The 510,562-nt window shown below is 44.7% G+C and overlaps 3 protein-coding genes across 5 annotated transcripts; all 3 read right to left on the bottom strand.

Moving 5' to 3' along the window:
• Nucleotides 1–54,320: 54,320 nt before the first annotated feature.
• Nucleotides 54,321–68,542, bottom strand: LOC132591696 (uncharacterized). Of its 3 annotated transcripts, none has more exons than XM_060271332.1 (3): nucleotides 68,402–68,542; nucleotides 59,997–65,002; nucleotides 54,321–56,597 (listed from the first exon to the last, which is right to left on the bottom strand). In XM_060271332.1, the coding sequence occupies exons 2-3, from the start codon at nucleotides 60,805–60,807 to the stop codon at nucleotides 56,023–56,025; spliced, it is 1,386 nt and encodes a 461-aa protein (XP_060127315.1). In that variant the 5' UTR covers nucleotides 60,808–65,002; nucleotides 68,402–68,542; the 3' UTR covers nucleotides 54,321–56,022. The 3 variants fall into 3 exon arrangements, with proteins under 3 accessions (XP_060127315.1, XP_060127316.1, XP_060127314.1); XM_060271333.1 differs by lacking the exon at nucleotides 54,321–56,597 and having other exon boundaries at nucleotides 58,638–60,497; nucleotides 62,465–65,002; XM_060271331.1 differs by lacking the exon at nucleotides 54,321–56,597 and having other exon boundaries at nucleotides 58,638–65,002.
• Nucleotides 68,543–110,398: 41,856 nt separating this feature from the next.
• TAFA1 (TAFA chemokine like family member 1) lies at nucleotides 110,399–450,204 on the bottom strand. Its single transcript, XM_035106695.2, has 5 exons — nucleotides 449,715–450,204; nucleotides 446,957–447,077; nucleotides 174,568–174,708; nucleotides 117,384–117,508; nucleotides 110,399–110,657 (listed from the first exon to the last, which is right to left on the bottom strand). The coding sequence occupies exons 2-5, from the start codon at nucleotides 447,066–447,068 to the stop codon at nucleotides 110,640–110,642; spliced, it is 396 nt and encodes a 131-aa protein (XP_034962586.1). The 5' UTR covers nucleotides 447,069–447,077; nucleotides 449,715–450,204; the 3' UTR covers nucleotides 110,399–110,639.
• On the bottom strand, nucleotides 170,316–172,515 carry LOC132591695 (uncharacterized). The gene has a single exon (XM_060271330.1). It carries the CDS (start codon nucleotides 172,024–172,026, stop codon nucleotides 170,329–170,331), a length of 1,698 nt encoding a protein of 565 aa, XP_060127313.1. The 5' UTR covers nucleotides 172,027–172,515; the 3' UTR covers nucleotides 170,316–170,328.
• Nucleotides 450,205–510,562: the final 60,358 nt, after the last annotated feature.

The raw sequence follows: 510,562 nt of genomic DNA, 5'->3' as shown, positions 1-510,562 counted from the left end.
CTAGAGGGAAGTGAGCTTCATCCCATATTTTAGATTTATGAAAGAAAAATGGCAGTGTATTTCACAGTAATACTCCATCCTAAAACAAAAACAAAATGTGTTCTCATTAAGAAGCAACATTTTGAGAAAATATAGTTCCCCAGTAAAGTTACTAAGTTCATTTTACAGAATGCATGTCTTGTATGTTGTTGAATGTCACGTATTTGGCTCGAGAGGAGAGAATCAGCTAGAAAAGCAGTATTTTATTTTTTAACAAACTCTGACTTTTCAGAAGCAGGAAAAGTTAGGTCTGGCTACACATGTTTGCAAGTAAATAATGGTCTTCTAATGAGCTGACTTATTACTTTCATCTACAGTTAAGATGGAGTGCTTAGATTATAGCCAGTTACAGTACAATTGAATTTTGTACAACTAAAGGTCATGTTTTTGAACAGCAGGTCTACAGATCAGCCTGACTGTCAATATTTCATTATAATTAGATTTTTTTTTTAAAAAAGCATAGCATACGGTCCAATATTTGATGGAAGAAACAAGTGCACTTGCTAGATTTTTTTTTAAAGAGTTAACACGGAATTATTTTTATTACACCAAGCAAGCCGGAAAATGGATTAATTCATTCATGGTAATCTCCAAGAAAGTGCTGGGCTGATGGACCCTTATTGAAATTGTATGTTGGTGCCATTTATATGAAATTGTACATACATATACATATACATACATATACATGTGCATGTGACAGTGCTATTATATGAACCTGGAGTATAGCAGCTATGAAAAAAGGGGTAGGGAATTCATGTAAGGGATCATTAGGAATGGGATTGAACATTAAATTGCCAGTGTCAGGATGCTTTTTATAAAAATCTATGGTGCAACTACACTTGGCATCATAGCTGCCAAGTTTTCCCTTTTCTCGCAAGGAAGCCTATTCAGCATAAGGGAAAATCCCTTTAAAAAAGGGATAACTTGGCAGCTATGCTTGGCATCTACAAAAGGCAGCACCCCCTGTATGCTAGGAGTTACCCTGCCCACTTCCGATATGGTGGAGGAGGAGACAAAAACTATTGCCATTGGGGTAGTGACAATATTTCAAAGGTTTCTCGGTAGGAAATGCTAACTTCAAAATCCTTCTAACCCAGGGATGAAGAAGCCACAGCCCTCTAGGTCAGGCAACCCCAACCTGCGGCCCTCCAGATGTTTTGGACTACAACTCCCATGATCCCTAGCTAACAGGACCAGTGGTCAGGGATGATGGGAATTGTTGTCCAAAACATCTAGAGGGCCAAAGGTTGGGGATGCCTGCTCTAGGTGTTGCTGAGCCAGAGTTCCCATCAGCCTTTGCTCTTGGGAGTCAGTAGGGCTTTGGGAGATTAGGAGAGAAATGTGGCAAGACCCTCCCTATGTGCAGTGAGGGAAGTGTAGATCGAAGAAGAGATTCTAATATGTGCGTATTCTAGTGTGTGAAGGCATTCAACAAATCATGATGTTGATAATGATTCTCTGTGGTCAACAAAAGTCTGTTTCCTCTGTGTGTGTGTGTGTGTAAAAATCTCTGTGCAACAGGATATTCCAGCTCTGTAAGCTCTAATGGTTCAAGTGACCAACAGCAAAGGCTTATACGATCCATTGGCACAGAATGCAAAGATGACAGATGTGCTGTCAAAATGCAACACTGTCAACTTCATCATACAAAGCTATCTACTGATGCTTTCCAGGAGATTAGAGGGGAAACAAGCATATAAACTCACAGAGTACCCTTGTAAACAGGAACTTTTAACAAGAGGCTGAGGTTAATAATTTATAATTTGCAAGAGCATAAGCAGACTATTGCCTGGATATTCCTCCCCCTCCCCTAATACAGTGGTACCTCGGCTTACAAACACAATTGGTTCCGGAAGTCTGTACTTAACCTGAAGCGTACTTAACCTGAAGTGAACTTTCCCATTGAAAGTAAGGGAAAGTGGATTAATCCGTTCCAGACGGTCCGTGGAGTACTTAACCTGAAGCGTACTTAACCTGAAGCGAAGTTTCCCATTGAAAGTAATGGAAAGTGGATTAATCCGTTCCAGGCAGGTCTGCAGAGTACTTAAACTGAAAATACTCAAACCGAGGCGTACTTAAACCGAGGTATGACTGTATTACAGTTAAACAGTTTCCAGCTCCCGACACATTAAAAACAGCTTCTGACATTAACAAACCAAAAAATAATAAAATCAGTCAGGTGTGCAACAACACACCTGAAAATCACCACAGCAGCAGACAGCAATGACGTCATCTGAATAAAATAGCAGATGGTAGAAATATCATATTAACGGTGCTATTCTAGGCATGACTACTCAGAAGTAGGAATGTATAGAATTGCAGTCTAAAAGGCCAACGGCAGAAAAGTACCAACAGAAATATCAATACTAAGCAGTTGGGGGGGTTGGCGGGGTGGGAAAGAAGTTTTCAAGAGCCATTTAAAGGTCATCAATGTAAAGAAAAAAGGAGCATAAGACCATTAAATTTGGAGTCTAAAATTACCTAGCAGAGCAATCCTAATTACATGAAGCTGGCAAGACTTATCCTTATTCCAAAATCTCTTCAGGAGCCTCTGGGAGGGGCTACTGTCAGCTGAGCTGGGCCTGAGATTTGAGGGTAGGGCCCTAGGTCACATGACCAACCTGAACAGGTTTTGGAATAGGTCTAAATCTCTTCTTCTCCCATTCCATGCCACCCTGCCCTGCCACACACCCTTTGCTTTACTTCCACTGGCTTATGTTATGCCAGCAGACCTGGGCTCAGCTGTGGTGAGCAATTTAGGCCAGCATGACCCTAGAACGTCTAAGATCTGTCAAATCCAAACTCTCTCATCCCAGTAGATCTTGGGTTTGTCTTGCAGTGTAACTGGTATTTTTAATCATTTGTTGGAAGCCGCCCAGAGTGGCGGGGAAAACCCAGCCAGGTGGGCAGGGTATAAATATGTTGTTGTTGTTGTTGTTGTTGCCCCAGGGACCCAAATTAACAGGGAAGCCTTTTTCCATTGTGTTCTTTATACCAGCCTAAGACTCTAGATTAGAGCTACTGCGCTGGGGTAGCTGCTTTTGTTTAAAAATAACAATTAGGGTTTTGTTTAAAAATAACAAATGGAGGCAGTGAGAGATTTTACTTTCTTGGGCTCCTTGATCACTGCAGATGGTGACAGCAGTCACGAAATTAAAAGACACCTGCTTCTTGGGAGAAAAGCAATGACAAACCTAGACAGCATCTTAAAAAGCAGAGACATCACCTTGTCGACAAAGGTCCGTATAGTTAAAGCTATGGTTTTCCCAGTAGTGATGTATGGAAGTGAGAGCTGGACCATAAAGAAGGCTGATCGCCGAAGAATTGATGCTTTTGAATTATGGTGCTGGAGGAGACTCTTGAGAGTCCCATGGACTGCAAGAAGATCAAACCTATCCATTCTTAAGGAAATCAGCCCTGAGTGCTCCCTGGAAGGACAGATCGTGAAGCTGAGGCTCCAATACTTTGGCCACCTCATGAAAAGAGAAGAATCCTTGGAAAAGACCCTGATGTTGGGAAAGATTGAGGGCACTAGGAGAAGGGGACGACAGAGGACGAAATGGTTGGACAGTGTTCTCGAAGCTACGAACATGAGTTTGACCAAACTGCGGGAGGCAGTGGAAGACAGGAGTGCCTGGCGTGCTATGGTCCATGGGGTCACGAAGAGTCGGACACGACTAAACGACTAAACAACAACAACAACAATTAGGGTTGCCAGACTCAATAGAGGACAGGACTTCTGTGCCTTTAATTGCCCTGCTCTCTTTTGAGTCTGGAAACCTTAAAGGGAAACCAGCAGACCCTTTGCTTGGAAATTAAACAAAGGGTCTGCTGGTTTCTCTTCAAGGTTTCCAGACTCAAAAGAGAGCAGGGAAATTAAAGGCACAGAAGTCCTGTCCTCTATTGAGTCTGGCAACCCTGATAACAATACAAAAGTGAACAGAAAACTTGCTGTTGCTTTAAAGCTGCAATTTACACCAGAGAGTCTCAGACTAGCTTATAAATGGTTGTTGTTAGGCATTTGTGACCCATTCTTTATTGCGTATTTCAATCCCAGAATGAGGAATAAAACAGCACTAAAAAGATACAGAAATAAATAAATAAAATAATTACAGAAATTACAGAATCCATAAAAACCAAGTTAAACAAAACTAAACAGCAGTGAGGACCAACGTTGGCATTTCCAAATTAAATTAAATACTATCCAACTGGATAGAACAAGCAAATTGTCTTAGCAACAGTTCCCATTCCACTTATCACCTGGGGCAGCCCAATCCCTTCCTCTGAGTATCTCACTTGAGGGCCACACTGTCACCTCCATGGAGATTATGCATGTTCTTTCCTCATGTGGAGACTCTAAAGGAGCCAAGGGTCTGCAGAACACCACCATTAGAATTAAACAAAAATTTGAGAAGCTTTGGATCCCTCACAACTTTCAATGGCGGTATGAGAACTGATGAAGAATTTCCAGGAAATGCGCTGTGTCCCATAATTTCCCATTTCAGAAATAGACTGCTTTGATCATTGTACCTTTATTAAGAGTTCAGATAAAAGCTCTGCTTTTTTTTTTAAGCAAACCCACTAGATATCCAACTGGCTTGGTCCTAACTTCAAGTGCTTTGCTTTTATCATTCACCCCCCCCCTTCCCCTATACCTCTACAAACTCCTAAGCCGGGACATGAATAGCCTTGCTGCTTTTCCCAATGACTGTCAAATGCGGCAGAATCCACTTAATTCAACTGATCAAGGAAGTGAAGATCTAGGGAATGAGAAGCCTTTGAACACAACTCTGGAGTATTGCTGAGCAATTGTGAAAAATATGTTAGAATCTGCTTTTGCCAATCAGTGTGGTTCATTAGCCGAATTTATGTGAAGAATGCACACAATAGACAGCCATTCATGGCAGAGGCAGATGTTGAATAATGATGTTGCATAATAAATCAGCTACAGCTCAACAGTATTTCTGCATCTGGTTGCATTTCCAGCGCCAGTGCGGCCCGTGTATTCTAAACAACAGCAGCAATATAGGGAGCAATCCTATATCACACAAGAAGCTGGCGCAAAGCATGCTGGTGTAAGTTAGCCCAGTTTAAAGTTGCACCAGATCCAAACCCCATTCGGCAGCAGGGCTGTTGCTCTGCCTAAGCCTTGCCAAGGGAACACAAGTCTTGTGCATGTGTGAGTGGATGGACCACCAGCTTGCCCCACCAGATCACCCCTCACTGTCACTCACACATTTGGACCCCATGCAGAGAAGGGAGGTGCTCAAGAGAGCCTCTCACAGCCCCTTTCTTGCCCAGCTGCTACACAACTTAAAGAGTAATGGGGTGGGGGGGGGACAGGAGACCAGGGTCCTGTGTGACACATTGTACCTCTTTGATATGAAGGAAGTCTTTGGGTTCAAAGGAAATAGGCAGGCCTTGGACTGGCACATCGCCATTGGGAGATGGATTGTAGCCCACGTTCGTTCTCACAGCAAATGCCATTGGTTTGGTCTGCAAAATAAAAATAAAAAAAGAGTTTTAGCAAAGCAGGGGGAACACAGGTAAATTGTGCCCTCTCCAAATCCCTTTTCCAACAAAGGAAAAGCGACTTGCTTAATTTATTTCCAGTTACAAAAACCCTCCTAAAATAAATAATAATAATAATAAAAATCCAGTTCTCTGCTGGGTTGCCAGGTCACGTGAATGAGATGAATGGGCTTAGGATCCAGCTAAGCCCCCACTCTCCTGACCCATCCCTCCTCACCCCTAGAACACCCCTTTGGGGGACTTTCAGCTGAGCAAGTGATGCTGGTGTCTCTCTGGCTGAGAGATGGCAATGGCAATTTAACACTGGATGAGCCTGGAATCAGCTGGCTGAGCTAGAGATGCATTGCATCCCAAGCTGTTCATCCTAGGAGATCTTGGCATAGGATTGTCCTCAGAAGTATGCAAAATAATAATACAGTGGTACCTCGGGTTACAAACACCTCGGGTTACAAACACTTCAGGTTACAGACTCTGCTAACCCAGAAGTAGTACAGTGGTACTTCGGTTTACAAACACAATTGGTTCCGGAAGCCCGTACTTAACCTGAAGCGTACTTAACCTGAAGCGAACTTTCCCATTGAAAGTAATGGAAAGTGGATTAATCCGTTCCAGATGGGTCTGCGGAGTACTTAAACTGAAAATACTCAAACCGAGGCGTACTTAAACCGAGGTATGACTGTATCTCGGGTTAAGAACTTTACCTCACGATGAGAACAGAAATCGTGTGACGGTGGCGCGGAAGCAGCAGGAGGCCCATTAGCTAAAGTGGTAACTCAGGTTAAGAACGGACCTCCGGAATGAATTAAGTTCGTAACCAGAGGCACCTCTGTAATTCAAAACCCCCAACAACTCTAGCATCACAAAGGTAAGCCATGTTCCGACTGCAAGTAAATCGTCAAAAGGGTGTCCCCATGCCTTCATAGAAATAGAAATGCTTTATTGTCACTGTACCACTTGTTTACAGTAAGATTAAACGAGCCCCCCATTCCCACCCACAATCTTTCAGTCCTTGTTACTCTCTGGGTGCTGTCGCACGACCACCAACTTTGGATTGCAGTTTGTTAGGGTTGCCATATGCCTGGAAATTCCCAAACATGTCCTCTTTGGGGGGGGGGGGTTGTACATGTCCATCTGGGGGGAATTCTACATTTTAAAGCAAATGCCCTGGGTTTTGGCATGGGCGGTTTGGGTTTGGTGATTGCCCTAAACAACTTTTTGTGTCTGGATTTTTACCTCTTGAAATATGGCAGCCCCACAGTTCGTTGAAGGTTGAAGCCAGGACAATGGTGGAGGGAACAATTGCTTCATACTGGATCATGGCCAGGCCGTTCCTGGAATTATAAATGCTACAGATATCACCTGGTGCTTTCCTTCCAATGTTTTCCCCTCCTTGGCAACCCAAGATCAAAATTCTCGTGGCTGGCTCTGCAAATCTTAACTAGTTCTCAAGCATCAGTAAGTGTCTTTATGTATATTAGTGACATGAGGATTTAATCACCGATATGAGATCGTGTCATGGGGTCATGGTTGCAGGGGCATGGTTGCAGTTGGAAATAATTACCCTGAGCTGCAATATATTGTGTTAATAAAATTGCTTTAACCAGGCAAGCCACCCTATTAACATTTGCCACTGCGCTACGTATATCTAGCTGTTTCATTAGCAACTTAGTTATCATTGTTCTGAGGCAGCTCAGAGCTACAGGCAGATTTGGCACATGCCACTCGCCTGCAACCCTGACATTAGTCTCCAGCTTTTAGATTTACCCAATGGAAAAGATGAGGGACACAAAGCATTGCCTGATTCAGAGATAATGCTCTATAACCAGTTTAGCTGCAGCCTAAGCATGTAGTCATTTAGACCCCCTTTCAGTTTTGGGAAATACATACAAATGAGAGTGAGCAGGATGCTCCTGCAGCCAACTGGAAGCTGCACCTTGGTTTTCAAACAGTTTCGGGAGTTAAACGGATTCCCAGAATGGATTGTGTTCGACAACCAAGGTGCGACTGTACTTCATATTTTCAGGACAGAGCCATGTAATGCAAATTTGTTTTGCTATGCTCTGCTGTGCCATGGTTCAGATGAAATGAGCATTCTTTTGGCTTGTTGATTATAATACTTTGTTCTTTTAATTTAGAGAAAGAAGTGTTTTAGATCATGAAAAGTTACAATGACTTTCCACATGAAACCACATGTTCCTCATACTGTGTGAGTTTGGTTTTCTGAGAATGGATGCGTTGGTGTAAACAGCATATGAATTATAAAACTTAAGTCATGTGGAATGGCTTAGTTTCTAAATAAGAGGTGCGGAGTTTATCTGAGGCGTGCGTAAAAATGCATTGCATCGATGAAAACACCTAATGAAAATACATTATATTGGGGAAAATTGCAAAAGTGCATATATTAGTTAAACAGCAGATGAGGAAGTATCTGTTGTGAGAGATTCACCCTCAAATGCTGATGGATGTTCATGAGGACTTTAAGAAAAAAAAAGAATCTGCAAACAGATGTGGAAATGAGGAGAACTTAGAAGTGGGAAAATTGAAGCTGTGAAAAATGGAAATTGACAGCTTTGCGCATCTCTACATGAGAGTACAGTGGAACCTCGGTTTATGAACACCTCGGTTTACGAATTTTTGGTTTATGAACGCCGTGGACCCTTTCCATTACTTTCGATGGGAAAGAACGCTTCAGTTTATGAACAGACTTCCGGAACCAATTACACCCATGCTTCGGGTTAAGTACGCTTCAGGTTGAGTACTCCGCAGACCCGTCTGGAACGGATTAATCCACTTTACATTACTTTCAATGGGAAAGTTCGCTTCAGTTTATGAATGCTTCAGTTTAAGTACTTCGCGGACCGTCTGGAACAGATTAATCCACTTTCCATTTCTTTCAATGGGAAAGTTCGCTTCAGTTTATGAACGCTTCAGTTTATGAACAGACTTCCGGAACCAATTGTGTTCATAAACCGAGGTACATATATTATGGAAGCAACACTGAGCAAAAACCACTGTGGGTGGCAGACGTACAGTCTGCTGAGCCACAAAGTGGGCCGGCATGAAGCACTTGTAGCTGAGTTGTTATTTTCTCCGCCAGCCGCTTCAGAAGCCTATTCTGCAACGAGAGCTATCACCCCCCTTGAAAAGCATGAATCTCATTTAATTAAATATGAAGCAATTATACAAAGCATTATAGCTATAATTTGATATTCCCGCAGTACTTTGGTTTTATAATTAGCTTGTTGGCATGAAAATCATTAGCCGATAACATCGAGGAATATTGAGAATTTTTTTTTTGTCAACGCTGACTACCCAGAGCCATGGCCGCTGTGGTTTTCCATTACCACAAACAGCTTACTTAGTCCTATCAACAGTGCAAATTAGGGTAAACTTCACAGGCAATTGAGATCGGCTCCTTTCATTGTTCCACATTTAATTCCAGAGGTTTTTATTTATACAGTCATAAATGCCAGAGTCGGATCTGGCACAATGCGGGCCTCTGACTGCAAAAAAGAGCCTCACTGGTCTTAGTGGGCGCACCTCATAAGCTTTTACGGAAACATTCTGCTCACCTGTGTGATAGGTGACGGATTGTGCCCGAATTAAAAACGACACGCTCTGAAGGTTGCCACCGCATTTTCTTTGCCCCCAACGTTAGAGCAACAGGAACAGCAAACATCTGAGCTGAAACGACAAAAACATTGGTTGCTGCTGAGTGGCAATGATTACGTTTCGTCTGAGATCGCCAGCCCCCAGGTTTACAAGATTATAGGGAAGAGGCCTGACCCTGGTGCTCTTGCCGTGAGAATGTTTAAATTAAAATTGCCAGCTCTCTGAGAAAGGGAGCTGTCACGGCTTAATTAAAAGCCCCTTTCCTCTCTCCTCTGCCTTGACTTCTAATTCCAACGTGATGTGGGGGACGCAGCGCTTTGTCTTCCCAGCTTGTAATTAGACTTGGTAATGTGGCCATCCTGTTTACAGTGCAAATCCCACTAATGATGAATGGAGTAGGCTTATGAAGCGTCCCGACAGCACTTCAGGCGAGCCAAGTGGATGGGCTTCACAAACATAGCTGCGGTGCGGCAGGTAAATCATTACCTATTAATGACTCCATAACAGGTGGGGAAGGTCATAGCCTGGACTCCTAACAGGAAGCGGGAACAACGCTACATCAGGATTTCAGGGTACCGCTTTTAAATACATGTTATGTGCTGCTGCTGCTGCTGCTTTTAAATGGTTGTCTGCTGCTGGTTTTGATTTCTCTTCATTATTGTTGTTTTACAGTGCAGAAGCTGCCGCGGCAAAGTGTTTGGAAAGGCAGGGGTAGAAACGCCGGGAATAAACAAATAAAAATGGCAGGCAAGCAGGTCTAAAATGTCATGTTGAATATCTTAAAGAGCTGGTCAGCAACAGGGCGGCAAAGTCAAGAGGCACAAAGGCAAGGAATCAAATGGAGCTGAAAGCAAAACACCCAAAGGAAGAAGGGGGATAGCTTTGGTGAGCTGTGGCATGAATGTTTTCCTAAGCCTCTCCGCCTTGACCCAGTTGCCCCACTTTCTTTGAGAAAGGAGGGAGGGCGATGGACAAGGCCTGCCAGCCCCATTCTCACCAATTCCTTCCACATCTGTCAATTGAAGCCTCATAGTGTGTTAGTGGGGGTCTGCAGAATCTTAACTTAAATATAGAATTATATCAAGCATCCAGAAGAACAAGCCTTGCTGAAGCAGAACCAGCCTTGCTTCTGGAAGGATAAGCCCCGTCTCCATAACCTTTAGGAGTACTTTGGGAGTGTCAAAAAGCATATAGACAGAGGGGATGCAGTTGACAGAAGACGAAAGAGAAAGAAAGAAAGCCTTTCACAAAAATCCCTCACCAAAGACTCCTGTGTATCTGAAGAACTGTGCATGCACACGAAAGCTCATACCAAAATATAAACTTAGTTGGTCTTTAAGGTGCTACTGAAGGAATTTTTTTATTTTGCTTCTACTCAGACCAACACGGCTACCTACCTGTAACAAAGACTCCTGAGTATGTTTATCATGGGATATGAGGTTATCCTAGGATCCTCTTATGGATCAGAGACTGGCTAAGGAAGCAAGATGACTCTCTTAATGAAGGGATGTAGAAAGTGTCTACCTTCAGTGTCAGAGACAGTATGCCCCTGTAAACCAGCTGCTGCAAATCACAAATGGGGAGAGTGCTGTTGTACTTTGCTCATTTTCTTAGGCATCTGATTGGCAAATGTGACAACCGGCTGCTTCAGTCAATGGGCCTTTGGTCCCAAAGCAGCAGGGCTCCTATGTTCTTATGTGATGAGAGCCACAACACATTGTTATGTGCTTATTTTTGGATGCAATTTGGGAAGCTTCACTCCATCTTTCAAAACACGGGGCCCTATCCAATGCTACAGCTCCACTGGCAAAACAGACTTCTGCGTGCGCAAGAAATCTTCCTCTTCTTCTCCTGTACCCTCCAGCCAGGCAGCACTGGACTGTTGGGGGACCCCCCAGAGCAGATCATGGGGGGGCATGCAGGGGAAGGAGAGGAAATTGAAGCCCTGCTCTGGAACTGCATTGGTGCAGCACTGGATACACAGTTTCCTATTAATTGGCTTATCATTAACAGAATAAGAACATTTAAAACTAATATATAAAACAGAAACTTCTCCCCAAAACAGCAACATGCAATACAATTGTCTTGTTGTTGTTGTTGTTGTTGTTGTTGTTGTTTTAAGTGGCAAATGTTGGAGGGCAAAGTAGAGACTGTGACTGTGTAAAGATCTACCGAGTCTAGGCTGATAATCCTTCTTCAACCATGTTACATGCCCAGTTCTCACCAACCTGGTAAACAAGGATCTGAAGGGTATCAGTTTCAGGCTGCACATCATCCCAAAATTCCCTCCCAAAGGAGTCTAGCCTAGCTCAAGCTCTTTTTCTAAGTCCAGAGATTTGTTGTTTATTTGTACAAAGGAGCATTCCATCAAGCAACCTCCAGTCTAAAGCAGTGTTGCCCAGACACACACATGTATCATCTCAGAGGGCCCATCCACAATTCCGTTTGCCCCGCCACTTCTGCCTAGGAAAAACTGTGGTGCACCACTGAAGTGGACCAAAGAGCAAGCGAGTTTTCTACAGATGGCCATTTTTCTGATTCAGCAGTAAACAGTGTGTTTTCCTGGGGAAAGCTGTGGGGCAAATGCAAAACTGTTTGGACCCATGTCTAGAAAGCTTGGGATGAGCAGAAAACCTTTTGGACCTATGTATTTTAGGCATGGGACAAACGTGTGGATCAGCCCAGAGAGAGAACAGTCTCCGTTGTGAAAGGCATTATCTGACAGTGAATAACTCATGAGAACTTCAGTTCCCGGGTGGTTGAGAAAGCACTGTTTGAGCTGGGATGAGGTGATAGGAAGGCTCTGCTTGTGGCGTTTGATCTGTGATGTATGTATGAGTCATTGCATATCAAGGGGATGGAACAACTCCCCTATAAGGAAAGGTTATAATATTTGGGGATTTTCAGATCAGAGAAAGGGCGAGTAAGAGGAGAGACACGATAGAAGTGGATGGGAAAGTGGAAAGTTTTCCTCCCTCTCTCAGAACACCAGAAACTCAGGGCCGTTGAATGAAGCTGAATGTTAGAAGAGTCAGGGCAGGCAAAGAAATTATTCGCACAGTGCATAAACCATGGAATTTGCTCCCGCCAGATGCAGTGATGATCACCATCTCGGATGGCTTTTAAAAAGGATTTGACAAATGCATGAAGGAGTTGGCTATTAGTGGCTGCTAATCTTTATGCTTATGTTCCTCCTCCACTGTTCGAGGCAGCATTGGAAACTGCAGGCAGGGAGACGGCTGTTGTGCCCAGGTCCTGTTTTGTGGGCTTCCTATAGGCTATTTGGCCACTGTGAGAACAGGATGGTGGCCTAGGCTCTTATGTTCTTACAAGATATCATGATGGACACCGATACGTCAATTAATCCTTCATTAAATCAATATTAAGCGCCTCGTGAAATATTCTTGTACTTTACTAATGGGGCTCATACTTTTAGAGAGCTAAAGGGATGCATGATTCTTACAACCTTTCCACATACAGTATATAGACAATGATTTATCATAGCGTTTTAAGCAAAGGGATTGGTTGTAGCGATGGGCAAAGAAGTCCCTCTGAAGGATGCTTTTTGACCGGGTTGCTTGAATGGTATCCAGCGTAAGACAGATTAACCATGTCAAAGTGTCCTAACACAAAACAGATTTATGATCTCATTCACTTAACTCCTGATCTCATCATTATTCTCGATTTACCAACATTAGCCTTTGGATCAGCTGCAGGTCAAATGACCAAAGAATTGCAATGCTTGGATAACTCAACAGCACCTCTGCACAAGACTTGGTACCTTCTACCTGACAGGCAGAAGCTGTTTCACAATGTGTTTATATAAGAATCAGTTTCCTGACTGCAATTTTACACATTGATTGAAATGCTGCCCATGAAAATAAACCTCTTCGCACAAAACAAAAATATTATTTCCGAAGAACAGCTCCTGCTTAAGTTGATGGAACACATTACAGTGGTGCCTCGCAAGATGAAAGTAATTCGTTCCGCAAGTCGCTTCGTCTTGCAATAATTTCGTCTTGCGAAGCGCGGTTTGCCATGGCAAAAAAACCCAACCGCTGAAAAACTTCGTCTTGCGAAGCGCAACCATAGAAAACTTTGTCTTGCGAGTCACCAAAAACATCACAAAACGCTTTTGTCTTGCGAGTTTATCATCGTGCGAGGCATTCGTCTTGTGAGGTACCACTGTACTTTTCTATGTGAAGGGTGATTTGGGGCAAGGGGAAATTAAAATGTTTCAAGCAAAAGTGGGTTCTGCTACAAACTGTTGCAGCACAGAGTGTTCCTGTTAAATTTCTTCCATTTCCTTTCCTCCAGGTCGTGTGTTGTCTGTCCACCAGCATTCCGTGACCACTGAGCATGCTCAGCTTTCATGGAACATTTTTGGTGTCTTTGGTCTGCGGAGCTAGCACAGATATGCAAAACCAAACTTTAACAACAAATATCTAACATATAAAAATAGTTATCAACCGATACCATAACTCAGGTCAGGTAGCACATCTGTGGAAGAGGCTGGCTAACTGAACTTTTGTTCATTTGGCTCATTGCAGGGGCACAAAACAACGGGAATTGAAGAAATAAAGTGGTACATGTGGATTTATGGAGTTGGTTACATGACAATGGGTTTTCCCCTCAAGGTCACCCTGCATAAAATGTATGCTTACAGTGACTCTATAGACGAGTACACTATAAAAACAATAAAATGTGCAGCAGACAGAGGAGATGTCAGGTGGATTATTACTTTGACACTCTCCTGAGACTCCCAGTACAGGTGCAGCCTAACAGCAACAGATAAAATAAATGCTGACAGCCAGCCAATGCTCCCCAAGAGTAAGAATGGTAATACTCTGAGGAGACCACTCCTTGAGCACACACCATCGGCGCACATGTGGAAATTGCCAACGGCAACTTGGCTGTAGGAAAAGGTTTATAAGGTTGCAGGTGTAATAAAACAGATTACTGTTTAGAAACAGTTTTAATGGCCTCTCTCTCTCTCTCCACCTCCCACCCTTTGTCAAACCTCTTCTCAGAACCCATCCGCACTATACATTTAAAGCAGTATAATATCAGTTTAAACAGTCACGGCTCCCCCAAAAATAAACTTGGGGAAAGTTTTTTGTTTTTTGTTTAGGGTGCCTAGAGTTGTTAGGAGGACCCCTGTTCCTCTCACAGAGCTACAATTTGCAGAGTGGTTTAACAACCAATCCATCTTCCCAGAATTCTCTCCTGGAATTATAGCTCTGTGAGGGAAATAGTCAGTGCCTTTCACAAACTACAGTTCCCATGATTCTTTGGTGGAAGCCATAATTGTCTAAAGTGGTACAATACTGCTTTAAATGTACAAAACCTGTTTCTTTAGCCAGGCATTTTCCTGGCCTACTTTACAAACATTTCCTGGCTCTTTCACTGCCATTTGGCTTAGAAAAACAGGAAGCTCATAGTGAGGCAATGGATTCCTCTCGTTCCCTACTCTCTGCGCTGACTAAAAGTGCCTCTCCAGGTTTTTGTACAGGAGTCTTTCCAGTGCCTACACTGAGATGCCAGGAATTTCTCTCTCTTCCCCTCTCTCAAACATATTTATACTGATTTTAGATGTACAAAAAAACCCATGCAACGTAACATTAATTAACAAACAAAAGTCAGGTCCCCAATGTTCACATCAGTGAACTAGACTAGACTCACCCAACTAGACTCACCCAACTGCTGACGTCTAACACAGGCCTCTCCAGAAGCTGGCAGGAGACACATTGGAAAAAGAACCACATCTCTGCTCTTAATGTGGATCGGTTTGTTAGCAAGTATGCCTGAGCCGGCTCTACAAAAGGCAAGAAGGGAGCCATTCTTCTTTCCAGAGATTTTTCTTTGCAGAATTATGGCTACTGAAATACATCCTAAGTGCAGATTTATTTTTGTTAAAGCCTCCTTCAGCCGCTCTGTTAACTATTTACTCATTATATACCCTAGATTCTAATCAATGTACATTCATTCAGGCTACTTTTGCACAAAAAAACAACAACACCACCACCAACAAAACACACTGAAACCTCCGGTGAAGACACTTTGCTAATTGGTGGAGATTTTAATTCTGTTATAGATCTGCCACTGACTGATTTATAACGGAGCTAAAGTCTAAGATACCAGAGACTTGGGGGGTGGGGGGGACAACCCCTGAGGTGTCTCTCTTTAGCAAGCTATTTAATGAGCTATAACCTGGGGGATGTAATTTTCTCCATCCACTGTAGGAAAAAGATTGCACTTTCCTTCTGCGGAGATGCTCAAACCCCTTCCAATCTACACCCCATCCCGAGGGACGAGGGTAGGGTGAGCAGGGATTACTCACCTCCGTCACTGGTGTTGTGCAATGCCAGGTCCATAGGCAATAAAACCACCACCATGAGAGACTTTTTTTTATCTCGCAGGGGGTTGACCTGGCTTGTGTGGTGGGGACCTGGGTGCGTGAAGGCTAAGTAGTCACCTTGCATGAGATGGCACCTCTGGGTTTCTCCATCCTCCACCAATCGTGGACTGTGGGTTGGGGGGGAGGGGTAGCGTTGTTAATCCGTGAGGATTGCTCTTTCAGGGCTCTGCCAGCACCATCGATCTCTGGCATTGAATGTGTTGGCCTGGTGTGGGGCACCAAGGCCTCCTGGAGGTGGTGGCAGGCTGGGCCTTGGAGTTCCCTAAGCTATTGGTTCTGGGGGACTTCAATGTCCATGCCAATCCCACCCCTCCTCTTGGGCTCTGGACCTAGTGACTTCCATGGCGACATTAGGGCTCTCCCAGTTTGTTTGGGGTCCCACACATCAAGCAGGCCACATGCTGGATCTGATCTTTGGGGCGGGTATTGATGTGATCATGTCCCCCCTTGTGGAAGTGCCATGGTCTGATCACTATGCGCTGAAAGCCAGGATTGACTTCCCACCCACCCCACCTCGCTTGGGTGGTGAACCTATTTGGGCTCACCCGCAGAGGCTGACGGATCCTGATGGATTTCGCCAGGCCCTGCGGGACCCTGCTCCCCCTGGCGGCTCACTAGATGAGCTTGTCGAGAACTGGAATAACTGGCTCTTGGTGGCCATCAATGAGATTGCACCTAAGCACCCTCTGCGACCCCGCCAAAATCGGGCACCCTGGTTTACTGAGGAGCTCCGGAAAATGAAACGGGACCTCAGACGGCTAGAGTGAGTATGGCAGCGTGCTCGCGATGGAGCCTCAAGAACATCTTATAGGATGCTTATGAAAGCCTATGAGATGGTAGTGAAAGCTGCTAAGACGTCTTACTTCTCAGCTTCCATTGCATCCGCTAGCTCTCACCCGGCACAACTTTTTAGAATAATTAGGTCTTTAACATCCCTAGAGCAGGCATCCCCAAACTGTGGCCCTCCAGATATTTTGGCCTACAACTCCCATGATCCCTAGCTAACAGGACCAGTGGCCTGGGATGATGGGAATTGTAGTCCAAAACATCTGGAGGGCCGTAGTTTGGGGGTGCCTGCCCTAGAGGGACAGCCAAATTTAAATACGAATTTGACAGATTATTATCATTATTGGAAATTATTATTTCCAAAGCTGAATGGCTTTTGATTTAAAGTCTCAGTGCTATAACTCAGCAGTAATTTTTCAGGCAGGAAAAAAAACTTTAGTTACTGGAAATAAACAAAGAAGAGTCTGCTTGTTTTCAGAAATCAGAGTGATCATAAGAAACCAGGCAGCTGATAACCTCTCCTGGCTAAAAGCTTCTCTCAGAAAATCAATATGGGAATGATTCCCATAATTAAAAAGCTCAAAAGATACTTACCTGACCAAATCCTCAGAACTAGATGAAGCATCTGCTAATTAATATGCAACCTTGCCTACTTTCCAGAGGCCAGCAACTGCTGACATTACAGAGTTTTTGAAAACTAATTTACCTAATACTATCACACCAGAGCAAACTGTTTTCCTTGAACTACAAGTTGCACCTAGAGAGGTCCAAGACATCAGGCTAAAAACACAATAAAATTCCTGGCAGGGATGGACACCCTGCTGAGTTTAATTCTTCTTTTTTTCAAAAGTGTGATCTATTGGTTCAACCACTTTCTTTACTTTCCCTATTGAGCCATCAGGAATAATGCAGAGATCAAAGAGATTTGAAATGATAATGCACATCACAAGCCCAGGCTCTGCAAACACCCTAGTTCTTCATTTATCTGAAACTGAAATTTCTCCTCCCCCTATGCACCAACTAGCTGAGCAGTACAAAAATCAATTACATGCCTGGAATCTTGTCATTTAACACCCTTACTCAAAATGAAGAAACTGAATTCAATTTCATTCAAACAGGGTGACATCATCTTCACATAAGATCTAATCCAAGTGACCAGGGCTGAATCCACAGCAGACATTTAAAGCACTGCAATACCACTTCGGCAGTCACGGCTTTCCCCAAACAATCCTGGGAAATGTAGTTTGTTAAGGGTGCTGAGAGACTCCTATTCTTCTCACAGAACTCCAATTCCCAGAGTTCCTTGGGAAGAAGGATTGATTGTTAAACCACTCTGAAGATTGTAGCTCTCTGAAGGGAATCCTAACAATTTAACAAGCACCCTTAGCAAAATACAGGTCCCAAGAAGTTTAGGAAACAAATGAAGAAATATCAATGAGAAACTTTACATCCGTCTTTCTTCATGTCAGCTGAAATCGCTGATTTAAATTGCCTCGCTCAGTCGACCTTGGTAGAAAGTAGGCCTGCTATGGCAGTGGAAAGGACGACAAGTAGGGTTGCTAGCCCTCAAGAGGTGAACTGAAGTCTCCAGGTTTCCCTGCCCCTCTCCAGCTGGCTGGGGGAGGAATTGAATTTCCAGGTGGGTTAGAGTGCCTTTGTTTGTTTGTAAGAAGAGTATGACTGCAACTTGCAAGCTTCAACCCAGCAGAAACTGGCTGCAAATTGCTGCACAGACTCTCTAGGGGGAGTGATTTGCTTTCCTCCCCTCTCCCAATTAACCTCCACCTCCAGTTGTTTGGTGGTGGAATGGAGTGTAGAGGAAGGATCGCCAGAACCTGCCTCTGTGACATCCCTAGGTGAAATCTCCTAGGTCTCAGGTTTGGGCATGAAATCTCATAGTCTGGGATGCTCCTGACCTGGCAGCCCCCATGACAAGCAAAACCACTCATGTCAGCATGAAGCCTAATTGACATACTTGGTATCTGTGATTCTTTTTACTCCCCATTTGGACTGTATGAAGGATGAATAATGCTGCTAATCCATAAGCTACCTGATCCCTCTGCATCTGCATTGTAATATAGGAGTGTCACTGAAACCTCCTAATGGCAGTTATGAGCAAGCATACATGATATGTACTAGGAAAATGCACACAGTTAACGTTTTCAAGGCCTGACAGCCATCTCTCCCCCTTGCTGTTCATTAACAACAAATAATGATGCCGCAGCAACTGGCTTTTTCTTCTCAGAAGAAAGATGCGAGGTGGAGGTGTCTGTGCCTGTAGGATCAGGGTGTTCTCCTTTTCTAGGTTAGAACAGGAACTTTCCCACCCACGTGTCCCATAAAAGTGAAATACAGGAGGCAAAGTTTTGTTTCCCACCCGAGTGCGATAAAACGGGAGCCGGGGAGCGTGTGGGGCTGCAAGCTGCTTCCCTCGCTAGTTATGACAAATAGAAGCCTCTGAGGAAAAGCTGGGGTTTGTCGGCAAGGAAAGGAAAGGGGGGGAAAAAACACCACTGCCCCAAGTAATTTTCTGTGCATGCGTAATTGCTAAGAGGCAGGGTTTGGAGACAGAGAGAATTAGGTTGCTGCCTAATTTGATGGCATGAACTTCAAAAAGTGAATTCCCCCCCCCATCCTGAATCTTCCGAAAGAACTAATTAGCTGGAAATGTAGCAGCCAGGAATAAATCCTGGATAAAGCTGTTTCAAAAACATATCCTTTCAGAAGGGCCTGAGTCACACTAGGCTCCATTTGGCAAGCTTTGGATAAAGAGGCTTCTCGCTCCGGTCCGGAGCTCCACATACGCTTAAAGGTGGATGTGGAGCACCTATGAGAGTGGGCTGGCCTGTTATGGAAAGACTATCTCCATGTTGCTTCCAAATGACCTGCCTTGTGCTGGATAGTGTTTCCTCAACAATAAAATGATTATTTGCTAATATACCTCGATTTTCCATCCTGAAGAAGCTACAGGCAACCACCGTGAAGTTATAAAACAACAAAAACAGTAATAGCGTTCTTTCCCTGAATAGCAAGACTAAATCCACACCAGGTAAACCTGCTTGCTATTTGCTGCTGGTAATGCTCTTGCTCTGTTTAATTGCTTTATGCTGATATTTTCTGTCATTGTACAAGCTGTTCCAAATTTAATTTATTTACTTGTTGAATGTATATACCACCCTTCCTCAGCAGGGGCGTCTTAAGGTTATCTGGCGCCATGGTGCAGGGATCCCTCAGGTGCCCCCCACCCCCACGTTTCCCTCTGGGTGGTCAGCACCTCTCCCTCAGGCCCCTCTGCAGCCTACCTCGCTCCCCCCTGCCACCATGCTTCTTGCCCACCGCAGGCAGGACCGACATTGGCGACGCCGAACTTGCGCTCCACCGGGCAGGGCCAGGTGTGACGGGCAGCCAGAGGGGGTGGCCTGACGGGTGGGGACATTGTCGACTGTGCTCCGCCTCCGCCTGCTCGGCAGGTCGGCTTCCCTGCAATGGTGCCTGCAGCCCGAGAATAGGCGGGCGAGGGCGGTGCTGCTGGCGGGGCTTGAGGCGGCTCCTCTGGCAGGGAGGAGGCTCTGGGCATGGCGCGGCATGGCGGAGGCGCCCTCCAGAACTTGCCGCCATGGCGCCTTGCGCCAATAGCCTCTATGGCTAAGACGCCCCTGGATCTCAGGGAAGTCACTGGTTCATGTTACTGGTAAGTGCTCTGGAATATCATTGTTTTAAATGGACACCATAAGGCACAGACGGAGGGAACAAAAGTGTTTCTGGATGACCTGCCTATTGAACATTTGTCCTGGTTAGTTTGCAGGGAAATTAGACAACGCTGAGTACTTCATGGGCATTTGTTTCAGTTTGTTTGTGGGGAGGAAGTCTTGTTCCACTCATTCCACTGAATTCTCCCAGCACTTTCCTCATTGCAAAACCTTGATTATTCCCCATTTTCCACACCATCTCCACTTCCACCCGGGCACGGGAATTCACATCAACATTTCTTCCCCTTTCCCCTGTATCTTGACAATTACACCAAAAAATTCCACAGCAATTTTTAATCTCTTCATTTGCATCCCCAATATCTACACCACTTAACCGAACAGTTCTGTACAGCTCAACCCCCAATTTCCTGCATGTATTCTTTGCAGCAATTTACATTTGCAAGTTCCCTTCCAGACCCCATGCTCAATGGGCACCAATTTTCTAACCTCCACCTGCGTGGGTCTTAAGGGATTTCAGTAGAATAAAACTGGCAATTTTTCTTTAGCTGGATCCATCATAATTAAGTAATTGCCCACAGAGAGGTAAATGTGGAGGTAATGCATGGAAAATGCAGAAGTCCTTCTGAGTCAAAGAGAAAATTTGCCAGTTCTTGCCAGCGAACCTCGGGGTCAATAAGTCCAAATGTTCATCTAATCTGCCAAGGTGTTGGGATATTTCTGAGATTCCTCTTTGCAAACAGTCCCAAAGCAACAGGACAAGTGCAGGAAACGGCAAACTTGTAATTTGCAGTTTGAAGGACAGAGCGCTGCAATCACAATACAAATATAACAAATAATATCAGATACACAAGCTCTGATTCCCCACCCCCCTGCTAATTAACCGTGCATATGCCTGCTTCCAATTCACCTTCTCCAAGGTGATAAGAGTCCAGAAATATGTAGCCCTCCAGCAGAGCAAGCCGACTCAGTGTCTCCACTTCTAGACTCCCCCCCCCCTCCATGCTTCTGCATCAGGCATAGGCAAACTCGGTCCTCCAGATGTTTTGAGACTACAATTCCCACCATCCCTGACCACTGGTCCTGTTAGCTAGGGATGCTGGGAGTTGTAGTCCCAAAAGATCTGGAGGGCCGAGTTTGCCTATGCCTGTTCTGCATCCTGCAGGAGTGAACCATTTCGTTCATTTGAGTTACACCTGCATAAGGCTTGAGGAGCCTCTGATCCTGGTGGGCCACCAGTGGGATGCAGAGAAGAGCCGCCTCTGGAAAAAGCCTAGTTTGGTTCATATCATTGTGATCACCAAGTCCAGGAATTGTAAAACCACCATCTACACTGCTTACTCTTATATTAAAGCAGAGGTGGCAAGACTGTGGTCCTCCATATATTGTTGGACTACAACCCCATATATTGTTGGACTACAACCCCTTCATAGTTCTTCAGAGTGCCTGAAGAACTATGGATGGAGGCTCGTAACATTATACAGGAGGCAGCAACGAAAACCATCCCAAGGAAAAGGAAATGCAAGAAAGCAAAATGGCTGTCCAACAAGGCCTTACAAATAGCGGAGGAGAGGAGGCAAGCAAAATGCAAGGGAGATCGGGAAAGATACAGGAAACTGAATGCAGATTTCCAAAAAATAGCAAGGAGAGACAAGAGGGTCTTCTTAAACGAGCAATGCAAATAAATAGAGGAAAACAATAGAATGGGGAAAACCAGAGATCTGTTCAAGAAAATTGGAGATATGAAAGGAACATTTCGTACAAAGATTACCATAATAAAGGATAAAAGTGGTAAGGACCTAACAGAAGCAGAAGACATCAAGAAGAGGTGGCAAGAATACACAGAGGAATTATACCAGAAAGATATGGAGCTCTCGTACACCTCAGGTAGTGTGGTTGCTGACCTTGAGCCAGACATCTTGGAGAGTGAAGTCAAATGGGCCTTAGAAAGCACTGCTAATAACAAGGCCAGTGGAAGTGATGATATTCCAGCTGAACTATTTAAAATTTTAAAAGATGATGCTGTTAAGGTGCTACACCCAATATGCCAGCAAGTTTGGAAAACTCAGCAATGGCCAGAGGATTGGAGAAGATCAGTCTACATCCCAATTCCAAAGAAGGGCAGTGCCAAAGAATGCTCCAACTACCGCACAATTGTGCTCATTTCACACACTAGCAAGGTTATGCTTAAAATTCTACAAGGCAGGCTTAGGCAGTATGTGGACCGAGAACTCCCAGAAGTGCAAGCTGGATTTCGAAGGGGCAGAGGAACCAGAGACCAAATAGCAAATATGCGCTGGATTATGGAGAAAGCTAGAGAGTTCCAGAAAAACGTCTACTTCTGCTTCATTGACTATGCAAAAGCCTTTGACTGTGTCGACCACAGCAAACTATGGCAAGTTCTTAAAGAAATGGGAGTGCCTGATCACCTCATCTGTCTCCTGAGAAATCTCTATGTGGGCCAAGAAGCTATAGTTAGAACTGGATATGGAACAACTGATTGGTTCAAAATTGGGAAAGGTGTACGACAAGGTTGTATATTGTCTCACTGCTTATTTAACTTATATGCAGAATTCATCTTGCGAAAGGCTGGACTAGATGAATCCCAAGCCGGACTTAAGATTGCTGGAAGAAATATCAACAACCTCAGATATGCAGATGACACAACCTTGATGGCAGAAAGTGAGGAGGAATTAAAGAACCTTTTAACGAGGGTGAAAGAGGAGAGCGCAAAATATGGTCTGAAGCTCAACATCAAAAAAACCAAGATCATGGCCACTGGTCCCATCACCTCCTGGCAAATAGAAGGGGAAGAAATGGAGGCAGTGAGAGATTTTACTTTCTTGGGCTCCTTGATCACTGCAGATGGCGACAGCAGTTACGAAATTAAAAGACGCCTGCTTCTTGGGAGAAAAGCAATGACAAACCTCGACAGCATCTTAAAAAGCAGAGACATCACCTTGCTGACAAAGGTCCATATAGTTAAAGCTATGGTTTTCCCAGTAGTGATGTATGGAACTGAGAGCTGGACCATAAAGAAGGCTGATCGCCAAAGAATTGATGCTTTTGAAATAAGGTGCTGGAGGAGACTCATGAGAGTCCCATGGACAGCAAGATCAAACCTATCAATTCTGAAGGAAATCAGCCCTGAGTGCTCACTGGAAGGACAGATCCTGAAGCTGAGGCTCCAAGACTTTGGCCACCTCATGAGAAGAGAAGACTCCCTGGAAAAGACCCTGATGTTGGGAAAGATTGATGGCACAAGGAGAAGGGGACGACAGAGGACAAAATGGTTGGACAGTGTTCTCGAAGCTACGAACATGAGTTTGACCAAACTGCGGGAGGCAGTGGAAGACAGGAGTGCCTGGCGTGCTCTGGTCCATGGGGTCACGAAGAGTCGGACACGACTAAACGACTAAACAACAACAACACAACCCCCATGATGCCTGACCACTGGCCATGCCATCTGGGACTGATGGAAGTTGTAGTCCAACAACGTCTGGTTAGCTACTCCCGGTAAAGACACCAGCTGTCTTGGTGCTACTGATTATGGTGCCCCCCCTCCAATAAAAAAACATTATGTAATTCAAACATATTTACTTGAAAGGAAGCCTCACTGAAAATCATAGCCTAAGGCTCCCCCTCCCACCTCTATAGGTATTTTGTTGGAGAAAGGATAATAATGACATTACTTAAGAGTTTATTTCATCAAGCATTGTGGGATTTCTCAGCTGATCCACGACTTTGAGAATGTTCCATAGTAAGATTCTGACCTTGATGCAGCTGTAGAAGTCGGGAGAATGAAACTGTCTCTCTTTTATCCATTGATACAGATGGGTTGAGTTTCGACCGTCATTTTGATGGCAGTGCATTCCGCATTAAATACAACACCTGCTTCACTGTTTCCACTTAGCGAGAGGTGTTTGCTGCTGAGATCTGGGGATCTTTGTATTTCATGTTTTGAAAAAGACCATGTGTATAGAGAAGTCTCTCAAGGCAAAACCACAGCAGCCAAACTTTATGGATCTGATATGAGGGCACTGGAGAAACGGCTTCCTCTCAAATATTTGTACAGCATATATTAGAAAGGGAGGCGTAGACGCACACAGAGAGAGGGGCTTCAGCTATCTCACTGCTAAGTGTCTGCCCTTGAAACAATGTTAGATAGTTTGTAAATGATGAGGTAAAGGTAAAGGTAAAGGGACCCCTGACCATTAGGTCCAGTCGTGACTGACTCTGGGGTTGCGGCGCTCATCTGCATTATTGGCCGAGGGACCCGGCGTACAGATTCCCGGTCATGTGGCCAGCATGACAAAGCTGCTTCTGGCGAACCAGAGCAGTGCACGGAAACGCCGTTTAACTTCCCGCTGGAGTGGTACCTATTTATCTACTTGCACTTTGACATGCTTTTGAAATGCTAGGTTGGCAGGAGCAGGGACCAAGCAACGGGAGCTCACCCCGTCGCAGGGATTCAAACCGCCGACCTTCTGATCAGCAAGCTCTAGGCTCTGTGGTTTAACCCATGGCTCCACCTGCGTCCCTGATGAGGATGTTAGCTTAAATGTACTGTTTCACACAATCTCCACTTCCACCCCCAATTTCTTATTCTCCAAAACAGCACTGTTTCAGGAAAGACTGTGCTTGAACAGGACTGGTTTATGTTAAATTATGCTAAATATTATATTATAGGAACACAAGAGCACTCCTATAGTTAAGGTGTGTAGCAAACACAAGGTTCCCTCCTTATAAGCCCCAATATTCTTATAGTTTATAGAGATGACATCTGTTGGGCTAAGAATGGCATATGCGATCTGATCTAGGGAGGTGGATCTAAGATAAGATATCTTTATTGTCATTGTCCCCTTGCGGGAACAACGAAATTACTCGGTTGCTACATCCACTCAGATAAAGCATTCTGCATAATCCACAGTTACAAAACCTAATTAAAAACAGTAGATATAATACAAATAACAAGTAAAATAAGATGACTTCAAAGTCCAGGCTTTCCATTTAAGGCCAGTAGCTTCCATCTAGCCAGTAGCTTCACTGTTGATCCACCTGATGAGGGCTATGAAAGTGTGAAATTTTGAAAAGATCCAATAAAAATCACCACAGATATAGTAAGGTTAAAAAGTGCCGAAAACAGACATTTTGGCTGTGCACAAACCATATATTTAAAGCACGTTACTTCCCCAAGGGATCCTGGGAAGTGTCGTTTGTTGCAGCTGCTGGGAACTGTAGCTCTGGGAGGAGTAAAACACAGTTCCCAGGATTCTTTGCAGAAAGCCATATGCTGAAAATATATGGTGCATACATGACTTTTGATAGCTCAGTCGGTAGAGCACGAGACTCTGAATCTCAGGGTTGTGAGTTTGAGTCCCTTGTTGGGCCAAAGATTCCTGCCTCTCCAGGGGATTGGAACAGATCACCCTCATGGTCCCTTCCAGCTCTATGAATCTATGATTCTATGACTCATTTCTCCTTGATTTTTAAGAACGCATACTCTATTTCCCCCCAGTTTTGGTGGAAAACACTGATGCACTTTATTCAGGCCCTCCCATCCCTGGGTCAGTCCTGCCTTCCACATTTGAAGCATGGACAACTGCAAACCCTATGCATGGGCCCAAGGCCTCTGCATTGTTGGGACACCTTGACTGTGCAGGTGTCTCAGTTGAATGTAGTCGAGGCATAGGCAAACTTGGCCCTCCAGATGTGAGTTGTAGTCCCAAAACATCTGGAGGGCCGACTTTGCCTATGCCTGATATAGTCCCTGCATGGGAGCGGATGCTACCCTGTGGGTGTTCCTTTGCAGACGTCCATGCTCAACACACAGATGTCAGAAGTCAGGAAATGCACCACTGCCCGATTCATGCCTTGCCACACGCGGCGATTACTGTGTGCCTCGATCGCATGAATCTTTGCGGTGGCATTTCAATTCAGAATCAATGCATCAGAGAAAAGGAATGACTGTGCATCATTTCCCATTCCCTTTGCCTCTTTACGATGACAAAGACTGAATTTAAATCAAGTCTTTCCGAAACCTTGTGGATTATAGCTAAGGTGGAAATTGGGCCTTGCTTATACATGTGCCACACCCACCAGCATTAGTTTGCATTTCATTTTCGCTTTTCTTCAGCTTTGATATGACATGTGCAATTTATTTAAAGAGGGAAGGGGTTCTTCCCATCATTTTGCTCTTGATCGATGCGGTTTTTCTTTAAGAACAACTTTATAGGGTAATTTGGCATACATGCACGGCAAACCTAAATGGAATGCTTATCAAAATAGCCGAGTTATCGCTTATCATGAGCAATAAATGCTTAAATCTCTCTTAAGGTGAATTTAGCTTGGAGACAGACAATAACTCCCCACCTCCTGCAGGTCTGAAGGTGGTCTGGAAGTAGAATCGGTGTGAGTGATGAGTACAGCTGCCATTTTAAAAGGAGGAGGGTTGGAATTTTCCCATGCTCCTTGCAGACATCGTTCCTTCGGCAGCCTACCCACTGCCTTTTTTGAAACTTGAAGATGCTTTTTCGGGCTATGATCCCAGACAATCAGTGAATATACAGTAGTATCTTTACAAAACAACTCAGATTAAGCTACATGATGACCCTTGCTTGCATGTCACTACTTCAATCTAGCTTGAGGTTTGAGTAGCTGCTGCAAGATGTGAATGGGGATGTGCACTTGAATGCATGACCCGTTAAAATAAATGCACTGTCTCAGCATTGGTATTCAGATGCATGCTCCTATCTGCATGCTACCCCTAATAAATGATACTCAAAAGACTACATTCTATTGGATCAACACACAAAAAAGGACAAGCCCACTTGGTTTGGCAATTGGGGCACATTCTTTCCCCCTCAACACATGTCCCCTTTATCAAATATTGGCAAAAATGCGGTGAGGCATATTTTGTGCAGGAAGAGAATGTTCATGGAATCCACACATACACCCCCCATATCAACCTGTGCAAGCTCCAGGGGTGGGGGACCTGTGGCTCTCCAGATTTGGCTGGACTACAGTTCCCATCATCACTGACCACTGACGTTGCTTGTTGGGGCTGATGGGAGTTGAAGTCCCAACAACGTCTGCAGAGCTGCAGGTTCCCCACACCTGGTGCACACTCGCCCAACGTTTGCCTCTGGGAAGCAGACTTTACAGGACGTTCTGAGTTTTCAACAACCTGTTTGCCCAGATGCAAGAGAAATCACACAGAGAGATCAAGGAAAGGGGAGCCTCGGGTCACCTTCTGTTTGCAACAATTTCTCTCTGTTCGTATTTACTCTGAGAACAAAATATTGGCAAAACTGGGCTCCTCTCTTACCTCTGCCTTTTCCTAGCCTGATTGAAAGGCCAGTTCAGGTGTCACGTCCACAGAATCCAATGTGATATTCCCTCTGATCTGATCCTGCAACCCTCTTCTTGCAGAAGTAGCCCTTCCCCACATGATCAACTGCATAGATTTTGCCTACCTAGACAACAGAAGTTGTGTGTGCCAAAGATTGAGGCTCAAGTCCTAATGTGGCAAAGAAATGAAGTGAAATTACTTTCCCCCCCCCTTCATAGCTAAACCTCAAGGGGAGCTTATTTCATACAATTCTCCACCTCGGATTATTTACTGGGAGAGCCCGGGACTCATTCATCATTAGTGCAGAAAAACAAAAACTACCTGCTATTGATTTGTGTATTTCAGCCATGCAGATGGGAAATGGCACGAAAGAGGCTTGCATTGTGCTGACAGCTCTTTTGGCACAAAATGTGCGCTGCTCGCCATCCATTAACAATCCCCAGGTGTCGTAGGGGGACATTTTTCTTCCTTTCCTGCCCACGTCGAGAAGCCTCGCTTTCCCCTTCTCTTTTACGGTTGGCAAAGAGAAGGTGTAATTCTCTTTGCAATGAGCCGGCACAACAACAGCCTTAAGCAAGAAGATTTCACAAAATAGGGCAGAACGAAATCTGTGGCTGTTTCCTCTGGGACGATACAATCTCCTGCCCCTGGACTTTTTATTCCTATTGCTAAGAAAGAAAAAGAAAGCACTCTTATTATTAGAAAGACTGCAGTGGCCCCACGTAGTTTGCAGTTAGCATTTGCAACCATGTTCCCAATCTTGGGTGTGGAACATCACAGAAATATTGGTTATAGCCCTTATTCTGATGGTGACTTATTAAGACCCACCACCATCATATGCTCTGTTCTACTAAATCCATCATGCTATAATATAGTACTCCTAGGCCAAGATCTAGCAAAGTAGTACACATGTGCATGCTTCGTTTTCCCTATCAAAAGGAAGAAGCAAGAACAAAGGTAACTGCCTTATGATGAGGAAGACCGTTGGTCCATTACACTCTTTATTGCCTGCACCAGGGATGGGGAACCTGTTGGACTACCATTCCCATCATCCTCTGCAGGCCGTGACCAATAGTCAGGCATGATAGAAGCAGTCCAGCAACATCTGGAAGGCCACAGGTTCCTTACCCATGGTCTACGCCAGGGTTCCCCAAACATGGGTCTCCAGTTGTTTTTGGACTACAACTCTCAGTATTCCTAGCTAGCAGGACTAGTGGCCAGGGATGATGGAATTGAAGTCCAAAAATGGCTGGAGAACAAGTTTGGTAAATATTGGTATATGCCAACTCTGCAGTTTCAGACAGGAGTCTTTTTCAGGCCTACCTTGAGATGTCAGGGATTGAACTAGGGTTGCCAGACTCAATAGAGGACAGGCTTCTGTGCCTTTAATTGCCCTGCTCTCTTTTGAGTCTGGAAACAAAGAGAAACCAGCAGACCCTTTGCTTGGAAATTAAACGGCCTCGGTCCAGTATACCTGAAGGAGCGTCTCCTCCCCCATCGTTCTGCCCGGACACTGAGATCCAGCGCCGAGGGCCTTCTGGCGGTTCCCTCGCTACGAGAAGCCAAGTTACAGGGAACCAGGCAGAGGGCCTTCTCGGTAGTGGCGCCCACCCTGTGGAATGCCCTCCCACCAGAGGTCAAAGAGAATAACAATTACCAGACCTTTAGAAGGCATCTTAAGGCAGCCCTGTTTAGGGAAGCTTTTAATGTTTGATGGATTTCTGTATTTTAATATTTTGTTGGAAGCCGCCCAGAGTGGCTGGGGGAACCCGGCCAGATGGGCGGGGTATAAATAATAAATTATTGTTATTATTATATTATTATTTCTCTTTAAGGTTTCCAGACTCAAAAGAGAGCAGGGCAATTAAAGGCACAGAAGTCCTGTCCTCTATTGAGTCTGGCAACCCTAGTGAACAAGAGACCTTATGGACACAAAACGTGCTGTACAATAGAGTTATATTTCTTATGTGTGTGTATATATATATATATATATATATATATATATATATATATATATGGGAGTGGCGGCTGCTAGTTGTTCTGTGAACCTGAGACCTCCAGGTATAGGGTGGTATATAAATTCTAATAATAATAATAATAATAATAATAATAATAATAATAATAATAGTGTACGAATTCCTAGTGATGAAGAGAGAAAAGGTCCAGCTTGCAAAGCGATCTCTCTTTTTGTCCATGCATTTTCCTGAAGTAAAAGCATTATCCCAAACTCTGCATGTCTCCTTGCTTCGTCACCTGTAAATGCAGATTGCTTCATTGGGTTATGGCACTAATCTGTAAATTAATATGGCTTAGAACTGCCCGTTACTGCAGCCATGTAGAAGATGATTAAGAAATGCATCTTCCTTGTAGTGGCTACACACAGGGGCTTATCAAATGCTTACTAGATCCTGCTGATTCACATAGTATCTCACCATGCTTCTCCTTACTTTAATATCTCAGTGTTAGTAACACTGCTCTGGTGCCAAACATATTCGTTCTTGTTTTCGTTATATTAGACTAACTCAGCCTTACAGCTCCAGAATCCATTCACAGGGGCCTCTTTAGATAATTACATTGTTGGGAGTGGGGGGGAGGGGAGGTCCTTGTTGGATAAAGGTCCTCATTTCTCCAATTTAAAGCACAAGGTAATTCATTTTGTGTTTTGCAAATAAACAAGGCTGTGAAAAAGCCACATGCATTCTCCTTTGAATAATAAGACTGGGGAAACAAAAATAAGTCACTTAGCTTTTAAAGCTCTAGGGTCAGTCAAGTGATTCATTCACTCCAAGGAGAAAGACATGCATTCCAATTGCCAGTCTGGGCTGTATAATTATACATGCAAAAAAAGAGGAAGCTGGTTTTCTTGCTGCTGAACATTGTGTTACATACGTAACATGACATGTTAACACAGTTTATGACTCCTTAGATGAGGCTGGAAAGAAATCCTGATTCACTGCCATTAGCAAAAGTGCTCAGACTCCTGGGAGTTCTTCTCGGAAGGCCAGTACAGATTCTCCATCTGACCTAATTTAAACAATGTCATGAATTGGAATAGATTGCTATCAGCTCTGTCATGCTTGTCATAACGTGGCAGTTGAACAGAAGACTGCCCTTCCCGAGAGAAATTCCTGCTATCGAACTGTATTATTTAATGGAGTTTAAAGATTTTCCCTTCAAAGTTTCAGTAGGCTGGCTGGCTAAGAACCCCCACATCAAAAGAAAAAAAGGAAAAGTATGTTGGACTTGTTACACCTTCCAACATAGTTAAACTATGAAATTCATTGCCATAAGGCAGCCGGCCCTCCAGATGCTGCCGAACTACAGTTCCCATCAGCCCCCACAAGCATAGCTGGCCAAGGATGATGGGAGTTGTAGTTCAGCAACAACTGAAGGGGTGAAGGTTCCCATACCTGCCATGGCTGGATTGAAAGCACTGATCCAACATTTGTTTGTGTTTAAAATGAGCTGTTTGCAGACAACACGTACACCTTTTCTCTACATTCACCAAAGTAATGTCTCTGTAACATTGCAGAATGAGAGTTCTGTTTGAATGGAAAAGCCGCAGAACCTAAAGCAGTTTTGAAATATTTGATTTCTTAATTTGCCCACCTAAGCCTACAGCAGGTGTCCAACTTGGTGGCTTCTAGACATTGTTGGACTCCCATCAGCCCCAGCCAGAACGACCAATGGATGTTGGAAGTGGTACTCCATAACATCTAGGTGGCATCCTGTTGGCTACCCCTGACTTACAGGCACCAATAAACTCTTGTTTTTTTAAAAAAAGTTCAGTTCATGCAGTGAATGAACTCAGTAGGTAGATTTTGGAAGTGTCTCCAGCTTGTCTTGAATTGAGATTTCAGTTGGCTAAATTCATTCTTTTACCAAAGTAAAATAAGAATGAGTTAGATGTTCTGGTCTTCTTATTTTTGGAATCTACACCTGTGTTTATGTCAAAGTCTACTTGGGGAGTTCTTCACACGAACCATACTTTTGTGTCAGAGGCAAATGTGGGCTGATTGCTAACCTACGGTTGTAATTGCTCCAGAAACACCTCACGGCGCATCAAGAGCTCTGCCTCTAGGAATAGAAGGCTGATGAATCATATGGCATTTATATGATAAGCAGAAAATGAACATTACGTTTGTTGAACTGAGCGATTTCCAAAATCTGTGAGGGAAACACTAGATTAATGTCTCTTCTGTCAACTCGGATATTAACAACTGATCTTTTACATGTATTTCATATTCTTCTACACTTTATCGTTTTGTTCCATGGAATGCTTTTAATTGCATGTCAATGCATAAAGCTGCCTTCTACCCAGTGGAAATGAATGTGCTTGCATCCAACTCATCACAAATATTGATGATGGATTCTTGACAACGAGGTTACTCAACTGTCTCAGGAAGGAGCCCAGTTTGGGGGCAGGGGAGGAGAGACCCCTATAATCTCCACATTCCGTGAAGGGTTAGAATTTGAGCAAACTCATGAATTCCTGAATTCAGCAAGGGCTGGACATAATACTGGCTAGCTTCCTCATGAGGCCAGGCTTGCAAGGGTGGGGAGGACTCTGTGGAGGGAGAACATAGCCATTGTGTCTAGTAGCTAGTAAGCTAGTACTGATACTTAAAGGTAAAGGGACCCCTGATCATTAGGCCCAGTCGTGACCGACTCTGGGGTTGCAGCGCTCATCTCACTTTACTGGCCAAGGGAGCCGGTGTACAGCTTCCAGGTCATGTGGCCAGCATGACTAAGCCACTTCTGGTGAACCAGAGCAGCACATGGAAACGGCATTTACCTTCCCGCCGGAGCGGTACCTATTTATCTACTTGTACTTTGACGTACTTTTGAACTGCTAGGTGGGCAGGAGCAGGGACCAAACAATGGGAGCTCACCCCATCGCAGGGATTCGAACTGCCGACCTTCTGATCGGCAAGTCCTAGGCTCTGTGGTTTAACCCACAGCGCCAATTGCGTCCCAGTACTGATACTTAACCTCCATTAATTTGTCTAACACCCCTCCCCACCTGAAGCCATCCATCTTGGTAGCCATGCAGAAAAAGTGCTTCCTTTTTTTCTTCTCCGAATCTTTCAACATCTGGCTTCACTGTACGACCCCAGTTTCTAGTATTATGTGATAAGGAAATAACTTTTTCCATATCTCATACTTTCCAACATTTCTCCAATGAAAATAGGGAACTGCTACATAATAATAATAATAATAATAATAATAATAATAATAATAATAATAATAATACACTGCACACCTGACTGGGTTGCCCCAGCCACTCTGGATGGCATTCAACATATATAAAAGCATACAGAGCTGCCTTCAGATGTCTTCTAAAGATTGTATAGTTATCTCCTTGACTCAGGGGTCGCAGGACTCCATACCCTCCAACATTTCTCTGACGCGATTAGGGATGTCCTAAGGAAAAGCAGGATATTCTGGGATCAAATCAGAAACCGGGATGGCTTATGTAAATCCGGGACTGTCCCTGGAAAACAGGGACACTTGGAGGGTCTGTGGCTGGATCTACTAGACACATCAAAAAAGTGATTCAGTTAAACACATTGTATACTTCATAAAGGGAAATCCCGTTGGCAAAAGACGGGACTCCACAGCGCCATCTGGTGTCACAGTGTTATAACGCATCTAAAGCGTTTTTTTCCCCTTTACCCATGTAGCTGAATCCTGTTATCCATCTTCTCCATGCCACACATAGTTTTATACATCTCGAACATGTTTTCCTTTTACACGCCTCCCATATACAGCCCATTCCCTTATTGTAAGCCAATGAAGTCTTTGTAAGTAAAGACAACAACAAAGCTATATATGGCAGTAGGGTAAGGGACAGAAAAGGGCAAGCAAAATTGATTTTGATTAATGCACAAAATGTAACCAAGATATCTTGCAGGGCAGAGATTCATAGCCTGTGAGGCCATGTAGGCCAAAGAAGGTGACCACAGCGTACAGCCGGGAAAGCATTATGACCTTGAGTTGGGCAAAGAGAGCAACTGAGATGAATGCTAATGCAAGCAGAGTCTGGATTTTTAAAGCCCTTTAGCTCAGGGGTGGCCAATGTGATACACTGCAGATGCTGTTTGACTCAAACTTCCATCAGCCCTAGCCAGGGGTTGGGGGTCAATGGGATTGGCAGTTCAACAACCACAGAGAGGGCAACACATTGGCTACCCCTTCTTTGGTTGATATCTGCTAAAGTGCTTTCACAACTCTGAGCAGAAGCAGGGGGAGCGGCACGACTCAGAGCTGGCAGAATATGGCCAGAGATCACATTCTGTGAGCTCAAGGAAAAGTGAGATAGTTCACTTTCGTTTTTAATGTTCTTAGAAACAATGTTTTTCAGGCGGACAGCTGTCCTTCACTTCCTTAGATTTTGCTTTGTGAAGATCTCGAGCACGAGTATTTGTACCTCCTAAGGAAGTTACTGGAAAGACTGCCTGGAGTACCAAGGGAGACATTAAACTTTAGGAAATAACCAGGTGAACAAGTGCCATGGGGAAATGTTGTTTCTGGGCTATTTGTCAAGATACATGAAGCTTCGTTGGGATAAGTGCATTGGGAACAAATCGACCAAATGCTCTGGAAAAGTAGCCTCATAAAAGCCAGTTCATACATGCAAATGTACCTCCCAGAAATACAGTAGCCCCACCCCAGATTGTACTAGTTCAGACTGCAAAGTGGGTGACTGTTAATCATTTCACTACGTAAATAACTTCCGGCTGCACAGAAAAGAAGACGAGTGTATAAAAGATAGGGATTCCAGCCTAGGTTTCTCCCTGATTTCCTAGATTTTGTTTCTTTATTGCATTTTCAACCCATCTTTTTCTTCAAGGAGCTCCCGTTCCTCATTTAACCCCCCTCCCCCCAGCCCTGTGAGGTAGGGCTAGGCTGAGAGGCAATGACTGGCCCAAGGTCACCCAGTGTGCTTCAAGGCCAAGTGGGACTTTGAACCATAGTTGCCCAGGCCCTAGGCTCACACTCTAAACACTGCACAACATTGTTGTGGAGGAATTTTTAATTTTTTTTTAAAAAAAATTGTGAATCTTTCTTCTTCCCCCTCTCCTCACATACTTGCTATATGAAGCTTTACTATATGAAGCATTTTGGACTCACAGCTGTCCATGGAGGTGCAGGTCAATTCTGTGTCCAGGGCAGCTGTCTATCAGCTCCATCTGGTACGCAGGCTGAGACCCTACCTGCCTGCAGACTGTCTAGCCAGAGTGATGCATGCTCTAGTTATCTCCCGCTTGGACTACTGCAATGCGCTCTACGTGGGGCTACCTTTGAAGGTGACTCGGAAACTACAACTAATCCAGAATGCAGCGGTTAGACTGGTGACTGGGAGCGGCCGCCGAGACCATATAACACCGGTCTTGAAAGATCTACATTGGCTCCCAGTACATTTCCGAACACAATTTAAAGTGTTGGTGCTGACCTTTAAAGCCCTAAATGGCCTTGGTCCAGTATACCTGAAGGAGCGTCTCCACCTCCATCATTCTGCCCGGACACTGAGGTCCAGCACCGAGGGCCTTCTGGCAGTTCCCTCGTTGCGAGAAGCCAAGTTGCAGGGAACTAGGCAGAGGGCCTTCTCGGTGGTGGCGCTTGCCCTGTGGAACGCCCTCCCAACAGATGTCAAAAAGGAAAACAACTACCAGACTTTTAGAAGACATCTGAAGGCAGCCCTGTTCAGGGAGGCTTTTAATGTTCAATAGATTATTGTGTTTTATTTTTCTGTTGGAAGCCGCCCAGAGTGGGCGGGGTATAAATAATATATTATTATTATTATTATTATTATTATTATTATTATTATTGTCCCAGTTATTTTTTGATTATTTCAAGTGATCTGTACTTTTGAATGGTTCCCTAGTTGATAGCAACATTCCAAGAGCAAGATTGGTCTGCAGTTACTTTGGCACTCTAGAGATGTGCCCATTTACCTGTTTACTATACTTCTATGCCACCTACTAACCAAAGTTCCCTGGGCAGTTTACAATGTTACAGGGCCCGTTTCATTATGGCCATGAACCGCATGGATGAAATCCTGATTCATAAGATGCATGGAATAGATTGACAAGTAGGATGGACACTTATGCATTGACACCAGTTTGCGTAAATTGCATACCACTTGTATATGGCATTTGACATGCACAGAGGCAAGTGGGGAACAAACTGCTTCAATTTAAATAGAAACACAATGCATCTCGCCGTAGTGGGGGAGACACCATGAAACACGTAACCCAAATAGCTGTTTCCTCCAATTCTGCTTTAAAGAGCGTGTTTTGATCTAATTCAAGTGACCAGGGCTGAATCCACAGCAGAACCAGGGGCTCTGACGTGGAGCTTTAAAGCATGGGCCTGTGCCTGGACAGAGTGAGACCAGAGGCAATGCTTTTTTTCTGGGGGTACAAAAGGGTATGCATACCCCTAAACATTTTGTGAATCTTTGTGCTTTTGTCCATTTACTGTATTTATTTTTCCTGATTTGAACTATAAAATGGTGGTTTTCTTGAGTCAAAATGAGAGCACCCCTAAACATTTTTTTAAAGGAAAAAAGCACTGACTACAAGTAAGTATGGAAAAGACCTCAGGTAGAGGCCACCTTCCAAAAGAGAATGTCCCCTGACCAGAGGCGTAGCAAGGTCAGGTGGTACCCGGTGCAGAAAATTTCTTGCCACCCCTCCCTACACATTCAAATTATTAAAAGAAGGAAAAATAAGAGACAGTTGCAAGTGTTAATTTCTGGTTTATTTACTGAACATTGTGAGCCTAAGCAGCTTTGGCTTAGCGGCTCAGGAGGCCGTCCGTGGCGCATGCACATCCCAGAACCCAACCACTGTTGGCGGCCTCCACAGGCCGCTGCTTCCTTGGCAGGCCGCTGCAGTGGCTCAAAAAAACCAACCATTGGGAAGTCAGCCTCGACAGCATCAGCCCTTTCCTTGTCTTTGCCCAGCCCCCAGCCCCCAGCCCGTAGCCGATTGACCAGCTGGGGTGGGGCGGGGCGAAGATGCCAAGACAAGAAGGGTGGCATCCGGGACCCCGGAAGCCTTCTCCACCTCTTGGAGAGGAGCTTCAATAAGTTTATTTTAAAAATACTTATTTCCTCCAGTTTGTCACCCCCCTCAGCAGTGACACCCGGGGTGGACCGCCCCTACCACCCCCCTTCCTACACCACTGCCCCTGACAGCCTTTTGAAACAGAGCACTGCCCTGCACATGTCCACTCTATTGACAAGGCCTTTTGGGGTGGCTGATTGTGACACCCACCTGATGTGCACTGCTAGCTACTGGATATAAAACCTTCCTCTGGTGAGAGAGCCTAAAAATGTCTCGGGGATGCCTACCCACTTTGAACTACGTGCATACCAAGGTCTCCTTCTCTGGATCTCGCTCACCTTTTTGCACCAGTTATTGATGGCAAGTCTGGATAGGCTGGGTATCCAATGGTAGCTACTAATCCTAACGACTCTGTGCTACCTCCATTGTCAGAAGCTATATACTTCTTAATATCAGTTTCTGGAAACCACTGGAGGGGAGATTGCTGTTGCGCTGAGGTCCTGCTTTCAAGCTTCCCATAGGCATCTCTGGTTGGCCGCTGTGAAAACAGAATGTTGGCCCAGTCCAGCAGGCTGTTCAAGCTACTAAGTTCACAGTGGCATTTCTTCAATGTATTCTTCTCTGTGATTCTGACAGGCAAAGGCTTCTTGTGCTTATACTGTGAAAGACTGATTCAGGAAGAAGTCAGAATGCCTTCCGCCTGCATATGCCTATTAAAAACTGTCTGCTTCCTTCTGCCCCAGTTCACCAGTCAGTTCCAATACAAAAATCTCAGCCTGCAGGCAAGTTGGAATAATCTGGTTTCTTATATACAGAGATCAGTCCGGATTTATTTGTAGACGAAACTCTCTTGATAGCATAAGGCAAAATATTAATCCACTCAGCCCAGGCCTCTCTAATAGCCAAGCCTGTTACTCTCACTGGATAACAAAAAGCATTTGGTTTGATTAAATCCAGGAACCGGGGGGGGGGGGGAATTGTTATATTTCAGTCCTAGTTAATTTTGAAAGACTTTGATATTTCTATCTGAGGCTTAAAAATTCCTGCAAGACGACCAGAAGTTTATACTTCAAATAATTAAATGTGGGCTCAGAGTGGTTTTACATCCACGAAGGTCAGCAATGCGGGTGTGTGGGGAGAATCAGCGTCTACTGCAGAGAGGGGAAATCTGTGCACCCCCTAGGAGTCACCGGACTCGAACTCCCATGATTCCTGACCATTTCCCATGCTGGCTGGGACTCGTGAGAATTGGAGTCCTGCCACAGCTGAAGGGCCACGGATTTTCCATCCCTGCTCTACTGATTCCATTTCACAAAATCCTCCCAGGATTGCGCTCAAGTCGGGATGGGATATTTGGCCACTCCAATTGTGTGAAAATATCCTTTTGTAATAGACTGCCCAGCTCCAGGTTGTGCTGCCCTCCATCTATCCTGCTAGGCTTGGATCATGTAGGAACCAGCCAGCACATATTGATGCTATTCTTCCAGCTAGCATGTGCTGAACGGCTGTTTGAACTGTCTCTGCCACTCTGTTCCTCGTCACTGATTTTAGATGATTGAAGTGAGACAGTATCAAATATATATATCTCAAAGCTTTGCAGGACAGAATAGTTAGCCAATGGTCAGTAGGGGAACACGCACACCTGTTTTCAGACCTGTGGTTTCCATGCTAGCAGGGGCACCAGTTCCTGGGGGGGGCGAGCTGTTTTGGGTCCCCTCAATATAGTTTGGGAGGAGGCTGGGCCTCCCCCAATGTTGAGGGGGAAAGAGCACAGAGCCAAACACGGCACAGCTCCAGTGGCTGACTCCTTCTCCTTCTCCTTCTCCTCCTGAAAATGAAGGATGGAGAGGTGTGTCTGTGCACACAGGTAAGGCTCACACCTGTTGATCTGCCGACATTCCTCCTTTTTGGTGCACTCAGGATGAACCCCCCCATTTTACCTCTGCCTTAGATGTTGCTGCTGTTGCTATCCCATCTGCTGCTTTTTAAAAATTCCATGGGGACCATGGGGGCCTATAGTATAGCACCCCCGCCCCAGTGCCTGCTATCTAGAAACTAGGATCAGTTAGGGTCCAATGCTTTGGTCCTTGGGGAAGGGGCAGCTGGAGAGCCTTCAGATCCTGGCTTACCACTTCCCGATTGCAGGAGGAGCCAATGAAGGAGTCGTGGGGAAGATGGTGGGAAATGTCCAGACATGGGGAACCCCTTTCAGCTTGAGGGCTACATGGTCCTGTGGGAAACGTCCTGGGGGCCATGGGCAAGGCCTGAGGTCAATGCATGGCCCCCTTACCTTCCCGGATGCCATATGATGGATTTCTGATGCTAATGCATTGTGGAGCTGCATTTCTCTTGAGGCTAACAAGATCTTTTAGAGCCTTGTTGTATTCTGGCTTTATGAGCTTTCTGACACTGTTTGGATGTAATTCTCCTAATGTTATTTTATTTGCTTAAGTAACTAGTCCTACATAAGACCCCTTTTCAAAAAAATAAAAAAAGTCTAACAATGAGCTGTTTTCCATGTTTGCACATATGTGATTGAGCAAGACTCCCACATATATCATCATCAGCCAAATAAGCCCATTATATTTTTCCAGCATTGCCTCTTTGGGACTGATCTCAGTGCTTAATAGAGACTTTTTCGGGTCTCTTCTGCTCTGTTTTCAAACCAGATTTGACTCTGTTCTATTTCTCCCCGCTTTCCTTTGCTGTTTTTCATTTCTATATGAAAACATTGGTGCAAGGTGGGAGAGTTTATCTCTATGCTTTAAAACTCATTCCAATCATTCTAAATTCTGTTTCAACTCTTTTCCGTTTAATTAGTTCTCCTTGACATGATCCTATATTGCATTTTCCTCCCACGGGGACTTTCACTTCCTGTTCTCAAATCTATCAATTTCTTTGCACAGCTAGGTACGCCTGCAGGTACAACAGTGGAATAAGCAAGCACTGGAACAGCCTTGAAACAGCCACACAATGTGTCTAGTGAACTGTGCACAAAGGGGAGGGGGAGAGGCTCAGAAGGGGAGGGGGAGATTCACCATCACATCACCAGGTCAGAAATGTTCACACCTTTCTATGCAATCCATGCACATTTATTCAAAATTAAGTCTCAGTATGTTTAGTGGGGCTGACTCCTAAGAAAGTTCACGGCAGAGCCGCAGATCATTTTCGACGGATAGAAATGCTGCAGTAAAATGTCACTCTCCCCAAAGTATGTGGCTTCTAGTTACCTGAGTTATGCTGGCATAAATATTCACACAAGTGCTCAGTTGAATGCTATACATTCAAGAATTTCTCAAAGGAAACAAACAATTGAATCTGGCTTGCAAATCTGAAATGTTTCAGCTGCAGGAAGTACCCAAAGGCACTGCCAGGCCCCAAAATATTAAGTAAATGTCACCAAAGAAATAATGGTATTTTATACCAATTTTTAAAAAAATATTCCAGGGGTTGCTATTAGCAACCTAGCACCTTGGCAGTCAGGACTGCATCCATATACTTTACATCCCCAGTGTATCCAAGATCATATTTAGAGGAAGATATGGGGCCATAAAGATGGCCACACACGGTTACATTATTGCTTTTGTTTGTCATTGTTACCCTCTAGTACTGCTATCACTATTGTGTCAATGACAATTACACCCCCAATGGTTGAAAGCACTGCCCATGTTACAGTAATAACCCCATCTGCATCATCTCATTTGGGATGCAGGTGGCATTGTGGTCTAAACCACAGAGCCTAGGGCTTGCCGATCAGAAGGTCGGCGGTTTGAATCCCTGAGACGGGGTGAGCTCCCGTTGTTCGGTCCCAGCTCCTGCCAACCTAGCAGTTCGAAAGCACGTCAAAGTGCAAGTAGATAAATAGGTACTGCTCCGGCGGGAAGGTAAATGGCGTTTCCGTGCGCTGCTCTGGTTCGCCAGAAGCGGCTTTGTCATGCTGGCCACATGACCTGGAAGTTGTACGCCCGGCTCCCTTGGCCAATAATGCGAGATGAGTGCCACAACCCCAGAGTCGGTCATGACTGGACCTAATGGTCAGGGGTCCCTTTTATCATCTCATTTACTTGCTTGCAAATTAAACCTCAATATGAAAGTACCCAGAGAGGAGAAATGCTGGTAGGCTCACAGCTTATGGATGTGTTGAATTTTGTATCCAGGTGGCCAGGTAACTGGCAACAATCAACCAACCTTTTCCTTTCTCCTGGAACAACTACTTAGATTAATAAAATCTATTCACCTGTGTCATTCATTCAGCCTTTATTGGCGTAATTTAGATAATAAAATCATAACAGAGAAAGAATAAAAAAAAATCCATAAAATGTTGGTAATCTAGACATATTAAACGCACAAAACATACAAAACAATCAGTATGTCAGGGCTGGACTGAGGAGGAATGGTGGGGACCGCCCCCCCCCCCTTGCTGAACTTTCCTGAGAAGAGGAGGATAGTACAGATTTACAACAGTGGTTTGCAGAAGGTCATAGTTCAGAGGCTGCAGAGGGGAGACGCTGGGAAATATTGGGAGAGCAGCAGGAAGAAGCAGCACCAGGGGAGAGACAGTCGACAGACTCACTGACTTTAGAAAGCATTCCTGATCCCCTCCTATCCCAGGACCCGGCGTGCTTTGAGAGTAGCAGAACAGAAAGCTCAGAGGCAGAAAGCACAGATCAGCCGGCACAGGGATGACGTAGAATAGGAGAGACGGACTGGGTGGGACTTTACTCGGAGCAACGCCATTATCTAGAGAAGACTGCATTCCTTCGTCTCTCGCTGTGAGTATTGAATAAATTAATTGGTAAGAACTTTTATTGTCTATCCGCTTCTTGGCTGCCACCGTGGGAGGGATAGGATTCCCCAAAGCCTGACCCAGTAGCTACTTTAAATAAAACTAAGCAGCTTTGGATTTGACTTTAAAAATCTCAGTTAAATATATTCACCTGTTCTTCACATGAGGGGCAGGAGTTGGCTCTGTCCTCTCCCGCACGCCCTGCCTAAATGTCTGCATCAGGGAGACCCTTTTCCTTGAATAGATTCCCCAAACAATTTAGAACAGTGGCCTTCCCAGAGTTATTAATCCTGCAGAGAACATGCTGCCCGCTGTAACCATTTATCCCCCAGGAACTCCGATGGGTATGTGCCAGAGGGATCTGGGCTGGCTGCGCCATCCTTATTCTCCCCCTTTCATGCATTGGAAACGGGAAAACAAGCAAATAGGGCTTTATTTTTGTGTGGAGCATGAAGTTCAAGAAAGAATATTTATATGCTTGGGAGAAAGGAGCAACTACGACTCCTTTAGCCCACCATCTTTCATTATTCAAGCTAATGGGACTGTTGATGTTGCTGCCATTGCCAAGGAAGAGACATTTTAAAGAATAGGGGCCCAGCATATCAAAGGCATCTGAGAATCGTACTTCACCATCATGCTTTATTGAAATGCAGTATATAACTCAGAAACATACTAGGTGCCTCTGCTCTTCGTCCAACTAGCTCAAATATATAATAAATTTCTGGCGAGGGTGTAATGAAAAAGATGCATTAACTTGTGTTTTGTGACTGCCATAAATTACGCCAGGGGAGTGCGGTGGGGGGAAGAGGAGAGGGAATTGATGGAAATGATATAACTTACTGTACGGGCTGTTAGAACTATGCATGCAGAACCTGCTCCTGAGAGATATGAATCTTTAATACACTCTCCCTCCGAGTGCTGGATGCACAATAATGACAAGGAGGTGGGAAAGGAGAGATGAAGCAACTGGGGCAAACCTGCACCATTGAAATACAACTGCATAGGCTAAATGCCCTGTCTCCGCTCAGAAGCACGTTACGCGCCTAGGAGTTTGAGGACTGGTTCTTAGGTTCCCCCTTGAATGGTGGAATGTGTGAAATAGGCAATCCAGCAACCAGGGCCTCCAACATCTAGGGTTGCCAGGTGCCCTGCTTCACAGAGGGTAGTACTGGTACTTCATTGGAAAGCTTCCTCTTGGCTGGATAGCTCAGCTGGTTAGACCATGGTGCTGATGATGCCAAGGCTGCAGGTTCAATCCCTGTATGGGGTAGCTGCAAATTCCTGCATTGCAGGGAGTTGGACTAGACCTTGTGGGGGGGGACTATATTTGGGGGGGGGTGATGCAAGAGCCTTGGTGGCTGCTTGCTTATGTCTTGCAAGCGGCAGGGGCTGGTGGCGGAGGGATGATGGGCGGTGTGTGAAGGGCTCTGGAGAGGGGATGCTTAAAATGGCGGCCGCTCAAGCGCTGCTGCTGGTATCAACAAAGCCCAGCCCCCTTCCTCCTCTAGGCAGGGTGGGGAGAAGCCGGGAGGAGGGAGGGAGGAGGTGCCGCCTCTTCCACTGTGTAAGGGAGAGGGAGGGAAAGGTAAAGAACGTGTGCGCTGGCGATTCACGCAGCGATTCCCAGACTGTCCACGGGGCGGATCCAGAAGGCAATTGGGCCTGATCTGGCCTGCGGGCCTTAGTTTGCCTACCCATGGACTAGATGACCCTCAGGGTCCCTTCCAACTCTACAGTTCTATGATTCTTTAGGGGTAGCCAGTGTGGCGGCTTCCATAATTCTGGGGCTGTCCCTGGAAAATCGAGACACTTGGAGGGTATGGCATAGACAATATTGAGTTAGATGGATCTTGGTCTTACTCATTATAAGACAGCTTCCTAAGATTCCTCTGTAGGCAGGGATTGTACCTCTAGATTGAATCTTTGCCAAGATGCACATGTTTAAATGGGGAGGACTCATTCCAAAGGGGGGTATTGAAACTAATATCCCTGACAACTGACAGCTTCAGTGAAGCCATGGCATCACTGCAGAAGGGTGCAGAAAATAAGGCGGGGGGGGGGCAGAGAGAAATTTAAAATTTGGTTTGTCCTGATATATTCACCTGCATTTCAGTTATATGGATTGGAGAGAGTATTCACCCACCCTTTTTTGCAATCATCAGTCTTTTTAAAAAGTAGAACAAAAGAAATGAAATTGTTTGCCGCCTATTGGAAGGGTAAGATGTACGATCAAGCAAGTGTGGGATGCAGAAATCCTTGGGAAAGGCTTTATAAAGGTAAGCAGCAATCTTATTTCACTTAGGAAAGACTCCTGCTGTGTTCATTAGGTATTAGATTAGGATTCATTAGGTATTAGGAACTTTTTGCGCCTTCGGTGAGACCTGTGAATGGGAGGCCTGTGACCCAACATAACGGCAGCCATTCAGGAAGGTATATTGTTTAAAGTGAAGATCAGTGACATGCCATGCTCTAGTTATGAAACATTACTGTTACTAGTCTATGGATGTCTTCTGTTGCGTGTGCTCCAATGCTGGAGAATCTGCAGTATTGAATCTCTGGCAGCCTTCACAATCAGCTTTAGGCCACGTTGCAAAGAAGATGATAAAAGGCGGCACAGATTTGCACATGCTACTTTTTACATATAGACACAAATTCAGAAATGGTTGCTAGCATTATTCTATGGAACATGTTTGAAGAAGCGGGGATGCCCTGGAAGCACCCTCACCACATTGAGGAGTTTCATTTTTCTGCATCAGTGGAATGAGGTTCACTAGCGCAATGGGACTTCCTTCCCTTTCCTCCCTCGTGCGTGCACCACTCCCCTCTTCAACCTACTTTGGAGGATTGGGGGAACTCCCATAAAAGATTTAGGGGGTGCACAAGGGGAGGAGAAGGGTAGAAAAGTCCTGCAGATCAAACAGACGCCATTCCACATCTGCATACTCCTGCTTAGCGCTGTGAAGGCAACCCATTCGCTTCAAAAGCTCCTATCTGTTTTCCAGGATTGCGTTCTGTAAACAGTTTACAGAATAAAATTTGCAGTAAACTTTGGTTAATAAAAGAAGTCTTGCACAAAGTTAATAAAAGAAGTCAAGCAGAAGAAGGAATCTCACTGGATGTCTTCAAGTAGAGGCTCGATCATAATCTTTAGGAGGGAGATGGACCAGATGGGCCGCAACCTCCTCCTCCCACCCTCTGGATGGAATCCAACTTAGTCGTTGCACATGCAGAAAGAACTTTACTTATGCAATTGAACTTCCTTTTCCACTTCTCTTTCTCTGCTTGCCCTCCACATCATCCTCAAATCTGTTCCAGGTGGTTGGGAGAACCTCCAGAGCAGATTTTTTTTTTTTAAGGCAGGGGGCAGGGGTTCACATAAAGCAGACATGCCCAACCGGTCGACTGCGATCGACAGGTAGATCCCCTGGTGATCGTGGTTGATCATCGGATCCTAATCGGCCGTGCAACTTTGCATCAATTAGGAGATCGTTTGGCGTTAGCTGTTGGTGAGAACTCTGAATTGCCCCCCCCCAAAAGTTCAGAAACTCTTATTCCACCCCCCAAAAGCAGCTCAACAGCTTTGGTCCCCCCCCAAAGCTCAACAACTTTGGTCCATCCTCCCTCCAATGACAATGGGTAGATCACCCCACCGCCAGGGGTTTTTTTATACTGGGAATAGACTGCAGCCTCTTGGGAGTTGAACATGCCTGACATAGAAGGAGGAGAGGGCAGGGAAGTTCCATTTCATGAGCAGAGAACATAGTGCTTGTGCAATGACTTAGTTGGATACATCCCTCTGATTCTAAGCTCCTCATGATGTCAACACAAAGCCTACTCTCTGAAAAGAGTATTTCTCTTTTTTAAAAGTTTGTCATTTTATTTATAAAGCGAAGCATGAATGAATGTAACACTTTGAAAAATTCAAGCCTGTGGATGAGCATGGGCGAAGGATCACGAATGGCTGAACCAGGTTTCATTTTGCTGGTGTCCATACCTGCAATTTCAGTTGCAATGCAATGTGAAGATTATACCACATCTGAAGGATTTGCTGCGAATCCTTCATCATTAGGGGGGAGGTCCAGAAACGGTTGCCAACTCACTTAGCGACATGCTAGAGTGTCAATCAGAAGGAGTTAGAGAAGAAATGGAAAAACCTGTACACTGGATTAATTCAGGTGGATTCAATGCCCTAGCCAGGAAGATTGACCAAAGGACCACTTGAGGCCATTTAATCTTTCAGGTTGTCCATCAATAGGGATGAAGGTTATCTTACTTTGAGTAACCACGTTCCTATTATTATATAAGATCACCACTCCACATGGTATATTACTTGCAAGTCCCAAGAGACACAGGATATTTTTCCCCTGGTGACGTACTAGGCTTTTCAATAGTTAATTTGCTCATTTCAGTGTATATAATGTATCTATGAACTTTTTAAATTCCACACAGAAAATATGAAAAGTGGGCTATATTATCCAGCGGAGGAGCTGTAATAGAAAAACACTTTTGTATCATCAATTTTGTATTAGCTGAATGCAAAATGATATTAATATATGAATCAATGAAAGCAGCAATATACTATGGTCCTCTTGGGAACCTGGGTTGATATTGATTAAAGAAGCATATTGCCAGTTATGAAAAGTACTTTGTTTTGTTCCTGTATCATTTGATGCACAACTCTACTCTTCTCGGAGTGTGATTATTTTGTTCTAAATACATAAACAAATCCCACTGTTTCCTGCTTATCATTAGTATTAATAGTAGTAGTATTCATCATTTCTACAGCATTACAATACACAAGGTACTTTGCAATCTGGATCTCATTTATGTAGCAGTCTGAGTTAACTTAGGGTTCAACCCTGCTCTCAGGCTTTAATTAGATTTATGCATGAATAACTGCATGCAGGACTGTGGCATTAATGAATATTTAAAGTATTAACAATACAAAGTTCATCTGGGTTCTAGACAAAGTGTATTGTTGCCATAAAAAATGCAGAATATTCAAAACAACAAGAACAACATTTTATCTCACTGCCAAATGGTTAAGGCCACTATAGGTTAAGTTCAACACCCTACTCTAGCAGTTCTTAAACTTTCCTACAGTATTTTCAGGTGGCGCTGTGGGTTAAACCACAGAGCCTAGGACTTGCTGATCAGAAGGTCGGCAGTTTGAATCCCCTCAATGGGGTGAGCTCCCGTTGCTCAGTCCCAGCTCCTGCCAACCTAGCAGTTCGAAAGGACGTCAAAGTGCAAGTAGATAAATAGGTACCGCTCCAAGCGGGAAGGTAAACGGCGTTTCCGTGCATTGCTCTGGTTCGCCAGAAGTGGCTTTGTCACACTGGCCACATGACCTGGAATCTGTACGCCGACTCCCCCGGCCAATAAAGCGAGATGAGCACTGCAACCCCAGAGTCGGTCATGACTGGACCTAATGGTCAGGGGTCCCTTTACCTTCCCTTCCCTTGTAGGCCACATATTTTCCTATGCTATAAGTTTCTGAATGAAACATCAGTGCCTTCTACGCTGCAGTGCAGCTGTACTGAATCTGTAGGGTGAAGGAAATGGGAATTTAGGTAGCAGATTAAAGAAATGGGTGGGGTGGGAAATAGAGAAATGACAAGTATTGAGAACGTGAGGCGCCCCCATCTACTTCCACCACCTGCAACAATCCTTCACATAAGACGGCTGATTCTGTATTGGTGTTGTGTGTCTGTTTAGCTGTGTGGTTGGTTGTGAGGAAATCCGGGGAAAATACACAAGGACTGAGCATCACATGTTGATAAGACTGAGTGTGAAAATTTCATATTTCCAGAAATCTCAGGCAAAATGTAAACACACAACAGATACTTTCAAAACTGCAAATGGAGAGCAAGGCTTGTTTGTTTATAGCTGCATCCAGAATTATAGCTGTATCCTGTGTTAACTGATAGAGATGAGTGTGGGTGCTGCAAAAAAAAAAAAAGAGTTTTGAGTCTCACCTAATATACCTAATTATACCTAGGTACAACAGGTGAAGAAATACCAAGAGATATTAAAAAAAGACTTTTTATGTATGCGACAACTGCCGCAAGAATGCTACTTGCCCAGATGTGGAAATAACAGAAAGTACCAACAAAGGAAAATGGATTTTAAAAATGATGGACTATGCCAAAATGGCAAAATTGACTGTCGGGATCAGACATCAAGATGACAAAAAATTTAACAGAGACTGGATAAAATTTATAGAATATCTGAAGGCTCACTTTAATTATATAGAAACATTAGCAGGATTATCATAACATTTATGCTGGAAAAAAACATCTAGATACAAAAATGGAGGAATTTGAGAATTAAGAAAATATAAGTAGATGCATGGAATAAAAGGTTTTCTTTATGGAAACCCGGGAGGGGCAAGGGGAAGTCTGTGGGGAGGGAAAGTTTTAGTGTTGTATAAATGGAAATATATGAATTGCATGATAAAGACAGCCCCCTCAAATATTTTAGGGGGGGGTGAAGATCCCTTGGCCCCTAGGAGTTGGCTCCAATAGTAGATAGCTATGCCTCCAGAGGTGCCTTTTTGGCCCAGTGAGCTAGAAGGCCTTTCATATTTTTTCCTCCTGGGACAGTCCATCCTCAAGACCCTAAAAGCAACTGAGGAGAATGTAGAATCACAGGAGTCGTTTTACTCATGAGTATACTCATGGAAAATCATGAGCCCCAAGGCGGAGTTTGGAGTTCAAAACAGAACTTGCCTTGAGATATTTGGGCCAATGGTCAGAGGTGGCCCTGCTTCTGAATACCAGTTGGTGGAAGCCATAGGTGGGGAAAGTGTTCTTGTGTTCAGGCCCCGCTTGTGGGTTTCCCACATGCCTCTGTGAGAACAGGATGATGAAGTAGATGGGCCATGGGCCTGATCCTGTGCTTTTTTATGCACCTAGTAAGTAGGATGGCCATTTACACATCATTAGAAGAGGGTATGCATCACCAGCCAGAGAGAAAACAAGGGAAGACACTGATTTACATAAAATTTGCTTATGCAAATTTATAGGTAGCTATGCAAGTTTTCAAATTCACTGTATTTTAAAATGCAATACTACACATAAGAATGGCCTGCTGGATCGGGCTACCCATTGACAGGCAACTTCAAGGGACCTTTTGTTTGTTTTTGTTTTTTAAAAAAACATTTTAGCCAAACTTTTAGCCTTCAAATAGAGAACACTTTCAAACTGAGGAACTGCCGTCTCCGAGATCTCTTCAAACAGAGTCCTGCCCTCAAAACAGGAACATGGCCAGCTTGCAATTGTGCTCCGTGAGCCAAGGGTTAGCAAAGCGATGCCAATGTTAGTCCTGGTGGAGGTGGCGGCTGCTCTCTGTTCAGTGACAAAATCATTTTTAAAAGCCGAGGAAATGGAGTTCAAATTATGGGGCAGTTTGCGTGGAGAGAAATGAGTAACTCCAGACTGTTTCTTTCCTTTCTGAAAGACATGTTTACATGTTTTCATCGTTTACCTTATTCAAAATGTTTTAAAAGAGATGAAAATCTGTTTCAGGAATTGTGGGAAGAGTTTGTTTCCTGGCTGCACTGGCAAGGTTAGGGCTGGCATATTCCAAAGAACAAAAACCCAGACATAGGGGAACCCTACCAAACGCCCCCCACCCACCCCCATTTTTTGGTTTCTGCCCTCAGTTCTCCTGAGAGAAGCAGACCTGACAGCTGCCCCTCTCCTCAACTGTGGGGTGCAAAGGGGGGAAGAAGAGCAGCAGCCCTCCGCACGCACCAAGCCGGAGAGAGGCGGAGCAGACAAACATGCTGCTGTTAGGATTTCATAGTAGATTCTGTTCATAGCTGCCAAGTCTCCCGTTTTCTCCGGGAAACCCCCGCTTTTCCAGCTGTCCCCAGCCAAAAAAACAGATTTTTTTGTTTTTCCCCGGTTTATTCTGGCGCGGTGGCCATTTTGGAACTGGGCGGAGCATGCTCAGAAGCGACTTTTGATGCTGTTCTGCCCAGTTCCAAAATGGCTGCAGCACGACTTCTGGTGTGGCAGCCATTTTGGAACTGGGCACAGCAGCATCAAAAGTCACTTCTGAGCATGCTCCGCCCAGTTCCAAAATGGCCGCCGCACTACTTCCGGTATGCTAATTTCAGTCCGGTCCCTTATTTTTCAGAGAGGAACTTGGCAGGTATGATTCTGTTCCACCTTAAACAGGAACAGGCTTGGAAGAGGATGTTGAATGTGTCACGTGATGTATACTTCCGTTTGTTGTGCTATTGTGATGTTAGTTACCTTGCTTTCGCTATGCTGAAGGAGGAAGACGTATCTGTACATGCTCTGATATGCTTCTAGAATAAACGCTTGTAAATATGCAAGAACTTCTCACTGTGTCTTATCTGCTGCCAAACCACACTAACGCTGGATGAACTCTGCAGATAACATGTCCAGACCCCGAGAGCCTGGATCGTGTTCCACAGTTGGCTACACCGGGGGAGAGAAGACACCTGGCAGATGCTAAACCGGACGCCCGGCTGGTCCAGGTCTTCAGCGTGTATGCCAACAGCTGCTTCCCCCCCCTCCAAGCTGAAGGGACCAGGGTGGGCAGCAGTCACTGCCGAAGGGGGCGGAGAGGCGTTGGCCCGGTTAGGTGGAAGGTGTGCTGGGGAGGAGGTGCCCCTCCCTCAGCTCCAAGTTTCTTTTTTTTAAATTTATTTGAATGCTTTATTGGTTTCAAAACTGTATAACAGAAATAATCAATAGATGTTAAAGACAAAAAATAAACAATCATTCATTCCTTAATTGATACTTGTTTTGTACATTGTTTTGTAATTAAATTTAACGTGACCTCCAATCTTCCCATGGTGTTTCCGAATTGGATTCCTTGAACACGCACTTAACTTTATTTTCCCCATGTTGTTTCACTTATTTTAAATTTTATAAAGTTGCCCTATTACACAAAGAAACTCACAGAAATTCCTCAGCCCCAAGTTTCAAGAAAGCAGGCAGCGGGGCAAAGTGGTTCTGAGCCAAAAAAGCGAGAGAGTGGGGTGGAGGGAGGCATTTGCGATGTGCTTGCAAAAAAACCAGCGCGCCCAGTTTGGGCAAATAATACTGTTGCCATATTCCAAAGAGCCAAAAAGGGGGTGCCCCCCCCCCGAGAAAAGAAATGAATAGGAAGACTAAGAAAAAAGTTAAATGAAACTTTTAAAAAGTTTGAGTTGAATACTTACTTATCCTTGAATCAAATCAGAGTTTTATGGTATTTGTTGACTTAACAGTGGGGAAGGGTGATATTCCAGGTAAATGCCTACGTGTCAAGAGGGCTGTTTTGCTCTGTTCTTGGTGATTTTATGCACCCTATAGCACAGCCCTGCATGCAGCAATTGATTGGCTGGGAAGAACAATAGACACAATTAACAAACCACAAGTCAAATTTGCCTTCTTGCGGTGATCAGCCCTAAGAGGGCCTGAATGGATGCTGTGCTTGGGGGAGCGGTAATAAAACACCCGCAATAGAAGGGCAGCCTTGAGAGCAAACACCTGGACTGTCCAAAACAAAGCAGTAAGACTTACAACTCTTAGGAACCTGTGATTTGTGTTTTGCAAAGATCAACCTACAACAGGATCTTTACTGATTCATGCATAATCTGTGGCCAGCCTTATTTGTGGCTTTCTTCTCCCTTTTTTAGTTTCACACTTTTAAATGTCAGCACCATAGTTCAAGAATAAACTAGCCTAAGCAACATTTGCTAATGACAGCGCCTTTCTTTAAAAATGTGAAGTTCCAGCACTGTAAAAGTGCAGTCACATTGCCGTGAATGTTAATGACAATTTCAGATACTTTGCGATCTATCACTATTTACATGTGATAAATGTAAACTCATAGAGAGGACACCTTTACCTATTTTCAAAATTAGCAAATACCTCCTCTCTTTTTATTTAATTTTTTAAAGTCGTCATTTAAGCAAAATGTTTCCTTTTTTTTAAAGTTACTTTTTTTAAAAAAAAATTCTCCTGCCACATGGCTTGTCAACACACCAAATTATTAAACCAGGGTTGGCTAAAATCAGCAACCTCTGTGAAATATACTCAGAGTTGAGTGTTGATTTCATGCTCTTTATTTCAGCTCATGGCAAATAGTGAGTGAGAGCTTTTCCCCCAAACCTCTGGCTATATATACATTATTTACACAGTGGGTCCCGTGTGATTGGCTGATTCAGTTCCCCTCCCGGAGCCTGATTGGACTGTTCCTCCAGGCCAATCAGGTTGCTGATTCACTTCCTCCTGGAGCCGGATTGGGCAGCTTCTGCAGACCAAACGGGTTGCTGCCTTCTAGGATCCTACTTGCCTATTGTTCTAGGATCCAAGCTCAGTACATAACCCTCTGTTTGCAGTTTATATGCTTTACTTGAAAGATCACCTCGCCCTGTCTGCCCGTTTTACTGCTTAGATCTGCGGAACTGCCGCTTTTACAAGTGCCACATAAAGTTTGTTCTGCACTTTCAATAAATTGATCCTGTGTTGTGGCAGCATCTAAACTTTGGAACTCCCTGCCTATTGTCTATGATTTTAGACAATATGTTTTAATATTATTGCTTTCATTCTGTATTTTAAATTTGTTTTTAATTGCTTGTTTTGTATCGCTGTTTTTAAAATGAATACTTTAGACTGTCTGCTGCAAATGGCATAAAGGTCTTTTGTTCCAGTAAGAGGTTTATAAATTCTGTTGAAACAAACAGACAGTTCCACCTGCCAGTTTCTTTCTGGGCTATTAGACCTTCCGATTTTTCTAATAGACAGGAGACTCATTCAGAATCGTTAGCTTACATACCCCCCCCCCCAAGATTTCTCCAATGAAAATAAGGACATCCTAAGGAAAAGTGGGACATTCGGACGTCCCTGGAAAAAGGGACACTTGGAGGGTCTGAGCTTCTTTGCATTCACCCATTTCCATTCCTTCCCCATTCTCCTTCCTAGAAGCTGCCTCTGATCCCCATTGCTTCTCATTAAGTCCCCCCCCCCAGTTAAAAAAGTGGTAGGGTGGATTTGAAAAAAGAGCTTTTCAAAATGCAGCTCAAGGGATATTTAAACATACAAAGATGCCTTTCATAGAGTCAGACCCAATCTGGTACCCTCCCATGATCTCTGACCATTGACCATGCTGGCTGGGGCTGATGGAAGTTGTGTTCCAAAACATCTGGAGAGCACTAGGTTAGAGAAGGCTGATCCAGGCACAACTTGTACTGTGATCTGACGCTTTTAGCTTAGAGACGGAATCTGGGAAAGACAAATCTATAGTGCAACCCCATTTGGAATACTGTGTACAGTACTGGCCTCTTCACCTCAAAATATTGCAAGAGTTGGGAAAGGTCGAGAAATGGGCAAAGGGATGGAGCGCCTCCACTATGGGGAAAGGGACTTTTCAGTTGAGAGAAAACACGGCTAAGAGTTGACATGATAGAAGTTTTTAAAATGATGGATGGTGCGAGAAAGCGAACAGAGAAAAAGTTTTCTCCCTCTCTTGTAATGCTAGAACTCATGGACATCCAATGAAGCCGAGTGTTGGGAGATTCTGGTCAGATAAAAGAAAGTACTTCTTCTGCAGGGATAAACTATGGAACTTGCTGCTGCAGGGGACCAACTTGGATGGCTTTAGGCATGGGGAGTGCTTTTTTCTGGGGGGACGCAGGGGTACCTATACCCCTAAACGTTTTGTGAATCTAAAGGGACGGTGAATCGTCAGATCCGTTGCTACCCTCAATGGCGGCCTCATTTCCTGTCACGGTGTTTCCTGAGTCTCAGACAGAAGCTAGCGTTTAATGTGTGAAGTAGGAGTTGGAATCTAGCACAGTGATTGGTCAGTTTCGTTGTTGCCACCTCCGATGGCGGCTTCCTTTCCTTTCCTGGTGTTTCCGGGAGGAATCAGGGAGATGTTAGTGCACACAATCTCATGCCGATGTGGAAGTTACTGGGAGCTGTCAGCTGTGTAATTATGAGGTAATGCATGATTTTTGTACTTTTGTCCATTTCCTGTATTTATTTTTCCTGATTTGAACTATAAAATGGTGATTTTCTTGAGTCAAAATGAGAGGACCCCTAAACATTTTTTAAAAAGAAAAAAGCACTGGGCATGGGCCAGGATTTATTTATTTGGGGGGGAGGGGCAGGCATTATGTTAGGGGTAGCAGAACTGAGTTACCTGTGACGTAACTGGTTAGTTAGTTAAGTATTTTTATTTATTTACTTAACTGGGAGGGCAGCTGCCAACCCTGCCCCCCCCAGCCACGCCCATGGCTTTAGGAGTGGATTGGACAAATTCATGCAGGGCAAGGCTATCCATGAGTGTTGACAGCTATATTCTGCCTCCATTGTCAGGGGCAGTACATCTCTGAATACTAGTTGCTAGGAATCACAAGTGGGGAGAGGGCTGCTGTGACCCTAAGGTCCTGCTTGCGGGCTTCTCATAGGCATCTGGTCGGCTGCTGTCAAAACAGCATGCTGGGCTGGATAAGCCATTGGCCTGATTTGACAGACCGGAGGAGGAGGAGGAGGAGGAGGAGAAGAAGAAGAAGAGGAGGAGGAGGAGTTTGGATTTGATATCCCACTTTATCACTACCCTAAGGAGTCTCAAAGCAGCTAACAATCTCCTTCCCCTTCCCCTGCCCCAACAAACACTCTGTGAGGTGAGTGGGGCTGAGAGACTTCAGAGAAGTGTGACTAGCCCAAGGTCACCCAGCAGCTGCATGTGGAGGAGCGGGGAAGCGAACCCGGTTCACCAGATTACGAGTCTACCGCTCTTAGCCACTACACCACACTGTACGACCAGATCTCCTGTACTGGGTGCCAAGCCTTGGGGGTGCCGCAGGGGTGCCACAACGATGACATAGTGAATTGAGCACAAAGGAAGGTGAAAGGCGGCAGGGGGAGAATTTTGGCCTTGCACAAGGCACCGCTGAAATTTGAAAGACCAAAGCCTGCCCCTGGACAGGCTCTGATGTTGTTATGAAATTCTGCATACAAAAGCATATGCTCTACACCTAGTTATTTATTGTGTGTCGAGGCTTCCCAGAAAATTACCTTAAATAACTCACAACTGACAACAGAATTATGGTTTGGTTTTTGGCAAATAATTTAGGGCCACAACTTTATTAAATACACAATTTTAATCCGAGTGTTGGCTTAGGCTTTTGGTTATTCACTCGTCCTTCCTAAAGAAGGACTATCCCCATCTGTCCATCCAGGACAGGACTCAATCAGCTGTCCCCTTAGGACAGGACTCACCTCATCTGCCCCACGTGGCAGGACTCACATCAGCTGTCACCATTGGACAGGACTCACCTCATCTGCCCACGTGGCAGGACTCACATCAGCTGTCACCATAGGACAGGACTCACCACTGTCCGCTTGGACAGTTCCTGCTCCGACTTCCGCATGGAAGTCAAGTAAACATACCTGGGAGTGAGGAGGTGGCTGCGCCCAGTCATTCCCTCCTCACCTTCACCAAGAATGTTCCTCAAGGCTCTTGCTCTTAAAATTGGGCCCACCATTCCCGCCAATGGCGGGATGGTAAGGACAAGAGTGTAAGCCCTGAGATTCCTTTAACGGAATACTTCTATATGGAGCAAACGGAGGTGAGGGTAGGCATCCGTGTGCCACCCCCTCTACCAACCGATTAACCAACCAAAAGCCTAACCGCCAACCTAACAAGTTGTGACAATTTGCTAGCGCAGTAGGCGAAAACCAAGAGGCACAGCCAATCAGCCAATTGGAAAAATTCCTACTGACCCCTGAATACAGGCGGCCCCGAAGGCAATAGCAATGTCGTGCTAACCTGCAAGAAAGAAAGGGCGGGTGGGAGGGGTTCAAACGCCAGGCAAAAATGTGACCAGAAAATGGTGGACGCAGCTTTAAGAGGGGCCCCAACAACCAATCAGATCCAAGGAATTTGCATACACACGCCCCCCATTACTCAGCATGAGCTGTGGCCTTACACAAACCAAACCCTAAGCTAAATTTCTTAACAGCCCTACCACAATCCGCTTTATATTAGATGATATAAAGCGCTTTGTGTGTCGAGGCTTCCCAGAAAATTACCTTAAATAACTCACAACTGACAACAGAATTATGGTTTGGTTTTTGGCAAATAATTTAGGGCCACAACTTTATTAAATACACAATTTTAATCCGAGTGTTGGCTTAGGCTTTTGGTTATTCACTCGTCCTTCCTAAAGAAGGACTATCCCCATCTGTCCATCCAGGACAGGACTCAATCAGCTGTCCCCTTAGGACAGGACTCACCTCATCTGCCCCACGTGGCAGGACTCACATCAGCTGTCACCATTGGACAGGACTCACCTCATCTGCCCACGTGGCAGGACTCACATCAGCTGTCACCATAGGACAGGACTCACCACTGTCCGCTTGGACAGTTCCTGCTCCGACTTCCGCATGGAAGTCAAGTAAACATACCTGGGAGTGAGGAGGTGGCTGCGCCCAGTCATTCCCTCCTCACCTTCACCAAGAATGTTCCTCAAGGCTCTTGCTCTTAAAATTGGGCCCACCATTCCCGCCAATGGCGGGATGGTAAGGACAAGAGTGTAAGCCCTGAGATTCCTTTAACGGAATACTTCTATATGGAGCAAACGGAGGTGAGGGTAGGCATCCGTGTGCCACCCCCTCTACCAACCGATTAACCAACCAAAAGCCTAACCGCCAATCAAGCCAGCCCTGGCTTGCCGCCAACACTCAGAGACCTAACCAACTTTTTAAACCCTCAGACACATCACGCAGCCAAATATCATACCCATCAGGGGATAAGTGAACCCCATCATCCCGATATAAAAGCGGGGCTCTAACATTAATTACGGGATGACGAATCAAACTCCCCCCGATTTCGTACACCCGTTTGGATGCTGCGCTGTTAACCCTCTTCCTAGCTCTTTCCCCAGCCAGAGGAGGAATATCACCCCGCCATTGCATCCTCTGCAACATTTGGGACCAAAAAACGACGGTATCAGGGAACCAAGTCCTTATCTCCAACAAATCTCGTAGGATAGCCAGGCGAAGAGATAACGGGTCCACAGCGGGGATGTCATTTTCTCCCAGCTGGATCACCAGGGCGGACGGGCACCCGAGCAAGAGGGCTTTGCGCCGCAGCAAAGGGAGAAGCTCCCCCCAGCGCATGCCCCTCTTGCCCATCCAGGTCACTTGGATGTTGGATGGAAGGCCAAGTCGAGGACCCAATGGCGTTTGGCCAGCGCGAAGGCCTGCCCAATGGACTATGGAATGTCCCACCATCCATATGTGCACGTCCGCGAGCCCTGGGAAAACATTGGAAAACAAACGACAAAGTTAGGAGCGCTTCCGAACATAAGATCTATACGCTGCAGATTTCCACCTGCCCAAATCCTTAATAGCATCAACCGAAAGACCCCAGTGGGCCGCCGTAGTGGCGGCCCCAATGCGAAAGGAATGAGGAGCGTAATTAGCGGCCACGCAACCGCATGCCGCTATCACCTTCCTCATAACTCTAGTAAATTGCAGCCTAGTCATCGGGTTACCATCCTGATGCACAAACAAGGGGCCCTCCCCAGCTGGCCTTTCCGCCAAGAATTTGGCTACGTCCTTAACCGGGCAGGGGCCCGTCTGCCCCGTAGCAGGCAGTCGCATTACTGCTCCTTTACCAGCCTGGTCGGTCTTGGAACTCCGAATCGTGATTAACAATTCCGTTGGTGACAGACGTATGTCCTGGAGTAGCAAACCCCCTGGCACCCCCTGACGCATCTGACCCCCTACAATTTCACCAATTCTCAAAGCGCCAAAAAAGGCCACTGAGAAGGCGGCCGAAAACAAACGGGCCTCATATTTAGACCAACACACCACCCTAAGCTTCAATCTCATTTTAGTGAGAAGATCAAAAGAAATCGGGTTCCTGGTAGGGGAACGGGGAGGACAAAGCCTACCCCATCCCTCCATGGCCTTACGCACCACAAATTTGGCGCAAGGGTCCCTATTAAAAAACAATTTCGAGAAAAATGAAATGGCCGCAGACTGGAGCTTTATGGTCCTGGCAGCCCTTCCCAGGTGAAACAGGTGTGCCAAATATTGAAGCACCTGGGAAGAAGAGGGGCGGGCCGCTCCCTCCACCGCGAGCGACTGACTGCGAAAAGTTAAAAAGTCAGTCCAAGCTTTTTGATAAGCCCGCAGGGTAGAGGGGGAAACAGAAGCAGCTACTCCCTGCAAGACTAGCAGCTGCCAAGGTTCCAAAGACGATCCGGGAAAATCTCCGGCTGATGTTGTGCGTCTGGAACCAGGGACCTGAAGCGCTCCATCTGAAATCGTGACAAAGCGTCAGCTATATCGTTGGCCACGCCCGGGACAAAACGCGCAGAGAAAATAATGTTAAAACGCAGGCACTGCAGCACGAATGCCCGCAGCAGAGCCGATACCCGAGTTGACTTAGAAGATTGTTTCGCAAGGACAGTCACCACAGCCTGGTTATCTGACCAAAAGCATACGCGGCGGTCCTTGAAGTCGTCAACCCAAATATGGACTGCAACTGCTATAGGAAAGAACTCAAGAAAAGTTAAATCCCGCGTGATTTCAGTGTCCCGCCAAGCAGGGGGCCATCTTTGTGCGCACCACCTGCCATTCCAAAACAAACCAAATCCCAGGGAACCCGCCGCATCGGAGTGCACTTGGAAATCGTTGTGCAGGTTTAAAACATCCTGCCACAAGGATACCCCATTGTATTCCTCCAGGAATACCAGCCACATCCTCATGTCAGCCTTCTCACCCTGCGATAAGCGCACCCGGTGATGAGGCTGACGCAGGCCAACGGTGCGTTTGTTCAAACGCGCACAAAAGGGGCGACCGGGTGACACAACTTTACAGGCAAAATTAAAGTGACCCAGCAACGATTGCAGCTGGCGAAGCGTCACTTTTTCCGGCACCAGCATTTCCTCTATCACCCGTCGAAGCGTGGTGATCTTCTCCATAGGTAAGCTGGAAGTCTGATTAACGGTATCCAGAAGGATACCCAGGTACGTGAGCCTGGTAGCTGGGCCTTCAGTCTTATCCGCTGCGAGGGGCACGCCCAGCTCATTGGTAAGGTCGTTAAAGGCCTGTAGCAGGGTGACGCAGTCACCCGTATCGGCCGCAGAAACCATTAAAAAATCATCCAAATAATGAGTGACCCCCGTTAATCCGGTCTTCGTGCGAAGGGCCCATTCCAAAAACGTACTAAAGCACTCGAAGGCCGCACAGGCTACGGAGCAGCCCATTGGCATGGCCTTATCAAAATAATAGGCGCCTTCAAACTGAAAGCCCAGCAACCAAAAATCATGCGGATGAATTGGTAATAATCGGAAAGCCGATTCGATATCACATTTTGCCAACAAGGCCCCCGGCCCAAACTTTCTGATCATTTTAATTGCCTGGTCGAGAGAAGCGTATTTGACCGTACAAAGCTCCGGAGGGATCACGTCGTTCACGGACGTGTCCCTAGGGTGAGACAAATTATGAATGAGCCGAAACTCACCCGGAGCCTTCTTGGGGACGATTCCCAAGGGAGAGAGGTGCAGATTGGGAAAAGGCGGAGACGCAAAAGGACCAGCCATGCGCTGGAGGGCTATTTCTTTATTAACCTTCCGCCTTGCGACCTCGTGCATCTCTCTCACCGACTTCTGGTTCCTAGGATTCCTAGCCAGGGGAACCGAAGCTATCGGAATCCGGAACCCGAAGGAGAAACCATCCCGAAGATATGCAGCCGCCTCAATATTGGGATAGGAGGCTAACCAATGTTTAAGGGCCGGTAACTTAATGGGAGAAAAAGCTAACTGAAGCAATTCACTTTGATGTGGAAGCTGCGGGGGGAGCGGGGAGGGCAGGGGCGGAACCCCTTGGCGCCTGCCTGAATCCTCCCCGACCCCCACGAAAGGGCCGCCGGCCCGCATAGCAGTTAACAGCCGGGTGGCTACCGCCACACCGGTCACAAGTGTGCGCATAAATACACCGCGGGCGCTGACACAGTCCTTTATTGAAATCCCAGCAGCGCAATTTAGGTGCCGCCTTAAAAGGCTGGGTCTTAGCCCTTTGCTGCTCGGCGGGTTTCCGTGAAACCGACGGAGCCACATACGTGGTCCAAAGGTCCAAGTCTTTCCTGTCAAAGCGGGCGGTGTCAATTTTTGACGCCCGCCTGCGAAATCTTTCATCATAAGCAATTGCGGCCGCTTCCCCTGCCATGTTATATGCTGACCTTACGATGGACTGGTACACGATAAGGTGTAGAGCCCTGCGGGGATATGCCGCTACTACTACCCCGGAAAAAACTTGATAACAATCGAGCCAACGCTCGAAAGTCCGCTCCACCTTTCTCCCCCTGCCTTTCTTCTTAGTACCAACGAGGGCGTTTCCTTGCTCAGGGACCACCTCCTCTGGTGGAGCTAAATCAAAAATGTCTACATATTTACCATCCAATATCCTAGACCTCAATTTAGAGGACAAGTGACTGCCCGGAATAATATCCCTAGTACTGTTGGTGGAAACCGTGGTTTCCGGGACCAACTCTCCGTCGAGACATTCTTGAACAGCTCCATAACGAGCACGATGCGAATTCGCTCGACGAGCCCAGGCCCAACGAGGAAGGCCAGAATCCACTTCCCCGTAAGCCCAGTACAACCCCATAGAGTGATCAGAACCCTCGGAGCTAGAGGACGAACCTGAGGTGGTCGAAGCCGAGGTATCGTCCTTGCGCCTCTTTGCCCGCCTCCTGGAACGACTTTTGTGACGACGTTTTCCGCCACTCGACGCTCTAGCCGGCACTGGGAGGGCTTCCTCGCCGGATGCCGACGAAAGCCCCTCGCGCCGCGAGGCGACGGCAAGAGTCTGGGATGGAGCAACGGGCGAAACAACAACATTAGAGGAGGCCCCCGTCCGCCCCCCCTGCCCTTGCCCACTTACTCTGCCCTTAGCCTGCCTCGCCCTCCTGGTGCGCCGAGGCTGCTTCCCCTCACTCCGTCGTTTGACGGGAGGGGGCGCCGGCACCACCATAGGAGTGGAAGAGGCATTCGGCATCAGAACACCAGAAGGCCCCACGAAGTCGTCATCCGACGAGTCAGCTGGCCCAGACGTGGTGGTCTCAGGCAGTTCCAGAATGGTCGCCATGGGGGACAGAGGCTGCGACGCCGCCACCGTAGCTTGCCCAGGGTCCAGGGATACACCTGCAGAGGTAGAGGGGGCAGAAAGAGGGTCTGGGCCTTGCCGGTCTGGAGGCATGGCCGTAGTCGCCGCCTCCCGCCCTGCTTCCAGAGGTAAACCAGCAGAGGTCGAGGCGGCAGGATGAGAGGCCGGGTTCTGTAATAAGGCATCAAGCCCAGATCCAAGCTGGGCCAGGGCCTGTGGGTCACCAGCAATGCTAGCGATGAATGCTTCCACGCGACCCGCTGCCTGCGAGGCTGGCGAACGCAGCTTCTGCGAAGCGCCCTTAATGACCCTCTTAGATTTCCCTGAAGTGGATGGGTGGGCCGCCATCCTGAACTATTAACTACTTGGAATAACAAGCAAACACACGTGGAATCACACAGGGGTGCGTATTACCACTTTAACCACTAGGCGGCGTCACCCCACCCCTCAAATATTGGAGCCTTCCCAACCAATCTGCAAAACTAACTGCAAAATATTTGGGGACACCCAGGCCTCTGAAAGGCCCCAGGGAAATCAGTTAGACTTGTATTGCAGGCTGGTGTAGGCCGGACCCCGGCACACGCCCCGGCCCCCCCCCTAAAAGGGAGGGAGAGGGAAATGCGCAGGCCAAAGCCAAACTCCCACCCACGCAACCAAATAGAATCCTTAACCAGAATACGTGAAAACTAAATTAACGTGAATTAAAATTAAATTGAATTAAACAATGGACATCAATTAAGCCAATTAAACAATGCAAGAAACCCAAAACGCAGGCCAAGCAATGTATTCCCTATCTATTGGGAAGGAACAGTATCAAAACTAACAAGGTGCGATAACCCCCTTGAGGCCAGCCGATGGCATAGAGAACCTAAAGTAGGCTGCAGTACTCAGGCCTCCAATTAAAGGCAAGGAGTAAAAGTTTTTTCCTTTCACTTAACCAAAGCAAGCCCACGCAGGTCAAAGCCAATTATAATCCAATTGAATCAATTAAGATTCCTAAATAAAAGGATATAAATTAAATCAAGTAATTAAAGGAAACCAATAAGTTAAAATGACCCAATAAGCTAGTCAGGCAACACAATAAAGTCAAAGCCTGTTCAAGGGACTTCAATATAGGCTGAGGGAAAAGGCAATTAAATTTGTAGGTGTAGTAACAACTCGTGGCCAGTAGATGGCGCCAAACGCCCAGAAACTGGCTGCAAGCACTCAAGCCTCGAAATAAACTGCAGCCAGGAAAAAATTTTTCCTCAGCTAAAACAGATGCAAACAGAAAACAAACGCTATACAGGACACAAAAACTAGAGGCCCCCCAGGTGAATCAAGTGAGGGGACCCCCTCCCAAGGTCCTAAAGACCCAGCAACCCCCCTCAAACCGCTCCCCCCAATGCACAAGCAGCAGCTCTCTGCTTAATAGCAAAGGGGGTTGCAAGCATTAAAATGGCGGACGCAACGTGCAAACCAGGCACAATAACGGCCTGGCGCCCTCCCAATGATGCACCCCCACCCCGCAGGCACCCCAGGGGGGGCGGCAAACGCCACAGCCCCCAATAAGCCAAATTAGAGGCCCCCAGCAGAGCGCAAGCAGCCTCAATGCTCCTCAGCCGGCAACAGCCCTATTAACCACCCACGTGGCTCCAGCCCAGCCCAGCCCAGCCCCAGCAGGAAAACGGCCAGGCAAGGAGCCAGGAGCCAAGGCTCCCTCAGGGTACCAAGGCCCCCTTGCCCACCAAGAGCCACAGCAGGCTAGCCAAGGCAAGCGGGGGGGGGAATTTAAAGAATTTAAAGGAATCTAAAGGGGGGTGCGCCCTTTAAATAAAGTGGGATGCCTGTGCGGGGGGGGGGGGACTCCCAACGCCCCCAGCCGAGGCCGAGCCGTAGGGGAAGGGAGTGGGGAGGGAGGGGAGGGGGAGAATCAAAACGGAGCTAAATAAGGCAGTAAATGAAAGCTAAAAATCAAAAGCAAGCAATAAGCTGAATAAATCAGCAAATTAAATAAGCCAGATACAACCAGACTCCAGGAATCCAGGAACGCTCTCTTGCCAGACAGGAACCGATAGAAACACACAGTTCAAACGCCAGGCAAAAATGTGACCAGAAAATGGTGGACGCAGCTTTAAGAGGGGCCCCAACAACCAATCAGATCCAAGGAATTTGCATACACACGCCCCCCATTACTCAGCATGAGCTGTGGCCTTACACAAACCAAACCCTAAGCTAAATTTCTTAACAGCCCTACCACAATCCGCTTTATATTAGATGATATAAAGCGCTTTGTGTGTCGAGGATTCCCAGAAAATTACCTTAAATAACTCACAACTGACAACAGAATTATGGTTTGGTTTTTGGCAAATAATTTAGGGCCACAACTTTATTAAATACACAATTTTAATCCGAGTGTTGGCTTAGGCTTTTGGTTATTCACTCGTCCTTCCTAAAGAAGGACTATCCCCATCTGTCCATCCAGGACAGGACTCAATCAGCTGTCCCCTTAGGACAGGACTCACCTCATCTGCCCCACGTGGCAGGACTCACATCAGCTGTCACCATTGGACAGGACTCACCTCATCTGCCCACGTGGCAGGACTCACATCAGCTGTCACCATAGGACAGGACTCACCACTGTCCGCTTGGACAGTTCCTGCTCCGACTTCCGCATGGAAGTCAAGTAAACATACCTGGGAGTGAGGAGGTGGCTGCGCCCAGTCATTCCCTCCTCACCTTCACCAAGAATGTTCCTCAAGGCTCTTGCTCTTAAAATTGGGCCCACCATTCCCGCCAATGGCGGGATGGTAAGGACAAGAGTGTAAGCCCTGAGATTCCTTTAACGGAATACTTCTATATGGAGCAAACGGAGGTGAGGGTAGGCATCCGTGTGCCACCCCCTCTACCAACCGATTAACCAACCAAAAGCCTAACCGCCAACCTAACAAGTTGTGACAATTTGCTAGCGCAGTAGGCGAAAACCAAGAGGCACAGCCAATCAGCCAATTGGAAAAATTCCTACTGACCCCTGAATACAGGCGGCCCCGAAGGCAATAGCAATGTCGTGCTAACCTGCAAGAAAGAAAGGGCGGGTGGGAGGGGTTCAAACGCCAGGCAAAAATGTGACCAGAAAATGGTGGACGCAGCTTTAAGAGGGGCCCCAACAACCAATCAGATCCAAGGAATTTGCATACACACGCCCCCCATTACTCAGCATGAGCTGTGGCCTTACACAAACCAAACCCTAAGCTAAATTTCTTAACAGCCCTACCACAATCCGCTTTATATTAGATGATATAAAGCGCTTTGTGTGTCGAGGCTTCCCAGAAAATTACCTTAAATAACTCACAACTGACAACAGAATTATGGTTTGGTTTTTGGCAAATAATTTAGGGCCACAACTTTATTAAATACACAATTTTAATCCGAGTGTTGGCTTAGGCTTTTGGTTATTCACTCGTCCTTCCTAAAGAAGGACTATCCCCATCTGTCCATCCAGGACAGGACTCAATCAGCTGTCCCCTTAGGACAGGACTCACCTCATCTGCCCCACGTGGCAGGACTCACATCAGCTGTCACCATTGGACAGGACTCACCTCATCTGCCCACGTGGCAGGACTCACATCAGCTGTCACCATAGGACAGGACTCACCACTGTCCGCTTGGACAGTTCCTGCTCCGACTTCCGCATGGAAGTCAAGTAAACATACCTGGGAGTGAGGAGGTGGCTGCGCCCAGTCATTCCCTCCTCACCTTCACCAAGAATGTTCCTCAAGGCTCTTGCTCTTAAAATTGGGCCCACCATTCCCGCCAATGGCGGGATGGTAAGGACAAGAGTGTAAGCCCTGAGATTCCTTTAACGGAATACTTCTATATGGAGCAAACGGAGGTGAGGGTAGGCATCCGTGTGCCACCCCCTCTACCAACCGATTAACCAACCAAAAGCCTAACCGCCAATCAAGCCAGCCCTGGCTTGCCGCCAACACTCAGAGACCTAACCAACTTTTTAAACCCTCAGACACATCACGCAGCCAAATATCATACCCATCAGGGGATAAGTGAACCCCATCATCCCGATATAAAAGCGGGGCTCTAACATTAATTACGGGATGACGAATCAAACTCCCCCCGATTTCGTACACCCGTTTGGATGCTGCGCTGTTAACCCTCTTCCTAGCTCTTTCCCCAGCCAGAGGAGGAATATCACCCCGCCATTGCATCCTCTGCAACATTTGGGACCAAAAAACGACGGTATCAGGGAACCAAGACCTTATCTCCAACAAATCTCGTAGGATAGCCAGGCGAAGAGATAACGGGTCCACAGCGGGGATGTCATTTTCTCCCAGCTGGATCACCAGGGCGGACGGGCACCCGAGCAAGAGGGCTTTGCGCCGCAGCAAAGGGAGAAGCTCCCCCCAGCGCATGCCCCTCTTGCCCATCCAGGTCACTTGGATGTTGGATGGAAGGCCAAGTCGAGGACCCAATGGCGTTTGGCCAGCGCGAAGGCCTGCCCAATGGACTATGGAATGTCCCACCATCCATATGTGCACGTCCGCGAGCCCTGGGAAAACATTGGAAAACAAACGACAAAGTTAGGAGCGCTTCCGAACATAAGATCTATACGCTGCAGATTTCCACCTGCCCAAATCCTTAATAGCATCAACCGAAAGACCCCAGTGGGCCGCCGTAGTGGCGGCCCCAATGCGAAAGGAATGAGGAGCGTAATTAGCGGCCACGCAACCGCATGCCGCTATCACCTTCCTCATAACTCTAGTAAATTGCAGCCTAGTCATCGGGTTACCATCCTGATGCACAAACAAGGGGCCCTCCCCAGCTGGCCTTTCCGCCAAGAATTTGGCTACGTCCTTAACCGGGCAGGGGCCCGTCTGCCCCGTAGCAGGCAGTCGCATTACTGCTCCTTTACCAGCCTGGTCGGTCTTGGAACTCCGAATCGTGATTAACAATTCCGTTGGTGACAGACGTATGTCCTGGAGTAGCAAACCCCCTGGCACCCCCTGACGCATCTGACCCCCTACAATTTCACCAATTCTCAAAGCGCCAAAAAAGGCCACTGAGAAGGCGGCCGAAAACAAACGGGCCTCATATTTAGACCAACACACCACCCTAAGCTTCAATCTCATTTTAGTGAGAAGATCAAAAGAAATCGGGTTCCTGGTAGGGGAACGGGGAGGACAAAGCCTACCCCATCCCTCCATGGCCTTACGCACCACAAATTTGGCGCAAGGGTCCCTATTAAAAAACAATTTCGAGAAAAATGAAATGGCCGCAGACTGGAGCTTTATGGTCCTGGCAGCCCTTCCCAGGTGAAACAGGTGTGCCAAATATTGAAGCACCTGGGAAGAAGAGGGGCGGGCCGCTCCCTCCACCGCGAGCGACTGACTGCGAAAAGTTAAAAAGTCAGTCCAAGCTTTTTGATAAGCCCGCAGGGTAGAGGGGGAAACAGAAGCAGCTACTCCCTGCAAGACTAGCAGCTGCCAAGGTTCCAAAGACGATCCGGGAAAATCTCCGGCTGATGTTGTGCGTCTGGAACCAGGGACCTGAAGCGCTCCATCTGAAATCGTGACAAAGCGTCAGCTATATCGTTGGCCACGCCCGGGACAAAACGCGCAGAGAAAATAATGTTAAAACGCAGGCACTGCAGCACGAATGCCCGCAGCAGAGCCGATACCCGAGTTGACTTAGAAGATTGTTTCGCAAGGACAGTCACCACAGCCTGGTTATCTGACCAAAAGCATACGCGGCGGTCCTTGAAGTCGTCAACCCAAATATGGACTGCAACTGCTATAGGAAAGAACTCAAGAAAAGTTAAATCCCGCGTGATTTCAGTGTCCCGCCAAGCAGGGGGCCATCTTTGTGCGCACCACCTGCCATTCCAAAACAAACCAAATCCCAGGGAACCCGCCGCATCGGAGTGCACTTGGAAATCGTTGTGCAGGTTTAAAACATCCTGCCACAAGGATACCCCATTGTATTCCTCCAGGAATACCAGCCACATCCTCATGTCAGCCTTCTCACCCTGCGATAAGCGCACCCGGTGATGAGGCTGACGCAGGCCAACGGTGCGTTTGTTCAAACGCGCACAAAAGGGGCGACCGGGTGACACAACTTTACAGGCAAAATTAAAGTGACCCAGCAACGATTGCAGCTGGCGAAGCGTCACTTTTTCCGGCACCAGCATTTCCTCTATCACCCGTCGAAGCGTGGTGATCTTCTCCATAGGTAAGCTGGAAGTCTGATTAACGGTATCCAGAAGGATACCCAGGTACGTGAGCCTGGTAGCTGGGCCTTCAGTCTTATCCGCTGCGAGGGGCACGCCCAGCTCATTGGTAAGGTCGTTAAAGGCCTGTAGCAGGGTGACGCAGTCACCCGTATCGGCCGCAGAAACCATTAAAAAATCATCCAAATAATGAGTGACCCCCGTTAATCCGGTCTTCGTGCGAAGGGCCCATTCCAAAAACGTACTAAAGCACTCGAAGGCCGCACAGGCTACGGAGCAGCCCATTGGCATGGCCTTATCAAAATAATAGGCGCCTTCAAACTGAAAGCCCAGCAACCAAAAATCATGCGGATGAATTGGTAATAATCGGAAAGCCGATTCGATATCACATTTTGCCAACAAGGCCCCCGGCCCAAACTTTCTGATCATTTTAATTGCCTGGTCGAGAGAAGCGTATTTGACCGTACAAAGCTCCGGAGGGATCACGTCGTTCACGGACGTGTCCCTAGGGTGAGACAAATTATGAATGAGCCGAAACTCACCCGGAGCCTTCTTGGGGACGATTCCCAAGGGAGAGAGGTGCAGATTGGGAAAAGGCGGAGACGCAAAAGGACCAGCCATGCGCTGGAGGGCTATTTCTTTATTAACCTTCCGCCTTGCGACCTCGTGCATCTCTCTCACCGACTTCTGGTTCCTAGGATTCCTAGCCAGGGGAACCGAAGCTATCGGAATCCGGAACCCGAAGGAGAAACCATCCCGAAGATATGCAGCCGCCTCAATATTGGGATAGGAGGCTAACCAATGTTTAAGGGCCGGTAACTTAATGGGAGAAAAAGCTAACTGAAGCAATTCACTTTGATGTGGAAGCTGCGGGGGGAGCGGGGAGGGCAGGGGCGGAACCCCTTGGCGCCTGCCTGAATCCTCCCCGACCCCCACGAAAGGGCCGCCGGCCCGCATAGCAGTTAACAGCCGGGTGGCTACCGCCACACCGGTCACAAGTGTGCGCATAAATACACCGCGGGCGCTGACACAGTCCTTTATTGAAATCCCAGCAGCGCAATTTAGGTGCCGCCTTAAAAGGCTGGGTCTTAGCCCTTTGCTGCTCGGCGGGTTTCCGTGAAACCGACGGAGCCACATACGTGGTCCAAAGGTCCAAGTCTTTCCTGTCAAAGCGGGCGGTGTCAATTTTTGACGCCCGCCTGCGAAATCTTTCATCATAAGCAATTGCGGCCGCTTCCCCTGCCATGTTATATGCTGACCTTACGATGGACTGGTACACGATAAGGTGTAGAGCCCTGCGGGGATATGCCGCTACTACTACCCCGGAAAAAACTTGATAACAATCGAGCCAACGCTCGAAAGTCCGCTCCACCTTTCTCCCCCTGCCTTTCTTCTTAGTACCAACGAGGGCGTTTCCTTGCTCAGGGACCACCTCCTCTGGTGGAGCTAAATCAAAAATGTCTACATATTTACCATCCAATATCCTAGACCTCAATTTAGAGGACAAGTGACTGCCCGGAATAATATCCCTAGTACTGTTGGTGGAAACCGTGGTTTCCGGGACCAACTCTCCGTCGAGACATTCTTGAACAGCTCCATAACGAGCACGATGCGAATTCGCTCGACGAGCCCAGGCCCAACGAGGAAGGCCAGAATCCACTTCCCCGTAAGCCCAGTACAACCCCATAGAGTGATCAGAACCCTCGGAGCTAGAGGACGAACCTGAGGTGGTCGAAGCCGAGGTATCGTCCTTGCGCCTCTTTGCCCGCCTCCTGGAACGACTTTTGTGACGACGTTTTCCGCCACTCGACGCTCTAGCCGGCACTGGGAGGGCTTCCTCGCCGGATGCCGACGAAAGCCCCTCGCGCCGCGAGGCGACGGCAAGAGTCTGGGATGGAGCAACGGGCGAAACAACAACATTAGAGGAGGCCCCCGTCCGCCCCCCCTGCCCTTGCCCACTTACTCTGCCCTTAGCCTGCCTCGCCCTCCTGGTGCGCCGAGGCTGCTTCCCCTCACTCCGTCGTTTGACGGGAGGGGGCGCCGGCACCACCATAGGAGTGGAAGAGGCATTCGGCATCAGAACACCAGAAGGCCCCACGAAGTCGTCATCCGACGAGTCAGCTGGCCCAGACGTGGTGGTCTCAGGCAGTTCCAGAATGGTCGCCATGGGGGACAGAGGCTGCGACGCCGCCACCGTAGCTTGCCCAGGGTCCAGGGATACACCTGCAGAGGTAGAGGGGGCAGAAAGAGGGTCTGGGCCTTGCCGGTCTGGAGGCATGGCCGTAGTCGCCGCCTCCCGCCCTGCTTCCAGAGGTAAACCAGCAGAGGTCGAGGCGGCAGGATGAGAGGCCGGGTTCTGTAATAAGGCATCAAGCCCAGATCCAAGCTGGGCCAGGGCCTGTGGGTCACCAGCAATGCTAGCGATGAATGCTTCCACGCGACCCGCTGCCTGCGAGGCTGGCGAACGCAGCTTCTGCGAAGCGCCCTTAATGACCCTCTTAGATTTCCCTGAAGTGGATGGGTGGGCCGCCATCCTGAACTATTAACTACTTGGAATAACAAGCAAACACACGTGGAATCACACAGGGGTGCGTATTACCACTTTAACCACTAGGCGGCGTCACCCCACCCCTCAAATATTGGAGCCTTCCCAACCAATCTGCAAAACTAACTGCAAAATATTTGGGGACACCCAGGCCTCTGAAAGGCCCCAGGGAAATCAGTTAGACTTGTATTGCAGGCTGGTGTAGGCCGGACCCCGGCACACGCCCCGGCCCCCCCCCTAAAAGGGAGGGAGAGGGAAATGCGCAGGCCAAAGCCAAACTCCCACCCACGCAACCAAATAGAATCCTTAACCAGAATACGTGAAAACTAAATTAACGTGAATTAAAATTAAATTGAATTAAACAATGGACATCAATTAAGCCAATTAAACAATGCAAGAAACCCAAAACGCAGGCCAAGCAATGTATTCCCTATCTATTGGGAAGGAACAGTATCAAAACTAACAAGGTGCGATAACCCCCTTGAGGCCAGCCGATGGCATAGAGAACCTAAAGTAGGCTGCAGTACTCAGGCCTCCAATTAAAGGCAAGGAGTAAAAGTTTTTTCCTTTCACTTAACCAAAGCAAGCCCACGCAGGTCAAAGCCAATTATAATCCAATTGAATCAATTAAGATTCCTAAATAAAAGGATATAAATTAAATCAAGTAATTAAAGGAAACCAATAAGTTAAAATGACCCAATAAGCTAGTCAGGCAACACAATAAAGTCAAAGCCTGTTCAAGGGACTTCAATATAGGCTGAGGGAAAAGGCAATTAAATTTGTAGGTGTAGTAACAACTCGTGGCCAGTAGATGGCGCCAAACGCCCAGAAACTGGCTGCAAGCACTCAAGCCTCGAAATAAACTGCAGCCAGGAAAAAATTTTTCCTCAGCTAAAACAGATGCAAACAGAAAACAAACGCTATACAGGACACAAAAACTAGAGGCCCCCCAGGTGAATCAAGTGAGGGGACCCCCTCCCAAGGTCCTAAAGACCCAGCAACCCCCCTCAAACCGCTCCCCCCAATGCACAAGCAGCAGCTCTCTGCTTAATAGCAAAGGGGGTTGCAAGCATTAAAATGGCGGACGCAACGTGCAAACCAGGCACAATAACGGCCTGGCGCCCTCCCAATGATGCACCCCCACCCCGCAGGCACCCCAGGGGGGGCGGCAAACGCCACAGCCCCCAATAAGCCAAATTAGAGGCCCCCAGCAGAGCGCAAGCAGCCTCAATGCTCCTCAGCCGGCAACAGCCCTATTAACCACCCACGTGGCTCCAGCCCAGCCCAGCCCAGCCCCAGCAGGAAAACGGCCAGGCAAGGAGCCAGGAGCCAAGGCTCCCTCAGGGTACCAAGGCCCCCTTGCCCACCAAGAGCCACAGCAGGCTAGCCAAGGCAAGCGGGGGGGGGGAATTTAAAGAATTTAAAGGAATCTAAAGGGGGGTGCGCCCTTTAAATAAAGTGGGATGCCTGTGCGGGGGGGGGGGGGACTCCCAACGCCCCCAGCCGAGGCCGAGCCGTAGGGGAAGGGAGTGGGGAGGGAGGGGAGGGGGAGAATCAAAACGGAGCTAAATAAGGCAGTAAATGAAAGCTAAAAATCAAAAGCAAGCAATAAGCTGAATAAATCAGCAAATTAAATAAGCCAGATACAACCAGACTCCAGGAATCCAGGAACGCTCTCTTGCCAGACAGGAACCGATAGAAACACACAGTTCAAACGCCAGGCAAAAATGTGACCAGAAAATGGTGGACGCAGCTTTAAGAGGGGCCCCAACAACCAATCAGATCCAAGGAATTTGCATACACACGCCCCCCATTACTCAGCATGAGCTGTGGCCTTACACAAACCAAACCCTAAGCTAAATTTCTTAACAGCCCTACCACAATCCGCTTTATATTAGATGATATAAAGCGCTTTTTAAAAAAATTATGCCACTTAATATAATTAAAAATCTCTAAGCGGTTTATTATGGCCTTTGCCAGTAGGGAAAACAGTAAGCTTCCAATTGTGTTTCTCTTTTGAAAGGATTAAGAAGCAAGGCAGATAATATGGCTTGAGCCCCAGAACTCTTCCTTTTAGAAATTGCATGTCATTACTGGATAGATATGGGGAGTGCACTGTGCCTGCATTTAGCTTGAGATCCCACTATGTGTATTTTCTCTATGTACCTAGATCTGTGCTGTAGGAAGTGAGCCCCAGGGCTGGTTATGTTCAGAAGATCCCTGGTCAATTATGTCTTTCCGGAAGTATGCAGCCTCTTCTGCTCTCTGTAGCAGGAATCGGTCCAAGGGGGTATGTTACTCCTCGCGCACACTGTAGGGCACTGCGTGACATTTCGAAGCAAGAAGGCTTTTCATTATTATTATGCTGTAATAGAGATCTTTACACAAGCTCATCACACTTAGAGCTTTGAAAAATGGAGCAGATAGGTTTTTGAATAGTCAAATGAGAAAAGACTAAGTGGGTCATTCTCGGCGAGGCTGATGCAAGCACGGAATAATTTGCCCGTGCTGCATTTTAATGTCGACATAGCAAGGATTCACAGAATGTTACATGCTTCTGGGCTTAAAGGGGGGGGGGAATGGAGAAAGCATCCAATTTGCTTTCTGAGATAAGCTCGTGAGCTTATAGCTTCATATAAATCTGTAGATGCTAATAATTGATGGTGATAACAATAAGCAAGTGGATTAAATTATATTAGCTCTAATGCCATTTTGTGTTCTGTATTCAGATTAGCTGAATCATATTATTGCTCTGTTCGCTTTGGTAAAGTAAGCTCACACACACAACACACACACACACACACACACACACACACACACGTGGCCTATTGTGCATTGCAAAAGGCATGTCTGTGCATTGCCAGAAGAGGACCAATTTGCATGAAATTTGTGTATGGTAATATCTATGTGCAAATGCAAATTTAAACAGAATTAATGTAACTTAGATGGAAATACAAGACACCTCATCACAGTGGGAAAGGAACTGGGTGACTTGCGTGCCTGCCCTCTCAATTTACTGACCAGGTGCTGCTAACTGTGATGGGCAAATTCAGGGTTCCTGTTCCCCCACTTTTCCTAATCTTTAAACCAGACTTGGACTGGGTGGGCCTCAGACAGAGGTCACCTTCAAAGAGAAGTACCCTTTCAACATAAAGGGTTGTCCTCTAGAAAGTTGGTCACATGGCTGCTCTGTCACATGCGCATGGGCATTCACCCACCTGTTGCTCTGATGAATTCGTGTACAGCTACTGCATAAATCCTTTTCACATGAGATATATGTCCAAACCAGTGGTGCCAGCTGGCCCTACTAAGGTGAACACCTTAGTATACCTGAAGGAGCGTCTCCACCTCCATTGTTCAGCCCAGACACTGAGGTCCAGCGCCAAAGGCCTTCTGGCGGTTCCCTCACTGTGAGAAGGGAGGTTACAGGGAACCAGGCAGAGGGCCTTCTCAGTAGTGGCACCCGCCCTGCGGAATGCCCTCCCACTAGATGTCAAGGAAATAAACAACTATCTGACTTTTAGAAGACATCTGAAGGCAGCCTTGTTTAGGGAAGTTTTTAATGTTTGGAGTTTCATTATGTTTAATACTCTGTTGTTGTTGTTGTTGTTGTTGTTGTTGTTGTTGAATCTGCCATACTGGATCCAGGGGGTGGTCCGCTCCCAGTTCCGGTTGAGGGGGGCGCCGCCCTCTACGTAGTGACGCATGCATCGTACGTAGCGACGCATATGTCGTACGTAGCGACGCTGTGCATGCGCGCTACGTAGTGATGCCCCACCCCCGGGTGCGCGTCATGTTTGCCGCTCCAGGTGCCGGAGCAGCTTCCTACGCCACTGTCCAGGAGCACCCCTAAGCTATGGAACTACTCCTTCCAGGAGAGTGCAAGCCCTCTCTCCTCCCCATGTCCAGAACAGGCCATCTCCTGCTCCCACTGCTGTATCTCTCTTATTATTATTATTATTATTATTATTATTATTATTATTATTATTATTAAATAATCTATACCATGAGCTGGTTAAACAAACAAACAAATAACTGGGGAGATTCAGCCGTGTTGTGTAGTGCCCATGGGCCTGCACAGGCTGCTGAAAAGTGTTCTGTAATGAGGCTTCAGGAATCACAAAGTTATTTTGGAAATGCTGGATTGTTGTAAAGGAAATCTCTTTCTCCTGGACCCCCTCTAATTGTGGCATCTATTCTTGTTTCCCAGCTCTTTAATGCATATGTAGGGAAGGCAAATTATAGTGCTGAAAAACGATGCTTTCTTACCCATTCACACTATTGTATGAAAGGACTAGTCAAAGTAGCACAAAACCTGAATTATTTATAAAGAGCTGCAGCGGGACTGTAGTTAAGGGTCTGTCAGCATTTCCAGAACACCCAGATTTACAGGAAATTAGCACTTGGGCACTTTAACATTTTATCAAGTGCAAAATGTAGTACAAGAAATGACATAATTTCTATCTTCTTTTTTTAAAAAGAAAAAGAAAGGAAGGAAGTTGTATCCAATGTTAGTTATATACAAAGGAGACCCACTCATTTCAATGGATCTACATTGAGTAGAACTTTGCTGGCTACATTCTATGATTGCACACACCACTTGCCTCTTCCCCAAGAGCACATGCTCCCTGCCTCCCCCCCCCCTTTAATGTTTTTTAGACTGACTGACCAAATATCACAACAAGGATTGGCACCAATATTACAGTAATAGTCCTCTCCTGGTACAGTGCTCTAACCACTGTTCGCAGTGTAGGATTTACATATAAGCTAAATAAGCTATAGCTTAGGGCCCTACTCTCTTGCCCCCCCCATTTTTTTTTAAAGGAATAAAAAAACTGGATGTATATTTCCAAAATATAAGATAAAAAACCACTATTTATATACTTCTTCTTAATTTTATTTCACTGTTAATATATTTATTCTTAATTGTATTTCAGTTCAACAATTACTTTGATAAAATACATATTTTGTTATGTGCAAATGGCTTTCGATACCTTTTGGATCCATAAATTACCATATAGCATATATTCAACACAAAAAACAGAGACCATTTGTTGTTGACAAAGGATAGCTGGGCATATAAAGGGCCCCATTACCTTCAGTAGTTTACAGCCTCATCAAACCTTAATCCGGCCCTGACTGTATGACATAGGCATTGCGTATCAGTAGGAAACGTGGACAAAGCATTAATTTCAATCAATGATACACAAATTCAGGCCACTTTTGCCAGTAATCAAACCACGGCAAGCCCTTTTATTTCAGTGTGAGATATCAGACACACTTAACTTTCATGCGGAAATTAATAGGACTTAACAATTGGCTTGAACTACCTAATGAGAGGAGGAATTTGATGGAGAAAGTCTGGTGGTCGTGTTTTTCAGTCTGAGGAATATACACAAGCACCCCCCTCACTTCTTGGTTCTAGATGATAAACTAAAATTTTAGGCTCAAATTCTCTTTTGAGAGAAGCCTTATGAAGAACACATGAATATAAGAAGAATCAAAGGTCCATCTATCTAAATGAGCATTTTCTCTCACACACAGTGGCCAATGAGTTCCTTCTGGGAAAGCAGGTTCTCCTTCATGGAGAGCCTGGCTTGCGGTGGGAGCTAACAGGACAGGGCTGCAATTGGTGGATTTGTGTCATGGGGTAGATTTGGATGTTGCAATTTGGGGACAGCCCACTGGTTATATTCCTTGCTCGCAGCCTGGGCTTTCTCTTTCTCTTTGCTGCGAGCTTCGGATCACCCGCCCACCCTCCTCTTTAATTAGGCTGTTGCGTTTGACCTTGCTGTGCTTGACATGGGGTTGTCTGCTTTTGAGGCAGAGGCCTGGTAGGAATTTTTCCATTTGGCTGATTGGCTGGTGCCACTTGGTTTTTGCCTACTGCATAGCAATTCGTCACAACTTGTAAGGTTGCGGTTAGGCATTGGTTCATAAATTGCTTGGTGAAGGGATCACAATTGGTTGTGCTGGTCCCTCCAATGCTGTTGGTTGGTGGAGCGGCCAGAATTGGTCGTTGGTTGTGCCGGCCCCTCCAGTGCTGCTGCTGCAAGGGTGAGTTCCGTTAAAGGAATCCAGGGGCTCGACAAGGGGCTAGGGCAGTGATGGGCAACCTTTTGAGCTTGGTGTGTCAATATTCGCCAAAAAACCAAGCATAACTCGGGTGGTGTGTCACTTCGAGAAAAAACACCATAATTTCATGATATTCATAGTTTAAATAACAAAAATGTATAATTGTAATATATAACTGTATTTAATAAACCAAAAACTAATTATTTAACCAAACCAAACCAAAAAACCCTTATTTATCACAAAGTGCCCAGAGTTGTTGAGCTTTTTTGGGGGAGCTGCTAACCAAAGTTTTGGAGTTTTTTGGGGGGGTGCAAAAGTTGCTTTGCTTTTTTGGGGGGAAAGAGAACAGAAATAAATGATGAATAATACCTTTGCTGGAACTAACACGCAGCACCAACATACGGTAGTCTGCCAAAACACCAAAAAAACCAGCACAGAATGGGTTAAAAAACAAACGCTGTTACACCCAATCATAGTCTGCCAAAGTGCCAGAAAAAACAGCACAGAAAGGGTTAAAAACCCAATCTCTGACTACCAGCAACAGCAGAAACAAGCTCTAGTGGAGACAAGCTCTAGTGGAGACAAGCTGTAGGAGGAGTGGGAGAACAAATGGGGGGGGCAACAACAACAGCGCAAATGGGCCGATGGGGCGCGTGCCAGCAGTAAGAGCTCGGCGTGTCACGTCTGACATGTGTGTCATAGGTTCGCCATCACTGGGCTAGGGCCACGCAAGAGCCCCTGGCAGCATTTGGTGGAGAGGCGAACGGCCAGCCTTTCGGCTCCATTCTCTCCCCAAAATGCTTTCCCCGCACTGACTTCAGGAAGCGGGGAAGTCAGTTAGTTCTGTCTTGGAGACAGGTGTATGATGTATGTATGGAACCAATGCCTAAGCAACCACTCACTTTTTTTTGTATTTAAATAAAGTTGTGGCCAAAATTATGCCAAAAACCTTAAACTTAATTTATGTGTGAAGTGTGATTTATTGGGGGGTGTCCTGGGGACCTCGACACACAGGGCACGCCACCATTAATAGTATGTCTCCAGCCACGGGTGTTCAGAAGTCCCTAATACAATTCAAGACTTCTCAGCTCCCATTGCCTCCCCCTACCCCAAACCAGTTTAAAAGTTACCCTGTGGCCTTTTTGATCTGAGGTGCAACCAGTCCACTAGAGTGTGTTCCTCAAAAGCATATTCTCTTACAGTCGATGACCCATACATTTTTATAAGATGACCGCAGTCTAGCAAGGTTCGCTATGCCAGCAGCACCTCCTTTGAAATGCAATATACTCTGTATCTTGAAGGCTTGACCCTTGGCAGGTCAGCAGACCTCCTGCTTATCTCCCTGTACTTCTCATTCCCTTCTGGTATTATTCAGTTCTTTTGTACGATAGGGCCTTTTAATCCGCTATAGGCTTCCCAAGACATTCTCTGTTAAAATATACTCCTCCTCGGTGTTTGTTTTTTAATAAAAATAAACACCAGCTGAACATCAGACTCTTGCGTACACCGGCGAAGGAGACGAAGAAAAAGCTGACCATCAGAAGAAATCGCGTTACCAATTTTATCAAGGTGTCATTTGGAAGCAGCTAGGAGACTAGATCACTTGTATGCTCAGAGGTGTTTACAATTGCTTGCCATCTCTTCCCACCCGAGGCTTGTGGCTTAATGGCTGCTGCTTAAGCATTGGAGCTGCCTGTTCCAGCATCTGAATCAGAGGTTGCAGCTTCCTATTGACCTGTTCATTAGGAACTCGGTGTTGATTGCCATCGTATCTGACATGTTTGGGGATGTTTTGGATAAGCAGGGGTTGATAAACTGCTAGCTGCCTTACACCTGACAGTTTTGGATTCACACTGTTCACAACAGCTGTTGTTAATACCCCCCCCCCTGCTCCCCAAGGCTTCGGGGAAAGTAAGTAAACTTTCATATACCGGGAAAGACTAGATCTTGCAGCTGTATGCTAATAGTAGCAGCTGGGATCATAGAACCATAGAATTGTAGAATTGGAAAGGACCCTGAGAGTCAACTAGTCCAACCCCCTGCATTGCATGGTGGTGCAATACACACCATGTTACTTCTGGGTAGTTCGTCCACCATTGGTTCCCCACCCTACACTCAGCTCTCACCTGTGGCTCCTAGAAGCTGTCCACCATGTGACAGTGGTCACACCCCGGGAATGACATTGACTGGCTGGCTAAACCGGTAAGTTAGGGACTTGTCTATCCTCTGCATGTGAAGACAGGCTCCAGCAGATTGAGAGGACAAGTGGGTTCAATAGTCAAGAAGGCAGTTTCTGCACGTGCTGTTGAGGGAAATGAGGGGCAGGTGGGGCTCATCAACCTGGGAAAGTAGCCCATCTAGAAGGAGAACTCAGATCCTTGTGGAATATCTTTGGGAGAAGAAATGGCTACAAAGTAAACCCTACACAAATCCGGGGTCCTGAAAATGACCTTAACAGATTAGACAACTGGGCCAAAGCAAACAAGATGAATTTTAACAAGGATAAATGTAAAGTACTACACTTGGGCAAAAAAAAATAATGAAAGGCACAAATACAGGATGGGTGACACCTGGCTTGAGAGCAGTACATGTGAAAAGGATCTAGGAGTCCTGGTAGACCACAAACTTGACATGAGTCAACAGTGTGATGCAGCAGCTAAAAAAGCCAATGCAATTCTGGGCTGCATCAATAGGAGTATAGTGTCTAGATCAAGGGAAGTAATAGTACCACTGTATTCTGCTCTGGTCAGACCTCACCTGGAGTACTGTGTCCAGTTCTGGGCACCACAGTTCAAGAAGGATACTGACAAGCTGGAACGTGTCCAGAAAAGGGCAACCAAACCAAAATGGTCAAAGGCTTGGAAACGATGCCTTATGAGGAATGGCTTAGGGAGCTGGGTATGTTTAGCCTGGAGAAGAGAAGGTTAAGGGGTGATATGATAGCCATGTTCAAATATATAAAAGGATGTCATACAGAGGAGGGCGAAAGGTTGCTTTCTGCTGCTCCAGAGAAGCGGACACGGAGCAATGGATTCAAGCTACAAGAAAGAAGCTTCCACCTAAACATTAGGAAGAACTTCCTGACAGTAAGAGCTGTTCGACAGTGGAATTTGCTGCCAAGGAGTGTGGTGGAGTCTCCTTCTTTGGAGGTCTTTAAGCGGAGGCTTGACAGCCATATGTCAAGAATGCTTTGATGGTGTTTCCTGCTTGGCAGGGGGTTGGACTGGATGGCCCTTGTGGTCTCTTCCAACTCTATGATTCTATGAAGACGGTTGAATGGCATCTTGTAGAATATCAAGACTAGCAACCATCATTACAGAAATGGTGTTTCATTGGATTTTGGCACCAAGTACCAATGGTTCTGGCACCAAACTACTCTGATGAATTCAAACAGGAAGAATTTCAGAGAATTCTCTCTCTCTCTCCCCTCCCCACTTTTCTCTCATAGGTCTTGTGTTGATATACAAAACCCTGAACACCTTGGGTCCAGGATACTTTAGGGGCCACCTGAGCCTGATCACTGAGATCATATGATCACTCAGATCACTTTTTGTCCCCCAGCTGTCAAGTATTTGGTGTTAGTGGTCCCATGCTGTGGAACACTCTTCCAGCAGAGATGCAACAGGCACCCTTGCTTTTGACTCTTAGGTGTCTCATGAAGACTTGATTCATGCCAGCAGGCAGTCCTATGAAGGGTCATTTTGTGTGTGCGTAGCCAGTCATTTTAATGATTGTACATCACCCTGATATTTTGACCGGGGGGGGGGTATATAAACACACAGACACATGCCTGAGAGAAAAGCAGGATCTAAATATTTAAAATAAATAAAGAAGTGTGCAGTGTTGTCCCAGCACGAGTGCAGAACTCATTCCATGATTACAAATATGTTTCCACCCGCGCTCTCTAAATTATAAATATCTCTATGCAGCAGTGAGAAAGGCGCCAGCATAAAAATTACACCGCCATCCATATTGCTTCTATGTCACTTTCCATAGTCCAGCTGTGCAAACTCCATACTTGGGAGTCAAGGGCTTCTCCTTGCAGAGCCAAGAAGCTAATCTTGCAAAGTACTTTGGAACCCAAACTCTCTTTCTCTAACTGCGAGATTGGAGAATGGAATAAAACTGCTAGTGGGACTAAAATGGGTTTTCAGCATTAGCAAATATATTTGGCATTTCCTTAGATGACTGGCTGTTTCTCAGATAAAGAAAGCAAATACTTCCCCCCGCTAATTATGATCTATACGAAACCACAATGTTCTGCTCTCTTTTGGCATGGCCATGGTGAGGGATCATGTTTACGATTTTAATAATCAGAGTTGGGTTTGCATGCCCCACTTGAAAACCAACTGGAAGGACAGGAATGGATACAATTCTGCTGGGGCTAACAATATGTGACCGATGTGCCATACCACTCCACTGCCTTCTCCAGCTTTCCCCAACCTGGTGCTCTTCAGATGTTTTGGACTACAACTCCCATCAGCCCCAGCCGGCATGGCCAATGTTCAGGGATGATGGGAGCTGTTGTTTAAAACAAGTGCAAGGTATCAGGTTGGGAAAACCAGCGCCCGTCCCTTTGCCTCTTTGACTTGCCTGCCAACCAGTCCATCTTTATAAGTTCTTTGACAAGAACAAATACTAACTCATAGTAGATAGTTGGCCGGGGTAGCTCATCCTTATGCCCACACACAGGGCCGTCTTAAGTATATTTGGTGCCCTGGCGCCGTGGTGCGACGGATCCCTCCAGCGCCCGCCCTGCTTCCCAGCGCGGCGGGCGGAGCTGCGCGGCTGCCGGGGGTGCAGCTCCGCGGCGGGTGGGTGAGCGCAGCTCCACGGAGAGCGGGCGGACACAGCTGTGCGGTGCCCCCTGGCGGGTGGGGAGCCCTGGCGCCCTGCACCAACCAGCCTGGCCGTAGGGCCGGCCCTGCCCACACAGGATGTTTTGAATGTTAAACCAGGATCAAAATTAGCATTTGTTTAAGTGTTAACTTCATACATTTCTTCTAATATCTAGAAATTGTCCGAATGACCTCAGAACCAGAGATGTTATTCTTTTCCCAATGTATTACCCACCCTTCACTCTAAGGTCCCAGAGAATATTACAACAACTGAAGCTTGGTGTTACGGACAGTTGAAAACAATTCACAATCACACACACACACACACAAAATTATCACTCAAAGTGAAAAGTGGGGGAGAGGGTGTGACAAAAGGGGGGAGGATGCTCGAGAGAGAGGCCTCTCACACCCTCTGCATTGCCCAGCTGCAACACAACAGCCCTGCAGTGCTGCTGGTGGGTCTTACTTACCTGGGATGCGCTGAAGCACTCCTCAGTTCACCCTGCACCTTTGTGGTTTACAAAGAGGCACCCTCAGTCTCCCTGAGTCTCTCCCAGACCCCAGAAAAGTGAGCTGGTCACTTATAGCTCCAGTTCTCAACTCCCAGGAGCCTGAATCCTTAACACCTAGTGGGGGACATGGGGATTCTAAAACCCTGAGGCTGGCAAGCATGCACACTTCAGCAGTCAAGTTAAGGAACTAAAATGAGGAATAAAAGGTAGGGAGACAGCAGGCAGGAGGTAAAGAGTACAAAATAAGCTCAAGGCCTGTGGCTCTAAAATGGAATTAATCCTAGCCTATTCATGGCACTCGTTCAAGTTTACTCACAAAGTATCAGCAAGGCTGACCAACTTCATAGAAGACCGTGTCTTGGAATCTCGGTGCCTGGAAGGACTAGTAGGACACACCTGACAGCCTCCCTGAGAGAAATGGTGAGCGTCTCAGTCCCTTTCTTCACAGAGGGCACATGGGCGTACCCAGCAAGGGGCAGTTGCCCCCCCCCAAACAATTTTTAAAAAATGGTTATAAAGTGATGAAAGGAAACAAAATTAGGTAGGGCAATGGCAAATAATCAGTTGTTTACCAGACTGAAATGGTGTAAAAACCGAGAAGTATCTAGAGCCACCTAGCGACTGGTAGAGGAATCTATGCCAGCCAGCCATTGGGATTCAAGGGAGGGAGAGGTCTCCAGCGGGCTCTAGCAGAGAGAAGAGGGAATCTTCTAGAGGGGTCTAGTGAGTTCCGCGTCACTAAACTGAGCAGCCCGCCGCTAAACTGAGCCGCCCGCTATTAGTTTACCTTCTTATTTACATTTAGAAGGCATCGAGGCTGCCTAAATGGATACAGTGGTCCCTCGGTTTATGAACACAATTGGTTCGGAAGTCTGTTCATAAACTGAAGCGTTCATAAACTGAAGCGAACTTTCCCATTGAAAGTAATGGAAAGTGGATTAATCCGTTCCAGACGGGTCCGCGGAGTACTCAACCTGAAGCGTACTTAACCCGAAGCATGGGTGTAATTGGTTCCAGAAGTCTGTTCATAAACTGAAGCGTTCATAAACTGAAGCGGACTTTCCCATTGAAAGTAATGGAAAGTGAATTAATCCGTTCCAGATGGGTCCGCGGCGTTCGTAAACCGAAAATTCGTAAACCAAGGTGTTCATAAACTGAGGTTCCACTGTATAAGAAACTGGTTCCAAAAAGGTAAGTTAAGTAATTTCTGTAGAAAATTAAATTTTAAAGGGTAAAGAACTGGCTCAGAAGTACAATGGGAGAGGACAGACTGACTGGGTTGTGTTTGATGAGCATCCATTGGAAATTCTTCAAGGAAAATCAGGACTGGATTGAAATGAAAGTTTTGAACAAGTTTTCTTCAAACCCAAGAAAAATGATATTAGTATATAAGACATGTAACTAGAATAAAAATTATTCCCCCCCCAAGCAAATAATTGTAATAACTACCGTAATAAAGCACTGCTATAATTATATATAGTTTTCTTAAAATTTTGGTTTCATTCTCCTTTTCCGTGCTGAAATGTCACAACCTGAACGACCATGGCTTGCCCCCCCCCCTAGTTTTGATCCTGGGTACGCTACAATTTGGATCTTTCTTTCCCAACATGGATGGCTCCTCCATCCAGTCATGCCAATTTAGTCAATGATATCTCAAGAGGCATCTGAGCAGAGAGAGAACATATGGAGAGACAGACGACTTTCCAAAATATATAGTAGATGTGCATCCTTGCAAACATGACTTGGCTGGCAAATTGCACTGAAAAATCCAGAGTAGTTTATATTTTGAAGGACGCCTGTATTTAAGTTTGTGTCTTGTTTCAGAGAATGTGCATTAGGCACATTTGCCTTTAAATGCAAATTAAATTGAATACCTCCCTCACCCCTAGGTGGCGGTAAGAGGGTTCACTCATAGAGCATGTGCTTACCTTCCAAGTCCCGGACTGCAGAATCCGGGACCGGTAGCTGTGTGACACCGGAAGTTGTGTCAACGTAACTTCCGGTGTCGCTTTGCCCTTCTATGGGCACCAAAAATGGCTGCTGCCAGCTTTGAAAGTCGCTTCTACGCATGTCAGTAAGTGCGTCAACGCAACTTCTGGTGTCGCTCTGCCCATCTATGGGCACCAAAAATGGCCGACGACGACACCGGAAGTAGCGTCTATGCACTTCCGGACATGCGTAGATGCGACTTTTGAAGCCAGCGGCGGCCATTTTTGGTGCCCATAGAAGGGCAAATCAGAAAGAAAAAAAATGGCCGCCAGCAGGAGAAAATAACGGAGAAAAATGGGAGACGAAGTGATACGGGGGACCACCGGGAAAAGGTAAGTAAAAACGGGGGTTTCCCGGGGAAAACGGGGTACTTGGCAGCTATGCATGTGTGTCTTGTGCAGACGGGCCAAGTTTTGTCTGGCTGAGTCTGTGCTCCCCCTGCCCCCACATAGCCAAGCAAGGGAAACAAAAGCCCAGTTCTCATTCAACTTTGTTTTCAAGCGATTCCACAATTTTTAAAAACCAGCTTTGGACATATTCTTTAGCTGTCATAGAAGCCATAGCTTTTTCTTCCTTTTTTCTTTTCTTAAAAAATCCAGGCAACACCTGTTGGGCTTAATTAAATATGGCAGCATACACCCCTCACCTGAGAAAAAGGTTTCCAATTCCTGTTCTTTAATAAGGTCATTTTAAGTGCACACTGACAGGGTTTGGGTACTGGGAGCAGTTTCCCCCCTCCCCATAAGAAGCACCTCTTTTGGATCCAGGTTTCCATTTATGATGACGGAAGAAAGCAATGAAGTAATGAGACAATTAATTGACATAGACATTTTCTACTAGAGCAACAAAGAGATGGAATCAAGCAAATCCAGGTGTGTGTGTGTGTGTTGTTGTTGTTTTTTTGGAGGGAGAGGAAACACACACACTCATATTCCTGCTTTCTCTTATTATTCCTCCTGCCACATTTGCAGTTTTAAAATGCTGATCGTGCTGGCAGGGTTCTCAGTGTAATGGAGAGGGTTGATATTGTAATTTTCTTTTTCACCCCCCAACAGGTTCTCCTAGTTCAAACACATATAAAAGATGCAGAGGTAAAAAGTGCAATGAAAATAGTACAAAGTAGGGGCTGAGACTTTTGGATGGCTCTCTGCTCATTAATGAGACATCCGGGAACGAACAAAAAAGAACTATAGCCAAGACTGACTCATGGGAGATCAGATGGCGGGAACCGCGGGTATTATTACAGCGGATCACTATTTATGATTTGCGGGAGGTGGCAGTGGAAAATGTACGATTTTTTTCTTTAAAAGGGAAGTGCTGTTTAAACTATCAGGGCAGTTCGATGCGGGAGCTTTGATGCCAGCAGGCTGAATGGAAGCTTATTATGAAGAAGCACCGAGGCCAGGAGGTGACTATGTAATGCAAAGGCGAGGGCCTGAGGGCCACCTTCCCTTCTGTGCCACTTTCTGGAGGCCAGAGATGGGTCGGGTCAGAGTTTAAAGTGGATGTGAGTCTTACAGTGGTGCAGTAGGCAAGTCTTGACAGAGATTGGCTCAGTCAGCAGAGCATGAGACTCTTAATCTCAGGGTTGTGGGTTCGAACCCAATGTTGGGTGAATGGATGGGTGATGCTTGAGGCCCCTTCCAAGTCTACAGTTCTGTGATTTGATATCCTCTATCCATGCAAGCAAGGTAGAATCACTTGAGGAGGGTATGAAGCAAGGCCAACAAGGGGTGTAACTGGGCAACAGGGAGGATGTGTGACCTGGGCCAGTTAGAGCACCTTGGAGGGGCACATTTGGCCCTTGGGCCCGAGGTTCCCCACTCCTGCTATAATATTTTAGGATAGCTTTCCCCCAGCTTGATGCCCTCTTGGTGCCCTTTGGACTGCAACTCCCATCAAGCTGGCTGAGGCCATAGCTGCCAAGTCTCCCGTATTCCCCAGGAAACCCCCGTTTTTCCAGCTGTTCCCAGCTGGAAAAACGGATTATTTTTTTTGTTTCCCCCCGGTTTACTTACTGTCCGGGGGATGCTCCTTCTGCGCATGTCTGGAGTCTCTGGACATGCACAGAAGCGATTTCTGGCATGGTGGCCATTTTGGAACTGGGCAGAGCAGCATCGAAAGTCGCTTCTGAGCATGCTCCGCCCAGTTCCAAAATGGTGACAGCGCTACTTCCGGTCTGCCGATCCCTTATTTTTCCGGCAGGAACTTGGCAGGTATGGCTGAGGCTGATAGTTCTAACCATGCCAAAGATCTGGCGAGCTCCAGGTTCAGGAAGGCTGTTTCAGGGTGTGTCAAGTCCCAGCTACACTTTGGGACTTCAGAAAGTCCCTGTCTATTACAAACCGATGTGGAAACATGAGAAGATTCCTGCTGGATGAGACTGATGGATTCCAGCATTCTGTGGAAGTGTACTGACATGCTCTCTTTTAGCTGAAAAACAGCTCGGGGAGGCAAAGTATTGTGAGCAGGTTGTACAACTGCTCATTTCCCCATAAACTTCCCCCACAAGCTTTGTCCTATCCAATCTCTCAGTGCAGTGAAATATTAAATGCTTATGATCTCTGGGAGCTCTTCTCTCATCCTCCAGTGATGGTCTCTCCAAAATATATTAGAACTTATTGGTAGGTCTCGGGAGAGCCAGCGTTCCCACTATTGCTTCAAGGTGTGATGTCTTTCAAACCACAAAAGCTCAGTAAATAAGTGTTAGGAAAAGGGGAATCTGACAAGGCAATCTGTCTACATAAGCTTTATTAAAGTAAGCACAGCCATAGATCTTTGTTATTGCTGATACCTCGAGACTAAAGGATGAGATAAACTTCTGGGGTTTTTTTGTGTGGTCTTTCCCCCCCCCCTTTACAAAAACAAAAACAAAAAACCCTTGCCCTTTCAAACGAGTCCATCCTTCTGTTTGAGCATCTTCCCAATATATCTGAGTTGGTGTGGTTTTAGTGGATAAGAGCTGAGATCAGGTGGTTCAAAATCTTAGCTCAAAAGTGATCTGGGCATCCATGTGCAAGTGCCATAAAGAAAAGTACTGGTTACAGCCAAAAAAACAGAAAGCAGGGAACAAGCATCTGTGCTTGATGAAATGGATCCAGCCTGAGGTTTCCCAGAGCAAAAACCATGATGTTTGTTTTCATTATTCTTTTGCAACATCTTTAGCTTATTCCAGCTTAACAAAGGAACAACTTTGCAAAGGTCTCTGTGGGTGATGGCGTGAGGAACTATTGCAAATCCCCTGGTATCGGTTACCAATCAAAAGGGTTCTAGTCCTCATGAATATTAGAAATGTTTTGGGGAAATACAATGTTTGATTGTCTGAATGTTTCATACACCAAAATGGAACCTGTCTTCCAAACTCTGAAATATAACTTTGCAATACATAGATGATTTATAGCAGATTGTATTACATGAGTAAAAAGTAAAATTTGCAATTGCTGTACTGAACCTCAGCAAGTAGCCCTTCGGTTTCACTGCATTGAATACTTACAGTACTTGGAAGTAAGTCCTGTTAAACTCAGTGGAAATTGCATAGAAATGCATGCATAGAGTCACTCTCCTCATTTCCGAGCATCTTGCAGAAAAATGTTAGTGAACCCTGGATTCCTCACAGCCTATGAAGTAGCAAGGGGGGCACATTACAATATATTATATTATATTTATCCATCTCTTCTTGACCATATATTTTCTTGTCATCCTACTCTTAGTTCTCCTCTCATTATCACCTTTCAACTGCCTTGGTGCTGTCATGTGTCCTCAGCCCAAAGGCACATAATTAATCTTTCTCATGACCACTCCTTTCATCTTAAACCATCCTTCTCCATCTTGGTGTCCTCCAGATGTTTTGGACACCTGAGGGAACCTGCTGGGGAATGCTGGCATAGTGTGGACCAAGATGTAAGGGTTCTCATCGAGGACAGTGAAGATCATGGGTAGGTAAACTAAGGCCCAGGGGGCCGGATCTGTCCCCAATCGCCTTCTAAATCTGGCCTGCGGATGGTCCGGGAATCAGCGTGTTTTTACATGAGTAGAATGTGTGCTTTTATTTAAAATGCATCTCTGGGTTATTTGTGGGGCATAGGAATTCATTCACACACACCCCAAATATAGTCCGGCCCACCACAAGGTCTGAGGGACAGTGGACTGGACCAGCCCCCTGCTGAAAAAGTTTGCTGACTCCTGGTGAAGATGCATCCAAATTTGAAGAGGCCTTCAGAAAGGGTCTTCATAAGAACATAAGAAGAGGCTATTGGAGCATCCAGTCCAGCATCCTATTCTCACAGTGGCCAACCAGATGTCTGTGGGAAATCAGGAAGCAGAATTTGAGCACAAGAGCACTCTCCCTTCCTGCGGTTTTCAGCAACTGGTATTCAGAAGCATTGCTACCTCCAGCTGTGGAGAGAGAGAGAGAGAGCCTAGACCTTCAGAAAAGGTGGCCTCCTTTTACATCATACCTCCCCCTCATCACCAGGTGTATATGGTACATTCATCACCAGCTGGGATTAGCACCATGTCCAGCGCTGGACAGTTGGAAGCTGCCCACCCTTAAAATCTCTCTCAGTGCCCTGTCATGGTATCATTCCTAGGCATTGTCATGGTGTGAAATTAAAATAGGAGGTTCTCCTAGACCAAGCAGCCTGGCACAGGAGTAGGTCCTTTTGGGCTAGTTGGCGCCTCAGCAACTGCCTGAGGATGCTGGGTGCAAACACTGGCTCTGAAAGAAAAGTTTGAGACCACACACACAAATACAGTGGTACCTCGGTTTACAAACACAGTTGGTTCCGGAAGTCCGTACTTAACCTGAAGCGTACTTAACCTGAAGTGAACTTCCCCATTGAAAGTAATGGAAAGTGGATTAATCCGTTCCAGACGGGTCCGTGGAGTACTCAACCTGAAGCGTACTTAACCTGAGGTATGAGTGTAATTGGTTTCGGAAGTCCGTACTTAACCTGAAGCGTACTTAACCTGAAGCGAACTATCCCATTGAAAGTAATGGAAAGTGGATTAATCCGTTCCAGACAGGTCCGCGGAGTACTTAAACTGAAAATACTCAAACCGAGGGGTGTTTCAGCATTTTTCTACTTGGGCTTCATCTGAGAAGCTCAGGTGACTATCTTGGTTTCTCTTCTGAGTCCAGTGACTTTTAAGTGGGCAGGATTTCCTCCGGCACGTATCCCCACATAAAATTTGACCTTGGCAATCTGATGGCATTGTCACACCTGGTGCTTGACCCGTGTCTTTCCAAGTGGCTGGTAGATTTAATTTACGATGCGTTTCCATTTACAGAATAAAAAATATTGCCACTTTATAAGTCCACGGAGTCTCAGCAGTTTCAGCTCACCAGATGTTCCCTCCCTGTTTAAATAGTCCATTGAGCGTGGCAAAGTACAATAATTTTAAAACGTAAAGAGGTTGGGGACATATAGTGAAGATGGAATTTTGCTGATAATAGATAGAGCAGGGGCAGCTCATGCAAACAGCCGATGAGGTGGTAAGGGTGTGTCCGCTGTAGGCTGATGGGAGACATTTGTGTCGTTTGCCTTTTAATGTGAGCCTGTCCTGTTCACACTTCCTGAACCAATGTGTGAACCAAAGCACAGCCATTCTTCAAAATACACGCTTTTCCTATTTTGCAATGCAGTTTTCTAACTTCCTGCAAAAAAACAAAACAAAAAAAACCTGCTTACAAAAATACATTTATCGGGGGAAAGCGCAGGGCAAAGTGCATTTATGAATGAAAATATATGAATGAAGCGCATATCTGAATGAAAATAACAAATAACCCTGGGTCGTTTGTTAAGAATGCTAGGAATTGTAGCTCAGGTCCCAGGAGTCTTTGGGAATGGCCATATGCTTTATATGTATGGTTTGTGTGCAGTCTTCATCTGCAGCTCTGCACACAAAACCTTGGCTTGTGGACCGGGTTTTTTCAGATCTGGGACATACTACATTTAGTTATGTTCGGTCGAGGCTTGTTTCTTTCCCCTAAGATTTAGTTTTCTATTTTTATTGCAAGCAATTTGGGTGGAGCATTTTTAAATTTTATTTTAAAGAAGGGGACATTTTCTTCTTTATAAGCAACCTTTTCTATCCAAATTCTAAATTCTAGGAAATGGTGGCATTTTATGAGGACTTGGCCCCATCTTCCTGGCATTTGAAATATCCCTCTACAATATGCACACTGCTAAATGTTTCCTTATCATGCTATAAAGTGTGAATTAAATTATAATATGATGGTGGGGGAGAGAAGTTGCAGTTTGTAGTAATTCCAAACGTGGCAATTCTTCAGCAGTGCATAAAATTACTCAGTGAACTGTGGAAAACATCAGAGCAATTCAAGCCTTCAAGCCTTTCCTCCAACAACCCAAAAAGTGCCAAAAACAAGCAGGCATAGCTAAGCATTTCATCTTGGAAGCAGCTTATTGAATTAATAAGACAAGTCAATTAATGTAATGCTCTGTTGCTTCAGGATAAAACATGAAAAGGAGAAGAAGAAAAAAATATATGGAGCTGTTTACTGTAGCGAGATCAAGCAACCATGAAACTCAGAAAACGAAAGTTGCTTGCTTCTCTAAATCTTAAAGAAAGGATCAGCTTGTATATGTGCATATTTTATAGGGGTGGTATTTCTTCTTGGGCAAATGGATCTGTACCATCTCACCAAAAGAATGCAGAGCCAGAGTCCACACTCCCTCTCTGACCGCCCCCCGCCAATATTGTTGTTTAGTCGCGTCTGACTCTTCGTGACCCCATGGATCAGAGCACACCAGGCACTCCTGTCTTCCTCTGCCTCCAGCAGTTTGGTCAGACTCATATTGGTAGCTTCGAGAACACTGTCCAATCATCTCATCCTCTGTTGTCCCTTGAGAGCCAGTGTGGTGTAGTGGTTAAGAGCGGTAGACTCGTAATCTGGGGAACCGGGTTCGCGTCTCAGCTCCTCCACATGCAGCTGCTGGGTGACCTTGGGCTAGTCACACTTCTTTGAAGTCTCTCAGCCCCACTCACCTCACAGAGTGTTTGTTGTGGGGGAGGAAGGGAAATGAGATTGTTAGCCGCTTTGAGACTCCTTTGGGTAGTGATAAAGTGGGATATCAAATCCAAACTCCTCCTCCTCCTCCTCCTCCTCCTCCTCCTCTTCTCCTTGTGTTCCCAACATCAGGGTCTTTTCCAGGGGGTCTTCTCTTCTCATGAGGTGGCCAAAATATTGGAGCCTCAGCTTCATGATCTGTCCTTCCAGTGAGCACTCAGGGCTGATTTCCTTCAGAATGGAGAGGTTTGATCTTCTTGCAGTCCATGGGACTCTCAAGAGTCTCCACCACCACCATAATTTAAAAGCATCAATTCTTTGGCGATCAGCTCTCACTTCCATACATCACTACTGGGAAAACCACACGGACCTTTGTCAGCAAGGTGATGTCTCTGCCAATATATTGTTTCCAATTAGATCATTCATTTGGTCTCTCTGAAATCCATAGTCTCTGTCTCTGACGGCCAATGCAAGCCGCCACAAACATGCATCCAATGAGTAATTGCTGTGTTTCGCTGGGTCCTATCCCTGTCTCATTCCTCCTCAAGCCATCCCTTCCCTCAAAGAGAAAGTCCCTGTGACTTTACCAGCAGTCTGATATGCAAAAAAAAAAGGGGGGGGAGGAAAAAAAAAGCTGATAAGTCCTATGCACTGAGGCGTAAATCCCCATGATCACAGTGGAACTTGCTTCCAAAGGTACCTGCAGATGCTCAGGCTGCAAACTTCCCTCACCCTTAATGTAGCCATGCAATGAAGAGCTTCACTATTTAATTTCAGGCTGCTGTTAAAGGTGCAGGAGTGGGAGCTGTAGAATAAGCGGTAGGAAAGTGGCTGTGTTCCACCTGCTGTTTGCTACATGGTCCTCCACCCGACCAGCTCCAGTGGCAACATCCACCACTATAGACTCATGTCCTTAAGGCTGGTCCTTTGCTTCCTGCTCCCTGCCCTCTCCTTTTGACCTAGTAGGAGATTGTGAGTGGGTGATGGCGGAAGGAGAAGGAGCAGCAGTTGCTGCTGCCTGCCTACTTGCCTCTTTCCCCTAGGCAGCACTGACATTGGTCCCAGAGAGGGAGGGGGAGAAAGGGAGAGATAATGGGCAATGGTGGGGGGTGAGGAAGGAGACTACTGTACTTCACATCCTGGAGCTGGCTCTGCTGATGCATTTGCGCGTTTTGTGTGTGTCCCCCAAATCTTAGATGTGGATTCATCTCAAGATCACAGTAATGATTGGACCAAAGGTCTGACTAATCCAATCTGCTTCTTCCTACAGTGGCCAATTAGAAGCTTTTGGGAAGCCCACAAACAAGGCACAATGGCGATTGCCCTCTCCTGCTGTGCTGATGCTTCTTTGAAACTGACACATGGAGGTCCCATATAATCCTCACAACCACAGACTAGAAGTGATCGTCTGTTAACTGGAGAGGAAACAGTAGCATAAGAAGAGCCTACTGCTTCCACTCATTGACAATAGTGTGTGTGGGGGGGGGAATGCAAGTCCAATTATGCACGCTCTTGAAATTCCACCTAGATTTACTGATGCATGCTCATTTATTTGAAAGCATTGGACAATGCCCTAAGACATCTTGATGCTTTATGTACGCAGATTATATTGACATGGTTGACCCTGAAGTGCTGGGAGTTTTGGATAAGCAAGGCTAACGTTTACTTTCCCAAATTCTCTTCAGCATTTAGAAGGCTGTCTTGTCTTACTTTGAAGAGTTCAAGTGCCAGAAAAGTTCTTGTAAATCATGAGCTTGCCTCTTTCCCGTCACCCCAACAAGGACATCATTTTTGCCCATCTAAAATTGCACTCAGAATTTATGTTCATTCTCTTGATGGAGTGGATTTATGGAGTTGAGATCATAACAAAGTTGTTCATTCCGTTGCGCACACGGCTTTCTTTTTCTTAAGAAAGTGGTTGTTCTTATCTAAGGCTTACGCTTGACAACTGTCATGGTCACTTGGTTGTGTGAAACTTCTGTCCCTGATCAGTTACCAAAGACATACCTTTTGTTGTGGTTCATTCAATTTCAGAGTGTGCATTCGCTGTAAAGAGGGCTCCATGTATTCACACCCAGGATCTAAAGAAGACAGCCAAGTAGAAGACACTTCTCTGAACAGGTACATAAACAGAGTGGGGTGGGCTTGATGGATTTGGACTTCCATCTTGCCATGTTGACCCTCCAGTTCCACTCCAGAGTCCACTCAGTCTTCAAAAGCAGTTCCAAGTCCTTAGGTTGCATTATTCACCCTTGAAACTTTGCAGGGCAGGCTCACACTCGCAGACGATGCAATCTTATGCCAGTATGTCTGGTCAGGAGGGCGCTGTGCCCCAGATGCAACCAAAGCCCAAACGAAATCTGGCTGATTAGAGCAGTTCCAGGCTTCAGTTGAATTGGGTTGAGATGGTCCTGGATTGCTCTAGGTTGGGTCAGTCTACACAGAGTGACCCATGGCCAGTCCAAAGGCAGGGTGGTTGAGTGGCAAGATGGCTAGGCAGTGGGCGAGGAGAGAAGGAGCATACATGCATTCTTAAAAGCAAGCCCCCTTTATCTCACTCAGACTTCATTTCAGGTGAACATGCACAGTATTGGCTGGCAGGCTAGATGACATTGCTCCCGGGGCTTCCCAGTGCCACACATTGCTTCCAGTAACCAAAAGGGAGAGAGGAGTCTTGCTTACATGGCTTCCCAGTGCGTCACCAGTTACTGAGAGGGAGAAATGTGGGGCAGTGGGGATCTCAGTAGGGTGCAGGCACAGTGGTAGGAACAGTGGACTGGCATACATTTGCAAGTAAATGGACATTTAAAGAGGGCTCAGAAGGGATTATGAGCTTGAAAGGGACCTGGGTGGGGCAGAGATGAGAACATAGAAGCCTGAAGATAGTACTATATACTATTAATAACAAAGAAACACTGACAAAGCCTTAACCTTATAGAATACTAATGAAATCCCTTAGGGTTTTTTGGGGGGCCCATTAATATCTCCATTGAACTTTAAAATACTTTCTGTTTGATCTTAATTATGAGAGCCTTGAACTGCTCTGAAACCTTGGGGTGGTGCTGTAGTGTATCCCAAACTGAAAGAAAATATTGCAAATAATTTCCTACTGTGGTGCATTTTTAAAAGTATAGGGAATGATGGTATGTATAGGCCTGGTCCATATGACATTGTCCAGTAAACATTGGTTTCCACTTATGGAAGTGTTGTCGATGGGTAGGCAGATTGCCAGAAAAAACAAAACAAAACAAAAACAACCATGCATGGAGTGGGTGGAGAGGGATATTTCTTCCTCCAGCCTTGGGGGAAGGACCATCGTGAAATGGCAGGACATCTGTTTTGCACCCAGAAGGCCCCAAGTTCAATCTCTAGCATCTCCAGTTGCGCTGGGAGAGGCCACACTCTGAGACCAGTGAGCCATGCTCAGTCAGCATAAACAGTCCTGATCTAGACGAGCCAATGTTTTTGGCTCAGTATAAGGCACCTTCCCATGTTCTTTGCTAAAGGAGGGGTCGGCCTCACACCAGGGCTCATATCTCACCCTCCTAGGGACCAAGGGGTGTAGGATGTTGAGAGCATAGCTGCCAAGTCTCCCGTTTCCCCCGGGAAACCCCCGTTTTTACTTACCTTTTCCCGGTGGTCCCCCGTATCACTTCATCTCCCATTTTTCTCCGTTATTTTCTCCTGCCGGCGGCCATTCCCCCCCCCCCCTGATTTGCCCTTCTATGGGCACAAAAATGGTCGCATAGATGCGAGTTCCGGTGTTGGCGACAGCCATTTTGGTGCCCATAGATGGGCGGGGCGACACCAGAAGTTGCGTCGACGCACTTCCGGTCATGCGTAGAAGCTACTTTTGAAGCCGGCGGTGACCATTTTTGGTGCCCATAGAAGGGCAAAGCAACACCGGAAGTTACATCGACGCAACTTCCGGTGTCACACGGCTGCCGGTCCCGGATTCTACAGTCCGGAACTTGGAAGGTAAGGTTGAGAGACAGGGAGAAGATGACTTGAAGCCTTTCTTGACTCCAGTCTCCCTTCCCAGAAGCCAAGCAATGCTGCAGTTGTGGCTTCTGGGTTTGGTTGGCTGCGGCATTCACCAATGCCTCCATCACCGCCACTGTCTCTGCTACCTAGCAGGAACTAGGTGCTTGCCCTACTTCTGGTCTGCTGACAGCTATGAAGAGCATGCCCTCCAATATGCCTCAGATAAAAATAGGGACATTTTCACCTGAGGAATGCTAGGGGGTATACTGCCCCTTCATAATCTGTGTTTCTGCTGCCACTGCCCCTCCTGTAGGAGAGTTTTCCTACTTCTTTTCCTCGCTGCATTCACAGAGACAATCAGCTGAACAGGCAACATCAGCTGGGAAGAGCAGGGGCAGGGACCCAGATGTTAGCACTGGGCCCTCTGCTGTAGAGTGGGTCCTGGCAGGGGTCCAAGGATGCCAATCCTTCCTGTGTCAGAGTAGGGTAATTGGATACAGGTAGGTAGCCGTGTTGGTCTGGGTCGAAGTAAAATAAAAAAATTCCTTCAGTAGCACCTTAAAGACCAACTAAGTTTTTATTTTGGTATGAGCTTTCGTGTGCATGCACACTTCTTCAGATACCAGATATCTGAAGAAGTGTGCATGCACACGAAAGCTCATACCAAAATAAAAACTTAGTTGGTCTTTAAGGTGCTACTGAAGGAATTTTTTTATTTTAGGGTAATTGGAGTTAACTGATTGGGAAACATTTTGGTTGAGTGGGAAAAGCTTGCATTCCTTGCTTCTGGGGAGCAAGGTGAGGAAGAAAAGGGGATGGAAAGGAAAGGAAAGGGGTAGGTTAAGCAGGTAGCACAAACTTTTCACACAGTCAGTCCATGATGGCAGCAGGGGAGGAATAGGAAGGGTGGACATAGCAAGCTTCCCAATCAGGAGAGCCCATGAGAGTCCAAATTTTAATGGAGAACCTTTGGTGATTTCATGAAAACAAAGGGGAGTAGGATAGCACCGTGAGAAAAAGAAAGAGGGTAAAGGTAAAGGGGCCCCTGACCATCAGGTCCAGTCGTGTCCAACTCTGGGGTTGTGGCGCTCATCTCGCTCTATAGGCCGAGGGAGCCAGTGTTTGTCCGCAGACAGCTTCCGGGTCATGTGGCCAGCATGACAAAGCTGCTTCTGGCGAACCAGAGCAGCGCACAGAAACGCCGTTTACCTTCCCGCCAGAGCGGTCCCTATTTATCTACTTGCATTTTGATGTGCTTTCGAACTGCTAGGTGGGCAGGAGCTGGGACCGAGCAACGGGAGCTCACCCCGTTGCAGGGATTCGAACCGTCGACCTTCTGATCAGCAAGCCCTAGGCTCTGTGGTTTAACCCACAGCGCCACCTGCGTACACATGCCCAAATTTGGACCACATCCACAAAGATAATTGAAGCTGTTAATACTGGGAACAGGAAGCAAAACAATGCAAGAGAAGTGGGGATAAAAATATATTCAAGGATGTTTATTCATAAAATCATCTTGGTATGTAAAGATAGTTAATGATATCTACTTTGCTGAATTAATGAACAAATGAATTAAGTTACTTTTGAAAAAAATGGGGGAAAGGAAGATTTGGAAACAATAAAGGGTAAGTGAAAAGCAGAGGCTGGTCATGTGCATGTTTACTAAGAAACAGAATCAAAGAATCATAGAATTGTAGAGTTGGAAGGGACCCCAAGGGTCATCTAGTCCAACCCCCTGCAATGCAGAAATCTCAGGTAAAGCATCAATGGCAGATGACCATCCAACCTCTGCTTCAAAACCTCCAAAGGAGGAGAGTCCACCACAGCTCTTACTGTCAGAAAGTTCTTCCTGATGTTTAGTCGGAATCTCCTTTCTGAAATGGCTTTCATTAGGCAACTCTTTGAGTAACTGTTGCTTTCATGTCCCACAAAATGGTTCAAAGCAATGTTTAGCGAGACTGCTGATTGTGACAAAACATTAGCATAAGCTCCAAAAATTGAAAAAGCCGGTTGGATTTAATTATAGTAAAAGAAAGCTATGGGATGTCGCAAAGGCATGTAGGACAAAATGAAAATAACACACCAGTTTTTCATGGCTTTAAACTCAGACAAATCTATGCTGTATTTGGAATATTTTGTACCATTCTGGCACTCTCTGTTCTCAGAGGGGCTGTCAAAAGAGCTGGGTAAGGTGTGAAAAATGGGCAAGGAACATGGCCAGGAGACGGCACTCATCCAGGCAATCTGTGCAGGTAAGCATTCTTCCACAGGACTTCCAAACCATTGCTAGATCAAGACAAGTGGTTCTTAGTTCTGACTCAAGACACTTTGTTGCCTGAAGCAGAGTCCAAATGGTACCCTCCACCCTGTAGGGGTCCGCACTTCAAAAACTCTTGCCAATTGCTGCCTTCCTCTATTAAGCTGAGGTTGGATGGCCATCTGTCATGGATGCTTTAGTTGTGATTCCTGCATGCAAGGGGTTGGACTCATAGCTGCCAAGTCTCCCATTTTACGCGGGAAACACCCGGATTTTAATCCATTTCCCGCTGTTATCCCGAATAGAAAAAAAATCCGGGAAATCCCACAGATCTCCTACCTGCCAGGGATGCTCCATTTTGGGTGCCGCTCTGCCCATGTCTGGGCACCAGAAATCAGGCAGAGCGGCACCGGAAGTTGCTTCTACCCATGTCCGGACATGTGCAGAAGCTACTTCTGGTGTCACGCTGCTGCTGATCCCGCATTTTTCAGCGGGAGACTTGGCAGCTATGGTTGGACAAGATGACCCTCAGGGTCCCTTCCAGCTCTACAATTCTGTGATTCTATGTCGCCAATTATTGTTTGAAGTGGGTCACTTCCCTCTGCTGAATGTTGGGTTTTATCCTATTCTCGGTAGACATTATCCCTATTCAGGAATTCAACCTGCATGACCATAAAAGTTGGAGACATCATGGGTCCATAGGAAGCTGGCTTATACAGAGTCAAGTCATTGATCCATCTAGTTCAGTATTGCTTACACTGACTGGCAGTGGCTCTCCAGGGTTTCAGGCAAGGGTCTTTCCCAACCAGCCCTACATGGACATGCCCTGTTTACGGAAGCTTTTAATGTTTGATGGATTACTGTATTTTAACATTTTGTTGGAAGCCGCCCAGAGTGGCTGAGGAAGTCCAGCCAGATGATGATGATGATGCCAGGGGTTGAACCTGGGACCTTCTGGGTGCAGAGCAGATGCTCTCTATCACTGAGCTACAGCCCTCCCAGTTTAGGAAACCCTCATTGTGCACTGTTCTTGATGGCCAGGAGGGTTCTAAGTGCATTTAGCTGATTGTGTGAAGAATCCCATTCCAGACATCCCCAATCAATGCAGGAAAACCAAGCAGGGAGCTAGTGAGGGACAGGGATTTCCCATTGGCCAAACCCACCACATTTTTATGCCCAAAATAGACTCCATTCTTTCTAAGAACCTCCAAAATATATTTAAAAATTCTGTCACACTATTGCCCACTTCCCACCCACCCCACAAAGTAGACAAGCCTAGTCCTCCAAACTTTCCCTTGTATTTTACTTGTTGTTGTTGTTTAGTCGTTTAGTCGTGTCCGACTCTTCGTGACCCCATGGACCAGAGCACGCCAGGCACTCCTGTCTTCCACTGCCTCCTGCAGTTTGGTCAAACTCATGTTCGTAGCTTCGAGAACACTGTCCAACCAACTCATCCTCTGTCATCCCCTTCTCCTTGCGCCCTCCATCTTTCCCAACATCAGGGTCTTTTCCAGGGAGTCTTCTTTTCTCATGAGGTGGCCAAAGTATTGGAGCCTCAGCTTCATGATCTGTCCCTCCAGTGAGCACTCAGGGCTGATTTAAAAGTAGTATTTTACTAATTTCATCCAAATCCCCATTAAATTTATCCCCTGTCTTTCACCAGCAGGTCCCAGCATGGGTTACAATTTAAGATTAAAAACAGGCATACAATCCTTGGGTTAAGATGAAACACATGAGAGAAGAGTGCTTATAGCATTATGTTTAATGAAAATAATGGGGGGGGGAATCTTTTTATTTATTTAAAAAGCATATAAAATTTCAAAATTGATAATAGTTAAAAAACAGATTACGATAAAAAGGAATAGGATTGCCCTGAAAACACACAACTCGGGTCAAAGACCAGAGTAAATAGTTCTTCCTGTTTTGTGTTCCGGGTCAGGGCAAGAAAGCCAGGAAGAGGATGAATGTTCTCAGGTTCTGTTTCTAAAAATAAGACAGCACCAGCATTTCTCTCCCCCCCCCCCCCGGCTCTGTTTCCTTTCTCTTGCCACATCTTAAAACTCTTCCTCGGTTCAATTGAGGGAAGTGGATACGGGTCTTGTCATGAGGCAGGTGGGTGACAATAGCATCCAGCCTCTGTATGGTTCCCACCTAGGCTGAGTTCAATGCCGTCCTCTGAAGCCGCCAAGCCTTGCAAGTCAGGAATAAATAAATAACAGAGCACAACATAAAAGAGAGGCTCCCGAAGGCTGTTCGACGCACACATTTTGGGCCGCAGCACTTTTCTTCAGCTCCACCAGCAGCAGCTACTTAGTTTTCACACGTCTTCGAGCGCCTGGAGGCCGAGCTGTATAAAGTATTAAATGAAAAGGAAGCCGCATGAATGAGAAGCTGAAAAGCACCACAGCTCGAACACTCATCTCGAATGCCTTTGAAGATCTCTCCCTCCAAACCTTGCCTGGAAAAAAAAAAGCAGAGAGGTGGGGGGAGGGGAGGGAAATAAACTATAAAAACTTCACCCGCTACCACCATCTCCTCCTGCCTCCATACCTCCAGCCCTGTGGGAGTGTTTCACGGAAACCCACTCTCAAGTAGTGAAACCAAGTAATTAGTACATCTCGCTCAATACGTACCTTTAGAACGAGGGGCAGAATCTACTAAATGCTGTGAAATTTCAATCATTTGACCGTGTCTGAATTAATTAGGTCCGTATCTTGGAGAAGTAAACTCACAGCACAATCTTTTTCGGAAGCTTGAGAAAGCTCGTCCTGTTGAAATGGGTACAGGATGCCGTACCAGGTGGACTGTTCGTCTGATGTAACAAGCTCCTCCTTCGATGCTTTGACTTGCCGATGGAGAGGGGAGAGAAATTCAGTTCAGTTTTCAAGGAAAGGCGAACCTTCCGAATGGATACTTTCTGAAACGATACACAAACTGAAACAAAGCCACTAGTCAAGTTTCACGCACCTTTGAATTTTGCGAAGTACTTCTCCAGCCATGTAATACGTACAAAAATGTACATGCCAGGGGCAAAGTGTCCATGAAAATGCATACATTGGTGGCAGCAACCTGGATAAATGCATTATATCGTGGGAATTTTTGTGTGCAAAAATGTGTGCATTAGGAGAAATTTGCACAGATAGGTTGATGAATTTTCACAAGGACTTTTTAAACAATTGAAAGCTGATGTGGGCATGTGCAGAGCTGAGCTTAAGACTGGGAAAATGAGGAAATGAGAGATGGTTGACAGACTCCATTTTTGCCACTTCCAAGATGATCCAATCCATGGGAGGAGATGCCCTTGTCCAAAACTCTAGAATTTTTCCAAAGATTTGAATGCAAGGGTTCAAATCTAGATCTAGATCATGGGCTCTAAGATCACTACAAATTATGATCCTACAGATGCTGCTAGACTAGGACTCCCATCATCCCTGACCATAGGGAGGGCATCAGTTTCTCCACCTGTGATCTAGATGCTACTTCAGATGAGACTCAGTAGAGGAAAATCCATTTACTTTATTTCTTTATTGCATTTATATACTACCCTTCATCCGAGGACTGCAGTTTACAATATAAAAACAAACATATATATATAACATAGTAACAAACAAAACAATGTTGTTGCCCCTCAAGCCATAGATGGTTTAATTAGCCAAAGGCCTAGAGGAAGAGGAATGCTTTTGCCTGGTGCCTAAAGATATGTAACATAGACACTAGGTGAATCTCCCTGAGGAGAACATTCCACAAATAGGGAGCCACCACAGAAGTGGCCAGTTATCATGTTGCTGCCTTCTGGACCTCTCTTGTAGGAGGCACATGAAGAAGGGCCTCAGATGGTGATTGCAGGGTCTGGGTTGGTTCATATAGGGAGAGGCGGTCCTTGATGTATTATGGTCCTGAGCTGTTTAAGGCTTTGTTTAAGGCTTTGGAATTATGGTGCTGGAGAAGACTCTTGAGAGTCCCATGGACTGCAAGAAGATCAAATCTCTCCATTCTGAAGGAAATCAGCCCTGAGTTGCTCACTGGAAGGACAGATCCTGAAGCTGGGGCGCCAATACTATGGCCACCTCATGAGAAGAGAAGAATCCTTGGAAAAGACCCTGATGTTGGGAAAGATTGAGGGCACTAGGAGAAGGGGACGACAGAGGACGAGATTGTTGGACAGTGTTCTCGAAGCTACGAACATGAGTTTGACCAAACTGCGGGAGGCAGTGCAAGACAGGAGTGCCTGGCGTGCTATGGTCCATGGGGTCACGAAGAGTCAGACACGACTAAATGACTAAACAACAACAAGGTCAAAACCAGGACTTTGCATCAGGCCTGCAAACTAATTGGCGGTCAGTGCCATCAGGCCAGGACCAGTGTTATAGGCCTAAACCATCTCACCCAGAGGGCAAGCAGTGACCCTGACTGATCCAAGAATAAAAAAAATAAGTGTATCTGAAGAAGTGTGCATGCACATGAAAGCTCATACCAAAATAAAAACTTAGTTGGTCTTTAAGGTGCTGCTGGAAGGAATTTTTTTATTTTGTTTCGACTACGTCAGACCAACACGGCTACCTACCTGTAACTGATCCAAGAATCTTGTCCATGTCCTTGAGCCTTACCAGCTGAAACTTATCCAGCACCAAAAGACGAGACAGTGCTCTGGACTGTGCCATCTTGAGATCCATCTGCTATAAGAGCAAACTCAATGTCCCAGCAGATGCCGGCAATTTTATCTTTAAAATGCTTTGCAAATAAGTCACAGTGAAATACTTTGAATTCTTCAAATGAAGCACTACTACCCAACCTGATTAAAAGCTGAGTTTGTGCTTGGTGATGTTTTCTGCACATTCATAACAAAGCCTTCAGTCATATCTTAATTTCTTTTTGCTTTGTTGGTATTTCAAAGCAGAGTGAATCTCTCTCTGCTCAGCTAGTTAACAATGTGGTGGGGAGGGCTAATTGTTAGGGCCCTTTGCACACATTTTTAGGTGGGGGCTAAGGTTTTTTTTTCCCCCAACCAAAATGATAATATACATAGCTCAGTTGGTTAGAGCATGATGCTGATAATGCCAAGCTTGCAGGTTTGATCCCCCCCTTAAAGGACAGCTGTATATTCCTGCTTTGTAGGAGGTTGGACTAGATGATCCTCAGTGTCCCTTCCAACTCTATGATTCTATGAGATATCTATGAAATGTGAGTCACAGGTGTTGCAAAACACGGGCAACATGGTGCATCTATCAGAAAGCCCAAATTAGCTGTGGCTCTCTGTTGACTGAACAGTTGGTGGTAACTCCAGGTGTAGGTGTGTGCTGCACAATGTGAACGGAGTAAATCATTCTTTGCTGGGGTATTCTGACTTGCAGACTTACCACTGCGGTTTGACACACACTTACCTGGGAGTGAGGCTCACTGAACATGTGAGATTTATTTCTGAGTAAGCAGGCATAGGGTGGCACCATAAATTTGTGCCTGCTGGATGAAGAGGGTGAGATTCTGATGAAGAGGGGCCGGCCCCACCATTAAGCAGTGTGAGGCAGATGGGAGGTGGGAAGTAGTGGTAAGAGGACAAATCTGTGTGTGCTTGACACTGCTTCCCCTAAGTGTAGCTGCTGCCTGCCTGGTGGAGGCTGGTGATCTGTTGAACTGTCAATCTGGCTGGCTTCTGTACAAGCAGTTCTATTTTTCTAGAAAAAGAGGTGCTGGAACTGAGTTCCAGCTGAAAAAAGTCCTGCCTTTACCCAGTTTTATTGTGCTGAGAACATCCTACTTCTCTTTTGTTCTGAAACTGGCTGGCAGGGATGGAAACTTAGCAGTGTCATACAATACTTGAGGTGTATGTAGGAGAAAGTAAACATTTCAAAACCCTCATTATCTCCAGGTAGAGTTGAGAACCTCCCATGCCTGAAACCCTGGATTAATAATAATAATAATAATAATAATAATAATAATAATAATAATAATAATGTATTATTTATACCCTGCCCATCTGGCTGGGTTTCCCCAGCCACTCTGGGCGGCTTCCAACAAATTGAAATACAATAATCTATTAAACATTAAAACCTTCCCTAAACAGGACTGCCTTCAGATGTCTCCTAAAAGTCTGGTAGTTGTTTTTCTCTTTGACATCTGTTGGGAGGGCATTCCACAGGGCAGGTGCCACTACCGAGAAGGCCCTCTGCCTGGTTCCCTGTAACTTGGCTTCTCGCAGCGAGGGAACTGCCAGAAGGCCCTCGGCACTGGACCTCAGTGTCCGGGCAGAACAATGGGGGTGGAGACACTCCTTCAGGTATACTGGACCAAGGCCATTTAGGTCTTTAAAGGTCAGCACCAACACTTTGAATTGTGCTCGGAAATGTACTGGGAGCCAATGTAAGTCTTTCAAGACCGGTGTTACGTGGTCTCGGCAGCCGCTCCCAGTCACTAGTCTAGCTGCCGCATTCTGGATTAGTTGTAGTTTCCGGGTCACCTTCAAAGGTAGCCCCACGTAGAGCGCATTGCAGTAGTCCAAGTAAGAGATAACTAGAGCATGCACCACTCTGGCGAGACAGTCCACGGGCAGGTAGGGTCTCAGCCTGCATACCAGATGGAGCTGATAGACAGCTGCCCTGGACACAGAATTGACCTGTGCCTCCATGGATAGCTGTGAGTCCAAAATGACTCCTAAGCTGCACACCTGGTCCTTCAGGGGCACAGTTACCCCATTCAGGACCAGGGAGTCCTCCACACCTGCCCGCCTCCTGTCCCCCCAAAACCGTACTTCTATCTTGTCAGGATTCAACCTCAATCTGTTAGCCACCATCCATCCTCCAACCGCTTATAATATGCTTATACGTATACTATATCCTATACACATCTGGTCAGATGTAAGAACCATTGAGCGTAATGGACTTACTCAGAAGTAGAGACCTGTGAGCCTATAATTTTGCCCTGTTGGAGAAACTTGGAGGGAACGCTATCTTGTTCTTTGCCTCAGGCAGCAAAATGCCTTGGGCTGGCCCTGTTGGGGAAGATCTAACAACAGAGAAGAGGTTACAAATAGTGGGTGGAGAACAATTAAGATGCATCATCATCTAGTAAACCAAATGGGCACTGCTGCCAGCTTGAAGGGCACCAATTACATTTGGGAGATGGGGAGAATGGTTCCTTTCTACTCCCTTTCTGTGAGAGCAGGCAGTGGCAACAACTGTGTGGAGATCTCCCCCATACTGTACAATCCTGGCCCATCAACAATTAGAGTGACTGAACTGGACTGAGAACAACAACAACAGCGAATGCCAGTTGCTATTCACTGGACTGATTTATGGTTCTGGACATGTCACAAACGAGCAGACATCAGCCGCGTCTGCTTTTGTTTCCATTTCTGTTGGAATTCTCTGACATTCTTAGTAGTGGAGCACATGCTTTGCTTGTAAGGGGTCCCAGATTCAATTCCTGGCATTTCCAGGAAGGGTTGGGGAAAAGACTCCTTTGCCTGAAACATTGGAGATTGCTGCCAATCACCGTAGACAAAACTGAGCTAGATGTAGCAACGAAAATGATTTGGTAGAACGATCTAACTTTGGGGAAGACTGTTGCTTGGTGGTAGAGGATATGCTTTGTGTTCAGAAGGTCCAAGGTTCGGGTAGGACTGGGAGAAACCCATTGTGCTGAAGAGCTGCTGCTAGCCTGTGTAGCTACATAGATAAGGTAAGGTATCTTACCTTATCTGGCTCAAGATAAGGTATCTTCCAATGTCCCTTCCCAGGCTAAGGCAGTTTTCTCTGTTCCTAAAGGGGCTTCCAGGTACAGCTCACACTGCTGGCTTATTGATTGCAAGCTGATTTGTCAGTGCCTGGGGACCAAATGCTGTGTGTTAAGTCCTTCTCGGCTGAAGCCAGGACGTCGAACAGCATGCCATGTTTTAAACGTCCCGACAAATAAAAGATGCCAGAAAGGAGACGTTGCTTCATAAGGATGCCTGATCTGAGAGATAGATCATTTTGCGCATTTTCAGTCTGAAGGGAGAGAATTAGATTTGCTCTGTATGCTGCAAAATATTAATCCTAAAATATCAAATTGACTTGGTGACTGGCCTCAGGTGTTTGGGTGTTTGAAATAATGGAATTTTCTCTGCGTTTGTGCAGTTATTATATCAGCGGCGAGATTCCCACCTCCTCCAAAACTGGCTGCAAAAGCTAATATGTCAATTGTCTGCCCCTTGTTCATATTTCTGGTACAGAAATAGATAATATGGTCTCATATGTTGCCTATATGTGAAGATATAACTATTCCCCTTCTTTCTTGCTTAACAGGGGCTGGGATCTAGACTTGCCACTCTGCAAAGAGAAAGGGGAAGGTGGAAATAACCAGCATTCCCCCGCAACTCCCTGCAACATCTCCCTTGCTTTCCTGCAGGGTCCTTAAGTTCCCGCACCCCTAGATCAGCTTTTCAGGGGTCACAGAAGGTTGCCAGGTGGGGGGGGGGAGAGAGCGGGAGGAATCAGTGAAAAAGCCTCCTTTCTGCCTTCCCCAAGTGGCCACTCATTACAAGTCTTGGTCCAGCCTATGGACTCTATAGGAAGATCTGTCTGAGATTGGTTCCTCTAGTTGACAAGCAGCCAGCACTTCATTTTGTTATGGTTAGCAACCCAGAGGCCACAGCAGTACCATATGCCCGTGGGGAGTGTCTAGGGTTGCCAGACTCAATAGAGGGCAGGACTTCTGTGCCTTTAATTGCCCTGCTCTCTTTTGAGTCTGGAAACCTTAAAGAGAAACCAGCAGACCCTTTGTTTAATTTCCAAGCAAAGTGTCTGCTCTGTTTCTCTTTAAGGTTTCCAGACTCAAAAGAGAGCAGGGCAATTAAAGGCACAGAAGTCCTGTCCTCTATTGAGTCTGGCAACCCTAGGAGTGTCGCTCCTTGTGCTTTTGAGTGGCAACATTCAAATCTCATGGGATGCTTTTTTCCTACACTTCAGGGATTATTCTTTGAGGCCGAAAGGCCACCGTGTGATTTAGATTTTGGAGCCCACATAGCTGCCAAGTTTTCGCTTTTCTCGCGAGGAAGCCTATTCAGCATAATGGAATTTCCCTGAAAAAAGGGATAACTTGGCAGCTATGGGAGCCCAGTGTGCACCACTATTCATAAACTCGCATCTTAGAGCTGGTGTACATTTGCGGGTACCATAGTGATAGAGAGTCTCAGGTCTGGGGGCCAAATGTAGCCTTCAAGGCATCTCTGTTTGGCCTTTCAGACTGTTTCCTGGCCCTGCCTCTCACCACCCCTCTCCATGCTTTCCTCAACTTTTTTGGCCTGGCTGGAAAGTGTCCTTGAGATATGATCAGGCCTCTTGCTTGCCAGGGTGAGGGGTGAGGGATGGAGCTGTGTGTGTGTGTGTGTGTGTGTGTGTGTGTGTGTGTGTGTAGAACATGAAACACCTGACTTTTGTGTGGTTAGCATGTATACTTTCCATACAGGGGTAATATTTCTATCCATTTCTGCATCCACTTTTTGCCTCTGGCCAAACCTACATTGGCACACAGCTCCCGGAAGGTTGCCTACGAAAGAGTGTGTCCATGAGGCTTAAGAAGGTTCCCTAACCATGAAGTACTGCCCTTGATATGTCCTCCCTTGATGGTCTTGTAACTGAATGGTCTCCATGGAAAAAGATGTGTTTGAAAAGATGTCAGGTGATATGAAGTCTTTGATGTTTGATTTGTGATGATGGTTTCAGACATGAGAAGACAACATAAAGTGTAAACTTCATTCCCACAAGAAGCTTTGGCTGTGTTTGATGAAATGTAGGATTATTTAGACATTCCTTTATGCAGGGACATACATTGAAAATACATCCAAAATTGTCTCATTAGATAGGATGATGCTTTTGTGGGCCTCAGCAATCTGTTGCAGCTAATCAACCTGACAGTGACCTTTGCATGCAGAAATGTCAACAGTAGATCAATCTGTTTCCAGACTTACCTCTTATTGTCTTCTGGACGTTTACAGGAGTTATCAGTAGAAGGTTTAGAAAGTAATTTCTCTCCTGTTGCTGTTGAAGGTGGTGGCTGGTTTCCCCTTTGCGTTCTGAACTTCTTCTGACATTGTCCACTGAGCCTCTCATGTAGTTGCACTTAAAGGCGGCAATATTGCCAATCATGTTGCTGAACACCCAGAAACACACAAAGTGCAAGCATATTTTTTAACACTCTTCTCTCCAACTCCCCAATCCAACATGGGGGGGGGGGACATACAGTGTACATACATATGAGCATAACTTTAAGGGATAACAGAATATATATTCAGACACGAATTTTGTATCTCTATAGCTCTATATCGTCTATCTATCATCTATCTATAATTACCAGTAATTCTCAAGGTTATTAACTTGATTTTCCTGCCTTCTGTTTACACAATGGGACTTCCCCATCCTTTTCTTCTCTCACATGCCACCCCACTCTGCTCCAGAGGGTCCCCCAACCCTCTGGAAAATTTGAAGGTGCATAGGAGGCAGAATGGGGAGGAGAGGAAAGATCTGTTGTGCAAGCATCAGATACACCCCTCTATTTCTATCTTTTTGGAACCTCCCCAAATTATATTCATTTATTTCATTTCATTTTTATCCTGCCTTTCTTCCGACACTGAATGCAAAGTGGCTTGAGTTATTTCTGAGTGAATTTGACATCAGCCTGGCAGGGCTCACCCATCCGTACTCAAGAATTTCCATGTTCAAGGAAGCCGTATTCTGATTTGTAGGCTGTCACTAAAGCCTTGCACAGTATTTGTGGAAATCCTCACAACCATTCTGAGGTGGAAAGGCAGCCGTAAGGGGACTACAGTTTTCAAGGGATAACGCAGCCTTTTCTTTGCATATCAAGGTGTGGAAGCTGTTGTCTTGGAGATGGACAACAGCTGAGGGTGGGACAGAATGTTCTGCCCTTCATCTGTATGGGATAAACCAGATCCGTATAGCTGATGTGTGGGTGTATTGAGAGGTGACAGCAAGCTGAAAATAGCATAACAGAGTATAGAAAATAAAGATTTTCCGTTGTCCTGCTCTCTTTAAAATCCCACTCATTTGGCATAAGGCTCACATGTGGGAGCAAAGGTTAGGAGATGACCCAGGGAAGTCTTCAAGCAGATCAAGGACAACCCCCATGCCAAATTCTCAAGGGTCTAAGTTCTCAAGCATATTGCAGTGGCTTCCATGGTAACATCAAAAGCGCTCATAGAATTTTGGGTCACAGGGAGCACACATATTTGGAAATTTCTGATATTTCATTTTCAGAGGTTGGTGCCACAGAACCGCCCAGAATAGTTTGGTGTTTTGGCATGAGAATTGTTTTAAAAATAGAGGGATACAATGGTACCTCGGGTTACAGACACTTCAGGTTACAGACTCTGCTAACCCAGAAATAGTACCTTGGGTTAGGAACTTTGCTTCAGGATGAGAACATAAATCGCGTGGCGGCGGCGGGAGGCCCCATTAGCTAAAGCGGTACCTCAGGTTAAGAACAGACCTCCAGAACGAATAAAGTTCTTAACTGGAGGTACCACTGTAATCCCAACAGAGGAAAAACAAGCACTCCGGTTGCATTTTCCCTTTAAAAAGTCTACATATCAAATGTTCAAAGACCTCTTGAACAGTTTAAAGAGCAGTTGTTGTGTGGGAAAATTCTGCAGAGCCTCTTTCCATGTGTGGTTCAAGATGCTAATATGACTTAGGCCCCAAATATCTGAAAGGCTGCCTCCTTCCCCACAGACTCTCTCAAATGTCTCTTGCTAATTCTACTGCCCTTGGAAACACAGGAGTAGTGGCCTGAGAGAGAGTTTTATCTGTGGTAACTCCCCAAAATGTGGAGCTCCCTCTACATAGAAGTGCATCAAGTATCCTCATTATATGATTCACATCATTTGCTCGTTACCCAGGTCTCTTTGCAGGCTAAGATTTATGTGGTTTTTGTAAGGCCACCTCTATGGTTTGATGTATGTGCTTTGCTTTGTTTTCAATTGTTTTATTGAATTTTAATTTTGCGCATTCACATGGATGTATCCCCACCCCAGGAATTTATAATAGAGGGTGGATAATAAATCTCATAAAGAAAGAAACCTTTGTGCAGAAATTCAGCTCCAGCTCAGTTTTCTTGAGTTGGTTGCACTGCACCGGCAGGAATGCTGTATCCAGGAAGAGTCACATACATATTGAACGGGCCAGTTCTGCCAACCTGACAAGGGTGTTCTTCCTACTATTCCTTGGTCAGTAAGATGTTAAAGTCTCAAGTCCAACCAAACTACCCCCATGAACATAGGGGCCCAGACATTGCTGCTTAAGGAAATGGATATAGTCTATACTCATGAATCTGAGCGGTTGACATCAGGGTGTTGTTTAGCTACATGGGTGGGGGCAATCACACTTATATTTCAATTACATTATTGCTGTAAGTTTAAAGTGACAACCACTGAAAGTTCTTAAAGTGCATTGCTTTTTGGTAATGCAATTTTGAAAAGGAAAACCTTATGAACCTTCTGATTCTTGGACCCATCCATTGCCCAAACCACTTTGCCCCTCTTTCAGAGATGTGTGACGTAGTACACTATCTTGGTTCCATTCCAACATGGCTCTACATCTTAGATTTGGGGTTGTTGTTTTGTTTTGTTTTACTACTATTGCCATCACTGTGGCTGAAACACAGCAGGAAAACCCTGAACCAGTACAAATTCCAGGGTCTTTCTTCACTTACCATTTACAGTAGTATACCTGTAATTGCTGTTCGTTCCAACATTTTTAAGCATGATTAACTACACCTTTGGTCACATGTTGCTGTTATTGGAGAGCAAGTGTGGGGTTGTGTCCAAATAGAGAAAAGTTATGTGGCTATAGTCACACCCATAGCTGCCAAGTACCCCGTTTTTCCCAGGAAACCGCCGTTTTTTCTTACCTTTTCCCAGCGGTCCCCCGTATCACTTCGTCTCCCGTTATTCTCCCTTATATTCTCCTGCTGGCGGCCATTTTTTTCTGATTTGCCCATCTATGGGCACCGAAAATGGCCGGCGCCGGCTTCGAAAGTCGCGTCTACACATGTCTGGAAGTGCGTAGACGCGACTTCCGGTGTTGTCGGTGGCCATTTTCGGTGCCCATAGATGGGCAAAGTGACACCAGAAGTTGCGTCTACGCAACTTCCGGCGTCACGCGGCTGCCGGTCCCGGATTCTGCAGTCTGGGACTTGGCAGGTATGGTCACACCGCTTGCATAACATTGTGTCCCTCCAGCCAGTAATTGTCAGCATTATAAACATGTTCATGAGGATAGCCCTTTCAAAGCTTTAAAAAAATTATTATTAGCATTCCAAAATTCTAATCTTGTTGGAATATAGGAGATTAGAAGAGAAACTACAGTTCTGTCTGGTCTATGATGAACCTGGTTGCTGTCACAGGCAATACTTGGGTTCAGCATTGTCACCCCCATTTGCCATAGCTCTCCTTGCAAACTGGCAACTGGGACCAGTCAGAGGGAAGTGGCATGGAAGAGAAGTCTCGCCAACCATGTCCAACCCTCACCCCCTCCGCACAGAGATCTGGGCAAGCTGGAAACCCAGCAACTATACCATGATAAACACTAAGTGTGGAAAGGACTCTCCTTGCTTGGAGGATTTTATGCAGAAGTTGGGTGGCAATCTGTTATGGATGCTTTAGCTGAAATCCCTGCATTGTAGGAGATTGGAGTAGATGAACCTCTGAGTAGATAAGATTCTATCCTAATCGAATACAATGAAACAGCCCTCATGAGTGGTTGAGCAAACAACACAAGCTATTGAAGTTAGCAACCAACTTTTCTTTTCTTTTTTTACTAGGATTGTCTATACCAGCTATACAAAGTCTGTAGACAATGATCTGTACAGTGCTTCTTTAATAAGGTAGCCCGCAGTCTACCCAAAGTCTGCCAAATAAACCTCTGAACGTAGACTGTGTGTTTCCCCCCCAAGTGTCAAGAGTCATCGTTCTCTTCTCTGTGGGACAACTGATGCCCCCCCCCCACAAAAGACGTCCTTGGAAGAAAGTAGAACTGGTATTACATATCAATTAAGTATAAAGTATGGTTAATGTAAGCAAAGCCAGCATGCTATTGTTGCACGAGGAGGAAAAGGGGGGGGAAAGGACTCCAGAACACAGGAAAATGGAACGGTGGAATTTCCTTGAATGTCCGGTTGAAATAATAGGAACCATAATAAAAAAGAAGAAGCAACATTCCAGTTCTTTTGTCAGAAGTCATCTTGCTTTATGTTCTTTTCCCATTGTCTTCTTGATCTCCAAAACGTCTGTGCATTTTTTTTAAAAAAAGGTTACAAAGCAGTTGCAGCAAAGTGTGGCTTCTGCTCAATTTTTTTTTAAAGAGTCAGGCTTTATTTCAAAATATCTCATATATTTATATATTTTTAATGATACAAAGAAAAATTGTAGATCCACACTTATAGGTCTGTTGTTCATATTCCAGCATCAGGAAACTTGCTTCTCAGTAACTGCTTTTTTATTTCCTTATTTCCTTCCACACTCTTTTCCATTCACTGTTGTCAAATCTGGTGTGCTGCTTTTCTAGGGCATTTGACTCCACACAAGTAAACCACTGTAGTTTCCTCTGGTACAGAGTTAAAGTGCAAATAATTTTTTAAAAAAATCCAATTTGGCTTGTAGAAGCTGGAGACGGTTTAAAGATTTTTGTCCTCTTATTTGTCAGGGGGTCCCTTCGCTGGCTGCTGTCGGAAGATGTTTTGTTAGGTTCTCGGATGAATCTGTAACAACAAAATGCACAAGGAATGGAATTATACTCAGTTCCTGGAAAAACATCTTGATCCTCCAATTTGGTTGGTGGAAGTTCCTCCTCCTCAATTGCAGCATAGCGTGTAGGAGACCAGGGAAGAGTATGGATTGGAAAGCAAGCAAGAATTTCTTCCCTGAGATGATAATAACCATTTGAAAGCTTTAGTACTGGTGCCCCCAATTCTTCTTCACATGCAACATTATAACAAGAATATCTTAAGCAACTTACTTTCCCCACCTGATGGAACTTTCTTGGAACCATTCAAGAATGGTGCTATGTACACTTACCAGATGCCACAGCATCACCAAACCACCAGTGCTCCATGGTCTATAACAGGAGTAGTCAATGTTGTGCCCTTCCGCCTTGTGTTGGATGCATAGCTGCCAAGTACCCCGTTTTTCCCGGGAAACCCCGTATTTTCTTATCGTTTCCTGCTGGTCTCCCGAATGGATTTATATCCCGTAAATCCCCTGGAAAGCAGCTCCTGCCGGCGGCCATGTTTCTGGTGCCGCTCTGCCCATGTATGGGCACTGGAAATTGGGCGCCGCCGGCATCGGAAGTTGCTTCTATGCATGTCTGGAAGTGCGTAGAAGCAACTTCTGGCGCTGCTGGCATTTTGGAAATGGGCAGAGCTACGCTGTTAGTTGCTTCTACACACTTCCGGACATGCGTAGAAGTGACTTCTGGTGCCACGGCCATTTTGGAAATGGGCAGAGCGGCACCAGAAGTTGCTTCTACGTATGTCTGGAAGTCGCGTAGAAGCGACTTCTGGTGCTGCGCCGCTGCTGGTCCCGGATTTTTCAATCCGGAACTTGGCAGCTATGGTTGGATGGCAAGTCATAGCAGCCCCTGCCAGCATGGCCAGTGATCAGGAAATTACGGTACATGGGTTGTTGTTCAAACAACATTGGGAAGTCACCACATTGGCTGTCTCTGGTCCATAAAGACCATTATGAAAACGTTTCAAATAATCAAGTAGATGCCATTCCTTAAGGCAAGGCACATGAAGAGCATCTCCTTTATGTTTTATACAGCTTTGGTGCACTGAATGCAGAGAAGAGACAGCCGTGGAGATTCTCGCAGTTTCAAGGAGGAGGCTTCTGTGGGTGGACCACCTGCTCTTCTCATAGATCTCCCTCTAGCCACCCATGGATCTCTTTCTCCAACCGCAGAATCCTCCCCGAGACCATAGGATTGCACCCTTAACTACTGAAAAACCACGCTAAAATTTAAGATGGTAGAATCAAGCATGATGGCATGAAAGGCAGTTCTGTGCAGGTCTACTCCAAGGTAAACTTCACTGAGTTCAGAAGGTTTAACTCCCAAGGAAGTGTGATCATGATTGCAGTGATGGCAGAACTCGTGAAAAAGAACTCTGAAGAATCTAGAGGTGAAAACAGACAGATATTCTAAACCTGCAAGCTGGAACGTGTGTAGAGGATGGCAACCGAGATGATCAAGGGTCTGGAAACCAAGCCTTAAGAGCAGTGGTTGAAGCAGCTGGGTATGGTTAGCTTGGAAAAGAGGAGACTGAGCGGAGATATTATGGCCACCTTCAAATATCTGAAGGGCTGTCACATGGGAGATGCAACAAACATGTTTTCTCCTACTCTGGAGGGCAAGACTCAAACCAATGGTGTCAAGTGACAAGAAAGGCAATTCTGACTAAACATCAGAAAGAACTTTTTGACTGTAAGAGCTGTTTGACAGTGAAACGGTCTCGCTTGGGAGGCTGTGAACTCTCCTTCCTCAGAGTAGAGGTTGGATAGTCATCTGTCATGGATGCTTTAGTTGAAATTCCTGCATTGCAGGGGGGTGGATTAGATGACCCCTAGGGGTACCTTCCAACTCTACAATTCTATGATTCTATGACAGGGGTCAGCAAACTTTTTCAGCAGTGGGCCGGTCCACTGTCCCTCAGACCTTGTGGGGGCCCGGAATATATTTTGAAGGGAAAAAAAGTGAATGAATTCCTATGCCCCACAAATAACCCAGAGATGCATTTTAAATAAAAGGACACATTCTACTCATGTAAAAACATGCTGATTCCTGGACCGTCCGCGGGCTGGATTTAGAAGGCGATTGGGCTGCATCCGGCTCCCGGGCCTTAGTTTGGGGACCCCTGTTCTATGATGTGCACATATACTAAGAGCCCACAAATAGCCCAGAATTAGATGTGAGCTGATACCTCATATTAAAATGGCTGGATTACTATTCCCATAATTTTTTTTTAACATTGGCCATATTGGCTGTGGTTGATGGGAGTTGTTGCCCAACTGCAGGGCCACAAATCCCCCATCAATGACCTATTTCATTATTATTTCATTTAAGAGGATTTCTAAGGCGTTAAGATAAAATCAGATAAGCAGAATATGGTGATCATCCCATTGTGGAATGCACTGAATGTGTGAATTCAAGCCACTACCACCACACTTCAGAATGTCCACTTAGGAGTCTCTGTTTCCTAAGATACTCTGGGCATAGAATCACCACCTCGGCTCTGGTCCAAGAGTCCCCCACACCTGACAGATGGCATGTGGTGAAGGTGAACAGGGTAGAACAGGCTCAGCGAGTTTGTTGAGCAGGCGGATGAGAAAACACACCTGAATGGGAAGCAAAGAAAAAGGTCTTTCATTGCGGCTCCCTCCTTCTAAGCATAAAAGCCTGAACTTTGACACTGGACTCTTGTAGTACATCTTGTTCCCATGAAAGACTTGAACTTGGTGAAGCAATGCTTTTTTTATTATTATCGATTCGGCTTTTGATAGTAAGTGTGAGCTCCAAATAGCTCTTCTTTTGTCCGGAGAAATAAAATAGGTCAACAAGCAACTCAAGAGTTGGTGTTCTGGATGGGACCTTGAAGTTATTTTTCCATTTCCTTTGGATGCTTGCCATTTTGCATAATGAGGGTGAGGCCTAGTTGTGGGATGGAGGAGGGGCAACCCCCCCCCCCCGGCTACAGAATGTGCAGCAGTACAAATGGGTATCGAATATCACCCACCATGGTAACGGTTACTTAAAGTGCATTTTTATTTGAGCTTATTAAGAAGCGAGGCCCACGATATTCAATAGGCATAATCTCAAGGAAGTGTGCATAGAATTGCACTCTTTTGTTTTTATTTTCAGTATGATATAATTAAGTGTGTTTTCACAGTGGCAGGAGAAAAGCTGGATATGAAATTCTTGTTTAGGGGCTTGGTTGGGTTACAGAGCAGTATCATTGCCGCCGATAACAGAACCCAGTAGAACCCACTAAATCAGGGGTACCCAAACTTACCCGGCTTCGGGCCGGTTCCTCCGGCGCCAATCGCACAGTGGGCCAGAGGGTGGGGGAACGCGCTCCCATATGTGCACGCACTCGCTTTTTCTGGTGCAGCGCGGCACCGGAAATGGCTTCTGTGCATGTGCAGACATCATTTCCGGTGCACTTCCAGGTCGGTGCGGCACCAGAAATAGCTTGTGCGTATGGGAGCGTATTCCCCCTCCCTCAGGCCCGTGTGTGTGCACAAGCTATTTCTGGCGCCGCGTCAACCCGGAGATGGGCAACTGCACTGCAGCGTGCCAGTAAGAGCGGGCAGCGGGGGTCGGCGGGGGCCACACAATTGGCTTGCGCGGGCTGCATCCGGCCCCCGGGCCATAGTTTGGGAACCCCTGCACTAAATATTGTTGTGGGGTGAAGAAAAACCAGAATACATGAGTTTCCTAACAGCAGCAACCACTATACCATCTCCTAGTGTAGCTTTGAGCAGCAGCAGTCTATTTGAGTAGTGAGAATATCAGCAACATCTGTCTCGCTAAAGGTCCACATTCAGTGGCAATGCTGCATGCTCCGGCACCAGGGACGGAGAGCAGGTGGGGGCGTGGCTGGTGTGCATCCCGGGGTGTGGTGTGTGTCCTGGGGGCGTGGCACACCACCCGCGGGGCGTGGCATGTGTCCGGAGGCATGACATGCCGTCCGCAGGGCTGTGGCGTGCGTCCCAGGGGGGAGGCCGCAATGGTACCCCCCTCCCCAATGGTGCCGTGGCGGTGCTCTCCCCCGGCCCTCTGTTCCTCTGCCAGTGTCCACATTCATTCTTAAATCAAAACTCCTTTATTGGTCCATGGTGGGGTGCGCCCAGGAAAGGTCAGCTGTGACACTGCCATTTGGAGATCCAGAAGAAGTCCTCTACCCAAACCATTGGGTTGCTGTCTCTTAGGTATAAAGACAAAATAGGCAGCTGTGCAGATGGATATAGACTTGCTTTTGATTAGACAATGTCAGTCATCTGCCTGTGCCTCCCTCCATGTTCCTGGGAGCAATTCCACATCAAGATGTAGAGTCATTCCTAGGTTTTTTGTAAATAAATAAAGAAACAAGTGATCCTAAAGCAGATTGCATGCACAACCTGGCTTTTTGATGCTCTCCCTTCTAATGAAAGAAAGCCAGATGTCAAACCTCTGTTGTGTGCTGTAGTGACTCTTGCCCTCCCAACCACCACGTATTTTAAAAGTTGCAAAATGTAAATAATCTGCAGACCAAATTCTCTGCCTTCTTCCTGTGCAGACATCTATGATGATTTACAGGATAGTTGCTAAGCTTACCCCATCAATTTACCTTCTCCAGTTGTAATATTTTCCACAATGTTTTCAAGGAACAAAGCAAAATGTTCCTGGGATTTACACCAGAAGGTGCCCCAGCTAGCTAATTAAAATAGTTCCTGTAGGGAAATGATAGGGGGAAATACAGGATGGAATGGTGGGATTTATTTCATTTTTGAACATTCAGGTCCACGGGCATCTAATTGATATGAAATATAATAATCCACGCAGAGTAGATGGAGCCATATATCTGAATATGAATGAAGTTTTTAAGTGCCTAACAACAATTTCTGGACGCTGAATATTAACTCACAGCTGGTATGTCAGATACTGTGGGAAGCAGAGAAGATGCAAAACTAATAAACAGAACCTTGCATGTGTTATTTCCGAGTGCAAAACACAACACATCACAGTAAGGAAATACCCAGAGAGTGGATGAGAGGATCAGACTGCCTTATGGCTGCGTTCCAGCCCAAAGATACAGAGGATGGAGATCCTTACTTGCAGGAAAATGCTTGCCTAGTTGCTGCTACCTGTATAGACACCTGCCTTGCACAGGTAATTTATTTTGCGGGGAAATGGGGAAATGACTGCACCCAGCAGACACACAAAGGTCCTTGCAACAGGTCTGCCCTAATAACAGGTAGCAGCAGACACCAGGAAAAGAGAAGGGCCGTACCTCATGGCATCTCTATGTAGGGTTGGAAGACACTCCTGGCTGAAATCCTGAAGGGCAGCTGCCAGTCAGTGTAGAGGATATGGAGCTAGAGCAACCAGTTTAAGGCAGCTTCCTATGTTTCTAACTTCAATAGCTGTGTTTATTTGTGAACAGCAGATCAACAACTCAGCACAGCAGATAGGACTTGCTGCACATGCAAGACTAAGGCTTAGGGAGCTGCGTATGTTTAGCCTGGAGAAGAGAAGGTTAAGGGGTGATATGATAGCCATGTATATAAAAGGATGTCATATAGAGGAGGGTGAAAGGTTGTTTTCTGCTGCTCCAGAGAAGTGGACACGGAGCAGTGGATTCAAACTACAAGAAAGAAGATTCCACCTAAACATTAGGAAGAACTTCCTGACAGTAAGAGCTGTTCGGCAGTGGAATTTGCTACCAAGGAGTGTGGTGGAGTCTCCTTCTTTGGAGGTCTTTAAGCAGAGGCTTGACGGCCATCTGTCAGGAATGCTTTGATGGTGTTTCCTGCTTGGCAGGGGTTTGGACTGGGTGGCCCTTATGGTCTCTTCCAACTCTATGATTCTATGATTCTATGATTCTAGGCTATCAGCAAGTTCAGGCCTAAGTGAATTTAAGGTTAGAAATGAGAGAAACTCGAGAGAAGCTGAAAGTGTCAGATTCGTCCCATCTCTAGCTAACATACCTATATTCGTAACTTTATCTCCCCCAAAGTGGTACAGTTGAGGCTACTTTGGATCACACCCAAATCATGGGCTTAGGCCAGGCATCCCCAAACTGCGGCCCTCCAGATGTTTCGGACTACAACTCCCATGATCCCTCGCTAACAGGACCAGTGGTTGTGGAAGATGGGAACTGTAGTCCAAAACATCTGGAGGGCCGAAGTTTGGGGGTGCCTGGCTTAGGCTGAATCCATGGCGTTTGGCTCCACAAATCATTACCAATCCTGTGTATTCTGGGGAATACACAGCAGGTGATGTTGACATTTAATGGTGTTTTGTGTTTGTGTATATTTGTGAATAGATGGTAGAACTTTGATTTCCTACCTAATATTACTGAGGCCAGTTAACATTTCACTGTCTGAAATGGCCATGGTTTAACCAACAGCTTTTAGATCCAGCGATAAGAAATACAACAAGTGTAATCTTTAACAGTCACAACTGGTCCTGCTGACAGGTTGCTATTTTATTCCCTGGGGGGCAAATTACTTTTAAGAAAGTGACATGGTGATTCAGTGCAACTCAGCCGCCTGGTAGAGTTCAACCGAGGACTCACCTCTGACTCACCCAGTCAGTAGGTAAGGAAGGACATGCATTACTGAGCAAGGAAACATCTTCGCGTTTGCCAGAGACTCGAGGATGGGAAAACTCGGGAGGTGTTGCGGGGGGATGAAGGAGGTGAAAAGGGGAAAGAGGAAAAAGAACTTACTTTGGTGGTCTTGACTTTATTGCCGGTTGCACACATCCATCCTGAGTTGTCAGGTAGCGTCTTGCATTCCTCGCCCTCTAGGCATGGCTCCATCTCACACCACCATTTCCCAATGACTATTGATGCTAAGAGAGACAAAACAAGCAAAGTATTTGTGAACTGGTTTTTTTGTTTGCTTTGTTTCAATTCACTTCGCTGAGTCTAGATGCAAAAGCTTCATCCAGATCTCAACAGATTTTTATTTTTATTTTACATTAATCCAGTTGGTGTCATACAGTCAAACCTCAGAACCGGAACGTAATCCATTCCAGAAAACCATTCAACTTCTGAAACCTCCAAGTTCTGAGGCGCAGCTTCCGATTGGCTGTAAGAGCTTCTTGCACTCAAGCGGAAGCCACGTCGGACGTTCGAGTTCTGAGGAACGTTCGAAAACCGGAACACTTATTTCCGGGTTTTCGGTGTTCGGGAACTGAAACGTTTGGCAACAGAGCTGTTCGAGTTCCGAGGTTTGACTGTATTTGATAGGATGTTATATAGCAGGCCCATCCAAATCTTGGGAGGCTGCAATCTACTCCCAGTATAAAAAAACTGGGGCAGTGATCTGCCAGAGTTGTTGAGCTTTTTAAAGGGGGGACTGCCCAAAGTTGTTCAGCTTTTTGGGGGAATCAGGACCCAAAGTTGTTGAGCTTTCTTTGAGAAGCATGACCCAAAGTTGTTGGTTTTTTTTTTGGAGGGTTGGGAGCCATTTCAAATGATTCCGTGATCGACCTGAAACACCCCTGCGGTCGAGGGGGGTGGACATGCCTGTTATGTAGCAGGGATGAGAATCCTTATTTCAGCCCTATGTCTGCACCCCTTTGTGGGAGACCTTCCGATGGCTACATGTATTATTATTATTATTAGAATTTATATACTGCCCTACACCCGGGGGTCTCAGGGCAGTTTACAGAATAAAATCAAGATATAAAACCACAGAATACACAATAAAAATAAAAACAAGAACCCAATAGCTATACTAGAAGCTGGTGAGAGGCTTCTATGTGCATGACCACACACTCCTCTCTTGATGCTCCATCCAGGAAAACAAAAGGCATTATTATCAGAGTTACAGGTAGGTAACCGTGTTGGTCTGAGTCGAAGCAAAATAAAAAAATTTCCCCTTTCTTATGAATGCTCCTTTCCGTCTCTGGTCCAACTTCCTCTGCTAGAGATATAAATATATACTTTCACAGGCTTCACAAGGTAAGCAGGACACAAAATTGGAGGAAGGGCCTTTCGTGTATCCAAAATGAGGTCAGGGAGTTCTTCCTTCGAAATTCAAGTTTGTTTCTGCAGCAAAGATTCCAATACCTACTGAAACAGCACCAATTAACATTGTGCATGGATGGTAGACCTAACCATATAGGACCCAGGAAGGGTGGACCTCATCAGTTCTAGTCCAGCATTCAGTGTATTTCTGGGCAGCTGACAACCAAACAAGGGAATCATTGGGAAAGCTAGTGGTAGAGCATATTATGTGACAATCACCCCAAATTTAGGGACAGCATAGAAGGAGTTAAAGGGATTAGCCAGTTAGAACCCTAGGGGGCGGAGTTAGGAGGACTATATAAACCCACCCTGGGAAGAGGAGGGTTGGTTGGTTATTGGAGGTTTGAGGAAGGGTGAAGGAGGGGAGTTCTGAGAGGGGCTGGGGAGAGAGTCTGAGGGTGGGAGCATAGCTGCCAAGTTTTCCCTTTTCTCACGAGGAAGCCTATTCAGCATAATGGAAAATCCCTGTAAAAAAGGGATAACTTGGCAGCTATGGGTGGGAGAGAGGTAGTGAGGTAAGAAGAAGGGAGAGATTGTCTGGAACTGTGATTGATTAAAAGCTGTAGGTATAGGCCAGTATAAGAACTGTTATTAAAGATAATAAGAATTATTCATTTGGAAACCACATGCTTATGTACTGAACTTCAATAAACCACAGTTTGTTTCAACATTATCCCTGACTGGAGTGAATGAAGAGACTATCAGGCATATACTAGTTGGTGGCAGCGGGTAATTGATCAGTGGTTGGTGCAAGTACCAACGGACTGTCAAACGTCTGGGGGTTCTGTGCAGGTGGAGTGAACCGCCACATATGCTTTGAATGCAGAAGGTCCTAGGTTCCAGCACTGGCATTTCCAAAGGAAAGACCCCTGCCAGAAACATGGGAGAGCTGCTGCCAGTCAGTGCAGACAACACTGGGCTAGATGGATCAATGACCGGCTCAGTATTTCATAGAATCATAGAATCCTAGAGTTGGAAGAGACCCCAAGGGCCATCCAGTCCAACCCCCTGCCAAGCAGGAAACACCATCAAAGCATTCTTGACATATGCCTGTCAAGCCTCTGCTTAAAGACCTCCAAAGAAGGAGACTCCACCACACTCCTTGGTAGCAAATTCCACTGCCGAACAGCTCTTACTGTCAAGAAGTTCTTCCTAATGTTCAGGTGGAATCTTCTTTCTTGTAGTTTGAATCCATTGCTCCGTGTCCGCTTCTCTGGAGCAGCAGAAAACAATCTTTCTCCCTCCTCCATATGACATCCTTTCATATATTTGAACATGGCTATCATATCACCCCTTAACCTTCTCTTCTCCAGGCTAAACATACCCAGCTCCCTAAGCCGTTCCTCATAAGGCATCATTTCCAGGCCTTTGACCATTTTGGTTGCCCTCCTCTGGACACGTTCCAGTTTGTCAGTATCCTTCTTGAACTGTGGTGCCCAGAACTGGACACAGTACTCCAGGTGAGGTCTGACCAGAGCAGAATACAGTGGTACTATTACTTCCCTTGATCTAGATGCTATTCTCCTATTGATGCAGCCCAGAATTGCATTGGCTTTTTTAGCTGCTGCATCACACTGCTGACTCATGTCAAGTTTGTGGTCTACCAAGACTCCTAGATCCTTTTCACATGTACTACTCTCAAGCCAGGTGTCACCCATCCTGTATTTGTGCCTTTCATTTTTTCTGCCCAAGTGTAGTACCTTACATTTCTCCTTGTTAAAATTCATCTTGTTTGCTTTGGCCCAGTTGTCTAATCTGTTAAGGTCATTTTGAAATGTGATCCTGTCCTCTGGGGTATTAGCCACCGCTCCCAATTTGGTGTCGTCTGCAAACTTGCTCAGGATGCCCTCAAGCCCATCATCCAAGTCATTGATAAAGATGTTGAATAAGACTGGGCCCAAGACAGTTTATTTTTTAAACAAATTCTAAACCACTTCACAGCATGAAGCCATCAAAGTGGTGCGCAGAATTAAAATAGAATAAAACAATAAAATCATTTCAATGAACTCTTTAAAAGGATAGAACCATCTCTCCAAATTCTACCCCCACCACATGCAACCATTTCTGCAGATGTGCAATTAAGAATCCGTAAATGACTGGGTCGCACCTTCTTAAGAGAAGATGTCTTCAATATAAGGAAAATTCCTATGTATGGATATTATCACCTACTGTTTGGGCTACCGCGCCAACTAAACAGAAGTGGTCCACTGCCATATATGGCGAACAGTCATCGATACACCTGCCTGGCTACCTTTTGCTATGGGTGAAATCATTTGCTAAGTTTCTCCATGACTCTGTTCTTTCGTTTAGTATTTGTTGTGAGATTCGCTTTAATTCTCCTTCAGGAACCATCCCGTAATGGTCTTCATCAGTCCTCCATCAAACACAGTATGTGAGAAGAAATTATCACAGCCAAGACAGCAGTGCTTATTTAACCAACAGAAGAAGTCACTCCTAACAGAGCTCAGAGGCTTGAACTGCCTTGCCAGGGCAAAATGCTATTAATGGCGGTGGTGGTGGGGGAACTATGAAGTTATCTTTGCATTCTCGCTCAGGTAGTAAGAAGTTCCAAGCTCAGTGCTACTAGCCTTAGCTTTGTTTGGATGAGGGAGCACGGGAGGCTTAAGGTGTCTTTGCAATATTTGCTTTATTGACGTGGACGCCGCCTTTGGCCAATCTACCTCAATGTTGACTACAATGACGGGCAGTAGCTACCCAGGGGTCCAGGCAGCTGTCTTTCCCAGCCCTACCTGGAGATGCTGGGGATTGAACCCGGGATCTTCTGCATGCAAAGCAGCAGATGTTTTACCATTCAGCCACAGCTATTCTCTTCAGAACTGAAAGCAAGCAGACACTCATAGAAGGGACAAAAACTAACACATTTGCACAGAGACCTGGTAGCCAGCTGGTAGAGAATGAGACTCTAAATCTCAGGGTTGTGGGTTTGAAAGATTCCTGTATTGCAGGGGGTTGGGCTAGATGATCCTTGTGCTCCCTCCAACTCTACAATTCTATGATATTATGATTCTATGACATTCGGAACAGAAAAGCAGGAGATCTACTATTAAGGGCTAGACCTCAGAAAGATGGAGGGAAGGCAACTCTCTACAGTGCTTTCTTCATATTTATGGTACCTGTCCCTGGATGTAACCAAATCCTGGTATTGCTGACCTTGATTGAAAGAGCAAATAAATGCTCAATCACCTCATCAAACGCCCATCTGGCATGTAACCTTTTAGCATAAACATTCACTTGTGGTAGACAGAGGATGCCTTTGCAAATGCAAGCACACCGCCACAGAGGATGTCTTTAATGGAAAGCTCAGCAATGCCACAGATTACTTCAACAAATGAGCCTGGGCTGGTAAATGTCAATGGTATCAGCAGGGAGAAAGCCAAAATAAGCCTTTAGGATACAGTACAGTCAGGGTCTGTCTCTGTTTCAGCAACCAAATCCTAAGCCTCAGGACTCTGTCTATAGGGTGCAAGGGGTTTGATGTACGGCATGACACATGCGTGCCATGTTTGTGGCCAGCGGTGGCGGGTGCCACTGGGGTTGGTAGGGCAGAAGGCAGGGAGGTCAACAGTAGGGGGAGCCAGAACTAACAAAGTCTAGTTTTGTCCCTGTCCATCTCCCTGCTGAGTTCTACAAGGGCTATGTTGAGACTGAGGAGCAGGAAGCTGACAAGAAGCGCCTGGGCTGTTTGTAAGTAGGAATGTTGGAGGCTGGGCATTAGGTGAAGTAAAAGGTAAAAAAAAGGGGGGTAAAGGACCCCTGGACGGTTAAGTCCAGTCAAAGGCGACTATGGGGTTGCAGCACTCATCTCGCTTCAGGCCGAGGGAGCCGGAGTTTGTCCACAGACAGCTTTCTGGGTCCTGTGGCCAGCGTGACTAAACCACTTCTGGCGCAACAGGACACCGAGATGGAAACCAGAGCGCACAGAAACACTGTTTACTTTCCTGCCGCAGCAGTTCCTATTTATCTACTTGCACTAGCATGCTTTCAAGCTGCTAGGTTGGCAGAGCTGGGGCAGAGTTCACCCCATTGCATAGATTCGAACTGCTGACCTTCTGATCGGCAAGCCAAAGAGGCTTGGTGGTTTAGACCACAGCGCCACCCGCATCCCTCTAGCTGAGGACAGGTGGGGCATCCTAATGGACCAGCCTCCTCTGCAGATGCAATGGCTCTGGACACATCCACACCATTCCCTTTAATGCTTTAAACAGTCATGGATTCCCCCCAAGAAATCTGGGAGGTGCCGTTTCTTAAGAAGGCTGAGAGTTGTTCAGAGGCCCCTATTTTCCTCACAGAGAGACAGTTCTGAGAGTTCCTTGGAGGTGGATGCTGGGAGTGGTGGGGTGAGGTGTTGGAGGTCAGAGCTGTGGATGCTGGGTCCTACGTCCTCTAAGCAGGATTGCAGTCCTCAGGTGTGGTGGAAGATGCTGTCCCATAGGCAACATTGAAGAAGGCTCGGTTGGCAGCCCAACCAGCTTCTGAAAATAGAATGCGTGGGGTCACCATCTTGCCCTTTGCCTCAGGCAGCAAAAAGTATTGGGTTGGCTCTGTGAACTGTCATGGTTCCTTGGGAGTTGGAGGTTTTTTTTAATGCTTCTGGGACTCGTTAAGAAACAAAACTACAATTCCCAGCATGGCTTGCTTTTCTAGTGCATCAAACTGTGTAAGCCTTTCTAAATCGGTTTCTGAATTTCCAGTCATAAAGAGGCCTGAGGGATATTGTTCTCTTGACTTGTAGATTGTCTGCTGTCTCATCCCATGTAACGGCATGCAAAAATATTTGAATCTGACCCATTTTGATTTCTTTCTGCAGCTATTAGGAAGCTGTAACAAATGCTAGCAGAGAGTCGCATGGCAAAAACCAGCACGGCATTCTCAGCACTAATGGAAAAACAGTTGTACCATTTAGCGTCAGGCATTTCATTTTAATCTAGTTCCCTCTAGAGAAGATTGAAATAAATAAAATTTAAATAGCGAACACATTTTAGATGCTGACAGTGAAAAGGACTTTGTCAGCCTAATGAAAAGCTATCAATTTTCTCCTCTTCATTCAATAAATTGAGAGTCATATTCTAAATGGATTAGATTAAAGGAAAATCCAAACTCCCCGTGAGACACTCTCACAAGTGATGGAGACTTTATACAGGGAGAAAAGCACAGAGGTGGGCAAAGTCTTTTGGAAAGCAGGTTCAGATCTATACAAAATTGATACAAAGTAGTAGAGGAATGTCTGTAACCCAGGGCTCACCTATTCCTTAAAAACAAGGTTTCAGAGAATTGAATGAGACATTCCGCTTTTCTCTCTATTTTATTACAAATGCCACAGGGTGCAGAGTGTGAATTGCCATATTGGGAACGTGGAAATTTTAGAAGGAAGGAGCAAAGACTACAATGAAAGAATACAGCAGCCAAAGTGTTTTGCATTTCATAAACAGACATGAGGATTTGTTTGCTTTGGGAACTACAAATCAGGCGCTTGATAACATAAAAGAATACAAAGTAGAAAACAAAGGGTTCAGGGGTTGAGAAAAAGCTGCTTTAAAGAAACAGGAGATCTTAACCAACAGGGGAGTCTGCCAACTTCTCTCATTTAATTGAACCCAATTCCACCCGAGAAGCATCAATTCATGGCTAGCGCAGCATAGCACTTCACAAAATGGGATAACCGGGCACTGAGGATAATGGCAAGAGAATGGCTGCCCACTCCTGATATCTAAAATATACCCATATATCGGATCTGTGACATTCCTAGCCCCACAGCATGCCTGCAAATTGGGGAGAAAATCATTGCAGCCCAGTAGCTGGTATGATTTGAACCCTTTAATTTCCCTCCCAGCAGAAACAATGGGAAGTCACTTTTGTGGGGTGAGAATGCCTGGAAAGGAGTGGAAGACTTCTCCCAACATCTTGTCCGCTGGCAAGAGCCCAGTAGGGCACATGGCTGGGGTGGGAAATGTCATCCCAGGGAACCGACTTGTAGCCCTCCAAGCCTTTCTGCAGGCCACCCCCACTCACCGGCCCTGCTTCTCATCCTCCCCAAGTGTTTTTGCCAGGCCAGAAGGCACCCTTGAGCTCCAACAGGATGGAGGCTGGAGGGGAACAGGTGAGCACACGTAGAAACTAGCCTACTGTACAATGGTAGCATTTGCATTCGTTGCTCCACCCACTTATGCCTCTGGCCCCGCCCACCAGCAGCAGGCAGCCTCTGAAGGTTGGCCAGAAGCGAAGACAGGCGTCAGGCTGAAACAGGTTCCTCACCCTTCAAGGCGGCAGGCAGATCACCTTCCGTTCCCCTGCCTGAAGCCTTAGGATTGCAAGCTGCCTTGCTTTTAAATGCAAATGTACGCTGGGTTAAGTGATTTTGATTTTGTGGATACGGCTAGGACTCTCCTAGCCCCAAAATTGAAAGACGTCAAGATACCAACGGAAGAAGAATGGCAAGTCAAACTTATGGAATATGCAGAAATGGTGAAACTTACGGGGAGAATCAGAGTCAATGACAATGAAGGTTTTTAAAAAGACTGGGACCCCTTCATGTTCTACCTACAGAAATACTGTAAAGAAATGGACTCACTAGCAGGGTTTGATTAAACACTTACAACTCAGAAAACAAGTTCAAAGGTTAAGAAACAATAAAATGAGACGTAACTGAGTGTAAGATGTAACTATGAAAGAAAATTTGGTATAAAATTGATAAGAAAATAGGAGCATTTAGATGTATGATCATAAAAATAGGACAACAATTAAGTAGAAGTAGTAAATACTTTAAGAATCAGAAGGGGAAGTTGAGGGAAGTCATGGGGGGTATATGATAAATGTTATAATGTGTCATGTGGTTGAATATTAGATTGTAAAATTCAATAAAAACTTTTTAAAAAGTGATTTTGTGGACACCGCTATATGTCGCTCCTGTTTCCAAAGACTTGCTATGTCCTTTTTTTGGGCTCAGGAACTTAAGCTGCCAATTTAGAGGGTAATAAATGGAATTGTCATTATTTTCCCGGCCACATCCAGTGACCCTTATATGGATCAAGATAACATGACAGGTAGGTGCAGGATAAATGGTGCCCTCTCTAGCGATGCTAAATGCATTTCCTCTTGGTGGCTATCAACTTTAAGGCAATATTCCCACGGAACGAGTCTTCTGGAGCAGCAAAGACAAGTGCATGTTGGGTGTCATTGAAAACAAATGGGAGGGGAACAAAATAAAAGGGTGGGGGGAGGAAAATGATTGTGTGTGTTTTTTTAACGCCAGATATATTCAAGACACAAACTTCACACTCCCAGAAAACCCTACTTTAAATTGCAGCCACTCAGCTGAATTAAATGGAACCAGCTAGCTGGCATGTAGACTTTCCTGATTGGTGTGGGGGGACGGACACAACCAATATCAAAACAAAAGACCCCTTTGAAATTGTAACATGAAGCAAGCTTTAAAATTAGATCAAGACCAAGCTCCAATCTCAAAAACAATTTCATCTCCGGTTTTAGAAATTGCTGCTTTTATCAAGCGCATTCCCCAAGTGATACAGGAGACTTTAAAGTCCAGGCCGTGGGTTGCTGACTTCATATGAATCCTGCTGCACTGTAGAGCCAACTCACGTCTCATACCTTGACCAATAAAAGGGGTGCTGCATCAAATGGAGACAAATAAAACTGAATTTGAAAGTCTGGAGCGAGCTTACATTTAAAATGGAATTTCCTATGGATTGTGCCTCAAAAGCCAAGCTTAAAAACTGGATTTCTGGGGAAAGGAGGATTTGAAGAGAAGGGGATAACAGCTACTACAAATGGATTGAGTGTGCTGGTTTTTGAGCCGCAGACTGTACAATTAAAAGCTGATTTAGCATTGAGTTCCCAAAGTTTTGACCAAAGTGCCAAATTGGAAGCAGTGTTTCAGGTTTGGTTTCTGAAAAATTAAAACTAATGTGGGTTAGAAATAAAAAGCAACACAAGTTTGGGGTTTTTTAATTACAAACCTAGTGCTGTTGTTGGCTTTTTAAAAAATCATAAAATAAAGATTCGTTTGCTTTTCTTTTCTTTTAGTAGTCATTTTTGTAGGGTTGCAAATCAATAGTCTCCCACATAAGTTTTGTTGTTATGAAGCATGAAGATGAAATTATTGTCAGCCCCTTGAATCCCATTTTTTCTGTCCCATGTATTTTTACAAACCTGATTTTTCTTTGTTTGTAATAAAGTGCAGTTGCAGCACCAGTCTAGTCAAGAAAAGTATTGCACTACTGAGGTTTTTAAAGGGTTATTTAGATACTTCCTATTTGCAAGTTCATCCTGCTTTACTGCTTCCTGATAACTGCAGGAAGGAGATTAGAGATGAATTGCCCCTTGAATTGCCTCTCTTAATTGCCCCACATGTCAGGGAACGGCATGTTCCTGCAGAGGAGGGAGGCTTTAATGCCTTACTTTCTCTCTTCCTTTTTCTTTCCATCTTTGAAAGTAGCACCACAGCAACAATATACAGTCGTACCTTGGTTTTCGAACAGCTTAGTTTTTGGACTTTGGTACCTGAATCCTGCAAACCCCGGAAGCGACTGTTCCGTTTTATGAACTATTTTTGGAAACCGAACTTCCGATGGGGCTTCCGCTGCTTCTGATTGGCTGCAGGAGCTTCTTGCAGCCAATCAGAAGCTGCACTTTGGTTTCTGAACATTTTGGAAGTCGAATGGACTCCCGGAATGGATTCCGTTTGACTTCCAAGACATATAGCCTAGCCTAGTGATACCTTACTCCCTAGAGAATTATGAACAGGTAAACACTTGTTCTCACCATACCAAGGCCCTAAAATTTAAACACCGCCACTCCAACTTTGGGCATTGTTTTCAATGCCAACTCTTCCAGCCTGCAGAACACAGGAGCCATAAGTACAGGCCCATATTGTCAGTGTTGCCCCACTTCCTTACCTGTTCAGGTGTCAAAGCAGCTTCAGCAAACTCATAGGGGGTTTTTTTGCATTCACTTTGCGTTGTGGGAAGGAGCCAGACTGGCTCTTTTTCAAACTGAACATTGCCCTTTTGGGGAAGCTGAAGTCATTTCATCCCTCCCACTTGGGACCCTTGTACCTATGGGACCGCCTCTCCTGGTATGCCCCGCGGAGGACCTTAAGGTCCACAAACAACAATATTCTGGAGATCCCAAGCCATAAGGTGGCTAGATTGGCCTCAACTAGGGCCAGGGCCTTTTCAGTATTGGCCCCAACTTGATGGAATGCTCTTTCACAGGAGACCAGGGCCCTGCGGGATTTGTCATCTTTCCGCAGGGCCTGCAAGACAGAGCTGTTCCGCCTGGCCTTTGGGTTGGATTCAGTCTGACCCCTGTGTTTTCCTCCCTCATGGTTTTGATTCATGGACTACTTAAAATGAGGCTGCATTTTAAATTTTAATATGGTATTTTAATCTGTATTTTAATTAATTGTTTTCTTTTCTTTTATGTCTTATTGTAATTTTATTGGTGTTAGCCGCCCTGAGCCTGGTTTTGACTGGGGAGGGCAGGGTATAAATAAAAATGTATTGTTGTTGTTGTTGTTATTATTATTATTATTATTTTCCTGATCTACTGCTATTTCCCAGAAAAACATTGGTGGTTGCATCATTTTTTAAAAACAAACAAACAAAAAAGCAAGAGGAAAATAAGAACACCATTCATATTTAGAAGTAGCATTTTACAAGCTTTGGTCCTTTGTATTCTGATTTACTGCATTAAAGTTGCCCTTGCAATAATCCCATTGAAGTCCCAGTGGAGCAACTGCAGGAGATTATGAGGCATGCTTCACTTATTCGCAGACAGTGTTATCCATAAATTGTGTCCTCCCTCAAAGAGGGCACGTGTTGCGGTGAGACCTGGCAACCAAACCCTTGTGTTGCGAGTGGGTACGATTGGATAGCCACAACACCTGATTGGCAGGTCCCTTGATGCTGGGTTTAATGTGACCAATGGGGATGCTAGCCAAATGCACGTGACCCTAAGCTTTCTCTCTTGGTCAGTGCATCGGAACACCCGCCCACCTCTCCCTATATTTAGGGCTTGCACGCTTGACCTTACTATGCCATCGTGTGTCGTCTGTCGTTGGGAGAGGGACACGGCAGGAATTTTCCCCACTTGGCTGATAGGCTGGTGCCATTTGGTTTCCGCCTGCTGCTTAGCAAATCGTCACAACTTGTAAGGTTGTGGATAGGCTCTGGTTCTGGTGATAGGGATGGGGGAACGATTTCACCATCCCTATGTGAAGGGTATTCTGTTAAAGGGATCCAGGGACTCAATGGTTTGGTCAACCCTATGAGGGCTTGTGCCCATGCCTGAGTCCAGAGGGACATCTGGGTGGTGGACATAGTATGTCCCTGGCTTTCCGCCATTCTGGGTGTTCACCCTAGGCTGACCTATGGTAGTGCCCTGGGTCAGCGCTACCTGCCACGGTGCAGGGAGCTAGTCGAACCAGAGCCTATGCAACCACTCACCTGATGTAATCAATAAAGTTGTGGCCTAAATTCTGCAGATGGTGACAGCAGTCGCGAAATTAAAAGACGCCTGCTTCTTGGGAGAAAAGCAATGACAAACCTAGACAGCATCTTAAAAAGCAGAGACATCACCTAGCCGACAAAGGTCCGTATAGTTAAAGCTATGGTATTCCCAGTAGTGATGTATGGAAGTGAGAGCTGGACCATAAAGAAGGCTGATCGCCAAAGAATTGATGCTTTTGAATTATGGTGCTGGAGGAGACTCTTGAGAGTCCCATGGACTGCAAGAAGATCAAACCTATCCATTCTTAAGGAAATCAGCCCTGAGTGCTCACTGGAAGGACAGATCTTGAAGCTGAGGCTCCAATAATTTGGCCACCTCATGAGAAGAGAAGACTCCCTGGAAAAGACCCTGATGTTGGGAAAGATTGAGGGCACTAGGAGATGGGGACGACAGAGGACGAGATGGTTGGACAGTGTTCTCGAAGCTACGAACATGAGTTTGACCAAACTGCGGGAGGCAGTGCAAGACAGGAGTGCCTGGCGTGCTATGGTCCATGGGGTCACGAAGAGTCGGACACGACTAAACAACAAGTTTATAGTTGGCCAAGTTTTGCCCTTTGATTTAAACAAAGCTCTCACAGGCAGGAGTCACCGGTAAACTGGTAAGCAGGAGTCACTGGTAAACAAGTGGCTGCAAGTTTACTTCCCAAAAAATAAATTAAATTATTCTAAGTGGTCTTGGCTCAGAAGCTCTCTGGCCAACAAAGGAAAAGAAGGGCATACCCTCCAAATGTCCCTATTTTCCAGGGACAGTCCTGGAACTACAGAAGCCATCCTGGTTTCTGATTTGATTCCAGAATACTAATGATTTATTAATAGTGATCTAATAATGAAACAATAATTATTTATATTATGTATTATTATGGATAATAATTAGTAATACAAACCATGTTAAATATTGAAAAACAAGAATCATAGAATTTGAAGAGACCACAAGGGCCATCCAGTCCAACCCCCTGCCAAGCAGGAAACACCATCAAAGCATTCCTGACAGATGGCTGTCAAGCCTCCGCTTAAAGACCTCCAAGGAAGGAGACTCTACCACACTCCTTGGCAGCAAATTCCACTGTCAAACAGTTCTTACTGTCAGGAAGTTCTTCCTAATGTTTAGGTGGAATCTTCTTTCTTGTAGCTTGAATCCATTGCTCCGTGTCCGCTTCTCTGGAGCAGCAGAAAACAACCTTTCACCCTCCTCTATATAACATCCTTTTATATATTTGAACATGGCTATCATATCACCCCTTAACCTTCTCTTCTCCAGGCTAAACATGCCCAGTTCCCTAAGCCGTTCCTCATAAGGCATCGTTTCCAGGCCTTTGACCATTTTGGTTGCCCTCTTCTGGACACGTTCCAGCTTGTCAGTATCCTTCTTGAACTGTGGTGCCCAGAACTGGACACAGTATTCCAGATGAGGTCTGACCAGAGCGGAATACAGTGGTACTATTACTTCCCTAGATCTAGATGCTATACTCCTATTGATGCAGCCCAGAACAGATCTATGGAGCTACAAAAGGAGCACCCATTTCAAGTACAGCCAGTTAGCATTTATCACAACAAGAACAACATATTGCTTTTCAAATTTACTAAGGTCTGCTTTTCAATAATGATAGAGAAATGGGAGAAATTATGGACCAGAGATATTAAATTCACGCCAAATAATGATTTTAATGTCCTAAAAATGCAATACAGGTGGCATCTTACCCTGGCGAAATTGGCGAAGATATACAAAGGAAGTGATAATACATGTTGGAGGTATCATGAGGAGGTGGGCTCTTATATGCACATATGGTGGCAATGCAAAATGATCGGGGAATTTTGGGATAAGATCTATATAGAAATGAAAAAAAATATTGAAATATTCTTTTAAGAAAGCTCCAGAATTATTTCTGCTAGGAATGTTAGGTTAAGATGTAAAGGAAAAAGACAGGTGTGTAACAATGTATGCTACCACATCAGCCAGACTTCTGACCGCTACAAATTGGAAAAGTGAAGTAATTCCGAAAATAGAAGATTGGCAAATCAAAATGGTAAGATATCAAAATATGGCAAGGAAAGTAGGAGAAAGTAAAGCGATATAAAAGCGGAAAATTGATCATGATTGGAAGAAATTTGACGAATATAAAGCAAAAATTGTGGAAAATGCTGATCTTTTAGCAGACAGGTGAAGGGCTCAAGAAAAAATAAACAGAATGAATCTAACATGCAAAAGGCATACAAAAAGAAATTTGGATACGTAAAGCGAAACAGAGAATAGGCTGGAAGTTAGCAGGGGGTGGAGGGCAAGGGGTACTTTTTCTTTTGTTAGTATTTTTCTTTTGTTAGTAATTACCTGTTACTTGAATTTGTATTTTTTGAGTTTGTATTTTGCAAACGAACTTGATTTGAATTTGATTTTTGTTGGATTTTGATTTGATTTTTGTTGGATTTGTTTGTTTTGTTTGATTTTTGTAAATTATTGAAGACTAAATAAACTTTTTTTATTATTTAAAAATTAAAAAAATAAATAAATTTACTAAGGTCTGCTTTTGATGGACCACCGGAGATAAGATGCAATTTCTAGGAAGGCATCACTTTGGTGGTTTTTGTTTTTGTTTTTGTACTTCTTACAGCACAGCTCTCAGCTGACCACAAAGACTTCAACAGGACATAAGGAAGGAGATGGTTTCTAATGCAATGTTATTGGCAGGATTGGCCGATTCGGAGATGCCACAGAGCAATGTCACAATAAAAATAAACCCAATGAGAGAGATGATTACTGCGCAGAATACGATCCACATCTTATCAGGACAGGGGATCCCTTAATTAATATGTCTAGAGAAGGCAAAATAAAATAAAATAATAAATAATAAAATAAAATATAAAATATGTATGACACACTGCAAAGCTATACATACATACATACATACATACTAATGACCTTTGAGATAGTTCCCAATTTTACAGTTTCTTAGAAATATGCTTAAAGCTCTCCTAATAGACACTTGACTCAGCTTTATTGCTGCATTGCCAGGGGTGTTTCTGATTGACACTTCCCTGCTGCCAGTTAAAACTGAACTGCAGAGACTGAACACGTGTAGCTGCTTTATGCTGAGTCAGATCATGCTGGTGAGTGAACCTGGAACATTCTGCATGCAGAACATGAGCCGTCCCACTGAGCTATGACTCTTCACGTGATAGCTTCAACCAAGACTAAGCAGATTCCAGCCTCATCAGTTTGTGGCTAGAGGGAGAAGTGCTACGTTACGGTTGCCAGACTCAATAGTGGACAGGACTTCTGTGCCTTTAATTGCCCTGCTCCCTTTTGAGTCTGCAAACCTTAAAGAGAAACCAGCAGACCCTTTGCTTGGGAATTAAACAAAGGGTCTGCTGGTTTCTCTTTAAGGTTTGCAGACTCAAAAGGGAGCAGGGCAATTAAAGGCACAGAAGTCCTGTCCACTATTGAGTCTGGCAACCCTACGTATGCTACTCAGATTATCAGTTGGCCACAGGTGTGATTAATAAATGTAGGCCTGGATAGTTGCGATAAAAGACATATTCTCCTCAAATGGTTGGTTTGGACCAGAGGTGAGGAACCTTCTCCAGCCCAAAGGTCACATTCCCTTTGAGGCAACGTTCTACTGGCCACTTGCCAGCTGCAAAACTGGGAGGAGAAATGTTGATTTCTTCACACAGCATCCAGGAGGAAGCATAATAAAAGAAGCGTGGTCAAAGTTGAAGGGCACATTCCAGCCAGGCAAGAGCATTCAAGAAAGGTGAAAATCAGGACTGGTAAGTGACATGGCCTGGAGAGAAGGGGTGTGGCTCTGAGGGCCAGCGAGGCCTTGAGGGCCACATTCAGCTCTGGGCCTGAACTCACTCATCCCTGGTTTAGATACAACTTGCATGGGAAGCACACCCACAGTCCTTTGTGCTTTGTTTGTTGATCTCTCCTCCAACACCCAACCCTTTCCTTTGCTGTGTTGTAGCCACTTAAGATCGAAGATTTTCTTTCTTTCTTTCCTTTTTAAAAAAACTTTATTGAGATTTTGCTGTCCTAAATTATCTTTGAGCCCCTTCTTAGTAATAACAGGTGGCCTTCATTTTTGCATGAATTAGTCAGCCAGTTATTCGACGCTAGATAATAGCCACTCCTGCCTCCTGCGAGATGATTGTGCTGCAAGAATTACGGGTGGAGCATCCTCCTGTTGAATTGGGTGGTGCAGACCACAGCAATGCCGCACACTGTCATTTTAGTGGAAATATTTCCACAGAGCTCCCCAAATATCCATGCATGCATGCAAATCGATGGAGGCGATGGTACAGCTTTGGGAATTACTCAGCTAATGAAGATTTCAACACTGGATGCAACTACAGTTACTAATGGCATGGAAGTAAGAATCGATTAGGTTCCTCTTAAAAAGGCGCAGATCAATAATAGCAGTGTTTTCATTTCTGAACTGTATACAATTAATTCAAAGATGCCCTGGTTGCCAGGGTCTTCTTGGAGCCTTGAATTATACACATCATCGGAACTGGATGGAAGACTTCAAACTCCAGAATTCTTGAACTGCAAGCGAGTCTCCTTGCCTGAAGCACAGCAAGCAACTGGGACTTATTCCTGGAGGATAAGCTATCAGAGGCTACCAGTCATGATGTTTATATCAGAGGCAGTATCAGAGAGGGCTTCTGCATTCATGTCCTGCCTGCTGGTTTCACATAGACATCTGGTTAGCCACTATCGGAACAAGTTGATGGACAAGATAGGCCTTTGGTCTGATCCAGCTGGGCTCTTATATACTTTAGTTCCTAATCGAACCTTGCTAAAAGAAACAAATGCAATTCAAATACAGCTATCCAGAGACTGATGGCTGTGTCTCACAGCATAAATAAAGCACCACACATTTGACTTACTGAAACGTTCTCTGCCATTTTGTGAGCCTGAATTATAACCACAGCATTGATTGATATAAGAAAGAAGAGGCTTCCTAGAGCCAATGACCTATTTCTGTACCTTTTCCAGCTCTACGGTGTACCTTTTTTGAGATGCAGTGACCAGAACTGTACACAGCATCCCAGTTACGGTCACCCCATTGTTGCTTTTTAGTCGTTTAGTCGTGTCCGACTCTTCATGACCCCATGGACCAGAGCACGCAAGGCACTCCTGTCTTCCACTGCCTCCCGCAGTTTGGTCAGACTCATGTTCGTAGCTTCGAGAACACTGTCCAACTATCTCGTCTTTTGTCGTCCCCTTCTCCTTGTGCCCTCCATCTTTCCCAACATCAGGGTCTTTTCCAGGGAGTCTTCTCTTCTCATGAGGTGGCCAAAGTATTGGAGCCTCAGCTTCAGGATCTGTCCTTCCAGTGAGCACTCAGGGCTGATTTCCTTCAGAATGGATAGGTCACCCCATAGATTTGTATAAACCTCCCCACGGTACCCAACCAGTTCATGATGAATATCAATATTCCCACTTTGCTAAGACTCTTATCTCCTGCAAGTTGCTTGGTAATTTGACTCCATAATTATTGCTGCAGCGTCAAACAAAAGCAGCAGCCAAAGCAAGTGAAGCTGGATTTGAAACCTGAACCGAAAACAGAATAGTCCTCTTGCTCCCCTTCCTTTAAACATATTCACCTCAGTCTTGCACATGGAAATGATGCATATATGCAGAGGCACATCTTGATATTCACGGGAAACACCCTGAACTTAATGAATGTGTATGACTCTGATGGGGGAAGGTCACTTCTCATTCACAGCCACTAGTCACATGCACCAAAGAATGACTAGAACAGGACTGGAAACATTTTATGCCTTTGAGTTTTGAGGCATGGTCTATACAGTCATACCTCGGTTTAAGTACGCTTTGGTTTGAGTACTTTCAGTTTAAGTACTCCACGGACCCATCTGGAACAGATTAATCCACTTTCCATTACTTTCAGTGGGAAAGTTTGCTTCAGGTTAAGTATGCTTCAGGTTAAGTATGGACTTCCAGAACCAATTACACTCATACTGCGGGTTAAGTACGCTTCAGGTTGAGTACTCCGCGGACCGTCTGGAACGGATTGATCCACTTTCCCTTACTTTCAATGGGAAAGTTCGCTTCAGGTTAAGTACGCTTCAGGTTAAGTACAGACTTCCGGAACCAATTGTGTACTTAAACTGAGGTACCACTGTACCTGACTTCCTCAACAGGGTGCCTTTCTGGCCTGTTTGGACCACAACTCCTCTCATGCCTGACCATAGTCTATGCTGACTGGGGATGATGGGAGTTACGGTCTAAAATACCTGGAGGGCACCAGGTTGAGGAAAGATTACTTACCTAAAACAGACACTCAGATGAGGTGATTTTGAGGTGAGCAGAGGGACATCTTAAACATATGTAATGGTGGCTCCAGACCTCTAGTCAGCCCACAAATTCAGGGTGGGGGCACAAAAACATAAGGGTTTATGTGGTCTGCAGACCTTTTAAAGGCAAAATTGTGAACTATTTGTTATTTAACCCCTTTTTGCAGCTGTACTGTAACTTACATCCATTTAAAAATAAATAAATCACTAAGCAACTTCTACGGTTGTTACATTTCTTGTCATCAATTAACAAAGAAGTTTTTGTTTGTTTGTTTAGTCGTTTAGTCATGTCCGACTCTTCGTGACCCCATGGACCAGAGCACGCCAGGCACTCCTGTCTTCCACTGCCTCCCGCAGTTTGGTCAGACTCATGTTGGTAGCTTCGAGAACACTGTCCAACCATCTCGTCCTCTGTTGTCCCCTTCTCCTAGTGCCCTCAATCTTCCTCAACATCAGGGTCTTTTCCAGGGAGTCTTCTCTTCTCATGAGGTGGCCAAGGTATTGGAGCCTCAGCTTCAGGATCTGTCCTTCCAGTGAGCACTCAGGGCCGATTCCCTTCAGAATGGATAGGTTTGATCTTCTTGCAGTCCATGGGACTCTTTAAAAAACCCCAATAATAACAACTCACTGGTGGAACATCAAGAATAAGCTACAAAGGAGTATTACTTTCATTTATAACAAAAGTTTTATTGTCTTCAGTGCTGTAAAATGTAGTACAAGTTCATCGAAATCCAAGGTATTAAGTGCTAGTGCTGCTCATTGAAGTTAACTAGACTTTAGTGGGTTTATTCTAAGACTTAGTTGAATACAAACCCAGTGATGTCCTTATTATAACTTAAAAGAACAAGATCAGCACAGACAATCCCTGTGGACCTAAAACGGATGTTAAATGAGAAAAGCAGCTTTTGACGGTCGGTTGCTGTACTATTACGAAATGTCAATGCAGCCTCAACCAAAATACTGAGTCCAGGAAATACAGGACCATATTTTGTGAGCTCATCTGCATGTTGCACCAATGATGGTCTTTCTTTCATAAGGGATTTTGCCAACTCAAGCTCTGATTTTAAGTTGTCTCGTTTTTAACAACTGAGTTGTGGATCTGTATTTCACATGGTGGATTCAAATTGTCCTCAGCCCATGCTGCAACAAATGCTTGCATGCTGCTAGCATAACAGTATCGCCTCTCCCCTTGGATCTGTATTCCAATTCATGAGTGCAGTGGTCAATAACACTGTTACAAAGCCTCCTGAACTCCAGTCCATTTTCACTCCTTCAAAATTAACACCGTTACCATGTGTGATACTATCGTAAAACTTTACTAAGATGCTCTGATGGTTCTATGTGGGAAACATTCATTAAGTTCACATCTTTCTTGGCTGTTTCAAAAGTGTAGTTTAAAAAATCCTTTTACATTTCTAGCAATGGCCTCCCAACACAATATATAAGTTGCAATGCTGCCTTGATATCCAGATTCTTCTTCTGCAGCAGTGATGCTACAGGTTTAAGATATCACACTACTTTTAGCTTAATTTCATTAAGTAAGGAAAAAGAAAAACCACAGATTTGACTGAACAAATGATTAGATGATTAGATGACCTTTTTTTTTTGCAAGGGGAAGATCAATTTGAATGTGGAAAGAATGAATTCTTTATCTCAATGTATAACCATAACTGAATCCAAGTATTCAGTCCATTATTGAACCAACAGGAATTTTAAATTACTGCCATTATAATTGTGAGCAACACATCACATCGTATAAAATAAAACCATTCAGATATGTCAAAATATTCCTTCATCTTAGTTGTGTGGCAAGGTCCAAAACCCTTCCAGGAAGTGGTATAAAGACACATGAGACAGTATTTTAGGTTAATGGGCGAAAAAGGCCACAACTTTATTGGCATACCTGCCAAGTTGCTGTCGGAGAAATAAGGGACCGGGCCGGAAGTAGCAGACTGGAAGTAGCGCTGCCGCCATGTTGGAACTGGGTGGAGCATGCTCAGAAGTGACTTTTGATGCTGCTTTGCCCAGTTCCAAAATGGCCGCCGCGCCAGAATAAACTGGGGAAAAACAAAAAAATCCATTTTTTCAGCTAGGAACAGCTGGAAAAACGGGGATTTCCCGGGGAATACGGGAGACTTGGCAGCTATGCTTTATTGGTTACAAAATGTGAGTGGTATTTACTTAGGCATTGTAAACCACACAATTATATCTGACTCCTGCCTGTCTGCAGAAGTCTTGGAAGGGTTAACCACCAGTAGGGGGAGCCGTGCTGATGCACATCAATTAGGAACTCCCCCAGGGTCACTGCTAGGGGTCGTGCCATGGCCCTAGCCCCCAGCCTGGGGCTTCAGACAGAGACCACACCCCTAGATTCCTTTAATGGAATACCCTTGAATTAGGAGGGGTAGGTGATGGCCACTACCTCACCTCACCTTCAACCTAATACTCCAATGCCTAACTGCCAAACCTTACAAAGTTGTGACGATTTGCTACAAGGTAGGCAAAAAACCAAATGGCCGGTGCCAATTTGCCAAGTGGGGAAAAAATTCTACCAGGCCCCTTGGACAACCAAGGCAACCAACCAAGGTCCATAGCAAGGTCAAGAAATAAAGAGCATAACCTAAGGGAGGAAGGGAGAACTGGCCGAGCAGGGAGAAACAGGGGCGCGTCCTCAGCCACGGGCAGTTTAAATAGCCCGTGCCATGCCCCCAGACCATCCGGATTGGACAGCCTAAGGATGACGGGGCCAAGGACCATCCAATGGCACAGGGGCTATCCAGCCCCATGCGTGTGGGGAGGGCTTCCTCCCAGCCCGCAATGTCATCTCCCTGGCAACAGGAAATTGCTTTTTCCCAATGGTTACAGCCATATTTTAAACTTAATTTGAACCAGCAGCTAAAAAGTATTTCAGCAGCTTGCATTCACAAGTATTAGGCCTGATTCTAAACCAATATAGTCCTGTTCTAAAACTATAGGCATGATAAACTTGTGAACTAGGATCATGAGGAGGAGGAGAAAGCTGGTTGGATGTGTAAATGGGACGCGAGCAAAGGTGCCCCATTAAAAAGAATGGTTAACCTGCTGCAACAGTTATCCAGTCACTGGTGGGGAAGGGGAATCAAAAGAAATTTCAAAGTGAAATTATGAATTTTTGAATGTGAAATTTTGTCCAGTTTCTAAGATCAAAGCAACTCTGTTGCCCGCATAGGCACTTCCTCAACCCCCACATGGCATAATGTGGAGATTTGATGAAAGCCAGTGGTTGCCCTGCTCCCCTCCAATCTTCCACTGAAAGCTAATCTTTAAAGCTTGCCATTTCACTTTCAAATAAAACAAAAGGTAGGATGTGTTAATTTATGATGCCTTTTGCGTGCACTTCTCAATTATTTACATTATAATTTAAATGATTCATGCCGCACATTTAATAAACAGTTTATATTCACAAAAAGAATATAATTTGCAAAGGAGCTTGAAGAGGTGCTTCATGCTGCAGACAGAACACATGAATAAAAGATAAGTTGTGATGGCCAAAGTTTATATGACCTTCTACCAAGTTGTCAGCAATTGTTTTCACGGGAATAAAAGTAGCTGAGGTGCTTTGGAGTTTTTTTAAATTTTTAAAAAACACAGGCTGTGTCAGAATGCAACAGTCTTCTGCAAACAATGAGATATTCTGTGTGACCTCAGGGAACAGCAATAGCTCCATTTCTGTCATCAGCCCACACAGGATTGAAAAAGGTGTTTTGATACTTGATCTACCAATGGAGGCAACAATATTTCATCTAAACTATGTGAAATTGAATATTTCACTGGAATATCATGATGTGCTCTCCTGTTTTCAAACAACTGCCAGAAAGGTTCTGGAAATATGGGAAAGATCATTCAGAATCAAACCACCCAGAAAAGAATGGTTAATGCAATAATGGATAAAGAGGAATGCTATAAAGGTGGGTTTTTCTTTTTTATTTTAAAGTCTTGCCACAGGGATGAAAGGAACTATCATTTTTTGTTCTCTCACTCTCTCATTCATTCAGTTACAGGTAAGTAGCCGTGTTGGTCTGACGCAGTCGAAACAAAAAATAAAAAAAAAATCCTTCCAGTAGCACCTTAGAGACCAACTAAGTTTGTCATAGGTATGAGCTTTCGTGTGCATGCACGAAATACTTCTTCATGTATCTGAAGATACTTCTTCATGTATCTGAAGAAGTGTGCATGCACATGAAAGCTCATACCTATGACAAACTTAGTTGGTCTCTAAGGTGCTACTGGAAGGATTTTTTTTATTTCTCATTCATTCAGTTCTCCATATTTTGCAGCAATTTGTGAGGGTATTTTTTTTTATAAATCCTCATGAAAATTCACCAGCATTTTAATGTGAATTTCCCTCAATTTCCCCTAATATAACAATTTTTTGTATGGTATTTTCACTAATATATATATATATTTATGCATATGTCTCCTCAATATATGCATTTTTGTAATCTTTTATCTTTTATTGGGGAACTGTATCACAAAATTAAGTGTGCATAGTGCTGACCCACCCCACACATTCCCCCTCCACTTCCCCCTTCTGGTTAGCAACAGCGACTCTGTAGCTGGGAGGTCAGGCTATTGCATGGCAGTATGTATTACTGTAAGGGGGGGTTACAGAGAACCCCCCCCATCAGAAGCAGCCCGTCTCCAAGCAGTCATGAGAGCGAGGGGCCTGAATGGGTGAGTCAGGAAATGGAGAAGGAGTGCCAGGGCTCTGGCAGCACTGGAGAGCCCCTGCTCCACAGGCAGGAAGAGAGAGAGGCGGGAGGAGTGGACAGGAATAGGGCAGACTGTAGGCCAGGGGTCCCCAGACTTACCGGCGTTTGGGCCGGTTCCCACCGCGCCGATCGCGCGGCGGGCTGGAGGGCGGGGGAGCGCGCGCCTGTGCGGGCCAGCGGGCGGGGGAGTGCGCGCACGGGCGCATGCGCACGGGCGCTTACTGGCACGGCGGCGCGCTTCCAGGGTGGGAAAAGCGCCGAAAATCCGTTGTGCGCATGCGCGTGGGCCTCCCCCGACCCGGAAGTGCACCAGAAATGACTTCTTCCGGGTCGGGAGAGGCCCATACGCATGCGCACAAAGGATTTTCGGCGGTTTTTTCCCCAACCCGGAAGAGCGCTGCCGCGCTGCGCGCTGTAAGAGCGGGCGGTGGGGGTCGTCGCGGGCCGGATTGGCAGGCTAATTGGGCCGCATCCAGCCCGGGGGCCGTAGTTTGGGGACCCCTGCCGTAGACCCTTCCCCCCGACCCCCAAATTGAGAAGGAGGAGAAAAGGGAGGAGATTCACTGTCCCGAGGCTTTTTTGTTGGTCCAAATCGCGGAAGGGGGCAGTGCCGGATTCTGATTCGGAATGAGGAGACATGAAACCAGCAGCTCGCTACACTGTAAATAATGTGCACTAATAAAGACTTTTGAAAGACAAGCATGTGAAAGGTCGTTACTCAGGAGTAGTCATAACAACTCTGACAATTACCTACCTAAATTTGGCCTTGTGGCAAACCAATTCTAACCAACCTCTAGACCAGGAGATTTGGATTTAAGCCAACTACCAACATTTCCGTTTCATATATACGTTTCCATTTAGAAATAGCCATAGTCTGAAACCACAGGCAGTCATCTAATGCTGGCACATTTACTCTACGATTTTACTCTTTCTTTTTTTTTTTAAAAAAAATGTAATTGTTTTTGTCCTCTTCCCCTGCTAAGATTTTAAATTCACCTCCTTTATTTTTGGTTTTTATTTAAATTGAAAATGCTATAGCATTACATGCAAAGAGGAATCAATCTCTGAGGAAGGAAGAAGAGGAACCAAATATAGATTAAAAAGCTGCCTCTCTGAAGATTTTTGAAATATGAGGAGCCTGGCTCTGCATATAAGATTAATGACAGGTATGTGCACAATGCTTGGTTCAGGTTAAATCAGAGGGGAAGTCAGGTTGTTGTGTTTGTTTGTTTTTACCAGATGCATGTGTTGTTTCCAGTGCAGAGAAACTCTTGTCACCTAGAGCTACAATAAAGATCATATTGCTTTCTTATTTTCAGAAAGGAAAGAACATGAGAAAGAGAAGTGGTAAATACAAGCTGAATCTCTATTTTCAAAAATAAATAATAAAAAGTCATCTCCTGAAATCTTTGGACTTTGTATTCTGGTTAGTGGCATAATGTGAGCGTAGAATGCAGAGAAAGAAGAGAAGAAGAAGCCATATGTAACAATGTAATCTACAACTTCATCTCAGTACCAAGAGTTCTGTTTAAATCAGATATTCTTGACGCTGCATTTTTATTTCTGTTGGGTTGGAACTTGCTTGGAGTAGACGCATGGAGACCAAAGAAAAAATTCCATTCCCAACTTAAGTCCCTTTGATTGTGATGGGTCTCCTCTGGGAGTCACTAAGTCACAACCCTCCCCGTTGTGGTTTTAGGAAGCTTTGCATCTAATATACTTGCCTCAATTGTAATTTGCCGTAAGGGATCTTACAGAAGGCCAAATGGTGAGCTATAAATGGGGAGAAGGGGAATGAATTAAAACAAACATAATGGCCCCAGTCCAGTAATTGTGTGTCCTGGACATGGATGCGTACAACTGGGTCCCTTCCAACTCTACAACTCTATGGTTTTATGATTCTATGCATCTGCATTGGCACAGGAATGGTAGAATCACCAAGTTGGAAAGGAACTCAAAGGTCATCCAGTTCAATCCCATGCAGGGAATCTACTGGTACATTGCCCCTAATCTCATGGGATCGGGAGAAAGCGGTCTATTATGTAACAACTGGCTTCATTATGGGTCACTTCACACAACACCTTCCCTTCATGATGAGAATTAAGCTGCATGAATGAAAGACTGCATCTTGATTTTGTCTCATTTGGACTGAATTTTCACATTTTGACTGAATTCTCACGCTTCGGGAGGTTATATGGGCAATGATTCATAAATGAAATAAGTAAACAAATAAGGCAGAGACCCTAAGAACAATTAATTGCAAGTAGTAGTAATGAACTACCACTGAGAAATATCACCCACCTTATCAATAGTCTACTCTATTTGCCATCACCACCACCCTGCAATTACTGTATTTTATTTGGTTTTTATTTAAGCAGGAACCTCCATATCCAAAGGCTGGTAGCGATTTTAATCAGTAGCAAACAATTCCATTAATTCTTGTGGTTTGAGTAGCTGGTCATCTTGAGGTGGGAGATGGCAGAGCCATAGTTAAGGGCCTCGTCTTTGCTCCTTATACTGGTCAGAGAGAAGCCGAAGAGTTACTCCCTCCCACTTCACCTATTTAATCTCAGTGTGCTAGAGCTTGCTTGCAGCACAAATAAAGTATTGTCAAGGAGCATAATTCACCTTGAAATCTCCTTTATGTGACAGCTATGCTCATGGGCAACTCCCATTTTATTTTAATAGGGCTTTCGTAAGAGACGTTTCCCAGTATCTATTATTGGGTCCATTATGTATTGTTTGTTAAATGAATCGCCATCCTGATTACTTGGAGCACCTACAAATTGATCTGGACTTGGAACATTCCCTCATTAGAAAACAGAACTTAAGTTTCAGGTTAAATGAAAAGGAGAATATGGAACACACACACACACTCCACTTGAACACCTAATTATATTACAGTGGTACCTCAGTTTACAAACACAATTGGTTCCGGAAGTCTGTACTTAACCTGAAGCGTACTTAACCTGAAGTGAACTTTCCTATTGAAAGTAATGAAAAGTGGATTAATCTGTTCCAGACGGGTCCGCGGAGTACTCAACCTGAAGCGTACTTAATCCGAGGTATGAGTGTAATTGGTTCCGGAAGTCCGTACTTAACCTGAAGCGAACGTTCCCATTGAAAGTAATGGAAAGTGGATGAATCCGTTCCAGACAGTCCGTGGAGTACTTAAACTGAAAATACTCAAACTGAGGCGTACTTAAACCGAGGTATGACTGTACTTCCATCTAAAGAGTACCTAAATGTTGCAAATTAATAGTAATTTCAGGTTTTGTTTAGCCTTGTAAATACTGACTTATCCCCCCCAAAAGTGTGGTAATCAGGGCTCCAGCTGAGAGCTCCACAAACCATCTACTGCACATGTGGAACTCCCATGAGTGAAGGCAGCCCCATTCCCCTCAAATGGGAGGCATACAGACAATGCTGACTAGACATAAAGTGTCTTCTATTATCCTAAGCAGTGCAGTCAATAGGGGTGCAAGATGTTTTACTTGAAGTTTTAAAGTTTCTGTATGTTGTAACCCACCCTGAGATCAATTAATGATGGAAGGCGAGGTATAAATCTCAACGAAATAAAGCAAACAAAATCAGACCAGTCAATGCAACTAAGGCATATTTTAATGTCCCTAAAATAATTGTTCATAGCAGAATGGTCAGGCTAGAGCGTGCTGCACTCATGCTGTTGATTAATAAGTGTACCACAACTGGTGGTTCAGACCTTAATGACAGAGCTACTATTTACATACTGTCCCAGAGTAGGTACAGTGGTACCTCGACTTACGAGTAACTCGACGTACGAATGTTTCGAGTTACGAAGAGCGTTCCGTCCGCCATTTTGGATGCGGTTTAGATAGGATTTTTTCGACTTCTGAATTTTTAGATAAGATTTTTTCAACTTACGATTCCCCCCCCCATTGGCTTCAACTTCTGATTTTTTTCCGACTTACGTTCAGAACAGATTAACTTTGTAAGTCGAGGGACCACTGTACGTTGTATGTTCATAAAACTGGTGCTCTCCCCCGACCAATGGTTTAGATTATGGATTGAATCAATATTTTGCACCTCACTTCTTCAGATTTGTTGCAGAGGTTTTGCTCCTACATTTTCTTACCAGGTTTCCCCCACAGGAATTGAGCAGAGAGTTTGCTCCAGTGCATCTTCTCAAGCTTAGCTGCAGGAAGCACATACGGATGTGTGTGCATGCATGTGTGTGTGCATGCTAGGTACAACAACATGTGTGGAATATGGTGTGTAAAGGGTTAAAAGGAGACTAGCTCAGTGGTTGGGATTTGTGTTGCGTGTGTGTGCCAGTTTGGCATGAGCTGGTGCCAGAGCTAGTCCGGTTTACCATCTCTTGAGCTGCTGGAATCCGCTGTGGTTACATGGCTAACAGGAAGGTGTGGCAACCATGCAGGTGAATGCAGGAGGGACTCGCTTAAGAATATTACAACAAGCGCATCCCTTTGCTTGAACCAGGAAGCCATTGATTGCAGCCACCATTCCAGGGCTGGCCCGAGACATTTTGTCACCTGAGACGAACCACAAAATGGTGCTGTCCCTGCCAGGGAAGAGGAGGAGATAAGTAGCACTTCCTAATCATCAAGATGCTTTTTGATGGGGTGGGGCTGAGGAGGAGGAGGAAGATCCAGCCTCCGAGGAGTGCACCACAACCACTGCTGCTACTGTGGAAGCAGCAGCAGGCGAGGCATTCATTGGAGGTTGATTAGCAGCTCCTGTGGGCCAGTGTGGTGTAGTTAAGAGCGGTGGACTCATAATCTGGTGAACCGGGTTCACGTCCCCACTCCTCCATACACAGCTCCTGGATTACCTTGGGCCAGTCACACTTCTCTGAAGTATCTCAGCCCAACTCACCTCACAGAGTGTTTGTTGTGGGGGAGGAAGGGAAAGGAGAATGTTAGCAGCTTTGAGACTCCTTCGGGTAGTGATAAGGCAGGATATCAAATCCAAACAACAACTCCTCCTCCTCCTCTTCTTCTTCTTCTTCTTCTTCTTCTTCTTCTTCTTCTTCTTCTTCTTCTTCTTCTTCTTCTTCTTCTGTGGATCCTGCCACCCAAACTGTCACCTCACCTTGCCTCATGTGTGGGCCAGCCGTGCACCAATCCCTCTCCTCCATAAATACTCTGGAACAACAATACACCTAGGCAGGGCTTTTTTTCAGCCAGAACTCACCAGAGCTTAGTTCCAGCATGTCTCAGGTGGGCACCTTTCACCATCATCATCGTCATCATCATCATTGTCATCATAATTTTATTTGTATGCCGCCTTTCCACAGTTCAAACAATGCTCAAGGCGGCTTACAATATGGAAAGATTTACATAGTTACAAACATAGCAAAGTAGTCATAAAAATAAATAAAACACATCAAAAACTACATAACCAAACTGAACCATTTCCACATAAAAATAAAGATACAATAAAATTAATATCAACAACAGCAAAAACTCCTGACAAAACTCCCCCCCCCAAATACCCCCATCCTTGCAGCAGCAGCTCTTATGAAGCCTGTCAGGCTCCGCCCTGTGCCAGGTAGAAAGAGGCAGGAATTCCCAGCAGGTCAGACCTTTGACATTATAATAAGAGAAGAAGGGAGATCCAGTGAGTTTTGGCATCTCTTTTTCTAGAAAAATAGCACTGCACCCAGGGCATGCTGGGAAAAGGAAATGGAAGCCACAAGCCAGAATTCGCCTTAGAAGTGAAACCTTAGCAACTTCAAGAAAGGGACTGATGCCATTCCCAAATGATAAGTCCTAGAGAATCTGGCCCTTTCTCCTGAAAAAAAATAAACAAATCAACAAAACAGCCCCATATTCACTACTTCTGAATAGGGCAGTCTCAGTTCTGGACTACTTGGACCTCTGTGAAATGATTGACAATCCAATCTTCTGTTTTCAGTCATATAAGCAGACAGATAAGGAACAATCCAGAGGAGGAGATAAGGGAAACAAGAGGTTGTGAAGGGGAGAATGGAGAGGAGTACAATTTTGCGTCTCAGCTGCGCAAAAGTTAGATAAGAGTATAACACAATGTCCTTCGTCTTACAAACAAAACAGGGTGCTTCACTATGTCCATTCCATATTTTAAGCTGCCTTAGCCCCTTGAAATATTTTGCTGATACGGTCTATTCCCAATCGTGAATGACAAGTCCCATTTATTCATAATGACTTTCGCTTTTTTGTTGCTGTCTTCCTTCTTTGAAGCTTATCAAATTAGTAAAGCTTCTTCATAAAAGAAAATAAGTTCCATGTTCACCTGAGCCACTTTTCCGCAGAAAGATTTTTCATTTCCCACTGGAAGCAATTTCAGTTTCTGCCACAATTAACGTATTAATCCCCAGCCCTCTGTTTTTGTGCTAGGAAACAGCAGAGCCTTGGCTGTTAATAAACAGTGACTTAAACAGTGTTAAACAAAACATTCTAGGTACCTTTGAAATGTGGGCTTGAGTTGAAACCAGCATGTGTAAACACAAAAATAAAAGGAGCTAGGAGCAGAATGCTGATGGTTTTACTAGCTTAGCCTGCCACTGAATTATCTCTGTTCAGAGCTCCTGCTAAATACAAAGGTGGTTGGAATCACAGAAACATAGAATTGTAGAGCTGGAAGGGCCCACAAGGGTTATCTAGATCAATTCCCTCCAATGCAGGAAGCATCCGAAGGCACCAGCCAAGATAGCTACCCCAAATTCCAATTTACAAACTATTAGCAGCATAATCATAAGTGCATGTCACTCATAGGCCTATGCCACTAGATAAGGCAGTGGTAGGGAACCTTTCTCTTTCTGGGGAATGCATTCCCTCATGGGCCATCTACTGTGGGCTGCATGCCAGTGGTGGATGAGGTGAGAGGCAAAAGTGGGTGAGGGCACGACAGGGGTCCCTTAAGTTTTGTGCAGGAGGTTCTAGTCCAGCCTTGCAAAAGTCAGAAGTTTCTGCAACCCCCACGTCCCTCCATCTAGGTCAGCAAGAGGCATTTTCACAGCTTAAGTACACATTAAAGGTAAAGGTAAAGGGACCCCTGACCATTAGGTCCAGTCGTGACCGACTCTGGGGTTGCGGCGCTCATCTCGCGTTACTGGCCAAGGGAGCCGGCGTACAGCTTCCAGGTCATGTGGCCAGCATGACAAAGCTGCTTCTGGCAAACCAGAGCAGCACATGGAAATGCCGTTTACCTTCCCGCTGTAGCGGTTCCTATTTATCTACTTGCACTTTGACGTGCTTTTGCTAGGTTGGCAGGAGCTGGGACAAAGCAACGGGAGCTCACCCCGTCACAGGGATTCGAACCGCCGACCTTGTGATCAGCAAGCCCTAGGCTCAGTGGTTTAACCCACAGCGCCACCTGGGTCCCATTACACATTACAGGTGGGCAAAAGCACTCAAGGAGGATGCACAACAGAACTGGTGAGAATTATGCCTGGAGAGAAAACACGGCTGCATTTGGTCACCAGGCCTCTGATGGGAATGAATGACTTCTGCAAAATTTACATTGGCTCTTCCAATGCTAAAGAAAGCTCAGGTGTCACTTTAGGTTTGAGTGGAGCTGCAATATTCAGTGAGAGCCTAACATGATTCCTGAAGAAGAAGAAGAAGAAGAAGAAGAAGAAGAAGAAGAAGAAGAAGAAGAAGAAGAAGAAGAAGAAGAAGAAGAAGAAGAAGATATTATGATACCCCACCCATCTGGCTGGGTTTCCCCAGCCACTCTAGGCAGCTCCCAGCCAAATATTTAAAACACAATACAGAATTATTAACATTAAAAACTTCCCTAAACAGGGCTGCCTTCAGATGTCTTTTAAAAGTAAGATAGCTACTTATTTCTTTGACATCTGATGGGAGGGCGTTCCACAGGGTGGGCGCCACTACCGAGAAGGCACTCTGCCTGGTTCCCTGTAATAATAATAATAATAATAATAATAATAATAATAATAATAATAATAAATTTATTTATACCCCACCCTCCCCAGTCAAAACCGGGTTCAGGGCAGCTAACACCAATAAAATTACAATAAAACATAAAAAGCAATTAATTAAAAAACAGATTAAAATACAATATTAAAATTTAAAATGCAGCCTCATTTTAAGTAGTCCATAAATCCAAGCCATGAGGGAGGAAAACACAGGGGTCAGACTAAGTCCAGCCCAAAGGCCAGGCGAAACAGCTCTGTCTTGCAGGCCCTGCAGAAAGATGACAAATCCCGCAGGGCCCTGGTCTCCTGTGAAAGAGCGTTCCACCAAGTCGGGGCCAGTACTGAAAAGGCCCTGGCCCTAGTTGAGGCCAATCTAGCCACCTTATGGCTCGGGATCTCCAGAATATTGTTGTTTGTGGACCTTAAGGTCCTCCGCGGGGCATACCAGGAGAGGCGGTCCCATAGGTACAAGGGTCCCAAGCCACATAGGGCTTTAAAGGTCAAAACCAGCACCTTAAACCTGATCCTGTACTCCACCGGGAGCCAGTGCAGCTGGTAAAGCACTGTAACCTCACTTCTTGCAGTGAGGGAACCGCCAGAAAGCCCTCGGCGCTGGACCAATGGGAAAGATGCTACACCACAGTGTATGGGGGCACACAATCTATGGGGGCATTTTTTATAAAAAGGAAAAAGAAAGATGGCACCCCCTACTGCCCCCAAAGTAAGTTAAATAAGATCACATAACTAAAATAGTTATGTGAGGCAGTGAGAGATTTTACTTTCTTGGGCTCCTTGATCACTGCAGATGGTGACAGCACTCACGAAATTAGAAGACGCCTGCTTCTTGGGAGAAAAGCAATGACAAACCTAGACAGCATCTTAAAAAGCAGAGACATCACCTTGCCAACAAAGGTCCGTATAGTTAAAGCTATGGTTTTCCCATGCGCAAAATGGCGGCGCCCATTGCGTTCGGTTTACGAACTATTCGGGTTACGAACTGCGTTCCGGAACGGATCGCGTTCGTAACCCGAGGTATTACTGTAGTGATGTATGGAAGTGAGAGCTGGACCATAAAGAAGGCTGATCGCCGAAGAATTGATGCTTTTGAATTATGGTGCTGGAGGAGACTCTTGAGAGTCCCATGGACTGCAAGAAGATCAAACCTATCCATTCTTAAGGAAATCAGCCCTGAGTGCTCACTGGAAGGACAGATCTTGAAGCTGAGGCTCCAATACTTTGGCTACCTCATGAGAAGAGAAGAATCCTTGGAAAAGACCCTGATGTTGGGAAAGATTGAGGGCACTAGGAGAAGGGGACGACAGAGGACGAGATGGTTGGACAGTGTTCTCGAAGCTACGAACATGAGTTTGACCAAACTGCGGGAGGCAGTGGAAGACAGGAGTGCCTGGCGTGCTATGGTTCATGGGGTCACGAAGAGTCGGACACGACTAAACGACTAAACAACAACAACTAAAATAGTATCTTGCTTTTACTTGATACCAAGAACAACCAAAAGCGAGGCAGATAGATAACTATCCTGACTAATCTATGCAGGAATCAAAGTGAGTCTTCTGACAAAATGCTTAAGTGGTTGCACTTGAGCTGCAAATTATCTGCATGAACTAGATGATAAAACTGTCCCCTCCATTAAGCTGCATGAAGCAGATGCCTCCTAAAGAACTCCTTTAACTTTCCTCAGGCACCTATTGATTATAGCCAATAGCAATTAAAAGTAGAAGACAATTAAGTTTAAAATTTAATGGCGTTCTGCTCCTGTTAATTTACTGTGCATCCTAATCAATTCATTGCCCTAGACAACAATCTATTACAGTAATTTTTTAGTTCCTCCAATGCTCCTTCTGCTGGAAATATAATGGTAATAACAATAATTAGAGCCAGGGAAATAAATAAGAAAATGGGGACATACCATAATTAAAAATTGGATTGCCCACTGCGATGACAAATGCAGTGGTTTAAAGCAAAGCGTATCTTTTTGCCTGGCACCATGGTAAGCCTCAGCTTTGAATAATCTGAGATAACGTTTTAGCCCTATGCACACACAATCAGAGCATTGATACCTTGGTGGGCTCTGATGTCTTAAGTGATGGACCTTGCAGTGCCCAACCCTAGTGGGCAACTAATTTTTATTGGGGTTCATATGTTGACTAAGCCAAGACCTGCAGTGCATCATCAGGAACACAGGTTCACCCCCTCCTCGAAAGAAAACCAAAGGCCTTTCTATTGTGACATGGCACCTTCCATTAGTTACCTCCAGTCTTGCTGGCTTCGGGAGCACAAACCACTCCTTTCCAGTGCCAATGTTTTCTATCAGTGTAATGGCATTAGAGATGTATTGCCCAGGGGTTGGGAACCAGGACATAGGAACCTGTGGGCCTCCAGATGTTGTTCAACTCCCATCCATCCTGGCAGCAGAGCTCCCTGAGCTCCATGCACCTCACTTTCTCCTTAATTACTCTCAGTAAGGGTCAGCAGCACTCAGTATTGGGGAACCAGGCACACAACTGTGCCCTGACTACATTACCCTGCTGGCTGTTGCTCAGCCCCATCCAGCATTCCCAATGGTGAGGGATGATGAAAGCTGTAGTCCAGCAATATCTGGAGGGCCAGAGGTTTCCAACTGCAGGCATAGACCTTGGTCTCTCCCATTTTGAAGGTTTTTTTTTAATGGGGGGCAGTCTATTGCTTTTTGAAAACCCACAATCCCATCTCCGCATCTAGGTAGTAACCCACTGCGCCATAAGCACCAGATTGGTTTATTTATTTAGTATGTATTCATCGGAAGATCACGAGACGGTTCACAACATCAAAGTACAAAATGAGAACACAAAATACATAATTAAAATAAGAACAAAAACGAACCAATAAACCCTCCCTCCCAAAACACATATAAAAGGGCATCAGATGTCAATCAAAGGCCTGGTTGCAGAGGAACATACAGTCATACCTCAGGTTACAGGTGCTTCAGGTTGCGTTTTTTTTGGGTTGCGCTCTGCGCTGGACCCGAAAGTACCAGAACAGGTTACTTCTGGGTTTCAGCGCGTGCGCAGAAGTGCTGAATCACAACCCGCGTGTGCACAGGCGCGGGTTGCAAACGCTGCAGGTTGCGAACATGCCTCCTGCACGGATCATGTTCGCAACCCAAGCGTCCGCTGTATTTGCTTGGCACCTAAAGGTTTGTAATGAAGTCTTTGAATTGGGCCCAGAAACTAATTGTCAGCCAGCGCAGTCAGGCCAGGATCAATGTAATATGCTCAAACCATCTTGCCCCAGTGAGCAGCTTGACCACCAAACTCTGCAGCAGCTGATGTTTCTGAACAGATTTTAGAGGCAGCCCTATATTTATCACACTGCAGTAATCTAGCCTAGAGGTTACCAGAGCATAGACAACAGAAATTAGCCTATCTCTCTCCAGATAGGAGTGCAGCTAGGTCACCAGTAGGTAGCTAGGTCACCAGCCAAAGCTGATGGAAGGCACTCCACACCACCGAGGTCACCTGATCCTCAAGCAACAGCGAAGGACCCAGAAGTATTCCAAGCTGTGCACCTGCTCCTTCAGAGGGAGTGTAACCTCATCAAGAGCAGGCAACCTCCCATCTATCCGGTCTAGGGAATCGCCCACTAACACTGTCTCAGTCTTATCTGGATTGAGCTTCAGTTTCCAGGCTCTCATCCAGTCCATAATTGAGGCAAGTCCAGCATCTCCACTGCCACACCTGCAAATGTAAAGGAGAAGTAAAGCTGTGTGTCATCAGCCTACTGCTGACAATGTACTTCCAAACTCCAGATAATCCCACTCAGAGGTTTCATGTAGATGCCAAACAGTACAGGGGATAACATTTAACCCTGAGTAAACCCCACACTGAAGGTGCCACAGGGCCGAAGAACACTCCCCTAGCGTTGCATTCTGGTAGGACCAGAACCGCTGCAAAGCAGTGCCACCCACCCCTAACTCAGACAGGCACTCCAGAATGATAGCATGGTTGATGGTATTGAAAGTCACTGAGAGGTTAAGGAGAATTAACAGCGACATATTTCCCCTATCTCTCTCCCCACAGAGAGGTTGTCATACAGGGCGACCAAAGCAGTTTCTATGCCAAAACCAGGCCTAAACCCTGATTGAAATAGATCTAGATCTAGAAAATCAATTTTCCCCAAGAGTGCCTGGATCTGTTCCATTATCACCCACACAATAACCTTGCTCAAGAAAGGGAGATGGGCAACAGCCCAGTAGTTACTTAGATTTTCTGAATCCACAGAGGGTTTCTTGAGGCGTCGTCTTACCACTAACTCCTTCAAGTAGGCAGGGACCACCCACTCTCACAAGGAGGCATTAAACACCTTCCTGGCCCAGCCAGATGTCCCCTCTCTGTCATTGATAAAACCGCACTGTCATTTGTACTGCCTTAAACTTTCCAGAAGTCAGACGAACAAGACTGGAAGACATATAAAATTCCCAGAAGTGCCGAGCACTCCCTATCTTTTATAATTCATGTGCTGAAAATTGCTTCTATCTCCACCAATTTAAAATCTGTGCAATAGTGGGTTGGTGTTTTTGCTGAGTCTGTGGCTTAAACCAAATCCCTTGAGATTGATTTGTTTCCCAAATGTAAAGATAACTACAGTGGCTACGCATGTAAATTACTTGGGGAAAGTTGAGTGGCTTACAAATACTCAACAGCTTGGGTAGAATTCTAGTTCTAATTATAGATCTAGCAGGGCTAGCTTCTCAAAAGAGAGAGACCATAAACTGTCCAGGCATCCTACCATCTGACCTGCAAATCCTTCCCTTATCTTTAGATGTTTGGGGACACAAGGTGGTTGTTCAATGGTGAGGCAAAGGCCCATTGTACTTTCTTGCTATTTCCTCTGCCTCAAAAAAACATCAACCTGGATGGCTTTAAAAGATGATCAGACAAATTCATGGTGGATAAGGTTTTCAGTGGCAACAAACCACATTCTATTGTTATTGTTAGAACTGGATATGGAACAATTGATTGGGTTCAAAATTGGGAAAGGAGCACGACAAGGTTGCATATTGTCTCCCTGCTTATTTAACTTATATGCAGAATTCATCATGTGAAAGCCTGGACTAGATTAATTCCAAACCAGAATTAAGATTGCCGGAAGAAATATCAACAACCTCAGATATGCAGATGACACAACCTTGATGGCAGAAAGTGAGGAGGAATTAAAGAACCTTTTAATGAGGGTGAAAGAGGAGAGCGCAAAATATGGTCTGAAGCTCAACATCAAAAAAACCAAGATCATGGCCACTGGTCCCATCACCTCCTGGCAAATAGAAGGGGATGAAATGGAGGCAGTGAGGGATTTTACTTTCTTGGGCTCCTTGATCACTGCAGATGGCGACAGCAGTTACGAAATTAAAAGACGCCTGCTTCTTGGGAGAAAAGCAATGACAAACCTCGACAGCATCTTAAAAAGCAGAGACATCACCTTGCTGACAAAGGTCCATATAGTTAAAGCTATGGTTTTCCCAGTAGTGATGTATGGAACTGAGAGCTGGACCATAAAGAAGGCTGATCGCCAAAGAATTGATGCTTTTGAAATAAGGTGCTGGAGGAGACTCTTGAGAGTCCCATGGACAGCAAGATCAAACCTATCCATTCTGAAGGAAATCAGCCCTGAGTGCTCACTGGAAGGACAGATCCTGAAGCTGAGGCTCCAAGACTTTGGCCACCTCATGAGAAGAGAAGACTCTCTGGAAAAGACCCTGATGTTGGGAAAGATGGAGAGCACTAGGAGAAGGCGACGACAGAGGACGAGATGGTTGGACAATGTTCTCGAAGCTACAAACATGAGTTTGACCAAACTGCGGGAGGCAGTGGAAGACAGGAATGCCTGGTGTGCTCTGGTCCATGGGGTCACGAAGGGTCAGACACGACTAAACAACTAAACAACAAATTGTTATTGTTGGAGACAATATGATTCTGAATACAAGTGGCCAGGAAATGTAGACAGTGTGTTGCTGTGCTTAGGTAGGGTTGCCATATTTAGAAGAGCAAAAGAGAGGACATATCTGCAGTTATTCTTCCTGTGGGGTGAGTGGGGAAGAAAGAAACCCTCAGAACTGGAGGGCGACTGACTCGCCAACACCAAGTGGCAGAAAGAGTTAAGGCAAGGCAGAGAGAAGAAGAGAGGGACGGAAAAGACTTTCACCTTCGGCTTGCTTTCCAGCCGTTTCCCCTGATCCTTCAGCCTCTTTTTATGTTCTTAAGACCTTGCACCCAGAACAAATTGAAGGCTGAGTTCTGGTGAGCCTCCCGGGTCAAATTAAGCTGGAAACAGAGAAATATTCCAATGGCAAAAATTGGTGCTATGAAATCAAGAAGTTGGTAGGAGTCAGTTTATCCAATTCCCATAGCTTAAAATCCAGTCTATCCCTTTCTTAAAATCTTCCATGGATGGCAATGTCAGAATTCTTGCTGTATTAAATAATAATTTCCTGTAGATGTCTGGAAGCTCTTGGGGAAATTTGATTGTTACTCTCAGGAAGCTTGGGCCCAACATGAAACTATGAAATCCTGTGTATAGTCTTCCATTTTTACCGGTTTTGTTTCACGTAACATATCAGTAAGCGTAAAAGTATTCACTTGAGGTTACACAGCAGGGCTGTGTTTCCTGACACCTCAAGAGCTTACTGTAATGAGGAGGGCAGCAAGGGATGTTCGAAGGGTCTTGGTGCAAAAATACTGCAAGAAATAAGATTAGTGGAAGTTAGGCTTGATTCAGCAAGGGCAGGAACACTGATTCCAAGGGATAACAGATGTTATAGAACAAGATAGTGGGGAGAGCAAGAGGACACAAGGAACATTGCAACAGCATAAAAATAAATAGGGCCGCATCAAACTAAATCATTGCACATGTGAAATGACTTCTGCATGCGCAACTGATGTTCCCCTCCCTCTCCCCCCCCCTGCACACCCCACCATCTGCTTTGGGGGTTCCCAGAGTTCTGTTGCACTCACAGTAGTCATTTTGTAAGTGCAATGGTTTAGTTGGATACACTCCACAGAAAATTATCAGAATGTGTCCCTCAAAATCGATAAAAGCCGTGTTGATTTCAGGAGGATTGCCAGGAAATTTGGAAGAAACGTTAAACTCCAGCAACGCCCCTAGTTCCCCAGATATCTGTGTAGCTTCATCTTAAAACTCCATTTCTTATTAGAATATCCCTCTTCTTCTTAACCAACTTTCACAGAACCTTGATGCTTGCCAGCAATTAGCCAGCAACAACTTTCCCTGGTCAATACCAGACCATTTCCTTCACTTCATAATGTGATGCTTTTTTTGCTTTTTTTTTTGGTCAATATTTTGAGGGAAGAAACAGCATTATTTTTAGGGGAAACAAACTGAAGCTGCTTTGTCCTTAGAAAAGTTCCTTCTGACTTGGGATCAACACATATGTGGCTCATTGTTTCTGTGTTTTTGGGCCTTCGCCCATACATGAGGAAATTCAATTGTATGCCTCCAAAATCTACCTCCATGTTTTCTCTCCACACTAGGGGGCAAAGCTTCATGGGATACATTCATGCTCTGTGCTGTTGTTGTCCTCCCCTCAAAATCTCACTACAGCTAACCAAAGACAACCAACCACACCCTAGGCCACCCCCAACCCCTCTCACCACGAAGTAAATACAACAAGCTAATAGTAAGAGAACCTATACAAGTGACGCTGACACAAAACCCCGCACATACACTAAGTAGAATAGAAACATAACCACCCCACCCCACCCCACTCACCATTCCTCCCTCCTCCTCTTTCCCCATCTTTTCTTCCTAACCTGATACTGCATGCAACATTAATGTCTCACAACAAATGAAACTGATCTGTAGAAAACACAACTTGAAAAAGAGAATGCACGCATTTTTGTAAACTAAGAAATCTTTAATAATTTTTTTTAAGCTCTTGCGGTCAGCATTTGCACAGGATTTGTTTATCTGGGCAGAAACACTCCCCTCCCTCCCTCCCTCCCTCCCTCTCTCTCACACACTGTCTGATATAGCAGATTTGCACAAAACAGCAGTAAAACGTTAATTTAAAAAATATGTGTGTGTTGGTCCAAGCTGTAGTCAACTAAGTTTTACTCAGAGTAGATCCATTGAAATGAATGACCATGATTAACTTAGGTCCTTTAATTATAATGGGTCTACTCTGAGTAAACAATAGTTGAATACAACTCCTGGGGTCTTTGGGCATGCATATTTGTTTACCTGCTCAGGTACACACCTTTTATTCCCCCTCCCCCCACCATTCCAGATTTGCACAAAACTGCAGTATGGTGAGGGTAATGTGTGTTGCTCCAAGACCCACAAGGATTTGGAGTCACTCACATCCTCCCCGCCCCTTAATTCTTTACCTCCTGTACCTGAAAAGGCAAAATTTACTTTTATTTTGAATGCAGCTGTTTTGTACGATATCTTTTCTGATAGAAGAGGCTGATGGAAACAAAATGGAAGTAGGGGTGTGTGGTGAAAGCAAACAAGATGAATTTTAACAAGGAGAAATGTAAGGTATTGCACTTGGGCAAAAAAAAGGAAAGGCACAAATACAGGATGGGTGACACCTGGCTTGAGAGCAGTACATGTGAAAAGAATCTAGGAGTCTTGGTAGACCACAAACTTGACATGAGTCAGCAGTGTGATGCACCAGCTAAAAAATCCAATGCAATTCTGGGCTGCATCAATAGGAGTATAGCATCTAGATCAAGGGAAGTAATAGTACCACTGTATTCTGCTCTGGTCAGACCTCACCTGGAGTACTGTGTCCAGTTCTGGGCACCACAGTTCAAGAAGGATACTGACAAGCTGGAACGTGTCCAGAAGAGGGCAACCAAAATGGTTAAAGGCCTGGAAACGATGCCTTATGAGGAACGGCTTAGGGAGCTGGGTATGTTTAGCCTGGAGAAGAGAAGGTTAAGGGTTGATATGATAGCCATGTTCAAATATATGAAAGGATGTCATATGGAGGAGGGAGAAAGATTGTTTTCTGCTGCTCCAGAGAAGCGGACACGGAGCAATGGATTCAAACTTCAAGAAAGAAGATTCCATCTGAACATTAGGAAGAACTTCCTGACAGTAAGAGCTGTTCGGCAGTGGAATTTGCTACCAAGGAGTGTGGTGGAGTCTCCTTCTTTGGAGGTCTTTAAGCAGAGGCTGGACAGGCATATGTCAAGAATGCTTTGATGGTGTTTCCTGCTTGGCAGGGGGTTGGACTGGATGGCCCTTGTGGTCTCTTCCAACTCTATGATTCTATGACAAATTGTACCGCCCAAATATTACCAGAACATAATGAGCTCCAGTGTATCCACGCTCAGGTAACAAGCAATTTTATATTGGATTTACTTCCCCTTTTCTGATTTTTTCTGGATCAGGAAATCCGAGTTTACTGTTGGAAAAACTGCATATTGTCACATAGCTCTTCAAATCCACATTAAGCTCCCATGTGGATGAGCTGTTGGGCTGTAGCTAACATCACCAAATGTAATTATTTATTAAGCTTTCTTTCCTGCCTTTCCCAGGGGTTCAGTTTGGATTTGGATATATGCCCTTGCCTTATTTTATCCTCCTAGGAACAACTCTGTTAGGTGTGCAAGCTTAATAAATAAGTTGCTGAGTTGCCCATGGCCAACTGGGGAGTCATACAACTCAGCATCTAATTTAAATGGAGTCTCCAGCTGCCAGACAAGCTACCCTAATCCCACAATTTCCCAGCCCCAGCTCAAAATACGCATCAGCAACCATTGCGTAATATAAGAAAAACCATTCCGCTTCACTTTTGAGAAATGCCCAAATTTAGATTCTTAGTCTTATTCTTCTGATTCCCTTCTTCCTGTCAATGGTTCCTGCTCTCCTGCATTCAGCTGCATACATTTTATTTTTTTTACCAGCTGCAAAATAATCCATGCCATTTCTCGAAATAAAGTTTGCTTCCAGCTGTGGAATTGTGCATCTTGTGGGATTATTTGAATAAATTGTGTCACTGTGCCAGGTGATTAAAGAATGAGTAATTTTTAAAAAGTTGGCATCAGTCCTGGTGGGCGGGCACCCTGGCATTGTTCCAATTATGCTGGGTGCTGGCACAGGATTGGACAACAGTGAAGCTTAAATGGCAATGTGGAAGTGGTGGCCGAGGATGGAAGCACAGCAGGGAAATGCCCAGAGAAGTGAGTCTTCTCCTACGGAACACTGTGAATTGCCCACACCCATAGCCATGTAATATATTTTGTATGTTTATATGCTGAAAGCTTGGGAACAGAGGTAGCTTTCATGTATTAGCCACGTGAAGGGCAGGTGAATAAAGAGCAGCAGGCATACATCCAGGACCTGCATGCATACCCTCCAACATTTCTCCAATGAATTTATCCTAGTCAACAACAACAACTTTATTATTTATTGCCCACCGCTCTGACTGGGTTGCCCCAGCCACTCTGGGTGGCTTGCAACATACATAAAACATAATAAAACATTAAACATTTTTTTTGAAAAACCTTCCCTATATAGGGCTGCCTTCAGATGCTTCAAGGGCTTGTATGGTTACTTATCTCCTTGGCATATGGATTGGTTGCATATGGATTGGACAAATGCCTGACTATATTTGCAGAGGATTTTGCATATGGATCAGAAGCAGGGCATCGGATCACATCAAGGATCCACGATCAAACTCCACAGTTCCATTTTTTGATCTTTACCCAATGCATGGAAGCTGTGGATCAACACCAACTTGGATGCCTTTAAAGGGGGATTAGATGGATTCATATTTTTGAAATATGTCCTGCATCAAAAATATCAGGTTGGTGAATAATAAACATAACAAAAAATAGAAGGTAACACAAACATAAAATGCTGTATAATACAATTGCAAAACAACATTAGAAGGTATCAATGATATAGATGGAAACTGGCCATCTTAAACAGCCTGGGCAAACAGATTTTTGGTTTAGCATTGCAAGGTTGGTGCCAGCCACCTCTCTATGTGTTGCATGTTCCACAAATGTCATACCAGAAGAGGATATATGATATAATGTACTTTCCATATTTTAATTTTTTAAAAATAAACACATCTAATCAAAAGCAAGGAAACACTAATGACAAAAATGTCAACCATACACCCTACTCCACCTGGTTTTACGGTTTTACATCCTTGACTTCTGCCAGATGCCCAGAAGGATGAAATTCAGGCCAGTTCACTATAATTCTGGCAGACTGGTACCCAAAGTGCTCAGATATTTTTACCTTTGTCCCCACTGTTCTATTCTCCTCCTTTCATTCAGTCCTCTGAAAAATCGACCCTCACAGCCAGAACAGAACATGTAATTTTTTATTATTTTGCAAATTTAATCTGAGCCCTAAATGTGTGTGTGTGTGTGTGTGTGTGTGTGTGTGTGTGTGTGTGTGTACACAGAGCAAGGATAGCCCCAGCCTGGAGTCTTCCTCTCCTTGCTAAGGAGCTATAGAGCATGTATTTATGGCCCAGATAAGATCTGTTGCTATTATGTACTCCCTTCTGAGATGACTAGCAGTGAATAGTCTTAACAAAGTTAAATCCATTCATTGACATGCTGCGGTTGTTGTACTAGCTTCAGACTTGTGTTACACCTAAATCCCTGTGAGGCCTGGCATGGTTTTGTTCTTCAGAGCTATTAACTATCCCTTTGGCTCTGGTGTGCACTTTCCAAAACCGATCCTTTGACCTTTTCTTCATTACCTTGGATTTCTTTTTGAAAAACTTCCCTGCCACTTGGAATTTCTCCCCGCCAGCCCTTCAGATAGAACATTTCCAATGGGAAGAACCTCAAGGCGCGTTGCAGACAATTTAGTTCGTCAGTCACTTGTACGACATGTTGCTAGAAGCCTTGTTTTGTGTGGGTTTGAAGCTAGGCTGAAACTGCATGCTCATAGAACAGAGACAGAAATAGGATTCTTTTATACACAGGAAAGTTCTATCACAGTCCTTGATAACTCTCCTACAAAGAACAGCACAACTTGTTCCAGTGGGTAAAGGGCTGGGCAACACAGGGGAACGCCTGAGGTCAGGGACCGCGACTAAAAGCAACAGGGGGCCGGAACAAGCTTTCGTTGTTCCATGTCTCTTTTTCATGGATTCAAAAGTCACCTGTCTCCAGACATCACTCAAACTTATTCATGCTGACATCTGTACCTACTGACCTTTGAAAGGCATCCAACTTGCAAACGCCAGACACCACATGGACACACATCCTTGTCCCCTGGGGAAACAGTGTGAGGAGCTGAGTGTCTCACTTTCCCTTTGGGGCATCTGCTGCCATGGTCCATGGTTTCAAAGATACAGTTTGGAAAATCAGATCTGAAAAGCATATTTTCAAATTCGGCTTCTGCAAGGTCTTGGGGACTTCCAGGCATACCAAATTCCTTTGCCCAGATGCTTCTCTCTATGTGGCTGTTGGAACTGTGATAGAGCTGAGCCCCAGGGCTAGTAGGCAACTGCAAGGAAATGGGACGGGCCACTAGGCAAGTGGGGAAGCCAGCCCTACAACTTCTCCCCAGCGAGAGCCAGTGTGGTGTAGTGGTTAAGAGGGGTAGACTAATAATCTGGTGAACCGGGTTCGCATCTCCACTCCTCCACATGCAGCTGCTGGGTGACCTTGGGCTAGTCACACTTCTCTGAAGTCTCTCAGCCCAACTCACCTCACAGAGTGCTTGTTGTGGGGGAGGAAGGGAAAGGAGAATGTTAGCCGCTTTGAGGCTCCTTTGGGTAGTGATAAAGCGGGACATCAAATCCAAACTCTTCTTTTTCTTCTTCCCCACTTCCTAGCATCCTTCAAAACCAACCATAATACATGGGGGTTGGCCCTTCCAGCTCCAGCAACTGCTCTGTCATGGGGTTGTGTTTTTTTTAATTGACACTTGCCCACCTGGTGGCCATGGGGACCAAGGAAGGTGTTCACTCACACCATGGTACCCACAGGCACTGGGTGGATGATCCCCGACACATTGAAGTCAGGCATTTTTTTTTGTCCATACAATGTCCTTGAAAAGCTACTGGGAACAATGTATAGGGGAATACGATGGCTGCCATCATAGGTACATCATAGGACAGACATCTTTTTCTCCATTCAACTCCCCGGGAAGAAATTATTACGTATTGTTATGCTATGCAGCCACTTTGTAAGAGCGTTTTAAAACACTTCTTGTTGTGTGTTTTTTAAATAAAAAATCTGTGCTACCATGTGATATCTTTAAACTGCTGAGACCTGTGTCCTACCATTCAGAAAAAGTGTTAAGTTTTCATTCTCACTGAAGTCCAAGCTGAAGTCATTTTGTTTGAGATTTTATACAGATCGAATTCCCTAAGCGCCCCTACCTTAAATGAAATCACAGTAGAATATCCTAATGTAGTAGCACTTAGCCCAGAGTTTCACAGATCAGTTAATCCAAATCTGTGAAAACCTTACCAGTTCTAAGGATTTCAGATGTTCTGAACTGTAAATCTTTTGGGAACATCCCTCCCAACCTTTTAAATAAATTGTGGACGTGTTTGTTGATCTGAGCTCCTAAAACAAACAAACAACAAACAAACAAACAAAAACATATTGTACTGGACTAAGTTGGAGGGTCTCTTAAATGAGGGGAATGCCCCCCCCAAAAAGAACACATTGGGGGGGGGGTATGTCTTGGCAGAAATATATCGTATCAAGATATTTCTGAACAAATTGAAATCTCCGGATTGTATCTGTAGGCAGAAAAAACTCATTCCCCCCCCCCTTCTGTACTGTTGAGCATTGTCTGGTGCGCCTCTCTGTCTGAGTGTGCTAAATGGACCTCAGTGGGAAATGCTGCTCTTGTCTCCGCCTTCCTGCCCCCCCCCCTTTACAAATGAAGCCATCTGAATTCACAAGATCGAAAAAAATACGAACCTCCTGCTCAGTTTCCAGTGGCGCTGCAGAAGGACAGGGCTATAGATTTTCCCAGGAGTGAAAAATAATTCACCCAGTCTGCTCGTTATTCATACAGACAGTGCATTAATAATATGGGACCCTGAGATCTCTCCTTATCTAGGCCGGAGCACAGCTAGAGGGATGAGGAGCTGACTCTTTGGATTTAAAATAACATTTTTTCCCCACTTTCTGTGGAAATAAGAATTGATTGAAAGTACTTTTAAGGAGTTTAGAGAGAGGGAGGGAAAAAAAACCCCGTTCTTTGATACCATCTAAAGTACATATTAGATAAATAGAAAACTATTGGCTTTTTGACTGTGAACAATTTTCACTTGATTCAAGTGCTGATATAGAAGAGCTTCTGAACGCAATAGAAAGTATTTAATAAGGACCTCCTCAAAGCCCACTGGAGCTGATGCGCACATTCCCATTAACTTCAACGCGCTTTGAATCAGCTGCCTAAGTATAAAAATTCCTCACCATCCAAAGCTTGTCAGGAAAAATTAGACCCAGTTGTTTCATCTGTGTGTGGGGAAAAGGAATCTTTCTCATATGTGAGTTAGAGAGCAAACAAATTAAAAGCAACAACAAAACACTGTCTCCTTAAGGAGCAGGCACACATTGCCAGAAATGGCATTAGCTATTTCATCACCTGAGGAGAAAGGGTGAAATCAAACCCCTGGCCTGTCATTCAAATCCTGCTTCATCCATTCACCATCCTCTAGTATAGTGGGACCAGCCCTACCATTAGGGAGAATGAGGTGGCCGCCTCAGGCAGGCAGCTGATCTTGGGTGCCATGTATTATTGCTGGCTTGTTTGTTTTTTTTTTTTGCTAGGTTGGGGAAGGATACTTGTGGGGATTTTCTGCATTAGGTGTCAAAGTAACTTGTTTGGCCTCAGGTACTATGCATCTTCTCTGTGTGAGGGCACTGTTTGTTACTCTGCCTCAGGCAGCAACGTGTCATAGGCTAAATCTACCCAGCAACCATTGCATCGTGATTCCTTCATGGAGCTTTTTATATGCCTCACAGTGGACAACTTGGATATAGGTTGGTGTCAGAGGTCTAATTCCTAAAAATGGATTAACGGTATACAGTGGAACCTCGGTTTACGAACGCCATCCGTTCCACGGAGGCGTTCGTAAAGGGAGGCATTCACTCCCCGAGGGCACGCTTTTGTGTGTGCACGAAGCGCCGATAGAGCACTTCTGCGCATGCGCAAGCTGCACAGAAGCAATCTGCGCATCCGACTCCACGGAACCAGGATGTAAACACTTCCGGGTTCGTGGTGTTCGTAAACGGAGGTGTTCATAAACAGAGGTAGTTGTAAACCGAGGTTCCACTGTACAGTACTCACATAGAAGGGGCCAGAAATCCCAGTTTCCTCTGCCTTCTATCTCACATAGTTTGCCTACCCATGGTTTAAGCACTAAGGCCCAGGGGCTGGATCCGCCCAATCACCTTCTAAATCCGGCCCGCAGACAGTCCAGGAATCAGCGTGTTTTTACATGAGTAGAATGTGTGCTTTTATTTAAAATGGATCTCTGGGTTATTTGTGGGGCATAGGAATTCATTCATTCCCCCCCCCCAATATAGTCTGGCTCCCCACAAGGTCTGAGGGACAGTGGACCAGCCTCCTGCTGAAAAAGTTTGCTGACCTCTGGTGCCTTAAACCTACAGTTAATCCAGTCTTGACTCTTACTCCAACTGAGAGTCACTTTGGAGAATTAAGTGACAAAACAGTCGTACCTTGGTTTTCGAACAGCTTAGTTCTTGAACCTTTTGGCTCCCGGACGCCTCAAACCCAGAAGTGAGTGTTCCGGTTTGTGAACTATTTTTGGAAGCCGAACGCCCTGCAGCCAATCAGAAGCCGTGCTTTGGTTTCCAAACATTTTGGAAGCCGAACGGACTTCTGGAACGGATTCTGTTTGACTTCCAAGGTACGACTCTACAGTATTTCAAATAACTACATCACACCATTTGGGAATCTTTACCCAGTGCCTGCCACATTTTTAATATTTTACATGGTGTAAAATATTGGTATGGTCAAGCTAGGGGAAAGCAAGCACCGTGGAGCAGATTTCAATCTTACTATAATTCGTAAGATATTTACACTTGTATCCAATCGTATCCATGTGCAAATGGAGTGGTTTTCTGTTCATACAATGGGTTTCCCCTTCTCTTGCCCCCTGAAGCCTGCCTGTGCCCCAGAATCTGCTTAAAAAGAGTGTTGGTAAACCTTACAGTCTGAAGGGTTATGACGGGTGCATGAGGGAGGAGAGGGTGAAGAACTCCTGGTGTGCAAAGTTGGATTTCACTCTTAGAGCCACAAAGGAAGCAAATTCTCCCTTCAGTGAAATATGTATCCAACTCACTGTTGCAGTATCTGAAGGGCTCACCAATGGAGCCTGATGATCACATGTATATGCTTCTTTATAAATTACTTTTATAAATACAATTTTATATATACTTTTATATATTTATAAATACTTTTATACATACAGTTTTTTTAAAAAAAAATGAAAAAGAGGCTGGATTCTGGACAAACGAGAAAGTCAGGGGGGAAAAATAAGGTAAGCGTTTCATGAGTTTCCTAACATAGGGTTGCCATGTGTCCACTTTTTCCAGGACACACCCTCTTTTTTCTGTCCTGGTGGATTTTTTTTTAATTGCCAAAATGTCTCTGGCTATACTTTCTGGATGAGACATAGACATAGCTGGTGGTTGAATATTTCCTCTTCTCCTGGCCCCCTCAGCAGTATATCACGGCTTCTATAGCCTACATAGAGTAGGGGTATTTAAAATGAGAGTCCTCTTTTTGGCTCTTCAAAATATGGCACCCCTACCTAACAGAAACCACCACTGTCCTTGGGTTAGCCAAGTATTCACACTATGTTCATTACAAAGTCAGGTTGCTGAACTGGTTTGCTGCTGACTTTCAAAAAACATTAATTAAATCCCGTCCACTGTAGCCACTTGAATTATTAATGCATCAACACAAATGAGACAAGAGGTGGCACAATGGGATTGTTCTGAAATTTAAAATGTAATCCTGCATTGCCTGTGCACACATTACTCAACCCTTTGGCAGCTCCACTGGAAATTTAGCTGCTGTGCTTACTTCTGAATAGTTACAAGCCATTCTTTTACCAGTGACTAGGGGAACAACTCCCAAGAGATAATGCATTTCTATGCAACAGACTTCTAGCGTATCATGGAACATAAGGTAAATTTCCTAGCTGAGAATGCGGGTTCTCTATCATAGAGAGCACGATTTGCGGTGGGGGCTAGCTAACCACTCCTAAGTCTGAAGGTGGGGGCATGAGTGGCCACTGTCTGATTGGTCCTGGGCTGTTGTTGGGCAAATTAGTATGTTACAAGTTGTAGGTCCAACCCTGGGTTATAAAAGCCTAAACACATGGTTTCTCTTTCTCTTTGGCTGCGTTTCAGATCCCCACCCTCCCTCCGCTGTTTTCAGGCCTCTGTGTTGACATTGCTGTACCTCTCATAGGGTCGCCTGTATTCAGGGGCCTGGTAGGAATTTTTTTCCATTTGGCTGATTGGCTGGTGCCATCTGGTTTTTTGCCTACTGCATAGCAAATTGTCACAACTTGTAAGGTTGGCGGTTAGGCATTGGTTATTTTGGTTGTATTAAGGGATATTGTTGATTGTGTTGGCCCCAAATTAATGCCTGTGTGGTGGGGGAAATTCCAGTCAGGAATACAGGGGCTCTATGCAGTGTCCGTAACCTCAGGTTGGGGGCCAGGACCGCATATTGAGCCCCTGGGAGCCTGAAGGGAGAGGGGAGAGTTCATGCATCTGGGTCCCCGTCTCTCCCTGCAGGATTTCCCCTTGTTGACAAGGCAAGTTATTATTTCTGTCCTTAGGTGACAGTGGAGAACCAATGCCTACGCAACCACTCACATATTTTGTATTTAATAAAAGTTGCGGCCAAAATTCATGCCAAAAACCATTAAACAAAAATTCTGTCTATTTTGTGAGTTATTAGAGGGGTGGTTTGGGGACCTCCACACACAAATAATTCACCCCCAGAGAAAACACCACTGAAAATGCATCCATTGGAGATGATCCACCGTTCTGTGGGGCTTCAGTGTGCATTTGGAGATCTTTGCATTCAGGAGCTTGCTTGATCACTCATCGAAATCAAGGAATACTCTATACACAGCATGGGGAATTTCTGTGCTATGTGGATCTTTCCTTGACTCACAGATGAGAACATCTGTCACAGTGGCCGGAGCGGGCTACTTCAGAGTAACGACTCTACACAGCTCTGCATTTTATCTTTTATTGGTGCTGCGGTATTTACAGTGCTGAAGGCAATGCTATTTACAAGGACACATCTTCTCAGCTTGAATCAGAACCTCCGAATGGCGTTTGGCACGTTTTTCTCCAACATAACAACTTTGGTAGACCCATCCTCTTCCCTCTCCGCTTTCTGCGCAATTCCGGAGTTGGGGGGATGGGTCTGCCCCCCTTGCTTGCCCCTTCCTGTCCCACCTGGGACCCTGGCTCCGCTACCTTGTCTGAGCCTCGGACACGACTTCCTGCTTCCCCACTGGAATCGGAACTCTCCCTGCTTTCCCCTGCGCTCGGGGATGGGCTTGAACTCAGGAGGGGAGGGACTTCGCGATATCCCCTGTCCCTCACAACATCTATGCACTTACTGAAGTCTCCAAATTATGGATGGATGCACAAGTCCCCAAGTTCATTTGTTCATTACACATTCATTCACATAAGAAAAGCTGTTAATAATGGAACCACAGAGGGAATAAAAACATGATGCTTTCAGCACAGATGTTATAGATCCATATTGGTAAGTGATGGACAGTGGTACCTTGGTTTACGAACTTAATCCGTTCCGGAAGTCCATTCTTAAACCAAAGCTGTTCTTAAACCAAGGCGTGCTTTCCCATAGCGGTGGGGGACTCATTTTACAAATGGAACACACTCAACAGGAAGCAGAACATGTTCTGCTTCCAAGGCAAAGTTCACAAACCAAAACACCTACTTCCGGGTTTGCAGCATTCTTAATCCAAAATATTCATAAACTAAGCTGTTCTTAAGCCAAGGTACCACTGTATATTAAGAGAGACAAATGTTTATTTTTTAAACAAACAAACAAAAACAAACAAACCACACACTCTTCTCTGTTTCTAGATGTCACACGAAAACAGAATCCAAACCAAGACTGAATCTACCAGTCCAACTGATCTGGGCAATTGACTATTTGAGGATGAAACCTTAATTCTAGGATCAATAGGACCTACTCCTGAGAGGATATGGTTAGGGTTGTGTAGTCTTTCATCAATTACTTATTAAAACTTTGAAAGAGTGATCACAGCTGCTGCTGATGTTGTAAACTGAAATATACTCAGAGTCAAGAGTGAATTTCATGCTCTTTATTCAGCTCATAGTCATCAAGGAGGAGAAGAGAAGACGAATGGCTCTTTTCCCCAAACCATCTGCTTATATACATTATTTACACAATGGGCCTTGCGTGATTGGCTACTTCAGGGCTACACCTGTGGGCCAATTATATTATGGATTGACTTCTGCCTGCAGCCTGATTGGCTGCTCCTACAGGCCAATCAGGTAGCAGATTCACTTCTGCCAGCCGCCTGATTGGCTGCTCCAGCAGGCCAATCAGGTTGCGGATTCACTTCCACCTGGAGTTGGATTGGGTAGCTCCCGCTGATTGTGAATCCTATTGTTCTAGGATTCAGCTCAGTACATAACACCCCTCCCCTCTAAGTTCCAGTCCTGCCCGGGAAGTTGCATTCGTAGTCCCCAAGGTCTGCTGGCCGCCTCCGTGTGCGTTGTGGCCTGGGGTGTTCCTTGGTCAGGGGTTCTGGTTCTGGCTCGTGTTCCGAGGCTGCTGGCTGTGCCAGGGCTGTCTGGTCTGGCGCCACTGAACCACTAGGTTGTAGCTCTGGTTCCGGTGTCCTTCCAGCCTCGGGGCGCCCCTCTGTGCCTACTGCTTCTGCTTCCCCTGCCCACCCCTCTCGCTCTACAGGCCTCACTGCCCTGCTGTCCCCTTGGGACCCCTCTGTCCCGCTCTCCTCCTGGGTTCCTCCTGGGAATCGTCGCCGTAGCTGGTCGCAGTGGCGGCGCCAACATTGGCCCCCTTCCGTTAGTACCTCGTACGACACGGGACCGGTCACCTTGGTGACTGTGGCGGGTACCCATGCTGGGCCTGCCCCAAAATTCTTTGCATACACTGGGTCCTGGGCCACAAATGTCCGGGGGTTCCTGCCTTTCCCCTCCACTACCTCATCCTGAGCTCTGTCGGGGTGAAGTCGGTCCAGTCTAGTTGCAAGGCGCCGGCCCATGAGTAGTTCAGCTGGGCTCCGGCCCGTCGTTGTGCTTGGGGTGCTGTGCTGTGCTAGAAGAAATGCGGCAAGGCGGTATTCCCAGTCCCCTTGTGTTATGCGGCGGAGGCTGTCCTTGGTGGTCCGCACCATGCGCTCCGCTTGGCCATTGGTGGCAGGGTGGAATGGTGCTGAGCGGATGTGGCGGATGGCGTTCTGCGCTGTGAAGGTCTGGAACTCCTCTGACGAGAATGCGGTTCCATTGTCCGAGACGAGGGTGTCAGGGAGCCCGTGGGTCGCAAACAGCTTACGTAGTACCCGGATGGCTGCCGCCGTAGAAGTGGACGGTACCAGTGCGACCTCCAGCCATTTGGTGTAGGAATCCACCACTATGAAGAATGTTTTTCCCTGGAAGGGGCCAGCGAAGTCCACGTGCAAGCGTGACCATGGATGTCGGGCGGACTCCCAGGGCTGGACTGGGGCCCTTGGGGGATCCGGGCGGGATTCTTGGCAGGTCTGGCAGTGTTGGACCCAGGCCTCTATCTCTCTGTCAATCCCCGGCCACCACACATAACTCCTGGCAAGGGCCTTCATCCTCACTACCCCTGGGTGTGTCTCGTGTAGTGCTGTGAGGACCCTTTTGCGGAGGGGCTGGGGAACAACGACCCTGCTTCCCCATAACAGGCACCCCTTGTGGGCCGACAGTTCATGTTTGCGGTTTGTGTAGCCAGCGAATTCTGGCCCGGGGCTGCTGCTGGGCCATCCTCGCCACACCCAGTCCAGGACCCGGGAGATGACCCTATCTTTTGTGGAATGGTGCGCAACTTCTTGTGCCTGAATGGGTCGGTCGGGAAGCAGCTCCAGGGTCATAACCTCTTGCGCAGGCGCTGGGTCAGGGCCTGTTTCTGGTAGTGGTAGCCTGCTGAGTGCGTCTGCGTGGCCCATCGCCTTCCCAGGGCGGTGGATTAGTGCATACTGGTAGCCGGCAAGGAAAATTGACCACCTGAGGACACGTGGAGACAACACTTGGGGGGTCTGCTTCTCGGGGGCAAACAGGCCAAGCAACGGCTTGTGGTCAGTCACTATGGTAAAGGGCCGCCCGTACAAGAAATCATGGAATTTTTTTACGCCCTTCACGATTGCCAGACCCTCCTTGTCAATCTGTGAGTAGTTTCGTTCGGCTGCAGCAAGCGTCTGGGAGAAGTATGCCACCGGCACCTCTCTTCCATCCGGGAGTTGGTGTCCCAGGACAGCGCCGATGCCATAGGGAGAGGCGTCGCATGCCAGCACCACTGGCAGCCTCTCGTCGAAGTGTGCTAAGACCGAGTTCGAGACGAGCAAGTCCTTGACTGCCTGGAATGCGGCCCTTTGTCGCTGGCCCCACACCCAAGGGGCCCTTTTATCTAGGAGTCTGTGTAGGGGCTCCGCTACCGCTGCCTTATGGGGAAGGAAGGCATGGTAAAAGTTCAATAGTCCCAAGAATGACTGAAGTTCGGGCTTGCTCTTGGGCGCTGGGGCCTCACAAATGGCCCGTACCTTGTCACCGGTTGGATGGACCCCTTCTGCGTCCACCTTAAATCCCAGAAAGTCCACCTGCGGCACTCCCAGTAAACACTTTTCCCGCTTCACCTTGAGGCCCGCCGTCTGGAAACGGTGCAGGACGGAGCGGAGGCGGTCCTCAAATTCCTCTGGTGTGGGCCCGGCGATCAGTACATCATCGAAGAAGGGGGTGACGCCAGGAATCCCTTTAAGGAGAGAGTCCATTAGATTCTGGAATATGCCTGGTGCCACGCTAACGCCAAATTGCAGCCGCTTAACTCTGAATGCCCCTCTGTGCGTCACAATCGTCTGAGCCTCTGCTGTGGCTTCGTCCACAGGCAACTGTTGATACGCTTGGGCCAAGTCCAGTTTGCCAAAGATTTTTTGACCCAGCCAGGGTGGCGAGGACATGGCTGACCACTGGCACTGGGTATGCATGGGCCGTGAGAGCCTTGTTTATGGTGCATTTGTAGTCTGCACAGATGCGGACCGAACCGTTAGGCTTGACGGGTGTGACAATTGGAGTTTCCCAGGGGGCGTTGGGCACCGGCTCCAGCACTCCTTGCTCCACGAGCCGGTCCAATTCCTCGTCTATGCGGGGTTTCAGGGCGAACGGGACCCGGCGGGCCTTGTGCCTGATGGGTCGTACAGCGGGGTCCAGCTGTAGGGCAATGGGGGGTCCTGTATATCGTCCCAATGCCCCATCGAAAACCCCTGGAAACTCTTTGCATATGGCGTCCACGTCCACTTGTAAGCTAGTGCGGTTCACCCCGGTAACGGCTAGCCCCAGAGGTCCAAACCATGCCAGTCCCAGTAAGCTAACGTAGGGGCCCTTAACTACCAGCAAGTCCAATTGTTGCTTTCGCCCTCGATATTGCACCCTGAAGGTCCCCACCCCCATAGTAGGGACCTTACGTTTCTGGAAGTCCCGGAGGGTGAATGGGGCCGGCCTTAGTTTGGGACCCCCATTAGGGCACAGTTCCCTTAATGTTCGGGCCGAGATTATGGATAGAGTTGAACCCGTGTCCAGCTCCATGCGGCATGGGGCTCCCTCTATCTGTACCTCTATATAAATTTTCTCTGTGCTGGGATGGGGCAACTGGAATACCTGGTAGTCCGTGATCTCCGTCGAGTTGCCTTGGTGCATGGTGCCGTGTGACCTGGGGCTCCTGGGTCGGTCATCTGATGCTTGTCGACGGGTGAGTCGAGCCCGACACACCCGGGCGATGTGTCCCAATTTTCTGCACTGCCTGCACTCTGCGTTGCGGAAACGACAGGTCCTCCTCTCGTGGTTCTCCCCGCAGCTTGCACAGTTCCCTCCTTCTCGTCGAGGCTGCTGTGGTGTGTGTGCTGCTTGAGTGCGCCGCTGTACTCGGTGTACTTCCTCCCTGTCAGATTCGGATTCGTCGGTGAGGTCTTCGTGGTAGACCCTCGGTTGGGATGGCGGGGCCGGTCGTGCCTCTTGCGTTGACCTCTCGGCGGCTTCGGTTGCCAGGGCTTCCTCCAGAGCAATCTGGAACGTGAGGTCTTTTTTGGCGTAGAGGCGTCGTTGCAACATCTCGTCCCTCAGGCCACCGACGAGGCGGTCACGAAGCATGTTCTCCAATTCTGAGAAGTTGCATAACCGGGCGGCTTGGCGGAGGGAGGTCACAAACCCAGTTATGGTTTCCCCTGGGGCTTGCCGCTTTGCGTAGAAGGCATTTCGGCAAGCTACCACCGAGGGCTGTGGTGAGAAGTGCTCCTTCAGCCGTTCCATTATTGTTTTGTAAGAGACGGTAGCGACATCTCTAGGTGCAAGGAGAGCCCGGGCGATTTCAAACGTCTCCTCTCCACAGACGCTGAAGAATGTCGCCCTCTTCATGGCATCGTTGGTGACTTCTTTCGCTTGCAGGAGGAAGTTGAAACGGGCGGCGTACCCTTCCCAGTCTCCTGATGCTGGTTTGAATGGCGAGAAGCTGCTGTCGGTTGCCATTCTGGGTTCCTTGGGTCCTGGAGCTGAAGCCTGGATGCACGGTGCGATGCAGCGGTGCAGCAGGTGGCGGTGCTGCGGTGCAGTGCGTGGTGGCGGTCAGCTCAGCAGGATCCCATCCTCGTCGCCAGTGAAATATACTCAGAGTCAAGAGTGAATTTCATGCTCTTTATTCAGCTCATAGTCATCAAGGAGGAGAAGAGAAGACGAATGGCTCTTTTCCCCAAACCATCTGCTTATATACATTATTTACACAATGGGCCTTGCGTGATTGGCTACTTCAGGGCTACACCTGTGGGCCAATTATATTATGGATTGACTTCTGCCTGCAGCCTGATTGGCTGCTCCTACAGGCCAATCAGGTAGCAGATTCACTTCTGCCAGCCGCCTGATTGGCTGCTCCAGCAGGCCAATCAGGTTGCGGATTCACTTCCACCTGGAGTTGGATTGGGTAGCTCCCGCTGATTGTGAATCCTATTGTTCTAGGATTCAGCTCAGTACATAACATAAACCATATGGCCACTTTAAGGCAACAAACAACAACAACAACAACAACAACTTATTATTTATACTCCGCCCATCTGGCTGGGTTTCCCCAGCCACTCTGGGCGGCTTCCAACCAAATATTAAAAACAGTACAGCATCAAACATTAAAAACTTCCCTAAACAGGGCTGCCTTCAGTTGTCTTCTAAAAGGAAAATAATTGCTTATTGTCTTGACATCTGCTGGGAGGGCGTTCCTTGCTCATTGACTATAAGGACAGGTCCATGAATCCAGTGCACACAGTCCTATACTTAATAAGGAGAATGTTATATACTATAAGGAGAATGTTAGCCGCTTTGAGACTCCTTCCGGTAGTGATAAAGAGGGATATCAAATCCAAACTCCCCCCCTCCTCTTCTTCTTCTTCATACTGTAGTAGTATACTTGTAAGCTGTATACTCACACAGAACATATGTGTCTGCATCTGTTGAGTAGGAGACCTATGTAATCAGTGCTGATTACAGCAGCAGGGGACAGCAGTAACTATGCAAAGTTAAAGTAGGTTGCAAATGGCAAAAAAAATTCACTGGCTACAGCTTCTAGAGTTTGATATTGCATAGGGCTAGAATTGAGTCACTGGACAGCCTGGCTGCTGGCGAATACTGCTGTCCAAGCCCAAATGCGAGGATGACATTGCTGGGAATGTCAGCAATCTTGGGCCCACCATGGCACAAACTGATACTGCACAACCATCCTGAAACATGAGTGCAGGTGCCCCCAAAATGACAGCCCAAGATCCCTCCTAGGGACCCCTCCAGTGAGGAGCAGGAAGCTGGCTCCTCCATTTACCTATGGATCCAGTCCAATCCCTCCAGTGCTGGCAATGAGAAGTTCTGAGGGGGATATAGAGTGATGCACTTAAACCAGTGTTTCTCAAGCAGTGTGCCTCCAGATGTTTTGGGACTACAACTCCCATCATCCCTAACTAGCAAGACCAGTGGTCAGAATGATGGGAGTTGTAGTCCCAAAACATCTGGAGGCACACTGGTTGAGAAACACTGACTTAAACAACCATAAAACAATGTTGCTTTGAGAAAGTCGGAAACCTTGAATCACTGGGCCCAATGGCGAATGTGTATAAAATTTTGTCCTGGCCTCATACGCTATGGAAGGGTGGGAGTTCTGACAACCACAGTGTCAAAGCCAAGCCTCCTATTTATGTTCTAGGCATGGACCAGTAGGAGAACAGTCCACCCCAGGTCCATTCCAAAGCTACCTTCCCAGAAGCTACCCTGCACAATGCAGCTGGCAGGAAGCTGTCCCAGTAAGCTGCTGACTGCACACCAATATAGATTCCACTCATTCTTATGCCCCCTCCCACCATTGCTTCGTTAGCATTCATTTTTGGAGCATCCTGGAGTAAAAATTGCTTCTGCAGTGTGCTTTTAAGAAATAAAAATCAGCAACGGAAGAGGGCACAGTTTGTAAGTTCAGCAAATTGAGAATAACTGAGCAATCAAAACTTCGTTTTTGTAGATGCTCAACGGTAGCTGCAGAGGTCAGTGAAGTCAAGAAGGATGACCAGGTCTGGCACTGTCATGTGTTAGTAGTGAGACCAGCTCAGGATCTAACATGTCCTGGACCACCTCAACCCCTTCCCACTCACAGAACACCCCATTTCAGGGATTTGCCTTGGCTTCTATCAGTAGTGATCGCCTCCATACCACAGTGAGAAGGATTTTGATTGCCCTGTTAGTGTAATTTCATAGAATTTGGACTTGGAAGGAACTCAAAGGGCCACCTAGCCCAACCCCCTGCAATGCAGGAATATTTCTACTTGCCACATTTGTTATCAATACGGAATATGATTATGATCCTTTCAGCTTGCTTTTAAACAGAATTCTTCCAACTATAGGCCATGCTGGTGACCGTATGCAACGGCAGCTCTATGTTAAGACCTCTGACTTTCCAAATATCTCACACATCTCCTTGGGTAAGCAAGGTTGTATAGTAAAAGTTCACACATATTCATAATGCCATATGCTGAGCCAGCTACTTGCCATCAACACACGATGGTCTGTTCCGCGTCGTCCCGGCCACTTTCCCAGGTAGACAGGAGCATTTTACTGTTTGTGATCTCTCTTCAATCCGATTCTTATTACAACATCTGTGTGCTGCTATGACTTCACATGTCCCTCCTTCTGGCAAGAAAGAGAGAAGATGGACACCATGATTAGGATGGAATACTCTGGATAGGTAAAACAAAAAGAAAAGAAACCCCAAACACCTGAGCGTGATACTCTCTGTCAGTCTTCACCCATCTGGTTCCCTCCAGATGTTTTGGCCCACAACTCCCTTCAGCTCCAGCCAGAAACATCTGGAGGACACCTGGTTGATGAAGGATGTGTTATATCTTGGTAGGGGGAAAAACCCAGAATTTTAAAATGTTATCTGTCTTGACCTCAACACAAAAGACGACAGTGGCGACACGTGGACTAATTAAAAATGAGGGCATAAATGTATATCTTTGTGTATATCTTTATAAGTTGCTGCGAAGCGATATTCAAGAGTACAGTCCATATAGTATCAAAATAAAATTCATCCAGTGATATAATTTGAATGCTTAGCGATATCTGTCAATGCAAATAATAGCAAATCATAGACAGTGATCCAGATAATGACACTGTTTCGACAAGGTCTTCCTCAGTGTTCAACTAATATATATATATATATATATATATATATATATATATATATATATACACACACACACACACACACACATACACACACACACACATATATATAATATCAAGGACAATAACCAGCATGAACAAGGTTCTCAATAATCAAAAACACAAATTTTCATCCAATACAATAAAGGTAAACAACACAAAAGTAAACAAAATAAGAGCATACCTCAGAAATATATACAGTCAACTTCTAAGGAGCAGTGGTCATAAAACTATGTAACCACTGCTACCCAAACCAAGGTGTTAAAAGTCTAATAGACACCAAACCGACCACAGGTGACTCTCCTGCTAATCATGAAGACACAGAACATTTAAAGCTACAGACCAGCTCTGATTTAAGATACAGAAATAAAGATGCATGACCATACAGTTAAATAAAAACAATTCAGGTCCAACTCAGAATTCAGCCCTTCTGGATGGAGCGTCTTGAACATAAAAATAAACTGGGATTCCTTTTGACTTAACCGTTTTACATAGTCACATCTGGTGTTTGCAACTCTCCATATGAAGAACTATGAAGAGTAAATCTGAGTCTGAATGATTTTTGGATAAAAAATGTTCGACAAGAGGTGCCTCCAGAACCACATTTCTAAGATATACATTTATGCCCTCATTTTTCATTGGTCCACGTGTTGCCGCTGTTGTCTTTAGCCTGCAGTTCGCAACACAGGGGTTAGTTGATTTATTGTTGACCTCAACACAAACATCTCATGACACACATTTCTCCAGAGCTCTAGATCCAAGAAGAGATGCAGAGCGGGCGAGAAAGGACACTACCCCCCTCCAAGTTCATACAGCTGCCCATTGCAGTGCCACATTTGCATATAATAGTGACTTGTGCCACTGCAAGTGAACTAAGAGCTGAGCAGCCAACTTCCCAGCAAGCTCACACTTCTCGCTTAAGGTTAGATCTGGCCTCCCAGCTCTATTGGTTTCAAACACCAATAGCACAATGTGTTGACATGCAAGCCTTATTTTGCAAACTTAAGAAGTTTTTGATCTCACACTTGTATGTGAAATACAGGAAAATTAAGCAGGGCACAGGGTTTTTGCACCATCCATAAATTCTTTGTGACCCAAGTTCAAAATGCATTAAGCACATAATTGCTAGGTGATTAGGAGTTCGAATATGCTCTGTTGCAAGTATTTGCTTGCATCGTTGGTTTGCAGCACTTAAAAAACAACAAAAGACAAATCTGCAACACGTACAAAATGACCTATGTACACAATGACCACTTAATTTGCAAACAAAATGAATTTGTCATTGAAGTTGCTGAAAAAGAAATTGGATTCATTTACACAGTGTTTTTTTTTCTGGGGGTACGCAGGGGTACACATACCCTTAAATATTTTTTGAAAGGAAAAAAAAGGACTGCCTTTATGTAATTAATTAAAATGTAGTATCTTCCCAGGACACCTTAAAAATAAAACTGCATCAAATATAAAGCAATATATATAATCATAAGAGCTACAGTACAATGGTCTTTTGAGGCTGCAAGGGAGGAATCACTCTGTCGCTCAGGTCCTATTTGCAGGCTTCCCACATCATCCGGCTGGCCACTGTGAGAACAGGGTGTTGGACAAGGTGGGTCACTGGCCTAATCCAGAAGGACTCTTGTGTTCTTATGCCAAATCCTGCCATTTCATTTCAATATACCGACCGCAGACGGTTGTTGCAATTTAAGAATACAGTGGTACCTCTGGTTATGAACCTAATTCGTTCCGGAGGTCCGTTCTTAAGCTGAAACCGTTCTTATCCTGAGGCGCGCTTTCGCTAATGCTGGGACAAAGTTTGCAACCAGGAGCAGCTACTTCCAGGTTAGCAGAGCTCGTAACCTCAAGTGTTCATAATCAGAAGCGTTTGTACAGAGGCAGAGAGCAGATGGGGGCGGGGCTGGTGCGCGTTCTGGGGGCGTGGCACGTGTTCTGGGGGCATGGTGCGCCATCCGTGGGGTCGTGGTGCACATTCTGGGGGCGGGGACCGGGCGCCCAGCACGGGGTGTGTGTGTGTGTCGCAGCCACGATGGCACCCTCGGGATTGCGCTGCCCGGGGCGGAGCGCCCCCATCTCCCCCCCTCTTCCTACGCCCCTGCATTTGTAACCAGAGGTGCCACTGTAAAGAAAAGAAGCCACCATCTTCTTACTAAAAGAAATCTTCAGCAAAAATGTTTTTAGAGCCTGCCTAAATGATACCAGTGACTTTTGTTTTTGTGTAAGTAGCTTTTTATTTATTTATTTATTTATTGGTCATTCTCCCTCTGTGTGTTTATCTTTCAAAATTAAAAAGTTTGGAGGCCAGTCTTAGTGGGGGGGGGGAGGCTTAAAAATTTATTCTAAGCTCAAACTAGGGAACGTTCAGCTGGGAAATAAGCCTTCACTAACATTATCAGATTAGGGAGCCAGGTGGCGCTGTGGGTTAAACCACAGAGCCTAGGGCTTGGTGATTAGAAGGTCGGCGGTTCGAATCTCTGCAACGGGGTGAGCTCCCGTTGCTCAGTCCCTGCTCCTGCCCACCTAGCAGTTCGAATGCACATCAAAGTGCAAGTAAAATAAATAAGGACTGCTCTGGCGGGAAGGTAAACGGCGTTTCCGTGTGCTGCTCTGGTTCGCCAGAAGCAGCTTTGTCATGCTGGCCACATGACCTGGAAGCTGTCTGCAGACAAATGCCGGCTCCCTCGGCCTATAGAGCGAGATGAGCGCCGCAACCTCAGAGTCGGACACGACTGGACCTGATGGTCAGGGGCCCCTTCACCTTTACCTAACATTATCAGAATCAAGAAGCTGACAACTACTCTTCCCAGACTCTAGGGGCACTAGAACTCATTTCTCGCATCTTTTAGAGTTGGAGCCTCTGGCATTGCACATTGTTCTGAATGCAAATTTAGAAGGATTTTCTAGATCAGGCACCCCCAAACTTCAGCCCTCCAGATGTTTTGGACTACAATTCCCATCATCCCTGACCACTGGTCCTGTTAGCTAGGGATCATGGGAGTTGTAGGCCAAAACATCTGGAGGGCCGCAGTTTGGGGATGCCTGTTCTAAATAAAAACTGATTATTAATATTTCTCTCAGTCCTGTAGTGCAGTAAATGTGCTGCAATGTGTTTGGAAGCTTTGTTCTGGTGGGGAAAGTGCTGTTGTGCCCGGGGCTTGCATTTAGGCTTCCAATGGACATCTGGTTGGTCAGTGTGAGATGCTGGAGTAGAAGGGGTCAGTGGTCTGATGCAGCCTGCTCCTCTTGTATTCTTAAAATGACTGTGCCCTCAATTAAAAGCATCTCAGTCAAAATTCCAAGAGTCGCCAATCTCTTCCTGTTCCCTTCTTGCTATGAGAGACCTGAATGGAATAACAGGGCATAACGGTGATGGCCTTTTGTCTAGCTCTCTGCACTTTTGCCTCAGAAAAGAGCTGCGTCAGGGCCGAGTAAATATGTTTCTGCACCATACAGGAAACGGCTCCTCTTGATGAGAGGAATTAAATATTAACAATGGGGTCCATTGTGCCTTCTTCAGCTTGCAAGCTCATCAATACTGAGCCCCAAGAGTACATGACCTAAGGTCTTTTACCTTAGCAGACATTAACCAGCTTTGATTGACTCATCCCTGAAAGCCGAAGGTTTGAATATTTAAAATTGCATAAAGCTTTCCCACACATTAAAGGGTCATTCTTAGCTGTGAGTCTCCGTGTGTGACATTTAAAATGGCTGGATTGGCTTCAGGTACTTTTTCAAAGGCTACTTTGTCAACAGAATATTGCATCAAAATGAGGTGTGCGGGGGACCAGTCTGGTGATTGTGACACGAATGGCATTGGGGAGATACTCCCTAACAGATACTCTTTGCCTGATTGATTGAAATGTGTGCTTTGCAGCCTTGAACTAGGAGAGCCTCTAGAATCCTCCTTAGTACAAGTCCAGTTTAGAAATGAAGAACCCCCCAGAAGAGAGATCAGAAACCCTTGAAATTACCCACCACCCACAAAGCAGATGGAGAAGACAAACAAGTCTCCTCATGGTCTTCTCCCCTATGGTGAGATGGATAATATTTCTATGCAAATTATAGTAATTTAAATTTCAAATTTTGCATCTGCACATATAAATCAGTACTTGGAAATTTTATGAAAATCTCTGTCCCTGCTTTGACTTCTTTCCCACATTTCTGGCTAACCCCAAATTGGCCACAGTGAGTGTTTCTTATTATTGCACCTTTCATTCAAAGATGGAAACTGCACCACCAGACTCTAATGTAGCTCTGCTGTCCATCACACCTCCAAGGAGCTTTAAGGTAGTGTGCATAATTCTCCTCCTCCCCTTTTTACCCCCATGACAACCCTGTGAAGTAGGTTAGGCCGAGAGTGAGTGACTGGCCCAAGGTCACCCAGGTTGCTGACTGGAGATTTGAACTCTGGTCTCCCAGGTCCTAATCTGACACTCTAACCTAGGCATCCCCAAACTGCGGCCCCCCAGATGTTTTGGCCTACAACTCCCATGATCCCTAGCTAACTGGACCAATGGTTGGGGAAGTTGGGAATTGTAGTCCAAAACATCTGGAGGGCCGAAGTTTGGGGATGCCTGGCTTAGGCTGAATCTAAATATGTAGCTGTGATCACTTTGGAAATGAGATGCCAAGCCAGAAGGGGGTCTAAAGAAGAAAAAGTTGTTGGAGTATCATGCTGAATGCCTCTGTTGAGGTACGGGGTTGCTTAGCTATGCACCTGTGTTGCTTAGGTATGTTTAAATATTCTTTCATTTCATTTTCAATGCCTCCGGTCTCATACGCGTTTGTTTGCAACAGTGACGGAATGCAAAGCCTATTGTAAAAGAATGCACTGACACAGATGAAGGGGCAAAATAAAGATTTTATAAATGTACATTCATGTTTATAGACTTTTAAAAAATGGATTATTGACTCGACTCCGTAGCACTTTCCAAAGAGTCATTATAGTACCTGTCATAAATGCATATTTAGGGACCTGTACAAAAATGTGCATTTATTGACCTCATAGGTTGTAACCACACTAAAAGTTTAAATCATTGTCACGAATGACAGGGAAGGCGCCTTTGAGCATTTTATGGTCTACTGAGCCATTTCAGCTTCTGGCTGTGTTTTGTAACTAAGTTGGAGACCATCTATTGACTTTGGTCGCTTGGGTGGCAGGGGGCAAGGGGGGGGAGGCAGTTTGGCCCTTACAGAAGATTCATCGGAAACATGTTGAAAAGTATAATGACTTTTCATAGAAACTTGGCTATTCATTACATTGTACCCCTGGGGACTGGGGATCTTCCCTCCATCTCACACACTGCACAGAAACTAGCAAACTGGTGTCTGTGATTGGAAAAGGGACATTAGAACTGACACACCAGGTCAGGCTGAAAGGCCATCTAGTCTGGCATTCTGGGTGGAATCCAATTGGTGCTCTGGTACTCAGCTTTTGGTCCAGTGGGCATCTCTGTCAATGGGAGAGGAAGGGAGGGTGTGTTTGCCAGATCTTTTGCTCATATTCACGCACCTGCCCCCTCCATTTACACACACACACACACCTGTTCTGGAAGGGGAAAGGCATTAGCAAAAACATAACATTCTGCTCTTTTTCCATTTGCAGAGGCATCTGCTAGAATCAAAAGCCCTACCCTGGGTGCAAGGATGCCAATTGGATTCTGCCTTCTGTTTCCAATGATATGCCTTTACAAAGGTTGTGAGAAAGGGAAGAAGGTAGTGCCTATTCCCTGTTCTTTGACATCAGCTACCGGTACGTTTGCTGGCATATGTGTGTATGTGTACCTAATTGCATGCATTCAGTAAGGTGTAATTTGTTGAGAAAGAAAGGAAATTTCTGTGGCTATGTGCAGAAATGTGCAAGTGTGTTTGTCTTGGATCATCCTGCTGGTCATTTTCAATCTGGTGATGTTGTCTGTGTGAAAATTCACCAACACTGCCCCCTCTCCCAATCATCTCACCTCCGATATATTTACATTGGGGTGATTGTTCCTCTGTTTTGGGGAGGTACTCATAATAAAACACAAACATTAAAAAACTTTCCTATACAGGATTGCCTTCAGATGGCTCAAGAGTCATACCCTCCAACATTTCTCCAATGAAAATCGGGACATCCTAAGGTAAAGTAGGACATTCCGGGATCAAATAAAAAACCAGGATGGCTTCTCTAAATCAAGGACATCCCTGGGAAATAGGGACACTTGGAGGGTCTGTGGATACCTGGTCTAGATGCAATCATATTCCACTTCTGCCTCCTTTCTGTCAGTTCATGCAGGCGTATCCAACAATTTCATCCTACAAAAACATTTCCCCCTTCCTAATTTGGCCACTTGACTTTCTATCTTCTGGAGTAATTTCAACACAGATATTTTTCCTTCTGCATACTGTGTTTGTTCAGATACTGAAACAGAAGAATGAGGGTTATACACCCACAAGTCCATCACTAAAGGACGGACCATTTCCTGAGAATGATTTTGTTTTAATTGGAGGTGAAGACTGAACACCTGAAAATGGCAATGATGCCTCTGTTACAAAGCCCCACCACACAGTGAAATATTTTACCCCTAAATGAGAACCTTCTGTGTGCAGCTGTGATATAAAATATCTCATCAACAGAAGGTTTGGAGCACATGCCTAGCTGAAGCCAAGAGTCATTTCCTCATCATATGCATTTTTTACATCTCCCGCTTTGGTTCAGAGCTAGTAACAGCAGCATATTTTGTATTTCAGAATTATAACATGCCCAGTCTAGTAGCGGAGCCAAGCCTGAATGGTAAGCAAACTTTTCTCCTATATTTTTTATTTTTTAAAAAAGTCCTGATTTGGGTGATACACTGTGGAAGTCATTAACTATGACTCAGGTAGAAAAAAAAACATAGAAGTTCCTCCTCTTTTTTTTTTTTTGGACAGTGATGGCAATTTAATAGCATTTGACTCCACTGAGTTACATGGCACTTCCTGCGGCAATGAGAGAGGTTGTTTATCAAAATGATAAACAAGTTTTCATTTTCCTTCCTTGGCTGCATGAATATGATCAGAAGTCTAAGGCCATCAAGAATTCGCTTATTCTGGCCACCAGGCAGACATTAAGCTATTCAGGACCATCTGTGCTTGAAAAGAGTTCCACTTAATGGACCTTCCTAGGGCAGGTCGGTCGTAATGAAGGCATGCGGGTGAGAGAGAGCGCACAAGTTGAAGCAGCAGCTAGTTGAAGCTCCTTGAATTTATAAGTAGAGGCCGATGGATTCAAGAGGCAAAACATGCTTTCCAGTTGAATACTCATAAAGTATTATGATAACCCTTGATTCCATTTGTTTCAGTTCTGACTTGGATGCATCACATTAGCAGCGATGCAATAGCATGGGTGGATTTTATCTTAATCGGTTGTACTTATAATACTGGAGGGAGGGGAGAAATTAGAAGAATAGCCTAGCTCAGAGTTAGGTACAGTGGTACTTCTACTTACGAATAACTTTACTTACGAATGGAGTTCCGTCCGCCATCTTGGATGCGGTTTAGATAGGATTTTGTCTACTTACGAATTTTTAGATAGGGTTGCTTCGACTTACCAATTTTTTCTCCCAATGCATTCCTATGGGATTCGACTTACAATTTTTTTCGACTTACGAAGGTGCGTTTGGAACACATTAAATTCGTAAGTAGAGGTACCACCATAGATGCAGAGCCAGTCCTACCATTAGGCAGGTTGAGACAGGTGCCTCAGGTGGTGGATGCAGAGGGTGGGGTTCAGGAATGAGGTGGTGGATGGTGCAATGTAACCCAGTTTGGGTCCCTTATAGCTTGCTGGCTTCAGAAGAAGGACGTCCCATTTGTGCATGACTAATAGTAAGTCTGTTCTGTCCCGTTTCAAATTGCACGTGTAGATTAAAATTAAAACGTCTGGAGAATTCCTTAAGGGGAGAAAGCCCAAGTTACTTACAAGTTCATAAAATGGTCCAAGAGCTGCCATTAATTTCCCCATCCAACACCAGCCACTCTCCCATTGTAACTCCCCTCGCCTTACCCCCGCAAAAGGGCTCCCCACAATCAGCTTCATATGCATGTAAACTCACCAAGATATATAAGGTTCTGGAGACTTTTACTGGGGAAAGTGGTGAGCAGAGGAAAGGCTAAGGCAAGTAAGAGACCCCTCCCTCCAACTTTCCCATGCATTAAAACATAAGTGTTTGTTTCTTGGAAAATTAGATGGAAACTCACTAGGTACTTGCAAAATGGGATCCATCCTTCTGCATCAATAGTCCTCAGCAGCCTTAATTCCACAAATATTAGCCTACATGGCTAGTAGACCAAGCTGCATAGTATGCTAATTGTACACTAAATTGCACACTAAATTAGAGTGAAATTGAACCCAATATTGATTTATGCAATACGTTAATAATTGCCTCGCAGTCTCTATCACCCAAACCTTTGCGCTACGAGAAACCTTGAATTCTACCATTTCCTTATTCCTTTAAGCCTGTTAAAGTAATCAGGCTTCAGCTATGTCACCGCCATCTCCCTCATTAGGAGGGAACATGCTATTTTGACTAGTACGGAAGCTTGTGATTTATTTTGAGTTCGCAAGACATCAGTTGACGCCTCCACAAAAGATTAGCGTCTTTAGACTTCAAGTCTATGTTCAAGCAACACGACAGTGACACAGACAGAGATTTTTTTCTGTTCATATCATGTTCAGCATGTGCTCTCGGGAAGCAATATGCAATAATGCAATTTTACAGACAGCTGCTGATCTCATGTCCTTTCATGAACACAGTAGAACAAGGCAAGGAAATGCCGAGAAAGATGTTTTGACAGTGGAATCGCGCACTGGAGTGGTTATGTTAGCAGGGTAACCCAGCTTTTCCTCCATTTGTGCATGCATGCAATTGCTGACACAGATTTGGGCATGTGGGTTAGTTGTGGGCATCTTCTGAAAAATGCAGGATACATAGCAAATGATGGCACACTCCCCATGAGTGTCTGGCAAGTGTACTACAACTGATATTAACATGTACTGTAAATAGCACTGCCAAGACATTGGCAACAAAATACATATTGTACAGATTTCAATTCTGTATCGAATACAGAAGCAGATCTGAAAATATCCAAAGTAACCTCAGCGTGCGACAGACAAGGCATGATTGATGGAAGAGGATGGGGCTGCTGCCAGTGCAGTAACAATTTCAGCAAGCGTGAGCAGTCTAATTAGGCCCCCTGCTTTTTATTTCTGTTTTAAAAAATGGAGCAAGTTGCCTTAGTAATTTTTGATTAGTATATGGGATATAAATATTAGGGGCATGCACCAACCACAAGATTCTGTTTGGATCCTGATTTGGCGCTTTGAAAAGCTATCTGCCTTGCTCAGAGGTGCTTCAAAGGTTTTGTGACTGAGCCTGGGGTATGAGAAGTAGCACACACATTGGAGAGCTGATAGCCTGTGTATATAGAATCATAGAATTGTTGGAAGGGACCATGAGGGTCATCCAAGTGCCTGCAATGCAGGAATCTTTTGCCCAATGTGGGGCTTGAACCAACAACCCTGAGATCAAGAGTCCCATGCTCTACCAACTGAGCTCCCCAAATCTGCTTGACCCCCCCCCTTTCACTACTGGGAAATACATTTTTAAAAATGGCTATAAAATGTGCGAAAGTGAGTGAAACTTGCAGACATACCAGCTCCTCCAAAACCCAACCAAATTACAGGCAAGAAGGTTCAGGGACTTTTGTGCTGGACATATTTGGTTATTATTATTTTTAGTAGAAGGAAATGTTCATGACTTTTTTTAAAAATTGGAGGCAGAATTGGGTAGAATTTGCCAGCAAAATTGTCCATTAGAGAGGCTTAATGCTGCCATTTTTTTTCAAAAAAAGGGTCATAGAATCATAGAATCATAGAGTTGGAAGAGACCACAAGGGCCATCCAGTCCAACCCCCTGCCAAGCAGGAAGCTACAACAGTCTCTTTGTAGGGACAGTCATTGAAGTTTTAGGGTGGGTTAAAAAGAAATAAGTTTATATTCTCTAAAGTTGTGTGAGCAACTGGTGTGAAAACTGTAGACATGAGAGAAGTGACCCCGTATATTATTGCCAAATTGCCGACAAATTGGTCCAGGAGCTTTCATGCTAGGCATCTTTAAAACTGATTTTTGAGGTGATAAGAGCTAAGAGATTTGCTTTCCAGGTGAAATAATTCTCTCTCATTACCGTCAAACTCAAGAGTTTTCTCTGTGTCTTCCACACTCTGTTGTTTGCCCCTTCCCCCATCTATTACCCCTAGTGTTATAGTAAGCTTAGAGACATTGCTTTGCCTTTAATCAGGTACTTGACTGCAGCCTTTTTTAAATGTTTGAATTGAGACGTCACAAAATGCTTTCGCTCAGGCTGCCTCATTTATATCTAACAAGCCCCCAAATCATAGAAACACAGAAGGAATCAAGTCCAATGCCCTGCAATGCAGGAGTCACAGCTAAATCCCTCCAAGACACCCCACTTCACATCAGGATTTGATATTTATGTGCTTTATGCCATGATCATGAAATTCTCTGAGTGTTGTTTCTTACATGGCCAAGATGGAATGATCAATGCATAATAAGAAAGTACGGTATCGGTTGGCTGCAAAAGTTTGCAGAAATACAAAAGCATCATTAGCAAAGAAAATAGGGTAGGAGACTCCAAAATTAGCCTCTGGGAACTGAGCGCTCTCACTGTCTGCAACTGTAATAAAGGTTGCACACCACCGTCAATCTCTGCTGAGTGGTAGGAAGATTCTAGGGGGTTCCAGACGCTCACCCAGGGATGTTTCTGTTGGGAAATTGAGGCACGGTGGCAGCTAGTATGTTTAGGAAATATAGTTAATTTAACACATATTTGCACCCTGTCTTTGGTAGAGGGGGTGCAGAAATGTACACGCCAAGAGTGTCTCTCATTGCCCCTCTCATAGCTTCAGCAAGCTTAGGTCCAAAGTATCAGTCAGTCCTGGGTCCTGGCCTCTCGGTGCAGCCTCCCTCTGCCTGCTACTTACTTCTTGTTCCCAGAACACCTTTAGATTAAAAAGGGGCACCTTTTTCTGTGACATCACACACACACACACACACACACACACACACACACCACATCACCTTGGCAGCCTCCCAAATTTCCTGTCTATGTCTACTCCTCAGTGCAAGGTTTGCTGGAGGGGAGGAAGGAAAACTTTTTTGCTTTGTCAATGGCCCTTAACAGCCCAGTACCTGGCTCCCTGCTGTTTCTCAATGGCTCTCCGCTTAGCCTAGGGCTTGCCAATCAGAGGGTCGGTGGTTCGAATCCCCACCACGGGGTGAGCTCCCGTTGCTTGGTCCCTGCTCCTGCAACCTAGCAGTTCTAAAGCACATCAAAGTGCAAGTAGATAAATAGGTACGGCGCCAGTGTGAAGGTAAACGGCGTTTTTGTGTGCTGCTCTGGTTCGCCAGAAGTGGCTTTGTCATGCTGCCCACATGACCTGTACACTGTACGCCGGCTCCCTCGGCCAGTAAAGCGAGATGAGCGCCGCAACCCCAGGGTCGTCTGTGACTGGACCTAATGGTCAGGGGTCCCTTTACCTTTACTGGCTCCCTGCTGTTTCTCAATGGCTCTCCACTTAGCCAAGTTGGTGTATAAGCTAACCCAGGAATTTCTTGTCTGGCACAGTCCTTTGGCTTGTATTTCCCCTTCATATCCCAAATATTATCTAAATACTTTTGTTTATTAAATTCTCCCATTCATTAGCAGTCTCTGGCACCCTAGATATATGACAACATGTTTGTTTTTGGTCTCTCTCTCTCTCTGTGTGTGTGTGTGTAAAAATAAAAGAGTGGGGGAAGATGGCATGGAATGTTCTGGAAAAGGGCACAGTTGGCCTGAATCCTGGAGCATTCTGCACTGCAACATCTTGTTGCAGGTCACACCTGCAGTGCACACAAATAAACGGCAGCATCTATGTTCATGCAGCAGCTCATAAGATTAGGCAGCGATACAACATCACCTCATCCAAACACTCAGTCCTAGTCATAAAACTTAATCCAGTTTATATATAACATTCTACCATGATGACAGCAGAGATAAAGCTGCAACTGAGGATTTGTAGCGCATAAAGGCCTATTGTCAATTCACCCTGTTCTTTAAGGAAAATGATTCACTCCACATACTGCAACACCCCCCCCCCTTTTAGGTGTGTGGTCATTTGCTAAAACACATATTCATTCATTTTATTATTAGCAGAATTTTATGAATGATCCATATCGCGAGGGGGGGGGGGGAATGAGGTGTTTCGTCCTTTGAGAAATTCTTCTCCACAATGCTGCTGTTTAAATGTCTCTTTGCTATGGGTCATTAAGCTTGGCAATGGAATATATATATATATATATATATATATATATATATTCTCAGTGGAATGACTAGACTCTCTAGATAGGTAGTCTTTCTTATCATGCTAAAGCTATTTGATGACAAAAAGGGCTTAAAAGAAAATCCAAAGAGTACTACTTTCTTTTTCTTTTTTTTGTGGGGCGAGCTGAGGATGGATAGGAAGACGCAGTAAGCCTAAGCAAAAACAAGCAGATGAAAGGCATGTGCACATAAATCTCCTATTTGCTCACAGCATAAAAAATAACAACTCGCTCCTGGCAAGATATAGAGGGGGCTATAAATGATTGCTATAAAAACAACCTAATTAACACCTGGATTGGTTCTCCTGGGTTGCAGCCAGAGTATGGTTCTCCTGATTTTGCTTGTCTTGATGTTTTGCTGCTTCAGGTTATAGGAATAATACGGCATTTGCGAGCACCCTGTCAAATTGCTTCTGAGAGCAGAAGCAAGGCAGGCCCAGCATCCTGCAAACAGGCCGAGCCCATTTTTATCCCCCTTGCTGCCTCATACCCTCCTACATGTCAAGACAAAAAACAAACAAACCATGTTTTCTGGTGCGTGATCACATCCCTGAAAGAGCATGGTACCCCAAAATGCACATTTTGGGGAGCAAAGTGAGATCGTGGCCCCGACCAAAAACATTTTTTGGGGGAGGGCAGATCACTGAGTGAGACTGCAGTGCCCCAAATAGCCATATTGTTTTGTTTTCCCCAAAACAAGCTGGAATGTGTCCAGAAGAGGGCAACCAAAATGGTCAAAGGCCTGGAAACGATGCCTTATGAGGAACGGCTTAGGGAGCTGGGTATGTTTAGCCTGGAGAAGAGAAGGTCAAGGGGTGATATGATAGCCATGTTCAAATATATGAAAGGATGTCATATGGAGGAGGGAGAAAGATTGTTTTCTGCTGCTCCAGAGAAGCGGACACGGAGCAATGGATTCAAACTTCAAGAAAGAAGATTCCACCTAAACATTAGAAAGAACTTCCTGACAGTAAGAGCTGTTCGGCAGTGGAATTTGCTACCAAGGAGTGTGGTGGAGTCTCCTTCTTTGGAGGTCTTTGAGCAAAGGCTTGACAGGCATATGTCAAGAATGCTTTGATGGTGTTTCCTGCTTGGCAGGGGGTTGGACTGGATGGCCCTTGTGGTCTCTTCCAACTCTATGATTCTATGAAATGGGTGCTGGGCTCTCTCGTGAAAAAAATGGGATGTCCCAGTATTATCAGGACAGTTGAGGGATACTGAATCCTCCCTCCGTCCCCATCAACAGCATAAGAGAGGCTCGCCTGGCGCCATCATTACATATCTTTAGACACGAGGCAAAAACATTCATCTTTCCCCAATTTTATGGCTATTAAATAATCTGTGCTCTGTTAAAGTGTGGGAGAGAGGACTGTTATCATTATGATTATTTTACTATTAGGCTTTCTGTCCATATGCTTTTTACTGATGTTTTTATTATGTTTTTATCATTGATGTTCTGTAATGTGTTTATAATGTTGTACACCACCCTGGGATCTTTTGAGAGAGGGCAGTATATAAATTGCAAGAAGAAGAAGAAGAAGAAGAAGAAGAAGAAGAAGAAGAAGAAGAAGAAGAAGAAGAAGAAGAAGAAGAAGAAGAAGAGAAATAGAGACCACAAGGGCCATCCAGTCCAACCTCTGCTTAAAGACCTCCAAAGAAGGAGACTCCACCACACTCCTTGGTAGCAAATTCCACTGCCGAACAGCTCTTACTGCCAGGAAGTTCTTCCTAATGTTTAGGTGTAATCTTCTTTCTTGTAGTTTGAATCCATTGCTCCGTGCCCGCTTCTCTGGAGCAGCAGAAAACAATCTTTCTCCCTCCTCTATATGACATCCTTTTATATATTTGAACATGGCTATCATATCACCCCTTGACCTTCTCTTCTCCAGGCTAAACATACCCAGCTCCCTAAGCCGTTCCTCATAAGGCATCGTTTCCAGGCCTTTGACCATTTTGGTTGCCCTCCTCTGGACACGTTCCAGCTTGTCAGTATCCTTCTTGAACTGTGGTGCCCAGAACTGGACACAGTAAGTACTCCAGGTGAGGTCTGACCAGAGCAGAATACAGTGGTACTATTACTTCCCTTGATGTAGATGCTATACTCCTATTGATGCAGCCCAGAATTGAATTGATGCAATTGCATTGATGCAACTCCTATTGATGCATCCCACTTTGGGAGAGATCAGCTGGTTTACAGATCTCCCAAGTCTGAAGTGCCAATCAGCTGATCAGCCCTTTAGGCAGGGACTGAGAGAGCATTTCAAAGCTCCCAGTTGTGTGTTGTTGTTTTTTGCAGCCACACTTTTACCTACCTTACACCTGATATCATACAGGATATCAAGTGTGGGGCAGGTGAGAGTGGCTTGGGGAAAACAGCCCCCTGGGGCAAACTGTGACCTGAGTCCGACCTATTATGGTCCTGGCACCAGAGTTCCCCCAGCCCTCTCTTCCATATCACTGCAAATTCTGGAACACAATCCGTATAATCTTTTGGTTTATGAACACACTGCCGTCATTAAATCATTGAGGGATCAAAGCCTCACAGCTGTAATTCGTCAAGCATTAAAAACAAACAAGAAATGGCAACTGAAAATGGGAGTTTGCTAATATCCAGACTGAAGAAGCAAGGGAGGGAAGAGATCTTTGATTTCGGTGTTTATAATGATAACTCGAAAGTGAAATAATCCTAAGGGTAGTGTCTCCTTTTGTGGAGAGGAAGAGAAGCATAATATTATTATATGCAGATTATGCTTTGATGAGATCGCCAAGAGATAAACACGTCCTGTGATAAGATTGTTCTGTAAAGCAATTAGCCTATGAAAAAGTCTTTGAGCTGCTTATGGAGGAGACTAACAAGGTTTAGGGGAATATTTCTGCTCACAGCTTTACACTTGCACAAACTTGGTGGTGTGTGAGTGTGTTTTAATAAAGCAGTCAGATAAGACCTGTAAAAATAACAAAGTCCATAAAGAAGGCACCGTGACAAGGAGCCTGTGATTTTAGAGATACTGATGACAGACTGATATACGAAGTTGCTAGCAGTGCACAAGTTAGCATTAATCTTCCAAAGAATGTTAATAAATAAACTCTAACAAAAGGGGCTCAGAACTGAAAGTCCTTGGTCAATACATCAAAGAGAGGCGAGAGGACTGAATCGATGGGCTCCCTTGTTAAACGTGGCAGGAAGGGTTGGCTGTCTTGCTTTGTGGCTTAATCATATTGTAGGATTGGTGAAGTGATTGTAAATCAAGGCATTTGCAAAACAAAAAATATAGAATATAAGTAACTTACAAGACAAGAATCAAGGATGGAGGTAAGCACAGCGAAATCTGGAGCGTGTCAGCGACAGATGTCTTGGCAATATCTATGTGAGTTGTATCAGAGTCAACCCATTCCCACAACAGCCTCTCCCTCTCCTCTCCCTGTGTAAGGATGAGGGAGAAATTCGATTCAAGCTGGATTTTTCAAGTTTGCACTGAAACAATACAAGAATCAAAGCAGAGCTGTCCTCTGAATTCTGCAATGCATTTATCCAATCAAGCCAGGTTAAAGAAAAAAATGCACATATTGGGGGAAAGAGTGCACAATGTTTTGTTGTCAGAAAAGAATGAGAGCTATCCAGAACTATTCCTTGTGTGCTTGCTGGGTTCTGCAGACACAGCAGCTATCCAAGCAAAACTAGCTAAGGATGCATTACATCAAAATAAGATCTTTAGGATGCAGCTTCCCTATCAGTCTCTAGGAGAAGGTTTTCAATAAAAGCTGGCCTGACAAGTGTCTACAGGATAGCAGCACCCAGATGCATTTGGCAATGGAGAGTCAAAATATTCCATTAAAAAGCAAGGCTTGGACGTGCACCGTCAATTGGTGTGAAGGTTTTGGGTAGTCAGGAAATTGAGGAGAGAGTGGCAACTTTTCAAAGCCATTCCGCGAGTTTGCATGCATACAGTGAAATGCAGGAGTGTCTATCTGCCAGCAAAATGGACACTGTTGGTGGAAGGGGTCTCCCCTGCTTCATAGGGTTGGGGGAACCCCCTGAGCAGATTTGGGTGAACAAGGTGGGGTCTGAAGGGAGAGGACAGGAAAGGGATTTCTGTTGCATCAGCAGAAGTCCATTTGCACAATGATGGATGCTACTCATAAAAAGTCACATGAATACTGGCTTCCAGTGCACTTTTCCAGACACAGTCTTTTTTATCCAGCATTAAAGAAGGAAAGCTTGTACAGGTTTGTAGGGGTGCAGTTCTATGAATGCATATCTGGGTATTTGCCATTGAAATCAGGGACTTCATTCCAAGTAATTCCAAGTAAACAGGATAGAATTGCATGGCAAGGAACCTTTCAGGTATGTCAAAATACCATTTCCCCTCCATATCAAAAATGTTTTAAGGAGGACATCTGCCTGAGCCTCTTATCCAATAAGCGCTGGATAAGACCTCTGGTGTGTGTGGACGTGTGGATCCAGAATTGGCCTTCACAGTCACCTACAGACTCATTGTTAAAACCGTGTTTATGGAAGATAATCTTACTCGGCTATGAGTGATTGCCAAAGAAGGACTGGGGAACATCCCCCTGGTGTTGAAAATAGGTTACTTTGGCACCAATGGTCCCCTTTCCTTTCTGCCATTGGACCCACTCCATCTTCCTTATCCTCTTGCATAGGCTCACCTGTAAAGACACAGGTGAGGCAGATGCATTGTGCCAAAATATAGCTAGCAAGGGAAGGAGGAGGGAAACCAGTTGCAGGACCTTCTTGAAATTTCCTATTTCCAGTGACAACATGTATTTATATTCATCCATCTGTTTTTTTCTAGACAGCTTTCTGGAAAGAAATCAATACCATTTCTGTATACAGAAATATAAAAAATACCAGACTGTAGGATCCAGTATTAATGACTGGGAGCAGCCCAAGCAAAGAAAGGGGTTCTCCGTAAATCTCAGAAGCACACCACTGTCAATCTCTCTAATATAACAGGGAAGGAAAGTATTCTGAAGGATAAGCGCTAGCATGGAGAAGTCCATTTCCATGTTGCTGAACAGGTGAAAGTCTGCAGGTTGTGGCAACAGCCAACAAGACATCATCCTAGGGACTTAATGATCTAATGGGTCTATAAGGGGAAGGCTTTCCTCCACCTCCCCTGTGCTTGCTATGGGTATGTGGGGCGAGGGGAGACAGGAGGGGGCAGGGAAGGATGCTCATGTGATGGTGCATGGAGCACTGGCCATATTCACATTTAAGGACATCCCCTCAGAGAACTATAATTCCCTGAATGGTTTAGCAACCAATCCCTCTTCATAGGGAAATCTTCTCCTTCATGCCCCTGGAACGGGGGTGATAGAATTATGAAAGCAATGCCAAGAGAAAGTTTTTAAGAAGACAAATGACCATAAGGGATCAAGTATGATTTTACCAGTTTTTACATGTTATAAATATGTTTTTATTTTATTCTTGATGGCATTGCCTTATCATTTCCATGTTTGCCATCATCGGCTCCATTGAGAGGAGAAACAGGAATTAAGGGGGGGGGGACCCAAACAAATAAGGAAGACCTCCAACCTCCACCTTCTGCCCTGCTGGCATGAGTCAACAGAGCATGGGGAAAGGTGATTTGTCAGCCTCAGTTTCTCCCTCTCTCCCTACTCACCAAAACTGCTAAGAACTGTTAAGTGAAACATGATTCAAAATACATCCGTTTCCTTGCTACCTATTTTCTTCTGTCAAAGTTGTAGATTTCCTATCCTGAAGAGTGTGAAAAGTTTTCACAAAGGACAGAACACTGAACTCAATTATTTCCAACCAGGTTTGATAACAGGAGCAGGGGTGGGCAGGGAGGGAGGAGGGGGACAGAGACAGTGGAAAATGACAATGAACAACAAAATAAAATAAAAAATCCTTCCAGTGGCACCTGAGAGACCAACTAAGTTTGTCATTGGTATGAGCTTTCGTGTGCATGCACACTTCTTCAGATACAAGATTCAGAACAACAAGATTTCAAAGGCTTATTGTGGAGGTCGCCAGAGAGATAAACTCGCCATTCCATCTTGCCAGATTCCATTCAGGCCGAAAACTTCAGACAACTGTCTGGCGCTTCTGGATCGACATTTGCATACACGTTTGTTTGCTTTTCAATATAATTAGCTTTTAAAGTCTTACAGGGGAACTGAACAAATGCATTGTATAGCACCCCCAAACAATGCAACATGATGTGTTTGCATTTGAATTAATTTGCTGCCCGGTACTGAGGCCGTATCTGCTAAGCGAACGCTTAATGTTGAACATTAATTATACAAACAAAAGAAATGGTGCAAAGCCTGTTGTCTTAGTTTGTTCTCCCCAGATTAAGCATTGTTTGTGTTGGAGGTTTTCCACCCTAAGTAAATTACTAAATGTGATTGCTTGGGAAAGTTGATTCTTAAGATGACGTAAAATGTGTCCTGATCGATGCCTTGTGCAAACTAGCTCCCAACTGATGCTCTTCGCAGTCCAGCTGCTGTAAATATTCCTCTAATTGTGGCTCTGAGTTATTTCAGATGTTTTAGGTGTTACCCTGATGGAGTGATAATCACAGCTCCCTGGTCTCTTCTGCCTAGTTACCCAGCTCAGCAATGCCATCTTTCCCATTCAGTGCAACATCACTCATCTTCCTTTACTGCAAGGCTGACTAGCAAATTAATCGGCCTCACAGCTCAACAGGGTTCTCAGAACCCATTCCAAAGTTACATTCTTTGTTGAACAGCATGTAAGAAAGCTGATGCAGAATGGCCCCAAATGGCACATCTTTGTAACGTCTGGCAGGTCTGGAGAAGGTCCTGTGAAACTACATCAGTTGCAGTTCTACAGTAGATTGATAAAATCAACCTTGAAATGTTCTCTCTTTGAAATGTTCTCTCTTTGCTTAGAAATAAGTCATTCATTGCTTTCCTCCATGTGACTTCTACAGTCAACATGAAGTCAGCTGGAATGATCTTTCACCTTACAAAACAGGCATCCCCAAACTCGGCCCTCCGGATGTTTTGGGGGCTACAATTCTCATCATCCCGGACCACTGGTCCTGTTAGCTAGGGATGATGGGAGTTGTAGGCCCGAAACATCTGGAGGGCCAACTTTGGGGATGCCCGTTCCAGAATATGGCTGTGCCAAATGGGGAAGTAGGACTCCTATCTCCTCTCCTCCTTCCTTGGGGAGAGGAGCATAGCAACAGACTCTGGGTAAGGCATGAGCCCACCAAGAGGGTGGGGGGAACCAAACTCAGAAGGGGAGGGGTACAGATCACAGGGAAGAGATACAGCCTCCCTGATGTAGTGAGCATCTGCAGTCTTGCATGTCACAAGTGTGTCCGGAGTGAGCACCATAGCTGCCAAGTTCTCCCTTTTTTTAAGGGAAATTTCCTTATGCTGAATAGGCTTCCTCGCGAGAAAAGGGAAAACTTGGCAGCTATGGTGAGCACACCTTGCCCCATCTTTAAAAGGTGGGTGGGTGGGTCAAATCATTGGGACAACCCCATCACTTCCATGGAGCTGTGAACTCATGCCTGATCTTGAACTCTTTAAACATGGACTGTTGCCTGTAGCCTGGCTAGCCTCCACTGTTCTGAGCTGTGACTTTCTGAGACTCATTACTTGTTGCTGAGCTATCTTCTGTCCTCTCCATCTATCTTCTCTGCTTTATTCAATATCTCTTCCTTACTCTCAGGTAAGAGCCTCTGTCACCTTGGTTTGGGCAGGAGCCAGAACAGATGCTCTCATCAGCATTATGGTATTTCTGTTTCATAGGGCAGCCCTAAGCAAGTTTATTTAGATATATAAGCTCTATTAAGCTCAGTTTCGCATACTCCAGAGTGTTTAGGATTGCATGGTAAGGTTTTTTTAAAAAAACAAACAAACAAACAAAAAACCTCCAATATTATACACCAAACATATACACCCAACTACTCTGCTTGTGTTACTGTTAAGCACCTTTCAGCAAGCATTCTAGTTTTGTTTTGTTGTTTTTTTTAAAAAAAATTCATATATATTATTACTGCTACCGCTCAGCAAATGTAATCTTCAGCATAGCAATCGTTCAGGAATGCTTGCAATTCAAGGCCATTGTCAGAGGGCCGTGTATTATATCTGAAGTGGCAGAGTGTGAATACTTGACATGGGGCTTTTTGTGGAAGAAGCTTTATTCATGCCAAGCCTCTTCTGCTGAATACCATCTATGCCTATGAGGTATTGTGTGTCAGGAAGGGGTATGTCAATGCCTTTCCATAATGCTGCTTGATTTCTGATGCCAATCATCAAAAGGAAAACAGAAAATAAGTAAAACGCTATCGCCCTTGTAGATTTCCCCACCGAGATAGGAGATGTCAACCCTTTCCCCATACACCATTGCAGGGCAAATATCTATGTATCACATCTATGTATTTATCTGTGAACATGCACAAGCTACTACCTGTCCACTTTATTCACCCCAAGTCCAGCTTTTTAAAACGAACAACGACAAACCAGCTAAGTATGGCACAGTGAGAAAGAGGTGCATTGCATGCAGGGCTGGTTTAACCATCACATTAAATAACCCAGGTGGCGCTGTGGGTTAAACCACAAAGCCTAGGGCTTGCCGATCAGAAGGTCGGCGGTTTGAATCCCTGCAACGGGGTGAGCTCCCGTTGCTCGGTCCCAGCTCCTGCCCACCTAGCAGTTCGAAAGCACATCAAAGTGCGAGTAGATAAATAGGGACCGCTCCGGCGGGAAGGTAAACAGCGTTTCTGGTTTGCCAGAAGCAGCTTTGTCATGCTGGCCACATGACCCGGAAGCTGTCTGCGGACAAATGCCGGCTCCCTCGGCCTATAGAGTGAGATGAGCGCCACAACCCCAGAGTCGGACACGACTGGACCTGATGGTCAGGGGCCCCTTTACCTTTAAATAACCCAGAGACGAAGGCCACACACAGACTATGCTGCAGCTAGCGGAGGATTTGTAATACATATAGAGAAAGCTGCTTTCCTGTCCTGTACTTTCAACTACTCTCCACCTCAGGGTAACACAAGGGTCTGTTATTTATAAGGCAGAGGGCAGCAGTCAGGAGAGGAAGGAGTGTCTCTATGCATCTGATCTGTTTTGGACTCAGCCTTCCAATGAACGCATGGAGGTGGGGATGAGCACCTGCTTGAACTGGGGCTGGTGTGGGGACCACCCCCTCTGCCTTATCCTAAATTTCTACAGCATTAAAGAAAAAAGTTTTGAATTGAAACTGGCATCCTTGTTAAATGCAGTGGGTTGAAGAGAAGCCTTACGCTATCTTCTATATGAAGTTCCATATTCAATGTGGCGGTTTAGAACAGGCATTTTATGAACAAGCGAGCAAACAAACATATATCTCAGGCACCCCCAAACTTCAGCCCTCCAGATGTTTTGGACTACAATTCCCATCATCCCCGACCACTGGTCCTGTTCGCTAGGGATCATGGGAGTTGTAGGCCAAAACATCTGGAGGGCCGCAGTTTGGGGATGCCTGATATTTCTATAACACCCATCAGCTGAGCTTTCCTTTCTCTAACTGGAAGCCTTGCTCTTAAGATTCTATTCACCTCAAAGATACAGTATCACCCCAGATATTTGTCCCAGCCCTGCACGTTCAACTATCCTCACATTCTCCCTGTGAAAACCCCTAGCACTAAGATAACACTGAACCCCTATGGATTCATGGTGTTTATGAGGATTCCGAAGCATTTCTCTTAAATAGCTCTGTTAAGGAACTCCATACCTGCCGGGTTTAGAGCATCCCTGTTTTTCACAGGGTCTCATTACAGTATGACACACTAATATCTCTGAACTTCACTTCAGAGCTTATCAGCTGCGACCAGCTGCTGTTTCCTTCAACTCCCAGATAGCAGTGTTTTGGAAATGTGTCTCTTCTGGCTTAGAATTATTATTGTTATTATTATTATTATTAAAATTGGTTAGTTGCTTTATCTTGCCCAAAGCGATTTACAAACAGACAACAAATATGGATCTCAAGGGGCAGCTCACCTTTCCACAAGGCAAACATGGTGCCTTTAGATCAGGCATCCCCAAACTTCAGCCCTCCAGATGTTTTGGGCTACAATTCCCATGATCCCTGACCACTGGTCCTGTTAGCTAGGGATCATGGGAGTTGTAGGCCAAAACATCTGGAGGGCTGCAGTTTGGGGATGCCTGCTTTAGATGCTCCTTTCTAGCTCCGATTAAATGAGTTTCCATTGTGAGCAACACAAACAGTCTGGTATAACATGTGAAATAAATTAATGCATGCACCTGTGATACACATATTTTAATGTGGTATATTTCACATCATATTTTCTCTTTTATGTATCTCCGTTGACCTACTTTGAAGGGGCAAAGATGTGCATGCAATGCCAGGGACTGGTCTGAAGAGGAGGGCTGGGAATTGGCCCCCTCCTTCCTCTCTGCTTCTTTCGGAGGAGGGGAGGGAGTGGGAAGAATCGACCCCCCCCCCCAACCCACTCTCCAGTAGCTGCAAGAGGAAACGGAGACAGGATTGAATTATGACAAGACACAGAGCTGCCAAGTCATGAGGTATTGGGGGAAGGAGGGGAAGTTGGAGAACAGATAGCAGACACATCCTTAGAGAGCCTGGGAACTACACACACACACACACACACAGAGAGAGAGAGAGAGAGAGAGAGAGAGAGAGAGAGAGAGAGAGAGAGAGAGAGAGAGAGAGAGAGATCTCCAAGATCTTGTTTCTTCTTTGATCCTGGAGGCTGGGGAAGAGAAGGAGAGAATCCCTCGAGTCTAACATGCAAGCAGGGGTTGGTACCTGAGTACAGACCAAGAGAATGGCTTTTGGATGGTTGATATTGGGACCCTACCGTACAAGCCCTTACATCCCAGTGTCAATATGGTGACTGGAGTGGTCACGTAAAAAAAAAAAAAGATTATGGGGCTCATGGACTTTAAATTGGCATGTAGAAGAAGAAAGGTATAGGAGATCTGTCCTCTTTTTCACCTGGCTGCCGTAACAACAACTCATAGTATCACACTGTTAGTCATTTGGCAGTTTTCCTACATTAGTGCCAATCTGTCTAGCTAAAGTAATTTTAAATAACAGATTTTTTACTTCTTATTGGCAAAATGATAAAATGGATGCTATTATATGCAACGAAGAAGGGGGGGGCAAAGAAAGGGTGAATTGCAGTATGCTATTATTTCTCATGGACTTTGCATCTCTTGATTTAAAAGCATTAGAGGTTATTGTTCAAAGCTTTACAAATAGTAACTATGGTTTAAAAAAATTGCTGTTTTCATTAGAAGATAATAAAACTTTTTTTCCCCACTTCTCTTGTGTTTTGTTGTCAACACGATAATGTACAGCACAATGATTTCCCATTCAGCATAAAATGCTAGGATTTCCATATAAATCAGGTTCTTTTTAACGTCGTCGTGTCTTAGCATGATGCCAAGCTGTGAATTTAAGTAGAGGCATGTGTCATATTTGTTTGTATAGACTGCATTTCAAGTGACTAACGACAACAATATTAGCAATATAAATTTGACAAATTTCAGCCTACCGAGTGAGCTGTTTTGATAAATATTGTATTAAGTGACAACCCTGCTGAGTAGCTAATGAGGTGGTGGTGCCCTTTTCCTTCTATCTGCGGACCCCCCTTTTGACTATCGGTTTTTATTGGGTGACAGCTGAAGTTGGGATCTTGTTATTGATGGAAGCTGCGCGTTAGCGGTGACAGTGTGGCTGCTGGGGTAGGACTAATGGCTGACTTGTGTCACTTATTACAGAGAGAACAAAGTAACAAAGCAGAAGCCAACTGCTGAAGCTAAGACTGCATCTTCTACTGTTTGAATGGCATTCTCCAAAAATATCATTTTCAAAAGGGCATTTTCAAGAGCGCTTAACACACACAAGCATCCCAACCTGATTTTGTAAATGAAAGGTATATTTCAAAGTTGACAATGCCAGCTGCCTAGTCTATTAAGCGTGGGGGCGCAGAACCTGCTGGCTAACTTCTGGCTCATGCAAGATCTCAAGATTTGGGCTAGTTAAATTATTATTATTATTATTATTATTATTATTATTATTATTATTATTATTTGCATTTAAGAATGACTTCCTATGAAGCACCTGGATGCAATTTTACAATACTTTAAATACATATGTAACACAACTGCACATATAAAAAGAATGACAAACCATTATGTATATGAAAACCCTTTCAAATCCAATATAAATATCAACAGAGAGAGAGTGGGAGAGAGGGAGGGGGAGAGAGAGACCCACTTAGGCTTGTAGAAATCATTCAGTTGAAATGGTAATAAAGACATCACCAGATTGATATATAATGGGAGGATGTTACAAAGGACCCGAGTCATCTGAAACATGGCTACTGGATAATATGGTCTCTGAAAAATATCCCCTCCAGTGAAGAGTGCAGAAATTGGTTGGGAACATACAGTAAAGGATGAAAGATTATCTTTTAGATATCCTGGTTCCAATTCTACAGGGCTTTATACAACCATACCAGCACCTTGAACCTAGCCTGGTAGCTACTTAGAAAGCGAGTCTGCTTTCTAATTTATTAGAAAACAAAAGCAAAAACCATTTTTTAATAGTTCACTGTAAATGGCCTAGAACCAGGAGGGAGAATGTTGCAAAAGGAACATAAGCTGGTCCATTTTCTTTAGACGAGATGTGGGGCCCCCCAGATATTGCTGAACTATAATTCCTGTCATTCCTGGCCACACTTGCTGGGACTGAGGGGTGTAATCAGCCCCCTCGGGAGGGCCAAAAGTTCCCCATGCTTGGTATAGGCAGTTCAGTCAACACTGTCTGTCTTGGTGTCCAGATAGGGGGTCTTTCAAACCCTGCCAAACCCGAGACCTTTCTGCCTATGAAAGATGCAATCTGTTGTTGAACTATGGCCATTTCCCAAATGACGGAGACTTGGGAAAGCTACCTTATTAGACTAGACTTTAATATTTAACTTATGTGGCATCTGCTCTCCAATGTTTCAGTTGGGGCTCATTCCCAGTCCTACTTGGAGAAGCCAGGGATTGAACAATGAACCTACTGCGTACAAAGATGATATTCTGTTACTGAACTACAGCCTTACATCTGCACATATTTTTGGGGACAGCTCCCCCAAAACCACAATAAAACAACTGAGATTACAAAAAAATAAAAAAAAATAAACTGCAGCAGCAAGTACTCGAGCAGAATTTTTTTAACATTAGTTTTAAAGGAGGAATTAAAAGTGACACAAGTTATATAACCCTAGGGTAATATGAAAAAGGACTTTGCAAGGTATTGACAGAAGAGTCGGCAGCAGGTGAGCTTCCAGGCAGTGGAAACAGTCCAAGGAAGTTCGCTGTAGGTGAACGCGGTGCAAGCGCAAGTTTGGGATGATAGAATGGACAATGTTTCAGGTGTGTATGACATTTTTTAACCATCCCCTATGTTAAAAGCACACTAATAGGAAACTAGCAAAGGAAATTGAAATCAAACCAACCTTCCTGACATTTTTCTTTTTAATTTTTTTACGATGGGGTAGCTTGGACAGCATTTAAATATGGTAAAGGTACCCCTGACCGTTAGGTCCAGTCGTGACCAACTCGGGGGTTGCGGCGCTCATCTCGCATTATTGGCCGAGGGAGCCGCGTACAGCTTCCAGGTCATGTGGCCAGCATGACTAAGCCGCTTCTGGCGAACCAGAGCAGCACACGGAAACACCGTTTACCTTCCCGCTTGGAGCGGTACCTATTTATCTACTTGCACTTTGATGTGCTTTTGAACTGCTAGGTTGGCAGGAGCTGGGACCAAGCAACGGAAGCTCACCCCGTCGCAGGGATTCGAACCGCCGACCTTCTGATCAGCAAGCCCTTGGCTCTGTGGTCTAACTATGGTAGCCATGCCTATAACTGGGAGCAGCTCCATCCACCCTACACCCTCAGCATTCTGTGATTTTGCTCCTACCTTATTCAGCTGTATGTGTCGTCCCAGCTGGTTAAAGGACCCAAAAAGGACCCTGTTTTGCATTTACAAAACAGACATTTTTACCAGAACCTTTGGCTCCCCAAGCCATCCCTGACCCCCCCCCCACTCTTCCACTCCAGGCCCACTCCATTCCCACCTGCTAGTCTCCCACAGTTTTTAGAGGTCATCTGATTTCTCTTCTGAGCTACTAAAAAGCAATAAGTCATCTTGCTGAATGGTGCTGGCTAAGGTCTGGGCTGCTCTCCACAGTGTTACAGCTCCCAGCATCCATCTCTGCTGCCTTTGCCTTCAGTAAATTTCCTCTAAATAAGCCATTGTTTGTCTGGCTGAAGACAGTTTTCTGCATGGATGGCTTAACAGGGCAGCAGAGCATTGATTTATGGTGTAGAAGGGAGGCTCTTTCCACAACGAGAGGGCTGGGGACTGTACCTTTTTTTTTTTTTACTGTCTGTTGAAAAGTCTGAATTAAAGAAAAGACAGATCCCAAATCTGGACTCTTCTTGATTTCTTCACGTCGTCCTTCATCTTTCGTCCAATTGTGTCTGGGAACCACACAGCTAGGTTTCCAGTTTGGATAAATTGAGGTTGATTGGATAAATTGAGATAAATGGGTCTGTGCATCTTTCCCCACAGGTGATATAACATGCTTGGAAGACTCAGGCATCTGGGAATGTTCACCCACCCATAGTGAGGTTCATGAGCTAGTTTTGTATGTATAATATACGGCAGAGAAAGCAAGCCCAAATACAGGCAGCTGCATTTGTCCTTCCTCAGTTAACCTTGCGTTTGCCACCTCCTCTGCCAAAATTTAAACTTCTTATTCCTCCTCTTCCTCCTCGTAGTTGTTATTTGTGCCCTATACCCAAAGGTCTCAGGGTGGTTACAACCAGCAGCGTTGCTAGCCTTCTGGCTGCCCGGGGCAGCAAACCAGAAGGCACCCCGCTGGGGGCGGGGCGTCCGTCACACGCATGTGTCAAACGATGCAAAGTTTGGGAAGCCAGCATAAATTATTCCACTTATGTTATGTCAGTGTAAAGTACAGTACTGTACACCACTATACCAGATCCAAACTCAGTTCAGGAGTGAAAGCTTTTTGGAAGTCCAACTGCACCGTTGTGCAATTATGTCAGAATCTTTCATCAATGATGTCACCGTTCTAAACCTTTTGGAATCTTTTTTAAAGCTGATCATAATATTGTCCCCACAAACAGAATTCTCCTGGAGCTGTTAAGAGTGGGGAAAGCTGCCCCAAATAAATCAAAATCAAGCAAACAGCATGCCTACAGCAGAAATTCCAGTCCCATTAAAGCATGGAGGAGAACCATTTAAAAAAACCATTACACATGAATTGTAATTATAGCTTTTGTGCCAGAATAGTCTACATTATGTTTGCTCCACAGAAGAGGAAATAAGGAATATTAACTCCCTCTGCATGTTGAGAGAGAGCAAGAGAGAGGTGCCAGATAAACCTACCAAATTTCTGACCCTACACCGAGAGCTAGGGCAGTGTGCTGGAGGAGGGGGCAGGATTCCCTGGGCCCCATGGATTGCAAGTGGATTCAGCCCCTCCATTCCACCCACCAGAGGACACAAATTTGCATAAAAGCTAGCTATGCTTATGCATGTGTTCAGCCACATATTTAGAAATAATTGCTATAATTTCAGTAGCAATACATTACATTATGTCTTACAAAAGTGGAGAAGACTGTGACCAGGTCAGGGGCCTCTTACCCTTGTTCTGACTAGTGTTTTCAGGGCGATCTCAAAGGTACACAGTACCAGCACCTCTTTGGGTTGTTGTTAAAAAGTGTGGCACTTACTGTAACAACTTCATGGCGAGTACCGGCACCTAATTTTCTAGGGGGGTGGGGGTGGAGCACTGTTTTCAACCTCTGGTAAATAAGGCAGGGGTGTGAAACTTGGAGACACAGTGAGGGTGGAGTTGGGGCAGGCCCGGCCCTACGTGCAGGCTGGGTGGCGCAGGGCACCATGGCGCCGGCCCGCCAGGAGGGCCCCGCGAGCTGCGCCCACCCGCTGGCCGACCGGTCTGCACGCAGCTGCACCTGCCCGCCCACCTGCCGCGCAGCAGCACCTGTTGCACCCGTGCTGCGCGGCGCCCACCCGCCCACCGCTCTGGGAAACGGGGTGGGAGGGCGCCGGAATGGGGCGGGAGGGCGCTGAAGGGATCCGGTGGGCGCCGGAGGATCCGGCACACCACGGCGCCGGGAGCGCTTAAGACGGCGCTGAGTTGGGGAATCAATCAGAAGTCCGTACATAAGCAATAAGATGACTGACAGTGGGTAAAACTTTTCCATAATTATATTTCCATTCTAGAAAATGGCTTATCTACAGTCCACAGACCTAATTAGCTGCGGTAGGCCTCTGAATTTGGTCCATGAAGCCATTTGGGGGCAAACCATGCCCATCTAACATCAAGCAGGAAGATCTGTTATCTCTAATACAATGACTAAGCGCTTAGATGAGAGAAAAGGGATGCTGCTATTATTATCATCTATTAATTAAATTTCTACACACCCTTCACCCAAAGATCACAGGGTGCTTTACAATATAAAACCACAAAACCTTATCTCTGATCTTAGCGCTAAGCACCACAGCACTAAGACAGTGGGACCTCGACTTACGAATTTAATCCGTTCTGAATGCACACTCGTAGGTCGAAAACTTTGTATGTCGATTTTCCCATAGGAAAAGCGGTTTCCCATATGAATGCATTGGAAACGGAAAAATTTGTAAGACGAGGAAACCGCATCTAAAAATGTGTAAGTCGAGGAAACCGCATCTAGCCGCGAATGGGTCTTCTGTTCGGATGTCGAAAAAATTGTAAGCGCACGGCCACTTTTTCTGCTCGTAAGTCGAAAACATCGGATGTCAAGTAGTTCGTAAGTCGAGGTCCCACTGTAAGTTATCACCATTCTTCACACTGTGATGCTTAGCACCCGCTCACTCTTTAAAAGGCACCAGGCAAAGCTTTCTCTCCAGCCTCAGCGCTGTGGGACCTGTGGACCTCCAGAACTTCATTAGCCTCAACCATTGGCCATCCTGGCTGGGGTTGATGGGAGCTAGAGTCCAAGAACATCTAGAAGGCCATAACTTAGCCATCTCTTGTTTATATAGTTGTCAAAAGATACTTGTACTGCTGACGAAACTAAGCAGCTTTGGCCTTTGTAATTTGTTTTGGGGCAGGCAACAGTCTAGGGTAGATGTTCTGGACTACAACTCCCATCAACATCAACCAGTGTCAAGGATTGGACTCAAGAGGGCAATATGGAGGAGGAGGAATGGCGGAGATCACCCCCCTCCTTCTCCTGGCGCTGCAGGAAAAGAGGGAGGCAGCCTTGATTTACAACAGGGGTTTGAGGGGTTTGAGGAAAGTCATAACTCAGAGACAGAGAAACAGGAAAGTTGGGCAGTGACAGAAGAAGGGGAGGGCTGCGGCAGGGCAGCTAATGATACGTTGCCACTGGAAAGTATTTCTGATTCCCCTTCTCCCATGACTCGGCATCTGTTAAGAGTGCAGGAACAACGGAATCAGAGATATTTGACCCGGGGGGGGGCACCGTAAGGGAAGATGCTGTTGCTAGGAAGGAGGGAGGAGGAGCCCAGTTTGGAGCAACACCATTGTTAAGGCTTGTTGTGTTATTTTGTCTCTCGCCATTAGGATTGAATAAAACTCATTAAAAAGGATTCTACCTTGTTTTCTCGCTGCAACCAGGGGAGGAATAGCTTTCCCAAAGCCTTGACATCCAGTATGGCCAATCATAGTGTCATAGAATTGTAGCATTGGAAGGGACCCTGAGGATAAGCTATGTCCCATATGGGGTTTGAACTGGCGACCTTGGCATTACGATGAGGGATGATGGGCATTGTAGTCCTTCAAATTCTGCAGAGTACCAGGTTGCCGAAGGCTGGTCTAGGAGCTTTCCCAGCAGTCCAAAAGCAATGTGCTTTGGGGCAGGGGAGGGGCAGGGGTCTAAAGTATCAAAATATTGGGAGCTAGTGTTGTGCAGTGGCTAGAGTAACAGACTAGGACCTGGGAGGCCTGAGTTCAAATCCCCTCTCAGCCATGAAGCTCACCGGGTGGCCTTGGGTCAGACACAGTCTCTCAACCTAACCTACGTCACAGAGGTATTATGAGGATAAAATGGGGAGAGTGAGAACCTAGAGTACCTTGGAGGAAAGGTGGGATAGAAATTAAACAAATAAATAAACATCAAGTCATGGTAACATTAGTATTAGTTTCGATGCATCATGACTTTTCTCAGTGCAACTTTCAAATTGCAAACTTGTTTTTAACATTCTTTTGATATGCTTTAACTTTTCAGAATAGCTCTCTCTTTTTGTCTTACAGGCTCAGACAATATGAGATATCATTATTGGTTTCAAAAAAATCTCAGCAGATTACAAGACATCCCCAGCACTCAATGTAAAGTGCAGATTGGACCTTTGTGGGGTTTAAATCGGTGAACACAAGGGAAGTGGATTTTGCAGCTTGAAGGATATTTGCCTACAGCGCAATTCCAATAATGGAAGTAATATCAGATCATATAAAGTTGAAGCTTTCACACTACAGAACTGAGAAATGATGGGAGAGGTACGCTGGGAATTTCCCCATCAGATTAAATATTTGAGAAGTGAATGTCTGAGACAATCATAATCCTCTGGAAATTACCTTGCTATCTTAAGAAGAGGAAGAATAAGAGACACTTTTCTGTATTACAATTAAGACATGGAAATCTTATTTTCAGTAAGATTTTAAAGAGAAGTGGAAAGCATTTGGGGGTTTAAATTTCAGTTATGTTAGGCTTAGGCTCAATTCAGAGATCGTGCCATGTGATCTTCAAAGCAACGTTTTGCAGGTTAGGTATGTGCCATGGGTTCATGCACACACACCCTCCTTGCCGCTTCAAATGTATGGAATCTCCTAGTTTGTTCTCACTTGGCTTGCTCTGGCATCTCAGTCAGGTAAACTATCACTGCTGAAATGCCCAGTTCATGCCATTGGCCATGGAGTGCCCGTGATGTCACAAAAGGACATGGTGGCTAAGGAAACAGAGGCAGCTTTTAGTGGGAGTTCCCAGAGTTCTGCAGGACTGTTAAGCCACTCTGGGAATTCTAGCTTTGTGTGAGGAACAGGGGTCTCCTCACAACTCTCAACTCCCTTAAACTACACTTCCCATAATTCTTTAGGGGGAAGCCATAGCCAATGGCACCTCAAGTCTTCATATTCCACAGCATGATACTTGCTATCATCCTGCTCTGCTAGTTAATTCTCCCCCTTCTTAATTACTAGGTTCACATGCAATCCTTATAGCACAAACCTAACATTGTCTACTCAGAAGAAAGTCCAGTTAAATTCAGTGGATCCTACTCCCAGGTAAGTGGGGTTAGGATTGCAGCCTTAGATATCTTTGAAGAGTTACAGGACAAGACAAAATATATATAGTCAAGAAATTTTCCTTATTTATATTTATTGCTACACAACACAGAGTACTAACCACTATACGATCACGGCCATTTATTGCTTTGCACAATTCAATAGAATTTCTGTTTTAGGAATTAAAAGAGACTTATTTGACTAACGGGTTTATTTAGTTTATTGAATCCTTAACCAATTCTGGAATTTGTGTGCAAAAGAAAGAATGCCTCTTCCTGTGAAACACACTCCCAAAATAAAAATATATAGTAAATGGAAATCTGCAACTAATGGATTATGGCTGCATAGAAGTGTGTGGCAATGAGGGTGGTGTCTGCCTTCTGTGCTAGAATGACTTGTTTTCTGCAAGACTTTTATCAGGTTTTTAGAAAAAGGAGCCTATCTCCTTTTTCAGAGGAGGCAAGAAATTGAATTTATTTGTAGCCTAGGGATGCAGAAAACTACCACATCTAATCTACGGCAGCTTCAGAGTTGAAAAGCAGGAGATTCCCGAGACATCACCATTCAGCCGGGCATCGGAGATCATGGATGCCGTTGTCATTTTGCCACTTTTGGTTAGCCCCCAGGATGGGAGATCTTCCCTACCCCACATCCCTCTTATGGCACTTATTTCTGTCTTAATAGCAAAGGACGGCAAAGTGTCTCATTGGCTTTCAAAACGTTGAACGCATGTAGAGTTCTAAATGATTTATTTCTGGCTCTTCCTGCTCTAGCACTTCCCCCCACCCCCTTTCCAAATATTAAGATATATGTAATCGACTCTGGCAGTTCACTTTGCAAATGTAATAGAAATAATTATAAGGAGGTCCAAAGGTTGCCAGCAAAGGAAATGTAACAAGATTTTTATTTTTTTTAAATGACTATTGACTTTTGTGGAAAAAAATATGTGGAACCTAAGGATACTGCAGATCAACTGAAAAAAGAAATTAACGTTTTATGCTGCATCTCTCCCCCCCCCCCTTTTTGGTCCCAAAGATATTTTACAAAGGCAGATAGGGCAATGCAAGCCTATCAGTTTTTCCAAGCCTAGATCATGAGAAATATTTGCAGGAGCAGGACAGAAAGGAATGCTTAGGAGAAATACCTGTACATGGGATTGGGAGACATCAATACAGATTAACCAATGTCCAGAACTCAATGAGCCACAAATAGAGAGCAGTTTCAATTGAATCATGTAGCTCAGTGGTAGAACAAATGTTGTCGCTTGAGGCTCAGGTGGGCTTGGTGGCATGGAGGGCCTTCCATCAGCTTCAGTTGGTGGTCAAGCTGTGCCTCTGTCTAGACAGGGATAGCCTAACTACTGTTTTCTATGCTCTGGGGAGCTCGAGGTTAGATCAGTGCAACAGGTGGGGCTTCCTCTTTGGCCAGTTCAGAAACTTCAGCTGGTGCAGAATTCACTGGCCACGTTGCTCACTGTGGCAAAATGGTTTGAACAAAGCAACCTTAGCTGGCTCCCAATTTTAGCTTCTAGGCCCAATTCAAAGTGCTGGATTTGACCCATAAAGCCTTGAATGGCTCAGGACTGCAATACCTCTGGTTTCCTCCACAAGCTTTATACTTCGTATGATCCCTGACCAGTGACCATGCTGGCTGGGGCTGATGGGAGTTGTAGTCCAACGCACGGCACCAGGTTGTGAAGGTTGTTGTGGGTATGCATCCGATTTTCTGAGGCAACTTACACTACATAGCTACCACGACAACATTAGGTCCATGCAAAGCAGTAACTTCAAATGACTCAGGCTGCTGCCAAGGCAAGGCAAGGCAAGTCATTAAGGAAATCAAGTTTGACCAAGAAGACAGTTATATGGCCAAGGTGGTCAGCAATTCAGCAAGTGAATATACGCAACAATGGAGACCAGCAGACATCAGCAAAGGATGGGGTGAAACAAAGATGAGACAAGTTTAATGGAAATAGCAAGATGGCAGAAGTGGTGATCCAAAACTGGGGCACTTCCAGCAAAAGCAGGAGTGCAACCAAGATGTGAGCCTGAGCAGCATTGTTTTGGAAGCTGATATTTGCTGCCCTACAGTTATAAGAAGGACCCAGGCGGCGCTGTGGGTTAAACCACTGAGCCTAGGGCTTGCTGATCAGAAGGTCAGCGGTTCGAATCCCTGTGACGGGGTGAGCTCCCGTTGCTTGGTCCCAGCTCCTGCCAACCTAGCAGTTTGAAAGCACGTCAAAATGCAAGTAGATAAATAGGAACCGCTACAGCGGGAAGGTAAACAGTGTTTCCATGTGCTGCTCTGGTTTGCCAGAAGCGGCTTTGTCATGCTGGCCACATGACCTGGAAGCTATACGCCGGCTCCCTTGGCCAATAATGCGAGATGAGTGCGCAACCCCAGAGTCGGTCACAACTGGACCTAATGGTCAGGGGTCCCTTTACCTTTACAGTTATGAGAGGGGAAAGTGCCACTCCGCCAGTGTAGGCCAGTCTGTGTGGTTAATAGGGTGATGACTTTTTTAACAACCTCATTTCCCTGTATCATAATTTGATGAGCTTTCATTAAAGATGAGATAAAATCTTACTTTCAGAGATTTGATTAAAAACACCTCACGCACAAAATGATTTAAAAATTTTTATTTATCAGTTTTTTGACCATTTTTGAAGTCATTGTAAGCAGATATAAAATTGAACCCAAGCTTTAGAGTCACATATATACAACATTATATAGGCTCATCAAACATACAAGGAAGCTTTTTTTAGATGCTGTAACAGTATAGACACCGCTAGAGGACGATGTTTTGCTACCTCCCCTGTAGGTTCTTTTCCCAGCATGCCCGGCAGGGTCTGCTGGCTGAGTTTTGAGGTCCCCAAAAGGGGCTTTTACCTTGCACAGGTGTGACATTTGTATACCCTACATTGCTAAGAACACTCCCAATTGTGGAATGTGGTGCTGTGTCCAAATTTGATACGAAATATATATAGAATTGTTAATACAATTTTATGAAATGGTAAAACGGCATACAAAAAAATTAAAAACGATTTGTGCGTAACCTTTTTAAATATTTCAATGGAATATACCTCATTTTAGTCATTAATAGGCAAAAGTTCGTCCATCTGTGCTACAGGAAATAATTTTTGAGAAAAAAATGAAAAAAGTCATCACCCTAGTGGTTAATGTTCCTCAGCTGGGCTTGGTGGGACTCGGGAGGAGGGCAACAGCTTGAAATTGCATTTGTATGCAGCAGTGAAGCTGGTTCCAGATGCTTCCTGCCAAGCTAGCAATGGCTCAAGGACTGCTGCTGTCCGGCATCCCCCCATGCCCACCTGAGACAAGTAACCAGTATAGATCTTTAGCCAAGGAAAAGCAGAACATCCCTTCAATGTGTCTCTAGAAACCGGCTAATGTATCCCTTAGCCGTACTTGTACATATGAAGTAGCATGCACTTGGCTAACTGTGCTTAAATAGAGGAACACGGGTCTGTAATGAGCAGAATATTGATCAGCTGGGAGGAGAGATTTGGGACAGTTAAAACAGTTGAGAGAAACGGTGGGAGCGCTAAGTATATCCCAAGCAAAAGGAAACTGAAATCTAATAGGGCTCGAGTAAAGGCTAATCTAGTTTGACAGAAAAATTCTAAGTGATTAGAAAACTAACCAAGTGGTCATTTAGGCCTAATGATGTTCAGAATGGGCCTAGAGGGCAGGCAAGAGACTTTCGTGCAGTGCTTCTCTCCTGTTTTCCAGCACAGGGCTCTTAAAGAATTGGAAAGAGATACGCTTGATTTACACAAAATCTCGGGGCGACAGTAAATAAATCAGAACTAGGCAATGAGGAGGAGGAACATGAACCAGGTGTTCGTAAAATAGGAATACAGAAAGCTCCTTGTGCTGAGTCACATCACTGGTCCATCTAGCTCAGCATTGTTATTCAGCATAGACTTGCAGTGGTGCTCCAGGATTTCAGAGAGGGTTCTTTTCCAGTACTACCTGGAGAGGCTCCAGAGAAGGTGCTGGGGAGCTGCTGAAGCTGCAACAAATCAACACGGATCGGTTCAGAAGCAGCTGGGTGTTTTCTCAATTTGGGGGGGGGGGTAGGAAGATGGACTTGCTCAGGCATTCCCAAACTTCGGCCCTCCAGATGTTTTGGACTACAATTCCCATCTTCCCCAACCACTGGTCCTGTTAGCTAGGGATCATGGGAGTTGTAGGCCAAAACATCTGGAGGGCCGCAGTTTGGGGATGTCTAGACTAGCTCATCTTATTCTGGGGCAATGTACCCATCACTGAATTGCAACTTATTACCAAACTTTAAACCATGGAGAGACCTGGTCTGAATAAAGACATTAGATTCTTATCTCATTATACACGATAAAGCCATTTTTAGCCATTTCACCCCTTGCTTTTTCCTGTAAGACCAATTGCAGTCGTTAACATTATCAACAGGTTTACCACACCTATCAGCCAATCACCCATTCCCATCACCCTTCTGAGTAATACCCCTCCCCACCCTCTCACTATATATAAGGGTCTGATGACTTCTGTTTCAGTGTATCTGAAGAAGTGTGCATGCACACGAAAGCTCATACCAATGACAAACTTAGTTGGTCTCTAAGGTGCAACTGGAAGGAATTTTTTAAAATCATTTTTTATAACTCTTCTGTTCAGTCTTGGTGCTCACTGAGAAAACTTCGCATTGAGTATGGTGAGCCAATTATTCAAATTTCCAGCTAGTGTGGTAACTTCTAGACAGACACCAGAGCGTATCTTCCACAGAGTGTGGAAGATACATTTCAGTGCTTTGTCTACAAATATTCAGCAGTTATACCAAAAGAGAACACTACAGTTCTCTGTAACCATGGTAACCTGCAGTCACTGCATTTGAAAGAAAAGTACCAAGCACCATTTGACTGAAATATGTGACTTTTTATTTATTATTGAATTAAAGGACACATTTCCACTTATATTCTTTATTATGATGGACAAGATGCTGTATCTGTTATTGCCTTGCTAAGTTTTCATTGTTTCCAAGCTTTTTATTTATAGAAATGTTTTACATTTTTGCTTATATGTCTGCTATGGCCTAACCTGATGAGAGTTACATGCTAATGAAAGAGGGAAAGCATCTCCGCAAACCTAGTTGTTTTTCAAAACTCCAACTCTTTAGCTGCCTCTTCTATTTTATTAGGATACAGCCGGACGGACTGCATCTGTTTTAAATGTACCATATAAACTGGGTTGCAGATTCTCTTCATAGCTAAGAATAGAATAATAATCACAGAGTTGGCCATTTCGTTCAACCCTCTGCACTGCAGTGATCTCAACTAAAGCATCCATGACTATTATTATTATTATTATTATTATTATTATTATTATTATACCCCATCCAACTGACTGGGTTTCGCCAGCCACTCTGGGTGGCTTACAACATATCTGAAAACATAATATAAACATCAATCCTTAAAGACTTCCCTAAACAAAGCTGCCTTCAGATGTCTTCTTGATATCTATTTCCTTGATATCTGATGGGAGGGTGTTCCACAGGGAGGGCACCATTACCAAGAAGGCCCTCTGTCTGGTTCCCTGTAACTTCACTTCTCACAGTGAGAGAACTGCCAGAAGGCCCTTGGTGCTGGACCTCAATGTCCGGGCTGAACAATAGTTGTTTATTTCAATTGATATCTGATGGGAGGGTGTTCCACAGCATAGCTGTCAAGTTTTCCCTTTTCTCGCGAGGATGCCTATTCAGCATAAGGGAATTTCCCTTAAAAAAAAGGGAGAACTTGACAGCTATGTTCCACAGGGAGGGCACCGCTACCAAGATACCGACTGATACCACAGTGAGAGAACCAGCAGAAGGCCCCCTGAGCAATGGGGGTGGAGACGCTCCTTCAGGTATACTGGGCTGAACCCATTTAAGGCTTTAAAGGTCAGCAGCACTAACACTTTGAATTGTGCTCAGAAACGCACTGGGAGCCAATGAATAACCTTTAGGACTGGTGTTATATGGTCCAGGTGGCCACTCCTGGTCAACAGTCCAGCTGCCGCATTCTGGATTAGTTGTAGTTTCCAAGTTGCCTTCAAAAGTAGCCCCACGTAGAGCGCATTGCAGTAGTCCAAGCGGGAGATAACCAGAGCATGCACCACTCTGGCGAGACAGTCCGCAGGCAGGTAGGGTCTCAGCCTGCGTACCAGATGGAGCTGATAAACAGCTGCCCTGGATACAGAGTTGACCTGCGCCTCCATGGACAGCTGTGAGTACAAAATGACTCCCAGGCTGTGCAGCTGGTCCTTCAGGGACACAGTTACCCCATTCAGGACCAGGGGGTCCCCCACCCCCACCCCACCCACCCCCTGTCCCCTAAGAATAGTACTTCTGTATTCTCAGGATTCAACTTCAATCTGTTAGCCACTATCCATCCTCCAGCCGCCTCCAGACACTCACACAGACCTTTCTTCTTTCTTTCTTTCGTCTGTCTTTTTATAATATGTCATGAAATATTGAAACGGAAAATTCAGCCTAGTGTTCATTGACTGCATTCACCACAGTTCTCAACTGTAGAAGGGGGGAAATGTATCCAAGTGTAGATTGCATAAATCACTCCAGCATGAAAAGGAAAATTCGGGACATAAAGCACAGCGTGAGCTATTAACACCTCCCCTGTTGTACACATGTGCAACTCTTCCCAATACAATCAAGTCTTTAAAGTCAATGGCTGTATTTCCAAGTGAACCAGAGGGAATAGTAAACAATTACCACACAACACTTTGCATCTATATTCTCTAAATGAATAGAAAAGTTGGGGGTTCTTTATTTACTTGGGCGAGGGGATATTTGCAATTGTCAGTGATGATAATGAAAACTTACTGTTTCTGTCAAGTATGTTAACCCTGCTAAATACAAGGAGCCTTATAAAAGCAGGTTACTATAGTTACCACCGTATTCTGGGGGTTTTATTATTTCCAACTCTAAATGCAGTATTTTTTTTTTTTTTGGTGTGCGTAAACAGCTGAACTGCATTTTTCAACTTGAATCTAAGGCGCCACAGGAACTGCTTTGATTTTAAATCTGCTGATCAAGCCCAGCACATTAAAGGTATAAGACACGAGGAGGAAAGGAGGACTATTCTCCAAGATAAAAATGAAAAGTGACAAGAGGATCCACTCTCTTTTGAGAGCTTGGAAAATATGAACAGCTCCTCCCATGATTTTCTACTGAAAATTAGTAAAGTAACTCATGATGCAGGAAATGCTCCAGATTAGCCAGATGCAAAGAAAGAGAGAGGATAATATAAGGGACATGAACACATTATGTTGAGTGGTTGGCATTCGCCCAAGTGTTTCTTAAAGTAGATCTATGGGAATGAATGGACCTAACATAGGCATGCTTATTCATTCAATGGGTCTACTCTTGGCATAATACAACTCAATCAGTGTACAATCTGTGCTCGCATGTGAATAATTGAGCCATATACTTGTACATTTGCTTCAATGGGACATTCACAAGAGTACACAATATTTGAGCAGCACAAATCAGCTAGTTTACAGAGCAGTGTTTAACTGCCATGTCCCATCAGTTCAAGGATTTTTACTTGTGCAACATGACTTCTCCTCTCTCCTCTCTCCCTGCTCCACTCACCCCTCCCCAAATCTGTTCCAGAAAGGGGGAGCATGTTCCGCTGTGAGAGATTTTTTCCACTGACTGTAAGTTCACATAACACTGTGTTGGATACAAGCAATGCTCTTTCACATCCACACTTGTACATGTGTAGAGGTACACAGAATAGATCTACAAGCTAACAAGTGAACAAACCTATTGACAGAATCATTCAAAATTACCCAACTGGTCAAGGCTTTCTAATTTGACAGCTCTTTTATGGCTCTGCCACAAAATAAGAGAGGACCACTGTCCTGGAGGCCCCATCCATTAGCATTTGCCTGATGAGGTCCTCCTTTGCCTCTCTTACAAAGCAGTTAAGAGCCATTCCTTCCAGTCTAATGACACCATGAACAAGGCCTAATTGATCATTTGGGAATTGCTCAGGACCGCCATTCCTTCTTTCATATGGAAGCGTAAGTTTTGGGGCCACAATCTGTGTCACACGCATGGATGGCTTAGCTGGGATTTGGAGCCTCAGAAATCCCTTCGTCCTCAAAGCTAACCCCTTATAAGAGTTTTTTTTTTTTTTAGAGTTCAGAGCTTATTATTAGCTTCTGATATGCACTTTGGCAGATGGGAAATAACGTCCGCTATCTGTGAAATAATGGTATTATTTTGATTACTGACTACTTTTGACTCATTTACAGTCATTCTTCCTGTCAAAGTGTTGCTCAGCACCAGGTTTTACCCACTTCAGAGGATGGTAAAAGCTCTGCTAAGGGTCAGGTCCCCAACGAAGTGGTTGATTCCGCTCCAAGGCTCAGGCCAATAAATCTTTGGTGTGAGGAAAGTGGGAAGCAAGATTGCACTTTCTCTGTCTGTCTCTCTAAATACTAGAAATTGGGATTCAATGAAACCAAATGCTGGAAAATTCAGGACAGACAACAGGAAGTACTTCTTTAAATAGCAAACTGTGGAATCTGCTCCCACAAGAGGCTTACAGAAATTTATGGAGGATAAAGCTATAAGTGGCTGCCAGCTGTAATAGCTATGAACTACTCCCACATAACCTCCAACATTTCTCTGATGAAAATAGGGATGTCCTATTGCAGTGTTGTTGTTGTTGTTGTTGTTGTTGTTGTTGTTGTTGTTGTTATACTATTTATATCCTGCCCATATGACTTGGTTGCCCCAGCCACTCTGGGCAACTTCCAACATATATAAAAACCTCTGTATACAGGGCTTCCTTCAGATGGCTCAGAGGTCGAATAATTCCATACCCTCCAACATTTCTCCGATGAAAATAGGGAGGTCCTAAAAAGAAGCAGGACATTCCAGGATCAAATCAGAAACCAGGGCTGCTTCTGCAAATCCTGGGATGCCCCTGGAAAACAGGGACACTTGGAGGGTCTGCTCCCACTGTCAAATAGGTATGCCTCTGAAGATGGGTTTCTGGGAATCACAAGTGGGGAGAGTGCTGTTGCACTCAGACTCTGCTTGTAGACTTCCCAAAGGCCCCTGTTTGGCTACTGTGCTGGATTAGAAAGCCCAGTGGCCTGATCAAGCAAGGTTCTTAACACATCACAGCAATCTGACTGTCATGAATGAGTCAGCTCCCAGGGAAGGGTTGCAGCCAACTGAAGAAAGTAGCCAGGAACAGAGAGGGTTAACTGCCATGCAGGATGAACAGGATGAGCATCGGCTAGTGCCAACTCCCCTGCCCCTTGGAATACTGGTTGATAAGGGAATGGCTGAGAGCCGGATAGAATGCAGCCAAGACTCGCCAGAAGCACAAACAGGAGGGAAAGAGTTAAGAGACAGCTTCTTGGCGAATGGGGAAGAGGCGGGAGCTGACCCACACAGCCCGAGGTCTCAGCGAATGGGAGGGTTGGAAGATAGGAAACAAAACAAAAAATGTAAGAAGCAAAAGTTCAATTGCTTCTGGTCATGCGGGAAGCAGTCTTCAGAAGGGTCATCATGACTGATGATGGCAGAGGCTGTGTTTAGCCATCTGAAGCTATCTGATTTGACAATAAAGCATCCTTTTTAGTTAACTACACTCACTGTGTTATCAAGCCGGGGACTGGACTCCTGACACTCACTTAGAAGTTACCAGAGCATAGACAACAGTAGTTAGGCTATCCCTGTCAAGATAGAGGCGTAGTTGGGCCACAAGCTGAAGCTGATGGAAGGCACTCTGCACCACTGAGTCCACCTGAGCTTCAAGTGACAACAAAGGATCCAGGAGTGCCCTCAAACTATGTACCCATTCCTTCAGAGGGAGTGTAACCCCATCAACACCAGGCAACCTTCCATCCACCCGGTCTAGGGAACTGCCCACTAACAGTGCCTCCGTCTTATCTGGATTGAGCTTCAGTTTGTTGGCTGTCATCCAGTCCATTACTAAGGCAAGTGCAGCACTTCCACTGCCTCTACTGAAGATGTAAAGAAGTAAAGTTGTGTGCCATCAGCATATTGCTGACAGCATACTCCAAACCGCCGGATAACCCCACTCAGCGGTTTCATGTCGATGTTAAACAACATAGGTGATAAAATTGAACCCCGAGGAACCTCGCGTTATCCTGCCTGTGGGCTGCCCTGACAGCTTTTCTGAAAAGCAGCCTCAAAAACCCTAGAAATCAATTTTTAAAAATGAATTTTTTTAAAAGCAAGAGTAGGCACTGCTACTGCAACCAGTCTTCGTATAATAATGGCAGCTGCTGGTCCTACTGACTTGGGTGGCTGAGCAATACCCTGTGGTTGTGGCAATCTACCAAGTGGCTGAGCAGAGAAGAACTTCCTCTCTACAGGTCACAGACAGCATATTGCCAAATGCCGCTGGAAACGTAGAGAGTGTTCTGATAGCACCCAAAGATCAAATTAACATACTGTTGCTACTCCTTTCTTGATCTGTGATCAAATAAGTGGAAATGGATTCTGTCATGAGCAAGAATCAAAATCTTGCTTTGTAGTTCTCTTTCATCCAAATCATTAACATTCATCTGCCTTTTGTCAGAGGGATACGTGTATTTGGTTAAAGTCTGCATCCCTAAACTATCAATTTCACGACGCTGTTGCTCTCCTCTGATGATTGGCTAAACCAGATAAGCAATCTGCCCTTGCACTGAGCAGAAATAATGAACATGGCAATACTGCAACAACCCAGAACACTGCAAAAAACTTGGTTTCTGAAGAGAATCCATATCCAATCTTGATCAGGCATACGGAGAATGCTGCAGGCATGACAAACAGGGTGGAACAAAGGGAGAAGAAAGACTGGAGGCAGGCAGGCAGGGTCAACTCTGGACCAGGTTCTGGACAAAGGCAGCCAAATGCAGGCTTTTGCAGACTACAGATATAGCTTAGGAAGCTGATGACTTGTTTTATATTCCTTGGGCCTATTACTCCATGCTAATGGATAGCCTTCAAGCCTAGAGCCCAGCACACCTGTGTCACTATGATTTTGTATTAAATTTGTCTTTATTTCCTAGCAGGCTCAATAAGACCTTCAATGGGGGGGGGGGGGGTTTGAGGATGCTGACCTCTCAATGGAACCAGCCTCAAGGATTTCATTCAATTTTTGGTGCCTGCTGAAAACCTTTCTATTCCTACATACCTATATACATACAGGCATTTGCAGGCAATTAAGAACACATCTTTCCACAATAGCTAGTTGATGGTCTCTGATTTTGCATTTTATGTTGTTTTTTTTATTCTTGTAAACACACACACACACACACACACACACACACCCATGTAAACTAGTGCTGATGGGCAAAGGAGTGGGATAACATTTTTGCCCAGAATTATTACCTTCATAAAGATATAGCTGATTACTGTGCGACACTTGACAGCAGAATAAATGAAGAAAGTTTTGCTATTCAATATTCACACATGAGCCCCAAAGCTCCGGTTCCATAAAAAGTAGTCCTACATTACTGGAATTAAACGATGCAGTTCCAGTATATCTGCATTTGAACTCAAGTAGCTCAGCACCATGTGCATAGTTCTATTTCTGCTCCTTACAACAATCTTGTGAGGTAGGCTAGGCTGAAAGAGAATGACAGGCCTACATTTCAAGACTGACTGAACCTATGTGTTTGTAGTTCTGGTTCACCTTCCTGTTGTGAACATCATTGGAAGATTCTTTCCACCTTACAAAGACACACTTTTGTCTCCACAAAGGCAATGGAGATGAAGAATGACCTGCAGTGAGTTTCCACATTCTTTATTTCTGAAACCAATTATGGTTGCTAATAGTCAACCAGGTTGCCCAATGAAAAATCATTTGTCATCACTCAAGCACTTAAAAGCAAGGAATGAATAATTAAGGACATCATGCATCTTTCACCAAATCAATGAAATTAAACAATAACAACAGATTAGTTACTGTTAAACAAAGAAACATTGTCTTAATCACAGGCTGTAATGGCTCCCTTTGTCCTTCAAGGGTATTTTATTAGAATTAGAAAGAATTTACAAGAATGTTTGCCAATGAAGAAACAAAATGAGACATTTCTCACTGAAATGCCCTAAAAGAAATTAGAATCATAATGCTTGTGTTCATAATCTATATTATATTTAGATAAAACCTGTTTTAATGCCACTTTGAAGTTTGTTATGAAAAGTACACCTGGGTAACGGCAAACTTTAGCTTAGCTCCCTACCTCTGCTAGACATTCAAAACCAGGCAACCCCAAACTTCAGCCCTCCAGATGTTTTGGACTACAATTCCCATCATCCCTGACCACTGGTCCTGTTAGCTAGGGATCATGGGAGTTGTAGGCCAAAACATCTGGAGGGCCACAGTTTGGGGATGCCTGTTCAAAACTATTGAGCTATTGGCACCCTTATTCTGCAATAGAACACAACAATATCTTATACTGAGTTCAACCATTCATTCACCCAGCTCTGTATTTACACTGTCTAGCAGTAGCTTTCTAGGGTTTCAGATAGGGGAGCAATCCCAGCACCACCCAGAGATGCTGGAGACTGAACATGATACCTTCTGCATGCAAAGCAGATGCTCCACCACTGACCTACAGCCCTTCCCTAAATGCTGTGACCAAGCTGACTAAGAGTTTTCAAAGATCTAAAGGCTCTGGGCAAGTTAACCCAGACGCCTAAAGCTCATGTAACGTGTTACACTGCAGCACGCAACCAGCGGCGGAGGAAGCCGATTGGGCGCTTGGGGCAGGGCAAACCGCAGGGCCTCCGAAGTCTTCCTGCCTCCTCCCACTCAGCCGCCCTACAGCTGGGGGGGGGGGAGGCAGCGGGCGGGAGGCAGCGAGCCCAAGCCATCACGTCTCTCCCAGGAAAGACACGTGGCTTGGGCGCGCTGCAGGCCCTGTGGTGAGTGCCACCCGGCATTTTGTCACCCCCCTCAGCAGTGACGTCCGGGGAGGACCACACCCACCGCACCCCTTGCTCTGCCCCTGCATGCAACAGCCATGGCGCCTCCACGTGAGACATTCTTGCACAGCCAATCCTATCCATAACGGCAAGACACACCACCCATCCTGTTAACTGAGTTGGTGGACAAATGTATGCCATCCACAAAGAGTTTGCCTTCATCCTATTACATTTGCCTCTGTTGCCCGCCTTGGAGGACAGGACCGGTATCTAAAGACATACGCTCATTTATAACTTGCACTACAACACCCATAGGCGGGGCAGGATCAGCATACCTTAAGCAGTGGACTGCTTAAATGAGCTCATGTCTTTAGCCACTGCTGTTGTCCTCCAAGGCTGGCAACAGAAGCAAACATAATAGGATGAAAACATCAATTTGCTAGCGCCCATGTACACACTCCTTTCATTTGTTTTGGTGTTGTTCCTCCGATCAGACTTGTTTGCAGACTGCTGAAGAACTAGAAAGCATTGCAAATGGCTATGGCAGGAGCAGGACGGCAGTGAAGCCCCTGTTGTCACCTTCAGCTATCTGGAAAAAACACACACCAGTGCTGTAGCCCTGGATGCTTAGAAGGACTTGCATGTTGCTTGGTAAGACAAATGCAAGGCTCACTTCCACCTCTGCATATGTGCAAACAAGGCCACCTTTGGGCATCTGAGGCAGACACCAAAACGGCACCGGGGAGAATGGATGAGGGTAAATCTGTATTAGGAACAAGGCGGAAAGAAAGGCCAACAGGGATCTGCTGCCCTGGTGGATTCTGTCACCAAAGGCAGTCAACCCACCTTGCCTCATGGGTGGGCCGGCCCTGAATAAAGATTGATGTTGTTATCTGCTGTTATCCTGTAGATCCTGATGCCTGAGGCAATTGCTTGCTTCATGGGTAGGCCAGCCCTATGTGCAAATAATGCAATGTATGAAATAAAACCAGACAAGCTTCCTTTGTTGCCTCATAGATTTAATCTATAATTCATTTTAGTACATATTTGAATACATATTTGAATACATACATATTTGAATACAATGGAGTTTTGTAAATCTAATTTGCACATTAGGGTGTTTTGTTGTTGTTGTGTGTGTGGATATTAAATTGTGTGAGTGACTCCACATTCACTTTAACAAGTAAAAACTAAGTGCAAACTCCTGAAGATAGGCCAGGATTAAGATGAATGTAACAAATCAGGGCTCAGCATTCACAATATACTTGTACTTCCCATGTAATATCGCTGGCTACTGCTGAAGCAAACGGGACATGGGTGTAGGATGGATGGAGCTGCTCCCAGTTATAGGCATGGCTACCATATTTAGACCACAGAGCCAAGGGCTTGCCAATCAGAAGGTCGGTGGTTCGAATCCCCACGACGGGGTGAGCTCCCGTTGCTCGGTCGCAGCTCCTGCCAACCTAGCAGTTTGAAAGCACATCAAAGTGCAAGTAGATAAATAGGTACCACTACAAGCGGGAAGGTAAACAGCATTTCCGTGTGCTGTTCTGGTTCACCAGAAGCGGCTTTGTCATGCTGGCCACATGACCAGGAAGCTGTACGCCGGCTCCCTCGGCCAAGAACGCGACATGAGCGCCACAACCCCAGAGTCGGTCATGATTGGACCTAATGGTCAGGGGTCCCTTTACCTTTACATTACTGCTGAAGCAATGATGTTTGGTTGGATGCAGCCAGAGATGAGGGAGAAATTCAATTCAAATGCACTTCCAGAAAAACACGCAAAACCAAAGTGTGGTCAACCTTCAAAATTCCCACTTCTCTCAATTTTGAAAAGTCAACTGAGGAATGTGTATAAAAATGGGGAAAGTGTTCAAACAAATGCATTCATTACTGAAAATAGTAGGGGAAAGTGCTTGCAAAAATGTGTCTATTGGGCAAAATAGCATATAAGAGTGTTTTATATAAGGATTAATTTGCATTAAGTTGCTGATGAATTTTCATAAGGGCTTAAAAATAATAAATTATCAAACTGACATGGAAATGTGGAGAACTGAAGTTAAGGTTAGAAAAATGAGAAACTGAGAGAAACCCAAGCAGACCAGATTAACCATCTCTCCAAGCTGAAAGGCTGTACTTATTCTAGTTTAGCATTTGCCTGCCACTCAAGGAAATCTATATTTTTATGTTGCAGCCACTGTGATGCACAGTGCTAATGAATGCCAGAAACTTGTTCTATTTATTCAGCAGTTCTAGCTCCTCTTGTTGTCACGCACTTTCATCCCTGCCAACTCCACATTTACGGAAAAGCACTGCTTATTTTAAATAGCTCATTTTAAAATATGCACATTGGCACTGTTTTAGGAATGAAACCCATCTTTACTCTGCCACAATTATGATAGCTCTCATTTAATGACAATGGGAAAGGTTGGAAACTTTTATCAGGCACTCATTTGCAGGGAATTATCAGAGTCTAAAATATAATTAATCATCTGTTGTCATGCCTCTATTATACAGCACCACTCTCTGGAGCCAATCTCTTTTATTTCATCTGCATTCATATGCCTCTGACCTTCCTTTTCTCTCCAATACCACAGACCTCAGGTAAATTTCAGCTGACTGCTCTAAAATGACTGGATATTGTTAAATCCATTTGTCAACCATATTATCAGCTTACAAACACGAGATCTCTCTGCAAATGTTTAGCATTTTCCACGTATATCGCAAGCACAAGCATTACCCATGGGTGGCATCTGTCAATGTTGACAAAAAAATGAAAATTTCGGAACTACTGTAAATAATAAAACAGTCCTAGAAAGATTATTTCTCTGGAGCATATGCTATCAACAAACATGATTTGCATTTTGCGCTTACAGCTGTTTCAACATGAGCTGTTTGCTGTGGTTCATTAAAATGATTTGATTTGTCAGATTCCAGGAGTGTTGCAAGTTCTTGTTTGTAACGATCACAGATACCAAAGCAGCGGTCGATCGGATTTACAGAATTGGATGAAATCAGAAGGTCCAAAAATGCACAATTAGCTATACATTTAACTGTGTAGCATATATACTGTACTTTGAAAGACTTGATTGCAAAAAGCATAACAAATTAGCAAGGACATATTTTTCATGAAAACCATCTGGAATTTTTAAATTTATTTTTTAAAAACAAGATTGACTTCTTTTCCCCAGCAGTTTGTTTCCAATGGAACCCCACCCCCCACCCCCGATGATGCAAATCTCTTTGATCCAGCAGAAGCTTTGATCAGCAGAATGGAGAAGGAAGGTGCCTTTTCCATATTCACTTTCCCCCTGCAGCCCACAATCACGCCCCCCCCCATGTGCTCCAGAGGATTGGAGAACTCTTCTGAACAGTATGGGAGTTCCAGGGGGAGGATGACTCAGCAAAAATAGCCTCTTCCACTGTTGGGAACCTCCACTGGATCAAAGTGTCTTCTATTGGCAGAGGGTTAGCGCTGAATGCAACTCAGGGTATGGTTAAAGCAAATAAGGGCTGCCCCAGACAGCCCCTAATTTCAAAATTTCACCCTGAAAGTAGAAAATAACCGAACAAAGGAAAAAAGAACAAGACAGGAACAGAAAATGTAATCTACAGCTCATTTATGTATTTGCTGAAATATTTATTATCCTGATCCAAGGGCTTTTCTACAAGGCAGTTTTACTGCTATTAAAACCCACAATAAAACTCCTCCATCTTACTGTGGATTTTAATTGTTGCAAACCTGCCTTGGCTGGAAAAGCTCTATGGTAGCATTTATATGGTCAAATCGACTCACCTCGTTAGATACAAGGAAGGTAGAGAAGGATTGCTCAAATTATTTGTGCAGGTGTAAGCTGGAATCAGTTTATAATATCTTAGAGCAGGCATTTTTCAACAAAATGTAGGTTGTGAAATTATGTTACCATAATAGGAATTGTTTAATTAAATAAGTTTATTAATTCTCTTTCTTGAGCTGTTAAAGCTGTTCTGTTTGGATTTTATTTGATATTGTCGTTATAATGGATTTAAAGATATAAATGGCATACCCACTGATATAATGGTTAGTAGTCTGACATATGGTTTAAGAATTGTTTTAGGGATGGGCTGAGCGGTTAATTATGACCTATTTTGGTGTTGCTGGCATTCAATCACATATCCATCTCCTCCTGTTCTATCCCATTGTGGGCATTTTATCCATATTTTTATACACTTCTTATGTAAAAACACACTTTTAACGTAAAAATATACTTTTAAATGCTTTTGCATGCATTTTGTAAAAATGGATTTTATGCATATTTTAAAATGCAAAATACATATCCCTGGGCAAACTTGTGTGCGCACCAAAGATGCTTTGCAAAATCAGGAGGAGTGAGCAATCTGACTGGAAGTTGCATTCTGATCCACAGGGGAGTTCAAGAGTGTCAGACTGAGTTGGTCTGCTGCAATAAAACAGAGCAAGCAAATCCCTCTCCAATCCCTAGCTGTGTGTCCTGTAACTTCACTTTGGTATTTTTAATAATAATAATAATAATAATAATAATAATAATAATAATAATAATAATATCATCCACATTAATATAGCAAAAGAAAAACGACTGCAAAAAACCAAAGCAGTAAACAGTCCAAGAAACTGATAAATCTGCAGGCATCAGAGAAAAGCAAGAATCAATGTATCAAATAGTATAGGAACCCCCCAACGTCCTTTGAAATAATGCTGCCATTGACAGTTTTTAAAAAATCACCAGGAAAGGATTGGGGTGAACTTTACTCGGGGGGGGGGGGGGGAGTTCCATAATTTTGGACCCACTTGAGAAGGCCAGTCTAAATAGCTATGTGTTGCACCACCCATGCACCCCTGATGTTTGAGGGGGAATCCAAGGTCTGAGGTCCAATAAAGCTTTTCGTGTGAGTATCTATTCACTTATGCCTCATCTGAAGTGATTTCTCACTGACAAGGGCTTCGTTTCCATCTTCTGTGGCCTATGATACAAATGGCTTTGCAGCTGCTACCGTGTCCCTTCTGATATCAAGACTGCAGCTGAAACAGGAGGCTGTGGAAAATACCCATGAGTAGATTTATGTAAGAATAATATCCTATCTAATAGGCTTGCTTGAGAAAAGTTTCACTTGTGCGTAGTGAAGTAGTTCACAATGCCATCTCGCTTTGTTCACCCCCCCCATTATCGAATCCATTCCATTTCACGAGCTCTTTCTCTTTTATAAGCTTGATGCTCAGGTCTCTCTCCCCCCCCCCCAAGCCAGAACCGACCAGTACTCAGTTCTAGCACCTCTCAGATGGGCACTATTGCCATTATAAGAGAACAAGGGAGGTGTTCATGGTGAGTTCTGGCACCTGTTTTTCTAGAAAATTAGCACTGTTGATGCTCTCTCATAAGACACCCCTATCCCACACAAACAGCTACCGTTCCCGGAGTGGTTTAACAAACAATACCTCTTCAGCCAGTGTGCTGTAGTGGTTTAAGAGTGGTGGACTCGTAATCTGGTGAACCGGGTTCGCTTCCCTGCTCCTCCACATGCAGCTGCTTGGGCTAGTCACACTTCTCTGAAGTCTCTCAGCCTCACTCACCTCACAGAGTGTTTGTTGTGGGGGAGGAAGGGAAAGGAGAATGTTATCCACTTTGAGACTCCTTAGGGTAGTGATAAAGCAGGATATCAAATCCAAACTCTTTTTCTTCTCTTCTTCGATGCATATATTAGTGAATAACACACACAATTTATTATATAAGGGGAAACTGCTTGCAAAATATGTGTGTATCAGTCAAAAATGCTTACAAAAATGATTATATCAGGAGATGTTTTCACTAAAATGTTGATTATTCTCATGAGGCCCTTAAAAAAGGAGATTGGAAGAGAAAGGAGATTTTTAGCCACTTTGAGACTCCTTAAGGGGAGTGAAAGGTGGGATATCAAGTCCAAACTCCAACTCCTCCTCCTCCTCTTCCTCCTCCTCCTCCTCTTCTTCACAGGGAACTCTGGAAATGGTAGCACTGTGAGGGAAATAGGCGTCACCCTGGAGCACCCTTAGAACAACCTGGAGCACCCTTAGCAAGCTAGAATTCTTTGGGGGAAGCCCTGTCTGTTTAAAGTGGTTTCATAGTGCTTTAAATAAATGGTGTGAATGTGGCCCAAGTCTGACAAATGGGACTAGAAAACCTCCTTTGAGTCTGCCCACCAAGTTGCATGCATGTGTGTCACATTTGCTTCTGAATGTTCAGCTTGTTTTTGTTTTTCCTTGTGGAACTTCTGCCAGGCCGGGTGATTCCTGATGGAGTTCTCCAGTGCAGAGAGTTCCTCCTTTATTAACTTCTGTTTGGAATACAGAACGCCGATAAGATGTTTCAGCAGTTTCTTAGATAAAGTGTGGCATAGTTTTCTGGCATATTCTGTGGGATAAGTTGATTGAAGAGGGTTCTTAATTCTAAGACCCTTAGGTACAATGTCCAGGTTTTTGCATTTAGATAGAAAGAGGATGTCAGTTTGTACCTGGGCAAGTTTCTTGGTGAGGTTGATGGACTTCCATTTCATGCGGCTCAATGTGGTGCCTTCCATAGTTCTGGTTACAGGTAGGTAGCCGTGTTGGTCTGGATCGAAGTAAAATAAAAAAATTCCTTCAGTAGCACCTTAAAGACCAACTAAGTTTTTATTTTGGTATGAGCTTTCGTGTGCATGCACACTTCTTCAGATACAGTGAAATGGAAGTTTCCAGGCACTTATGTAGAGAAGGGGTGGGGAGGGGTGGGGATGGGGAGGGGGGATCACTCAGAAGGGTGGTGGAAATGGGTGATTGACTGACTGATAGCTGTTGATGACCGCAAACGACTGCAAATGGTTTTGCATGAAAAAGCAAGGGTTGAGATGGCTGAAGATCGCTTATCATGTATAATGAGATAAGAACCCGATATCTCTGTTCAAACCAGGTCCCTCCATGGTTTTGAGCTTGGTGATAAGTTGCAATTCAGCAACTTCTCTTTCCAGTCTATTTCTGAAATTCTTTTGTAGTAAGACAGCTACTTTGAGATCTTGTATAGAATGTCCTGGGAGATTGAAGTGTTCTCCTACTGGTTTTTCTGTCTTCTGGTTCCTGATGTCAGATTTATGTCCATTTATCCTTTGGCGTAGGGTTTGGCCTGTTTGTCCAATATAGAGAGCTGAAGGGCACTGTTGGCATTTGATGGCATACACAATGTTAGAGGATGAGCAATTGAATAGTCCTGAGATGGTATGTTGGATGTTGTTGGGGCCAGTAATGGTGTTGTCTGGGTGTATGTGGCAGCAAAGTTGGCATCTGGGTTTATTGCAGGCTCTGGTACCAGTGTCCATGTTAAGTCTGGTGGTTGTATTATTGTGGGTGAGGAGTTGTTTAAGATTGGGTGGCTGTCTGTAGGCAATGAAAGGTCTTCCTCCCAGAGCTTGAGAAAGGGAGCGGTCATTGTCCAGGAGAGGCTGTAGATCTCTGATGATGCGTTGTACTGTTTTAGCTTGGGAGCTGTATGTGATGACTAGTGGTGTTCTGTTATTTTCTTTTTTGGGTCTGTCTTGCAGCAGGTTCTCTCTAGGTATCTGTCTGGCTCTGTTGATCTGTTGTTTAACTTCATCAGGTGGATATTTTAGTTCTAAAAAGGTTTGCTGTAGATCTCTTAGGTGAGATTCTCTGTCTGTAGAGTTGGAACAGATGCGGTTGTAACGTAAGGCCTGGCTGTATACGATGGATTGTTTGGTATGTTTGGGATGGTAGCTAGAAGCATGTAGATATGTTTGTCGGTCAGTTGGTTTTCTGTATAAGGTGGTGTCTATACGTCCATCCTGTATTTTTATAGTAGTGTCCAAAAAATGTATTTCTTGCATAGATTGGTTCATTGTTAGGTTGATGGTGGGGTGAAAGTCATTGAATGTCTGGTGGAAGGTTTCCAGGGTCTGTTGTCCATGTGTCCAGATAATAAAAATATTGTCAATGTATCGCAGGTACAGGAGAGGTTTGAGTGGGTAGGAGTTAAGGAAACGTTGTTCTAAATCTGCCATGAAGATGTTGGCATACTGTGGGGCCATGCGGGTGCCCATGGCTGTGCCGCTGATCTGGAGGAACAGGTCATCACCAAATTTGAAGTGGTTGTGGGTAAGGACAAAGTGGCAGAGTTTGGTAGCAAAGTCCGCCGTGGTTTTATCTGAAATGGTGTTCCTTATGGCTTGTAAACCATCATTGTGTGGGATGTTGGTATATAGAGATTCCACATCCATAGTGGCTAGTATAGTATTGTTAGGAAGATTGTTCAAATATTGTATTTTCCTCAGAAAATCTGTGGTGTCATGTACGTAGCTGGGAGCACTGATAGCATATGGTTTCAGAACAGAGTCCATATAGCCGGAAACACCCACTGTAATGGTGCCAATACCTGAGATGATGGGGCGTCCTGGGTTTCCTGGTTTGTGTATTTTGGGTAGAAGATAGAAAGTTCCTGGCCGAGGTTCCGCTGGTGTGTTTGTGAGGATCTGTTCTTGGATGTGTAGGGGTAGCTCCTTAATAATCTTGTTCAGTTCTTTTTTGTATGCTTGTGTGGGGTCTGAGTCCAATTTCATGTAAAAGGCAGTATTGGAAAGTTGTCTGTGGGCCTCTTGGATGTAATCAGTTTTGTTCATGATGACGACAGCTCCACCCTTGTCTGCCTCTTTAATTATAATGTCTGGGTTGTTCCTGAGATTTTCTATGGCTCTCCTTTCAGCATGGTTTAGATTTTGTTGTAAGCGATGGTGTTTTCTGGTCACATCCGTTTGGATTCTGTGGCGGAAGCATTCGATGTACAGATCTAGTGTGGTATTGCGTCCATCAGGAGGGGTCCATGTGGAGTCCCTTTTTGTGTAACTTCTTTTCGGTGGTAGTTGGTGGTCAATGTTCTGTTCATTGATGCGTTTGGAGGGTGATGGTTGTTCCCCAGTAAGTTGAGAGGTGTTGTGTTGTGGGGATGTAGTTTGTTCTACTTTGTCTTGTTCTTGTGTGTGATGAAAATACTCCTTCAGGCGTAAACGGCGGAAAAATGCTTCCAGGTCCCCGCAGAACTGAATCATGTGTTGGGATTTGGCAGGGCAGAATGATAGTCCCCGTGAAAGGACGGATTCCTCAGCTGGGCTGAGTGTTTGCTGTGAAAGATTGACAATGTTGTTGATCTTGTTTTGATTGGTGGCCTGTAGGTTGGAAAGGTTGCAGAGTTTTTTATTTTTCTGGTTCTTCAGTAACTCCAGTTGAGAGTGGTAAATGGTTTGTTTTTCCTTGTGGAACTTCTGCCAGGCCGGGTGATTCCTGATGGAGTTCTCCAGTGCAGAGAGTTCCTCCTTTATTAACTTCTGTTTGGAATACAGAACGCCGATAAGATGTTTCAGCAGTTTCTTAGATAAAGTGTGGCATAGTTTTCTGGCATATTCTGTGGGATAAGTTGATTGAAGAGGGTTCTTAATTCTAAGACCCTTAGGTACAATGTCCAGGTTTTTGCATTTAGATAGAAAGAGGATGTCAGTTTGTACCTGGGCAAGTTTCTTGGTGAGGTTGATGGACTTCCATTTCATGCGGCTCAATGTGGTGCCTTCCATAGTTCTGGTTACAGGTAGGTAGCCGTGTTGGTCTGGATCGAAGTAAAATAAAAAAATTCCTTCAGTAGCACCTTAAAGACCAACTAAGTTTTTATTTTGGTATGAGCTTTCGTGTGCATGCACACTTCTTCAGATACAGTGAAATGGAAGTTTCCAGGCACTTATGTAGAGAAGGGGTGGGGAGGGGTGGGGATGGGGAGGGGGGATCACTCAGAAGGGTGGTGGAAATGGGTGATTGACTGACTGATAGCTGTTGATGACCGCAAACGACTGCAAATGGTTTTGCATGAAAAAGCAAGGGTTGAGATGGCTGAAGATCGCTTATCATGTATAATGAGATAAGAACCCGATATCTCTGTTCAAACCAGGTCCCTCCATGGTTTTGAGCTTGGTGATAAGTTGCAATTCAGCAACTTCTCTTTCCAGTCTATTTCTGAAATTCTTTTGTAGTAAGACAGCTACTTTGAGATCTTGTATAGAATGTCCTGGGAGATTGAAGTGTTCTCCTACTGGTTTTTCTGTCTTCTGGTTCCTGATGTCAGATTTATGTCCATTTATCCTTTGGCGTAGGGTTTGGCCTGTTTGTCCAATATAGAGAGCTGAAGGGCACTGTTGGCATTTGATGGCATACACAATGTTAGAGGATGAGCAATTGAATAGTCCTGAGATGGTATGTTGGATGTTGTTGGGGCCAGTAATGGTGTTGTCTGGGTGTATGTGGCAGCAAAGTTGGCATCTGGGTTTATTGCAGGCTCTGGTACCAGTGTCCATGTTAAGTCTGGTGGTTGTATTATTGTGGGTGAGGAGTTGTTTAAGATTGGGTGGCTGTCTGTAGGCAATGAAAGGTCTTCCTCCCAGAGCTTGAGAAAGGGAGCGGTCATTGTCCAGGAGAGGCTGTAGATCTCTGATGATGCGTTGTACTGTTTTAGCTTGGGAGCTGTATGTGATGACTAGTGGTGTTCTGTTATTTTCTTTTTTGGGTCTGTCTTGCAGCAGGTTCTCTCTAGGTATCTGTCTGGCTCTGTTGATCTGTTGTTTAACTTCATCAGGTGGATATTTTAGTTCTAAAAAGGTTTGCTGTAGATCTCTTAGGTGAGATTCTCTGTCTGTAGAGTTGGAACAGATGCGGTTGTAACGTAAGGCCTGGCTGTATACGATGGATTGTTTGGTATGTTTGGGATGGTAGCTAGAAGCATGTAGATATGTTTGTCGGTCAGTTGGTTTTCTGTATAAGGTGGTGTCTATACGTCCATCCTGTATTTTTATAGTAGTGTCCAAAAAATGTATTTCTTGCATAGATTGGTTCATTGTTAGGTTGATGGTGGGGTGAAAGTCATTGAATGTCTGGTGGAAGGTTTCCAGGGTCTGTTGTCCATGTGTCCAGATAATAAAAATATCGTCAATGTATCGCAGGTACAGGAGAGGTTTGAGTGGGTAGGAGTTAAGGAAACGTTGTTCTAAATCTGCCATGAAGATGTTGGCATACTGTGGGGCCATGCGGGTGCCCATGGCTGTGCCGCTGATCTGGAGGAACAGGTCATCACCAAATTTGAAGTGGTTGTGGGTAAGGACAAAGTGGCAGAGTTTGGTAGCAAAGTCCGCCGTGGTTTTATCTGAAATGGTGTTCCTTATGGCTTGTAAACCATCATTGTGTGGGATGTTGGTATATAGAGATTCCACATCCATAGTGGCTAGTATAGTATTGTTAGGAAGATTGTTCAAATATTGTATTTTCCTCAGAAAATCTGTGGTGTCACGTACGTAGCTGGGAGCACTGATAGCATATGGTTTCAGAACAGAGTCCATATAGCCGGAAACACCCACTGTAATGGTGCCAATACCTGAGATGATGGGGCGTCCTGGGTTTCCTGGTTTGTGTATTTTGGGTAGAAGATAGAAAGTTCCTGGCCGAGGTTCCGCTGGTGTGTTTGTGAGGATCTGTTCTTGGATGTGTAGGGGTAGCTCCTTAATAATCTTGTTCAGTTCTTTTTTGTATGCATGTTGGTAGCTTCGAGGTTCATGTTGGTAGCTTCGAGAACACTGTCCAACCATCTTGTCCTCTGTCATCCCCTTCTCCTTGTGCCCCCAATCTTTCCCAACATCAGCATCTTTTCCAGGGAGTCTTCTCTAAGCCCCTAAAAGCGTTTGAGCCTTGAATAGCGCCTAAGGAATTAGGTGTCCTTGTGCGTGACCACACTATCTCCAGATTCAGCAATAACATTTTTCTCTTTTCCAGCTGCACACCAAGTCCAGATGATGGTGCTAAAGACAGAGGTACAATTATGGTGTTTTCTGCCTCATCAACAAAATGAAATATAATTTTGGAAGTCTTTTGTTTCCATTGCCTTTTTGCAGCTATGATGCTGTGCGATGGGAGGGATGAGTTTCACTTTTATTTTTGTAGGAAGTGGGGTTGTCTTGGGCTGTTCATCACTTCACGGTGATTTTATGCATTTGGCTTTTAAATGGCTGTGAAATAGTGGAAAGCCAAAAATTCTAATAAACAATCCCTGATTTGTATAATATGTCAAAATGTTAATCAAAGTCAAAGCCAGAAATCCTGTCCAAAAGCTTCCATTCTTCCTTATCTTTCTTTCCAAAAATAACATTTTAAATCAGACTTTCAGCTTTAGAATTCAGAGCACCAAGAAAAATAAAATAAAAATAAAGCAAAGAAAATTGACCCAACATGTTGAGAAAAGAGAATTGGCTAAAGCACACTTGTATTTCCCTACAAGGGTAAATAAGTGCTGTTGACTTAGGCTAATAACAACGCAGAATCAACAACAGCTGGTTTCTCCAATAGACAGACAGATGACTAATGACAAGTATCTCCCTTCAAATATTCCCGTCTCGAAACAGGCTTGTCATTTTACAATTTTTATTCATTCAGCTGTTGCTGTTCCTTTTTAATTTAGATATTGATGTCAATGTGCACGGGGACTTGCAGAACAGAGGAGATTCAGAGATAACTGTGCACCCCTAGTTCTTTCCATTCCAACAAGCTTCCATTATGCTCTGTTCTCTCCTTTCTTTTTCTCTCTTTTGAAACCATCTCCACTCAGTTGATGGCCAAGTTCAAAGGCAAAGGCTGTCAACACAGGGAAAGCCAACATTACACCTTCCAAATGTTGTTGGATGTAACTCCTATCTTTCTTGGCCATTGGCCTTGCTGGCTGGGGCTGATGGGAGCCAAAACCCTCCAGCACCTGGATGACACTAAGTTGCAACTTCTGCTTTAGCATCTCCCAACGGCTCAAAGCAGACTTCCTTCCATAACCTGGTCACAAAAAACTTTCTATGCAGGCAATAAAAGACTGGCAGTGTTAGGATTCCTGCTCTGTGTTTGCAGTCATGAGATTGTTGTCTATCACATGACGGTGTATGTTTATCAATCCACAGTGTGGGAAGTGACGCAGACAGGATGTTTGTGTTACTGTGTTCCGTGAAGTGGAGCTATTGTCCTTTGTTTCTTTCTCTGTCTGCTGTCTGATGAGAAAGAGGAAGGAGCTAAGTCAGAATGCTCCGAGTGTATTATATGTAAATCAAAGTAGATTAGCCAAAATGCTGTGCTACTGAGTTCTGTTATGCAAACTGCAAATACTCTGCAGGATCGTAAGTGTGCTGATGCCTCTTGGTATCAGTCACTGTGATGTTCGGGCTGAATAAAGCTTTTGAAGCTCCTGAGCAACAGACAAGGAGGGAGAGAACATGCCAGTAGGATGATCCTAACAGGCAGAACTGGTAGAATAGGGAAAGCTGCCAATGCTTTCTTTAACATATGAGGAAGGAAGAGTAGAGTAGCGATATGTAATGGAAATATCTGTCTCTATGATTCACTAAATGTAATTGTGATTCTGTCAACAGATGTAGCATGCCATTTTCAGAGGGTATTTTATTCCAGGCAGCAATTTTCAGACAATAAACCATATAAATTCCGACGCTTGAGGATGTTCAGGTTGTTCATTCACAATCAATGATCTTATAAGTTTGAGCTTTGTAAAAATAGTACTTGTAGAGATAGGTCTCATTTTGAATGGCAGACTCTTGTGGATTGACTGCCAGCGCACCACCTTGCTAAAATTACAGCTGCATCGTATATGCTGAGTGCCTTTGGCAATGAAATAAATAAATACATCATTGCCTGGTTATATGCAGCTAGGCCATGGGCTAGGAACTATTCTCAGAGACTTAAGATTAAAATGCATGATTTTATTTTGTTTTGTTTTATTGGAGGGGGGGGGAGAAACCCCACACATTTACTCCAAGTATAGATATAAAAGACCAATGCTGCTGTTTAAGACATGTTGGACAGGAATATAAAAAAGGTGAATGGGACCAAACAGGTGAGAACCTGACCCAATAATGAATGTCTTCCATCAATAGCAAGAGTGTGGCAAGCATCAGAATAGAACTCAGACTAGGCATAGCCAGAGGTGTCTGTTCAGTGCCCTGCAAGTCCTAACACTCAGCTGATTGGCCACTTGATGTTATTGGGACATCAGGTGACTGGCAGATGGGAAGCCCCACCCACCTGTCATATTTAGCACATGGTTGAAAGAGGAGACAACACTCCAAATCCAATTTTCCGCCTCCACCGTAAAAGATCTTCTGTATGATAGAGAGTGTTGAGCAATTTATTTATTTGGATTTCTACCCTGCCGATCATCAGTTAACAATCCCAGCGAGAAGGTGGCAGCATTAAAAGATCAAACAATGTGATCACAGATGGATAAACAAATGACACAGATAAAAGACCACAATTAAAACCAACCTATATAACTACTGTGCAAACTGTCTTGCAGCTATTCCAGGTGGTTCTGTCACTTCAGAGACCCAAGAAGAGTTATCTTTTTTGCCCTCCTCTGCACACATTCCAGCTTGTCAATATCCTTCTGAAACTGTGGCAGTCAAAAGTCATCACTAATATCTGGAATTGGGCTTGGAAGGAAATGTGCATTATCTTGGCTAGCTGAAACACTCACAACGCTTGGCAGCCTCATTGTGAAACTAAATGGAGTTTCCAAGGGTGGCCCCTTTATAGAGCATATTACGGTAATCCTATCTAGAGGCCACCAAAGTATGGATTCGTTCTCATCTGTATTGTACACACACACACACACACACACACACACACACACACACACACTATGTTGCATTGTCCATTTCTCAGTATAACTCACAGTCCAGCCCCAAGGATGGCTTCTAAGCTTCATGTGGGATCCTTTTTCTGTTGGATGCCTGCCCACCTTTCTTTGAACAGAATATCAGTGTAAGAGAATACAGGGAAACCTGTGCTTTGCATCTCAGAAGGGAGGTGAGACAAACAGGCAATCCAAATGTTATGTAAGCGAAGTTCTTTCCTGCCGGTGTGAGCATGGGAGGAGATGAACGCTGCTTGGAGGAGGGGGATGGGTGTGGATGTCCACGGTTTAACTAACGAACTCCATAAATATTTCCTCTCTGCTACTTATTCACATATTGATGGAGAGTGCAAAACTGTTTTTCATCTGCCCTTTCTCAAGGGCAGCTCCCTAGTGCCGTAATAATTGAAAATTATGAATTTTGTCTCATAATTAAATTCTACCCTTTGAACTTCTTGTAGACTATGGCTGCATATTAATAGCAACCCTCTTGCCTCACTGGTGGCAAAGAGGAGGCTGTGCGCCAACTGCTATGAGATAACGTAACGAGCTTTGACAGTTCTCTAATTACTAGACAACCCCGTCGTAGGAAATGCTTTAGTACAGTAGCAAGGCTCTCCTTCACACATAAGTCAAAAGGTATAACTAATTTGCTCGTTAATTGATATATTTATTGCCGCTTCCCCCCCAATAATAAGAATAAAAGAAAGGGAAATGGATTTCCCCATTGATTTTCCTGTTGATTCATTTCCAGCTATCTAAATGTGTGAAACAATTTCAGTGGTCAGTCGTTCTAAGGCATATGTCATAAAGTTGAACCTTGGCTCTCGAACTTAATCCATTCTTGGAGTCCGTTCGACTTCTGAAACAGTTTGAAAACCAAGGCACATCTTCCTATTGGCCACAGGAGCTTCCTGCACTCAATCAGAAGCCGCATAAGCCGTGTTGGACGTTCAGCTTCTGAAAAACATTCATAAACCGGAACACTTACTTCTGGGTTTGCGGCATTTGGGAACCAATTTGTTCGACAACTAAGCCGTTTAGGAACCAAGGTACCACTGTATTCAGTTTAAAAAATATTATTATTTATTAACTTTGTTTACCACCTTTCATCTGTAGTTCTCAGAGCGCTTCACAACATAAAAATACAGGATGTAAACACAAAATAAAAACAATAGCCACAAACATCTCCTTCATCATCCTGCTCCGATAGTCTGCAAAGTTGGCCATTAGCTGATCTTGCTCAATATTGTCTGCACCAGTCTTCCACAACTTGGTTCCTTCCAGCTGTTTTGGACTACAATGCCCATCATCTCCAGCAAGCATGGCCAATTCTCAGAGATGAGGGAAGTTGTCACTCAACAACATCTGGAGAGCTTCAGGTTGGGGAAGGCTGCTCTACGACGACTAGTAGTGGCTTTTCAGCATTTCAGATGGGTGTCTTTCCCAGCCTGCCCCAGAGATGCCCAAGAATCCAATACCTGGATTAAACCACTGAGCCCTTAAAAATATGTTGGACTTGAAAAAGTTCTTTTTAAGCACACAAAAACAGACACAACTTTATCATAGGAGATTTGCTGCTAAACTATATTCTTAAGTTCCCTTTAAGACATTGCACGATCCTTCAATAATATGCCCTTACTTTAGCTGATGTAATCATAGAATCATAGAGTTGGAAGAGACCACAAGGGCCATCCAGTCCAACCCCCTGCCAAGCAGGAAACACCATCAAAGCATTCTTGACATATGCCTGTCAAGCCTCCGCTTAAAGACCTCCAAAGAAGGAGACTCCACCACACTCCTTGGCAGCAAATTCCACTGTCGAACAGCTCTTACTGTCAGGAAGTTCTTCCTAATGTTTAGGTGGAATCTTCTTTCTTGTAGTTTGAATCCATGCTCCGTGTCTGCTTCTCTGGAGCAGCAGAAAACAACCTTTCTCCCTCCTCTATATGACATCCTTTTATATATTTGAACATGGCTATTATATCACCCCTTAACCTTCTCTTCTCCAGGCTAAACATACCCAGCTCCCTAAGCCGTTCCTCTTACCAGACCTTCTGTTACCAGACCTCCTCACTTGAAAGACAGCACCATTTAAAAACAACAACAACAACAACAACAACAACAACAACAACAACAACAACAACACAAGTGATTCATATTCTTTCAGGATATTGAAGCCCTCACATTATTTTTTAATGATACAGTTCCAGTTGTTCACTTCTATGTCTGCATGAGACTCTGGTGTCTAAATGAATAATACATACGACTAATTCTCCCACCAAGCCATGAACTGTGGTTCTCAGAGGAACGTCCTACAGTTCACCAATTCATCTGGGAATTGTATGTAGCATTCATCCAGAAAAGATCTGTGCCTTTTGCAGTCATCTGGTGCTTTTTAATATGAGGCACAGTCATCTCCCAGCATGCCCCACTCTTTCCTAGAAGTCTCTGTCAAAAGAAACTGCATGATCAGTGCTGCCTTTCAACACGTTTCTGATCTCTTTGGTAACTGCATTTTTTGTAGTCTGTAATTTTTGTAATTACATCACATATTGCATATTTCTCGGGAGTCTTAATAGTTTAGTGAAGTCTGTTGCATTGTGTGATGCATAATGTCTCGATTTTTTTGCAGCACAATAATGGGATTGCATTGCGAATTTGGGGGAAGAAATCCATTGGAGCTGTGGTTGCTTCCCATTTCCATTATTGTGCCTAGCAGACTTATACAGTGGTACCTTGGTTCCCGAATGGCTTAGATGTTGAACAAATCAGCTCCCGAACGCCAGAAAATCAGAAGTAAGTGTGCCAGTTTGTGAACATTTTTCGGACGCCAAATGTCCGACGCAGTTTCTGCTTGAGTGCAGGAAGCTCCTGCAGCCAATTGGAAGCCGCGCCTTGGTTTTTGAATGGTTTCGGGAGTTGAATGGACTCCCGGAACGGATTAAGTTCGAGAACCGAGGTACCACTGTATTACTTTTGTAAGTGTTCAGATGCTCCTAGCTAATGCAGAACTGGACACAATATAACAAGCCCTATTTTGCTGTTTCCTGTAACCTATGCATAAATTGCAATATAGTTCAAATCGCTTTCTTAACTGCCATTCATCTCTTATCAAAACAGAATGCTTAAAAATGTGCATGTGCTTAAACAAAAGCCAACCATGCCCCTTCTAGGACAGAAGTCTCTTTGATGCAAGAATGGGTTGTATTCCATGCTGCAGCTCCACCACCATCACCTGACTGTCCTCACTCACTGCCACCACCCAACCTGCTCCTGCTCCAGAGCGGTGGGGAACCCTCTGGAACAGTGTGTGAAGCTACAGGTGGAGGACAAACCAGTCAAAGCAACTCTGTTCCACAGGCAGGCACCTCTAGTGGGTCAAAGAGCCTTCCATCGGTGGAGGACAAGCATGGAATACAATCCATTATGTTGTCTGGTTGCCGGGTACAGTAATCACAGGGTAACTTATATAAAGGGAACTGTGCATAACTTCCAGCAAAAGGGACAGATACAAGGAAAAGAAAAGAAAAATGTGGGGATTTGTATAGAAAACACAGGAATCAGTTGCACCCCAGCTCAGCCTGTTTTGTCTGCGGCAGCTAGACTGGTGACTGGGAGTGGCCGCCGAGACCACATAACACCGGTCTTGAAAAATCTACATTGGCTCCCAGTACGTTTCCGAGCACAGTTCAAAGTGTTGGTGCTGACCTTTAAAGCCCTAAATGGCCTCGGTCCAGTATACCTGAAGGAGTGTCTCCACCCCCATCGTTCTGCCCGGACACTGAGGTCCAGTACCGAGGGCCTTCTGGCGGTTCCCTCATTGTGAGAAGCCAAGTTGCAGGGAACCAGGCAAAGGGCCTTCTCGGTAGTGGCACCCGCCCTGTGGAATGCCCTCCCATCAGATGTCAAAGAGAAAAACAGCTACCAGATTTTTAGAAGACATCTGAAGGCAGCCCTGTTCATGGAGGCTTTTAATGTTTAATAGATTATTTTATTTCATTTTTCTCTTGGAAGCCGCCCAGAGTGGCTGGGGAAACCCAGCCAGATGGGCGGGGTATAAATAATAAATTGTTGTTGTAATAATAATAATAATAATAATAATAATAATAATATCTATCTCCACGGTCCACTCTGAAGCAATATGCAAGAGCACAGTTCAAGGACACATGCCAACCAAACAAAAGCAGTTGAGGTAGACAGAGAACAAGACTGGTAGGGAGCTTGGGTGGAGTCTTGCAAGGCAAATGGATGGTCCTGGGAGGCCACAGACCACAGATTCACACACACACACACACACACACACAGTCAAAGATGGATAGAATCCATTACCCTTTTTTGTAAACTGCGTTGAGGGTTGTGTGTGTTTGTGTGTTTAAACAATCAAGCGGTTTATTAATTTATAAATAAATTAAATGGAGTCCAAAATATGGTGTTGCGTCTCTGTGGATCGTGTGTACCTGAACACACACGCTTTATAACTGTGAAGTCCTTACCGTAGATGGGGGGTCACTTGTTTAGTGAGCCTATCTGTGAAGAAGTCATGTGGCAGAAATATGCGTTCAGCCTATCTGAAAAATGGAACAGACCCTGAGAATACAGAAGTTGGCCATTCCAAGTTTAAATACAATTTAATCCTCAAAGTTTTGTTTAAGCAAATACTTTGGTAAAGCTACTAAAGGAAGAACGAAGCAATTAAGTGCTTTGGCTGAGTTTTACAGTATAGCTTTTAATGTGTCTCTGTGTTTAAACAGTCACTGCACAAATTATAGGCAGATTTTTTTAGGATAAGCTTCTTTTTAAAAAAAGAAAGTTCTTTGTTTAACCATCTCTAGATCCCATTAGCTACTACAAGTAGACATTACACTTCCTAGCCTAAGGCAAAAATGTGTGATGCACACTGCTTGGTTAACAAAGATACGCATTTCTGTAGTGGAAGAATGAAACGAGAGATAATTCTTAGGCTTACAAATAGGACGAAACAAGGTTTCCGAATGACTTCAGTCTGAGCTTTGATATTTTGGTAAAGAGCAAAATGGAGTTGCCTTCAAAGCACTTTGAAGTGGATTGTCACATGATCTAAGGAATAATACATTACAGAAGCAAAAGAGAGAGAAAACCCTTTGCTACCCCTTTTCATAAAAAGTATGTGCCACCCCAAATCAATGCGCTTTACTGCTGATAGAATTTTGGGTGGTGGGATGTGAGGGGATAGGGGCTCGAGTAGTTGTAATGGGAAGGGGGCTTGTGTGAGATGAAAAGGAGAGGGAGTCGGTTGGCCAGGTGTAAAGGGAGGTAGTTTGGTGAGTGTTGGCGGGCTTTGCAAGTAATGCAAGCAGAAGTTGCAACCATACAAGCACACAGACACACAAAATTCATGCACAATAATTAAAACAATTTCATATATAAAAACTATTCCAAATCCAATGCAGATGCAGATTGGGAGAAAAATCTTCTCTTAGAAGGCTTGTAGAAACGGTCTTCAACAGGCGCCCAGAAAATAATAGAGAGAGTCTGTCAGATATGTATTGGAAGCAAGTTTCAAATGGAAGGTGTCACCATCCTATAGGTGCAATTGCTACATAACAGACCACAGAGTGCAATGATTGGTTGGGTTGTTGTTGTTGTTGTTGTTGTTGTGTGGCATGATCTTTTAGGTATCTTAGTCCAAAGCTATAAAATACTTTCTCTGATTATGCTCAGGGGCGAAACCAGCCTCTCAGCATTGCAGTTGTTTAGGTGACAAGAGCAGGAGCATGCATTTGGGCATGTAGTCATCACCAGCTGTTTGTTATTCCAGTGAATGTAAGGGATGAGGTAATGTCATTGTCAGGATGCTGTCAGCGGCTCCCGGCTGGTTGCCCAGGGAAGTATAAAGACAAGGAAAAGTTTCTTACCGTCCTGTTTTGTTTCAATCTTTACAGAGAGAGGCTATAGAACCCAGCCTCTTGGATAATGGCATTGTCCCTAGTGAAACTCCACACACACACACACACACACACACACACACACACACACCGACACTGTCTCTCCCACTGCCTCATTCTCCATTCTCATCGTCTCCTCTATGGGTGCTGAAAAGTTCCCTCTGTCTTTGAGCTCTTTGCTCTCCTACTTTTAAGGCTTGCCGGGTTCTGGGAGATGGAGGGTCTGAAATGCTTTCTAATGACAACATGTCAGCCGGGTGTTGTTGCTCTGGCTATCCCATGATTTCCCAACTTTTCCCCTCATCTGTCTCTGAGCTGCGACCTCCCTCAAACACCTGTTGTAAATCTATACTGCTTTCCTCCTCCTCCTCCTCCTCCTCCTCCTCCTCCTCCTCCTCCTCCTCCTCCTCCTCCTCCTCCTCCTCCTCCTCCTGTTGTTCGGCAGTGGAATTTGGAATTTGTTCGGCAGTGGAATTTGCTACCAAGGAGTGTGGTGGAGTCTCCTTCTTTGGAGGTCTTTAATCAGAGGCTTGACAGGCATATGTCAAGAATGCTTTGATGGTGTTTCCTGCTTGGCAGGGGGTTGGACTGGATGGCCCTTGTGGCCTCTTCCAACTCTATGATTCTATGATTCCTCCTCCTCCTTGGAAGGGTCAGGATGGGGAGGCAGTCTCTACCACTCCTCTGCCCAGTCCCTGACAGTCATGTACTCATTGACAGAGCCCAGGATTTCCAATGAATTTTCACATTTCAGAACCAACATCCCGCACCCATTCTTATGCGACATCATATTCTCACAGACCTCTCACACCTATTAGGATTCCTATTTGATCTTTTCCTACAATGAGAGTAGGAATGTCAATGAATGTGGGTAGAAGATAGTTTGGGGGGGAATCAACCTTTATGTATCATCTTCCCAATTTGTTTAACAGGGGAAGAAACAAACAACGTGCCAGCCATTCTCACTGCAGTGATTTGACTCTTAATACCTGTGTATTAGGGAGGAGCAGGGGAAAAGAATCGTTCTTCAGACATATTGTGCACGCCTACTAATACTGAATTTGGATCTCTGCAGGCTTAACCCAGGGCTGTCCAACTCCCGTGCTTTAAAGGCAGAAATCTAAATGACTTGATGCTTTTGATCATGCCCCTTAGTACTGATTGGCTGGCATTACTCATTCCTTCTGGTAGATCAAGGCTGTCAGAATTTGGATGGAGTCCCTCGTGTATGGCAGGTGAACCATCAAAAGAAGGTTGAGACGTGTAGAAACCTCCCAAAGACTGTGATCTGATGCTTCCCTATGAAGCGTATTTCACATCATATTACTCTCATTGCCCTTGTGCATTTCCAAAGAGAAAGTAGCTTCTATAAAAATGCAGAATGAACAGCTACAGTGACTTTTGTAATTAATGGCGTGTTTTGCTTGGATTTCTGATTTCCAACAAACTTGGTGTGTCTTCTTCACATAGCTGCCAAGTTTTCACTTTTCTCACGAGGAAGCCTATTCAGCATAAGGGAAAATCCCTTTTAAAAAGGGATAACTTGGCGGCTATGCTTCTTCATTTCTTTCAGCTCACTCATCTATCCTTTTTAAAATGTGCTTAACTGCCAAATTACTAACCTAACAATATGAGCATCGGCCACAAACCTATCAGAATTCTAGCTTTTATTCTCATTATCTGGCATCAACATGAATAAAATTTAACATCAGGCTTGTAGAAAATAATGGTAAAAATATAAGATAAGTTATGAGTAACAATGAAAGTTAAAATAAATGTCTTGCATTACAACAGTAAGACTGTTCTCAGACATACACAAAAACCAGTCCTTCATGTTGTTCTATTAACATTTCACCATGCAGACATAGGCATGTACTTGAAACTCATTGTATACTTGGAAGGGAGGTATACCTGGAAGCTTCTAGATTGTAGATAGCCAATATGGTACCCCACATATGTTTTTGGACTTAGTGTGGCCAGTTACTATTGAGGATGGATACTGGACCAAAACTTCATCAATTGTATGATGAGATACTTGATAAAGGTATCATATCAACAATATTTAACTAAGCTTATATCAAAGTTATTCCCAAACAAGATAAGGATAACAGAAAATGTGTGAATTATCGCCCTATATCCTTGATTAATGCTGATACAAAAAATTTAACATCAACACTAGCAAATAGAATCCAACAGGTAATTGCGATGGTAATCGAGAGGGATCAGACCAGCTTTATAAAAACAAGACAAGCTGCAGATAACACTAGATTAGTGGTACATTTGTTTGGCTTAAATAAAAATTAAGATCAGTTTGTAATCGTATCATTAGATGCCGAAAAGGCCTTTGATAAAATTTATAAACAGTATATGGAGTTAGCTTTAATTAAATTTGGATTTCCCTTGGAGTTTATAAAATGGATCAAAGTAATGTACGAGGCACCCACATCTAGAGTCTGCCACCTTTCTGTTGGCTCAATGAACCAGACAAGGATGTCCACTAGGGTGATGACTTTTTTACAACCTCATTTTCCTGTATCATAATATGATGAGCTTTCATTAAAGATTAGATAAAAGCTTACTTTCAAAGAGATTTGATAAAAAAAAAAACCTCACGCACAAAATGATTTAAAAAATTTTATTTATCAGTTTTTTGACCATTTTTGAAGTCACTGTAAGCAGATATAAAATTGAACCCAAGCTTTAGAGTCACATATATACAACATTATATAGGGTCATCAAACACACAAGGAAGCTTTTTTAAGCTGCATTAACAGTATAGACGCCACTAGAGGACGATGTTTTGCTACCTCTCCTGTAGGTTCTTTTCCCAACATGTCCGGCAGGGTCATGTTGAGAGTTTTGAGGTCCCAAAAAGGGTCTTTTACCTTGCACAGGTGTGGTATTTGTATATCCTATGTTGCTAAGAACACTCCCCATTGTGGAATGTGGTGTTGTGTACAAATTTGATATGAAATATATATAGAATTGTTAATACAATTTTATGAAATGGTAAAACGGCATACAAAAATTAAAAACAGTTTGTGCGTGACCTTTTTAAATATTTCAATGGAATATACTTCATTTCAGTCATTAATAGGCAAAAGATCATCCATTTGTGCTACAGGGAAAAAAATTTGAGGAAAAAAATGAAAAAGTCATCATCCTAGTGTCCACTCTCACCTTTGCTTTTTAAAATTTGTTTAGAGCCCCTGGTTAACGCTATTAGACAACATCACGAGATTCACGGAGCAGTTCATAATTCAGTTGACTGACCACAAGTTAGTTTTATTTGCAGGCGATATACTTTTGTTTATTTCAGAACCTCAGTCTAGTATACCCATCTTGATGCAAATGATAGACGCCTTTGGTAAAATATCAGGTTATTCTGTTAATTGGTACAAATCAGAATTGATGCCAATAGATCAAAATTTGTTTACACACTCATTCAAGTAATATCAATTTTGGGTTTATTCCAAATCTATTAAATATTTAGGTATGCTAATATCAAGAGATATAACACGTGAGTTACAGTTAATATGAAAAAAATTAATTTAAAAAAAGGTTTCTTCAGATATTGATAGGTCGGAGTCACTGAACCTTACACTTTGGGAAAGGGTGAATGCTCTCAAAATGAATATTATTCCCAGATTCTGTCAAGTTCTAAATATTGGAATCCCACTGTTGGCCCTAATTTTCTGGTGTGAGCAACCCTAGAATATATGTAGATAGCACCTTTGGTTGGTTGGACAAAACTAGGATTGAAATATTTGAAATCTCAGGTGACTCTTGAAACAATTAAGTCGTTTAGAAGAATATGGAATATATTGGCTAATAAAAACAAATTTGATCCATTATCACATGCTAAACGTAATCTGTGGGGAAACCCCACACTAAGAATTGCAAAAAATATGGTGGTATGGAAAAATTGGATGGAAGCAGGTGTATTGACATTGGACCAACTGATAGCAAATAGAATCCAACAGGTAATATCTTCAATTACAACATCTCCTTACTTCCAAAATACCTGAAATATTGGAGCAATTGGACAACTCATTCAAAAATAAAAAGCCAGCAATTACTTTTTATACATATCTATTAACAATAGACAAGTTCAATATGCCGATTGTAAGAGATGATTGGAATAAAGAATTGGAACTTTCATTATTACCCAGACAATGGGAAAATGTATTAGCTTCAATACCTAAGGTGTCATTAGATTAGTCATTAGACTAATGCCACAAACGATCCAGGGGATGACAGAGGACGAGATGGTTGGACAGTGTTCTTGAAGCTACGAACATGAGTTTGACCAAACTGCGGGAGGCAGTGAAAGACAGGAGTGCCTGGCGTGCTCTGGTCCATGGGGTCACGAAGAGTCGGGCACGACTAAACGACTAAACAACAACAACAATGCCACAAAAAATAATATTTAGAGTTTCTTGGACGCCTTTACCGTTTTATAAAAAAGGGGTTAGGTAAGATAGCTCAGTGTTGGAGATGTGGCAAGGACAGCGACTCTCTGAAACACATTTGTACAGTGTTCTTTACTTAACAAGTTTTGAGAGAAAGTGCTGTACTCTGTAGCTATGACTGGGCAGAAAAAGTTAAATCTTTCAGTATGTACTTGCGGTATGAAAATTATCAATGGGACAATGGAAATTGATTTTCCATGCCCTAATGGTGGCCAAGAGACTGATGTTGAGGAACTGGAAAAATAAAGATATGGTACCCTTCAATCAATGGACTGACTAAATGACATCACTAGCAATTTATGAACGGACTGCTTCCAGGCACAGACTCTGTATGGATAAATACGTAAACATTTGGAATAAGTTTATACAAAATGTAGCAGGCTATCAGCATTTACATACGCACTAGGACAATAACACTATACCAATTTATACAATAATGTATGGGAATATCGTATATTGCTCCTTTTTTCATAGTTTCACTTTTATATGTATCTTTGTTGTTTTCTCCCTCTCACTTTCCCTTCTTTTTTCTGCATCACTTTATTTCTTTTAACTGGAATCACCTTAACAAAATATAAATATGAATACACATACCGGAACTCACAGAATGAATGCTGGAAATTTGCCTTTGACTCAAGCAACTCTCATTGCTGACATTATAAGACTTAAACTGTTACACACACTCACCATTTCCCACGATTCTCCCCAATGAAGATGGCTGGAATGAATATGACGCCTACTTTTCAAAGCACCCAGACTTGACACAGCTTAGCTCAAAGCCAGATCACACCAAACTTCATTCTTCCTTATCTTAATAAAGCACGCCAGTTAGGATGGATGGATCAAATTGCTCCCTCCTAATGCCTGATAATACCACCAAAGAGAAATAGACAAATAATATGAAATCAATGGCTGAATGGTGGAAATGGCCAGCTGTGAGCCATTGTCTAAATAACTATTGATGTGTGGTTTTTCTACCCCCACCACCCATGTCACTTCTAAAACCATTCAGGGTTTTTTATATTACCTTGAGATGCTTGAAAATCCTTGAGGACTCAAAAACCAGGTGTTTTTTGTTTTGTTTTTGGGGTTTTTTTGCACAGCCACTTCTGTCTCTGCTCACCAGCAAATACACACACACACACACACACACACACACACACACACACACACACACACAGACAACCCTTTCCTTTGGAATAAGGAAGGTTTACAGACAAACTATCTGAAGAAGTGTGCATACAAACAAAAGCTCATACCAATGACAAACTTAGTTGGTCTCTAAGGTGCTACTGGAAGGATTTTTCTTTTTATTCTGTTTTGACTACAGCAGACCAATACGGCTACCTACCTGTAACTAGACAAACACTTGTCTGACTCTACTCCAGGCATCCCCAAACTTCAGCCCTCCAGATGTTTTGGACTACAATTCCCATCTTCCCCGACCACTGGTCCTGTTAGCTAGGGATCATGAGAGTTGTAGGCCAAAACCTCTGGAGGGCCGCAGTTTGGGGATGCCTGCTCTACAGTGAGAATGAGATTGCTGAGCATCCTCAGGAGCAGCACTTTGTGCCAGCTTCATAGGCCAGTTTGTTTCCTCTACTGAATTTGATTTAGGTATTTATTTAAAGCATTGTTGTCACACTCTTCAACCCAATCCCCTCCCCATCTTTCCCCAAAAAGGTTCCTGGAGTAACTTACAAACATCAAGAATATGGCAGTTCCCACCCTCAGGCTTACAATCTAAAAGGCACAATACAAAAGGGAAAGGGATTGGGAGAGAGAAGGAAAGAAGAAAACCATGAAACCTATTTCGTAGCTTCAGAGTTCTCGTAACGACTAGCTAGAATGGGAAGGTCTCAAGGAGAGGAGCAACCAAAGATTGCTGGCCTTTTGACAGAGCTGAAAGAGAGGCCTTGCAGGCCCATCTTTCTCCCTCTCCTTTGGACTGATGCAAGGGCTGCTGTATATCACTGTTTATGGAGACCCCGATGGAGGTGGTATTTCAGCAGAGCTGTTTAAGGAGTCCCTGGAGTCCCCCGCTTCTCTTTGCCTTAGCCTGGTGGATGCCAGAAATGGGTCTGGAGTTGACTCACAGTGGACTGTGCCTTTTCAAGCTGAGGAAGTTCACCAACTGAACTCCCTCCACTCAAAATGTTACCAGCCTCATTACAGCGTACAGAAACTTTATGACTCCATTTGGCAATGCTGAACGAAAGCGGAAGGTTGGTGCCATTCAGGGTGTTTCTTGGAGGGAGGTTTTCTGGCAGTCACACATGCTACTTCATTGTGTAGAAGCTTGACTCATACATATTATCCTTAAATTAATACCCTTAGGCACTAAAGTGTGGCTGGAAATGGATGGCAAGATACTGAATAACGCTCCCCATTGACTGAGTTTCTGGGGAATAATCGATCCCTTTAAAGAGAGAACAAGATATCGCCAGCTCATGCTTCTCTGCGAGGCAAAGAATGATCTGCTGTTTAATATTTCAGCCTTCCGCTTGAGCAGAAGGGATTAAGAATTAACTATACTACCGGAGAACTTTGGGATGTTGATACGCCTTGATGATACATCTTCACTTTGAAGTTAATTGCTGTTCCTCATTTCCTGACCCAGAAAGAACTCCAACTGCAGTTGGTTGTACCCAACTATGCCATACTCGGAATAGACCCACTGATATCAATCAACGTAAATTTGTAGTGCACCTTTTCCAAATACGAATCCGTTAGACACAACTAGAGATGGAGAAATTTGTTTTGGTTAGAATTTTAGTGTAAACCTACCAAAATTCTCACTTTCCAAAACAATATGCAAACCCAAACACAACTATGCTTTGAGATTTGCACTTCTCCAAATATTGCAATGCAATTCTCCAAACATATCCCGTTTGCACAGAATGTGTGTTTTAGGGGAAAGTGTACATTCGAGAGAGGTGTAGTGGTTAAGAGCGATGGACTCATAATCTGGTGAACCGGGTTCGCATCTCCACTCCTCCACAAGCAACTGCTGGGTGACCTTGGGCTAGTCACACTTCTCTGAAATCTGTCAGCCTCACTCACCTCACAGAGTGTTTGTTGTGGGGGAGGAAGGGAAAGGAGAATGTTATCCACTTTGAGACTCCTTAGGGTAGTGATAAAGCAGGATATCAAATCCAAACTCTTTTTCTTCTCTTCTTCGATGCATATATTAGTGAATAACACACACAATTTATTATATAAGGGGAAACTGCTTGCAAAATATGTGTGTATCAGTCAAAAATGCTTACAAAAATGATTATCTCAGGAGATGTTTTCACTAAAATGTTGATTATTCTCATGAGGCCCTTAAAAAAAAAGTAATCATAAACGCATGCAGAAATGGAGAGAATTGAAGTGAATACTGGGAAACTGAGAAACTGAGAGAAACTGAAATTAACAGATTCACCCATTCCTAGATACAATACAACCTATGTAGCAACATTTTCATTTGTCGCTTTCCTCCCCGCTCCGCCTTTCTATTTTATTCACTCAGCAATGTGTTGTTGTTTTGTTCTTTTACAAAATATATTTCTGTCCCCATTATCTAGTTAGATTCTTGGCGGAAGGATTCATTTGATAAATGAATATTGCTGGAGTCTCCAAGTCATTTTAGGTCCTCGGTCATCCATCAGCTGCGGAGAAAAATGCATCAAGGAAAGAAGGTGGCTATTAAAAGAAAATTATACCCTAAGATATTTGGAAGCCACAAAGTAGACTTGTCATATTGTTTGGAAGCCGGAGACAAATACTTTTCAGATGTGGTCAAGGGCACGGAGGGAGGTTGCCGCAAAGCAATTTAGCAGATAAGAGCCAGCAAGGGTGCGCAAGTCATTGCAGGCCAGCTCATATGCTGCTTCTAAGCTGATTTGTGATGAGAGTTTGAGATTATATTAAGACATGTTGCAGTCGTTCACTAACACTAATATCCACTGTTCTGTCAAGGTCCTTTATTTCCCTGTCTTGTGGGTGGGTGAAGAGAGGCAAATCCATTCTTTATTTTTGCCGCTCTTCTTTACGGATGGTGTTGGTTTGTGACTGTAAATTTTGGTAATTGGCCCCTAGAACAGCCTCTTATGTGGTTAATTTCTTGGTGGTGGTTGTTGCCTAAGTTTTAGAGATAAACCTTACGAGGGCTCTTTTTAAAAAATGAATGAAGCACAGGCATCAGGTGACCTTGCTTACATTTGGGCTGGGTCATATTAGTGTAATTTCTTCACACTGGATAATGTGGTGGAATAGTGACTGATGATGATTCCGGGTTCATCATGGGTTAATCTGTCACTCCCATGATAGGCAGGTGTTCCCTGGGAGGCGGAGCTAGTCGGCGTTCTAAATGGAGGGGGAACAACCGTTGAAAGGCAGTTGGGGGTTGGCAGTTGGGGAGTGGAGGGTTAGAGAGGGAGCAGGAGGTTAGGCTTGAGTGGATGGGAAGAAAGGTTATAACCGTTATTATCAAGCTGCAGGAGATGTGTTAACAAGTCTGTATTATATGAAAAGAAGATATGCACTTTTAAGAACCAGAGAAATCCATGCTTTCAAGTTAAACAATAAAGTTAAATGTGCCTAAACGTTCGTGGACTCGGGCAGTGTCTCAGTACCCTCAGAGGTGTGACTAAGAGGCAAGAACAAAGCTTTCCTGTGGAAGAGGAAACTGTTTGCTTTTTCTTCTGTCATACAAAGGGCTGGTTAGTGAAACCAAGAGAGCCACATAGTTGCCAGAGGGAGAGACAAATTGTAGCAGTAGGGATCCACTGGAGGGAGACCCCCTGGTGGCAATAGGTTTTGAACACAGAGCCCTGAGGTACCCTGGAGACAAGTCCAATTTGGACACTGGAGGTTTATTCCTGTTTGTATGGAAGCACAGGGAAACCCTGTTGTTGAAGCAGTGAGGGGTGGGAAACGGGGAATCCCTCACAGATGGCTTTCTGCAAAAGATAGGAAGGGTCTCCAGGATGTTCAAAGTGATGTGAGTGTTTTGTGAATAGTTCTTATATGCTGTGGCAGTCACACATGCAAGTCCACAGCCAAACTGCAGCCATCAAGTGATGAGTGTGTTGCAGGGTGTAAGGGTCTTACAGGGTGGGATTCACCTCAGATGTGCTAGAGCATATCTGAGTGTGTAAAACAGCAATGGGTTTGTCCTCCCCTCTCCTCCCCCATGCCCCTTGACATTGGCTCTGAGAGGGGCATAAGAACCCCAGATCAGTGGGGAGGTGGGGATTGTTCCATATACCAAGCTGATAAGCCTGCAGAGATGGAACATTCATCATAGCTCTGTGTTGGCTTCTTCTCGCAGACTGGTTAATACACACTTGAGGTCAGGGCTGACTCACCCAGAATTCTTGTTGGGTGGGCAAGCTTTGGCTGGGATGAAAGTGGTATGGCACCCGTTGTGGCATGGACAGGAGCATCCTGTGGCATGTGATCCCAATGATGCAGAGAAAACTAGCAGAACCCCACGCAAGTCTCTCTTTTTTTAAAAGAGAGCTAGGATTGTAGCTTAGCTGTGCTAGAGCATATCTGAGTGTGTAAAACGTATCCACGTATGACAAGGGTTTTCAATTTACAGTAATATGCACCAGTGGTTCTAGGGCATTGAGATTCTGCAAAACCCCTTATGATATTATTTGCCTCATCTATCAGCACCGTTTTTCAGCAAGTGGAGGTGCTTTGAAGACGACTGTCAAATTGAATTTCTGGGGATCCCAGCCATGCTCAGAAGAGTTCCAAGGGAAGGCCAAATTGGCAGCTATGTTTTCTGGCCACTCACATTTGACAGATGATGTTGATGGGGAATAGGCTCCCTGTTGACAAAAGCAGTCACGGGAAGTGGATGGCCAATAGGAGACACTAGGCTGTCGCTCTCTCTGCAAAAAGAAACAATGCACCAGTGATTGTTTTTGCTCTGGTTCCTTTGTTGGCATCACCAGAGGTAGAAGAATAGCTTTGTTCCGGAGAAGTGACTTTTCATATTTTTATTATTATTTGTAAAATTATTCTGCACTCAAGAAGCCAGTTAAGAATCCAAATGCCCACATGGTTTCACTTCACATTGAAATCAAGGAATGCTTACAAGTGTGTAGGCTTTCGGAGGGGATTTCAAACTTATTTTAAAAGGCTTTTAAGGAAACAACCATTTACCACTCTCAACTGGAGTTACTGAAGAACCAGAAAAATAAAAAACTCTGCAACCTTTCCAACCTACAGGCCACCAATCAAAACAAGATCAACAACATTGTCAATCTTTCACAGCAAACACTCAGCCCAGCTGAGGAATCCGTCCTTTCACGGGGACTATCATTCTGCCCTGCCAAATCCCAACACATGATTCAGTTCTGCGGGGACCTGGAAGCATTTTTCCGCCGTTTACGCCTGAAGGAGTATTTTCATCACACACAAGAACAAGACAAAGTAGAACAAACTACATCCCCACAACACAACACCTCTCAACTTACTGGGGAACAACCATCACCCTCCAAACGCATCAATGAACAGAACATTGACCACCAACTACCACCGAAAAGAAGTTACACAAAAAGGGACTCCACATGGACCCCTCCTGATGGACGCAATACCACACTAGATCTGTACATCGAATGCTTCCGCCACAGAATCCAAACGGATGTGACCAGAAAACACCATCGCTTACAACAAAATCTAAACCATGCTGAAAGGAGAGCCATAGAAAATCTCAGGAACAACCCAGACATTATAATTAAAGAGGCAGACAAGGGTGGAGCTGTCGTCATCATGAACAAAACTGATTACATCCAAGAGGCCCACAGACAACTTTCCAATACTGCCTTTTACATGAAATTGGACTCAGACCCCACACAAGCATACAAAAAAGAACTGAACAAGATTATTAAGGAGCTACCCCTACACATCCAAGAACAGATCCTCACAAACACACCAGCGGAACCTCGGCCAGGAACTTTCTATCTTCTACCCAAAATACACAAACCAGGAAACCCAGGACGCCCCATCATCTCAGGTATTGGCACCATTACAGTGGGTGTTTCCGGCTATATGGACTCTGTTCTGAAACCATATGCTATCAGTGCTCCCAGCTACGTACGTGACACCACAGATTTTCTGAGGAAAATACAATATTTGAACAATCTTCCTAACAATACTATACTAGCCACTATGGATGTGGAATCTCTATATACCAACATCCCACACAATGATGGTTTACAAGCCATAAGGAACACCATTTCAGATAAAACCACGGCGGACTTTGCTACCAAACTCTGCCACTTTGTCCTTACCCACAACCACTTCAAATTTGGTGATGACCTGTTCCTCCAGATCAGCGGCACAGCCATGGGCACCCGCATGGCCCCACAGTATGCCAACATCTTCATGGCAGATTTAGAACAACGTTTCCTTAACTCCTACCCACTCAAACCTCTCCTGTACCTGCGATACATTGACGATATTTTTATTATCTGGACACATGGACAACAGACCCTGGAAACCTTCCACCAGACATTCAATGACTTTCACCCCACCATCAACCTAACAATGAACCAATCTATGCAAGAAATACATTTTTTGGACACTACTATAAAAATACAGGATGGACGTATAGACACCACCTTATACAGAAAACCAACTGACCGACAAACATATCTACATGCTTCTAGCTACCATCCCAAACATACCAAACAATCCATCGTATACAGCCAGGCCTTACGTTACAACCGCATCTGTTCCAACTCTACAGACAGAGAATCTCACCTAAGAGATCTACAGCAAACCTTTTTAGAACTAAAATATCCACCTGATGAAGTTAAACAACAGATCAACAGAGCCAGACAGATACCTAGAGAGAACCTGCTGCAAGACAGACCCAAAAAAGAAAATAACAGAACACCACTAGTCATCACATACAGCTCCCAAGCTAAAACAGTACAACGCATCATCAGAGATCTACAGCCTCTCCTGGACAATGACCGCTCCCTTTCTCAAGCTCTGGGAGGAAGACCTTTCATTGCCTACAGACAGCCACCCAATCTTAAACAACTCCTCACCCACAATAATACAACCACCAGACTTAACATGGACACTGGTACCAGAGCCTGCAATAAACCCAGATGCCAACTTTGCTGCCACATACACCCAGACAACACCATTACTGGCCCCAACAACATCCAACATACCATCTCAGGACTATTCAATTGCTCATCCTCTAACATTGTGTATGCCATCAAATGCCAACAGTGCCCTTCAGCTCTCTATATTGGACAAACAGGCCAAACCCTACGCCAAAGGATAAATGGACATAAAGTCAGGAACCAGAAGACAGAAAAACCAGTAGGAGAACACTTCAATCTCCCAGGACATTCTATACAAGATCTCAAAGTAGCTGTCTTACTACAAAAGAATTTCAGAAATAGACTGGAAAGAGAAGTTGCTGAATTGCAACTTATCACCAAGCTCAAAACCATGGAGGGACCTGGTTTGAACAGAGATATCGGGTTCTTATCTCATTATACATGATAAGCGATCTTCAGCCATCTCAACCCTTGCTTTTTCATGCAAAACCATTTGCAGTCGTTTGCGGTCATCAACAGCTATCAGTCAGTCAATCACCCATTTCCACCACCCTTCTGAGTGATCCCCCCTCCCCATCCCCACCCCTCCCCACCCCTTCTCTACATAAGTGCCTGGAAACTTCCATTTCACTGTATCTGAAGAAGTGTGCATGCACACGAAAGCTCATACCAAAATAAAAACTTAGTTGGTCTTTAAGGTGCTACTGAAGGAATTTTTTTATTTTACTTCGATCCAGACCAACACGGCTACCTACCTGCTACCAACATGAGTCTGACCAAATTGCGGGAGGCAGTGGAACACAGGAGTGCTTGGCCTGCTCTGGTCCATGGGGTCATGAAGAGTCGGACATGACTAAACGACTAAACAACAACAAAAGTCAATGCAGGGGCCTTTTTAGGGGCTTATGAGTCAAGGCCCCTTTCTCACTCAGTTCAGTTTAGAGTATCAAGTTTATGGCTCAAGAGATGCTGATACATCATGAAATATTTGATTATAATACAGTTCTTAGATGTAAACCTTGCAAAGATACAGGTATACAGAGGGATCCACTAGCATTTTACCATGTTTCCTTGCATTAAGCAAAACCTCTTCCCAGGCAATTAACCACGGACTGTTTCTAAGCCACCCAGTGCAACTGACATGCTAACTCTAAACAGAATCCAGACATGGCAGATGGGCTTCTCAGGACAAGCACTTGGTGCAATTTCACCAGTTTCCCCAAATTCGCCAATATCCCACCTTGTGCTCCTGGGAGGAAAGGTGAGATATAAATGTAATAACGAATAAATGCAATAGTAATAGGAGGGGGAAAAACCCCCACAAACCAAAGGTGTCTTTTACAAAAGCCAAATAAACAGCTGTCTCTCTGTGGAGCTTCAGGAAAAGGGGATAAATAGCCCTAATGGGGCACTTTCCTAGTGTGAGGCTGTATGCTCTGAAAGTGAGCTATTAAGGCATATTTTTGGATATATATTTTTAAGCATTTAAAATGTATATAAAAGCAGCGGGGGGCACCTTTAAAGTTATTTAGCATGAAAGTCCAATAAAAGCCTCCTTAGGTTTGAGCAGCGTGAGGCGATCTCTTTCGCAGTGTGTACAGTTAGCCAATTCTTAGAGTCAGGAGGGTTGGGAACAAAAGCGCAGCACTTAATGATCTGTGTCGAATCAAAGGAGAGATTGGGGGGGGGGCGGAGAGGGAGGAGTCACTTTGCCGCCGACTGCGATCTGCGTGTAGCGCAAGTTGAGCCCCCCAAACGCAGCTTTGCTAGCTGAGGCTGCCTAAGTGGGAGCACAAAGGAAAGAGAAGAAAGGTCACAGGGGAGCCCACATGCTTTTCGACACAAAGCTCCTTGATTAGGCATTCATTGTTACTGGATGATGGCTGCAGTACTCTCTGGAGTACGGGCTTCCCGTCGCTGAGGCACAATGGGAGCAGTCAGGTTTCGCCAGCCCTCCTATCCCCCATCCAAAGCCCATTCAGAAGAAGTCACTCCCATTGAAATCAAGGGAATCGACTGCACACACAATGGAACTGAGATTGGAGGGCGAGAGCTTTTCTTCTCCCCCCCCCCCACCCAGAAGTCTACAAGGAGGCTGGCACGCCGATGAATGCTATCCACAGGCAGGAAAAGATGTATTCAGTTTTGCCTTCCGTTAAGGACTACTTCAAATGGTATGTTTTTCCTGCACTTATTGTGTAGGCAAAAATAACAAAATCTGTGTACATTTGTTTATCCCAGTTATATCCTACCCTTCTTTCAAGGAGAATATAAGAAGAGCCTGCTCAATCAGGCCATTGCTTCATCTCGTCCATTTGATATCCTGCTTTATCACTACCCTAGGGTGTCTCAAAGCGGCTAACATTCTCCTTTCCCTTCCTCCCCCACAACAAACACTCTGTGAGGTGAGTGGGGCTGAGAGACTTCAAAGAAGTGTGACTAGCCCAAGGTCACCCAGCAGCTGCATGTGGAGGAGCGGAGACTCGAACCCGGTTCCCCAGATTACGAGACTACCGCTCTTAACCACTACACCACACTGGACAAACAGATGCCTGTGGAAAACCCACAAGCAGGATTCAAGCGCAAGAGCATTATTCTGTCCTGTGGCCTCCAGCAAATGGTATTCAGAAGAGTTGCTTCCTCCAACCATCATGGGTAGTAGCACTCAATTACCCTCTTCTCCATATCTAATTCTCTTTTAAAGCCGTCCGAGCAGCCTCCTGTGAACTCTGGTGTGGTGTGCATTTTGTGTGTGTTTGCATGTGCATTGATCAAGTTGATGCTCATAAGAGCCTTGTGAAGGTTGTTTTACATTTTATTGATGTACAGCAGGGATGTCCAACTCCCAAGAGACTGCAATCTACTCCTGGGGGAGGGAATGGCAGTGATCTACCCTTTTTTCCAGGGGGAGGGGTGGACAGACCAAAGTTGTAGAGCCTTTTGCCTTTTTTAGGGGAGCAGGTCAAAGTTGTTGAGCTTTTTTTTAGAGGGACGCTTCCCAAACTTGTTGACCTTTTTAAAAACAGTAAGTGTGCAGAATTAATGTAAATCGCTCACCGACAACACAGCTGCTAACAGACAAACGCAGTGCTACAGCAGACAACAAAGGAACGCACACTGAACGCGACACAGGGAAAGACCAATGGGTGCAGGGGGCGGAGACATGATTCTAAACAACACAAGTGATAAGGATCTTGCGATTGACCACGATCATCCAGGGATCGACCTGTCGATTGTGATCGACCTCTTGGACACCCTTTATGTACAGTAATCCCTCATCTTACATGCATTTGATTTGCACAGTTTCAACCATACACAGTCTGAAACAAGGTGGAGATCTTTTCATATTGGGTCTGCTTGGGTTACCCAGCTCAAGAAGAGCTTTTATGCTCTCTGCCTTGTCTAGTTCTGGAAGGCTCTGGGATGTACTCTCTCTTCCCCTTCACACACTTGACATAGGGTATCTCCAAGGGCTTGACTACATGTGATTTTTGCAGATATGCATAAACCTTGGGTTCGAACCTCTGCATAAAATGAACTACTGTATTACATTTTAGATATATATAAATAAAAATTAAAAAAATGTCTAGTAGCACCTTAGAGACCAACTAAATTTGTTCTTGGTGTAAGCTTTCGTGTGCATGCACACTTCTTCAGATACATTTTAGATATCACTTATTCCTCTCTCATGGACATCAAGACAGCCGGCCTAAGGTTCCCAGGAGGTATCTCATCTGATCAGTCCCAGGTCTGTTTAAGTTCTGCCATTTTGATTCAATGGGAGCTGAGGAGTACCTAGTTCAGGATGAATTGTCTCTAGAGATATGCATGTAAACGTTCCAGATCAGCCAAATGTGTAATGGTAAAGGGCATGGCAACAAATGTATGGCAGAATGGGATAGCCAGTCAAAGATACTGAAGGGCCATAGGGAGAAAGCTACATGCCAGAGACCTCTGGAAAGGGGGACAATGTGTAAGTGTTCAAATGCTATTAGTAGAAGCCTCTGAGCCAACTTGAATGCTTGAGTGTAAATGAGAACATAAGTATGGTGGGCAAAACAGAAGGCTAGTAGAACGGAGTAACTCAGTGGGATATGGTTGTCCTTGGATACAAATTCTATTTGGATACAAATACAAATTAAAAAGGGATCAGAGACACATGTAAGAACATAAGGAGAGCCTGCTGGATCAAGCAAGTGGCCTATCTAGTGCAGTATCCCATTCTCACAATGGCCAACCAGGTGGCTACTTTTATGCAGAAGCAGACTGTCTCCAATTATGGAGGCAGAGCATAACCATCAAGGCTGGTAGCCACTGGTCTTCTTTACCTCCATGGATTTGTCTAACCCTATTGTAAAGCCACCCAAGCTGGTACCATTTGAGAGATGGTGTGCCTCTGTATGTCAAAGAGGCCATCAAGTTCAATAAATTGGGAAGCCTGCAAGACAAGGACCACCTAGAGACCCCGACTCAAAGAAGATATTGCAGAATTGGAAAAGGTGCAGCAAAAAACAGCCCATACAATGGAGTGGTTGGAACACATTTCCTACAAGGAAAGGTTTCGGGCTTTGTAGTTGGGGCCCACCCCACCCCCTAGAAATATGTGTAAGAAATAATCTGCATTGTGGAAAATGTGTGCAGAGAGTTTTCCCCCCCTCTATCAGGTTTACAGAATTTGGAGACAAGAGTCCAGTTCTATGCTTTGTAGCATTTCTTGCTCCAGTAGGATCCACCAGTAAAATATGACATTCATGGCTGTGGATCACTTGACCAGAGAAGGGCGGAAAGAGTGAGCTTCTGGATCACAGAAAAAGAATTGAGATGTGTTCCTCTAACCTCCAAAACCAGTAGCATTCCTTTTATGGTAACATGCTTTCCCTGGCTGCCCCCCCCCCCAAAAAAAATAACCACAATATTTGGGAAACTCCGATGTAGTCTATAAATTAGTGAGGTACATTGTCCTTGGCTGAAAGCTTCCTGCCCATGCAGAACTCCTCCTGATTTATCAGTGGTAACTCTTATTGTGTGATTCTCAGCAAGAGTTGTTTATCCAATCAATATTATAAAAAAGAGTGGGCTTTAGCAAAGTGCAGTAGTGATCATCCTAAAGAGTGAAAGACAATTACAGCTGCCAGCAGCTTGGTGTACCAGCATTGCAAAGGTCACTGAGGAAATATATCTGCACATCTAACTAGCTGATAGAAGTTTCTTCTTCTTCTTCAATCAAATGTTTCTATTAAAGTAATATTTTCTGCCTCTCCCTGACTAAGCACCGTCATTTAGACAAGGGAAACCGGGCTCTGGGAGTTTAGCTTTGAATTTCTATTGGACAGTTGCAGCGTATATGGCTCCTACTGTAAATGTTTTGACCTACCAACAAAAACTGGTTCTACAGGGGTAGAACACACAGAAACATGTGCTGATTCTCTACGTTGTTAGCCCACCCTTTTCACAAATCTGTTTTTCTCATGGCGTGCAATGCCAGAGATTTCACAATTCCAACCACATCTAAAGCAGGGATGAGAAACTCTTTTTTTGTTGTTGTTTCTGTTGAGAACTGCCTACATTCAGAGATAACCTGCCATGGATGAGGCCAGTGGTGGGTGGCACAAAGTCAAAAATAGGAGCGGTCATCTCCCTCCCTGCCTGCCTTCCTTCCTAGAAGGTGTTGTTAGTGGCTTCAGGAAAAGCCAGGATATTGATTCAACTTCAAGCCATAGATCACACAGGGACCCCCGGACGTTTCATGGTCGATTGACCACGGTAACTCACTGCCACCAACCAGGTACTTCCTGGTAATCACTGGGTCCCGTCAGGGTTGTTAAAGTGAACACAAATTTCAGTTTATTTCTTACAAGTATAACAAGCATATGGTTTCAAAGATGCTGTTCAGTCAATATATTAACTTAGTTCCTATACCGGCCTATACTTCCACTCACAAGATCACAATTCAACCAACCGCCTCCCAGTTCCCAACCAGAACTGCCCAGGTTCTTATCTGTTCCTTTCAGATGCTGACCATCACTGACTCAGATTTACTTTCTCACACAGCTCAAACCAACCCACAGACTCCCCTCAGCTCAACAACCACAACTCTCTCTTCTCATCTCTTATCTTATCTCTTCTCTCATCATCTCATCTCCCTCTCTCATCTAACTCATCTCCTCATCTATATCTCAACTCCCCCCCCCCAGGCTTGTTTTATACTCTCGCTGACTCCGCCCCCTGGGTTCTCATTGGCTTTACATTAAACCCTTTCACATACATACTGGGGATTACATCACTCTCTTCCTAGGCAAACGCCACACATAGTTTCATATCCTGCCTTGTCCTGAAGCTACTAACCATGGTTTCCCAGTTCAGAGGAAATGGGGCACTGTAGTTAACTGAGGAGTTCTTGGCTTGTTCACTCTCACTGCAAAGGGAAGAGTGGAGAGCTGTCTGCACACCCACAAGGCTTGTTCATATGATCATCCAAACCAGCCCAGTCTCTGCCCAATTAAAAATGAGATGTATCAGATCTATCTATCTATCTATCTATCTATCTATCTATCTATCTATCTATCTATCATCTATCTGTCTAGAAATGATAGAAGTATTGGCTGTTCAATGCTTGTAGCTGCAGATAAATGAATTCATGCCACACTTCATGTATGAGAGTTTTCTATCTGGGTATTACATCCATGCAGAGAAAATGCCATGCAATCCTCAAACACAAATATCACACCATCCAACAAATTTCATCAAAGCAGACAAAGCTAAATTTACTCTTGAGTGAATTTCTAACAGTGATTTGAAACATGGAGTGGGAATGTAGCCTGTCAACACATTGCTTAAATCAGAATAATGCAAAATTTATGACAGGGAAGTGGAAACTCTGATATAGCAGCACCTAAATATCATGCTGAAACCACACTAAAAGATGGCATAGAAACAAATACCACTCTCTGTACTCTTTTGTTTCTGTTTTGAATAATTTCATTCAATCTGACAGTCATCTGTTTGCAAACTTTCTTTTCTGACTGAGGCCCAGTTCAGCTACAATATGCCACTACAACAAATCATGTTGTTCCCCCCCCCCAAAAGCAAGCAATTGAGTGCTGAGCTCAAGCACACATATCTCCTTTTTCCTCCCCTTGCATGTCTAGTTTGAGTGAAGAGTTTTTGCTTTCTTAAACCATAGTTTCCTGTGGTGTTTGAATCTGGAAAATGTTATGTCTTTCCAAACCAGGACTGCAAATCAGGATCAGATCATTGGTCCCAAGCACATTTCAGTTTCCCAGTGTGGACATCATAAATACAAATTATTTAAGAAATCTCCACAGCTGAGTTTATGAAAGGATGAAAGGGAGGCATAAGAAAGGAGCTTTCCACACATTGCTGCACCAGTTTTCTGGAGTGGCTTGTTACATCTGAACTTGGCCAGAGACAGAGAATGGAGCAATATATTACCATGAGTATTTTTGAAATTAAGCTACACAGGAAGTCTTGAAATGAACATTACATTATACATAATACTGGGTACAGGAACTTCCCATATTTTAACAAGAACAAGTTGTTGTTGTTGTTTTGTTATATTGGAAGATCTCTGATATGTTGTTCTGTGATATGATGTCAGTTTACTAATCCACATTAACTTCTTGACCTTTAGAAGCCCTTTTCTTTTCTTTGGTTTGACAAAGGTCAGTCTGGCAGCCATCAGAAGATTCTGTATTAAAAGTGCAACTAGATGAGACAGCAGAAGATCTGTGATCAAAACTACATTTTTTAAAAATAATTAAAACAGCTGCATGTAGCCCAAATTGTACACATATGTTTTCTATCACAGGTGCTTTATATTAGGAAAACAACAAATGGAGAGAGGAGGCTTAACCTTACGTGAACCAAGGACTTTGAACCTTTTGTAAACCAACATTTCCACACCTCTCATGAAATATCCTTTGTTAATCTGTTTCCACATTTTACCATATAACATTTACAATCTACAGTTTCTGCTTTTAGTAAAAGATAATAGTCTTTAACAAACACTTTATCCCCACCTTCAGGATTTATGTAATATATTTCAAATTTAGTTAAATTTCTAATAATGTTGCGTGGTTGTGTTTATGTGTGTTGTTTGGAATAGAAAGGCTCTTATTTGGGAAAACCGATAGAAATAGCAACTAAGCAGCATTCATTTTCTTTATTTTACCTAAACTGTGTCCAGAGTCAAGGGGGAATACATAAATGCAGTAAATATTCAAGACAGTTTGAAACAAGTATGTAGGTCTAAGAAAGTATCGAAGAGACACCTGAAACTCTAAAATGAGGATGCCTACTGAGTCTTTGCTGGAAGAGTACTCCACAGCATGTGATCAGTGACACAAAATGGGTTTCTGTGACATGAAGCAGCTTTCCTCCAGATTATCCTAGGCTCCTTTCAGAATACTTTTGTTGTTGTTGTTTAGTCGTTTAGTCGTGTCCGACTCTTCGTGACCCCATGGACCAGAGCACCCCAGGCACTCCTGTCTTGCACTGCCTCCCGCAGTTTGGTCAAACTCATGTTCGTAGCTTCGAGAACACTGTCCAACCATCTCGTCCTCTGTCGTCCCCATCTCCTAGTGCCCTCAATCTTTCCCAACATCAGGGTCTTTTCCAAGGATTCTTCTCTTCTCATGTGGTGGCCAAAGTATTGGAGCCTCAGCTTCACGATCTGTCCTTCCAGGGAGCACTCAGGGCTGATTTCCTTAAGAATGGATAGGTTTGATCTTCTTGCAGTCCATGGGACTCTCAAGAGTCTCCTCCAGCACCATAATTCAAAAGCATCAATTCTTTGGCGATCAGCCTTCTTTATGGTCCAGCTCTCACTTCCATACATCACTACTGGGAAAACCATAGCTTTAACTATACGGACCTTTGTCGGCAAGGTGATGTCTCTGCTTTTTAAGATGCTGTCTAGGTTTGTCATTGCTTTTCTCCCAAGAAGCAGATGTCTTTTAATTTTAAGTTCAGAATACTAGAACACCTAAGAGGAGCAATGGAGTCTGGTATATTTCTAAAAAGATGTCAGAGAGCAACAGTGGTGAATGACAGGCCTTTCAGTACCCTGGACAGAGCACTGGGAGCTAGCAACTTCCTCCAACAACCAGGCTCTGGTCCCTTCTTAAACAGAGGAGAACCTTAAGCAGGCAATCATATGGCCTGGAAATCTCCTCTGTTGTCCACTGGGCACATTGTCTGCAGTGACAAGGTCCTGAGGGCAAAGATGTGGCATGATGGGGAGAAACAGAGGGTGAAGAGACGAGTCCCTTGAGACTTGAAGTCTCTGGAAATGTTGGCTCAGGATTTCTAGTTCAGCTTTGAGATACTTGATTGTTAGAGACAGGCACTGAGCATGAAGCCAGATGCACAACTCGGCTCTCCTGGCTCACGACCTTTTAATCCTTTGTGTTGGGATCCAGGCTACTAGAGTAGGAATCGTGGCACAAGGCCACTGGTTCTCCACTGCTGAATACCAAATGCTGGACCAGGTGGACATTTGGCCCCATCCAGCAGGACTATTATGTCACAGCTTAAAATTAGCCACTCTTTTAAAATATATATATAAAAGGAAGTGAATCAGTATGAGTCAGCAGGCTACAAAGAATCGGCAAAGCCTGCATGACTCATGAAACCTTTCACCTACATATGCCTGTATATATAGAGTGGTCACTGACTGTGTATGATGGGTTGGTCAGATGGTAGAAAGCTGGTTGCGTTTGATATGCATAAAAGGTGTCGGTCGTAATCGGAGAAGAAGATTATTTTTAGAATAAAAGCAGCATTCTGCAAAGTACTCTTTCTCAAGGACTCTTTGTGCCGACTACGGTGCGAGGACCAGGCAAAGGAGGTCAGAACCTTTTTCCTTCTTTTCTTCTTCAGCCAAAAGGAAGCACTGATGATACCAAACTTATGGTAAGAGTTTGGATTTGATATCCCGCTTTATCACTACCCAAAGGAGTCTCAAAGCGGCTAACAATCTCCTTTCCCTTCCTCCCCCACAACAAATACTCTGTGAGGTGGGTGGGGCTGAGAGACTTCAGAGAAGTGTGACTAGCCCAAGGTCACCCAGCAGCTGCATCTGGAGGAGCGGAGACGCGAACCCGGTTCCCCAGATTACGAGTCTACCGCTCTTAACCACTACACTGGCACACCACATTTAGTTGAAATAGTATTCAACTAAATCTTCGCATGAGTAGAATGCCTTCCACTTGCGCAATGGGACTTCCCTCCTTGCACATATCCCATGCTGTCCCCAGATTTTCTCTGGGGGGTTGGAAGAACCCCCAGAACAAATTTAGAAATTCTGAGGGAAGGAGGGGGGAGTCTCACTGCCACAAATGGAAGTCATGCTACTCACACAATGACTTACTTAATGCAAAGCTGCATAAGGTAAAGGGACCCCTGACCATTAGGTACAGTCGTGACCGACTCTGGGGTTGCGCGCTCATCTCGCATTATTGGCCGAGGGAGCTGGCGTATAGCTTCCAGGTCATGTGGCCAGCATGACAAAGCCGCTTCTGGCAAACCAGAGCAGCACATGGAAACGCCGTTTACCTTCCCGCTGTAGCGGTTCCTATTTATCTACTTGCATTTTGACGTGCTTTCGAACTGCTAGGTTGGCAGGAGCTGGGACCAAGCAACGGAAGCTCACCCCGTCACAGGGATTCGAACCGCCAACCTTCTGATCAGCAAGCCCTAGGCTCAGTGGTTTAACCACAGCGCCACCTGGGTCCCTAAAACTAAAGCTGCATACAACCCTAAAACTCTATGCCTTTAATTCAAAAAGAGTTAATTGTGTCTTTTATTCATAATGAATAAAATGCCATGCAAGACAGATTTTTTTTTTTGGTACTAATGTGTGCAGTACAATCAGGGTGTGTGTGTGTGTGTTCAAAAATAAAGCCGACAATGTAACATCACAGAGTGAATGAACAGGAGGTGTGTGAGGCTCCCTCATTTAAAAGCAGGCATACAGTGAACAGGCATATTTGTACATTGGAGGGGAAAGGATTTTAAACATGGCGTGGGAGCTCTGCAAGACAAATCTTATTAGCAAGCCGGTGGGATGCAAACAAAGTCTCTACCCTCTTGAAATAAAATAGTGCATTTAGCAACATCATTTTATTTGCATTTTTTTTTTATTTGCAGTGCCAACCAGAAACTTTTAAAATGAAAGGGCAGGGGGGAGCCACCAAGGCAGGCATTGCCGTTCTGAACTCCTAAAGCTGAATGCGAATGTTCCTGTTGTCGTCTTGCCAACGCCTCATACGCCTCTCAACAATATATTAGTGAAGTCAGTTCTATGGCATTCAGATTTTAATTGCATGGATACAACAATCTGGAGCACATCTTAAAAGGCAAAAGATTTGCACAATTACATTCGGATGCAAAATACTGTTTTGCCTTATTATGAGAAAATGAAATAATTGGCGAGAGGAAAAGATTGAGGCGCTGCAGTGGGTGGGTGAGATGAAAATGTGCTTCGGGGGGGGGGAGAGAACCAGGTTTATCTCATTTAAACAATTCCCAATTTGACAGAGACTCGGGAAACCCGCGAAATACACGGAAGCGGTGGGGGAGGCATGCAGAAGAGAATGATCTTGTGGCTGACTGATGTGCTAGGTATTTGGTCCTTTAAGGTAGCGCTCGAAAGCCAGCCCCTCCCATTAAAAAAAATATTGCTTTCCGAAGCAATCAAGAATAACTCCTGGAAGAGCCAAACCAGACTCTATCTTGTCCTTGAGGATATTAGCTGAGAAACGATTTTTCGCAAGCCATGCTGTAAGGCGAACATTGATCCTTCCAGCAGCAGCTTCCAAATCTTTGGGTGGGGGTGGTCCTTGGCTCACCTACCACAAGCATGGCAGTCTTTGCAACACTTTACATTCAGGCTTCTCATGTGCATGTATGACACACACACACACACACACACACACACACACACACATGCACCCCTCACACAATAGGGGCACATAGGGCATGCCTCTTTTACATGGTCTTCCAGTTTAATATTGAGCACATTGTTCTCAGTCTTGTCACTGCCACATGGAGTTAAATCAAGCCAGAATTTTTGGCAAGTGTGTCACATGTCAAGTCCAAAGTATTAGATATACAACGCCCAATGTGTGTTTTAAAACACATATTTATTTATTTATTTGCATGGATTTATATCCCACACATTCCTCCAGCCTAAGTTTAAATCCCCCAGGTTAGCCAACAAAGTAGTAAGATGCAATGAAGGCATGCTATAAATAGAAAGTAATGGACATAGGCATGCAAATGAACACAACCAGCTAAAATAGCAACTGTCAAATCAGATAGACATTTCTTTTTTTTAAAGGGGGGGGGTTCTTATGCTTCAATTAACCATTCTTTAGTTTTGTTAACCATTAATGTCTGGTGCTGAAATTATAGTAACAAGGGCACCAGGTGGGCATTCTGAAGGAAAGGAGCCACCACTAAAAAGGACCTGCCCCTCACTTTCTGCCGTGGCCACTGGGGAGAAAAAAAACTTCTGATGGATTGATAAAGCACTACTACATCCTATCAAGATGGTTGGGCACTAATATATAACCAGGAGTTCAGAAACAAATATAAGAAAAGGCATATACTTTCCTCCATAGGATCCTCTTCATTTCAGTTATAAAGGCATGCTGACTTTATAACTGTGTTAGTCAAGCAATGCCCAGGGACACCATTAGTCCCACCTTGCTTCAGGTCACATTTAAGATGTAAAAACAAGTATAAAAAGTAACAACCAGTGCTCTTGAATGCAATTATGTACTGCAATTTGAAATCGATACAACCAACCCTGAAACTTGAAATGGTGCTCCTAGCAAACATCTCCCTTCTTATACATGTCTGCTCAGTACCATCAACTTCAATGGAATGGTGTATATGCAAGAACAGTGTGGTCCATCTAGGCTCTTCATCTGAATCATCCTATGCACTGTCCCTTTAAGTTTATAGTCTTTTAATCCTCACAACAACCAAGCAATTTTAGCTCAATCTGAGTGAGGGTGGAAAGCATCACCCTCAATCTTAATTGACTTGTGCCATTGCCATTTAACTAAATCTGATTGGTATAGTGCAGGGATGTCCAACAGGTTGATTGCGATCCACTGGTAGATCCTGTGAGGTTTTGGTAGATCACGGTCGATCGCTGGGTCCCTTTCCTTAGCCATGCCCTCCACTGTTGCATGATCTACAGAATGGAAGATAGTTTACTCAGTGAGCCTGTTTGTTTCCCCAGCAATCTGTTGGTGAGTGGATGTTCCCCTTTCTCCCCTAAGCTTAGGCTTGAATTCTCAAAAATAGGGGCTATCCTCCCCTCTAAAAAAGGCTCAACAGCTTTGCCCAGAACCCCTAAAATGGGTATTCCCTTCCTTAAAAAAGCCCAACAATTTGAGCTGAACCCCCCAAAAAGGAGTAGATCACTGCCAGTTTTTAATTCTGTGAGTGGACCGCAGTCTCTTGGGAGCTGGCCACCCCTGGTATAGTGTATCACCACACTGCCTGCCTGAACCATGACTGGTTAGGATCTCAATTCTCAAAAGAAGACCCTGTTTTATTTTTATACGTAATGGCACCAGACCAACAGCTGAGACTGACCTAACAGCAGCAAACAGTCACTATAAAATTTCCCCAATAAACACTGGGAAGGGATATTTTAGATCCCATGAACATTTCCCTTCACACCGAAAGGACAGCTGTGCTGTCTATCTCTGTGTGATGATACAAGACATAGATAAGAAAGGAAAAGAAATATGATTTTAATTGGACAAGGAATTTCAAGGTCCTTTTACTGTCTGCTCAAAAGAAGAGCTATTTTTGCAAATCCTCATGTGACTTCTATAAAGTTTACAGCCTGCAAGGGGACACATTTACAAGATATGGACATGTTATGCCTCTGTCAGTTTTGGACTCAGGATTTATGCTGGATAAATCAATCTTGACATTGTGGATACATTTGACAATGATACCAGTTCTGACAAACTGTGCTGTCTATCCAGCAAGCAATTCAGACCCATTTCCAGAAGCTCCAGGCCATAAACGAGTGTTAAGGGACATCACTGCTGATAGCTCAGTTGGTTTTTGAGTATGGGGCTGATAACACCAAGGTTGTAAGTTGGATCCCCATCTGGGACAGTTGCATTTTCCTGCATTGCAGGGGGTTGGACTAGATCAGGCATGTCAAACCTGCGGCCCTCCAGATGTTTTGGACTACAATTCCCATCTTCCCCAACCACTGGTCCTGCTAGCTAGGGATCATGGGAATTGTAGGCCAAAACATCTGGAGGGCTGCAGGTTTGACATGCCTGGACTAGATGATCCTCAGGGCCCCTTCCAACTCTACAGTTCTATGATTCTATGGGGGAACATCCAGACAGCTCTAACTGTGGGAATGGAACGTAACTACTTTGACCCCATTCTTCTGAAGAATGCTTGAACCTGGGCCAGTCTAGTTGACTAATAGACTAGGGGGCAATTATACTAGCGGGCAACTGAAAAGGTGATAATTTCTAAACACAGTTCCCCATTTTGCTATTCTTTTATATGCACAGACGGGGGGCAATAATGATAAGATGGGATGGTGCAGGAAAGCACATTGCTTCCATGCATTTTATTGCAGTCACATGTGCATATAGAGAAAGAGCCGGTGTGGTATAGTGGTTAAAGTGCTGGACTAGGACCTGGAAGACCAGGGTTCAAATCCCTATAAGGCCATGAGGTCCACTGGCTGACCTTGCGCCAGTCACTGCCTCTTGGCCTAACCTACCTCACATGGTTGTTGTGGGGATTAAATGAGGAGGGAGGGGAATCCATATATGCCACCTTGAGCTCCTTGGATTAAAAGGAGGGATACAAAGGAGGGCTCTGAGAGTATCCCTCACTCTGCAGGAACCACATGCTGTCTCAAGCCACCTGAATGCTAAGTCAACTGTTCTGAATTCTAGCTAGGCTAGGCCTGGAGAATTCAACATGATCTAGAAGGTTTGAGCATGGTCCCAAAAAGCTGTTTGCTGTATAAAACTTCTATGCTAAATGGCTGGAAGGGAGGGTTAGAAGAGGCAGTGGAAAACAAGATTAACATCCTAAATTGAGCTAGAAGTAATATTGCCATGATTATTGTACTTGGTCTATTGGACTCTATTATCAATGTTAATATCGCACTAGGATTGGATGGGGTGGGAGGGAGAGGATCTTAGTACCACTGAAAACCTTCCTGATAAAACTGTGCAAAACATGCTCAGCTCCAAACTTCCTTGATGCCCTTCCTGGCGACTTAAGAGAGTGTCCGAAATCAGCAACTAATTATTGGTTGTGAAAGTTTGTGATAAAGCTGCCCGCCCCATCTTAATATGGATCCGGTTTTGAAACGGGATGGGACTAGCTGCTCCTTTAATCCATGCAACAACCCTGTGAGGTAGGTTAGGCTGAGAGGCACTGACTGGCGCAAGGTCAGCCAGTGAGCTTCATGGCCGAGTGGGGATTTGAACCCTGGTCTCCCAGGCCATAGTCTGGCACTCCAACCACTGCGCTACACTGGGTGCATTCATCAGGCCACAAGGAAAGGTGTAGCGTTTGCTCTGCTTTTCTTGGCTGTGTAAGTTGGCTTTAGCAGATGTATATAAGATTGCTCGACATTACAATGGAGAGGAGCCTTGCTTGAAAAGAAGGTGGGGAGCTTCTCAACACTCTTTCCATCAGATCATGAGCCTGGTCGACACATGCATCAGAATGTGATACAGTCCTAAGGTGGTAGATGGATTGTACCATCTCAAGAAGCAAATGAAATATCATATTTTGTGATGCTTCTTCATCTGGGTAGAAACTTAGCGTAACACAGTTTGGCCAGACTGGCCCCTTTCCCAATAATGTGCTAGCTCTTTGCCTGCAGGGCGTTCTTACAGGAGGGACCATATACGTAAAAAATGCACCATTCCCCGCCGACTGAAGCACTACAGGCTTCTCTTTTAGTATTTTAACAGCTCAATCTGTTGCACGGGGTGTAGAAAGGATTTCCATCCATGGTACAGAGGGTACGTTTTAATAGCAAGGCAGTGGCTCCACAGACTCCCTCTTTAGATCTTGTTAGATATCATGACAAAGTGCGCTGAGCGGCTGGAGTGGGAAAAGAGAATGTCTTGAGCACAAGAACCCTTAGAACACCTCCCGCATCTGTCAACGTTGCGCTGCAATCAATAATGCTGCTATGACTGCTGATGCCAGTTTCTAAAGAGAAACAGCAGACATCTCCTAAGCTCATATCAGCTAGATATAATGGGATATCGAAATTAACGTTAGCTCAGTCAAGCATGACAGCTCAGTGTAATGAGTAAGTGTCAGCTACTTTGAAAGTTTACATCTTTTTTAATTACCATCATTACCCAATTGACTGCGTTTCTTCTACTAATATGCCTATGGGTGTCTACTGAGGAGCTGTAAAATGAGACAAGCAGCTGTGTCAGCAAACCTTGGTATCACCTACATTTAGCTGTATGTTAACAGAACCACTTTCATGATTATTTGTACCATTTCAGCACTGAACTGCTATGATCCCCAGTCATCTGAATCTCTCGGTTTTATCTATGTATGGAGTTTCGGATATGCCGCCATCCAATGTCAGTAAACTTACTCTCAGCAGTGAAAATTCAGACTGTGAGGATAGAAGCTTTTGCCAGCGCTTTTCAAAACTTGCTAGTCTTCATTGGCTTGCCTTTCATGGATTCAAATAATGTCTACCACTGGATCTCTTGCATGTTACAGAGGTAGAGATGAAAGGGTTAACCTATGTCTGTTCTGTGTTAGTTTTTCATGCACTTAATCACAAGTCTGTTCCACCCTGTTTCCAGTGGATTTTGTGAAACATGCGGAAAATGTTTGCATTTAAATTTAGGTATTTCACCCTAAAAATGGGTTTCGTATGCATTTCTCTCGAAACCATGAACTTTAAAGGCATTTTCATTGTAAAATATACACTCTGCCTCTGCATGCTTTTCTTTGACCAAAACTGTGTCAGAATTTCACAGAAGTGCACGATCAGTTGTGTTCAAATGCATGTAAACATTTGGGAAACACACATTAGTCTGTTCATGTTAAAAGGCGGAGCAAACAAAATTGCCCTCCATTCCTAGTTATAAAGGGTGCACAGTTGGTTCATGTGGGGCACCAGTGATATTCTCAGAATATGCCCTAGAACCAGTGGTGGAGCTTCATGCTCTGGCACTGGGGGGTGGAGAGCAGGTGGGGTGGGGCTGGTGCGCAGCCTGGGGGCGTGGCGTGCAGCCTGGGGGCATGGTGCACCGCCCGCAGGGGCGTGACACACATCCTGGGGGCGTGGTAAGCAGCCTGTGGGGGCATGGCACCCAGCGTGGGTGGGGGGCAGCCATGATGGCACCCTACCAGGATCGTGCTGCCGGGGGCGGTGCACTCCCCCACAGCCCCGTTCCTCCGCCCGTGCCTAGAACATGACTGACATATTTTTGCATCTCAGTGTTTGTGGTGGATAAAATGCTTTTCGGGGAATATTGTCTGCCATTGCTGAGATTTTCATTGTTGAATTGCTGACAGGCTTGCAAGTGTTCCTGGAACAGTTTGAAAACCACTGGGATATGCAGGTGAAAGAATTTGTTAATATGCTTTTACAATATGACCACCATCTAGTTTACATTTCTGATATGACACACATTTTGTGACCATTTGTGGCGTTCTAATGGAAGAGCCACTCACGTTGCCTGACTACTGAAGTGAGGCTGGGAAGGAATTCTCCAACACCACTATCAAGAACAGCTGGTGATGTGGACGGCCGTATTCGCCTTTGAACCATTTGATTTAGTCAGTGCTTTTTTTTTCTTAAAAAAATGTTTAGGTGTACTCTCCTAATGTTTAGGAGTACTCTCATTTTAACTCAAGAAAATCACCACTTTATAGTTCAAATCGGGGGAAATATATGCAGTAAATGAACAAAAGTACAAAGATTCACAAAATGTTTAGGGGTATGTGTACCCCTGCGTTCCCCAAGGAAAAAAAGCACTGGATTTAGTCATCTAGGGCTACTGAACTGAAGGCATCTTTCAGCAATGTGCCACACTTTTATCAGGATTGCATGGCTGAGTGAAGGAGATGTGAGAGGATTGGGGGGGGGAGAGAAACGGTGTCTCCCTCCTTTGTAATTATATTAACTATTATTGAGAACTATGAGCAAGCATTCCTCCACAAAAACTGCACATCCTGTTCAGGTCAACACAGTGACTAAACTCTGGTTCAGACCCAGTGGACTTGTGCTCTTTCATCCTCTTCTCTATCCTGCATGAGGAGAGGACATCAAAAGCTTCTGCGTTTGGCCTAACCACCGTTTCCTGTGATGTCTGAACTTGGGAAACTGTGGTTTGTTCTAACCGTATTTGGCTAAAACAAATCAATATCAAAGCACGATCACAAACCTGTTACTGATTGTGACCCACCCAAAGGCTACTACGGCTGGAGAAGCCCATTCCAATTTGCTGCTGTGCTCCTGGCAAATTGAGACATGCTTCCTTTTTTCTTTTCTTTTTTCCATTTTACAGGCTGAATGTGACACCAGCAGAAACTGTCTCCTCTGTAAAAGCAAAGAGACTAGCAAATGGCTGGAAGTGACCCTTCCGTGGATATCTATAGCGGCTATCTGCCACAAACAGCTGCTCCAGAAGTCACCAAATGTTGGAACTCATTTAGCGGCCGCTGTTTGAATGAGTCTTGAGTGTATTGAATATTTGAGGGCTGCCTTTCTATCACTGCTTAATATCTGGGCACTAGGAAAGGTCTGAAACTGCAATAGCTCTTCCATTCTCTGTAGGAAGGCTTTCTAGCATTTAATAAATGTATTCTTACACACATGGGAAAAGGCAGGGTAGGGGTTATTTTAATAAAGTACCAACTGTTACTAGAAGCAAGAGCTATTTTTTCCACCTAAAAAAGGAGAAAATAGCATAATTTTATATTTATTGAATGCCTAAAGCCACTATCAGACTATCCTCCTAAGTCCTAGGAGGAGACAAGTCTACTCAAGTTCTTTCAGTCTTCCATTCAAGCTTTCAAACAGCTTCACATTGATGTGGGCTTCTACCTCTTATCATGGTTCTATGCAACATTTATATGAGCAAACCTGCAATTCTTGAGCTTTTTGGATTTCCCTGTTAACCCCCCTTTTTAGGTTCCAATATTTTACACAAATGGTCCCCACACGTTCAACATATATACCGGGATTTGTTTCGAGAGCATCCATTGTTTTCTTTTATTTAAACACACACACACACACACACACACACACACACACACACAATAAGATGTTAGCGATGTACTTTTCCAGATAATAAAACTCTTGAAGTTTCTACAGATGTGTCAGCAACTCTACTGTCCATAGCTATTCTTCCATTGAGAGCCATATAAACTTACCTGGAATTTCTCAGCTAAGAGGAAGACTGAAATGTTGCAACCCTGAACTGGAGTCGATAATAAAGGAAGAGGGAAGCACAGACTCTTCCAAATTAGCGCTTGTAACATTTTATTATGTTGCCTTTTTCTCATCCCTGAAGGCCATTTATCAGCTGTTCTTCACTAAACTCCATTCCACCTCCACGACTATGCATACTGTCATAAGCTATGCTAATTCTTCTCATAACTACACTTTCATGATACCAGAATAGCATCAAGCTAGACACTATGCAGAAGCTCCCTGTTTGGGTGTCTCCAACATCATATTCTTTCTCAGAAAACAGTCCTGGGTGGCTCCAATATGGATTGGGACTGCAGTGTTACAGAGGCTATGTCACTTTGCCCTTGCACTATATCCTTGATTCAAGTCCACTGTCAAAGCTTCTGTTAGCTGTAAAAGCAATAACTTACGGCCTTACACTCTCATGTCAGGCTTACCTTGAATTTACATATTGATGCATCTCCTTCCCCATTTATTGACTCCACTCCTTGTCAAGTTTTACCAGGCCTTGTAAGCCTCTAGTAGTGCTCAGAAGTTGACATGTTACATTTTTCCATGTGATTTATCTGTAATCACCTTGCATGTGTGAAAACGTTAGCATGGCTCATTTTTTTTCATAATGTCAGCCTACCATTTGACTTGATTGCATATTATATCCATGCCAGGGGTGCCCCACCCACGAGGCAAGGTAAGGCAACTGCCTCAGGCGGCAGGAACCACAGGGGCAGCAGATCCAGCCTCCAAGCAATGCAGTAGCAGCTGCTGCACATTCTTGGAGGCTGGATCTGCCCTCTCCTTGGCAGAGCCCCCAGTGTTGTCTCTACAGGGGCATCTTGGTGAACAGGAGGTACTGCTGGCCTCCTTCCACCCCTAGGGAGGAAATGGAAGGGGCAGCCGTGTGACACTGGAAGTTGCGTCAACGTAACTTCCAGTGTCGCTTTGCCCTTCTATGGGCACCAAAAATGGCCGCCGGCGGCTTCGAAAGTCGCTTGTACGCATGTCAGGAAGTGCGTCAACGCAACTTCCGGTGTCGCTCCGCCCATCTATGGGCACCAAAAATGGCGGCCGCCGACACCGGAAGGCGCGTCTATGCACTTCCGGACATGCGTAGATGCGACTTTTGAAGCCGGCGCCGGCTATTTTTTGTGCCCATAGAAGGGCAAATCGGAAAGAAAAAAATGGCCGCCGGCAGGAGAAAATAACGGAGAAAAATGGGAGACGAAGTGATACAGGGGACTACCGGGAAAAGTTAAGTAAAAACGGGGGTTTCCTGGGAAAAACGGGGTACTTGGCAGCTATGGCCCTTTTCCCTCCTTTGATTTCCACTTCAACCATCAGGTGAGGTTGATTTGATCCTTCCCTTTGTAAATATTTGTTCCTGGCGTACATCTTCACTCATTCTTCATGTTGGGGAGGTGCCATTTTGTGGTTCACCTCAGGTGTCAAAATGTCTGAGGCCGCCCCTTATCCATCACAGCTGGGATCCTATGGGGAGTCTATAAGGATTTGACTTTACTGAAGCTAAACATATGACCTCAATGTTCTGTAAAGTATCATGTGTACTGACGGTGCTGTGTAAATAAATACAGCAGCAAGTTGGAAAACTGCCATACATGAGTTGGACCTAGGCCCCAATCTGACCTCAGTTTTATTTTAATTTCAGGGTAATATTCAGCCTTCGGCAAACGAGTACTTTAAACACTGTTTTCTGAATAAGAAAGAGCAGTCGCTGTGAAACAGACGTTGCCATTGATCATTATTTACTAATGTAATTTCATTTCAAATCCACCGTCTCCTCCGCTCTCAACAGAACATAATGCTCTCTGCATTCTTTTCTTGCACGCATGTTTCTCCACATAACTTGCCCAGTAACCATAAAGATGCCTCCTCATAATGAATGCAATTATTTCTGTGCTTTAGTAGATTAGAATACGCAACTTTGGCTGAGCATCTTTGCTTCAGAGCCACAGTCACAAGAGACAGCTTTAGCATAATGATTAAATATGTTGGTAGCTCTTGATCAGTGTTAGCTGCACCCCATGCCTCAGTTGCCTGACTGGCCTCAACTAGAAACCAGGCATTTAGGGTCAGTGGTCTCATGCTGTGGAAAACTCTTTCACAGAGATTCAGCAAGCATCCTCGCTGTTAACCTTCAGATGAATATTGGGGAAGGAGATGCATCGATATGTAAATTGATTACATTCTAACACTTGGGGGTCTGATACATTGCTCAAATACACACATGGGTCTAGCTATCACCTCACACCAGAGACTAACTTCTGACACCCCAAGCCTGAATTAAATTCTAACACTAACTTGATCCAGATTTTAGTGTGTCTTGTGCCCACAGATTCATAACACTATTTATACATCAGGCATTTAGTGTTGCTTGCCCATCCCCTGCTGGCACCTTTATGGAGAAGGGGGAATCCTCAGGAGAGCTCTTCCTTGCCCAACTGGAACACAACAGCCCTGCAGAGCTGCCAGTTGAGTCTTACTCACCAGTAGTTGCTGCAACCCCCTTTTTGGTCACCCCAAAGAAGGCAGCGAGACCGGGAATATGCAATTAATTGTTACATCCTATACCCTAGGACGCTATGTGCCTTCGGTCAATTCCTTGCAATTAGCAGAGAGCATAAAGCCAGCTCTCCAGCCCTCTGTTTCTCCCAAGAATAAAGTAAACTCTTGGCTTTACCAGCTCTCGTCTTAGACTTCCAATAGTGTGAAACCCAAAGTGATCTAGGCATGTGAGGATTCCCAAATCCCGAGGGTGGCAATCTCATAATGACTCCACTTATTCCAGCTTTGAAACTTTATTGAGGAAGAGGGCAATAAGGTCCAAAAGATATACTGAAAGCAACAAACCAACCAACAAAAAGGCCAATGACTTCAAAACCTTCAAAACTCATGTCCTAGTTACACAAGTCTCTCAGCTTACTTATGAGTAGGCAGCATGAATGGCCACTTTTCCTGGTGGTTTAGAAAGTCCAGCTTAGTGAGATAGGTAAGACTGCAGGACTCTGTTTAAATGGCTCTTCTCCCCGCCCCAAATTGTCTGAGGGAATAAGCTCTGAATTTTTCTGTCCAATGGGGTGTCAGAACCAGGTGGTCAGGTAGCTCATGTCTCCCAGGTGAGCATCTTAAATACCCTTTTTGCATTTGAAGAGAATAGAGGAAAGATACCTGCCAGCTTGCCTTAGAGGCAAGGTGGGGCTTTTGATTTTCAGGTGTCCTTTGAAGATCTTCTCATGTAGACAGTCCTATGCCTATTTACATTTTTTGATCAGCCAGTGATTTCCATCATTTTGCAGGGTGGGGTGTTTTTTTTGGGGGGGGTGTTGTTTCTTTGCAGGGTTTTCAATTTTATTGTATATGCAACTGTACTCTGCAATGTATGAGCTGTTGATGAGACACTGGTTTTGGGAGGAGAGGTTCAGATTTGGGGAACATTTTGGGAGAAGATGGGCCTGCACTTGAACCAGGATGGAGTCAGACTGTTGGCACTTAAAACAAAAAAGGCGGGAGAGCAGCTTTTGATTTAATTGTGGGTAGAAAGCTGACAGGAGCTGAGGCAGGCCTGGGGTGAAGATGAAGGTAAAATATATGATAATGTAATTGAGAGAGGAGTAGATTTTGGTATTATGATTGCACAAGCGCAGATTAGCAATTCACAGAGGCCCAAGCCTTTGACTTGCCAAATAGTAATAGGAAGTATCTTTACTTAAGTCTATCAAGAATGTTATTACATCAAATCATATCGATTTGGCTGTTCTTTACAGCATTACAGTTCATTGCAGCAGAATGCTGCCTGCTGGATATTTTTGTTAGTAGGTACGTCTTTAAATGTTTTAGCCAAAAAGAGAGAAATGTCTCAAGACAAGCCTTTTAATACCGTAACATTCTTATGATATGCCCAGCCCACTGGTAGCCTCGCGAACCAACAGTATAGGTTAGGAGGGAATTGAGAGAACCACTTCTGAAGTCTGTCAGCCTAGTTAAACTTAATAGATCTTTCTCTGATCTTCTGGGAACTTGAGAAAGGCAACTCATCCTTTTTAGCTGCCTGCCCCAGAAGAATGAATAAACTCCCAGTCATCCCAGTGTGTCAATTAACAGGGCTTACAAAGTAGGGGGGGGAGAGTGAGAGATTGGCAGTGTGGGGATGGAGAGGCGAGAGTGGAAGCAATCCTCTGGGCACTTATAAAGGCTGCATTCCCATTATTGCTTGAGTCCGAGTTAACAACAACTGAAGCACGGTGCAATACATTTGGAGAGCCCAAATGGCTGAGCTGTTAATTAGAACCAGCAAAAGTTGCAAATCAGGCAGAAACCTGATTAAGGGCTTTGCTGCATTTTTGACCAAACACAGCACAAAGGGTCCCCATTGCACTGGACCTTCCATGAGTCCTGTTGTGGAGCTGTAGCAATTTTGCCTGTGCTTTATGTCCAAACTGGGATTCATCCTAATCTGTAAACCAGGAGTCGCCAACCTTTTGGGGGCACCTTTGCAAAGCAGAGGAACTGCTGGGCTGGCTTAGCTGTATGGGCAAACCAGGCCTATCTCTTGGGCAAGGGCAAGCTGTTCTACATTAACTTTTGGGATAAACTTTGATTTCAGATCTGGGAACAACTCCTACACCTGTGAGGGCCTGAAACAGCTCCAAATATAAGTCGTGGGGTGGGGTGGGGTGGGGAAGCTAAAACAATTTAGCCTGAGGTATACATCAGTAAATAAACCAAGTCAATTTGTATGAGAAACCCCTGGTTAGAAAATGGTTTGATTTTTCCCATTGAAACTGTACTACCAGGTAGTGGAACAGTTCAGCATGTTAATTTGAAGCAGGTAACAGACAGCTCTGAGGAGGACTCAAGGGAATCTCTCTCTTTCCCTCCCCCCCTCTCCCCGTCCCTCTCTCTTTCTTGCTCCCCCTTATTTTTTTCCTAAGTACCTTCTGTTTAATGCAACCTAATCCATCCTAAAGGCAAAAATTGTTCTCACTGGGGCATTTTTTTGAGCTCCAGGGAGAAGTAATCTTTGATAGAGATGATTTAGCAGTATCCAGAAAGGGCCAAACTCCACCAGTGGCATGGAAATCCTATCAGGCTCCCTTCCAATTTGCAGGAGGACCTTGATCAAAGGCCTCTTGGGGGAGACCAGCACAAAATAGCACTGCTCTAAATTGGAATAAATTGTGGGCACTTAGAATTTCCAGCACAGAAAGGAAGAACCGGGCAAGCAAAGCGTATGAGCACACGGTTCTAGCCATGCATTCTCTATTAACAGAATATGGTTTTACACAGAGAGAAAATGTGACAGAGACCTGCAACTACGACAGCTAATAGGCAAAGGCACATCCCCTGGCTCCTATCCCTCCCCACAAGTACAATTCCATTTTGTCTCACCAAAGCCCCCAACGTCCTCTGAAATAACTAAAAACATCAATATGCTCACTGCTGTTAGAAAACCTTAATGAGCCAAATGGCAGTGCTGCAAAGAGGAAGTTAGATAACAGACTCCCAAATATTTAATGTTTGCTTCACCGTGATTTTTCTCTTACTGAAGCTGAGAAACAAAACCTTGAATGATTTTCTCCCTCAGTTTTCTAGAACTTCTAGCTGGCTTGTCCTTGGTACTCATAAAGCAGCAAGATTGTCCTTTTATAATTTCGCCATCATTCACCGCTGACCCGGTCCTCAGAGCTGTTTCAAAAAAGCCCCTTTCTTAGCAAGAATTCTTCAGGCTGAGGTTAATTGAACAGTTACACTCAAGGATAGAGATACTACAAATTACAGTGAATCAACCACTAAGGTACATTTTAGACTTTTACCAATTCCACCTGATCCAGCAGAATCGGTGATCTTAAGGGCTTGGGAAGAGCAAGCTGCCGACTGAGCTGAAAGGGGATTTCCTTTAATTATGTCAAGTCTGAGTTTATTTCATGGCTTTGGTCTTTCTGCTCACTTCATGCAGGGCCTTTAAAGATGGTGCCCTATGGAATAAGGGCCTATCGTCTCATAACAGCCAATGGGAAGTTTACTTTGATGATACTGAGATAGATCCGACAGCTCAGAGATAAGAGCTGTAAAGTGTGCACAGCCATGGCTCAGGGATTTAGAAACTTGCACTCCCACATTGCTATTACCCAACATGACACACGGATGCCTAGATTTCCAAAGGGGCAAGTGTGTCTGCAAAAACAACAGCCAACCAGAAAGCTTCCTGGTGGCCTGTAAGTAGGATGCGACGGCCACAGCCTTCCCTTTCTATTTCTTCACAGTGTAGGTCTTCTGAGGCATAGTGCCTCCGAAACGGGATAAGTTCTGCATAGTTGTGCTATCAAAGGTGAAGGCAGCCTTTTCCACCTGAAGGCCACATTCTCTTCTGCACAACCTTCCAGGGGCCACATACCAGTGGTTAACAGAGCCAGAGGCAAGTGTGGGGAAAGCAATTGATGGAAATGTTTGCCGTTGGACAATATCTACCCACACCTCTTATCATCTGTCCACCCAGCCAATCAAGAGGCTTTGTGGAGTTCAGGGATACATTCCAGCCAGGCAGAAGAACACTCAAGGAGAGGGCAAAGTAGGGCTGGAGGGTGTGGCCTGGGGAGGGAAGGATATGGTCTGAGGAATGTAGAATGTGTGCATAGGAGGGCAACTAAGATGATCAAGGGTTTGGAAACCAAGCCTTATGAGGAACGGTTGAGGAAGCTGGGTATGTTTAGCCTGGAAAAGAGGAGACTGAGAGGAGATATGATAGCCATCTTCAAATATCTCAAGGGCTGTCACATGGAAGAGGGAGCATGTTTGTTTTCTCCTGCTCTTGAAGGTAGGACTCGAACCAATGGCTTCAACTTACAAGAAAGGAGATTTCGACTAAACATCAGGAAAAACCTTCTGACAGTAAGAGCTGTTTGACAGTGGAATGATCTCCCTTGGGAGGTTGTGGACTCTCCTTCCTTGGAGGTTTCAAAGCAGAGGCTGGATGGCCATCTGTCATGGTCCCTTTAAATGAGATTCATGCATTGCAGGGGGCTGGACTAGATGACCCTCGGGGGTCCCTTCCAACTCTAGAATTCTATGAGAGGCTGCATTCACCCACAGGGCCTGGATTTTCTCACCCCTGTTCCCACAGATGACAAATCTCCATGGGTTTTCTCTAAGGACCATTGAAACAGGCTTCCTTTGCTGCACCATTAATGAACATTCCCTCCTTGGATCTTTGACACTTGCTTACAGCAATATTGCAGAGTCTTAACTAGAAGGATTTTCCTTTCGGATGCTATTTAGATATGCAAAACAGTCTTTAGGCTACCGAGGATGCTTTGCGTAGGATTTTCATGAATCATATTAAAGATAAAAGGGTCGACTGAAACCGGCTTGTGTTCATTCCAGTAGTTCTCTTTTTAAAGACGGGAGCATGAGAACAGAAAGAGCTCCGCTGAATCAGACCAAGGGCCCGTGTAATCCAAAATCCAGTTTCAAATAGGGCCAGGGGCCGAATTAGGACTGTGCGAGTGAGGTGCATGCTCTGGGCGCTGAGCTGAGGGGGCACTGGGCTTTGGGAAGGAGGTGTGAGGCTCAGGAAATTGTAGAAATCACTCAGTTCACAGCCCCTTCCCCTCTCCACTGCCATGCCCCTTTAGCAACGTTAGCTTGCTCTTCTAGCTCCAATAGGACTGCACTTACCCTATGCTCCTCGGGACTCAGCTCACTTCTGCTTAGTTTTAAGGATGGGTATACTTTCTTTCCTCTGCCCCTACATCTAGAATGGGGTTATGGCAAAATGGTCATGCCCACGTTTCTGTAGGCCTCTTAAAATAGTTAGGGAATCTTTTATTATTTAAGTAGCTGGGTATGTTTAGCCTGGAAAAGAGGAGACTGAGATACCCATCTTCAAATACCTGAAGGGCTGTCACATGGAAGATTGAGCAAGCTTGTTTTCTCCTGCTCTGGAAGGTAGGGCTAGAACCCATGGGTTCAAGTTACAAGAAAGGAAATTCCGACCAAACATGAAGAAGAACTTTCTGACAGTAAGAGCTGTTTGACAGTGGAATAGTCTCCCTTGGAAGGTGGTGGTCTCTCCTTCCTTGCAGGTTTCAAAGCAGAGGTTGGATGGCCATCTGCTTTAGCTGTGATGCCTGCATTGCAGGGGGTTTGAACTAGATGACCCCCGGGGTTCCTTCAACTCTGCAATTCTATGCTTCTATGAATCAAGATGTGTGTGTATTGTATAATTTGCTACCTGCTTAGACTGTAACTTTTTTTTGTCCAAAGCAGCATTTATATATATGCCTTCACTCCTATTTCATGTAATAAACCAAGCTTTCATTATTCCTCTGTGTGAGAGTTTCTTGTGGGCATAACGTCAAGGGTTAACGCACTCATAAGAAGCATACATCATAACTCCAACAAAAGATTTCTCAGCAGTCTGTATATGAGCATACATGAGTGCTGGTTGCGTACATGTGAGTCCAGGTAAATACTTGTAACATGCTTGACTTCCCCCAAGGAATCCTGGGAACGGTAGTTTCTCCCTCACATACCTAAACTTCCCAGAACCCTTAATAAACAACAGTTTTCAATATTTCAAGCACTGGGTGAGTTTTAAATGTGTGGTGCAGATCTGCCCCTAGTCTTGCACCTGTAGTATATTTGCAATTTAGTGGAAACATACCTGGCCATCATGCCTTAGTAGTAAAATGTGCTTCTAAACATTTCAGAAACGACACCATCCTTATGCCATTAAACTTAAGAGAACTATGCTGAACTCCATATGCACCTTGAACAAGCTGCTTAATTAGACCCAACGGCTCAAGAAAATGTTTGCTTCTATTATGATGACTAATTGCGCTATTGCGTATGACAAATCGCCATTCAGATGAAGCAAAGTACAGCCTTTGAATAGAATGGCAGCAGGCCATTAAGGTCCTGAAGCATGAAAAAGTCTTCAGTGTGCCCTGAGTGTTTGGCACAGATTTTGCGCTTTACCTCAATCCACCAAGACCAGGCTTCCTCAACCTTGGCCCTCCAGATGTTTTGAGAATACAATTCCCATCACAGCCCAACTCCCCAGCTTGCATCCCCATTAGCCAAAGCCGGGTGCAGGCTAGGATCCAGTTTCTGATAGGCAGAGGGGGCTTAAGCCTATCAGAAAGGGTACCGCTGTCCCAGTTCCCTCGTCAGGGCCCCGGTGAAGTATCTGCCGCCCTGCAACGCCGCAGCACCAAGAGGGGTGAGCTTCTGGATTGGGTACACTGAGGTGGAAACAGGATCATACATGAATACCTAGTAACAGCAGCAGCAGCAGCAGCCTCTCTCCACATATGCAGTTAGTACCATTGGGACTAGAGTCATGTAATTGCATAATGACACGACTCTGGCCCCCATAGTACCAGCCACATATGTGTCATGTAATTGCATAATGCAATCCCATAGGCAGGGTCGATTCCACAGATCCACCAAGATGTCAACCGTATGGGAAAGTCTTTCCCTCATGGCGCCATGAGGGATTGAACCTGCATGTGCTCAGTCATGAAGCTGTGTCTTCTTGCTATGCATTTCAGGTACTGTACTCTTATTGTCAGAGAACGACGACGGACATTGTGCTGTGGAGGAATCTCAGCTGCTGCTGTTACACTGTGAGTGAGATTTTATTATTATACACTGTTTGTTTAAAGATTTACTAAGATTTAAAGATAATCCCAAATATGGAACGGAAGTGCGACAAAAATTAATTAAAAAGCTATGGTGAAATTTCTGTTCTGTTACTGTGTTATTTTAAAGTTTCCCCAGCAATGGGTTTGGGAGCATTGCCAAACATTGTTTTTCATTGGCATGGAAGCCGGGGGTGGGGGGGGGAGACCAAGTTTTGTATCGTTGACAGAAATTCAACAGGCTAAGCCTTTTCTCATTTGGAAATACAATTGTGGGGAAAGCTTCACATTCTGTCACTGGTTTGTTTTTAGTTTGAATATTATTGTAGCTGTAGCTGCTACATGACTTCTATTTTTTTCTAATATAGACTTTGGACAATTAATGTATAGCATTCTTATGTACTGTCATTCCATAAGTAATTAAACTCCAAGGGGTACTTTACAAGGCCAGCTTCCTTGGTGACTGTTGTTGTTGTTTTCCTTTTTTAAAAAAGCAGACGTCTACTGCAGGAAATTTAATTGGGTATATTTTCCTTCCCCCTTTTAAACTGCATGTCTGCCTCCCCTTTCAGTGCCTTTGATTTTAATCTACAAGGCTGAGAGAGGTTGTAAGGTTGCTTAAAGATAAATGAATATTCTTCATTGGCACTGCTCACATTCCTCTGATATAGCATTTCCCTTTTGGCAAAGCTGCAAAGACTTGCCCAGAGTTTTTATCTCCTGTTGTAAAACCAAATTTGTTTTGAGTGACAAGCAATTCATTACAGGATTCATCTTTCTTTTTTAAAGGGGACAAAAAAACCCCTCCCCTGCCTAGGCTAACTGGAACCAGGGCATTGTTCTGCCCAGAGTTATCACATCTACTTTTTCTATTTATTACACCATGCAGTTTTGGGTTTAACTTTGGCAAGCTTCCAGTTGAATTAATTTGACATTCACAGATCAATCAAACTGTCTCATTACTACCTTCTGCCTGCCTTGTCATCATGGTCCAGCGTTGACAGGTGTAAGGAATGAACATTCTGCAAGGTCACCTTCAAAAAACCTCGCTCCTTAATTGTGGGAGGCCTGCTTGCTAGGCTCTGGAGTTATCTACAGTTTCCCTACATTGCGCCTTTTCTCTTACATGGGTTGTGAATTATATTACATAGGCTCATGCCGCTCACAGATGGGAAAACTCTGGCAGAGTTATTTTAGAGGACTTCATAATTACACTGTGTTAGGGGGAGGGAAATCTTAGTTTTAAATGAAATGATTGTAAATTTAATAATTTAATAATTTGAACTTAGATTAATCTCAATGATTATAATAAGTTTAGTTTAAATTTAATGATTTAAAATTGCAGAAAGTATAGAAATATGTGCTTTATGTTTGTTAGGTTTGTTTATTCTTTGATGGTTTTTTTCCTTTGTAAATGAGTTTAAGTGTTTTTGGTTATGTTCCTTTTAAAACAATTTTCAATAAAGATCTAAAAAAAAACCCGATGAAGAGCCGAAGAAGAAACTAGGGAAGAACCTCAGTTTAAAACCGCTTTCTTGAATGTATCTCCAAGCATTCCGAGATGATGATGATTTTGCATTATATAGTCAATTATTATTTATCATCATCACCACCAGGGGAATCATGTGTGAGGAATCAATTCATTGTAACATGCCACAGAAATTCAGGATTCTGGTAGTCGTTTTGTGTCCCACAGAACATGGCGGTCTGGACAAAGCAGCGTACAAAATGCAAGAGACAAATTTTGGAGTTGCTCAGGACTTAATTCTCAGACAAAATGCTGCAGGGGTCAAGTAGGGGTAGGTCAATCAGCGGGTGCTTTCCCTGAACAGGCAACAGACTCTCCGGGGGTCCTTATTTTCCAAGGACAGTCCAGGATTTGCAGAACCTGTCCCGGTTTCTGATTTGATCCCAGAATGTCCCATTTTCCCTTAGGACATCCCTATTTTCATTAGTGAAATGTTGGAGGGTATGGTAGGACGTCCCTGTTTTCAATGGAGGGTATGGAGCTATGCAACCCCTGAACCAAGGAGATAAGTAACTATACAACCTTCAGAAGATATCTGAAGGCAGCCCTCTGCAGTGGTACCTCAGGTTAAGAAATTAATTCGTTCCGGAGGTCCGTTCTTAACTTGAAACTGTTCTTAACCTGAGGTACCACTTTAGCTAATGGGGTCTCCCATTGCCGCCGCTACGTGATTTCTGTTCTCATCCTGAAGCAAAGTTCTTAACCCGAGGTACTATTTCTAGGTTAGCGGAGTCTGTAACCTGAAGTTTCTGTAACCTGAAGCATCTGTAACCTGAGGTACTCCTGTATAGGGAAGGTTTTTTTTAAAAAAAATGATTTGTTGGATGCCACCTAGAGTGACTGGAGCATCTGGGTGGCTTATTATTATTATTATTATTATTATTATTATTATTATTATTATTATTACGGCCTCGGTCCAGTATACCTGAAGGAGCGTCTCCACCCCCATCGTTCTGCCCGGACACTGAGGTCCAGTGCCGAGGGCCTTCTGGCGGTTCCCTCGCTATGAGAAGCCAAGTTACAGGGAACCAGGAAGAGGGCCTTCTCGGTAGTGGCACCCACCCTGTGGAATGCCCTCCCACTAGAGGTCAAAGAGAACAACAATTACCAGACCTTTAGAAGGCATCTCAAGGCAGCCCTGTTTAGGGAAGCTTTTAATGTTTGATGGATTTCTGTATTTTAGTGTTCTGTTGGAAGCCGCCCAGAGTGGTTGGGGGAACCCGGCCAGATGGGCGGGGTATAAATAATAAATTATTATTATTATTATTATTATTATTTATTAATAATAGGACATCCCTATTTTTGAGAAATGTTGGAGGGTATGGACAGAGCGATCATGTGGCGATTGTAGGGTGGGTGGGAAGAGACCATAGTGGAGGAGTGAACCATTCCCACCTCCCACTCCACCAACTTCCTTTCCTTTTAAACTTGTTTTCTCACTTTCCACCTTTCTGCTCACTATTAAATAAAATAGTTCCCCTGGTTGGTTTTAGTGGGTGGTTTATTCTCTTATGCTTCTCCAAATGTACTTGTTTCTCTTTCCTTCATAGCATGGAGCTTCCACATTTTTGGATTGAAGGATCAAACTCCTGCTTAGCCCCTTTCTTTAGCTCTCGCGTCATTAGGTAAAAGTAAGGTAGAAGTTAAAAGGACCCCTGGATGGTTAGGTCCAATCAAAGGCGACTCTGGGGTTGCGGCGCTCCATCTTGCTTTCAGGCCGAGGGAGCTGCCGTTTGTCCGCAGACAGTTTTCCTGGTCAGGTGGCCAGCATGACTAAACTGCTTCTGGCCCAACAGAACCAACAGAACACTGTGATGGAAACCAGAGTCCACGGAAATGCTGTTTACCTCCCCGCCACAGCGGTACCTATTTATCTACTTGCCCTGGCATGCTTTCAAACTGCTAGGTTGGCAGGAGCTGGGACTGAACAATGGGAGCTCACCCCGTCGCGAGGATTCGAACCACCGACCTTCTGATCAACAAGCCCAAGAGATTCAGTGGTTTAGACCACAGCACCACCTGCGTCCCTACTGTGTCATTACTGTAATGGAAAACAGAGGAAAAGAAATAAAAGTAGACTTCTCTTCCAATGAGCATGGTAACTTTTATTAAATAGCACATTCTTATTAAACTTTATGTTATCTCACACTGCTCCAGTACTGACAAAAGGGCATTTATAATGAGGTTCTGGATCTATGTAAATTGGTTTGAAATAACTAGATTGCTAGATCAATTTAAAAGCAAGTGATGGATCAATTAATCTGGTGTATTTGATGGACTCCATCTGTAACTGAAGCAACTACTGTATGCCCCTTCAGGAAAAGAACTCTATCTTGTATGAATTTGTGCTACACAGAAACATAGAATTGTATGAGTTGGAAGGGACCATGAGGGTCATCTAGTCCAACCCCGTGCACTGCAGGAAACTTGTGCCTAACATGGGGCTCGAACCCATGACCCTGAGATGAAGAATCTCATGCTCTAGCCATTGAGCTATATCTAAATATTTCTGAAGCCAACATTTAATTCAATGTATTTTCATTTTATTTCTGTATCAGATTCATATCCCATCTCTCATGAAAGCACATAGTGCTATGTAAATTAAGCAAATATATAACAATAATAAAAACCAAATAACTCAAAGCAAAAAAAAATGATAACATTAAAAATAATCAACAACGGATAGACAGTGAATATATTAACACAGGCAAGCCATAAGATCACGGTAGAATCAAAATGGGACTACAGAGTTCAGCAGTCCAATTAACATCATTATGAAAAAACAATAGTAAGCAAATAGGCTTGCATGGCCCAGTTAAATAGCTCTGCAGGTTTCCCTAGAGAACAAAACAGAGAGAGGGAGTAACAAAATCTCAACAGAACAGAGATGTGTAATTATGAAACATACTCCTGAAGAATATTGTAAATTTTCCATTACTGGAAGGGTTTTTATAGTGAATTTACACTCTCCCAAAGTTATTCTGCAGTTTAGTTAGATGTCTGGGCATAATACAGTTGTTACTGGGAAAATCTCTATAACTCAAGTTATTCAGAAGGTCAGAGAAACTAATCATCAGTTCCTTCTGGCTTTAAAATCTATTTTTCTGCAAAAAAGGGGGGGGGGAGACCAATGACAATTCATTGACATATTTGTTCACAATACAATCTCTGAACCTGCCTTTGCCACTACCCCCCCTCACTCTCTCTCTCATGCTCATGCACACATCACTGCCATCCAACCCATACATTCTCTCTTCTTGCAGTCTGTCGTGACTCAAAATTGACAAGGTCAATTCACCTGGTGAGCACTTGCAAAGATTATTTTTGGGACTGGGACGCAGTTGTGCCATCAGAAATATATATATATGGGGGCACAGAAGAGGGAATGTACATTATTGGTGAGTAGGGGAATCATCTGAATAGTGTCTTAGGTCCAGGAGCGTAGCAAGGGAGGGGCGAAGGGGGCGATCCGCCCCTAGCTCCACTCTGGCGAGGACAGCGTGAGGGCAGTGTGCAAGGGCAGCACCCCCGGCCCCTGGCCCGCCCCTCGCCTCCTCCACCGAGCAAGAAGAAGCAGAGCGTGCTACGGAGTGGGTTGCTGGGCAGCAAACTGCTGCTCAACAACCCTCTCCGTAGTGTGCTCTGAAGCAGAGCACCGGCCAAGCGCCACTGGCTGAGCACCGCGGGCTGAACGCGCCGGCTGAGCAGAGCAGCAGCGCCAACCTGGACAGACTGCACATGTGCGGACATGCACTGTCTGTCCTGTCTTGTCCTGGCGCACGCTTCGTGTGTCGTGATGTCACTGCGGAGCGATGCCCCACCACCAGGGGGTGCCGCCCTGGGCAGCCAAGTGGCACCGTTCACCACCGCTTAGGTCCTCGTAAAGATCTCAAAACAGCAGCTAAATTCTATGGCCAAAAACATCTTCTGAACTTCAAAACTCCAGAGCTTAAATCATAGAGCTTAAGTACTGCTGAAACTTTTAAAACTCTGGGAATGCCAGCCTACAGATACCAACAGTATAGCTGGCTAGCAGAATAAACACAAGCTATGACAACAATAAGGAAAATTAAAAAAAAATCCTTCAGTAGCACCTTAAAGACCAACTAAGTTTATATTTTGGTATGAGCTTTCGTGTGCATGCACACCTCTTCAGATACCTGAAGGAATAAGGAAGTTACACACAAATAGATAAATAAATAGACAATAAGGAAGTTACACACAAATAGATAAAACTTCACACCAATGTTCATTTAGAAACTGGAAACTTCTTCCAGAGGGGAAGTTGTTGAAGGTTTAACGTTTGCCAAATTTCATAATGGAGGACACCAGAAATAAACACACACGGTTCAGAAAACAAACAAGTTTTTCTTTTAACCATAAGATCCTCAAAACCTGGGCTAGTTGCATCCAGAGATGGAAAGAAGAAAGAGTCCCTACCAGAGAGGAATGGCAAACCAAGCTGTTGGACTATGCCAAAATGGCAAAACTGACTGGAAAGCGCAGGAACCAAGAAGTCAAAAACTTCAAGAAAGAATGGGAAAAAATTATAATTTACTTAGGAGACCACTGTAAGCAGATGAAAACATTAGCATGATTCTGATATCACTTGTAATATAACAAACAGCATGGACAATATGGACAGATACAAAATATAGATTATGAAATAATATGCAGTTGAAAATGTTGAGAATAGGATCCATGGAGGTGATGGTGGGAAGTCTCAAGATTCAGAGACTCTATATATGGATATGTATTTGGTATAACTTTAAATTTGTAGAATCAAATAAAAATTATTATTATTACTATTATTATTTTTTAAAAGATCCTCAAAACCTATCTTCCACTCAGCAGTAAGGGGCAGCAGCAGTGTTGGGGCAACCATTCTATGGACCATAATTAAATCTTGCCAACAGGATCTTCCCAGTACAAAGATTCTTGAGAACTATTGTTTGTCAGGACTTTTGGCCCTTAGTAACTCCTGTAGCAATGAAAACCTAGGAACAGCCTACTGTTCATGCATACATACAACCTATTCAGATATCTAATTTGGGCAACACATGTCATTACTGGGAAAACCTTGGTGGAAAGCAAGGAGGAGATTGATAAAGGGTTGCTGGGAAGTCCTCCATCAGCAGGAAAAGAAACAGCATACAGCTGCAAATAAAACGTTTTGAATGTGTTGCAAAGTGCAGTATACAATTGTGACACAAGATGGCAACTGTGAGCTATAGCAAATTCAATGCATTTTTCAAAACGATTGTTTAAAAAAAGCATTTTCACAACGTTTTTAACATGTGTGTAGATTCCACCAGGGTGAGGAGTCTGCCTACAGCCAAAAACAAAGGCAGCCTTGTTGCCCATTAGAAAAAAATACGTATCCCAAATCCATATTAGGACAACATATTAAGCCAACCAAATTTTGCAAACTCCAGAAGTGTTCATCAAGGTGGATAGTAAAAGCTGAAGGGGAGGGAGAGGAGAGAGAGAGAGAGAGAGAGAGAGAGAGAGAGAGAGAGAGAGAGAGAGAGAGAGAGAGAGAGAGAGAGAGAGAGAGAGAGAGAGTTGCACCAAAACCTCCAGGGAAGGCAAAAAGCATAATGGCACTGTGGCAGGATTTTTCAGGCGGTGATGAGGACCTATTTCTGAATAGACATACACAGTATGTTTGTGCTGTTAGTTACTAAAGGTTATGGGACTGCATGCACATTTTCTCAGTCAGCAGAAAGTCAAAATGGAGACACATAAGGATATATAAAACATACACAAATCCTTGGGAAAGCCGTATTTCACACACTGAAGTCCTGGAGGCTCTTTGCAGCAGTGCAAGAAATGAAGTCCCACCACATGACACAGAAATATTCTGGAGTTTCCAATCCCGTGGAAACAATCGAATTATGCATTGCTTTTCTTGGTGCAATGGATAGTCTGGCGTTTGATGAGTTCTTTGGAATGTCCTTATTGGGTCTGATCGTCCCATCGATTTAATAGGGAAAGAGCTGCATTAGCTTTACTAGATGTTAGTCATAGTACTTGATTCCAGTGGATCTGCTCTGAATATGAATAACAATGCAATCCAAACCATGAAGTAAGAAGTAAGCCCTATTGAATTCAGTGGGGCTTACTCTTGGGTATGTATGGTTAGGATTGCAGCCTTAGCTATCGCCTTTCAATGCAGCCCTGCATAAAAGGGAACTGGCAGCACATGCAGTAGTCTTCAGCATTCATGGATGCACATCAACATCCACATTATCTGAATTTCCATGAATTCAGAATGTAAATGCCCAGTTCCCAGATATTTGGAGCACTTTACAGTATTCCTGAAGCTCAACATCAAAAAAACTAAGATCATGGCCACTGGTCCCATCACCTCCTGGCAAATAGAAGGGGAAGAAATGGAGGCAGTGAGAGATTTTACTTTCTTGGGTTCCATGATCACTGCAGATGGCGTCAGCAGTCACAAAATAAAAAGACGCCTGCTTCTTGGGAGAAAAGCAATGACAAACCTAGACAGCATCTTAAAAAGCAGAGACATCACCTTGCCGACAAAGGTCCGTATAGACAAAGCTATGGTTTTCCCAGTAGTGATGTATGGAAGTGAGAGCTGGACCACAAAGAAGGCTGATTACTGAAGAATTGATGCTTTTGAATTATGGTGCTGGAGGAGACTCTTGAGAGTCCCATGGACTGCAAGAAGATCAAACCTCTCCATTCTGAAGGAAATCAGCCCTGAGTGCTCCCTGGAAGGACAGATTGTGAAGCTGAGGCTCCAATACTTTGGCCACCTCATGAGAAGAGAAGACTCCCTGGAAAAGACCCTGATGTTGGGAAAGATTGAGGGCACAAGGAGAAGGGGACGACAGAGGACGAGATGGTTGGACAGTGTTCTCGAAGCTATGAACAAGAGTTTGACCAAACTGCAGGAGACAGTGGAAGACAGGAGTGCCTGGGGTGCTCTGGTCCATGGGGTCACAAAGAGTCGGACACGACTAAACGACTAAACAACAACAACAGTATTCCTGAAGCCTATAGATGTATCTAAGGTCAGCTGATCTCACATTTATACTCATTATTAAAATGGGAATCTAACTGTAGAGGTGGAAACCCAGGGAGACCAAACTATGACACCATATTACAGAATCTGTGAAGCTCATGTGACCTACCCACTCTGGAAGGGTACAATAAATAGCTTGAACATTTACGAGGTAACTACAATTGCTGTTTCCCTGAACTTGTGAGGCTCACCCTATAAAGCTCTAATGTGCCCGACATGAGCTTAAACTGCAGCATATGAGAAACAAAACAAAAGAGGCACCTCCAGAGGCAACAATACATAGTTATTTTATGGATTTCATAATAGTTGTCCATAAAAATCATGCCCACAACTGCCGGCTGCATTATGGCGTGTTGAGTGGTGAGCTGAGTTTGCGATATCACAAGGGAAATATCACAAGGGAACGTCAACGTGTGGTGGTATCTGCACAGTCCCATTCAACCCACATTCTCATTATGCTAATTTCATAGTATGGATTAATCCTTAATCTGCCACAAATGAGGTTTATTTTTTAAAATACAAAACCAAACAAAAAAGAGTAGGGGATAAAGAAGCAAGGAAAGACCCAGCGGGATCATTAAGATGTCTATGCCAGTTATGCTGAAAGAGACTGCTGATAATTCTGATTTTCACTCAACCATGGCTGTTTGCTAAGAGGTTTGGAATGAGTTGTAAGCAAACACATTGAACTCCTTTGTTTCAATGAAATGTAGTCAATAAACATCGGAAGAGAACAGAGTGCGCCAGTCAAAGGCTTATGGGGACAAAAAGTGACAGGCGTCGTTTTTGGGGGAAAGACCCACGGCTGCCTGAGGAGAACTCCATATGTTGTGGTGTTTCATGTTCTGATTGTCCTGAACCTGTAAACAATCTGGCCACAAAATTCTGCACCAGCTGTAGTTTCTGAAGCGTCTTCAAAGGCAGCCCCATGTACACTGCAGTAATTCAACCTAGAGGCTACCTACCAGAACATAGAGTTATGCTGTCCCTGTCCAGATAGGAGCACAGCTAGGCCCCGGAAGGTTGCTCAAAAGGGAATGCAAACTTTGGGCTCAAAAAGATTCTGCACCCCTATCTTAGACACTGTGCCACAAAAGCACATGACATAAAGGCTTAGCATTATTTGCATCCTGCTTAAAAAGAACAACACAGAATTGATAATTTCCAATCTCACACTCTTGCCCCCTGAACACCACAGCAAATCCTTCATTTATGCACTATACTGTCTCCAGTGGCATAGTAATGGGGGGGGCGGGGGGCGTGCTGCCCCAGGCGGCAGGCTGGGTGGGGGCAGCAGGCTGGACAGGGGTGACCCCCTCCGATGGCCGCCACCATCAAGGAGAGGCCCCGGCGTCCTGGCTGCAGGGGCATAGCCATCTGCCACGAGGCGCATGCAGAGCCGTTTTTCCTACTGGCACCCCAGCGAGTGGGGGAGCTGCATGTAGCAAGCGCCCCTTGCCGCCCATGTGGAGGCGAGGCCGGGGTGTGCTGCGGAAAGAGCTCCAGCAGCTTCCAAGCCCGGCTCCTCCACGGCGTCTCCTCCCACCGCCGGCAGCGCAGCCCTTGCCCACCTCCACAATGGCACTGAAGAAAGCCAGGTGGTGGGCAAGTAGGACCAGCCCCTGCGGAGCCAGCGCAAACTGGCTGTGAGGAGAACTGCCTTGAGCGCGGTAAGGAAGGGTGGAGGGAGGGCCAGAGGGAGACGGGAAGGCCACCCGGCCGCCGCCTGCTGTGTCGCTGCATCGTATCCCTCCTGTGTGTGCATGCGTCGTGTGTCGTGACGCGTGTGCTGTGTGTTGTGACGCATGCGTCGTGACGTGCGATGGACACCCTGCCCCCTGGCGGGGTGCCTTCAGGTTTGCAGCCCTAGGTGGCCAGGCAGCTAGTTACGCTGCTGACTGTCCCCGGAGGTCAGAAGCCATATATGCATCCCTTTCACTGAAGACTTGTTAGGGACATATAGCAGAAGTGCAGCTATGGCTATGTATCACTTATTAGTCAAAAGGAAACAGCAGACACATTGTATTTTAATTAAACCGAGAACAACACAACAGAGTAAAGGGCTGGGGCTGCTGAGTTACGACGATGGGTAAACCCTTTCCAAAATACTGTCATTGTCTGAGCTGATTCATAGATCGCTTTTCAGTTCCAACCTGCTTTGTAATTTCAACCTTCCCAAGTGACATTTATGGTGGTTTGGAGGGGGGGGGGGAATCATAGAAGCCATATGTTTACACCACTGAGATGTTTGCGTCACCACTTAACACAGATTACTTTTGCCTCTACAATTTTCAAAGATGTCTCTGCTTATAAAATCAATGTGGCTTAAGCATGGGAAATGATGTCTTATTTTTTCTTAATTTTCTTAATGTATTGAGTAGTCAGAATAATGCGTGGAGCAATCCTGGCCATGTTTACCTTTATTATTTTAGGGAAGTCGTTGGTCTTGGAGAAAGCGATCGTTGGGCCACATTGCAATTTATTGACCATTCAGAAACCATCCTTTATTATTCATTTCTTCAACTCACTCATGCATTTGTAAAAATAAAATAAAATCTGTGTACTACAATTTCATAATATAATCAAAGTCTTTAAAACAGTAAGAAAAATTAAAAAATAAATAAAACAGATCTCCAGCTCACTCTTATGGAACATGTTTTTCTTAATTGTCTGCATAAGCCTAGAGGCAAAGAAAAGTCCTTCCATATCTCCTGTGCAATCAACTTCTTAGCTCCAGCCTTCAGTTCTTATTTTTCCCATATCTTGCTCCCCAGTGATGCCTGGTCTTCAGCCCTAAGCTGCAACCAGCCTCCCCCCAAACTTCATCCATGTTAAATCTTGCTTAGGTTCTGTCCCTCCTTCTGACACTGATGTTCCCATTTAGCTTCATTATGCTGTTCATCCATATTCCTGACACCTTCAAACTTTACTTAGACCTTGTCCGAGCCCCTATTCCTCTAAGCCAACTACTAAGACTGAAGCTGCAGTGTGCTTGTTAATGGACTACAGTGGTACCTTGGGTTACAGATGCTTCAGGTTACAGACTCCACTAACACACAAATAGTACCTCAGGTTAAGAACTTTGCTTCAGGATGAGAACAGAAATCGTGCTTTGGCAGCGCAGCGGCAGCAGGAGGCCCCTCGGTCCAGTATACCTGAAGGAGCGTCTCCTCCCCCATTGTTCTGCCCAGACACTGAGTTCCAGCGCCGAGGGCCTTCTGGCGGTTCCCTCGCTACGAGAAGCCAAATTACAGGGAACCAGGCAGAGGGCCTTCTCGGTAGTGGCACCCGCCCTGTGGAATGCCCTCCCACCAGAGGTCAAAGAGAATAACAATTACCAGACCTTTAGAAAGCATCTCAAGGCAGCCCTGTTTAGGGAAGCTTTTAATGTTTGATGGATTTCTGTATTTTAATATTCCGTTGGAAGCCGCCCAGAGTGGCTGGGGGAACCCGGCCAGATGGGTGGGGTATAAATAATAAATTATTATTATTATTATTACTAAAGTGGTACCTCAGGTTAAGAACAGTTTCAGGTTAAGAATTAAGAATCCGGAATGAATTAAGTTCTTAACCGGAGGTACCACTGTATACGACTTGAAAAAAAGACAATGCACATTTTTGGGGAACCAATAAAATCACACACACACACACACACATTCACTGACTGTCCACAACTGTACACAGTGTCTAAACTGCAGTCACGCTGTAGAGTTGTATAACAGCACTATGGTATTGGCAATTTGATTTTCTATTTCATCCCAAATGATCCGCAGCATGGAATTTGCCTTTTTCACACTGGGTTGACATCTTCACTGAGCTATCCATTATGACACCAAGGTCTCACTCCTGGTCGGTCACTGTCAGTTCTGACTCCATGAGTGTATACAGTATGTGAAATTAAGGGGTTTTTCGTTTTGTTTTTGTTTTTTTGCCCTGGCAGCATCACATTACACTTGTCTGCATTGAATTTCATTTGCCATTTTACTACCCACCCATTCAGCTTGGAGAAGTCCTTTTGGAGCTCTTCACAATCTCTCTCTCTCTCTCTCTCTCTCTCTCTCTCTCTCTCTCTCTCTCTCTCTCTCTCTCTTTTAAAGTTATCTTTAAAATCATTTTGGGCTTTCAAGTACTTCAACACCAACACTTTGAAATGTTCCACACTTTAGGTGTATTATGTGAATTGAGGACTCTGTGGGGACCGTGATCTCCAAATCCCAAGAAAATAGCCGAGACAGAGACAAAATAGCAGAAGCAGAGAGAAACTATGATCGTGAGTCCGCCATGCTTCAGAATATCTTGGCTCATTTCGCAACGTCCTAGTCAGCTCTAATAACTGGTTTTGATATTGCCACCTCTAGGTGAATATCCCCACAGACCTACCCGGTGGCAGCATTTCATACCCAACCAGTCATGTTTAAACGTTGCTTAGCCATATGGTGCCTTATCAACTTATTCATGCTGTGATGTGTATGATTTATTCAGCTGACAAACGTACGGACCAAACAAAAGGAGCATTTAAAGTTTAAACACAAGTTTAAGTGTGCCTTACTTCGTTCATTACCTAATTTAAACTTTGTCATTATCACTTTTATGTGGTGTGCCATCAAGAGAAATCTTAATTATCTCTATGGCTTCTTCCGTGCTAATTATGATGCTTGTGAACAAACCATGACAGGATAAAACCTCAGTGAATGCCATGTGAGCAGAGCTGGAGGGTTTGCAGGTGACAGGCAGCAGGCAGCATTTATGGGGTGAATGAAACGTTTGTCGATTTGGATTTTCAGGCTAAAATGGAGCTTCCAAGGTCAAAATATCCCTCCCTCCAGATCCCAGGGGCGGGTAAAGGTAAAGGGACCCCTGACCATTAGGTCCAGTCATGACCGACTCTGGGGTTGCGGGGCTCATCTCGCGTCATTGGCCGAGGGAGCCGGTGTACAGCTTCCAGGTCATGTGGCCAGCATGACAAAGCCGCTTCTGGTGAACCAGAGCAGCACACAGAAACACCATTTACCTTCCCGCTTGGAGCAGTATCTATTTATCTACTTGCACTTTGACGTGCTTTTGAACTGCTAGGTTGGCAGGAGCTGGGACTGAGTAACGGGAGCTCACCCCGTCTTGGGGATTCGAACCGCTGACCTTCCGATCGGCAAGCCCTAGGCTCTGTGGTTTAACCCACAGCGCCACCCGCGTCCCAACGGTGATGCAATGCCACCACTCTCCCGAGAGTGGCATTGATGATATTTACTAGGACAGGCAAGGGCTGTTTGGGCAATGCTACTGTCAGGAGGGCCACAGTACAGCACCACAAAGGCCACTCCTGTCAAATCCCTAATAACACACAGTACAGTACTCTCTTTTTGATGTAATTGATATCTACTACTTTTGCTGCCTTCTTTGCTGCTTCAGTGACATCCCCACCCCATTGCATCTTCCTTGTTGTTAATTTTGTGGATGATCCTAACCAATTGGGGATCACATAGTCAACAGAATGACACCACAGCACTACATAGGCACCAGCATTGTCAATGTGGTGACATCACTGGTGTGCCATTGCTTTAGCTCAGCCAATTGAATCAATCCCCAATTGCCCTTATGGTTGCTTCAAGCAATATATATATATATGAATTAATTCCTGAATGCCAAAATCCAAGTTTGGGGCAAGTACTCTTTGGTAAGAGAATCCCGGGAGAGATTTCCATTCACAAAATATTCAGCAAAGTAAAGCATGGAAATATAGACTGACAAACCTTTAAAACAGGCATAGGCAAACTCTGGCCCTCCAGATGTTTTGGAACCGCAATTCCCATCATCCCTAGCTAACGGGACCTGAGACTTCAGGGATTATGGGAACTGTAGTCTCAAAACATCCGGAGCGCCAGAGTTTGCCTATGCCTGCTTTAAAATAAGCCCTTGTGGGTTCCAAAACTCATCTTCCTTCAACATATGAAAATCCCACCCATCTGGTATGCTGAATGCGCAAGCACTTTTACTCACCTTTTATGGAAACTATCCTCCCAAATACATTTTCTCTTCTGTGAACTAGTCCCATTTGTCTCCTAGCTAAGTTGGGGTCCATTAACAATGAGTATGAGCAGGGGCGTAGCAAGGGAAGGGCGTAGGGGAGCTCCGCCCCGGGCAGTGTGTAATTCGGAGGGCGCCATAGTGGCTGCCCCCCCCCCCGCGCTGGGTGCCCTGCCCCCAAAACGCAAGCCCCGTCCTGCCCCCTCCTGCCCTCCGCCCCCAGTGGCGGAGCATGAAGCTATGCCAGTGAGTATGAGTTCACTGGCAGCTAAGTTTTAAAAAATAAAATCACAGAAATGGGACAGAACAGACTACAGGGGGGATGCTGTGTTTGAAACCATCAGAGGTGAGCTTTTCCATCTTTCATTCCCTACTGGTCTAACCTAGGACTCTTATAAGAAGCCATGAGGCGGCAACCATATTGGAGAAAGGTTAGATCAGGGGTCAGCAAACTTTTTCAGTAGGGGGCCAGTCCACTGTCCCTCAGACCTTGTGGGGGGCCGGACTATATTTTGAAAAAAAAAATGAATGAATTCCTATGCCCCACAAATAAGCTAGAGATGCATTTTAAATAAAAGGACACATTCTACTCATGTAAAAACATGCTGATTCCCAGACCATCTGCGGGCCGGATTTAGAAGGTGATTGGGCCGCATCTGGCCCCTGGGCCTTAGTTTGGAGACCCCTGGGTTAGATCTACTATTTCTTTGAATACGTTTCTCGGGTGGGTGGGGGAAGAGAGTTTTCGCTTTCGCTTTCAGGCGGAGGAAAGTCTGTGTTGTGTTTAGGTTTCCTGTTTTAACAATGTTCAGATATGATAGTCTCCCATTTCTGCAAGTTGTATTTTACCATTTGAAAGAGTCTTTTTGGGAGGTATGAAAGGCAGGATATGAAGAATCTAAAACTGACTAACAATGGGTGACACACAGAAATGTAAAAGGGTTTGGACACAGACTGATTCACCCATCCCTAGGTGGATTAGGAGAGTCCCAATGACAAACAGGAAGGAGCTGCCCAGATTCCTTGAAAGTCCTTGCCACTTCTCTTAACCCAATTCAATTTTATCAAGAATTTTTTGGGGGGGAGAAAGAAATGCTTCTTAGCTCAGCGTGATTTCAAAAAAAGAATGTCTGAAAATCCCAGGGACTGCTTCCATATAAGATTCCTCAGAAGGTATTTAACAAACATGGTGAGAGAGCTGGTGGTGGCACCTTACAGGAAAAAAGAGAATTATTTCATATTCCCTTTAGGCCCATATCTCATTATCTAGGCTCTCCAACAAGCTCCTTCAGTGTCAATTGCCTTTTGAGTGTCTCATATGCTATCTCTCATCATTATCGTTATTCTGGGGCACTCTCTTGGCAACATTATAATATGCGGTATTCCTAGACTATGTGCACCAAATTGACATATAAACTCTGCCTCTCAGGACAATGCAATTAAACCCAAACAGCAATCTTCAACTACGACATGTCTTGCTTAAATCCAGGGGGTATTTTTGAGGATTTAAAATATGATGATAGCAGGGTACAGCCGTGCAAAGGTTTCAATAACTTAAAGAGTCAGTTCCTATTAGAGAAATAGTCTGGTTTAAACACAACAAATATAATGCAAACTATAGCAGGCCAGGTATTGGATGTGACAATAAGCAGAGAAGCAGAGAAAGCAAAACTGATTTGTGCATCTTATGCCTTCCATGTCTCACCCGAAACTGATTTTGTGGACCTCTCACTTCAGGGGACACGCACTGGATTTTGGAGGTGACAGAGAAGATAATGGCACAGGAAGGAAATGTTAAGTGTGCATCCTGGTCCCTCTTTTTGTCGCACCAAAGATGTCTTTAAGTGGGGAACATTGCATTTTGTCTCACATGAGAAGCAGCAGGTGCGAAAGGTAGCTAAGCAACTCAGTCCCACAGATCAGCATGAGCCACTGCAGTGTCAGAGGGAACTCGTGCCACTGCTGCTTCAGAATGATCCAGCACCTGGGAAGCAGGGCGGAGGCCTCATCCGGCTCACTTGCAAGTGGTCTATTATTCCAGTTACTTACTGGGATGAAGAGGAAACAGATCCTGTCCCTGAACTATCAACTAAGGGGGCCAGATCATGGTGAGCCTTCTTGAGTTCAATGGCTGCCGACTACCCAAACCCGTAATAGTCAGGTTACTGGGAGGTCCTTGTCCAACTATTTCCAAAGCTTTAAGCCAAACTTCATTTATGTAATTAAGCTCTGAGGGTGTATGTGCCCCCACATACCACATAATGACCCCACTATGTCTAAAAAGAGGGGATGGGTGTGTAAATAACTGAAAACGTATGCCAAGTCTTTCATAATAGGCTATCCAGCACCAGGAACAGCTCCATCATACAGCACCTCACAAATGTTTTGGCTCCACAAAAGCAAAGTCCTTAATATTCTGCAGACAGTCACCCTTGACACTTTGATTTTTACGATGATATCATGGTGACAGTCTAGGCCAGGCACCGGCAACCTCCGGCCCATGGAGGCCGTTTATCCGGCCCACAGGCCGCCCATGAACCGAGCCGCCCGCTCGGCAAGTCCCCTGCATGCTGCAGTAAACTGGCGCAGTGCGGCGCGGGGACTCACCAAGCAGTGCCAGAAATCACATCTATGCAGCCACAGAAGCGATTTCTGGCGCTGCGGACATTTTGGAAATGGGCAGCCAGCACCGGAAATTTCTTCTGCGCAGCAGTGGACATGCGCAGAAGCCATTTCTGGTGTTTGGGACATGGCAGCGCAGCACCAGAAATCGCTTCTGCACCTGTGCGGTCCATGTCCGGCCCACGGACAATAGTCCATGGGAATCCTCCAGCCCATGGGCAGAAAACATTGCCAACGCCTGGTCTAGGCAATGCAGCCTTCTCTCCTTTTCCCATCTGCTTTTCCAAACAGCAGGTAAAGCTTTTGTAATCATCCCCGGAAAGTTTTGGTTTCTGTTTGTTTTTTAAATGTAACGGTGCCCAAAGTGTTGTGCCACCTCATTTGGCAGGGACAGCTTGAGCTGTGTGGATAATAACACAAAATTTACATCTCAAGTGTGGTGGGGTGACGTTTCTTCAGCTCCAGAAATACACTGTAGTTATTCAGTTAATGTCATCATTTTCTCTCTCGATAGCAGCTGAAGGCTTGGCCCAGATCATAAGCTCTAGTGTAGCTTTCCTACATGGACAAATCCCTTTTTTGCTCAGATGATTATTACAATGCCAAGGGCAGGGAACAATAAATTGTAAAGACATCAGTCCTGCTAGGAATGGAAGCAAAGGCATGCCAATCTATTAAAATAAAGGGCAAAGCATCCTGGGAATCTTAACTTGGCCATGCAGATATCTAGTGGGTGGTGCTGGCTTCTTTCACACAAGTCTCTTTGAAGGCAGCCCTGTATAGGGAGGTTTTTATTGCTTGAGGTTTTATGTGTTTTCATATTTTGTTGGGAACCAACATATTTTGCTAGGGCAACCCAGTCAGATGGGTGGCATATTATTATTATTATTATTATTATTATTATTATTATTATTATTATTATTGCCTTAAGAAGCCTGTGACTGATTGGTGTCATAACAATAACAACAAAATTAAAACATGAGGAAACAGCTACTGATAATTACAAGGGATGCTTCTAGTAAACCGTAGGGTATGCCTCCCTGTTCACATCTAATCTGTAAACACAAAAACAAATCTGCCTTAAGAACTTATCACCAATTTGCACAGCAGGAAGAAGGCCTTGAATTCTAGGCCCTGGTTTCCATGGTATCCCTTCCAACTCTATGATTCTATGATAATGGGCAGAGCTGGCTTGAGACTGCCCTTCATGGTCCTGAACTTCCTTCTCTATAGGTAGACCCAGGTGGGCTTGCCTGGCAGTGGGCATCAGTATTCCAAGCAGCACCAAGCCTCTGGAGCTATAGCTAAATTCCCACAATGGATCTGATGTAATGCCGCTCCAGGAACTGTGGGGAATTACAATGGCAGTCAGGCCCTGCTGTCCAACACTGACTAGAGCACCAAGAAAAATTGAACGTGGGGGGACCAGGATGGCATTGGTGGTGGGACATGACAGGTGCCCCAAGGGAAACTGAGGCAGACAGTGGCGGTGCTTCCTAGGGCTTTTTGAAAGTGTTGAGATTAGAACTGGAACACCTGGCTTGGCGCCCCGGGCCTTGCTCGCCTAAGCATGGATTTTCTCTAACTCATTAATTTACAGTTTTGCAAGAATGCAATCATGCTTTTGAAAGGAGCCAGGAGAGGTATTTGTCAGCACCAGGGAACTCTGCAATTTTGTTTCCTACCGTTAAAGCGTCAATAAAATTAGTATCCCTTTATTTTCTCTCTTATTTACAGGATTAAGTGGCAAGACAGATGGCTAGGTTTTCTGGAATATGAAAAAAAACTGTGTTTTTAATTGGCAATTTTGTTAAAAGGATTAAGTGTTTTCAACTAGGCCTGCTTTTCTCCCATATATTTGGTCTGCGATGGAGATTTAGGGTGGCTCATGAGAACAACACATGTTTCAGCCTATGAATGCATGGCTGGTTTGCAGTGGCTAGGCAACTGTAGCGTTTTATTATTTTAAACAGTTGCTTTGGGTTTACTCTTTTTGCACACTGTGCCAACTTTCTTGCTAATCCTTCTATCATAGCCTATTTCTACACTTTCAGGTGCTTTTTTATATTTAAAAAGAAGCATCCCAATGAGATACAGTCCAACATCACCTAAAGTTTCATCACATTCTGAGCTATCTGAAAATGATGAGTAAATCAGTCTTTCTATCACACCTATTAGATCAGGGGTAGGCAACCTAAGGCTCGGAGGCCGGATGAGGCCCAATCACCTTCTCAATCCGGCCTGCGGACTGTCCGGGAATCAGCATGTTATTCCATGAGTAGAATGTGTCCTTTTATTTAAAATGCATCCCTGGGTTATTTGTGGGGCCTGCCTGGTGTTTTTACATGAGTAGAATGTGTGCTTTAATTTAAAATGCATCTCTGGGTTATTTGTGGGGCATAAGAATTTGTTCATTATTTTTCCCCCAAAATATAGTCTGGCCCACCACCTGGTCTGAGGGACGGTGGACCAGCCTACAGCTGAAAAAGGTTGCTGACCCCTGTATTAGATTATGGTACTAGTTAATGCTGAAGCAGTAGTATTTAGGAAACAGGGGCAAAGAGTCATGGCTTAGTGGTAGAGCACATGCTGCATAAAGTTCCATTTTTAATAGCATCCCCAGCTGAAAGGACCAGGTAGCAGCTTACAGGATAGTCCTCTGCCTGAGACCATGGAAAGCCATTTCTAGAAAGAGTTGTCAATAAATGGCACCCTCAACTCCAAGGTTACAAGGCTACAATCCAACTCTTCCCCCACCCACACCTGCCAGTGGGGATTTATGGAGTGGCAGAGCCAAAGGCCTGCTGTCAACAATGGCCAGGGTGGTAACATTGCCATGCCAGCCTGCAACTAGTGCAGCGATTCATCCTGGTTTGGGCCTGATGCTGTCTGTGATTTCAGGCTTGCTCAGCTGCCTACCCCCGTCTCTGAAATGACCCATTTGAGGGTGGGTCTGCTTATGGCTGCTGTTGATTGGCATCCTTCCAGCAACACTCCCACCTGCATGACCATCATTTGCATGGCACAGGCTAGTGGGAGGGAGTTGGGAGTTGCGTGCCGAGGTACCAAGACATCCCCCCAATAACTCACACCTCACACCATATTTTAAGTTTAAGGTTTTAGGCATTAATTTGGCCACAACTTTATTTAAATACAACTGAATGTGAGTGGTTGCTTAGGCATTGGTTCTTGCCGTCTGTCCCCCGCCTGGGACAGATCTGACTCCCACTAGCCTAGTAGGGGAGCCAGTAGGTAAGCATCCTTACCAGGAGAGATCTGGGCAGGGGACCACGCCTTAGACCTCATCCCTCAGATGCTCCCCGAGGCTCAGCGTGGCCCTGGCCCCTGGCAGGGATACACGGACTACATGTATAGCCCCAGGATTCCTTTAAAGGAATACCCCTAAAGGCAGCAGCAACCATGAGGGGTAGGCCCAACCAAATCTGTACCCCTCAACACCAAAAGATAACAGTGGTGGTAGAACTCCACCAAATGGGTCCCAAATCACTAGCTGAAGATCAGTGCTGTAAAGGAAGATTGTTTTACAATCCACGTTGTAGAATAGGATCATTTTTTTACAAACAGAAACAACAGTTGCACTGCTTCAAGCAACCAGATTCACTGTTGACTTACAGATGTCAGTATGATTTTTCAGTGCTGCAACTTGTTTCTATTTCAGGATGTCATTAAGACATTCACAGTTCCAACCTCTTGGGTCAACCACTCATGAGATCCTCAGGCCCCCAGGCCCCATAACACAGCAGCTGACAACACAGCTGTAACCTTGTTGTGAGCAGAACAGAGCTGCAGAATCATTTGTGTGAAAGAGAGGACTCTGCCGGAAATAAAGCAACTTCCCTGAAAACATTCAGCAGATCTATGGCTGATGTCTCTCTCACCTGGGTTTACTTTAATAGGTTGCTTCATTTTTAGGTCTTATGTGAGGTATCAGGTTGATGGGTCTGACCTGGCTGTTACTTAGCTGCACGGCTGCTCAGTCACTGCATTTTAAACAAAGGAAGAGCCACATTTGAAAGAGAAGCCCAAGCCGGTGCAAGCAGAACATACACTATTCCGCTGGGCGTGTTTCTCACCACCATCACAATGTCCCAGCTGTCTGCTGACAGCATTGACATCATTTTGGCCAATCATAGTGTACAAACACACACACACACACACACACACACACACAATTTAAACTTATGGCAAAGGGACTTGTTGTATACATGAATGTATGCAACGGAATCCAAATAGCTATTCTATTATAGCAAAACAGCTTCAGGAAGGGAGAACTAGTAAGACAGTAGGCGAATGGAGGATCAAACATCTACCATTCCCCCCAAGTGTCCCTATTTTCCAGGGACAGTCCCAGATTTACAGAAGCCATCACAGTTTATGATTTGATCCCAGAATATCCTGCATTTCCTTAATCATGTGGCCAGCATGACAAAGCCGCTTCTGGCAAACCAGAGCAGCACATGGAAACGCCGTTTACCTTCCCGCTGTAGCGGTTCCTATTTATCTATTTGCATTTTGATGTGCTTTCAAACTGCTAGGTTGGCTTTTCCTTAGGACACCTCTATTTTCATCAGAGAAATGTTGGAGGGTACTTAGTACCCATTCAGTCTTTCTGCTCCAGACACTTCTGTAGCTCTTTTGCCCAAATACAGGAGAGAGGAACTGGATCTAGCAGGTGGGCCAGATCCCTACTTCTCCCCCTGCGCATGGTCCAACTTTGACAGGTAGGTGAGTGGGGCTGCCCACTCAGGCCCGGCTCTAGGTAGACCCCCGGTGGCGCAGGGCACCATGGCGCCGGCCCGCCAGAAAGGCGCCGCGAGCTGCGCCCGCCCGCTGGCCGGCCGATCCGCTGGTCCGCCGCGCCGCTGCGCCCACCCGCCCACTGCGCTGGGAAACGGGGCGGGAGGGCGCCGGAGAGATCCGGCGCACCACAGTGGCAGGGGCGTTTAAGACGGCCCTGTGCCCACTTTGAGGTTTGCTCCACCCAATCCTCATGTTCAGTGTGGATTTACAATAAAAACCCAAGGCCCACCACTCTATAATACCCACCACATGACAAAATCCTGTTACATGGAGGGTTTTTCCCCCTCTCTCCCTCTTTTACATCACAACTGTTTTACTTTCTGCAGTATTCTATGATCACATTGGGCCTCTGCAAACTCCGAGGCACCTTCCATTTCTGGAAACTCCAGTAAAACCTTTCTATGTTAAAATATTAATTCTTCTTCTTAATCCAGCTGCAAAAATGGTAATGTGACGCTGCCTTCTGGAACAAGAAAATAGTGGAGCCAATTAATCCTGGTGTTATTGCTGCAAGCAGGTAGCTTGGAATCCACCAGCTTGGGTGGTTTTCCATTATCCCAGCTATAAGCTTTATAGAAGCAGTCGGTGCTTGCAAAATCTCAAATAAAACAAGCCCAGATGCCAAAAAAATTGCCATTTGTTGTGTTGGTAAACCGTGACCTTCCCCTACATCTCATCCAAAGCGCTAAAGGTATTATTATTATTATTATTATTATTATTATTATTATTATTATTATCCAATTTAAAACCCTTAAGGACAAATTCCTTAGCCAAGGGTCTTCACCAGTCACACAACAAGGCAATAAAGAATCTGGAGCACCACTCAAAACATAATTAAAACAAACAGCAATCAAGTTAAGAGACCCAAAAGGCAGAGGCCATTCCTGGAGAATAAAAAGAACAACTGTTAGGTCATGTCCTCTGAACATTAGCAGAAGAGATGGAGAAAATATGCTTATGTTAATATGGTTTTCAGGTGCCTTATGATTGTAAGGGGCATGAATGCCTATGAGAGAGATCACTCTTTTCAGTTGGCCCACAAGGAGCCAGCATTAGTAAGTGGCATAAAATCATTCAATTTTGAGCAGTAACCTGACCTCCTGTTTTTAATTGTGTCAGATCTGAAAGCTCAAAGGGACAATGGGAAAAGATGGCTCTCTGGAGACCAATAGATCACACATCAGTCAAGTAGGCTTTCTTGCTTCAGTGAGTTGAGCATGCTTTGAATTGGAATCTCTATAATACATTTGTCTACAGCAAATTTAATTTGGTTCTGGATTTTTAAAAAAACAAAAACAAAAACAACAGCAAGAAGATTTAGGAATAACCTCCCTGAGAAATTTCACTCATCTCTTCACATTTTTTTAGGCTACAATTCTGTACAGCTTACCTCAGAGTAAATTACACTGGATTCATAATAGGATTGTGCCACAGATAGCTTTAAGCTGGCCAAGCTTTTGTAGCCACATAAATGGCACAAAAGCTATCTGAAGAAGTATGCATGCACACGAAAGCTCATACCAATGACAAACTTAGTTGGTCTCTAAGGTGCTACTGGAAGGATTTTTTTATTTTGTTTTGACTACATCAGACCAACACGGCTACCTACCTGTAACAAGAATTTTAAAACAAAAAAATCATATATGCTGCCAGTGACAAATTCATTTGGCAGCAGGCATTCAAGGCATATTTAAGGGGGGGAGGGAGAAACTTCAGGCCCTCCAATTTAAGATTTGGTACAGATGGACTTATGTAAGTGAGGTGGCCTGCCAAATTATTTGGAAGATTGAGGGGTTTGCTCTCGTGTCATGGGCTTGTGTATGTCTCCACTGCCCTTCTCATATCTATTTCCTATCTCATGTGCAAATCCCACAGCTGTTGGTGCTAGCATCCTTTCATTTTAGGAGCATCAGCCATCTGGAGGAGCCTTACTGTGTACTTCCACTTAAATAGCTCTTCATCTATTTTCAAATCTCGTCAACGAGCATCTTCCCTCTCTCGCCTCCAACACTTAATTTCTCTACCCATCTGCATTTGTGCTGTTCCCTCCCCCCAATGTGAAAGTGGCAATTATTAAACTAGAGCACAGGCCTGAAACTAGATCAAGCACCATTCTGTAGCTGCGGTCTTTAACTTGTGATAGAAACTCTGAAATTAATGGTAACATTCGTGCCATACATTTCAAGAACCATGAGATCACTTTAAGCAATCATTGCTTTCCCCACTAACAGGACCGGCCAACCCATGAGGCAAGGTGAGGTGACTGCCTCAGGTGGCAGGATCCACAGGGGCAGCAGATCCAGACACCAAGGAATGAAGCACCTGCTCCTGCTGCTGCTAAAAGGGGCAGCAACAGGTGTGGCATGCTGTTTGGAAGCCAGATTTGCCACATTCTCGGCAGCTCTTTCCCCAATGCTACCTCTTACAATGGCCTCTTGATTGGCTAGCTCCAGGGCTGGCCCACCCAGGAGGCAAGGTGAGGCAAGATCCACAAGGGCACCAGATCTGGCTTCCAGGGAAGGCATTGGCTGCTACTGCATGTTCCTTGGAGGCTAGATCTGTCACATCTCCAGCAAACCCCACCCCATGACCACTCTACAGTGGCCTCTTGGAAAATAAGAGGTCTCCTGCCACCCCTAGGGAGGAAATGGTGGGGGCTGCCCTCTGGGGTCTCCTGGGCTTTGCACCCACAAGCTTCATTCAGAGTGGGCCTCTGTGACGTTTTTACGCTGTTTGTTATAGCTTTATCAACCCGAACCATCAAGGGTTAACTCAGGCTCCGTGTAGACCAGGGGTCCCCAAACTAAGGCCCGGGGGCCGGATGCGGCCCAATCACCTTCTAAATCCAGCCCGCGGATGGTCTGGGAATCAGCATGTTTTTACATGAGTAGAATGTGTTCTTTTATTTAAAATGCATCTCTGGGTTATTTGTGGGGCCTGCCTGGTGTTTTTACATGAGTAGAAGGTGTCCTTTTATTTAAAATGCATCTCTGGGTTATTTGTGGGGCATAGGAATTCATTCATATTTTTTTAAAAAATATAGTCCGACCCCCCACAAGGTCTGAGGGACAGTGGACCGGCCCCCTGCTGAAAAAGTTTGCTGACCCCTGGTGTAGACTGACTGGACATTCCATGAGGGGAGGGGAATGGTTGAATGTTTAAAGAGAAGGGAGAGCCGTTTGGTCAGTTGAGAGGTTGCTGGGGGAGCGGGAGTGTGAGGGTGGTTGTAAAGAAGATCTAGGAGAGTAGGTTTAGGTTAGGTAGCCGTTAGGTTATCTAGTACATGAGTAACAAGGTTATTACCATTGAAACTAAGCTTGTACAACAGGAATACCTTAAAGCAACCATTACGTTCTTGAGAAATAAAGTTTCCAGTGTTAAAGTGCCAATCAGAAAATCGTCGGTGTTATTTTCCAGCCAAGCTACATGAAACTCATTCATGAGGACACCCATTAAAAAGACAACATTTCCTTCAAGAGTGGAACTGTTAGTTTGTATCTTTGGGGTGCACCAAGAGGGCGAGCCAGGCAGACAGACAGACCCAGGGTGTCATAAAGTTACCTCAGGGAAGGGGCGAGCTTTTACAGAAAGGGATTCTTAGAGGCAGAACTCGCTATACTGTACTGTGGACACAAGGGATAGTCTCAGATACAGGCCTGAACTTTAATAGGTACCTGGCCACGGTTGTGCTGGAAGAGGACTCTCTTTTGTATAAAAGAAGAGGAAATAGAATAAAACCCTCGAGGGCATGAGGGAATACAGAAAGGCTACCGGTAAGGGGAGCAATAGGGGGAGGCTCGGCTTACCCCAGACCATCCCTGTTAGTTCAACAGGAGAGGTAGGATAAATGAGATGGAAGCAAGGGTCTTTCATCGCAGCCTCTGTCCCCCTACAACAGCCTCTGGTTCCCACTCCAACCATTGGGTATGGCTGATTTAATAACCCTGCCCCTTGTTCTCAGTGTACATAATCTTCACTTACCCCCTTCTTCCTTGGTCAGGGGTGATGGGTGGGGAGGCACCGTTTTGTGGTTTGTGTCAGGTGTCAAAATGTCTTGGACCTTCCATCCCCACAGAATTCTGAGCTGCAGTTTGTTAAAGATGCTGAGTTGTTAGGAGACCCCAGTTCCTCTCGCAGAGTTACAGTTGCCCAAGTGCCCTGTGAAAAGGGATTGTGGAACCACTCTGGGAATTGTAGCTCTGTGAGGGGAACAGCAGCTGTTGCTAATAGCAACTGGGAGCATTCCTCGGAAACAGGTAAAATATACAAGGTGATCGCACCAGGCTCACTCTTATTCCACATAAATTGTTTAGAATGTGGCTGCACATTTCCCCCCATAGCGTTCAATCTAGGGGGGGTGTAGAGATTTATTTTTTTCTAAGCTCAGAGTCTCAGGCATCTGCCTGTAGCTACCAGGTTGGCAACCCTTGGTTTATACATTTAGCCAGCAATTACTTTCCCCCTCTATGTTGGAAATAAATAGGGTAGAATTTTGCAGAAGGAAGGTTTGGGAATCTGCATCAGCATCAGCAGAACAAAACTCTTGGAAATCAAACCAGATGGTTTACAACAGCATTTCTACATGTAATATTATATCCCTTCTCCCCCCCCCGCCCCCCCCCCCGGTGGAAGGTAGTATTTATTTGAGTTCTCAGGAGGTTTCCTGCCATGGTTGCTGCATTAAATGTTTTTAGGCTATGCCTTTGTACCAAAAGGTAGAAATGTGGTTTTGCCATTTTAACACATTAATAAACTGGATATAGTTCATTTCCTCCTAACATTGCTGTTTGGGGGGGGAGGGGGAGTAGGGTGGGCGAACCCGAAGGGGCAAGGAGGCTTACTTCCAAATTAAAATATATAATTAAAGTTGTAGGCATTCTGGAAACTTGGCACTAGGTAGAATGGCACTGACTTATGTATCTGGGAGTACTGCGCCTAAAAGATTTACTTCTCATTAGCTGCATTTCAGACTTTAAGAAGTGGATTAAAGTTAATTTAAATAAATATATTCTATAATGTGAAATTAAAGCACAGTCAAGCAAGCATAATCTCAGCCATTTCCCCGCACCAACTTTTTCATCCCGCCCCTGCCCCCCGCTAGAAGATATTAGTTCCGCTTAATGAAATGGTTCTTAAAGTGTGGGGTGGGCCCTCTTGGGAGAAGGGGAACATCTGGATATGTGAGTGTGTGTTCCACAAAGTTCCTGACAAGGATAGGATTTTGAGGCTGCTGGAGTCCCCCCCCCCCAGTCAAGGATGCATTGAACACTCTCTATGGGAGGATCCCCACAGATTTCTGGATGTGTTTGTCCCCGCAGGTGGCGCTGTGGGTTAAACCACAGAGCCTAGGGCTTGCCGATCAGAAGGTCGGTGGTTTGAATCCCCGTGACGGGGTGAGCTCCCGTTGCTGAGTCCCAGCTCCTGCCAACCTAGCAGTTCGAAGGCACATCAAAGTGCAAGTAGATAAATAGGTACCGCTCCGGTGGGAAGATAAATGTCGTTTCCGTGCGCTGCTCTGGTTCGCCAGAAGTGGCTTTGTCATGCTGGCCACATGACCTGGAAGCTGTGCACTGGCTCCCTCGGCCAATAACGTGAGATGAGCGCCACAACCCCAGAGTCAGTCACGACTGGACCTAATGGTCAGGGGTCCCTTTACCTTTACCTTGTCTACGCTGGGAAGGCCAACTGCTTCTCCACTTGTCCTGCCATGCCAATCTTATTTGGGGAAAGCTTCTGCTTTATTCTAAGGTGGCTGCCTGTTTGCAGATAGGTCCCAGCTATCTTGTTGCATTGCCCTTCCTCATGCCGCTATGGGGTCTGTAAGGATCTGTGCACTCTCTGGGAAATGTGGTTGGTGTTGGCTTAAGGGGGGGAGGAGAAGATAGAATAACTTTAGAAAGGTGGAGGGTTAGGACTAAATAATAACAATAATTGTGGAACACTGCCCTAAAGTCGCCAAAATTTATTTCAGCATTCCGTCCCCCACATGAGGTAGGAAACTGTAGTTAGAAAAATAAACCTGGTGCCCTGTCCAGTTACAATATAGTTGGAGACAAAATAAGCAAGACAAATGTGAAATGTCAATATGACCTAGAAGGCCCCAAAGGGATAATATAAGGCGTGTATATGTGACAGACCCCCGTCTCACACATTTGCCCAATGTGTGAGGGTGTCCAGGGGGTCACATCAGTTAGGCCTGCAGTTCAACTACCACATTTGTGGGCCACACACTCCTCCCTGGTAGCTGTGGCTGAATATGCACTAAACATTTAAAACACTTCCACTCAAATAATCCTAGTTACAGGTAGGTAGCCGTGTTGGTCTGACGTAGTCGAAACAAAATAAAAAAAAATTCCTTCCAGCAGCACCTTAAAGACCAACTAAGTTTTTATTTTGGTATGAGCTTTCGTGTGCCTCCACACTTCTTCAGATACAAATAATCCTGGGAACTGTAGCTCACCCAACACAGAGCTACAATTCCCAGCACCCTTAACAAACAACAGCTCTCAGGATTCTTGTGTGTGTGTGTGCCCTAAATGTATGGTATGTACAGATCCTATGTGCACATAAGACATGCACAGAGCCTCCAAGTATCCCTATTTTCCACGGCCATTCCTGATTTAGAGAAGCTGCCCTGCTTTCTGATTTGATCCCAGAATGTCCCATTTTTCTTGAGTTGCCGCTATTTTCACTGGAGAAATGTTTGGGGGCGGGGTATGGAGTTGCCCAGCCCTCAAGCCATATGAAGGCAATCCTGTATAGGGAAGTTGTTGTTTTTGTTTAAATGCCTAATGTTTTGTTGTTTCTATATATGTTGGAAGCTGCCCAGAGTGGCTAGGCCAACCCAGTAAGATGTGTGGAGTATAAATAGTAAAATTATCATTATGGAATGGGACGTCCTTATTTTCATCAGAAAAAATGTTGGAGGGTATGCATTTAGGACCAGTTTGTGGGATTTAGTCCTAGAGATGAGAAGGGACAGAGAAAGACTGAGGGGAAATGGGCTGGGCAAAATGGGGAAAACAGTTTCCCCCTGTTCCTTTCCCCTCAGCCCTTCACTTTTCAAGTCCCAACACCTCATGTTGATGTCTGCCCTTGTTGCCAAATATAAAAACAAATGTAAAAAACCAAATGATCCTGCAGTGTTTCCTCAAGCACAAAATTCAATTGAAAATAAGTACCCCTTTCATCAAGAAAACAGCTATGAAATGAGACTATCCAGCTGTATGTGAGATACAGCCAAACAAATATTAACAAAGCTTAGAGAGGCCAAACTTCCTGGTCATTTACCTCCTCCAGAAAAAAACAAAACCCTATCTGAACATAATCTAAAAATACCTGTGTTCAAATATCATTTCTGTCACCACTGTTGGCACTTTGTGCTCTCCATCTGGTCTAGTGGTATGGTAAAATTGTCCTTTGTCGAACTCTTATCTAAGCATTCATTCTTTGCAAATGAAAGGTCTGCTTTGGACATGAGCTGAAAGGAGCATCGTTCTGGTAGCCGGAATTCTGCAGTCTCTGCCAGCTCCCAGGAAATTGGAGGAAGCATTTTTTGGTGAACATAGATTCAGGCATGTAATGCATTTCCCAAGTTGTTTCTAAAATACAGAAAATAGTACATTCCGTATCGGTCTTTAAAATTAACGATGCTGGTGAGAAACGTGGAATGTAAATTCTCTTAATCATTACATTAATATATAATAAGTGCTTGGAAATTAAACAAAGGGTCTGCTGGTTTCTCTTTAAGGTTTCCAGACTCAAAAGCGAGCAGGGCAATTAAAGGCACAGAAGTCCTCTCCTCTATTGAGTCTGGCAACCCTAACAGCAACTTCCATGTCCACAGGAAGTAACTGGATCAGGGCAGTGGAAGATGGGATGTGTCTTTAACACCCACACCACCCAGAAAGCCAGACTCTGGTCTTCTTGCAGATAACTACCTTGCGGCAAAGTTCTAGTATAAACCAATTCAGAGTCACTTCTGAACTGGAAGTGAAAAACCAAATAGCAAGGGGTTGGTGAGGACAACTGTTAACTGTAGATATGAATCACAGAGACAGACGCTGCTTAATTAAGCAGACACCACCTCAATAAAATTATTCTCACACACGAGACATTGATGTTGCTATTGTCAGGTCATTTCCTAAGTGTGGCTCAACTCACAGTTCTTCTTTAAAATCAATAATCACTTTCCACCTGCAAAGTATTTAACACTGTGCAGTCCTTATTTCATTCACTGTTACAACAGCTGAGATGAGATGAGAAGATGAGAAATTGATATTTCCATTTTATTATAGATGTGCCCAAAGGAGCAGCAGGGACATTGCCCCACAGTCCAGGTCTTTACCCAGTGGTGAAAAGTCATAAGGTTGCTGTCACATGATCCAAGTTGGGTGTGTGTGTGTGCAACTTATGAGAGCATAAACTTCAGCTACGGGAGCTGTGAGTGTCATGTTGAAGGTAAGTTTCAGAAATAAACCATTTCTGATGTGAGTGTAACTCTGGCACTCCTGACTTAGCCCCCAGGGGTTCCCAGATCTTTACTACACACAGCAGATGACTCCATAGATCATGGGAGGAGGCCTCTTTAGATCTGCTCAAGAGTTATTCAGGCGATATGCAGGACCCCTTATTGGCGATCTGAGGGAAAGCACTTGCCACCGGAGAGAAGATGTGCTGTTATCCCCTTCAGTGGATAATCTGCAGCAGGCAAAGGTGGATAACCTTCTGCGTCAACCTACAAGGTATGGTGGCTGCGGATGTCCCTGGGTCAGACTTAGCAAGTTTGGGAGTTCTCTATCCCAAGATGCCTATACTGACCACCATTAGAAAACTGGAATGGTCTTCTCTAGTCTTCCAGCAGCTAATACAGGCTACAGGGCTTGGGTGTGAATACATGTGCCCCTAATTGAAACAGTCATGTGTATCAGTCCATGTGGCAGTAGGTGTCTTCATTTGCTCCACCTATTCCTCTTGCGTGTTCTTTTTCAAGACCTTCTGCATACATGGTTTTGCTGCTAAGAAATGGCAAAGCCCAGAAGCATCCCAAGAACCAACGCTATCTGTAACTGAGAACAGAGGTGCCTCTGTTGCATTAACAGTTTCCCTTTATAGGACTGCAAGTTAGATATCGTGTGTCCAGGCTGGTTGCAACTTGGCTAGCATACAATCCAGGTTAATTGCTGCAAAGAAGTTAAGCAATGAAAACATCGCAAATGATGATGCTAATCAAGGCAAAGAATGATCCCTTTGGAGAACAGTGAAGCTGGGTGCAGTGATTAAGGTGAATTCTTCACATCTGAAATGACGATTCATGAAAATGATGAAGAATGACAGCTACTTAAAATATATTTCAAGAGGTAAGGTTGGATCTTCTTGGGAAAAAATGTGGTAAGGCTATCAGATGTGTAGACAGCCACAAAGGGCAATTGTGGGAAGAACAAGATCGAGGATAGGGGGAGCTTAGTTATAAAGCAAAATAAAAGTATTGTTTGGATTGTTCCTTAGACTAGTGGAGATCATCAAGTGAGATTTATTGGACTCTTCAGCAATGAAACCATTTTCTTCCCAATACAAAACCCCCCCAAACAAACAGAAAGATTGACTGCTCCAAAGCAAAAGAAGTCAATGAATAAATGTCTGAATGAAAAATGTGTTGAAAATGTTTTGTTGTGCCCTTTTGTGACTACAAACTTCGTGACAATGAGAACTACAGGAAACATTCTGCAGAAAGTTGTTAATGAAACATATTCAAGTCTAGTTGATTGTGTGATCAAGTACAAAACAGCCCAATCTCTTCCGTTCACAGGTATTTATCCTTGGGCCACACTTTGTTTTGTTCCAACTCATATATAAAATTAAAACACTTCACTAAAATGTTTTCTGCTCTTCCCAGGAATGATATTTGAGAGGGAATATAAATGTGCTGCTTGCTTGGTTGACAGGTTATGCTTAAGATTTATTTTTTTAAAGATATAATAGCCAAAGCCATATTTCCCTAGTGATAAAAAAATCCCCTTCGTAATCCCTATGAAATCCTACAGGGCTAAATAGCAATGAAGAGGATTTCTAATGGTAAGTTATAAATCCTTTTAGAGAACATGTTGCTTTAAAATAATTCAAGGAGGAGAGGGAAAGAAACACAGTACTGAAGAATGAAGTGGTATTATTTAGAAATCCTTCAGCAAGAGCAAAAGGACTCCTTGAGATCAGCCAATTCAAAGTTGGGAAACTGAAACTGAAATACACTTTTACAACTATTTTGAAGCAAAAGAAGGATGGCGAGAGAGAAGGAAAGGCAAAACTTTGAAAAGCTATCACATAAAATTTACTTGTACACATCATACATTTGAAACACACTTGAAGTACATGACTTCCTGGAAAGAATCCTGAGAAGCAGGGGGGTCGTGGTGGGGGTGGTAAGCCCAGGGTTCCACTCTGGGGGGAGCCACTTGGTGCCCCCACCCCCACGACTCCCAAGCCGAGTCTCCAGCCTCCTGGTAAAAAGTCCGCACTGGAGGCTGGAGGCTTGGCTTGGGAGTCGCGGGGGTGGGGGCGCCAAGTGGCACCCCCCCACACACCACATGGATTGGAGTCGGCGGGGCACGGGGTATCGCCGCCCTGCCTCCGCGCCTCCAAAACCACGCGCCCCCAGCTACAAACTCCGGGTAGAAAGCCCGCTGCGCTGAGCGGGCGGCGATACCCCGCCACGTAGCAACACATGCATTGTTACGTAACACGCATGTGTCGTTACGTAGCGACACATGCACCATTACTTAGAGACGCTGCACCCCCCCCCCCCCGGGTGCATGCCAATTTGCCGCCCCGGGTGTTGCGGCGCCTCGCTACACCCCTGCTGAGAAGTGTAGTTTAATACGGCCACTGGGGGTAAACTACAGTTCCCAGGATCCTTTGGGGGATGTCATGTGCTTAAATGTATGGTGCATGCAGCCCAGTACTGCTACTTCTTCTTCCGCCACTACTGTTAACATTAGGGATGAATGAATCCTTCTACTTCCAGTCTATATCACTTTTGAATGTGTTCACCCATGCCAACATTCTCTCCCATTTCTGCATTCATCTGCTATCTAAAGTGGGGGGGGGGTCCGCATGAGAATCTACATTAGAAATCACATGTAATCACATGTAAAATATTTTCTTCCAAAATGGCACTTATAAACATAGGGTTGTAGCCAGTTTTGCTGTTCTACGCACAAAGCTGTCTTCTGCTCACAAGATGGAACTTCCCCCTCCTCTCCTGACAGCCCTCCCAGGCACCCTCAGAGCCTGTTCCAGAGAATTGGGGAGGGGGTTTTCTAGAGTAGATTGTGGGGCTACACAGGGAGAGGAGAGGAAAGGAAGGGAAGTTTCCCATGCTGAGAGAAGTAAGGCACAACATTAAGCATACACATGCAATCATCTTTTCTAATCATGCTCTTGATCAATGGTTGAGTCCTTGGATTAGGAAAGGATCTTTGAGCTCTTTGAGGAATTCTGTGTGACACTCAAAGCATATCTTTGCACGGTGGAATGCATTTTGCAGTCACATGAGCTCAACACCACAGTGCGATGGTAGACAGGGAAGTAAGAACAGAGGGGACTCACTACGAAGGACTCTGAAAAACATGCATGCAAAACAACTTGACCATGAAACATTCCAAGTTCAACTTTTTGGAGACCACTTATGTTAGTTGCTGTCCATAACATTTGGTCACAGAAAAAGTGAGGAAATATCTACTTTGATGATTCCATATCAGTTCTTGACTTCCATTCTCCTAGCACGTAAGACATTAGTTTGGAAAGTGGTATCATTGTGGAAGGAAGCATCACTCAACCTGGTGGCTTCCATATGTTGTGGACTACAACTCCCTTCCTCCCTGGTCATTAGCCATGCTGGCTGGGGCTGGTGGTAGTTGTAGTTCCCGACATTAGGAGGACACCAAGTTTGGGGGAAGGCTGCTGGAAAGCATCGCAAGACTCTGCAAGGAGTAGGCAGTGGCTCACTGTGTCATTGGGCAGCTTAGTGGGGATATCAGCTGCAGTTACCATGAGGCAGCCAGAAAACTCTGGGAAGTTCCACTTAAGCTGGGAAGTGCACCATTTACAAAGAGCCAATCATAATTCACCTCTTGCTGCATTACTTCAAGAGCTGCTGCAGTTCTGCAGAGCAATGTTTTGTCCGAATAAGCCATTTGCTCTGTGTCCCTGTCTCTCTCCACCTGCCCAGTCTCCTGCTGGTCTTTCTTCAGTCTGTCATATCTCACTCATTGTCCAATAATGAAATTGACCTTGTTTTATTGACTTCGGATTTACTGTCAGTGATACCTGGATCACCCAGACCTTTTCTCTATTAGCATGATCTAATCTGGCAAAATATGAGCAGTGATCGGCCTGACAGGATGCTTTTGAGGGATACTGTTGACCAAGAACACCTCTGAGCCAATGTGTTTAATCAATGAGATATTTTACTCACTTTACAGTTTGTCTTAGTGCAGCACCTGCATTTCAAATGAGCCACACTTCCCTTTCCTCCCCCTTTAGAATATTGGCTTTATTCATCAGTTGATTGCAATGTGCCGTCTAGGGTTTTTATTAGCTGTACTGAATGGCTTAGTAGTTAATGCAGTAATTGTATAGTGCATATTAACAGCATTTCAGAAATGAATGGGTTTTTGGTGTGCATAATATTTTATCATATCAGTAATAAGCTATTTCCAGAGCCTGAAGAAGTTTAATGTGACATGGCAGTGAAGTGCTATTAATACAACCGTGCCATTACATTCCTCCATTGAATTAGTGAAGGTATGGCTGAAAGCGATTTCTAAAATAATATTATGCCATATGGTGCAATGTGAGAAATGCGATCAGGAAAAGTTGATAAAGTTAGTATCATGATAGATGCATCTTATTTTTAGTTAGATATCCTATATATAGTATATTAAGTTCTTCCATCTGTGATTCAAATGCAAAAAGAGACAGAGAAATCTAAGGAGTTATAAATGCTGGCCAGGTGGCACAATGAGTTACTGCTTTGATACTGGGAAGGAGTCAATGTTAACTAATGTTAACTAACAATAACATCACACTATTGGGCTAGGCATATCATAGAATCATAGAGTTGGAAGAGACCACAAGGGCCATCCAGTCCAACCCCCTGCCAAGCAGGAGACACCATCAAAGCATTCTTGACATATGCCTGTCAAGCCTCTGCTTATAGACCTCCAAAGAAGGAGACTCAACCACACTCCTTGGTAGCAAATTCCACTGCCGAACAGCTCTTACTGTCAGGAAGTTCTTCCTAATGTTTAGGTGGAATCTTCTTTCTTGTAGTTTGAATCCATTGTTCCGTGTCCGCTTCTCTGGAGCAGCAGAAAACAATCTTTCTCCCTCCTCCATATGACATCCTTTCATATATTTGAACATGGCTATCACATCACCCCTTAACCTTCTCTTCTCCAGGCTAAACATACCCAGCTCCCTAAGCCGTTCCTCATAAGGCATCGTTTCCAGGCCTTTGACCATTTTGGTTGCCCTCTTCTGGACACGTTCCAGCTTGTCTGTATCCTTCTTGAACTGTGGTGCCCAGAACTGGACACAGTACTCCAGGTGAGGTCTGACCAGAGCAGAATACAGTGGTACTATTACTTCCCTTGATCTAGATGCTATACTCCTATTGATGCAGCCCAGAGTTGCATTGGTTTTTTTAGCTGCTGCAACGTATAACCTCTTAGTAGCTGGAACACAGGAAAGAAACCAATGAGTCATGAAACGAACCTTGTGTTTTGAGCAAATATGTAGTAGCATCAACAATCCCTGAGGCTGCTGAACACAAATGACCCAGGGTGCCACAAATATAACTCCACATTCCAGTATTTACAAATCTTGATTACTATAAGCGGATTGATTACTATGAGCAGATGATCTCAGAGATGTTTCACAAGTGCATATTCACCAATTGATGATGACTGCAACATTCCACCAGTGACTTAGATGTATGGATAGACCATCACAGGCTGGACTTTCATATTGTTTCCCACCACCTGAGATGGAATGCTTTTCAGTAGAGTGGGGCGTATCTACACTTAACCTTGGTCCCTCTCTTTCCAGGCATAGACCCATGCTCTAAACTCTTTATGTTCAAGCATTGTTGTTTTCTGCCCTGGAGCTTTTAAATATATTCATAATGATCTATACACACAAAAAAAACCCCTGTAGAACAACCAACTCTTCCTAGGAAACCTTCCGATTAATATGTGTTAGACTCTGAGAAAGAAAATAATATTGTTCTTGGTTGATTTGCTTGTGAGATGAAGCAAGTATTTATTGAATGTTAACTGAAGGAGAACTATATTGCTGAAACTCTACACATCTTGGAGTGAAGGAGGCCCTCATTTAAATTATAATTATCTTCCCGAAAACTGTTTTACCTTTTGTTACGACTTGCTCCATCTACTTTGAGTCATGGAAATCTCAAAGATTTAACTGCAGTAATGTTTCATTACGGGACTTGTTAAAACTGCCTTAATAGGGCAATTTCAGACTCCCTCTACTGTATCCTTAGCAAATGTCTTTTTATTTGATAAACAACCTGTTTTTGAGCATAAAGATATTTGCCAGTGGGAAAAAAGTATTTATAGCATTACAGAATTTATGCAAGCGTTACAAAGTTGAGGTCACATCAACTATGGGAAATTACAAACTCCTGTAAGTTTACAGGTACAAGTATCCCTCTTTGCGTAGCTACTGGAGATGTAGATTTTGTGTAGGCCTGCAGTTGAAGTTGCCACCACTGTTTCTGGGTGGCCCTCAGCTCTGTCAGGCTGCCATTGGGAGAACATGAGGTGGTCAGCAGCTTGACACCTTTAAGTAAGAACCCATCAAAGTAGCCCTTGGACATCCGTGTAAGTAGAATCTACTGCCTACATAAATTGTCACATCTGGGGTGCATTTGGAAACAGGATAGAACAGACTTGGACCAATCTGCCCAGAACTAAGGGGAAGTCCATGAGATAACTTCAAAGAGTTATTTGAGCATCATTTGATACCTGATCTCTCCTATGATCTCGTTTGACACCTTTGTTCTTCTCCTCTCGTTCTAAGCCAGGCATTCCCAAACTCGGCCCTCCAGATGTTTTGGGACTACAGTTCCCATCATCCCTGACCACTGGTCCTCTTCAGGGCCGTCTTAAGCATGTCAGGCGCCCTGGTGCCGTGGTGCGGAGATCGCTCCGGCGCACCCCCCCTGTTTCTTGCCGCGGCTGGTGGGTGGGCATAGCGTGCAGCGCCCCCCTGATGGCCCGGCGCCCTGGTGCCCCGCTCCACCCAGCCTTCCCCTAGAGCCGGCCCTGGTCCTCTTAGCTAGGGATGATGGGAGTTGTAGTCCCAAAACATCTGGAGGGCCAAGTTTGGGGATGCCGGTTCTAAACAAAGCAAGTATCATGACCACAGTATAATGCAATATCTGGGAGACAATGCATTTGCCTATTTCTTGAACGAGAATGCCAAAACAGCTTTACAGTTGTCATAAAAGGTTCTGTCCCTTGTCTAGACTGCTCAGCCTGTTCACATATCTATATGATTGTGGTCTCTTCATTACCTGTTCAATTTTTCTAACTATTTTATATCAGGACAGTAGATGTCCCAACAAACCAAAATGGGAACAGAAATTGCTGCAATCGGCATGTTCACCTAAGGTCAGGAATGGAAACTGTGTTGCTCTTAATGTTTCCCTTTCACTGGAATACATTGAAACTACTTATATCATTAGCTATGCTTGTTTTGGCCATTGCAGATAGCGAGGCAAATAATGTAGGCTTTAGCTGAAGCTGAACTGCAGTGGCGCAGAAACAGTGCAGATTGTGAGAAACTCAGGACAGGGCAACTGTCTCTGCCTCCTTACATCTCTAACGGCCACAACCAGAAGCCGTCACCGATTTTCTCCATAACTGCCTTGCCTTGCTGAATCTCTGCTGGGCCCACTGCCTTTGCCTGTAATATATTCACAATGACATTTTAAAAGCACATCAAAATGAGGTACTTTAAAATGATTTAATGGCCCCATCATGCTTCATGGACTTGCACTTCAATAACTCCTTTGGCTGGGGGGGGGGGAACTAATGAGATGGTCTTTGCTCACCTGAGTGAGCACTATATTTGGAGTCAAAAAGGACTTCTCAGCATTTGGGCTAGTGACCCAGGAGGGTTTTGGGCAGCATCCTCTGGAGTGTGTGTCTGAATCACTGTCCAGAAGTTCCTTGGTTTTGTTCTTTTGCTTTCCTGGCATATTGTTGTGGCTCAGTGCAGTCTGAATTACATGAGGATGATCTTTGCCAAGTGCAACTTGGTGCATTATCCTGCCCAGTTGAACTGGATCCTCCTCGCTCCCTGGGAAACCCTTTTTCTGTATATGGCCTCTGCAGAGAAATGGGATGTGGCAACAAAACAAACAAACCAGTTTTATTGTATGGGTGGAAATTTGGAAAATTACTCATGGGTGGAAAATTACCTGCAACGTTTTTGGTGGGTTCACAGCCCTCTAATATAGTCTGTTGTAATAATATACTTGTTCCCAATTATGCTAACTTCTTGAGTGAGAATAGTGTTATGTATATTAACACTTGAACTGTTGGGAATAGAGGTAACTGACTTCTACCAAGTCAGACCATTGGTCTATCGAATGCAGTATTGACTGGCAGCAGCGCTCTGGGGTTTCAGGGTTTTAAGTCCAGCCATACCTGGAGGTGACAGTGACTGAACCTGGTACCTTATTGGTATTAAATTCTCTCGCTTCTGCATGCAAACCAAGTGATATACCACTAAGCTATGACTGTTCTTCTATTCATTCTGAGGCAGTTTGGGAATGGGCACTTGTGGAATTATTATATCAGTGGGCCACACACTCAAACCCAGCTTCTGGGGGGAAGGGGAGGGGAGGCAGGGATAAGAACTATGTCACAAAGGAAATCTGTAAATAATTTAATCATGATTGCCCCACATGTCTGGGATCTGATCTCAGCTCTATAGAACCTCGGACCTAAAATCTTGGCATAAAAGACAATGGCTATGAATTCCCTCTGCTATGGTGTAATCTTACATTCTTCAAAGAGATAGCATGAGTGAGCCACAATTCTTGGATTAGTCATTGTTTGCAATCGCTTGAACATGAATCCGAGTAGTCAAACAATCTGCTGTTAATGTTCATTCATTGCTCTCTCAGGAATACAAAACAGTTAGCATGTGCTTCTGTGTTCATGGGGGAGGGGGGGACAACCACACACTTACATAATACTTATGGGTGGAATTCAAAGTTGCATGGACACCACTCCATCAGTGCAAGTATTTTTAATCTCCCCACCCCATGGGCTGTTTTGGGGTTCTCCTGGCACCACCACCCCACACACTATTTGGGTGTGTGTGCAGGGGGAGGAGAGCGGTGAAAGCCCCATTGCATTCATTATTGGGACTCTTGCTAACACAACTATTTAGTTGAATGTGACACTCTCTTCTTTTGTGTCCAAATCTGATCTTATTAGCACACAGGCTCATCAACTCTAGCAGGCTGAAGGCACCATGGCTCCCTCAATATTTGTTTTAAGGGGGCTGGGCCTCCTCAAACTTAAGGAGGCCCTGCACGCATCACAAATCATTGTGACATCACATCATGACATCACGTTCGTCCAGTGGCCGGCTCCTTCAGAGGGCCTCTTCCAAGGCAACCTGGCACCTCCGTTAGCAGCAGCAGCAGCAGTTGTTGTAACTGTAAATGTGCAATGGAATACCTTATCATAGCTGCCAAGTTTTCCCTTTTCTCACGAGGAAGCCTATTCAGCATAAGGGAAAATCCCTTTAAAAAAGGGATAACTTGGCAGCTATGTACCTTATATGATCTACTATGTTTCTCGAATTGCTGAATACCTGCTACTGCTTGCTTCGTTGATAAACATGTTGCCTCCTGCTATCTGCTAGTACATTTCTGTAGGAGATAATTTTGAGCAGTCCTTGTCAAATAAAGTTAGATTTAATGCGTCCTCGCTGCTAGCCATTAAAGGCAAAACACTGATATTTCCTTCTTTATAATTAGATGTTGCCATTGATATCTCCAGCGAAGGCCCTTTTGCAGTGAGAAGTGATTGTTGCCTGGAAAGGGCATTGCATTTCCTGAAATTTGTCTTGCCCCTGTGGGTACGGAGAATACACCAGAGAGTCCTGTACTACTGATTGAACTGTCATAAATCTATCAGCTAAAGACGCGATAGAACATTTATATATATCCCCCGCTGCCTCTGGTTGCATGTATCACATTTCACAATTGGAAAAGCAACTGTAATGTGATGCTCCGGAAAGGTGTTTTAGAGGGAATCATATTACAAGAAATGAGGTTCTGACTAATCATTAGGAAGAACTTTCTGGCAGTAAGAGACGTTCAGCAGTGGAACGGACTACCTCATAAGGTGCTGTGCACTCCTTCGTTGCAGGTTTTTGAGCACAGGTTGTCAGGGATACTTCCGTTTTGATTCCTGATTGCAGGGGGTTTGTCCAGATGACCCATAGGGTCCCTTCCAACTCTATGATTCTATGACTCAGCTGGCTGGGATCACTCATGTGACTAAATAGGAAACATGGCTCCCATACCTTTCTTGGATCTCAGTGACATGGTCAAATAGCCAAATCTGACTGGTGTCATAGCCGACTGTGATTATCCATATCATTAGAAAAGTAAAGATGAAATATACTCGGAGTCAAGAATGAATTTCATGCTCTTTATTCAGCTTGTAGTAGCAATAGAGGAAGAAGAGAAGAATGGCTCTTTCCCCAAAATGTCTGCTTATATACATTATTTACACAATGGGCCTTGCGTGATTGGCTACTTCAGGGCTGCACCTGTGGGCCAATCAGGTTGTGGATTGACTTCTGCCAGCAGCCTGATTGGCTGCTCCTCTAGGCCAATCAGGTTGCTGATTCACTTCCACCTGGCACTGGATTGGGTGGCTCCTGTGGACCAATCAGACTGCTGCATTCTGGATCCTATTGTTCTAGGATTCAGCTCAGTACATAACAAAAGAAAAAGGTGCTGTGATTTGAAAGGGGGGGAATGCTCTGAAGCATTTCAAGAGCAGTGAACAACTTCTTTAAAAGGTGAAGATTAAGAGGGATTTTTAAAAGATTAATTCCTCCCCCCCACCCCCAAACCAGGTGAACATTCAGTGTAGCCCTAATTTATATTTTATTTGAAAAGTTTGCCTGAACCTTTCATGTCGGTTGTTCCCCTTCTTTAAAAGGCTACATTTTTGCGATCATTCTGCATTTGGATTCCTACATGCCAGCTTATCCCAATGCCAGTAATTGCCCACAAGACTCAAGTCTCCATTTCGATACCAGAAGGCCTACTTGGAATAACACTTCCATTGTGGTGTTGTACACATACAAAGGAGCCGAGCCCATGACTTGAAGCCTGTTTTATGAATCACATTGTTAATCATTCCAGCAGGGCTCCCTGTATGGCGCTAATTTAAGAGAAGTGACAATACAAGAGAGGCACTTACTGCAATTACAGGCAATTACAGGCTGCAGTTTAGCTGGGCAGTTTCACAGGAGCTGGTGTTGCATACATTGCGGCTGTAATTGAATAGAAGTTCTAATTGCCTTTCACACTCTGTGGGGGAATGGCCTTGCTCGGGAGGAGTTTAGAACAGAAAAGGGGGAGCAGGGCAAGCAGATAGGATCAGTGCAAATCTTCCCGGAGCCACATTTTTTAAAAAGAGACATCATCTAAGTGTGTGCCATTCGCCCTCTTTTCAGGTAGATCCTATTTCTTCCGACTCTGTGCTGGAGTACAGGAAGGCCAGCACATGCTGTTTCTCAAATGACATTCTATTGGCAGGCAAATACATTTTAGATAGGACTTTGGCCTCCAAAAACCTGAGTTGCAAATATGTGACAAATACAGCTGTTACTGCTTCGTTCCCTCCTCCTGACTTGTATTGATGGTTTACCTGCTTTGTGTTCAGGTATTTAGACTGGATGTGATTGCTGTTTGCTGCTTTTGTTGAGCTTACATTGTGGGCCACTTTCAGTGCCATTCAGCGGAAAAGTGGGGGTATACATCTAACCAATAAATAGGCCTACCCAAAGGACAAAAAAGGGGGGCTAAGGCACTACATGAGCTTTGCCCTATTACCATGCTACTTCATGTTTTGTTGGGTTGACTTTGTTGTTATATATTTGATGGCTTTGTGACCTCCCCACAAAAAATAAAAAAAAATGCAAGCATAGGGTTCCCCAATCTGGATCAGGCAGGAGCACACAGAGCAGGGAAGTTTGATTCAACTGTATTGAAGTAAAGATCAAACCCTCCCTTCCCACACACCGCAGTTCTGATCCAGATCAGGGGACCCCATGCTTACTGGGAGGGCACAGAAACATCTAACCTATAGCAATAAAGCAAATGCAATTCCATGTGGTAAACTTGGCCCTAAGTTTGCTCTGAGCTTACTCTCGAGAAATATGTAACAGCAGGTTATATGCAGTGTGTAGTTGGGTACTTTGATATGGAAATGTTCCTCCAGAACTGATTGCCCCCGTTGGCTTGCCAGGAAAGATGGAAGAGAAGAAGGCTACATCCCTGCCAGCTCTTCCTCTCAGCAAACATTATGTTGGAACAGGCTCCTGGATCAGCATCACTCCACCAGGAACCACTCTTTCTATTGATACCATTGCACACATTCTCCTTCGGGAACAGCCAGTCCCCGTGCTGCGCTCGAGGGAAATGGTTCCCAAGGGGAGGGTGCCATAGTTTTTCAGAAGTGAAAGGCAACGACAATAACTTTTGCAAGCTTTCAACACACCACAACAGAGATCAGTGTCCACATTGCAATGGCTAGCAAAATTGAAATATACTCGGAGTTGAGAGTGAATTTCATGCTCTTCATTCAGCTTGTAGTAGCAAAGGAGAAGAAGAGAAGAATGGCTCTTTTCCCAAAATGTCTGCTTATATACATTATTTACACAATGGGCCTTGTGTGATTGGCACCTTCAGGGCTGCACCTATAGGCCAATCAGGTTGCGGATTCACTTCTGCCAGAAGCCTGATTGGCTGCTCCTGCAGGCCAATCAGGTTGCTGATTCACTTCCACCTGGAGCTGGATTGGGTGGCTCCTGCGAACCAATCAGACTGCTGCATTTTGGATCCTATTGTTCTAGGATTCAGCTCAGTACATAACAAAAATGCAGGAGGGAAGTCATGGCGAGACATTCTTACATCTGAATTTACTTGGAAGTTTGCTTAATTAGAAACATCTTTTCACAATCATGAACAGTTTTGGCAGATCCATGCATGTGGCTGCTACTATGACCATTAGCATCATGTGGCTGTTGCTATGACCATTAGCACCCATGCACTGATAGGCTCCCTAGATTGGATGACTGCAGTGCATTCTAGGAAGCCCTTTAAACTAGTCGAGAAGCTGCAGTTAGTACAAAATGTAACGGCTCGACTGCTCACTGGGGCAGAATATTGCCACTGTATTATGCTGCTGCCGGGCAGGGTGGAATGTGTTAGCTGTCAATTAGCTACCAGGTTATGTTCAAGATACAGGTGTTGGTGTAGAAAGCCTCATTCAGCTTGGGACTGGGATGCCTAGATACCCAACGTATCACTGCATCCTGCAAGAGAGGGCATCCTGTAGGTACCATCCTATTAGGAAATTCAAGCTATCTCCTGCTGTCTATCAAACAGGTGCCTCATCTGTTGTATTGCTGGTGCCTGTTGAAGATGTTCCTCTTCCAGCAGACCTTCTAAGCAGAAATGTTTAGCTGAGTTGATATCTGCATTGATTTTGAATCTATTTAAATGGGTAAGTAACCTGTCAAATGTCACCTAACATCTGTGATAAAAACCATTGAATCTGAAGATTGAATTTCAATTCATGCGTTATTATCTGTTTTAAATCCCACAAATCCAGTCTGATTACGGCAGCTAAATAATCATCCTGCTAAACTGCTGATAGTAACAATTAATCCAAAGACCGAATTTCAATTTATGCATCATTGTAGTGGCTTGCCATGTGGATGCTCAACCCACAAGCCATTTGTGTGAGCAGCTTCCCACACCACATGATCTCAGTCTGCAAGCAAAGAGGCTTTGCAATGGCATAGCAGAAGCAGCCAGAACCTCATGGGAAGCCAGTTTATATGAACAGATTGCCATGGGGAGCAGCCTCCACGTAGCTGTATTTTTAAGTGGCTGCCATGCTGCTGATGGCATGTGTTAATCACACAGAGCAGTGGACTGGTGAAGCTATTTATGTGCATGTGTTTTTTAAATTGCTATAAATCACAAAAAATAATCTGGCACACCCGACACCTGAAAATAGACGATTCTGTCCAGCAGGTCATGTTTCCTTGGCCCTTTTGCAGACACAATGTGGGTTCTCCTTCTTGGAGAGCACATGTTGCGGGGGGGGGCAGCAAACTACCCCTGAGTTGCCGGGGCGGGACTGTGAGTTGGCTGCCGTTCTGATTGGACCCAGGTTGTTGTTGGGGGAAAGAGCATGTTGCCATTTTGTGACGGACAGCCCCGGGGGATAAAAGGCAGGCGCGTGGTTTGTTCCTCCTCTTTGGCTGCGTGCTTCGGATCACCCTCCCTCCCTATGTTTAGGCCTCTGTGTTGACCTTGCTGTGCCTGTCATAGGGTCGTCTACTTTTGGGGCAGGGGCCCAGTAGAAATTTTTCCATTTGGCTGATTGGTTGGTGCCATCTGGTTTTGCCTACTGCATAGCAAATAGTCACAACTTGTAAGGTTGGCGGTTAGGCATTGGTTATTTTGTTGGTTGTATGATTGACTGTGTCTGCCCCTTCAAGTTGATGCTGGTGTCTTGGGGAAATTCCGTTCAGGAATACAGGGGCTCGACATGCTCTGTCTGTAACCCCCAGCGAGAGCCCCTGGGAGCCTGAAGGGAGAGGGGAGGGCCAGACACACCCAGCTCCCTGTCTCTCCCAAGAGGGTGTCCCCTGACTGACATAAGGTCAGTTCTGTCCTTAGGGGACAGTTGGTGAACCAATGCCTACGCAACCATTCACATGTTTTGTATTTTAATAAAGTTGTGGCCAAATTCATGCCAAAAAACTAAAATAAAAATTCTGTCTGTGGTGTGAATTTATTTGAGGGGTGGTTTGGGGACCTTGACATGCAAAATACAGTGGTACCTCTGGATGTGAACAGGATCCGTTCCAGAGCCCTGTTCGCATCCAGAGCAGTACGAAACCCGCGCCAGCACTTCTGCACATGCGCGGGTCGCAATTAAGCGCTTCTGCGCATGTGCATTACGTCATTCGACGCTTCTGCGCATCCGCGAACCGCCACACCCGGAAGTAACCCGTTCCGTTACTTCAGGGTTCAGCGCGTTCGTAACCCGTGTTGTACGCAACCCGCAGCATTCGTATCCAGAGGTATGACTGTATGAGCCATGTTTATCAAATACACCTTCCCCCATGTTTATTATTTGGTGAAATGATTCTATTCTGCAACTGAGAGGCCTGGTGTGGATGCGTAACATTGGAGCCTGACTTTATTATTTTGTCCATGCATTCATTTCTCCACCTTTCTTCCAAGGAGCTCATCCATGCTTTATCACCACTACTCTGCATCTTCACAATAACCCTGTGAGGCAGATTAGCCTAAAATACAGTGGCTATGTGTAAACCTCATGGTTGAGAAGAGATTTGAATTTGGGCCTTCCCAGGCCTGTTTGCTACTCTAACCATAGATCACACTATGGACCCACAAATTAGTTCATGCACGGTGTCTTCCAGTCCCCTCCTCTGTCTCCCCTTTCTGTGTTGATCTGGACATCTGAATCAGCTATAGCAGAGTTTTTCAACGTTTTGGGGGTCCACAGCTCAATGACCAACTATATTCCTTCTGCAGCACCCCTATGGGACTCATAGTTATGTCACCCCTTGCCTGCAGAGCCGGCAGCCCCTTGCCCCTTTTGGAACACCCTCATTTGCTCTTGTTACAGAACAATCCTGGTTCTTGTTACAGCTGAGTGGGCTACAGAAAAAGTCTGAAAACAGCAGCAGAACATCAGCTTCTACTTACTGCTCACATCCTTGAAGGGGCAGATGTCCAATATGTCTCTTAAAATGCTGCCCTGAACTACAGTTGGGATGAGCTGTTTCTGTTTATTAACTTTGGGTTGCAATTACACTGAAGTGCAATTGAGATGTAATATTCTGGTTGCGCATTTCCCATTATGAAACTGCAAGCTTGCCTCGGTTTTTTTAAAATCTCTTTCATGCACAGCTTTAAATGACTTTTTTTTTGCCATATCACTTCCTGTTATTGTCTTCAGAACTGCTTCTCTGCAGTTGAACAAAAACTTGGAAATAGCACCACAGAATTATGTTTCCATGCGGAATAGGTTTTATTACCAAAATGCTCTGCAATTTGCCTATTAAACAAAAAAGTATGCAAATATTGAAATATGAACATTGAAATATTATTTCAGCTTGTCAGTGTTTATAGTGAAACATAGCCAACCAATGTATGACTAAATATAAACCAAATTTGTGCTCTAACAAGAACATATAACAAGAACTTTCACCCCCATCAGGTGAAAGTCACCCCTAGTCCTGCACCCTGATCATTTGCAAGTCTAAAATAAGCTTTTTGAGGTGGGACAGCCAGAACTTTGCCTGGTATGATTGCACCATAGATTTGTATAACAGCATTATTATAGTGGCAGTTTTATTTTCAACACCTTTCTTAATGATCCCTAACATGGAATCCACCTTTTTTCACAGCTGCTGTACACTGAGTTGACACCTTCATCAAACTATCTGCTGCAACATCAAGGTCTAATTCTTGGTCAGTCACTGCCAGTTCAGAACTCATGAGCATATATGTGAAATTAGAGGATATATACGTGTGTGTGTGTGTGTGTGTGTGTGTGTGTGTGTGTGTGTGTAAGGTAAAGGACCTCTGGATGGTTAAGTCCAGTCAAAGGCGACTATGGGGTTGTGGCACTCATCTCTCCTTTCAGGCTGAGGGAGACGGCGTTTGTCCACAGACAGCTTTCCGGGTCATGTGGCCAGCATGGCTAAACAGCTTCTGGCGCAACAGAACACTGTGACGAAAGCCGGAGTGCACAGAAACACCATTTACCTTCCCGCTGCAGTGGTACCTATTTATCTACTCGCACTGATATGCTTTCAAACTGCTAGGTGGCTAGAAGCTGGAACAAAGCAATGGGAGCTCATCCCATCGCACTGATTCAAACTGCCAAACTTATGATCAGCAAGCGCATGGTTTAGACCACAGTGCCACCCGCGTCCCTGTGTATATGTTTGTGTGTGTGTGTGTATTTACTGCACTGTGCATCACTTTACACTTGCTCCCTTGAACTGCATTTGCTGCTTTAATAAGGTATTTTACATTCCCTCTCATTTTTCTCTCTCACCTCCATATTCCTTCTTTTGAAATCAATAGCTAGGCAAACAAACAAACAAACAAACAGGGCTGAAACATATTCATGTCCCTGAACAAAAAAAAAAATTGAATCAATTTAGAATTTTATTTGTATAAAAAAACATTGCTCTCTTGCTTAAATACTATGAGGAATATCAAAAAAGTGGATCATGTAAGTGATGGGGATCACCATGGACAGCCAGCCACAGCAGACAATACTGCTCTAAATGGATTCCGTAAGTAGGTAGTTGCTCAAACAGTAGTGCTGACAAATTATTGGCTTGCAATGGGGAAAAGGTCCTTTAAAAAACCCAAAACATTACAATCCAGTCTCTCTCCCTAGATGCATTCCCTGGCACATTACTGTACAGGTAGCAAGATTAACAAAGAAACATTGCCTTACACTGAATCAGATCAAGTGGTCCATCTAGCTCAGTACTGTCGAAGTGGCAGAGGCTGTGTTTCAGGCAGGGGTCTCTCCCAGTTGTACCTGGAGATGCCAAGGGTTGAACCTGGGACCTTGCACATTAAGGCCCAGCCACACTTCCATTTGCCCAATGATTTCTTCTGTTTGTCTCATGATTTCTGGGCGCCGATCTGAGAGGGTCTTGTTGTTGTTGTCGTTCTGTCCTGCCGTTTCCCCCAGGAAAACCCGGATTTACTGCTGAATTGGAACAGACATCTATCTGCAGAAAACCTGATGGGTGTTTGTTCTGATTCGGCAGTAAACTGTGGGTTCTCCTGGGGAAAGTGGTGGGACCCCAAAAATAAAACCCCACCTCTCAGACTCCTGACTAGAAATCATGGAACAAACGGAAGTGTGGATGGGCCCTAAGATGAGAAAAGAATTGTGAGATATTTTGTGTTCAGAGAAGAGATGCATGGGGTCTTTTTTGCGAGCTTTGCCTAAATCAGGGGTGGCCAACTCCCAAGAGACTGCGATCTACTCACATAGTTAAAAAACTGGCAGTGATCTACCCTCTTTTTTGGAGTTCAGGTCAAAGTTGTTGAGTTTTTTAAGGAAGGCGGAAGGCCCATTTTGAGGGGGTTCGGGTCAAACTTGTTGAGTTTTTTCAGGGAGGAGGTAAAATGTTGAGCTTTTTTTAGGGGAGCCACAGTTGTTCAGCTTCTTTGGGGGAAGCCAGTGATCTACCAGTGATCTACTGCAGACATCCAGTGATCTACTGGTAGATCATGATCTACCTGTTGGACATGCCTGGCCTAAATGATGTAACACTTCACTGGCTACCACTTTGCTTCCAGGCCAAATTCAAAGTGCTGGTGCTCACCTCTAAAGTCTCAAACAAGTACTTGAGGAGAGGGGGTTACATCTCCTTCCGCACAAACCTGCCTGTGCATCAAGATCACAGGCTCTGCTCCAGCTACAACCCCTATCTGAGATGAGTCTTGTTTTCACAAAGAGAAGAATTTGGAAACAGTGCCGCCTCGGTTGTGGAATGTCCTCCATACAGAAGCTCACCAATTCCAATTTATTTTACCTGCCATGCAAAAACCCCACCCCTGTTTCTTATTCAACCAGAGAGAGTCTCAACTATTTCCAACTCTGATTTATAGTTGTTTTCTTTAACCCACCACTTTTTTAAATGATGGCATTGGTTTTTTTTGCTGTGTTTACATTTGTTTTCTGGTGGAACGGAACCCACATGCATTGAATTAAATGATGGAGTGGCGAAACAGATTGGGGAGGCAATTATCAAGCTGTGCATCCCCCCCCCCCCGCTGAGTTCGTCCTTGCGCCAGAATGTCTTGCAAGCCATTGTCAGAATCTACCTAAGTGGTAAACTATGAAAGGACACGTCTTTCCTTAGGAGACAATCCGATCGCTCACAAACCATTTATCAGGCATTTAAAGAGCGTGTTTAATATACTTTTAAAAGCTGCATCCCAAGTCTGTTCTGTTAATATGTGGCACACTTTATACCTCACTGGAGACAACACAGAGAACCATAACAAGTCATGAAGTGCGCCCGTGCATGAGAATGCATGACTTCTAGTTCATTACCGCCTGATGTTATGACTTTGCTGTTCAATACTCGGGCATAATTAGAGGACTCAAGGTGCTGCATTATCTCTTAATGAAGCCCAATTAAGAATCATTAACCTTTGACCTATTTTGCATCACTGATGGACAGTGAACAGTCCTGGGCAAAGCATGTTTTTAAAAGGTGAACTTGAACGAGCCGAGCGAGCAGATGCCGTTTTGAAGGAGTTAAAGACGTCTCTGACAATAGTTTCAATTCAATCCTGTGCAACAGGGTATCTTGACATATTGATTGATAAACGAGAACAATATACGAGCTGTCAGGCAGGCCGAACATTTATAGTGATTTATGCTGAAACATTTGTTTTTCTGCATGTGCAGCTATTGTTTTATGTTATCAATACAGCATATTGATGTAAAACATTGCATTCTTCATAAAATATGCATTAGCCATGCATTACATTGGCCTTACTTGCAGATTGGTCATAGGTGCACATAGGCTTGCAAGAACATTCCACCAAGGGAAAGCGGGGAAAGATAATAAAATACGCGAAATAAACCGTAGACATAATAAGAACCCGGACAGATTGATGGCTATTCACCTTCCCAAGCCTAAGATCTAGATTCTTTCTAGCAAATTGTAAACTCTGAGAGTATCCAAAGGACAGAACACTCATCGTGCCTATGGTGTGATGAGATGTTCATACAGTAGTGTGTTGGTGGGGGGAAGAGGGGGAACACTTTGTTCTGTGGTCAAGTTCACACAGAGAGAATTCTGAATGAATGCCAATCATATTTTCAACCAGTTTTGAAAGATCCAAATCTGTCCCCTTGACTATTTCTACACAGCACAGATGGACTTGTAGGATGGACAACTGTTCAGCCATCCAGGGCAGCATTCCAAGGCTCCAATGTCCCTTCCGTCTCTACCGCATCCTTGCTTTCTTAGCAGGAGAGAGCGCTTCCTCAGCTCCAAAGCACAGAGGACAACAACAGGAAGGACTGGCAGTCACAAGGAACTATATGGTCTGTGAACTGGTTATTAATGCAGTGAAAAAACTGGGACATCATCTTCAGAGTAGCTCAGTTGATCCAGGAGGCTCTGACAAATAACCTGTTTGCTTCTGATGCATGGCCTATTGTGTTTCACATGTTCTCAGTGGTTTCTTTTCTGGGGGGATGCAGGGGTACACATACCCCTAAACATTTTGTGAATCTAACGGGAGAAGAAACTAAAATAATAATTTATTTATTTTTTAGTTTCTTCTCTAGCACAGTGAATCGTCAGTCCCATTGCTGCCACCCCCGATGGTGGCCTCATTTCCTGTCACGGTGTTTCCTGAGTTTCCTGTGTGAATGTGGCTGTGTGGTGTTTTACTGATGAAAGTTTGGCCTCATTGAGGGGCACTATTTCAAAATGAATAGGAAAATTACTAACTATTTTTCATCAGAGGAATTGGGAAGATGTTAGTGCACGCAACCTCATGCCCATGTGGAAGTTACTGTGAGCTGTCAGCTGTGTAATATGAGGTAATGCATGTCCTTTGTACTTTTGTCCATTTACTGTATTTATTTTCCCTGATTTGAACTATAAAATGGTGGTTTTCATGAGGCAACATGAGAGTACCCCTAAACATTTTTCTTAGAAGAAAGCACTGCATGTTCTTGACCTATAATTCCATTCATGCTCCTGTAGTAATCTGATATAGTGACTCTTAATACATATTTACATGTGTAAAGGTAAAGGGACCCCTGACCATTAGGTCCAGTCGTGACCGACTCTTTGGTTGCGGCACTCATCTCGCGTTATTGGCCAAGGGAGCCGCCGTACACCTTCCAGGTCATGTGGCCAGCATGACAAAACCACTTCTGACGAACCTGAGCAACGCACGGAAATGCTGTTTACCTTCCCGCTGTAGCGGTACCTATTTATCTACTTGCACTTTGACGTGCTTTCGAACTGCTAGGTTGGCAGGAGCTGGGCCCGAGCAACGACAGCTCACCCTGTCACGGGGATTCGAACCGCTGACCTTCTTATCGGCAAGCCCTAGGCTCTGTGGTTTAACCCACAGCGCCACCCGCGTCCTGGTGATACATGTGTATCTTCTCTCAAAATACACATTTACGTGTACATTTTGATACTACCAAAGACTGAGTTGCAGCATTAGGAGATTCTAATGTATAACTAATGTCTTGTTCTGGTATTGCAGAATAATTCCTTGCTTATTCTGGGCAAGGAAGTAAATTGTTCCAGCAATGTCTAGAGGTAGACTGAGGTCATCCAGGCCTGAGTCTACTTCGCTCTTTCCCTTTTGAGAGAATTACAGTCCTTAAAGGGTCCACCCCTTTATCCTGCAGATGAGCACTTCTTCTGTACTTCCTGTACTTGACTGACAGAGGTAAGCTGAGAGGCGCTCAGTTACTCAGGCTTAGGTGAAGGCACCTGTTACTTTATGGGCCATGACTCTGTGGGATCTGATCCAAGGGGCTCTTGCCTGCCCACTTCAGCTGGCGATGCTGGTCACTAGCATCACGATCAGAGTCAGAAATGTGTTCTATCTCCTTAGTTAGTGACTCTGCAGCCTCTGACTTGGTATCTTGAGAGAGCTGGCCTGGCCATGAGGCTGAGTGAAGTGCCTGCCTCAGGCGGCAGAAGTGCAGGAGGTGACACTCCACCCTCCCCACTGCTTCCACCGCCATGAAGGAGGCATTCTGGTGCATGGTGTTGCCACTCATCTTCCCCGTCCCCTGGCAGAGAAGCTGAGCAGCAATGCTTTGAGAAGCGAGAGCAGGGGCGCAGTGCCGGTGGGCAGCAGGGGAGGCAGGAGTCTGCAATTCCTGTTTTGCTTCAGGTGGCAAAATGGCATGGACCACCCCTGTGTTCTGATCTGCACAATATTTCATATCATATCACAATTTGCAAAGGTCATGTTCCTCCACTTCCACTTAAAATACCTACTTCAGGTATTGATCTACTCAAGAGTGTCGTTTGATGTGTGCTTTCCAGTGAAATTAACACAGAAATGCCCTTTTCTCTAAACTTTTTCATGGATCCTCTATACACCAGGGAGAAAGTAGCAGGAATGAGCGAGGTGACAGAGTAATATTAGAATATATAGAGGATCTAAGAAAGTATTGCAGTCTCAGCCCCCACCAATTAAAATTTGCTCACCCACCTAACTCTGATTAATCAGCTAAAGTTCATTAATCAGTGGGAGGCAAATTTTAATTAATGGGACTGGGGCTAAAAAGCATGCTTGTTTATATTTGCCATTGTAGCAAGGGATGAAAGAGAGAACATTATAAGACGGACCTTCCCTACTAGGAACAAATGGTACCTTTTATTAAAGTTATCTCACACTTCATTACCTGCCCCGACACACACCCATAATGAAGATTGTGTCCATTCCTCTCTCAGGCACCTTTCCCAGAAAGGGGAGATTGATCAGAAGCCATATGCCAAGTCAGGTGTTGTTGTTTTTAAAAAAAATCTCCCTCAGTAGTGTCTGAACCATCACCTTCTTAAGGGTGGAGAGCACCAACGACTCATTTTCCACACCCCGAGCCAATCTATTCCTGTGGCTGGTATTAAACCATCAATAGGAAGAAGGATCAAAATGGCAAGTTGTTGGACACATGCAGCAAGTACCAGGCCACAATAGCTGAAACTGGGGTCCACCCGACTCCCATGCATGGAAAGAACATATGAGGTGGGTTTGAGGGCCACAGGGAAAGCCTCAACATGTGATGATTGCATCCTCCCCCACCTCCCTCATACACAGAGGAAACACCATCCATGTGTTTTGCCAGCTTGAGGAAGACTGGTGTGTGTGTGTGTGTGTGTGTGTGTGTGTGTGTGTGTGAGAGAGAGAGAGAGAGAGAGAGAGAGAGAGAGAGAGAGAGAGAGAGAGCAGTCCTTCTATGCAAGGAGGGTCTCCAATCAGGGTCCTTCCTCAATGTGGGAGCTATATGAGTGTCCATCAATATATCCAGGTCTTAGTTTTTTCAGCTGGAACTCAACGGAACTCAATTTTGGCACTAGTTGGGCGCCATTGCCAATCTAAGAGAATGAGGGAGGTGTTCATGGTGAGTTCCAGCACCTCTTTTTCTAGAAAAACAGCACTGATGCATCCATAGATTCCCCCCCCTCTCATGTTAGCTGAATATGGCAGATAACAATTTCTGCCACACATGGCTGCAGCAGGGGCATGTGCACAGCATCAGCATAGGAGAATAGGAAATTGTATCATATGAAGGCAGGCCAACTGGTCCACCTCAGTTTGTCTACTGGCACCAGCTCTCCGGGATTTCAGGAAGGGTTCCCTTCCAGTCCTACCTGGAGATGTCAGGGATTGAACTCATGCCCTCCAACATTTCTCCAATGAAAATAGTGATGTCCCATTCCAGAACGATAATTTTACATCCTCAGACTGCGGCCCTCCAGATGTTTTGGCCTACAACACCCATGATCCCTAGCTAACAGGACCAGTGGTCAGGGATGATGGGAATTGTAGTCCAAAACATCTGGAGGGCCGGAGTTTGGAGATGCCTGATTTATACCATACACATCTTACTCGGTTGCTCCAGCTACTCTGGGCAGCTTCCAACATAAATAAAATAATAATAATAAAACATTAAGCGTTAAAGAAAACAAACCACCTTCCCTATACAGGATTGCTTTCAGACAGCTCAGGAGTCTGATAACTCCATACCCACCAACATTTCACCAATCAAAATAGGGACATCCTAAGGAAAAGTGGGACATTCCGGGATCAAATCAGAAACCGGGACAGCTTCTCTAAATCAGGGATGTATCTGGACACTTGGAGGGTCTGTGAAGTTGGAACCTTCTGCATGCAAACCATCAGCAGGAGGGGAAGTATCCCATCTATCCCCAGGACCCCCTCAAACATTGATCGGTGTTGTGGTCATGCGAGTCTGCCCTAAACTTTTGTTCACTAAACATGTTCACTTGGAACGTTCGCATTTGTAAAATCACAAAAGAGAGGGAGGTTAGCCACATGTTGCTAACTTGTACACGCGCTTAACTCACTCATCCGCTTAGCTATTTACCTTGATGCTTTGTCACTGGGGCTGAGTCAGCTGGGTCAACTGATCAATCAGTTAAAACACCAAGGAAAAATCGACTTGAGCTGGTGTAAAATCTAGCCTTGGCATTTTCTTTATTACATTTCTCCAGGGAGATCAGATTTTGTAGACTGTGTGTGTGTGTGTGTGTGTGTGTGTGTGTGTGTGTGTTGTCTTTAATTCATCACAACCCTGGCAGGCTATGAATTTAGGTTTCCAACTGTTTTGGAAGGGCAACTGGCAAGTGCTGGACATTTCATAAATCCAGCAGCTCTCAGTACCAGTAGATTTCAGTTATCTCTTGTGAACGCTCAGTAAGAGCTGCTTTGGTGTGTAGTAATTGGATGGCTCACTCATGGTCCAATACTAATCATTTCTTCAAGCCAGGGAAATAATGTGGATTCAAGGAGTATGAAAAACAATGCAGAAGTAGGGCTTTTGCATAATTATTCTGAAACTTCAGACTCTCAACATACTGAACAAAAAGCTTTGGATTTAATGCAGCTTGTCAGTCAGATGCGTATTACCTAGAGAACAGAAGTAGAGTCATGTATTTGGAAAATTCAATTGGACTACCTGAACAGGGAATAATTAGGGAGACTAAGACACTTACAGACACAATGAAACTAAAGTGGGATAAATTAAGACTGTAGCTTTAAGACTATAGCCTATGCAGAAATGAGAGAAGGGGCTACTTGGCCACACTCTCAAACTTGGGTCGGGGAAGTGGAGATAACTCAGTGCAGAGGTAGCCAAAGTGGTGTCCTGACCCATGTTGAATGGGGCTGATGGGAGCTGTAGTCTACAACATCTGGAGGACACCATTTTGGCTAGCCCCAGGGCTGGCCCACCCGGGAGGCTTGGGCGGCAAGATCTACAAGGGCACCAGATCTGGCCTCTAGGGAAGGCATCGGCTGCTACTGCACGTTCCTTGGAGGCTAGATCTGTCACATCTCCAGCAAACCCCACTCTACAGTGGCCTCTTGGAAAATAAGAGGTGTTGTTGGTCTCTTCCCACACCAAGAGAGGAAATGGCAGGAGCTGATTTCTGGGGTGTCCTGGGCTCTGTACCTCCCCACTTCAACTACTGGGTAATGTTGATTTGATCTCACTCACCCACCCCATTCACAATGTAGACGTTCACTCCCACCTTGTTCCTGATGTAGAGCTTTATTCCCCGCTTGTTCCTGAAGTTGATCTTCACTCACCTCTTATTCCCTGGTGGCAGGGGTGTGTACCATTTTGTGGTTGGTATATTTCATCACTTGGCGGTTCACGTCAGGGGACAAAATGTATTGGGCCATCCCTGGCTTTGCCCAATGATGCACTGCAGGGTAGAAGGCTACAGGTTCAGTCTCAGGTACCTCCAGTTGAAAGGTACAGTAGGGCTATGTTTACAAAATAGTCACTACCAGCAGGATTAGACAGGCCTGGGCGAGGTAGATCAATGGTTTGCTCTACACTTTCATCGCAAGGCAGCTGCTTATGTCCTGGAGTCATAGCTGTCAAGTTTTCCCTTTTCTCGCGAGCAAGCCTATTCAGCATAAGGGAATTTCCCTTAAAAAAAGGGAGAACTTGACAGCTATGCTTGGAGTCTCAACCTGAGGATCATGTTAGCTAACACGGTAAAGTCAATTGGTGTGTTCCTGTTTCTAAGGATTACAATTCCTCTCTATAAACGTCCGTCCCAAGCATTCTATCATACTCCAGTGTGACCAAAAGACTGGAGCTCTGCAGACAAAAGAGTGGGGCTGGGCAAAGAAGAGTAGCCTTAACCACATCAACAAGGGCTTTTCTCCCAGCCCAGGCCTGGATTTGGGCAGGGTCTCCAACATCAGGCTTACCTGCCAGCAGAAACAAGCAGCAGCTGCACAATGTGTATCTACCAGAGGGCAGAAGAGAGATGAAATCAACAAGTGCATCATTGCTACCCCCTCCTGCATTGATTAACCGCGTAAGGGATTCATATGAACAGACCAGAGTCTCATACCAACAGAAATCAAGCTGATGTTCTAGTGCTCTCCCAGTCCCTCACTTCATAGTTAATTTATTGCTCACTTGTTGCATCTATATCCTTCCTTCCCATAAAAAAATAAATTGCACAAGACAGCTAACAACAATAAAGCTGACGACAGTAAGTAATCAGTCCACACAATAAGCAAAACTGCATAAAAATCAGATAAAAGCAGATAGAGAAGTTCTTTAAAAATCTATTTTTTTCTGTACTCCACCTAACTTTGGTTAGAAAGTGGTAGCAGAAGCAATGCAATTCCACCCCCCTTTATTCCACTCTGCATGGATATAAATCCTCAGTGTTCTCTATTCCTTTTGAAGTAAATATTGAAATTGTGTTAGGGGATAATATAATGCCACTTACTGAGTCGCAGCGTAATAGAGTCCTGGAATTCAGTTCACACTAAGTTCCACCGGCAGATACCCACTTTGATAGACCTGCACAGCTACTCCCTACAACCTGTCAATGCAGCACACCATAAATCTCTTTAATACCCTGTTCTCTTTCTTTGGTGAATATGAACAAATCAAAGTTAAGGTCAAACAAAAGTGCTAAACACTTCCCATGCATCCTTTTATTATTATTATTTTTAAAAATCACATTTGCTCAATATATGAAAGGTAATATCCACACCAAGGCTGCTCCAAACAAAATCTGCAGTGGAGTGGGTGGGGGCTGAACCACAAAAAAGGCGCCTTTTCAGAAAGAATAGTTTGGAAGCAAAGCATAGCCTCCCCCAACCTTTCAAAATTTCAGTTCAGTTCAGAGGCATAGATTGTTTGAAAATCTGAAGTAATCAATATTCCAGCACTGCAGAGTTCCTGCTGAAGGAGTTCTAAGATGAGAGTGCCATTGGCTATGTTACAGTGGTCACAAATAATTGGCTGGGGGGGAAAAAATCATTCTCCATAAAACATTTCCAAAAGCAGACCCATTAAAGTGAGTGATGGGAAAAAGAGGGTGTTATATGGATCAGCAGAGTTAGGTGAGGTTAGCAGAGTTCTATTTTCAGTTGTAATTGCTGATATATTGCCTTCTCAATCCCCCCCATTACAAAAATATGTGCCATGCAGTGGTAATAATTTCCTTCACTTTCTCTGTTCATATATTTGAGGATTATGTGCATCCTTGAATGGCCATATTTCCAATTCAGATGTGCCTTGTGTTTTGTTCACTGATACAAGTATGTATGGATCTCAGATGGTAGAGCACGAGACTCTTGGGTCTCAGCTACATTAGTAAAGAAAAAGTGTTTTATATGTGTTCAAACACTGTGACACCAGAGGGCGCTGTGGAGTCCCATCTTTCACCAACTTGATTTCCCACTACAGTGGTGCTTCGCAAGACGAATTTAATTCGTTCCGCGAGTCAATTCGTTTTGCGAAAAATTCGTCTTGCGAATCGCGGTTTCCCATAGGAATGCATTGAAATTTCTTTTTTTGGCCATAGGAACGCATTAATTAAATTTCAATGCATTCCTATGGGAAACTGTGATTCGCAAGACGAATTTCTCGCAAAACGAATTCGTCTTGCGAGTCACCATCAGATCGCAAGATGCATTCGTCTTGTGAAAAATTAGTCTTGCAGGGCATTCGTCTTGTGAGGTACCACTGTATGAGGTTTACAATGCATTTTCCTGAAACACTTTTTTTTAATGTGTCTAGATCCAGCCTCTATCTCAGGGTTGTGGGTTTGAGCCCCACATTGGGCAAAAGATTTCTGCATTGCAGGGTGTTGGATTGGAAGACTCTTGTGGTCCCTTCCAACTCTAAAATTCTTTCATTCTAAGCCTTAAAAAGTGACAATCGTCGGTAGCACACCCAAGGCACACCGGGACTAGGGGTGTCACATGGTTTTGAACAAATTCACCCAGTTCAAATGCTTGTAGCTGGAATCAAGGTGAGCAGGACAAAGAGGCCTCTCCTCACCTAGATGCGGAAAATGCCAGCAACTATGACACCACCTCCTCAGGTAGATCTAGGTTTGCCTGGAGCAGGTAAAAGTTGTCCTGGATCTCTCCAGGCCAGAGATACCCAGGGCTGTCTGAGGAGGTTGGGGTCAGTGGCAGAGCATCTGCTTTGCATGCAGAAAGTCCAATTTTCAATCCCGATCATACTCAGGTGGGGCTGAGTGTATCCCCTGCAGACCCGCCATCAGTTACAGGGTGAAATTCTGAGTTAGATGGGCAGACGTCCGACCTAGAAGTCAGTTTCTGGCAGAAACTGGCCTTCTAGGTCGCTGGACCTCATCCCACATGCCATATTTTTGTGGGGACCTGCTAGGTCAATTATGTTATGTACTAAAGACCATTTGAAGCAGGGAATGAAATCTGAGTTGGCCAAGGCCTGTCTCAGCCTTTCAAGATATTCACAAGAATCGAAAATTGTTTCTTCCGTTTACGTTAATTTACCTCATGGTGTGTGACTTTCGGATCACCCAGGACATCTATAATTTATACCACGGCAGAAGCATAAATAAGCAGATAAGGACAGAAAATGTAGCCAGGAGGATTTGATGAGAGGAGCTACGATTTGGCGAAAGTTTTGTTTTTTTGGATTGAAAGGGGCACCGGCCTTCTAAAGGTTGATGTGAGGGACAGGGGATATCGCGAAGTCCCTCCCCTCCTGAGTTCAAGCCCGTCCCCGAGCAAAGGGGAAAGCAGGGAGAGTTCCGATTCCAGTGGGGAAGCAGGAAGTCGTGTCCGAGGCTCAGGCAAGGTAGAGGAGCCAGGGTCCCAGGTGGGACAGGAAGGGGCAAGCAAGGGGGGAAGACCCATCCCTCCAACTCCAGAATTACGCAGGAAGAGGAGGGGCAAGAGGATGGGTCTGCCAAAGCTTTTGTGTTGGAGAAAGACGCGCCAAAAGCCATTAGGAGGTTCTGAAACCGACTGACAACATCGCTCCGTGTAAATAGCAATGACTTGAGCACTGTAAATACGCAGCACCAATAAAAGAATAAAATGCAGAGCTGCGTAGCGTCGTTACTCTGAAGTAGTCCACTCAAGCCACTGTGACAGCAACCTCCTAATCATTTTTGGGCTACTTCGGAGTTGCCGGGATGAGCGTGTCCGAGGCGGAGAAGTGGCGGCAGATCGCTGAGCAAGCCCAGCTAGAACTGCAACAGCTGTCGCTGCAGGCGCAGGGAGAATTGAAGGCAGCTAAAGAGGAGACTAAGAAGGTCCAGGACGACCGGCTACAACTTGCGGAACAGGTGAGAGAGCTCCAGGAAAAAGAGCAGCATTTAAGGGCGGTGGCGGTAGACCTCCAAAACAAGCTGGATGCAGAGAAAAACAAGGCGGGAGGGGCTCCCCAAGTCCAAGTGCTGCCAGGAAGGAGAGCAGGGACCCTTGTAAGCAAGTTCAATGGAGACCCGAAGGAGTTTCAGGGCTTTGAGACTGAGATCGTGTATGCTCTTGAGCTGCACCAGAATGAGTTCCCCGATGATGAGCACAGAGTAGCGTTTATTGTGGAACATCTCACCGGAGCAGCCAGGGAGTGGCTAAGACCATTAATCGCAACCAAGAATCCTTGCATGAAAAATGTCCAACAATTTCTAGAAGGTTTGAGGACGATGTATTCGTCCGATAGTCATTTGGACCAGACTAAGGAGGAACTGCATAATTTACGCCAAGGAAATATGACAGTTCGCGCATATTGGGCGAAATTCACCATGCTGGTGCACAGACTGGGGTGGGTTTTGGATTCGCCTCCCATGCAAGCTGCGTTTTACTTGGGTTTGAGCGAGGAGGTGAAGGATGAACTCTCGAGAGGTCCAAAGCCCAGTACTATGGATCAGCTGAGCAAAGCAGCTCTGGCGGTGGGGGTGAGGCAGGAATCCCGGTGGAACGACAAGCAAGCGACGCGCGCAAAGCGGGCTTGGTTCCCACGGTCGCAGGAGAAGCCACTCCCTCAACAACCCTTTCAGGCCACGCCTGGAGCCAGCCAGGACCAGGAGCCCATGCAGATTGATAGCGCGCGCGCGCGGGCTTTTCAAACCCCAGCGGCGCCAAGACGCAAGGAGGGAAGGGGCGGGAATTGCTTTCTCTGCAACTCACCCCAGCATCTCGTCAGAGACTGCCCACATCGCAGGGAGTGGCAAGGAAAGGCGGGAAAGGTGGTGCCCTCCCCCACTGACGCAGCACCACAGCAGGGAAACGGGAAAGCCTGGCTGCAGGAGACAAGGGGCAGCAGCCAGGCACAGTCAGCAGACAACAGCCCCAGCCCGCCCACCCGCACAGAGAGGTGCAGAGCCAGCCCACCCCTCCCAGAGCAGGAGTGGTTCTAGAAGTGACGCTAACGCTCCCAAATGGCTATCCCCTGACGGTCCTCGCCTTAATTGACAGTGGGGCGTCCGCCAACTTCTTCTCGAGAAGCTTTGCAGAAGAGCACCAAATCCAGCTTTTGCAGTTGGATTTTCCTCTGCACGTAGCAACCATTGACGGCAGGGAGCTGCTGGGAGGGGCCATCACACATCAAACCCCCCCCATGAGAATGACGGTGGGAAGGCACTCAGAGACACTGGCGTTCAACGTCACCACCATCTCAGACCCCCCCATCGTCTTGGGCATGAGCTGGCTGGCGCGCCACGACCCCTCCATCAGTTGGCACCAGAGGTGCATCACGTTTGGGTCAGACTTTTGTCTGGAACATTGCATGCAGCACCAACCAGGGGAGGGGCCTCCGATAGCCACGGTGGCCACCATGCATATCAAAGGGGGTGAGGCAATACCCAAGCAGTACTGGGACCTGCAGGAGGTCTTCAGCGAAGCGGAGTCCGACCACCTACCCCCGCACAGGCCTTTTGACTGCCAGATCAACCTGGTGCCAGGGGCGACGATACCCCCAGCCAAGCTGTACGCCATGTCAGACCAGGAGCTGGAGGATCTGCGCGCTTTCATCGACAAGAACCTCAAGCGGGGGTTCATAAGGGAAAGCAAGGCAGCAGGGGGCAGCCCGGTCTTCTGGGTGGACAAGAAAGACACGCAACAGCGCCGTCTTGTGGTGGACTTTAGACGGCTGAATTCGGTGACAGAGCCCGTGGCTTTCCCCATGCCCAGAGTGGATGATCTCCTGACAGCGGCACGCAGGGGCAAGATTTTCACCAAGCTGGACCTAAGGGGGGCGTACAACTTGATCAGGATCCGGGAAGGAGATGAATGGAAAACCACGATGTTCACGCCTCTGGGCTCTTTTGAATATCTGGTGATGCCCTTCGGTTTGCAAGGGGGCTCAGCATGCTTCCAGGCCTTCATGCACCACGTCCTGGGGTCCCTCCTCTTCAGGAAATGCTTGGTCTTCCTAGATGACATCCTTATCTACTCGAATGACCCAGTGCAGCATGTGAAAGATGTCAGAGAGGTGTTGCAACGCCTGAAGGAGAACCACCTGTATGTGAAGCTGGAGAAGTGCAAGTTTCACACCAAAGAGGTGGACTTCCTGGGCTACAAGCTGTCAGACAAGGGGCTGGCGATGGACAAGGACAAGGTGCAGGCCATCCTGGACTGGCACAGCCCCAGGACGCGCAAAGATGCCCAACGCCTACTAGGCTTCGCTAACTTCTACAGGAAGTTCATCAAGAACTTCTCTCGCGTTACGGCTCCCATCACGGACTGCCTGAGAGGCAAGCAGAAGTTCAAGTGGACACCAGAGGCGCAAGCAGCGTTCGAAAGCCTCAAGAGAGTGTTCGCCTCAGACCAAAACCTGTTCCATGTGGTGCAGGACGCGCCCCTACGCATTGAGACAGATGCTTCTGAAAAAGCTGTGGGCGCAATTTTGTTGCAACTGGACGCCAACAGGGAGTGGAGACCCTGTGCCTTCTTCTCCAGGAAGCTGACACAGCCTGAACGCAACTACACAGTGTTTGATAGGGAACTTCTTGCGATCTACGCTGCGTTCCAGCACTGGCGACACTTCCTGGTGGGCGCGAAGCACCCCATCCAGGTGTGCACAGACCACAAGAACCTGGAGTTCTGGAGAACTGCCAGGGTGCTCAACCAGCGGCAGATACGGTGGGCAGAGTTCTTCTCGAACTTCAACTTCTCCATCCACTACATCCCGGGGGAGCAGAATGTCAGGGCGGATGCCCTCTCCCGCAAGCCAGAGTACATGGAGGAGGAGGCGCCACCAGCCCCAAGGCACATTTTCCCCCCGTCGGCATGGTCCTGCGGAGCAGCTGTGGTGAGCGAGGCAGAACTCACAGCACTGACGGCAGCGGATGAATTTGCCAACCGCATCTTCAGAGAACTGAGAGGGGGGAGGGAGCAGGCAAAAGACTTTGCAGAACGCAGAGGGCTGCTTTTCTACAAGGGTGCGCTGTACCTACCCACCACCCAGCTTCGACGTACGGTCCTCAAGCAGATGCACGACAACCCTACAGCGGGGCATTTTGGAAGGGACAAAACCGCTCACCTAGTCATGAGACACTTCTGGTGGCCAGGGGTGCGGGAAGATGTTCGAGACTATGTAAGGGGCTGTACCACCTGCCAGCGGGCGAAGGTGGTCAGAGCAGCGCCACCAGGGTTGCTGGAGCCCTTAGCCACACCACACAGGCCGTGGGAAGTGGTGTCCATGGACTTCATCACAGATCTGCCTTCGTCCAGGGGTAAGACTGCAGTGTTGGTGGTGGTGGACCTTATGTCCAAAATGTGTCACTTTATACCGTGTGCCAGGGCAGTCTCGGCAGAAGAGACAGCCAAACTGTTTGTTGATCACATTTTCAGACTGCATGGATTACCTTTAAGGGTTATTTCGGATCGTGGCCGCCAATTTGTTTCCAGGTTCTGGCGGCGGCTCATGAACCTCCTGCAGGTGGAGGTCAGCTTGTCGACGGCTAGACACCCGCAGACCAACGGACAAGCGGAGAGGGTCAACGCCATTCTGCAGCAGTACCTGAGATGCTACGTCAGCCAGCGGCAAACGGACTGGGTGGATCGCTTGCCACTAGCAGAATTTGCCTACAACAATGCAGTGCACGTCTCCACAGGGGTGTCGCCCTTTAAGGCCAATTACGGGCGCGACCTCAGATCTTTCCCAGAGAGGGAGAGGGAGGAGGAGGAGGAGGAGGGCCCACAGGCTGAGGATTGGGCAGAGGAACTGGAGACGGTGCACCAGCAGCTCAGAGAACACTTGGAGAGGGCCAAGGAAGCGTACAAAAAGGGGGCAGATCGCCACAGGCGACAAGGGGAGGTCATCAGGGTGGGGGACAAGGTGTGGTTGTCCTCGGAGGGCCTTCCCACCAGAGGGAGGTGCAAAAAGCTGGCACCCAAAAGGCTGGGCCCCTTCACGGTCACGCAACAGGTAAACCCGGTGGCATACAGGCTGGCACTGCCAGAGGACATGAGGGTGCATCCAGTGTTTCATAGATCGCTGCTGTCGCCGTACAGGGAAAGCAGCAGGCTCCGAGACAGCGAACAAACCCCCGAGGGAGGGGGGGAGAGGGAAGGCAGGGAGCAACTCAATGAGGCCACGGCCATCCTGGATTCAAGGTGGGGGGTGGGGGGACTGGAGTACCTCATGGCATGGGAGGATGCTCCACCGTCCCAGAATGAATGGGTCCCAGCCACTCAGATACAGGAGGAATTCTTGGTGGAAGAATTTCACGCCCTCTTTCCCCACAGACCCAAGCCCTGGCACATGGAAAGGGAGGGGGAGGAGGAGGAGGCACGGGAGAGCAGCTCACCATGGCGCTGGGAAGCGGAGTTTGAGGAACCAGAGGATGAGGTATGGGTGTCACCGAGATCCACCCAGTCAGAGGAAGGAGCAGATTGGCAGAACGTTTTTACCCCCACCAGCTCTGACGCCACGGACTTTTTGGGATTCCCGTCCGCCCAGGCGGAAGGGGGGGGCTCGCAGGACTGGGGGGAGGTATTCACACCAACGGGCTCGGAGAGCACTGAGTTCTTAGGCTTCCAGTCGTCACCGACACATGGGGGGGGCCTGGGGAGGGGTGAAGGAGAGCTTGGGAGGGGGGTGGATGTGAGGGACAGGGGATATCGCGAAGTCCCTCCCCTCCTGAGTTCAAGCCCGTCCCCGAGCAAAGGGGAAAGCAGGGAGAGTTCCGATTCCAGTGGGGAAGCAGGAAGTCGTGTCCGAGGCTCAGGCAAGGTAGAGGAGCCAGGGTCCCAGGTGGGACAGGAAGGGGCAAGCAAGGGGGGAAGACCCATCCCTCCAACTCCAGAATTACGCAGGAAGAGGAGGGGCAAGAGGATGGGTCTGCCAAAGCTTTTGTGTTGGAGAAAGACGCGCCAAAAGCCATTAGGAGGTTCTGAAACCGACTGACAACATCGCTCCGTGTAAATAGCAATGACTTGAGCACTGTAAATACGCAGCACCAATAAAAGAATAAAATGCAGAGCTGCGTAGCGTCGTTACTCTGAAGTAGTCCACTCAAGCCACTGTGACAGTTGACTATAGAGAATTAGGATTAAAAGGAAGAGGCTGCTCAGTGCTTTGCAAAAAAATCATTATGGTATTCTTTAAAATCCATGCTGTTCTGTTTCATTTATTTTATCCATCACAGAAGATGTCAATCAATTCTCCAAGTGTGCATTAAATCCTTAGCTATGCCTCTTTCCAAAAGCAATAATACAAATGAGAAACTTCATTTTTCCCTTTTTAATGGACCCCTTAGGAGCTCTTGTAACTTAGATTCTGTGTTTCCTTCTTTTTTCCCCCTCTTCTGTTTAATGAATTTTTATAAGTTAAGAAAAAAGCAAGTAATTGAAAATGCCAGGGAAGACACACAGAGAGTTCAAGTGCTGCACAATGGCTCGCTTCAGATGCTTGGGGGCCAATTCATGAAAACCTTGATAAATGTGACTTTTGGTATACCCTGTCTCCTGCGTCAACATTTGCCTAAGCATCCTTCTATAACAAACTATTGTCAGCATGCTGCTTTCAGGACAGTTATCCCTTTAAGGAATCTCAGGATTTAAACCACAATAATATCCCCCTCCTGTCATGGAGAAGGGGACAATTGGCTTGTAAAGGGCCCCAAATGTGTTCTCGGACAGGTTAGAAATCACTTCCTTGGAGTGTTGGTGGGAGAGTTGCCAACATTAGTATAGCACCATTGCCTGTGCTGTTGAGCATCATAGGACTCTGAGACTGCAATATAACTTCTATCACACTTGCAAAGCTAAGCAGGGTCTGGTATGGTTTCAAAATGGATGGTGGAACATGTGTTGAGATTCCTGCATTGCAGGGCATTGGACTAGATGGCTCTCGGGGTCCCTTCCAACTCTACAATTCTATGATACTCTGAAATAGTTATTACAATAATCTAGAAAATGCTGGAATGACATACTGTAGAGTCATCATAATGTCTCATCACTGTCCATATACAGTCGTACCTTGGAAGTCAAACAGAATCAATTCTGGAAGTCTGTTTGGCTTCCAAAACATTTGGAAACCAAGGCATGGGTTCCAACTGGCTGCAGGAAGCTCACTTCCGGGTTTGCGGTGTTCGGGAGCCAAAATGTTTGACTCGCAAGGCGTTTGACTTCCGAGGTACGACTGTAGTCTCCTTATCCTCCATGACATCTGTCCAAAACCCAAAGAGCTTTAACCCTTTCTAAGCTAGCAGTCGTCCCATCTTGCAACAGTAGCTTCCAAGCTAGCCCAAGCACACATGCTCTGGTCTTGCAGTGGCTGGAGCTAAACCTGGCCTAATAAGTAAAGGATGACACCCATGCTCTCCACTTCAGCTTCACTCTTTGTCACACATTGCTCAGACTGGTGCAATGGGATTCACTCCTGCTCCCAGACCCATGCATGCAAACTCCAGATTTGTCTTAGTCTCCAAGCACAGAAAAGGCCAAAGACTCCACCACTGTGTTACATGGCAATATGTCAACAATTTGTGGACTAGGGCATTTTAGAGCTGATTAGCCAATTTTATAGAGGTGGAATCAGCCATCAGAAAAACTTCTCGCTGACTAATTGGCCAAAATATATGCACTGCTCAGGAGTACGCTGTGCCCTACTTTGATCAAATGCACTACCATTCAATCCTAATTAGAAACACTCATTTGCTTTTCTGATTGCATACCTTTGCATATTTACAGTAATTAATATGTTGCAGAAGTGGAACATTCTAATCCAGGCTTTTCTGATGGCTAGGCTTATTAAAGCATCACATGCACATTAGCTTGTCATTCATTACGAGAGCACGAAACACCTGACACCACAGCTCAGCTATCATGCTCTGCGAATGATTCAGTCAGTGACCCAATCGGTGCATGCTCCCCATATTCGGCTGCAAATTGATCTGTGAAAACGTATGCCACAGTTCAGAGCACACCGAAAGCCAGTGCAGGTGTGTCACAAAATAGGTCAAGTGTGGTCACATAGGCAGGGAGGTGTAGGGATTTGGAATAGGTCAGGTGAAGCCAGGCGAGCATCCATAGGGATTCTTTTAGGATTTGTTTATTTACTTATTGCCTTGTTAGCCCAACTTTCCCAGCAGGGAGCTCAAGGTGGCGGCGTACATCTTTCTCCTCCACCCCATCTCATTTAATCCTCACAACCACCCTCTGAGGAACAGCTTAGGGAGCTGGGTATGTTTAGCCTGGAGAAGAGAAGGTTAAGGGGTGATATGATAGCCATGTTCAAATATATAAAAGGATGTCATATAGAGGCGGGAGAAAGGTTGTTTTTTGCTGCCCCTAGAGAAGCGGACACGGAGCAATGGATTCAAACTACAAGAAAGAAGATTCCACCTAAACATTAGGAAGAACTTCCTGACAGTAAGAGCTGTGGAATTTGCTACCAAGGAGTGTGGTAGAGTCTCCTTCTTTGGAGGAGAATGTCAAGAATGCTTTGATGGTGTTTCCTGCTTGGCAGGGGGTTGGACTGGATGGCCCTTGTGGTCTCTTCCAACTCTATGATTCTATGAGGCAGGTTAGGATGAGAGGCAGTGATTGGCCCAGGGAATGTTGTGGAACTTAAATGAGGGGGGAGAAATGTGTTCACCACCTTGAGATCCTTGGAGTGAAAAGGTGGGATATAAATGTGATAAATAATAAACGTGAGAGGGGCCTATGCAAACACGTATGCACATGCCTATATACTGTCAGATTACATTCGAGCCAGAAAAAAATCAACCTCAAGGAAGGTGTAGAGCAGGCATCCCCAAACTTCGGCCCTCCAGATGTTTTGGACTACAATTCCCATCATCCCTGACCACTGGTCCTCTTAGCTAGGCATCATGGGAGTTGTAGGCCAAAACATCTGGAGGGCCGCAGTTTGGGGATGCCTGGTGTAGAGCAGGGGTGGCAAGGGGTGTGGCCTGTGGAGGAGTGTGGCCTCTGGGTAGTACTGAAGGTCACATAGTGAAGTCCAGAGGGTTGCCTGAGGTTCTCCACCCCTGTTCTACAAAGCGGAGTATTTGGAGACTGAAATGAACTTGCGACTTTCTCTTAAACCCTGATAGTTCTTGAAGTGTAGGTGGGTTCCCACGAGGCAAGACATATTAATAACAACAAGAACCTTTATTGAACTAACAGAACTGGACAACAGGGGCAAAGCAACTGCTTATATACATTTCTGAAGGCCTGGGCCACTCCTAGTCCCTACGTGATTGGCTGTCTAAACTTCCAAGCTGCGAATCATGACTCAGAGTTTAAAGACCAATAGCAGAGGCCCAAATCCTGAAATGTTCTGTGACTGGATATCATGGATTGAATCAGAACACAGGGGCTCAGAATCCTTAGTCCAGACTCAAACTCAGGCAAACACAGACCAGTGAATGCATAACAGTTCTTGCAGAAGACTTTTGAAGACTGAAGTTGAAAGACACTAAATTTTATTAAGCAGCTTGTGCAAAGCCACTGAGGGAGTCAGTTGCTTATCGGGACTCTGAAACAACATTGCCCTGGCCAGGCCCCAGCCCAGCTTGAGCTCACTTGGTTAAACCTCACTTGGCTCACACAGAAACATAGTATCCTCTAATTTCCTGATTCCTAGCGCTGAGATTAAAATTTTAAAAATCAATAGAAAGCTGTAAACCCTTTTGAGACATGTGGCAAAGATCCGAGCCATGCAATGGCACCAGAAGGTGCTCTCAAACCGGCATGTTTAGCAGATTAAAGTATTAGGCGGATTATGGCAGTAATTTTATTGCAATAACATGTTCCCATAAAATTTGGCAAGAGCTCTGATCCCAAAACCCGAGAAAATGAATTTAGGCTAAGCGGGTGCCCTAGCAGGCAATTATTTCTCCCCTGCAAACTATATGCAGAGAATAACCATATGAGCATTCTTCTCATGGTCTACACTACGTTTAAGAAATAGGCCTTGTTGGTGGAGCAGGGTAATGTAGGAGCAGACCTGTGTGCATTGAGTTGGTTGCTTGAAAAGAGGTTGAAACTTTCAGGGCTGGTCCTACCATTAAGCAGAGGGAGGCAACTGAGTGAGGCAATAGTGGTGAGGTACTGGAGGACACAGTTTGCTGTGCCATGTGACCTGTTCTGTGCCCCCTAAGCCAACCTGCTGCCCTCTGGTGTGATGGACCATGGTTTCCCGTGGTCCATCTGGGTATGTTTTCTGGGTATGTTTAGCCTGGAGAAGAGAAGGTTAAGAGTTGATATGATAGCCATGTTCAAATATATGAAAGGATGTCATATGGAGGAGGGAGAAAGATTGTTTTCTGCTGCTCCAGAGAAGCGGACACGGAGCAATGGACTCAAACTTCAAGAAAGAAGATTCCACCTAAACATTAGGAAGAACTTCCTGACAGTAAGAGCTGTTCGGCAGTGGAATTTGCTACCAAGGAGTGTGGTGGAGTTTCCTTCTTTGGAGGTCTTTAAGCGGAGTCTTGACAGCCATATGTCAAGAATGCGTTGATGGTGTTTCCTGCTTGGCAGGGGGTTGGACTGGATGGCCCTTGTGGTCTCTTCCAACTCTATGATTCTATGATTCTAAGATATGCCCATTTCTGGTGTTGAAATAAAGTTCACTGCCAGCCCAGCTAGCTCCTGTACATCAAATTACCCCAGGCACCACAATATCTGGGGTCAACCCTTAATACTGTGTGTATCCTAAAGGGGAAACCAATTATTTGTAAATGCATGGGCCTGTACAGAAACGACAATCCACATGTGCATGTTTGCGTGAGTACCTTTCCCTGCATACAAAACACAGTGGAAAAACCCTGATGATGCCTTTTGCTTCCTTGGATGGACAATAGAGAGGCGTGTGTTTAGAAAAGACTAGTGCATAAAGGTTAAACTATTTATTTATTGATGCGCCCGTTTTAGTGCCTGGCCTTACCTACCACTCCTGATGCAGAGGGTTCCAAGGGCATCTGCTCTGATGTTGTGAGACCCTTGTGCTCACACATCGATGCCTTCTTTTTCTGGAAAGAGGTGTTTATTTGTTTCACCCTTTGCCAATTTTCCTGCTTTCCCTCTTGTGGTGTAAGGAACGACGACAAATGTTTCTCAATAAGTTTGTGAGTCTTTGAAGCAAAGATGGCTTGTCTACAAAAATAAAGTGGTTAGAGCTTTCATAGCACAACTTCAAGACACCAGTGGAGAAAATCAGCAGCTCAGTCAGTTTGTGTGTGTGTGTGTGTGTGTGTGTTTAAATAAAAGAAGTTGAGAGTGTGGTTTTTGAGCTCTCAAGCAGAGAAGCTGAGTGGTAGCCCAAATGTGTTTATGAGTCCAGAGGGCTTATCTAACTTTAGAAGTGCTAAGCAGTCCTCCGCTTCATTCCTCTGCAGGAGACAGCGGTGGGAGGAAGCGTAATCTATGGCTGAGGTCCAAAACAGACCAAGTGTCCTCTGAAATTCAAAGGCAGCCACTCTCTTCTGTAGACGTGAAAAGAGATTATCTAGAGATTATGTCAGTAATTAACTCGGGAAATGGAAAGTTGCTCTAAACCCTGTGGATCTTTCTCAAAGTGACATTGTTCTTCTCATTCCACAAATAAAAAGTAGCAGGCAGGCAGGCACAATTCTGAGGAGTGCTACGTAAGCATGGCTCAAACAATGAGCACCTCCCCAGCTCCTCACGTAGTCTGTGAAATTGCATTGGAGAAAATATGTGTACACTAGAAGAAAAAGGTAAAGGTAAAGGACCCCTGGACGGTTAAGTCCAGTCAAAGGTGACTATGGGGTGCGGTGCTAATCTTGCTTCAGGCTGAGGGAGCCGGCGTTTGTCCACGGCATTTCTGGGTCATGTGGCCAGCATGACTAAACCACTTCTGGTGCAACGGGACACCATGACGAATGCCAGAGAGCACAGACATATCGTTAACCTTCCCACCACAGCGGTATCTATTTATCTACTTGCACTGGTGTGCTTTCGAACTGCTAGGTTGGCAGGAGCTGGGACAGAGCTCACAAGGATTCGAGCCCCCAACCTTCCAATTGGCAAGTCCAAGAGGCTCAGTGGTTTAGACCACAGCACCATGCTCCCATTCCTCTGAGCTCCTGTTGTTCTGCATGATTTTAGTGATATGCTAAAGCTTGTTTTGTTGTTTAGTCGTTTAGTCGTGTCCGACTCTTCGTGACCCCATGGACCATAGCACGCCAGGCACTCCTGTCTTGCACTGCCTCCCGTAGTTTGGTCAAACTCATGTTCGTAGCTTCGAGAACACTGTCCAACCATCTTGTCCTCTGTCGTCCCCTTCTCCTAGTGCCCTCAATCTTTCCCAACATCAGGGTCTTTTCCAAGGATTCTTCTCTTCTCATGAGGTGGCCAAAGTATTGGAGCCTCAGCTTCACTATCTGTCCTTCCAGGGAGCACTCAGGGCTGATTTCCTTAAGAATTGATAGGTTTGATCTTCTAACAGTCCATGGGACTCTCAAGAGTCTCCTCCAGCACCATAATTCAAAAGCATCAATTCTTCGGCGATCAGCCTTCTTTATGGTCCAGCTCTCACTTCCATACATCACTACTGGGAAAACCATAGCTTTAACTATACGGACCTTTGTCGGCAAGGTGATGTCTCTGCTTTTTAAGATGCTGTCTAGGTTTGTCATTGCTTTTCTCCCAAGAAGCAGGCGTCTTTTAATTTCGTGACTGCTGTCACCATCTGCAGTGATCAAGGAGCCCAAGAAAGTAAAATCTCTCACTGCCTCCATTTCTTCCCCTTCTATTTGCCAGGAGGTGATGGGACCAGTGGCCATGATCTTGGTTTTTTTGATGTTGAGCTTCAGACCATATTTTGCGCTCTCCTCTTTCACCCTCATTAAAAGGTTCTTTAATTCCTCCTCACTTTCTGCCATCAAGGTTGTGTCATCTGCATATCTGAGGTTGTTGATATTTCTTCCGGCAATCTTAATTCCTGCTTGGGATTCATCTAGTCCAGCCTTTCGCATGATGAATTCTGCATATAAGTTAAATAAGCAGGGAGACAATATACAACCTTGTCGTACTCCTTTCCCAATTTTGAACCAATCAGTTGTTCCATATCCAGTTCTAACTGTAGCTTCTTGTCCCACATAGAGATTTCTCAGGAGACAGATGAGGTGATCAGGCACTCCCATTTCTTTAAGAACTTGCCATAGTTTGCTGTGGTCGACACAGTCAAAGGCTTTTGCATAGTCAATGAAGCAGAAGTAGACGTTTTTCTGGAACTCTCTAGCTTTCTCCATAATCCAGCGCATGTTTGCTATTTGGTCTCTGGTTCCTCTGCCCTTTCGAAATCCAGCTTGCACTTCTGGGAGTTCTCGGTCCACATACTGCCTAAGCCTGCCTTGTAGAATTTTAAGCATAACCTTGCTAGCGTGTGAAATGAGCGCAATTGTGCGGTAGTTGGAGCATTCTTTGGCACTGCCCTTCTTTGGAATTGGGATGTAGACTGATCTTCTCCAATCCTCTGGCCATTGCTGAGTTTTCCAAACTTGCTGGCATATTGGGTGTAGCACCTTAACAGCATCATCTTTTAAAATTTTAAATAGTTCAGCTGGAATATCATCACTTCCACTGGCTTTGTTATTAGCATGCTAAAGCTACTGGATGCCAAGAAAGAGCTATTTGTTTGTGTTGCACAGCTACAACTTAGTGAAAGAGAATTAATGGCTACCACCTTAAATCAGAATATATGTATTCTAGTGTGATTCATGCAGGCCAATGTTTCTCAAACTGTGGGCCAGGATATGCCATGTAGCCTTGGGCCATTTTTTAGGTGTGCCACAGTGCCACAGTCTGTACACTGTCCTTGGTTGCCTGCCCTGCCTTTTAACCATGCCATAACCTTTGGGTTGCAGCAATGCCAGCACCAGCAACTCATTGAGTGCTGAGTAAAGGTGTTCAGGAGACAGAGGCATTCACCACAAGGTGGAGGGAGAAAAGTGTCCCTCCTCCAGCAAGGAATGGGCCAGAGAAGGTGCTGAAAGAAATCAGCAAGTCAGATAAATTAATTGTTTTAATCAAGTCTTGAGGTTAAGAACAAAAGAACAAGAGAACATAAGGAGAGCCTGCTGAATCAATCCATTGATGGATCTAGTCCAGCATCCTCTTCTCACAGTGACTAGCCAGATGCTTCAATTGGAAACTCTCAAGCAGGTAAAAGGTAAAGGTAAAGGGACCCCTGACCATTAGGTCCAGTCGTGACCGACTCTGGGCTTGCGCGCTCATCTCGCATTATTGGCCGAGGGAGCCGGCGTATAGCTTCCAGGTCATGTGGCCAGCATGACAAAGCCGCTTCTGGCAAACCAGAGCAGCACATGGAAACGCCGTTTACCTTCCTGCTGTAGCGGTTCCTATTCATCTACTTGCATTTTGACGTGCTTTCGAACTGCTAGGTTGGCAGGAGCTGGGACCAAGCAACGGGAGCTCACCCCGTCACAGGGATTCGAACCGTCGACCTTCTGATCAGCAAGCCCTAGGCTCAGTGGTTTAACCACAGCGCCACCTGGGTCCCAAGCAGGTAAAAGATAAAGGTAAAGGGACCCCTGACTGTTAGGTCCAGTCGCGGACGACTCTGGGGTTGCAGCGCTCATCTCGCTTTACTGGCCGAGGGAGCCAGCATACAGCTTCCGGGTCATGTGGCCAGCATGACTAAACCGCTTCTGGAGAACCAGAGCAGTGCACGGAAACGCCGTTTACCTTCCCGCTGGAGTGGTACCTATTTACCTACTTGCACTTTGACATGTTTTCAAACTGCTAGGTTGGCAGGAGCAGGGACCAAGCAACGGGAGCTCACCCCATCGCGGGGATTCGAGCCGCCGACCTTCTGATCAGCAAGCCCTAGGCTCAGTGGTTTAACCCACAGCACCACCCTTATGAACTGGTATAATCCTCTTTTAAAGCCATACAGGTTGATGGCCATCACTGTCTCCTGTGGGAGCGAGTTCCATAGTTTTATGTTTACCTAGGAGAAAGCTCATTGGGCTCACTGGGACATACGGTACTTCTGAGTAGACCCATATTCAATTGTGCCATGAATGCATGATTAATAGCAATAATGACAGCAAGAGTACTAATATGCACAGCAAAGAAGAATACACAAAATATATTTTCCCCCTAATCTGCCCAGCTCAACCTGACTTGTCATGGCTCTGCTAGAGCTGGGAGGAAAAATAGCCTAACTGGCACATTCCAAAACAACCCACAAAGCAAAACGGAGCCATTCTTCCAAATTTACACTTCAAATTTTGCAGCTCAGTTCTCCAGCCAAGGAATGTGCAGAAAACTGCACATACTAAGGTAAAATGTGCATTGACTAGTGAAAATAATACACACAAAAATTGTTACAGTAGTGCAAACTGCTTTGCAAAAAATAAATCTATTGGGGGAATTGCATTGGAGAAAATATGTGCGCATTAGAAGAAATTCACACTAAAACACAGATGAATTCCACAAATGAAAAAATGGGGAGGGGGGGGATCACAAACTGATGTAGAAATGCAGAGAGCTGAATTTATGACTGGAAAAATGAGGAACGGGGAAAAGACAAAATCACAGATTCAAACCCTCAGCCCCAGGCTCTACAGTACAACTGTAAATTTAGGCTATAACCCTAACCATGTCACTCCACTGAAGTCAACAGAGCTGACTCCCAGGTAGGTGAGATTAGCACTGCAGCCTTAGCTGGCCATGGTGGGGTCCCTTAAAAGGAGGCAAGCTGTGTCCTCTCTCTACCTTGCTCTCCATCCCAGTTTCAGCTCTTGTTTTCACCATCCTTTCAGGATTTTATTGCTAACCACACAGTGTTAATTTTTAATGCCAGAAGCTGGACCTTGCCTCAGCTCCTTCCCACCGCGAGCTCTCGGCCAATCGCAAGGCAACTGCTCTGCCGCCACAGCAGTTTCCACAAGGAGCCTTAAGAGCTTCGAGCATCCTCGAGGGCTAAAGATGTCAAGCAGGATAAATACCAATAAAACCAAGAGTCACGCCGTTCCGCTGTATTAGGTGGATCGGAAAAGCGGGAGCACACAACTCCACTTGTTATGAATGTTGGTCCGCTTTGTATTTGAGTGGCTCAGCTCTCCTCACATTTCAGACAACGGTTAAAAGCTCCTAGGACAGCAGATTGTACGCCAAGGTTATAGGAATGTCACTTACCTGGGATGCTTTTGCAATGCTTACCAGTTAGAGGAAGCACATTAGTGCTGGCTCTAAGCCTGCCTAGTCCGTAAGAGGGACCAGGAGCCGGAGCCAGCCTAAGGGGTGCTTCTTGCCAGCTGACACACAACTTTTAATACATGTAAAAGAAGGCACTTTCAGTCTCACAAACTGAAACCATTGAAACCAAGTAAGTACTGATGAAGTATCTTGTGTTCATCTCCTTGTGGATGCTGGTGGAACATAATAGATTTGAAGCATGGACCAACCATAGACTGACGTTCAAACTAGAGGCGCTTGGACTTTCTAACTCCATTTGTCTCTGGGTTTTGAATTTTCTGTCAGACTGGTCCCAGAGGGTTAGAGTAGGGACATATAGGCCCACAGCCCTTAGCTTTAACACCGGCTCCCCACAGGGTTGTGTGCTGGGTCCCCTGCTCTATACCCTCTACACGTATGACTGTACAGCTATCCACTTGAGCAACAAAATCATCAAGTTTGCTGATGACACCACTGTGGTGGGGCTCATTTCTGGGGGTCCGCCTATTGGGACGAGGTGGAGTGTCTCTATGGTTGGTGTGGAGATAATAATCTGGTCCTTAATACTGCCAAGACCAAGGAACTGGTGGTGGACTATAGGAAGAAAAAGGCTTTACAATACTACAAGGAACGGCTTCACCTGCCCAGCTTGCTATGCGAAAGTTTCGCATTCGTGTGAAGCTGAAGGGTCCATGGATTGTACTGGAGCAGAGGACCATTGCATTCACATTACAGGCGTGCCTTTCATTCATAACCTCTGTGCATGTTTAGAGGCTGTCAGTGTGCAGCATTGGTTGATGGTGTTGTTGTTGCAACCTTTTTTTTTAAGGTTTTTTTTACTGTCATCCCTAACAATATTGGCTTGGGGAGTATGGGACCTTGACTATATTATACTTGACCCCCAACGCTGCTGCAACTGCAATCTCAGAATAATATCATTGGCTTCCATCACCAGGATTGCCATTGGTGGGGATGGGGGAGATCTTAGATTCAGTTCACATTTAAAAGTGAACCTGCCTAATTCAAACTTTCCAAAACAATACATGAACAGAAACACAGCCATCCTTTGGAATTCACTCCCCCCCCTTTTGCATTGCAGTTCTGCAGTCAAGCAGCATGTGCAAAAATGCATATACTAGGGCAAAGTGTGCATATGTTAGTAAACCTCCCAACCTGGGGGGAAATGCATTGTAATAGGGGGAATGGTTTTACAGTCACCTTCCACAAGTTGGGGAGAAAAGGGGACTTAAGTTGGGGTGACAAGAAGAAGCAATGTGGGTAAAGATAGGACACCTGTCATGACTGCCGATCTCTGTCATGTGTTTACTCTTTATTGCAACACCTTATCTCTCTCTCTGTGTGATCTATGCAGGGTTGTTGCAGAGATAAAATGCAGTGAGCATCACCATGAGATGCTTGGAGGTGGGAGATATTAATGTGAGAAAAAATGATTAAAAAACAAATCTTTTAAATGTTATTTTTAAAGATTTTTTCTGTCTAAATTTGGAGGGCAGGCAGAGTAGAACCTGAGACGGAGATCAACCGGCAGAAAGGATAAAACAGAATGGAGAAAAATCTGCCCATCTGCTAAACCATTGTTTCATAATTTAAGCAAGCAAAGGGTAGCTTTTATTTCTGACACAGCATTTTCTCCACTTTTGCTAGCTATTAAATTGGAAGCTCTAGTGATTTAAGAGGTAGGCTGTGACAGCAGGGTAATATACTAGATATTACGGCTTCAGACAGAGTTGCTTAACAGCAATGGGAAGCAGTATTGATTTTTTTTTAAACAAGGAGGTTATGCCCTTCACCTCTGCATCAGATCAGTTAGTGAGGGCTTAAGGCACTTGGGAAGTCTTTTGGTATGTAAACATCAACTTGTGGTTTGTTGTAACACAATATACTCTCAAACACTCTGGTAGTGAGGGCTGCAGTAAATAAAGTCTAACGAAACTCATGTGTAAAATAAAAAAAATCCTTCAGTAGCACCTTAAAGACCAACTAAGAAGAAGTGTGCATGCACACGAAAGCTCATACCAAAATATAAACTTAGTTGGTCTTTAAGGTGCTACTGAAGGAATTTTTTTATTTTGCTTCGACTCAGACCAACACGGCTACCTACCTGTAACTGAAACTCATGCGTGTTTGTGTGTGTGGTGGGTAAAAAAGAAGCCGCTTCCAGCAGGATAAAAGAAAATTATGACAAAATCATAAAAGAATGGAATACTGTGAAGAGCCGAAGGCTGTTTTTCGCATATTGTTTAATTTTTACTGTGAATATCTCAGCAATGCATTGCTCTGTTATCCATGACACACACCAACTATTTTATAAGCTTGATGTGTGCCACAAAACTCTGATGCATGCAGGGTTTGGGTGAAGACTGGCATACTTAAGAGCTGCAGCAGTTGCCCCGCCAGCTCAGCATTCACCCCAACGTGCTTGCCAAGCTTCAAGGGCACCGCCAATGAGTCAACAAAAGGAAGCGTAAGGTGATCAACCAAACACTGCCTCAGGTTCTTGCCCCACCATCTTGACTTGTCTATCCTGCCCAGAATAACAACCAATCAAATTCAACAACACTCTAAACGTAGTACCCCTAACAGTACAAATTAGGTGAAAAAGAGAAGCTCCTAAGCCCTGTAGGGGTTCCCCCCCACAGTTCCTACTCAGTTCCCAAGCGGGCAGCTAACAAAAAGCCCATAGTACTGAAGGAGGGAGAGAGGAAGTGCACTTCCAAGAGAAGACTGGAAGCGTCAGGGGAGAAGCAAGACTTAAGAGGCCTGTTCCTCTCAGATTGGCCCATGTGAAAGTGAGAAATTAAAAACAAAAACAAACAAACAAACAAACAGGGAGAGACCTGTCAGCAATCAGGGTGTGGCAAATTTGCTGCCACTCAAGTGTGAGAGAGGCATTGTTGTAATTATCAAAGACTGGCATACATTGCTTCTCCTAATGTGATTAGTTTGAATCAGTGACGGAGGAAGTCTCTCCGGCACCCGGTGCGGAGTGCCGAGGGGTGGGGCGAACCGTCCACAAACCGCCTGGCGGTGCCCGTGTGGATGGTGCCCACGCAACACCCACACTGCTTGTGCGGTGCATGCACCCACAGCACCCATAACGACAGCTCACACGCACCCTCAGATGCCCTACCATAAGTGGGGAGGCAATGGGCAGACACCGCGGAGCCTGCGGGCGCCTGAGATGTGTAGCTCGGGGGCACTGCAGGCCCTGTGGTGAGTGTTGCCCACCATTGTGTCACCCCCCTCAGGGTGGCACCTGAGGCAGACCACCCCCTGCCCCCCTTCATATGCCCCTCGTTTGAATGGGTATAATTCTTATCATTTGGAAGGTAAAAAGGGGAATATTTCTCCCAGAAAGTGTGTCCCATATTCTTCAGGTGCAAGATACAAATGTGATTTTGCCACATGTCATGTTTACAGATTCTCTCCCCCCCCCCAACCAGGAAATGTACCTTTCAAAAAAGGAAAATTCTCATTGGAGACACACACACATAAGGAAACTTATCTAATTGCGAAGGCAATTTACTAATCTGTGTAATAATAGGTTTGGCCTTATTTCAGAATGTTTTGCAGAGCTATCATTGATATGTACAGCAGGAAGCCTCCTCTGGATTATCAGTAGCTTGTATTGAACTCTTCTGAAGCTTGTAAAAAATAATCTGTGTCACTGAAGAATACGCAAGTGAAGCTGATCGATGAAAATTAACAATTAACTCAGAGAAGTAAGGGCTTTTGATGCACAGAATTAGGAGAACATGCCAAATGCACATGTACAGGTGGTAAGATTTTAAAGTGAAGCTCATTGGTTGAATGGTGTGCATGCAATGTGATATCCCCTTTGTGCTGTCATTAAACCTTGCTGTGCAGGGATATTAGATAGTAAAGAACCCTCTAGCGTTGCAAGATTATACCTGTCTAAAGGCAAAAGGATGCATCCATGGCACACAGTACTTTCTGAGTCGAAAAACCTGATACTGTATAGCATATGCAGTGGTGGCAGATGGGAGTGCCCAGGTGTATTGCTGAACTGTCTGCCAATGCCATGCCATTGCTGCCAATTACTAAGAGGGAGAGGGGCGAGGCAGTAGGATCTCAACACAATGTGGGCACAGCACGGCCATAGTGGTGGGAGTCTTGGATTGGCTCTGCTGTTGGGCCTACACGGCACCAAGCTCTTGTTCCCTTGCCCCTTTCCCTGTTGGTAAGTATAATCAATGGTGCCTATTGTTATGTATTCAGTGGTCTGTGTTTGCCTGAGCTTGAGTCTGGACAAATGATTCTGAGTCCCTGTGTTCTGATTCGATCCATGATATCCAATCACAGAACCTTTCAGGATTTGGGCCTCTGCTATTGGTCCTTGAACTCTGAGTCATGATTCGCAGCTTGGACATTTAGACAGCCAATCACATTGGGAGCTTTCAGAAATGTATATAAGCAGTTGCTTTGCCCCTGTTGTCGAGTTCTGTTAGTTCCATAAAGGTTATTGCTGTTATGGCTGTGTCTTGCCTCATGGGAACCCACCTACACTTCACCTATTGAGCATTTCCTGGAAGGCAACTCGCTTTCTTATACTTTTACTCCACTAAATTGAATTTTAGACTGGGCCCAAGGTAGACCGAGCCCCTTAATTCTGCCACACAACAGTGATACAACTACATGACATATTAAGGGCTTGCATCAGCCTCCCCCAGTACTCTTCTTGCACTGTCAGCTTTGCCTAAGCAAGTAGGAGTTGACAGTGGGCAGACCATAGCATACTCTGTAGAAGAACTACCTAGGTGGGAGAGCCTTGTTGTGCTCAGGATCCGCTTGTAGGCTTCCCAGTGGCATCCAGGATTCTGGACTAGACAAGCCATTGACCTGATCCAGCAGGCTCTTTTTACATTATTAACATTAGTAGCTGTGCACCCAAGGATGCTGGGTCTATTGCAAATGTTTACATCACGTATTGTTAGCCTCTGCTAATGGCTTTGTAGTGATATTTTAAAAAAATTGGCCCCTGGAGAAATGGAGGGTAAAATCTTATGCAAAGGTTATTCCAACCAAAGCTCTACAAATATTTGCAGATCCACTTTAGCGAAATGCATTATTACTGAATGATTTACTATAATAACTTTAAAATTACTCAACAAACAAATAATATCATGCTCCTTTAGCATGTAATAGAATCCTCACCCTCTCCCTTTTTACTCTTTCTCTCTCCCCCACCCCCACCCCCTTTTCCTGCCACCTTGGTTTTCCCTTCAAAAGTACCAGTGTTTAAAGTGAACAAGATGGATCATTTCAAAGTGTCCCCTTAAAATTGCCTTCATTTTTCTTCATTAGTTATTCTTTAATATCCTAGAGCACTATTAAACTGAGCGGGAGCCAAATCACTATTTTTTGAAGGCAAAGTCTGAAACGATTCTCAGAGTACAAAACTGCAAAGAAAGGAGCTGGACCTTCCATTCATATGTCGCCTCTAGGCATTCAATATCCAGGTGTTTACTTTATAAGAAGACATGATGTCGAATCTTACGGTACTGAATGGTGGCTGCCAGTTCCACATCAGCACATCAGTACTTGCTTAAGGCTGAGAGGGGAGCGCCCTCACAAATTACAGGGAGGAAACTGTGTACACTATGGTAGCTGCCCGTGAGAAAATGGGAACAAGAGATTGAACCATTTGGTATCCCACCAGGGGTTTTTCCCCCCCAGGGGGAACTCACAGGGACTCAGTTCCAGCACCTCTCACGTGGGCGCCATTGCCACTCTAAGAGAACGAGGGAGGCATTCACGGCGAGTTCTGACACCTCTTTTTTCTAGAAAATTAGCACTGCTTCCCACCCACAATCCCTGCTTGTCCACTAACAAGGCTTGGGGCTTGTTTTACCACAGGCATCCCCAAACTTCGGCCCTCCATATGTTTTGGACTACAATTTCCACCATCCCTGACCACTGGTCCTCTTAGCTAGGGATCATGGGAGTTGTAGGCCAAAACATCTGGAGGGCCGCAGTTTGGGGATGCCTGTTTTACCATCTAGCTCAGGCATCCCCAAACTGCGGCCCTCCAGATGTTTTGGCCTACAACTCCCATGATCCCTAGCTAACAGGACCAATGGTCAGGGAAGATGGGAATTGTAGTCCTAAACATCTGGAGGGCTGAAGTTTGGGGATGCCTGATCTAGCTGAATTCCAATGAGATGGCCCAAGATGGAGACTTCAGTAGCCTCAGCATAAAAGCAGAGCTGCTGCTCAGCATCTGTGGCCAAATCCTAAAGCTTGAAATGCCAAAAGGAAGCATCACTTTGGCATCAACACTTCAGGGGTGGAACGACAATGAAGGCACCACCATTCCCCACCCCGACACCTGGAATATTCCTAGTATTATATTGTGATTCTAGGATTCTGTTGTATGGGATTGAGATTTATGTGGGTTGACCATATGCCGCATGGGTACCCAGTGTGAGAAACTGCTGGGACCTTTTGAAGGTGAGATGCATATCTACAAAACCTCATGCAAGAGATGGGGAGGGATGCCTGTAAAAGGAACTGATATTCTGTTGGATGGTGATGAAGTCTCCTTTTAGTTTGAACAGGCTCTAGTGGACCTGTCTGAGCAAGTGGTTGATGCAGAGTGGAGTCTGCTAACATCCATAGCAAGAACTGCCTCCACTCCTTTGAGCCTCATGGGTGGAATTCAACACAACGGCAAATGGTCCATCGCACAACGGCAAATGTTTTCAGCTTGCCAGACAGAACCATCACCCTTCTTCTCTCCTGATTGGGTTGTCCTGATCCGCCAAGCCAATTTGGGGGTGGGGTGTGTGTAGGGCGTAAAGCCCTGTGGTGCAAGCAGAAGTTTTCGAACAGGGATTCCACTGGTGGGGCTCATTAGGCGAATCCTGCCCCCATATGTTTGGCAAAGGTTTGAATGGGGAGCCATTCTGTCAATTTGCACAGGGTCCCAAATGGCGTGGAGGAATTCGTGCAAGTACAGATCTTTGCCAAATGAGCAGAACTAAGAGGTGCTGGGCGAGTGTGGGAACATAGGGGCAAGACAGGTGAAGCATGTGCTGCCACAGTGGGGCCAGGAGATATTGGTCAGCCCTCCCCGTAGGGGGCTAATGCCTAACTCGGGCTAGTCTCCTCAAACAGAGAAATGCACAGCTGATCCTATTTTCTTTTATTCTTCGGTATATACCACAGCTATGGTAGACCCATTCGTGCTTGATTAACCTGTAAGGAACAGCCAAACATTCGAAATGGTAGAAGCCAAGTGAAGAGACAAGCCCAGCAGCAATAAACAGTGACTTCCACAGCTCCACATCCACCGTAATTTCTATTTGAAGGAACTCCAGCAGCTGCATTGCAAACTATGATGGGACTTAGGAGATAACAAGGACAGCTGTTTCTTTTAATCAGAGCAATCAAAACAGACGTGACCAGAATAAGAGGGATATACTTAATTTAAAGGCGGAGGGGGGGTGCCAAAGAAGGCGGTGTGTGCTTCTTAGATGAATCCTGTTTGCGCATTTTCTTTTGGATGATTAACAATGAGCAGGGCTCTGCTTACTACCCCACCCATTGTTCTGCCCATACCAGCCCTCGTTGGTTACAGATCAGTGGGAGACATAGCTGCCAAGTTATCCCTTTTTTTCAGGGATTTTCCATTATGCTGAATAGGCTTCCTCGCGAGAAAAGGGAAAACTTGGCAGCTATGGTGGGAGACTCCACACACAGAGCAGGCTCCTCTCTATAAATGTCCCTCCAATGCATGGCTGCCAGGAGGGAACACAAGGGCAGAGGAGAGGGCCAGTCACAGCTAAAGCTTTGCTCTCCCCTTCACATGAATAGGACTTTTGAAGTGGCAAGTCTGAACCACTGACCACCACTTCAAAAGAGAACTTGACAAATTCACAGAGCATTGGGCTATCAGTAGCTACTAGCCACAATGGCAATCTATGTTCTGCCTCCACTATTGGCGGCACCATAACTCCAAATGCCAATTGCTGAGAATCGCCAATGTTCCCCCAAGCTCCTGCTTTCAGGCAGAGGAGGACCTTGGTAATATGCCACCCATTTGATCCCCCTCCCCCGCGCGCAGCCTTCATGGCACCGGCTTAAGCCAGGCTTTGGAAAGGAGGCACGAGGCTCTGGCAGGGTTCTAGAGCCCTCCTTCCTGAAGCTGGGCAAGCACTTACCAGGTTTTGAGAAGGCGTCCTCCTCGGCTGCATGCCTGGTGAGACAGCACAACTCACACTGCCCTAAATCTGCCCCTAAATTAGCCACTGTGGAGACAGGACGTTAGACTAGTAGATGGACCATTGGCCTGATCCAGCAAGCTTGTATTGTGTCTTTCTAAACAAAAGCCACACCCTCTAGCCTCAGAATCCAGCTTTCTAAACTCATGTTAGAGCTTGATCACTTAGAGATAAAGGAGATCTACACATGCTCAGAGGCACTCTCTCTTAGTATTCATGGGTTTCAGGTGCAGGCTTTGCCAGGATGATGATGTATGTGGTGACCGAAGAGCAGAATTTGTCACTCCTTAAGCACAACAAAGAGAAAGCCAGGAAGCCTGATGACGTTCAACTCATTTCTTTGGAATTGGTTTTCTAATGATTCATCTCAGCCGTCATAACATTCCCTAAGTTCTTTACACAGCAAAGCAATTATTTAAATTAATGATTTATCAGGCATCTACAGGAATTTCAGACTAGAGCAGTTAGGTTTCTGGAATCTGCAGGGAATTATTTCCTCTCTTTCCTTCCTTTCTTGCTAGCCGCCATCACCCAGACAGACGCACACAATTTTTGATTAAACGCTAACACTTGTGAGAATCGTCAATATAAAGAATGAGGAATTCAAGCCAGCTTTGCAGAAATTCATTAAGCACTGTACCGGAGATGATTGCAAGTGCACGTTAATGAATTACATGACTATCGAAATGCAATTAAATGCAGCTGCATATGTTTACAAAACTACAGAACCAAATTACAGGTATCACTGGCACCCATAATTCATCCATAATTGACAATTTTCATATTACTGGAATAAGGAATCAAGTCATGCAGATGATTACTGTATTTGCCTTTGAGCACTGGAGACTCAGAGATTCATTTCTTATGCAGCACCATAAATGAAACAAATTGCAGGCTTCCAGGTTAGGATAGATGTGGAAGTAAATACGCCACAGACAGACAGATTCTCCCCTCCCCCCTCCACTGCTGCTCAGATGCACCCATATAATTTAGTTTCCTGTGTAACAGCCAACACTACCATGTAAATGGGCTGACTTGAATATGTTTGCTCACACGCAATGATCTCATCCAGGAGAGGGAAGGGGAAGTTGGCATGGCGCAGGTGCCTCTGTAACACCTTGTGCTAGGTGCTGTATTATTATGGCTTCCTTCATTTCATATATCTGTATCTTATTACAAACTGAATTCTAACATAAAAGAAATAGAAGATGCCATTAAAGATACAATTAAAAACCAAGCTGAAAATTGAATGTTGATACCCTGCAGACCACCTGAATGAAGCTCTTTTATCACTGCTGGTCCATGGGCCACATTTCTGGAACCTCTGAGGTGGTGTATTTGCTCATGAAGGAAAATAAAACATCACATGTAGAGATGCCCATGAAGCTTGCAGGTTTCAGGCCCTGATATGGAATAATTTTCCAGCTCACATTCAAAAAAGAGAAAGGGGGCAATGATAGAAAGTTAAAAGAAAGAAGACAGCGGAGGAGCTTATTCAATTGACTGTCGTTTCTACTGAACTAGCAATGGCAGCTGAGATTGTCATAGCAACCAGGTAAGGGGTTTGGAGAATGATCCAGGCCCTGCCAGGTTTCCAATGATGCCATAAACTCGTGACCAGGTCAGAAAGTTTTACTGTTTCACAAAACCAGAGAACTATGAAAACTCTCTCCTTGCAAGAGTGGCTTAATAAAATATGAAGTATAACACCTAGAGATGAAACTATGATGACTGTACATTATTGAATGGAGAATAAAAACTAAGTAAAAAAATGATCAAGAAATCCATTCCCAGGTGCCGTTCTGCTAGTTTATAGACCCCCTGTGTTCATATCCTTGCATACTGCTCAAATGTCTATACTGAACAGAGTGGCAATAATTAAACATTAAAACACTGTTCAAGAAAAGATAAATAATCATCTATTATAATAAAATCCAGTGGTGCCAATTAGAGCCCTGCATTTAAATTTATAGCTTGATTTGCTATTAAATTAATGTACCTTCCAAGAAGATCATCCATTCCACAGCTCTTCTAAACTTCTGTTTATAACACACACACACACACACACACACACACACAACCACTTGTCAGGTGATTTGGCAGAAGATCTGTATGGAAAAACTTATACAATAATGAGAAATCCCACAAGCAGCTGATGGTAAAGTAAAATAGTGTACATTTGCTGTGCGGCAACTGAGTTCTAATACGTTCACACACAAGTTAAATGGACATGAGAAATAACTGATAAGCAGAGATCATTTAGATAATTCCCTTTTCTCGAGTTGCTAATTTTGTGATGCACTGGAATCTTTCCTAAAACAGAGCCCCCTTCTCTTTAAGCAGCAACTACCCAAAAGCAGAGAAAGATCTGGCATGGTTTCCACCCAGTGTCAAAACTACATACTGGGTTCAGAGGCAGCCAATGGGATCCAGATGTAATTGGACTCGACCCTTGCCAGCATTGTCAATGTTTCGGTTGATAGAAGTTGTACTCCAACAAACACTGGAAAGCACCATCACCTTGGTTTCACATGTTTACTGGGAGAAAGTCACCCAAGCTCTTAAAATATAAAGGAGCCCTAACTTTCATACTTCTGAAAGCACAATATAAGAAACCAGGCATGTGAATAGGATGTCTGCTTTCTCAGCATATCCTGTGGGGCTTTGTGACCTTGGCTGGGAATGGCCTTAGCTCCAGATCATTGCCCATTTTCATGGGAATTTGCATGAAACCACCAGACATCTTCCATACATCACTGTATGTAGTAGTGATGTACGGAAGTGAGAGCTGGACCATGAAGAAGGCTGATTGCCGAAGAATTGATGCTTTTGAATTATGGTGCTGGAGGAGACTCTTGAGAGTCCCATGGACTGCAAGAAGATCAAACCTATCCATTCTGAAGGAAATCAGCCCTGAGTGCTCACTGGAAGGACAGATCCTGAAGCTGAGGCTCCAATACTTTGGCAACCTCATGAGAAGAGAAGTCTTGACTAAATGTTCTTCTTCATCCTGAAGGTGGGAAGCTTTACTTTGCTGAGTCTCTGAACGACAGAACACATATCTGTCACTGCAGATGGTTTGCAGTTGATGGCAGCCATGTTCCTTGCCGCTGTGTATAAAGAGAGGGGGAAGACACCCCGCAGTCATATTTCACGACCGACAGGCCCAGTGTCCTGGTTTAAAAAAGGAAACACTCATGTATCCAAATATTCCGTCCTCGGCGAATAATAGCGAATAATAAAACCAATCTTTACATTTGCGTGGAGATCATCAATATTCTTCCTCCATACTTTCAAAGATAACTTGTGTTCTCTCCCCCCCTTCCATTATCCTCCTTAATAGCAGGACAATCAACGTGCTTGTAAGTGGCTTCTATTTGCTATAAGGTTTCAGGGGCACCTTTGTCTCCATTACATAAGAGAAAAGGCAGGATGTACTCTCTCAGTACTGGTGGCGTATGCTGCACCCTTGGCAAGAGCATAGCCACTGCCTTCTGTATCAGCTGCAGCTTCTGAACCAGCTTGAAGGGCAGCCCCACACAGAGCTTGACACAGTCATCTCACATTGAGGTTAGCAGTGTGTGAATCACTGTGGCCAAGCTCTCCCTTATCCAGAAACAACAGCAGCTGATGTACCTGCCGAAGATGGTAATAGTCACTCCTCATTGCTGAGGCCACTTGCACCTCTCGTGACAGCAGTGGTTCTAGAAGCACCTCCAGAGAACACACCTGTTCCTTCAGAGGAAGAGCAACTCCAGACAGAACAGGCAACCTGCCCAATTCCCAGATCTGGGAACTACTAGGAGAAAGACTGTGAGACTCAGGCTTGGATCCCCACATAACTACAACACTCATCAGGTCACCTTGGACCAGTCACTGTCTTACTTGGAAGGGAGGGGGCCATGTTGTAGGTTGTCTCAGCTCAGTGGATGAATCTGCCTACCACCATGCAGGGTGAAGTGGCCACCTCAGGCAGGCCATTTGGGGTGCCATGAAAGGGCTACAAATGTTTAGTTAATTTATTCTTACATTTATACCGACAGGGAGAGAAAGAGGCGTTTGTTAGGTTTTCTGTCTCAAAAATAACTCAACAATCCTTGGGTACTCTGCAGCTGGGTTGCAGGGGAAAGTTGCCATTTGCTGCTCCACCTCAGGCGGAAATAAATATATTGGGCTGGCCTTGGATTTGAGTCATTTATTTATTAAAACATGTATAATGCACTGAATTGTGTTGTTGTTGTTTTGAAAATCTCTTAATGTTAGAAACCATAAATAACATTGAAACAAAAAATAAAAAAAATCCTTCCAGTAGCACCTTAGAGACCAACTAAGTTTGCCATAGGTATGAGCTTTTGTGTGCATGCACACTTCTTCAGATACCATAAACAACATTGTTAGAATGAAAATACAGCACAAACCAGTTCAACAGTAGTATAAAGGCATATAAAAACAAATTAAACCAGTAATTTGGGGCATTTAAACAAGTAAAAGCAGGGTCTGATCTTATGGGCAAAAAGTCTTGTCTTGCACCCCCATCATGAAAACACGTGAGACCAAACATTGGGATAATGATTATATTATCCCAACATAGCAAGTTGGAGGAACTGCAAACCAAAAGAACAGAATTGAGAAAGCGCAGGCAGGTGAAAATTTTATCTGACTGTGGAAGTTAAGCATCCCCCCAGACCTCTGGGCATGTGATGCAGCCATAGACTGTGACTACCCAACATAGGACCAGGAGAAAACCACTCCCTCCTTGCTAGCTGAGTCATGGGTACACACCCAACACCCACCTACAAACACTCACCCTGCTGTCCAGCATTCACCCAATATGTGCATGTCAGGCCTAAAAGGCACCTAAAAATCAAATGCTGTAGTGCCTCAGTATACCTAATTTTCTCAGCCTTCAATTTCCTAAGTTGCTAAGAGCAACTAATCCATGCCACACACCCCAGAATGTCAATCAAATTATTTCTAGCTGTGTGGAAAGGGTGAAAAAAATGAGGGTTCCGAAGGGCAAATCAAGGAATCCCCCCTACTTAGAAGGGGCGAACAGGTGGCTAGCAAAAGCCTACACTGCATAGAGAGGTGGCAATAGCGAAACACAAGGGAGGGGGCAGGCTTATAAAGCCAGGCTTCAACCCCTTTTCTAATTGGCCATCAGGCCATACATGTCTGACCCCTCAACCCACACCCTTTGGGAGCTGCATTCCTGCGTCATCTTTGAAGAAGTAGGGGATGGGGCAAAAGTAGCAATGATATTACAAGATGTCTGAAGCTGCTGGCGGTTGCTGCTTCACGTATGGCGGAAGGAAGGTCATTCCATAGTACAGGGGCAATAGCAGGAAATGCCCTATAACATTCTGTAAGGTCTGGTGCCACAAGTAGAATTTCTCGGAAAATCTAAGTGATCTTACAGGCAGGGGCAGACTTTGGTAATCTTTCGTAATACAGTGCCCTGTGTGAGCCCAAAATTTGGCACCCTCAAGTGGATTTTATCAATGATGGATCTTCTCAATTTTGAGCCCCATCGGCTCACCAGCCTTGGTGCAAGGGAACTCTCCACATCATTCTAAATTTGTCGACCACCAGGGATCAGCGGAGAGTCCAGGAAGTTGGGACCAGGGCTCTCCGATGGCGACGGAGCACGGGATGGCAGCGTCTCGCAACAGCCTTCGGAAGGTGGTGCTGAGGCTCTGGAAGCGGTGCAGAGCGTTGAGGATGGTGAGAGGGGAAGGTTCCCAGAGGGAAGGTTTTAAGGGTCGGACCAGAGCGCTCAGGAGGGGGAGGTGCCAGAAGAGACAGCACCGGCTCCCCAGCTGAGCAGTTCTGGTGGAGCGGGTGCTCCACCAGCCCCATCACCCCAACAGCGGAGGGGGGGGAAAGAGGCGCTAGGAGAGGAGGAGATTCAAGGCGCCATGGGTGTTTTGCTGGCGAAAGTCACAACGGGCGGTGCTTCTGGATTCTGATTCAGACTAGGACAGTCATGGATTTTGATGCTCTGCCTTGTACATATGTATATAATAAAACTCTGTAAAAACCACTCACAGAGTTTGGAGCGTTTTACTCGTGAGAAAGCAACCAGCATCATTACACACTGTTACAGGTTTATGCAGTCGGTCTTTCAGGTAACATGGTTCCAAGTTGTTTAGGACTTTATATTTACTTCAGAATTGCTATATCACACTTTCAGCATGTCCTCTGGATGCATCTACAAACCACCTGGTTGTAAAAGCAGGCATCTAAATAACATGTAAAGTAGACACCGGGAAATTGCATAATGAATAATAAAATTCATATATATATATATATATATATATAAAACCACCTCAAATTAGACTTTCAAAGCTCAAATTTAGCTCTTTGAAAAATAAACACACCTCCCTTTTCACTATCGAAAATTATAGGCTGCATTAACAAACATCGCATAACATATGTAGATAACAGACTCAGCCATTACATAGTGATGGGGATTAAACAAACATGCCTTGAGAAAAGAAACTTGGAAGCTAATCTGTTCATATATTTCACATTGCCAAAAAATGAAATCTGACAGCAGCATGTGCTAAGCATATCATATTTAATACTTATTTTCAAGTTTAAGGAATATTGACAGCCCTAAGCTTTACTCATAACTTTTCCCCTTCAAATTTTAATGTCAGTTTCCAGATAAATTTTTGTGTGTTTTTTTTGGTGTTTTTTTAAAAAATTATCCAATACCCAACAACAATTAAACGGTTACCTCCTAGGATAGAGTTCAGAAAAGATAAGAAAAGTAGTTTGTGGTACTATCACTTCAGAAAGTGATTCTCAAACTTCGCTGCGTCAAATTCCCCCTGGTCAAAAGGAAATGGAATGAAAAGCATGTTTATTGACTATTTCTATAAGATACTAGCTGGCCCTGCCCCGTGTTGCTGTGGCTATGTGTGTGAAATGGAGCCTCAGAATCCCCCTTCAGACTCCCCTCACCTTCAGAGTCCCCCTGTTTTACATCCCGGCCCCTCCTCACCCCACCCCACCCTGGCTCATCCCTGTGATTGGCCCCACTCTGCCCCGACCCATTACCTATCCCGCTCCCTCCTCCCCCCATCCCCCACCCAGGCAAGCCTCCACCTCCACTCGGTCCAGTCTGGAAAGGCGAGCCGAGATGCTGTGGAGAGGAAAGTTTTCGTAGGTGCAGTACCTGTGTAGCCGTCACTAGAGGGCGCTATTTAGCAACCTCTGCTGTGCTCCCAGCATGCACTTTTGTCTGATTTGTGAGTTTTGGAACACGTGGTTTTGGGGGTTTTACCTGGCCCAGGTGGAACATCTCTCTTTGAGAACGGTATGGGCTTGCTCTCGTAGTCGCATTTGACTTTGTGTTCAATTTTGAACGCAAGCGGTCAAGCGGTTTCGTTGAATATTGGAGACGAACACACATCCCCAGTTTACATTTATATATATATATATAGATGTACACAAGCTGGCTAAAATGAAAGTCGACCTGCAAACCATAAGAACATGAGTCTTCTATGGAAATCTAGGATCCACCAACAAAGAATCCTCTGTGGCTAGGAGTGTTTATTTCCAGCTATAGATGGTTTACCATCAGTGGCCAATGTTCAACAGAGATGACTTGGCCACAGTGCTCCACACTCTGGTAAAAAGGTAAAGGAAAGGGATGCAGGTGGCGCTGTGGTCTAAACCACTGAGCCTCTTGGGCTTGCCGATCAGAAGGTCAGCCATTCGAATTCCCAAAGTGGGGTGAGCTCCCATTGCTCTGTCTCAGCTCCTGCCAACCTAGCAGTTTGAAACACAACAGTGCAAATAGATAAATAGGTACTGTTGTGTTGGGAAGGTAAACGACATTTGCATGTGCTCTGGTTTCCGTCGTGGTGTTCCATTGCGCCAGAAACGATTTAGTCAGACTGGCCACATGGCCCAGAATGCTGTCTGTGGACAAACGCCAGCTCCCTCGGCCTGAAAGCAAGATGAGCGCCCTAACCCCATAGTCACCTTTGACTGGGCTTAACCATCCAGGGGTCCTTTACCTTTTTCTTTTTTTTTTACACTCTGGTTACTTTGAGGCTGGATTATTGCAATGCACTCCCATGTGGGGCTCAGAAACTTTAACTGGTACGAAATGAACAGCCAGATTACTAGCTAATATCTTAAAACAACTCACAGGTTACCAATTGATTTCCAAGCCCGATTTAAGGTGCTCATGTTAACGTTTAAGGCCCTACCAAAACAACTTAGGCCCCAAATATCTGAAAGGCTACCTCCTTCCCTACAGACCCTCTCAAGTGTTAAAGGAATGGGCTCCTAAGAGAAAACCATTTGTTTGCTGTATATTTTCCTAAACTGATAATTACTGTTTAAAAGAATCGGTTGGCCTATTTGAACAATCACTTATCTGAGCTGTCTGGTTCTGGTTCTGAACGCTTGCTCTACTTAGTGTCCACATTTTTCAGTTCCTCTTTCTGCCGTTCATTTGCTGAGTGGAACATTGTCTGGATTTGTAATTATTGCTTTGGATTAAGCATCTATAAAAGGGTGGGCTGTTTTGCTTCACGGTCCCATTTTAGAAGTGATCTTGACATTCATTAGTGGGAATGGCTTAACATGTCATCGCTAATAATTTTAATAATTCCTTTTATTGCTCTAATTGGCCATTAGCTCCTTTTAATTTATTTAGTAAGAACAGCTAATCTGATGCTAAGCAAGGTGCAGAGGACAAAGGAATCTAATTTTAAATAATTACTTTTTTTGTGTGCTACCACCACCACCCTGCCCCAAATCCTAGAACGTATTGCACAAACTGTGCTAAATGTGTCCATTTCAGCAGGGTTTGTCTGCATTCAGAGCATTCAGAGATCCTGTGCTACCGGGCTACCTCATTCATGTCAATGGAAAGCCCCAATCCACCTGTTTTTATGATGTGGATTCCTCCCTTCAGAAATACCATTGGGACACACTTTGCCTGCACTGTGGCTCCTGTACTCTTCAGATATCCCTGGATGAAGGGGAGCTTATAGTTTCCTTTTTGTGCCCATTTCAGCAGATGGTAACCTTGCTATGTTTGTCTCGTTCCTTGAACCCTTGGAAATCAACCAAGTGTATCTCTCTGACAGTATCGGTTTTCAGTGTGACACTGCAAGAGCTTTATATACTGCTTATAACTTTAATGGAGGCAGTGAGAGATTTTACTTTCTTGGGCTCCATGATCACTGCAGATGGTAACAGCAGTTACACAATTAAAAGATGCCTGCTTCTTGGGAGAAAAGCAATGACAAACCTAGACAGCATCTTAAAAAGCAGAGACATCACCTTGCCGACAAAGGTCCGTATAGTTAAAGCTATGGTTTTCCCAGTAGTGACGAATGGAAGTGAGAGCTGGACCATAAAGAAGGCTGATCGCCGAAGAATTGATGCTTTTGAATTATGGTGCTGGAGGAGACTCTTGAGAGTCCCATGGACTGCAAGAAGATCAAACCTATCCATTCTTAAGGAAACCAGCCCTGAGTGCTCACTGGAAGGACAGATCCTGAAGCTGAGGCTCCAATACTTTGGCCACCTCATGAGAAGAGAAGACTCCCTGGAAAAGACCCTGATGTTGGGAAAGATTGAGGGCACAAGGATAAGGGGACAACAGAGGACGAGATGGTTGGGCAGTGTTCTCAAAGCTACCAACATGAGTCTGACCAAACTGCGGGAGGCAGTGGAAGACAGGAGTGCCTGGCGTGCTCTGGTCCATGGGGTCACGAAGAGTCGGACACGACTAAACAACTATAACTTTGAGCATGACTTCTGATTAAAACTAACAACAGCAAGAAAAATCCCATCGAGTTGCCAAAGAAAGAATCTGAAGTACCTTCACCAGAGGTATACAAACATTCTTACAAAGTCACGAATCATTCCAAAGCCAATAACTTTGACACGCTATTTAGCAAAGCATATATGTGATACATTCATTATGATCTTGGAGTTGTCAGCAATCCTGAGATCATCAAAATCAGTCCCTATAAATCTTCTGCCAGGAGCCCTGTGGAATCTCTTGGCAGACTTGGTCAAAGAGGGAGGAGGTTTGGGATGAGACTACTGAGACTGTTGATGGGGAGGAGCAGAATGGTCATTGAGTGAAATCCCTGTTACAAACCTGATGTCCCAGTAAGGGAAAGAGATCCAGTGGAGTCCGCACCCTGAGAGTGTGGTTGCACCAGCAACTGAGGAGGTGTGTTAACCTGAGTTGGATAGTGAGTCAGCCAGGCAGACTAGGCCCCATCTCCAAGGACATGCCATTGGATGCACTGGCACAGCTTGCCCTCGGAAGTGCCCATTTGCTTGCCCCGTCCCATCGTTCAGGAAGACAATGGCATGAATGAGTGCCCTTTCCCCCTCTCCTCATCTAGAGGTGATTCAGTTCACACTGTGTGCTTAGACTTTCAAGATTTTTTTTTTACAAAGTACCTCACCAAAGACTCCCAAGTAAGCTTCATAGTCAAGGAATATGAGGGGATGTCCTATTGTGGATCAATAACTGGTAGGAGTAAATGAGCAGCTATCTGAATAGAGGGCTATAAAAGCATACACCCAAATATGTTTATAGGAACTTGAACATAAATGATTTACAGTTGAGGTGAGCAGCCACCCACCCAAGGCAGGCAAAGGGACCCCTGACAGTTAAGTCCAGTTGCGAATGACTCTGGGGTTGCGGCACTCATCTCACTTTACTGGCCGAGGGAGCCGACGTTTGTCCGCAGACAGTTTTTCCAGGTCATGTGGCCAGCATGACTAAGTTACTTCTGGTGAAACCAGAGCAGTGCACGGAAGCACCGTTTACCTTCCTGCCAGGCACCTATTTATCTACTTGCATTTTTGGCATGCTTTCGAACTGCTAGGTTGAAAGGAGCTGGGACCGAGCAACGGGAGCTCACCCCGTCGCAGGGATTCGAGCCGCCCACCTTTTGATCGGCAAGCCCAATGCTCAGTGGTTTTAGACCATGGCGCCACCCACGTCCAAGGCAGGTGCCAACTTTTACCCACCCAGCATTTAACACCCTCCCTCTCTCATGACCACAGCCTGGAGAATAGAGAAGTCCACAAGAATAGCAGGCGACCACTGCTATTTCAACAGGAGGGTTAAAAGTAAGAATTCTCAGCTCCATATGGAACCGCAGTGATCTGCGAAGTATTCAGAGTAGCCAGGCAGCAGATGTGGCTGAAGCCCCCTGGAATTTGTTGCTCATGTATTTTGGGGGGAGTTGGCGGAGGATGTAACTTAGAGCCCTTTCAGTCAAACTATTTCATTTGTTTCCCAGCGTGTGCTGCCTGCAAAATTCGGTGCACATTAGGAGATAAACTTCTTCATCTGAATCTGCCTCTTGATACATGGAAAAACAAATCTGGCATGTCTGCACTCTTGAATCACAGATGCTATAATTTCCCTAACTCTCTCATTTTTAACGAATAATGTTTTCCTTCAGGTGAACATAATCATGGTCAGGGATGGTTAAGGCGCATTTCTCATTTTGCCTCTTCTGTGCAATGAGGAAGCAGATGAAACACTCTTTTGCCAAACATTCTGCCTCTTTGGGAGGCATGTCACTCATTATTTGAACCACCTCCTGCACGAAGATAAAACCCCACACACAGGTGGTATGCTGTTGATTACCACAATCCACGCAAACACACTTGGTTACTATTCAATGAAATGGTCACAGGAGGAAAGCCTTAAATCATTTCACTTAACGTTACAAGGAAATGATTGTTTCTCTGCTAATCCTACCATTCATAAAGACTCATGAACATTTACTTCTTCAATCTACACATTGTTTTGTTCTACACGAACAAGGACAATGTTGGGGGGAAATAACACTGGATTATCGGACCATTCACCATTACCTTAATGCAGGACCAGAGCTACTAATGTACATCATAAAAAAAATATTTTGGCCTTCATCTTGTGGGAAGTGACCTGGGAGTGGGTGGGATCTCGGCCTAGGCTGAATTCTCACAATAACAAAACAATTACCATGTTCTTCCTTTTTTTTAAAAAAAAAGGAGACAGCTGGATGGGTGGGATGAGACATAAAAAGATGAATTAAGGAGAAAAAGAAGAAGGGGGAAAAGAAAGAAACTAACAACACAATTCTGGAAACTGTAGTCTGTTAAGGGTGCTGAGTAGTTTAATTATTAATCCTTCTTCCCAGGGGATTCTGGGAAATGTCACAACTGCAAAAGTGGCACCATAGTGCTCTTATTGTATGGTTCAGGTGTGGTCTTATAAGAGGAGTTAGGAGGTCAAGTCAGTCAACAAACTACGCTCCCTGTCCTCAGCGCTCTACAGAACAATCTCTGATGCTGCATGGCTCCAAAGTATTTTCTGACTTCTCTTTACCATTCACACTCTTTGTGCAAAATGACCTTTCCCTCCCAACAGAAGATGTTTGTGCTTTTAGCTGGGCAATGCTATCATTCAACAGAGGAAGCTGCTTTATAACCCTGTCTGATTCTTTGTCTTTCTAGCTCATCTAGTGTAGGAGCTCTCCAAGGTACCCAGCAGAAATCGCCCACTACCTGGTCCTTTGAGCAGCAGATGCCAGAGATGGAATCTGAGAGCCTAGGCATACAAAGCATGAGCTGCACCGCTGAGCTATGGTTTCTCATTCACATACAGGGCACATTGTCCTTAATGTCACCCACCACTCCTGATGGCATGATATCAATTGGACGAAACACACATTGTATTGTTTTAGCTAGCATTTTAAATGCTAGCATTTTAAATGCCCAAACCTAAACAACTCCCCGCAATTGGTTTTAAATGGTAAGCCAGCCTTCACATTTATGTAACTAATCTTGACTTCTGATATGCAGAGCGGAGGGTTAGAAATCCCTTTGTTTCCATTACTTCCCTGCTATGGTTTTATTGGCATCTCCTTCTTCACTCCATGGTAATTAATTCCAAAGTGCTATCTTGAAAGATAATTTTCTTTTCACCTCCTGCTGAATATGACTGAGACCTTGTGAAAGAGAGAAGTAATTTTTATTTTATTTATTTTTAAGCAATAGCTCAGGGCATGTATTTTTAAAAAATATCCTTTGTAGGCTAGGTAATGAATGTGTCTTTTTTCCCAGCAGAAATTTCCTTTTTCTCCAGGGATGCAGCAAAGCAGGCTGAACCTTCAGGTTAAACCCTGAACTCCGGTGCCCCTAACCGACTGTAAGAGTCTCATTTTGATATTTGTTTTTGTCTTTGCTATCTCTGGTTGCATGTGGCTTTCAATATCTTCCTTCGTTGTTTGCCTTCTGCTGTTCTGAGCATTTCAGCAAATGATCCAATGCTTCTCTTTGATTCTTTGATTGTCAGCTTCTTTTGGGGTTGAGGACTGGGGTATAAATATATGCATGCAAACAAACAAACAAACAAACAAACAAACAAAGGAATGCCTGTGACTCTTCTTCTGCTCCACACCCTCCTCCATAGCCTAATGTGTGATGAATAAGTGAGCTGAGCTGTATTAGGGATTGGTGAGAAATTCAATGTTATTTGTACCTAATTTGCACCTTCTTGAACCAATATGTGAACTGAATATTCAAAACTTGTACTTCCCTGAATTTTGCAATGCCTTTCTCTAACGAAATGCACAAAGGGGCGTCTATTTGGGGGGGGTTATACATAAAAATGCACATATTTGTGAACGTAACATGCAAAAAAATGTTATAGTGGGGGAATTCCTTGAAAAAAATGTGCATATACAAAAATGTGTTTAGTAGGAGAAATTTGCACTAAAGGGGTAGTGACTTTTCATGGGCATTTTTTAAAAAAATGAAAGAAAAAGAAAGAAAGAAAAAATGGCAAATTGTTGTGGAAATATGGAAAACTGAGTGCAGAACTGGAAAAATGAAATACTCAGAGAATCAAAATGGACAGATTTGTCCATAATCCGTAGTTGTACCACATTTATCTTTAAGAACGTGCTTTTAAAGTAGATGGCCCTCAAGGTCCCTTCCAACTCTACAGTTCTATTAATTTATTATACTAAATAAAGTGCTTCTTCATGCAGCAAACAGTTAAACTATGGAACTCACTCCCACAGGAGGCAGTGATGTCCCCCAGCCTAGATGGCTTTGAAAGAGGATTAAGCAAATTTATGGAGGAGAGGACTATCAAAGACTACCAGGCATGATGGCCATGCTCTGCCTCCACAAGTGGAGGCAGCAATGCTACCAGTTTCCAGAAACTACACAGGGAGAGAGAACTTTTGCGCTTGAATGCTGCTTGTGGGCTTCCCACGGGCATCTGGTTGGCTGCTGTGAGAACAGAATCCTTGACTCAATGGGCCCTTAGCCTGATCCAGCAGGCTCTTCTTATGTTCTTTTCTTTATGTGGGTCCTGATCCTGTGCACTGGGAATGCATTTCATTCGGATAAGCACAGTTCCACCTCTCTGTGCAGTACAGGCAACGAACCATGGAGGTGAATTATGCCTGAGACTCATGCCATGTTACACTTTTTGCTTGGACTGGGACTTGAGTTTCCCCAGTCTCTTGTTGCCATCTCATCAACTGCAGTCTTCCAATGCCCACTCCATGCATGCTTACAAAATCACCATCTAAAAGCTACCTGCTTTACGACTCCTGTGAGAGCAGCATTCTAGCTAAGCATTCTAAGGCACAGACACTCAGTACAGGTAGAGGAATGCAGGTGCCGCTGTGGTCTAAACCACTGAGCCTCTTGAGCTTGCAGATCGTAAGGTCAGCAGTTCGAACCTGCATGATGGGGTGAGCTCCCTTTGCTCTGTCCCAGCTCCTGCCAACCTAGCAGTTCAAAAGCATATCAGCACGAGTAGATAAATAGGTACTGCTGCAGTGGGAAGGTAAACGGTGTTTCCATGCGCTCTGGCACTCATCACAGTACCCCGTTGCACCAGAAGAGGTTTAGTCATGCTGGCCACATGACCCAGAAAAGCTTTCTGCAGACAAACACTGACTTTCTTGGCCTGAAAGCGGAGATGAGCCTTGCACCCCATAGTCGAATTCAACTGGACTTAACCATCCATGGGTCCTTTACCTTACTCAGTATAGGTGAACTCCATGCATTGTGATAAATTCCGTTGGGAACCATTGTTTTGATAATCCTTGTTGATTTGGTCTGGCCCTTGATCTTGACCTAGCTGTGCTGACAGAGTTGAATAGACAGTGCCATTGCAACCACAAGAGCCGAAGCTACTTAATAAGGTAGATGGGTGATGTGAACAACAACAACAACAATTTTCCAGCAACAGCAACTGACCCCCATCCCAAACCCAATTGAATCTTTTAAATTAAACACCAGCTTCTACCTAATACTGTGGCTGAGAGCCAGCACAATTACAAAATTTAATTAATTAAGCTGAAGGCAACTTATTTAAAAAGCCTTCCCACAACTAGATCTGTAAAGAAGCTCAGTGAAGCAGTAAATGTAACCACAATCCCAGCACCCAAGCACTCTGTGTAGCAATTCCCGACTCTGCCCAAATACTTATTAAATGAGATAATAGTTACTGAGGTAGCAAGAAACTCACATGCATGGACAAATGCTATTGATGATAATCATGTTCACATCAAAGCGGATTTGCATACTCCCTTTCTGTTGTGTTGAATGGATTCAAGCACATAACAAAATAAATATATGAAATCCTAATACGAGAGTTTGACTGGAATGCCCAGAACTTCCAAAGCAGCTGAAGATTTCAGCAGCTGACCAGCATTGAGTTGGTCTACAAGTGTCTGCATTTAGTTAATGTAGATCTACAACAAAACAAAACAAAACAAACCACCCAACTTTAATCTGCATGTGACACCAAACTGGAAGGGATAGTCATGCCTTAAGACTGGATTCAAGATAGATCATGGCAAACCAAAACATTAAAAATGAGTTTGGAAAAGTCTGGTTTGGAAGGTGGTAGACTCTCTTTCATCAGAAGCCTTAAAGCCAACTATTAGGGGCACTGTTGTAGTGGGGTTCCTACACTGGAGTAGATAGCCTTTGGGATCCCTTCCTGCTCTGTAGTCCTTTGAAAATAAGAACACAAGAAGAGCCTGCTGGATCAGGCCAATGGCCCATTTGGTCTAGCATCCAGTCAGTAGCGGAGGCAAGCCGATTGGGCGCATGGGGCAGCGCACGTGCCCTGTGCCCAGGGGCAGGGCCAGCCGCCCATTGGGTGGGACGAGCCGGGGCAGGACGCTCTGTGGGGCCTCTGAGGAGTCTGCCTGCCTCCTCCCACTGAGCCACCCTACAGCTGAGGGGGAGGTGGCAGGCGGTCCATTTGGGGCAGCGCGGAGCCTGCGGGCGCCCAAGCCACCGCGTCACTCCCAGGAGAGATGCGTGGCTCGGGCACGCTGCAGGCCCCGTGGTAAGTGCTGCCCACCATTTTCTCACCCCCCTCAGTGGGGACACCCAGGGCAGACTGCATCTACCACACACCCCTTCCTCTGCCCCTGCATCCAGTTTTCAGTGGGCAACCAGATGGTGTTGTTGTTGATGATGATAATGATAATTTGTTCCTTTTACCCCACCCTGGTTGGGCTGCTCCAGCTGTTCAGGGCAGCTTCCAACAAAGTATAAAGAAACATACGAAACATCAAACGTTAAAAACTTTCCTTCAGGTGTCTTCTAAAAGTCAAATAGTTGTTTATTTCCTTGACACATGATGGAAGGGCATTGCACAGCATAGGTGCAACTACCGAGAAAGCCCTCTGCCTGGTTCCCTGCAACTTCACTTCTCGCATTGAGAGAACAGGCAGAAGGTCCTTGGAACTGGACTTCAGTGTCCGGGCCGAATGATGGGGATGGAGATGCTCCTTCAGGTATACAGGGGTGAAGCTGTGACAAATTGAAGCACTTTTAAAATGTTTATTTCTGCCCGGCTGGCAAAGAGTTAACCCACCTCCAGCCTGACTGGCATAGAACTCTGATGGGGGCGGGACTGTGCCCGGTTTGAAAGGAGGGAGTGTCGGTTTGGTCAGTTAGGAGGGAGAGGGAGGAAGGTGTGGTGTGGTGTTATGTGGTGGCTTATATGAAGACAGTTAAGAGGCTAGGAAAACTTAAAGTTAAATGTTTGACTGAGTTTATTTTGTACAACTGGAACAAAGCTAATTAATAAATGACACGTTAAAGAATCACTTATGTTTTTAACACAATAAAACTTCATCTCTGTTTTTGCCAACAAGAGGTCCGTTTGTATTTTTCCAGCGAGGTACCAGGACTCACAGCCGTGGTGACTCAAGAGAGGGCCAAACTCACCTCAGGCAGGGAGGTGGTGGTTTGTGTCCTGTAGTTACACGGAGGAGGCTTAGAAGGGTAACCTGAGGTGCCAAGAAGTTGCCAGAGTGCCTAGGGCAAACTTCTACAGTGGGGGAATCCAACTGAGGGAGACCCTTTACAGGAGGCAAGAGGTTATTCCTGGGGGACAGCCTAGAGTTTCTTAAGGTACCAGGCCACGTAGGCTGGAAGGCTCTCCTTACTTAGAAACCCATCAGTAAAAGGGGTTGATTTTTGAGGCGGCAGGAGCAGAGGGTGGGTGTTTTCCCCTCTGGATTCCTGTGTCGCAGTGATAGTAAGGCAGAGTGGGACCAGGGTCGTCACAGAAGCCATTTAGGGCTTTAAAGGTCAGCACCAGCACTTTGAATTGTGCTCAGAAACGTACTGGGAGCCAGTAAAGATCCTTTAGGACCAGCATTATATGGTCCTGGCAGCCACTCCGTCACCAGTCTAGCAGTCGCAATCTGGATTAATTGTAGTTTCTGTGACACCTTCAAACACTAGACACCATGAATATCCTTATCCTCCATGAATCTATCCAATCCTCTTTTTCTGCTCACCCAGGGGTGGCTGTGAAACTGCCTTTTGCTGACTCAGGTTATCTACTGAAGGGGTTATCATTCTGGCTGTGCCTTTTCAAGTCTTGAGGAAAATTCTCACCCAGTCCTGTGATCATTTTTAGCTGGAGACTGAACCTGAAACCTTATGCATTCAAATCAAGCACTCTACCACTGAGCCGAAGGCCATTTCCCCAGATGAGCAGCAGGCTGTATCTCTTAAATTAACTTGTGCATGCAGGTGTGGGAATAGCTCCCAGGTTGGCATAAATGCAACATTCAAGCCAACTCTTAATTAACACCTCTGCCACCACACTTTTAATGCACTGTTGGTACTATATCTGTAGCATCAAAGCAAATGTTTCTAATAAGAATAGAACAAATGACAGTGAGCATTCCAAAGAATGGTTGGATGCTCTTCTACTGCCAAAGCCAAGAAGGATTGGCCCCAATGGAAGCCGCCTGTTAACAATATAATGATATAAAAATATAAGTAAACTCTCTCAAGGTCCTTGGAAGAAGAGCAGGAGACAGCAGAAAGCATGCATGGAGCCAAGTGGCTTCAATTTCACTCTGCCACTCCAGTGAAATGTACGTGCCTCAGTTGAATATCAATCTGATAAAGGTAAAGATAAAGGGGCCCCTGACCATCAGGTCCAGTCGTGTCTGACTCTGGGGTTGTAGCGCTCATCTCGCTCTATAGGCCGAGGGAGCCGGCGTTTGTCCACAGACAGCTTCCAGGTCATGTGGCCAGCATGACAAAGCTGCTTCTGGCAAACCAGAGCAGCGCACGGAAACGCCGTTTACCTTCCTGCCAGAGCGGTCCCTATTTATCTACTTGCACTTTGATGTGCTTTCGAACTGCTAGGTGGGCAGGAGCTGGGACCGAGCAACGGGAGCTCACCCCGTTGCAGGGATTCGAACCGCCGACCTTCTGATCAGCAAGCCCTAGACTTTGTGGTTTAACCCACAGCGCCACCTGGGTCCCTCTATTTGATATTTCCTCAATATGATATCTGATATCTATCTGATAGTCCCTCAATCTGATATTCAGTATCAATTCCAGAGCCTATTGCACTCAGGCAATGTGTTGAACCAGAGGTGAGACTGTTCCGGAAGGCCTGTGTCTTGGCAGTCTAGATAACCCCAAAACTAGCTGGTAGTTGTTCCAAGGATGAGCTCACTTGTGCTTATATATGCACTTGCTTTGATACATGCTAATTGGCTTGCTTTGCTGCTATGCTGATCTGAGGGCCCTGGGGTGCTGGGCTGTGGGCCCCAAGAGGGGAGCTATCTGTAAGCCTTGGAGAGTTGCCACCTGTGCCCTCATGGGTCAGGAGGATAGACGGGAGGCTCTGGCCAAGCCGATACATGCTGCCTTTTGTATAAGTAATGTAAACACGTTTGCCTGCATGCAGACAAGTCATGACTATTGCTTGCTGCTGCAGTGTTTGCCCCTCAGAGCTGTGGGTGCTGTGTTGTTAGTTCACACTTTTCTTTAATAAAGCACTAGAACTGGCCATTCTGGCATTTTTGACATCCCTCTTTGGTATCCCTGTACCAAACCATTCATACAACCAGCGGCAGAGGAAGCCGATCGGGGGGCCAGCCACCTGTGGGGTGGGGCGAGCCAGGGCAGGGTGCTCCGCGGGGCCTCCGAGGAGTCTGCCTGCCTCCTCCCACTAAGCTCCCCTACAGCTGAGGGGGAGGCGGTGGGCGGACCTTTTGGGGCAGCGGTGAAGTGGCGGGTGCCCAAGCCACCGTGTCACTCCCAGGAGAGATGCGTGGCTCGGGCATGCTGCAGGCATCCTGAGTGCCACCCGGGATCTTGTCACCCCCCCTCAGTGGTGACACCCGTGACGGCCCGCAGTCACCACACCCCCCTTCGTCCGCCCCTGCGTACAACACCACCTTTGGGCCTGCAGTTCATAACAGGCAATGACTCCACTTTTCCCACCCAGCCTCATTCTCTGATCAGTTAGAGACCTCCATAGCTTAAACGGCACTGTGTGTTCCAAGAGCATTATCTGAGACCAATGCTGGACCCAGAAGGCCTAACTGCATTTCTGGAAACTGAACATCCTTCCTTCACATGTTGAAGGAATTCAACACTGCATTTCTGGAAACTGAACATCCTTCCTTCACATGTTGTGTTCTATGTTTGCTTAATACCTTGCCAGCGTGTTGCAGTGGTTCGTGGGTTTTATACTATGACCTGGGAGGCCACGGTTCAAATACCCACTCAGCCATGAAACGCACTGCGTGACTCTGGGCCCCTTACTGCCTCTTAGCCTAAGCTACCTCACAGAGTTGCTGTGAAATAATTTAAGGAAGAATGCACTCCACCTTGAGCTACTTGAGGAGAAAGGTAAGATAGAAGTGAAATGAAGTGAAATAAATGGCAAGGAAAAAAAATGGAGTTTTGTTTTCTTGCAGCCAGTTGGACTTTGGACAAAATTAGAAATGGGAGTCTCATGCTTTTTCATGATTCCAAGACCTGGAGATTTACGAAAGTCAAAGTACCCTGTTTCCCCCAAAATAAGACCTACCCATAAAATAAGCCGTAGCAGGATTTCTAAGCATTTGCACAATATAAGCCATACCCCGAAAATAAGACATAGTGATAGGTGCAGTTCTGGAGGGCGCCAAGGAAGAGGCGAGGCTGGATGCGTAATAAAAAAAAAGACATCCCCTGAAAATAAGCCATAGTGTGCCTTCCTGAGGAAAAATAAATATCAGACAGTGTCTTATTTTGGGGAAAACACTGCAATTCAGCCAAGTGTGGTCCCCTTCCCTCATTGAGCCAGGGAGAAAACTTGACATTGAAATTTTGTTAATTGGCTGATTCTGTTCCCCAACAGTAAAGGAAGGCATATCTTTAGGGATATGCTTAGGGAGGCTTTTAATGTTCAATAGATTATTGTATTTTACTTTTCTTTTGGAAGCCGCCCAGAGTGGCTGGGGAAATTATTATTATTATTATTATTATTATTATTATTATTATTATTATTATTATTACTACTATATCAAACCACAATTCTAACTGTCAATGATATAGGGCAGTACACATAAATTACTGGGCAAAGGGGAAAAGGGGATGGGAGAAAAGGATGCATATATAGTAAAGGTCTCTCTGTGTATCAAAAGCAATGAAAATCCATTAAATCATTCCAAATTGCAAAAAACAAAATAAAAAATGGTAGTTTGTCAAACCTTTGCTATTAGCAGAGATCAGCCTGTTTGCAAACACCCATTTAGTCTGCACCCAGTGCTCTCCCACCGCTTTTTTATTAGGAACTACAGATACGGATACTCCAAAGGAGCAGTAAAGACTTTTTATGTATGGAACAACAGCCGCTTGGATGCTACTAGCCTAGAGATGGAAAGAAGACAAAGTCCCTACCAGAGAAGAATTGCAAACCAAGCTGATGGAGTATGCCGAAATGGCAAAGTTGACTGGAAAACTCAGGAACCAAGAGGACAAAATATGTATAAAAGAATGGGCAGTGGAATATAAATTATTTAAAGGACCACTGTGTTTACATTGATAGAAACATTGGCAGGATTTTGATTTCCCTTGTAGTGTAACAATTACCATGGAAAATATGGATTGATATAATAACAGAGTACGGAAGAAGATGAAGTTTTAATGTTTAAAATGGGACTCCTGGGAGGGGATGGGGGGAAGTCCTGAGATTCGGAGCAATCTCTGTATATGGATATGTATTTGAATTATTATTATTATTTCAATTTTGTATTGTAAAATCAAATAGAAATGATATAGATAGATGCAGATATATGAAAACGGTGTACACATGACATTAGCCACAACCCATATCTATCCTGTATCTATCCTGCTGTTTCTTATGAAATACTGTATTTTGACAAGCTTTCTCCCAAACTAGCTTCAATCCAAATTGAGGGAAACCTATCTGTCTTTCAAGTTGGGAATGTGTACACAGCCTAAACGTGAAATATTTTAACATAAAACAAAACAAAAACACCCAATGGTCCTAAAACAGTGGAGCAGAATTAAAATTGCAACAATAAAAGAATGGTAAAGAAAAGTCGAGAGGATAATGTGTTCCTGGCACCTAAATAGACACCTGCTATTCAAGACAACAGTAGTGAATACAGTGGAACCTCGGTTTACGAATTTTCGGTTTACAAATGCCGCGGACCCATCTGGAAAGGATTAATTCACTTTCCATTACTTTCAGTGGGAAAGTTCACTTCAGTTTATGAACGCTTCAGTTTAAGAACAGACTTCCGGAACCAATTACACCCATGCTTCAGTTTATGAACGCTTCAGTTTAAGTACTCCACGGACCCGTCTGGAACGGATTAATGCACTTTCCATTACTTTCAATGGGAAAGTTCGCTTCAGTTTATGAACGCTTCAGTTTATGAACAGACTTCCGGAACCAATTACACCCATGCTTTGGGTTAAGTACGCTTCAGGTTGAGTACTCTGCGGACCCGTCTGGAATGGATTAATCCACTTTCCATTACTTTCAATGGGAAAGTTTGCTTCAGTTTATGAACGCTTCAGTTTATGAACAGACTTCCGGAACCAATTGTGTTCATAAACCGAGGTACCACTGTAGAAGGCTTAACTGGGGAGCAAGGGAATACATTATTTAATGATTAATTTGGAAAACCACTTAATCAGTATTAAAATAAACTGAGTTAGGATGCACTCCCAACTCCTAAGAGTTTGGGTTTTTTAAATCAAGAGGCCAACAAGCATTGATTTCTATGAACTTCCAAGTATCCTTCTTTTTAATGAGGATTTACAAATATATTTTCAATGTGCAAAATCGTTTGCAGTCCTAATATCAATCAAGCACACTTAGTTTTAGGGATGTTAGTTTGCAAGGCCACAAGGGAAGGAAGTGAGCAATTCTGGAATACTCTAATGGGCCTCGCTCTATGCCTGACAGTAGCAGTGAATATATTTCCCCAGTACTACTATCTAATTGCTTCCAGTCCCTTGCTTCCAGTGGCTTTCAGGGTGATGTAAGTCATTGCCCTCATAAAGAAATGGTTAGGTTTTTGGGGTGTTCTTTTTCTTTTTCATCAAAAGAACCCCAGTTCTTTTAAGTAGTGACTTCTATCCAGTGGCAGAGGAACCCTCTCCGGCACCCGGGGCGACGCAGCCTGTACAAACTGCGCATATGTGGCATCCCTCGCATGCGCACTCCGTATGGAGTGCTGCACATGGGCACTATGAACGGGCTGCCGCTCATGCGCAATGGCTATACGTACTGCCACTTGCACGGCATCCATACAGGCTTCAGCGCGAGCAGCATCCCATACAGAGTGTGCATGTGCGGCATCCCGTACGGACAGCGTGCAAGCGGCATCCCATACGAACTGCGCATGTATGACGACAGTATGGGATGCCGCTTGCGCCCGGTGGCCATACGGTCACCATGCAAGAGGCAGCCCATACGGATGCCTGTATGGACAGCATGTGAGAGCGGCAGCCCATACGGACGCCTGTACGGACGGCACGCAAAAGCAGCAGCTTGTACGGACGCCACGTAGGGATGCTGGGAATTGTAGTCTCAAAACATCTGGAGGGCCAAGGTTGAGGAAGCCTGGACTAAACAGTACAGAATTGTTTCACGAGCCAAAGGGTGCTGTCCACTAAGAAGCAGTAACTCTGGAATGGCTTTTGGGGAAAGGGAGTTGGGTCTATATAAAAATACCGTGGCCTCTTCCAGTTTCCCTTTACGGTATCATAAACATGTCACCCCATTGTTGTGAATGGAGCTTACTGGCAAAATACCTATTTAATTTAGAGAAATAATACAAAGAAAATGGGAATGTGGTAGCTGATTTCTTTAAGAATAGGACATATTACCAGCCTAACGATTTGAAAGAGGTAAACAAATGCGGGGAAATCCCAAACGGAATAACTTTACCATTTATTTCAGTTTGTTTTCCTTATTTTAACACAATGCATTACTGGAAACTGGCAGAAGGAAGAAAATCAGTGCTTAATAAGTACTTAAGAGAATGAGGATCTTAATTAGAGCAGCTGAACTGTCCAAACACCACCTTAAATCAATGAAAATATATGAGCAAATTGAAGAAGGCACTGAAGGATGTGCTTCGAAATTCTTTGTTCCTTTCTAATTTGTGCTTTCAAATCTTGCTTGGTTAATTAGTGGTATCACAAAAACCCTTATCATGGCCTTGGATTGCTGCCAAGTGTGGGGTTTTTAAAAAATCTTTTTGCCAAATTAAACAGCCAAGATAAAGTTTCTTGCAGGGGAGGGAGCTAACCATTAATCATCAGAACTGCTCAAAAAAGCTCAGGCCTTCTGCTTTCAATTTGGATGCCATTTGCAAGTACGGAGTGACTTGTGGAGACAGCTAGGAACATGGGGTGCCCCACCTCAACCCCTCAGTTGTTCATTCTTTGGATGATATCCCAGTCTACCAAGAAACACTACCAGTTCAAAGGACAGGCTTCCCACCTAAACATAATGTGCAGTTTCAAAACAAATATTCTCATTCTTTCTCATATCAGTGACAGGATTGTTTTGTTACCATGAGCATAGAAGTAGGGAACAAAATGTTGCAGTGTGAAGTTCTCCAGTCACTCAAGCCCAACTGCATGATACTCCATTCCATTGCCCCCTCTCACAACAGCCGGTCAGCATTCCATAGCAACTGAGCACCCTCAGTTCTGTTGGGTGATAACCATAGCTGCCAAGTTCCGGCCTGAGAAATAAGGGACTGGACTGGAAGTAGCAGACCGGAAGTAGCGCTGCCGCCATTTTGGAACTGGGCAGAGCATGCTCAGAAGCTACTTTTGATGCTGCTCTGCCCTGTTCCAAAATGGCCGCCGGACCAGAAGTCATGCTGCAGCCATTTTGGAACTGGGCAAAGCAGCATCAAAAGTCGCTTCTGAGCATGCTCCGCCCAGTTCCAAAATGGCCGTCGTGCCAGAATAAACCAGGGAAAAACAAAAAAAAATCCGTTTTTTCCGGATGGGAACAGCTGGAAAAACGGGGGTTTCCCGGGGAATACGGGAGACTTGGCAGCTATGGTGATAACGCTGAGGCTGGTGCCCCCCCCCCCACTGCAGTGTCACCCGGGATTCATTCCTCCGGTCTCCTGTCACACTGATATGGCCCATATCCAAGGATATGAGCACACGGCAAGCAGAGTTCAAACAGAAGCTTAGCCTTGAGGAGTAACATCTAAGCCTAATTTATTGCAAATTAAATCAAATGTAACAGAACAAAGAAAAACATGGCTTCTCTCTCTGTCTCTGCAAAAGCCCTGGGAATTCCCTCTGCTAGCTATTCTCCTGGCTGGGCTCTGGACAATGAGAGGGAGAAGGAGGCAGCAGGAACATTGCACTACAGAACGTGTATTCTGGGATGCCTTCTCAGTTTGCTTAGGAAGTCGCTTGGCCACATTTTTCCAGAAGTATCATGCTACGGATGATCATGCCATACTGTGTACTGAGTTTTATGGCTAGATTCTGATAAAGTTTTAGGGTTTTAATAGTGCTGTGCTGAAATATGTCCTCCAGCTTCTGAAAGGCTTTCTTCCTCTGTGATTTCTCCCTCATTCTTAGAACATTTCTTTTGAGTTTCATTGGGTGGGCCGTTTTGAGCATATCTTATCATTGTGAAGTGATGAAGGACAGGGTGGTTTTTCTTTCTTACGAGTAAATTCTTTCTTTCTAGCAAATGTTTCTCCAGCACTATGGAGCCTCCCTGGGTGCCTGCACCTTCTGATCTGAGAAAGCCGCCTGGAAGGAGTTACCTCATGCCGCCTTCTCCTGAGCTATGGTTGGGCACCTGTGAAGGCTAGTGAGATTATTTGGAGCCACCTCAAAAATAAGATAAGCACATGAAAATCCCTGCACGCCATGAGAATGTCAACAAAGCTTTCTCTCCCCTTTGATTTTGTTTTAATTATTCAAAAAACAAAACAAAAAACATCATGCTAAAAGTAATTCAAAGCAGTACACCTTGGGTGACAGACGATTCAGGTTACAGACTCTGCTAACCCAGAAATAGTACCTCGGGTTAAGAACTTTACCTCAGGACGAAAACAGAAATTGTGCTGCCGCAGCATGGCAATAGCGGGACACCCCATTAGCTAAAGTAGTACCTCAGGTTAAGAACAGTTTCAGGTTAAGAACTGACCTCCGGAACAAATTAAGTTCTTAACCCAAGGTACCACTGTAATAGAAGCAGGAAGAATAAAATTACAAGACCATAGATAGCTCAGATAAGAATGAATGGCATAAAATATATTCCACAATGACATGTTGCCAACCTAGTCAGATGAGTGGAGTACAAATAACATTCTTCTTCTTCTTCTTCTTCTTCTTCTTCTTCTTCTTCTTCTTCTTCTTCTTCTTCTTCTTCTTCTTCATGTGCCACCCATGAGATTGTTTGGTCATATAAATCACAAACATCCCCCAAGCATAAGCAAAGTCAAAGGGGTCTAAATAACCTCTGGAGGCACATACTTTATGAGTCAGTTTTTTTGGAAATGGCAATGAACATGACTTTTTTAAACCACAGATCCGTAGAATAACAAAATGCGTCCTTCCACTCTTGAGATATCACTAGACGAGCAGTAACCAACAGATACAGAATTGATTGTTGGGAAGTAAGGTCAGCCTTGGCACCGTCAAAAATGGAGAAGAGACATAGCTTAGCATCCAAGGTGACCGATTTGCCAGGAAGAATACGAATCTCCATTACAACCTGCTTCCAGAACGTGTTGCGTTGTCACATCCCCACCACATCTGCCTTGATATTTTTTAAATTAGTTTTTATCAATTTCCAATATATAACAACAATTACAAAAACAAGAGAGAAAAATACAAGAACAAAATCACAGATTGGACTTTGCGAAATTTAACTACAGTAGATTGATCTGTCCTAGATGGAGGGGGGGGGTAAATTGGGATTTTTTGTATGCTTTGATAATTTTTGAATGCAACTTCTTTTCTCAGTAACTGATTTTCTTACATGTTTGCTTAACCTTTGTGTGTGTGTGTGTGAGAGAGAGGGAGAGAGAATTTTTCAGGACAAAACAGTTTGCAGGATCCTAATCATATTGGTCCAGACCAAAAATTTTGGAATATTATTAAAGGTAAAGGTAAAGGGACCCCTGACCATTAGGTCCAGTCGGGAACGACTCTGGGGTTGCGGTGCTCATATTGCTTTACTGGCCAAGGGAGCCGGCGTACAGCTTCCAGATCATGTGGTCAGCATAACTAAGCCACTTCTGGAGAACCAGAGCAGTGCACAGAAATGCCGTTTACCTTCCCACCAGAGTGGTACCTATTTATCTACTTGCACTTTGACGTGCTTTCCAACTGCTAGGTTGGCAGGAGCAGGGACCGAGCAGCGGGAGCTCATCCCGTTGTGGGGGATTCGAACCGCCAACCTTCTGATCGGCAACCGGGAAGTAAATACCCTTCATGTCTTAGTTTAGGAACATAAGAGGAGCCTTCTGGATCAGGCCAAGGGCCCATCTATCCAAGCATCCTGTTCTCCCAGTGGCCAACCCAAAGCCAGTGGGAAGCCTACAAGCTAGAAATGAGTAAAGCAGCTCAAGGAACTATCGACATATGAGATATGATGTGGTATGTTACTTGAGCTAACTTGCCTCCTGTTGAGTATCTGAGCTTCCAATGACCAAATATAGAATCATAGAATTGTAGAGTTGGAAGGGACCGTGAGGGTCACCGGGTCCAACCCCCTGCAATGCAGGAATCTTTTGCCCAACCATTTTTTAAATACACACTGTGTGAATGGCATTAAAATATTACTAGGAGGGATCTTGTAAAACGGTGTACTAATAGAACTACAGCGCATTGTATTTTTACCATGCTGTGATTCTATTTTCACAAAATTGAAACAGTATATATTCTCTCACATGTATTTTCTCTTTCTAACTGCACAATAAGTCTTCTTGTTTACTATTATTACTATTACTATTATTTATTATTATACTGCATCGCATTGTAGATTACTGTAACAATTGAACATAATTCCTCATTCAAGGCACACACAAAAATAATTAAATGGTGTCAAGGTGCACACCACTGGAAACCAAATAATAATGTTCTGCTAACCCACAGGAGTTCTCCTTTTTCTAATGCTCCATAACAGTGACATAATAGAAACATGAGTAGGCTTTATCAGAAATTATTTGAGCTGCAAGGCAAAGATTTGACAATTTTGAACCAAAAAGCCATATCAATATGTGAAACCACATAGCGTTATTTATTTATATCCCCCATCTGTAAAAGTGCACTTTGCACACAGAATTGCAACTTGCTACGGCCCCCAGGAAAAGGGTGCATCTAAAATGCCGCTTTTAAATCTGCTAACAGCCATGCGATTGTTTAGCATGGAGGGGGGGGGAGAGGAATCAATTGGGGTTGGGGGAATTCATTCTGGTTCCTCAAAGAACTAATAATCAACCTCCAGGCATTCAGCAAACTCTAATAGCCTTGCAACCAAATGAAAAGATCCCCTTGAACTTTTCCATGAATGCAGGCCCCTCTGGTGTGGAAAGTGAGTACTTCAGAACAGGGTTTTCCCACTTTCCAAATAATGAAAAGAAAGAACAATGGACAGCTGACCCAGTGTAAGTAAGAAGCTAAGGCTGCTAGTGGTAGATGTAAAATCATTCTGAGCTGAAACACCTCTTGAGAGAATGCATCTAGATGGCAAATCTGTGGTCCTCCAGGGCTTGTTGCACTACAGTTCCCATCAATGGTGCATATCGCCCAGCCCTAGATCTTAGATTTCTCCCTCTTCTCCTAGGCTAATACAAACAGGAAGATATTAAGCCTTGTCTATCCTAAGGCTGCAGTCCTATATGCAGACCTGGCAGCAAGTCCCATTCAACTAGGGTTGCCAGACTCAATAGAGGACAGGACTTCTGTGCCTTTAATTGCCCTGCTCTCTTTTGATTCTGGAAAGCTTAAAGAGAAACCAGCAGACTCTTTGTTTAATTTCCAAGCAAAGGCTCTGCTGGTTTCTCTTTAAGGTTTCCAGACTCAAAAGAGAGCAGGGCAATTAAAGGCACAGAAGTCCTGTCCTCTATTGAGTCTGGCAACCCTACATTCAACCCAGTGGGACTTACTTCAGAGTAAGAACATAAGAAGAGTCTGGTGGATCAGGCCAATGGCTGCCTCTTCAGCTTCCTGTTCTCATGGTGGCCAACCAGATGTTTGTGGGAAAACCACAAGTGGGACCCAAACACAAGAGCACTCTCCCCTCCTGTGGTTTCAATCAGCCAGCATTCAGAGTAGGCGTGTATTGCCCAATAAAATAAACTCGTATCCATTTTTTTAAAAAAATGTCCTTTCAGGGATTTATTTATTTATTTAAAAAAAAACAGAAGTTGAGTTTTATTTTATATGTCAAGATCTAGGCTGAGTGTATGGATCGCCACTCATTTTGCTTCTATGTGAAGCACATTGGCTCTGCTGCCCTGAAGTTTGGTGTTTCCCTAATTAGGAAGAAAGCCTGTCCTAATTTCCAAATGCATGATCCTGCCCAGTTGTGAGATTAAGACTTCAGAGTCATAATAGATGTCTCCCCATCAGGACTGCTTTAATGTGGAAGAGAAAGACTAATTATATATCCTGGGCTGCCTTGTTAGAAAACCCAGAGGCTGATATTTCTTCCTCCCGGCCCCCACAATAAACTGTAATACGCATAAAAAACCACTAGACTGAAAGGCTTTGAAAGTGAAAAGCTTTCCTAAATGTCCCTCTAAGTCAGGCATAGGCAAACTTGGCCCGCCAGATGTTTTGGGACTACGACTCCCATCATCCCTAGCTAACAGGACCAGCGGTCAGGGATGATGGGAGTTGTATTCCCAAAACATCTGGAGGGCTGAATTTGCCTATGCCTGCTCCAAGTCTTTGGGGGATGGGGTAGGGAGCAGAAGGACTGCAATTATTAAGAGATGCAAGGTACACCAGAAGCTGATCAGACTATTTGTGCTTCTGATCCACTATTGCCTGCTCTGACTGGCAGCATCTTCCCAGCATCTATTTCAGAGAGGAGCCTTTGCCATCAGTTGCTCCCCAGTTGTTTTAACTGGAGCTGCCAAGGGCCAAAGCTGTGACCATTTGTATACAAGGCATATGGCTCTATTGCTGACCTTTGGGCAGAACCAGAGCTGCTTGTATGCTAGTAATCCATCATTATCTATGTGCACTCAGGCTTTATAACCATCATCTGCATAGCTGCCAAGTTATCCCTTTTTTTAAGGGATTTTCCCTTATGCTGAATAGGCTTCCTCGCGAGAAAAGGGAAAACTTGGCAGCTATGATCATCTGGCACAGCAAGAGAAAGGGACACACAGTGCCGGTTGCTTTGAGTGACAGGCAGTGAGGATCAGTCTGGTCAGGTACCAGAAACTTTGGTTTCTACACTTGTCTGGACAGACAGGACAGATCCTTCACCGGGCTGGAGGAGAGGGGAAATTAGGAAGCAGGACTTGTCTCTTATTGAACTGTCCCCATCCAGCTTGTAATTGTAAGAAATGATGCCTGAATTTGCTTGTTTCTCTTCCCTTCTTAACCCATCCCCCTTTGGGGGGTCATGTCTCTTAGACAGTGCTTTTTCTGGGGGTTGCAGGGGTACGTGTACCCCTAAACATTTTGTGAATTTAATGGGAGAAGAAACTATAATTTTTAGTTTCTTCTCTAGCACGGTGAATCGTCAGTTCCATTGCTGCCCCCGATGGCGGCCTCATTTCCTTTCCCGGTGTTTCCTGAGTCTCAGACAGAAGCGAGCGTTTAATGTGTGAAGCAGTGTGGAATGTGGATGTGTGGTGTTTTAGTGATGAAAGTTTGGCCTCATTGAGGGGCAGTATTTCAATACAGACACCAACAGCAAGCAGAGGAATCAGGAAGATGTTAGTGCACGCAACTTCATGCCAATGTGGAAGTTACTGTGAGCTGTCGGCTGTGTAATATGAGGTAATGCATGATCTTTGTACTTTTGTCCATTTGCTATATTTATTTTTCCCAATTTAAACTATAAAATGGTGGTTTTCTTGAGTCAAAATGAGAGTACCCCTAAACATTTTTTAAAGAAAAAAAGCACTGCTTTTAGAAGGTGAGTCTAATGGCAGAAACTTTTGTTTTGCTTTTTAATTGATCAAATGCAAGCTCAGGAAGCCACTTTTTGGCCGGAAATCAGGGTAAAAATGCTTTAAATAAAATGCATAACCTTCCTGCTAGCTATACTGCAGCTTCTGCCTGTAAGGATGTTGAGTCAGAGAACAGACATTCTTGCAGCCTGCTTGGTGGCAACCGCTAGTCAGTGCTAATTGCTCACTCAATCTAGCTGTGGAATCAAAATCTAATTGCTTACTAACAGATTTACTGCAGCAGCCTAATTATTTGTAGCCTCTGAGACTGGAACATTACGATGCACACTCCAGCTTGTGATATTAAAAAAAAACTGTTGAAAGCTTATCAAAAGCTAATACAATGGCCTAATTATTTATTTGGGCTCCCTCCACCCTGGAACTTACTTTCCGCAATATTAAGGAGACAGGCACAAAAAAAACGTTTTCCTTTAGGAAAAGCTACAGTGCGAAAGGGCTGAGATGGTGTAATGCATTCACCATGCAATATACAAACAAAGTCATAAGGAATCTACTAGCAAATCTTTTAAAAAATGTAGTATAAACACCAACAACTGGGAAACACTGGCCTGCAAGTGCTCCAACTGGAGAACATCCTTTTGGTGTCATGGGCATAGCTGCCAAGTTTTCCCTTTTCTCGCGAGGAAGCCTATTCAGCATAAGGGAAAATCCCTTTAAAAAAGGGATAACTTGGCAGCTATGGTCATGGGTTTTGAAGATGCTCAAACTCAGGACGAAAGGGAGAAATGTGCTAAGAGGAAGGCACACTTGGCAAACCCTCACCGTATTCAACTCCCACCCGGAAGCCTATGGGGGGGGGGGAGGACATCCGGATCCAGAGTTGGCCTCCACAGTCACTTACGGACTCACTGTTAAAACCATGGTTCTAGTTACAGGTAGCTAGCAGTGTTGGTCTGCCGTAGTCGGGGGAAAAAAATTCCTTCCAGCAGCACTTTAGAGACCAGCTAAGTTTGTCATTGGTGTGCCAATCTTACTCTGCTATGATTGATCGCCAGAGAAGAAGAAAGAAGACTAGCTATGATGGCTAAGTTCTATCTCCGGTGTCAGAGACAGCATGGAAATTGCAGAATGAACAAAAAGTGCATTTCCTTTACTTTCCCTGCAAAACACATTTCCTATAAAAGAGATGCAAAACTTTGATTCCTGAGTACCCTAAAGCTGGGAATCAGTCATGGAGAAAGTGCTGTTGCCCTCAAGTCCTGCTTTTGGACTCCCCATAGGCATCTGATTGGCCACTGTGAGATCAGGATGCTGGACCAGAGGGGCCAATGGCCTGATCCAGCAGGCTCATCTTATGAGCCTTAGCTGCTGCATCACACTGTTCACTCATGTCAAGTTTGTGGTCTACCAAGATCTAGGAGTCTTGGTAGACCACAAACTTGACATGAGTCAACAGTGTGATGCCGCAGCTAAAAGAGCCAATGCAATTCTGGGCTGCATCAATAGGAGTATAGCGTCTAGATCAGGGGAAGTAATAGTACCACTGGATTCTGCTCTGGTCAGACCTCACCTGGAGTACTGTGTCCAGTTCTGGGCACCACAGTTCAAGAAGGATACTGACAAGCTGGAACATGTCCAGAGGAGGGCAACCAAAATGGTCAAAGGCCTGGAAACGATGCCTCATGAGGAACAGCTTAGGGACCTGGGTATGTTTAGCCTGGAGAAGAGAAGGTTAAGGGGTGATATGATAGCCATGTTCAAATATATAAAAGGATGTCATATAGAAGAGGGTGAAAGGTTGTTTTCTGCTGCTCCAGAGAAGCGGACACGGAGCAATGGATTCAAACTACAAGAAAGAAGATTCCCCCTAAACATTAGGAAGAACTTCCTGACAGTAAGAGCTGTTTGACAGTGGAATTTGCTGCCAAGGAGTGTGGTGGAGTCTCCTTCTTTGGAGGTCTTTAAGCGGAGGCTTGACAGCCATCTGTCAGGAATGCTTTGATGGTGTTTCCTGCTTGGCAGGGGGTTGGACTGGATGGCCCTTGTGGTCTCTTCCAACTCTATGATTCTATGTTTTCACATAGCACCTCTGTCCCCACGTGTGACTAGAGGTGAGCCGGCTCTCCCTACGGCTTCCATGATATTGGCTTAGAAAGATGCCAAGCGACATCCCCTCCATGCCTGCCTAAATAGGGAGATAGCTCTGTTTATTGCCAAGCTGAATTCCCTATAGAAATCAAAGGAGACATTGATGTCTCCCTTGATTTCAATAGAGAGCTTTACACAGCCAACTAGGGGACGGCGGAAGACGCAATAACACTTTTCTAAGGAACGAAATTGAAATGGCCTCACAGGCCACACGGGGATTAGGCCCAAAGACTGGATATTCCCCACTGTTGTCTCTCTAGGGCTAAATTAAAGGGTGTAGAGGCCACCCTATATTAAACTTTGCTCCCACTTGATCCTTAAAACATGTTTTCTTGTTAGCGGGAATTCCCTGTAAAGTTTACATGGGGGAAGCAAAACATCATCTGAACACAGGTAAGAAGAAAAAAATAATTATCATATGCCACTTGGGGAGGACAGGTGGGCTGCAAGTATGTCCACCGGACTGTAACTCATCTTAGAAATGGTTGGCAGCAGCAAACCACCAACAGCTGTGATGATGGAGATGGATTCACTGCTCTTAGGCTATTGTTATTGTTATTGTTATCATCATTTATTACATTTGTATACTGGCCATACCCGCAGGTCTCAGGGTAGTTACAGCATAAAAACACAATATAAAAACACAAAATGGATAAAAAAACACAACCCAATAAACCCTCCCTCTCCAACACATTTTAAAAGGGCATTTAAAAGAGGAACGTTTTTGCCTGGTGCCCAAAGATGTATAATGAAGGCACCAGCCAAAACCTCCTTGGGGAAAGTATTCCACAAACAGGGAGCCACTGCTGAAAAAAGGAAGATGCTGTTAGAGCACTACTCTCGTCAAGTCCAGACAGAATGGCCAATGTTAAAAGGGTGATGGCGATAGTAGGCTGACAACATCTTGAGGGCCACAGGCTCCCCACCTCTTTAACAGAACACCTAAGCAAACTCGCAGGGCTATATCCAACCAAGTTAGTTGCATCTAGCTAAGACGGATGGACGGACACACACACACAGAAGAAGAGGATGAAGAGTTTGGATTTGATATCCCACTTTATCACTACCTGCAGGAGTCTCAAAGCGGATAACATTCTCCTTTCCCTTCCTCAACCACAACAAACACTCTGTGAGGTGAGTGAGGCTGAGAGACTTCAGAGAAGTGTGACTAGCCCAAGGTCACCCAGCAGCTGCATGTGAAGGAGCGGAGACTCGAACCTGGTTCCCTAGATTACGAGTCTACCGCTCTTAACCACTACACCACACTGGCAGACACACCAGAGCAGATTTGGAATGAGTGGGGAAGATTGGGGGGGGGGGGACACACTTTCATTTAGCAATCAGATGTCATCCTGCTTGTGCAATGACTCAGTTAGATTCTACCATTTTTTAAAAAAAGTTGTTTACCTTTTTTCAGGGACCAGATTCAAGTTGCTCATCAGTTCTGACACTTTCCCTGTGCCAGAGACGATGCACAGAGCAGGAAGAAAAGGCACAGTAAATGCCAGCAAATATTTAAATAAATACATTTATACACCAGGACTCCGTTGCAGCAATAAAACTCATTGGCCGTCTGTTCTTTTGTGCAGCAGTCAATTCACATTTGGAAAATGGTCCAGCATTTGATATAACTCATCTCTTTCCCTCTCTGCTGCACAAGAAACTGATTTTTGCCTGTAGTCAAAAGATGTGACTTACAATACCGGAGGCATGAATGTGCTGACTAAGAAAGCGATACCTCTGCGCACCAGTGTTGGAGACATGAACCTTCATTTGTGAATCTAGAATCAGCTTCCCCTCTCTTCCCCTCCTAATGAATATCTCAAGAGGCCACCAACTGCAAACTGTATCTGCTGCTTTTGCAGCAGGGCAGCGCTGCAAATTATGGTTGCTGTGGGGAGAATAGCTGACGTTTTCTGGAGCAAACAGGAAATGTGGGGAAGTAAAAAATCTGCACATATGTCAAATGGGCACCACAGTTCAAGAAGGATACTGACAAGCTGGAACATGTCCAGAAGAGGGCAACCAAAATGATCAAAGGCCTGGAAACGATGCCTTATGAGGAATGGCTTAGGGCGCTGGGTATGTTTAGCCTGGAGAAGAGAAGGTTAAGGGGTGATATGATAACCATGTTCAAATATATAAAAGGGTGTCATATAGAGGAGGGAGAAAGGTTGTTTTCTGCTGCTCCAGAGAAGCGGACACAGAGCAATGGATTCAAACTACAAGAAAGAAGATTCCACCTAAACAGTAGGAAGAACTTCCTGACAGTAAGAGCTGTTCGACAGTGGAATTTGCTGCCAAGGAGTGTGGTGGAGTCTCCTTCTTTGGAGGTCTTTAAACAGAGGCTTGACAGGTCTCTTCCAATTCTATGATTCTATGATTCTATGTCTTAAAAAAAAGTATGCACATATCTGGGGAAATGGAATACTACTGTAATCTGGTGCCTCTATAGATGTGTTCAGAGTGACAGAAGTGGATCACCAGGGGAGGTGGAGGTCCTGTACCAGCTTCCCAGCAGGTTGTGTCACTGTTGCTCAAGGGGTAGGAGAGAGGAGACAGAAGCTGCAGAAAACTGAGCCTAACTCGCTCGGGTACCATATGTTGGGAAATTCTTCAAATATCTCAAGGGTTGCCACATGGAAGATGTGCTCCAGAAGGTAGAACTTGAACCAATGGATTCAAGTGACATTAAAAGAGATTCCGGCTAAACATGAGGAAGAGCTCTTCCAACAATGGAATGGAATACCCCAAAAGGGGGTAAACTCTCCTTCATTTGAGGTTTTTAAGCAGATATTGGATGGAATTCTGTCAGGCATTCTTCACCTGGGATTCCCCAAACTGCTGGGGGTTGAACTAGGCAACCCTTTGGGTCCCTTCTAACTCTACATATCTGTGATTCTCCCCTCCCATGAAATAACAACACCCTGCATCCTGACACTGTGCCACATATTCCAGTACATTGGGCAAGTGTGACTTCAAACCAGAACTACAATCAAACTGCAACAGCCATCAAGTCAATTTCTTAATACACACAATAACTTGCAGAAATGCACACTAACGGCCTTTACTTTTCATGCTCCAAAATAATGACTTTGATGCTTGACAAACGGGGGGTTCTGAAAGAACAGACATGACGCTACATTTCAGGCACCCAAGGAATAAAAATAACCGCTGTTTAACAAGCACGGGGGAGCTTTTTATGCAACTCTTGAGTTAGTATGCTAAACATTAAAACCTGACATTATTACCCATTTATCATTATTAAGGGTCTCTTCACCCTTGGATGAGCAAACCAACTTCCTGTTCATAATACTGATGCTTCTACCCAACCATAAGGGAAGAATGGGCCTATTTGATCTTGCAGAATTCCAGAAGAGCACACAGAAACAAAAGCACCGCAGGACTGCCACTGAGTAACATTCCGATGTATTTCTACACCAATGCTCCACTAAAAATACAAAGCAGAAAGCAAACACCACAGTGAGAAAAGCTATTATCTTAACACTGAAGGTGAAATCGTTTGGGCTGTTTATTTAAGGCTAGGCTGCACTTGACTGCCCAGACACTAGGCAAGAGGAATTGCTAAGTTCCCCATTACTCATCATCATCATCATCATCATCATAGGGCTTTGCAATGTTCAAAGGGCATCACATATGTGACGACACTGTGGCAATATTCATTTACCATTATGAAAACGGGGGAGATTCCACTCCTTTGCCTTTGGGAAATGGCAACAGTTTAGGGGAAGGGCTGTAGCTCAGTGGTGGACAAGAATGGAGATTTCTCACAGTGTGCATTTAAAGGCAATTTCACCTAATTAGCACTTCCCGAGACCAAAAACGCAGCCATCCTTTGAAATTTGCACTTTGCTGAATTTTGCCATGCAGTTCTCCAGAAAAATAACAGGTTAAGAAAATGCATAGACCAGGGTAACATGTGCATAGCAATGGATATATTAGTGAAAGCAGCATAGAAAAAAATCATCATGTTAAGGAAATGTGCTTGCAAAATAAAATAAAAAATGTATGTTAGGCGAAATTGCATACAGAAATGCTTGTGTTGGAGGAGGGGGGAAGTGCTGGTGAATTTTCACGAGGATTTAAATAAATAAATCTGCAAACCTGTGGAAATGTGGTGCAAAGTGAACTTCAGTCGATGCAATGAAGAGCAGTTGAGAAATGTTTCAAATAAAATAATTTAGAAAATCAACAAATATATGAGCAATGAAGCCCCTGGGGTCCTCCAGCTCTTGCTGGACTCAAAACCTCAGCAGCCCCACCCAGCATAGCAAATGCTCAGAGATGATGGAAGTTTTTATTTATTTTATTCATTTAGCAGTAAATGTATACTTTGCAATGGTCAGCAAAACTTGGATGTTGAGCCCATCTCTCTTCCAGATCCTCGGTTTGGAGGTCCTTTAACTATCATTGGAAAGCACTGATGATGTCACTTACTAAAGACATTTGAAATCTCTGGAGATTCTCTGAGCTTGCCATATAGAAAAAGAAGAAGAAGATTGAACGTGCAAGATTCTCATACTCATTAAGTTTCCGGAAGGAGGCACTCTGGGGGAATGAAATTCTAGGAGTAATACAGAGCTTCCTAATGCAAAACTGGCATCATCCAGCAGCATATTGCAACACCAATGCTGCAATGATTAGAAAGGGTCACAGGAGGACCTTCTGTTCTATGTTTGCTGCCATGCCCCTTTATAAGTCCATCTCACATTGTATGAAATGAGACTCTGCATTATTTGACCTATACCTCCATCTCTAACTCACCATAACAGAGGCACCAAGGAGTCATAATCATTGAGGACCTGCACATACAATATTCTAAGGTGCCATACAGAAAGTCAGAACTTCTGGGATTTGGGGGTAAAGGGTGAGTAAAAAAATGAAAATAAAATAACAACAACAGCAGATCTGAATGTTCTATGTGATGTTTGGCTGCCAGTAAACACTAAGCCTCTGAGGTCCCAATGTGAGGGTACAATATGGAATCTGAAAATGGCATCGCCATAAAAGCATGGGCTATAGTTCTATATTCCCTTCTTTTGGAGTAAATCTCATTGGATTGTATCCAGTGCTAGTCCTAGTCATAAGAGATTTATTGAAGTTAATGGTTCATCAGTTTCAAAGGGTCTGCTCTGAGCAGCACATAAGTGGGTGCGACTCATTGAAAGCAGCAGAACTTACTTCTGAGTAGACATGTACTCAGGGTGGTTCAGTGGCCTGTGTCCACCATGGACCGCAACAGCTGTTAAATAACCATCACTGTGAGTAGTAGAGTTACAGGGAACCAGGCAGAGGGCCATTTCAGTAGTGGTGTCCACCCTGTGGAACACCCTCCCATCAGATGTCAAGGAAATAAACAACTATCTGAATTTTAGAAGACCTCTGAAGGAAGCCCTGTATAGGGAAATTTTAAATGTTTGATGTTTTACTGTGCTTAATGTGTTTAATTTGTTGGAAGCCGCACAAAGTGGCTGGGGCAACCCAGTCAGATGGGTGGCATATAAAAAAATAAAATAAAATTGTTGCTGCTGCTGCTGTTAGTCAAGGAGATGGATTAAGGGAGATGAGAACCTGTTGTTTTTGTTGGGATCCATCCTTAGGATTACCATATCCCAGATACCCCCCTCCAATTTCCCACCCCCTTCTTTGTGTAACATTTTGTCTGATGAAGAATTCCAGAGAATCTTGAAGCTTGCCACAATTTTGTGACATTTCAGTTGGTCCCGATTGCTCAACTGTCGATACTATAGGTGGTCATCAACTTGGATTTGATTTTTGGTTCCCAGCACTGGCAGAATGAAACCATAGAATTGGAAGGGACCGGGAGAGCCATCTAGTCCAGCCACCTGCAATGCAGGAATCTTTTGCCCAACGTGGGGCTTCAAACCCACCACCCCAAGATTAAGACTTGCCTCCGACTCTTGGGCACGGCTCTTTAAGATGTGCAGAAAGAGATGGTGCACTCTGCAAATCAGACTCAGCGTAATTCTATATTCAAGCCTTGTACCACAGTAGGTATCCAATAGTAACTAAGCAATGCCATTTGAACAACACATAAATATTTCATGCTGTTCTAAAAGCCACAAATGCCAAACTCTAAAGTGTGTGAAAACATCCAAGGCTTCCATCTCCTAGAATGTAATTGCAGCTTTGGGATTTGTGGGGGATCTTGTTGAAAAGAGCCCTTTCATTCAGGATGTTAGTGATAACAGTCTCGTCAACTTTACAAGCAGGACAGCTTTCAAACCTTTTGAATTTCGGCCTCCCTATTGCTGATTAGAAAGGGTGGATATTGTTTCTATCCTGCATGCTCATTTCTTATGAAAACAATATGTCAAGGATCATAGTGCCTGTCCTTCTCTGTCTCATGCTAGCTGAGCAAATACTGTGACAGCTTCGGTTGATTTTTTTTTTTTTTAATGCTATGGAATAAATCACAGGCTGATCTTTGCTAGCAGATGAATTCTGTAACTCTATGCGCTCCCTTACTTGCATAAATGGTTTGATCAAAGGTATCCCTCGCACAAATTTGTTCTCCCACAAGTCAGCATTTTGTCCCATATGCACTATTCCCGCTGCTGCCGCATCACGTGAAAAACTACAGTAAATCTACAAGAGCAATGTTTTGTGGGGGTGGGGAGAGGGGAATATTGGTATTTCCTGGCCCAATGGCTGGTAGGAGGGCAGGTTGCTCTTGAGCTTGAATCCTGCTTGTGGGTTTCCAACAGGCATCTGCTTGGCCACTGTGGGAACAGGATGCTGGACTAGATAGGCCATCGGCCTGATCCAGCCAGCTCTTCTTAGGTTCTTATGATATGCATGAACTGAAGGAAGAAGAAGACTTGGATCCCATGCCCTTCCATACATGGATAGCAGATTCCTTTCTTCATATCTAGGCAACATCTTTTCACTTGTGGAACTCAAGTGAAAGTCAAGTGAAAGTTATACTGACTTTCAGAACAACAAGGGTTGTGGATATTGTAAAATACACAGAGGGCCTGTCCTTTGCGATTTAAGGAGATGAATCACCACCTTCCGTGAAGGCACACTGACACACATTTCTTGCTGTTGAAAAGGATGGCAGACTGAAGAGTCCAGTGCTTCCTTTGAAACATTAACAGAATTACTCCCTGCCTCAAGTATTTAATAACTAGGTTTTTACATTGATCTGGATAAATGACATTGTATTACCTACTCCAGCTCCCTTTGTACTCTACTGTACTAGAATATAAGTAGGTCATTCTACAAGATGAACTGAGATCCAATATTTTGTTTGATGTTCAGCAAAATATATTTTCTATGGGAATGAACATGAACATCTTAAAACAATGCCCACCCCATTTTGGTACAAAAGACAACTAAGACCAATTTGTCTATGCTAAGCTTTGTGTTTCCATAGCTTGCGAAGTGGACTTATACTTAGTTAGACCAATGATCTAGTCAGTGCCCCCCCCCCCTAGAAAAAGAGGTGCCAAAACTCACAATGAACATCTCCATCATTTTCTTAGAATGGCAACGGCACCCATCAGAGAGATGCCAGAACTAAGTTCCGCCGAGTTCCGGCTGAAAAACAAACCCGTAATCTAGTATTATTAGCCACAAGGATGGGAAACATGCTGGACTATAACTCCCATCATTTCAGATGCTTGGTCCTGCTGGCTGAGGCAGACGGGAGCTGAAGGCCAACAACACCTGGAGAGCCACAGGCCCCTCACACCTGGCCAATACTCTTTCCCACCCTTTGGTATCTCAGTTCAGGCTCTATTTGGCTTCCAGGGCCTGAGGCTGGGATCTAGCCCATGCAAAGCATTTCCTTTTCTCAATAAGAGAAATCCTTCCCATTTTTCAGAAGAAGGAAAACCACACTTTACTTTTCCATTGTTTCGAACAAGCAAACATTTTGATGAATCCTTTTGTAACTGGTAGAAACTAACTTCAGATTACCTGTTTACTGAGCGTGCATCCTGATTTGCTCACACAGAGGTCAGATTTTATCTGGTCCTTTAATCAGCATTTGTTCTGATTCGTCAGCAGGAAAGCTGTACAAAAATGAACAAATTCATCCTGATTTGCTTATGGAGTGTCTTCCCATGAATCATTGGTTCATTCCACACCTTTCAATGCATTCCCCATCCCTTTCCTCTCTGTGAAAGTTACATGCATTTTTTAAAAGCAGGTTTGCCGCACTTGGATGACAGTGTATGAATGAGTGAACTGCATTTATATTTTTTTGCCAAGGAGCTCAAGGTGGCATACTTGGTTCGCCCCCTCCTCATTTAATCTCTACAACAACCCTGTGAGGTAGGTTAGGCCAAGAGGCAGTGACAAGCCCAACATCACCCAGTGAGCCTCATGGCCAAGTGGGTATTTGAACCTGGGTCTCCCAGGTCCTAGTCCAACACTCTAACCCAGGCATCCCCAAACTGCGGCCCTCCAGATGTTTTGGCCTACAACTCCCATGATCCCTAGCTAACAGGACCAGTGGTTGGGGGAGATGGGAAATGTAGTCCAAAACATCTGGAGGGCTGAAGTTTGGGGATGCCTGCTCTAACCACTACACCACATTGACTCCCATCTTTAATCGTGCAAACCTACATTTCCCAGTATCTGCTTGAATTCCTCCCACACAACACCAGAAGTTTCCAGAGGCACCCCAATTTCGTTTCTCCTGATAGCCAACCTACAGCAGATCTAAGTCTGCAAAATAAAAGTGTTGGCAAACCCTTGTGTTTCTGCTGTTTGACACCAGTCTATGCTCTTCCTGGTTTAAGTGGCCACTTGACAATTGTCTGTGATGACAGGAAACAACTAAGAGGTTAACAGAAAATGCATTTATCCAGAGTGGGCCGGGCCGGTGTGTGTGTGTTATCGAAGCATTAGACATTTTTGCATCTCAGAAGTCCAGGCACATCTCCGATTTGCTTGACAGTTACTGACAGATGTCTGCTGGACAGATTTCTTATCTGGAAGTAGGAAATGAACAATGCCCTCAATAACTGGAGGTGTCTCTCCTTCTCTGCCCCCCCCCAAAAAAAACCTGGTGGGTGACACTGACAATTTAACTGTTGTGTTGTGGGAAACCCTAGCAGCATTTAATTACATTCAGACAGTGAAATTGCAAGTGTATGCCTTTGTTCAGGTCAGTGATCCGGTGTTTCTCAGGTGTCATGGTTAATGACTTCCTATTTATTTACAAATAGGGTTTTTCCCTTTATACCAGTTGGTAGACTTAAAGCCTAGCTCTTATGAAAGAAGCATGTGCAAGCTTGACAAGAAGTCCTGTGCTTTTCTATTGCAAAAAAAAAGGTCAGAACAAAATGTATCAATGCTGGCTGGGGCTGATGGAATTTGTAGTCTAAAACGATTGGAGGGCATCAGGGCTGGTGAAAGCTGATTTAAAGAGTGTGGGGTGTTTTGGTGATACCAAATAATATTTTTGTAAACTCATTTTAGTGATTAAAAAAAACCCAAACCCTGGGAGCAAAGGTTTCCCCACCCCACCCTGTAATGCTGATTTTAAATTTACCACAAGGGGTTCTGCTGGATAGGTGAACTCTACCCTATAAATTTACAAAAAGGTAAAGGTAAAGGGACCCCTGACCATTAGGTCCAGTCGTGACCGACTCTGGGGTTGCGCGCTCATCTCGCATTATTGGCCGAGGGAGCCGGCGTACAGCTTCCAGGTCATGTGGCCAGCATGACAAAGCCGCTTCTGGCAAACCAGAGCAGCACACGGAAACACCGTTTACCTTCCCACTGTAGCGGTTCCTATTTATCTACTTGCATTTTGACGTGCTTTCGAACTGCTAGGTTGGCAGGAGCTGGGACCAAGCAATGGGAGCTCACCCCGTCACAGGGATTTGAACCGCTGACCTTCTGATCAGCAAGCCCTAGACTCAGTGGTTTAACCCACAGCGCCACCTGGGTCCTAAATTTACATAGACACATTTAAATTAGCATATGCAAGTTTTATGCGAATCTGTGTCCTCTTTTGTCTTTTTTTTTTTTTGCTGGCATATTTCCTCTTTTTTGACAATTCTTAAGTGGTCACCTGCAACAGAGCACCTGCCCCAAACATAGGAGAGGGAAAGGAGCAAATGATGATTACCTCCTTCCTAGCCTAGCAAACTATATTAAACCAACCAAATGTTTGCTTGTTCTACTCATTAGTTGTTATGATAAATTAGGTAGAACTAGAGCTACAGGTGAATAAGACCCAGTATAAAGAACTCTGCATGATAGATCTAAACTGCTGAAGTGTGTTCTTACTGGCACCATTAATAGACCAGTATGACTCATACCTCTGGAGAGGGGGCGGTGTTTGTGTGTGTGAACACATACAGTCCACATATTATCACATTTTAGATTCTGGAAAGCAATGAATTTCATTCCTTTAAAGGACATTGCACTTGCCCAACAGTTGTTCTGGAATAAGACAAATGATTTGATCTGACTTATTTCATTATTTTTGGACATTTCCATAGGGCAGGGGAAAATCCATATTCTCTACTAATTGAAGCTTCCAGGTCATCCTTAAGTGCAGCCCCAAGTTTAATTCAAATGGAAACCTAACTGGAACATGGGTCACCATGGCCAAATTATACCCATACAGGAAATTGGTAAATCAGAGGAAGCTGGTCAGGGCCGTCTTAAGCATATCTGGCGCCCTAGCGCCGTTGTGCAAACTATCCCTACCCCCCCCCCCGTTTCCGAGTGCGGCTGTCTGGCGGGCACAGCACGGCTTTCGCGGGCACTGCAGCGCGCCGTCCCCTGGTGGCCCAGCGCCCTGGCGCATTGCACCACCCAGCCTTGCCTTAGAGCCGGCCCTGAAGCTGGTGAAAGTCACTTGATGTCACTTAGGCCACCTGGGCCATTAGGAACATAGTTGAAATGGCAAGCACCCCCAAACAGCAAACCTGATCTCTGAGAGGAAGTGTGACCCTATCCAAAACAGGATGAATGCTAATTCCTCAGTCATCCTGGCAACGAGATCGTACTGGCCTACAGTATTTACTTTGAATGTTTGTAAGTGATGCCAATAAAGGTTTTGATACTGATACTGATAATTCCTCAGTTTCTCCATCTTGCCAGGATTTTCAGGGTGGTTGCTTTTTGTTTTGGGGTTTTTTGTGCTCCCATTACTACACCCAGGTACTCCCTTCACAGTTGCATCTGATCTGAATGGGCATGGAGAAATATAGCGGAGCACTGTTAACATACTAACAGCACCTTTATCAAAGTCCCCAAATGACCTCACCCACTGGCTTCACATAGATCAGGCATCCCCAAACTCAACCCTCCAGATGTTTTGGGACTACAACTCCCATCATCCCTAGCTAACAGGACCAGTGGTTAGGGATGATGGGAATTGTAGTCCCAAAAACAGCTGGAGGGCCAAGTTTGGGGATGCCTGAATACTTAAAAAGAAGGGACATCACTTTGGACGTGCCATTGGGTTGAGAAGAAACTTGCCCCAGAAAATTCCTCCCTCCGTTATCAGGACTGCAGGTCGGAGAAGAGAACATCAGGCAGTTCAAGTCAGGTTATTAACAACATAGATCTTCCTAACCCCGGGAACCAGGAGACCTTTCACTTAATTATTGTGCCTCATCTATCTATTCAATCCCCTCACCTCCCTCTGGGTAACAAGCACATTGCCTGAGTCCATACTCAGAAAGTAACATATTTCCTTTTTTGCTCAACTGCGGTGGGTGCCTTTTGTGCCTTATCAATCATAGTACTGTGGACTTCTTTTATCCTGGTTGCATGGTCTACCTCAAATGATTATTTCATTGTTAATTAATCTACAGGCGACGGTGTAACAGATGGGTCTTTAAGTGAATCTGAAGAACTTCAGTTATTTCTGAATCCCTGTTTTTACACGTTCCTATTTTTAAATCTGTTTTTCTAATGCTGCTTTATAATTTTTTATGGTACTGTTTTATTGCTTCTGTTATTTTTGTGTAACTCACTTAAGAGATGTTAAAATACTGAGCTGCTTAGCAACACTTTGAACCAGATAAGCGGGCCAAAACAGGTTCAACACAGATAAGAAGAAGGGTCAAAATGCAAACAGCAATCCATGTTTGTTACGGAAGGCAACTGTTCAGAGGATGGTGAGCCATTACTCTGAATGATGCCCATGAATCCAGATTCTAATTACCTTAAGAGATCACTTCATGACATTTATTAATTTATTATTAAAGAGGCCTGCAAGGGAGAAAGCGGGGGAGTGGAGAGAAAAGCCATTCCAAACTGCCTGCAGTCTTTCTGCCCATTAGTCTTTTTTTTAAATTAATATTATAATTGGAAATAGTTTTAATGACTAAAAATAAATAAATACATAATGTCCCCAACCATAACAAAACACTTTCCAGGTGTAAAAATATAAGGCAGTAGAAGTGTTGTCTGCTGCATGAACAGGAATCCTCGGACAAGCTATGTTGCAATGAAATATTAATGCTTGATCATTTGTCATGCGTTAATTAGCAGAATAAGCTGTAGGAAGTCTAGATTGCCATGCAAATGTTAATTAGGTCATAATTTATGTTAAGCATTTCCAAAGCATAGGAGTCTAACATCTCATTTAGCAGCAGCTGAACTTTGGAAATCATTTCCATTTGTTACATCTTTTTACTTCTTCTCCGATTTGAAACTGACATGTTGCTACAGGTTAATAAATACCGGGAACTGCATTAACAATACTTAACTCTGGGATTAAACACCCACACAATTAATACACTAATAATAATAATAATAATTTATTTATACCCCGCCCATCTGGCTGAGTTTCCCCAGCCACTCTGGGCGGCTTCCAACAAAAAAATAAAATAATCTATTAAACATTAAAAAGCCTCCCTAAACAGGGCTGCCTTCAGATGTCTTCTAAAAATCTGGTAGCTGTTTTTCTCTTTGACATCTGATGGGAGGGCGTTCCACAGGGCGGGCGCAACCACCGAGAAGGCCCTCTGCCTGGTTCCCTGCAACTTGGCTTCTCGCAACGAGGGAACCGCCAGAAGGCCCTCGGTGCTGGACCTCAGTGTCTGGGCAGAACGATGGGGGTGGAGACGCTCCTTCAGGTATACTCATGAGAAACTTGCATGTTTCTCATGAGCATTTGATGGGTCACCATGAGAACAGAGTATTTGATGAGAGGGGCCTTTTGATCAATCCAGCAGGGTTTTTATTAGGTTCTTATGATTAACCCATGCTGCCATTTACCAGCATCAGGCTCCACTTCTATGTATGGTGGAAATCTGTGGGGAAAGTGGAAGGTGGGCAATGCCTGTTCTAAAGGAGCATCTGATGGGAGAGCGTTCCACAGGGCAGGCGTCACCACCGAGAAGGCCCTCTGCCTGGTTTCCTGCAACTTGGCTTCTCGCAACGAGGGAACCGTCAGAAGGCCCTCGGTACTGGACCTCAGTGTCCGGGCAGAACATTGGGGGTGGAGACGCTCCTTCAGGTATACTGGACCGAGGCCATTTAGGGCTTTAAAGGTCAGCACCAACACTTTGAATTGTGCTCGGAAACGTACTGGGAGCCAATGTAGATCTTTCAAGACCGGTGTTATGTGGTCTCGGCAGCCGCTCCCAGTCACCAGTCTAGCTGCCGCATTCTGGATTCATTGCATTTCCGGGTCACCTTCAAACGTAGCTCCACGTAGATCACATTGCAGTAGTCCAAGCGAGAGATAACTAGAGCATGCACCACTCTGGCGAGACAGTCCGCGGGCAGGTAAGGACTCAGCCTGCGTACCAGATGGAGCTGATAGACAGCTGCCCTGGACACAGAATTAACCTGTGCTTCCATGGACAGCTGTGAGTCCAGAATGACTCCCTGGCTGCGCACCTGGTCCTTCATGGGCACATTTACTCTATTCAGAATCTGGCCTTTGATTCATTATTGCTATAGCAAAGGTATTGATGGTGAGTGTTTGACTTATGCTTTCAAGGTTGTGGGTCTTCTTGAGATGCCAAGTTGTCTCCATGTTGCCTCATCCATTGGGCCTTTCATCAGCACCATTTCCTGCTGGTGGCTGGCCTCAAGTGGGCCCAATGAGAATGACTGCAAAATATGCAGTAACTTCCCCACCATGGGTTTTGAACATTTGAAAGGAACGCCCAAACATCTAGCCCTGAGTGTACTGCCTCCCTCATGCAACGAATGCTAGAAGGGGCAAGGAGTGGTGGTGCAGAATTGGATGGTGGAAGTGTGGTTTGTGTGACCTGCTCCACACCCTGGTTGCAATCTGGGCTTGAAGGTGTCCATTTCTGCCCTAGATCACACTCAGCACAGGGCTCCCAGGGCAGATTCAACTCCAATTTAAACAGTTAGGAATACCACTTGGTGATTGCTATATTACAGTAACCAGCTCAACATCCATCCTCAAATAACAGCAACAGCAACAGCAGCAACAATTTTATTATTTCTACCCCGCCCACCTGGCTGGGTTCCCCAAGCCACTCTGGGAGGTTTACAGTACATATTAAAACATGGAGGGCTGCCTTCAGATGTTTTCTAAAAGTCAGATAGCTGATAATTTCCTTAACGTTTGATGGGAGGGTGTTCCATAAGGAAGGTACCACTGCCAGCGGGGGGCAAACTCAAAGTTGTTGAGCACCTGTAACAATGACGCAGTGGGAAAAACTGCTTTTGTTTGATGCTGCAGAGTAACAGAGCGACGGAGGGGGCGGGGACTTTCGCCCCATTGCTTTTCACTGCCGCCGATCTAGAGGGACCAGTGTGCAGTAGGTAAACATTTGGCACACCTCAGAATTCGGCGCCCGGGTGCACCGCACCCCTTGCACCCCTGGGTAAAGACTGCTCTGAGAGGAGGACCTCAGTGTACGGGTTGAACGATGTGGGTGGAGATGCTCCTTCAGGTATACTGGGCTGAGGCCACTTAGGGATTTAAAGATCAGCACCAACACTTTGAGTTGTGCTCAGAAACATACTGGGAGCCAGTTCACACAATACACTTTTGGGTGATTGTGGTGGGCTGTTCTTGCCTGCCTGTATCCACTCTGAGTGAACTGTGCTCTTTCCTTCCTGTTCACAGCTTTAGTTGCAGTGGCACAAACTAGGGCTTGCACTAAGAAAGCTGAAGCTCACCTGTGGGGTTGGGTATTTGGTTATAAGCAATCAAACACAAACAATGTGAGAGTTTCAGGTCCATCGGAGTGATAAAAGGAGTGAACTGAAATTTGTTTTCTGTAGACACGATGTGAGATATCAGTTTTCAGTAGTCAAAAAAGACAAGATGAGTGCGCTATTTTGCAGCATTTAATTTTTTTAAATTAAAAATTCTCCTCCACAAAGTGAACAATACATGGAAGTCTGAGAAATTATAATTGGTATTAATTTGACTGATTATAGGTTCAGATAAGTTGTACATAAATGACTTCAGTTTCTCTGGGGAATTATTTTTTAATGAAGTACCCCATCAGCGGCATGCACCAGTTACTTTTAAACAAAAAAGAGTAAAGGACCTGCAGATAAGTAATTAATTAATTAGCAGAATCTACAAAGAAAAGAGATGCTGGGGGAAAGGGATCCAGAAACTAAGCAGAGAAACTTTAACCAATTGTTTCATATGGGTGGTGTGTATATCAGGAAGAGGCCAGTCCGTAGTTTTACAGGTATTTGGGGGGGGCAGGACTCTGAAAGCAATTATCATTATTGCTAGAGGCAGAATGTGACGAGAACCAGTTGCCCCAGGACCTAGTACACCCCAGTCTCATTGTATAATCAGCAGTAGTGGAACTTCAGCTGGCGCATGGATTCCAAAAACACACAGACAGCATGAAATGTCTTTAGTAGAGATTTACAAAGGTATGAGGCATACAGTTCGCCACCAGCTCCCTAGGAAGTCAAACCTTAGCTCATTAAGAGCAAATCCAGTTTCCAGCAGTAAAAATTACACCGCACGAAGGTAATGCAAAAATGAAAGCAAGAACAGTCCAGTAAGATAGAACAGTAGAAGGAGAAAGAGTACTCGAGCTTCCTGGTAGACAGTTGATGTGGTCTGTCTCCAGAGCGAATGTCCTTGACGTTTACAGTAGGAAAACAACAGCTGTGCTCTCTCTGCCTTCGAGAAGACTTGAGGACCTTTTAAAACACTAGAATGTACCAGAATGCTTCTGGTGGCTTCTGTACATCACAAGACTTATTCCCTGGCAGAATACCTCTGAACACCTGTTCCAGGAAATTGCAAGTGGGAAGAGTGTTGTTGCCGCAGGTTCTTCTTGTGAGATTCCCACAGGCACCTGGCTGGTCAAGAGGAGAATATAGTGATGGACTAGATGGGACTTTGGACTGATCCTGCAGGGCTATTCTTATGTGCTGCCCAGTCCTTTTGCTCTGCCTAATAACAAAGGTTCTCTTAGTGGCATACAGCACGACCCTCCATCTTGTCACAAGCTCCTTCCGAAAGCCTTCTTGTTTCAGAAGCAGTTTGCTATGCAGCATGGAGCATTACTATCCAAGAAACAAAACCCCCAACCCACCTTAGGTAGCCAGTCAGTTCTTTGGATCATGTGAACATCAGAGGAGCTCTGCAGGATCAGACCAAAAGCTTATATAATCCATCACCCCGTTTCCTACAGCATCCAACGAGATCCCTCTGGGAAGACCACACAAATAGGGCATGACAGTAACAAATGAAGTACGTTTCCGAGCACAATTCAAAGTGTTGGTGCTGACCTTTAAAGCCCTAAACAGCCTCAGCCTAGTATACCTGAAGGAGTGTCTCCACCTCCATCGTTCAGCCCAGACACTGAGGTCCACTTCCGAGGGTCTTCTGGTGGTTCCATCATTGCAAGAAGTAAAGTTAAAGGGAACCAGAGAGAGGGCCTTCTCGGCAGTGATGCCCTCCCTGTGGAATGCCCTCCCATCAGATAAAAAAATTACACAACTCTTAGAAAATATCTGAAGTTCAGGGAAGTTTTTAATGTCTGACATTTTATTTTTATTTTTCTGAAACCTGCCCAGAGTGGCTGGGGAAACTGGGGAAATTATTATTATGAAGATTTCAGCACCGTCTTAAGCGCCCCGTCGCCATGGTGTGCCGGATCTCTCCGGCGCCCTTCCACCCTGTTTCCCAGCGCGGTGGGCGGGTGGGCACGGCGCTGCTGCGCGGCGGGCAGGCGAGCGGGCAGGCACAGCGCGATCTCTCCGGCGCCCTCCCGCCCCGTTTCCCAGCGCGGTGGGCAGGTGGGCGCCGCGCGCAGCTGTGCAGCGGACCGGCAGACCAGCCGGCCAGCGGGCGGGCGCAGCTCGCGGCGCCCTCCTGGCGGGCCGGCACCATGGTGCCCTGCGCCACCGGGGGTCTACGACGAGCCGGCCCTGGAAGATTTATAGCTCAATGGTAGAGCATCTGCTTTGTGTGCAGAAGATTCTTTCACTTAGTTGAGAATGTCCTCCATTTGAAACCCTGGACAGGCACTGCTAGTCAGTGTAGGCAATTCTGAACTTGACAGAGCAATGGTCTCACTCAGTATAAGGCAACTTCCTATGTTAGTGTGTTCCTAAACCTCACCGTTGTTCGTCAGTCGCACGTATTCTGAGGCAGGTCACCTCTGATCCTGGAGTTTGTATACAGCCATCATAACCAGAAGCCATTGATCCTAGTGTGAGAAACAAATTGTCCTAAAAGTCGGTTCTATAGCAGCCAACCATTGACTGCAAATACACAAAATAAGTCAAGTTAACGACCCAGTAATTGAACTCCCCAATTCAGCTACCAAATACCTGTAAGAATAAATGAGCCATATACTTCCCCCCCAAGAAATCCAGCCACGGTTCAGAGGAAAACCAAAATGAAGAACAACAAAGTATCTTATGGTCACATTTGGGGAACAGTGTCGTTGTGGAGTATCTCATGCAGACATCGCTCTGGGCCAGAAGTTGTTGTCGGACTACAACTCCTATTATCCCCAGCCAGCATGCTGAATGGGCAGCAATGATGGGTGATTTAGTCCAACACTATCTGGAGGGCACCATGTTGGCTACCCTTGCTCTGAGCCCATGGCAATCATTTAATTCGAGATATACCATCTGAACTCCCAACATTGAGCTATGCTAGTAGAGCAAAAATACTAAAACGCAAGTAGTAATATGCGGCTAGGGAAACCTACACTGACTCAGATTTATGTATTGTGTTTGTTCTTTAAAAAAAATCTGATGCTGCCTTTCTGCCTTCCAGTGATATTTAATGTAGTTTACAAAAACATCATCTTACAAATAGATAGAACCCAGAGCAAGACTTCCCTACTGACCCTCTATTCTGTCTGGAAAAAAAGGTTCTGAATGACCTCAAAGTTGGCCTCCTCCAATACCTCCAGAGGTCTGTTAAAAAAGAAAGAGAAAACTCACATTGTTTTAAAACTCACATTGTTTTATTGTTTTTTTTTATCCATCTTATATTACTGGAATTGCTATAGAAGAACCAAATATAATGAACAACATAGCTGGACCTTTGGGGGTGTAATGTGCAACTATGGTTCACCACAGCCTTTCAGATGCTCTTGAGCTACAATTCCCATCAGCCCCAGGCAACTTGCCCTCATCCTGGAGAGTAGTGACTAGTGGGGTGCCACAGGGTTCTGTCTTGGGCCCAGTCTTATTCAACATCTTTATCAGTGACTTGGATGATGGGCTTGAAGGCTTCCTCGGCAAGTTTGCAGATGACACCAAATTGGGAGGGGTGGCTAATACCCCAGAGGACAGGATCACACTTCAAAATGACCTTAATAGATTAGACAACTGGGCCAAAGCAAACAAGATGAATTTTAACAAGGAGAAATGTAAAGTACTACACTTGGGCAAAAAAAAAATGAAAGGCACAAATACAGGATGGGAGACACCTGGCTTGAGAGCAGTACATGTGAAAAGGATCTAGGAGTCTTGGTAGACCACAAACTTGACATGAGTCAACAGTGTGATGCAGCAGCAAAAAAAACCAATGCAATTCTGGGCTGCATCAATAGGAGTATAGCATCTAGATCAAGGGAAGAAATAGTACCACTGTATTCTGCTCTGGTCAGACCTCACCTGGAGTACTGTGTCCAGTTCTGGGCACCACAGTTCAAGAAGGATACTGACAAGCTGGAACGTGTCCAGAGGAGGGCAACCAAAATGGTCAAAGGCCTGGAAATGATGCCTTATGAGGAACGGCTTAGGGAGCTGGGTATGTTTAGCCTGGAGAAGAGAAGATTATGATAGCCATGTTCAAATATATAAAAGGATGTCATATAGAGGAGGGAGAAAGGTTGTTTTCTGCTGCTCCAGAGAAGCGGACACAGAGCAATGGATTCAAACTACAAGAAAGAAGATTCCACCTAAACATTAAGAAGAACTTCCTGACAGTAAGAGCTGTTTGGCAGTGGAATTTGCTGCCAAGGAGTGTGGTGGAGTCTCCTTCTTTGGAGGTCTTTAAGCGGAGGCTTGACAGCCATATGTCAAGAATGCTTTGATGGTGTTTCCTGCTTGGCAGGGGGTTGGACTGGATGGCCCTTGTGGTCTCTTCCAACTCTATGATTCTATGATTCTAAATGGGATGATGGGAAATGTAGTCCAAAGCATTTGGGGCACCAGGTTACAGAAGACTGCTTAGCATGATACGAATGGGCCTGCAAAGTGCTTGGTCTCTCATGCTGATATCTCCCCTCTCTCCTGCTGGCATGGCAGTGATAAGAGCAGAATTTTTTGCTCCTTTGTTTAAATTAGTCACAGTTCCCTGCTGTGTCTGAACTCAAGGCAGCTGGGGTGTAAACTATGGTTAGTTCAAACAAAAGACCCTAGTTCTCGTGTGAATAAACACATGCAAACAGATGCAGACGCAGGTGCTTATTAACATCACCCTACCTATTTCAAGAACTCCCCCACCTCCACCAGTTATCATATACTTTCTGCTTTCATATCAAACCACTTTGAATGCTAGCAAATAAAATGTAATTGATGTATTTGTGACGTGAAATGAAACCAAACCAGGGAAATAAAAGTCATAATCTTTCCCCAGCCATACCAATTTAATAATGCAGATAAGTGAGACAACAAACAGAAAAGCACATCAAAAGAACAAATGCCAGGCATGTTACATCTCTTTTACAAATGTAGCTAATATTTGACATATTCAGGATATAGACCATTATCTCTTGACGAAGATAGCAGAACTCATTTATTGAAGTCCAAAGCGTCTGATGAAATGAAATGTTGTAGAAAGAATAAGGAGATGTGGATTTTCGTCATAAACATCTCTTGATTCGCTGGTGAAATCAGCAACCTGAATACATCTTCTCTTGAAAGTAAGGCATGTGATACACCCTCATCATACATGAGAACACAATGGAAAGAGGGCGTGTGGATCCCCTACAGAGGCCACCATCCTAGAACCCAAGCAAGCTATGACCTCAGAATGAGAGGCGGGGTTAGTAGCATCCTTTATCTCCCCATTCCCCTAGCCTCTGACCTCTGGTCACCAAGACACCTGAACATTATGGCTGCCCCTGCACTTAGTCCCCTACCTGTTACAATTCCTCCTCTGGCTTAACTCCAATTACCAAACTCCTTGTGGCAATCCCACTTTTTAGACCAGACCAACTGTGGCCATTGTGCCAGTGGGAAATACCTTTATCCAGTGGAGCAATCCACTAACATAAGAAAGAGGAGGGGTGTTGTTTTCACCATGTTTACATGCAGCCCACTCCCCTGACAATCTACACCAGGCATCCCCAAACCTCAGCCCTCCAGATGTTTTGGACTACAATTCCCATCATGCCTAACCACTGGTCCTCTTAGCTAGGGATCATGGGAGTTGTAGGCCAAAACATCTGGAGGGCCCCGGTTTGGGGATGCCTGATCTACACCGTGTTCTGGATGGCTCCAACACCTTAAAGCTAGTGTTTGAGTTGGCAATGGCACTGTATGAGGAGAACAGGAATCAGTAAATATCAGTTGCCCTCACCGTCTGTTAACTCAAGTCTTACTTGCGTGGTACCCTCCAACTATTGTTGGACTACAATTCTTATCACCCCTGATAATTGACCATGCTGGTTACAGCTGAGAGTCCAGCAACATCTAATGGGCACCACATGGACTATCACTGCCTTACAAGAGCACTTCTATGGGTGCAAGGGCACCAGTTAGATTCCATCCAAGAAAGAGCGAGAGAGATAAACAAAGTTCTCCATAGCAACTTTGCTACCTTGTTTCCTTGTATTGTTGATTCCTCTGTGATGAATGGGAAATGTTTTTGGCTACAATCACAAAACTTTGGAAATGTCCATGACCACCAATATTTCTTAATGTTCACTTATTTGCAGGGGGAACTTTTTTAATCTTTTTAATCTTTCACAATATAAAGGAATTTGTGGTATATATATATCGGCAAAATTTCTGATAAAGTGTTGGTTATGAGCATCTGATAAAGTGTTGGTTATGAGCTATTAAAATTCAGTTGCAAACAACTGGAAATTTCCAGACTGATCGCAACCACGTTGGAGGAGCAGCTGTGACTAACATCTGTGTAGACCAGGCATGTCCAAAGTCTGTTTCGGGGGCCTAATCCGGCCCGCCATTCGGTTTAATCCATCCCCTGTGACAGTTTATTTCCTGGGGTAAAAAACAACTTCAGGGTAAAATCATAAATAAATAAAAAAGCTCAACAACTTCAATCCAAAAAAAAAAAAAAAGGTCAACGACTTTGGTCGGCCCTCACACATGTTCACTTCAATCAAATCCCTCTTTGAAAAAAGTTTGGACACCCCTGGTGTACACCTATAGTTAGGATTTCAGCCTTGGTCTTTGTTATCTATTAGAATTCAAAATCCCCACACATTGTTAATCCGCATGCAGTGTTTGATCTATTAAGATTTACAAATAGCAATAGAAATTTTAAAAATCAAAACATTCAGAAAGTTAGTAGGTTTTCTTGCACTCCAGAAATATGGCACATTTTCAGCAGATGTTTAAAACTGGAATCTTACAGCAGAGGAAACTATAGCATAGCATCATTTTTGCACCCCGCTCCTCCCCTTTATTTAATAGGATTGCAGAGACTGTAAATTAACAAAGAATTTGGCCTTTAATGAATATGCATACAACAGATATGGCTCCCAATAAATCCAATCTGCTGGCTAAGCATCATTTTTGTTTACAGCAGAAGTTTCACATCCATTGGAATTAACTATTTTCACCATAAAGTAGCAGGTTGAAGCTGTATAATATTTTTGGAATGGGTCTTATTTTCTCTACTTTGCTTTGATAAATTGCTTCGATTCTAGCTCAGCACTCGCAGTTAAAATATAGGACCAAATCATTCAATTAGGAGAATGTTTATAAAATGGAAGCAGCAAACAGAATGCTACCTATAATCCTGCCATCTTTCATATGCTTAAACACAATTTCTTGTGATTATAAGTACCTTACTAAAAAGTGGAGGACTATTCGCTTAATCTTTATTTGTGTTCAGCAATGCAAATGCATGGTAAAATGAGGAATTTGCAATAAGAAACCTCATCTGCAGGGCAAATCAAACGGTAAGTTTATGTTTCTTTTTTTTTACTCTTTACCATCTCTGATGTCTGGAAGCATAGAGCATTTCTACATAATGCAAGAAACTCGTGTATTTCACTTAGGGATGGAGGCAGACTTGGGTAACAGCTGAGCTTTGCATTTCCAAAGACGGAGAATCAACCATCGTATGTTTCTCCTTCCCAGAAGACACTGGGGCAACCCGATTCTCCATTTGTGTGACCTGCTATGTCCTCCCATGTTCCCTCTTGAGACTCTTACAAGGTGCAAACACACAGCTTTACCATCTGACAATATTTTCCCCCTTCCTTCCTTCTGCCACCATCTGCTTTGTTTACCATCTAGTCAAGGAGTGGGAAACTGGTCCCAATTCTTTATCTCCCACACACTCCACTGGGCAAGTTTGACAGGTTGGCAGGGCCACCCAACTGCCAATGACCTGGCATCAAAATAATATCAGGTGACCCATTTTAGCCTGATCTGACAATCAGCTGACTGTCAGGACTTGCAAAGCATTGCACACCTGCCAACAGGTGTGAGGCTGGTGGGCACAGCTTAGCCAAGATGGTCTTGCAGGCCAAAGGGGGAGGCCAGAATGACTGGCACGATCAGGCCAGAGATCCCCCACCCCTGATCTAGGCTGATGAAGAGTTCTGGAGAACCTGAAAGCTTACACACTGTTTTGTGGCATTTCAGTTGAACTAATAAAGGTATTTCCCTAATGTGGATTGGGGCATTTTTCTTATGGGCTAATGTGGCCGCTTTTACTTTTTGTGCAGTGATCTTACTCCTCTCACAGTTTCAGGTGCTATCGCTTTATTTCCAGGGTGGTTCCCTGCCTGTCCTAGCACATCCACATGGCAGGCAATAAGTGCAAATCCAGGATGGTATCAGGCAGCATTTTCAGCTTTGTTGATGCTGAAACCTACTAGCTGGAAAGATGCATTGGGTGTATCAGTTTGGGCTGACACTGTGCAGGGAAAGAGGTAGGAGGGCAGTCAGAATGTGACACTCATTAAATGTCCACTTCACAGATAGGGATTATAACATCTTTGAGGGAAAATAAACAGCTAATGTTCATTTGCACATTTTAGAACTGGGTTAGATGCAACACCATTGAATCCAGGTAATTGCAAAGCAGCTCCTTATCTTACACAGGCGATAGGCTTTGTGTCAGATTCATGGACACCCCTCCAACATTGCTAAGGGAAGATGGATGGTCCTCTTTGGTAATGTACAATATTCTTCATGGTTATCTTCCTGTATTACAGCCCTGGGAATATGATTGAAGGGTGGCATTAAAAGAAACCTTACAATAAGTAGTAAGTAAAGAATACAGCCTGTTGTCTTTGTCCATGGAATTTTCTTGGCAGGGATATTGGAGTGGCTTGCCAGTTCCTTCTCCATAGTTAAAGCTATGGTTTTCCCAGTAGTGATGTATGGAAGTCAGAGCTGGACCATAAAGAAGGCTGATCGCCGAAGAATTGATGCTTTTGAATTATGGTGCTGGAGGAGACTCTTGAGAGTCCCATGGACTGCAAGAAGATCAAACCTATCCATTCTTAAAGAAATCAGCCCTGAGTGCTCACTGGAAGGACAGATCGTGAAGCTGAGGCTTCAATACTTTGGCCACCTCATGAGAAGAGAAGACTCCCTGGAAAAGACCCTGATGTTGGGAAAGATTGAGGGCACAAGGAGAAGGGGACGACAGAGGATGAGATGGTTGGACAGTGTTCTTGAAGCTACGAACAGTTTGACCAAACTGCGGGAGGCAGTGGAAGACAGGAGTGCCTGGCGTGCTATGGTCCATGGGGTCACGAAGAGTCGGACACGACTAAACGACTAAACAACAACAACAAAGAATACAGCTTCAACACTGATTTTTCATGTGGCGACATTGCAGATATCAGATGTCAAGAGTACATAAAGGTGTGACAGCATGCTCACTTTGTGGGATTCCATTTGTTCCCAGTGTTCCTTCTGTTGACCATAGTGTGATCCACACCATATTGTGGCTCTATCCACGGGTTCCCAAACTTGGGTCTTCAGCTCTTTTTGGACTAGAGTTTCCATCATCCCTGACCACTGGTCCTGCTAGCTAGGGATGATGAGAGTTGTAGTCTAAAATGAGCTGGGGACCCAAGTTTGGGAAACCCTGCTCTAGGCCAAAGGCACAAGATACCTTCACCCAAAGGAGCTCAAGAAGGCGTATGTGTTTCTCACCGTCTCTACTTTATCCCCACAAGAAGAAGAAGAAGAAGAGTTTGGATTTGTTATCCCGCTTTATCACTACCCGAAGGAGTCTCAAAGCGGCTAACAATATCATTTCCCCTCCTCCCCCACAACAAACACTCTGTGAGGTGAGTGAGGCTGAGAGACTTCGGAGAAGTGTGACTAGCCCAAGGTCACCCAGCAGCTGCATGTGGAGGAGCGGAGAAGTGAACCCAGTTCCCCAGATTACGAGTCTACCACTCTTAACCACTACACCACACTGGCTCGCCCTCTGAAGTAGGTCAGGCTGAGAGACAGTGACTGGCCCAAAGTCACCGAGTGAACTTTGTGATTGAGTGGGGATTCGACCCCTCCTCACCCAAATCAACCACTTACACCACACTGGCTCTCTGAGCAATCTCTACAACAGTAGCACCAATATTGGGTCTTGCGCTAGGTCATTTCTTGGTTCAGGAGAAGCCAGCAGAGGTGGTTTTAGGATAGTGGCAGAGGCGGGTTTAATGGCCAGCGCTCCGAGAGGATGGGAGTTATAGGCCAACAACATCTGGAGGACCACAGGTGGAATGGAATTCGTTAGTGACTGGCTCGTTCTCAGGAGTGGCTGGCTGGCCAGGGTGCTGCCACAGAGCCAGTCTTCCACGAGCAGGATGGTGTAGGGGTGGTGCAGGGTGGCAGTGAGGTTGCGGTAGTGCAAGTGTACTGGTAAAGCACCTGCACCACTCCAACCTTGTCACTATCCTGCCCCCCAACGCCATACTGGTAAGTCACAACATGCTGCCACTGGCAGGCCAGCTTTGTGATACGGTCCCCAACCAGGAAACCATTCCTGCATATTCTAGGTCACAAAGTCAGGCTCAGCATGCCTTAAACTGGAGGGAGGAGTCATTACAATGCCATGTTTTCTGAAAATAAGGGTAGCCTCAAGATTCTGCCTCCTTGAGGCAAGCTAAATGCAACAAGAAACTCTGCACTTTGAGAAGAGCTTGTATTGGTTTTCTGACACTGGGAACTGCCTTCCTTTGAAGAGTGAAATTGCCTCACTAAATTAGAGAAGACGTGAAGATGATAGGGAAAGTAGCTAAATACCACAACTTCAATCCCCACAGAAATCAAACCTCCATTGACTGGCACCTTGATTTCTCTGTGTTTTTAATGTATTTTTTTGCACATTACCAAAAAGGAATATAAATGCTGTCAGAATGAACAGGTACAAAAGGAAACCGGGGGGGGGGGGGGGGGAGAGAGAGAGAGACTGAAATTTGGAGAAGAAGAGAGATATATGAAATGTTGAATGCTGTTAACGAAATTCACACTTGAACTACAAAAGCTGACATGCACCCTTCTTTCTCCTTTTAAATTCACAGAGGGGGAAATGTCACTGAAAAAAGGAAAAAAGGGGAGGAAATTATAACTTTCAAAAAAGGCCAGAAATGAATTGATAGAAAATGCAATGCATAATATACACTGTTTTATATATTTTTTCATACAATGGTTCAGCTGTTTCTTCTGAAGAAAAAGAGGAAACATCAAAAGACATTTCACCCAAAGGATAAAACTCTTTCCCAACATTACACACATAATATCTGGTGTTGTGCTGTTGTTTTTTACAGTGCTGTACAGACCCTTTTAAATTCTTGTTTGTTCTAACCCTTTTAAGGCTCACGAATCTAAGACTTCAGCTCCATTCATTGTTGTTGTTCTTGTTGTTTACGTGTCCATTAATATCGTCACCCAAGGCACAAATACAGGATGGGAGACACCTGGCTTGAGAGCAGTACATGTGAAAAGGATCTAGGAGTCTTGGTAGACCACAAACTTGACATGAGTCAACAGTGTGATGCAGCAGCTAAAAAAGCCAATGCAATTCTGGGCTGCATCAATAGGAGTATAGCATCTAGATCAAGGGAAGAAATAGTGCCACTGTATTCTGCTCTGGTCAGACCTCACCTGGAGTACTTACTGTGTCCAGTTCTGGGCACCACAAGTCAAGAAGGATACTGACAAGCTGGAACGTGTCCAGAGGAGGGCAACCAAAATGGTCAAAGGCCTGGAAATGATGCCTTATGAGGAACAGCTTAGGGAGCTGGGCATGTTTAGTCTGGAGAAGAGAAGGTTAAGGGGTGATATGATAGCCATGTTCAAATATATAAAAGGATGTCATACAGAGGAGGGAGAAAAGTTGTTTTCTGCTGCTCCAGAGAAGTGGACATGGAGCAATGGATTCAAACTACAAGAAAGAAGATTCCACCTAAACATTAGGAAGAACCTCCTGACAGTAAGAGCTGTTCGGCAGTGGAATTTGCTCCCAAGGAGTGTGGTGGGGTCTCCTTCTTTGGAGGTCTTTAAGCAGAGGCTTGACAGCCATCTGTCAGGAATGCTTTGATGGTGTTTCCTGCTTGGCAGGGGGTTGGACTGGATGGCCCTTGTGGTCTCTTCCAACTCTATGATTCTATGATTCTAAGTCCCTCCCTTCTACCAGGAGAGTATTGTGAGCTTCTTGGCAGCTCCTGGGTGGCCTAGGGCAGCCTTCTTCAACCCAGGATCCCAGATGTCATTAGACTACACCCGCAGGGATGTCCAACCAGTAGATTGCGATCTACCAGTAGATCCCCGGCTGATCCTGGTAGATTGCAGGATCCTTATTATGTACAAAAAGTTACGGGGGGGAAGCTATAAACTTTGTGCAATCCCCCCCCCCAAAAAAATGCTCAACAACTACCCTCCTTAAAAAAGCTCAAGAACTCTGGGCAATCCACCCACTCCACGCACGCTCCTCCTCCCTCCAATGACAATGGGTAGATCACTGCCAGATATTTTATACTGGGAGTAGATCACAGTCTCTTGGGAGTTGGGCATGCCTGGACTATAGTTTCCATCATCCCTGATCATTGTCCAAGCTGGCTGGGGGTGATGGGAGCAGTAGACGAACAACTTCTGGCTAGGGCATAGATGCCTAGTCTCCCGCTTTCCATGGGAAACCCCCGTATTTTGTTACCATTTCCCGCTGTTATCCCGAATTGATTATATCCCGTAAATATCCCGTAAAGCTCCTGCCAGCGGCCATGCCACCTGCCCGGCTGTCTGCGCATGTCTGGACATGCGCAGAAGCGATTTCTGGTGCCCAGACATGCAGGCACGGGCAGCCTGGCACCAGAAGTCGCTTCTACACATGTCTGGACATGAGTAGAAGCGACTTCCGCCACCGGGCCACCCATGTCTGGGCACTGGAAATCGGGCAGCGCTGACACTGGAAGTCACTTCTACGCATGTCTGGACATGCGTAGAAGCGACTTCCACTGCTGCGTAGAAGCAACTTCCGGTGCCATGCCGCCGCTGATCCCAGATTTTTCAATCCAGGAGTTGGAGGGTATGAGCTAGGGTGGAGGACAAGGCTGAATTAAACTGGCCAAGAGGATCTTGATGGCCCAGCAATGAAGCCACTTGCAGATCACGAGACATTTAAGTGCATCACAGTAAAGCAACTGTGCACAGAATAGGAAAGAATGGCTCAGCCTATATAGGCCAGTTTTGCATGCATTCAATCTGAAATCCATTGCATCCCATTTTCAGTATTTTTTTTTTAAAAAAAAACCACACAAACTGCATTGTAATTGTACAAATGTCCTTGCACTTTTTTTTCTAAAACATGCCATTTGTACACATTCCCCTAAAGAATTATTTTGTATGCTTTTCTTGTCATCTACAAACTTTATGTTTGACTGTTTACATTTGCATGCCTTTTGGGGGGGGGGTGTCTGGGGATTGATTGTTATATGTATTGTTAGACACTGTATGTATGTATGTATGTATGTATGTATGTATGTATGTATGTATGTATTGTTAGACACTGAAGAAGAAAGTTAAGAAGGAAATGCAAAATGAAAAAGTGGTTTTATAAAATAATAAAATTAATAAATCCCAGACCTTTGGCTGTGTTGGCTGGGGCTTGTGAGAGATTGCAACTATGGTATGAGTCTTTTAGCCTTTAACTTTGAGTTTATTTTTCATTAAAAGGGGACTAATAAGGGCAGTTATTAATTATAATAATACACAATACAACAACAACAACAATTATTGTTGCTATCATTGTTATACAATAATTATTATTATTATTAATAATACACCATTGTGGCAGAAGGGACTGGAAAAACAAATACAAGCTCCTTCTAATGGCTCAGCAACACTGCGTCTCCCTGTCCTAATTGAAAGTGCAATTGGAGTAGGTCAGTCGTCCAGTGGAGTATTTTAATGGAAGAGAAGAAATCATATTGTTTGATTCCTCCCCACCCTCTTTAATTTATAAAGGTCACAATTTCGAACACATGATTATAAGTGGCTGAAACTGGCCTCAAAGCACATCTGAGATAATAGGATCCTGTTAACAAGATCTGTGAGTCAGACACATTATTAAATTGCACTCTGAGGTATGTAGGGGAGGGGAGGGAACCACCACAACATTGTCCATCAAAGCACATGTGGATTAGGAATCCAGGCATATCATGAAGCATTCAGAGTGGGAGCAGATGCTTATAAAGAGAGGGCCTTATCCCAAGGAAGAAGTGGGATGTGTTTTTGCCTCTAGAAGAAAGCAATTAGGCAGATAAAGGCTGCTTTGGTAAGCCTGATGACCCTTGAATAGGCCCTCAGATAATGAGATTGATTTAAATTCTTCATGCTGCCTCGCTATAAGTTACTATGCAATCCGATCATGCATACATGAAAAAGCACAAGTTGGAACTGTCCGTGAAAAATGGCAGCAGAGGCAACGATAAGAAGGCGCAGATGCACAAAATCTCTACATATCCATTACAGATTACAGGCAGATCCTTTGCCCCCCTGACCACATATTTGTTGCTCTGCCTTTCCGCTGGAGGATGGCTGGGCACACACACATTGCACAGCTCATGGCCTCGAGCTCAGCATCACAGGGGAGAAGTTGGCTGAGCCTGGGGCTGCTGTATCACTAAACAGGTAGTCAGACCAGGTACTGGTGCTGGTGTTTCATAGACCAAAGAGCACAAGGATGGTGGTTTGGAACCCATGGAACCTAAGGCTGGTCGTCCAGTTCCTGTAGAGTCTGAGCCAGGACCCTCACAGATGTTGCCATCTGAGCCTCAATAATCAGAGGAACCAGCTGCTTCCTGTACCACTACACCTGCCTAACAGCACAGAAGGCTGCAGAAAGGCAAGGAAATGCTTCTCTGAGGGCCAGGGAGGTGGCATCTCGGGTCAAGGGGGTGTAGCGTAGGACTTATAAGGCCTCAGTTCACCTCCCACCATCATCAGAACAAGTTGTTCTTTTAGAGCTATCCATGGTGCTGAAACCACCAACCTTTCTTAGCTCTCTGTGGGTACCCGACACATAGAGGTCAGTACAAGCAGGATCACTCTTTAGCACCTTTGCCTTATCATTAGGAACACAGGGAGCTGTCTTACACAAAACCAAATCAAAATCTTTGGGGCCATTGGAGTATTAATAGCATCTGTACTAATTTCCCCTGCAACTTTGTTGGAAATGAGGTATGATGATTGGGACCTCTACCCAACTCAAATGGAAAGACCTACAGATCAAAATGAAGGGGGGTGCCTCTTTGAAAATTAAAATGGCAAGTGGCTATGGTCTCACCAGTACTGACCTTTGGAGCATGCTCAATTGCCCTGTAAACCTTTGAAAAGAAAAAGAAAACTGGTGAGGGGCAACAGGAGATCTAGGACCTGTGGGAATTCCCTAGGACCTCTTGAATTCCCTAGGTTATCCTCTAAAAACACCCCCTGGTGTAAAGAATGTATTCTGCCATGGGGCTATGGTCTCCGCCTTTGGAGTTTGGAGGTTGGCCTGGGGCATGTCTGAAGAATACACTATAAAGTTTCCTTTTATCTATTGCAGGGACAGTCAAAATGGTGCCCTCCAAACTTTATTGGACTGAATCGCTCTGACCATTGGTCATACTGACTGAAGTCCAACAACTTCCAGAGTTGCCCTTCCCCAGTCTTCTGCTGCAATGAAATTGGAGTTAGCACAGCCTGTGATTCATCAAGCCAGCACAGTCATGCAGCAGGGCCTGCTCAGGATTTGACCCCCTCCTTTTGGTTTTCCAGGTCAAAGTGCAGAAGATTAACCAGGCCAAAGATTTTGTAGGGCTGCAGTAATCCACTGTCTAGAGAGTTTGGTAACTTTAAAAATATATACTAAAGAGAACTTGGCGTCTTAATCTACCTCTTTGCATTTGACCATGGGAAAAAGGTGAAGCCCCAAATTGCCCCTGTGCAAAACAATCCTCATTCTGTGGTTAGTAATACTGTTGCACTTACACCATTATACTCTCCCAGCAGGATCAAAGCCAAGGGAAAGCTGAAAGGTGAAACACATCAGCAAAGCATTCTTATTCAAGCACAACGAGATAATTGCAAAGGTTAATCCAATAATGACGGAAGGATAATTGCTTTTGTATATAGTAAAAATTCTCAAATGGGGTTCAAATTCCATTTATCCAAAGATGGTGTCACTCAATTGCAACATTTGGATAAATGCTACACAATGGGAAAGTGCTCTGTAATAGGAATTTTGAGGGGAGAGGACTGGGTAGCAGCTGAGCCCTTTTGAAATACTCAGTACTGAGCAAGGATGCCAGTTACCAGTACTGGACAAAATTATCTCCCTTTCTCCCTCTCCCTCTCCCTCTCCCTCTCCCTCTCTCTCACACACACAGAAGCACATACCGTTTCACCAAACTGCTCACCCCCTGCAAATGAAGGATGATCATTGGTGCTTGCAGAGGTGTTGCAAACCCTGGCAATCAGTTGATCACTAGCACTTGAAAAAGCAATGAGCTGTAGGGAGCAAACAAGTCGGTAAGGTGCCCACAAACCCCACTTTCAGTAGGGAGATGACCTCTACCTGCCTCACACCTGCACATGCCATCAGTCCTGAGGTGGGCGTGACTTGGCTAAAAGGGACCCACGTGCCACATGGGAAGGCCTTGTGAGCCTAATTACACCCAGAATCCCGAGGTCCCCAAATGCTACATTCTATGGTTCTAGAGCAAAACAGTGAAGAGCAACAGGCAGCTTCCTTCGTCTGCCATACTTCCTAGAAAGCCCTTTAGAGACTACTTTGCTAACTGGGCCTTCTAGGAAGCCGAGAGACAGAGAGATTAGCTTGCAGTTGCTGCGTACAAAACAAAAGCCAAAACAAAAGTCATTCTTCATTATAATACAGCTTGCAAGGGTTATATATATATATATATATATATATATATATATATATATATATATAGGAGCCCTTTATACTAAATACAGGTTTTTGTAGTGCCCAAAAATAATAATCAAATTGTTGGGAGGAAATCTCTCCCACCCACCCCCGCAAGACATGCTGAAGTTCATTAATTTGTTTTTTGTTAATTTCCAAATTAGCATCCAGCTCCTTACATAACTTTTGTCTCCTGCTGCCATCAAGGCATTCACACGCCTTAATCCATGACAAATGGCTTCATTTGATTCATAACTTGATTTCTCTGCCTGCTAACTAGAAAGAGAAAGCAGAGGAGAGCAGGCAGAGATGGGGTTGGAGGGAAGCATGAAATAACTTCTATTTTTTTTTTTGAAACAAAAAGGGGAAAAATAAATTGAAAATGGTCTTTGTTTGGGCAGCTTCTTGGAGAATGTGATGGCTTTTAACCCAAGAGAGGGCAATTTCCAACACACCATGAAGACAAACCACCTCTCCCTCTACCCACCTCCAGAAGCTCATGCAAAACCACTGTAGAGACTTGAAGTGGTTTGATGGAAATGATTCCAAAGTCTGACTTGGGCTAATACTGAAATTAAAACCCAGAGATTTTCCTTGCTTTCTGCAGATCCCTTAACACACTCTCCAAATCAGAAACAGTTATCGATATGCTTCCAGGTACAATGTAAAGAGCTGCTTATCAGCTACCAAGTCCCAAATGGCTTAGCTCCAGGGTACCTAAACTACTGTATCCTCCCTTATGACCCAGTCTATACCCAAATATACGATGAAGAGGCCCTTCCAGTGTCCCGATAACCATCTTAAGTGCTATTCTGGTAAGACAAAACGTGAGCTATAAAGTATCCTAATAAATGCAAAATAATGTGTCATATCTCAAAAGATTATGAACCAGCCACAATATTCAGTCTGGACTCTGATCTGGGGCTTCAGAAAACACCTTCTTCAAACTGAAGCACATTCTAGGCTTTATCCCCTTCCATTTACTATTGGATTTTAAAAAATGGAAACACCTTTTTTTTGCATTCATACCAGTCTCCCTCCAGAGTAGATAAAGCTTGCCAAATTGCAGGCTAGTGGGTCCAGACCAGGAACATTGATGCTAGGGCACCTTTCTAAAGTTTGTTTTGTTAAAAAAAAACGAAGCGCCAATAACAATTTAATTTTGGTGTGTGATTTGACAAAACCTGCAGGCAACCCCACTCTTTCTGAAGGTAAGACTCATGCCAAATTTTAGAAAGGTTCGCTACAGTGATTCCCCCCCCCCCAAGGGTGGATTTAGAAAGGAGTCACTTAATCTCCCCATATGTTTTATAGGACATTGGTCTGAAAATTGATTATATGAGATCGATACTACTGCCAAAGAAATCTGCCAAAATGCAGGCAAATAAGTCCAGGAGTTTTTGTGCTAGGCACCTTAAAAACTGATTTTTAGTGGAAATAACTAAAAGGGATTTGCTTTGTGGGTAAAATCATTCCTTCTGATTCTAACCTTGACCTATGAGTCAGAATAGAGCTGTCTCTCAGCCAAATTCCCACTTTGGTGTTCTTCCTTCCTTCCTTCCTTCCTTCCTTCCTTCCTTCCTTCCTTCCTTCCTTCATCATCCTATATTGGCCTTGTGGCAGACACTGGTTGAAGTATTATTTTATATCTAGGTTGCAAAGACACCACAAAGTGTTTCATGGGTATCCACTTCAACTTGTGTCACTTTGCAGAGCTCTTGCTTCATGTCTGACAAAGCCAAAAGTCCCTCCAGGGGACCCATGTTACACCTTGAGAGCTGGGATTCATCCAAATCTGATCGACCCCTCTAATGTCAGATTAATCTGCAAATTTTGGAATCTCCGCCAGATATCAGAACAAGAGCTTTTTATTTTCTAAAAAAAGGAACAAAGTTCCAATGGGTATACGGTACAGCCAAAGAGCTCTGGTGGCAAAGATCACAATTTCCAGTGCTTTCAACCCACAATCAATTTTTGATTGATTGTTGTAGCTAAGGTTATATGCTGCTTAATCTATACATAAAATAGATTAATACATAAAATGTAGGAACACAGGAAAGTATAGGAAAACTGTAGGAGCAATAGGAACTGTTTGTCAGGCTATTTGGGAGCAATCCAACTCAAATTCTACCAGGCCGAGTAGGGTTTGGAATAAGTGCATATATATGGTCTATGCTGGCAGAAGTCCTCCGTCCCAGACATGTCCCAAACAGGGCATTCTGGGGGAATGGTCGAGCTAGGACAGGACAGTGGGAGACCGTATACCAAACTTCATTCAGCTCACATGACCTAGCAATGCAGTGGAAGTTACATTGGTGTAAAGGCGCGGTATAAGACACAATCGACTCTGTTTTAAATACAGTGGTACCTTGGTTTGTGAACGCAATCCGTTCCGTGGAGGCGTTCGCTCGCCGAGGTATTCGCTCGCCAAAGGCACGCTTCCGCGCATGCGTGAAGCGTCGATAGAGCGCTTCTGCACACGCACGCGCTGCACAAATCGCTTCTGTGCATGCACGAGCTGTGCAGATCGCGTCTGCGCATCCGACGCCGCAGAACCCGGTTGTAAACACTTCCGGGTCTGCGGCGTTCATAAACAGAGGTTTACGTAAACGGAGGTAGTCGTAAACCGAGGTATCACTGTACCAGTTTTCCCTCTCCCAGGCTCAGACCAGCAATAGCCATGCTTCTAAATGGAGTTTAGAATATGGGTAAGTTACACCATAATAGTTAAATTACAATGACTTCCTTCAGTTTGGGTTGTACTTCCCACCTATCTAACTCAGTATCAACAACTCTGGCTGGCAGTGCTGTAACAACAACAACAAAAACAACAACTTATTTCCTATACCCCACCCATCTGACTGGCTGCTCCAGCCACTCTGGGAAACTTCCAACAAAAATACAGGAAAACAACAACGTTAAAAGCTTCCCAAAACAGGGCTGTCTTCAGATGCCTAGGGAAAATCAGGCAGAGGTCTTTCCCATTCCACCTGCTACCTGGAAATGCAGTGAGCTGAACCTGGCAGCTTTGTGCATGCAAACTATTGCTCTAGCACTCTGCGCTGGTCCCTTCTAGAAATTCCAGGCACACAGAGTGTTGGGTTCAGTATCTGTGACAGGTTACTGCCCCAAGCAGGTTGCAATCTCGATTTTGACAGCCAGGGAGACAACTAAGGCAGGGGGAGGCATTGGGGCAAAACCTCCGTGTTGATTTTGTTCTTACAATTCTCAAAGGGTCAAGGGATCCTAAAGGAGAGGCAAGGCTAAAAATAAATCAGACTAAATGCACAGTGGACTATGTGACAGCATATCCCAAGCACGTTTGCTCCAAATCTCTACAGAAGCTGCAAGCATTTTTCATATACGAACATTGCAACCATCCAGCCTGCTTTGCCCTGCCTGATTGTCTTCTGGAAAGGATATGCCTGCTGGCATGTCTGTCTATGTATGCATTAATGCACAAGATGTCTCACTCAGAAGGGGTAAATCTGCCACCACTGCTTCTGCACTATCCCCTGGCACAGTAAATAAATTTATGAATAGGAAAGGAGGAAGGGAAATCTCCTGTTTTTTTCTTGAGGTGTAGCATTTCACACTTTACATTTCCTAGCCATATGTACAGGAAGAAAGACAGGCAGATTAAGGAGAAGTTGGGGGTGTTGGGTTCAACCCCAATCCAAGATCTGCTGGGGTGAGCAGGTGAGGATCCAGAAGATCTCTGGCTCAGTCTGGCACAACTTAGGCTACACTGTCATAACCTCATCTCAGCTCAACTGGTGCTAAACTGCCTGAGCTGGGGCCAGCAGTTCTTATGCCTGCATAAACCCTGAAATTGGTGCTGAAGGAGACTCTTGAGAGTCCCATGGACTGCAAGAAGACCAAACCTATCCATTCTTAAGGAAATCAGCCCTGAGTGCTCACTGGAAGGACAGATCCTGAAGCTGAGGCTCCAATACTTTGGCCACCTCAGGAGAAGAGAAGACTCCCTGGAAAAGACCCTAATGTTGGGAAAAATGGAGAGCACAAGGAGAAGGGGGTGACAGAGGACAAGATGGTTGGACAGTGTTCTTGAAGCTACGAACATGAGTTTGACCAAACTGCGGGAGGCAGTGGAAGACAGGAGTGCCTGGTGTGCTCTGGTCCATGGGGTCACGAAGAGTCGGACACGACTAAACGACTAAACAACAACAAACCCTGAAAAATGGGCAGTCCAGGGGAGTGGGGGGAGCAGGAGCAGGTAAGGGATGGGGGCTTATGCTGGATCCTAAATCAGTTCAGCTTAATCACATAACCTGGCAACCCAGCAGAACATACACTTGCAGAAAGGATAATGGTTATAGTGTTGGCCTGTGAGCTGAGAGACCAGGGTTTGAATCCCCACTCAAACATGAAGCTCGCTGGGCGACCTTGGGCCAGTCACTTTCACTTTCACTCAGCCTAACCTACCTCACAGGGCTGATGTGAGAGTAAAATGGGGAGGGGAGAACCATTTATACAACATTGAGCTCCTTGAAGGAAAAGGTGGTATATAGACAAGACATAAGTAAAGAAGTCAAACTTAGCAGTGGGGATAGGGAGGAGCTTAGGATCGCATCCTAAATGGGTAGTAGGGCAGTGGGGTTTAGTGTTTTAGGATGGTGACCCATACAACCTAGCAACTCAGATCTAGACTTCCTCATGTTTGAATGTTTTGTGACCCCAGTCTCTTCAGGCAAATAATGTTGCTGCTATTTAAGACGTGATAATAGGATTCTCTCCCCCTGCCCCCTGTAGCCACAGATATAATCCTTGGCTAAAATCAGCCAGAGTCATTCCATGGTCAATCAATGTAGTTACACATAAATAAGATTACTTGGCTGTCTCGCTTTTATTCAACAGTATGCTTCCTTTCTGCAAATATAACAGGATGTCAGAAATATTTTCAAGACTGCAGGGGAAAGATGCTGATCTCATTTAATCCGCAGTAACTTCAAAAGAGGGTCTAAAGATCTCTTTCCTTGCTCAAATTTAGACTCAAGATACATGAGACAAACACTGAATCCAAAGAAGTCATTGAAGTCAGAAATGGAAAGACTTTTGCACCTGTTTTGAAAGAGCTGCCATCATCTAGATAGATCAAGATGCTCGGGCCTCACTCACAGTCAGCTGCATCAAAACTGTGAGGATAGTTTGATGAATTGTGTGTTCTAATAGCAAACTCAAAAGCTGAGTTATGGCGGCTATGCAGCCAAATCAGGTTGAGTGAGAAATAAGAGCAACATGGGTTTCTCCATGCTGGGGGTGGGGGGGTAACCGAAGACATAGCAGTGGCAAAAAGGGGAATTGATAAGAAAAAAGGCAGTGTGGCATAGTGGTTGGATTTGTTGCTCTAGGACAGAGCTTTCCAAACTTTTCAGGTTGGTGACACACTTTTTAGACATGCGTCATTTCGCAACACAGTAATTCAGCTATACAGTGGTGCCTTGAGTTACAAACACCTCAGGTTACAAATGCTTCAGGTTACAAACTCCGCTAACCTGGAAGAGTTACCTCGAGTTGAGAACTTTGCCCCGGGATGAGAACGGAAATCATGTGCCAGCGGTGCAGCGGCAACAAGAGGCCCCGTTAGCGAAAGCACGCCTCTAGTTAAGAATAGTTTCAGGTTAAGAACGGACCTCCGGAACAGATTAAGTTCGTAACTAGAGGTACCACTGTATTAGCAAGCTAGAAGTTCAACTAGCCTCTTTCCAGCCCCGGGAGAAGCATGGAGAGCATCCGCACGACAAACCTACACACTGCAGCTGACACACTAATGTGCCGCAACACACAGTTTGGAAAACTGTACTCTAGGATCTGGGAGGCCAAGGTTCAAATCCCTGCTCAGCCATGAAATTCACTGGGTGACCTTGAGCCATTCAGAGTCACTCTGCCTAGCATACCTCATAGAGGTGTTGTCAGGATTAAATTGGCAGGAAGAGAACTGCCCTAGGGCTGCCATACACCCAGGTTTTCCAATCGGACTGTGAAAATAGTATCCGGTCAGATTTTTTTGCCAAATCTGCAAAACACCTGAAAAAACCCAGACATATGGCAACTAGGGCAATTTTCTAAGAAAAATGCTGTAAAAATCCAAAAGAAAAAAAATCCAAAAGACTTTTTTGTGGTGGGAGGCCTTGAGCTCCTTGGAGAAAAGGTAGAATATAATTGTAATAAAAGATAGGTAGGTAGGTAAGTACGTAGGTAGACAGACAGACTTAAGGTGGAAAACCCACCTTAAATCAACAACAACAAAATATTCAATGAAGAGACTTTATTTACATCTTTAAGCATGAATAGTGTGCAGAAGGAATACAATGATCTATTTATCTATTATTTTAGGTATTCTTACTATTGTGGGATGGGACGCGGGTGGGGCTGTGGTCTAAACCAGCCTAGAGCTTGCCGATCAGAAGGTCGGTGGTTCGAATCCCCATGACAGAGTGAGCTCCTGTTGCTCGGTCCCTGCTCCTGCCAACCTAGCAGTTTGAAAGGATGCCAAAGTTCAAGTAGATAAATAGGTACCACTCTGGTGGGAAGGTAAATGGCGTTTCTGTGCACTGCTCTGGTTTCAACAGAAGTGGCCTAGTCATGCTAGCCACATGACCCGAAAAAAAGTCTGTGGGCAAACGCTGGCTCCCTCAGCCAGTAAAGCAACCCCAGAGTCGTCTATGATTGGGTTTAACGGTCATGGGTCCCTTTACCTTTACTATTGTGGGATATTTGTGGGTGCAGCATACCCTCTTGGGAGGGGTACTGAAGAAATGGTAAATTCTGCATTGTTTTACTAATAGTAACAAACTGCATTAAAAAATGTTAGCATCTCCAGGCATTTACTTCTGCGAATTCTGATAAAGTACACCACCCTTTGATGTCTCTGTAAATTTCTGGAAGCTATGTCTTGGCTTCGTTGGTAGTCAAAGCCCCCAAGGAGGTATTGAGAGCCACAAGGTTCAATGTCACCGTCTCATTGACTCGACCTGTCCCTCATACTGAGCAGTAGCGTGACCTGTGAGGCCAGAGTTTAGCCAGATTACAACAAGAGGTATCTTAAAGGCCGAGTTCAGATGCCACAATTCTGATCCTGGATCTGCATCTGATTTGCAGGGAGCTCTCAAACCATAGTTTCCCAGAAGATTGCACAGGAAACTAGGAAATAGTTACTGAATCTGGATGTGCGAGGGGAAGGAAGGAAGGAAGGAAGGAAGGAAGGAAGGAAGGAAGGAAGGAAGGAAGGAAGGAAGGAAGGAAGGAAGGAAGGAACTGTGCAGACGTGTGTCTCATTCCTGGTCCAATAAAACATCAGATTGGGATAATTACATCTGAATTTAAGTCTTTAATCTTAATATATAGGAATTCAATCTGACACTAAGAAAGCATGCCTGACTGGTTAGAGCATGGTGCTGATGACTTCAGGGTTGCCGGTTTGACTGCTGTCCATTGGACCTAACCCTAAGTACTATATTCTAACATCGTTGGGAAATATGAGGAAACTCCCACATTTGACTGGTTTAGGAGCCCAGCCGCACATCCAGATGAGATGTCCTTCTCTACTCAGTGATTCTGCAGAAAGTAGAACAGAGGGGGACTTCCCTGCAGCTGGGGAGCCATTGTCCAGCAAATGGCAGGGGGAGAGAAGCAAGATGGAGTACAGGCATCCTTCACCAGCCTGGTGTTCTCCAGATGTTGCTGCACTACAGTTCCCATCAGTGTGTATTTTGGCTGGGGATGATGGGAGCTGCCGTCCAACACCTGGTGCCCACTAAGTTGGCAAAGGCTGAGCTAGTGAAACATTGGGAAGAGAATCTAGGACATTATCTGGTTTTCTACACACCCAATGTTCTCCTGTACGGAATGATACAGAGGATAGATAGCCCATTTGGGCGGTATTCAACTGAAATCTTGCCCGAGTACAAGGATCAGTGCTAGTGCAATGGGATTTCTCTCCTCTTCTCCCCACCACAACGTCCCCAAAACTGCTCTAGAGGGTTGAAGATACCCAGAACAGATATCAGGTGCGCACAGGTGGAGGAGAGTGGGAGAATGTTCCGTTCTTGCACTGATGGGATGTTCACTTTCATGCTATGTTGAAGACAACACTTTCTTTCAATCTTGGAAGGGATACTCCAGAGCTGTGTCCCATTAACCCTTTTCATTTCCCCCCTCAGTTTATAGGCCACAAGAATGTACAGTGGTACCTCTGGTTGCGGACATGATCCGTTCCGGAGTGCCATTCGCACCCTGAAAAGTCCGCAACTGGAGCGGCACTTCTGCGCATGTGAGAAGAAGAAAGAAGAAGAAGAAGAAGAAGAAGAAGAAGAAGAAGAAGAAGAAGAAGAAGAAGAAGAAGAAGAAGAAGGTAGTAGTTTGGATTTGATATCCCGCTTTATCACTACCCAAAGGAGTCTCAAAGCAGCTAACAATCTCCTTTCCCCTTCTCCCCCACAACAGACACCCTGTGAGGTGGGCGGGGCTGAGAGACTTCAGAGAAGCGTGACTAGCCCAAGGTCACCCAGTAGCTGCATGTGGAGGAGCGGAGACGCGAACCCGGTTCCCCAGATTACGAGTCTACTGCTCTTAACCACAACACCCCACCGGCTCTCAGTGAAGCGCAATAGAGCGCTTTTGCGCATGTGCAAACCATGCAGAACACTTCTGCGCATGTGCGTGTGGTGAAACCCGGAAGCAAACACTTCCGGGGTTGCTGCGCTCTTAGCCGGAAAAAACGCAACATGAAGCGTTCGCAAGGAGAGGTATGGCTGTACTCCATGCTCTGCTGCCACTTGGTTTACTATTTTACTCGCATTCCTCCCCAAAGTCCCTCTGGACAAAACTCAAAAAAGTAGATCCGATCTACACTGCAGCCCAAGTGCACAGCAACATTCTGCCCAAAGCACATTAAGGAGTCTCCGGCACTGTTTTAATGCTAAACTAAGTTTGGCTCCAGAGAATGACTCTGTTTATAGCATTTGAAGTTAGGGGAAGATGTGAAATCCCAGAAGAAGGCAGAAACCTTGCTCTTAGCAAATCTCAGTTTCATGACAGGCTGGAAAGGGAAACATTAAAAACAGGGGAGGGGAAGCCAACAAAAGCCATAACACTAAAACTGAAGGAGGAGAAAAGATCAAACCTGGTAACTAAAAGGAAGACGTTATACGTGTCTTGAGAGGAAATACACCCAGTGATCCCTTTTGGTGTACGGTATTAAACCATGGTTTATTAAGCTTATTAAAGCATGGCTTTGTGTTAGGCTGCCACATAAGCCCGTGACTAGGAAAATGGGGAGGAAGAGCCCAAGAGGTATCAGCACCTATAGGATGTTGGTGGACCCTGACAAGCCACTTCAATTAAGCACAGCAGCTGGCCAAGATTGCTGGTGTCACCAGATTCTGCCTTCAATTCAATTTTGGCCTGCCCGATTTTGTTCTGGCTCTAGACTTAGCTGGAGCAGATCAAAGATCCATCTAGACCATTACATTGCTTCTGACAGGAGCTAGGCAGGTGTCTGCAGGCAGCTCAAGGGGACATCATGAAGGAATAGTCTTGTCTGCTCTCCCCCAGCAGCTAGCATTCAGAGGCATGCTGGTTCCAAAGTTGGGAGTTGCTTCTACCCAACATGATAACTATTTGTTGAATATTCCAATCTCCTTTTTTCAAGCCATCTAAGGAAGTTGCCTTTACCACACACTGAGTGAATTCTATGATATGTTATGTGAACTAGAGACATACAAATCCATCAGTTTGGGTTTCTTTCGCTTTCTCACTTTGCCATCATAATTCCCCCCGATTTCTGCACGAGTTTGTGATTTATTTATTTTTTTAAGTCGGCATGGAAACTTGTACATGCTTTGAGTGGAATTTCTCCGAATCTGCATTTTTTTTGTGCACGATTTTACCAATACATGCAGTGTAGAAAGCTGCTTTCCCCGATATAATGTGTTTTTTTGAATGTCATTTCCCCATAACATATGCTTCTTTGTACACAAAATTCAGAGAAATGTGAATTTCAAAGGATAGCCACATACTGGTTTATGTAGCAGTTTGAGAAGTGGGTAGGTCTGCATTAAGATTTTATGATGCAAACTTAATGTATTACTCCCCCATTCACAATGCACACAATCTCTCTCCCCCCACCACAAAAAAAATTGTCAAGGTTCTGCCTCTGATTTAGTTCTGCTCCTGGTCCCCACTGCCGGGACACCAGTACTGTATTATTGAAATCACAGGTGAACAATTTGGAGCTATAATCAGGTTTAAAGGTAAACTTTGGATTCTGAGATGTCATCCTTGTGATACTGTTTGTGAAATGTCTTGTTACTCTATTTGGGAATGAAGCAGAGAAATTAAAGTCATTTGTCCTAGTTTATTCATTCTTAGTAAGTAGCAGGCTCACATTCCCCTTCATGTTCCCTGCCCTTTTATTTCTAACATCCCTTGGTAGTTGTCACTCCTTGTAGACTTCCCTTTCTACTTGAAGCTTTACATGCTTGCTGTGTAGCATTAAACATATCTTCAGCAGAATCATTCTCATTTTCCATTTCTCCCCCCTTTCCCCCTGTAGTAGAAAGCCTTTATATGGCCATGATGATTTCACACTTTAAAAATACAATGACTCTGGGTCCGTTGCAGTTTTGCAACTTTGTGTTCTCAAGCATCCAACCCACTCACTTCTAGGGCTCTGGAGGAGTTGGTTGAAACTTGCAAAGTCACTCTAGCAGTTCAGAGGAACTATTTGTGAAATGAATCCATTCCCAAGACAGACTAGGGGAAATGATTTACCAGGCATCAGAATATTCAGATAGTTTTTGGTCAATAGAGGCCATTGGAAAGGATTGGGTTGAAACCTGAATTGCAGATACTCTGATGTGTGACTAAAATGCAATACATAAACAATACAAAAAATGCAAATATATTGCACTTAATTGTAAGAGCTAAGCCACACAGTCCAAAAACAGTTCCACAAACCGTCTTCAGCCTCTTATTTAACCAGGAGAACATTCTGTAGGTGAAGTGGAGAATTCCCACGATTGCACCAGGAGGTTTCCCTTGTGTGTTGGGATTTTAGAGTGTGCTCTATTCGTGTTGCTTGTTATTATTTATTAAATTACTTTGCCACCCTTCATCCAAGGATCACAGAGTGGTTTACAATATAAAAACACAAAAAATACATAATGTAGTAGCAAACAAAAACAATACCCCCCCCCCCAATCACCACACCAAGTTTATCATTCTACAGCCTACAGGTGACTCAGCCTATTTCCAGCCTACCTTACTTTCAAATGGGTTCACTCCTAAATCCATTCCTTCTCATGTCTGCATAAATCACACAATTTTCATTTGACAACTCACATTTCATTGTATAGTCAAATGTGTGGTTTCTCTCAAAACATATTTTCTCTTGAAAACTTACGTTTCTGGATACATTATAGTGTGTGTGTGTGTATGTGTTTAACTAATAAGTGCACCACAACATTCAAAGTGCACAATCTGATTGAGATCTACATTCTAATCCTCGTATCAGTTCAGGAGGTTTGGATCGGGGCACTTCATTTCAGAAATGACAAAGACTCAATTCATCAAACACACCTATTTTATAGTAAGATTGATGCCTATGCTGGGTGTCCCACAGGATTGCTTACATCAAAGCTGGTAAAGAGTCACTTTCTATCCCTTTCCAGGCTCTTAAAAGGATATGACAACAACTGGTTGAACTCTTCTGCACCACCTTCCAAATTGACCTTTATGATGTGTTTCATCTCCATGCCATGCTGAAGTGGCACAGGTGTGCAGGAGAGGAAAAGAAAGAGGGGAAATGCTATAGCCACCTGGGCAAAGAATGCCCAAGAAAACTCAATTCACACGATTTTCATGCATATTTGTTTGGGGCCCTTTTCAGATCAGTAGTAACATTCTAATCTGGGGATTTCCAGAGCAGGCACATCCAACTCTAGAGACTGCTATATACTCTGAGTATAATAAAACTGGCAGTGATCTACCCATTGCCATTGCTGTTGAGCTTTCTTTAGGGGGTGAGACCAAAGTTGCCAAGCTTTTGGGGGGGGGGGAGGAGGCCAGAGTTCTTGAGTTTTATGGGGAAAATAATGGCCAGCGTTGTTGAGCTTTCTTTTAGGAAGGGTTGGCACAACTTGTTGAGCTTCTTTTAGGGGGGTGACAAGAGTTATTAAGCTTTTGGGGGGGGAGGATTGCATAAAATCGCTAGCACAAACTTCTGCTGCTCTCTATCCTTCCGACACTCTGATGCCAACGCAGGGAATACAACCTTTCTAAGCAGTGACGGTGCCAGCGATGGAGCACAGCGGCAGGGCGCGGCGCAGCATGCTCGCTCATAGGAAACCGGCGGATCACTTTTTTTATCTCCCGCAATCAACCGGGAGGACCCCGACGATCTACCTGTCGATCGCGGTCGACCGGTTGGTCATTGCTGTTCTAGAACATATGATTCATGTCAGAAATGCCTTACAGTGGTGCAGTCCTGGGGCAGTTAATGCCTGTGCTGCCATACTCTCTCCCCGCACCACCCCCCAAAAGTTTTGAGTTGCATCCCATTGCTGCAAGGACTTCCAGCTTATGCAAAAGAACTTCCTGTCCCTCCTCATCTCTCCATGCAACCCCCAGATCTCCTCCCAAGTGTTGAGGGGAGTTACCTGTACATATGCATGTGGTGGAAGGAGAGGGAAGTTCCGCTGTGTCTGGATGGGACAACGTGGTTGGATACAACCTGTAATCATTTGCTTTTTATAGCTTCAAGTCAGGGGCAGCAATCAAGGTGAAGAAACTAGTCCAGGCACAAAACAAAGCAGTAGTTAAGGAAATCAAATCACACGCCACATGACAGTCATGGCTGTAGAGCAGCATGTGTGACATCACCCAAATCTCCTGTCCAAGCTTGTTTTGTGGAACCACCAGAACAGCACTGGCAGGGAATCAGTTGGTGGCACCCCGGGATTCCCTGGACAAGGGCCACATGTCTTTGTACTTCTAAACCTAGCCAAAAAGCACATTAACTCACCATATTCCCCATGTTCTTAGTTTCAAAATCACCAACCTAGCCACCCACTTGGAGAAATGGTTTCTCTATGCAGCTCTATTTAAAGCCAAATTCAAGAGCAATAGATTAAGTCTACTAAATCATGCGATATTTAAAATGTTGCACACTGTGGTCTTTAAAGGAGATCTTCCATTTATCAAGTCAAGGAGGTGGAAGACATAGTGAGACTTGTCTTCTGTAATTTCCCCACGCTCTTGTCAAGCTTTTAAAAATTATTTGGAAGGCCTCTTACAAATTAAAGACCCCCACCAAGAATTATGGACCGAACCGCCATAAAGTGCTGGGAGATTGTGATAGTTGGGGTGGAGGTATGCTAGACAATTAATTACAGTTGTGTGTGTTTTCGCCTTATTAAAAATAGAAAAGGCCTGCCAGTACAACAGTATGAAATTAGAAAATTATGCATCGATTCATCTTCTCCAGTTTTTATTCACTCTCCCCCCCCCCCTTGATGCAGTGTTTTAATCTTCCTTAAACAGTGGCTAACTCAAAGTGGCTAACTCAAAGTAAATGATGCATTCCTAATAATATAAATATGAAAAATAGCAATCGCTGGAGGACTGCAGCTGAATATATTAAAAAAACAAACTCTGCTCATTTTCCATCATCAACACATTTCCATTTCCTTTTTCTTCATGTTGTGCAACACTCCCCAACCACCACCACCACTTGCATTCTCAAATAAGACAACAAATTCACAGATTAGATAGGTAGGTAGGTAGAATTTTCGTATTGTGACAAAAGAAATCTCATAGAAACCTCTAACTCCATCTTCCAAAAGGACTCTCAGTGTATCTTCTCCTATCCAGACATGGAACAACCTGAATCAATGGTGAGCATTTCCATCAAAATCCACTCATCTGTCAACGTAGTGGCTTATGTCTTGAGAGACTGAAATTGGCTGCCCGGGCTCAGAAGACCATCAATCTTACGCATGTAGGGTGCAGGCTGCCTGCCTCAGAAAGTCTCGCAAGAGGGAAAGCTCTGCTGTTCCTAAGCAGGTGATGAGGCAGCTGTAAAGCCTTCACTCTGTATCACAGCCCCTGCGAAAGATATGTCATATTTCCCATTTCCCCCAACACTTTGTATGCACCCCTTGCCGTGCTCTTCTAGCTTCATAAAGGAGGTGATTTTTCAAGCTTAGGCAAATGTTGCCAGCCATCGGAAGGTCTATCCCTCTTTTCTATGTTTTTTCCCCTCATCATGTCACTTGTTTCAACTGATTGTGCAAAAATGAGATTGCATTTTCCCCTTTGGCTATTTATTCATACAGTGGCTTGTTTGTCCATTGTGCTGCCATTGGTGGCACATCGCTGCCACCTTTCTGCTTCAATGGCCGCTTTGTTTCCTTCTCTCTTGGTGGCTCTGAGAGAAAGACATGCAGACCGGTTGTCCTACCCCGCCTCCAATCAGTTACAATGACAGTTAGTGAAGCAATCGATTGCGCACCCTAGAGCAAAAATGTATATGAGATCCACAACATTTGGAGTGCAACACACAGAATGGCGTAAGAGTAGAACTGTGCTCCCATGCAACTCTGATTCAAGGGCTGTATCTAGAGGAAGCTATCAGTGAGCAATTTCACCGCAATACTTTTGGGTAAGCCTTCCTTTTCATTTCTAAGTTTCTTAAGCTATTACTTCCTGGTCTGAAGCTATGAAGAAAAAAGAACCCTTTCCCTCACCCACATCAGATTGAATAAAGACGTTGACATCTATTGGAGCCAAAAGTGATCTTCTCAAAATCTGCAGAGCATGATTATCCATCATCACTACACACATTTCACCTTTGAAACTCTAAGAGGGGGGGGGGGGCTCAGCACATCCTATGAGCCAGTACATCAGCCTTCTCATATTGCATTGTATGCACATAGATCATTTCCTGGACAGTAAGCCCATGAAGCAAGTCCCAAAGGAATGGTCAGCTTTGAAATATTACATTGTTGATTTCCATCTGTGGAATGGCAATGCAACACAATGCCTTAGATGCAATCTTACCTTAATCAATTTCTATTACCGACACCAAAATCCCTTTTTTTTTTCACCTTTCAGCCATGGAGCATCCTTGGAAACATGACATGCTTTACCACCAGAAATACATACGTTCACCACGATCGCAAATATGCAGGCCATGTCGCAGCATTGTTTACACTTGGCATAACCATCCCAGGAACAGTAAGTGGTCACATAAGGCTTGAATTAAGGGGCTTCCTGGAGGCATGGCTTAGGTAGCAATCCTAAACACATTTACCAGGGCATAAGCATCACTGAATATAGGGGGGATGACTTACTTCTGAGTCTAAGGGCTCAGATTGTGCTGCAACTTTGCCAAGCGGGTCTCCCCACATTCTTGAATTCACCCTGCATATGGCAGTAAAGGATAATGCATAGTTATTGGTAGGTGGGTGTTTTGAGTTGTTTGTCTCCCTCCACATATGTAAGAGAAAATAAGTTCCTAAAATAGGCATGTGATTATCTCTCTCCTTTTCTCACCTGAATGCAAACATTGGGGCCCCGTCTTTTTTCTTTCTTTCTCTTTGCAGGGAGGGGAGACTTGTGCCTCAATTCGCAAATGCACAGGAAATAAAAGTGCTCAAAGTTATATAACTGTATGATTTCTCCACAGGAGAAAGAAATCGTATTCTCTTACCACACAGTGTAAAAAAAGAATCCACAGTATAATCTAAAGAGCTTTCCCCTGCCAATTTGAGGAAATTGACAGAAACACACACCCCTCCCTCCCAAATAGGTTCTGATTTTCCACGGCAGGAGAGCAAATATTTGGTTGATTTCATTGTCTCATAGAAGGAAGCAGCTCGTAGAATGTCAGGGGTGAAACAGATTAATCCCCATTGCATCATTATACAGTATAGGCTCATACATGAGGCTGCACAGAGCAGCATCTTCGTAACTGGTCCTACCTGGTCTGTGCAGAGGATGCTGCTGGAAGGTGTGGTGAAGTGAGCCCTGACAGAGCAGCATGGCACAGGCACTTATCCACAAATACAGGACCCAGGACATTGCAGAGACCATGGCCGTTCTCTAAAGGAAATAGTAGACAACAATTAGCGCCCGCTGCATGTGAATCCACATTCTGCTTCCATTAGGATGCTACTTGCATCTGAACCATGTTGGAAGGAAGGTGGGTGGGTGGGGTATTTCCCCACCTCAATTCCCCCCACCCTTCCTCCAGACTGCCAGTTGTCATGTGACAAAGGAGTGTGTCCAAAGGAATGCAAGGAAGCTGCCTGCTTCGAGATTAACTTTTAATAATTCAGGGGCATAAATGAAAGCAGTGCTAAAAGAAGCCCAAGGTTAACAGGAAACCAAGGGGCAGCTGATGAAGGAGGTCTGAGCCTACCAAAGCTCGTGTCACAACAGACGTGCCAGTTCCGTGGGACAGTCTCAAGGCAGGAGCTAAGAAATCCACACTCCATTTCATTCTTTAATTGCACTTTCAAGGTGTGATCAGAAACACTCTAGGCAAGTATGTCTTCAACATGTAACTCTGTTTCATGATGTGGGCACACAAAGCATGCAAGCAAATAGCTTGGGCGTACAGGATTTTCAAGAGGGAATCCATCCTGAAAAATAGCAACAACGTGGGACGTAGTGGGTGCCATTGCAGGGTGCAATTCACACCTTCCTGGTCAATGGAAATTGACCAGGAAAACTAGGCATTATTTGTAGCTGGAACATGCTACTGCCAAATCTCACAGCATTAAGGTGCCTATTCAACCACAGAGAGACTAATACAGATGAGCCCTCTCAGAACTTCATAAAGCACGTTGTAAATAGTAACTTGACATCCGGTGCCAAGAGACATTTCAGGCAAGCTCTGCCTTGACAATCTGGCAAGTCTAATACCTCTCCAGAAGGGGCTGCATCCTTTTTAACTTCTAAGGCCATTAATTTTTAATTGCAGTGTTGTCTGCTAAGCAAAGTAATTGTTTCTCAGAACTCTGTTCTATCAGTCCATACACACGCGGCTTTCTTTTCTTTTGTGTCTCGTCTAAAGAAAACTTGTAGGACTAGACTGAATTTCCTGAGTAATGGAGGAAGGGCGGACGACTGATCTATTCAGAAATCAATTTGTATCGAAAATAGAAAGGAATCCTCATTACAAAAGCAATAGATCTCTCTCTGCTAGGGCGACATATGCCATCACTTGATACCTCTCTGGCACTGGGCATTTACATTCTCTCTCTCTCTCTCTCTCTCCTTGTAAACTTTACAAGTTTAACAGCCTCTCCTCTAAGCCTTCAAGGATCGCCAGATTCCCAAGGCTTGGCTATGCTGCGCTCCATCCAGTTCTTTTAACAACACCTTCTGCTGCATTCCACATTGCCAAATTAATCAAACTTCAGGCATGCTCCTTAGTCAGCCAATGACAAGATGGCATTTTCTATCTAATAATCCAATCAGCTGAACATCTTTTTTTCCCCCAGAGGAAGGGAGAAAAGACATTCAAGCTCAAATAAACCTCTTTTATCTCTCATGCAGAACAACTCACACACACACACACACACACACACACAACATATATGTATTTGGAGGCTGGGCTTAGAGTATTTAAAAGAAAACCCCAGAAGTGATCTATCCTCATGGTTGGTTAACAATTGAAATCACTGCCAGTGGCAGATCAGTCACAAAGTGCAAGTGTCAAATGCGAGACATGGACATCATTGTTCTTTTTTGGGAATTTTTAGGCATGTTCTTTGTAAGAGGCTCTTTTGAGGGGGGGGGATAGGGAGGGAAGAATGAATCAAACACAAGTTTCCAGCTCCAAAGGAGAAGCATAATTAACAACCAAATTGCAAAACATAATTTTCACCAGCGGGATGCCCTTTTACTCTCTGCTCTGTGTTTCTGATGTACTCCACCCAGCATATATATATAATTAGTTGCTTCCTTCTCCCTGCTGTTTACTTTTGGCTTACCTTTCTCTCCACCCCCCTCTTTTATTTCCTTAAACCTCAGCAACAAAAGCACCACACACAGCCAGCCTTCCAAGCACCTCACAAATGCACTTCTGGGTGGATTCCAAAGAGATGGATGCCCCTCCCCCTTTTCGTTTGGGATATATATATATATATATATATATATATATATATATATATATATATATATATAATGGTGTGTGTGTATCTGATGCAATCAGCAAATACATTTATACATTTAAAGGGGAAAAGAGGCTTTTCCTCCCACTGGGGCTGATCTTCCAAGCTGAGTACTGTAGTCTTTTAAACAGCGGAGAAAGACAGAGGGGGGGAAAAACTTCTCCTGCTGACCTTTTCGCATTCTCTCTCCTTTCAGGCAGCATTTCTAGAATGAGGACTTTTCAACCCCCCCCCCAAAAAAAGCGTTCACCACCCATCTTCAAACAACATTTTTGGTATGAACTTTTCTCCAGAGCCAACATTTCCCTTTGCTAACATTTCTTCCCTGGGTTTGATGATCTCTCTCTCTCTCTCTCTCTCTCTCTCTCTCTCTCTCTCTCTCTCTCTCTCTCTCTCTCTCTCTCTCTCTCTCTCTCTCTCTCTCTTTCTCTCTCTCTCTCATCCGAATAACAACAATTATTTTTATTTTTATTACTGATACTCATATAGCTATATTTATTTGACATTCGTTCGGCGGGAGGATCCGGAGAAGTCCTCCTCCGAGCAGCTCGGTCCTTACCTGAGGATTCCAACCCAAAGCACAGTGCCCGGTTCGCGTTCATTGGAAAGACTGGACACTTTCCCCAAAAAAATCCATCTGCACCACAGCACGGGATCGTGCAGTTTCGCCCAGCAATCTTCGACAGCAGCCTTTCTCGAGGACGCACGAAAACAAAACCGGGGATTGGCTTGTGTCTCTGTGTCCTCGTTGGCAATCCTATTCCAAGAGTAAGGAAGACATCTAGGCTCGCTCGCTCTCGCTCTCTGCCTCTCTCTCTCTCTCCCAGGCTGTCAGAAAAGTAGCCAAGCTTTGAGAGGTGGAAAGCCTGTCATTTTCACCTTTAAATCATCTCGGAGCGACACCTTCTGCTCGATGAGACCTTTCAAGTGATCTTGAGATAATTCGGAGGCTTCCAGGGCACTTAGAGAGGAGGATCGGTGGATGTTTAATGACAGACCAGCCCACCCCTCTCTCTCCTGTTTACCCTCCACCCTCTCTCCCCTTTCCGATATATATATATACAGTATATCTCTCTCTCCAATGCACTCAGAGCGGAGTAAGAGCAGATGTACGTAGGAAAAGCACAGATCGCCTATACAGCGGGGTGTAAGTAGCGAAGAGTCTATTTCAATGCTTCCCCCGGCTGGGGGGAAAGTATCACATGTCTTTAAAGGGACACGGCCCCTCTTCTGGCAGACGGGAGCCTCCGGGTGACTCACCTGCCCAGCCCAGCCCAGCCCTCCTCCTGGAACGCCTGCGGAAGGTGCTTGGGAACACCGGGAGGGTCGCTAAATCTGGCTGCCACCCTAATCTGTGCAGGTCTCTCTTCTTCTTCCTCCTCCTCCTCCTGCTCCACCGCCACCTAAGAGAAGGGAGGAGTTTTGAATCCGCTCGAGATTGGGCAGGGAAGCACCTACAGTCCAATGTGGGAAGACAACTTTTCTTCTTCTTCTTCTTCTTTAAGCAAAGGCGGGCACCCAAAATAGTCATCGGGTGAGGGGGTGTCATTCATATATATATATGCGGAGCCTTTGTCGGTATTGCAGGGAAGGCTCAGAATTTTCGCTTAACAATACTGACCATCTCCTGAATGCCCCTAAAACTGCACGAACAAACCTTTTTTTTCCCTTTTTCTTTTTTGGTGGCATCTTAAAAGATGTACGGGCTTTGCTGTGGCATAAAAGCATATTTTTGGGAGTACAGTACAGGAACCTGCCTGTGGTGGATAGATTGTACCAGCAGCATCGGATGAAGATGAAGGAGACTCTAATCTAGTCCATGAGGGCTAGAAACCTGTTAAGTCTTTTAAAGGAGGCAAGGCTCTTATTACCTGCGACAGACTAACAAGGTTACAACCTGAAAGGAAGCTCACAGGGCTAGGATGAATCCCCAGCATCTCCACATAGGACTGGGAGAGGCACCTTTAGGTAGACTGAGGGTCTGACTCAGCATAAGCAAACTTTCTATCTACCTAAGTTGTCATGAATGTCCAAAAACTCTGACTTCTGCTAAAAGACTGGTATTAATTTGCTGGAGAGAAAATGTCATGACCCCCTTCCATCAATCCATAGAAGACATGGCAACTCTAGCAAAATATGAACAGATTGTTTTTAGATGTAAATTGTAAATTTGGAATATGTTCATAAGAAGTGTAATGTCTTGTTAACAATTTTACATTAATTGGAATAACTGGATTACTTATATAGCCCATATATTCTATTAATCACATCCCCCCTTTCTCCGTCTTTCTTTCCTTTCACATTATTCTCCCACTGAGAACTTTTAATTAAAAAAAATGAACGTCCAAAAAACTCTTAAATGTGATACCTCTGAAAAGTGGGTTTTTTAAATTAGTATTTGGGTAAATAATTAGTATTTGGGTAAATACAATTAAAATACAGTTCGTGCCCAAAAGTTAGCAACTGTCAGCATTCTTATGAGTACACACCAGTTGATGCTGATTGTCACAGTTAGTCTCAACTGGGCAATGCCTTCATTAGGGTCAACTTAAGGTGCCACAAAATGGTGGCAAGCTTTTGGATTCTCCAGAGCTCTTCGTCAATCAGGAAGCTACACAAATCAGGGAGTGGGGGGGGGAGGGGGACAGCCTCTGCTGCGTGTAGCATCTTTCCTGTTGCAGAGTTCTGAAATACTCAAAGACTTGCTACAGTTTCTTTGCTGTTTTGGTTGGTTTCAACAAAGGTGTTCCCCAGCTGTGAATTTTGGTGTTGGCTTGTTATGGACAATCACAATTTCCTCTTGAGTTTTGGGATATTTGCAAAAGTTGCCTAGACGTGCTAACATTTGCATGTGAAAGTCAGATTGACTCGAACCGTTTCAAAACAAAAACAAAGTAACCCCAAATTATTTGATGCTGGTTAAGCATGTAAGATTCGGCAGGCAGGGAAGCAAAGATAACTGGGAGAATGAAGGAGTCTGGTCCCATGAATGAATGTGCTTTCGAAATGCTTCTCCTTTGCCATAAGTATAAAGAGTGCAAGACAGCCAAAAGGAACCATTTTTATTTCCAATTTATTTCAATGGGACAAGTGGATATGCATTCAAATTCTTCCTTGTTCAGGGTCAGTGGGGGTGCTTAATTTTGCCAGATCATATATACAGGATTTTCTAATTCTGGAATAGTGCAGGATGTGCTGGGAAAGAATAAAGTCCCTTCCCCTTCCTCAGCATCCTACCCTAACATGAGGCCTTGACATGAAGAACAATTTATTGCAGTCATTTATTTGCTGCCAACAACTTAAGTGGTCATTTACAGGAATGAACTCATTTCCCTCCCCCTCTTCTCATATATTATCCTGACAATAACGACATTGAAGAGGCAATCCTATGGCACGCTTACCTGAGAGCAAACCCCACTGATCTCAGCAAAGCATGCCTCCAAGTAAACACACGAGAGGGATCAGGCAATTGGGTCCTGAACGGGGGCTTACTTGCGAAAGTCAGTTCCTTAAGAGTAATGGCGTTTGCTTTGCACTGAAACCTGGGAAGGATCAAGACGCATCATCTCTCCTGTAAATCCAAGCTCTTCGCATAAAGGCCTAGCTACAGTGGCCAGCACTGCCGGCGACACAATAAAATACAAGTTCAAGTTCACGGTAACACTCGCGCTGGCCTCGAGCCACAAACAATTTCATCCACAGTATTCTTGCTCCGAACCCTCCTGCACTGGAACTACTCTAGAGCAGGCAGTTTATGAATGGCTGTCTGCTATTCTTTCTTTTTCGAATGATTAAAATTATTGTGCTGGGGGGGGGGGACAGACAAACAAACCTGTAGTAATTACACTCACACCAATAAGCTTCCTTGCTAAAAATTCAGAGATGTCAACTAGCGTAGAGAGTAGTATTAAGAGAATGCAGTGCAGTCTCTCCCATGGCTTTTAATGCCTCCTTTGGCACTATTATATTTTATTGTGTAATATATATAAAGAGACTGAGACGGTTCTTCCCTCCCATTGCCCGAGACTGACTTTGGGCTTGGAGGCAGTGAAGTTCAATAGTACAGCTCCAGATTCAACAAATGTATCTGCTGAATCAGGTCCAGCAACTGTTGTGTGGAAGCCAAGGCTCCAATGCATCTCAAACCCTCATCATTTCCTTTAATATCAAGGTGCAGGCCATGGATATACTGTTTGTGTGTTTGTGTGTGTGTGTATCTCCCCACCAATGACGGCTGTAGCCAGGATTTTTTTTGCTGCGGGTGGGGGGGGGGACAAAAAGTTGTTCAGCTTTTTTTAAAAAAAGATTGCCCCAAAAGTTGTTCAGTTGTTCAGAGTTCACGGGTAAAAATCTCCCCAAAAGCAGACATTACAGGGGGGCAGGCTTTTGTTAGTGGGGCAGAACCTCAGTTAATTAAGTATTTTTAATGGTTTTCAGGGATGCGGGTGGCGCTGTGGTCTAAACCACAGAGCCTAGGACTTGCCAATTAGAAGGTCAGCAGTTCGAATCCCCACGCCGGGGTGAGCTCCCGTTGCTCGGTCTCTGCTCCTGCTAACCTAGCAGTTTGAAAGCATGTCAAAGTGCAAGTAGATAAATAGCTGGTACTCCAGTGGGAAGGTAAACGGCATTTCTGTGTGCTGCTCTGGTTCTCCAGAAGCGGCTTAGTCATGCTGGCCACATGACCTGGAAGCTGTACGCTGGCTCCCTCACCTAGTAAAGCAAGATGAGAGCCACAACCCCAGAGTCATCCGTGACTGGACCTAATGGCCAGAGGTCCCTTTACCTTTACCTTTAATGGTTTTCAATACTTTTTGAGCTGCTCCCCTCCCTCCCCTTATCTACGCCCATGCCACCACTGGTTTGTTTATTTTTCTAAGAAACCTCAAAGCTTGAAACAGCTTACAAAAGTACTGAAAGCTCATTTTCGATACATAGCCTTGTTGTTGTTTAGTCATTTAGTTGTGTCCGACTCTTCGTGACCCCATGGACCAGAGCACGCCAGGCACTCCTGTCTTCCACTGCCTCCCGCAGTTTGGTCAAACTCATGTTCATAGCTGCCAAGTTTTCCCTTTTCTCGCGAGGAAGCCTATTCAGCATCAGGGAAAATCCCTTAAAAAAAGGGATAACTTGGCAGCTATGCTCATGTTAGTAGCTTTGAGAACACTGTCCAACCATCTCATCCTCTGTCGTCCACTTCTCCTTGTGCCCTCAATCTTTCCCAACATCAGGGTCTTTTCCAGGGAGTCCTCTCTTCTCATGAGGTGGCCAAAGTATTGGAGCCTCAGCTTCAGGATCTGGCCTTCCAGCGAGCACTCAGGACTGATTTCCTTCAGAATGGATAGGTTTGATCTTCTTGCAGTCCATGAGACTCTCGAGAGTCTCCTCCAGCACCATAATTCAAAAGCATCAATTCTTCAGAGATCAGCCTTCTTTATGGTAGAAGGGGCTATTGTAGAAAGAGGCTATTGTGGAAATAATGCACGTGAGTGGGGAGAGTGGCTTTCAGCTCGCTTTGCTCCTGCCCATCCTCATTGCCTCCCATGAGTCGAAGAGTACCTAGCTGTGGTTCGGACCTTGTTTCTACTTCTGTAGGTCCCCCATGTGATCTTGAGCCCTGGAAAATCAGGGCTGGGTTCAAGTAAATTAGTTGCACTAGCGGGAGCAAGCACAGGTTCCTGCTAGTGCAACAGCACTTTCTTCCTTCTCTGCGCCACTTGCACCCCTGTGCCCCCAATCAGCTCTGGAAGGGTCAGGAGAACCCACAGAATATAATGCAGGGGGGAGAAATGCTTGTGTTAGTGGAGCAATTGGATTAGCATGATGCTGAATTCCATCTTCTACCGGTAGGTTCTAGATTAATGGGTTTGCGATTGCAGGGGATAGAAGTGGTGATGGGCAAATCTCTCAATTTCACTTCCCCAATTTTCTCATTTTCCAACCTTAAATCCAGCTCTCCAAAGTTCCACAAGAAGTTGTGTGTTTGTGTGTGTTTGTATGTGTGTGTTTTAAAAAGTCCTCATGCAAATTTGTCAGCATTTAAATGTGATTTTAATGCGATTTTCTCCAAATAAACCTATATGTACCATGAAAGACGCCTGTATTAAAGTTTGCATGAAAATGCACTGCCTTGTTGCAAGCAGTGCATTTTTGTGCAAACTTTAATATAGGCCTCTTTTGTGGTACTTGGCTGGAGAACTGCATTGCAAAATTTGGGGAAGTGTAAATTTCGAAGAATGGTCATGTTCCGATTTGCATATTATCTGGAAAAGATGCAGTTTGGCAGATTCGCCTTTAAATGAGAACAGCATCAAATTTCTCCTTCAACCCCCCCCCCCCAACTACAAGCAAGCTCCCCACTTTATTTTTTAAAAAATGATTTTCATTAATTTTCCAATAAAAAGCCAGTTAACATATCCATAATCATAATCCAATTAAAACAATAAACTAAAATAAAAAACCAAATTGCAGTCCAAATTATTAATTTTTTTGGGGGGGGGGCTCCCAATAGTCTGGACCTCTTGAAGTATATCTCCAATATCTTCATTCCTGCCTTCTTTTTGTTGTTCTCATATTTTCCACTTTTCCGATCTTAATGCTTTAAAGTTCTCCGTCCCCACTTTAGAAAGGCACCTGCCCAGGTAGGTGGAAGCTTAAGCACTATGTTTCAGACGTTGCAAACTGATGAAGGCAGCACTTCTCCGATTCAAGTTTCCAAACAGGCTGAGGATAGCCCCAGAGTTAAGCTAAATGTCACAGCCTATAGAAAGACGCAAGACTTACAACATTCAAGGGTACCTCGGGGAGCAACCTTGCCACAGAGGAAGGCCAGATTATTATTTATTTATTTATTTATACCCCACCCATCTGGCTGGGTTTCCTCCGCCAAAATACATTAAAATATCACAGATTAAAAACTTCCCTAAACAGGGCTGCCTTTAGGTGTTTTCTAAATGTCAGGTAGTTGTTTATCTCCTTGACCTCTGGTGGAAGGGCGTTCCACAGGGCGGGCGCCACTACCAAGAAGGCCCTCTGCCTGCTTCCCTGTAGCTTTGCTTCTCGCAGTGAGGGAACCAACAGAAGGCCCTCGGTGCTGGATCTCAGTGTCCGGGCTGAACAATAGGGGTGGAGACACTCCCTCAGGTATACTGGACCAAGGCCGTTTAAGGCTTTAAAGGCCGGCACCAACACTTTGAATTGTGCTCGGAAACACACTGGGAGCCAATGTAGGTCTCTTAGGACCGGTGTTATGTGGTCCCGGCGGTCGCTCCCAGTCACCAGTCTAGCTGCCACATTCTGGATTAATTGCAGTTTCCGGGTCACCTTCAAAGGTAGCCCCACGTAGAGGGCATTGCAGTAGTCCAAGCGGGAGATAACTAGAGCATGCACCACTCTGGTGAGACAGTCTGCGGGCAGGTAGGGTCTCAGCCTGCGTACCAGATGGAGCTGGTAGACAGCCGCCCTCGACACAGAATTGACCTGCGCCTCCATGGACAGCTGTGAGTCCAAAATGACTCCCAGGCTGCGCACCTGGTCCTTCAAGGGCACAGTTATCCCAGATGAAGGCTGTGGAGATGTTCTTGATAGATGGAGGGGATGTGGCAGTGGGTGCCAGGGGCAGGAAAGCGAATCCGGAAGGCCAAGAAAAAGATTAGGCCATGGGTGGTTTACTACTTTGGTAATGGAGGCACTGCCAGCTTTTGCAAGCCACAGACTTCTGTAAGGTACAGTCTCACTGTTGCTGAGCCAAATCCTGCTCCCTCGATGTGCAATGCAAGTCATGCCACTCTATGACCCCAGACAGATGCTGCCACTGTGCAGGGCTGTTGCTTCGGAAGCGCGGGGCATGTTGCTTTGAGTAATGGAAAGGGAATATTCAACGGACGGGGTGCTGCTTCCTTAATCTCTTCCCTGCCCTGGTTCTTGACCTCATTGAGAGGAACAAAAAGAGTCCTTGGCGGATACTGTCGTGCGTCTTCAACCTGCACCTGCTTCGATATTGCTTCTGCCAATTTTAAGAACTACGATGCAGAGGAAAAAAGCTCATCTCCCCAGGATCCCACTAGATAGACACAGGACTGTTACCTGCAGCTGCAAATGAGCTCGGAGCAGCACCTCAGTGGGCTCCCTCGGCCCGCTCGGTTTATAAGTCAGCAGTTTCTGCCAGCAGTAAAGGCAGGCTTGTCTGCGGCAGATTGAGCCCCTGTGCCAAATTCAGGGTGCTGAAAACCAGAATGAGGAAGGTTTCGTGTGTGTGTGTGTGTGTGTGTGTGTGTGTGTGTGTGTGTGTTGTATGAGGAGTAAGGGGGGAAGAGAGAGTCTCTGGAAGCTGTGCAAAATTAAAAGAGAGAGAGAGAAATCCTTCCTCACAAAATGGAGCGTCTGGGAAATAATTGTCTGATTTGCAAAATGCAGCAAAAGCTTTCTCAGAGACAAACCAGGAACCACGCCAGAAGTTTAAGTCAGGTCAATGAGGGTGAGATGGCAGGGCAGCAGCTCTGAAAGGAATAGGGGAGACTCTGGACTCCACTGTCTCCTTGCTGCCTGCTGCGTATTTCTGTGTCTGCGTGGTAGTGCCAAAGGTTTCTTTGGGATCTAAGTGCAGCTGGCTCCATTGCTCTCTGGGGATGGCCCCAGGCTGACTTCATGCTGGCAGGCGTGTCAGGGCAGGTTTCTCTCTGGTTCCAGATCTATGCCACAGGCTCAGGGCAGTGGGGAGAGGGAAGGAGGCAGAAAGCAGTGGGTTACACAGCGCAGGCAGCGTGAAGGAGAAGGCAATTGATGGCTATGAGACATTGTACTGCAAGTGTCCCAGAAAATCCGGGACTTCCTGTTTTTCCCCCCATGAGAGGATGGCGGCCATTTTTGTTTTAGTCCTGTCAGCTGGAGAAACAAAGAAGAAGTCAGTTAAGGGACCTCTGGAGCTGCTTTTGGAAGATGCTTCAAGAGGAGAGAGGAAGGGAAATCCTGTTCTGCAAGTAGATACAACTCCAGAACTCCATAAATAACAACTTTTCAAGTGCAACTCTTCTTCCTAGCTGTTCCATGGGTTCAATCTGAGACAGCAACACTTAACCCCTGCATTCATCCAAAACACAACCTTTGTGATCACCTTTCTCCAGGGTGTGCGTGCAGAGATTGAGAGACTAGTGCAGTGGGCATGATCCAGAAAACCCTTTTTATTTCAATGGATGGGATAAGAGTACATGTTCAATTCTCTCATACTGAAACCAATGAATCTTTAAAGACCTGGATGTTTAAAAACCAATGAATGTTTAAAGAGCAGCTTGCTTTCTCCTGCTCTGAAAGGTAGGACTCGAACCAATGGATTCAAATTGCAAGAAAGAAGATTCCAACTAAACACCAAGAAGAACTTTCTGACAGTAAGAGCTGTTCGACAGTGGAACAAATTCCCTTAGAAGATTGTGGACTCTCCTTTGTTGGAGGCTTTTAAGCAGAGGTTTGATGGCCATCCTCCATGGATGCTTTAGTTGAAATGCCTGCACTGCAGGGGGTTGGTCTAGATGACCTTTGGGGGTATCTTCCGACTCTAAAATTCTATAGCGCCCTCCCCAACCCTATGATCTGGTCTGTAGGATGCTATAGTCAGTTTCATCTCCTTGACACCTTTTGCAAAATCCTTGAACATCTGCTGATAACTAAAATACAAAGATGGGTAGGAGTAGGGGAAGCTAAACTTTTTGTCCTCAACCTAGCATAAACTTTATTTTAAAAACTGAGATCAAGTCATGACTCACGAAATCCAGATACAAAAATATTATTCCCCTTTTTTTAGGACGGGAGGAGGGGGAAAAAAGGAAGTGTATAAAGAAGTAAGTCTTGATTTATTTGTCAAGGAAGTTTATACCTAAAGTTTATTTTTAAACAATAAATAGAGTACACTGCAGAAGCCATCAATAACTTGCATACAGCTGGCAATGATGTACAGCCACGTCCTGGCGAAAGCTACAAAGAACGACGACTAACAAAGGTGACCAGTCTCTGGGTCTTGGGGGAAGTGGTACCTAGGGAGGTGGCTCAGACTCTCTCGGTCCCTTTGATGGATCAGTGCGCAAGGCACAGAAAGTTGAATGTTGGACAAGGAGTTTCGAAACTGATGCCCAAAGAAAAAGAACTCCGGGAACACTCAATGAAGCTGAATGTCGGAAGATTCAGGACAAACAAAAGAACTTCACACAGCACATAGTCAATTTGCTCTGCACCCACCCAGCATGATTCAGAGTGGGGCACTTCCCCCTGTTGCCCACGGCCTTTGATTCCCACTTCAACAGTTGGGTAAGGTTGATTTGATTCCCTGCTTTTTCCTGATGTAGATCTTCACTCACCTTGTTTCCAATGCAGATCTTTATTCCCTACTTGTTCCCCATGTACAGTAGATCTTCACTCAATCCTTCTTCTCTGACAGGTGAGGCCTGCCATTTTGTAGTTTGCCTCAAAATGACTTGGGCAGACCCTGACTGCAGGTCTTGGACACGCTGTTTCAGCACTTTCAGGGTCCACTGGCCCCATGGTGATTGTATACAACCTGCTCTGAAATCCTCCTGACTGTTGGCCAAATCGCAGAAAAGGTGAAGTGTACAGGCTGCCCGGTTCCCAGGCAACAGATGTTAATTCTCTGCTGTTGACTCTGGGACCTGGACAAGGTGTGACCACCTTTACGGTAGACTCAGACCCTCCAAGTGTCCCTATTTTCCAGCGACAGTCCTTGATTTCCCTGTTACTGATTTGATACTGGAATTTCCTGCTTTTCCTAATTTTTGCCGGTGCAATGTTGGAGGGCATGAAGTTATGTGACCCCCCGAACCAAGGAGATAATTTTTTGTCTATAAGACACCCCCATGTATAAGAGGGAGCCCCCTATTTTGAGGGGACTCAGGTTTAAGAAAATGGGGGTAGATATATCCATGTATAAGATGCCCCCCTAATTTTAGGGGGGAAACCTAGCCTTTTACATGGAAAAATACGGTAACTATCCAACCTTTAGAAGACACCTGAAGGCAGCCCTGTATGGGGAAGTTTTAAGATGTTTAATTCTTTATTATGTTTTTATATATGCTGGAAGCTGCCCAGAGTGGCTGAGGCAACCCAGTCAGATGGGTGGGGTATTAATAATAATAATAATAATAATAATAATAATAATAATGGAATAGGAAGCCCTATTTTCATCAGAGAAATGCTGGATGATATGTAGACTGACATACTTAACCATTTATTTGCATTTTGTAGTTGTCATTTTATATCTATTAAATAAAAATACCAATTCGACCTACTTTAGAATGGCAAGTCTCTGGTTTGCTGTGGACAGATTTTCTATCACAAAACTTAGTCAGATATGCTTGCTGAAACTGAGATTTTCCTGTGCAGAAATTCTTCCAAACGAAACCAAAACGAAACCAACAGCACCTCTTAGAAATGCCAGTGCTGAGTACCAAGTACTGAAATAGAATCAGCAGCGGGTTGAGCTGCCAGTTTGAGCAAAGAAGCTGAATAGGTTAAGAATATTGCACCTCTTCTCCAATTGGTTATTGGATCCACAAACTTTGTGCACCAGGATGGACCTGGTATATGTTTTGCATAAACTATTGGCAGCCTTTTTGCTTCTGATATGAGTCTCATTCGATGATGATGATGATAATAATAATAATAATAATAATAATAATTTTATTTGTACCCCGCCCATCCGGCTGGGTTTCCCAACAAAGATTAAAATACATTAAAATACATTTACCAGACTTTACCAGACTTAAGACCTATTGAGCCCTTCAAAGCTCAATAATCAAATGCTGCGTTGCCCCTCTCTCTCTCTCTCTCTGTGTGTGTGTGTGTGTGTGTGTGTGTGGCTTGGTGCCTCTTTCTAACTCTCCCTAAAACAACGCAGCAGCCTGTTCTTGCCGAGGGCCATACTGGAAACATATCATAATGAACTGGATTTCGACAGCTAATCTGCATTTCATTAACACATAATTTATATAATCAACATAAAAGTTGCATGAGGACGGTGGATGCCAGCCACCGTTGATGGATATATTGCCATGTGTGCAATTTCCATTACGAAAAGTGGCCATTCAGAGGATGCTTTCAGTATGGCAGAGCATCAATTGAGACTTTGAGTTGCACTCGTGATGGTTCAGCAAAGAAAATGTTTGCTCATAAATGGAAGTGCTACCAGGGTAAAATGAGGGATGCTGACAATGTGTGTGACTAATGGGTGGACAACACATGTTGTCACTGCTTTGAATACTTTTTTTTTTTTTAGTATTAGTAGTTAAGACACCCTTGCCATCAAACTTGAGCCCTGTTCTTAATGCATAATGAGAGGCATTTTGAGCTAATGTCCCACTTTTTTCACAGTGTTTCTCGAACCAGGCTAGGAGTAGCTGTTCTTGGTGCATGCTCCAAACGTGATTACCGAACTCCTTACTTGCTCTCAATGGTTATAACCAGCCTTCTTTCCTGATAGCCCAGAGTTGAGGTGATTTGATGAGAGAGGTGGAGAGGATTTTGAAATAGAGGGTTAGAGAAGCTAGTGAGGTGAGCGGTGATGCAGAATCTATAAGAGTTAAGAAGAGAACTTCAGTCAGGGAGGACAAGGGGTGAACTAGACTAAAGTTTAAGCTTAAAGTAAGCATAATTGAGAAACCAATAAGAATTGATATGCTTGTAAGATCTTTGCATTGAATAAACTTAATTGTTTTGTTCACTGTTCATCTGCTGGGGGGGTCGTGTTGGCTTGCTAGTCCCAGCCCCAGTCTTTAAATCGCCAAGTCCTGCTGCCTGCTTTCACAACGGACCCTTCTGCTGCGAACTTCTCATAGTAGGATAAAGCTATCAATGGCTACTAGCAACAGTGGCTGTGTTCTGCCTCTCATGTTGGGAACAGTATTCCTTTCAATGCCAGTTGCTGGGAACTGCAAGCAGGGAGAGGTTTGCTGTGCTTGGGTTCTAATAATAATAATAATAATAATAATAATAATAATAATAATAATATATTATTTATACGCCACCCATCTGGCTGGGTTTCCCCAGCCACTCTGGGCGGCTTCCAACAGAAAAATGAAATAAAATAATCTATTAAACATTAAAAGCCTCCCTAAACAGGACTGCCTTCAGATGTCTTCTAAAAATCTGGTAGCTGTTTTTCTCTTTGACATCTGATGGGAGGGCGTTCCACAGGGCGCGCGCCACCACCGAGAAGGCCCTGTGCCTGGTTCCCTGCAACTTGGCTTCTCGCAACAAGGGAACCGCCAGAAGGCCCTCGGTGCTGGACCTCAGTGTCTGGGCAGAACGATGGGGGTGGAGACGCTCCTTCAGGTATATTCATGAGAAACTTGCATGTTTCTCATGAGCATTTGATGGGTCACCATGAGAACAGAGTATTTGATGAGAGGGGCCTTTTGACCAATCCAGCAGGGTTTTTATTAGGTTCTTATGATTAACCCATGCTGCCATTTACCAGCATCTGGCTCCACTTCTATGTATGGTGGAAATCTGTGGGGAAAGTGGAAGGTGGGCAATGCCTGTTCTAAAGGAGCATCAATCTTCCATTCGAAGGTTGAGAGTACCATCACTACCCATGGCTATCTCAATCTTTAACTAAAAATAGACATATGATGTTATGTTTATGTTTTGTATGGGGACAAAAGCCCTTTCTCTTTCATAATATGGTTCCCCACCCACCCAAGGGGTTCCCAGCTTATGAATCACGGCAAGCTCTTGTGCATAGCTGCCAAGTCTCCCGTTTTTCGTGGGAAACCCCCATATTTTAAACAGTTTCCTGCTGGCAGCCCGGATTGAAAAAAAATCCCGTAAATCCCCCGGATTTCTTACCTGCCAGGGAGGCTCCATTTTGGGTCCTGGCGCCGCCCGATTTCCGGTGCCCATACATGGGTAGGGCGGCACCGGAAGTCGCTTCTACGCATGTCCGGACATGCATAGAAGTTACTTCCGGTGCCGCGCCGCTGCTGATCCCACATTTTTCGGTGGGAGACTTGGCAGCTATGATCTTGTGTCATAACCTGGGGACTCATTGGGTGGGCTAGAGATGTTGGGAGAGCACTCCAGGCTATCTGCAGCTTCCCCCCCCCCCAATTTCCAAGTGTCCTCCGATGAGCATAGTTCTGGAAAAGGCATTACCTTCTTCTCCAGGGCACACCAGCGACATAAACCAATTTGATTTATGCACACTAGCCTTCTCTCTTGACACAGCAAAAGACAGAGGCATCGTAGTTCTGAACTACGGTACTATTTAATTACACTATATTACACAAAATCATGACGCGCTCTCTCATCCAGCTCCGAGAGGGAACAGGCAAAAGTGAAAATACATACAGATAGGACTATATTCGGTTCTCACGCTTCCTCTCAGACAGACTGTGTGATTTCCACTAATCACAAAATGCAGCCTCAGAGGAGTGGAATTGCTAACAAGAGATAGTTGATTTTTTTCTTCTTCAGCTCTGACAATGAAGAATGACATGAAAACCAATTAAGAGCTAGATATACTGATGACTTTCAGTGAAAACGAAACCGCAAAGTAAATTTGGAGGTTCTTGTCAAACAGCTGAATATTATTATTTTTTTGCGGGGATGAGATGAAACATTTCCCATAAGTCATGCAATTTTGAGGCAGGTGGAGTTGCACTGCACACCCTGTTTCACAACCCTTTCTGCCAAGAACTTAGAAGTGTCTAGAGCAGCATCTTGAGGTTGGTCTCCCCCCCCCCACAAAAAAAAAGAGACCAGATCCGGAAGCTGAAAAACAGGCCCAGTTCTGTAACACTTCAGCATCTTCCTTCGGGTGGCTGTGTGTGTGTGATGAGCAGATGGCAGCCCAGAAAGTTGGCATGTGCTGAGGAGAACTGAAATTGAAAAGCAAACATTCTGACACCTATGCAAATGCTCAAAGGAGCATTGTCTGTCGGAAATGGCTTGGAAACTAGCAATGTCCCATTTGTGTAAATCCAAGTAATCTCAACATGAAGAGGCTCGGCATAGGCCGCTAGGGGTAAGTTCCATGTACAATTTACACAATAGCATTAGACAAGGGTGGCTCTCCAGATGTTGCTGCACTACAACGGCCACAATCCCTCTCCCTTTTCCAGGTTAGCTGGGGGTGTTAGGACTTGAAGTTCCTCAGCACCTGGAGGGCTATTGGTTCCCCAAGCAGAATGCAATTTATTAATCTGGTCTCTTTTTAAAAGATTTCTATCCCACTCTAGCTTTAAGAAACTAACTATTATCAGGTCCACGCTGGATTTGTGTGAAAATGCTTTTATAATCTGTCCAGTGCTGTAGGCTACTAATATTTCCTCATATGATTCCCCTGTGCAAGAGAACGAAAATGGGAGTTGCTTAAGAGCAGCTTCACACAACAGAGGCTAGAAAGCACATTTTGTGCACAACACTTATATATGCAGCAGGTAGATATGCTGTTTGGATGGTACACTGCAATGGCCTCTGTAAGTAGGCCACTTAAAAATCCCATGTTTCTTGCATAGATTAATGTCTTCGAGACATTTGCATTTTTCAACTTCTGTCCAGAGCAATTTAAAAGTGTGGCGTGTTTTCAGGACCACATAATACCTCCTACCATTTGCCTCGAGGAAGATGAAGTATGTTAAACTGAAGTCTTTACAATTAAATTCACAAAACACTTTAATTCTGTGACAGTTAGACACCGCGGAACAGCAAAATAATTTCTTCTCATAAGGTTTTGGGCCCTGAGGCAAATGTAAGCGGTCTGTGGTGATCAAGCGAGGATTTATTGCCAGTGCTTAACAGAGTGTGGGCTGATTTGTTTGGAATTCGGCTGGATTTTTCTACGAGATTTATGAAATTGTTTACGGAATTTCAGTCACAAAAGTTAATAGCAACTTTGAACGAACAGGCTTATTTGTGCCAAAACATGCCTTATATATCAAGCACCCGAGTGGTGTTAGGGTAATGTGAAGCCAAGTAAAATTAATAAACTGGATTGTAAACATGAGCTATTACTACTTAACACATTCCATTCAGCCAAAGACCTCCGAAAGCTCTCACAGAGAAAAATGTCAAGTTGAAGAAGGAAAAGTGGAAAACAAACTTTGCTGCTTTCAATGCCCGTAGACAAATGTGGTGCAAATAACGCTTTTTTGAGGATACCTGACAATGTTCACTATTGTTGCAGTAGCTATTTCTGGGGAATAAGAATGTGAGAGCCCTTCTGGATCCAGCCAATGGCCCATCTAGTCCAGCACTCTGTTCTCACAGTGGCCAACCAGATGCCTATGGGAAGACCACAAGCATGACCTGAGCACAACAGCATTCACTGCAGTTCCAGCTGACATCTAACTCAGGGTTAAATATATCTCTTACTGTCTCAGAAAATAAAAAAATCCCTACCAGTAGCATCTGAGAAACCAACTAAGTTTGTCACTGGTATGAGCTTTCGTGTGCATGCACACTTCTTCAGATACACTGAAACAGAAGTCACCAGACCCTTATATATAGTGAGAGGGTGGGGAGGGGTATTACTCAGAAGGGTGGTGGGAATGGGTGATTGGCAGATAGTTGTGGTAAACCTGTTGTCGACTCTTAACGACTGCAATTAGTCTTACAGGAAAAAGCAAGGCTAAAAATAGCATTAACTTGTATAATGAGATAAGAATCCAATGTCTCTATTCAGATCAGGTCTCTCCATGGTTTTAAGTTTGGTAATGAGTTGCAGTTCATCAACTTCTCTTTCCACCATGTGGCCACCCCTAAGGTGGCCGCCGGGCATGCTTAGAAGCTATTTGCGGTGCCAGCGGCAGCCATTTTCTGGTGCCCATAGATGGGCAAACCGGCACCAGAAAAATGGCTGCCGGCAGGAGCGGATTTAAGGGAGATTTACGGGAGAGGAGCTCAAACGGGAGACCACCGGGAAATGGTAAGGAAAGACGGGGGTTTTCCCTGGGGAAAACCACTGTATACTTTATGATTATGACTGGCACACAAATATTACCTTCTGGATTTTTTAAAATATCAGAATGGTGACAATCGCTGATCAAAGTTTACAGCTACCACCGTATTAAGTAGTGAGTGGACATATCAGACGACACAGAGATTTCACCAAGTAGTCCTTTATAAGTGAGCTGGAACTGAACTGAACAGCTCAGCCGGCCTGCTTTTATAGGCAGCCGGCTGTCAACATTGTAACAACAGCCCAGGGTTTCCCGCCTAAATTAATTGACGTGGACCTGAGTGAAAACTATATACAGTGGTACCTCGACATGCAAATGCCTCGACTTACGAAGGTTTCGACTTACGAAGTCGGCAAACCTGGAAGTCTTTTCGCCACGCATGTGGTCGGCGCATGCGCAGAAGCGCAAAATCACGTTTCACGCATGCGCAAAATGGACGCTTCGACAACTGAAGGTTTCGACTTACGAAGAGCGCTGCGGAATGGATCGCCTTCGTAAGTCGAGGTACCACTGTACACAATACCCCTGGTGGCCAGGGTGAGAACTTCAATACATAACAGCTACGTTTTTGACACAGCTGCCCCCCTCAATCCCACAGACCACATATTGGTTCAGGTCCTGGGAGGAGTCTCTTCCTAGGCATTAGTTTTGGAAGGGGGGAGGTTCTGAAAGATAGACAAATAAAAAAGAGGAGGGTTGGACAAGACTTGCCACATCTGGGCCGAAACTTTAGAAAGTACAAACTGACCCATGTCCTGTTCTGGCTGCGGCTGAGCCCTTCATCCCTGCAACACTGAGGCAGGGTGGATGTGTTAATGTTCTGGCTCCCTTTCAGTTCTCTGCTCATGTAAGGCTATTGGTTTGATGCAAACTGGAAAAGGCTTCTGGCATGGCAGCTGGCTGGGCAAGCAGCAGGAACATGTTGTGAACAGAACCTCACGGTGACACGATTTAATACTGCTAGCAAAGCACACTCCTCCTTCCAGCAAAGTTGCATTTTATAGCTTTCCCAATTCTAATAGAGACATTTTACAAGTTCATGTTGTTCCCCGTAACTATCGCACGGGAGTCTGTTCCCCATCCTTCTGGGCCCAATATCTCCACAACATCTTTGATGTCAAATAGTTTCAGGGCAGTGGAGGGAGATGGCATTCCAGACTGTGTCAAAGCACAAAACGCAAAAGATTAACTGGAAATTTTGCAGTTTTTGTCACAACCTTTCCCAGCTAACATACCATGTTATCAGTTCTATCATTAGAGAGATACATATCTCCATCTCCATCTATAGACACAATGGGTTTGTGGCCGAATCATTTTTCTTCTTCCCTGAGCTCATTTATGAACATAGCTGCCAAGTCTCCTGTATTCCCCGGGAAACCCCCGTTTTCCCAGCCATTTCCCGCTGGCAGCCCGGATTTTAAAAACCCCTGTAAATCCCCCGGATTCTTACCAGCCCGGGGAGGCTCCTTCTGTGCATGTCTGGAGTCTCTGGACATGCGCAGAAGTGATTTCTGGCACTGCGGCCATTTTGGAAATGGGCAGAGCATGCGTAGAAGCAACTTCCGGTGCTGCTCTGCCCAGTTCCAAAATGGCCGCAGCGTGACTTCTGGTGCCGCGCTGCTGCCGATCCCGGATTTTTCAATCTGGGAGTTGGCACCTATGTTTATGAAACACAGCCTGTAACGCAGGAATCTGTTTTATAGGCTTTTATATATTTTTACACTGTAATAATAATAATACCCAGAGGTAAAACACTGAAAACATGTAGGTTGTACAAGCATCCCCAAACTCGGCTCTCCAGATGTTTTGGGACTACAATTCCCATCATCCCTGACCACTGGTCCTGTTAGCTAGGGATGATGGGAGTTGTAGTCCCAAAACATCTGGAGGGCCGAGTTTGGGGGTGCCTGAGGTTGTATTTCTGTGTTAATGTTAATTATTTTTATATTGTACCTACTGTACACAGAAAAGAGATTTGTTTTTGTTTTTTGAAATAGTAAGCAGTTTAAAAATGCTTAAAATAAAATAAATAAACAGGCAAGTAGTCACTAAAGGGAAAGGGGGCTGTAGGGTTTAGTGGGTCTCCAGAAAAGAACACTAGCCTAATTTTCAAAACTGAAAAGTCCATCAACATTGCCCCCCGCCGCCCCAAAAGAGAGAACTTCTCAAAGTTAAGTTAATAAAAAGTATTACAATACTTGTTTATTCCACATAGGGTACATCATTCTAATACTGAAGATGCAGCATACTAAACAGACCTTGTTGATGTCAAACAAATCTCCTCGCAAGAGTTACAATTTTGCAGCATTATCCTTTCACAAACCAGTCCATGTAATAGCTGAAGGCATTTCGACCGCTTGATTTTCATCAGCAGCTTGCACACATCAAGTCGCTTTCTGTATACAGAGCACACTTGAAATCCTACTTGACATAAATGAGCAGCCAATTTGTTTCAAAGTCTCCAGGAAAAGTCCTCCTGCAGTGACTATATCCTTGTTCCGGCTTCCATGGGCCAAATGTGACCATGTTAATCCCATATGTTATTGAGGGTGGGCTGGGGGGGAACCAAGCCCTTTGCCCAAAGTGATTGTTTTGCAAGTCAGCAGGAAGCCTAGTTGTGGAAGAAGCTACACTAGCCTTCCCAAACCAGGTGCCTTACAAATATTATTATTATTATTATTATTATTATTATTATTATTATTAATTTTTATTTATACCCCGCCCTCCCTGGCCAAGACTGGGCTCAGGGCGGCTAACACTGAATATAAATACAGTAAAAGCATTAAAAAAAACAGTTGATTAAAAATATAAGTTAGAATACAGTTTAAAATGCAGCCTCGTTTTAGTGGTAGCCTACAGATCAAAGCCATAAGGGGAGAAAACGTCAAATATTCACTGGGGCCAGCTATCCATGCTGGTCCTACATGGGCCAGCAAAAGAGCCGAGGGAAAAAGTATATACAAATCCCATATAAGGGTTGTTGGGTTGCAACTTCCATCATCCATGACTATTGGCTGTGACAGCTAGGGCTGCTGGGAGCTGTAGTCCATGTTGGGAACTGGGTTAAGCTACACTCACCTTGTTAAGATCCCTGTACGTAGCTTTTGTACGTGCCTTATATCGATGCAGTCCTCTCTATTCTGACCAGCAAGAGCTCTCTGTGTCTCTTCCATCCCATTTCTCTTCCATCCCAGGAATCTCTCTCTCTCTCTCTCTCTTTTTAAGCAGAGAACACATTCAATGGAAGTGCTCTACCACTGAGTTAAGGTCTTTCTCCATCATTCTGAATATGTTACTATTCAATTAGTTAGCTTACTATAATCTAATAAGAAAGTGGCAAACAACTTAGTCATTTGTGAACTTTTTGTCAAAAACAAACTGCCGTTTCATATTTTTTCTAAGCATTTTTCTAAGCATTTTTCTCATTTTCCCAGTCTTCAGTTTAATTCCCACCATTTCAACACCATATAAAAAAGTTCGTATGGAAATCCATACGCATTTTTCGACACAATTTCATCTGATGCAGATATTTTTGCAAGCCGCTTTGTCTGTGTTCATGGAAATAAACATCTTTGCGTGCACTTTCCCTGGTGTGCATAAGTTTTGATGCATTTTTCTCGACTGTGTTTTCTTCAATTCACATATTGGTTCAGAAAGTGTGAGTTTGCTGTGCTAACCAAATGCTCCCCCCATCCCTATTATAGATACATTCAAAATATAGAAGTTTGAATAGAAATAGAAATACTTTATTGTCATTGTACCACTTGTTTACAGTGAGATTAAACAGGGCCCCTGAGAGATTAAACAAGCCCCCCCCCAAATCTCTCAGTCCTTGTTACACTCTGTGTGCCGTCCTATGACCACCAACCCTGAATGTCAGCTGCAATGTTGCTGTCTTCCATTGAGCAGCCTTACAGCCCATGGGTAGAAACTGTTCTTTAACCTGTTGGTGTGGCTTATCGTGCTTCTATATCTCCTGCCCTTGGTGCTGGCCAGGTGTGATTCCTCCCTGAGAATGTTCCTCACTCTTCTGAGGCAACAGTCTCCCGTGATAACATCTAGCATACTCAGGGGACAGCCCACAATATTGTGTGCTGTCTACACCATCCTCCATAGGGACTCTCTGCCCATGGCTGTCAAATCAGCATACCACACCATAATGCAGTATGAGAGAACACTTTCTATCGCGGGCTGATAGAAGGAAATCATCACTTGCTGTCCAACCTTGTTGGACCCTATGGAAATGAAGTCTCCGTTGGGCCTTCCTAACCACCTGGGCCAGGCATCCCCAAACTGCGGCCCTCCAGATGTTTTGGCCTACAACTCCCATGATCCCCAGCTAACAGAACCAGTGGTAAGGGATGATGGGAACTGTAGTCCAAAACATCTGGAGGGCCGAAGTTAGGGGATGCCTGACCTGGGCTGTATTGACCTTCCAAGTTAGGTCTTCACTAAGATGGACTCCCAGGTATTTAAAGGAAGAGACTCTCTCCGCACAGCCCCCCCGATATACAACGGGGCTAGCTCCCCACTCTTCCTCCGAAAGTCCAACGCCATCTCCTTTGTCTTGCCAATGTTTAAGTGCAGATTGTTCTCCGAGCACCATGTGGATACCATGTGGAAATCTGCAGCAAATCTCAAGCATGTCTTCCTTCTCCTTCTCCTTTAAACAAGTACTTACAGATCATTTTTTGTATTCACTTGGTTATTGATGGAATGTCTCCAAGTGCTTATCGCAGTTATTGTTAACATCATGAATCTGTCATTACAATCAACTTTTGCTGCATCAACTCACAGGCCGGCTATTGTAAGGCTGTTCTTCTTTCCAGTGCATGTCAGTTTAGCCACAGATACTTAATTATGAACCATATATCATCCGCCACTTACAATACTTTCCTTTGCCTGGCCTGTCATTACACACCCCTTGGAAAAAGATGCAGGCCCCGGATACAGCAGCCATTCAACAGCTGTCTCAAGAAACTGGAAGGTGTTTACTTCTTTGTATTTACATGTATAATTTAATCTTTTCCTGTGCATTGGAGGTTTACAAGCTTGTCAAGTGTGCCTTCCTAGTCAATAATAAATTAATTTGAGCCTCCCCACATATAAATAAGACAACACAACACAAGCCCTTTAAAATAATTAAATTTAAGGAAGCCCTTTCGTAAACAGTCACTGAATACAAGCATGTGTTTCAGGTAAGGACATAAGAGGATTTCTTCTGGATCAGGCCGAATACCCATTATAGTCCAGTATTCTGGTCTCTCGGTGGTCAACAAGTATCTTCTACGCATGACCAGAAGTGTGTCAACGCAACTTCCGGTGTCGGCCCGCCCATATATGGGCACCCAAAATGGCCGGTCATGCATAGATGCGACTTTTGAAGCCAGCGGTGGCCATTTTTTGTGCCCATAGAAGGGCAAATCAGAAAGAAAAAAATGGCCGCCGGCAGGAGAAAATAACGGAGAAAAACGGGAGACGAAGTGATACGGGGGACCACCAGGAAAAGGTAAGTAAAAATGGGGGTTTCCCGGGGAAAACGGGGTACTTGGCAGCTATGCTAGGCTGCCAGGCTTTTTATCTCTCCCCAAAGAAGGATGTGTGGCTTCATTTTTGTTACGCTTCTAAATGGATCTTAAGCATTTATTCATTTCAAACTGCATTCTGTTAAAAGTGCAACGAGTTGAGCTTTCAATGGCTTTAAACTGGGGGTATCTTTCATTGGTTTTGTAAATGCCTTGTTTAATATGCACTTCAAAAACCGTTTTATGGTTGAAATTACCTTTTGTAAGCTCCCTTGGTGGTGCTGGTGGTGGGGCCTTGTCCTGAAAGGCAGAACAGAGATTTATTAATTAAAAACTGAATTAGTTCCAAGGAGTTATTGGAAGTATGGCAGCTCCACATTTTGAGAAAGGTTGTCTGTGGCACTTGCATTTGAGATTGTGACCATCACCACCCATGTTAACGAATGCCCCTATGCTAACTGTGTACTACCTGAAAAGTACTGAGGGGGACAGATTGGGAATGGCTTTTGCCAGCCAGTGTAATTGGGCAGCCCTTAAGGAGGTCAGTCAGAGATGAGCTTCAGCAGAGTCAGTGAGGGGAAGGATGAGGGAAGAGAGGTAATTAAGGGGGATGTGGAGTGGTTCTTTCGCTCTAAGGACTATGATAGATGGATGAAGAAAAGAGAAAGAGTCCAGTGCAGAGAGCAAAAACAGGAAAGGAGGCAGAGAAAGACGATTTTAACAGAGGCACTCTGAACTGATTGAAGAGGATAGAGAGAAGAGGAGGGAAGGCTGATGTGGAGGAGGTCAGAATACTCAAGGGCCAAAGCCCGGGGAAAGGTTTTAGTCACGGATGCAGAAGAAAATTATCAGGTGGGAGAAACAGCCGTCTGAAAAGTCAGAAGCAAAGAAGCAGAGGCGTAATGCAAATAATAGAGCCAACCAGATGCTCAAGTCTCTGGGAGGAAATCAGTGTAGCGCTAAGGAGATGGAGCAACCTCCCCTCTCAGCTTTCCGGGTGGAACAATCTACTCTCTTCTCTCCCTGCATACTGTTCTGGGACTTTCTCTGACTCCCACCCCAACCCTGAGTCAATAGGCTTGCCATACGTTAGGAATTGATGCTTTTGAATTATGGTGCTGGAGGAGACTCTTGAGAGTCCCATGGACTGCGAGAAGATCAAACCTATCCATTCTTAAGGAAATCAGCCCTGAGTGCTCACTGGAAGGACAGATCGTGAAGCTGAGGCTTCAATAATTTGGCCACCTCATGAGAAGAGAAGAATCCTTGGAAAAGATCCTGGTGTTGGGAAAGATGGAGGGCACAAGGAGGAGGGGACGACAGAGGACGAGATGGTTGGACAGTGTTCTTGAAGCTACGAACATGAGTTTGACCAAACTGCAGGAGGCAGTGCAAGACAGGGGTGCCTGGCGTGCTATGGTCCATGGGGTCACGAAGAGTCGGACACGACTAAACGACTAAACAACAACAACAACGTTAGGAAAATTCCTGACATGCCCTGGTTTTTGTGTGTAAAAACGGTGTCAGGGGGCAAAACGTCAGCGAAAATATTTCCCTAAGAAAGCACAACAATTTGGGTTTGTTCCCCAAAAAGCTCAACATCTTTGCGGGTGTCAGAAATTCTACTTTTTTTGAAATATGGCAAAACTACCACTGCACTAGCGGAACTCCTTGAATTGGCTTCTGATAGCGGGGCTCATTAGCTGAATCTAGCATAGCTGCCAAGTTTTCCCTTTTCTCGCGAGGAAGCCTATTCAGCATAAGGGAAAATCCCTTAAAAAAAGGGATAACTTGGCAGCTATGGAATCTAGCCTACAGGGTGGTTCAACCCGCATTAAACAGTATGGAAAAGTCCCTGATCAGGAAGTTGTTATGCAATGAATAGGGTAGTGATGCAGTATTCTGCGGGGTGGGAAGATGGTGATGATGGGTTTAATGAAATTCTCATGCCCCGCCTTCTGACTTCCCAAGACTCACCAAATCTATGCCCCCTTATAGTAAAAACAGTAGCTAAAGGAAAAAAATTAAGGGGGGGTTGTTCTGCCTCTGGCTCCCAAGTCCTGTTGTGGGGTCAGTCAACAGACCAGTTAAATCAGGGGTAGGCAACCTAAGGCCCGTGGGCCGGATGCGGCCCAATCGCCTTCTAAATCTGGCCCGCGGACGGTCTGGGAATCAGCGTGTTTTTACATGAGTAGAATGTGTCCTTTTATTTAAAATGCATCTCTGGGTTATTTGTGGGGTCTGCCTGGTGTTTTTACATGAGTAGAATGTGTGGTTTTATTTAAAATGCATCTCTGGATTATTTGTGGGGCATAGGAATTTGTTCATTTCCTCCGTCCGTCCCCCCCCAAAAAAATAGTCTGGCCCACCAAATGGTCTGAGGGACAGTGGACTGGCCGACAGCTGGAAAAGGTTGCTGACCCCTGAGTTAAATATTGACCATTGTGGTTGACTGTGCTCAAATAATCCGTATAACCAGCACCACGCTTATAAGTAAGTGGACCTTTTTAATCACATCATGGGGTATTGCAATAACTTTGCAGCACCCCTGAGGAGGAACAGGTCAACAGGTGTGTGCAAAAGAAAACATGTCTTCTTTAGCGGCATCCACAAGTGCTCAGGATTTGGATTGCCATTGTGTGTGCTGTGTGGAGGAAGTGCCACCATCTGATCTGGCATGTTGCTCTCTACAATATAAAACTTCAAGGAGGGAATGGACACGGGAGTCTTTCAGAATGCATCTGGGTGGCCGCTGTGAGAACAAGATTCTGAATTGCATGGATCTTATGTTCCTAATACAGGTGTTTTTCACGTTTGTGTGTGTGTTGTGTGCATGTATGTTAGCACAATTCCTGGGCAACAGTAATCATGTTATTTTTAAAAAAATGCAGCTTCACTGTTGCTTCAAATGCAGACTCTCCTTTCTGTTCTTTTTGAAAATAAAGTGACTTAGATGAGACATTGGGCTAGAAATAGCAGCGAGTCTTTGTGAAGGAAACTATTTCCAAAACTGAAGAGAACTTTATAAGGCGGGAAAGCCCTAAATAACGTTAGAAGAAACAACAACCCCCGCACTCTTTCTACATTTATGTTCCACTTCTGCAATGCAAAGATAAATCTCTTGCCAAAATCACCAGTCAGGAGTGCATTGGCCAAGAACAATCCTTCACTTTGGGAGAAATGTGATATAGTGAGGCAACGGAATGCAGCTAATTAATGAAAATTCAGGTTTTTGCTGCAGTGATTTAAGGTTTTGCTGAATTTGAGGTTTTCTGCCAATGCTCTACGGGTCAGAGATTTAGATAAATTAAGGGCATAAATCAGCTGGAAGCTGGTTTATAAATACAATCTTTTTATCCCTCTTTATTTAATGGCTTGGCTATCATTACGTTAAGACAATTCCTTCCCTGGGATTTCTGTCTGCCTACTTCATCTCTTTCCAGGATTCTTGGCTCCTCAGCACAGCAGATCATGACTATGGGGAAACCCATGTTACTTCCATCCTAAGTATTGGTAGCAGCTGGTGCTGTCTGCATGTGGGCTTCCTGTAGGCATCTGGCTGGCCTTGAAATAACAGAAAGCTGGACTAGATGGGTCTTTGGTCTTATCCAGCTGGGCTCTTCTTGCATTCTGAGCATCAACCATTCTGATATTACTGCAATGGCTCCCAACAGAGTTGCTACCACCAGACATCATGAGAACATAAGAAAATATTGATGGATTAGACCAGTGGCCCGTCTAGTCCAGCAGCCTGCTCTGACAGTGGCCAATGAGGTGCTCATGGAAAGCCCACAAAAGCAGGACCCGAGCACAAGAGGACTCTGCCCTCCTGTGGCTTCCAGCAACTGGTGTTCAGAAGCAGTACTGCCTCTTACCATGGATAGTCATGGATAGACTGATACACTCGTCCTCTACAAATACATCCAATTCTCTTTTAAAGCCATCTAGGTTGGTGGCCATTACTGCCTCCTGTGGAACGAGGTCCATAGTTTAATAATAATAATAATTTATTATTTACACTAGTTTCTCCAGTCACTCTGGGCAGCTCCCAACATAATAATAATAATAATAATAATAATAATAATAATAATAATAATAATGGAAAACATCAAACATTAAAAACTTCCCTTAACAGGGATAGTTGTTTATTTCCTTGACATCTGATGGGAGGGCATTCCACAAGGCAGGCACCACTACCGAGAAAGCTCTCTGCCTGGTTCCCTGTAACCTCACTTCTCATAGGAAGGCAACCGCCAGAAAGCCCTCAGCGCTGGACCTCAGTGTCCAAGCTGAATGATGGGGGTGGAGATGCTCCTTCAGGTATACTGAGCTGAGGCCATTTAGGGATTTAAAGGTCAGCACCAACATTTTGAATTGTGCTTGGAAGTGTACTGGGATCCAATGTAGGTCTTTCAGGACAGGTGTTATATGGTCTTGGCAGCCACTCCCAGTCACCACTCTAGCTGCCGCATGCTGGATTAGTTGTACAGTGGTACCTCGGTTTACAAACACAATTGGTTCCAGAAGTCTGTACTTAACCTGAAGCCATTGAAAGTAATGGAAAGTGGATTAATCCGTTCCAGACGGTCCGTGGAGTACTTAAACTGAAACGTACTTAACCTGAAGCGAACTTTCCCATTGAAAGTAATGGAAAGTGGATTAATCTGTTCCAGATGGATCCGCGGAGTACTCAACCTGAAGCGTACTTAACTGGAAGTATGAGTGTAATTGGTTCCGGAAGTCCGTACTTAACCTGAAGCGTACTTAACCTGAAGCGAACTTTCCCATTGAAAGTAATGGAAAGTGGATTAATCCGTTCCAAACAGGTCCGCAGAGTACTTAAACTTAAAATTCTCAAACCGAGGCATACTTAAACCGAGGTATGACTGTAGTTTCTGGGTCACTGCGTGCAGAAGTCCCTTTTTTATCCACCCTGAACCTTCCAACACCTAGCTTTGTTGAACATCCATCATTATGAGAGAATGAGAGAAAAATCTTTTCTCTACCCACTTTCTCCACCACCTTCAAGCAATCATTTCTTCAGTCCGACTGCAGCTGCTGGAGGTAGCGTTGCCAGAGAAATATCGGGTGCAGAGCAGTGCTGCCGACGTCATGTCGTGCTCAACCGCTGAAACTCCTAAACGTATAAATCTCAGAATAAAGTGCTTTGATTGATAAGGTTTTCAGGAAACATCTGCGAGAAGATGAGTAAGTTTACTCAGAGCTCCCCGGGGAGGCGATAAGCTGCTCCTCACAATGAGCAAACGTACAGAGCCAGCCTTTGCCACAGCAGCGTTATGGTTGGCACAGTGGCCTTGTAAATGTGCCGTGCCACTGGGGCGGGGGGGGGGGCTGTTGCACACTGGCCATTATCGCTGACTGACTGGTTGAAAGGAGACATAAAATTAAATACTGCACGAATGCAGATGTGACTAACAACCTTCTTAAAACATTTAACCAGCTACGAGGCTCGCTGACGAAAGCCCACTGTCAACAAGCCATCTCCTTCCTCATTGTTGGTTTGTTAAATAGGGAGAGCCATGTTGACGGCTGTCAGAGGTGCTGATGTGGCTACTCTAGAGTAACGACTCCTCGCGTCATAGTCTTTTTAGACTTTTATTAAGTGCTGATTATTTACAGTGCAGAGCGATCTATATACATGCTTACGGTGAGGTGTCAGTACCTCCGAATGGAGATTGGCGCGTTTTCTTCCAGCAAAGAAGCTTTGGGAGACCCAACCTCTTCCCCCTACGTTTTCGGCGCAATTCCGGAGTTGGGGGAATTGGCCTTCCCCCTGGGCTCCCCCTTTCCTGTCCCACCTGGGTGATGGGCTCCGCAACCTTGCCTGAGCCTCGGACACCACTTCCTGATTCTCCGCTGGAGGCAGAGCTCTCCCTGCTCTCCCCAGTGCTTGGGGATGGGCTGGAACTTAAGATGGGAGGGACTTCCCTATATCCCTTGTCCCTCACAACGGCAGTTGCACAGACTGAACGGTTGCATGTTTGAATCAAAATATAGTTCTGAGCAGCAGCAAGCCAGCAATCAATGCAGAAGAACATCTGGATGACTTTCTTATTTTGCCTACCGAGAGCTCTGATTAGGGAAAGTGGGGTTGCAGTGTGTGTGTGTGTGTGTGTGTGTGTGTGTGTGTGTGTGTGTGTGTATCTCTTTTTTTAATCTTTGGGGAGACTTTTCCACATTGATTTCCCCTCCATCAAACCTCTGTGGCTTGTGCATGATTGGATGTACACACAGTTTATGCAAAATGCTAAACAGTCATGCTGGGCTTCACCATGGTCTCCTGCAAATGGAGAGTGCACTGTCAAAGGCATGCAGAACTCCCTGGGGAAGATTCTTAGTGACAGACAAGCCGCCTTACCTAAAAACATGGCCACTCATTGAGGAATTGCTGCTAGGCTGGCTTCACTGATGCTTTGGGTCAGTTAAGATAGTGGGTGGTCACAGTGAATGAGAGCCAAAGTTGACCGCCAACCCAAAGTGATGCCGCCACCAGTCCACTTCCAAAATGCCATCCAGGGGATCAGAGGGGATGGAGTCAAGTCATGCTGCTGCTGGCGGCAGCAAATAAAAGCTTGCACTTCACAGCCACCTTGTGACATGTGAGAGTTGTGGTTGTGCTTTACCACCCAGGCTTGCTAAATTGGTTGTCTGTATTCACCCATATGTGTGATGGCATCTAAAGCTCCATTTGCAGCTGGAGGCCCTCTAAATAGCCTACTGATTTGCACAGCTGCTGCAAACCTCACCTCCTTCCAGCTGCATCTCTCTGCCCCAGTAGCAGTAGGGCCGTGGCCAGCATCCTTTCATGATAGTCACAGCCGCATCCCTCACAGATTGTAATCCCTCAAAGATTATGCAAACATCTAAAACCATACAATAATTTTATACGATAATATTAGGCAAGCATTGCAGCAACCAGTGCAGATCTCCACGTGTTGGCTTTCAGCTAGATCCATTTTATGTGCATGGACATAGAGCAAATTATTTGGAGTCCTCCAATATCTTATTTAGGAGTCGAAACAAAAAATAAAAAAAATTCCTTCCAGTAGCACCTTAGAGACCGACTAAGTTTGTCATAGGTATGAGCTTTCGTGTGCATGCACACTTCTTCAGAAGTGTATTTAGGAGTGACTTGTTTTCCTTGAACTTCCATTGTACAACAACAGAACTTGCACACCATTCTCTTGACAGCAAAGATCCCCTGTGGTGCAAAAAAATAAATAAATCCCCTACTTTAGGAAATTCTCTGAAGTCGCAATAGTCGGTGTCAATTTTGTATATATTGTATGCCACTTGACTTTGAATGAAGATACAATTTAGTAGCTATATAAAGTGTTGTAATCAAATTATTAGCCTGTCATGTTGCTTTTAGGTTACCATTCTCTTGAAGCTGTAGGACCTTGTACTTTCAGTCTTCCTAAATGCTCAGCACAAAGGAAGAGAAGGCTTCTTCTCAGTGGTTAAAAAGCTCCCCTTTCATGCTGATTGGGTGCCTCTAGGATGCTGAAGCTGAGGCTCCAATACTTCATGAAGCTGAGGCTCCAATACTTTGGCCACTTCATGAGAAGAGAAGACTCCCTGGAAAAGACCCTGATGTTGGGAAAGATTGAGGGCACTAGGAGAAGGGGACGACAGAGGACGAGATGGTTGGACAATGTTCTCGAAGCTACGAACATGAGTTTGACCAAACTGCGGGAGGCAGTGGAAGACAGGAGTGCCTGGCGTGCTATGGTCCATGGGGTCACGAAGAGTCGGACATGACTAAACAACAACAACAGGATGCTGAAGACAGGAAGTCTGCTGCAGAAATAGTAACGGGTTTTGACACACCCCATGCAACTCAAGACCACTGCATCTCTGCCCAGTGGTGTGATGCAAATGGGCCAAAAGCAACCTTTGCACCCGGGCCAAGTATTGGACATTGCCAACTTGAATTGTGACCCTTGAAAATCCTCTTTCGTTGATCTGACAGTTGAGTGCTGGACCACAGAATCTGGAAACCTGAGGGTTAATATGAGCTTTATTTGTGTTTTCTGTTGTAGAAAACCAAATGAATATCCTGGATTCCAAATTTAGCTGTGAAGCCTGCCTCTCAAACATGTTTGGTGATTAATTTTTAATCCTCAGCCGATAAAAGTCATGCGCACACAATAATGTTAACATTAAGATCCTCCTCGTTTTAAGCCATTAATCTGAAGTTCCTTGTTTTTACTAATGGGGCTTATTGTGTTTCTGAAAGGAGCAGTGAACAATAGCCAAAAAGTCCGCCCAAACAAGACAGCTATGAAAAGGGACAATACTCAAATGAAAAGATGATTGTTTTCGTTAAAAAAAAATGTGAGGGGGAGAGGGAGAAATGCATGCTAGCTTTTTTGTTAGCTAATAATAAAGGCACTTTGGTATTAGTCTCCAATCTAAAAGAAGCATATTCACTATAAAAAAGCATTAGTTCTGTTGCATAAAAGCAAAACATTTCCTTTCCACTTTGCGTATATTAAGGTTTTGGGTTTTTTTTTAAAAAAAAGACATGGCCTTTCATGGTTTTGGATCAGCTGAGAAAGTGATAAAATAGAAGGCAATTTTATTAATAATTTACAATATGGGGTTATTTATAGCTTGCCCAGTGAGCAAGCAAATTGAAGGTGCACGACAATAAACAAATCATTAGGAGCCATGGGATGGAGAAGGCTTTCAATTTGCAGTTAATATGTAAGCCATTAAAGAAACTTTAAAAAGGGTGGGGGGGAGCTGGAGATTTCCTGCTAAACTGAACCCTGATCTGGGTGTATGTATGTGCACCTCATCATACGGACCACTAAAGGTGGAAGATCTGTGCACATCTGTTGTATGTAATCTTTGAAGGGCCCACAGTCCATTCTGCAATTCCACACACTCCTGCGTGATTGTGGGACAGGAGAAGTTGGGGGGCGGAATCATCCCTAGAGTCCGGTGGGTGATTCAAGCCAGGCTGCTCAAGCCAGGGAAGTTCCAGCTCTTGGAAGGAACTAGTTCAGTTTAACAATGTTTACTGAATTCATTCAAAAACATGTGAACTACGCCTAAAAGTATTTCCCTTAATTGTCAGGTGAAATGAATTACATTTAGTTTTGGGTGGAACATTAAATAATTTCCCTTACATGGGGTTTTTCCCTCTATAATCTTTGGGCCTAAAATTTAAAGGTCATAATTTTTTGAGGAAAATAAGTTAAGCGGTTTGCATATCACCGTGTGTGTGTGTGTGTGTGTGTGTGTGTTTTGATGTTATCTCAGGCTATAAAGTTTAATGGTGGTTTCCCTTTGCAGGTGGCTCGCCCTCTGGGTGTCCCATTTTAATAACGGATTTTTAACGTTAAAAACGACGAGTGTCGATCCGCCCTTAAGCTTTCTTAAGCCTATTTTTTACTTTGCACATTCTGGACTCAGGGGGGGGGGGAAGCTTGCCACTGACCATTTGTATGACTTTGAAAGGAACTGTGGGCTGAACATGAACTGAACCAGTTTCATTTTGTGAAAGGATAAATATGAAACTGGACATCTTTCTGGACATCTTGAATTTAGAATCATAGAATAGAATCATAGAGTTGGAAGAGACCACAAGGGCCATCCAGTCCAACCCCCTGCCAAGCAGGAAACACCATCAAAGCATTCCTGACAGATGACTGTCAAGCCTCTGCTTAAAGACCTCCAAAGAAGGAGATTCCACCACACTCCTTGGTATCAAATTCCACTGCCGAAGAGCTCGTACTGTCAGGAAGTTCTTCCTAATGTTTAGGTGGAATCTTCTTTCTTGAAGTTTGAATCCATTGTTCCGTGTCCGCTTCTCTGGAGCCCTTACTGTCAGGTAGTTCTTCCTAATGTTTAGGTGGAATCTTCTTTCATGTAGTTTGAATCCATTGCTCCATGTCCGCTTCTCTGGAGCAGCAGAAAAAAACCTTTCTCCCTTCTCCTCTATATGACATCCTTTCATATATTTGAACATGGCTATCATATCACCCCTTAACCTTCTCTTCTCCAGGCTAAACATACCCAGCTCCCTAAGCCGTTCCTCATAAGGCATCGTTTCCAGGCCTTTGACCATTTTGGTTGCCCTCCTCTGGACACTTTCCCGCTTTCCAATAACTGAATGGTACAGAAGGCAGGCCCAGGGGTCTCCCTCAAAGAGGATGACTTCGGAAACATCAGAGTCCTGGATATTGATGCAGGAGAAACAATACATACACCCTCCTCTTCCTCAAGTGGCGCAGGACAGGTTCCAGCAGGAGGGCTGCCCAGGTTTTGTTTCATTTCTAAGAATGACTGCTACCCACATCAAATGGGGGGGGCGCTGTTTGTGTGGTCGTGCGCAGCCCCCTCCCCATACGGTCATTGATGGTTGCTGTTGAAGGTCCGGGAATGAATTTCCCTGCATTGGCAGGTTTTGCCTTCCTGTAGGCAAAACGTCACAACTTTGGCAGTTTCAGGACTTGGGTGGAATCCTTTAGTCTATCTTCCCTAAGCCCCCGTGGCAGCAATCCCAGGATTCCCCGTTAAAGGGGTTGTGTTGAGGGGAGTCACTGGCTATATACTGAAAGGTTGTCAGTGCTCTCCCCTGTTTTTCGGCAAAATGGGGGGGGGGGCTTTCTGCTTAGACATACACCTTCCAGAGCCAGTCCATCCCCACACAGATTGGGGATGTTCCCCAGATCCCCAGAAGGGGACTGGGAGGGATGCCCAATGCCTAAGCCAAGGTCTCTCTACACCTGAAAGTTTAATAAAGTTGTGGCCAATTTTAATCCCATAATGCATCACGCGTCATTATTCCACCCTGGGGTCGGGGGGGGGGTCTCCGCCTTGCCACGCAAATATCCCTGGTGACCTTTCCTGTCTTCGTAATATGTTTGCTTTATTTTGCTGGTTTCATGGAGCAACAAAAGGGTTTTTTTTTTACCATCTACGCCGAGAATGTAACAAAGCCAGACAACTCTGGAGTCAAGTGGCTGAGAGAATAAGAGGAAGTTTAAAGGCTGAACTTCTAGTAAAGCCCATAGTGTGCTTGCTAAATTTTGAGAGAGGTAGGTCTCTGGCAAGATGTAAGAGCCTGCATATGTTAACCATTGCAAGGCTGCTCGATGCTGGAGACTGCAAACACTCTCGTAATGTAAACCGACTAAACAAGACATAATTAGGAAAATTTGGGAACAGTTCAATCTGATTAAATTAACATTGATGCTAAAGAACAGAGAAAATTGCCAAGTGGAATTAGACAAATAGGTTTTGTTAATGGGCTATCTAGAAAAAGGAAAAGGAAATTAGGAGTACCAGGTGCTGAAGTAGATTGTTCATTGTTGTAAAGTGTTATGAAAATGTAGGGTAGCACCACTGGCATAAGTAATCAGTTAATACGTCCTAACACTGAGAAGAATTAAGACACCAATATATTTTCTAAGGGATGCGGGTGGCGCTGTGGGTTAAACCACAGAGCCTAGGACTTGCCGATCAGAAGGTCAGCGGTTTGAATCCCCGCGACAGGGTGAGCTCCCGTTGCTCGGTCCCTGCTCCTGCCAACCTAGCAGTTCAAAAGCACGTCAAAGTGCAAGTAGATAAATAGGTAGGGAAGGTAAACGGCATTTCCGTGTGCTGCTTTGGTTCACCAGAAGCGGCTTAGTCATGCTGGCCACATGACCCGGAAGCTGTACGCCGGTTCCCTCGGCCAATAAAACGAGATGAGCGTCACAACCCCAGAGTCGTCCGCGGCTGGACCTAATGGTCAGGGGTCCCCCCCCTTACTTGATTCAAAACCCCATGGAGTACTTTTTATCATTTCAGTCTAAGATTCACTGCTTCACCACTTAAAAACTAAGATAATCTAGGAAAACTTGAGCTAGAAGCCAATGTATCATTAAACTGTTCTATCTGCACATTCTTGTTCTCCTTCTCTTCTCCCCTACATGTGTCCCCTAAATCTGCGAAAGGAAATCCTTGTGTTGACATGATGTGGTAGTTGAATGCCACCCACGATGGCATGCCACAATTGAAATACTTGGGGTTGTTGGTAACATAATAGTAACATCACCAACAATACACTTCCCTTTTGATAGAATAATAATTTATGTGGAGTGGACTACCTTAATGGATCCAAAATCCAGAAAGCCACCACATCGTTCTGTTTCCTTCTCCCCAACAAGAGTATGCCAACTCTTTGAGTCATTTTGGAGAATAACTCAATTTACCACCCTATAGTTCAGGAAGCCAATTTCCTGGAATAAAGCACATAGTATATTTCTCAAAATTACATTATCAGAAAAGCAACTGGCAGCATAACAGGAATTCTGCTCATTTATAAAGAGCAAAACTGGATGAAAGTATGAAACACTGGCTTTATGTAGGCACGGAATCTGTTATTTAGGCTGGTTAATGGTGATATCCTGTTGAGTCATAGAGAGGTACAATGAGCATGGACATAATTATAGTAATCCCATAATTATATTAATCCTTACTTTCTACTCCTTTTTTATAGAGGCTCTGGGTAATAGAGGCAGAAGCAGGCATCAGAGGTATATGCTTTAGGGCTGTGCAGACAACACTAATATCTATGCTACCCATAAAGCTCACAGCCTTTATGAAGCATGTAAAACCCATTGCTTTTTATTGCACCCCTATTGTCCATAATACAGCCATGTAAATGGGGATGTGCTGTTGGGCATCTTGCACTGTAACACTACATGGACATACAGATGTAAGCATGTATATACTTTGCACATATGTATATTTATGCACACATTAAGTTTATGTGAGGATGTTTATCTACTTATTAATCTTGAGAATAAAGTAATAGCAAGTGGATCAGGCATTTGAAAATGAATTGAGGAGCGCTGAGAATAGCTCCCTGGAAATAAGATTCAATAAACATGTTGGGTTGTAAATCTAAACCCTTTTCCTGGCAGAATATCTTAAAGAGAGCCTCTACAGAATTATAAAGAGCATTCTGAAACAGCCATTTAAACACGGAAATATAACTCTGAGCTGTGCCGCTGAAGAAAAGCCATCAAGCCCACAAATCAGGAACAACATCTTTTCTTTAGATTTTTACATTTTAATTCCTCGAACATGTTACATTAGCTAAATGGCTACTCCTAGCAGCAGATAGCAATTTTCTCATAAATTGCATGGTGTTTTATTGCGAGTACAATGAAAACCAGAGAGTAGTGGTTGTGTTAGCATTAGAACCTTTGTTTAACAAAATGTTTGAGATGACTTAAAGGAGGTGCTGTCAAGGAGAAAAAAGGTATTGTGTGCTTATATTATGGGGTGCATTATTTCCAGGAGATAAGGGTGGCTATAGATGCCGCTAATGTAGTCTTCCATCAATGCCTACTCCGCTAAAAACAGTGAATGAAAATGACGGATCTACAATTTGCATCCGCCTTTCAGTCCATCAACAGAACATTATTAAAACCAGCGAGCCAAAAGCCCATTAGAGCAGCTCTCACGTATGAAACAATGCATAGGTCGGCTTGTTCCCCATTTTTATGCACAGCTATAGGACTATAAATATTCATCGTAATGTAACTGAAAATTATTGAAGTGAGAAAAAGAGAAACAGGGAAGCCATTTGCTTCAATTCATAAACAGCATCTGTTGGGAAGTTATTCATAGATTGCTTCAGGGCCTGCTGAGCAGTAAGCCCATGCAAAAGGATGCCATTGCAAGCAAATTGGCCCAAACTGCAATGGAGATGCCATTAAACATGATTCACCGACAGCCAGGGAGAACGATCAGGCAGGGGGTTGTTTTATGTCTTCTTTTATCGCTGGGACACAGGAGTAGCCTCCAGCCAAAGTCTCACACAGTTCAAATTAGAAGAGCAACCTTCTAAGTATATTAACGCCTAACTAGCGGTTAGAGAAAGTTGCACGGGGTGATATTACCGACGACTGTGGTTGTTTATTCGTCCCTACCTGAGGCACATGCAAAAATGTATCCCATGAAGCAGATCTGACCTTTCCCTGCTGTGTATTTTTTTCCCCGTTAGAAGATGCTAAAATGGCTTGCTTGGAAGAAGGCAGGCATCAAGGTCTAGAATAGGAGGAAAGGCATTGAATAAGACGCTAAAGAGTACGGACAGTGACACACACACACACACATACAAAATGCTTAAGGTTGGAGCCATATACTGTAGAGTGAAAAATGCCTGGGCCAATTTGACAGTGACTTCACCAGGGGAGCTAAGTTCTGTTCCCTACTCATTACCACCTACTCTGCCCCAGATATATCATCTCCTCTGTTCCACTTTTCATTTTCTAGCCTACACCCAAATTCATCCAATGTTGACATCGTTTGATATGAAATATATAGCCAGTTGTTCAGGTTGAATTATTTTTAAAGAACACTTCCTGAAACAAGTCCAAGAAACGGAGAATGTGGTCGTGTAAGATGTCCTGGAACTTGAAGAGAGTGAACTTGAAGAGAGGGATGTACTGTAATAGGACTGCTCTACTCTGCCTTGGTCAGACCATACTTGGAATACTGTGTCCGATTCTGGGCACCACAATTTAAGAAGGATGTTGACAAGCGAGAACATATGCAGAAGAGGGCAACCAAGATGATCAAGGGTCTGGAAACCAAGCCTTATGAGGAGCGGTTGTAGAAGCTGGGTAGGTTTAGTCTGGAAAAGAGGAGAGGAGATACAATAGACATCTTCGAATATCTCAAAGGCTGTCACATGGAAGAGGGAACATGACTCACTAAACATCAGGAAGAACTTTCTGATAGGAAGAGCTGTTCTGCAGTGGAAGAGACATCCCTGAGAGGTGGTGGACTCTGCTTCCTTGGAGCTTGGATTTTGGATGCTTCTCACTGTTCTTAGCTTATCAGTTTCTTTCTGCAGACTTTAGGAATGCAAGGAATTGCCTTATTCTGCGTATTTTACAAATTTACAAACTGCTTCACAGCCTGAGGCCATCAAAGCGGTGTACAAAATATTTTTTTAAATGGAATAAAATATTTGTGGTCGAGACCAGTCAGTCCTCCCATGGGTCAACAAACGGCATTCCTTCAGATGATATCATTGATGGAGCTGGGACCTAATTATCCTGGATCCATGTTGTTCAGGGCATTGTATATCAGCATCCCCTTCTGTATCCTGCTCTTTATGCAGTCACTAGTCCATAAGAAAGCCTATCCAATTGTTTTGTTCTTTTTTTTGTTTTTTGACAATGTATTGATTCCCCTCCCACCAATAAAATTCCAAAATTCGATATTTGTTGTAATGGGTTTTTTAAAATGATTTTTTTGTTTTGTTTTTACTTCGGAGCCTTGGGTGATGCAGTTGACAATTTAAAACAGCACTGAATTAAAGCAACAGGATTCATCAGCCTGACCTATCTCACAGGGTTGCTGTGAGGATAAAATGGGGAGAGGGAGAATTTTGTACGCTGCCTTGAGATCCTTGAAGGAAAGGTGGGACACAAATATAATAACAGTATGAAAGACAGTGATGGTGGTGATATGTTAAAAAGCACATGAGTAACAAGAAAGAGGTGAAGGAAGATAACAGAGGCAAAAAGATCCCTAATTGAAATAATATACTTAACTGGAAAAGGAATAGAAAAGATCTGTCCCTTGTTTTCAACACTTGCCATATCACAAAAAAATGGAAGAAAACAGACTTCAACATGCAAACAAACAATAGTCCCTGGATGAATGCTCCTCTCACTTATTCAGAAGTCATTTTACACTTTTAATTAGCTGAGGCACAGAATCAATTCCAAGTATAACTGAAGCTGTAATCAAGTTAGCAAATTTCTGGAGGGCTGTGTGCTACGGCGACCGAAATGTGTGCCAAGCCACCTGCTTGCATTGTATTATAGATAGGATGCAATTGTGTCCCTGGCTTCTTAAAGATGCCCAGAAATACTTTAGCTCTTCTTTGTACTGCTGCTGCTGCTGTCAAAATGCACAAAAAGCAATAAACTCTGGAGATCCATTGCAAGAAAGGCATTTCTCTCTCCCACCCAAGTACCCAGTTCCCATTTTACTGGCCACAATTCCCTCCACAGCTGCCTTTGTTTTGCTTGCCTTTTTGCAAGTAGGCATCCAGCTGGCCGCTGTGAGAAGAGGCTGCTGGACTAGACAGGCCTTTGACTTGACCCAGCAGGCTCTTCTCATGTTCTTATGATGTAAGAAGACATCATTTCCTATTCTACCCTGGATTTGTCGCATGCAGCACCGCTTCCCTTCTGCTGCATGCTGCTTTCTGCCAAAAGTTGTGCTGTCTGTCTCACTGTCTGCAGTGGTGACATCATGAAACTTGCATAATTTAAAGAAAAAGACCCTGATGTTGGGAAAGATTGAGGGCACTAGGAGAAGGGGACGACAGAGGACGAGATGGTTGGACAGTGTTCTTGAAGCTACAAACATGAGTTGGACCAAACTGCGGGAGGCAGTGGAAGACAGGAGTGCCTGGCATGCTCTGGTCCATGGGGTCACGAAGAGTTGGACATGACTAAACGACTAAACAACAACAAAAATTGCATAAATTGTGTTGTCGTTGTGTTTTTCCACCCTGTTGCACAGGTAATGTTGTGCGTATGGGGTGGTGGGGAGTATAACAAATGATGCATCATTTGCAGACTGAAAGCAACAATTGTATTGACTGGACTGATTTCCATTCCAGACATGGGATGAACAGGCCAGCACTGGAAATTTCCCCTCCCACTTCCCTTTTCCCTGGAATCCTTTGGCATCCCCATTTATTAGTAGGTGCATTTATTTATATACTTGTTTTATTCGTTTTGCAAATCATAATGTTCTCCCCACCTCCACAATTGCCATATCTAATCCATCAAACTGCAAAACATCTTTACCTCTTCACCTTACACCGTTTTTCGTTAATTAGCTAGTTATTTCAGCTATTGAGGGGGTGAGGGTGGCACAACACAGTGTTGCCGCTCCTACTTTGCATGCAGAAGGTCCCAGGTTCAATCTTCAGCATCTCCAGGTAGGGCGAGGAAAGATTCCCTGCCTGAAACCCTGATGTAAACAATAATGATGAGCCAATAGTTCACCAATAAGGCACCTTCCTGTGTAAACGTTTCCCAGGTACCATCCAACTAGGCTAAGAATCTCAATGCATGGCACAACAGGAAAATGGAATGAGGAGGGCGGAGAAGCAAATGCATGTACAGTACTAATTCTTCATAAGGTTATACATATGCTTAAGGATTTGGTGGAATAACCACTGAGCGGGGAGGCACATAACTGTTGGGTCTAGCAATGCTGAAGGAACCATTCTCTTGAGCTGAATATGTATTCACCAAACAATATCTGTGGCCTCTTAAGCCAAAGAATATAAGACGTGCTGAAGCTTCCTTCCTTCCTTCCTTCCTTCCTTCCTTCCTTCCTTCCTTCCTTCCTTCCTTCCTTCCTTCCTTCCTTGTAGAACAGGGGTCAGCAACCTTTTTCAGCCGTGGGCTGGTCCACTGTCCCTCAGACCATGTGCTGGGCCGGATTATATTCTGGGGGGGGGGGGGACGAATTCCTATGCCCCACAAATAACCCAGAGGGGCATTTTAAATAAAAGGACACATTCTATTCATGTAATAACACTAGGCAGGACCCATAAATAACCCAGAGATGCATTTTAAATAAAAGAACACATTCTACTCATGTAAAAACACGCTGATTCCCGGACCGTCCGTGGGTCGGTTTGAGAAGGTGATTGGGCCGCATCCGGCCCACGCATAGCTGCCAAGTTATCCATTTTTTTAAGGGATTTTCCCTTATGCTGAATAGGCTTCCTCGCGAGAAAAGGGAAAACTTGGCAGCTATGGGCCCACGGGCCTGAGGTTGCCTACCGCTGTTGTAGAACATAAAATCTGATAGCAGAGATTTGCCATGTAGCACTCTCAGAGGTCAAGGCTAATACACTCAGGAAAAGTCAGGGTTAAGATTCCAATGGGTGAACTAAAAAACAAAAGAGTTGCTTGGACCCAAAAGGAGAGTTTGAACCAAAGGATCCTGGCTTAATATAGCATGGTTTGTTCAGATGGAAATGATTGATGTGTCTACACACACCTCTCACTCCTCTGTTCCTTTCACATGCTTCTTTGGGTGTCGTATTGCAGTTCTGGTGCTTGTCTCTGTTGAGCACATGGGTGGTGGGAGATGTGGCCACAGCAGTGTGAGGTCCGCAGTGAGAAGCAGGTCTGGCCCACACAGTCCCATGAGCCTGTGTTTCACCATGCTGGTGCATGGGGAGGGGTCTATGTTCTACTGCAGCAGAACAAGAAGAAAACGTGGGACTGACTTCTAATGAGGTAGAAATTGTGCAAAAGGCGAGTGTCATGTACATAAGATTGCAGGCCGACCATAAAACTGGTATGAACCAGTTTAGGAGGAACCTACTTGACTGCTAGGGTGATAAACAGCTGCAGATAAGACGCAAGGAGGGCTATGCTTAAACAGTAGAGAGAGAAAATTGGTTGAGTAGGTATGTTCGAGGACTGTTTGGATGAAGAGATGGTGAGGTGTTGGGGCGGCAGAAGGTGGCTGGCTAGAGAATGAACAGCCAAGATGGCGTATTTTTAGCCTATATACATAGGCTGTGTGCTAATGGAATCCTTTTTGAATCTCTGGTAATGCTTTACTAAATAAAATCTGACTAGGAATCTGATTTGAAACTCCAAAGGAAATTTTATCCCACACTAAACATGATAACTCTCATAGTGTTACTAGAGATTTTGGTGAGAGAGGCACTTCCTAAAGTCTTTTGGGGTGGATGGTGCCAGGACTTGCAGGTCTCGGATAGCACTGTGGCAATGCTCGGCTTCAGCGGAAAGAAGGAGGCTGTGCCTTCACTATCAGAATATATTTAGTGCTGCCAGGTGCCAAAGACGCAGTTGCTAGCGGCGGTGGGCGGGGGCAGACTGAGATTTGTGTTCACAATAACTTTTAATATTTTCTGGCAGGGTTCTTTGTAAGAAGCATGCATCAAAACTGAATGGTAAGTTCTTAAGCGGGCCACAGATGGAATTAATACCATCTGGCTTATCACATCAGTCTCAAATAAGCAACAGATCACACATTGACAGTTTGCAACCAATCAAGAAACTGCTGCAAAAATAACAAAAAAAGAACACAGGATTAACTCGGTACATTCAATCAACATTTCTGTGAGCGAAAACCCAGCCACTGGAAATGTTACAAGATGGAAAGATGTTGCGTTCATAAATGTATTATGCGCAAAGCGAAATAATATTAGCTCAGCATTCACCACCTGCCCACTGGCCTGCATCAGACAGAGCTTTGACCAATGTAAGCAATCATCCCATGGAACCACCAAACCAACCAACTGAATTCCTAATTGTATAAGGTCTTTGTAATAAATTTATGAATGTAATGCATACTTATAGATTTCCTGCCCCTGCTTTCTAAGAGCAGACAAAACCATTTCCCCCACAGAGGTATCCCTACCCAATATTGTGGGATGTAAAATTGCAGTCAAGTACAACATTCATACAGTGGACATGTTAGGGGAGGTTTTGTACCAGCCAGGAGAAGACTTCCTGTTTCCTCCTGAGCTGGGACACACTTCCACTACATGTGACTTGAAGAGGGTGTGGTCTGTTGTACTAGCATGGAGGAGCACACGGCCTCCGTGTTCTGATCAGTGTGTGTTTTGTATGTTGCTGTGTGTTTGGAGAAGTGACTCCTTAGTCGCAGTCACTTGGGACTAAATTCTTTATGGAATAGTTCTAGTTGTTATATTATTATTATTATTATTATTATTATTATTATTATTAAGGATTTTCTCGATTTACAGAAATATGTGCAATGTCTCTCGTAACATTTTTACAGATCACTTTCATGTAATCTAAGCCTGCCTTCAGGGATATGTCTGTAAACCTGAATGAATCTGTGAGTAAACTACTTTTGTTGCAAGACACTGCAGACTGAATGAAAACTTCAAAACGCAACAATAGAGAAAAGGAAAGTAAATTTATTGTTTTTAAGTGGTGAAGCAGTGAATCTTAGACTGAAATGATAAAAAGTACTTCATGGGGTTTTGAATCAAGTAAGGGGGAGGGACCCCTGACCGTTAGGTCCACTCGCGGACGACACAGCAAGCAGTGGCTCAGATGATACTTCCAAAAGCTGAGCATCTCACCATGGTTGCCCAGAGGCTTATATACCTTATTTCTGGTTGACATACATGAAGCATTACATACTCATTAGCTAATTGTTAAACCACTTCCTTCCTCATTCCTTTTAAGGTTAACTTCCCCTTTCTCACATAAGCTCAATCATTATTTCATGGCTTTCACTATTGCTCTGAACAGGCTATCTTGGTTCTTCTAAGCAACATTCCAGATAAAGGGAGCTTTACCGTCACTGGTTAGTACAAAGAGAATAGTCTTCTAACTACTGTCCATGGCCACGGGGAGGGGAACAACATTCTGTAGCTGCAATTGTGTACGCAACAAACTGTTTCTCACAATATGGGGTTTCTCAGAATCATGGGGGCCACTGCCTCACTTTTATATTAACGTTAATCAGATTCTTGTGTTTATTCTTTTTAAGAGGGATTAGAAGGGACTTTACCAGGAAGGAATCTTTAATAGTAAGACTCATGATGAGTCAGCAACAAGCTGATCGCTGTGTAATTTTAAAAAGGGGGGTGTTTGGAACTCTGCTAAAATATGGAACTTGCTAGTGCAAGTTAGGAAGGATATGATTAAATAATATATCCTCTCCTGCCTCCTTAATCATCCCCACAGATATGAGCAGGGAGGAACTCTTTGCTTTGGGTTGTTTCTCTTCCACACTAGAGAGGCTTCGATCCTGACCTCTGGGTGTTCAAGGATTATTTCGCAAACCCAACCTGATTATGTAGCATACACACCAAGAGAGAGCAACACACAGAGAACTAAGATTTCGTCAAAAGCTCCTTGCCTCGAGAGCCTTCTCATTGTGGCTTAGAGGTGCAACCCAGGTCTATATCACGTCCCAAGCCCAGGAGAAACACATATCAGAACAATAAAGGAAAAGAGAGACCTCTTCCTGCTCAGCTGCCACCTCTCTTTTTGAATACCAGTTGCTGGAAATTGCTGGTGGGGAGAGTTCTATGGTTCTCAAGTCCTGCTTGCAGACTTCCCAGAAGCACCTGATCAGCCACTGTAATTACAAGATGCAGCTAGGACATTAATTTAACATGTAGGATTTCTCTGGAGTGTCGCTGCTTAATGGACCTCACAGTGGATTGTTATGAAAAGACTGTAAAAATGTAACGGCTTCTTATTATTTATATATCTCTTGTGAGGTGTACAGGAAGGATCACCAGGCGCCTTCATGGCATATGTTGTTCAACATCTTTATAAACAACTTGAATGAAGTGATTGAGGGGATGTTCATCAAATCTGCAGAGGACACCAAACTGGGAGGGGTAGCTAATGCAGCAGAAGACCGAACTGGAATTCAAGGAGAGTGAAGAACAGGGTCAAAACTAATGAAATGTATTTCAGTGGGGACAAAGGTAAGGTTCCATGCTTTTGCAGGAAGAAACGGCTGCACCACTATAAGAGGGCTTACTAGCAGTACATGTGAAAGGGATCTAGGGGTCTTAGTATTAACATGAGTCCACAGTGTGATGCAGCAGAAAGAAGGGGGGAAAGGGAATGCTATTCTAGGCTGCATCAACAGTACTAAAGTGTCCCTACATCTCATCCCACCAGGCTTTTACATCTCTAATGCAGAAAACATTTACCTGGTCATGCACTCGAGGCCAAAGATGTAGCTAGGGTTGCCGGACTCAATAGAGGACAGGACTTCTGTGCCTTTAATTGCCCTGCTCTCTTTTGAGTCTGGAAACCTTAAAGAGAAACCAGCAGACCCTTTGCTTGGAAATTAAACAAAGGGTCTGCTGGTTTCTCTTTAAAGTTTCCAGACTCAAAAGAGAGCAGGGCAATTAAAGGCACAGAAGTCCTGTCCTCTATTGAGTCTGGCAACCCTATATGTAGCTGTAGTGTCAACTGGGGGCTAAACCCATCGCAGATACTCAGTTTAAACCTTTGGCCATTTGATATCCATCCCATGGTGGCATAAACAGGAAGTTTTCTCTCTCTCCTTTGACAAGGAATTTTCAGCTTTACAACCTATTATGAAATGGTGATATATTTGGTTGAATTAAAATCCTTCGGGACCTGATCTAAACTAAAAGCTATTTTCTCAAGATAGCAAAATGTTAATTGTTCTATAAATGCCAGTCTGTTCATTATGAAACACATGAAGTGGGTCTTATTTTTGTCCGTGCCTTCTTCTTTTTTTGCAGATTCTCATTCCTTGACATTCCTTCCCCCTTGTTACCTATGAATGAGCTCCATAGCAACCCCTTAATCGCTAATCCTGCATGAATACATTTGAGGATGGTCTACCAGACTTTGTCTTTCATTTCGCTGCAGTCTATCCACAGAGAAATTTAAATCTGGATAAATGAACCAAATACCCACTGAGCTTAGCAGCTTGTTATCAAAGCAGATCTGGCTGCCCTCACCTAGAGTTGATTTGTTAATTACAAGATCTGCCTGAAACTGAAATGACTTTAATCAAAATTTAGCCCGCCTTTCCCAAAGTGAAGCCTTTCACACTGTAGCTCGGACTGCATCTATGCCTGTCCAGAAACAACCCCTGCCTCAACTTAGAATCATAGAATTGTAGAGCTGGAAGGGATTCCAAGGGCCATTTAGTCCAACCCCCTGCAATGCAGGAATCTCAACTAGTTCACACATGACAACCTACTTCCCTTCCCCTGTCATTTCCTTTGTGGCAAATCTAAGCTTGGAATCACCTCGGGGCAGGGACATGTCATTGCACTCCATAAATAACCTTCATGCATCCTGATGGCACTACATCAATGAATAATCTATAAGGAATGAATAGAAAAGTGCAGAATTGTCTCCCCTGGGAGTTTCGGCTAATTCTATTGAGGGAATATTCAAAAACCCTGATGGGCACCAGTGGGGTTTAACAGAGCAGGGCAGCCACCTCCATATCTGCAGCCATGCCACATGCACCAGACAGCTGAAAGCTGGCAGAAAAATCCTGGGATTTAGTTTGTTTGTTTTTGCTGTGCCTGTTCCGGGCTAGCACAGCAGAGAGGCCAGGGTTAGGCAGGTTGCCAGTAGGTGGACCTGCTTAGGGTTCAGGAGATCATTGAGAGGTCCAGCTGTACCCTCTGGCTGCCTTTAAAACATCCCATTGCAGAAGTATACACAAGCTATTGCCAAAGTGGATGCTGCTAGCTGTTTTCATGTGCATAAAATATACTCTGTGCGTGTGTGTGTGCGTGCACACACATTCAGACCATATTGTTGTATATATGATGCAGCTTCAGCTGAGAGCCCCCACTCCCTCTCTCCAGCTACCAGCTGCCAGAAGAAGTGGAAGCAGCCCTTGCGTTCTGCTTGGATCAGAGATAGGGAGCCTGTAGCCCTCCAGATGGTGTTGGGTACCAGCTTCCATCAGCCCTTGTCAGCATACCCAATGGTCAAGAATGATGGGAGCTGTAGTCCAACACCACTTGAAAGGACCACATTCCTGATTTAGATCCAGCTTCACGAGCTGCTGCATTTCTATATGCTGAACTTTACAGATAAGAAATAATGACTTATTTTTCTTTTTCCTCCTCCTTCACAATCCCCTATCCTTTTGTGTCTTGTTTTTAATCCCAAGAACAGGAAATGACTTTTGATATTTTGTAAGCTGTGCTGGGGGCGGGGCGGGTTCTGCTGAAGAATGTGGTTAAAATATTATTATTATTATTATTATTATTATTATTATTATTATTATTATACCACCACCCATCCTTCACCAGCAGGTCCCTTCGCAGATAACAACAATTTAAAATAATTAAAAAGAGTTCAAGCAAACTGATGTCCCAAAGTTTTGGTGGAAACACACATCTCAGGTGTCAAAGACTGGGGTAAATTGTGACCATAAATAATGTCTTGAAAGCAGCTAAATGCTGTTCTAGGGACACTCCACATTTCTTTGCCATGAAACTGCAGCTGTGAGATGAGCTACAATAATCTCACTCCTACATCACAACTGCTGTATCTCCCAGAAGACCCAAGCCAATACACTATGCTTGCATGGCATCATAGAATACCCTACTTCTGTGTAACAGAGGTACACAGCTTGAATGGTTCCTCCCCCCCCCCTCCTTTTCTAGCTACTCTCCCAATATTTGGGTATTGAAAGCACAACTGTGTCATAGCACAAGAAGAGCAGCCTGTATTTTCGCACAAACATTGCATTTCACCGTGCTGCCTGTCCTGAAATGTCATGCTCTGAGGAAAGGAAAAGATGAGGTGTTACACATGACACCTTAATGTGTCATCAGATGCTCCGAGGCAACTGTCAAGGTAGCAGCGCATGTAAGAGGTGTAGTGAAAGTGTCTTTCATTGATTTAGAAAGGTAGCTTATCCAAAGGCAGACCATTGATCCATTGACCTCAGAACTGTCTACACTGCACGGTGCCCCATGATTTCAGACATGGACATTCCCAGCCCTGCCTGAGATTGAACATGAAACCTCTGGCGTGTAAATCATGTGCTCCACCACTGAACAATAGTCCTTCCCCATTTTGTCATAAATTTGCTTTCTTTCTGAAAGAACTGATATGCAGCTTACGGATACTCTTGGAGCCTTCTTTGTTCATTGAGAACCTCTGTGGCGAAGGGCACCTATCACAAGCTTTGGCTGGTGCATCAACTGTGCCCTTCCCTGGGTAGGGATAATTTGGCTACTGTGATGCATGCATTGGTGGCATCACACTTGGAGTATTGCAGTGTGCTCTGTGTAGGGTTTCCATTGCAGCTGCTCTGATACTGCAAGAGGTACAGAATGCTGCAGCCTGGGTTGTGAATGGTGCTCCTTATCGGGTACATATCACACAAATACTAAGGGGTCTTTACTGGCTGCCTATTAGCCACTGAACCAGTTTTTATGGTCGGTTATTAACATGCAAAGTCACAAATAATTCTGGACCAGGTAACCTAAAAAAGAAAATCATCTCAATTGCCCAGTAATGGTATTACGATCAGCAAAGGGAACCTAGGTTGTTTTGCTATGACCCAATAATTATTGTCTTCTGGAAACACAGAGATGGTCTTTTTCACCAGTGCCACCAGTGCTGTGGAATGCCTTCCCTGTGAGTGAGGGGCTCCATCAGCACTGGCATTCTGCCGGCTCCTGAAAACACACCCGTTTAAGCAAGCATTCCCCTGAATTTAAACTGACCTTATTGTTTTAATTATTTTAACTGTTTATCATGCTTTTTATCTGGCTTGCTTTATTCAACTAATGATGTTTTGATGTTCTGATCAAATTGTTCTTGGTTTTTTTAAAAAATTAATTAATTTTTCTATCATTGGCTTTGTAGTTATAAACTGTGCCTAGAAGCCATTTTGGTAGGTAAGCGGTATATGAATTAAATAATAGTAATAACTGCTTTCTAACTTTGTATGACATTACTGGCTAGTACAACGCCACACATGGATTTCTATGGAGTCCCATCACCCACATGTTGATGTGGGACACGTATTATTTTCAGAAGAGCCACATATTTTCCCATTATATTCCTAGCTTCACTGGTAATTGGTTTTATTTTTATTATTTTTTTATTATTTTTTGTTTTGTTTTTTAATAAAAAACATTTCTGGTGCCATGTGGCCAAGTGCAAAAATGAAGACAATGATCACTTTCTCACTTTGGTTTCCCCTTGCTGATAGAAATTCTCAATTTCAAGATTCCTGCTTTCCGTAATAATGAAATAGCATTTTGTCGTGGGGATGTTAAATCAAGTGCAGCAAATAGTTCGCTGTGTTTCTGTTACTTCTGCTCTGTGCTTCTGTCATCAAAAATGTAGCATGTGTTTTACTAGCCCAGAGCAAATCTCACTTCAAGCAAAAGATTAAAGGAAGGGTGTGAGGAATGATAAAGCCTGCTGTCAAGTATTCTCAAGTCATTGGACAGGGCACGCTCTATAGTCTATACCCTTATCTCCACTTAATCTCCATGTTTCAGGTTTCTGCCTTTGTGTCAACTGTAGGCATTGTTGTTTCCTCTTAATTAGCACTCATTTGAGACATCCATGTTGTATGTCTGCAGCAGGGAGCCACCATAGCACAGTGGGCAGTGTGTCAGACTACAAATGTACAGACGCAGGTTCAATTCCCCACTCAACCATGAAGCTTACGGAATGATCTCAAGATATGATGTATTTATTCATTTCAGCCATTCATGTATACTGCTTGATCACAGTCATCCAGCGTACTCCTGACTCAATAGAATAAAAATGAGTTAAAACGGTAAAACTAAAATTCGATTTTTATAATTTTATAATTTTATTTATCATTTTTCATTATCGTTTTTCCATGTTTCACATTTCATTGAATACAACTGTACATTCAATTATTGACTTCCCCCCTTCCTGGGTTCTATTTATTTATCCATTAAGACTGCATATTCTAATTTCCCCACATATTCATTTTTCTCGCTTCCCCCTATATCTGGGACGTCCAACTCCCAAGAGTCTGCAATCTGCTCACAGAATAAAAAACTAGCAGTGATCTACCCCTTTGGGGGGGGGGGTCAGGTCAAATTTGTTGAGCTTTTTATTTGGGGGGGGTGCCATTATGGAGAGGAATATGTCTAAATTGAGTAAAGGGGAAGGAGGGAAAGTCGCTCACCAACAGGTTGCTAAGGAAACAATCTGCCTCACAGCAAAAACTCCATCTTCTGTTTCAGCGATCATGTGAAAATGGAGGGTGGGGCAAGGGGCCGGGGCCGGATGCTATTATGACACCGCAAAGAAAAGGACCCAGCGATCAACCGTGATCAAACGGAACCTCCCGGGGATCGACCAGTCGAACGCAATCAACCTGTTGGACATCCCTGTCCTATATCTTTAATACTTTACACCAGCGTTTCTCAACCACTGTTCCGCGGCACACTAGTGTGTCGCGAGACGCTGGCTGGTGTGCCGCGACGTGCGGCGACGAGAAGGGCGATTTGCATTGTCAGGAAGGGAGGTTTTATGTAAAGGATGTACACATGACTTAGAGCATGGAAGGCAAATTGAGAGTACATGGGTAAAAACTGCAGGAGATGGAAACAACAGTGCCATTGCTGTGTCTGCTGTAGACCTCCAAGCCAGACTGAGGACTCGAACAATGCCTTCCTAGATAATAGTAACAAACATTCAAAAAGGAGAGACATAGTAGCCATGGAGGATTTCAACTACCCTGATATCTGTTGGAACTCAAACTCTGCCAAGAATGTAAGGTCCAACAATTTCCTCAATTGCATTGCTGACAATTTCATTTCCCATCTCTGCTCTTATTTCTGGGAGTGGCACATTTCTGTCACAAACAGTTAACAGTTTACATCCGCAAAGGAGGCGGAAAGCAATTGCGAAACAACAAGGACTCCATAAGAAAATATATTAAGGTTACCAGACGTCCCCGTTTTCCGGGGACAGTCCCGGATTTACAAATCAGTCCCCATACAAAATCCATTGAAGTTGAAAAGTGTCCCCGGATTCATTGAAAAAATCTGGTAACCTTAAAATATCTTATCCAATTTCCCTCCTTGTCCTGGTATATCCCCCCTCCTTGTTGTTAAACAGCTTTCTTTCCTCTCCCCCCTCCCCATTTCTTTCCCCTCCCACACTGGGACAGCTTCATTTAAAGTACTGCAGGTGAGTAGTTAGAAAAGGAATCACTTATCTCTCCCCCGCCATGCTCTATGCACATTTGCTTTCTATATTTTGGCCTGACATAATCAGAGCTTTCAATATGTGAAAACATGAGGCCTCTTTGTTAACACTTTCAGATGTGGAAAGTTGTCACTAGGTGGTTCAACTTACAATTACTCGCCCTTATTCTTTCCACACAGCAGGGGGAGGGGGAGGAGGGAAGAGGTGGTGGAGAGAGAATTGTGTGTTTTTCACCTCCCCACCCCCTCTTTGCTACCAGAAAGAAACTGTGCCCTTAAGAACTGCAAGTGGGGGAAAATATAAAGATTTGCTAAACAATGGGGTTGACAATCGCTAATCAGGAGAAGTGCAGCGATGGCAGGGATGGGAACAAAAGCCCTAAAATGCCTTCTCCTGCTTGTTGAGCTTTTAGGGGGAGCAAGGAACACACTTGAACACTTTATTTCCCCCTCTTGTGAAGAAAGATTGCAAAGGAGAGCAATTCCTATCACATCCATAAGACAAAGAAGAAGAAAAACAACACATCCTCATATTTGACAAGCAAAATGTGCAGCTTTTCTCACCTCATGGAAAAGGTCTGGACCAACACAGCACCCTTACATAGGAAGATGCCTTATGAAGAGCAAGGGTTGTGTAGTGGTTAGAGCATGGGACTAAGTGTTGAAGGCAGCAAGAGCAGGGTAAAAGGTAAAGGTAAAGGGACCCCTGACCGTTAGGTCCAGTCACGGACAACTCTGGGGTTGCGGCGCTCATTTCACTTTACTGGCCGAGGGAGCCGGCGTACAGCTTCTGGGTCATGTGGCCAGCATGACTAAGCCGCTTCTGGCGAACCAGAGCAGCACACGGAAATGCCATTTACCTTCCCACCAGAGCGGTACCTATTTATCTACTTGCACTTTGACGTGCTTCACCCCGTCCCGGGGATTCAAACTGCCGACCTTCTGATCAGCAAGCCCTAGGCTCTGTGGTTTAACCCACAGTGCCACCCGCATCCCTAAGAGCAGGGTAGACTTTGATAAAGAAAGAAATCAGCCACAAATACTGGGGCGAGGCATGTTGCTGGTAAATATTGAACAGTCAATGAAAACCAGCATATTGAAACAAGCTGGAACGGCAGAAGAAAGCTAGGTAACAAACATAATGCCCCCAGCAAGTACAAAATAATTGATCCAAATACCTTTTAAAGAGGGAAATCCTATTGCCAAGAGCTAGATGGGCAATATTGAGCTAGATGGGCCAATGGTCTTACTCAATATTCATTTAATTCATTTCATTTGTTTCCCACCTTTTCCTTCATGGAGCTCAAGGCGGTTCTCCTCACCTCCATTTAATCCGCACGACAAGCCTGAAAGGCAGCGCATCGCTCCTTGGCCATGAAGCTCACTGGGGGACCTTGGGCCAGTCACTGCAGGGCCATAATTCCATGGGATCGTTGCATATTATCATGCCACTTACCCAGCATCATGGCTTCAACAGAAAATCGTGGCAGGATGCACTTTATGTTTGGGATGCGTTTGCTTGGAGTTTACTGCAATGGAACAGATGGAACCATGAAACACAATCTCCAGCAGGGGGACTGGATAAAACAGCCAGAGGGCAACAGAGATCATTAGCCTATGCCGGTTCAGAAATAAGTACACAAATCAAACAAGTAAGTAATGCTGCAATCACGAGATACCCCTATTTGCAAGTATGAACCTCTGAAACCAGCATTTCAAAGGATTGCAAGGTAGTATGTTAAGTCAGGAAAAGGACCGTGGTGGAATCAGGAGCCAGTGAAGGATATTCCTGGGTGGATATTCCATGGGTGTCCATCGCTACCAGCCATGGTGACTATGCTCTGCCACTATAGTTGGAGGCAGCAAGGCTTCTGAATGTTGGCTGCTAGAAACCACAGGAGAGGCTTGTGCTGGGGTCCTGTTTGCAAGTTTCCCGCGGGCATCTGGTTGCCCATGGTGAGAATGCAATGCTTGGCTAGATGGCTATTGGCCTGACCCAACATGCTCTCCTTATGCACTTATGTATCCCTGAACAGACAACCACCACATATCGTTGCTGTTGTGTGGATAAAATTGTGAGAGACATCTTTGCATGATGCTGTGAGTTCCTTTGTGGGGAAGGTGAGATACAACCAGTAGCAGATAACATGACCTCAAGCTAGTTGTGCTGCTGCCACTTACCTGGAGGTAGAAAGGAAGAGGAAAGGTGGCGGCGAGGTCTGTATGGTGCAAACACACCAGCGGAGCCAATATGGTGTTCCCGCCAGTGCATTAGCACCATGATGACCTTACCACTGCCTCAACCCTCCACCTCTGTGACCCATCAGGTGAGTGGTGCAACTGTCCTCTAATACAATATAGATCAGGCATCCCCAAACTTCGGCTCTCCAGGTGTTTTGGGCTACAATTCCCATCTTCCCCAACAACTGGTCCTGTTAGCTAGGGATCATGGGAGTTGTAGGCCAAAACATCTGGAGGGCCGCAGTTTGGGGATGCCTGATATAGATGGGAGAGAGAGAGAGAGAGAGGGAAAGAAAGAAAGAAAGAAAGAAAGAAAGAAAGAAAGAAAGAAAGAAAGAAAGAAAGAAAGAAAGAAAGAAAGATGCAGACAAGGTCTTCAGTGAAATACTAATTTGGATGTATAAGGCTTCACATTGCAATAGGGAGAAACATTTTAAGATTTTTAATAATTAAACTACAGCTGATGTTGGATGCTGTAAAGTACTTAATATAATGGTTACTCCTGCCCTACAGGCAAAAATAACACTTAACTAGAGAGTTCTTTTTTAAAAAAGAGGGGGGCAAGTATTGTCTTGGTTCCATCCAGATATTGCAGTGTAATCATCACCAGCTGTGCCTTGCATCTCTAAACCAGTCTAGAGGCAGGATGAGGCCAATAACTTTAAACAAAGGTGTTGTCACTTCTGAAACATTTCCATCTGTTGACGGGAAACTATAAATGGAACTCTCCCCCCTCCCTGCCCGTCCCCAACAATGCCAGAAGGCAAGGCTTTCAAGGTATCTAATACAGAATACATGAAGCAGTTGACAGTGATGAATACATGTTTGTGACGTTGTTTGATCAAAACTTTGAAAAGAAAGTCCAAATTCTATTTGCTAACTGTGCAGACATTGAGAAGAGACCATTTAGAATGAGTAATGATTATTTTCCATTGTATTTATCAGTCTCTTGCTTCGACAGCTGAAGCTAGTTCTCTCTCTCTCTCTCTCTCTTTCTCTTTCTCTTTCTCTCTTTAAAGTAATGTATAAAGATTTGAATGTGAACTTCTCAAGCACTTTAGTCACAATTTCTTCCAGATGATGGATCGGTTCATGTTTTCGGCCAGTAGCTCAGCTTCGGGCACCCACATCCTCCTCCTCTCCTGGAAATAATGGCCAGTTAACACAGAAAAAAACCAAAACAAAATGTCTAATAAAAATTACCTCATTAAAAAGGGACCACATTGAGCTCCTAATATGTAAATTCCACCTAACATCTTTGAGCGATGGATTTCTGAGGGACGTTTTATTCATCACCATCATGTTATTCTTGTTGTCAGGTGACGTGACTACCAATTACTGAGTGAATGTGCTTAAGATGGGGCCTGCATGTGCCCATGAGGGAAAGGGATCTTGGGAGAAGAGGTGCATGCTAGTTTAAATATTGTAGGTAGGCAGGGAGAAGCTGTGCAAACAGCTGAGTTCTCAATACATTCCTGCATAAGGAAGGTCTGGACAATCCTATCAACTCTCTTTTAATCTTCGGCTACGAATCGGCCTATTAGAAGCTTCTGTGGTGATGTATCGTCTTCGCTTTCCAGCATTTGTTTGCAAGATCAGTTATCCTAATTATCCTTAATGTGTTTCAGTCAACCTGTGATCCCATTGTTTAAAAGACAGGCTTGCCCTCACAGATTGAGAGGAGCAAGAGCTACAGATGTCTCCTCATGCCTGACTATACACCTCATCTATTTGTCAGATTCCTACACAAGCAGATGCCTCCATTTGGCCATTTATCAATGCCGGTGAGAACCAACAGTGGCCACACAACATAACATTTTGAACAGTCATGGCTTCCCCCAAAGAACTTTGTTGAAAGAGTTCTTAGGAGAACCCTATCCCCCTCACAAAGCTACAGTTCTCTGTGAAGATGGATTCATTGTTTAACCACTTTAAAACCATAGCTTTGTGAGGGGAATATGGGTCTCCTAGCAGCTCTCAGCACCCTTAACAAACTACAACAGGCATCCCCAAACTGCGGCCCTCCAGATGTTTTGGCCTACAACTCCCATGATCCCTAGCTAAGAGGACCAGTGGTCAGGGATAATGGGAATTGTAGTCCAAAACATCTGGAGGGCCGAGGTTTGAGGATGCCTGAACTACAACTTCCCAGAATTCTTGGACCTACATTGGCTCCCAGTACGTTTCCAAGCACAATTCAAAGTGTTGGTGTTGACCTTTAAAGCCCTAAACAGCCTCAACCCAGTATACCTAAAGGAGCATCTCCACCCCCATCGTTCTGCCCGGACACTGAGGTCCAGCACCGAGGGCCTTCTGGCAGTTCCCTCACTGAGAGAATAGAGGTTACAGGGAACCAGGTAGGTGGCCTTCTCGTTAGTGGTGCCTGCCCTGTGGATTGCCCTCCCATTAGATGTCAAGAAAATAAACAATTATCTGACTTTTAGAAGACATCTGAAGGCAGTCCTGTTTAGGGAAGTTTTTAATGTTTGATCTTTTAATGCTATTATTATTATTATTATTATTATTATTATTTTGGGAGCTGCCCAGAGTGGCTGGGGAAACCAGCCAGATGGGTGTGGTATAAATAGTAAAATATTATTATTATAATTTGGAGGAACCCAGGACTGTTCAGAGTAGTTTGGTACTGCTTAATAATAACAACAACAACAATTATACATATCTGATTGAGTTGCTCCAGCAACTGCATTAAATGTATCATGGGAATGTGGGCAGTGTGTTAAGGATAGAATCCTCCACCTCAATTTTGCACATGGAACTCCATTGGCAGTCCACTGTTTTGCACTCATCACTCAAGGCCAAGGACACACTTAGCATATCTATCCAGACTCGTTCAAAATCTTCACCTCTACTCTTTCAGACAACTCCATTTCTTCTTCTTCTTCTTCTTCTTCTTCTTCTTCTTCTTCTTCTTCTTCTTCTTCTTCTTCTTCTTCTTTTTGTTTCAAATAATCCCACCCCTCAGGACAGCAAATCTTTCAGTTTTTGTCCCCAAGTAAACAGTAATTTTTTGTAACTTCCACCTGGGCTAAATATCACAAATGGGTCATTTGGCTATCTCAATACATCATTGGCAACAGCCTTTCTGTAACTTAGTGGATTTTCTATGGAAATGGTAAATTTTGACTCAATGGAGAGGGGGGAATATGACCTCAAATTTTCATCCCAATGATGTCCTATGCAGCCTGAGAAAAACTTGAGTGGATGAGCAGTACCAATCTAGTAATAAATATCTATCTGGAAACACACATAAAACTCAAATAAGGTGTGTAAACTGTTGGTCCACAAAGAGTTAGCCTGTATGCATTTTTACTCAAGCTAATTGTTTAACTTTCTTTTACTAATCGTTTAACTTTTACTTTCCTGGGCTCCATGATAACTGCAGATGGTGACAGCAGTCACGACGCCTGCTTCTTGGGAGAAAAGTGATGACAAACCTAGACAGCATCTTAAAAAGCAGAGACATCACCTTGCTGACAAAGGTCAGTCAAAGCTATGGTTTTCCCAGTAGTGATGTATGGAAATGAGAGCTGGACCATAAAGAAGGCTGATCGCCAAAGAATTGATGCTTTTGAATTATGGTGCTGGAGGAGACTCTTGAGAGTCCCATGGACTGCTAGAAGATCAAACCTATCCATTCTTAAGGAAATCAGCCCTGAGTGCTCCCTGGAAGGACAGATCGTGAAGCTGAGGCTCCAATACTTTGGCCACCTCATGAGAAGAGAAGAATCCTTGGAAAAGACCCTGATGTTGGGAAAGATGGAGGGCACTAGGAGAAGGGGAAGACAGAGGACAAGATGGTTGGACAGTGTTCTCGAAGCTACCCTACCAACATGAGTCTGACCAAACTGTGGGAGGCAGTGGAAGACAGGAGTGCCTGGCGTGCTCTGGTCCATGGGGTCACGAAGTGTCGGACACAACTAAACAACTAAACAACAACAGCAAATCATTTAACTTCCCAGTATTGTTTCATTTTGGTGATTCAAGCTTCAGAAGTCTTTTGCTCTCTGCTGCCATTTTAACATTTGACAATAATAAATGAAATCCAAATCCAAATTGAATTCAGATTGGTTCTTGCTAATCTCCTCCCAGTAATAAGAGTATTGTGCAACTTCACCATGGCATGCTACAACTCTGGGACAACTCACTATTTGAAATATCACACACACATCCCTGGTGACATATGGCCACACCTAAGTTTTGTGGAAACTTAAATCATGGGGCGGGTAAACAAATTCAGTTAACACGACATAAAGTGTAACATGTGATCAGGGGCATGTATAAACTTGTTAACAAGCTAGCAGCTCAATCCTTTTAATGAAAGTTTTTTTAAAAAAAATACGACAATATTACAACTATTTTATTTGCAAGCAATTGTTTCGAGCTTATTTTGATGAATTGTTCAGTCAAACCTTCCGATGTAATCCTTGTGGACTGCAACTGCAATTCTGCACTCAGTTACACACATGTAAATATTGCTGAAATCAACGGGATGTAAGTTTACGTGACTGAGTTCAGAGCACTGACTAAACCACTATTTTCATGCACTAAAATATTGCCTGATCTTATCTAAACCATTATTTTTCCTCCCAAGTTTGAAGTGCAGAGTCCTGCATCTTCATTTGTGTGCTGAAAGTATGGGGAAGGGAAACTGATTAAAACATTCTCCAATGTACCATAACTGACATTTGACCAATGCTTGCCCATTGTGTTTGTTCACACTATAGTGTGCAACTGAAAGTGTTCAGGGTTTTGTTGTTGTTGTTGTTGTTGTTGTTGTTGTTGTTGTTGTTGTGTTCTATTTTCAACTCATGCACAACTCCTACACTTACAGCTTGACAAAAAAGATTTGGCACCTACTTTTTCTGCAGGGAACTGATTGCTTGGGACCCAAGGGCAGAGTGCTAATCTGTCCCCAAAAAGAATTAACGTAAGAGATAGGATAATTTTGGCTATCAATTCTATACCAATAGACTTCTGGAAGTTGGTCCCAAAGCAGAATCTTGCCTCATCAGATTAGGTTTAACTAATTTGCATTATCTGCTTCCATAATGTTGTGTGTCTCATGATACCAAATAATGTCTAGCAAAGTCAGTTCTGTTTGGGTGACTGGATATAACTTCTCTTCTTCTTCCCAATTTATGGTCCCTGCTTTGAAAATTGAACATACCTGTATCTGCTTCAGTGAGGGGAAACGTATAACCCCCCAGATGTTGTCATCTTCTGTATTCCGTTGGCCTCAGCCTGTACTGCCAATGGCCAGGAATAAGTTCCATCTAGCTACGCTGGCAGCATTAAGACAAATTCAACAGTGTAAATAAGTTTTGATGGATGCAATAATGGAATACTGAATGGTATGGCTTTTGTAAAATATGCAGGAATTTAAGACATGTAAAATGAACCATGGAAAGAGAAGAAGGGAAGTCATTGATATCTTAAGGATGTAAAATGAGTATTTTAAATTGTAAAACAGAAAATCTAATAAAAAATTATAAATATAAAAAACTCAAAATGTTAAGCAAATATTGTACTGAAACTGAATTGAATTTGTTCAATTGTATGAATATCAATAAAAAAGGGGAAAAGAAAAAGAAGTAGTTCCATCCAGCTATATCTGGAGGGCTCCAGGTTCCCCACTTGGTAAGCATGCTTGGATATGTCCTCACATGGCGCAACATAAAGACAGCCTCTTCTGTTGTCTAAAATACTTTTCAACATGTAGTACAGTAGCAGACACCATGGAGCGGCATCATTGCTCAGCTGACCCCTGGTGGGCCACGTTGCTGCTGCTTACTGGAAAGTAGAAGAGGAAGAGCAAGGTCAGCACAATGCAAATGCAATGGCAAATCCAATCCAGTGATGTGTCTGCACCACACTGACCTAGCCTAGGTGCTGCCTTACCCCCCACCTCACCTGTCATTAAGCACCAGCAGGTTAGTGGTGCAGCTCCATCAAGCCATCATCTACTGAGATAGAAGGCAGTACTCTTCTCTTGGTGAGAAAATCTGTCATGGTGTATGCTCATATCACCAGTGGTTTTGCAGCCCAGTATTAAAGCTGTGTTTTCAGAAACTGCAAAGCCTGCTATAAATAAATGAGCATGCAGCCTTCCTGCGCTTCTTCATAAGTTTCTCTGTCTTCATTTGAGCTGTTTGTGCAATAATCAGGGACAGAGAAATGAGGGGCACAAACTGCTCTGGTGTCCTCATCATGCCTGGACTCTTTCACACAACCTTATTAAGGAGAGTGGGTTTCGTGTGTGTGTGTGCGCGCGTGCGCACACACACACACACAGACAAACACCCTTCTTTAAGGATCACAGTATTCTGTGTTTTAATTTTATGTAAGTAACTTGTTTTTGCATTATACAGTGGTGCCTTGGTTTATGAACACAATTGGTTCCGGAAGTCTGTTCATAAACTGAAGCGTTCATAAACTGAAGCGAACTTTCCCATTGAAAGTAATGGAAAGTGGATTAATCTGTTCCAGACGGTCCATGGAGTACTTAAACTGAAGCGAACTTTCCCATTGAAAGTAATGGAAAGTGGACTAATCCGTTGTAGACGGGTCCGCGGAGTACTCAACCTGAAGCGTACTTAACCTGAAGCATGGGTGTAATTGGTTCCGGAAGTCTGTTCGTAAACTGAAGCGTTCATAAACTGAAGCGAACTTTCCCATTGAAAGTAATGGAAAGTGAATTAATCCGTTCTAGATGGGTCCGCGGCGTTCGTAAACCGAAAATTCATAAACCGAGGTGTTCATAAACCTGAGGTTCCACTGTATTTGATTTTGTTTGCTTGTTTCCCCTTGGAAGAATGCATAAGCTTGAAAATGTGGGAATATTCAGGGAGGCAGGAGAAGATATAATGTTTAATGATACCCTTCCTAACTTGCGTTTGCAAGTTCTATATCTTAGCAGAGTTTAAACATTCCCCTTTAAACACAAAGCTGTTTGCTTGTTGCAGGCTTGTCTGAGCCTCCCTATATAAGATTCCTGGTAAGATCCCTTACTGTGCCTCTTAAAAAGAATAGACACGACAATCTTATTAAAGTCTATATAAAAATAATTTACTCACATTCATTCAATTCACAGTTGGATCCCTGAAGGCAGACTTAGGTTACAAAAGTATACAGTGGTACCTCGGTTTATGAACACAATTGGTTCCGGAAGTCTGTTCATAAACTGAAACGTTCATAAACTGAAGCGAACTTTCCCATTGAAAGTAATGGAAAGTGGATTAATCCGTTCCAGACGGTCCGCGGAGTAACCGTTCATAAACTGAAGCGAACTTTTCCATTGAAAGTAATGGAAAGTGGATTAATCCGTTCCAGACGGGTCCGTGAAGTACTTAAACTGAAGCGTTCATAAACTGAAACATGGGTGTAATTGGTTCCGGAAGTCTGTTCATAAACTGAAGCGTTCATAAACTGAAGCGAACTTTCCCATTAAAAGTAATGGAAAGTGAATTAATCCGTTCCAGATGGGTCCGCGGTGTTCATAAACCGAAAATTCATAAACCGAGGTGTTCATAAACCGAGGTTCCACTGTATATACATGTGGAACTATCTCATAAGGGAGTTAGTCCTAAGTGACTGCCGACAGGCAGTCACTTCTGTTAACACATAGGAAAACAAAATGGAGAAAAAAGAGCAAAAGAAGAACGTGTGCTCCCCTACCCAGATTAGGCCACGCCCACATCTAGTCACATGCAGAGGAAGTCTGTCCCAGGTCAGGAGGAAAACAGGAAGTCTTCTCCTGAATGGTACAAAGCACCCCCTAGCATGTCCATTCTAGGAATGTTGTACTTTACTGCTATGTGTTTCACATCCCACAGAAAAGCATTCAGAAATTTGGAAATTAACTTGATCACTCCTTTCGCCATGCATCGGTTCTGCCTTTTGCATCCTTCCGAAATCTGCCACCTATTTAACTCTTGATTTCACTGGGACAGCTCTAAAATGAGTGATGGCATGTCACCGTAGGCGTGTGCTTGCAGCCCGCTGTTGAAAAGTGATCATTGTCCTTTCATCTCTTGCAGCTTCCTCTGCTGTGTTGTTTTAATAACCCCGCTCCCTGCCATTGCCAATTGCATCCAGCATGCACAGAGCATAACACGCAGAACCTGCGCATCCTTGTTTAGCGTTCTAAGGAGAGGTTTGCTTTGCTCTGTAGTATTAATTCCCTTTGCTAAGCCCATAGGCTTATTTGGTATGATAAATACACACATGAAATTGATGAGATTAAAGCAGCGCTTATCGGACCAACAATATAAAGTTATTACGGCAGTAAGGCCAAGAAATGGCTAGGATGAAACATCATGCCACTTCCCCGCCAGCCGTGGTGATGGTCTTGCCATTGTAAATAGCAGCATTCTAGTCTGTAAATGTTTTATTAAAACACACACAGAGAGAGAGAGAGAGAGTGTGAGAGAGAGAGAGAGAGAGAGAGAGAGAGAGAGAGAGAGAGAGAGAGAGAGAGGTGGATCTGCTTGGGCAGTTGTTTTTCCTGGTCCACCTGGAGAACAAAAGCAGTGATAAATATTTATTTATACCTTTATTTAACAAGATTCAGATGCGCAACTGATATGCTTGCGTGATTGGTTATAACCCTTGTAAACCTCTCAGAAGTCTTATTTTTGGTATTAAGCAGAATAGAAATAAAACGATTACAATATTATCAACAGCAATCTTATTAGCAGTACTATTAGTTTTTAATATTTGATCTTTTGTTGTGGGAGTATAATAAAATTACGGTATTATTATTATTATTATTATTAGTAGTAGTAGTAGTAGTAGTATACTGCTTAAACAAGAAAAAACCATCTAAGCAGGTTACATGAAAGAATGTGAAATATTCCTGAGAAAATGCTGATAAAACCAAACTTTAAAA

Source organism: Zootoca vivipara, chromosome 2 (assembly GCF_963506605.1).
Source record: "Zootoca vivipara chromosome 2, rZooViv1.1, whole genome shotgun sequence".
NCBI lineage: Eukaryota > Metazoa > Chordata > Lepidosauria > Squamata > Lacertidae > Zootoca > Zootoca vivipara.
The sequence above is the reverse complement of the archived record's forward strand: the minus strand, read 5'-3'. Positions and strand labels throughout refer to the sequence as shown.

Bases quoted from the DNA above. Each gene is read 5' to 3' on its own strand.
- LOC132591696 (XM_060271331.1), bottom strand. From the start codon at position 60,807: ATGGCGGCCCACCCATCCACTTCAGGGAAATCTAAGAGGGTCATTAAG.
- LOC132591695 (XM_060271330.1), bottom strand. From the start codon at position 172,026: ATGGCAACCGACAGCAGCTTCTCGCCATTCAAACCAGCATCAGGAGAC.
- TAFA1 (XM_035106695.2), bottom strand. From the start codon at position 447,068: ATGGTCTCTGCAATGTCCTGGGTCCTGTATTTGTGGATAAGTGCCTGT. The intron at 174,709-446,956 runs GTAGGACCAGTT...CTTTCTTGCCAG, and splicing joins GCATCCTCTGCACAGACCAG to AAGGAGGGACATGTGAAGTC. The intron at 117,509-174,567 runs GCAAGTAGCTGG...TGTCTCTCTTAG, and splicing joins CAGACCATCGTGTGTTGATG to CATCAATAGTCATTGGGAAA.